Source organism: Pleurodeles waltl, chromosome 3_1 (genome assembly GCF_031143425.1).
Source record: "Pleurodeles waltl isolate 20211129_DDA chromosome 3_1, aPleWal1.hap1.20221129, whole genome shotgun sequence".
Taxonomy (NCBI): domain Eukaryota; kingdom Metazoa; phylum Chordata; class Amphibia; order Caudata; family Salamandridae; genus Pleurodeles; species Pleurodeles waltl.
The window spans coordinates 350,999,604-351,424,096 of NC_090440.1; the positions used below are offsets into that span (position 1 = coordinate 350,999,604).

At 45.5% G+C, this 424,493-nt stretch overlaps 1 protein-coding gene across 1 annotated transcript; it reads right to left on the reverse strand.

Moving 5' to 3' along the window:
• Window positions 1–4,556: 4,556 nt before the first annotated feature.
• On the reverse strand, window positions 4,557–275,768 carry SHC4 (SHC adaptor protein 4). The gene is made up of 12 exons (XM_069222504.1): window positions 274,423–275,768; window positions 222,499–222,569; window positions 178,623–178,686; window positions 175,912–176,031; window positions 171,561–171,614; window positions 160,056–160,107; window positions 119,220–119,346; window positions 96,522–96,702; window positions 38,640–38,700; window positions 12,508–12,687; window positions 7,885–8,138; window positions 4,557–5,640 (listed from the first exon to the last, which is right to left on the reverse strand). The coding sequence occupies exons 1-12, from the start codon at window positions 274,993–274,995 to the stop codon at window positions 5,494–5,496; spliced, it is 1,884 nt and encodes a 627-aa protein (XP_069078605.1). The 5' UTR covers window positions 274,996–275,768; the 3' UTR covers window positions 4,557–5,493.
• Window positions 275,769–424,493: the final 148,725 nt, after the last annotated feature.

Sequence of the window (424,493 nt, forward strand, 5' to 3'; positions counted from 1 at the left end):
GCATTCTTTTTTTTTGTTTCAGTAATAAAAAGATGGCCACGATGCAGGAGATTCAAGTGTTGTCTCTGAAGGGCCCCTCTACCATGACCAGGAACCAGGGGGCCCACGTGCACTGCAGAGGCTGCGGGGCCCTTTAATATGCCCCTGCATACATGTAATGATAAACGTGTGCGGGCTTTCTTCGTCAGCTAATTTTTCTGAAAGCAGACATAGTTGAACTTAGCACGAAAAAAGGATAGAAAACAAAAATATTTGCGTTACTAAACTTCATCAAGTATGACTAAAAAGACACATGTTTAACTCTTAACAGCCTCTTTAAAAATAACACAAATCCCTGCAATGAACACTCAAGAGAAAGGAACAATGTGAAGAAGCAAAATGCATTTACTCAAAGTAAAGGGTGCTGACCCATTGGCCCATAGTGTATGCTGTTCTGAGTGGAAACAAAATATAAAATATGACAATTTAACAGACCAATGAATGCATAGAGCTAACCAATAACCCCTTTATATAGACATAGTATGCAGTATTTATTTTAGGACAAACAATAGCCTATCGAGTAAGCTAAAGCTGTCTCAAATGCCATACCTAAAAATGTGAAAGCTTGTGACAAATCACTTCCTTTGCCTGGATATTGCTTCTAAAGTGACTGAACACCCTCATGGTGTCTGTTTAACAAGGTAATTGGCCATGATCAAAATTATATTTTCTTGCTGGTAGAAGGTACTTGTTCTAGGTACTGCCCTTTGACAATTTTCTACAGAAGCTTAGCAGGGGCAGGAAATAAAGATATATTTAGAAAATAAGAGAAGATAGGATCCAGAGAAGCTATCTTTCGGAGCAGACGGTTACCACACATTTGAAAGGACATTGGACTACGCCAGTCCAAAGAGATACATGTTAATTTCCCAATATGGCTTATTAAGAGAGAGTTCTAAAATATAGAAAGGCAAGAGGGAATTTCCTGTTTGGCACCTATATTGTGAAGTGCAGCACCCGGTTGACACCTTTTTGTCTGATGGGAGGACACATGGCGAAAGGCCAGAGCTTTAGTCTTTGGAACTGGAGAACCAAGTTCGAGTCATGGCCTCAGCTCAGCATTCTGTTATTGTGGACAATTTCCCTATGCTTAAAATAAAAATAAAAATTAATCTGGCTCTGTGTAATGTAATCTGGTGTTCATGTAAAGTGCTGTATTCCCTCTGAGCCAAGTTAGTGCTATATAAAAACTCGCCAAAACATTTTCTTGTCAGAAAAGGGTTGATGATATGGCTGTTGTCCATGCTTTGAGTTCCTCGGTTTCACTCTGTTCTCTCGGTCTCAGTGGTTTAATGTGCCAGGAAGCCTACAATGTGGACAAGTACTTGGAAAATTATGTTCACAAAGAAAATAAATATACCCCAAATCTTAAACAGTAAATCCAGAACAGTCTACAAAGCTCCCATTGTTAGGCTCCTGAAATTTGCCTGATCATCTCTGCCTTCTTTTAGGTGATGAGGCTTAAAACATGCTCACACTGTCAGATGCAAAGTTTTGCAGTTATTTGTCAAGACCAAGAACAAATTGTACTTAAATAGTGGAAGAACTTGCACACAGGAGAGTTTGGCTACCTTTTAATGGAAAGCCATGGGCTCCACATCTCACAAGAGACCAAAAGGTTATACTCACAAGATGAGAAGTCCTACTGTTCCAAAGAAATAATTGACGACAATTAGTCAATTGGACAACAATTACAGTGATACGATTTAGTTCTGCGTTATACTCACATAGAGGCCACTGGTGACCTTTGAAGAAGGTGGACCATAAATGGCTCCACAGTGCAAGTGAGTGTAGCGTGTGGGTCTGCCTCATCCCAATCAGTTTTGGTTGAGGATAAATGCATGAAGTTCTCTTCGAAGAGATGTTAGGTTTTTTTTAAAGTCCCAAATTATGCATTCTAGAGCACATATTTAGAAATATAAATATAAAAAGCCATTGGTTTAACAGGCATATCCGAATGGACTTTCTTGAAATACTAGAACACTTCACTGTCTGCCACAATTTGCATACTCATTATTTATCAACAGTAACTCATGCAAGTGCTCAACAGAATATTGTGTTGCTAATAGAAATATTGGATGCTCAACATTTGTGCCAAGTCACTGAAACAGTGCCTTATACAGTGTGCCATTATTCCTCCGGAAAAAACGAATCATACATTGCATGGCAGTGGAAGTAGAAGTAACACCAGCTTAAATACTATGCCAGGAGTCAAAATGCAAAATTGTTTTTCTACCATTAAAGGTCAGGGGATTTGTGGCACAAAATAAAATACCATTGTACGAGGCTGGCTCTCTACATAGTGTACAAAAACGATGTGCACTGCGTACAGAGTCCGAGCAACTCCACCTTGGTTTACAGAGGTAACAACTAGACCACCTAGAGCTCTAATGTTTGTGGTAGCTTGGTCTAGTTTTTACCTCTGTAACTCTAATATGGCTGCTCTGTACACTTACTATGTTCCAGGTTTGGCAAGGGCACAGTAGGGCATGTTACTCATGTACTTATGCCCACACATGCATTATAGAGCACCCTGCCTTAGGGCTGGAAGGCCTGCCAGAGGGGTGGCTTTCCTATATTGCGTGCAGTGTGTAGTGGACAAGTCACACAGGCTGTGTGCCACGCCATCTTTGCATTTTAGGATTGCACCAGTACACTCAGCCTGCAATGGCAGTGCAGAGTGCACTTGGATGCAGGGTCCCTTAGGGTGGCACAATCTGTGCTGCTGCCCTCAGGTGCCTACCCTTAGTACCCCATGCCCTGTGTACCTACGTACCTTTTACTAGGGACCTATAGTGCCAGCTAAAGGTATTGCCAGTTCTGTCAACGCATCACAACAGTTTTAGGAAAGAGATCTGGTCCAGCGATCCTGTATAGCAAGGGCCCTGGGCACTACAACTTTGAAACCACATCAAGTACCACACACAAAGTGGGGGGCTAACCATGTGAAAAGAGGCCCTTTCTTATAACCATTAGTATTGCTATTATATTTCAGGGTTCTGCAAATCATAAAATATATATATATGAGTTGTGCTCAAACATTCCAGGGTGTTGGCTTTAACACCTGGGTATTGTTCAAATATTCCAGTGTGCTGTTAATAATATGATGCTCAGAAACCCCAGAATTCTGATCAATGCCCCCAGCCTGCCACTTTTTTACACTACGATGCCAGTTTATATACTTCCAGGCCAGGTTCCCATTGCCTGAATTATACACCATTAGCATTCCTATGTTGCTCCACAAAACAGCAGCCCAACTTTGCACATTAGTAAAGCAAGCAGCACATTGCCCTGCCCAATTCACCTTGCCCAAGGCAAATACATAGTATCCTGCCAGTTTATGGAATTGCCCTAAATAGGTGCTAAGCCAGTTTCTGCATTGCCATACTAGATTCCACTTTTCTCTGATAATGACCACAACAAGTTTTCTGATTCATGAGTACATGGTGCAATGATAGTTTTTACAATGGCCCCAGAAATTTGCCGTGCCAGTGTCCATGTTCCATGCCATTTTCAAACTGGCCCCACAAAACCATCATGCTAGTTGGCATATTGCTCCTAAAAACTCCCACTGCCATGCCAGATTCCACATTACCAAAATATTTTTGCCAGTTGTGACATTTCCATGCCATTTTCACATTGCATAAATTTATAAGGCTGCACAATTTCAATGCGGAAATTACCATGACAGTTTGCACATTTCCATGCTAGTGTTAACAGTGTTTTGCTGGTTTACACGTTACCACAGAAAATTGAAATGCTAGATACCACCATGCCTTGTCAGTTTCACGGTGCAACCTTTGAGCATACATTGTTATGACAGTGGGAATACCTTGGCATATTGTGATAATACCTGACATTCGTTGTTAACTCCTTCCCCAAGTTTAGTATTGCCATCAGATGCTCATATGCTATTAACATTAATGCAGAGTCCCTGTAATTATTCACTTTGCTGGTCTTCCAAGAACGTTAACAGATCATTGATTGCTTGTCGGTTAGTTTGCTGATGGCAGTAGCTGATTTCTAATAAATGACTTTCACTATTCAGTGACTCATCTGTTGGCATTGAATTTAGATACAAGAAATGGCTGTGATTTATTTCGGAATTAGTTTAGGAAAATGGCACTCCTTGGCACGCTGGTGTTTCACATAAGAGATAATGTGTTATCTCACACATCTCAATAACAATTTCAGTGTGTTACTAAAGTGCCACTATAAGACAATCCACACACAGTACTTGTATATGTGCATTATGTGCATTGAAATATGGTTTGGGCTATGTCACACTTCATACTCACAGGTATCCACTGGTAACCTAAATACTCAATATGATTATGAGTAGCTAATCATTAACGCCTGTACTCACCAACTGCCTTCACAAGCTGTTGCTGCCGCAGTCCTAGGTCTCTTCACAATTTCAAACAAGGTAAGACAGGCCACTAAATCTTTACATACATTTAGGATCATACAGTCTCAAACAAGTAATTTGTTTGAAGAAAATGACTTTATTCAGACTGCAAAGTTCAAACAGTTTTATTATTGTTTAAAATATATAGTTAAATCATTCTCCGTTCCTACCATTGTTTTGTAACAATTAATATTGAATTGAAGAAAATATATGACCTACTTAAAAAAATACACATTCTTACTGCATCGTAATAGCACTACTATAATGTAATGCATATAAATATACTTTTAACATGCGTCAGCATTTGTAACTCATACTGGAATTTTTACACACACACACACACACACTTATATATATTTAAGTATATATACACAAATACATATATATTTACATATATATATATATATATGTATATATATATATATATGTGTGTGTGTGTGTGTGTGTGATTGTCATTTAAAGTGGAAAATTACATTCTGCAAAAATGGCTATGCTATCTTTTAACAAAACTACTTTTGCCAATATAATAGCAAAGAACTACAAAAATCTATTTCTATGTCCTGACTAGTATTTTATACATTTCATATTATTCATATTTAAAGTGCTGTTAATAGCAAAATGAAATAACATTGTTGCATATCAAGCAAACTACATTAAACTGTATTCAACTGATACTTTATTTTGGCAAATATGTAGATTTCGGCTTACATATGTTTTTTTTAAAACTCAATAAGAAATTTAATATAAATAATAATTTTCCCAGTACAGTAGTTTCATGAGCCAAGTCACTGTCAGCAGTGCATTAAGCTGCATTTGCGTTTTTGGGTCCAGTTGTGCTTTAAAAATGTCCATGTTCACAATGACTTTCAAAGTAACTTCTCAAAATGTCTTTTCACAAATGTAAATAGTTCTTATAATGTTTTCATGTCATCACCTTTGCAATAATTGGTCTCATTCAGCCTCTACCTGTCCGTTCTGAAATCCAGCAGAGAGTGTAGTAGAAATCACATTTTTAGTAACGTTTGCATTTCACTGTCGGTTATGGTTCATTCTTTGTGCCCCGTGCTGCTGTTTTTCCGTACTGGCTGTTTGAGAGATAACTCGCTTCCCGAAGAAACTATTGGCAAATTGTTGTCGACGTGATACCGTATTAGATGTCCTATGTTATCAAACACGTGATCCTTTGTCCTTACCTTGAAAAGAAGGTAAAGATGGTTTAGTTTCATCCTTAGTAACCATTAAAAATCATATTCAATGTTTGAAGTTCACATTTATTGGTCCCTGTTTCTACCATGTATAGGTACTGACTCTGGCCCTCATTCTGACCCTGGCGGATACAATCCGCCAGGGCCAACGGGCGCGGGAGCACCGCCGACAGGCCGGCGGTGCCCCTAAGGGCATTCTGACCGCGGCGCTAACGCCGCGGTCAGACAGGGAAAACTGGCGGTCTCCCGCCAGTTTCCCGCTGCCCTGGGGAATCCTCCATGGCGGCGCAGCATGCTGCGCCGCCATGGGGATTCCGACCCCCTTCCCGCCGGCCTGGCTCTGGCGGTTCTTACCGCCAGAACCTGGCCGGCGGGAACGGGCGTCTTGGGGCCCCTGGGGGCCCCTGCAGTGCCCATGCCCATGGCATGGGCACTGCAGGGGCCCCCTAACAGGGCCCAACTAGGCTTTTCAGTGTCTGCGATGCAGACACTGAAAAGCGCGACGGGTGCTGCTGCACCCGTCGCACGCCTTCCACTCCGCCGGCTCGATTCCGAGCCGGCTTCCTTGTGGAAGGCGCTTTCCCGCTGGGCCGGCGGGCGATCTGAATCAGATCGCCCGCCGGCCCAGCGGGAAAGTCAGAATACCCCTCGCGGTCTATTGACCGCGGGGCGGTATTCAGGCGGCTTCCGACGGGCGGGCGGCAACCGCCGCCCGCCTAGGTCGGAATGACCACCTCTGTTTCTACGACTGGAGGTCTTTGAATGCCTGGCATAGTCGTCTGTCTGCTACTGTGCCTTGGGTGCAGTGTCAAGTTACAGATTTTGGGGGGCCTGGCAAGACATATTTTGGGGGCCCCTGTTTGGAACAACTTTGAATTGTATGACCTTTTTTTTTGCTAATTCAAGCCCTATGGTGCCTAGCAATACTGAATTATATGTTAACTTTTAAGATACAAACATACACAAAAGCAACCTAGAGAGAAAAGTCCACTTTCACAGGGTTGCAGGCCCTGGGGTTGCACACCCTGGAGTGCAATTAATATATTTTCTAAAAAATCAGGTGCTGGGGTGGTTGCCATTCAATAACTCTGGCCTGGAGCTATAAGTGTCTGAATTCTTGGTCTCCTATTTCTTCGATCTAGGACTATGGGCATAAAAACGTTTGAAGTATTTCAATGACTTAGATTTGTGGGCATGGAATACTTGTCCTGTTTTCATTATACAATCTGGAATGCTTAACCTTCTGTGTTTTTTTTAACCCTGTGATTGCAGTTGTCATAGGCGGGTCTTTCTGATCCTTTGCGTGTCATGAATTGCAATGCTATTTGTTAAATTTCGCATTCTGACGTTAAATACTACTTCGAAATACAGCAACAACAACATTCTCTGTTCGGAGAGAAACACAGGAATGGACTGAAACTGAATCTTTGTCTCTTAATGGGATTCCTATGTCATTTGCACTTTTCAAAGACAAATCTAATAACAATGCAGCATTGTTTGACAGTGTGAAGTGTATAAGGTAGACATTCAGGCAAGTTATGAAAACAAATTGAACAGCAGATTTTCTTGTGAGCTGCAGTTTAGAATAATCTACACACAGTGCATCTGGGTAAAATAATTTGAGTGCAAAGGTAGATTGATAGAGTAATAGAGTGATTTTAATACTAAATCAGAGAATTTACAAAGGAAGATCAGTCACATGAAAAAAACATGCAATTCTTATTTTTTGCCAAACTCAAATTGATCTTATCTTGAGACAATGCATGTCAAGAACACTTCCACATATGATTGATCAAGAAACACACCTTCCAGTATTACTACCTGCATTAGCTTCAACCTAGAAAGAAACTCAACTGTGATTACACATGATTTATCAACAAGCTGATGATTGCAGATCACTTGAAGAATCTAAGCGAAATAAGGGCCTTATTGTGGATCGCATGAAAGTGTTGCTTTATCTGTTCCTGCTCAGAGAGCTAGAAATGGGAAAGGAAAGCATTTTTAAATGTTTTGTACACCTCAGGAGGTATCGAGTCACTCCAAAAGTGAAAATAATGGAAAGTAGTGCCTGGCCTTTGAGGCATTTCTGATATTGTCTATCAAACACACAATATAAAAAGATAGATAATGTTTTCCAGCACAGTGTTTAACAAATGTCCTCTTGAATAATGGCTGGTTGAGTATTTAGTGCTTCTGCACTGTTTGGGAAAGATGTCAGACATGACGCCGTACCTTGCCGTCAGGATCCACCAGTAGGAGGTGCTTCGCCTGGCCTCCATGAAGCCCACTGAGCACATACTGGGATAGTGAGGTCGCACTTTCTCTGACCAGGAAATCGCCATCCTTCAGCAGGCAACGCTCTGCTGCCTTTCTGGATAACTTCCCGTGGAACCAGTCCTCGTGGGTCATGTGCTGCTTTATATGCGGAAAGCCACAAGGAGTCACAGCTCTGCTCATCAAACCGGGACAAGCTGGTTCTTTTAATTCTACATTTAAAGCAGAAACATGCATTATTTCAACTTTACTGCACAAATTTTAGCAAGTGACATATTTTCAAGCTCACGTTATAAAGCTTCCCAAAACATTTCAAATACGTTGTGTAAAAATGACCATCACTACATACATATTGACAGGAATACATGTTTGCTGGTGATTTTCCAGTTAAATTAAATTACAGTTATTTGCAGGCAAATGTGTATCTTGTAAAGAAAGCCTGGATTTTATAGGCAAGTTTGACCCTAGATTCACTGTATTAATATGTCACAGAATAGCCCAAAAGGGAACACAACAGATACATCTTAAAAGGCAGTAACTGGGCCTCTATAGTACTCAACATTAAATAACCTCTTACAGTGCACATTATAAACTTGTTGGCATCGTCGCGCACATTAATTGGCTTCAAGTGATCTTTTTGGCTAAGAATTTGCCACCTCATTGATACATCCATCTACATATAGCCACACCAGAATACACATAGAATGTCTCCAAAGCCACAAAATGGGGAAATTTGCCTCGATACATTACATTCACACAGTGCCGAACAATGAACAACTACACAGCCTAGCGGACCAAAACCAATATATCCTTCGAAACATGCATCCATGCACATAATGCTCCACACAGATCCCTAATCAAAGGTAGCAGTCTTTATCCAATATGTTTGTTTAATAAACAATGTATAGTACTGCACTATAGCTTTGCCACCAACTATCCAATGTAAATGCGACTTACATCTAAATGATAGGAAACATACCCAAATACACTATTTTGACTGTGGGCAACAAGAATCTCAGAACCATAAAAGGTACTGAGATTCTGAAAGCAGTTGCAGACCTTGAACATGTTGGGTATCCCCTATACAAATGCACTTAACATACCATAACCAGTGACACTGGAATTATGTGGCATCGGAGGCCCAAATTATATGACACTGGTGCACTGATGCTTCTCAGCAGTGCAGTAGATTGAAAGAGTGCTGGCATTTTGCAACAAGACTGCAGTACCTTTACGTTGAAATTGTGGACCGTTCAAAAAAAGGATGCGGACTTGGAATGGCAGGGATACATTTTGACCTATTTTGTTCCATTTTCCATGTTACCCATTTAACAAATCTTTATAGCGTCAAAAACGATACTTACAGCTTAAGAAAACATTACGACTTAAACAATCTAAGACAAGTTACTTACTTTACTTACATACCTGGAAAAAACGCTATCCTAAAATGTTTAAAAATCTTCTGATGTGGCTCAGGCTAAGGAGTCTCTCAGTGAGTTGCTCCTTATTGGTTTGCCAGAGCTTCACAACAAAATATGGGCCCGTGGTTTTGAATAGAACCTCCAAAGTGTTGATAAACCAATGGACCATAATGTAGGCGAGAGTAATGGGTCCATACCAGATATGGGTAGTTATAGTCAGACTTTGTTAGACCTGACATCCTTGGTATGATAGTCCAACAGAACTTTTGCTCTCCACCCCTCCTGTTTTCTGAACTTATTTTCGTTGGCTTTAGTACCCTGCACACATTACCAATGCTAATCAGTGCTAAAGTGCTTGCACGCTCTCCTTTAAACATCGTACAGTTGGCTTACACCCAATTGGCACATTTAATTTAATTGTAAGTCCCTAGTAAACTGGTACTGCACGTACCCAAGGCCTGTAAATTAAATGCTACTATTGGTCCTACTGCACCAGTTGTGCCTCCCACTTAGGTAACATTTTAAACATGCCTCAGATACCATGCCATTGCAGCCTGTGTGCACATTCCTTTTTAATACATTTTAATCACCCTTAGGGTAGGCCCTAAACAGCCCCTACGACAGGACGTGTTGTATATAAAAAGTTGGATATGTGCTTTTAAGTTTTACGTGCTCTTGTAGTGAAAACCTCTCAAATTTGTTTTTCACTACTGAAAGGCATACCTCTACCATAGGATAACATTGAACTCCACTCCTGGACACTGCCTACTGTGAGTTCTAATACTCCCAAGTGGTGCATTCCCAATCCTGGACCCGTGGGAGTGGAGATAAAACGGTTCTGCCAGCCCAGCTGTGGTCCACATCAGAACCAATGCAGTGCAAAGCAATCTGACGCAGGTTCACAGCTCCTTATCGGAACCGACTCATCGCTATGCAACTCGATGTGGATCTCACCTCGCAAGTCCCCATCCAAACCCACGCAGCTAGATTTGGTACAAGACCCCACAATGCTCTGCGATCAGCAGTTGCACACCGCAAAGTACTACATCTAAAACACAAGGTACAATTCTCAGCGGGTCTAACCTGGTCGCTGTATCTTGTGATTTTGTCCCATTTTAGCACACCCAGATAAAGACAGTTGGTGTTTTGTGCTTCTAGGCACTATTTTTACCTAAATCTTTAATATTGCATGTCTCCAGTTCTACTGATTGGATTTTTGTTGTTTTTATGTCAAAGAATTTATTAAATCTCACTGTATTTTGTATACATTATTATGGGTTTTTGTGTTGTGTTTTCACTTTAGTACTGTTTAAGTGATGCACAAATAATTTACACATTGCCTCCAAGTTAAGCCTGACTGCTTTCTACCAAGCTACGAGACGGTTAAGCACCAGTTAAGTGAGTTTTTGTGTTTCACTCTGAAAAAGATTGTGGTTGTTGCTTGAGAAATGCCCACACCCTGCTCAACCAAAAATCCACTTTCTCACAGCCATGATTGGTGCTCATTGGCTCCCTCACACCACATGATGCCATTGCACCTGCACCATTCATAGCAGTGGCATTTCAATGGTGCAATGGGCATTAATGCCTAGCAAAATATTGGCCCCATAAGGAACAATCATTTGCAAAGCCAAAAGGTCTTGCCTGTGTGAGATCTATTGGCTTTGTCTATGTTTTTTAGCCATGCTGTACTATAGTGTTAGCTGCTGTGCAGCATGGTTGAAAGTGAAAAAAAGCGCGGTGCCATAGCACTTTTTTCCTTACTTTCAGTCATGTTGTTTGGCAGCCTTGCTTCTGTGCAACATGGCACAAAACATTGAGGCGAAACCTTCTGCCTTTGCCAATGCTTGTTTTTTCAATGTGAACGTCATACAAATATGAAAAAAGTCAGACAACATACTAGCATAATTTCGAGGAATTTTTACTGAAGTTCGTGATACAAGTGACACACTCTCTTTCTAGTGCCCTTTCTTGATAAGCAATTGACATTACAAGTCAAGAGCTGGCGTTGCCTCAGTGTGCAGAGTTCGGGCCCTCCTACTTTTCTACTCACTATGAAAATGCACTCAGTTTGAACGCCACTGATGAGCAGCTTTAATAATTAAATGCACCCTATACATGCAAAACAGAATGTCACTATCAATGATCAAATACTTTAAATAATTTTCGGTGTGTGTGGGGGGTGTGTGTGTGTTTTTAATGGTTAAAAGAACAATAGATCTAGAACTCGCAAGGACTCCAGATCTTATCTGAGTAGTACCAGACAGCCATAATTGGATTAGAGCACATTGTGCCCCTTACCCCCCAGGACCATGATGCTGCTGCACAGCCGTGGCTGTCAACGGAACAAAGTGGCGGGGCAAGGAGAGACAAAAAAAAACAAAAATAATTTAAAAAAAATCTTACCTTGACACCGCTGCATTTCTGATCTCCGCTGGACTGCAGGCAGGAACAAGCTCCCAACCTGCCATGCAGCCAATCCTGACACTGCTTGCTCTCACGCTTCTGGCAGCATGAAAACAGCGTCAGGCTTGGCCTGAGCCCACTGGCTTTGCGTGCCAGGCTGACTGGGAGACTGTGCCTGCTCTCTCCAACCAGGCAACACGGTGCCAGGTTGGAGAGAGCTCAGTGTGCATGTGTGTTTGGCCATCCTAAGACAGCTGGCAAAGCACACATGCGCACTGAGGGAAGTTGACACCACTCCCCTCTATGGCTGTCATCCCTCCTTGACCCGTCCTTTAAAAATAAAATGACAATAAACATCATTTATTATCGTTCAATTTTTTTTATAAAGTTTGCTGCTGCTGGTGGGGGGCGACGCTCCTCTGCCATAGCTAAGGAGCCGCCTTTGCAGCTGCACCAATGTCAACTACAGCTCTGTTGTGAGGCTTTTTCATATAGCAATAGATTTTCACAGGTGAAGACGAAAACCACTACAGTCGAATCAGTACTGCACATAAATGCACAGATATTCATAGAAACACACAAGAACTGCATTTTCAGAATGGTTTCCTCATCGCCCAATGAGAAGCAATAAGGTACCACTAATGGAATCAGAAAATGTATGGTTTGGCTATGTTTCTTTACAGTGCATACCAAGAAATGTACGGAATTCTGTCACGTTATGAAGATTACTTGTCGTATCCTGTATGTAGCATACCTGTGTTATTTTGAGGACTCCCACATAACTGTTTACACACTGCCAATTTGGGAGGACAGGATGTTTTCTGAAGGGCTTGCGTATTTATGTAACAAGGGTCATCGAAAAGATCAGATTTGCTTGTAGAGATCACTAGGGATTCATCCTGTTCTCTCTTATGTGAACTAGCAGCACCGTCACCTGTGAGGATAGACAAAATAAAATATGAGAGTTACTCAAATTAATTGAACATTCGAGTACGCTGCAGTTGGTGTTGTTTTGTGTAGACAGTAAATATATTGCTTTAGAAACAGTTTTGGGTATATCGAGCTAAAGGGATACAAATATACTATATTTGTTGCGAGGGCTCACCTGCGTTTCCTGCAGCGGGCACTGTGTTGTAACTGGTTGTGATTTGAGCAATGTCTGGAGAATAGTACAGTGCTGTTGCAAGAAGAATATCTCACTTCTTTTCCAGAGGCATATTTATTTATTTCAAGCAGATTGGCCACCTTACATATGTTCCTATTGTAGTGACATTGAATGAACCTCTCCTTTCATTGAACTGGCTGTAAAGAAGTCCCACCTCACAATCAGACCTGGTATTTGGTCGTTTTATATACTAAACGCCATGACAAATGGCTTGCAAAAAACTATTATTTCATTTTGTAAACATTGTTCAGCTGTTATCCTTTCACTTAATACATTGTAACCATTGAAAAGTAACCAACTCTCACGTTGGGGTGCTAACACATTTGCAAAATGGAAGGGTTCCCTTTGGGCATCTTCCCCAATGGAAATGATAGAAAAGGTTTCTAGGGGAGTAGGCAGCGGCTGAGGGGACCACTAGTTATATATTAATTAGGTAGGTTGGATTGCAACCCAATACGATTCAGAATTTTCTAAACCAACCTATTGGTACAAAGGCCAGTTTGTAAAACGTTATACTGGTTACAAAAATATTAGTCACAAACTGTGACCAGTTTTTGCAACCAGTATAATTCTACATCATGCCTTAAATCAATAAAACAATCAATTGAACAGTGTTTCTATTCTGTTTATTACCATTGAGGGCGCACATATGCAACTATCATATACCCCTTGCTTCACTTCAGTCACTAACCCTGGAAAATTGATCAAAGTTGGAAAACTGACCAAACCCTAAATTTTCTGCTAGGTAGACTTCACGTTTAGCAGTGTTTCCCTGTAAATTCTATTCAGGGACAAACGTATTACTCTAGCGGTATTCGATGTCTAAAAGTGGAATCTGTGCAACCTCTGAGCACAACAATTGTCTTCCCTCAGCAGAACCACCCATATTTCCCCTAAACCAATGGTTCTTGTGGAGCTCATCAAATAGCTCATAAACCTGGGCTACACAGGGGTCCTGATTCACAAAACTATCTACAGCTGTAAACCTACATTTACAAATGAAAATAGCTCAATTTACACCTGAAATGACTCATAAGCAGAAGTCCTTTCTGCACAAACATGATGACCCTCAGCTCTTTGTTCATAGCATTGGCCATGGTCATTTTCTGAATACGGAATGGGGCGGTACTACTGCACCAGTGAACAACACCCAGCAATATCAGTTTAATGGCTATTCCATAATAACAGGGCAGGCAGAATGAGGCCCTCTTCTCTGTGTTTCCAACTCTCCACCAACCAGCAACCTGGCAATTCCCTTTGTTGTTCACTATGCAGACCGTAATTGTTAATTATTGCTCAGAAATGTATTTTTCTCATGTATTGAGCACAATGACCCTGAACTTTCTTTTGGCATTATAATAGTAGGTATTGCTCTCCATCAGCTTAACGCCATTTATTTTTATTACGTTGAGAAAGATGACACTCTAGGGATATAGCAGAATGCCACATGTACATGGATGTAGCGCCATACTTTAATCAATCTTCCCTTCCTGTTATGTTCTCTGTTTTTATGTTGTACCATGAACAAAATTGTGAGAAAGCTTGATACCAAATTTCAACTGTTGGTGGAGCACATTTGATCTGACTGTTGTCAATCAGGAATCTTCCGCCTGAATACCTCATTTCTAGCCAAGATTAGGAAAATACTTACAGCCGTTGGGAATGTTGCTTTCTCCTGAATTATATCTATTTTTGGAGATAAGTACTCAGAAATGATTGAGGGGGTCATTTTGACCGTGGCGGTCTTTTTCCAAGACCGCTGAGGGACCGCCGTGCGGAAGACCGCCAGTGGTGGCGGTTTGCCGCTTGGCCTATTATGACCGTTGGCAGCTCTCCGTCCTTTTACGGATGGAGAACCGCCAACAGCCCTACTGGTGGGCGGCGGGGAAGTGGAGGTTGCTCCACCTCCACGCCACGCCAACAGAACACCGCCCAGCGAATCACGTTCTGTGATTAGGCGTGGCGGTGTTCCTGTTGACGGTGTGGTGTCGGCGGAGCAGCCCCCATGGCTCCCGTCCCCTCCCGGAGGATCGTCGGACCAGGTAAGTCGATCATCCGTGAGGGGAGGGGGGTGGGGGGGTGATGTGTGTTGTGTGCGTGCATGGGGGTGTGCGTGTGTGTATGTAGAGGGGGTGTGTGAGTGCGTGTATGCTTGCGGGGGTGTTGTGTGTTTGGGAATGAGTGCGTGTATGTCTGTAGGTATGTCTGTATGGATGTGTGCGTGTATGTTTGAATGTGGGTGTGCGTGTCTGACTGTGTGTGTGGATGTTGGCATGTGTGTCAGCGTGTGTGCGTGTATGTGTGTTGGTGGTGCCTGCGTGCGTGTCGTGTGTGTTTCAGTGATGTTATGTTGGGGGTCGGGGTGGGAAGGGGGTCCTGCCACCTTTGGGTGGTGGCAGGGATGGTGGGGGTTTAGGGGAGCGAGTCGGGTTAGTGGGGGTGGGGGAGACCCCTATCAGTGCCAGGGAAGGAATTCCCTGGCACTGATGGTGCTCACTGCCATGGATTTCATGGCGGTTTCAAACCGCATGAAATCCATGGCGGTCAGCCTGGTCCAAATACCGCCGGCAGTATAGTGACGGCCGCCGGGCTGGAGACCCAGGTCTCCAGTCCAGCGGTCATCTCCGCCCTGGCGGGCGGAACGGAGAAGCGGCGGATGACCATGGCGGTAACCGCCATGGTCATAATACAAAAAAAAGACCGCCAGCCTGTTGGCGGTCTTACCGCCGCTTCTCCGCCTTCCGCCAGGGTCATAATGAACCCCTAAATGTCTGACATGCTGAAAATGTGTGCAAATTGCCGGTAACAGTTTCTTGACATCTAGAACACTGCAAATATATTGTTAGACTTGACCCATGTATTCACTTTGGTGGGAAATATATCCTAAATATTTACTCTAGAATTGCAGTTTGTCATTGTCCAAAAATTATTTTGTTTTTAAATCGCAATAATAAATACTCAATTCGATTCAATTCAATACCCTTTATTCAGTAGCTTATTAGCATCCATAAAAGTTAAGCACAATTAAAACACATACAAGTATAACAATTATTACAAATACAATCTTGATAAAATAAAAGAATTCATTAATATTAGTACCCATTAGCACAACACTAAAAACAGTGGTAATTCATCACAAGAATCACAATATATTGTTTCAAGCACAAAAACAATAAAACAGAGATAAAAAATAAATAAAAAGGTCATAACATTGTTCTCCGCGAGCGTACAGCAGCTTTAAAAAATGATCCAACTTTACAGGTCACCTCTTGAAGAAGACTCCCCACAACCCTATTAGCCTTTGAGAATTTATTTGTACTATACACGATATGGGGTGACTAGGAGCCTTGAGCTGAAAAAAGCACACCTAAATATAGAAAAGACGCTTTTACTGGTCAAAAAATCAGACCCGATCGACAGTGTAGACATGATTTTGCCCTTTGGACCCCAAGACATGATATGCAATTTAGTAAAATTGGTCCTAAGATCAAGAAAGGTCATAAAATTAAGAAAAGCAAAAACAAGAGAGTGCAATGCATCTGCGTACAAAAGTGCAGACAGGGGCTTACACCCAATTATTGGGATCTCGGGTAGCACTAGTAAGTGCTAAATGCAAATCATTAATGTAGAGTATGAATGAAAGAGGGGCCAATTCACAACCCTTTCGAACTCCCTGGTGAATATCAATATCTCCAGAAACCTCCCCGACTGATTAATACAGACCCTTGCCTTCATTCCCTCAGGCAAAAAAGCTAAAAAATGCCCCATGACAGCATCAAGTCCCAGCTTCAACAACATGCCCCACAATTGTCATCTATTTACGCAATCAGATGCTGAGGATAAATCCATAAATGCAAGGAAAATACATGGGTGTGCGTTTCACCACGGTGTAGTTACCTAGCACCAGACTGAGGTTGAGGCATTGCTCTGTGGTGCCAAGTTTGCCTCTAAACCCACACTGCAATCCACTTAAAGTGGACCTTGCATCCACCCACTCCATAATCCTGTATAAATGATCCTTCCTAGTATTTGGCCATACTGTCAATCAGACAGATCGGTCTATAACACGTGGGGAGTGACCGATCGCCTTTTTAAAATATCGGAACTATGACTGACATTCTCCAAGAACTGGGTACAGTGGTATGTGACAAACCGTTAAAAATATTGGTGAGTAGCCCAAAAAGGGATATTACATTTAATCAAATCAATAAGTACCCCATCCTGGCCAGGTACCCTATTACTTTTACTCAGGGTAATCACTAGTTCCACCTCAGATGAGATGAGAAACTAATGAAAAATCAACTGAAAAAGTGGTAGCCAAGTGAGGTGCCCTAAAGATTTCGCCAAAATATTCCTCCGCGGAGCAATCCGGCATTGGTTAACATTGGACCCTATGGGTCCCAGGAGCCAATGATGATGTACGCCGGTGGTGATGGTACGCACCGCCACGGACGTGACCGCCATTTTCTGTCTGTTCACTCACTTGATACCTGACCTTCGACAGGAGAGGACCTACACTGCAAGTGCTGCTGTGACCTCAGCTGTGACCTCAATCTGGAAGCGACGATGGCTCATGTGTCTGGGGAAAGGGCCCCTGCCTTCACTTCGGAGGAGTTGGAGAAGTTAGTGGATGGGGTCCTCCCCCAGTACACGCTACTCTACGGTCCTCCAGACAAACAGGTGAGTACACTGTGAGCCTGCTGTATGGGCAATGCCTGTTTGGAGTGGTGTGGATGGATGATACGGGGGGACTGAGGCCTGCATGAGCGGACGGTTAGTGTATGTGCGTCAGGGCAAGGGTGGGAACGTGGGTCAATGACTGTGACAGTCCGGACGGTTAAAGATTATCCTTTTCCCCTGTACTATTCCTCTAGGTCAGCGCCCACCAGAAGAAGGATATTTGGCGTGCCATTGCCAAGGATGTCCGGACCCTGGGGGTCTACCACAGACGGAGCACCCACTGCCAGAAAAGATGGGAGGACTTTCGCCGCTGGAGCAAAAAGATGGCAGAGGCCCAGCTGGGGATGGCCTCCCAACGTGGGAGGGGTGCCGTCGCACCATGACCCCCCCTGATGTTCCGGATCCTGGCGGTGGCATATCCAGAGTTGGATGGGTGCTTGAGGGCATCACAGCAGCCACAAGGGGGTGAGTACAGTCACATCCATCTGACTCTGCGCGCATTACGAGGTGTCTGGGTGGGGGAGGTGGGCTGTGTGTTCCCCTAGGCCAGGGCGAGTTTTGTAGGCAAGGTCCCTTGGTGAGGCAGGCTATGTGGCACCCCAACCCCACCACTAAGAGCCAACTACACCTAGTCAGGCTCCTGTGACTTCCATGTGTGCAGCAATCGGGCATAGGCCTTGTACCCCATGTCCCTGGGATTAATTAAGGAACTCTAAGTGCATGGCGTAGTGCAGAGGGCTGCTGTGTCTGTAGTGTCCGTCAACGGTAGCGGTATTGCATGCACTGAACATGTCTTTCTTCTGTCTTTCCCCCCCTTTTTGTGGTCTCCCTGTTCTTGTGTGCATTACCATCATCAGGCGGAGGAGCAGTGCCAACGGAGCAGGAGGGAGCTGCATCCCACATGGGCCTGTAGGGTGAGACAACGGAGTCTGAAGCCACCAGTGGGACGGAGGGCGAGGGGAGCTCCGCGGCGGGGACAGGAGGTGACTTCAGAGACAGCGACTCCTCCTCTGATGGGAGCTCCCTTGCGGTGGCAGGCCCTTCTGTGCCCCCCGCATCAACAGGTACAGCCGCCACCCTTCTACCAGCACCGCCCTCCCAGCAGCCCCTCAGCTTGTGTCCCGTGGCCGCTCACCCAGGAGGGTGGGCATCTCCTTCGCCCCAGGCACCTTAGGCCCTGCCCCAGTCAGCCCTGCTGCCCTCAGTGAGGAGGCTATTGACCTCCTGAGATCCCTCACTGTTGGGCAGTCTACCATTCTGAATGCCATCCAGGGTGTCGAGAGGCATTTGCAACAAACAAATGCATACCTGGAGGGCATTCATTCTGGCCAGGCAGCCCAACAAAGAGCATTTCAGGCTCTGGTCTCTGCACTGATGGCAGCCATTGTCCCTGTGTCCAGCCTCCCCCCTCCAACTTCCTCCACCCAGACCCAATCCCCTGTACCTCAGCCTATCCCAGGCACACCATCAGACCAGCATGCACACACCTCAACACACAAGAGTGGCTCTGGCAAACATAAGCACCACACATCCCACAGGCACTCACACAAGCATCATACCCATGCACACATACCAACATCCACTGCCTCCACTGTGTCCCCCTCCTCCACGTCTCCCTCCTCCTCCCGTCTCCACTCACACCTGCATGCACTACATCTTCAGCCACTACCTCTATCACCAGCACGCCCATCACCACACACCGCTCATGTGCACTCACCACCCCCACTACCATTCACACATCCCCAGTGTCCTCTACCACTGTATATGTGAGCCCTCCTCCCAAAGTACACAAACGCAGCCACACACCCACCCAACAGCCATCTACTTCACAATAGCCTCCATCCCATGCACCTTCACCCAAAGTCAGCAAACGTATACCTCCTACATCCACTACCTCTTCCTCCACTCCCAAACCCCCTCCATCTACCCATCCCAGTGTGTCTAAAAAGCTTTTCCTATCTAATGTTGACCTCTTCCCTACACCTCCCCCCCAGTCCGTCCCCTAGGGCCTGCCTTTCCAGGTCCCAACCCAGCACCTCAGCCACCACATCACCGGGCACAGTGGTGCCAGCAATTGCTGGCTTTTGGAGTGCGCCAAGCAACAGGGCTGCCAGTGTTCGGCGGGGCGAGGGCAAGGACATTCCGCCACCTCCAAAAGTCTAAAAGTTGCCCACATCACGGAGGGAGAAGGTGAAAACACCTGCCACCAAGGGCTCAGGGAAAACAAAAATGGATAGTGGCAAGACAGCTGCGCCACCATCCAACATGACCGCCACACGCACCACCACATGTACCGCTACCAGCACCGCAGTCACTGAGCCCGCTGCCTGCACCGCAGTTACTGAGCCCGCCGCCTGCACCGCAGTCACTGAGCCCGCTGCCTGCACCGCAGTCACTGAGCCCGCCACCAGCACCGCAGTCACTGAGCCTGCCACCAGCACCGCAGTCACTGAGCCCGCCACCAGAACCGCCGCCACAAAGACCGCCGCCAGCACCCATTCCACAGAGGCCGCTGCCTGCACCAATGCCACAGAGGCCGCTGCCAGCACCGATGCTTCGGAGTGGCCGCCAGCACCGATGCCACAGAGTCCGCCGCAAGCACCGCCGCTACTGACACTGCCGCCAGCACCGACAGCGGCCCCGCAACATCCAGTGGCACCACCGCAGGCATGGCTGCCATCCCCAGTGGTCAGTCGGCCGAGGCTGATGGTCAGTTCCAGGAGCCTGGGCAGCTTGCATGTTGCACCACCGTCAGTGGAGTGTCACATCCTCTACCTCAGTCCTTGGAAGGATGAAGCACTCTGGGCACGTAGCCCCCTCCAGAACCAGTGGAGAAAGACATCCACTACCTCAGTCCTTTGCAGGATGAAGCACTCTGGGCACAAAGCCCCCTCCAGAACCAGTGGAGAAAGACATCCACTACCTCAGTCCTTGGCAGGATGAAGCACTCTGGGCACAAAGCCCCCTCCAGAACCAGTGGATAAAGACATCCACTACCTCAGTCCTTGGCAGGGTGAAGCACTCTGGGCACAAAGCCCCCTCCAGAACCAGTGGAGACTGTTATCCACTTGAGAGACTGTGGCTTTGCACTCCCCAGGATAAAGCAGTGGGCAACCCACCCACTGGAGAGACTTGAGAGACTGTGGCTTTGCACTCCCCAGGATAAAGCAGTGGGCAAACCACCCACTGGAGAGACTTGAGAGACTGTGGCTTGGCACTCCCCAGGATAAAGCAGTGGGCAAACCACCCACTGGAGAGACTTGAGAGACTGTGGCTTTGCACTCCCGAGGATAAAGCAGTGGGCAACCCACCCACTGGAGAGACTTGAGACACTGTGGCTTTGCATTTCCCAGGATAAAGCAGTGGGCAAAGCACCCACTGTAGAGACTTGAGAGACTGTGGCTTTGCACTCCCCAGGATACATCAATGGGCATGGAGCCCCCTCGTGGAGCTGGCGTCGTGCACTCATCCGGCTGAGGTGCCACCCCTTCCTTTCCCCCTGAGGTGCATGTTGCATTTCGATCTGATGCCCCAGCAGTGTTCTCTCCGTTTGGAGTCTGGTATTGAGTGTGGGCCTCGCCCATGCATTTTGGGCCCAGTGGTCCACGGACTATGAATGGTGCACTATCCGGACTTGTATAGTTGGTGTACATAATTGTTTATACTGTATTTAAAGTTTTGACTAATGGATTTTTATTGATTACAATCGTTCAACTAATTTCCTTTTGTCCTTGCGTTCTTCCGGGGGGGGGGGTGGAGGGGTGTAAATGTAATGTTGCAGCATGTATTTGTGTGTATGTTGTTGTGGGTGAGGGTGGGGGTTTTGCGTGTTGCATGTGTGCGTCACTCTCTTTTCCCTCCCCCCTCCCCTGTGTTGTAGGTGCAGTACTCACCGTGGTCGTCGCTGCAGTCATTCGTGCTCCTGGTAGAGGAGCAGGAATACTATCACAGGGAGTATTTGGAGTTCTGGCTCCATGGCGTCCTGGTTCCTCGTGGAATGTGTAGAGGGGAGTGTTTTCCCTTCCAAGTCCTCTTTCCGCCGTGTTTTTGTTCGCGTTGGTTCTGCCCCGGAAAAGGTGGCGGATTGGTCTCTCATAATAGTGTGGGCGGTACATTGTCTTCTGCCTGTCTGTTGGCGGTGACCGCCATGCTATTTGTTTGTACCGCCGTGGCGGTCGGAGTGTTAAAGTGGCTGTCTATGTTGGCATTTTTTTTACCGCCGGCCGTTGGCGGTCTTACCGCCGCTCTAACACCGACCGCCAGGGTTGTAATGAGGGCCTATGTGTTTTATCATTTACCTATGCCCTTAATTGTTGAAAGTTTACAAACTTTTTCTTTCCAGAGTAAGATGGTGTGGTGGGATGATGACAGAATGCATCAAAGGACTGAAACTCTTCTGAAACCATTGTTAATTCCCATGGGCTTCTTATTGAAGACTTTGACATGGCATAATGTAAGCATGGTTATCTTCTTGTTTTGGAAGAGATCTGGTCTATTTATGGTGTGATCACACCACAGGACACCATTTAGTCTTTGGGTCATGGCTTCTCAATAATTTATCTGCAGATCCTGGAGAATCCTTCCACAATGTTTCATAGGTAGACACAAATAAGTGATGTCCAGAAAGCAAACTTTTTTAGAACTAATTACATTTTTAATAACCGTTTGCATGGTTTGAAAATATATGAAATTATTCAATCTGCTACTGTTGTGTGCTCTTTCACTTTATGCCTTTTTTGAACTCTGTATGTATATATGTTTCGCTATTTACGTAGCACAATCCAAGCTTTGGCATACAACGAGGGAAGGTTCAGTGACCTTCAAGATTCAAGAGCGTGTCCAACAATTGGGGAGGGTAGACGGTCTGTAGACTATTTTCTAAATTGAATTAAATTGTAGATGGAGGTCCCATTGACGACAGAGTAAGTGTGCCTTTTGAAGTTTTAAAATACAAATTAATTTCTCCCTCAACAGTAATGAATGACTATAACTTTAAGAGCTACATGTAACTTACGGTGGAACTAAATAATTTAATATGTATTTATCAAGTAATCGTTTCTAAATCTTTATTTCATAAAAGTAAACAAAATGCTACCTAAAAATCCAATCAACCTCAAGCCAATTACAACATTGAAAGCTGCAGACCAAAGGCCACTAAAAAATAAAGAACATCGCTGAGAGGGACATTTCTCACTTCCACCTTGCCCAAGAAGAGCTATTAAACAAAGTCACCTAAGTGGCGAATCCTTTGTATTTATTGGGACTAGAAGACTCCAAGTAAAAAAAGGGGCCCTCTCTTTTTCTTCTGTGTCTCACAGGGGTTTTCTTTGAGATAGAGGAGCGCTGACAACACGTGACTGAGGAGTGTTTCTGACCAACTTGAACTCTCTACCAGCATTGAATTCAAAGGAAGCAGTCCATGAGATTTTAGGGATCTTAGACTCTGTCACAGTTTGTTGAGGTCATTATTTAGTGATGGTGGATGCATATTGGTCTTGGGGCACGTGGCACTTTAGGTTGCAAAAATAAAGCATAACATTTCCCTGTATAGTGCGCAGTTGGCTGCTACTGGTGTTGTAGTAGTTTTATATCTTGAAGACTTTACTGCTTCCTGGAGTAAGACAACGTTTTTATTGTTCGCGTATGTAATGTTATCAGTTAGACTAAACTTGACTGCTGGGGCTGGAAAGTACTTCCCAACTGACCCCTCAGAACAGTGTCTGTATTTTGTCTGTTGCTTTACCCCACTTATCTGTTGTGACAGTCCCAAGAACCTCGATGTCTGTTTGGCTTGCTAATTTTGAGAATCTAAAAAGAATATAGATAAAAAGAATATGCAGATAAAATCTGCAGTGGACCTGTCTGTAAGCCAGAGAACCTGTGAAGTCAGCGAATTGTTTCTCAATTTTACTGTTTGCTATGCATGCAATAAAGTCTGCAAAAGAATAGCTGTGGATTTCTTCAAGTAGTATACAGAGTAATGGAACAATACTGTTGAAGTTCTTTGAACTAGTCGGAATTCAACTGCAAGACTGGGATGAAACATGAAAATCGATTTTATAGAAACACAAGCTCATCAACTTGCCTAGTACAAGCTTCCTTGGGTAATCCTCAATTCCTCGTGTGGCAAGGTTACCTGATAATGTATTCGGGCTTTGCTGATAATATATGCCACGGGGTTACATGATTCTTTGTAAAGTATTTTTGTATGGAACGAATCTCGTCAGTAGAGTTGACCATTCTCTCAGTATCCTGCATATTGGTTTATGCTATTTTTCTTTTTATTTAAAGTGATAGTACTAACCATATGGGATGACTGTGCTATTAATATGTAACTATGGCCTCTAGAAGTAATAGATTTGAAGCACCACAATATTTTAATATGTTTGCGATGCTTTGAGTGATTTGTCACAACAGCTGCATTTATCAAGTAATGAACAGTGAACAACAGAGGAGACAGATAACAGACAAATACCCTGAGTCTAATGTAAGCTGTTAATGTAAACTCTGTATGGGTAGGATGTAGCATATATATATATATATATATATATATATATATATATATATATATATATATATATATGATTATATGTAAGGAGATGTAAGGTGGGTGCCCCACCCCTATCACAACATTGGCTACCAACTACTTTTAGAAATACTGTACAGCAAGGCATACAACAACATTTAAAACCAAATTGAGCTTGCCTTTGGGGCTTCCTGACGAGAGTGCTGCAGATATGATTTACAACAAAAGAAAGCTATACTGTATTAAAATATTGTGATGATCATCCACATCATTGGACCATGATTATGTGTATGCCAAAGAATTCCATGAAGGCATAGGTGCTCAAATGAAAGCTGCACATGATGTACAAGTTACTTACCTTCGGTAATGAAATATCTTGTAGAGACACATTTGAGTTGCAGATTCCTTAACTTTGAATTTCCCCAGGTGTCAGACTGGATACAGAGATTTTTGTTTGAGCAGTACCTCTGCTCGCCGTGATGACGTTGCGGTTGTATATAGGCGCCACCCTGGCGCGCTGACGTCAGTTTCTTTTCACGACTTTCCACACCAGTAGCACGGAGCCATGAAGAACACTGAGAGTGGTGTGCCAAAACTAGGGCCCTCAAGGGAAAGTTCCTGTCCCTAGAAATCAGTTTGCAGTACGGGGAGGGTGGGCGGATCGGTAAGGAATCTGAAACTAGAATGTGTCTCTACCAGATATTTTGTTACCGAAGGTAAGTAACTTGTACATCTGATAGAGACTTCTACTTGCAGATTCCTTACCTTTGAATAGATACCCGAGCAATACCATCCCCACCGGTGGGCCTGCGATCTAAGATCACACCAAAAAGTCCTGAAGGCCCTAACGGCCAAAGTAGCCGTCCCTTTGGACCTGATTGTCCAGGCAGTAGTGCTTGGTAGAAGTGTGCAGAGATGCCCACATTGCTGCCTGATAAATATCCAGGACTGGAACGCCCCGTGCTAGCGCTGTGGTAGCAGCAGTAGCTCTGGTGGAGTGAACCCGCAAACCTTCAGGGGGTTGCTTTTTAGCCAGAGCGTAGCACATTTTGATGCATAAGAGTACCCATCTTGAAATGGTCCTCTTCTGCACTGCCTTCCTCTTCTTTGCACCCACATATCCCACAAAGAGTTGATTGCCCACCCGGAAGTCTTTGGTACGATCAAGATAGAAGGCCAGTGCTATTTTTGGGTCCAGAAGGTGGAATCTCTCCTCTTTATGAGAGGGATGTGGGGGTGCATAAAAGGTAGGCAAGGTGATGGACTGTCCAACATGAAAGGGTGTCACTACCTTAGGAAGAAAAGAAGCCCTCATGCGAAGCACCACTTTGTCAGGATGTATAGCAAGAAAGGGTGGCTTAGATGACAGAGCCTGGAGTTCACTAACTCTGCGGGCAGAAGTAATGGCTACTAGAAAGACAGTCTTTATAGTTAAGAGCCTTAGAGGACAATTATAAAGTTGTTCAAACGGGGTACACATGAGGTAAGTTAAGACCAGGTTGAGATCCCATTGGGGCATGATGAATGGGATAGGAGGAAAGAGATGTGTGAGGCCTTCAAGAAACCTCCCAACTATGGGAGATTTAAATGAGAAAGGCTGATCAGGTAATCTGAAGAAAGCGAGATAGTAGAGAGATATCCCTTAAGAGTGCTCAAGGTGGAACCCTGCCGGGCAAGGGAAAGAATAAAGAGAAGAACCTGAGACAGAGGAGCAGATAGAGGATGGACAGAATTGTCGATGCACCATGCCACAAATTTCTTCCAACGACAGGCGTATATAGTTTTGGTTGTGGGACGTCTGGCTGCCAAGATAACGTCACACACTTCGGATGGCAAGTCGAAAGATGTCAACAGGTTGGGTGGAGGACCTTCCCCTGCTGCTGTGACAGAAGATCCTCCCGAAGAGGAAATCTGATCGGAGGAACTACGGCCATGTTCAAAAGTTAGGGATACCAGACTCTTTGTGCCCAGTCTGGAGCCACCAGTATTACTTAGGCCCAGTCTTGCCTGATCTTCTTCAGAGCTCTGGGCAGAAGTGATATTGGCGGAAAGGCATACAGGAGGCCTGAGTTCCACTTGTGATGAAAAGCGTCGCTGAGTGAGTGCCGCCTTGGAAACTCCACCCCACAAAACAGCTGACATTGCGCGTTATCTATGGAGGTGAACAAGTCTAGCCAAGGTTCTCCCCACTGCAGGAAGAGACCTTGCGCCACCTCCGGATGTAGACGCCATTCGTGATCAACCACGCATCGTCGGCTGAGTTTGTCTGCTCTGGCATTCAAGGATACTGCCAGGTGTTGAACCACCAGGGAAATGCCCGGATGTTCCAGCCAAGTTCAGAGATGAAGTGCCTCTTGACAAAGAGTCCACGACCCCACTCCGTCTTGTTGGTTGCAATACCACATGGCGGTTGTGTTGTCTGTGAACACCTGCACTGCTCTCCCCTTGAGGGAGGGAAGAAATGCTTTCAATGCTAGTCGAATCACTCGGAGCTCCAGATGATTGATATGGAGTCCTGTTTCCGCTGGAGACCAGATGCCTCTGATCTCTGCCTCTCCCATGTGGCCAGCCTAGAAGTGACGCATCTGTCACAACTGTAAGATCTGGTTGGTGAAAGGAGAGGGATCTGCCCTTGACCCAATCCTGATTCGTTAACCACCACTGCAGGTCTCTCACAGTCCCTTCCGAGATCTGGACCTTGTCGGAGAGATTTCACTGATGCTGCACCCACTGGAACTTCAAGTCCCACTGCAGAGCCCGCAGGATGCAGGAGGCCATGACGCCCAGCAGCCTCAGAGTCATTCTCACCGAAATCCAGGACTAAACCATTGGTATCATAGCCCGAATATCCTGGACTCGCTTTTTGGGAGGATATGCCCGAATCTGCACTGTATCCTGAACGGCTCCGATGGATGGGAGCGTCTGAGAAGAAGTCAGGTGTGACTTCGGCACGTTGATAGTGAACCCCAGTGAATGCAAAACATTTGCCATAGTCTGGAGGTGGGAGTTGACTGTCTGGGGTGAGTTCGCCTTCAACAGCCAATCGTCGAGGTAGGGGAAAACTGGGACCCCTAACCTGCGCAGATGACCTGCATCCACTACCATCACTTTCGTGAACACCTGAGGGTCACTGGTAAGGCCAAAGGGGAGCACAGTAAACTGAAAGTGCTCGTGACCTACCACGAATCGTAGGTAATGCCGGTGGGCCGGCAAGACAGGAATGTGGAAGTATGCGTCTTGCAAGTCCAATGCTACCATCCAGTCCTTGGGATCCAGGGTAGAAAGGACCTGAGCCAATGTCAGCATTTTGAACTTCTCCTTTTTTAAGAAGAGATTGAGGGACCGAAGATCTAATATAGGTCCAAGACCTTTGTCCTTTTTCGGAACCAGAAAGTAGCGGGAATAGCAACCATGGCCTACTTCTGGCAACGGAACCCTTTCTATAGCTCCTTTAGCCAAAAGGGCTTGGACTTCCTCGGGGAGAAGCGCCATATGATCCTCCGATATCTGGCTGTATGAAGGTGGCATGGCTGGAGGAGATGTCTTGAAGGGGAGGGAGTAGCCCCTTCTGGACAATTTGGAGTACCCACCTGTCCGAGGTAATAGCTTGCCATTGGGGCATGTGATGGCGTATCCTGCCACCAAATGGCTGCTGATGTTCCTGTGGACTAGGAAGGCTTGAAGGCTGAGGAGGGGGTGGGGGTAGATTGGGCGACTCGCTGGCTCCCTGATTCCCGGGAACGTGGGATCCCACGGCCGTGCAGGAGGTGTACAGCATGCGCAGGTCTGTGGCCAGGTGGGAAAGGACGCGGTTGGGTGCCCCTTCCGTAGCCACAAAAGGGGCAAAAGGCAGACTGCTGGGGTCTAGGTGCGGGCACGAGGCCAAGGAACCTGGCCGTGGCTCGGGAATCCTTAAAGCGCTCGAGCGCCGAGTCCGCCTTGTCTCCAAAGAGACGTGTGCCATCAAAGGGGCATGTCCATCAAGGATTGCTGGACATCCCCTGAATAGCCAGACATTCTCAGCCAGGCGTGTCATCTAAATGTCACCGTCGATGCAACTGATCTGCCTAGAGAGTCGGTCGTATCCAGTCCACGACGAATCATGAACTTAGCTGCATTCCTCCCATCTGTTAAGGCTTGTGAGAGGACAGTCTGGGCCTCCTCCGGAACTGCAGGCAGCACTTGCGTGACCGTATCCCAGAGAGTATGGGAATAGTGGCCCAAAAGTCATGCAGTGTTCACAGACCACAGCGCTAGACTGTTGGAAGAAAACAACTTCTTCCCCAAATTATCTAGCCTTTTTTAATCCCTATCCGGGGGTGCGGCAGGGAATGCGCTAGATGGAGAAGAAGCCTGGATGACAAGGCTCTCAGGCGTGGGGTGTTGGATCAGGAATTTCGGGTCTGACGGTGCAGGCCGATGGCAGCGGGCAATCATCCTATTCACAGGAGCCCCCGTGCTGGGTCTGGTCCAGGTACCCAAAAGGAGGTCTGTCAGTGCATCATTAAAGGCTAAAAGGTGCTCGGAAGAGGAAGCCCCGGCTGAAGCATGTCGGTTAGGATGTTAGGCCTAATCTCCACAGAAGGAAGCTTGAGGTCTGGGACCTCAGCCGCCCTTCTCACCACCAGAGAGTAAGAACCACCCTCCTCCGTAACCACGCTAGGAGGAGAGAGCATACCAGTGTCAAGGGAGGTTTCTAGACCACTGGCATCACCCAAATCCTGCACCCAGTCCATTTGGGGGTCAAGCTGGTATTCTAAAGGGTCCAGCGACCCCTCCATCCTCTCCACGTATCCATACCCAGAAGAATAAGGGTCTGGATCAACCCTGGACCCAGGAGAGCCCATAGAGAATGGAATTGTCATCGATCAACGTTGCACCGGGTCATCGGGTATGAGGATGGGGTTGAAGTCGATTGTGGGCCCAACCAACGTCGGATCGTCCACGTCTGACCCGACGCCCGGGGAAGGTGATTGTGGCACGATCGGCGTTGCGGAAGGTCGTCGTGGCACGACCAGCGTTGGGACAGATCCACAATTGGATCAGGAGAGGCCCTCCGGAGCTGAGGCTGAAGCCGACGGCTTTGAAACCAAAGGGACTCCAACCGACTCCCCTGTGCCCGAAGGCTCCGAAGGTGGGTTGGACCACCCAAAAATGAGGTGCATGGCCTCATAAATTTCTTTGAGTTGGGCAGGGGTGGCTCTTGCTCCCGGGAAGTCGGGGAATCACGGAGCCGACCCAGAAGAAGGCTCCGTTCATGGAGGCCTGGAGCGTTGACGCTTTTCCCGCGTCGTATCATCCGATCGACGGGGTGAAGTCAAAGAACGCTTGTCTTTCTTCGACTTCTTCTTCTTGTGACCTGAATGTCCTGATGACTTGGAGGATGAAGAGTGGTGATGACTCTGCGGCCGGTCTCGAGACCTTCCACTCGAACGGGACCGTGAGCCCCACGGAGATGAGTGTCACCCGCCATGAGCTTTAGGGACCTATCCCTCAAAGCCTTTGGGTTCATGGCCCAACACTCAGAGCACGACTTTGGGTCGTGATCGCGCTACAGACACCATAAGCACACGAGGTGCGGATCCGTCACCAACATAGTTCGGTGACAGGAGTCGCAGGGCTTGAATTCAGTCTTGCTGGGTGGCATCTATATACCACCATGATGTCATCATGGCAAGCACAACGCCAATGACGCCCACAGAGTCAACCGACGCCACCTGATGGCGCGCAGAGGTACTGCTCGAAGAAAAATCTTCGGATCCAGTCTGACGCCTGGGGAAATTCAAAGGTAAGGAATCTGTAACTAGAAGTCTCTATCAGATATGCTAATCAAGGAGGCACATGATTTACAGAGAGTAATTCAATGTTTCCCTTCATGAGGGTGATTTTACTGATTACGTGATTAATGCACCACCTGCATGTTGCATCTCTTGACATGGTCCTGCCTGCACAAAACGAACAAGGATGAAACATGAAGGGAAATGTGTCCAGCATGCTTCTCTGTCATCGCACACACACATATCTTGCATGCAATCCACTGATAACATTTGTGGTGGCATAGACTACAGTGTTGGCACGGGTTAGAAGATGTGTCATTGTGCACTTTGCATGTTTTCTTACTGCTAATGCATTATGTATATATTGCCCACACATCATGTATTTGTGAGCTATTACCAGCTCTGTTTCTTGTTCCCTCCTGCAAATATATAAATCTATGCTCTTTGAAAATCTGGCTGCTGGAACCAACTGAAGCTTCCACTCTCTCTGGAGTATATAACTACAGTGCTTCGGCAAGAGTGCAACCATGTCAAACCATACTGTATCCTGACCACTCCAAAACCCGTGTGCTAGTATCCTGGCCAGATTATTGCTGTGTTGCATGAGCCTGAGGACAGTGATACCCTTTGACATGTCATCCTTAGACACAGACAGATACTTCTTCTCCCATTTTAGTTTTACTTTCTCCCTCCTGGACTCCTTGTGCATGCACCATGCAATGTGCCAGGAGCCTCTTCTGTTTCATTCAGGCACTGATTTATAATCAGAGGGTCTTGTTGATCAACTATTAATGCTGTAATTTGATTTCAAATTACATATCTTGGTTTTTTACCCTCCTGAGAGAACGGTGATGCTCCTTATGGGCTTGTTGAGTATTAACAAGAGTCATCCCTCAATTCTTCATACTGATTCTCACCATCTATGTCTCTGTTTTTCTCTTCAGTGGCTACTTTGCCCACACTTCCCTTTTTAACTGGGTTTGTTAAAACAATAGTAGCTTGTGAGTTAAATGTGCGTTGTGACTTATATTTTCTGACTTCCTAACTATGTGTTACATGTGAGGAATGCTGTGTTTTGTGCTTAGAAAGCTGTTGTATTGAAAAAGAGGACTTCCACTTGAAATCAATGCAGACTATTATTTAATCAGAAACAATGCTTTAGTCAATGTGTATAATTATGTAGATTTATATTATGTCATAACTGCTATAAACATAGCACAGCACAGAAAATAATACGTAAATAAATCAACTTACATCTCTCATTAACTAAAACACATCTGTAGAATATGAACAACAATTTGAAGTGTCCAACACATATGAGCATCATTCCAATGTTTAGTATTTTGTATAAGTGAGGTTTCAATAGCAGTCCATGCTGTCTCAGGAGCTGGTTAAACCCTTTTATTGGCAATATCCCCAGTATCCATAATATTGTTTCTCCGTGTTCAGGATACCACCTAGTGTGATTTCACTCCTCTCTACTCTGAGGTAGTAATAAGAGGTGTGCATCCTTGTTTCTAGTAATGTTGGCCAGCCACGCTCTTTATTTGTGATGGGTAATGTGCTCGGTGTGCGCGACTAATGTATGTTGTCTTCAAGTATATGAACAAGTAAATGTGTGTCTTCAAACCAGCGCCTATTCAATATTATTTCATTAGTTCTAATATCCTTTCTTGTATTTTTCTTTGCACGTTATGTGGATATGAGATGTATGATATTTCCTAGATATTCATGTCTGTATTCCCTGTGCAAGAGGTGTGTTGCACCAAGTATAGACAAGTATAGACATAGACTTGATTGAGTCACTGCCGCCTGCTCTGCATATCTGCAACCACACAACCTTGTCCATGTTGAACACCTTGTCTCCATGGAGTAAGATGTGATTCTGGTCTCTGAAGAGGTACTTAACTGATGTTGTGGCTTCAGAGAAGGTGCTGATTCTGTTCTGCATGTTACTGACATTTTTTAAAAGTTGTGCTTGGTCCTGGACACACTGGACATAGGTTTCTCTCTCTGTGCAACTGTGTCCCACATATCCTTTTCTAAGGCACAGAGGTGAAGTTGACTTGTACTCCTCAACTCCAAAAAGCTATGCTTCTGCTTGTCAGATTTCATCCACTGTGAACTACAGTTCCGAGTTCAAGAACTTCACTGCCGAGGGGACGTGGCTTGGCTCATGCTAGGATGCCCACTTTCTAAGTGTGCTCCATTTCTCCAAAACATACTCCCTCATATCCAACCTTAATCCGACTCCATCCTGCCGCCAAAAAGCTTCCCGTGGCTTGTGTGAGCACTCCACCCAGGTATCCGCTGAGGCCATGGGGGAAGCGGGCCACTGGGTCAGATGAGGAGTGGTGCACCTGGGGGCCTGAGCAGGAGGTAATCCAGTGCGCTCTCAGTGGACTGGCTGTCCGCCGCAGAGGCAGAGTGGACTGTGCTCCGCAGGAAAGGCTGAGAGGACCACCTGCGTGACAAGGGGCGATCGAGCGACTGGAGCCGCAGCTGATTGGGCCAGACCCCCTGGGCCAAGGACTTGTGAAGGGGCAGAGTGCGAGGCTGCAGCCCACCTGAGCAGGTGGCAGCATGACGTCTTGCGGTCCCCTGACCGTGTCTGTCGCCTGTGGCCTGGGAAGAGCAGCATTAGTGGAGCGAGGCCTAAGGGCCTGAAGCCGGGGGTAGTGAGGCCGAGAGGTACATCATAGCCCGACCTGGCTCTCCACAAAGACAAGTCATTACCTGAGTGGCTGGGGGGACTGGAGGCGGCCCAGGACCAGTGGGAGACAGAGAGAAGTGGCAGCTTTCTCGGTGGCAGCAGCCACCTGGCCTAGGAAGTAAGGGGAGACGACTGTGAACTGCTGAAGGGGGGCTGCCTAATTTCCCTCCCAGACTGGATCCCCCCAATCGTCATAGTGAAACTGAAAAGCCAAGGCCCCATGCAATCCAACAAAATGGACAAGTGCGCCTTAATTAAACAGGCCCCGCCGCCAGAGGGGCCCGAATCAACCAGCCCTGAAGCAGTGGTGCCCTCTCTGGGAGTTATAATGGCAGCAATCTCAGATTGCAAGTCCACTTTAGAACCTAAACTGGATGCCGTGATGGCAGATGTCTCCTTTCTACATGCAGATCTCCAGAAAATGGCCGATAAGGTGTCCACCACCGAGACCAACATTTTGACGCTCCAAGTGATCTCCAAGAATTTGGAACAATACCATACGAAGCAATAAATGTTTATCGCTGCGAAGCTAGAAGAACAGGAGGGCCACGCAAGAAGGAACAACATTAGAGTGGTGGGAGTACCGGAAAAGGCGGAGGGGCCTAGTGTAGACTGCTTTTTGGAAGATCTTATTTTCAAGATCCTCTGCCCAAAGCACCTGTCAAAGTTTTTCTCAGTGGAGAGGGCCCATCTGGAGCCGATCCCACCCCCAAAGCCTGGGGCCCCACCAAGGACCATTATCGCCAGAATTGTGAATCATCGTGATGCCATCCTAGAGGTGGCTCACACACATGTGGACCTGCACTACGAAAATACCATCATTAGGTTCTTCCTGGACTTTACCATTCAGGTCCACAAGCAACGCCGTAGCTTTGCTGAAGTCAAGAAAGCTCTGTGTGCAAAGGAACTCAAGTACATGATGCTTTTCCCTACAAAACTTTGGGTACTAGTGGAGGGAAAATATTGGTACGTCACCACCCCAGCAGAACCATGGAACTGGCTGGAGGGCTGGTGCTCAGCAGGACAACAAGCTTGAGAGAAAGGAGCGAAAAGATGCGCTGGTAACCAACGGAAAGGCGACCTCCTCGAGTGTGCGTCAGAGAGCACCAACACTGAGGAGAAGGACAGGGTGAGTCTTGGAGATAAACTGTCTCCTGGTCAGTAGACTGGGAATGCCTGGAGTGCAGCTGGCAAAGACTTTGTGGTGGGCCTGGGGGGGTAGGGGGTGGAAGAGTGAGAAATACACTGCGATTCACTATGGTCTGGATGATCCATGCTAGCGAGACCGATTTTGTCGCCCCAAAGAGTCAGGGGTGAGGGTTATACAATGATGATGATGCTGGAAAGGATGCTGTAGGTCAGGCATGTTTTTGTGAACTAGAGGGATTAGTGAATCCTTGTATCATTTGGCACATCTAGGTGGAGCCAGTCAACCCTTGACACACAATGTTACAGTTCGGGCGACAGGCACTCTGCAAATTGGGAGTGGCAGTTGTAAGCCTACTAAGCAGGGTAGCAGGGTGGGGAGGAACTAGTTGGGGGACACAGAAGTTTAGTTATTTGAGAAGTTTTGATGTTTCCCTAAAGTTTGTTCAGGATGATTACACTAAGAGCAGGGAGAGAGGACTTGGTGGGGGCGGGCACGTGAGAGGATGGGTCATGGACTGTGCATTCCAGGGATATTACAGGACTGGCCTCAATATGGTGAACATTAAGCGGTTACCATTAAAGGTCATGATGTGGAATGTCAATGGCATGGGCGATAAAATCAATATCCCCGCTATTCAGTGTTGGCAAATGCCGGCTTCACCTCTAACACCAGAGAGGTGGGAATTCTACTAAGAAAGGCCACACCATTCATTCTAGGCCGTACGTGGAGCGACCCGCTGGGCCGGTTTGTGGTATAGCTGGCACTTGGCATGGCAAAACTGTCAATCTTTGATCAATATATGTGCCCGAAGCTACACTCTGATACCCTTCCAACCCTGGGGACTCTGCTGTTACAATTCCCCCCCAAGATTCTTTTAATGAGAAGGGATATGAATGATACCAGGGAACCGAAGTACGATAGACTGACTTCTACGGAAGAGGGCACAGGCGCCAGCACACTTAAGTCCTTTATGGACTCGATGGGGCTGGTAGATTTGTGGAGGGCACATAATCCGCACGAGAAACAGTATACATTCCTGTCTACATCTTGCCAAAAGCTTTTCATGTCTCGATCATCTGTTTATCCATCACTCAGATGTAGGTCACTTCCGGGGGGTGGCACATTTAGCTTGGGGCATCTCAATCCCGCCAAAGCTTTTCACATGTCGATTATCTGTTTACCCATCACTCAGAGGTAGGTCACTTCCAGGGGCAGCACATTTAGCACGGGACATCTCCGATCATTCCCCTGTGAAAGTTATATTGACAGGTGCCATTAAAGACACAAGACTGCCACCTAGAATCAATTCATGGTATCTAAAGGAAAAAGGCTTTCCAGAAAAGATACGGGAGGGTGCAGAATGGTACTTCTCTGAAAACTTGGGGACAGTGACCTCAGCCAGTACTCTCTGGGTGGCCTTCAAGTCGGTAGTTGGGGGGACGGGCAGACTCAGACATTAATAAGGGGCTTGAAAAAGGAGTGCAATTTGATGCACTAGAGAAAGAAATTTCCAAACCAAAATCAGACACCCAGCAGGGGGATGTGGTCGAGCTGCGCCACTGTCACAGGCTCCTACTTAAGCAACAAGAGCTAAGAGACTTAGCAGACAGTAAGTCACAAGCCCACGCACTAGCTACACAAAGGTGTATATATATGAAGTTGGGGACAAAGCAAACAAATTACCGGCCTGGCTAGAAAAAAGAAATAGGGACAGAAACTGGGTTGCAGATGAGTCTGTTGAGGCAGGCACATGACATACGATGCAACGAGTCATGCAATAGCTGAAACCTTTGCCACCTATTATGAACATATATATTCCTCATTGATGTCCACATGTACACGGACTGCATTGAACCCCTGAGCGACCTCCCTCTTGTAGACGTATCTGGCGATGATAGGGGGCAGCTGGACCAAGAACTGACGGCTGAGGAAGTACAAAAGGCCATTAGTCAAATCCCCTCTGGGAAGGCAATGGGCCCCAATGGCTTGCCGGTGGAGCTCTTCATGTACATGGCTGATGCCACGGCACCTCACATGCTAGCAAAGTTCCAAGCTGCTGAGGCAGAGGGGATCCTGCGGGCAGACCAGCTATTGGCCACCATAGTGGCACTACGTAAAGAGGACAGAACCCCCCCCCCACTTCCTGCAGCTCATACCGTCCCATATCGTTGTTGAACCTGGAGGATAAGGCATTGGCAAAACTGCTAGTGAGTAGCTTGCGGCCTTTTATGGCCAAGTTGATTCATCAGGACCAAACCGGATTTATGCCTCATAGGAATACTAGGCTAAATTTGAGATGCCTGCATGGGATTTTGCATGCGACTGGGGCCCCAGGCGCAGAAGAAGCAACAGTACTCTTGCTGGATGTGAGGATGGCCTTCAATAGCATTGAATGGCCGTATCTGCAAGCAGTGCTAACTAGATTGGGTTTTGGCCCCCCAGTTTTGTGCTTGGGTCTAGCTACTATATCATGGCCCACAGCAATCGATAGAGTCAGTGGGGTGACGCCCCGTTCTTTTGAGCTCCACAGAGGCAGAAGAAAGGGTTGGGTTTCCTATTATCACCCTGGTTGTTTGCCCTTGCACTGGAGCCACTGGCCACGTGGGTGCGTCAAGACCCCCTCGTGTGGGGGTATACACAAGGGGGGGCTGGTGGGAGGCTGGGATATCCCTTTATGCAGGCAAAGTACTCCTATATGTCACCAAACCTTGTTGCTCTATAGATGGACTGTTGCATATCCTCCATCTTTTTGGGATCTACTTTGATTATCAGATATGTTGGGAGACATCTCGAGTCTTTCCCTTAGCCAAAAATGGAGTGACTCTGCCATCAAGGTGTGTGGCCCCGGTAACTAGAGAAGGATTTTCCAATTTGGGAATCTGTTTGACAAGAAACCCGGCAGAGTTCCTTAGAAGGAATCTCTGTACACAGTTAGAGCATCTTTGTGCTGATGCTACCCTTTGGAGGAGGCTCCCGCTCTCTTTGATGGGCCAAGCCCCCCTTTTTAAAATGACGTCTCTGCCAAGCCTACTATACCTGCTCTAAAATACCCCATTCAAGGTGCCTCCTGACGTGTTTTCAAAGATAATGGGGAGATATGTAAGCTCTTGTGGGACGGAGGTAACACTCTTATATCCCTCAGCTAGCTGCAAAGAGGAGTATTTGACGGAGGTATAGCAGTTCCTAACATACAGATGTATTATTGGGTGACCCAGCTGCTTTCGGTTAATGATTGGGTATTTGCCAAGGTGGAGGAACGGGTGTATAGGATTGACAGGATGGCAATGGGAGACGGAGGGTACCCCCTCAGTATTGTACTCCCAAAAAGAGGAGGGACTGCTCCTGCCTCATATGCAGGCAACTGTGACAATGTGGAGGGACCCCATCAAAAGCTTGGGATGGGGAGGCAGACTGATGAATACTGCTGGAAGACGACGACTGGCAGGAAGACCTCCAAAGCCCTAGGGAAGTAGCAATCCTGGCTAGATTCTGCCTTATCCAACTTAGAATCCTTCACAGATCACACTTCTCCAGATCCCTCTTACATCACATGGGTCACAGTGATTCAGACCTGTGTAAAAGGAGGTGTGGCAGGGTGGGAAAATGTTTTCACACATTGTGGGACTGCCTCGTAATCCACAGCTCTGGGAAAAGGTGGTCCATATTGTGGTCCAAGTCCGTGCCTCACGATCCCACGGGGGCCAGATGGTTAGTTTTACACATCTCAGGGGAGGAAGCCTGGCCCCAGCATCAGAAGACCTGGCTCGTGTTGGTGGCCGGTGTGGACAGGAGAGATATAGCAAGAGCCTGGGGGCAGTTCACGCCTGGGAAGAAAACATGGATTGGTGTCTCCACGTGGAGCGGATTATCTATTAGAGCTGAGGGTGCCCTCGAAAATTTGACAAGCTATGGTCTCAATGGAGCGCGTTTAGGAGCTTGTGAGGTGGCACTAGATGATACACGAAAGGGGCACAATGGGTTGGATATAATAATACATGTAGGGCATCGTTGAGGACTATCAGTGAATGATGGGCTTAGATTCAAATGGGGTTTCATTCCTAAAATTTGATTTGTATAATGACAAGATGTTGTCCATGTAGACTCTCTCTTCTGCTTAAGGTCCATAATATGTGACTGAAATTGTTTTCAATGTATTATGCTGAACAACGGTTTGATAAATATTAAATAAAAAAATAATAAAAATAACAAATAAAGAACTTCACTGCCATTCTTGTCGTTTTGGCTGCCCAGCTTTACTCTCTCAGAAAGAGAGCATTTATAGTGCTTAGGGCAACAATGCTTTCAATTTTCCTTAGCAGTGGATACACCCTATATTGCAGCACCATTGCCTATTCCTGCTACTGTGAGTTTTTCAGCACGTGAGCTTTCTGTAATCCCTCTACAAAGCAACCAGAAGGTCTGTGTTTGGAATTTTACCCCCTTACAATCACCCATGGTTGACAGTAATTGTATTAGTCGCAGCACTATTTGTACCACTGAAGGTTTTGCTGGCTTGAGACAGAAACTGTATGCTCCATGACAGTCTTCACCCAGTCAGTGCAAATTTATGAAACAGGGAAAAATAGTAATATGGCATGTAAGTTATGCAATGTTGATTTGATATCTCTTTCACCAATGCGTTATCTGCTAGGCCAACATGGTAGAATACTTTTATCATGGTGCATGCATAAAGACACAACCAAAGGAATATTTACAATACAAGCCCTATTTGATTTTTCTTAGCTGTACTATAAACCAGGCTTGGATGTCAGATCCACACTGTGTTGACATTAGGACAGGTAGTTCCATCCTTATCCTCACACATTTCCTTCCAAACTTTACTATATTTCAACAGAAATAAGAAACAACACATACCTAATGGTGTATGGTGCTCCAAGCAGTTTTCATATATATTTGTACATTTTGAGTAACCAGTCTGTAAGAATAAAACATTTACATATGTCACAGATGACGTCAGTGAATCATATTCAAGAGTATGAAACTATACCCTTATAACATAGTTTGTGGGTGGTATGTGAATATTCATAGCATAATGCCATATACATATCTTTAGATATGTAATATTTCATACGACGTTTCAGTGTAATAAGTACTAATCGTTATCTGGTTATGACTAAGTGCTTCAGTAGAACAAGGACAATAAATAGTATCATAGGAATACTGACTTCTCTACCGTGAGCAATGGCCAGGCCATATGCTCAACCACCGATGTATCCTACCTGGACCTGCACCCGAGCACAGTCCTCATGAATTAATCCACCTGTTTTTTTAATTCACGGAAACTCAAAAATTCGGGAAAATGTCACTGATAAGCAAAATCAAAAAGGTGGCCACGTGCTATTGATTTTTTTGTTTTTGCATTTGCGAGTTTACTGTCCCCCAAATTATTTTACTCATGTTTCGTTAAGCATTTTTTCCGACTTGCTACCAGTCTCCCTCCCCCTTTTGTACAGTATGCTTGAACGGTCAACATAACTCCCATTTTCTCAGTGATTTTTTTTCTCCATTCTGTGAAACCTGTAAATTGAGGGAAATTTGCGAATTTCAAGGCGACGGGAGCAAAAATTATTCAAGCTCTCCATTAGCCCACCACATCATTAAAAAAATCAAATGTCTGACAGACCTTGCAAGTTTTCAGCTTGTGAAAGTCATGCCCAAGAAATCTCTAACTTGGTTGATGCTCACCAAACACCTTTTCAAACACTATTATCTCAAAAACTACGGATTTACACCAAATCACAAATAGAATATTTTTTGATTGAAGTTCTGCCTTCACACCAAGTTTCGCGTAAATCCTCTCAGTGGCTCTTTCTGTAGCCGAGAATACCATTACCGATGGGAGCTGCAACACCTTTCTTCTTGCATTCCCTAATCCTTTCCCCCTATATGGAAATGCACAAATCTTGCTTCTCTTAAACTTAGCCAGTTTTGCTGTGTATATGCCACATTTAGTGCAGATATGTCCTATGGCATTAAAGTTATTGCCAAACCAAAAACATACATTTCCAATGGAAAGTGCAGCTGAATCATATTTACAGATTCACTATTACCAAATCTGTATATATACATATATTAGACACTGCTGATAGCCAGTGTGTAGTTATGCTTAGGTCAGTACTTCCATTGTGGGCTTGAAAGTGTTACACAATTAGAGCTATTTTCACAATTGAAAAGGTGTTTGATTTGTCTATAGCATTTTCAAAGCTTGACGAATCTGCACCAAATCTGGGAGATATTTAGCATAGTTAACTCACTCGACGTTTTTTTGAATTTATGAAGATCAATCAAGAGGGCATAGTTAAAATGTTGGGCAAAAACATTTTCTCGTGCTAATGACGTTAGTGCAGTTCAATACACCTGCATGAAATTTGGCAGGCTGCCAGCAAGTTAGGCCCACTGAAGTAATCTCATGTTGCATGCAGATCTGACAAGAGGAGTCAAAATTAAAGAGGGAATAAAAAACTAATATATAATGTGTATTTCACATTTTATGGATTTGCACACCATTTGGCAGTCACTTACCATGTTTAGCTTACTCATGATATTTTACATTCATTTCATACAAATATGGTGGAACGTCTGAATGGGGGGGGGGGGGGGGTTGTCAGAAAAGCAACATTTCTGATGTTAACTCCCAGAGAAATCAATGCCTTCTGTTATCAAAAACACTCCGAATGAAATTACACCAAACATGTCATGAAGTTAGAAATTTCTTCAGAGAAGTGCTGTACTTAGAACTTCACTCAGGGATGTACTTTCCTTGGTATTGTGTAAATTTGTTCAGTACTTTTCAAGAAAGTAGAATTACGAAAATGTGTCAGTGGATTGGAACGGGTTAAAAGTTAGAGATATCCAGACCACTAGTCCACAGACAGTCCTCAATCAAGGTCCTAAATTAAAAAAAGAAAAGACTCCTATTGAACAAGGGAGCTTTTTTTGCTCCTCTTATAGACTTCGTGTCTGCAGTACAGAAGTTAAATCCATGGAGCTGAAGGCTCTAAGTGGCTGGTAGCAATATAAAATGTCCTGTTACACCTGCCATTACAGGACATGGGTCTTGGTCCCCATGTCCTGTACAAAAAATAGAGAGTATCAAAAAGGGGCCAGAGGGAGCATGCAGCTGGCTCATTTGTGCCATCCCATTTGTTTAAAAAAAAATAAGGTAAAACCCCAAAAGAACAGGGTTCTATGGGAACTAAACCCAAACAGAACAGGTTCCTGTGGATTTAAAGACAAGGTTTCTCTTAGCAAATCAGTAAAATACAAACAGGAAGAAGTTTTGTTTATGAGTAACGATTGATGGAGAATTTCCAATTATGGGTTTAAATGTAGAAAGGACTCTTTCTCCAATTGAATCTAAATTCAGAAAGGATCGTTTTTAGGTACCCCTAATTATAAAAAGGGCCTAATTTCTGTTTAAGGAGCTTAGACAAAAATAATGTAGTTGTCCTCAGTAAGCCTAAATTCAGTCTGTGTGCCGGCCCTAATGTAGGAAAACGGACTAAACAAAGGAAAGACATTTTTCTGGGGCTGAAAGGGCTCAGTTTCTGTTTAACAGTCTCAGAAAAAAGAAAGGAAAAGAAAGAAAGAGCATGAAAGGGAGAAAGAAAGAAAGAAAGATGTACGTTTTACTGATTCTTCGCATAAAGACCCTAGGGCAAAGAAGTGATGGGGCAGGCCTAAATACAAAAAGAACATTTTCTCTGCTTCATTCCAAAACAAGATAAGCTTCAGGTGCTAAAATACTGAAAGGATACTGTTATATATGTGATATACAATACCTATAGTTGCACCTCTTCTTTTTATCTGTTGTAGAACAACCTGCACACAGGTTTTGTGAGTGTGTGCTAATCCAGACTAATAAAGAGAAATAAACATTGCTGTCCTTTTCTTTGAGCATCACTTAGAAGAACTTAAAATCAGACAGATGTGATCAGCATGAGTGCACTTGTTATGCGGTTCCTACTCTGGTAGTAGGACTCCATGTTTAGGACAGCAGGAGTGTAGAGTGTGGGAGACTGTCTGCAATCCACACCTTTATTAACTGTCGGCTTAACTCCTGGATAGCTCACAGTGCCTCACCCAACCTCTAATTCCAACAGGGTGAAAGGTGATTATGGCAACCTGAACATGACACTCCGACTTCCCCGGGAAGTTGTGGAAACAAATCATACCCCTTTCACTCAGTTACTTGTGCCTGCCAAGGAGAGACACAAAGATTCAAGATAAGTTCTCAAAACATTTATTGAAACAATCACAATCTAGAATATAGAGAGTGAGCTGCAATAATTAGGCAGATGAAACAAAGCAAGGTAATCAGGGTAAAGAAGATAAACAATCAACCCATGATGTCTTTGGTTCTAGATCTTCTAAAAGTTCCTACCTAACCCTACTTCTATGTCTGAGAGTGTAGTGGTTGTAACCCTCTGACTGGCCCGGTCTGAAGGATTTACCCCAACACCATACCTGGATAGAGTGTCAGGATTCAGCCTGTCATGTAGATGGCAATCCTCTTGGGGAGCTGGCAGATCAGTGGCAGCCGAGCTGTGCATCACATAGCATTTGTCTCAGGATCGTTATGGCCGGAATGCCTTCTATCCTCCTGGGGTCAGTACACGGATTATGTTATAAACCATACCACATTGGGAATACAATTCGGATGTACTGCTGTGTTTTGGTGATAAAAGCTGTCTTCTGGTCTAGCAAAACTAGTTAGCATATTGTGTGCCTCACTCCATAGCCTTGGACAAGAAGTACTGATTATATACAGTGCAAAAGCTGATTAAATGAGCAGAGTACTCTTTGCTTTACTAGAATAAAAGCGAACTGATAAAATGTATAAATTAATCGCTACAAAACAGCCTTGCTAACATGAAACAAATGTGAATGAAAACATGAACTGTAAAACTAAGTTAAAACAGGGGTGACCAACCTAGGTCCTAAAACGGTCCACACAATACCCTCTCAAATGTCAGGAATGAAGTACAGAATCTATCACCCATCTAAAATAGGAAGAATTGAAAAACCTAAAAAGCCTTTAGAATGTCCACGCATACAAGCAGGGCATGCCGATCAAAAGGCAGCCAATTAAAATATCAGAGTTTAAAAACAGGATTAAATTAAAAGTCATGGGAGTTCAACATGAGGTCATCAAAAATATCAGTCAAGATGAAATCCAAGAGAGATTCTGTTTCCACAAACGATATTACCACCAAAGCATCACCCAGAATGTCAAAGAAACAAATATGATTTGAGGCCTCAGCTGCAATTGAGGAGGCAGCCATCCGTACCATGCCTATAGAAATGACTCCTGTAGCTGTAGCATCCATGCTCTTATAGGGTAGCTCATAGAAGGCATCACAAAGCAACCGTATCCTCATAGGACAGCTACAGGAATTAACCCTCATTGGGAACATCAGCAGATTCATGTCCGTAGGAAGTATCTGTTGCTTAGCAAGACACACTTCCAGTGTGCTCTCAAAAGGGTACCACAGGCAGTGCAACACAGGCTGCACACAATAGAATACCAGCCATAATGACAGTGACCAGTCCTTGTATAGTTCCTCCAACATTGGTACTCCAAAGTACTGCATCATGCGAACACGTCACAGCTGGGTCGATGGCACCTCCATCACCCTTCGGCTTTTTGATGGGACATCCATTGTGGAGCAATAGCAAAATACCGCCAATTTACACCAATACAAGTGGTATGCCTCCAAAAACAGTCAAAAATAGTGAGTGGATGACTGATGGTATTACTTTAAAGACAGCTTGGAATGTACTTATAAAACCTGATCCTATTGCCTTAAAAAAAAGTGTATAATACCCGCGGTGTTTGATACATTAAAGATGCGACTCACAAGTTCACCAAAATGCCCTGTAGAAGTTTTATCTCCGCTGATGACCTCGCTACTGGTAGGTCACAGGTTACACAGACAGATGTGAGTGGCAAGAATTTTTGAAATGATAATGATTTCAGCTTCATCAGCTTGTCAAAGTTAACACTGAAAATAGCAATAGAAAGTCACATGTTTGCTACTCTAATCTCATGTGTGGAGGGAAATTACACATTTTTATAGCAGGTCACTATTTGAGAAACAGAAATCACATATAGGACATCCCACAACAGCCTTGACCACTCAGCATTAAGTAACTTCCATTTGAAAGTAATTGAAACACTGGACGAATCAAAGTGATGAGAATCCCTTTAAAGTAGGAGGCTAAATAAGCCGCAGATGCATTACATATGCCACGCAATGCCCCTGTTTACAAATCATTGAATGGTTTTTAGAAGTTTCAAAACTGCTACAGCTAACAAAAACTTCCTTTTCTCCACTCATATAGTTGTAATTGAAAGGCAGTTCCTGCATCTCATGAATAAAACTCCCCCAAACTTTCAAACCTGCCTACTGGAAAATGTTTCAAACCCAAAATGAGTTGAAAAGTCCATATTGGCAGGTATATTACTCCATGTACTACCCACACCTACGACAGTGTTTCAGCCACTAGTAAAAGGCAACTTTCTCTTACTTTTCTATGTAAGCATGATATATGTTGCATCTTTTTTGCCATTATCTGTTGTTTACGTGTTAAGGTAAATAGTGCAAATAACTCTTTCGAGTTCACATACTTCCAAGGCATGCGGTTCGATTTCAGAACCTGTAAAGTCTAACTCAACTGCATGATGGACCTAAGCTGACTCAGTCCAAGTTGTAAGAGTGACATGTCATTTTGTATAATGTCTATTACAGATGACATAATGCTGTTTAATGTGTAAATGCGAGTGGACAATGTATTCATACCATTTTCTTCCACGGCTAATGCTTTGTCTAAGTTTGCCTGAACTACTTGCCTTAAACGGGCAGCAGCTGCCATTTCTGAATGCTTCCATATTTTGTTGTCTATTGCACACAACAACCTTTTTGAGCGAGGTGTCCTAGCATCTAGCAAGAAACTCTACAAGTCCATATCCTCAGAGAGGAGAGAGAGGTATTCTTTTACAGCTGTCAAAGTGGAATGTTGCAACCATTGCTGACATAACTTGTCTACGCTGTATGTAGTCACTATACCTCTGCATGTTGCATATTGAAATATTAAAGGTCTGTTCTACTTGCTAAAAACCCAATGTAAGGTTTATAAAACGTGCATGACAAACATTTGTGTTAGCTGCCCACAATAAAAACCCATTGGGACATGAAAGTATTGAGTCAAATGCACATTTTTTCTTATAAGATCTTTTTATTGAAGCAAGGCAAGTACACCAAAGACACAGTCGGAAGGTAGTATAAATGATAACCGCAGTGTTGTGGAGAAAGTCAAAAAATTACATGGCCACCATGAACCATTGCACCCCGCCCTGCCCTCTTGTGAAAACGTCAGTGACCAAGTGATCTGGGTTTTTCACCGTGTCTGAGTCCAATGTGATGGAGGTACACAAGTGTCCTCTATATGCATTCCATTGTCCCCAAATTTTGCACCATTTCATAGGACACCCCCGGCTCTCTGAAATGACTTTCACTGTCATCATGCACCAGTCCATATCGTTTTTCCAATTGTTCAGCTGTGGCCAAGTTGGTGCCCCCCAGAGCCAAACAATGTTGCGATCTGCCAGCCCCAAGGTCATCTAAATTCTGTCCATTCTGCCCAGATCGATTTACCCCATATAATCAAAAGACACTACTGCATTGTGGCTTCTCTCCTGTCCCCACACACCTTGTTCATACACTTAACCACTGCCATCCAGTATCTCTGTATGTCTAGGCAGTCCCATATGATATGTAGCAAACAACCTTCTTGGCCACAATACCTTATGCAGCTGGCATCCGTGGCCCTGCCCATTTTCACTTTAACCATACATGTGAGATAAGATCTGTGTATTAATTTCAGTTGAACCAGTCGGAACCCTGATTGGATCGCCACTTCTGAAAGAGAAGCCAGCGCTTCAAGCCAATCAGCATCGGCAATGTCTCCCAGGTCTTGTTCCTAGTGTGCCAGAGTGGATGTAAGCGGGTCTGGTGAATTTTTAATCAGCTTTTAATGGTTGTGGGACATTGCTTTTTGGTGCATATGTAACCTGTCCTCTAATCGGGAGGATTCAGGGAGGTCTGTTTCCCGTCGGGTTGCCGACTGGAACGCATGATGCACTTGGAGATAGCAGTAACTTTCAGTCACTGCTAGACTGCTAGACTGTATTCCTGCTGCAACTTTGCAACTCAGTGAATGTATTGATCTGCCCCAGGACCAAAGATCTCCAACCTCAGAAATTCCGAGTTGGTCCCTCAGCATCCCCAACTTGTCAGAATGCCAGTGCGTTGTCACCTAGGTTATCTTCACCTCCCATCCCAATGCTCTGTGCGCCATATGCAATAGCGTGACCGCGACCAGCTTTAGGCCACTCAGGTTTGTGAGCCTAGGGTTAGTATAAAGAGCCACTCCTCCCCATGAGGTATCAGTCCATCTGATAGGCCAGCTCATCAGGAGGTGCATGCACCCAGGCATTAAAAATGGTGAGCTGGGAAGCCCAGTAGTATTTTTGGATGTCGAGCAATGCTGTTCCTCCATCTTACCATCCTCTAGTCAGATTGGCTATTGCTATTCTTGAAGATCCCCCATTCCATAGGATCGTTCTAAGTTCTGAATTGATCCTTTTGAAATAGGCCATTGGCATCGGGAAGGGGGTATTGTGCAAAGTATGGAGAAAACTTGGAAGTGCCATCATTTTAAAAAGAGCTGCTCTGCTCAGTAGCGTCAGTGGCAATGCCCTCCAGTGATTGACATCGCACTTCAGCCACACCAGGTGGGGAAGCAGGCTATAAGAATAGAAATAATCGGAATCTGTGGTAACATGGATCCCCTGATATCAGAAACAGTCTCAGCAGATCTTGGCCTTGCAGTCAAGGGGTTAGCTGGGCATGAGGTCCCTCAGGACATATATCATGGATTTCGTCCAGGTAACAGTGTAACTGGAGTTTTGTCTGAACTGATCTAGAATATGCATGATTTTGGCAAGGGTTTGAGGTGGGTCTGTTAAGTACAATAGAATGTCATCAGCGTAGAGTGATACCCGGTTTTCCCTATTCTCCACTCATGGTAGGCCCCTGATTAGGGGGCCCATTCTGATCCAAGCTGCAAGGGGCTCCAGTAAAAGGTTGAAAAGCAGTGTCGAGAGTGGGCATCCCTGTCGGGTACCATGCTTAAGGTCAAATACCTGTGAGGTAGCCCCGTTAAACAACACCTAGGCCCAGGGAGAGGAGTATAGAAGTTGTACTCAAAGCCTAACCCCTCCAAGACCTCGAACATGTATTGGACTGTGTCAAATGCCATGCAGGCGTCAAAAGAGAGGACTAATTCGTCCTCCTGTATATGTTCTGTCTGTCGCAGGATCACATGTAGTCGTCACAGATTAAGCCTCGTACTGTGGCCTGGCCTAAAGGCGGATTGATCTGGGTGGATCAGTGTGGTAACTACTGGGATGAGTCCCATTGCTAACACTTTGGGCAAGATCTTTATTTCTACGTTCAATGTTGAGATGGGCCTGTATGACGCATCATCAATAGCAGGTTTGCTTTCTTTAGGGATGGAAACTGTGGAGGCCAATCTCTGCTTTTCTGGGAGCAGTCCAACCTCGAAACTTTCATCCTACATATTCTTCTAGTATGGGGTGAGTTTAGAGGCAGGGTTTTGTACAATTCAATGGGGATGCCATTGGGGCCAAGCACCTTACCAGATCTTCGTTCTCATCTGCCCCTGCTATTTCCGCCTTGGTAATATCGCTTTCTAAACATTCCCTCTCATGGTGTGTGAGAGTTGGAAGATGAATATCTGCTAGGAGTTCTCAGGAGTCCGAGGTTGTAGTTGTTGCCGTAGGGGAGTGGAGGTCTGAGTAATATGCAGCAAAACCCTCTGCTATTCCAGGGCTGTCATGCACTACTTCCCCTGGGTCTGTCTGGATATCATTGACCCATCGGTTCACCCTCTCTTTCTGTTTGAGCCAGGCCAGTAGTTTCCCTGTCTTGTCGCCCAGTTCATACAGGCTATGTTGTACCACCTTGCGTCTGACTCTAGCTACGTCTGTCGCAATATCATAATATTCGCATTGCTTAAGAGTCAGAGTTTTTGTATTTATGTCCCCACCATTGATTATTGCTATTCACCTCTAGGTCTGTAATCTCCTTTTCTAGCATTTCCAGTGAGGTCCTTTTGTCTTTTTTGTGACCCACTATTAGGGAGAGACCCTGGCCTCTAGTTACTGCTCTGTATGCCTCAGATAGGCCCTCATTATGAACACGGCGGTAAACACTGTCGACCGCCGTGGCAACGGCGAAAAGAAGACCGCCACTGGCGGTGAAGAGAATCCCGCCATATAATGATGGAAAAATCAGAAACCGACAAAAATCTCCCTGCCACCAGTCACCGCCAAGACCATGTCGGCAGAAATGCTGGACCTCCTACCCCACCACCGCCGAGCACACAAACACCCCACCCTCCAAATAATGAAGCACAAATCACTGTAGCGGTCAGTGGAAGCCGAACTACCATTGGCGGTACAGACCGCCACGGGCGGCAAGTGGACCCAACAGTAAGAAATGCATACATTGGCAAGTTTGAAACCACACACCCTACACACATCCACAACACTATAAAACACTCACAGACACACCCTACAATCCTTTGCATCGCCAATAGGAGAAGCCAGACGGACAGCACTATAGGCAGACACTGAACGCCACATCAAACGAATCACCGACCCAACCGCACAAGAGCACCCTCACCTAGGTCCACACAAGACACCGTTCACAACACACACCATGTGTAGGAAAATGACTCCCTGTTGCAGTTACTCCCCACTTTTTGCCTGATATAGATACTGACTTGACTGAGAAGTGTGCTGGGACCCTGCTAACCAGGCCCAAGCATCAGTGTTCTTTCACTTAAAAATGTACCATTGTTCCACAATTGGCACATCCCTAGCACACAGAAAAGTCCCTTATAAAAGGTACCAGTAGTATCAAGGGCCCTGTGACCAGGGAAGATCCCTAAGGGCTGCAGCATGTGTTGTGCCAACCTAAGGAACCCTTCACCTAACACATGCACACTGCCATTGCAGATTGTGTGTGTTGGTGGGGAGAAAAAGGAAAAGTCGACATGGCATCCCACTCAGGATGCCATGCTCACAAAATACTGCCTGTGGCATAGGTAATTCACCCCTCTAACAGGCCCAAGGCAGGGTGCACTATACCACAGGTGAGGGCATAGCTTCATGAGTAATATGCCCCTACAGTGTCTAAGTGTATTCTTAGACATTGTAAGTACAGTGTGGCCATAGCAAATATGTGGTCTGGGAGTTTGTCAAAAACAAACTCCACAGCTCCATAATGGCTACACTGAATACTGGAAATTTGGTATTAAACTTCTCAGAATAATAAACCCACACTGATGCTAGTGTTGGATTTATTACAAAATGCACACAGAGGGATGCCCCCTGTATTTTACCCAATCCTTCAGTGCAGGACTGACTGGTCTGTGCCAGCCTGCCACTGAGACGAGTTTCTGCCCCCTGGGATGAGAGCCTTTGTGCTCTCTGAGGACAGAAAGTAAGCCTGCACTGGGTGGAGGTGCTTCTCACCCCGGCAAGAACTGTAACACCTGGCAGTGAGCCTCAAAGGCTCCTGCCTTTTGTTACAGCACCCCAGGGCATCCCAGCTAGTGGAGATGCCCGCCCCTCCGGCCACTGCCCCCACTTTTGGCGGCAAGGATGGAGGAGATAATTAGAAAAAAAAGGAGGAGTCACCCACCAGTCAGGACTGCCCCTAAGGTGCCCTGAGGTGAGGTGATCCCTGCCTTTAGAAATCCTCCATCTTGAGATAGGAGGATTCCCCCAATAGGATTATGGATGTGCCCCCCTCCCCTCAGGGAGGAGGCACAAAGAGGGTGTAGCCACCCTCCAGGAGAGTAGCCATTGGCTACTGCCCTCCTGACCTAAACACACCCCTAAATTTAGTATTTAGGGGTGACCCATAACCCAGGAAATCAGATTCCTGAAACCTACACAAAGAAGAAGGACTGCTGACCTGAAAGCCCTGCAGAGACGCCGGAGACGACAACTGCTTTGGCCCCAGCCCTACCGGCCTGTCTCCAGACTCAAAGAAAATTGCACAGCGGCACATCCGACAGGGACCAGCGACCTCTGAAGCCTCAGAGGACTGCCCTGAAACCTGAAGGACCAAGAAACTCCAGAGAACAGTGGCACTGTTCACCCACAGCAACATTTTTTGCAACAAAGAAGCAACTTTTAAAGAACTCACTCTTCCCGCTAGAAGCGTGAGAATTCACCCTCTGCACCCGATGCCCCCGGCTCGAGCTCCAGAGAACCAACACTACAGGGAGGACTCCCACGCTACTGCGACCCCGTGAGTAACCCGAGACGACCCCCCCGAACCCCCACAATGACGCATGTAGAGAGAATCCAGAGGCTCCGCCTGACCATGACTGCCTGTAACAAGGGACCCGACGCCTGGACAAAACACTGCACCCGCAGCCCCCAGGACCAGGACCAGAAGGAACCGAACCTCAGTGCAGGAGTGACCATCAGGCGACCCTCTGCCTAGCCCAGTTGGTGGCTGGCCCGGGAAGCCCCCCTGTGCTCTGCCTGTACCGCTAGAGTGACCCCCGGGTCCCTCCATTGTTTCTAATACAAAACCTGACACCTGCTTTGCACACTGCACCCGGCCGCCCCTGTGCAGCTGAGGGTGTATTTTGTGTGCCTACTTGTGCCCCCCCAGTGCTCTACAAAACCCCCCTGGTCTGCCCTCCGAGAACGCGGGTACTTACCTGCTGGCAGACTGGAACCGGAGCACCCCTGTTCTTCATAGGTACCTATGTGTTTTGGGCACCTCTTTGACCTCTGCACCTGTCCAGCCCTGTGCTGCTGGTGTGGTAACTTTCGGGTTGCCTTGAACCCCCAACGGTGGGCTACCTATGCCCAGGAACTTAGACTTGTAAGTGTCTTACTTACCTGACAAACTAACCATTACTTACCTACCCCCGGAACTGTTGATTTTTGCACTGTGTCCACTTTTAAAATAGCTTATTGCCATTTTTACTAAAACTGTGTATGCTATTGCTCTAATTCAAAGTTCCTAACTTACCTTGCATTTTGTGTATTTACTTCAAATCTTAAACTTGTGGTTCTAAAAATAAATTAAGAAAATATATTTTTCTATATAAAATCTATTGGCCTGGAGTTAAGTCTTTGAGTGTGTGTTCCTCATTTATTGCCTTTGTGTGTACAACAAATGCTTAACACTACCCTCTGATAAGCCTACTGCTCGACCACACTACCACAAAATAGAGCATTAGAATTATCTAATTTTGCCACTATCTTACCTCTAAGGGGAGCCCTTGGACTCTGCACACTATCTATTACTTTGAGATAGTATATACAGAGCTAGCTTCCTACACCATGGCACCCCCAAACACCCACGCTTCACAGAAAGGGAGCTAAGGACCATTGTGGACGAGATACTGAAGGTCGAGCCACAATTATTCGGGGAACAGGTCGAGCACACACCCATCGCCAGGAAGATGGAGCTATGGCAGACAATAGTCAACAAGGTCAATGCAGTGGGACACCATCCACGCACCAGGGACAACATCCGCAAGAGATGGAATGACCTGCGTGGGAAGGTCAGGTCCATGGCATCCAGGCACCACATTGCAGTCCAGAAGATAGGTGGGGGACCTCCACCAACACCACGGACTACACTGACTGGGAGGAAAAGGTACTGGCCATCCTGCACCCTGAGGAACTCACTGGAGGAATGGACTTGGATAAGTCGTCTACATTTACCCCATATCCATCACACCTGTAATGCATGCACCACCCCCATCCCTCCAACACCCACCAGGACCACTACCCCACCTAAGCCACAATCACTATATCCAGTCCCCCTGCATGCCCACAAACCCACTAACAGGCCCACATCGCTCCCCCTGTGCACAGTCACCTACCCCTGCAAGGAATCACAATGGCACTACACCAGCCACAATGCACCTCCACATCCAAAGCAAAATGCAATGCAAACCTCCCAAAAGCACTCTGCATGGCCCCAAAGTGTGAAAACCTGCACAAAACAGCCCAGTCCTGTGCACCCCATCCGATCATGCAATTGTAACAGACATGTCCATTCCCCCCAACAGGCCCTACCTCCCATGCCACCCTGACAGACAGGACAAGGAGTGGCAGTACCCCACAGGGAGGCAGGGGCACCTCCCAGGACTCTGGGGATGGAACCCTGGGCATTGACGATCACCCTGGCCCGTCACACAGTCCTGCACTGTCATTATACAGCAGCCCCACCCAGGACACCACTGACATCCCTACCACCCAGCCAACAACATCAGACCAGGGCAACCGTCCCCACACCTGTGTATCCAGGCCACAGACTGGTGGAACACATGAACAGAGGTCACAGTCACCCCCTACCAACAGGCAGGAAGACGATGGCCCCAGTACAATTGGTACCGCCAGACCTGTGCAGGGGACACAGGCACAGGGGGCTCGACCCAGTAGGAGGGCATCAGTGGCCCAGGGAGAAGGCCACAGGATTGATGCTGCAGCCCAGGACATGATCTCAGAGGTCCTGGGAGCATATCCCCATACCGAGGACAGACTGGCCCAGATAGTATCCATCCTGGAGCAGAGTCAAAGGATGCAGGTAGCACATCACCAAGAGGCAGTGGAAACTGCACAATGCCACAATGGCCACCATAGCAGGTGCACTGCTGCACCTTGTCCCAACACAGCCTGAGGCCAACACAGACCAGGAAGCCCCTACTACATGCCAAGCTACAGACCGGACAACAACAGCATCAGCAGCAACTGGACATGTTCCACCCTCTCAGGACACACAGGAGACATGCATCTCAACCCGTACAGGCCAATACCAGGCACCCAAATGGTCCCTCAGGCCCAGATATGGCACTGGAACACCTGCCAAGACCAAGGCCCCCTCAAAGAAGTGACTCTGGCAAGAACTGTCCTCCAAGTGTCCCACTGAACCAACGACCAAACAGTGTGAAAACAACAAAAACTTAAAAACATAGATGGACATACCACTACAGCCAACAAATGCTGCGACCATGTTGCCATATTGTACAACTACCAGTAGCCCACTCCCATCACTGTAATCAGCACAATGTAATCCCTGCACCAAATAAAACACCAGTTCGCCTATTACAATGTCCCCTGCCATTATGTGTAAACAAAGTGAAGTATGGATGCAACTGTATTATAAATCATTTATCATTATCTGAGTAGCAGTAAATGCACCACACGGATAACATGTTGTTGTGCCCACAGATATGTCGAACTATTATACTATAATGTTACCTGTCCTATGCAGTCCTGGTCACAGTGGCAATGACTATTGACCCAACACCCCCTAGATGAAAAGGAACACTGACAGTATGCTGCACAGACAGCAATCTCATTGATTAGTCCCACATAGTTACTGGAAGTAGAGTTGTATCAGTTGGGTCCTGGAATGTACATCTTCCCCCTCCTCATCATCACCATCACTCTCATCCCCTCTCTGAGGAAGCAGGTCTGGATATACAGCACCCTCCTACTCCAAGAGGGGGATAGAATTCCTCAATGCCACGTTGTGAATCATGCAGCAGGCCATCACTATTCTACACACCTTTTCAGGGCCATAGGCCAGGGAACCACCAGAGATATGTAGGCAATGAAATCTAGCCTTCTGGAGACCTATTGTGCGCTCTATCACCCTCCTAGTCCGTCCATGTACCTCATTGTAATTCCTCTCTGTATCTGTTCCAGGATTCCTCACTGGTGTCAGGAGCCAACGCATGTTGGGGTTGCCAGAATCACCTAGAAAAGGGGGCAAAACAGGACTGTCAATGACAACCCTCAGTGGCAGACAGCCTGGCTGGCTGCTGTATGGCAATAAGTGTCAGAAACACCTACCTATGATCCATTCTCTGTCCCCTTGTAGTTGTTCCATCTTGTGTGGCACACTACTGTTCCTTAGCACAAAGGAATCATGGACTGATCTAGGGAACATGGCATTCACATGTGAGATGTACTGGTCTGCAGTACACACCAATTGAATGTTCATGGAATGAAAGTCCTTCCTGTTTCTGTACACCTGTTCACTGACTCTCGGGGGGATGAAAGCAATGTTGGTGCCATCAATGGCACCTATCACATGGGGTATGTTGGCAAAGGCATAGAAATCTGACCTGATGGCAGGGCGTTCAGCACTTTGGGGAAACCTCACATAGGACTGCAGGTGTTGTACAAATGCATTCAGGAATCTGGACAGTAAAATGCTAAACATTGGCTGTGAAAAACCTGCACCCATGCCCACTGTCACCTGAAATGAGCCCGTGGCCCGGAAATGGAGTGCAGAGAGCACCTGTACTTCAGTAGGGATGGCATGCTGATTCCGATTAGCCGGTCTCAGTGCTGGATCCAATAATGCAGAAAGTTCATGAATAGTAGCACAATTGAGTCTGTAATTGATAATGATGTGACGCTCCACCATGGCCCTCAAATCAACAAGTGGTCTGTACACCAATGGGGCCCTCCCTCGCCACAAGGGTCTATACCTAGGAGGAGTTGAATACACAGGTGAGAAACACACATACATCTGCACACACTGTTTCTCATTCAGCACTGCTGGCATGATTGTCGATGACACAAATGCTTAGAATGTGTGACATTACAGCAACATGACCACAATGATATATCAGGACTGTTCAGGTGAGGTAATGTATATTGTTTCATGCCTATGGGTGTTTAGGGGACAATAGGGCCTGCATTGTGCTGATGAGGGTTTTACAACTGCGTAGTTAAGGAAAAAATGTCTGTCACCTATAATCCAGAAGTGCCGTGGTGGAAGTGACCTCATCCCGCTAGCGGTTGACGTAATAGCGTAAGACGGTGTTTACCGCCTTGCGCAAATTCATTGGTTAACATGGTTGTCAATGGGCATTCTTAGCATATCATGATCGCCGCCGGTGGTGACGGTGCACACCGCTGCGGTGCGTATGAGAACTCATCACCCCAACTTCACTTGACTCTCTGATCTCGTGCATGCAGGTACTTCCACTGAGTGTACTGCTGTGTCCTGCCTTTAGTCATGGAAATGTAACGTGTTGCAGGAAAAAGGGCCCTGGCCTCCACCAACGAGGAATTGGAGAAGCTTGTGGGGGGGTCCTGCCCTTGTAAGGCAATCTCTACGGTCGGCCAGAGGTACAGGTGAGTAGGAGAATTGGGGGGCATGGATGTGTGTAATGGTGGTAGATGGCTGCATACATGTGTGCACGTGTGACAGTGTATAGTCCAGGGTTCCTGACATGCTGCGTGTGCTTTTATGCTGTTTGAAATGTCCGTCCCATAGTGGACGTATAGCCAGCTGTATATTATTGCCCATTGTCTGACCTCAGTGTTACTTTTTCTGTGTGTGCCTTATAGGTAAGCGCCCACCAGAAGAGTGGACTTTGGCATGCCATCGCCAGGGAGATGCGGACCCTGGTGGTCTACGACCGGAGGAGCACCTACTGCAGGAACAGGTGGGAGGACCTGCGGCGCTGGCCGAGGATGATCTGTGAGGCCCAGCTGGGGAAGTCCTCCCAACGAGGAAGGGTTGCCCATCGGGCACTGACCCCCCTTATGCGACACATTCTGGCGGTGGTGTACCCAGACCTGGATGGGCGCTTGAAGGCTGCACAGCGGTCACAAGGGGGTGAGTACAAATACCACCTTGATGGATGTGTGTGTGCGTTCGTATTTATGCTGTCTAGTGAAAGGACTCTGACTGATGTCCATCTCCATATTGGCCCCTGTGGGCAGTAGGGGTGTAAGGGTCAAGTCTTCAGTACGTCAGGTCCTTCAGTGCAGTGGGGAATGGCTGTAGAGCAGGGTTCTGGCCACTAGTCAGGGGCATAGCCAGGTGTATAGCGGTAGGTGCTGCCTGGCGGAATATTTTCGGGGTGGGTGTATGTGTGAACCAGTTCTGTACCTCCATTCAGATATTTACAAGTGTCTCTCCTGTTTTGTCTCCCTATCCCTGTTCTCTTGTGTTGTCTGTGTACATCAGCATCATCTGGCAAGGGAGCTGAGGCACCGGCGAGTGGGGATGCAGCGGCCCACGGAGCCTCGGAGGCAGAATCGTCCGACACAAAGGGGACCAGTGTGTTGGAGGGCGAGGGGAGTACCACTGTGGAGGCAACTACCACTGGAGGTAGTGACTCCGATACCTCCTCCGATGGGAGCTCCCTGGCGGTGGTGGACCCTAGTGGGCCCACCCCTACTGTGCCATCTTCCACCACCCCCCATACCATCACCGTCCCCCCTTTTGCTCCCCACTGATTTGCCTGTGCCCACTCACCCAGAAGGGTGGGGCTCTCCTTTGCCCCAGGCACCTCATCCCCTGCCCCAGTCAGCCCTGCCGCCCTCACAGAGGAGGCTATTAACCTCCTGAGAACCATCTCTGTAGGGCAGACAACCATTGTCAATGCATCCAGGGGCTAGCATCAGAGGTGCAGCAGACCATTGCCTATTTGGATGGCATGCACAGTGCTGTGTCTGGCCTACAGAGATCTTTTCAGGCTCTGGCCTCCTCTTTGACGGCAGCCAATGTCCCTGATCATTCCATCCCCCCTCCAACCACCTCTACCCCTTCCAGCACCCCACTCCCTTCACCCGTCCAAAGCACACATTCTGACACGCCGGCACACACCTCAACACACAAGAAGCACACTTCAAAACACAAGCACCACACCTCCTACCACAGGCATACACACAGCCAACATACACATGCACACACACCAACATCCACTTCCCCCAGTGTGTCCACCTCTTCCGCCTCCCTGTCTGTCCCCTGTACATGTACACCCACAGGCACTGCACCCTCATTCAATGTTGCTGACCCTATTCTTGCAGTCACCACAATAGCAAACTTCCATTCATGCACCCCAGACACCGCACCTGCACTCACCACAACAACTTTAGTTGACACATGCAGCACACTCACCAGACTTGCAGACACCCAGATAACATACATTTACACTGGCAGCCTGTCTTGTCCCACTGTATCCACCCCCTCCTCCCAAGACACTCAAACGCACCAAAACACCCACCCATCAGACATCCACCACACCTCAGCATACTGTCCAGTCACCTGCACCCATGTCATGCACACCTACACCTCTTACAGCCACTCCCTCTACCTCCACTCCCACGCCTTCCTCCAGGTCCACCCCAATTGCACCTATGAAACTTTTCCTATCTCATGTAGACCTATTTGAACCCACTGGCCCACCCCGTCTCGTCCCAAAACGTGCCCACCTCCTGGCCCTGTTGATTCCTCCCACGTCACAGCCTGCCCCTGTCCGCCCTTCCCATTTCCGTGCTACCTCCCCTGTGAGGAAGAAACCCCGTGCTGGCCCAGGAACATCTGCCGCACCCCAGGCCAAGTCCGCTCCAGCAGCTGCTGTCACAAAATCCAAGCCTCCTCCACCTTCCATATGAAAATCTAGGCCTCCACCTCCCATTTGTAAGTCCCCAACCCCACCACCCCCTGCCCCTGTTCCCTGAGGTGCCTGTATGCCCCATTGTTGCCCCTATGAGGTGGAGTATCATTGCACTTGTGGGAGTCAAGTTAGGGCCATTGCGGCCCATCGGACTTCTTATACTGTGGACTGGCCATTGGCCTTATATGCACTTATATTGCTCATTGAGCAGAATAAAGGTTAATGTGTGGCCTGTGTTGTTTAAGGCACACTCTGGATCCGTGGTTTCTCGTTTCATTGTTTGGGGGTGTTGGGCACATGTATGTACTTTGGACAGGTTGGGTTTGCCTTGTGTCGGGTAAGTACCTCTTGCTGTGGGATGTCTGGCTTGTGCACGGGTGATGGGTTGTGGGAGCGTTGCATGGTGGTTGGAGTGGGTGGGTATGTAACTGTGCCCTTTCTTCCCATTTTTAGTAGGTTGCAGTACTTACCATCGTCGTCTTCGTCGGCGGTCTCGGTCGTGGAGGTATTTGGCAAGGAGCAGGGCTGGCATGATCTGCAACTCTCTCTCCATGCCTGCTTCGGAGTGTTGTGTGAGCCTCCAGTGAGTGTTTCCTTATATTTAGTTCATTTCACCTGACATTGCGTGGTGGTGGTTCCCGTCCTGGAACTGACGGCGGTCTAGTGCTCATTATTTGATGGGCGGGTAGGGCCTTTCCGTCGGTCTGTTGGCGGGCTTTGCTGTCGTTGTTGCCACTCCTCTGCTGGCTGAGTGGTTTTCAGGATGCCTGTGTTTAATTTGGTTCATTATTTGGCGGTTCGGACTGCACATCTGTTGGCAGTTGTTACCGCCACCACCAGCGGTGCGGTGTTTACCGCTGTGTTGATATTGAGGGCCATAGTGTTGACGCCAAGTCTACTGAGGATTCATTCTCTAGAAAGTAGAGATCTGTCTCTTCTGTCAGTCCTGTCTTTACTTTCTGGATATTTAGATACCAGAGGTTTAGTGTTATCTGTGTGTGCCTTTTCCCATTCCCTGAACCATATACCATCCATAGGGGTGAGTGGCTGGAGGTTCCTCTAGCCAGGTGGCAGACCTCCTGTAGTTTGGGGAGCCGGTGTGCAGGAGCAAGAATGTAGTCAATCCAGGACAGGCTGTTGTGGGCCCTGGAGTGAGAGGTGAAGTGACACATGGGGATTCAATAGCACTACGTGTCAACAAGGCCTATGTTGTCTAGTCAGCAAAGAGTCTGCACGTGGGGTGCATCTGTCGAGAGGGAAATCGGTCCAGGTAGTCTCTAAGAGTTGCGTTGAAGTCTCCCCCCAGGAAGAGATCTCCATCTGGGACCATAAGGACATTTCCGTTATGTCAGGGAACATGGTATCATGGAGTCTTGGCGGGGCATAAACCAAAAGTATGCTCATTATCAGTCTCTCCCAAGTGCCCATTAGGGCAGCGTATCGTCCACCTTTATTGGACCATGTTTGTTGAATCTGAAGAGGACAGGATTTCATCAGAAGAATCTCTACCTCTTAGGATGTGGAGGTGTAGCCCTCACCACTGCCATTTTAGACCCCGATTGATCTAGCGCATGGCAAGTGTTGCCCATAAGGTGTGTCTCTTGTAGTAGGACCACTATTGTCGCCTAATATATTGCATAACTGTACCTCTTTTCCCCAAGCCCATTAACGTTCCAAGAGAGGAAGCGCATTGTTGTATTAGCTATGGGCCGGGGCATATTCAGGGGGGGTTCACTATAGGAATAAACGTGTCACTTTATCTCGTCTCCCGCCGTGTTAGGAGCATTACTTGCCTTAATGAAAAAAACAACATACAATACAATTTGTTACACAACTACCAACTCTCCCTACCCTGCCTCCCTGCATTGTGAACCTCGAACTGGCCACGTGCAGAACACCTGTTGCCCCAATAGAACATGTTAACTTGAGGTGACAGCAGCAACCTCTTAGAAGCCCATCACCCAACCCCAAAAAAGGACATAATTGCCAGAGTCAATTGTAATGGGACAGAGACCATCTGCCCCAGAGCTTCTGGTACCTAGGTGTGTCACCCAAGAGAGAGGGACACAATCAAAGTCTTTATTTAGTTTGATGATTGAACTTCATCGTAGCTGCTTTTTTTTCTGTGTTTCCAAACTAGTCAGTCTGTGAGTCCGATTGTGAATCTTGATGTGTAGGTATGGTTTCCTGTGCTGTTGATGGGGTCCGTTCCGCAAGTTATTCCATCAGTGCCTTCTGAGGGGTACCCCGCACGTTTGCGTTATCGGATTGATCATGCAGCTTTGTCCCCATTTGTCGCCAACCATCTAGCCAGTCCCAGGCAGACTCCGGACTGGTGAAGAAGTGTGTTTTCCAATTAGCTAACACTATCAACTGTGCAGGATATAACATTGAATATTTGATTTGGCGGTCTCTGAGGGCCTTTTTATCTTAAGGGAAGGTGCAGCACATTTTCTTCACCCACAGCCTGAAATATGGGAAGAAGGTGATGGTGGAGTTTTTTAGCTTGACTGGTGAGGTACTGCCTGCGGTTTGTAGAATCACATCCCTGTTGTGATAGTTAAAGATGCAGGCAATGATGAGGCAGGGAGGAACGCCTGGCTTCGGTTAGGTACCCGGCACTCGGTGTGCTCGTTCCACTGAGAAGTAGTTGGAAAGCCCACTGGGCTCGAGCAGTTTTAGAACCAAGTACTCCACAAACAGGTCGACTGCTGGTCGTTCAGACCCCTCAGGCACCGCTATGATGCCTATATTGTTTCTGTGGCATTCAAAGTCTTCAAGTTTGGATCCTAGTTGTTCTGTTGTTACCTGCATTTCGCAGAATTGCTCCTTCAAGGTTGTGGTGTCTTCTGTGATGGTCATGAGGGATTTTTCCACCTCTGTCACCCATGCCCCAAGAGCTCAAAGGTCTGCTCTCATTAATGCAAACTCTGTTGAGACCTAGTCAATCTTGGCTTCCATGGTTCCCCTCACATTGTGCAGCACCTCCATAATGTCTTTGAGGGTCAAAGTTTCACTTTCCTGCGGTGTCAGGATTTTCGGTCTCTGCGTCTCTTCTGGCGCGGTCACCCCCGCCAGTTCCTTGGACTGTGTAAATTTGTCTAACTTAATTTGGTGTCCACCACGCAGCCCCTTAGTCCCGGTCATGGTGTAGGATATCTTATCGGTGTTGATCTTTCCTAGTGTAGACTGTGACGTCCGGACTGGGTGGGTGGGTGCTAAAGGGGGGATTTGCCGACGTGATAGTCACTGCAGCCTACTAGATGGGGGAGGTTGGGGAGAGTCACCTCAGTGGCATCTCAGTTCAGACCTGGGCTGTAGGCGTTGGTGCTGTGTGTGGGCCATGGGCTTGGCGCATCTTACTCTGCCCCATCCTACTCACATATCTTTTCTAGCCGGGGGGTCGTGTATGGGCCCCCGCAGCTCTCAGAGCTCCAACAGTCAGGCAGTCACGCTGATGCCAAGGGGCTATGCAGTCTCGTGCCTCCCAAGGAATCAGGATGTCCTTTTTCCTTGGAAGGCATGGTGAGCTCAGGCTGGGAGTGCCTCCAGGTCTCTCCTTACTTGATGCGGGGTCCATAGGGGAGGAGGAAGTCCATAGGCTTCCTCCTCTGGTTATGCAGGGAGGTAGAGATTGCACCATTTCTCCTTGGGAGCCAGGCATGTTTCACAGGCTTCCATCGCTCCCTGCCGAGTTCGGGCCGGGCATGCCGCCGACAGCTTGGGTCTTGGCTCGCATCACTGCTACCAGCCGCACAATTTTGCCGCCTTTGCTGAGAGACAGCCCTCCTTTTAACTCCCGGGCACAGCTTGTCTTACGTCAACTGTAGTTGCTTCTTTTGTATGGCAATTAGGCGGATAAGTGTACAGATATTAGGGGATCTTGTTGTTGGCAGCCGGCCACACCCCCTAAATGTACCATTTTTGACCATACCATTGAGCTGATCTTCTTTATAATTTAGAGAACTTTGCCAATTGTCAAACCTGGAAATTGAGGGAGTAATGGGCACATTCATAATTTTGACATTTTCTTAACCTATACAAGTTGTTTGTTGGAAAATGTAGAGAAAAATAATCTGTAATGGAATGAGACATGCTTTAAATAAAGCACCCATGCCCTGTACTTGCCAATCTTTTGTTCCCAAAACTGAGTTTAAATCAACAGTTTTTTCCAATAATCATAGCCCTTTATAGCTAGCTTGGAAACAAATACATTAATTTAGTGTAGGTCAGCAAAGGTTTCCTTGCTTTTGTTGCTGGTAATATGAAATTAATATGACACAGGATCAGCAGCATCATGCCCACACAAATAGGTAAATGTGTCTACATATGTTTTAGAACTCCCCACTAGTGGAGTTGGACAATGTTCCCATTGTGTGTAATTAAAAATTGTACTTTGGGTACTAGCTCTGTGTAGGTAATAGTGTCCAGAAATAATGATAACAGAACATTTCACCATAGTTTGTGGCGTGCATATACATACTGTTACTTTCATATACAGTATAATATTTGAGCTCAGCCAGCACAGAATAAACCGTTCATGTGTCCCAGTTATCAGACACAATACCAGGTGTGGTGATATAATTCATGGACATTTTGAAAACATGCAGAATTTGAATAGTTTCAGTAGGGCCAAATATATCATATGGTACTTTATCCCAAACATTCCCATCAGGAACTGGAACAACAGAAATGTTCACCAGAGACAAGGCCTTTCGCACTTTGTGGGAAGACATGTGAGGCTTCAGTACCTCATCTACTAGTTCAACAGTGGAGCGTTCAGGAAGAATATGCCCATGTATAAGCAGAAAGAAAACAATAACAAATCCAATCCACAGAAATAAAGCAAGCAAAGTACTATGATCTAAAAACAATACCATGGAATGATCAGATAAGTGAGTTTAAGCCAGTTGAAAAGTTAAGTATACCATAAAGTGAGGATGTTGATGAGTTGGAAGAAAAGTCGTCAGTGTCGATAAAATTTACTGAGGTAGTCTGTGTGAAGACAGGAGCCGCTGCAGGTGAAATAGAACTGGTAATCGCCTGCAATGGCGGTTCATAGTCAACAACTCTGTTACTTGATGCAGTAGAGAACTGTCGACTTACTTCAGGTACATTTCTGTCACTTGCAGAGGTAATTGGAATCAACCAATGTTCATTCCGTGCCCTCCCCAGCCTAGGGGAAACAATTTCAGCATTGTTTGATGCTTGAAAAAGTATTTCCAGTACGGTAGTAAGAGGGGCCAGAGGACTACCTAGGCATCCTCTGTGTCTACTGTGTAGGATCAGCCACATGATGCAATTTAACTTGATCAATAGAGAAAAAAGGTTTCTCTTTACAGCCAGCAAGTGGTGGTAGAATCATAATTAAGGTACCTTTGATTCTAAGAACTGGCACGGATGCACTGTATTATGGACCATACTCCTTTTTCACAGCAATCTTTTCACAAACCTGATCCACAATGTTTGGAATCTAGCTGGTAGATTTTGGTGAATCCCTCATTGCCAAAGTGGCTGCATGTGTAGTAGAACATTCATCTCAGAAATGCTGCATGTAATTCCTGCAAGACAGTGAGGCACTCATTTAGGTCAAAGGGAGTTTCTGCCACCACTGCACCAGGACCATCAAGATCTAAGACAAACATCGGAATGACAAACAGGATTTAAAATGGGGTAGAGCCACCCAAAGATCTTCTAGGCAGATTATTTCATGCTCTTTGGACCCCATATAGGTGATGGATCCAACTACGGCCTGAACTTAATACTCTAGCTGTTAAGAAGGATTGCTTTAAGTCTCAGTTTTTCTTCGAATAGTGTCTTACATGATTTAGGACTGAACCTTTCTGCCTCGCTGAGGATTCTGTATCAGTGTGATGTAATCAGTAAAATACAGTGTATGAGAGCTTGGTTTCGAATGTTGGAGTTCACAAGTATAGACTGAGGAATAAAGACGTGTGATTTACAGCTCCATGTATGGCTTAGTTATTCAGCTGGTACTAGTCTGGGAAAGACGTTACATTATCCACTATTGAATTTCCCTTGGGATGATAGGGGGAAGAAAAATGCACTGATACACCCAATGATCACATGGCATCCCTGTAAGTCTTTGAGGCAAAAGCAGGGCCCGGGTCCAAGTGGAATGCAGCAACTGCATATGTCTCGATAAAGACTTGCAAATCTTTAATAACAGTGCGAACATCAGCTGATCATTGTGACCACAACCTAAGGAATCTGAAGCAAGAGCCTACAGTAAATAGAATGTCTTTGTATGCACCATCAAAATTTAAAGGACCACAATGGTTCAGGTACACAAAATACATAGGCTTGTTGGATACTAAGAGGGATGCCTGCACTGGGTGTTTAAAGGTGGATGCTTTGAGTTGCTGACAGATGTCACAGCTAAAGACATACTGCAGACCATGCAATCAGTAATGTTTTTGTAGTAATGAAATAGTAGCTACCACACCAGCGTGGGCAGAAGTAACACCCTCATGAGCTACTTGAATTACTTCTAGCCTACATTTTTGGTTGGGGATTACCCATCACTCACCCCTTGAATGTTTTGGGAGTGGTAGGAATATTTTGCTGGATATGCTTTGGGTAATTGGGAGCCGTCAGCAGAAACTTTCATAGCTGCCAATATTTGTTTATCCACCCTCATATGAGAACAAGTTATCGCAGCCACAGTTGCAGTAATGACTGCATATTTGGCTGCTTCATCAGCCAGTGTATTCACTACAATGTGTATTCCAACACGTTGATGACCCAATGTATGTATTACGTGAGCACGTGGCAGTTTGTCTTCAAACTCTGCCACTTTCCCCCAGGGCATTTTAATGCTTGATGATATTTCATATGGTTCTGGAGAGACGCGTGTAGCAGAGAGTCAGCTGCTCTCCGACGATACAGGATTTAGGACACCGAATTGCCCAAACGCGGCATACCAATACGACGGCACCGGTTCAGCTATTAGGAGGATTCTCCCCAGGCTCTGATAGTGAACATTCCTACTTGCTTGAAATAACAAAATGCCCTCCAAGGACTGAATTTAAATATTGGGGAAGCGCGTCAAGAGGTGTGTCCAGGGGCAGGAGCCCTTTAAATTTCAACAGCGCTCCCGCCGTCGCGGGAAGCGCGTCAAGAGGTGTGTCCAGGGGCAGGAGCCCTTTAAATTTCAACAGCGCTCCCGCCGTCGTGGGACGCGCGCGGGCGGCGCCCGGGCGAAGCCCGGGCCAAGGGCGGGCCCGTCCTTGCCCGTCATTGCCAGGAAGAGGCAGGGCAGGGCAGGGCCACCCCCCTAACTTTCACATCAAGACACTCGGCCTAGGCAGCTCATAAGTAGCTGGCCATCTGAAGGTACTGTGCCAAAAAAGTCCTTTTATAGAGGGCCTTAGGTTGGAAGCCACCCTCTCCCAGCAAAGTGCTTTTCTTATTATTACCTGCTAGATTTGAAGTGGGTCCGGGCCGGGTCGCTGTCTCTCTACTGTATTACAAGAAATGTACTTGTAATTTTTGAGTGTTAAACCTTTACTTAAATACCTGTCATATTCATTGTTAGTATTTATCATTTAGGCTTACCCCCACTAGACTTATTTCTACTCTTGTCCATAAATACATATTTGTCCTCGGGTTTCATTAGAGCTGAAGTATCATATAGGTGGCTCAAAGCATGGGAAAACGTAAGGCATCAGAACCCCCAAGGGGAAAAGAGAAATCTACAAAAAAACTCAGGAATGCGGGCGAGAATTGCACTATAGACGAAATTGATGATCTTATTGAGGAGGTAGAGTCATTATTATGTAGTAGGGCCACTGTCCGGGAGGGACCTGATAAAAAGATTACCTCTTACTACACAAAGAAAGTTGAACTAAAGGAAGATATAGTGATAGACACTATTAGTCACCTAGAGGGGGAGGTATCACCCGATATTAGGTCTGGTAGCCCTAAGGATGCTACAACTCGATCCAGACATCCATGCTCCATAGATAGTACTAGGAAGAAGGGCCACATACAGGAGTGTGAAGTTGTATGTTCCAATAAATATGCAGTCTTGGCAGAACTTGATAGTAATAGAGAACAGAATACACAAGAGGGAGAATTGCTGAACGAGTTATACCCAACTATTCCAATTGTACAGGTACTTAGAGAGAGGATCTCTCCATGCAACTTAGAACCAGTGAATCCCCCAAAACATAAAACAAGAATTATAGCAGACCTCTATGACCTACTCTCTGGATTAATACAGGAAGTTAAGGACCTGAAACTTGAAGTAAAAACCCTATCAGATATTGTGGAAAAGGAGGGGGGTAGGGGTACCCACAAAGCTCAGTGCGAAAAGGAGACCCCCCCTATATCACTTCAGCCACAAGGTAGACCCACACGTTCTCAAAATTTGACTACTAACCCCAACCCTTCCCCAGCTATAGCCAAGATTTTTCAGCAACCGCAGGGATATACGAGAGGGGTAAACGGGGAAAATACTGGCCCACGCAATTACCCTAGAAGTAATGCTAGTGATCTATGCCAAAAAATAGGGAATCCACGAAGAGAATCCCGTTTGGTAAAAGGGCCCCAAAAGGGGAATGTGGAGCTTACCCAGATCACCCATCCCCAAGCATCTCATGACCGTAACTATTATACTACATGGAATCGGCATTCTGTGGGGGATAGGTTTCCCATTAGGAACAATGTTGTATATCTATTAAATGTCCCAAAATTGGCCATAGATAGTAGTGAAGACGAAGATTCCTTAAAGAATAAGCTTACACATTGGATTAGGACCAAAAGACACTGTCTATCCATAATTCATTCAGATATTAAGAGGGCAGAAAGAATCTCAGGGGGGATGGGGCAACATGATGTTATTGCATTAACACTTAAGGATGGAAGCTTATCCAGAGGCCTGATCGACATGGAACAGAGAACCGCCGCCCCCACGATCAATGCCATGAGGTTCAGTTCGGAACCTTACACTACCAAACCCCTAGTCCTGAGGCCTAAGTATAATGACATGGAGGGACTGCAAAATAGAAACTCCGATTCCAATCTTGAAAGAGTAGATTGACTACTCCAGATTGATCAGGCACAAGTGGGACTAATTGGGGACCCAATAGTAGGTGAGCCCCTCATAGGGTTTGATCCTCATGTAACAGGGGCAGGGAATATAGTGGAGTCTCTGTCCCGTAGGATATATTCGACAGCATATTTGAGCCCTACTTCTAATGCTATCACCCCAATCGGGAGGGGTCCTATCACTATGATCTCCTGGAATGTAGCAGGCTTAAAAAATAAGCTTACAGACCCGGAATGGCAGGACTATATTGATCAATATCATGTCTGTCTCTTTCAAGAAACTTGGCTTAAAGACCCACCGTATAAGCTAGGATATAAAACCTACTTTATTAGTGCAATTTCAGCTGCCAGAGGGAGACCGTCGGGGGGACTGGTTGCCTGGGTGAAAATCTCACTAAATGTTGAGATACGTATGCAAGACACAGAGTCAGATGACATTTTATGGTTGGTAATGGGGGGAAAAAATAAGATAATATCCCACTTATTCAATGTATATATAAGACCTAGAAGGACAAACTTGGAGTCGCCTGAAATAACTTTATTAGACGATCTGCTTAAAATGATCCCAGGAGGAGAGACAATTATGATAGGGGGCGACCTTAACTGTAATTATGAACCCATAACTGGATTTGAACATCTAGCAGAAGAAGAGGATAGAGCCAGAGCAATTCCTTATTTAACAATAGAAAAAACCGTCCCAGGCACAGTGGCTGCATTGCAACTTATGGGCCTTACATTAAAACATGGACTGAGGGCATGTAATGGTAGAGTGGGTGAAGGAGGCCTTAATTTGGATACCTTCCAGAGAGGCAACTCTACCTCGAAAATAGATTATATTTTACATAGTATAAGTACATGGGGAAGATTAGTGACTTTTAAAATAGATAAAAGAAGGGAAAGTGACCACTTTCCGTTAATAATTGAACTTAGCGCCCACCTCCTAGATTTGGATTTGGAATATGCAGAACATAATAAGGTGGAGTTACAACCTTCCCTCAGTAACAACAGACGGGATATAAAATGGCCTGCAATAATAGGCAATCTGGAGACTATGACAAATATTTACCATACATATTCTAATCTCCTAGAGCCTTATGTTGAAAATGAACTTACTGATATCCCCATCACGGCCATCCACCAAGCAATGAGTATTGCACTAAGACCCTTCCTGACCAAACAGCCACGGTACAAGCCCAAAAAGGAGAAGGTGCAGATCACCCCAAGCAGCCCATGGTACACTATTAAATGTAGGGAGAGGAAAAAAGAGCTGATAGAGGCTCTAAAGCAAAAGAACCAATTGGCCATACAACAGGCAAGGGCCAGCTACAAGAAAACACTGGCAACTGCCCAAAGCAACTGGGAGGATCAAAAATAGCAAGATCTCCTGGAAGCAGCAAAAACCAGTGACGCTAGGAACTTCTGGAAAATAGTTACCCATGGTAGTAAAGAGGGGATAATTTCTACTGATCATCATATAGATCCCAATACATGGGTTAACCATTTCACTCACCTTTATTCTGACCCCCCCAGCCTTGATTTCTATCCCTCAAGACATATAACACTAGCTACTCAGGGCATCTTACCCGAGTTACAATTTAGCCTGGAGGAGACGGTGAACGCCATTGAAGCAATCAAGCTGGGGAAAGCCCCCGGTTTGGACAAAATCCCGGGGGACCTGTTCAAACATAGTTTAGAAATTTGGGCACCCTATTTAAATCTTTTAAGTAACGCTATAGCAAGGGGAGGTCTTGTCCCCGAGACATGGAAAGGGGCAGAAATAATCCCAGTCTTCAAAAAAGGTTCCAGGGATGAACCAGGGAATTATAGACCAATTAGCCTCTTAGATGTCACGCAAAAAGTATATGCTAGACAGCTGCTGAATAGGATTAACAGCTGGATAGATGGAAACAGCATACTGAACATATACCAAGCTGGCTTTAGACACCAGACGAGCACAGTCGATCAGGCCTTTAGGCTATTGACGATAATGTGGAAATATACTAGACTAACGAAAGGCCATCTCTATATCGCATTTGTGGATCTGCGCGCAGCCTTTGATCTAGTGCCAAGGGACTCCCTATGGGCTGCGTTAGGGAAACAGGGTATGCCAGGGAACCTTTTGAGCCAGCTAGAGAGACTACATGAGAATACATTTGCAAAGGTTCGGTGGGGGCCAAAGGGAGAGTTGACAGACCCAATACCTATTAAGAGGGGGGTGAGACAGGGTTGTGTGCTTGCCCCAACCCTCTTCTCACTATACATTAATGATCTGGTTCATTTTCTGAAACAAAGCAACCATGACTCACCAAGATTGAACGGTGATCCTGTCCCCGCCCTCCTCTTTGCAGATGATACTATCCTATTATCTCAAACTCCCAGGGGCTTGCAAACTCTATTAGATAAATTTAGCGAGTACTGCAGCCTGAAGGGATTAGAAATTAACACAAACAAGACCAAATACCTGACTGTTAACCCTCATAAAGCACTCAAGAGAAACATTCGGATTAGAGGGCAGGCATTGGAACGAGTAACAAATTTCAATTATCTAGGGATACTCCTTGATGCCAAATTGTCATGGACACCGCATGTTAATAAAGCTGCTATTTCCTTGGCGCATAGCTCCATGGCAATTAGCAAAAATTACAAATGCTCAAGGTCTAGTATTGTTTCACCAGTATTTGAGATTTATAGGTGCAAAGCACAGGTTGCTGCTCTATATGGTGCTGAACTCTGGGGATTCATAAATCTAACCCCATTGGTTACCCAGGAAAATAATTTTATGAGGGGGGTACTCGGTCTCCCTCCATCTACTCCACTGATTCCTTTAACCTATGATATCAACATGAAACAAATAGGTAAATTGGCAGCCTTGAGGCCCTTGCTTTACTGGTGTAGACTTTGGTCTACCCCTGAATTAATCCATTATAGGCAAGCGCTAATTGAGATTATAGACTTGGACAAGGCAATTTCCCTCCCGTGGCTCCATTATATAAGACAATGCTTTTACACTCTTGGCCTAAAATTTTACTGGGAAGAACCATACACACTAACAAAACAATCTAAGATTCAACTAAAACAAGTATTTTGGGACTTTACCCTAAACAGCCCTCTCTACAGCAAGGATCTAGGTAGACTCACTTTAAGTTTCCTGGATATGAAACCATTACCGTATGCTGAGGAATGGATAGATACTATCCAACCTAGACGAGCAAAAGTCTTATTTATGAAGCTTCGATATGGGACTCTCCAGGTTAAGGCTTTTACTTCTAAATGGGGCCCCTTCAATGGGAGAACACAAGAGGTGATTTGTGGGCTGTGCAATATGGAGACTCCTGAAACGACGGACCATGTCCTTTTAAACTGCAATGCCAATGATAAACCAAGGAGGAAATGGCTTCGACCTATCTGCAGGAACGTTGGAATCAGGAACTATAATGAAGCAGCAAGATTCTTGAGATCTAGTACGATACCATATGTTGTCTTTGGTTTAAGCCGGTTTTTACTAGCAATTTCATTTATTAGAGACAAGGCGGGCCTAAGGCTCTAGGATTCAGTTATTTATTCACTTTATTTAAATAGTCCTCCCCTACCTAAGCAAAATAAGTGCCTGATGGCACTGGAGGCAAATTCTAAGGGTTTTATAAAAATGTAATACTGTAATTGATTCTTATTTATAGCTTTTAAGATTAATATTCCCTTTTATCCAGACAGTCGGCTTTTAGTAGCCAAATGAGTGTTAATTGCTGATGGAATAATGTGTCTTTTGTAATACTTGATTGTTTGCCTTTTATGGCTTTCAGCCGAACATAGGCATGTATGGGAAAAGAAATCGTTGGGCATTAGGGATTCCCTTTCAGCTCTTAAAAACTAGTAAAACAAGACCACATGCGATGGTGGAAGGCACATTGCCAAGATTCTTAGAGGCACTTTGGTATGCTAAGGACAAATGTCCTACAAAAGAAGCACGAAATTCTATTCTTACAATGGTCATTATTTGTGCTTACTTATAGTCCTAGAGACCAAGTGAACTTTCTTGCCAGTACACAGCCATAGCTATTAACAGTCAGATATCAATCCCATTTGCTTTGTGCACACAGATTGTATTTATGACCACTCTATAATATTCTTGGTGATTTGTAAAGTGATGTGTACTGTGTATTTTTATAATGTTTTAATCGATCAATTACTTATTCCTTTTCTTTTATCTAACTGTACTGTATGACCTAGGGGGAGTCCTGGATTTTATTTTTTTCTTCTTATAATCTTTTGATGGGTCTGGTTTTACTGTTTTTACCAAATTGCTTTTGTTTTCTTTTAGAAATGTATGAATTGTGTTGGCATGCTTTTATGGTATTGTTTTACCGAAATAAAGCTGAATTGAAATTGATATTTCATTTGGAGTCTCTCAATCCCTTAAGGCACCAGTAATGCAAATTTTCATTGAAAGAGTGGACACAATAGTATGAATCACACCCAATAAGTGTCAGAAATTCAGGATTTGTGTGTTCCAGTGCTAGAATCAATGCTTTTAGTTCAGCCAGTTATTACAGGATGGAATTCTCCATCCTTAATAACTCCATCAACAGCTGTGCAAGTCGTGGAATATTGATGTTTAGTATCAACAGAAGGTTGTGCTGAATCATCAGTGTAAATAATATAGTTATACCGATCTAGAAGCATGATGTTAGTGGGCACTGGGTACTCAAATTCATGTTGGAGAAATTCTTGAATCTGTAATTTTGGGACAAGCACGTGATCTACATCAGTGGCAGTCAAGTATGTGGCCTATTGTGTCCATTGGGGAGGTAATGCTTTTGGGTTATGAACGCTAGCCTTTTTGACTGCCTCTAAGGCAGGTACTGGGGTTATGACTATAATGCGCTTCCCCTGAGCTAGTGGTCTCTATCTTAATGACATCCATCTGTACTGCAGTCAGTATCAATCTGCACTATGGCCCTCATTACAACTCTGACGGTCGGTAACTACCGCCAAATTATGACCATGGCGGTGAGAACTCAGATAGACAGCCACTCTACCACACCGACCGTCAGGGCGAAAACAACAGCCACCACGGCGGAAGCCGCCAACAGCCAGGTGGAAGTCAATGTACCGGCCAACGTATTATGAGACAGGAAACCGCCACCTTTTCCGGGGCGGTACCAACAACATCAAAAGCCTGGCGGAAACACTGCACAGAAGGGAAAGGACTCACTTTGGAGACACAGGGACCAACCACGCCACCATGGAGCCCGAACTTCAAATATTTCCAATGATTTTCTACTTCCTGCTCCACCACGAACACCAACGACGGCAAAGCACACAGGGGAGGGGGGAGGAAAAAGAGAGTGACATACACATGCAACACACACACACACACCCACCCCCAACACCATACACACATACAGCTACAGTACTAAAACATATTTACCCCGTACCCCTGAGGAATAATGCCAGGACAACAAGAATGTGTAAAATTGAGTGTAATAATCACAACACTGTAGAAATACGAAAATGCAATGTAATGGTATATACATATGTACAGTTCAAGGGACACTGCCCAGTCCTTTATGTGCGTGGACCACAGGGCGACAGGCCAAAGTCCAAGGCTCCACTTATCACCTGCACCAACACAGAGAGAACACTGCAGGGGCATCAGTTGGAAAATAGGCAGGCACCTCAGCGGGACGGAGAACGGGGGCACCTCACCCGGCAGATGGAAAAAGACCATTGGTTCTGGAGGGGGCAACATGCCCCGTGCTTGGTCCTGGGGGGTGCAAGGCCACAGTCTCTCGAGTGGGTGAATACCCCACTGGTACTGGAGGGGGCATCATGCCCTCTGCTCTTGATCCTGGGGAGGCTGGGGTTGGTGGGTGTCTTGCCCACTGGTTCTGGAGGGGGCATTGTGCGCTGTGCTCTTGTTCCTGGGGAAGGTGGGGTTGGTGGGTGTCTTGCCCACTAGTTCTGGAGGAGGAATTGTGCCCTGTGCTCTTGATCCTGGGGAGGCTGGAGTTGGTGGGTGTCTTAGCCACTGGTTCTGGAGGGGGCATTGTGCCCTGTGCTCTTGATCCTGAGGAGGCTGGGGTTGGTGGGTGTCTTACCCACTGGTTCTGGAGGGGGAAGGCCACACAGCAGCCCATGGAGGCAGGACTACATACCGTCTGCGGGCAGTGATGGCTGCTCAGTGGTGGTTGTGGTGCAGCTGCAGCCACTGGTGGGGGGAGGCTCCAGCCCATCTCCTGCAGCCTCGGACGGCTGCCCACTGGTGGTGGTGGTGCTGCTGCTGCTGTTGGGGGGAGGGTCCATCCCATCCCCTGCAGCCTGGGACAGCTGCCCACTGGTGGTGGTGGTGCTGCTGATGCTGCTGGTGGTGGGAGGGAGCTCCTGCCCATCCCCTGCAGCCTCAGTTGGCTGTCCAGTGGTGGTGGTGGTGCTGCTGCTGCTGGTGATGGTGGGGGGAAGCTCCTGCCCATCACCTGCAGCCTCAGATGGCTGCCCACTGATGGTGGTAGTGCTGGTGATGGTGGGGGGAAGCTCCTGGCCATCCCCTGCAGCCTCTGATGGCTGCCCAGTGGTGGTGGTGGTGGTGGTGCTGGTGCTGCTAGTGCTGCTGCTGCTGGTGGTGGGGGAAGCTCCTGCCCATCCCTTGCAGCCTCGGATGGCTGCAAAACCATGGTTGGTGGTGGGGGCTCCATCTGAGTCCCTGCACCAGGCCCCTTATCTTTCCTGCCTGCTGGTACTGGCTCCTTGCCCTTCCTGGCAGCAGCTGGGGCAGGCTCCTTGCCCTTCTTGGCAGCAGCTGGGGCTGGCTCATTGCCCTTCCTGGCAGCAACTGGGGCTGGCTCCTGGGTATTCCAGGTCGCAGCTGGGGCAGGCACCCTTTCCTTGAGGCTGTCTGGTGGCCTGGATCCTTTCCCACCACGAGTGGGTGTGGAGACTACTAGGCCCATGGACTGGGTGGCTGAGGTGCTTGCCTGAGTTTTTGCCACCCTGGCCAGATGTGAAGGATGGGGGGGAGGGGTAGGGAAGAGGTCAATGGTGGAGAGGAAAAACTTCTTAGGGACATTGGGGCGGGAAGAGGGAGAAGGTTTGGGAGTGGAGGAAGAGGGAGTGGTTGTAGGAGGTGTCTGTCTGCTGTGTTTGGGTGCAGGTGCATGGGCTGGATTCTTTTGTGAGGTGGATGGCTGTTGGGTGTCTGAGTGCTTGCGGTGGTGTACCTTGGGAGGGGAGTGACAGACACAGTGGGAGAGGGCATAGGGGGCATGGCTGCTGTGGAGGTGTCTGCCAGTGAGGTGTGTGTTCTGCTAGGTGTGGTGGTGATGCTGGTAGTGGATGGGGATGTAGTGCATGCAGGTGTGAGTATAGATGCAACTGGGAGGGAGGTGAAGGAGGAGGAGGAGGGGCAGACAGTGGAAATTGTGGATGCTGGTATGTCTGCATCTGGATGGTATTTGTGTGAGTGCCTGTGGGATGATGTGTAGTGCTTGTGTTTGCCTGTGCCACTCTTGTGTGCATGCTCATCAGCCTGTGCGCTTGGGATAGGTTGGGGTTGAGGGAAATGGGATTGGGAAGAGGAAGTTGGAGTGAGGAAACAGGGACAATGGCTGCCATCAGAGAGGAGGCCAGAGCCTGGATTGATCTCTGTTGGGCCGCCAATCCAGTGTGAATGCCCTCCAGCAATGCATTAGTCTGTTGCATCTGGGCTGCCAGCCCCTGAATGGCATTCACCACGGCTGACTGCCCTACAGAGATGGATCTCAGGAGGTCAATACTCACTCAGGGCAGCAGGGCTAACTGGGGCAGGGCCGGAGTTTCCTGGGGTGAAGGAGATGCCCACCCTCCTGGGTGTGCGGGCATGGGCAACTCACTGAGGAGCTGCTGGGAGGGCGGTGCTGGTACGGGGGGTGGCAGCTGTACCTGTAGCTGGGGTGGGCACAGAGTAGTCCACCACCACCAGGGAGCTTCCATTGGGGGAGGTATCCGTGTCCGAATTCTCCCCTCCTGTCTCTGCCGTGGTGCTCCCCTCGCCTCTGTCCCACTGGTGCCCTCAGCAGCGGTGGAATCTGCCTCCTGGGTCCTGTGGGATGCAGCTCCCTCCGTCACCGGTGCCTCTGCTTCTCCGCCAGATGATGCTAATGCACATAAGGACTGGGTGACAAAACAAAAATGGGGGGAAGAGACAAAGGATACACTGGGTCAATGGCAGCACCAACCCCACCGTTGGTGTACACACCACCATCATACACAGGGAACAGCCCTACGCACTATGCATTGCACTACCAGTTATAATGCTAGCCACCAAGGCATGGGGAGGGCCACATACAGCCAAATTTAGCACACCTGGGATCCACACAGCCCTGACCACTTGTGGATGCCTACGAACTAGGTAGCAGGATTATCACTTCAGAACCCTGGCCAACATTGTACCTACTCTGCAATGTCAGGCCTGGCCTAGGGGCACCCACTGACACACATCCCTCACCTGGGTCACCCCCTACCATGATTAAGTTGTAATGATGGGCACTGTACTCACCCCCTTGTGGCTGCTGTGATGCCCTCAAGTGACCATCCAGCTCTGGATAGGCCACTGCCAGTATGAGGGCCATCAGGGGGGTCAGGGTTCGACGGGCCCCCCTCCTTCGTTGGGAGGCCATCCCCAGCTGGGCCTGCGCCATCTTCCATGTCCAGCGTCTCAGGTCCTCCCACCGTTTCTGACAGTGGGTACTCCGCCTGCCATAGACCCCCAGGGTCCGCACGTCCTTGCTGGTGGCACACCATCTAAGCTTCTTTTGATGGGCACTGACCTGCAGAGAAATACACACAGGAAATGGTACCAGTCAGACCGTCCTGCCTGTTACACTTATGGCCCACCTTACCCCTTCACATCACCATTACCACACACATGGCCCAGCTCACAAGCTGTATGCTGCCCAGGGGACATCCATCCACACCCCCTAAATGAGGCCTTCCCACACACTACTCCATGCATTCATGCCACATGCGTCGTGCTCACAGTGTACTCACCTGTTGGTATGGAGGCCCATACAGCAGTCTGCACTGGGGTAGGTCCCCATCCACCAGTCACTCCAACTCCGCCGAGGTGAAGGCAGGGGCCCTTTCCCCAATCACACGAGCCATGGTAGGTTCCAGTCACAGGTCACAGCAACACATGCAGTGTAGGTCCTCTGTCCTCTCCTGCTGAAGATCAGGTAGCAAGTGAGTGATCAGATAGAAAATGGCGGTCACATCCACGGCGGTGGATACCTTCACTGCTGGTGTACATCACAATTGGCCACTGTACCACATAGGGGCCAATGTTAACGAATGAGGAGTTGCACACGGTTTCTTTCCAAGTGCCAGCCAATGTTCTCAATAGTGCTGACAAGAGTGTTGTCTGCCCTGATTAAACACATGTGCAGCTACATTGTTTTCCCCCAGGTGGAGGATTTGGCCACAGTGAAGGCTGACTTCTATGCAATGGGACATATCCCTAACATAATTGGGGCAATTGATGGAACTCATATTACATTTGTTCCCCCCCCCAGCAAAACCAACAGGTGTTCAGAAATCGTAAGAATTTCCACTCCATTAATGTACAGTTGGTGTGCTTGGCGGACCAGTACATCTCCCATGTCAATGCTAAGTATCCTAAGTCGGTGCATGATGCCTTTATCCTGAGGAATAGCAGCATCCCAAATGTGGTGGCCCAACTACAGAGACACTGGGTGTGGCTAATAGGTGAGCCCTGGTCCCACCCAGTAGATGTTGGTGTATGAGTATGGTGTGGGCCATATAGGATTGTGTGTGGCTAAATGTTGTCCCTAGATATTTGTAGGTGACTCTGGTTACCCCAACTTATCATCGCTACTGACCCCTGTGAGGAATGCCAGGACAAGGGCAGAAGAACGTTACAATGAGGCACATGGGCAAACAAGAAGGATAATCGACTGGACCTTTGGCCTCCTGAAGGCCAGGTTCAGATGCCTCCATCTAACTGGGGGATCCCTGGGCTACTCACCCAAGAAGGTCTGCCAGATAATAGTGGCATGCTGCATGTTGCACAACCTTCCCTTGAGACACCATGTGCCTTTTCTGCAGGAGGAGGAGGCTGGAGACGGCCTTGTGGCAACAGTGGACACTGTGGACAGTGAGGATGAGGAGGCAGAGGATGAGGATGAGGACAACAGAACAGCAGTGATTCGACAATACTTCCAATGACACACATGACAGTGTTACTTCACATTTCATTATCATTATTTAGATTATGTTTGGCACTGGCATGCTGGTATTTCCCACTTCTATGCCTACTCACTGTACCCTTTGCCAACTCATTTTGCAGATGTTGGTGCCCCACTATCACTCCTGGTGTGATCACTGCAGCCAACTACAGGTCTTTCCTATGTGAACGTTACTGTACAGTTGAATTGCAATGTTTGAACCTGGTTAAACAAATACATACTTAAATAAGTTTGATATACTCCATACTTGTTTTTTCTCAAAGGGTGTTTATTGAAGTGCTAAGAAGAAGAGGGACAAGTGCATTGGGATCGGGTGATGATGGAGGAAAGTCCAGGGTATTGTTCCAGTCTATTTGGTGCACAGGTGCATTGTCCAAGGGGACATAGGAAGGGAAGCAGTGTCAGTTCAAAGGGGACAGGGTGACAGAGTGGGACACAAGGGTGACAATCAGGAGAGTCTGATTTCCTGCCAATAGTCTCTGGCTTCTGCCTGGATCGTGGGGTTGTTCACCTTCTGCAGGGGGAGGGGTGCTGGTGGCCTGTTGGTCCTGTGGCAGGGCCTCCTGTCCACTAGCAGCAGCGGAGGTGGAAGGCAGTTAAGATGTCTGGCTAGTGACAGGGGTCCGCTGTTGTGAGACTACCTCCGTCATAATGTTGGCCGTGTCTGCCAGCACCCCTGCTAGGGAGACCAGGGTGGTGTTGATGGCCTGCAAGTCCTCCCTGATCTCCTGGTACTGTCCCTCCTGCAGCCGCCTGTTCTCCTGCACATTGTCCAGGATCTGGCCCAGCATATCCTAGGAATGTTGGTAGGCTCCCAGGATCTCGGTGAGTGCCTCCTGGAGAGTCAGTTCACTGGGCCTGTCCTCCCCCTGGCACACAGCATTCCTCCCAGTTTCCCTGTTGTCCGGTGCCTCTGTCCCCTGAACCGTGTGCCCACTGCCCCTGGCCCCAGGTCCCTTATTGTCTTGGGGGCGAGGTGTGCCCTGGGGTCCCTGTAGTGGTGGACACACTGCTGACTGATGTGTCCTGAGGACAGAGGTATAGGTACACTGGGTGGGTGCTGTGGTGGTGTTTCCAGATGAGGGAGGCTCTGTGGTGGTGTGTGACTGTGGCTGGGTAACCGACTGTCCAGAGGTCCCTGATGGGCCAGGTTGGTCATCCAGATCCAGGCGACCAAAGTTGCTGTCATCACTGTGGACCTCGTCAGTTGGGGGACTGGATAGTGCTCGTACCTCTTCTCCGCTGACATTAGCTGGGATACCTGTGGGGATGTAAATGCTGTGTTATTGTTTCTGCGTGTGACATATTGTGCGTCGGTGGGTTGCCCTATTTGTTTGTATTTGCCCTGGCAGCTTTCACTTGTGTACGATGGTGTATGGTGGGATGATTAGTTCTCTCTAGTGTGCATGCTTTAGTGATAGGTGTCCATGCAGATCTGTGAGTGGTGTCCATGCATTGGTATGCATGCAGGGCTTGGCACTGGGATGAGTGAGATGTGATGGTGGGGGTGTGGGAGGTGGTGGAGTGATGGGAGAGAGGGTGAGCGTGGGGGTATATGATGGCATGCAGGTGGGGGGGGGGTGACAGTAGTATAAAGTTGACTTACCAGAGTCCAGTCCTCCTGCTACTCCGGTCAGGCCCTCAGGATGCATGAGTGCCAAGACTTGCTCCTCCCATGTTGTTAGTTGTGGGGGAGGAGGTGGGGTCAACCGCCAGTCCTCTGTACAACTAGTTGGTGTCTTGCTGCAATGGAACACACCTTCCCCCGTAGGTCGTTCCACCTCTTCCTGATGTCGTGCCTTGTTCTGGGGTGCTGTCCTACGGCATTGACCCTGTCCACGATGCTCCGCCATAGCTCAATCTTCCTAGCAATGGATATCTGCTGCACCTCTGCTCCAAATAGCTGTGGCTCCACCCTGATGATTTCCTCCACCATGACCCTAAGCTCCTCCTCTGAGAATCTGGGGTGTCTTTGTGGTGCCATGGGTGTTGTGTGAGTTGTGTAGGTAAGGGTGTGTAGGGTGATGTGTTGGGGTGTGTGATGTGAAGTGCGTGGGTGGTGTATAGGTGTAGGTGGTGTGTGGCTCTGGTTTTGTCTGTAGTCGTGGTGCCTGTCTCTTGCCAATGGTTTGTAATCGTAAGGGGTTGTAGGTGATGGGGGTGTGTATTTTATAGTGGTGTGGGTGTGGTGTGTGTATGGGTGTCAGGTGTGTGTAGTTTGAATTGTATTTTGAGCGCAGCGGTATGTACCGCCAATGGTTTACCGCCTTTGAATGTCCGCCGTGGTGATTCGTGGGTCATAATGTGGTGGGCGTTGTTCTGTTGGCGTAACGTTGTGGGCTTGGACACCGCCAGTTTATCACTGACCTTTGGTGTGGCGGACTTGTCTCTGTGGCTGAATAGTGACGGATTGGTGTGTGTGTCATAATATGGTGAACGGATATCCGCCACGGGGCGGTATGTTGGCGGCAGTCAGCATGGCGGTAAGTGGGATTTTACTGCCAATGTCATAATGAGGGCCTATGTCACCTTTGTTGAATGTGACATAGGTAAAGCCAATAGCACCTGGAATTATCCAGATGACCAGATGTGTTTTTTTTTCACATGTGTGTAAGTGTTTTGCTTCAGGCATGTCAGTCTGTAATGACCTCAGCATTTGTGTATATTGTGTTGTCCAATGTTTGTTTGAAAAATCTGGACATATTAAATCATTAAGTGGTGTATGCTCTGCCAAAATTAAAGAATCCTAACAAGGATTGCAGTTTTTTTTATGGCATTTGGTGGTTGTAGTTTTGCATACTTCTCTGTGAAATGTGATGCCAGACTCTTCCCCTAATTTGAAAGCTCATATCCCAAAAATATGACACTGAGAAAAGTAATTTTTGCTTTCTTAAAATTGAATTTGTACCCATGTTCAGTAAATCCCAATAAAATGCAGTCTACTCTGGCCAAATGTTTGTTTGTCATCATGCGTCAGATATATGTCAACTACATAGGACAATTCCTCTGTATCAATATCATGCAATACTGATCTTACGCGGGCATCCATGAGGAGTAAACAAAATCACAGCTGAGCGTGGTAAAAACAGTTCGATCCCTGCTTTCAGGTGCTGTGTTTTGGCAGACGAAACCATTGGATATATCCAAGGTTGTTTTGTGTTTTTGGGGGATAATGTTGTTCATTAGTACTGTAATGTGTGTAAATTCTGTATTGCAAATGTGCATGTATGACTGATTAAATGTCTGTAATCTAATACTATTCTATATAAATGATCCGGCTTAGCTACCGGTAACAAAAGATTTTTAAAAGAAGATCACAGGGTTCAGTTACTCCCTGGTACTCGAGTTGTGAGAGAATCTTCCTCACAGGAACTTTTGCTTCATGTTTTATAGGGTACTGTGGTTGTACTTGTAGGCTGGAACGTATGGGTATTACATGATAAGGAGAATCCCTATCCCAGCCCACATGGTTGTGGTACAGAGTTGGTGTTTGTGCAGGTGCATAATAGGCTTGCTTTACTTGCTCTGGAACAAGGACTGAGAAAAATGGTAAAATTACATCTTCCCTTTATAGGAGGTTTCTAACAATTTTTTTCTGCCAAGAGAATGTCATAGCTAACTGTTAATCTTTCCCAGAAAATTAGTTTATTTGTGCACTCAATTTGTATGTTTAATTTATTAATGCAATCTGGAGGAGGGACTCTCCTGTTTGGGGTTTCGACTTCTATGTAGTCATTAGTTGCGGTCACATCTAAAAACTCTTGAAGATTCTGATTAACTATTGTGACCTCTGCTGCGCTGTCTAGGAGAGTCACTGCCCACATCCTGGTTCTCAGTAATGTTCTCAATATGTGCGTCATATTTTGTCAAAATTCCCGCAACCTTATGCTTTTTAAATTGGGGTTTTGTTGAGGACATTTCTCTTCCTTTTTTATTATTACATCAGACAAGAGTTGTGAGTCCTTTCTCGTTTTACATACTCTTCTTGTCTGCACTCTGACCGCCCACATCTCTTGCTCCATTTGTCGGAAGAGTCCTGAAAGGACTGAGAGGCTGTGTATCAGTATATTGATACCTGTCAGGTTTTTCAAATTATCACAGTTACATAATTTGTAATGTTTCTGAGTTCAAGGAATGTGGATATTCACCCTGTGATTTAACTTTATCTTTATTTGGTCTTTGTTTGTCCCAGCATTTTTTAGAAGATGCCTGTGCTTGCTTGGTATTATCCTTTTCAGGATTACCTTTAAGCTGTGGTTTATTTAGTTTGGCCCTCAAATTATCGTGGCCTATACATATATAGGTTAAGCAATTATTTGTGGTAGCTTGTTCCTGATCTACTAAGGGAACTTGTACAAGATGTTGGTGTACCGCCCATTCTGCTTCTTCCGCTTTTATATTACTTAAAATAACCGAGGATACTGTGGTGAAATTGCCCATTAATTTCATTCCCAAGTCGAGGTCAGGGGCAGCCCCATATTCATTTTGAATTTGTTTTAACACTTCTAGTAAGACCATAAGTGATTGTGTACCATGCGTTATGGTATATATTGTAGCAAAAACTGTGCCCCAAGTAGAACATCTATTGAGGGTACCATCTCAAGTGGCAAGCATAGTGTGTCAATTCAATGTTTATCGCGGGGGTCCCGTTTGGGGAAAAACTGCTTCCAGCTGGTTTGCTTTTTGAGAGATCCAAAGCAAAATCTCTTCCCGTTTGGTGGGAATCTTACCCATAATAGCATTAAATGTAACTGGGTTAATCCCCCGGTATAGCCAATTGTTGTTGGGCAGCTGGCCATCACTGTGATGGCTGCAATTCCTAATGTGTTGCAAATTGCGACCTACCTCATTAGTATTCATGAGTTAGGTCTATTTGCGACCCACTAGAAATTGCAACTCAAAAGTGTTTCATACATTTGAAATAGCGATTTCTTAATTGCGATTTGCAAATTGCAATTTATTTAAAATCTTCCTACATGTGGCCTTTAATTATTTGTGTGTCTCTTTGGTGTTTTCCCTGTGGAGAAACTCTTCCTCTTCCAAAGCTACTGTTATTATGGGTTTATTTCTTGAATATTGGGAATTTCTCTTTCCAAATTGATATGTGGCTACAGCTTTAAGCGCTTTTATTAGTATATCTACAAAGTATATTTTAAAGAAGAGTCCATTCTTATGAAGATCTCTGCAACTAAGCAATGCGATTCACACAAATGCAAAACACCTTGTTCCAACCTTTGTAAATCTTGTTCTATGAAAGAAAGACAAAAATGACCTCTTATCAACAACCATCCGGATTTGAACAAAAATCACACGATCAGCCTTGGTGGTAATTTTTATCAAAAACATAGTACCAAGCAATACTATGACTCTTTGGAGTTTGCATACACAGCATATGATAGGGTGCCTATTACATGCTAGAATTGTTTCCCCCTCTCAAACTCATATTCTCAATATAAGAAGAACCTTCCTTCATCCCTCAAATCTTCAAACTCTTTAATTCATTTGGTGGCTCACTGTTGAATTTCTGCAGTTTAATATTATCTTTTTTTATATATGTTGCAAATACAGTTCAGCTCAATATTTCACAGATGGTCTGGCTAGGTACTTGCACACCTCTAAAATGACTATCCTAGTCTGACTACTTATGTCTCTTTCAATTGAGCACTGTACACATTTAGCAAGCAGAAGAATTAATCTATGCATTTAGATTCAGATTGTAGGCGAGCACTCGCAGATCACGTTCTGTAGCTGGCTCCCTAATATTACTCAATTCATATTCAGTCTGTCCTTGATCTGTAGATATTTGCGGTGAAAGTACATCAGTACACCCCTATAACATTAGATGCATCTTGCACTCATCTGCTAATGTCCAAGAACAACAAGATCTGGGTGTAAAAAATATTATTCATTGATCTATTTTTGCTTTCCTGCTCAGCTATCTTAATAGAATTATCATGATTATAAGACTTGACTGACTACTGTAATGATGCAGTTGAATTACAGTAGCAATTGAATCAGAGTGGTTACTTTAGAACAGTTGGGTTAGTTTGTTAGTGTTAGTTGGGAGTAGTTAGGATTTGAGTATGCCTTAAACATATTTTCTAGCATAGTCAAGGACAATTGAACGGGTAACATGTAGGTTCCAGGGTTGACACGGCACCCTTGATGGCTTTATGACTACAGAGGCATGCACCCCCCTTCCATGTCACACATTATGTTCCCGAAGAAGTGGGTGAGGACATAAAGGCCCTCATTACAACCCTGGCGGTCGGTGTTAAAGCGGCGGTAATACCGTCAACAGGCCGGTGGTAAAAAAAATGGAATTACAACCATGGCGGAAACCGCCAACACATATAGCCACTTTAACACTCCGAACGCCATGGCGGTAGAAACAAACACCTCGGCGGTAACCGCCAACAGACAGGACACCAATCCGCCACCTTTTCCGGGGCGGTACCAATGCCATCAAAAGCACGGCGGAAACAGTCTTTGGAAGGGAAACCACTCACCTCTCGACACCCAACGAGGAACCAGGACACCATGGAGCCCGAGTTATAGGTGCTACGAATATTGGTTTACCTCCTCTTCTACCAGAAGCAGCAAAGACGGCGGCGACGACCACGGTGAGTACTGCACCTAGTACACAGGGGAGGGGGGAGGGGGGAGGGGGGAGGAAAAAGAGAGTGACACACACACGCAACATGCAACACCCCCACCCCCCAGCCTCACCCACAACACCATACACACAAATACATGCAGCAACATTACAGTTACACCTCGTAACCCTCTGGAAGAACGCAAGGACAAAATTAAATGATTGTAACAAGTGTAATCATCAAAAGTTCAGATATGGAAACAGGTCCGTAACAGATCAGTATAAATAAGTATGTACAGCAACTACACAAGTCCGGATAGTGTTCCATTCATTGTCCATGGACCAGTGGTCCCAAAATGCATGGGCGAAGCCCACACATGATACCTGCCTCGAAACAGAGAGAACACTGCTGGGGCATCAGCTCGACAAAAAACAGGCACCTCAGGGGGAAGGGGAGGGGGGGCACTTCAGCCTGATGAAGGGATGACGCCACTGCTCCACGAGGGGCTCCATGCCCACTGATTGGTCCTGGCAAGTGCAAAGCCACATTCTCACAAGTCTCTCAAGTGGGTGGTTTGCCCACTGATTGGTCCTGGGGAGTGCAAAGCCACAGTCTCACTAGTCTCTCAAGTGGGTGGTTTGCCCACTGATTGGTCCTGGGGAGTACAAAGCCACAGTCCCACAAGTCTCTCAAGTGGGTAGTTTGCCCACTGATTGGTCCTGGGGAGTGCAAAGCCACAGTCTCACAAGTCTCACAAGTGGGTGGTTTGCTCACTGATTGGTCCTAGGGAGTGCAAAGCCACAGTCTCACAAGTTGGTGGTTTACCCACTGATTGGTCCTGGGGAGTGCAAAGCCACAGTCTCTCAAGTGGATTCTTTTCTACATTGGCTCTGTGCCCAGAGCGCTTCATCCTGCCAAGGACTGGGGTAGTGGATGTATCTCTCCACTGGTTCTGGAGGGGGCTTTGTGCACAGAGTGCTTCATCCTGCCAAGGACTGGGTTAGTGGATGTATCTCTCCACTGGTTCTGGAGGGGGCTTTGTGCCCAGAGTGCTTCATCCTGCCAAGGACTGGGGATGTGGATGTATCTCTCCACTGGTTCTGGAGGGGGCTTTGTGCCCAGAGTGCTTCATCCTGCCAAGGACTGGGGTAGTGGATGTATCTCTCCACTGGTTCTGGAATGGGCTTTGTGCCCAGAGTGCTTTACATGGTGTGTGGCAGTTCCCATTCCCGCACATGGGTGTCAGAGCCACGAGATTTCCTGGGAACAGATAGCATGATACTCCATGGAGGCAGAGACATACTCCACCCTGCCGCGACTCAGCCTGCCATCTGCTGGTACTGCCAGTGGTGGTTGTGGTGCCTTCTGTACGCTGTGCAGGGTCCTTGACGTCTCCTGCAGCCTCTGGCGACTGCCCACTGGGGATGATGTCCATGTCGGCTGTGGTGGCACAGTCTGAGTACGTGGCGGGGCAGGTGGCGGTGGCTGCGGCAGTGTCAGCGGCGGACATGCTGATGGTGGTGCATGCGTCAGCACCTGTGGAGGGAGACACCAGGACGTCTCCTGCAGCCTCGGACGGCTGCCCACTGGGGATGATGCTGGGGACTGGAGCAGAGGCAGGTGGCGGTGCAGGTGGCAGTGCAGGTGGCGGTGGTTGCGGCGGTGTCCACCGTAGTACAGGTTGCTGTTCTGACCTGCAGAAGGGGTGTCAACAGTTCCTCACCCTGAGGCTCCGTGCCCTGAGCTGCCTTCCCTTTAGCTTTGTGTCCCTTCCCCACCTTGGAAGTCGCTGCTGGGACCTTGGCACTGTCCAATTTTATCTTGGAGGAGGCCTTGCTGCTTGGTTGGTGCGGCTTGTCCTTACGGCATGTTGTCCCCTTCTTCACCTTGGTAGGTGGTGGAATAGGGTGATCCTTGGCCTCATTAGGTGGCGCACTGGCAGCTCTGATGAGTGCGGCCCGTGATGTTACAGGACTTGCAGGGACCACAGTGCTGGAGGATTTCGTGGCTGAGGTGCTGGGCTGGGATCTGGACATCCTGGCCCTAGGGGAAGGACGGGGGGGAGGTGTAGAGAAAAGGTCAATGTTAGCCAGGAAACATTTTTTTAGACACACTGGGACAGGAAGATGGAGGGGGTTTGGGAGTGGAGGAAGAGGTAGTGGTTGTAGGAGGTGTACGTCTGCTGAATTTGAGTAAAGGTGCATGGGTTGGAGGCTGTTGTGAGGTGGATGGCTGTTAAGTGGGTGTGTGCTGACGTTTGTGTACTTTGGGAGGAGGGCTCACAGACACAGTGGGAGAGGACACAGGGGAAGTGTGAATGGTAGTGGGGTGGTGATTGCACGTGAGCGGTGTGTAGTGATGGGCGTGCTGGTGATGGAGGTAGTGGCTGAGGATGTAGTGCATGCAGGTGTGAGTGGAATGAGACAGGGAGGGAGGTGGAGGACATGGAGGAGGGGGACACAGTAGAGGCAGTGGATGTTGTCTGCATGGGTATGGTGCTTGTGTGAGTGCCTGTGGGATATGTGGTGCTTATGTTTGCCACGTCCACTCTTGTGTGTTGAAAAGTGTGGATGCTTGTCTGATGGTGTGCTTAGGATAGGCTGAGGTACAGGGGATTGGGTCTGGGTATTGGAAGTTGGAGTGGGGAGGCTGGACACAGGGACAATGGCTGCCAAAAGTGCTGAAGCCAGAGCCTGAAATGCTCTCTGTTGGGCCGCCACGCCAGAATAAATGCCCTCCAGGTATGCATTTGTTTGGTGCAAATGCCTCTCGACGCCCTGGATGGCATTCAAAATGGTTGATTGCCCAACAGTGAGGGATCTCAGGAGGTCAATAGCCTCCTCACTGAAGGCAGCAGGGCTGACTGGGGCAGGGCCTGAGGTGCTTGGGGGGAAGGAGATGCCCACCCTCCTGGGTGAGCAGGCACTGGAAACTCGATGAGGGGCTGCTGGGAGGGCGGTGCTGGTGGGGAGGTAGTGGCTGTACCTGTTGTTGTGGTAGGCACAGAGGTGCCCGCCACAACAAAGGAGCTCCCATCAGAGGAGGAGTCGCTGTCGCTGGTGTCTCCTCCTGTCCCCATCGTGGAGCTCTCCTCGCCTTCCGTCCCACTGGTGCCTTCAGACTCCGTACATTCACCCTCCAGGGCCATGTGGGTTGCAGCTCCCTCCTGCTCCGGTGCCACTGCTCCTCCGCCAGATGATGCTAATGCACACAAGGACAGGGTGACAAAACAAAAAAGGGAGGGAAGACAGAGGAGAGACATGGTCAATGGCTGCAACAACACCACAGTTGGCGGACACAACACACAGGGAGCAGCCCTATGCACTAGGCCATGCACTAACAGTTCAGGGGAAAATCACATGCCCATGGTGGACTGTGCCTATACCCATTTAATGCACACCTGGAACCCACAGGAGACTGACCAGGTGTAGAGGGCCACAACCACTTTTGGGGTTGGACTGGCACTGAGCCTGCCTAACAATGGATCTACCCTGGCATGCTTGGCCTGCCCTAGGGAAGCCCACAGCCCTCTTCCCACACCCAGAAACCTCATAAAGCGCGCAGAGTCAGCTGCATGAGACAATACTCAACCCCTTGTGGCTGCTATGATGCCCTCAAGCACCCATCCAACTCTGGATATGCCACCGCCAGGATCCGGTACATCAGGGGGGTCATGGTGTGACGGGCACCCCTTCCACGTTGGGAGGCCATCCCCAGCTGGGCCTCCACCGCCTTCTTGGTCCAGCAGCGCAAGTCCTCCCATCTTTTGCAGCAGTGGGTGCTCCGTCTATGGTAGACCCCCAGGATCCGCACTTCATTGGTGATGGTACGCCAAATACCCTTCTTCTGATGGGCGCTGACCTAGAGGAAATGTAAAGTAGGAATGGCTTTTAATCCCCTGTCTGGTTATTCTCACTCATTGGCCACAACCACCCACCCTGGGCCACAAACACATACACTGACCATACTCACATGCTGGCCTCTGCCTACCCCCCACCTGTATCTTCCATCGACGCCACTCCATACATTCATGTCCCATCCATCATGCTCACAGTGTACTCACCTGTTTGCCTGGTGGACTGTAGAGTTGCGTGTACTGGGGGAGGACCCCATCCACCAGTTTGTCCAACTCCTCCACAGTGAAGGCAGGGGCCCTTTCCCCAGACACTGTAGCCATTGTCACTTCCAGACCGAGATCACAGCAGCACTTGCAATGTAGTTCCTCTCCTGTTGAAGGTCAGGTATCATGTGAGTTAACAGATAGAAAATGGCAGTTACTTCCGCGGCGGTGCGTACCGTCACCACCGGCGTACATCATCATTGGCTCCTGGAACCTATAGGGCCCAATGATAACCAATGCTGAATTGCACCGCGTTCTTCGTCTGCCTACTGCGACGCTGCACAACGCCAGCGCAGTTACCTCATTTCCCCTTGTCCCTCCTTATAGGTCAGGCAGCCGCCATTTCAGGTGGCCACATGGCAGGCCAAATAACTGCGTCACAGCACTTTTGTGCTGGAATACGGACATACAGCGCTAAACACAGATTACATCACATTTGTTCTAAACACCCATGTGAAACCTATGTGGTGTATGACCCTCTGCTCACCCTTCTCCTCCATAGGGCACGTCCGCTGGGGCAGATGATGAGATGGCGTCATGCTCTGGTATACAGACCCCTAGTGGACCTGTCGACAATGGAAGACAGACACATCATCATCACATACAGACTTGATCCTGCCACAATCCAAGAACTGTGTGCCCAGTTGGAGCCAGACCTGATGTCAGCTATCCGCCATCCCACAAGAACACCCCTCTAGTGCAGGTCCTCTCAGTACTCCATTTCCTGGCCAGTGGGTCCTTTCAAACAACAGTGCCCATGGCATCAGGGATGTCACAGCCAATGTTCTCTAACGTGTTGACAAGAGTGTTGTCTGCCCTGCTGAAACACATGCGCAGCTGCATCGTATTACCCCAGGTGGAGGATTTGCCCACAGTGAAAGGTGACTTCTATGCCCTGGGACATATCCCCAACATCATTGGTGCCATTGATGGTACACATGTGGCATTTGTCCCCCTTCCCGCCCCCCTGCAGGAATATACAGGTGTACAGAAATCGCAAAAGCTACCATTCTATGAATGTGCAGATGGTGTGTTTGCCAGACCAGTACATCTCCCATGTGAATGCCAAGTATCCTGGCTCAGTGCATGACGCTTACATTTTGAGGAATAGCAGCATCCTCTATGTGATGGGGCAACTCCAGAGGCACAGTAGGCTAATAGGTGAGCCCAAGGTCCCAACACAGATTACATAGGTGTCTGGCTATGGTAGAGTCCCTAATGGTTGGTGTATGTTTCACAGTTGTCCCTCTATATTTGCAGGTGACTCTGGTTACCCCAACCTGTCATGGCTACTCACCCCAGTGAGAAATCCCAGGACAAGGGCAGAGGAACGCTACAATGAGGCACATGGGTGGACTAGGAGGATAATTGAGCGTACTTTCGGCCTCCTGAAGGCCAGGTTCTGGTGCCTCCATCTGACAGGTGGCTCCCTATACTACTCACAGAAGAAGGTGTGCCAGATCATTGTGGCATGCTGTATGTTGCACAACCTGGCTTTGCGATGCCATGTGCCTTTTCTGCAGAAGGATGGGCCTTGTGGCAGCTGTGGAGCCTGTGGACAGTGAAGAAGAGGAGGCAGAAGAAGAAGATGAACAACATCATCATGCAATACTTCCAGTGAGACACAGGTAAGAGACTGGCACTTCTCATCTCATATCAGACTACTGTAGGACATTACTTGATTATGCCTTTTTACATCTGTGTATGGACCCTGACAGTTCACTTTGGCTTTCCATTTTACAGATCTGTGTACCACTTTGTGCCTTCTGCTATGTTTACTGCTGCCCAACAACTGTCTAACATTGGTATGTGAAAATGAACATTGCCATTGCTATTTTTCTGAAAGTTTGCAATAACACTTTTGTGAAAGTACAGACTGACTCCAGATTGATTTGTGATTCAAGGGTGTTTATTTCTGTGCTAATAAGTGTAGGGGGCTGTGCAATAGGCTCAGGTGATGGTGGAGGAAAGTCCAGGATAGAGTCCAGTCTATTGGCATCATAGGTGCATTGTCCAAGGGGGAATAGAAAGTGGAGTAATGGCAGTTGAAAGTGGACAGGGTAGCAGAGTGGGACAGAAGGGTGACTATCAGGAGAGTCCTATTTCCTGGCGGGGGTCTTGGCAATGTTCTCTGTCTTGTGTCTGGATCTCAGAGACCGTTTGCGGGGTAGTCCTCCATCTGCAGGGGGTGGGGTGCTGGTGGCCTGTTGGTCCTGTAGCGGGACCTCCTGTCCACTAGCGCCGGCGGAGGTGGAGGGCTGTTCATCGTTCAGGCTAGTGTCAGGGGCCCGTTGGTGTGCCACTGTGTCCCTCTTGGTGTTGGCGATGTCTGCCAGCACACCTGCAATGGTGTATAGGGTGTTGTTAATGGACTTTAAGTCCTCCCTGGTCCCCAGGTAGTGTTCTTCCTGCAGCCGCTGGGTCTCCTGAAACTTGGCCAGTACCGTGCCCATGGTCTCCTGGGAATGATGGTATGCTCCCATGATGTTGGAGAGTGCCTCATGGAGAGTGGGTCCCTGGGCCTGTCCTCCCCCTGTCACACAGCAGTCCTCCCAGCTTCCCTGTTATCCTGTGCCTCCGTCCCCTGAACCGTGTGCCCACTGCCACTGACCCCAGGTCCCTGATTGTCTTGGGTTAGTGGGGTTGCCTCGGGTCCCTGTAGTGGTGAACACACTGCTGCTTGACGTGTCCTGGGGACAGTGGCATGGGCCCGCTGGGTGGATGCTGTGGTGGTGTTTCCTGAGGGAGGAGGTTCAGTGGTGGTTTGTGACTGTGGCAGGGGAACCGTCTGTCCCGAGGTCCCTGATGGGCCAGGCTGGTCATCTTGATCCTGGCGTGCAGAGCTGCTGTCGTCACTGTGGGCCTCTTCTGTGGGGGGACTGGACATGTCTGGCACCTCCTGTCCAGTGACGTTGGGTAGGGGTCCTGTTGGGGGGTAAATGCATAGTTATTGTATCTGTGTGTGCCCTCTTGTTCAATGTGTGAGTTACCCTCTACTCCTGTGCTTGGCTTATCGTCTTTGGCCTTGTGTGATTGCTAATTTTGGGGCCTGGGTGTGTATCTGTACTGGACATGCTTTGGTGATGGATGTCCATGCATTGGTGTGACATGCAGGGCTTGGGATTGGGATGTGTGTGTTGTGATAGTGGGGTATCTGTGGGGTGTTGGGGTGATGGGTGTGAGGGTAGGGGTAAGAGTTTGTGATGGCATGCAGGTAGGGGGGGTGAAAGTATTAAAGATTTGACTTATCAGAGTCCAGTCCTCCTGCTACTCCTGCGAGGCCCTCATGATGCATGATTGCCAAGCCTTCCTCCTCCCATGTTGTTAGTTGTGGGGGAGGAGGCGGGGGTCCACCGCCAGTCCTCTGTACAGCTACCTGGTGTCTGGATACCACGGAACGCACCTTCCCCTGTAGGTCGTTCCACTTCTTCCTGATGTCATCCCGTGTTCTTGGATGCTGTCCCACTGCGTTAACCTTGTCGACAAATCTCCGCCATAGCTCCATCTTCCTTACAATGGAGGTCTGCTGCACCTGTGATCCGAATAGCTGTGGCTCTACCCGGATGATTTCCTCCACCATGACTCTGAGCTCATCCTCAGAGAACCTGGCATGTCTTTGCGGTGCCATGATGTGGTATGGGTGATGTGTGAGGTGCTGTCTGTTGTGATGTGTGTGGGGATGTGTTGGGGTGTGTTGTTCGAGGTGTGTATGAGTGATGGTGTTGTGTGCCTGTGGAGGCTGGCGTTGTGTTTGATTATCTCTCTCTCTGGGCTTCTTCAAAACAGGTTGTTGTAAGGGTTTGTGGGTAATGTGGACGTGTGTTTTATAGTGTTGTGGGTGTGTGGGTGTGGTGTGTGTGTACGTGTATCTGGTGTGTGTATTTTGAATTGTCCAAAGTGGTGTAGTTTTGTTAGTGTGTGTGTATTTTGAGCGCGGCGGTGTGTACCGCCAATGGATTACCGCGGTTGAATGACCACCACGTTGATTCGTGGGTCGTGATAGTGTGGGCGTAGTTCTGTTGGCGTGACGGTGTAGGTTTTGGTATTGCCAGTTTATCAGCAACCTTTGGTGTGGCGGACTTGTGTGGGTGTCTGTATTGTGGTGGATTTCTAGATGTGGGTCGTAATACCTATAGCAGCATTCCGCCACGGTATCTTGACGGCCGTCAGCACGGCGGTAAGCGGGATTTACCGCCAGGGTTGTAATGAGGGCCAAAATGTCACAGTATATGGGCAAGTAGACCCTACAGATACATGTTTTATGTTATATTTTGTTTGTCCCATTGAGTTCAGATAGATTGCGAAGCCACCTTTGACAACACACAACAGTGATCCCAGGGCACTCTTTGTAGTCCTGTTGGAAGTCCTAGACCTAACGTTAATAAATTGGGATGAAAGATGTTGACTACATAAGAGTTTTTAGGGCAACTATATCTCTCAACTAATCTCTCACATCCATTTTTATCTATATCTTAGCACCCATTATTAAAGAGATCCTTGAGTTGTTTAAGATATTTTTAACACTCATAAGACCCCAGCAGGCTGTGAAAATATTCAAAGTCCTTTCTGTAATATGGTTGAGCCTAGCCTGGTTATTAGGGACCCGGATGAGACCTGATGATGAAGCATGCCACTAAAAGAGTGGGTGAGGGTCTAACAAAAAAATCTTGAGCTTTCCCGATACAGGGTTCACATTATTTTTTCATTTCTGGGTATGGGATACCCTTCTGTGTTAGAGTATTAATTAGGGAGATTGTAGCCCCCTATTTCTATAAACGTCTCTCTCTCTTCTTCACAAGAAGTGGTTTGTGAGCCACTTTTTAGTCAATTGTATTGTGCTTTGCGACTTTTAGAAAGTGGTAATTTGCCTACCTAAAACAAATGCTTTCCTGTCTGTGTCCAGCTGTCACCTGGCCCCTGATGGTTCACTTGGGGTGAGATATTTATTTCTCCCTCACATTGGAGAGAGGGCTCAGAGAGTAGTGAGAGGAAGTCCTCCATTGACAGGATGGCCTTGGGGAGTGGAGGGTGCTGTGCGTAGCCCCTTCCTGAGATTCAAAGGATGGCTACATTGTCACGCGTAGGCCTGCCTCCACTTTCTCTCTCTAGTCAGGCTGGCACCAAGCCCAGTGGGAGAGGAACTGAAAATAACTAGTTTAGGGGTGGACAAGGTCTTGCTCAGCATCCAAAGGCTGGCACTGGGCATAAACATGGACCCACAGATGTCTCCTCAGAGCACTTTTGGCCAGGTGGAGAATCAGAAGAAGGACTTCGTGGCTATGTGAAGAACCTGAAGGAAGAATGGACCTGCTTGCCTTGAACCCAGAACCCCAGAAGTGACTCAAAGGGTCAGTTGGCTTCCAAAAGTCTCTGTCCCTGCAAATGCCCAGCTGATCAGTACCACCTGAATCTGACATGGACCCCGCTACTGACCTCTGCCTCTGCCTCTGTTATAGTGAGTCCTAACACCCAAGTGGTTCCCCCCACATCCAAGCCCTTGCTGGTGATAGAGTGTACTCCTCGTATCTACACTACAAAAGCTGGAACTTTTTGCCAACTTTCTGCCTAGAGATCTGACAAAGGCTGAGATCGCCAATAAAGCCTCAGCCATTGACGTTAAATTGTCAGTCAGCCTCAGCTTTCTGGTTTGCCCCGCTAAGGTAGAGATGACTTCCAGAAAAGTTTCTAAATCCGAAGATAGAGGGCTTCTTTGGGACTGACATCGAGCAGCAACCCATCAACATCAAAGTCTTCCTGGGCACAGACTTTGGTCTTATCCTATTTAGAGCTTTCCTGCCTTCTTTGACAACTGCATCGGAACTGGCTCTTCAACAATCCACCATTGTCATGTCCTGCTTTGGTCCCAGTTTACAGCATACCACCCTGATGACTCGTCACTGACCACTTTTTCTTCATAAAGGTTTTAAGTTCGTAGGTAAACTTTCCACTGGGACAAACCTGATCCCTTTATCTGGCAATCCATTGTGTTAGCCTCAACTAGTGTGACCTCTGCGGCTGCCACTTTGTTGTTCTTCAAACTATAGAAATTCATATCTCTGGTTCTATTTATTAGGTTTCTGTTGCTTTGGTGCCATTTTATTTATTAGAACATCTTCTATTTTTTGGAATTGGTTTGGGATTTTTCTTGTCTTGTGTTTTGCTTTATTACTTTTTGAGTACAGCATAAATAGTTTACACCTTGCCTCTAAATTAAGCCTGACTGCTTAGTGCCAAGCTACCAGAGAGTTAGATACAGGTTTATTTAGTCGCCTACGTGGTTTACCATGAGTAAGATTGGGAATATTATTAAACGCTTGTTAAACAAACAATTAACCAAAGGCCTTTTAGATACAGAGTCATGTTGATGATGTTTCAAATGTTATCCAGATTGCTCATTCAGAGTCAGTTGCAAATTGAGAATTAAATTCTGTGGTAAGAGTTGAAAACTCATACTACAATAGGAAAGACTTGACAATACGATTGCCTAGGTTAGAGATGTGTTATGAGAAGTTGCGAGTGGGGGGTTATTACGGATGTTAAGTGCATTGCACACTTCACCACTGAATTTTGGTTCAAATTATGTATTACTGGCAAAAAAGTCAGAGATTCATCTCGCCATCACTCTGCAGCAAGAGTGTTGTGAATGGAAATCATATTATAGGCTTAATGTATGCTATAGACAGCACAAAAATAAAGAATGAAATGGTTGCATTTATCTGGTAATTACTGAGCAGAATTCCAGTTCATAGTTTTTTAGATAATCTTGGGTTGCTTGTGATCTCATCTAAAAGGAACTTGGCCTGCTAGTTTAGTCTGGACATTTCTTAGTAGAGCAGGACCGAGTATGATTTGCAGATGACTGGTTCCTATCTAGAGTAGTGTGGTAGGCACAAAGGTGTACTGGAATATGCCAGTGGCAAGCATATCAACCATCACCTATGTGTTTCACTGTGATGCCTTATGAACAAAGGGTGGTTCCAAATTTGGGTCTCTGCCAGGATCCATGGAAGAACAAAGAGATGCAGGAAAATCAGGAAGTTCAGGTTGTAAAACACAATCACTCAGGCCTAGAAAGAGAGAGATCAGGTAGGACGTATGGAAGACCAGTCTCTGGAGAGTGGAACATGGTAAACTTTGGTAGGCCTTCCGGGGGACATAGTAATAGTGGTATCCATGATTGATTAAACATAGCTAATAAGGAAAAGCTACAAACACTTCTGGGGCAGTTTAAATAGAGACAGCGGAAGAAACAGATGCCACACAACTTTTCATGGTTGTATAGGTCTTGCTGCCAATAGAATTTAGCTCACTGCGGGGCATCCTGTGTACTTTGCTGTTTTATCTATTTTCATGGTTCCAATTTACTTTGCAGCCCTAATGAAAACTACCCTGTTGCTTCACGCTGTGCTGCTCACAAGCCTTGTTCAAAGAGACCCACTTTGGTTCATTGATACTAACAGCCCCGAAGAGGGTTTCTGGTACAGCCTTGATGGAACATGACATCTGTGTCTTCTGTGGAATATTGGGTGAGCATGCTGATACCAGCAAAGTCCTCGGCTTGTGTCTGCTTATCATGCTTTACATTCTGGACGCATAAAATATTTGGTTATCTATAGGAATCCCTATGGATCAGAATTAACTGTCATTGTTCTCCAGTCCCTGTGTCCATAACCACCTTGCTATGACACCTGCATTCTGAGGGCAGGTCATGAAAGCCTCTGTAAATCTTAGATGAGGTCCAAAGAGAGGTATATCCACTAAGACCTTGTAAGCAGTAGCCAGTGTATGTTTCCCTTCCTTTACCTACACTTCCTCCTGGGGTAATTACAACCTACCAATAATGCATTCCCTGGATTGTCTAAAATCCACAGACAGGAGTATTGATGGACCTACACTGGAATTCCTGCCTCACACCCTAATTACCTTGAGAATCGTAACAGTCCCAAGCTCTCTGTGCCACAGGACTTAAGCTGCACTTCAGTGATGAGGTCCAACAGTGCTAGAAGTTGTCTGGGGTTATTTGTATTCCTACTTAGAGGGGACTGAGCAGGTGTTTGGGCTGGACTGTTCTCATCAGTGAAGGGCCAAGCTTAATTTGCATGTGGCTGGTTCCGGCAGTAGTGGCATTATAAGCAAAACAATGGAATGGTTTGCAACTTGAGCAATTGCCAGTGGCTGAAATTTGTCAAAGTATACTATCCATTCCATTTATGTTTCAGTGTAAGACTTAAATCAGTAACCATCTGAGAAAGGGCGGCCTACCAGATGACCTCCAACTCATTAATCTTCTTTCTGACCTCACTGAGACAGTTCCCCACTTTCAGTTATCCCAAGAAGCACACCTGGGTCCACAAGGATATGGCTATCATCAGCATTCAAGTGATATTATTGACTACCCCGGTCAATGCACTCACCTGCTGGTACACATAAAGGAGAAGGCCAGTTCTTATGCTGCACCATTGGTGCATTTGGTAAGTCCTGTGATGCATAAAATATTCCATTCACCTTAGTAATACAAATATTAAGGCTATTTGAATTATTATGGGTGGTATATACATGACATTGGTGGACATAAGCGTAATCATAATAAAACTCTAATACAATCATTACAACAGACATTAGACAATTAAGTTACTCAAGTAGAATTGTGAATCCCACACACAAAACAATTAGTGCACATGGTTGATTATGGTTTCTCAGGGAAAGGAACTGTTACCTAATCTAAATCAACGTGATTTTTAAAACTCTAAGGAGCCAAAACCCTGATTGAAGTTTGTTCGGCAGGTGTATATTGCAAATATTAGTCTAGGAGAATCAGATGGTCCCTTGTAGATTTCTTTCACAGCAGTTCTACCACTGTTTTCCTAAGGGTCTTGAGTCATGGTATAATCATAAGGATTCATCTGTTACCAAAATTGAAACTGCCGTACAAGAAGGTAATGTCTGACAGATTTGTATGTTTATTGTGTTTGCTAAATAGTGATTTACTCTTGTCCGATCTTAAAAAGGAGTGAACTTATGTTATAGAACAGCTTAACTGTGACTAAAACCATCTGTAGGCGGGCTGCTTGAATACCTAGACTGACACAATTTGGCCCTATTGGTATGAGGGTTCTGGGAAGTTTCTTTATAGGAGAAATAATCATTTTCTTACCAAACCATATTGCTTCTCCCGGGGATTAAGACAATTGAGTCTTTCTGGAGTACATTCTAGACTTCTGCGCATGTCCAGAACACCGCCTGTAGGAGGCCACTTGCCTGGAATTTCATTGTAGTACTCATGATCTTCTTTATCCGCTACATTCCAAGCTGAGCTTCCAAGCAGAATGGTCTCACTGAAGAAGAAGAGTTATGAGAACAGTATGAGTTTGAAATCAATGTTTAACCACAATGTTTTTCTGTGAGACAACACAGCATTCTATGGCACCAGAATGCCTAAGAAACTACACATTTACATCTAGTTCAGAGAAGACTGATTAGTTTTGTACTACTTCAAGGGAAAGCCATGAATGGGCTCCTAAAACATTACCCATCTATTTCTGCATAACAATTTGTCTTAGTTGTCTGGTTCTTGTACACTTTTTCTATCAAATTACCCCCATAAATTCGGTCACTCTGCATTTAATTGTGATCATATATTATAGGGTATCCAAATTTGAACCAGACTGGTAGGTACTGGATTTAGGGCTTGATATAAAATTTTGCTGTTGGACAATCCACACCCTCCCTCACCACACTGACACAAGGAGGTCTGCAACGTTCAACATTTTCTAACACAGAGGCATGGCCAATGTGACCCTGCTGTCATGGTAGGAGTCATCTTGACAAAACAACTGTGTTGGGGTAGTGCCATCGTGCTTGAGCAGGCTGGTGGAACTGCTGTCACCTTCTGTATATACAGGCAGTGTTTCCCAAATTGGAGGTACATTTCCATAACCGCATTATAAGTGTCTTCTTGGATGTGTTGTCCGATGCATGACTGACATGTTTTTCATAGTGAAAAGATATGGATAGTGCACCACTGCGCAAAGTCAGTAAAGTCCAGTAACACAACGTTGTCTTTTAAAATCTTCATTTTTTATTATTGCTTTTTCTTAAACAAACGAGCAATCAGCCAACGCGTTTCGTCCTACACAAAAAGACTTCTTCAGGGCTGAAATGTAACACAAAAATACTGTATATATCACACCAGGACAGAAAAAGACACAATAAATACAAAAATAATTTAACAACAAAAAGAAAATGTACAAAAACATACAAAAAATATATACAAAAGATCACCTCTAATATACATACTTATGGTCATAAAGAACTCATAATCATAAGAGACAAGGGACACATGCTACCAGGAATGTTATTCACACATATAGTTGATGAAGACACATATATTAATATATCACATGACACATATTGCTAATATTTACAAAGACAAAATACCAAAAACAAAATATAAACACCAGTTTTTTAAAAAAAAGATATCATCTACATAGTTCTCAATATTTTTATAATATCTCCATCATTCTGTAATTTGTAACAATATATTTATTGAAAAGAAAATTAATAATAATAAATTTTTTATGTATAGAGAAATAAATATGATATCAAACACATCATACCTTATATTTGCATGGTCTTTAAATTGATTGTCTTTCCATATTATTGGAATTAAATGTCCAACCTATTATTACTAAAAAGAATGACAACACTATGTAATATCCCACGGATTGAGAAACGAGTAACAACCAAAATTATCAACTACCCACAAATAAATTTAATATTTTCAACATTTTCAAAAGATGGAGAATTTAAAAAGAGGTCAACAAACTCCATAAACAAATAGCCCTACCTAAATGGCCAAAAATGCCACAAAGAAAGACCACCAAAAGAGCCCATAATATATATTTTTTTAAAACACGAGAAATTGCACTCTGAAGATAATAACCAAAGCTTTTAAGAATAAATATATAAATATAGCTATTTCTATTTTACAAAAAATCACAGCTCATAAACCATAACCCCACAAACCTACAAGTGCTTAGACAAAAACATATATTTATAAATTCTAACACCACACATGTACTAATATGCTATTAATTTGTGTTATTACTACAAAACAATCCCAATGGGAGAGGAAATTAATAGGCATACTACAAAACAGCGTTCCACAGGATGACATTTACAAAGAAAAGGCATTTGCGTTATATTTCAATTTAAATGCCTAGTCATTAATAATACTGCCTGAAAGGTCCGTGAAGCACGTGAAATTGCAATCAATTAGTAACCGCTTGTAATAACACGAATTAATAGCATATTAGTACATATTAGTATGTAAATATATGTTTTTGTCTAAGCACTTGTAGGTTTGTGGGGTTATGGTTTATGAGCTGTGTTTTTTTGTAAAATAGAAATAGCTATATTTATATATTTATTCTTAAAACCTTTGGTTATTATCTTTAGAGTGCAATTTCTCGTGTTTTTTTTTTTTTTAATTAATTATATTATGGGCTCTTTTGGTGGTCTTTCTTTGTGGCATTTTTGGCCATTTAGGTAGGGCTATTTGTTTATGGAGTTTGTTGACCTCTTTTTAAATTCTCCATCTTTTGAAAATTTAGAAAATATTAAATTTATGTGTGGGTAGTCGATAATTTTGGTTGTTACTCGTTTCTCAATCCGTGGGATATTACATAGTGTTGTCATTCTTTTTAGTAATAATAGGTTGGACATTTAATTCCAATAATATGGAAAGACCATCTATTTAAAGACCATGCAAATATAAGGTATGATGTGTTTGATATCATATTTATTTCTCTATTTATAAAATATGGATTATTATTATTTTTTCTTTTCAATAAATATATTGTTAAAAATTACAGAATGATGGCGATATTATAAAAATCTTTAGAACTATGTAGATTATACCCTTTTTTAAAAAAAACTGGTGTTTATATTTTGTTTTTTGTATTTTGTCTCCGTAAATATTAGCAATATGTGTCATGTGATATATTAATATATGTGTCTTCATCAACTATATGTGTGAATAACATTCCTGGTAGCATGTGTCCCTTGTCTCTTATGATTATGAGTTCTTTATGACCATAAGTATGTGTATTAGAGGTGATTTTTTTGTATATATTTTTTGTATGTTTTTTTATACATTTTCTTTTTGTTGTTAAATTATTTTTGTATTTATTGTGTCTTTTTCTGTCTTGGTGTGATATATACAGTCTTTTTGTGTTACATTTCAGCCCTGAAGAAGTCCTTTTGTGTAGGACGAAACGCGTTGGCTGATTGCTCATTTGTTCAAGAAAAAGCAATAATAAAAAATTAAAATTTTTAAAAGACAACGTTGTGTTACTGGACTTTACTGACTTTGCGCAGTGGTGCACTATCCATATCTTTTTGCATGTAATCCTTTCAGGATTGCCCCTGTGGTGGCAGGTGCCGTGATTTGTGCACAGGTATAGCCATAGATATTGGGCAACAATATAGTTCACAGAGTTTTAATATTTATGGTAGTCCAAGACAGGTGCATTTGTAAGGTTTAACCAGCCACCAATTCAGTAGCAGTTTATGTTTTTCATAGTGGTCTGACACGGAGCTGGCATCACTGAAAATGGTGGCAGAGCAACATGTCTAAATTGGATGGCTGGTCCAAAGCTGCTTGTAGAGATGTCTCCACAGCATGACAGTTTTATCATTCATTTCTGGTGCTGCTCTGCTATCACGAATTCTATGAGAAATTGAGTTGTTGGTAGACTGGGTTGTGAGCCCTGGTCAAGCAACATCCACAATCCCTTGCAGAGTGAACCACAAAAAGTATCTAATTTAACCTGTGCTTAACCCTGGGTAGCTTGCACAAACAAAGTGTCAGGCTATACTTAGAGGTAATGTGTTAAGTATTTATGCAGTACACAAACAGCAATACAGTGAAAATACAACACATTTAGGGGTGGGTGGAACTCACAGGGTTTTACGCCTGGGAATTCCTCAGAGTTACTTAAAAACTCTCCAATATTCCGAAGAGTTCTACTCGCCCCTAATTAACGAATAAGCAACATGTTCTTCCCGATCTCTCCTCTTCTAACATCTTCTGTGCAATTTCCTTGTCAAAACTTCCTGAAGACAGCGAGTTTCAGTGCTTTTCCTGCTCCTCCCTACACCCTGCTAGATCATATCACACACAAACACTGAGCACAAGCCAGTTCGTTTTGCCAGTACTCTTGCCCCACCCTCAGTGAGATGAAGCGGTGCTCTCTCCCTGCTGCTCAGATGAAGATGGCCATATGTTTCTAGAAAGCTAAAACTACAATGTGTTTCATAGAGGCCTATAGGAACTATGGCAGCTAAGCAGAACTTGAGAGAACAGTCACAACCACCTAGCCTTTTATTGCAGTAACTCCTTGCTCTTTAATTTATCCCCGGTTGGTAACTATTAGTGCGATATTATCCATCAGAAGAACTACAGTATATGTAGAAAAACGACTTGGCATGTTGCTGTGATAGTATGCACACCTTAGTAGCCCCTTATACGTCGCAGAGGTGTATTTGTTTAAACGGAAGCATTGTGTGAGTAAAATATGCATTTTCCAAGAAGGTATCAATCAAGGAGCAATCTAGGTGCCACTGCGCCTCCTGCTCCATCTTTAAGATTGTCTGCTGTGCTTTCATTTAACCCATCACATTAGTTGTGAATATTTCTCCTATTCAGGAGTCATGAGGTTGCTACACATATTATTTATTATAGGCAATGTTCAACCACACCTTGACTATTGGTGTTTAATTCAGTTACATTTCTAATTGATATTTGTCTTAAAAACAAAATATATACAATGACTATGTGCCTGCATTAGACTATTCACACGTGGAGACTTCTCCGGTGATATGTTTCTAGTGTCATCTAGTGGATTTATTCTGGGAAGTTTGATGCAAGCGAGAGTCTAGCAAATGAAAGAAATTATATGATTTAAAGCTCTGCTTAGTAATTATTGCCACAAACAAACCCCAGGGATCAAGGCGGGGTGGGGGTGAGGGGCGGATGGTAATCAAAAGCACCACAGTGCAGCAACAAACACCTGCCATCAAGGACTGCAGAAACATACAATACTAATCTCAAAACACAGGCAAGATCTTCTTATCCAAGTCCCAGGCAAACACAGTCAAAGACATCCACAGCAAGCAGCACTCTCCCACAAGGCTCCCACTCAGGTTCACTGTGGTTTCATACTCTGACTCCGTTTCAGTGTGTCCACTGCCGAGTTGGAATTAAACTCTCTCTAGCCCCCTCCCCCACCAGTCGACAGGGATATCACTCACCAGGAGCAGCAGGAAACGCTGGGCCTGGGCAGTTGTGTTTTTCATGGTGCCAATCACTGTCCTACAGGAGGAATGGGAGACCTGCATAGTCCAGCTGCCCAGCCTCCAGAAAGGGGTGATAGAGGCATAGACATAGAACAGAGACTGGTTACGATCATCTTGTCTGGCAACCATTTGAGGATGGAAACATTTCTCTTCCACTAGAATTGACACTCTACGAAGTCCCTTACTCCATTTGAAAGAGAGTGTCTCTTCTTAATTCCATCATTGGGAGAAGAGTGGCAGAATTAATTAATTAAGCGCTACAAGAGTAAGGCAGATTTACTAAATCCCTCCATTTCTCCTGACGGAATTTCAAAAACCGCCCACCCCTAAACACAATAAAAATCCCAAACTAATTTTGAAAACTAGCGAAAATCTTAATAAATTATTTGGCAGGAATATCATCAAAATCCAATCAGTAAAACCAGAGTTATGAATTTTTAAGGTTTTAAGTGTTGTATAGTGGTTAAAAATTAAAGGCACCACCGCAAACATCGAGCCGCGCTAGACTGGGGCAAACTCAAAAGTTAAGTCCAACTGCGATGGAGTGTGGTTCATATACACAAAGTGGATTGGGCCCGGTCTGCACTTACCTTTGGACTCTGAAATGTTTTGAAGAAACAGTCTCTGAGAAGGTAGGTCAATGGGGCAAGGCTATTGGAGTGTCCAAGCAGGCAGCAGCATCATCTGTGGAGTGAAGCTGCTGTGAAGATTTTGATCTTCGGGTAATCGAGATGGAAGTTGAAAGTCTTGAGTGGGACGAAGCAGAAGGCTGTAGCTGTAGACAGTTCCACAAGGTTGGATTCCCCTTTCGCAAAGGACCGCTGAAATGGATTTGCTGCAGGTTGCTCCTGGTCCCTTCCAGAACACTTTTTGGCCAAATTTTGTCTGTCCTCAGTTTTGGAAATTGGTAATCTGGGCGCCTGTAGCACCACAACCAAGGGCCCATGAGTGGATGGAGATATCTTGGGGGGTGGGTTCTGGAATCACTCAGGCTGGGTTTAGATGTCGGTTCAAGATGGTGAGAGTCTGTTATGTCTCTGTGACTCTGAACAGGAGGCCAGCAAAATTAGTCCTTAGAGTCACTTCTGGAAGTCCTGGGTGCAAGTGAAGCTGCAGGGCTGAACTCTGAAAGTTCAAGATCGGCTCCAGGCAGCAAACCTGTCCTTCCAAGTACAGCAGTAGTCTGGCAGGGTGCACAGCAGGTCACAACAGCAGGCAGTCCTCTCAAAGTCCTTACACAGGCCCAGTAGTCAACTGAAGAGAGGTTCTGAGAGTCCTATTTCTATAGCCTGGAGCCCTGCTCCTAGAAGCTGGTTGGAGTTTCCAGAAGGGTTCTTTGAAGTTCCAGGCGTTTCTTGCCTCCCCTGGCTCCTAGCTGGCTGCACTGACAATACAGGGTCATTGCACCTATTGTGTTTTGGCAGAGCCCAGCCTATTTAGGTATAAGTGGGGCTGGGCTCAGCTTCACCCACCCCCCATCCTGCCAGTGGAAAGGCCATTCAGGTCCTGCTAAGCTCACTATTGTGTGACTGTCTGAGATGAATTCACAGAGTCTCAACTGTCAGTTACACCCAGTCATGCGACCGAAGGCAGCCTGCAGGCGCAGAGGGCTAAGGGCAGGAAGATACCAAGTTTCTAAAAGTGGCATTTTCGAATTGGTAGTGATAAATCTGACCTTACCATTGAAGAGGGTTTATCATTTAAAACTCTAGGTACCAAACATGATATATCTCCCACCTCTGGTTTAGAAATTATAGTTTATTAAACATAATAAGGAATTCTCCATATTTCTCTATGGGAGGAATATGCCTGTCAATAGCGAAAAAACTAATTTGGCAGTTGTTTACTATTAGGACATGTAAAACTTATTAAAAATACAGGTCCTAAATTTTCATTACACAGCACCCTGCCCTATGGGCTACCTAGGGCCTGCCTTGGGGCTGACTTGTATGTAATAAAAAGATAGTTTAAGACTTGGCAATGGGTTTTAAATGCCAAGTCAACATGACAGTGGGACACTGCCTTCAGGCCTGGGATATGTTTTAAGGTGCTACTTAGGCAGGAGGCACAATAAGTGCTGCAGGCCCATAGTAGGATTTAATTCACAGGCCCTGAGTATATACCATGCCACCTTAAAAGGGACTTGCGTGTAAATTAAATATGCCAATTAGGTGTATGCCAATAAAAGCATGTTTAGTGGAGTGAACACAAGCACTTTAGCACTGGTTAGCAGTGGTAAAGTGCACAGAGTGCTAAGAGAGCAAAAATCCAGACAAGATGGAGACAAGTAAGAAAAAGGTTTGGGGGAACACCACTCGAAGGAAGACAGGTCTAACAAATGCCATTCTCCATCATGATAAGATAGGGAATACAGAAAGGTGCTGTTAACCACCGCTTAAAGAGGAATAACCTTACACATCCTTCTTAACGCCCAAGTCCAGAGTGTCTGTTATTTACTTTGATCACAAGGCCTCACATGAGACTATTTAAATATGCCAAATTGCATGTCTGAATCATGAGATTTCATATCACTGTAAAGATTTAACCCATCACGCACTGCTCATGCTAATTTCTTTCCTGCAGTACAATAGGCTACATCTACTGCTCGTGTAATAGGTAATTGAGGAAACTCACTTTTGCTACAGTCCGTTTTTCAGGAAGAATGTAGGACTGTGGCACAAAGTGAGGAAATTAAATTTAGAGCTACTTCTAAATATATATGGCTCATTTATTGCTTGAAAATCACTGTATGTGTGGAACAGAAGTTAACACGTGAAGAACAATCCAGGACAATAAAAGAGTAAGCAAACTAATGCTTTAATATGTTTGCTACTTACTAAAAAAAAGGAAACACACTTCTGCTTAGTCCCATCCTTCATACATGAAGGACAAAAACATGTAGTTTCTTCATTTCTTATAATTTAACCAGCGCAATAACAGTATTAACTCAGATTTCTGCTTTGGGTTAAACTTAAGTTTGAAACAAATATTGTTTACTCTACTCTTTAATACACAGGCAGAGAAAATGGTGAATATAGGTCTCCCCTCTTTTGTTCCACCAGTGCAAACTTTCAGTAACATAACTTCTGATTTTTAAGGTCTCACCTGCCATGCATCATGATGTGGCAGACAGACCGCCACGAGCCCGGTCATAGGACCACCAGACTCGTAATGAGGGCCATGATGTTTAAAAGGATCAATGATTTGTCTTTTTGTCTTTGTTGATTTAAATTAATTGCTTGCTGTTTAAATTAACATTTTGATTAGATATGAATAAAAATAAATGTGTTTGGAACAGATATCTGAGTCGCCTGGCCAAGGCATTAATTGCACGTGGAACTATTATCGCAATGCGCCAGTAAAGTGAGATACCCTGATTACAAGTCCCCTAGAAAAGCTGCATGCCAGGTATTCGCCTGGTGAAAGCAGTGACAATTCTGGATATTTTACCAAGCAAAAAACATGCTGGGAATTAGTGCGAAAACACTAGGTTTAGCACGTTATTCCCCAAAAATGTATAATCCAGTGATTACATACACAAACATTACAATCACTGGGTTTACCAATGTTTGTTATATCGGTAATTCTAAGGGATTTCTCGGCGATTTTTTCTGGCCCACTCATAGTGGGTCGATTGAAGTATGTAGTAAAGAAACAACAGCTGCAAAGAAATAATTCATTCATTAAGAATTGTGGTAATAGATTATAAAGCACTTTGAAAAATATGCCATGCGTGTCAGATTGTTAAACTGATGTACCTTTATGTTGTTACATTTGTATGTATTCTTTTCTCAAAAAAGGAAAAACAAATTCAATGACACAAGTCAGTTTTTTAAATCGGTCAAAATAGGGGCTGGACAATTAAAGATAAAACATTTCATCCAGATATTTCTTATATTCCTGTGGAGAAAATCACGATTTTGTTTTCAACAACATGTACTGCATTACGCAATTCTACATCATCACTCGTGTGGTAAAACAGCACCACACACAAATGACTTACAACTAAACTTTAAAATGTAGTGAAACTGATTTGATGCATATTTGTACAATTCCCATAACTATGTTAAAACAGCACATATGCATCATGAGTTCAAATTAGGTTTAGAATAAGCGGATGTGAAAGTTTTCTAGTGTTAAAATATGCCTACTTACTCTCCCTCTCAGGGAAAATACGGTTTGCTCAAGGTGTGTGGTAAGCAAACGGAAAGAAACACATTAAAGCATTGCTTTTTTATTCGACCATTGTCGGCTCGTTTAAACTCCACTTTATACATGCATTGCATGTAGGGAAGCGTTATTGTTGTCTTTTAAAAATTCATTATATTTATCTTGGCTCGGGGTGCAAGGCCTTTCCGAGGTGTATATTGACTGTTGATTGGACGGGGTCAGGAGTGTGGAGTGACACTACCTGTCAAACACGGTGGACTGTATTCTTTGTTTTGTTTTATTGAAAGTTTTTGTAAAGTTGTACCAACCACCTCTGAGGTAGCCTCAGAGGACATTGGTTAAAGGAGCAGGTCACAAGGGATTATAGCACACATATAAACACCAGAGACTTGGAATCGTTGGATCGTCATCATTGAGGCTGCCTAAAGATGACCTATCATTTAATGCAGACATTCTGGCTTGTTGGCACAGCAAGGCTTTATGCAGACCATCTGGCTTGTTGAACTTGTAGTTCTCATGCAAAAGACTAGATTAGTGGTGTGGGATTCATAAAGAAAATCGAATCTGTCTGCATAGTAAGTGCTCTGGATTCAGATGAGCTTGTAATTGCTTTAGGAAATTCAGTGGTAGACAGTTCGAACTGCACCCACAGTAGGAACTGTAGCCCGTCCAAGTTACAAAACTAAAACAGAAATATGGAATCTGATTATACTTGGAATCTAAATTAGATAATGCTGGATGTAGCTGTGGAGAAGATGACAAAATTGAGGGACTGTTCGCCTACAGTTATACGCTGAGATATGCTCTCTCTAAAAAGTTTCCCCTTTTACGTTTTCAATCTCATTGCAATGGTTAATTAGTAATCTGTTTTTCCAAATAAACATATTACGGATAACGCATCCTACAGTTGTTTTTTTAGCATTATTGTGGGAAAATACATCTGCTGTGTTTGTTTCTCCTTTGTTGTCGGGATACAGGCCAAATAACCCTTTTCTCTTGTGCACTGTGAAAACCTTTTACTTTTACTCTTTCAGTGCACCGCCATTACTGGGGATCTAACCTACTGCTTCAAGCATCAGGCTGTCACTGAGATCTATCAACTTGTTACATTTTCACTTCTGGCAATTCAGGAGTATTATGTGGAAACCCACCATGCAGCAGTTGAGTCAGTTATAAAAACAGGAGTTCAGGATACATCACCCTTATCCCTTTTCCGCCTAGTCACTGACAACCTTAGAGCCATAGTTATGTTTGTCTCTTATAAAAGAAACTGCTGATTAAAACTGCAATAAGCATCAAACATTATAATTTACATATACTTAGGCCTGGCAAATCCAAATGTGTATTTAGAGCAGAACCACCCATGTCATTTGTGTGACCCTTGAGACATAGAAAGTGAATAGCCGCTCCAGCTACTGTAGCTTTTTCAGATGCATACTTTAGCTGATGTCATCTAACATCTGTTTCAAACTTCTACCTGGGAGAGCCACCTTCTCATATCTATTCATATATTTCCTGGAATAGGTTTGGTACTCAGCTCCAGAAGGACCATACACACAATAACTGTAAAGCCGGGAAGTTTGGACAATTGAAATTAGGAAGGCTGGGGTAGGTCACACGTGGATATTTTCAAGAGGTGGCCTGCCAGAGAAAAAGCAACATTTATGTTCAGGAAGGCTTCCTGGAACAACATTGGCAGATTGTGTTGAAATACCTCGAATTTATCTAAGATGGCTGGCAGTCGGTGATGATTGGGGTGAAAGAAAAGCTGCATAGCTTCAGAGCTCTGCTGTGCCATCTATGATGTTAGGACACAAAACATGGTGAAAGAATATTGATGCCATTGGGTGCAGAAAGCGCATCACTCTGAAGCAAAAGTGGGAGGGGAATTTATAGAATCGTTTAGCGCACTAATCTGGCATAATTCACCCTTGTATGCTGGTTCACCTTTTAAAAGTTCTTGCTTGCCCCATTGGCATTCCAGAACATTCTTGATATGGGAGAAGAGAGTGAGTCTTCATGCCTGCTGCATGGAGACCTTTAAATGTCTGTCGGGTGAACAAAAGTGGAGTTTATCCTCCCACCCCTGCAACGATTCCCACCCAACTTGTGAGGTGTAATGAAAGACAGCAGAGGGGGGATGGAGATACACCACACCCAAAGAAGGCAGCCCCTTAGACGTTCCAGAGCCCTGCACTCCTTGCAGCAACTTTCCTCAGTCTAGAGGGTTTTATTTCTCTCCTCCTGCATGCCTCATAGACATAGGAGACTTCGCAACCCCGAGGACCTGTTTGGATGACGCTTTCGGATGTTGACCTGCACCTCTGGAGACTTGTGGCCCTGTATCGACCTATGCAGCCCGTGATTGTGGCGACCCTCCACCTAATGGTGGCCTGCACTCACCAGCACGGGTGGTGCTAATGCTGCCAGTAACATCTGCCCAGCAAGCTACAATCGGGGATTAGCCTGCAGCGCCTCTCACCTTTCCTGTTGCAGTGAAGGGGCATCTGATGACCTACCCCCTGCAAGCCACCGCATGGGGCCTTCCACACAGCATCAGCCTACACCCAGTGTGCTCACTGTCCTGACCTACAGAGAAGTGGTGTAGATCATGGGGCACTGACTTTGCTACCCTCATGCATTCATCACCATCTGAGCGAGGACAGAGGAAGAGTGCCACTGTTGCCATTGTTTGTTGGACTTCCTTCTGAGGTGCTGGTACTACTGGAATCAGCTTACAGGTAAGCCGCCTTGCACGTGTCCCCTCTTCCCCAAACAGTACTGATCTCACATCTCTGCAGACCCACCGAAGTCCGGCCTTTGTGGTAGTTGACTTTTCACAGCTCTCATCCACTACTGGCTACTCTCAGACAATTGTCCCCAGCCTTCCCTCCCGCTGACGAACCACAACCTACTGGATCAGAAGGATATGCCTGTTTGTTGTTCAAGCCATATTTGACTCAGTGCTTACCGTACTGTCTCTGCAGGGCCGCGCAGTTCCTGACTATTATCCTCCAGAGGGCGCTCCCTGCTACTACAAGCAACAACCATCTTCTCACCTGGATTGAAGGGGTCTGGAACCTCCTTCCTCCTCTCACATTTGTGCAAACTACAACCAGCATGGCTTTGGGTAAGGTCACCTGTCAACTCACTTTTGTTGAGGCTACTCAGGTCACCAAACTGCCACCTAGGCCTTGCCGGCAACAGGGGTAACATTGGATTCCATCATCGGTGCCCTAATGACCATACACGCCTCCATTACTTCAGCTGAGCTCACAGATCATTCCATGTCATCTACGTCACCAGCAGGTGAGAACAGTCCTTTCAGAGGTTCAAAAACATGGTCCATACTCATGCAACAGCAATAAGATTATCTTCTTGGTGGACAATTCATATGAAATGCTTATCCTGCAGAAAAAGTTTCTGGCACTGCTCTCAACGCTTTGGAAATTAGACCTCTGATTTGGGCTAATGGAACTAGCCATCATGCTTGTGACTGTTAATGGCACGGTTGAGGAATTCCAGTGCATCACAGAATTAAAGGGTTGGCTGGAGAGACCCAATACCACATCAGAATATGGACACCACACCGCTGTCAGGAATAAGGCCAGGCGCGGTCCAGGTCTCGCCCGAAATACCTCTGCGCAACTCTGCGGCGCTTTATGCGCACCATTGGTCATCCCCACTTGTTCCAGGAATGGCCATCAGCATCGTCTGCCCTGTGGTAAAGCTCATGTAGCTGCAGGTTCAGGGCATTGGTGGACAAGATGCACTTATCAGTGCTATCCAATGAAGGGACTACATTTCCCATGTTTTTAGAGGCGGCGGCCATCTTGGGGTGTGGCAGGCCTATAAAGCCCAGCCACACCCAAGCACGTTGCTTACTATTTTGAAGACTTCGATGCAGCCAGACCTCGTGGAGGTTTCTCTGGAGAAGTACAGAGTTTCTGAATGGCAGTGTATCGTCTAACCAAAGTCCATGGTGCATTCTAAAAACGAGTAGGTTGTACTCGTAGCGGTAAGGCCTTGCTGAATCCAAGTTTGGAGGAAGTTATTACTTCCAAAAGGTAACGCGCTTTTATGCACAGTAATTCGAGGTGTTTCCGTTCACAGACGTAAAGCACTCTTTTGGCTCAGTAATTCAAAGCGTTTCAGTTCACAGAGATAACACGCTTTGTGCACATGTAATTCAAGGTGTTTCCGTTCACAGATGTAAAGTGCTCTTTTGACTCAGTAATTCAAAGCGTTTCAGTTCACAGAGGTAGCGCGCTTTTGTGCACAGTAATTTAAGGTGTTTTCGTTCACAGAGATAAAGTGCTCTTTTGACACAGTAATTCAAAGCGTTTCAGTTCATGGATGTAACGCGGTTTTGTGCACAGTAATTCAAGGTGTTTTCCGTTCACAGATGTAAAGCGCTCTTTTGGCACAGTGATTCAAAGCCCTTCAGTTCTCAGATGTAAAGCGCTCGTGGCATGATAATTCAGGCGCTCCAGTTCTTAGATGTAAAGCGCTCTTGGCATTATAATTCAGGCGCTTCTGTTCCCAGATATAAAGTGCTTCAATTCACAGGAGGAAAAGGTCCTTGGCACAATAATTTAAGTGATTTAGACTACTTGAGGAAAAGCGCTTCCCGGTGTTATTAAGTGAGGCACTTTAGGTTTCATGAGTAAAACCTTTTTGGCATTTATTATTATGAATGTGAAAGTATTGTTGGAGATAAACAAATCAAAGTTTTCATTGTTCTTTGAATAACTTAAGATATGAAAAGCATATTTAAGTCTTTGAGTGACTCTCTGGTGCTCAATGAACTGACAGCGGCTTCCAGATAAATCTTATGGGCGGCAGGGAAGCTATACCTGTGAGGCATGCTAATGAGAGAATCCGGTATTGCAAGGTCCAAGGCTGCTGTGCAAAAGATGGCATTAGAAACAGAAGTGCAATCCCTCCTGAAGAAGTACAGAGGCCATCCCACCCTGGAATGGCTGTGAACTGTTATGGCATAGAAACTTGAACTTAATAGTATTTACAGCTTGGAAGCAGAAAACGCCCTTTCCTCCATCAGTCCGAATGCATATGAGCATGATGGAAAAGCGTGGCTTCATTTGGCGATTCAGTTGAACCAAAGGGAAGCACGATTAGCGATCCTGTATATTTAGAAGGCCTCCGGAACCATCCTGACTCATCCGCTGGACATTGTGCAAGAATTCTTATCCTGTCACAGACCTTTACACTGCAGATTACCCAGTTGATATCACGTGTCAGCAATTGTTCATGTCCATCTTTAGACTCCCCACTCTCTCTGTCAGTGTCCAAGAGAAACTGGAGCCAGCCTTCTTGGAGGAAGAGGTTGCTGAAGCAATCAAAACCTTGAATACAGGCAAGACACCGGCGGAAGATGATTTCTATTTAGAATTCTTTAGGGCTAGCAGTGCCCAAACTGTTCCACGCTTCATGGCTTTGCTGCAAGAAGCTGTGAACACTGGCTCCCTCTGGCCTAAATTTAACGGATTCTACATCTCTTGGTGACATCCTTATGACCCTAGGCAATCCTGCTGAATCAATTCCATCTCTCATGACTCACTTTGACTCATTCATTCACTTCTTGGGCTACACAATTAACTGGTCCAAGACAGATGCACTGTCATTGACCTCCCAGACCTCAGTACATTCATAGCTCAACTACCAGTGACATACCTCCTGCAAGGCCAGAAGTATTTAAGGATCTTGTTGCACAGAAACTTTGGCGCCATGGTAAAGGATAACATCCTACTACCTCTCTTAGATTATAATAAACATTACTTCACCAAATGGTCAGCACTCAAACTGTCTCGGGGGGAAAGTCCAAATGGCCAAGATGGTGATAGCCCTGAGGTTTAACTACCTGGGGCCGTATTACAAAAAGTGCCCCGGGGGCACAACAGGCATTTGCGCCCGCTTTGCATGCCTACAGCGCACTTTGGTATTGCAGATGTTTGTGTGGCCCCTTCTGTAATACAGATAGGGCTGGGCACGGATAGCACCAGCACTATTATCAGGAGGCGTTCCCTCATTTGCACAGTGGCGTGGCCCCATGCCAATGAGGAAACCTATTTGCCTCTTCACAGGTGTCATATTATAGACATGAGAGCAAAGGCAAAGAAGACACTGTCAGTGCGCCCCCTGATGACAGCCATCTAGAGTGGCTGAAAGGGGGTCCTATGGATCCCTCAGACATCCCCTTGCTTGCAAAAGGATCTCTAAACCCACTCGTAGAGTGAATCACAGATTGGCTGCTTCAAAGTGGTTTTGTATTCCACTTGAATGCAGCGCAAGTTCCACTTGAATGCAGGGCAAGTTGGCGGATGCCCTGGAGGCAGCGCATTCATTCTAATACGGTGTGCATTTTCCTTGTTTGCACCCGGCACATCTTTCAAAAGGTGCGCCCACCGCAAACAAGGAAAATGCGCCACATTTGTAATATCGCCCCTGTTTGGCATGTTTGCTTATAATATCCCGGCTAGCCTCCTCTCACAAATTTACTCTTTTTAGGGGCAGGGGCAGCGGTGGGGGGGTCGGGTAGTTTTAGAGGCTGAGGTGGGGTGGTCATGGTAGTTTTAGGGGAAGGGTTGAGGTTGAGGTAGTTTAGGTTTTAGGGGCGGGTGGGGGCTGAGGTGGTTTTAGGGGCGGGGTGGGGGTTGGGGTAGTTTAGGTTTTAGGGGTGGGGGTGGGGAGCTGGGGGAGTTTTAGCACCAAGGGTGGGGGGTTTGGGGTACTTTTAGGTTTTAGGGGTGGAGGGTCGCAGTAGTTTTAGGGGCTGGGGAGGTTTTAGGCTTTAGGGGCGGGGTGGGGGTTGCGGTAATTTTAGGGGCGGGTGGGGGGTTGTTGTGGTTTTAGGGGCGGGTGGGAGGTCACTGTAATTTTAGGGGCAGGGGTTGGGAGGTTTTGGGGGGTCCCAGTAATTTTAGGGGCGGGGTTGGGGTGGTGTTAGGGGCAGGGGTGGTGTGTCGCAATAATTTTAGGGGCGGGGTTGAGGTGGTTTTAGGTTTTGGGGGGGTGAGGTCACGGTAATTTTAGGGACGGGGTTGGGGGGTTTTAGGGGTGGGGTGGGGGATTGCAGTAATTTTAGGGGCGGGCTGGGCAAATGGGGTGGGTTTAGGTTTTAGGGGCAGGGGTGGGCGGTTGTGATAATTTTAGGGGCAGGTGGGAGGTTGGGGTGGTTTTAGGGGCGGGGAGGGGGGTCAGGTGGGTTGCATGCTCGAACCATGCATGCCATTTAACGCAAAGAAAAATCATTGTTAAGGCATTCGTGGTAAAGGCATTAGTGGTAACAACGCAGTCGTTGTTCTGACCACGTTGTTCAGGCATGCGTGGTTCCAGCATGGGTTGTTTTGACATACATTTGTCATTGATGGTGTACTTCCTATGCCAGCACAATGAATTGCCTCTCTGAGGCAAGATCGAATGACACCTAAACAACAACCCTCGGTCCTGTATGCAGGTCTGAGGGTGTCAAAAGACCCACGTAACCTCATTTTACTGGAGATTAATGTGGTCAGGAAAATGACTCATGCCCTCCTACAGGAGCACAGCTTTCTTCATCTGAGTCTGCTCTTGTGGCACAATGAATCCGTTTCCATCGGCCACTCATCAATGTCTTGGCTGGATTGGATCTATCCATGGATTATGGAGCAATGCCAGCTACTGACTGAGGCTACTTTAAAATCCTTTTAGACCCTCACTGCAGAATTCTACCTTCCACACTTCCACTTCTGGAGGTATCTCCAACTCCTACATTGCCTCTGCTCACAACCATGCATGAGGGATTGGTCTCTGTTGAAGGGAGGGGTATATCACACATTACCTGACTGCAATCCCTTAAAGTAATGTAACATCAGCGTGGGAACTCACTGGCGTAATTTTGGGCAAATGTGCTGATGGCGAATGTGTGCTCGCATTGCTATTTCACACATTGTTGCTAATAGTAAAGGGAAAAATAAGCAAATACAAGGCTTGGTGCAATGGGGCATATTTAAAAGGCTGATCTTTATACTTTATGTCTCCTGGTGCACATCTTCACCAAACTTGATAGCAGACTCAACTACAATTTGACTACTCTCCGGTACATTGATCATGGCTCCTTGCCTTTCATTGACTCAGAATGACTGACTAGAGAGTGTGGCAATCACTGCTGCACATGAACAATTGATGTACAGGCTGCATCACCAGAAACACATATTTACTTGTATGTGGCTCTCCGTAATTTGTGAAAGAGTGTGACAGATTTAGGCCCTCATTATGAACACGGTGTTCCGTACCACGCCGCCGGTGGTAGAAACCCCCAACAGAGGAGCGGTCCGGACCGCCAAATAATGAACCAAATGAAACACAGGCATCCAGAAAACCACCCACTGCCAAAAGAGGAGTGCCGACGATGACGGCAGAGTCCGCCCACAGGCTGACGGAAAGGCCCAACCCGCCCATCAAATAAGGAACCACCAGTCCGCCGTCAGTTCTGGGGTGGGAACCACCGCCACGCAAAGCCAGGCAGAAATGAACAAAATCCAATGAAACACTCACCGGAGGCCCTCACAACATGCCGAAGCAGACATGGATAGAGAGCTGCAGATCATGCCAGCCCTGCTCCTTGCCATATACCTCCATGACCGAGACCGCCAACGAAGACTAGGACGGTAAGTACCGCAACCTACGAAACCAGGGAGGGAACAGCACAGTTACATACCCACCCACTCCACCCACCCAGCAATGCCGCCCAACCCTTCACAGCAGCACAAGTAATACACCCCACAGCAAGAGGTACTTACCCGACACAAGGCAAATCCAACTTTACCATAGTACATACAAATGCCCCAACACCCATAAACAATGAAACGAAAGACCAGGGCTCAACAGTGTGCCGCCAAAACACAGGCCACACAAAAATATTTTATTAAAGCTCACAGAGCCAAATCCTCAAACAGGGCCAATGGCCAGTCCGTACGGCTACAAGTGCCATGGGCCACAACGGCCCCAACCTGACTCCCAAAAGTACACAGTACTCCACCTAATGGAGCAACAAAGGGGCATCCAGGCACCTCATGGAACGGGGGCAGGGAGTGGTGAGGGTGGGGATTTGCGATGGGGGTGGGCCTTGGACTTTCGTTTGGAAGGTGGAGGGTGTGAGGGCTTGTCCTTTGAAGGTGGGGGGGTGTTTTGAGCGGGTGGAGCCAGATGGACTAGGCTCTGCCCGGGCCTTTCTTTTCTCTGGGGAAGAGGCACGGGAATGTGAAGGGTGGACAGAGGTGGGATGTGAAGTGGAAGGAGTGGAAAGGGCAGGAAGGTGTGCACCCTTAGTGACAAGACGGGGTGAGCCATTGGGTTGGAAGAGGTCAGCACAGGAGAGGAAAAGTTTTTTCGGAGCAATTGGGGTGGTTCTGGATGAGGGCGTGGAGGCAGAGGCAGTGGATGTATGTGGTGTAGGTGTACGTGTAGTGGGTGCAGGTGACTGGACAGTATGCTGTGGTGTGGTGGATGTGTGATGGATGGGTGTCTTGGTGCGTTTGTGTGTTTTTGGGGGAGGGGGGTGGACACGGTGGGAGAAGACAGGCTCCTAGTGTGGATGTATGTTGTCTGGGTGTCTGCAAGTCTGGTGAGTGGGCTGCATGTGTCAACTACAGTAGTTGTGGTGAGTGCAGGTGTGGTGTATGGGGTGCATGTATGGCTGTCTGCTATTGTGGTGAGTGCAGTAAGAGGAGCAGCAACTGTGACTGAAGGTGCAGTGCATAAGGGTGTGGATGTAGAGGGGACAGACAGGGAGGCAGAAGAGGTGGGCACACTGAGGGAAGTGGATGTTGTTGTGTGTGCATGTGTCTGTGTGAATGCTTGTGGTGGGAGGTGTGGTGTTTGTGTTTAGAGGTGTGCTTCTTGTGTGTTGATGTGCTTGACTGCGTGTCTGAATGTGTGCTTTGGACAGGTGAAGGGAGTGGGGTGCTGGAAGTGGTAGAGGAGGTTGGAGGGGGTCGGTATGGCCAGGGAAACTGGCTGGCGTCCAAGAGGAGGCCAGACCCTGAAAAGATCTCTGTAGGGCAGACACGGCACCGTGAATGCCATCCAGATAGGCTTTTGTCTGCTGCACCTCTGATACTAGCCCCTGGATGGCATTGACAATGGTTGTCTGCCCTACAGAGACCTCTGGCCGTCTGTACAGATTTGCGTACAGGGGCAGGACCCCGTCCACTAGCCTCTCCAGTTCCTCCTGGGTGAAGGCCGGGGCCCTTTCCCCTGCAACACGCGCCACATCCATTGCCAGAGGCAGGCCACAGCAGTACACACAATGGAGTACCTGTCCACACGAGTTCAGGGAGTCAAGTGAATAATAGATGACAAAATCGCGTACGTTCCATGGCGATGTGCACTGTCACCGCCGGCAGCGATCATGATACGCCAGGATTCCCTATTGGCATCCATGTTAACGAATGACGGTGCGAACGGTGGTTAACACCGCCTTACGCTGTGACGTCAACCGCTAGCGGTATGAGGTCACTTCCACAATGAAAGGCCTGGATTACAGTGGGCAGGCATTTTGGCAGTACTACTGCTAGCCACTACTAGCCACATGAAGCACCTAGGCATGTGGCCATTCCGTAATATACCACACATGAAAAACGCTGTTCCCTCATTGAGGTGTAGATGTAGATTTGTCAAGAAGCAGTTCATGTTGAGTCACTACAATGAAATATGCAGTGCACAATTGATGACAATGTATGCCTATGTATGTGTGTTCATCACACCTTTTTGATACCCCTCATAGGTACCGACCCTTGTGGCGAGGAAGGGCACCATCGGTGTACAGACCACTTGTGGATATGAGGACCATAGTGGAGCGTCAGATCATAATCAATTACAGACTCACATGTGCAACAATTCGGGAACTTTGTGCTTTACTGGATCCTGCACTAATTCCGGGAAATCGTAATCAGCATGCCATCCCTACTGAAGTGCAGGTGCTCTCCGCAGTCCATTTCCTGGCCACGGGCTCATTTAAAGTGACAGTGGGCATGGGTGCTGGATTTTCACAGCTAATGTTCAGCATGGTACTGACAAGATTTCTAAATGCATTTGTACGACACCTGCAGTCCTATGTGAGGTTTACCCAAAGTATTGACCTCCCTGCCATCAAGTCTGAATTCTATGCCTTTGTCAACATACCCCATGTGATAGGTGCCATCGAGGCCACCCACATACCGATCATCCCCCAAGAGTGAATGAACAGGTGTACAGAAACAGAAAGAACTTTCACTCCATGAACATCCAATTAGTATGTACTGCAGACCAGTACATTTCACATGTGAATGCTGTGTTCCCAGGTTCAGTCCATGATTCCTTTGTGTTGAGGAACAGTAGTGTGCCACAGAGGATGGAACAACTCCAAGAGGACAAAGGGTGGATCATAGGTAAGTGTGTCTGTCACTACCTGACACATAGCAGACAGCCCGGCTGTCTGACTAAGGGGCTTAACAATGACTACTCTGTATTGCACCTTTTTCTAGGTGATTCTGGCTATCCAAACTTGCGTTGGCTCCTGACACCAGTAAGGAATCCTAGAATGGATGCAGAGAAGAATTGCAATTAGGCCAATGGACGTACTAGGAGGGTGATAGAGCACACAATAGGTCTCCTGAAGGCTAGATTTTGTTGTCTACATATCTCTGAGGGTTCCCTGGCCTATGGGCCTGAAACGGTGTCCACTGTCCGCCAAGGTGATTTGTGCATCATTATTTGGAGGGCGGGATGTGGGTGTGCTCGGCGGTGGTCCAGGATTCCCGCTGACAGGGTCATGGCGGGAGTGGTGGTCTGGTGATTTTTGGCGGGGTTGGGATTTTCGTTCATTATATGGTGGGTTTCCATTCACTGCCAACGGCGGACTTCTGTTCACCGCCGCCACTGCAGTCGGCGGTGTTTCACGCCGTGTTCATAATGACCACCTTAGTCTCAGACTTCTGGCATTTTCCGTGCCTGCAGGATGACATTCCTTCCGATCCTGCTACACCACCCAATTTCCTAGACATTTTAATGTTATATCTGTTGGTGATCTGACAAAGTTTAACTAAACGTGGTGTGGACATTTGAGTTCTTTTACTGTCAAGTGTGTTGTTTGGTTGTGTTATTACTCAGACAATACCTTACACACTTACTCTGAGGTTTGTCTTATTGTTCATACAAAGATACCAGAGGTGAGCAAACGTTATCTAAATTGAATACAGACTGCTGTTCAGTCCACAGTGGGTCAATTTATCACACATGTATTTCCAGTTTCTATAAGCATGAATTTCATTGCACACCGGTACCAGCAGAACACAGGAGACAAGAGAAGGTAAAACAATGCACCCAGGAGACAGGAGAAGGTAAAATAACGCATTCAACAGATATGAGTATATCTGGGTTACTCATGCCTGCCTGTAACAATATATTGCAAAACATATTTGGCCCAAAGGAGGACGCGTAGACCTTGACGTCCAATGCAATAATTCTAACAAATTTAGAAACCTTTTGACTGAATAAGATTACTCTATTGTATATACCTTTTATTCAATTAACAGTTTCATATTAATTACTAAAAACAAGAATCAGTATATTTAGTGGAAGTCAAGGGCTATACTTCCCGCTTGGGGACAAATATTTTTTGTTATATGTTTATGTACCCAGGGGTTACTGTGTTTGCCTCATTTCCTTCTAATCGGCCTGTAAGAATATGCTATCTTCATCAGTAATCAATGTGAAACCTATGGTTTAAGAACGTATTGAAATCAAGCATTTACAATAGATCTATTGTAATGAAAGTAAGGAATAAAATAGGCTTCTTTTTTCACAAAGAAGATTATGTTTGTTTCTATGCAGTTTATTGAAAATGACAACTGTTTCAGGTATATGTGTATTGCTTAAGTTCAGTTCGCTTGTGATTCATTCAGGATTCAATCAATCAGGATTTGTAAAGCTAATCAGGGAAAGAGCAAGGAGAAAACTGTGAAAATGAGGAAATATCAAGGAGAAGGCACACACAAAACGGAAGAAAAAGCAAGGAGAAAGCAGTAAAAACAAGGGAAAAAGCAAGGAGGAGGCAAAGAGCATTAAGAACGAAGGAAAAGCAGGGAGAGGCACATAAAAAATGGGGAAAAAATCAAGGATCAAGCAGTGAAAATGAGGGAAAAGCAAGGAGATGGCCTTCAAAAAACGGGGGCAGAACTGAGAAAGCACTGAAAACCAGGGAAAAGCAAGGAGCGGTCACACAAAAGCGTGGTGAAAAGCAAGAAGAAACAAATACAAAGCTCCAGAAGACTGCCACTCTTACCTGTCTTTGGAATCGATCAAACCAATAGGATTCTTTAAATACTGTTTGAAGCGGAGCTCAAAGGCCTGTCCTATAGTGTTTATCACATCTTGAGCCAGACCATTAGAACAGTCCAATATGTGACATGCTGTCATAAGTATAAACAGGAGAGTGTTACTGAGTGCAAGACAGTTATTACAATCAGCTGACTAAAGACATAAACGAATGAATTTCATATTACGTGAACACATCCACCCAAAATACACGTGGTAATGATTTGCTTGATGAAAGTTTCAAATTGAACATGTTAAATAGAATGTAAATTACTAAGAAAGTTCCCAAGAGCTACTTCATACATTTAAATAATTGTATGCATCAAATATGTTTGCCCTACTATACTGCTATAACTGATAGCATTACGTTGTCTGCCTTTATCACAGTAAATATATTACATTTAAATGAAAAAAAAAGTGCTTGCTTCTTCAAACAGCATATGTTCTCTCTTTATTATCTAAGCCATCAATGCACTTGTTTATTTCATGTGTTTCCTACTGCACTAAGCTTGCTGCCTTCCCTTAACATTTTCAAACTAGTTAGTAATTCCCTAAGGGTGAGATGGCGCATGTTGTGGATTGACATCATGTCATGCAGAGCACTGTGGTTGGTAGTAGATCCGAGTAGGAAAGAATCTCCATGTGTGCTTTGCTTCTCCCTCAACAATCTTGTTTGCATTCAAGTATCACTACGGTCGCTCTCACATCTCCTCCCAATGTGAGATGAATTTGCAAAGAATTGTGGGTATGCAAATGTCGGGTGAAGGACATCTCTATATCCTTAGTATATACTTACCTTGGCGATCCACATAAACTTTTAGACCACATATAGACTTCAATGCGGTCAAATGGTGGCACTAATATGCTTCATAGCTGGTGTGTGCGTTGGAGGCAAACCGCCAATCTCAATCCAATGATAACCAAAAAGAATTGCTAAGCACTCCGTGAACCAACATGAATTTTGCTGTTTTTATTCAAACAAGACCACAACTGCACCAACGCATTTTGACCCTTGTGGTCCTTTTCATGGTAGGTGAGTCCCTTTACTATGTTGCCTTACATACAAACGTTCATGTAGCCGATAATGAGGCATGCTGAATCTTATAGTGCATATCAAAGAAGATACATGAATATAATTGCAAACGTAAAAATACACCCTTAAAAATAAAATAAAACAACATATGGTCTCAGATTGTCCACGTTATCAAAATGAAATGTTATCAACAAACTATTCTTATTTGGTAATTTTGAAACACAGTTTAAACAAATACGTTCACGATTGCCTGTCAAATTCACACTGTCAAAGTTATTTACCTATCAGTCCACAAAATTAATTTGAATCACCTTCACCACAATAATCATTCAACACACTTAAACAATTCTTCATTGTTGCTTAAGGTAATAGTTTCAGTCTATCACTCTTCTTAACTGCCCATACATCCCTTATTTATGAATATAACAGCCTAGTACCTAATGACTTCTGTAATAATGATGACAAACAAATATCAGTTAGTTAAACACGGCAACATGATCAATATAGTATCAAAACTATGGCACCTGTTCCATATTGTGTTATTATGTTAGGTCAATCATCTCTTATCAACAACACCAGAAGAATCAATAATACAATTCATAAATGAACATGCAACTCCTCGTCACAATTCAGCCCAAATGAAGGTTTTGTTTGTAGCTTTATAATGTACTTGGATACAAGTTGACATAATTTGTTGACTCAATCCCCTCCTCTTTCATGTTCTGGAACATGGTCAATTGTCAGGAACCCGCAGGTTGTGCAATGATTTATTTGTGATCACCCTAGGGAGCTCAGATTAACCATGTCCTTGTTGTGCTACGGGGTCTTAAGCCAGGCTTTCCTATTGCCCATTCCAATACTTGTTAGGTTCATGTATCAATGTTTACTATGTACTGCTGATGTTGTTGGAACTAATGCTTGTTTGTTACATCACTTGTTCACTTGTTGATGGTACCAATAATTGTATGTTGGCATTTGTAACCATTGCTCTTGTCTTCTGTTTTCCTCATGCACCCAACTAAGTCATGTTGCTAGGCAACCCACATGAAACCAATCACAAGGCCATGTGCTCTACTGCTGGTGGGCTGCTCCTATAAATAGCCATGCCAAGCACTCTTCCGCACTTGGCTTTGTCTCCGGTTCTGGACGGCTGCTCTTCTCCGCTGAGCTGGTTTTTGATGCAGCAGCTTCTTTCCAGCATGACAAGTCAGATTTCAGGTGACTTCAAGACTTGGCTGACTCGCAGAAGATCACGCTCCAGTTCAACGACTGAAGACAGATTTCACTGGGGAGCAGCTAAGTCTGTTGCTCTTGCTGAGAAACTCTAGGAAGCTCCAACAGGAGCACACTTAGCGCTAGTCCGTATTTTTTTGGATTCGGGGCGCGCAGCTATAAGACATTACACTTGTTTAAACCTTAGGAGGAGGAGTAGATACTCAGGATTCCGAACAGAGTGTCAAGTTGATTTAACTCCTAGGTTACCCACTTGTTTCCAGGACGTGAAATATTAATCTTGTGTCTCTCTCCTCTTTACCAAGGCAACCTGTCTGATGAAACATTGACCACGCTCCTACACTCACAAGAAAAGAGTGATTGACTGGACCAGGAGGTGGAGATGTATCAGTGTTGTTTTTCTTCTCTCTTCCCAATTCCCTTACAGGACACCTGCCAAGACTCTTGTGACTTTCCGGTAGTGTCAAGAGGTGTTTGGGAGGTCATCCTGCCTTTCAGGTGAGTGGTGCTGACATCAATTCCATAATATCGCAAGGATTTCCTGTGAATGTCTCCATTCATTAGTATGTGTTTGGCTACAGGATGTGTTTGGTCGTGTTTTTTCACTGCCTTCATCTGTTCCAAAATTCTCTTTTTGATCATACATGCTGTGCTTCCAATATATTTCAAACCACAATGTCACTCAATGATGTATACTATGTATCTAGAGTTGCAGTTAACCTTATGCCTGATGGGAGCTGGTTGATTGTCAATGTTCATAAAAGGTTTAGTAGTTCTGCCAAATTTGCACACTTTACAACTGGGACATTTGATGAAACCCCTTTGCTGTTTACTTATCCAGTTTTTCATCCTTCTTTTCTGAGAAATTACTTCTCACTAATTTGTCTTTTAATGATGGAGCTTTTCAAAAAAGAGAAATTAGGTTTCTCGCCGACCAGAAGGCCAATGCCAGGATCCTTAAATATCAAGTCCCAAAGTTTGTGTAACACTCTACAGATGGTTTCACTTTCTTTGTATCCAGTAATTGTTGCGCATCATTCTGTGTTACTTTTGATCTGTGATTAAAGTCTCATTACGTGATTTCAACTTCACCTTTTTCAAGTTATTCACCAGGACACTCTGTCTGTAGCCTCTTGCTTTGAATCTTTGTACAGTCTCATTATACTTGGAGTGAGCATCTAGTCTTGGGGAGGAAGGAATCTGTTGCAGTTATGGTTCTGTTTGAATAAATACAGCAACATTTATATTGATTCATGGAGTGCAACACAATTCTGTTTGGTATATATATATATATATATATATATATATAGAGAGAGAGATATAGAGATATGTATATGTATAGATATATATATATATTTTTCTCTCTAAAAAAAAACAACCATAGGTGAACATGTAAGTGGTAACATTAACGTTTTGACAAATGGATTACTAAAATACTCAAATATATATATATATACATATATGTATATATATATATATATACATATATGTATATATATATACATATATGTATATATATATATATATATATATATATATATATATATATATATATAAAACCTACTGGCCGTGGCCAGTAGGTAGCTATAGTTGGGACCATGGTTCCATAGAAAAGTGTTTTTTGATTTGCCCATATCTTTGGCACCATTTGACAAATCTTCCCGAAATTTTCCCAAAAAAGAGGCCCAGTAATAAGAGGCTCAAAAAACATTGCATTTCCCTGGGTAATTCTCATAGGACCTGTCAGCATGTCTACAGCCCAAACCACTGGACGGAATTACACCAAATTTGGCAGAAAGCTAGCTGCCGGTACGCAGATTGTGTTTTTTTTTATTTGGTGTAAATCTGTTCAGTAGTTCAGGAGATGTTTAAGGGCAAATACATTTATATATCTCTGGCCGCAAATAATTGCAAAATTCACGAATTTTCACGAATACGCGTGCGGAAAGAAGCGTTGCAGTTTGTTGACCACAACCTGACTAGGAAGTTGCGACTGACATTTTAATTTATGGGACACAGGATGAAAATTGAAATTGAAAGTGGCATAAGGGGTCAGGGTGAAGTTACCCTGACCCCGGGGGGGGGGGGGGGTGATACAGGTGTATTTTAGGGGCTAATTATAGTTTTAATATAATTTTAAATCACGGCGCACAATATTCGTGAAAATTTGCAGATTTCCATGATGTATTTGCAAAATATTTGTAACTATGGAAAAACTACAGACTCATTAATACACTTATTCATTCACTCATACATGCATACAGAGGCTCATGCGCCCACTCAGACACTCATGCACCCACTCAGACCCACTCATAGACTCACACACCCACTTTCAGACACTCACGCACCCACTCACACATCCACTTACAGAAACAGGCCCTGTGGCCAAAGGCCATACATGGCAGGCGGTTGGGTGGTTATAAGGGCCTGGCTGCAAGAGCTGGCTGCAAGGCTAGGCCTTGCGACCAACCCCTAACACGCATACAGTATAGTAATAAAAATTACTTTACGTTTTAAAAAAAACATAGAAATTCACTGAAAAAAAATGTGGCAGAGTTGTTATAGTTAGGTTTTGAATTTACTTGTACAAAACCATAGAAATTCAACAGGTATAGTTAGGATTCTTTCAAGTAACTCTAACTCACGCCCTAACTCGTGCCTTCGCCATGCACAGCTAATTACCCCGCATATTATGCCATTGATGAGATCTTTTATGGCATCTCTAATATCACTGCAACGTTTGTAATAACATTATTCCTAAGAAAACTGTGCATGACAAGGGCGCGAGTTATGGTTACCTTAGGGCACAAGTTATATGGGGCAAAATACAATTGAACAGGGGAGGAGGGTGTGTATCGTTAATAGGTCCCGGAGGCCACATCCTGGGGCCAAACCAATAAAAAAGTAGAAGGTGCCCTTGTGGACCCCTCCCTAAGCCTTTCAAAGGACAAGAGGACCCATACCCTGGAACCATTTTTTGTTTATAATCCACGGCCCACCTCCCCAAGCTTTATCAGAGTCTGGGACCCTAGCCCCTGAGCCAAAGTCAATTAAAAAGGGGAGGTGGTCATGTGGCCCCCCTCCTCAAGTATTTTGGGCCCCGGGGACCCCATCTCCTGGGGCCAAGTAATTAATAAAGGGAGAGGGGCACACGGTCCCTCTCCATGAGCCCAATTAGGCCTTCTGGATCCCCATCCCCTGGGTCGTCCCTTATTTAAAAGTGGAAGGGCCACATTGCCCCCTCCCTGAGCCTTATTAGGCCATAGCAACCCCATCCCTTGGGCCAAATATAATAAAAGGGAGGGGTTCATGTGGTCCCCCACCCCAAGACTTCTCAGGCCATAGGGACCCCATACCCCAGAGCCATCTATTTTTTTTTTAAAGGGGGAGGGAGACCACATGGCCCTCCTCCCGGAACCTCTTTAGGTCCTGGGAACCCTATCCCCCAGGCTGTTTTTTTATTTTTAAAGGGGAGGGGGCTGCACAGCCCTCATGCCTGAGCCTATTTTGGCCCCAAGGACCCATCCCTAAGTTCCTCTATTTTAAATAGGTGGGTGCCCCAGGGCCCCCGCAGCCTCCAGCTGGCTCCCTGCATGCTGTGAGAGCCGGCATTGCTGTCATCCATCAGGAGCAGCTATTTATGCTGCTACCTCTGGGTGGGAGCAATATGTGCTATGCAAGCAAGGAAACACAACTTCAGCCTTCTGCCAGCTGGAAGGAGCATTTTTTAATCCCCCGCTCGCTGGGAGCAGACATAATGTTTGCTTCCGTATGGCAGGAGATTTTAATATGCTCCCTCCAGATGAGAGCAAAAACGTGTCCCTGCCCTGCACCAATACGGGCAGTAAAACCACTGAGTCCCGGGGGTGGGCTCCCTGGGACACGCAAAGTAAACCGGGACCAAGGGGTGGGGTCTCCGGGGACCATTAAAGGCTCAGGGATAGGGGCTGCGTGACCCCCTCCCCGTTAAATAACATGACAGCTCTGGGGAATGGGGTTCCCAGAGCCTTTCTAAAGCTTAGGGTGGGGGTTAGTGAGACCCTAAGACTCGGGAAAGGGGGCTGTGTGGGCCCTCCCCATGTTAAATACTTTAGGTTCAAGGAGATAGAGTCCCTGGGGCCGAACATGACTTCACGATGGAGGTGCTGCTTGCCCTCCCCCAACATTTAAATTTGACCCCGGGGGGAAAACATCTTGGGAGGGGAATTGTGCATCTCCTCCCCTTAATAATTAGATTGGGCCCCAGGGATGCGGGTCCCTGTGGCTGGTTCTGGCTCGGGAGTGGAGCTGTGTGACCTCTCTACTTAAATATACAGGATCCCGGGGAATGGAGTCTTTGGGGGCCTAAGAGACCTGGGGAGGGGAACCCTACTGATGCATCTCTCCCCATATAATAATAATTATCTGGCGGCCCCTACTTTTTTTCTGCAATCTTCTAGGCGTTCCGCTAGATGGCAGGAAAAGTTGCTGATTGCTTTTTTCTTTGGCCTCAGGTGGCTGCTCTGGGTCTCAACCAATGGGGCCTGGGATGGCAGGGTGTCCCTACCTCCTTATATATTTTTTTTTATTTACATCAGGTCAGGAGACTGGGTCCCCAAGTCATATAATGGCTACCAACAACATTTTTCTCATGTTGCTAGCAGCCAATCAGAGGGCTTGCTCCTCTCTGACTCCCACAGGAGGGACATGGCCCAGGGAAAAAAGCTCCCTGTGCCAATCAGAATGCTCTATTTTTAAACTGGTGCTTCTGCGAGACTCTCACAGACCCAACTGTCTATATATACAATTATTTTTACGCCATAATTTTTCTAAAACAACTGAACAGATTTACACCAAATCACAAAAAGACCAATCTGCAGACCAAGATCTGGCTTTTTGCCAAATTTGATGTAATTCTGTTCAGCAGTGTTTGCGATAGCACTTCTTAAAGAAGTCTATAGAAAATGCACGGGAATTTTTTTCTCGGCCCCCACTAAGCAGATCATCCAGAAACTTTCCATGCACAAGCTAAGCAAAAAAGAGCACTTTTTGGAAAGTTTCATGGAGTTTTGTCAAACAGTGTCAAAGTTATTAACAACACAAACATTGGAGGAGCCAATGATGAGCCTGGGGACCGTCACCCCCCCAGGGTTGGCTCCTGCTATGTCCTGGGGTGCCCACCCCCAGGGCATAGTTGTTGGCTCTGATTTGGCAGGAGCTTTGACAGACTTTCTATCAGACTCTTTATCAGACTTTGGGGGTCATTCTGACCCTGGCGGTCATGGACCGCCAGGGCCAACGACCGCGGGAGCACCGCCAACAGGCTGGCGGTGCTTCAGGGGCATTCTGACCGCGGCGGTACAGCCGCGGTCAGAAACGGAAAACCGTTGGTGTCCCGCCGGTTTCCCACTGCCCTAGGGAATCCTCCATGGCGGCGCTGCAGGCAGCGCCGCCATGTGGATTCCGACCCCCTTACCGCCAGCCTGGTTCTGGCGGTTTTGACCGCCAGAACCTGGCTGGCGGTAACGGGTGTTGTGGGGCCCCTGGGGGCCCCTGCAGTGCCCATGCCAATGGCATGGGCACTGCAGGGGCCCCCTAACAGGGCCCCACCAAGATTTTCAGTGTCTGCCAAGCAGACACTGAAAATCCCGACGGGTGCAACTGCACCCGTCGCACCCCTTCCACTCCGCCGGCTCCATTCGGAGCCGGCATCCTCATGGAAGGAGGTTTCCCGCTGGGCTGGCGGGCGGCCTTCTGGCGGTCGCCCGCCAGCCCAGCGGGAAACTCAGAATTACTGCGGCGGTCTTTTGACCGGGCAGCGGTATTCTGACAGCAGGACTTTGGCGGGCGGCCTCCGCCGCCCGCCAAAGTCAGAATGACCCCCTTTGTGTACTATGTGTGCTCTATTTAAATGTCAGAACGAGTCACCCGGCCGGAGTGCATACTCAACAAGCTGTGACCTATGGTTGCGGACCTTGAAAGCCAAGTTTGCACATTGGTGACCAGGATGCAGGAGTTGGAAAATAGAGCAGAAGATTCTGAGGGACGCTCCAGCCACAACAACCTTTGGGTTGTTGGATTTCCCGAGGGGGCAGAGGGCCATTATCCCATCTCTTTCTTTGAACAATGACTTGCCCAGGTAATAGCCCTGGTGACCCTTTTTACCCACTACCAGGTGGAGCGAGCACACAGGGTACGAGCGTGGCGGTTGCCCTTGGGATCGCCTCCCAGACCAGTAGTGATCTGCCTCTTCAACTTTAAGGACAAGATAACCATAATGAGAGCTGCTCGTACCACTGATTCCCTTCAATATGACAATGCATGTATGTTCCTCTTTCCGGATTATACATTCATGGTACAGCATCGGAGGGCCTCCTTTTTGAGTGTCAAGAAATGCCTGAGACAGGCAGGTCTCGCCTTTCCCAGCTCTGTTGTTCCCAGTGAAGCTTAAAGTAATAGCCAATCAGACCAGTTATTTTTTCATGGAACCTACTGATGCCTGGGAATGGGTGGAAGAGCGCCACTACGAATCATCCACTTTGACCACTCTGGCACAGTGACCTAGCGCGTGGAGGAGATAGCAAGGGGCAAGGCAGTGAGGATGAGATGGTGCAGTGCCGCATGCAGAAGGGGTTCCCATCCTGACACAGTCACGGGACCAGCAACAATGCACACTGATGGTTGTGTCACATTTAGCATTGGAGCGTCACCGCCCCACCCCTCCGGTAAAGCTCACTGAGGATTTGTGGGCAGACACTAGCTCCACTGCCTCTTTGAGCAGTCGTTCTTCAATAGTCCTACCAAATGTCACCCCACAAACTGCAGACTTGCTGGCTTTACTCTCTTTAGATCAATGTTACATACATGCTTGTGGATATGGCCTTTCCACTTTCCCTCCACTACTGCCACCTCCCTGGGGGTCGCTCACATGCACATTGACATTACACACATTCCAACCTTCTTTCCATGTAGTTCAAATGGGTTGAGGAGGCCTAGAGGAGTACACCAGTATAGTGTGTTCTGACCCCTACTTTACCATATCAGGCGCCTGGGAATTGGTTCACGTCACCGGTCACCACCCGTTCAATAGCCAATTTTCTCCTTTGTTAGCTGCAGACCTTTATGAGGTCCCACTAATAGGATTCCCATGCTATGGGTTTGTTTGTTTGCTGTTTGGGTAATCGCCGTTTTTGCACTTAGCTTGGGAGGGGAGTTGGGGATTATGTTAAGCTTGTTTCCTTTTGCAGGTCATACACCACATACCTTATCAGCAGTGGGTTGTGCATATGCCCCACACCTCTAATGCATCATGACTAAAATACAAGTACTTACTTGGAATGCACAGGGCTTGGGGACAGCACGTAAGTGACACTTAGTCCAGCAATACTGTAGGAAGCTGGCCTGGTGTGTGGTGGATACTTAAGGTACTTACACCTTATACCAGGTCCAGGTATCCCCTATTAGTGTAGTGTAGGCAGTGTCTAGAAGCCAGGCTCTCTAGAGGTAGCTATGGATGAGCAGCCAAAGCTTATCTAGAAGACATGCAAAGCTCATGCAATACCACTGTAGTCACACAGCACTTATACGCATGAAAGAAAACACTCAGGGGGTTATTCTAACTTTGGAGGAGTGTTAATCCGTCCCAAAAGTGACGGTAAAGTGACGGATATACCACCAGCCGTATTACGAGTTCCATAGGATATAATGGACTCGTAATACGGCTGGTGGTAAATCCGTCACTTTTCCGTCACTTTTGGGACGGATTAACACCTCCTCCAAAGTTAGAATAACCCCCTCAGTGTTAAAAAATAAAGGTACTTTATTATGGTAACACAGCACCAAAAGTAGCATAGACGCAATACTCCCGCGGAAGGTAAGTAACACAAAAGATATATACACTATTAGTCAGAAATAGGCACAAGAACAGTTAGAAAACAGTGCAAAGCCGTTTAAACACAATAGAGAATAGTGACCTTAGGGGAACACAAACCATATACTAAAAAAATGGAATACGAGGTAAGTGGAGTGTGTAGAGGGGTGCTGGGGCTACCAGGAAGAACAAAGGTAAGTATCACAACACCCCCCACTGACCAAGAAAGCAGGAATAAATCACTAGAATTTCCCCTAAACACTCACTAAGAAGAAAAGAAGAGAACTGCAAAACCCAGAGACGACTGCAAGAAACCAATGGTGGGTTCCTGAAGAGGAGGACCTGTGGAAAAAGGGGACCAAGTCCAGAAGACATAGCAGAGTCCAGTGGGGGCAGGAGCCCCACCCACCAAGTTGAGGATGCAGAAGTTGATCAACAGTGGGGAAGGAAAGCCAACACTGCAGGCCCTCAAGTCGGAGTCAAGTTCCTGGAGGATGCAGGTGATGTCCCACGCCGGAAGAAAGATTGCAGTTGGGTTTGCGTGTTCGGATTCAACCAACAAGTCTTGGCACAGGCAAAACTTGAGGTTAGTGGAAAGTGGTGCTGCCGGGGACCTGCAAAGTCCAGGATGACTCAACTCAGGAGGGGGAACCAGAGGGGGCCCCCAGAGTCACAGAGAGCCCACAGAAGCACAGGCAGTACTCACATGAGTCCAACAGGACGGGGACACAGAAGTTGCAAATGGAGCCCACACAGCACTATGACAAGGAGTCCCTTGCCTCAGGAGACCCACTCAGGGAGCTGTGCTTCACAGGAAAGAGTGCTGGGGGCCGGAGCTACACGATGCCTGAAGACCCCTTGGAAGAAATGCCATCAAGCCTTGGCAGCTGCAAAAGACGCAGTGCATGGGGGTACTGTCCTGCGTGGGAAGGCAAGAGCATACCTCCACTCAAGTGGGACAACTGGTCGAGAGGACCAAAAGAACGAATTCTGACCACCACCCAGGATGCAGGATCCACGTAGCTCAGCAGGAGAGAGGATCCACGCAGAAAGTCATCATTGCTGTTGGTGCTTGCAGGTGCAGGGGAGTAACTCCTTCACTCCAAGGGAGATTCCTTATTCTTTCCTGTGCACACTGAAGACAGGCTGTCCAGTCTTTGTTGCAGATTGTCAGGTCCTGCAGAGTCCAGATGCAGTTAAAGTCTTCGTCTTTTTTGCAGATTGTTGGGTCTTGGAGAGTCTTTATGCAGTTTCTTTGGCCAGACATCGAAGTGGAGGTTGCAGAGGAATCCTGCTGGAATCTTACAAGCTGCATCTGAGGAACCACCCAAAAGAGAGACCCTAAAGAGCGCTGAAAGGGGGATTGGTCACTTAGCTGAGTGACCACCTATCAGGAGGGGGCTCCTACGTCACCTGCCTGACCTGGCCACTCAGATGCTCCCAGAGTTCCCTGCCAACCTTGGACTCAGGATGGCAAAACCCAAGGACCCTCTGAAGGAGCTCTGGGCACCATCCCTGGGGTGGTGATGGATAGGGGAGTGGCCACTCCCCTTTCCATTGTCCAGTTTCGCACCAGAGCAGGGACTGGAGGTCCCTGAACCGGTGTAGACTGGTTTATGCATAGAAGGCACCAAATGTGCCCTTCAAAGCATACCAGTGGCTTGGGGAGGCTACAGCTGCCAAGCCAAGTAACACCTATTTCCAAAGGGAGAGGGGGTAACACCCCTCTCCCAAAGGAAATCCTTGTTTCTGCCTTCCTGGGCTTGAGCTGCTCAAGCACAGGAGGGCAGAAACCTGTCTGTGAGGTGGCAGCAGCTTGGGCTGCCTGGAAAACCTCAGAAGGCTGAAGGAGCAATGCTGGGGGTCCTCTAAGGAGCCCCCAGAGTGCACGGGATCATACAACCAGTACCTTCAAAAGCATTGAGGTATGATTCCAACATGTTTGATACCAACCATGCCTATGTTCGGAGTTACAATTATGTAGCTGGACATAGGTTGTGATCTATGTCCAGTACACGCATAAAATGGCATCCACGCACTCACGAAATCCAGGAAAATGGAACAGGAGTTCATGGGGGCACCTCTGCTAATGCAGGGGTGCCCTCACACACAGGTACTTGCATCCTTATAGCGACCTGGATGAAGTGAACTGGCAGTGAAAGGGTGCATGCACCTTTTCATGCAGGCTGCAATGGCAGGCTTGCAGAACACTTTGCGTGGGCTCCGTTGGTGGCATAATATTTGCTGCAGCCTATAGGGATCCCCTGGTATCCCAATGCCCCGGGTACCTGGGGACCATATACTAGGGACTTATATGGGGGTACCAGTATGCCAAATGTGGAGTGAAAACGGTTCCAGTAACCAAGTTTAAAGGAGAGAGCATAATCACTGGGGTCCTGGCTAGCAGGATCCAAGTGAACACAGTCAAACACACTGACAAACACACCAAAAAGTGGGGGTAACCATTCTAGAAAGAGGCTACTTTCCTACAAAAAGGACGGCACAGCACTCTTATCCTATTTCTCCAGGACACACATGTGGCCGGGGTGAAGATGTCAAGTTACATGAGCGGTGGCGAGTGCAATGTTACTGCACTACATATTCTGGGTTTGCCCATGGGGTTTTAGCCTGAATATGTACCGCTGTTCCCTTTAAATGCATTTGTGGAGGGCCAGCTTGATGGCCGTCCGCTCCTGTTGGGCAGCATCTATGCACCAAATGTAGCCCAGCAAGTCTTCCTGGTCTGCCTTATAGTTATCTTTATGAAGTGGGGACATATCCATGGCTTATTGGTGGAAACTTTAACAGTGTACCTGACTAAGGACAAGGATCGATCACATCACCCACTATCGACCTCCCCTGTACTAGTGACCGCGGTGGGACTCACACAGTGGCTTGCCCATTGGTCGCTTCTAGACAGCTGGCACGCATTAAACCCGGATATAAAGGACTACTCTTACTTCTCCCTGCCCCACGACTTATATGTGAGACTAGACAATATTCTCTTCCACTCAGCTATTCATGCGAGGGTAGAGACCGGAGAATACCTTGGTCAGACCTTCTCCGACCATAGCTCGTTGCACTTAGACTGTGGGCCTCTTGTCCGCCCATTCCTACATGGCGGTTTCAACCAGCCCTGTTGGAGGATAGTGTATTTCGGGACTCAACCCGGGAAGTGGTTAATCAGTACCTGGCAGAGAATTGGGGCTCAGAAGCATCCAGGCCCATACAGTGAGAGGCACTAAAAGTAGTGCTTCGAGGGCACTGCATTAATGATGTGGGGGGATTGTGGGCTGACGTACACAAAGAAATAACAACCTTAGAGCAGCCCTTCAGCACACTGGAGGCGGAATCTTGGGAAACCCCTCCGGGTCGCCATGCACTCCCGGTTGCCAGGTAGCGAAATACACAACTAGTAGCCCAAATGCCATACTCTGATTTCCAGGCCTATCAGGCTAAGATACAAGCAGAGGAAGATAATTGTGGCCGACTATTGGCCTGAATGTTCCGTAGTGTGAGTCCAGTTATGCAATTCACTATAAATTGCCAGTCCCCTACCTGCACCGTAACTAGTCAGTTGAACATTCATGCCACTTTCTCTTCATATTATAAGGCACCATATGATATGCCTGCCACTAACCGTACTGCTAACATATGTGCCTTCTTGAAAGGACCTTGTGTTGCCCACTGTAGATCAATTGGCCCGAAAGGACCTGCAACTGCCCACTACAGAACAAGAGCTTACGGCATCCATCAGAGGGTTGGCTACAGGTAAAACTCCCAGCCTAGATGGCCTTCCGGTTCAGTTTTATAAGGCTTACAAAGACTTACTAGTACCTAAATTACTTGAGTAATAGCAGATGGTCTTGAAAGAAGGGAGGCTACCCCCAACACTTTGCAAATCCCTCATAGTTTTGTTACCAAAACCTGATAAGGACCCCCTAAAGGTGACATCCTACCTCCCCTTTTCCATTTTAAGCACGGACTCTAAGATCCTCAGTAAGGCCATTTCTGGCCGCCTCCTGGAGCATATGACGCAGCTAGTACACAGCGATCAAAACGGCTTCATCCCTGATCATTTTACTACCCTTAACATCTGCATGCTCCACAAAGTGTTGCAGCTGGCCTCACCCCATTGGCCGTATGCTGCTTGCTTGGTGATTGACCTGGAGCGCGAGTTTGATACCGTGTGCGGGCCTGCGTGTTTCCAGTGCTCTCACGGTTTGGTAACCTAGTGTATTTGATGCGCCTCATTTGCTTATTTTACACAGCCCCCAAGACCCGAGTTAAGTTAGGCCAACTTATTTTGGCCCCAATAGAGATAAGTTGGGGCACACAGCAAGCATGCCCACTATGGCCGCTCTTATTTGTGCTGGCAATGGAGCCATTGGCCCAGCGCCTGCGGTGCCATTGAGAGGACTGGAGTATTTTTTAGGGGATGAATTGCACAATGTCTCCCTTTATACTGATGATGTCCTCATTTACACCTGCGACATCAGCAAGAGTTGAGATGGCCCTGGATGAATTTCGAGAAGCTTCGGAATAGGGTGTGAACTGGGCAAAGACGTGCCTGTTCCCTGTGAGCCCAGATTGTCTCTCACACCATCTAACGGTAGGACCCCACCTAGTGAGATGGGAGCCTCGCACATTTCGTTATCTTGGTGTTTGGATATTTCATGAACTACAGGACCTAATAGATGGTAATCTAACCCGGGCCACTGCCTCCCTGAGACTGCAACTGACATTCTGGAGCACCCTCCCACTTACAGTGCAGGGCAGGGTCTTGCTGTCTAAAATGGTAATATTCCCCTGGTTACTTTATTGTTTTCACAATTTACTGGTTCACATACCGAACTCCACCTTCCGCTCATGACATGGTATGCAAAGGACCTTTATTTGGAATAAGGGGCATCTATATGTTGCCCTTTGGAAGCTCCAGCTACCGGTTGACAAGGGGGGTCTAGGGCAGTGGTTCCCAAACTGTGCGCCACGGCGCCCAGGTGCGCCATCAAAACAAGACAGGGGCGCCATGAGCTGCATCATTACCGATAGCAGTGACCTAATTCTGCAGCTGCATATTAGAATTCAGATAATCCCCTCCATTAAAAAAAGTCAGAAGCCGTTTTCCTTGTTTAGAGTGCACAGCTCGTGATTGTGGAACTTCGAGTGAGAAATTGAAATACAGCAAGGAAGGGCCTTGAAGTTTAATCCTCAAACACCATCTAGTGGTAGTAATTATAGTACACACTAGTTCTATTCACAAAAACCTGCAGGCTCAAGTTTACTAAGATTTCGCACAATGTGATGAAACATCAAATTTTGCTGTGCATTGTTGCATTAAAGAGAAAACAGAGTGCAGCACCATATATGCAAAACTTTGCATGCTGCTGGTGTCACTCCCAGATCTAGCACACAAATAGGCTGCTTTGTGCGACTCACAGTCAAACACCAGAGTGCAGAGGAGAGCATATGCTGTCTAGCATAGGATTAGTACTGGAGACATTCCCCTCAGTACAGATTTCTAAGCATAGTTTATATTGTTTCTGACTTAACCAATTATATATTTAATTAAACAACTGTTATATTTTTATGTTGTTACATCTATGATTATAATACCTTCATTGGCTTTATCCCAATTATTTTCAGCGTGAAAAATGTAAGTACTCCTGAGGCCCGGCTCACATCCCCCCACCCGCCCAAATAACAAAATAGCATAACGGGGAGCCGCGGACAATAGCCAATAGGTCAAGGGAGGCGCGGGTCAAAAAAGTTTGGGAACCACTGTGTTATGACCTGCCAGTTAGATATGTTTTAATTAATGTTTGTTGATTATGTAAAAACTGAACCAAAGTCTCCTGGTGCGACTAATGCCGCTGCTTAGAATGTTTGGACCCTCTGGGAACATATACATTTCTGTTGACTATATTTCTATATTGTCATGACCTTATTGTGGTTTGCACTATAAGAAAAAAAATAAAAACTGGTTAAAAAAATGTGTGCGTTACTCGAATAAAACGATTTTTAGTCACAGCTGAAAAATCTGATTTTACATCGCACAAACGGGCACGATTTGACTTCATCTGTGAAACCGACTTAAAGAAATATTTAACATGCATTGGGATATTCTGTCAATTGTGCATGACCTGCCCCTGCGATAATCTTTCAATATAGACCAGCATTTTGTACCAACACATTCTACCCGCCTGAGTGTTTTACAGAATAGACATCAGGTCTTGTGCGAGTTTTCAATGAAAGCACTTCGCGTCAGGCGTTGCATACGGCGCAAAACAAGCTGAATGAGCTGCTCGGCAAAGCCACTACGTAGTACATGGGTGATGAACAAACAGCCTACCGCAAAGCACGTCTCCAAAATTCCAGGGTACAAAACTCGCTTCAGGCATAAAAACATTTCAGTGAGCTATCAAATTTGTTTCAGTCTTATTTTACACACAAGAAATAATTTTTCATCCTATCGAAAGAGCATGAAACAAGGATGCCACGTGCACTTATTTCGGGGCAATTTCTGACACAAATCAAAACAGAATTGACAGAATCCGCAAGTCATGCATAGCCATGAGATCTCCATACCCGTGCGCAATGTTAACAGCAACGTCCGACAAGACAAATAATAATTGATCCAATTGAGGCATTTGCGTGGTAGTGTCGTAAAAAAAAAACTTTCCACTAATACCCGAGGTTTGCCTGCAGCATAACTGGGGGTTTATGGAAACTGCACAACGTTCGGTATTAAAGGCGGCGAAGCACAAAAGCAGTTCGCGAAAAAATCTGTTATTTGTGGAAATGTGTTCATTGTTTTGTGGGGACTTAGACCTATAAAGTGATTACCCACTCGTACCTCGATCACATCGGTAGCACTGGACAGCACTAATTAGGTCGAAATCAATTAGGGCTTCATCCCTGCGCCATACAGAGGAACGGAAATGATGCTTTGATGAATTACAAGGTTGTAAAGAAGAGTGCCAAGCAAACCAACAAATGGTGAGCGAATGGGGTGTAGGAAGCTGGCTCTATATATACTATAACAAAATGAGATAGGTGTGCACAGAGTCCAGGGGTTCCCCAGGGGCTTAACAGAGGCTAAAGTAGATAATACTAATGCTCTCTTTTGTGGGAGTGTGGTCGGGCAGGTAGGCTTATCACAGAGTAGGGCAAAGCATTTGTTATACACACAGGCAATAAATGAAGCACACACAATGTGTAAAGTCGAGGCCAATTGTTTTTATATAGCAAAAATATATTTTATTTTATTTTATTTCTAGAACCACAAAATTCAGTTTGCAGGTAAGTTCATTTGCAAGTAAATAGCAGGCATATGTATCAACACCACTTTGTTTCAATTTGGCAAGTTATAAGGTTTTAAAAATAAAAAGCAATAATCTGTTTTAAAAGTTTTCACAGTGCAATTTTCAAACAGTTCTAGTGGGGGGGAAAAGTTAGTACAGTTTCGAGGTAAATACAGGACTTACAGTTCCAGTCTCTGGGGGTTAGGATGTCCACAAGTTGGGGTTCACGTTAACCCCAAACACACACCACCAGCAACACGGTGCCGGCTGGGTGCAGAGGTCAAAGTTGATGCAAGATTTAGAATGGGCTCCTATGGAGACTGGGGGCACTCAAAATTGGATCTGCCAGTCGGTAAGTACCTGCGTCTTCGGAGAGCATACCTGGAAGGGGGGGGGGGTTTAGCCAAGCACCAGGGGGAGCACATGTCAACACCAAACACACACCCTCCGTGGCACAGGGGCGGGCGGGTGTGGGGTGCAAACACAGCATTGGACTCCCAATGCTTTTCAATAGGGGGACCCCAGGGGTCATAAAGATGCTGCAGGTTAGGTCCAGAGGGTCAGTTCCAGAAAACCACAGGCTGGACAAGGAAGAGGGCCATCTGCTGAACGTTGCTGGACTGGTGGTCGGATTCCCCTAGGCCAGGGCGGTGCGGGTGCAGGGTTACTTTTAGGCGTCGGAAATGGCCCATGGCCCGTGTCCAGGTGGCCCACCAGTCCAGAGCAGGTCCCCAGGTGATTCAGTTCTAGTGTCCACCCTGTGTTGACCCCTCCTGGCCAACACAACGGTGCATGCAAACTAAATCCAGAGGACTCCTTGATGGTGAGAGAACCTGACAAAGATTTCCGACGCCTAAAGGGACTCACGGATCCGGGGCAGTTTCGGAGTCCTTTGCTGGAGTTTCTTTCTGGACTTGGCAACTGTCCATGGGAGAGCTTGGTCCTCAGTGGTGCAGGCAGTCTTCTTGGGCTTTTAAGAGGTCGCTGGTGCTGCAGGATGCATCGCCTTTTTGTAGCAGGGGCTTCAGAAGCTGGAGGCAGGCCGGAAGAGCTGGGGCCAAATCAGTTGGCCTCATCAGTCTTCTCTGCTGGGGGTCAGCTTAGCAGTCCCTCTTCTTTCTTCTTGTTGCCTTCTTGAGGTCGCCAGGAACCTGGTGAGCTAGGTTCTGCGGTGCCCCTAAATACTATATTTAGGTGCATTACAGGGATTAGAGGGCAGTAGCCAATGGCTACTGTCCCTGAAGGTGGCTACACCCTTCCTGTGCCCACTCCCTTTGGGGAAGGGGGCACACTCCTATCCTCATTGGTACCTGTTCTCCAAACCAAGATGGAAGATTCTGCAGGGATTGGTCACCTCAGCTCTGGACACCTTAGGGATGGTCCCAGCTGAAGTAGTCACTCCTCCTTCTTTTTCCTAATTTTCCCAAAGGACTTGCCACCAAAAGTGTGCTTTCTCCCATGGGCGGACATCTCCACTAGCTGGAGTGCCCTGGGGCACCATAACAGGATGCCTGAGCCATTGAGGCTCACCACCAGGTGTTACAGTTCCTGCAGGGGGGAGGCGTGAGGCACTTCCACCCAGTGCAGGCTTTGTTTCTGACCTCAGAGAGCACAAAGGCTCTCACCCCATGAGGTCAGAAACTTGTCAGGAAGTGGCAGGCTGGCACAGACCGGTCAGTCCTGCAGTAGAAGTTTGGCTAAATTACAGCGCGCATCTCTAAGATGCCCTCTGTGTGCATTTTTCAATAACTCCAGTACTGGCATCAGTGTGGGTTTATTGTGCTGAGAAGTTTGATACCAAACTTCCCAGGCTTCAGCGAAGCCATCATGGAGTGTGTCTTTTTAAGCATGTATTAAAGCACTTCATAAGGTTACATACTTACCTATTGGCAGCCTCTTGCAGTAGGCGCCGAGCTTGTGAGTGTCCACTGGATTTACCAGAGCTCTCATAACAGCATGGGGTGAAAAAGGATCATAAAAATAAACGTGTATTTTGTAGTACTGCAGTATATTCCCTACACGTATATTTTTCAAAGTCAGGGCCTGTTCACTTAGTTGGCTGGAGCGTACACTCCATATGGCCAAGATCTTTGGTCCGAGCCATGTAAAGGCTGTTCCTTTTATTCTTCTAATGGTCAAAACACATTCATTTGCATTTAATATTATGACGCTTCAGGTTTTTTTTTTTGGTGGATGACAACAACTTGTATAGATCAATACTGAAAGTAGGCTGTTCTTAACAATGGCATACACAAATTGCATGGTGTTAGAAATGGGGTCTTTAGTTGGCAGTCAGGTCACCCCCTGTCCAAGCAAGGACCCTCACTCTAGTCAGGGTAAAAGAGAATCACCCTCAGCTAACCCCTGCTTACCCCCTTGGTAGCTTGGCACGAGCAGTAGGCTTAACTTCAGAGTACTAGGTGTAAAGTATTTATACCAACACACACAGTAACTTAATGAAAACACTACAAAATGACACCACACGGGGTTAGAATAATAGAAAATATTTATCTAAACAAAACAAGACCAAAATGACAAAAATCCACAATACACAAGTTATCACTAAAAATGCAAAAAAAGGCTTCATGTAATTTTAAACACACACTAACACTGTTAGCGTGAGAATGTACCTTGGGTGCGTCAAAAATAATCCAGCACGGGTGAATGTGTATCAAAAAGGGCTTGCGATGTGTCAATTTCACTCACGAGCGAGACCTTGCATCTTTTCTCCTTTCGTTGGGTCGGGGTGCGCTGTTTCCTCTCTCCGCAGGAGAGCGATGCGTCGATCCGGTCAGCACTCTTGGGTCAGGGCAGGCCTTGCATTGGTTTTACATGCTCAGCGGTACTTGCGTCGGAAATCCAGCCGCACGATGATCCGAAAACAAAGCAGAGCGGGTTGTGATCTCACCAGCCTCCGTCAGGGATGCTGTGCGTCCTTTCTCCAGCCCCAGGCATCGATCTTCGGGTCGAGTTGCAGTCGAGCATCGATTCTCAGCCACGAAACCAGCGGCGCGTTGATTTTTCAGCCGCAGATTGGAGTCGCATCAATCTTTTCCCTGCACGGCAGTCAGTGCGTGGATTTCTTCCTCTTAGGCTAACAGCTTCTCCTTTCAGGGTCCCAGGAACTGGATGGACACCACTTGGCAGAGTAGGAGTCTCTCTAGGGACTCCAGGTGCTGGCAGAGAGAAGTCTTTGCTGTTCCTGAGACTTCAAACAACAGGAGGCAAGATCTAAATCAAGCTCTTGATGATCTTCACAAGATGGAAGGCACACAAAGTCCAGCCTTTGCCCTCTTACTCTGGCCGTAGCAGCAACTGCAGGATAGCTCCACAAAGCGCAGTCACATGCCGGGCAGCTCTTCTTCATCAGCTCTTCTGCAGGCAAAGGTTCCTCTTGGTTTCCAGGAGTGTTCTAAAGTCGAGGTTTTCGGTGCCCTTCTTATACCCATGTTCTCCTCTGAAGTAGGCCTACTTTTAAAGCAAAGTCTCTCTTGATTGTGAAATTCTGCCTTGTCCAGGCCAGGCCCCAGACACTGAGCAGGGGGTTGGAGACTGCATTGTGTGAGGGCAGGCACAGCCCTTACAGGTGTGAGTGACTACTCCTTCCCTCCCTCCTAGCACAGATGGCTCATTAGGAAATGCAGACTACACCCCAGCTCTCTTTGTGTCACTTCTAGTGTGAGGTGCAACCAGCCCAACTGTCAAACTGACCCAGACAGGGAATCCACAAACAGGCAGAGTCACAGAAATCAGAAATGGGATAAGCAAGAAAATGCTCACTTTCTCAAAGTATTACGAACACTATGGTCCAAACAGGGTGAAATGTATGCCTTCACTTCCACGGCAAAAATAAATAGTAAAAAAATAAGGAACCACATATATACAGTCCAGTATCCTTAGGATTGTTCAATATCACATGTATTTATTGAATCATCCATTTTAATTTTAATTTCCAAATTTACTTCATGGATCCATTATCATTGTTAGTAAGTCATAGGTGCTTCTAATAAAAAAAGGGAGGGTGAGTATTGTGATACACAAGGAAAGTGCCGGTGTTATGTACAATATATACACAAATATATACAAAAAGTGTGGTTAAAAATTAAACGTGAACTTACAGTAGGCTCCTTCAATCCAGGAGTCCTGAAGTCACTGAATTATGAAACATCAAGCCACACATAATTTATGTCTACGTTTCGACCCTGGGAACAGATATCAATCAGCAATGGGTCACTTTTTGTATATCTTTGTGTATATATTGTACATAACACCGGCACTTTCCTTGTCGAACAATACTGTACTTACCCTCACTTTTTTTTATTAGAAGCACCTATGACTTACTAACAATGATAATGAATCCATGAAGTAAATTTAGAAATTAAAATTAAAATGGATGATTTAATAAATAGATGTGATATTGAACAATCCTAAGGATACCGGACTGAATGTATGTAGTTCCTTATTTTTTTACTACTTATTTTTGCCGTAGAAGTGAAGGCACACACTTCCCGGTGTTTGGACCATAGTGTTCGTAATAGTTAATTACCCAGGTCTAAGGGTTATTGGGTTGCCTCATTTTTTGAACTCACTTTCTCAAAGTGGCATTTTCAAACACACAATCTAAAAAATCAACTTTACTAGAAGAAGTATTTTTAAATTGTGAGCTCAGAGACCCCAAATTCCACATGTCCATCCGCTTCCAAAGAGAATCTACACTTTAATCAGATTTTAAGGTAGCACCCATGTTACCCTATTAGAGGGACAGGCCTTTCAACAGTGAAAAACAAATTTAGAAATATTTCACTGTTAGGACATATAAAACACATTACTATATGTCCTACCTTAACCATACACTGCACCCTGCCCTTCCGGCTACCTAGGGCCTACTTTAGGGGTGCCTTACATGTAAGAAAAAGGAAAGTGGGTATACTTCACAAGTTGAATGTACAGCTTAAAACTGCACATAGACACTGCAGTGACAGGTCTGAGACATGATAACAGAGCTATTAATGTGGGTGGCACAACCAGTGCTGCAGGCCCATTAGTAGCATTTGGTTTATAGGCCCTGGGCACCTCTAGTGCAGTTTACTAGAGACTTACTAGTAAATCAAATATGCCAATCATGGGTAAACCAATCAACAATACAATTTACCCAAAGAGCATATGCACTTTAGCACTGGTTAGCAGTGGTAAAGTGCTCAGAGTTCAAAAGCAAACAGCAACAGGTCAGACAAAATAGGAGGCAGGAGGCAAAAAGATCGGGGATGACCCTGCATAAGGAAAAAGTCCAACACAACCCCTACCAGCCTAAAGCCAGGGGAGAACAATCAGTACCTTGATGTACTTCCCTGATAAGGGCGATAGAACAGGGACCCAGGCCCACAACAGCAGGGGCATGTTCCAGTTATACATCTTCCTGACTCCAGTTGGATCCCGCTCTCCATACTCTCAGGGCCCACTAAGCAAACCCATGGGGAACCCTTCTCCTCACCTGCAGATACGATCTGTGCAGCACCTAACTTTACTTTGCTCACAGATGTATCCCAGGGGGCAGATAGAACCACCAGGGCCAACACAGTAGTGTTGCCCACTTCACCCCGAGGTGTGACTCTTGTCGTCCCCCCAGGGGCAACTTTGTCCACCAGGACAGCAAGCCACAGTGGCCCTTGACAGCTGTCAGGAATGAGAGCCAGACCTCGGGCCTCTCCAACCACTGTGACTGTGGAGAGTGGGGGGCGGTAGCCCCAGGTGCCTTGCACCCTTTGACCACTCTCCCTTCCACCAGGTCAGGGATGACAGCCTGACCATGGTCCTTCCCTCTGGGGCTCTGGACCCTCGCTCTAGGAGAGTCACCCCCAGAGTCCAAAATTGTCAGGGTGCTTGTAGAAGCAGTCCTGCACAATTCTTCCACCAGTGCAGGGATGTGAACCTGCAGCTGGTCTTCCAACCAGGGGTCTATGCCTTCAGGTAGGGCCAGGGGTGAGGCTTCCCTCCCTCTGCCCTCCCTTCTGGGGTCCTGCACCCCCCAACTAGGAATGCCCCCCCCCAAAAGACAACATGGTAGTGGCACTGTTAGCAGTAGCCCCTCCCTCCAAGTCAGGGGGGACACCCTGAACCTGGCCTTCCAATCCAGGATCTGTACCCTTAGATTGCACTGGGGTCAGGGGTGAATCTCTCCCTCCCCTACCCCTACTCCCAAGGTTCTGCACCCCCCCAGGGAGAGTACGCAGAGAAAGTACACCAGGGGAGGTGATTGGGCAAACCGCCCCCCTTCAGGTCAGGGTTTAACCCCTGCACCTGATCCTCCAGTCCAGGGTCTGTACCCTCAGACCAGACCACTGCCTGGCAACCCTGGACTTCCTGGTGCACACCTACCTCCTACCAAGTCAGCGTTTACCCTCTGAACCAGGTCAAACAACCCAGAGTCACCACTCTGCGGTTGAACCACTGCCTGGCGCACCAGGACGTCCTTGGGAGCACACCTACTCCCCATCAGGTCAGAGTTTACCCCTGAACCTGATCATTCAACCCAGAGTCACCACCCTGCGGTTGAGCTATTGCCTGGCACACCAGGACTTCTGGGGGGCACACCTACCCCCCACAAGGGACACACAAGAGTCTGGCTGGTGCAGGTCTCCTGATCCCAGCCCATCTAGTAGAGTCTGGATTCCCCCAACCCAGAAATGGTCTCACCAAGGTTATTCCTGGGGGGCTCTGCTCTCAGAGCTGACCCTCCAGGTTCCCCACTGGGGTCCGCAACCCCCTCTCAACCCCTGTGCCTGGACTTCGGTACCCCCTCATTAGGAGTGGTACTGCCAGACACCAGAACTGATGGGACGCTGGCTACAGCCGCCCCCCCAAGTTCTCCTGACACTGTGGGGTCTCCCTCAGCATATGGCCCTACGGTACAGGCTAGGCTCCCCTCCTGGTGTTCCCTCATGGAACCCTCCAGGACCTGGGACTGGATCTCGGGCACTTTGGGCCTCAGCCCATCCCCATTCCCTCTCCTCTGAGACTGGGCATGGGGTCCCTCACCCATCCACTACCCTGGGACATTGCAATCCTTCCCTACCTCACCTGGTTGGGAAATACCTAGACCACTCCCCTCAGGAGCACCCCCAAATGCCTCTTCAGACTCTCTGGCACTCACCCAGAGGTCTGCCTCCAGTGTAAGTTCCCTGGGGTCAGAGAACTCATACTCCACCTGGTGTTGGTATAGCTCTGGAAAATAAGGACTAGACATATGCTCTCCAGCAATTACATCACACAGCCCCTCACATGAATTAACCAAACTACCCTTCACCCAACCATCCAGTGACTCAGCCTTGAAAAAGCACCCGCATCACCCTCCTGAGACTGGTGAGACAGCACCTGACTGTCCCTAGCACTCAACCCACACTCTTCTGGGATGTCTTCACACTCCATAACCAGGACTTCTACCTGGGGTGAACCCCTTTCCCTGTCACTCTCACCTAGAGTCAGTAGAGTCTCCCTCCCACCAGTAGGAATATGACTCCCCATGCCAGTTCCCCAATCCACCTCAGGGACCCTGTGCATCACTGGAGCTACCTCATACCCCTGAACCTCCTGGTGTGTGTTAACTCCCTCCCTCGAGTAGGGCACCACATCCCTGAGCATGTGCACTTTTTCAACAGCACTGGATATAGAATTGTTGCTGCCACCATTCCAGCTGGACTCAGCCCTCATGACTTCCAGCTCTTTCAGTTTTAGCTCATAAGCCAAAATTATCTCTTTTATCTCTAAGTCCCTCTTCCACTCGTCGAACTCCCTTTGCATCCTCAGCTTTTCTGACTTCAACCAGCGAGCCCTTTCTACCTGTCTGTCCTGCAACTCTTCAGGAGTCAGACCCTTAGAGGACCTACTGCTACCTCTCCTGGAGACCCTCTCCCAGGTGTAACAGATACCTCCACTACACCACTGTGTAGACTCTGCAATTCCCCATCCATGTCCTCTGTGTGACCCCCAGCCTCCTTGACTGTCACTCAGGCCCTCAGTGCCTCTTGCAGCTTCCCCTTCCTGGTGGAGCTCTTAACGGGACAGGCAAGATCTTTACAGTACTGTTTCAATTGAGCAACTGAGTACCTTTCCAGTTTCCCTAATTCAAAAACAGCTCCAGCTGTTGCATCTCCAGATGAGACATGATGGCAACAAGTGCCAAGTTCCGAAGGCAGAAAACAAGTTCCCAATGAAGTAAAAAGAATCAGTCAAGGGATCAGCAAAATCATGGAAGTAGAACAAAAAGGAGTCCCAAAGAGAAAAAGCAAAATCACAAGACAAGTAGTATGTGGGAGACTGAAGCTGCAGCACAAATGGGAGTAGGGCAGTCATTAACCTACATGGATGTGTAGATCTGGCTTGAAAGTGCAACTGTCACCTTACCTTTAACCCTTCACCGATATTATTGTACAGTTACTTACTTCCAGAACAAATACATATCCATTTTCCATGCTACTTACTTGTAATACTTCACATTACCATACAACATTTCTTTAAACCCTTCGGAATGGTTCTGTCACGCACACCGGTGCTTGTGTGTGGAGGGTGGAACCATTCCATCCTCATCACATGAGCACCAAATCCCCCTACTGCTTACAGCAGAGGGATTCGGTTTTTCTAAAAACAGCCTTGGGAGCTGGGAAAGAGCTTTCCCTGCTCCAGAGTGTGTTTTTAGCTTTCACTGAAATGAAGAGCAGCAACCCCCCCCCCCCAAGAGGGCAGCAAGCACACTAAGCGCTAAGGATTATATATTTTTTTTTTAGAAAAGGGGTGGGAGCTGCACACTATGGGCATGTCAATGCCCCTACCCCCCCCCAAAAAATGGGTTGAGTCTTTTCTCCCCCTCCTAGGGGGGTGGAAAGCCTACTAGGTCCCAAGGACTATTTTATTTAGCCAGAATAGGGGAGGGTCTGCCCTAGCCCCTGATTTCGCCCCCCCCCTGGATGGACAGAAAGCCCACTAAGCACGAGAGAGTATTTCCTTTGACCAGAGCAGGGCTGCCCAGAATTATACCTCACTTGTATGAGTGCCCAAAGCAGAGTCAGCCTAAAAACGTATTTAAAAAAACTGTTTATGAACACAGTTTGGTGCCCTCTCAATCTCTACATGTTTTTGGCCTTTCCCTGTCACACAAGTGAGGTATCATTTTTATAGGGAGACCGAGGGGAATGCTGGGTGGTAGGAAATTTGTGCCGATGTGGTGATCCAACAAAAAATCAGGGTTTTTTTAAGCTACATTTGAGGTTTTCAGGGGATTCTGGGTAAGAAAATGTTGGAGGATCTAAGTAAGCCACACCTCCCTGGACTCCCATGGGTGTCTAGTTTTCAGAAATGTCTGGGTTTCCCTAAATGGCCACCAAGCCCAGGACCAAAACCGCAAGTTACCGACTTGCAAAACCAGGTTGTTTTGTGCTAGAAAATTTTGATGTTGTCACAATTTGTTTTGGGCTGTTTCCTGTTGTAGGCTCTAGGCGTACCCACACAAGTGATATATACCATTTTTTATCAGGAGACTTGGGGGAATGCTGGGACAAAGGAAGTTTGTGGCTTCCTGTAGACTGCAGAGCTTTCCATCACAGAAATGTGACGAAAATGTGTTTTTAGTCAAATTTTCAGGTTTGCAAGGGATTCTGGATAACAGAATCTGGTGAGAGCCACACAAGTCACCAATGAAATATGCCAGTTATAGTTTAGTGAACTAACTATAACATGCACTCCAAACATGCACTGCTTATGACCTCACATAATACATCACTCATGACATGTTAAATGACATCCTTGATGACATAACTGGTTGTATTTGAATAACATTGTTGCAATTGCTCATGAGATTATCCAATTATTCTAGCAGTGTGCTATATGCTTGATAAAGAAGGAGTAATACAACCTAAATCCATATGTGGACTTTTATTAACTTGCCTGTAATGTTTCAAAAGACAGAAACAAAACTGTATATTTCAAAAGTTAAGCATTTTGTATGGATGTCATTGTCATTGTCTTTTTACTTATATCCATCTCAAGGATGGGGTTCAGTGGAGGTAGGTCATTTGAGAACAGCTGGCTGCTGAACATCATTGAAAAATAGATCCTATGGTCATCTTTTGCTTTGAAGGGGGAAGGGTGTTAAATGGTTATGGAGGCATGGTGACAGGAGAGGCCCAAGGCCATGCAGAGAGGGGGAGTGGCCACATGCAGAAGGTTGGGTGCAGGGTCTGGACAAAGGTAAAGCCCACTGCCCAGCCATTATTGGATGTTGGTCACCAAGCCTTCCAGACAACCACCACTGTGTCTGTCCAAAGGTTGTGCATAGTGAGGGTGCCCACTTATGGAGGGGTGGGTGCAGACTCTGGCCGCAGGCTAAGACCTGTGCCAAACGTGTCCAATGTATCGCTAAACATTGTGTGCACTTGAGGTTTGATACTCGCAGAAGGTTAGGTGTAGGGACTTGCTAGAGCCTAGGCATAGAGTCCAAGTCCTCATGCAGATTTGATGCTGGGTCTGACCATAGGCTATGAATGAAATGTCATAATAAAATTCAATCACATTCCAAATAAATCAGCCTACTAGCAAAGTCAGTGGGAACGTTATTTAATCTTTAGTACTCTTCTGTTCTGTAAAATAGAGAAATGGCAAGCATATTCAAGTGCACCCTGTGAGTGCTCTTTAGGACCATGCCCTCTATGAGCTAAATTACCACAATGCCTTCCTCCTAAATAGTCATGCAACTAGTATAAAATAAAGCCTAATTTCTGCACCATCTTCACTGGCTGTAACTGTCAATCTCTTGCTCTTAAAATCTCTCTGCGATACCTAAGCTAGCATTCTAGCAGACAAAATAATCCCCTCATCGGAAACTGCCACTGTATGACAAGCAATGCATTGTTGCTAAAATCCACCCTGACATATGCTTAAAAGATCTGACGAATTAACTTTTAGGGTGGAATTTACTCACATTGTACATCAGGAGCTCAATCGTTTGTCCTTCTGGACACTATTAAAACACACCTTTTCAAGTAGTCCTTTGATTCCTTACATATCAAGGAAGCTCCTCCTTCCCCTCTTCCTCAAATCATTTTTCCCAGTATTTTGGATTATTGTTTTGATTCAGAAGCCCTAAACATACACCTATGATCTAATGAGGAATTTGCATTCTCTATGATCCATTATACACCGCAACAATACAACTCATAAAGTCTTTAGGGCTAAATAAATGTTATTTAATAAATTCTGCTAATGCTATAGGTCAGCTGAAATATTAGGGCCCATATTTACAAAGATGCTGCACTGTGTTGCTTGATGGGTAGGGAGCGGGAGAGCGCCACATTTACAGAGATATTAATCTCTCCTCCCCTCTCCTTAGGACCGGTGCAGATTTTAGCTGCTGTGCACCACGCACACACCTTTGCCCCATAGTCCAAGGGTGTGTACCTGAATCTAGCGTAGGCTTTGTACTGGAAGGGTACTTTGTATTTGTGCTATACAGTGTAGCACGCATGCAAAGTCGGAAAAGAATGGAGAAATGAAAACATTTCTACTTTTAACGCCTCCTTTTAAATGGCTTTAACTTTTGGTGCAAAACCTTGTCTACTATTGTTTGTAGATTTGGTTTCACATCAAAAGGCATAGGTGATTGCATAGGAACGCCCATGTACCGCCCCCCGACGCTTAGTAACGCAAAGCATTTTATTCATGCTGCTTTGTGTTACGTTTAGGGTACTTTCCAGCACAAAACTAGTTTTGCGCTGGGAAAGACTTTAGGAAAAAAAAGTTTGTGCTGGTTTGCTTCACTTTTGGGATGCTAATCCAAAGCAAAATGTTTGTAAATCTCCCCTTAAATTTGCACTGCACAGCTGGTTGGTACAACATCAGAGGTGGTTATCTCAGTCCATTGCCTTACAAACTCCAGCATTGGTGGCACAGTTCCAGTCAAGTTAGCTTAAAACGTCCCTTCACCTCGGCTGCTTTAGGATAAGGAAAGTTCAGCATTGGTGTTGCATATTATTTGCGGTGTGCCTCCACCAAGCCCCCACTTAGGCATGTCATCTTTGGAAACAGAGGATAACATCTCTATCTAACCGCTTCCACCATAGGGCAGTACAGTGATGGGCGTCAAACATCGACGCCAGGGGTAGCAGCGCCATGAAGGCAGTCTCAGGAAAAGAAAGTTAAGGCTGAAGAGGCCCTATTTACAGTTTGTAGTTTACACTCAGCGCCCATGCCCTAACTCCTGAGCCACAAAGAATAGGCTGTTGAGGCTCCTATGGTGGAACAAGGGGACATCCATGTGATGTCATCACCTTTCCAACCCCTGGTATTTTGTTAAAGAGACGTCCATAGCGTTCCCATCTTTTCGCACATGTAAACATGTCTCATGTAAGCAAGTGATTGGTTTCTTTGAAATGTTCGAGCAAATAGCAGGCTTGTCAGCCCAATTAAGGCACAACAAAAGCTGTATTTATGAAGCGCTTTCTTCACAGCCCAATGGATTAAGTGCCATTTAACATTCCAGTGGTGGCTCGATGCCCTGGAGCAAGCCGTGGGCCCTTGACACAGGCCGGACATCTGAAGGGTCTTGTAATTCAAAGTTAAACTTGATCTGCTGGCATCAGTCTGCTTCTCGCACTCGGAGACAATGGTCCCTTTGTGAAACATCCTGTCGCTCTGTGAATCAACAAGAATATGTCTATCTTTTATCCTTTGGGCATGCCCTGCAGTGATGAGAAAAGCAGCGAGTATACTGGCTTGCTAAGTAATTTTTGCTGATTATTGTTTCCTGCTTCACATTTTATAGTTAACTAAATTGCTGTAAATTGTAGAAATCTAAATTCAATGAAATACATAAAAAATTCGGAAGTGTGCAAAATTGACCCGCAATTATTAACAAAATCCCATTAAAAAACTGAGAAATGGGCAAAATTGTCCTGCCATTAATTTCAGAATATTTTTGTTAATTGTCTGTACTGTGCAGGAGAAAGGCAAGTGCTGCAGGTACATATTCCCCAGGGCAGCAGTTTGGAAGAGAACAACTGTTTTGTCTCTCAGTGAGCACTGACAAAGACTGAATTTGAGTATCCCATCTTTATTGTATAACAGCCGACAACAGCAACATCTCAGCATGAGAACCGACAAACAGAATGCGATCTCTCCCTTGGTGCAGCCGGATGTCCTTCTCTCAGGTCTTTCTTCCCAGTCCTTACCAGCAAGGCTGGTGCAGCTGAGTTCTGTCACTTCCAATGCGTTGAGGAGCTGCACAGCGCCATCTGCTGGTGCATGAGAGCACTGCTGCAGTGGTCTGTGGAACGAGTATGATGCCTGGCGTGTTCTGGAGTCAAGGAACCTGCAATGGAATGTTTTATAGTGTATCCACCAGAAAGATAAGTAACTTGTTCTTTTCACACCAGTTGGGGACATCTTGGATTATTATTGCATCCTTTTTACAGGATTCTCTGCGCCAGATTTATCATACAGTTGTGTCACCCTTGCGCCATGCAAGGGGGTGCAACAACACTAAAATCAAATTTATCAAGCCATGTAAGGCCACCTGGCGTGGCCCTGAGTGGTTTAATAAATCTGGAATAACACAAGGCCGCACAAATTGCTGCCTTGCGTTACTCTGCCCTGGTGTGGAGTTTTGTGGGTGGAGTGTGGGTTTTCTCACGCATCCACGCTTGGATTTTGGCGCATTCCCAGATTTACCATTAGTGGTAGACTTGGCAATGCATCAAAATGATGTGCCTCTACAGGGGAGTCATAACAAGGAGAAATATCTTTATCCCTCCTCGTTTTTTACTCTTTCTATGTGTGCTGCCTTCTGCAGCACACATAAAAACATAAAAAGAGGAAAATGCCTCTGAGGATTCCTTTTGTGCAGGCAGGTGGCCCTTCCTGCAGAAAAACAATTTTGCCTGCACCATGATGCAAGGGTGCGTGCGTTAGCGCAAGGTAGCCAAAAGTATGCCAGCAATAGGAAAGGATAGGAATTCACCATGTATTTGTTAAAGATGGTGCATTCCTTCCCTTTCACATAGCTTAGCAAGGTGGCTTGCTGTGTTGCACTGTGTGGAAGTTTAATAAATCTGGCTCTCATTCTCTGCCAGGCTCCTTTACAACGATCTTTATTTCTATGTTGTATACACATTGACTGGATTAGCAACACGCACCTACTTCAGAGGACAAGAAAGTGGCAACACAACACCATTTTACATGATGTCAAACATAGTACTTTACTGTTTTGCCATGTACACACTACTGTGAATGAGCAAGACAAAATCTGGAATAGCCACATGCATGATGTTCTTGAGCAATAGAGCATGTTCTTGGCAAAAACTGGGCATAAAAGAAATACGCTAAAGTGATAACACGCATTTGCAATGCAATGGGTCTTGCATTTGCTCGACTTAGAGTTATTAGCGTTGTAAATTTCTAACTGAACTTTTCTTGCCACTTAAGTTGAAAATGAAAAGTAAAACAGTTGACATAAGCAAGTCAATTCAAAGTGCCACGGCCGCCATGAACGTGGGAGTTATTGGCTTCCTGCATGAATGTCTAGAAAGGATTGAGGCTGGGATGAAAAGCAAACCGAAACCGGAGAAGGGGCCATCACAGGCTGTAACAGGAGGAAGCATGACATAGTGGGATGGCCAACACAAATTTTCACTTAGTGAAATCCTCTGGGAAGGAACTCAGCACACAAAGCATTAAAAAAAAAATGAATAGCAAGAGTGGGCATGGTTAAAAGCCCACAGAGAGATTACAACAGGGCAGAGCTCTTGTGCGCTCGACCCTAAAAACTGCTTTCGGCTGAGCTGCTCGCACCATATTACAAAAGTATTCCAGCAGGAGCAAGGAAGTGGCTCTGATCTGCCGAGAATGCATGCATTTTAAATGTTTACATCGTTATGCATCCTTTTACAAATATGTGCGTTCTTTCCGTTGATATGCATATATACCCTTCTATAGCTACCAAAATGCACAATAAAAAGTTTTTTTTTAAAGTTACACATCGTTTGAGCCCATAGTTGCATGTTGACCCACAATTCAAAACTCATTGTTAGTTTACAACTCTGGAAACTAAGATACACACTGCCATTTTCCATAATAGAATCGATAATCATGCATAAACCTCCCACACCATGTCGCATTAGAGCCCCATGATGGGACAATTAAAACTGTGGGTAGTTATTCCACAGAACAAATTGGCAAAGAAAAAAAACGGAATGTGGAATATCTTTTGGATAGAAGCTTCCTTATGAAACACAGCAGTAGATTTGTCTTCTAAACACTGTTTGTTATGTTGAATATAGCTAATAAGCAGCAGTATTTATTGAATACCTATACCTCCATATAACAGATATGATTAACAGCCTTGAACTATCCTTGCCACCAAACATGGAGTTGGATATGTGATGATTTCTAGAGCATGCCCTTACACATGCTGGCATCTTGGCATGGAGGAGGGAAGGCTGGGAAACTAAGGGGAGAAGAAGAACGGTTCACAGAAGGGGTAGGTTTTAATCTTTTATGGAACAATGAACGAGAAGAGATCAGCCAACGGTCAAGGGGAAGATTTTACATCAGTGTGGGACCCAAGACCCTGAAAGATAACCCTCTTGCCTGAAAATGTCAAAAAATTGGTGGACCTGCAGGAGTGGCACAGCATGTGATATATGCACTCTGATCGGTGTATATTGAGGAAGCCAGAAAGATAGTGACTTGGAAGTAGTACTTGGAAGTAATCTTATACTTGGCAAAATGGTCAATACAAAGTACCTTTCATTGATCCTTCCCAATGAGAAGCGTGGCATCCCTCCAAAACAAGATCAGACATCATCAGGCAAGAAGTCAATAACAGAGCAATGCTTTGAAGTCTCTGTAGTTTGCAGGTTTGATCATTTGGGATGCCTATGTAGATGGCATTCCCATAGTGTAGGTGAAAGAGAATAGTATTACTGATCAGGGAATTCCAGTTATTCTGTCACAAAAATGGAAGTATTTTCCTCACAGTTCTCAAAATGGCAAAACAAGCCACACGCGTTTTCTGATTCTGGACATTCAGGGATTGCTCTTAATCAAACCAGAAGCCCAGATTGTTTTACTTCCCTCGCCAAAGATGGAGAAGTACCCAGCAAAGCAGGCCAAAAGGTATTGTTCCAAATCAAACGATTATCACCAACAACAAAAAAATCCCACCTCCCCCCATCCTTCCCTAAACCTAATCCCCATTCTACTTGACAATATTAACCATCATCCAGTCCTCGACCATGAGATGAGACAGTTCTGAAGGGGTAACAATGAGTTGGGAAATTTGGAATTTGAGTTTCATCAAGAAATGACAATAGAATATGACAACATCTGAAAGTCAAAAATTCAGATTGTCTCTCCTAAGGGCTGCACATATACATTTAAAAAGAATGTGAAATAGAATGGACCTTTGAGGAACACCACAATTTAATATATTGAAGGAGAGTGGATGAGTCCGTCTTGAGAAAAGGGTGAGAACCCATCTAAGCCTGACCCAGTAAGGCCGATACCTTTAAGCCGGTTGATGAGAATCAAGTTGACCAAAGGCCATGGAAAGTGGAAGCAACAATAGTCTGGCCAGCACATCCTGATTCCAGGTGGACTGGAGGGAGTCAGGAACTATCACTAGGATGGTCTTATTGTTATGTCCTCTTCTAAAGCCAAACTGGAGCTGATGAAGAATTCCGAGATCTTCCAACCTAGCAGATAGCTATTCCTAATGCACCATGTTTTAAGAGCCTTGTGAACAAAAGAAAAACGGTGATATTTCTGAAATTCTTAATCTCATTATGACACAGAACAGCTTTTTTTTTAGTGGAGAGCTGATGCTCTTCCTACAGAACCGTGGACCAATTCCTGTCAACATCAATTTCTGTATGGAAAGAGGAGGGGATAGCCGACATACGTTCTAGCCCAGAGTTGGTGACAGAGATTTTAAAATGGTTAAGTGATATGGGTCATCCGGCATGCCTGACTTTGGTTGTTGTATACCATAAGAACTTCTATAGGGGACATAGTGTCACGACTCACGTGCTGCTTGCGCCTGGAATTTGCAGATCTGGTGGCGTGAATCTTCAATGTTCGGCTTTGGCCCAAAAAGGGGCGACTCTTTCTGGTAGCCACGGTGCTGTAGGCAATGGAGACACCAAGAACAGACCGTGCCCTTCAGAAAGTAGCGCCAGAGGGAAAAACCCCTTCCAAGGGGAAAAACCTCCAAACAGGAAAAGTCCTGGAGAAAAACAAGAACAACAAACAGGAATCCAAAAGGAGCAAAAATCAGAAAATACAGAATGCTGAGTCCAAAACCAAAAGGCAAGGAAATCAGGAGCGAAGACACCAACTGAGCAGAAAGTGTTGCAGCGCAAGGAAAGAGGAAAAACACAGCCCTTATATACCAACAAACAGGAAGTGCCCCACAGGAAGTAAAAGGACACCATCTTAGATAGGGAAACAATGTATAGAACAGAATAGTAGAGGAACCATAGAGAATAGGGAACAAGGAATGCTGGGAAAGCACAGGAATCTGGGAAGGAGGAAAAGACATAAAGAAAGGCACACAACAGACTGCAAACAGAAGAAAGGACAAAGAAACGAAGAAAAACAGGTAAGAGGGTTCAGAGACCCCTGGGACAGTGAAAGGCAGAAGGAAGAACGAGGCCCCAAGCAAATCTGGGGCCTCGAAACGCGCAGGAGAGGCTGGGGGCGCGCCGCGTCTTAATAACGCGGTGCGCGGCCCGAGCCGAACGCCCGGTCGAAGTCGAGCTCTCGGCTCGCGCCGCACCGCGCGGCGCGACAGTAGGTCCCCCTCCCGAAGGCCCAGGTTTAAGAGGGAATAAACAGTGAAAGCGTTGAGTCAGGAGAGGAGCGTGAACGGAAGAGGCATCTTCCCATGAACATTCACTGAGAGGATAACCCTTCCAATGAATCAGATACTGAAGTCGTTTATGAAAAAGACGAGAGTCACAGATTTCCTGCACTTCATATTCAGGAGCATCATTCACAAGGACAGGAGGTGGACAAGGAAACTGACGTGAGTAAGGATCAGGCACATAAGGTTTAAGCTGAGAAACATGAAAAACCGGATGGATCTTCCATGTATGGGGTAAGTGAAGACGGACAGTGACAGGATTGACCAACTGGAGAATACGGAAAGGCCCATAGTAACGAGGTGTGAACTTGTTTAGAGAGAGACGTGAGGGCAAGAATTTGGAGGAGAGCCAGACTTTATCTTGCAGATGATAATTTGGATTGGTTGTACGTCTCTTGTCTGCAGCCTTCTTCATATACCTCTTGGTATGTAACAAATTAGATCGAATTAGTTTATGGAGTTGGAGAAGGCGTTTGGAGAAATAGTTAATAGCAGGTAGAGGAGAGTTGGATTGTGGAGAAGTAGGGAAAGAGGTAGGATGAAAACCATAGGAACAGAAAAAGGGAGTGACCTTGGAGGCACTATGGACTGAGTTATTGTAGGAAAATTCAGCTAAAGAGAGGTAAGTGCTCCAGTTACTTTGGGTAGAATTGCAAAAGCATCGAAGATATTGCTCTAGTCCTTGGTTCAGACGCTCAGTCTGTCCGTTGGTCTGAGGATGGAACCCTGAAGACAGGGCTCTATTCATATTCAGTGTTTTACAAAAATGCTTCCAAAATCGGGAGATGTACTGAGGTCCTCTATCAGAGATTATGGTATGTGGAAGTCCATGGAGACGGAAGACATGATCTATGAATATTTGACCTAGTTCTTGGGAAGTAGGCAGCTTTTTTAGGCCAGTGAAATGAGCCATCTTTGTGAAAGAATCCACTGTGACCATGATAACCCGGTTTCCTGCTGATGGTGGGAGCGAACACATAAAATCAGTAGAGATAGTATGCCATGGGGCCGATGGAACAGGCAGAGGTTGTAGTAATCCTGCCGGTCTGGTGTGAGGTATTTTGACTTGGGCACATATGGGACAGGCCTGAACGTATCTTTCCACATCCAGTTTCCAGGTAGGCCACCAAAAAAATCGTGAAAGTAATTCTTGTGTGGCTTTGATGCCTCTGTGACCAGCTACAGGGGAATCATGGCACATTTGTAATGCTTTCTTTTGCACCTTGTTTGTAGGGAGGAATATCAGGTCTTGGTAATAAAAATATCCTTGTTTCTTGTACAATAATGGTCTTAGTTCTTCTATGTCATGGTCCGATTGGTTGGCGTATTCTTGTTGTACTTCTTCCAGGAAAGACTGAGCCACTCCAATGATCTTACTGGGTTCTAGAAGATACTGGGATGAGGAAGGAGAGCACTCTGGATATCGGCGAGACAGAGCATCAGCCAGAATGTTTTGGGATCCTGGAATATATGTAATATAAAAATCGTACTGACTGAAGAAAAAGGCCCAGCGGGCCTGACGACTATTCTGGCATACAAAATTTCTTAAACATTGTAAATTACGGTGGTCTGTCCTCACCTCAAATGGTTCCTTGGAACCCATCAGAAACTGCCTCCACTCAAGGCAGGCTGTTTTCAGAGCCAATAATTCCCTTTCAAGTACGGAATAATGTTGTTCAGCTGTGGAAAGGATATGAGACAAATAGAAAACAGGATGTTCAAGGCCATCATCCTCTTGTCGTTGGAGTAAGACAGCTCCGATGGCTCTCTCAGAAGCATCAGTTACTACTATAAATTGCTTGGTGGTATCTGGATGTCTTAAGATGGGGGCTTGGGTGAAGGCTCTCTTTAAGCTTTGAAAGGCTGCTTCAGCAGCCTCAGTCCAGACAAATCCCTTCTTTAAATTGTCCTTCTTTAAGGTGTGAGTTATGTGGCTAGTCTGACTGGCAAAGTCTAGAATGAATTGTCGATAGAAGTTTGCGAAACCTAGGAAACATTGTGTTTCTTTTATGGTAGAAGGAGAAGGCCACTCTAGGATAGCTTGTACCTTTTCTTGGTCCATAGCTATGCCGGTGGGACTTAAATGATAGCCCAGATATTTGACTTCCGTTATGTCGAATTCACATTTCTCTGGTTTGCAAAATAGTTGATGATCACGAAGTCTTTGAAGAACTTGTTTCACATGGGAAGTATGGAGTTCAGGATTTCTAGAATAAATAAGAATGTCATCTAGGTAGATCACGACTGTCTGATTAAGTAGGTCTGAAAACACTGAGTCCATAAATCTCTGGAAGATTGCCGGGGCGTTAGTAAGACCAAACGGCATAACCCTATATTCAAAATGGCCAAATGGGGTCCTGAATGCTGTCTTCCATTCGTCGCCTTCTCTTATGCGCAAAAGGTGGTAGGCTCCTCGTAAATCCAATTTAGTAAAACGTTGGGCCCCTCTGATTGCTTCCAGTATGTCCCTGATGAGAGGCAAAGGATAACGATCTTTAATGGTGATTTTATTCAGACCTCGAAAATCCAGGCACGGACGAAGATCCTTAGTCTTCTTGGGCACTGATAAGATAACCCACCTTGGTCCGGTCGTGGGAGAATTGAGTAGGTCGGAAGGCGAAATACACCGTTAAAGCATCCAAGAACTCGCGAAGCTTGGTTGGTTCACCAGAGAAACAAGGGGTAGAAGCGGAGATTGTCGGAACATCACTGGTGCGGAGGGCCAAAGCCTGTCGTAACGCAGCATTTTCATTACGTAGTTGTTGCAACTCCTGGGCTTGTTGCTGAATCGTGGTTAACAGAGATTGCTCCGGATCTGCAGCAGCCGCCACTGTATTATCCATGGTGTTTGAGGACGTCGGAATGGTTAGGCGCTGCAATCTGTCACGACTCACGTGCTGCTTGCGCCTGGAATTTGCAGATCTGGTGGCGTGAATCTTCAATGTTCGGCTTTGGCCCAAAAAGGGGCGACTCTTTCTGGTAGCCACGGTGCTGTAGGCAATGGAGACACCAAGAACAGACCGTGCCCTTCAGAAAGTAGCGCCAGAGGGAAAAACCCCTTCCAAGGGGAAAAACCTCCAAACAGGAAAAGTCCTGGAGAAAAACAAGAACAACAAACAGGAATCCAAAAGGAGCAAAAATCAGAAAATACAGAATGCTGAGTCCAAAACCAAAAGGCAAGGAAATCAGGAGCGAAGACACCAACTGAGCAGAAAGTGTTGCAGCGCAAGGAAAGAGGAAAAACACAGCCCTTATATACCAACAAACAGGAAGTGCCCCACAGGAAGTAAAAGGACACCATCTTAGATAGGGAAACAATGTATAGAACAGAATAGTAGAGGAACCATAGAGAATAGGGAACAAGGAATGCTGGGAAAGCACAGGAATCTGGGAAGGAGGAAAAGACATAAAGAAAGGCACACAACAGACTGCAAACAGAAGAAAGGACAAAGAAACGAAGAAAAACAGGTAAGAGGGTTCAGAGACCCCTGGGACAGTGAAAGGCAGAAGGAAGAACGAGGCCCCAAGCAAATCTGGGGCCTCGAAACGCGCAGGAGAGGCTGGGGGCGCGCCGCGTCTTAATAACGCGGTGCGCGGCCCGAGCCGAACGCCCGGTCGAAGTCGAGCTCTCGGCTCGCGCCGCACCGCGCGGCGCGACACATAGAGGGAAGCTGGCTCAGCAGAACTAGTTGAAGCTTCCGCGGTCCGGTACTTAAAGTTAAATTTTCTTGATTTTATCACAAATGAAGATAGATAGTTTCAAAGTGTTTGAGGAAGCACTCCAGGGGTGACCAGACAGTAGGATACCATGATGGAGCCAGGTATTCTAAATCGGTCCCAAGCTGTACTGGATGAGGAAGCCAAATGAGGGGAGATAAAATATGCCTTAGTGGCATGAAGCTGGCGTTGTAGTGGCACAATTGTTTTTTTAAATGAGACACGTAATGCAGGTGAGTAGCTCTGTGTCCACGGTCGTTCAGCATTCATTTCTGATTTATGAGGTGAACTATTATTCTTGTTTTGGTTTTAGAAGTATAGTAAATTCAAATACCTTTTCACAAATGAAATCAGTGTAAAATAAAAAAAATGAAATGTCTAAATAATACTTTTTGAAGAATTCTATACCAAATGAATTGATGACCAGCAGACCACCCCAGATGCTTATGCAAAACTCATTGTTCTTCTGCACATCTAATTATATTTGAATCTTATATTTTTATGGTTTTAATATATCCATAAAGAGTAAACAAGACTTAAAGGTATTAGACGACTTTACACAATAGCGTGTTGGGACCAGTTCGTACATAACAACTATTGTACAAGTACAAAGCCAAACGATGAAGGAGAAAACGAGGAAGGGCGGAGGCACAAGCATGGAGGTGGAAGAAATAGTGCATACAGGCATTTCTGTTAGTTTAACGCCCTGATTGCAACTTTCGCGGAGTAGGGTGGGTTATTTACCACACCCTGTGAAATACTATTAACCCACGGTTACTAGAAAATGAGGTCTAACCACAGAATGCTACATGATTTGCCTTATTTGCAGGCCTTTTTCTTGATAGATTTAGTAATGCTTGGCCTGCTTGAATATATGTGCCTTAATACAAGTGGTCTTGATGATTAGATAACATCTGACACATCAGGGTTCCGAATTCATTGGCCTGATAAAAAGCACCTATTTCTGAAGTTTTTCCCTTTAATTGGGAGCAGCATACAACTTCAAGTGCTTACCACAAAAAATGGCTTGTCTCGATAATCACCAGGGCCCGATTTTAGACTTTTGGCCAGGCCCCAGGCCTTTTTCAGTCATGGGGTTGGAGCAGGTTTGACCTGCCGAAATGTAACAGTGGATGTGACCTTTATCACGCACTGCAACTACTGGCTATGATAAACATTGTACAGCTCGTAATTAAGACCATGTGTCAGCAGTGGGTTTATGTAGCAGTTTGAATTTTCCTGTGAGACTTGTAATCATGCTGTATCAGAGGAAAATTGTGAGGGTGTGATAATTATCACACAACTTGCGATTTCGATCCTTGGGTACACCCTGGAATGCAGCCCTTGTAATCAGGACCAGGAGCTTTATTTTCCTAGCAATTGCATAAATAGATGATTTTACAACTGTTTCCTGAAGTTCAAAAATGAGCAATTGTGGATTTTTAATTACGAGCCGAATAGGTTCAGCTTTCAAAACCAATTAATGTACATCTGTAGATGTTCGCTTCAAAAATGAACAATGTCGTCAAAATGCTACGTTTACCGCTCACAGTGCAGTATGTTGTCGATCAAAGTGGGTTATGAGAACACATTTCAAGTCTTAGACCTGGGAAAGACGTGTAAGATACAACTGCACACAGTGCACAACTATCCAGATGGATGATGAGTTGAGAGCCTGTTGAGGGCTCATTCTGGTTCAGTGACATAAGCAGAGTCGATTTGCAATGCAACATATAATGAATATCCATTTTGGTTTGTCCTACCTCTTTGATTGACTGGATCCTTCGCTACGTATGCAACATAGTCTGTTGTATCCTGAAAGAGAGGTAATTTGAAGTGAACAAACAGTGCTTAGAAAGCGACTCTGTAATTATGGTATAGAATAAAATACATGCACGTTTACAAAACGAATAGTTGGTTTTTGTATACATCTCGCGTTAATAGTAAACACTAGCGCTTATAAAATGTACCAATACTTTAAAGTATACCACACTAAGCAACAAACACCTCACAGATCCAATCAGATTTTTTTTTTTTTGTCAGAGAATACATAGGATTTATCTGAAACGCTGCATCCCAGCTGAAAACGCCACCACCCTGAATCATATGCCAGGAGAAATAATACTAGTGTGCAAACTGTACAGGTGAAAAAATGCTCATCTCAGCTCCTTTGCTTGTCACTGGCCCATCACAGTTACCTTACCGGAAAATGAAATGTCGCCAGATTGCAGGTATTACTTGCTGGTGCCAAACTACTGACTTCATAGGTCACGGAGCTGCTCATATATGCCTGAATATATTCCAGGCGCTCTCAATAAAACGTGGATGCTGTGCAATATGCCACGTATCTACTAGTAACACCAATATGCAGATTAAACATAGAAGAAACTGACAATCACCATGCTGCTCACTCTGCTAGGGTGCGGCTAGAAACGCAAGCCCGCCGCTTAAGATGACATAATCAGGGTGTTGCTCAGTAAGCCAAATCCTTGCTAAGTATGGAAGGGTATTGTAAAATATGTTAGGGGGTTTGCGCTAAGCCAGGGTGCTGCTCAATGTGTTATGTTGCTGTCAGTAATGAGCTGCTACTAAATGTGCCAATGTGATGCTAGCAACATCTAGTTAGCTCTCAGTGTGCTTGATCACTACTAAGCAAGGGCGCATCTCATTGCTTCTTAATATGTCAAAGCTTTGCGCAGCTTGCCAGAGGTTTTCATGGCGTACAATGTAGTACGGCAGTGGGCGGCTCAGAGTGCGAGATGGAGGATTTACAAAGTGCTGCTCAAATACCATGGGACTACTAAACATACTGTGATACTGATCCACGTGACAGGGGAAGTGTTCCAGTGCTGCTTACTACCAGTTGGCCAGGGATGTAGTTCAGTCTGCCAAAGATACTTCTCGTTGTGTCAAAGCAGTGCTTAATGTGAAAGGTGTATAGCTTTATTCGCTGTGGCAGAGTGCTGCTCAATTTGTCAGGGGTGCAACCTAGTGTTCTTGGTGTGGTGCTCTATTCCTGAGTGCTGGTGTATTTCATGAAAGGGTGCTGCTGAACATGGCAGATTTGTTGTTCAATGTACATTGCGTTGCCAGTGAGATACTGCTGTTGTCTGCTTTTTCCCTAGGTTACCCCATTATACATAGCCTATTAGAGACAATAAGAGTCTTGGAAACGTTCTAGAGATTGTGGAGATATAGACAACTGAATAGTCATCTCAAACAACATTTCATTATGTCGGCTTTTGGGGGGCACCCCTGCGCCTCATATCCTGGCTTTTCCTGGTTTGCACACCAGTCGACCCCCCTTGCCAGGTCAACAGCAACAGGGGTGCAGGCTGCTTCCACTGATGAGCAATATCTCTTTTTGCCACCAAGCACGCCAACCTATGAAGATTCCTTCGGTGCGTGGCCCACCCAGTTCCCCCTAAAGGCACAAAAGTGCCACTAAGGGACCCACATTAACTGAATGGCCTAATACAGCCAAAATCTCATGTCTCACATCATCCAAAAAGGAGCGGAGAGCCGAATAATACCAGGTCACATGATAGAAATCAGTGTCATGGTGAGAACAGCTAGCACATGCAGCCTGGGTTATTCTGCCCATCTGTCGTATGGAGGGACAGATAAGTTTCATGAAGATAATTAATTTGGATCATTTTCAATCACAATGAAATCGTCAGCTCTCTCAGGGCCAAACGTGCCTCCCTCCAGACGTTGTCATCCAACTCAATCTCCCAACCCTCCCATTTCTGCCAGAGAGAGGGAAACTCATCCACCGTGTTAATAATCAATGAGCAATAAATCGCTGATGTGGCTCCTCTACCTAAGTGCCCCATAAAAAGTTTTGCCTTAAGCGGATTATTTTGGGGGATTTGGGCATCTGTTGGGAGATGAACTCACAAAGCATGATGCAACTGGAGGAATCAAATGGATTGTGTATGGGATAAGGTATATTGGTCTCTTAATTCCTTAAAGGACATGAGAGTCCCTTCTCTGTGAATGTCCCACGGGTATGTAATACCTATCTGGTCCCTTGGGCAAAACCCTCAAGACCCGATACCTGCTGAAGCCAGGTGCCCCGCCATAGAGAAGCCATATCTGTTAGATGGCGGTCTTATTGGATTCAGCACCAGGCCACCTTCCAGCAGAGCACCGCCTCTCGGGTACAGGAGGGCACCGTTAAGGGCATCCGGCCACCATAGAGCAGGTCGAGAAGCCCCTCGAACCCCCACAGGTGTAGCTCCAGATGGTATGCTGGGTCGTCCTACCCCCTGTAAACCATTCATTGATGGGAACTAAATGAGCAGCAATAGTCATAAATATTGGTCATGCCAAGGCCTCCATCGAAAGGAGACTTTCGCACTGAGGTGAAGGCCAGCCAGTGCTGTTTGCCCAAACAAAAGACGTCAGCTTCGAGGTCAGGGAACGTAACCACCCATGGGGAATCGGATATATGAAAATTAATTAGAATATATAGGTACCGGGGGAGGCACATCATTCTAAAGACAGCAATACACCCCACCAAGGGCAGGTAGCTCACTTGCTCAGGTCCCTGTCTAGGGCAGATGACAGGGGATAAAACTTGAGGTACCAGGCCAAGTCCGGAAGGCATAAGATATGAATCCCCAGGTACATAAAAGAGTTCAGAAGGACTGGTAACTCACGCACCAATGTTGCCCCGCGGCCTCACCGGCCACCACCACTAAGAGGGACCTACATGCATTGATCAGCAGACCAGAGGACTTCTCACAGAGACAGAGGATTTCAAGACACCTAGGGCCTGAGGTCTGTGGGTCGCTGAGGAAGAGGAGTACACCGTCTGCATACAGGGCCATTCGGTCATTGACACCTCCCTCTGGCCAGGGGCTCTATGGCCAAGGCGAACAGCAGCAGGGATAAAGGGCATCCATGTTGTGTACCCCTGTAGATGGGAAAGGGTGAAGACAGAACTTCATAGACCTGGACCTGGGCAGTGGGGGCGTTGTATAGGAGGCGCACCATATTATGGAAATATAGTCTGAAGCCAGCTTGCTGGCGCACAAACTTGAGAAATGACCAGAAGACCGAGGTGAATGCCTTTTGGAAATCTACAAGGAGAAGGGCTAGGTTGAGGTCCAGGCGGTGTGACTGAGATTGGGCCAGATGCACTCTTCGAATGCAGTGCCAGCTACTTCTGCTTGGCATAAAGCCACATTCATCTGGATGGATTAAATGGGACAACGTCTGACTTAGTCTAGCCACCAGAGCTTTAGCGAAGATCTTGATGTCTACATTAATAAGAGAGATCAGTTGGTAGGAGGAGTATCGGTCCACGGACAGTCCCCCTTTAGGTATAACGACAATAATGGCATTGTTTAAGTCTGTGTGGAATGAGCCTCAGTTTGATGCCTGCACAGTGTAGAAGCCAGAAGGTGATGCACCAATAAGGTACAGTAGCATTTAAAGTATTAGATGGTTAAGCCATCCGGGTCCGAAGTTTTACCTGACTGGAGGTCAGATATAACCTGGTCCATCTTTTCAGCCATCAGAGCTAGAGCCAGTTCTCAGTCCAGAAAGGGAGATATTAAAGGCAGAGGTATATGCCAGAGAAGGGGGTTCTCAGCCTTTATAGGGGGCAGGAGTGGCTTATAAAGGTCCTGGTAGAATGTTGCAAATCTTTGAACAGCCACAGGCAATTCCCCACAGAGGGTTCAGAGGAATCTCTAATGGCAGGTACAATCCTGTTAGAGATATCTTGGGTCGGCAGCCAGTATAACAGCTTACTGGATTTATCTCCCAGTTTAACAGGGAGACCTATCTCAGTTTAGATCATGCCATCGCCAAAAGGAGACCTGTCTCACCCGGGTCGGGCCCACAAACCTGCTGTTTCAAGGGAAAGATGTGGGTTTCCAATTCCGGTATTTGTTCCTGCTGTTCTAGTTCCTTCCATCGCACATAACCCTTGAGCAGGCCCCGTAGAGTAGGTTCACTCGCTTCCCACATCGTCATAGCCGAAGACACAAAGTTCACATTAGTGTGGAAGAAGGTTTACAATTCCTCCTCCACAAATGCGGCATACCTTGAGCCTAACAGATGGCATGCACTGAATCTCCAACTTGGACAAAGGGCACCCGGTCAGTCCAGGGTACCCCAGAGTTTAGCCCAGAAGACAAAATAAACACATGGAGAACTTATGTGGTAAATACCTGAAATCAAAACACATCAAAACAACAGTCCCACTCAAAACAACACAATCCCCCCAACAACCCTTCACACCACACTTCCTTCCCTGAAACATCTGTCGCCCATATTCAAAACATGAAATTATCTGGAGGAAACTCAGACGGCTTCTTCATTCACCCATGTGGAGGATCACGATGCCTGACAGCAGTTTTTGTTATTGAAATGTAAATAAATAAAGGCCTTTAAACATATAAACCATGTATAAAGGAAACAAAAAAATCTTCTTCTACCTAACACCTCCACAGAGTCAAAGTGTCTGGCAGTGAGGTATACATTCCCACTCCTGGTAATCATGGTCATGTATGGGCCTCTTATCTCTGCTCAGTCAGATCGTCCGGCAAAGATTCGGGCACACTGTTGGAGGACTCGAACAGCTGTGGGATGTCAGTGAGAGTCATGCTTGGCTCTACTTCATTTAGGGTTCCCCTCCACAGGCAGTGGGCTCACCAAGGTCTGTCTCACACACCGGCCCGATGCAGCCTTCCTGGATCTGGAGCTGTTCTTCTGGGGCGAAACCCTTGGCTTTGAATCTGCCTGATTCCCTGATCGCAGGAGCTGCAGGGGTTGCCGCTCTTTTGCCTATTCCCAGGCCTGATCTGGGTTGTCAAAAAAGTAGGTTGATGAATCACAAATGACCTTGAGGTGGGCCGAGAATAGACACATGCAGCAGATGTTCAGTGCACAGAACCTCTGTTTAACTTCTTCAAAAGGAGCACCGTCTCTACTGGGCCACCCAGATATAGGCCCTCATTCCGACATTGGCCGGCGGCGGTCGCCGCCGGCCTGTCGGGGGCCGCCAGAATACCGTTCCGCGGTCGAAAGACCGCGGCGGTGATTCTGACTTTCCCGCTGGGCTGGCGGGCGGCCGCCTTCAGGCCGCCCGCCAGCTCAGCGGGAAAGAGGCTTCCACGATGAAGCCGGCTCGGAATCGAGCCGGCGGAGTGGAAGCTGTGCGACGGGTGCAGTTGCACCCGTCGCGTATTTCACTGTCTGCAAAGCAGACAGTGAAATACATTTAGGGGCCCTCTTACGGGGGCCCCTGCAGTGCCCATGCCAGTGGCATGGGCACTGCAGGGGCCCCCAGGGGCCCCGCGACCCCCCCCTACCGCCATCCGGTTCCCGGCGGGAGAACCGCCGGGAACTGGATGGCGGTAGGGGGGGTCGGAATCCCCTCGGCGGCGCAGCTAGCTGCGCCGCCTTGGAGGATTCCTATGGGCGGCGGTACACTGGCGGGAGACCGCCAGTGTTGCCGGTCCGACCGCGGCTTTACCGCCGCGGTCAGAATGCCCATTGGAGCACCGCCGGCCTGTCGGCGGTGCTCCCGCGGTCCTCCACCCTGGCGGTTTGAAACCGCCAGGGTCGGAATGAGGGCCATAGTCTTGTAAAATCAGGATTTTAATGTTAAGCTGTCATAGGTCCTGTTGATTCCAAGCCTCAAGAAGGTTAGTATCACGGTCTCGGAAATTAAAGATGTGTGTTATTACTGGACGGGCTCTGGGCGGAGGCCTCGTAGTTAAGGCTCGATGTGCCCTTTTCACCACAAAGCAGCAAGACAATTTGTCTGTCTAGACCCAGGACCAGAACCAGTCCTCCAGAAGGACACTCAACCCAGATCCTTCCACTCCCTCTGGGAGCCCAACAGAGTGTAGATTGTTGCGCTTAGAATGTTTTTCAGGATCTTCCACCCTTTTGTCTAGAGTGGCCATCATGAACATCAGTTTAGATACCTGATGTTTGAGAGTTACCACATCGTCCTCATGTGCCGAGATCTGTGTTTCCCATACACTAAAAGGTCTCTTTGGATTTGGGCAACAGCCTCTCTGCTCTACTCAACCTGTCAGTCTTTCACATGGCTCTCAGTCTTTTAGCCTGTCCTTCTTAACTTACACAACATTTTAAGGCGCACTATCTAATTATACATGTCAGTACTAGCTCTTAGTGTAAAATTGTACTTTTCAAATTTCTCAGCCCAATTTCCAAATACATTAATGACTTTGCCATTATATGGCAGACCAGTGCCATCTTAATACGTACCTCTGTCTATTAGGTCCCTTTTAATCACACTGTCTAAGCCTACACCCCCTGAGCTATCTCAATATTCAGATCATTGCACCACTGCACCCCTCCTTGTTGGCACACACTCAGCTTGAATTGTCATTGGCTTTGCTGCTATTAGCATTCAAAGTGGGTATCAAAAAGTACAGCACTACCTACTTCGAGAAGATTCTCAATTATCCATTATATCTTCAAAGTGAACATTCAGTCTGTATCAATATTTAAATAGATCAATTGAAACATACCTGATGTTAAACTCTACCCTATCACCATGTTGTCATTGTATCTTTGATTTTGTGTACCACATGTCTTGTAAAATCATTCCTTCATGCATTACATAAATATATATACAAATAACTAAATGTCCAACATGTTTGGAATCTGGCACATCCCCATCCATTCAAGGATATTTGCCACCACTCATCCGTGGCACTGGCCCCACCATCTATATGTCAGGGGATCAATTAATCAGCATCCAAGGCATCTATCTTTACTTAGCCAGGGAAGAGGATGTACCCAGGCACGCCCTATCTATCCAAGGCATAGTCTCCTCCTAACCCACTGAACTGGTCCCTACTTATAAAGTGCACTGGTCCATGATAATTCAAAGTGAAGGTAACTACCAATCCATGTCAACAGTTACCAGCCATCCATGGCACAAATTACTACCTCCTGGCCACAACCCCTTGCCATATCATTTGCAGGTCTTCACCCATCAAAGTCACTGGCTCCTACTTATCTAGAGGAATCACTCAAGCCTGTGTTAGGAATAGGTGCTTGTCCTAGGAGGGCACATGCCCCTACCCTTACAATGCTTTGGCCTTTGCCTATTCAGATCAAAGTCCTATCCATAGATGGTGCTGGTCCACAACCATCCAATATATATGAATTTCTCCATTTTAGTCTCCATTCCAGCCTAGGTGCCAATGAGCAAAGAAATGCAGCAATCTTGCACCCTGCAGCTCACATTTCCTCATGTATCTGCTAGAAGCTGTCATGCTGTGTTTTAGCATCCAGAAAACATCTAGAATGCAACCACATTCTAAAGCAACCTTGTAATTGAGGAGGTACATGTACTTATCAATCACAGGTATCTTTACCATCCAAGACACAGAAGCCTACTCAGTTGGGACCTTGGGTTCCACCCACAAAAGCCATGCGTTCCTACCCATCTCTTCACTTCCTGCACCCAGCAGCCCCATCAATTCCAAACAAAGGTTCCAACCGATTCAGGAGCGCCAGCCCCTCGTCATAATGAATACTGTTTGGTACTCTTACCAAACACAGTTTCCAATAAATCACCTTCTACCATACAGTGCTTGCAGTCTGAATGCAGGCCCTATCCAATCCATGCTAGAACCCCCCTACCCATCTGTGGCACTGTTCTCCAGGTACTTATCTTTCAGAGGCAGAGGTCTCTGCAAATCTCTGACATTGGTCTCTACCCTTTCAGAGCACAGGTCTATACACATGTGATACCCATGCAAATCAATAAAACCTACAAAATTCAGAGCACTGATGTCTACAAATTTAGAGTACAGGTCCGTACACATTCTGAGCTAGATCCCCACCAGTTCACGGAATACAAGGAATATATATCTATGTATATGAGCCGCTAGTATTTACTTTTGCGAGGCTCAGTTCTCTACTTACCTAAAATAACATTTCCTACACAGCACCGTATCCTTCTGGGAAATATGGCACTACATATTTGGATTCAGGTCCCGAGACGATAACAACACATCAATTACTGCACTGCAATGTCCCTGTCACAGGGACTAAAACAATAAGGCCTTGTCTGGCACGCTTTACTTTGCCTGCTAAAGACAGGAGTTTATGTGTTGATAAAGGAAGCTGGGCAGGTCATGGTGCTTCACTCAGGCAGGGGCCTCTCTACATTGACAGAGGACACCCTATAGTCCACTGTGCTCCTCCTGCTTCAGAAGCCTTTCGGTATGCCACAATTCTATCTAGCGCCCAAACACCTCCTCTATAAAGAATATGGCACAGGTGATTTGGTACGGGCAGAGTGATATGGGATTAAGCCATGAGATTAGGCTGTTACTCAGCTGTGTGTGCTCTCCTTGAGGCTCTGTTACCTCCCATGCTCCTCATGCCCTCTCACATATGTAATGAGTTGATAACTGTCATGTTACATACATGATGTTTGTGTAGCAAAGTTATTTACCCATTATTGGGACTTTATAATGTACCTACCCTACTGAACCATGGTTCAAGCCGGGGCTGCGTTCTCTACCCACTGAAATCACAGATCCCCTTCTCACTGTAACCAGGAGTCCTACTCACGCACGATGCACACCACTTGTGATTCTGGCCAGTTTCTGAACCCATCCAACAAACAGGACATTATCTAACCTGGAAGCAGCATCTGCTTATTTGACATACAGGTACCCATCCATTCAAGTTACAGTTCCTTAGCTGTTACCAGACTGAAGACAACTTGCCAATTGGAATGACCATGAGCAGGAGGAATATACTGTACAGACAATGCTCCCATCTGGTCAAGTGACTGACGTTCGGTTAGCCAAATGCAAGTTGCAAATTCTATTATTTATTAAGTCTTCTGAAGTTGCCGGAGACCAACAGGTCAACGATGTACACAATTTATAAATACATAAGGTCAGAAACATGCATAGTTCCGAATTATAAACCCTGTAACTTTTATTCTGAATGTTCAGATACTGACAGAAGAGAGGAAGGAGTGACAGAACTGGAAAGTTATCAACTTTGGTTTTCAACTGGGAAAGTCTAACCATGCCCACTGGATGCCTGTAGGCTGTAGCTTGGGTGATGTAGTGAAAAATCTGAATTGGGAAGGATGGACTGTAGAGATATACTTTGCTGGAATATGCATCCTACGTTGATTAGCATGAAGAGCAGTGCTGGAGAGAAGTGGTCTTTGCTACACATGTTCACAAGGAGCTGGGTAGCCGTTAGGTTTATTGAAGGGAGCATATCCCGAAGCAAGAAGATATACATTTGTGGCTAGTCAACCTAGGCCTTAGGAAAAGTGATGATTTTTGTGTCACAAGCAGGGTAGGGGACGATTCTGCTCAGAGTCTTGTCAGCAGTAGCAGACTTTTATGACTACTCTCATTCTGATGAATATGGTGAGGACAAAGTTCATGAGGTTTCTATGATTTTGATTGATGCCTCAGTTGTAAGTTACAAACAAAGGGAGATGGGGACAGGTCTTACCTCTTCACAGCTAGGTGCTGCAGTGTGACACAACAGGAAAGGTTTTGCACGAAATGAGAGTTAAAAAGGTGTACCACAGTCATCTCCTAAAGGCCTGAAGGCAGCTTTAGAAGAGTAATGGTTCACTGTTAAAGTGTTTCCCCATCCATAAATATAGAAGGCATTTACAGAGTGGATAACTAAAGATTCGGTCAGTAGGTACATGATGAATAGCATTGAATGATAGTGTGGAGCACTCTGAGGCAACTGATTTGTTGCAAAAATGGGAGTGGGTTATGTTATTGACCTGCATTCTGTCTTTTAGCAAAGATAAAACATGCATTATAGCTCCAGGGGAAGATACAAATTCCGATGTGATGGAGCTGAATGGAGTAAAAGTTTTGGGTCCTGATGCCATTTAGACTCAAGGTCCAACATCAACTTTAGCTGCTACGCAGTGGAACTGAGATGTTGACGATAAACTGAAGAAGTGGACGAGTGACTGGGTCTGTGCTTTGAAGAGTGGTTAGTGCCTCTGGTGGGTGTGGAGATTGTTCTGAGGCAAATTAAGACGACAGATTGTTGCTAGGCAGGTTGGGGATGTAATTATAATTGAGGAGTTTCCAAACTTGTTCAGGATATAGAACGATTCTTTTTGTCATGCTGAATTTTGAAAGAAAGTTATCATGCCTGAGACATTTGGTTTTCGTTCTGAGAGATTCTCCATGTGCACTCTGGGATAGATATTAGCTTTACAATTGCAATGAAGACCTTTTGTATGGGTTTAGGTAGTCTGACGGGTTTTAGGTAGTCTGACGATGATGACCAGAATGATGAGTCCTCTTGCTTCATAAGGAAATACAGTATTCTCTTTTCCTTTCTCAGCGCCACAGATACAGAACTATCCATATATTTAGATGAACCTTTGAAAGACTCAAGCCTTGCTTCCATGAAGGCAAGGCAATCGTGCAACCCTCCTCTACACATGTTCAATGTGATCTCAAACCCATCGGTAAACCATTGTTCAAACACCTCCTAAGCGCATATCTGTGCTTTTTTGTCTAGATGAAATCACTCTTCTGAGGCTAAAATGAAATTCGTTCAACTAGTTTTATTTATGGTGCATCACAGATAAGTGTGGCCAACGTCAGTTGAGTTTACCCCTCTCAGTGGGTAATTACAGTGTCTGTGCTGGAGAAGATTGTGCAGATCCAGTATGTGTGTTTTTTTATGGTTTTGGCACAAGACGATGCACTGTAGAGTTACAGTTGTGTTTCTGTAGGGGTTGTGGGCCTTAAACCTAAGGCTGGACGATGCCGATGGACCGTTCTCGCCACAATATCTTCACTGTACTTCAGTGATCTATGCTGGATTACACAGCATGGATTGAAGACTCAACAGCTAGTAATAATATCACTGCATATTACTGCTTGGATCTTTTGGAGAAGTCACCACTTGCGAGCTCTTAAAGTGGACTGCAAATATGAAGGGTGAAAACATTTTGTTCACAAAGCAGAAAGGACAGCATTGTCCTTCTCGACGACCACGACCCTTGGACCTGCTCGCCAGCCCTAAACTCAGCTCTCTTTCATTGCACATACAATAGTATTATTGTTCTAATTTACACTGCAATAAAATGACTGACAACGCTTTGCAAGGGGTTGGAAATGCTAAGTGCCTAGCAGGTGCAAGTGAAACAGATAAAAGAAGGCTGGAGCACGAGGCGTTATAATTTCTTCTACATATATAAAATAATATCTGGTCTAGAGTAAACTTGTGGACAAGGTTCTTACCGGATCTCCTCCAGACGCGAAGGAAATCGACTGCATGTGATGGTTCGCAATGATCTGTAATATAATACATCATTTGGTCAATTCATAAACAGGGGAAATGAGAGCTGCACAATTTTTGTAAGAATATAAGTTGTTTACATTTTTCCAATAGTTAATATTGAGGTTATTCGTTTTAGATCCCTTGCAGGTACAAGGACTGGCAAGAAAGAAGTGAACGTTGATCTACAGTCTTTATACAATTCTATGGTTCATGTGAATAAAAAAAAGGAAAGCAGACTGCAAGAAAAGAAAGTTCAATATTTGTGCACAGTTGACAATATGTTTAACTCGGTTTGAGCTGAATGTGGGTAATCGTAGCAGCATGCGTGGTGAACCAATGTCCCAATGGGTTATGTGTAGCTCGAGGATCCTGTTAAAGCAGAATAAATCAATTTAAAAGGGGATTAGAGAAACCACTTGTGGAGTATGGGAGAAAACATGTAACTGGGGAGAGGTTCGGTGCAGGGAGAAATAACTGGGGGGGCAATAGCTTAGGCAAGTAGCTTAGGCAATAGCAATGTGTGTGACTAGGTAGTGGCACTAAGGCATGGGCAAATATATATGGGTAGGGCGAAGGTGAGGTAGGAGGGTGGTAGTTGCCGGGGTGTTTTGTCCTCCGAATAGCCTCTTGGGGGTGGGAAAGAGGTAAGTTAATGATGATGGGGCAACTTGTATGTGCATTAGTAAACGGGATCTTTGGGTGTATCTCAGTAAGCCACTAGTACCTCTGGATTCTCCGGGAGAGGAGGAATTGAGAGGCAGCTTGGGTGTTTACGAAGTCCTCGGGCCTCTTCCCAATGCAATGTGACACTTTCCACCTAGCCCCAGTGCAGCATTGTCCTTTGCTGCTGGGGCAGGGTTGGGGAACGTTGAGCTCTCCAGTGTAGGGTTAACAGGCGTTTTGCCAGTAGGGGACCAAGATTAGCGAAACACGCTCAAACCTTATGGTTTCCCCAGGAAAGAGACATAGAGCTGTCACCTTCCAGGTGTTTAATGTAGTTACATCAGCGATTGTTGCTAGTGTGTTGTGTACAGCTTGCCAGTAATTAGCTATGGTGGACAGGTCCAAAGCGTATGTTTAAGGTTAGTTGTCTGTGTTTGGCGTAAGATACACACTGTGAAGTACCATATATTGAATATTTTCGAAACAAGTGTTTCTGGAAACAGATTGGAGCGATTCAAAGGCTTTGAACCATTGCGTATCATGTAGTGGCCTATCTAAGTCTTCCTCCCAGGTCTGTCGAAGTCGTGTCAGTGTGGGCTCCGTATGCTCCCTTATGGTTCTGCAGAGCCATGTTATTTAGTGACGTCCCTCTTCATAATGTAAATTGTGCGTGTATTGGCGCATTGGTAGGTGGTTTGTCTTCTATCTGGCCCCATAGTGAACATAATGTTGGCAGAATCTTATCAATTACGGAAAGGTTGAGCACTCTGAGGATCTGTAAGTGCGATCTCTCCTCTGTGGCAGTCTCCAACTTTTATTTTCAGCATGAAGAATTAGACACAAATTGACCACACAACAGTAGTGAATGGAGACTCAGAGGTTGTTTCCATAGTGCACTGTTCCATACTGTTTTATCTCATTTCCAGTTTGCACAATTTTTCTACGAGTAACCTAATTTTTAATTAGTTGTAACTGCTGTCCTGGCTCTCACTGCACTTCAATTTGGATGATTTTATATGAAATGATAGGATTGTTTTTATTGTTTTTTTTATTGTGTTTTTATTCCTTTTAAATCTGTATGATGATGAAAATGATATTTTTTGAACTGTCAATAAACTTGAACTAATGTTGCCAGTTGTTGTCCATACAGTAGGAATTGTCCTGAGGAAACACCGTAGTCTTGTGGCAATTGGTCAAATGTGAGGAGGTGGGCATCTATACACCCACTGTGTATAGGAAGTGTCTGTGCCAGACCGACAGTTGATCAGCCGTGAAAGGTCCTAAGGGTACAGGTAGGCCATGAAGGGTAATCATGGAAGACTTAGAGGGGATGTGTTTCATCAGCTGAGCGATTTGGGCCAAGCATTTCCTAGCAAGCCATACTTGGAGGAACAAAGATCCGTGTTGTTTAATTTTTAGGTGGAGTTGTTGGTGTAGTATGTGGTGGGGAAGAAGACCATCCCCTGTGCTTGTCTCATAAAGATTCTTACCCGCCAGCCAGCAGGAGACCCCATGTATTTGCAGTGCCAGGTAGTAGGCCTCATAAAAAGGCGCTTCGGGCCCACCAGCAACTGGAGCTTACTAAGGGCAAGTCGTCTCCTCCGTCTGTCCCATAACAGGTCCCATAACATTTGGTCTAAATCCTGGAACTGGGAGAGGCTGGGACATTGGCAAAATAGTATAGTAGCCTTAGAAGGACTATCATTTTGGAAAGGGCCGCTCAGCCCATTAGGGTGAGTGGTAGTTGCTGCCAGAACCCCAATTGGGCTTTAAGGGTTGTAAATGTTCGCTGTAAAGTATAGTGGAACAGGTCTTGTTGTGAGGTAGAGCCTGATTCCCAGGCAGCAGACCCTGGGCTCCTTCCATGCAATCAGTGAATCGCCAAGCTGGATGTGTCAATGGGGTGTCCCAGCAAAGAGGGATGACACAGGATTTCACCCAGTTCACATGGGGCCAGTTACCATTTCGAAGTCACGAAAGGTCTCAGATGTGAAGGTTAACTCCATTGATGTGTCACATATATATGAAAGACCATTGTTGCATAGCGTGATACGACATGTGTGGTCCTGTCAAGGGGAATGCCCCATTGCCGCCCCTCCAGGCAGAGTAAGTGATGAAAGTTGTTTACATAATCACAAGCAGAAGAGGGAGGATTGAATGATTGCATGTGAGCCCCTCCCCCGTTAGGCTTTATTTGTAGGTATTGTCATGTCCGGAATCCATCATGGCCATAGTCATTTAAGTTGATGGCCCTTTACTGGTCCCAGAATCGTTAACTGATGCTCAGTCACATCAAGTTTCCATCTCTTTCCTGAAGAACAGGAGTTCACTTGGCAAACCACATGAATTTCAAAGAGCCAATTAGGGGCCTACTTAATACTTCTTCAAAAATGTATAGCACACACTGCTAGCTGACTTTTTCTAGGCACTGATAATGTATTGACCCGGACGACTGTCAGCTATCACCAGGTTCATGCACCCCGAAACTGAGGGTAAAGGGAGCGTTGGGGAGCTGACAGCTGCCCCACTGCTCTGTTCACATCTGTGAAGAGAGCAGCAGTGCAGCTTTCCCAGCTCTCCGTCACTCTCATGCTATGCCAAGGTGAATGAGGTGTCATATCAGTGCAAACAAGACACTAGGGAGCAATTAGCTGCTCTGGGTGCCAGAAGTTATTTTTTGACATAGGGAGAACGCTTCCCCCACCACTGGAAAAGGAAGAAAACAGAAACACTCTTCCCTGTCCTTAGCAAGTCAGGGGGTCTAACAATGACCACCCATGGCTTTTGACCATCAGGGCATTTTGTTGGCACAGCTTTGGGGTGGGACAACAATATCAACAGGTCCGTGGCAAAGGAAGGGCCCATAAAATAACACCGCCACCCTTTGGCAAGGTAGATGGGGCTTGCACTAACTCACCACCCTTGGCTATGTTGGGGTGGACAACGGAAAACACTTGAAACACTACAGTTAGGTGGGGGACACCAAAGAATCTGTGTCCATGTGCAAAGTGTGGGGGAGGCGTATAAACGTTTACTGCTTCAGAACATTTAAACAGTATAATTTGATGCGTTAGCTGAGATTCTTGACTTACAGTCAGGGGCCATTAATGTGCATTATGACCTGGGGCTCAAGGATGCATTAGAACATTAAAGCTTTTTCCTTACATTGATTCTTATGAATGCCTGGGAGCATTTACAGTACCGTATTCCTTTTTCATCCAAAAAGCAGTGACATATATGTAAAAAACTAAAGCAGTGCGGAAGTTAAGGGCTAGGAACAACATAGAACTCAAAAATCCAGACAATTATATATATTGTAAAATGAAAACACGCCACTGACTTTACAATACAGTTTTTTGCCGACTGTTCAGTTTCATATGTCAACATCTGTAGAATGTAATGTGTGCTCAATTTTCTTAATTACTATTACAACAAACATTTTAATTGTAATTATCACATTTATTGTTAGTATTAGCACGTTTTCTCAGGTACATTGTTATATAAACATTGTTGGCATTGTTCACCATGCCATGATCCGTGTGGGTGCACTTGTGTCCAGCCACATTTATCTAGAAACCATAGAATGTGAAACATTGACATGATAATTGATATTTATTATTTGTTGTTTTAGGTAATGAGAATGAGTACCTGGTGGGTTTCAAGCTTCATTAGAGTCAAGCAACTTGTTGAGACAGTCAGTTTTATGTCCACACCCGAAAACTGTAGATTACTCTTGCCAAGCACAGAACTTAGGCACCTGACAGGAGGCTGTGAAAACAGATGGTGGTATGTTTTCTAAGTAGAATAATCATGTACTTTGGTCGACATATAACAGAATGTGTTCTTGATCATTGTTTTTGAGGTCTGAATAGACACAGCATCTCAATCTGCCAGCACACGTCATCAACACAAAAAACATAAATTGAGAAGGATTTTAGATCAGCTGGGTCAGCTCTTTCAGTCACTGTTCGAAAAGTGTTATTCATATTGTAATCAGGCCAGAAGGTCTTTTTGTCTCAACCCTTCCAACAATGGTGGTTGTACTCCTAAACATTTTCTACAGTCCTACTGATGTTGCAATTCAATGTGCTTCCAACCAAATATAGGGGTGCACCAATGCACATCTTTTAAACCTAATGTGACATTTTACTACCACATTTTCTATCTGTACTGAGTGGTGCCCCATGGCTGCATATTGTGGCAGTCATATGTTTAATCTTCTTCTCAAGATCAGTAGCCCATGACATATTTTATGTGTTCTTATTATGGTCATCAAACCTAAAACAAACAGAGCTTCATATAAGATCAAACTGCAGAATGTATAAAACAGTGCCTCATAGACCCTATTCCCCCTGACTTATACAAAACTACACTAAAATGCCGCAAAATACAACACCTCAAGGCCAACCCAGAAACCTTATTCAATGACAAATGCAATAGTCTGAGACTTGGCACCATTAAAAAAGACCCATTTTAATTTTTTACTACGAACATACTCTCCTAGAAAGATACACTAACATTTTCCGAAACAATACAAAAATGGCTTATGTCAAAAGCTCACTATCTTAGGTTACCTGTCATGATACGTAGACTGAGCTCACTTGTATATGCTAAACAGTTGAGTGTGTGGGTCCTTGATAGCAGAAGAAATCCAAAGTATGGCTACAGTGTGGGTGACAGCTGATGTGTTGTTTTGTGTCTGTGAGACAAGTACTACACAAAGCACACAAGTGGAGTCAAGATAAACTACAAGTCCCGGGGCACCACGAAACTCTCATAAGGTGTTCAATGGCGGTAACTATTTCAAATTCACGAGTATATGATTCTCATGTTTCAGAGAGTTTGTTTCTAGTCAATCAAGATACTTAGTTGCTGCAACCAGCTGTTTGTTATCACAGTTTGTAACCCTAAGTGCTACATCTGGAATTACTAAATACTTGCTAGATGTGGAGAAGCATTCTAGATAGTATTTGATATCAATGACTTAGACATTTGGTATTGTACATTATTTACTTTCCAAGGATTATGAGCACCAATTGCACTTCCTATTCTATGACCGAAATCCTCAATTTGTGCAGACGTTGTTGTAATTTTCCTTGTGACTCATATATAATGGTATCTAATATAGAGGTTTCATTTACATTTCAGCTCTAGGAATACAAAAACACCTGTAGAAGTCAGATATACACTGAGCGTGACTGTCAAAAGGTATATTAGGAACAGTAAATTGGAATTGAAATGGTACTAAAAGAGCTATTCCTTATTTTATATATCAACCCTTCAGCAGTATAATCTGAGTCAAGCAGGAAGAAAAGGCAGAGTAAAGAAATACAGTGGCTAGTTCTCTCTCTTATCCTCTTCCTTTTGTCCAGGTCTACTGCTGTTCAGCATATCCTCCTTTGCATGGTTGTCAGTGGGTTCAGGGAGGTCGGAGAATAGCATTGCTCCTGTTGGTTCTGGATTGCCAGGTTAGTGCAAAGTTGGCATTACCATTACCAGAAGCTACAGATGGGCTTTTATTAAACTGGGAAAGTTGTGATCCAATCTTTCATTATCAACCTCCATACCTTCACTGCATTGTGTGTTACCCAATAGATGCCTAAAGCTTCTACTAGGGCTAGATATGTTAAACTAACACCATGTCTACCACCTCCATTGACTATGACACCACTAGATCATCCTCCTCCTCTTCTCAAATCTACTTATTATTTCCCACACACTCTTCCGGAAATTAAATCAGACAGTGCAAGGCCAACATAAATCAAGTTAATCTGGATCACTATTCCTAAATGACAAAAAAACAAACTACTTTCAAGGGCCAAACTCACAGCCATCTTTGTAGCCACCACTGCCCCTTGATAATTCCTGAGACTGTCAATCAACTTCCTAGTTCAAGCCAGCTACAGCAAAAGCTACACATGAACTGACTGTCCTCAGAATGAATTGACCACTCAGATGCATGATTCCCATGAGAAGTCTTATTATTTGCTTAATACTTCTTTGCAGTTTCTTACTGCTGACCAAGACACAAATCTCTTATGAACTCACCAAAAGGAGCTGCTTAACATCCAACTGAAACTGGATCATCTGTAAGAAGTAATATAAAGTCTGCCTCAACCTTTTGGTGCTGCATTGCACCAGCACCACAAGCTTAGGGAATCGAGTGTAGAAGCACTGCAAGCTTGAGCGGTAAAAAGAATCATGGCACAGACATAGAAGGTACAGAAAAAAACATAGAACAAACAGTTTGTGCATATTTGCACATGCTTCTGTTTGCGTGAGTTAGCATAAGAATGCCAGACCTATTGGCTTTGCCAATTGCTGTTACCTAGAGAAATCAGAACCACAACAATATTTACCCTCCTCTTTTTCAACGTTCCTTTTTCATCTGGGACTACTTCACACAAACGACTTATTGCTTCCCTATATGAGAAAAAAAAACATAAAGCTGTTACCATAAGATGTAGAAGAACTGCTATGTATGTAATTATTGTACGTGAAAGGAACAGAATGGAAATAATGCAAGTTGACTACAGGAACTATTTTAAATATCTGAGTTTGATTCCAACGGCATTTACAGCCCTGGATTTGAGACCTTTGTCATTCTTCACTTCTGACTTTATTTTCCAATACACGGGCACTGGAAATGTGTCATGTATTTTAGGTTGTTGCAATCATACTATATCTCGCCCACACAAGTTTCTAAATCTAAATGTAGTGTTTTTATTTTGTAGCATAATAGCTAGCGTAGACATTACACATTGCACATGATACAAACACACACACCAAAGCTAACGTCAATATCTGTCAAAGGAGTGCAGCAGTACCCATCATCTGGCGACACAGTGAAATGAGTCTGTATAAGTGGTATATGAAGCATCCATTAATTTATTATAAACTGGAGGTTCAAGCTGAAGATGTACAATTGAAAAACTAAGGGCCAGATGTATCAAAGGGTTTTACCCATTTTGTGTCTATGGGAAAATGTGTTCATACATATGGTCCTAAGAATTTCATATGTGCGCTAATAAGGTTGTGCATCCGCTGTGTATATTTTCTCATCCGCTGTCTGTATTTGCTGTTTTATGTTCTGAAATCCTATAATCCAGAAATTTCACATAGGTAAACTGATAATATATATAAAAGATGCACTCTCTATTTATTGTAGTCAGACAAGTACAAAAACAACAAGGTGATGGATGGAATGCTTGAATTAATCTCAGCCACTGGCAATCACCAGAGGCAGCATCGTTTTACGCACATTATGCCACCTCAGTTCGGACCCAGTCATATGCAAATTAGTCTTGGCCCTGCTCCTTAAGGGAACAGTCCATCCGGAACTGACAGGCCAGGTCCTCCCTAAACCAGAACACAAGCAACCTTGGACCGGTTTTGTCCTAGTTAGGGCTCTTCAGACAGGTATAGCTTGGCTCCAGTGGCACAGTGACCCCGGGACCCACATATGGGCATATCCAGCACACTTAGAACATCAAATATAAAAACAACAAGGTGATGGATGAAATGCTTGAATCAATCTCAGCCAATGGCAATCACGCAGGGCAGCATTCCAGTCAATCGTTTTTCACCCACCATGACATCTCATTGTGGACCAAGCCATATGCTAATCAGTCTTGACCATGCTCCTCACGGAAACAGTCCAGCCCAAGCTGCTAGACCAGATGCCTTTTGAACCAAAACACAAGCAACCTAGAATCGGTTTCAACCTAGTTAGGGCTCTTCAGCCAGGTATACCTTGGTTCCAGCGGCACAGTGAGCCAGGGACCCACGTCTGGGCGTACCCGGTGCACTGAGGGAATGAACTACAAAAACATCGAGGTAATGGATGGAATGCTTGAATCAATCTCAGCCACTGGCAATTGCTCTGGACCAAGCTGAACCCAGCTGATGAACCCATAACTAGAGTCAATCCAGTCCTGGTTGCTTGTGTTCCGGATCGGGGAGGACCTGGCAGCACAGTTCGGGCTAGACTGTTCCAATTGGAACAGGGTCAAGACTGATTTGCATATAGTTGGGTCCAAACTGAGGTGGTATAGTATGCAAATAAGGATGGATTGGGGTGTGGCCTGAGTGATTACCAGTGGCTAAGAATATTTCAAGCATTCCATCCATCACTGTTTTGTATACTTATTGCTGCCAGACAAGTAACATGGAAATGCGAGAGAACATCTTGGTTGATTTTATTTATTTGCTTTTTTGTAAAAAAAAAAAAGACACTTATTTTGCACTCAAAGAGTATAACTGAAAGAGAGTATAATCTGAAAAAACAATTCATTCACATGCCATTGAGCTTTTACAATTGTTTTAAAAAACCTGCTGAAAAAATGTAGTGCAATATACTTATTGCATGGTATTTGACCTGAAAAGGAGTCGCTTATTCCTAAAACCTGTAGCATCCTCCCCAGGCGGGAGCATGTAAAGGACCATGCTACACATGGAGCACTGTAACAGATGTCTTTATTCCTCAACATACAATCTCAACCTACACTTTGATCACATCATAACCATTAACAAGCACCCTGTAACTCTTCTGAACAGGCTATGAAATTCCTCTTTAAGCCTGCTGAAAGCTGCAAAGTTTCTAGCGCACAAAGTCTCATAACACTACATCTCCCCCTTGTTAAATAAAAAGTATAAACAACAGTTACATTATATTTGGTGGTATGAGGTAGTTGAGATGCACTCTGACTGGACACCGATGGCACTGGTTCTGATGCTTGATCTGGACTGTCAGGCAGGATCACCTCTTAGGATCTGATGACCGCAGAGCTAGGTGCTTAAAATGTGAGGAGCCCCATGTGGAGGTCTGTCTGGATCAATGCACCATCTTCAAGTGTCCTTTGCATGTCACCGCCCTCAGAGAATCAACAGCAAATGGTGTGTCTGTGTTCCGCTTTCACTTCTATTTGACAAGGACCCATTCACCTTCATGGAAGACTGTTTTCTGAGCTCGTTGAACCTGGGCAGCATATGTTTTCATTTTGCACTTTCCAAACGATTCTGTGACATGAACCTTATCAGCATTCAAAGGTCGGTCCACTGTCCACTGTCCACTGTCGCAGTTTGGTTCCACTGGCTCTCCCAAATATCAAGGTGGCAGGACTCTCACCAGTTGTGGAGAGAGGAGTTGAACGATAAGCACGGAGGGCTTGACACAGGGCCTGGTTTAACTGGATTCCCTCCATCGATGCTTGTTGAATCATCCAGTGATTCAGGGCACCCTTGAATCGTTCGACAACACACCATTGGCTCGTGGCCACAGAGGTGTACTCTTTTGATGCTTGACATTTAGTCTGATGAGAAACTCCTTGAATTCTTTGCTATTGAACAGTGGAATATTGTCAGATTTGAGAATGGGGGGGATACCCCATGCTGCAAAGATGCCATCCAGCAGCTCAATGACCTTGTAGTGGGTTGTTGATAATAGCTCCTCTACTAAAGGAAAGTGTGAATACTCACTACCATGAGATGATGACCATTTCCTATGGGCCCAAAGAAATTAACCGCAACTCTATCCTAGACCTGTGCAGGAAGGTCAAACATTGTCAAAGGATGCTGTGTCACTTTGTGGGAAAGGCAGTTGCAAAGATGGGTTCCTTAAGTTTCTTCTCAACTCGCTCGTCTAAGCAACAGAACCACAATATCTCTTAGAGCTCTTTTGGTGGCTATGATGTAACAATGTTAGCTGACCATCATTTTGAGCAAGGATTGTCCCCAGCCCTGGTGGGCTCGCATCTTCTGTGATCTGAGTATGTAATTTGGGGTCAAAATAGGCCTTCTCAGGGGCATTCTCAATCACATGTTTTATTCTTTTGAAGCTTTGATCACATTCAGGAGACCACTGGAAAGAGATGTTTTGTTTTGTCATGTCTTTTAATGGGGCACTCACTGTAGCAAACTCATAAATGTACCTTGGGCAATAACTGATCATGGCCAAGAAAGACTGCAGCATGGTGACATCTTGTGTAGGGGCAGGTAGCTGACAGTGCTTGCACTTTATCTGGGTCAGGAGTCATTCCCCTGTCAGAGAATATGTGACCAAAGAACGTAAGTCTGGTTTTGGAAACTTACACTTTGCCACATTCAGAGTGAGACCTGTATCATCAATTAACTGGCACACTTGTGTAAGAGCCTTGTTATGCTCATCTTGTGTTGCTCCAAATACATGTATGTCATTACTGTAATTAAAAGCATGTGTGACAGGTTGAACTATTCAACCTATAACATCCTGAAATATATCAGCAGCTGATGGCACTCCAAAACTCACCCTTTTGTTTCTGAACAAACCAACATGAGTCGAAAAAGTAGTTATGTACCTGCAGTTTTCTTCCAACTTGAGTTGATGGTATCCCTTGTTCAGGTCGAGACGGGAGAAGACCTTAGCACAGTTCAGTTGCATGATCATCTCCACTATGTGTGGACCAGGATGTCGTTCTTTCTTGATTGCTTTGTTGGCTTGGGGCATGTCAACACATATGTGCACCACACCTCCACTGTCCTTTCTTGGCACCACCACTATGGGCAAAACCCATGGTGTAGCACTGGTGGACCGCTCTATGATGTCATGCATCAACAGCGTTTCTAGTTCTTTCTCAACAGCTTCTTGCAAGTGAAAAGCGACTCAACTGGGCAAATGTCCTCATTAATGTGAATTTACACTTTCATTGTCTTAAGCCTTCCTAGGCCATGACACAACTACAGGAACTGACTTACAATTTCAGATTGGGTGTGACGGTTATATTTGAGAGATATCAGTCCCATATCAGCAGCAGTGCCAAAACTGAGTAGGGATGTATTAGACGTAGTTCCTTGAAAAATGTGAATTGTCGCTTGCACTGATAGTGCTTATGTCACACTGTCGCTATTAATGACCCTTGACTCTGCAACGGTTAGGAGGTAGCCCACATGTATACTTTTATGTTTTACGAGTTAAGATGTGGCACAGGAGGCAGGGTATTAAGCTTCTTGACTGGCATGATGTTGGTCGATGTACCACTGTCTGATAAAGATTATGGGGCAATTGTTGACATTTATTGTAATCTTGGGGCAATGTCCAAATGAATTCAGTTGTTTTGTTTGATTGTTTGCCTTTGTCTTTTGTTTTCCTTGTAATCGGCCAATCAACATATGCCTGTCGTTCCTAGGTTGACATCATCATGGCACATCTATCTTCTTCACTTTCGCTTGGTAATGAAGTTGAAGAACCTGTGTAGGATGAGCTTTACGATGATCAACTTTGTCAGGTTTCTACTTGTCGTAACTGGTGCTGGTTTTTGGTCTTGTGGTTGTGGCTAGAATGCTTCTGGAGCCTTCTGGCATCCACTGCTCACTGTGACATATTTGGTTTCTCTTTTCCTTTGCAAACTATTGTGAAGTGGTTTGCTTTCCTGCAACCTCTACACATCTGTCCTATGGCTGGACATCTACCTTCATGGGAAGATGAAATCCCACATCGGAAACACAACTTCTTTTTTCCGTTGAAGATGTCTACTGGCGTGCATCTATCGTGTCATTGTGCAGGGTTGTCATGACCAACGTTGATTCATTTTTCGCTTTCATATCAACAGCTTGTCGATCTGCTCTTTCATTTGCTCTTGCAGCGATTCTTATTTTCTCTGGACTGAGCATCTCTCTCAAAATGCGTCTTCTGAAAGAGTCTGAAAAACGATCATTGTGGACTCTGAGGCATATTGATTCTTCATCATTGAATTCACTAAACGTACAGTATTTCATAAGCACATTAATGCCCCTATGTATACTTTTTTAGCGCTGCAGTTGTGTCATGTTTTTAAACAAAAGTGGCGCAAACTTGCAAAATACAATTGTATTTTGTAAGTTTGCGCCGCTTTTTCGTCAAAAGCGTTGCAAATGTGGCACTAAAAAATTATAAATATGGGCCTAAGTCTTTAAACAAACCCATCCATTGTTTCACCAGCTTGCTGTCTGGCTTAGTTGAAAACATACCTTTCATAGCCAACGTTCGGCATTAGATTGAACTTGGAACCCAATGCCTCTTTGATCTGATGGTACGATATTGCATCAGTCTGTGAGATTTTCTTCAGCACTTCTTTTACTCCATCACTGGCAAGGTTCTTTAACTACTTAATGATTTTCTTGTCATGTACTTCTATGAAGTCATCAAACGCCTCAAACCATGCGGTCCATCTGGCGCCAATATTTTGCTTGTTGGCTGTGTCAAATGGCGGTGGTGGTTTCAGAAACACAGCTGTGGCATACTTTGATCTCCTTTCTACCACTGTTCAGAGCATATGCTGTTCAGATGACTGCCGCTGTTCACCTAGACTGTAACTTCTGCAAGCACTGGCCGTGTGCTCAAGCTTGGGTCAGCATGCCTGATCAGAGGTCATAGATCATCATTTTCTTGATGGTGAGCAACGATTTTTTTTCTCGCACTTAATCATTGTTGTGTTTAGCTTTGTGCATCGTACCTGGTGGTCACTGCCTTTAGCATTTTGTGCTGAATCAATGATGCTCTGTGTTATGGTGCACCACAGTATTTCTTCTTTAAGCCTTACTAATGGATTCTGCTGAGCTTCTTAAATACTCTCCTCCTTAGGGTCTTCCACTTCTTTGAGGGTCGTATGTAGGCTGGAGTGGGGCATCGACTCCACACACAGCAACTTTGAATTGCTTTGTATTGATTTGGGCGCAAGTGGCACATGCAAACAGTGTGCTATGTCATTACAAACTCTCAGTCAGAGCAGTCACTGTTCTTCTGGGCATGTATCCCACCTTCATCACCAGTTGTAATGTCCTCTTCAGCCCGGGAGCATGTAGAGGACCATGCCATACCTGGAGATCTGTAACAAACTCTTTTATTTCTCAGCATGCAGTCACACACTGTGCTCGGATCACATCAAAACCGTTAATAACAATACTTTAACATCTCCCAACAGTTATTCAATTCCTCTTTGAGTCTGCTTTGAACCTCAAAGATCCTAGCGCACAAAGTCTCACAACAGTACACCACCCAAAACAAAACGAATGGAGACGGAAAAGGGGATACATAATACAATGCAATACTATCACATGGAAAAGGAGATACATAATACAATACAAAACTAATAGAAAACTCTGTCAAAGTGTGTTTGTGTGTATGTTGTGTTAGGATTTCAGAAAAACAGTAGTAAGAAACGCTGCTATAAAGTGGAGCTAATTTGTTTTTTGTCTGATAATTTTGTTACTTCTGATAATCTTGGCACTGTTAAAAGAGGTCACGGGTGTTAATTCCTTTCATTTAGACAGAAGACGCTCATCAGACGTCAAGCACTTCAAGAAACTTCAGAACACCCTACTTTTCAGTAAATGTTATTGTTGCTGGACAATTGAACACCACTCTTAGTTCTTTGAAGAGATCTGTTTATGTTCTCCCTTTTCCCTCCTCCTATTAAGACCCACATCCTGTTCCTTTTGACCCCTTTTTTTCATTCAGCCTGCGTTTTTGCCTATTTGGATGAACTTGCAGTGGTTCTTCAGTGACATCATAAATATATAAATAATGAATTAAATTTACTACCACAATATTGAGTTTGCTTATTTGCTTGAATAAGTTGCCAAAATGTGGGCGAGGGTTTGGCAAAATGATTGCTACACCCGGCATGTTAAGCTTAGCCGTCAATTAAATTAGAACAGTAAATGTATTGACAGTAAGAAATTGATTTCACCCCACTCAGTTCTTAAAATAATAGAATATTTGTGTAGGTCATTATACAGCAAAGAACAATTTATAACTCCGATAACAAAGCAACGGTAGTGTCTCCTCATGCATTATATCTTCATCCTGCACAACGCTCACTCCTGCATAGCTACATTTCTTCTTCAGATGTCATTAGGAATCTTGGCTTCAAAGATAGACTCTCAAAGGATCAACAACTAATACAACAACAATAATTTCCCAGAAGTATTAGAATTTAATCCATTGAAATAGAGGTAAGCTGTTTCTCCATGTAGGTCAAGTGCTCTGCACCATGATACACGCAAGACCTGATTACACTAATCCCAGCAGACGTATCAATATTTTGTCTTTGATGTAAATTGTTAGATGAGTCATTTTGTTGTTTAGCCATTTTAGCTTTAGCTCCATGCACATTATTCTAGCATACTAGGCCCGCCGCTGTGCACCTAGTTATATTTTATTCTGCTTTGTTTATTATTTTAACAATAGCCACTTTTGCGGTCTTGTTTTATTTCTCTCTATCTAGCTGTTCTTTGCTAGGCTAGCACCTCGTTCTTAAACAAGACATTCTTGTTCACTCTGTGATTCTCTCAAGGCTGCAGTAAGATAGGTTGCCGGTAAAAACATGGTAACGCTTTGTCTCTGGCATTCATAGAAATAGACACATCTTTATGTAGGAACATTTTCTCAGAACATCAGCTGTTTGCTTATAAAAACACTCCTTTGTCTCATACATGTTGGAAGGAGATTCCAGCCAGATGACCACGACTCTATGATGATTGCTGAATCCTTTGCTACAGCTGCTTATGCAGACTTTAGGCCTTTGCTCAGGTATGGGGGATGATGTCTTTCCAGGGGAACCTGAAGGGCAGAATTAGAGCTTAACACGCTATGCTCTAACATAGCCTAGGTTGGAATTAGTCTATTGACTCTAGTGACAATATGGTAGCGTTATTTCTATGCTTTACTCTCCTTGTCACAATTTTAATCTTGCCATATTTTATCGTCCTGGTTATTGTAGTACATGCTTTATTATCTAAGATGCAGTTGCTTCATTAAAACCTTATTGAAACATATACTGCCTCTGTTTGTCATTGTATATGTGAGAATAATGACGATTTCCCTGAGGAATCAATTGTGTAATGCGCTTGGCTGCTCAATCATCCCTTGTAGGAAAGTAACATCTTGCCTGGCATGTTACCACCATTTTTCACTGTATATATGTTGTTTTAGTTGTATGTGTCACTGGGACCCTGCCAGCCAGGGCCCCAGTGCTCATAAGTGTGCCTGAATGTGTTACCTGTGTAGTGACTAACTGTCTCACTGAGGCTCTGCTAATCAGAACCTCAGTGGTTATGCTCTCTCATTTCTTTCAAACTGTCACTAACAGGCTAGTGACCGATTTTACCAATTTACATTGGCTTACTGGAACACCCTTATAATTCCCTAGTATATGGTACTGAGGTACCCAGGGTATTGGGGTTCCAGGAGATCCCTATGGGCTGCAGCATTTCTTTTGCCACCCATAGGGAGCTCTGACAATTCTTACACAGGCCTGCCACTGCAGCCTGGGTGAAATAACGTCCACGTTATTTCACAGCCATTTTACACTGCACTTAAGTAACTTATAAGTCACCTATATGTCTAACCTTAACCTGGTAAAGGTTAGGTGCAAAGTTACTTAGTGTGAGGGCACCCTGGCACTAGCCAAGGTGCCCCCACATTGTTCAGGGCCAATTCCCCGGACTTTGTGAGTGGGGGGACACCATTACACGCGTGCACTACATATAGGTCACTACCTATATGTAGCTTCACAATGGTAACTCCGAATATGGCCATGTAACATGTCTATGATCATGGAATTGCCCCCTCTATGCCATCCTGGCATAGTTGGCACAATCCCATGATCCCAGTGGCCTGTAGCACAGACCCTGGTACTGCCAAACTGCCTTTCCTGGGGTTTCACTGCTGCTGATGCTGCCAACCCCTCAGACAGGTTTCTGCCCTCCTGGGGTCAAGCCAGGCTTGTCCCAGGATGGCAGAACAAAGGACTTCCTCTGAGAGAGGGTGTTACACCCTCTCCCTTTGGAAAATGGTGTGAAGGCAGGGGAGGAGTAGCCTCCCCCAGCCTCTGGAAATGCTTTCATGGGCACATTTGGTGCCTATTTCTGCATAAGCCAGTCTACACCGGTTCAGGGACCCCTTAGCCCTGCTCTGGCGCGAAACTGGACAAAGGAAAGGGGAGTGACCACTCCCCTGACCTGCACCTCCCCTGGGAGGTGTCCAGAGCTCCTCCGGTGTGCTCCAGACCTCTGCCATCTTGGAAACAGAGGTGCTGCTGGCACACTGGACTGCTCTGAGTGGCCAGTGCCACCAGGTGACGTCAGAGACTCCTTCTGATAGGCTCCTTCAGGTGTTGCTAGCCTATCCTCTCTCCTAGGTAGCCAAACCCTCTTTTCTGGCTATTTAGGGTCTCTGTCTCTGGGGAAAATTTAGATAACGAATGCAAGAGCTCATCCAAGTTCCTCTGCATCTCTCTCTTCACCTTCTGCCAAGGAATCGACTGCTGACCGCGCTGGAAGCCTGCAAAACTGCAACATAGTAGCAAAGACGACTACTGCAACTCTGTAACGCTGATCCTGCCGCCTTCTCGACTGTTTTCCTGGTGGTGCATGCTGTGGGGGTAGTCTGCCTCCTCTCTGCACTAGAAGCTCCGAAGAAATCTCCCGTGGGTCGACGGAATCATCCCCCTGCAACCGCAGGCACCAAAGAACTGCATCACCTGTCCCCTGGGTCTCCTCTCAGCACGACGAGCGAGGTCCCTTAAATCCAGCAACTCTGTCCAAGTGACTCCCACAGTCCAGTGACTCTTCAGTCCAAGTTTGGTGGAGGTAAGTCCTTGCCTCCCCACGCCAGACTGCATTGCTGGGAACCGCAACTTTTGCAGCTACTCCGGCCTCCGTGCACTTCCGGCGGAAATCCTTTGTGCACAGTCCAGCCTGGGTCCACGGCACTCTAACCTGCATTGCACGACCTCCTAAGTTGTTCTCCGGCGACATGGGACTCCTTTGTGTGACTTCGGGTGAGCACCGTTTCACGCATCCTTGTAGTGCCTGTTTCTGGCACTTCTCCGGGTGCTACCTGCTGCGGAGAGGGCTCATTGTCTTGCTCGACGTCTCCTCTGTCTCCTGACGCAACTTGCGACATCCTGGTCCCTCCTGGGCCACAGCAGCATCCAAAAACGCTTACCGCATGATTTGCAGCTAGCAAGGCTTGTTGGCAGTCTTTCGGCGGGAAAACACTTCTGCACGACTCTCCATGGCGTGAGGGATCCGTCCTCCAAAGGGGAAGTCTCTAGCCCTTGTTGTTCCTGCAGAAACCTAAGCTTCTTCTGTCCAGTAGAAGCTTCTTTGCACCCACAGCTGGCATTTCCTGGGCATCTGCCCATCTCCGACTTGCTTGTGACTTTTGGACTTGGTCCCCTTGTTCCACAGGTACCCTCAACTGGAAATTCATCGTTGTTGCATTGCTGGTTTGTGTCTTTCCTGCAGAATTCCCCTATCACGACTTCTATGTCCTTTGGGGAACTTTAGTGCACTTTGCACTCACTTTTCAGGGTCTTGTGGTGGGCTATTTTTCTAACCCTTACTATTTTCTAATAGTCCCAGCGACCCTCTACAAGGTCACATAGGTTTGGGGTCCATTCGTGGTTCGCATTCCACTTTTGGGGTATATGGTTTGTGTTGCCCCTATCCCTATGTGTCCCCATTGCATCCTATTGTAACTATACATTGTTTGCACTGTTTTCTAAGACTATACTGCATATTTTTGGTATTGTGTACATATATCTTGTATATATTTCCTATCCTCTCACTGAGCGTACACTCTAAGATACTTTGGCATATTGTCATAAAAATAAAGTACCTTTATTTTTAGTATAACTGTGTATTGTGTTTTCTTATGATATTGTGCATATGACACTAAGTGGTACTGTAGGAGCTTCACTCGTCTCCTAGTTCAGCCTAAGCTCCTCTGCTAAGCTACCATTATCTATCAGCCTATGCTGCTAGACACCCTATACACTAATAAGGGATAACTGGGCCTGGTGCAAGGTGTAAGTACCCCTTGGTACTCACCACAAGCCAGTCCAGCCTCCTACATCCCTGCTCTCGGGTAGAGATGAGGCATTGCTAGTTAGCCGGAGCAAAGCCCAGATTGGGGTGACAGGTGTCACCTGTAGTGGGTTAAGACTCAGTCACCCACACCGCAGGTGATTCTGCCGCTCAAATCCAGTAGTCTCATTAGAATAATGAGAACCTAGACAACAGTTTTATTACTATTACTCCTACATAAATTATTGGTACGTCTACAGAAAGGACGGGATGCCTTATTTGTCAAACGTTTATGATTGTTGAAAATTTTCTGGTGTGCAATATACTTGACTAGCGTCATTACTATAGCTGTATAGCCTGCTGTAGCAGTCTATGCTGGCCATTGAAGGCCCACTCCACTGATAAAAGCCTAAGCAGAATGCGATGGCCTTTAACAAGGGAGAGGGACTTTAATGGTCGGTATAGCCCAGCTACATCAGGCTTTAACCTCTTAGCTGCTGGGCCTTCCCCCCCCCCAAGTGCTGAGCCCTTTTTTGGCTATTTGGGGTAGTTCGCGCTTAGGCCTTCATAACTTTTTGTCCACATAAGCCATCCACGCCAAATTTGTGTCCTTTTTTTCCAACATCCTAGGGATTCTAATGGTACCCAGAGTTTGTGGTTTCCCCTGGAGGAGACCAAGAAATTAGCCGAAATACAGTGAAAATATATATATTTTTTCTAAATGGGAAAAAAGGGCTGCCGAAGAAGGCTTGTGGTTTTTTCCCTGAAAATGGCATCAACAAAGGGTTTCTGGTGCTAAAATCACCATCTTCCCACCTTTCAGAAACGGGCAGACTTGAATCAGAAAACCACATTTTTCAACACAATTTTGGCATTTTACTGGGACATACCCCATTTTGACTATTTTTGGTGCTTTCAGCCTCCTTCCAGTTAGTGAAATGAATGGGTGTGAAACCAATGCTGGATCCCGGAAAGCTAAACATTTCTGAAAAGTAGATAAAATTCTGAATTCAGCAAGGGGTCATTTGTGTAGATCCTACAAGGTTTTCCTACAGAAAATAACAGCTGAAATAATAAAATATTGAAAGTGAGCTGAAAAAAACAGCCATTTTTCTCCACGTTTTACTCTGTAACTTTTTCCTGCAATGTCAGATTTTTTAAAGCAATATACCGTTACGTGTGCTGGACTCTTCCGGTTGCGAGGATATATAGGACTTGTAGGTTCATCAAGATCCCTAGGTGCCCAGAGCCAATAAATGAGGTGCACCTTGCAATGGGTTTTCATTCTATACCGGGTATACAGCAATTCATTTGCTGAAATATAAAGAGTGAAAAATAGGTATCAAGAAAACCTTTGTATTTCCAAAATGGGCATAAGATAAAGTGTTGAGAAGCAGTGGTTATTTGCACATCTCTGCATTCCGGGGTGCCCATACTAGCATGTGAATTACAGGCCATTTCTCAAATAGATGTCTTTTTTACACACTGCCTTACATTTGCAAGGAAAAAATGTAGAGAAAGACAAGGGGCAATAACCCTTGTTTTGCAATTCTGTGTTCCCCCAAGTCTCCCGATAAAAATGGTACCTCACTTGCGTGGGTAGGCCTAATGCTCGCAACAGGAAACGCAACATAGACACATCACATTTTTACATTGAAATCTGACGTGTTTTTTGCAAAGTGTCTAGCGCCCGCGACAGGAAATGCCCCAAAACACAATGTGGACACATCCCATTTTTTGACAGAAAACAGAGGTGTTTTTTGCAAAGTACCTACCTGTAGATTTTGGCCTCTAGCTCAGCCGGCACCTAGGGAAACCTACCAAACCTGTGCATTTTTGAAAACTAGAGACCTAGGGGAATCCAAGATGGGGTGACTTGTGGGGCTGTAACCAGGTTCTGTTACCCAGAATCCTTTGCAAACCTCAAAATTGGGCTAAAAAAACACATTTTCCTCACATTTCGGTGACAGAAAGTTCTGGAATCTGAGAGAAGCCACAAATTTCCTTCCATCCAGCATTCCCCCAAGTCTCCTGATAAAAATGGTACCTCATTTGTGTAGGCAGGCCTGGTGCCCGCGACAGGAATAGCTCACACAACGGTCAATGTTGGTCCTTACATGAGGCAGCTGTTGACCCTGGGGTGATCCATTCCTGACGCAGGCACTAGGTATAGGCACTCAAGTGGGGTAGTGTTTTTATCAGGACAGGTGAGGAATCACTGGGTGGTAGGAATTTTGTGGATCCCAGCATATTCCTGTAGTTTGTGTGACAGAAATGCGAGAAAAATAGAGTTTTTATTCAACATTTCAGCTTTGCAGGGTATTCTGGGTAAGAAAACTTTGGGGAATCCACACAAGTCACATCTCTGTGGACTCCCCTGAATGTCTAGTTTCCAGAAATGTTTGGGCCGCCGAACCCAGGACCAAAAACACAGGTGCCTGCCTTACAAAACCAGTTTGTTTTGTGATAGATAATTTTGATGTCTCCACAATACGATGTGGGCGGTGGAATTTGGTGCTGAACTAAATTGGGGAGCTTCCAACAGAGCACTCTCTCCATCTGCTTTCCGCCGCATTCACCTGCTCTCTGGGTTGGGCTAACCCACTATTACCCCGTTGCACAGATTGTGCTTGCGAAGGGACAGCAGGACTGTCCTCATCACCTCCCTCATAATTTACTGGAAAAGGAGTTATCGAATGGGACTCCTACGACTGAAAAATCACTCCCAGAGTCTGCGCCATTGTCCTCTCCCTCAGAAGCTGTCTCAGTATCTGATGTCTCAGTCTCTGATCCTATGTCAGAGCTGTCCTCTATAACCCGAGTGACGGCAGCAGTCATCCATCAAGATGCCATCTCTGCTATTGGCTAAACTGTTGCTCTAAAAAACTAGCCTACGTAGACAGTCACAAAATCGATGGTGTGTTTGAGATACGTGCAACAGTAGAGGCCACCTTACCTGCGCTTCTTCCCTCAATCAGCACGTTCTTTCAAGACACTCAAAAAATACCTTGTCACATACCATTCGTCACAGTCTTTAGCACCTCCTGCGCCCAGTCCAACAATCATTATTGGTGCTCCCACTCCCTCCTGCTCGGATTCCCTCATTACCACCCAGCAAAAGTGCCCTTCATCTCTCCATAGCCACCCCCCACCTCGCACATACACTTCATTTGTATTATAGCTCAGGTAATGGCTGACTTTACTAATGTACTCAGCTATTTACATAAAATACAGATTTGCTCTTTGCAGTAGGCATATAAACCTTCTGCGCTTATTTATGGCACTAAAACTGCCACTAGACAAAAGTCTGATCCTTTTGTAGCAGAAACATAATCACAATACTTACTTGACTTTTTTATTGCTGCCTAAAAGCTACAGTTGAAATGCGTCAGTTTAAGTATGTGGATTGCTTTGAAGACGCAAGCTGCAACTGCAAGACAACTGGTGGCAAATATATATATATATCTATATACATATATATATATATATATACATATATATAGATCACTTTTATATGTGGGTCTGGTTTTCCTGGGAGCCGATCGAAGCCCCCAGGGAAACCACACGTGTATTGACAAAAGTGATCTATATATATATGTATATATATATATATATATATACAAATATATATGTATAGATCTATCCCTCTATATCTATCTATCTACATGGACATATCTATAGATAGATCTATATATATATATATATAGATCTATCTATAGATATATCCATACATGGTTACAAAAAGGAGAAATGAAAATAAAAGTCAATAACGCTATTGACACCTTGACTAGTAATGGTGGGGATATTCCCTTCTAGGGAAGTATCACAGTCAGAGAGAGAGGTAGAAACCAGATTGTACTTAGCTAGTAAGAATTCATGAAGTCTCCCTCAGGAGAGAGTGCAGGGAATCTGAGGAATTACTGGCCAAATTACCTAACTGGTTGAAGCACCCATTCAGGTAAGGATGTAAGTTAAAATCTCCAGCAAGAAATACATAACTATTCTCTAGGCAAGCCTTAGGCAGAGAATCAAAGACAGTATTAAGGGATGCTGTGTGACTAGGAGCTCCAGGCAAGGTTGGAGCATTATAAAAACTAACTACAAGTAAACTGAAAGAGTTGGGAAACTTCAACAGAACAGCAGCCAAACAGGAAGCTTGTGCTCCCTCAAATGAGCAGGTGAGCCCCCGGCAACATAATTATACAGTCAATCATTATCACATAATGAACTTAAAGGAGCAAATTGATTAGAGGTGAAAACATTACCCTCAGGCTTGTTCACCGGGACAGAATTTAAAGGGCCATCAATTGTCTGAGGAACAATAGGGCCATTAGGCCCATTGGGATGTGGGAATGGTGGCTTATAAAAGAAACCTAGACGGAGTACTTAGATAGCTGTCAACGATGGCTTTAATAGAGTCAGGTATTGGGTTAACAGAAAAAAAAGGCTAAACGTGGTTTGTTATAACTAACCACTATACAGTCATCTGCCCGGGTCTTTGATTGAGGGCCAACCCAGGGAACGCTCCTGGCCATTATAATTTCATTAAACAGAAGTAGGTCATACCCTAAACTTTTATGAAACCAGTGTATTACTTTTGTCGTAGGACTCCTGTTGTGGTAACGAGACAACTGGATTTTGGCGGGCAGGACCACCGAGCGTGGGGATGGGAGTCGGATTTCACACAGTGTGACAGCTGTCGGCTTAACCCTTCCGACTAGCTAACACCACCTCACAAGTACCAGAGGAAAAAGTGACTTGTGGCGGCCTATCGCATGGCACTCAGACTTCTCCGGGAGATCATGGAAGAACAGATTGTAGCCCTTTTTCTTAGTTCTACAAGTCTCATACATGCAAAGACAAACAAAACCAGGAATTGGTTCAATAGGTTTTTAAAAGAAAATGCGTTCTATGTAAAAAGGCATGAACTGCGATTGAGAATAATGAAGCACAACACTATTACAGCAGTGGCCAGGAAAGTGAGACACAAGAAAAGTCTCACCATATTGTCACAATAATGTATCTAATATCTCTACCTACACTACCAAGATTCTACATGAGAGCAAATAGCAGTGGTAGCCCTAATCCGCCCATCTAGTCCCGGGAAGTAAGCCCAATCCCCATAACTCTGTTCAGAGGCAAAGGAATGGTCTGTTAGTCTGCTGGGAGTCCTGCCATGTAGACGAAAAGGAAGTGTGGAGTTTCAGCAGAAACTATGACGACGTGCAGCATGAGATGGCAGGCTAGCTGTAAGGTCCCCTCTAAGGAGGTTGGGGCAGCATGTTGTTTTATAATAAATCATCTTGTTGTTGTGAGAACTGCCCTGACTTGACAACAAGATAAGACAGTAGACATTGTACTCTTTGGACCGGCAATACCCGGTAAACTATTGTGTGCAGCCTTGGAGTGAGCACAAGATGAAAATGCTGTGCAAAGAAATGAATAACAAATTCTGCATGGCAGGGGAACTGATAAAAATAACTCATTGCCACTAAAATGAAGCCTTGCTAAAATAATAAGAGGAATAAAATGACACAGGCCTCACACCCAATCTAAAATAAATGTGCCTACATAAACGCTACAATTAGCTCAAACACTTTGGCCCTCATTACAAGTGTGGCAGTCTCAAGATGGTGGTCAGACTGCCGCAGACAGGACAGTCCGACCACCCTATTAGGACTGTGGGGGAGCCACCGTGGTCCGTCCGTTGGCACTGCCAGGCTGCCGCCCGCATGCGCATTCCACTCCCCGAATAACAAGCAGTGGAATCCGCGACGGGTGCTGCTGCTCCCGCCGCACCGCCACATTGGCGCCGGCGCCAGTGTCAATGTTAAGGCCTTGTTCACCGCAGGGCCGATGGGCGGAAATGCTTTTTCCACCCACCAGCCCTGTGGTGAATACTTAATGGGGCCAGTGGTATTCAGGCCACACAGGCAGCCTGAAGGCAGAACGAGTTTGTCGGGCAGCCTCCGCTGCCCACCAAACTCATAATGAGGCCCTTTGTTTTTAAGCTGGCCATAGTTTTTGGTTGTGTTAGGTGCCAGCATAGGGACATTAGCCAAGACAATAACATAAAGTGTAGCAGCCACGGGAAGGTCTAGATAGTGTATAACAACGTTCAGAGGAGAAGGAATAGTTGCTTGACAGGAAGTTAGCATTAAATGGATCGCCACGGCTGGTGGCCCTGCCAACTGGACCTCAAAATTTAAATCTTCTGACAAGCTCCCAGCAGCCCTGGGTCCCTGACCAGGGCGACAGGAAGATTGCGAAGGCACTGGTGGGCGAAGGTTGTAAATTCCGGGTGAGGGGAAAACCCTGGGTGAGAAAAAGTGCCTTGTCCTTCTCCAGGGACAAATGATTGTTAGAAATTCGGTCTTTGGTTGGTAGTCAGGTTACCTCCTCTCCAAGCATGGACCCTCACTCTGGTCAGGGTAAAGGAGAATCACCTTCAGCTACATCCGCCCACCCCCTTGGTAGCTTGGCATGAGCAGACAGGCTTAACTTCAGAGTTCTAGGTGTAAAGTATTTGTACCAACACACAGAGTAACTCAATGAAAACACTACAAAATGACACAACACAGGTTTAAAAAAATAGGAAATATTTATCTAAACAAAACAAGACCAAAATGACAAAAATCCACCATACGCAAGTCAAGTTATTAGTTTTAAAAGCAAAAGAGTCTTGAATCCTTTTGTAAACAGGTAAAATACTGTTATCGTTGAAAAGTACCTGGGTAGCATCAAAATAACACGCACAGGCGAATGTGGGTCGAAAAAGGTAAGCGGAGCGTCGCTTTTTCACCTGCAAGCGAGACAATGCATCGTTTCTCCTTCTCCAGTTGGGTCGGCATGCGTAGTTTTTCCTCTCCGCAGGAGAGCAATGCATCGATCCGGGTAGCACTCGGGTCTGGGACAGCATTGCGTCATTTTTCTGCACCCAGCAAGGTCTGCGTGGAAAATCCTGCCGCACGGCATTAGCAAAACCGCACTGTGTGGGTTGCAATGTTACCAGCCTCCATTAGCGATGCAGCCATTTGCGTCGTTCTTCCAGCCGCACTGCTGGCGGTGCGTCGATTTCAGCTGCAAAGCTGATGGTGCGGCATTTCCCCACACGCCAGTCTGTATGTGGATTTTCAATCTTGGTCTGCCAGCTTCACCTGTCAAGGCCCCAGGAACTGGATAGGGCACCACTTGGCAGGGCAGGAGTCTCAGAAGAGAGTCCGGATGCTGGCAGGGGAAGTCTTTGATGGCCCTGAGACTTCTACAACAGGAGGCAAGCTCAGGACAAGCCCTTGGAGATTTCTTCACAAGCAGGAATGCACAACAAAGTCCAGTCTTTGTCCCGTTTCACCAGGCAAAAGCAGCAACTGCAGGATAGCTCCACAAAGCACAGTCACAGGCAGGGCAGCACTTCTCCTCAGCTCTTCAGCTCTTCTCCAGGCAGAGGTTCCTCTTGATGTCCAGAAGTTATCTAAAGTCTGTGGTTTGGGGTGCCCTTCTTATACCCATTCTGGCCTTTGAAGTAGGCTTACTTCAAAGGAAAGTCTCTCTTGTTTGTGAAATCCTGCCTTGCCCAGGCCAGGCCGCAGACACACACCAGGGGGTTGGAGACTGCATTGTGTGAGGGCAGGCACAGCCCTTTCAGGTGTAAGTGACCACTTCTCCCCTCCCTTCTGGCACAGATGGCTCATCAGGATATGCAGGCTACACCCCAGCTCCATTTGTGTCACTGTCTAGAGAGAGGTGCAAACAGCCCAACTGTCAAACTGACCCAGACAGGGAATCCACAAACAGGCAGAGTCACAGAATGGTTTAAGCAAGAACATGCCCACCTTCTAAAAGTGGCATTTTCAAACACTCAATCTTAAAACCAACTTTACTTAAAGATGTATTTTTAAATTGTGAGCTCAGAGATCCCAAACTCCACATGTCTATCCGCTACCAAAGGGAATCTATGCTTTAATCATATTTAAAGGCAGTCCCCATGTTAACTCATGAGAGGGTCAGGCCTTGCAACAGTGAAAAACGAATTTGTCAGTATTTTACTGTTAGGACATATAAAACACATTAGTATATGTCCTACCTTAAACATACACTGCACCCTGCCCATGGGGCTACCCAGGGCCTACCTTAAGGGTGACTTACATGTAAGAAAAGAAAAGTTTTAGGCCTGGCAATGGGGTACACTTGACAAGTCGAATTTGCAGGTTAAAACTGCACACACCGACCCTGCAATGGCAGGTCTGAACCATGTTTACAGGGCTACTAATGTGGGTGGCACAACCAGTGCTGAATGTCCATTAGTAGCTTTTGATCTACATGCCCTGGGCACCTCTAGTGCACTGTACTAGGAACTTACCAGTAAATCAAATATGCCAATCATGGAAAACCAATCAACAATACAATTTACACAGAGAGCATTTGCACTTTAGCACTGGTTAGCAGTGGTAAAGTGCTCAGAGTTCAAAAGCCAACAACAGGTCAGACAAAATAGGAGGCAGGAGGCAAAAAGATTGGGTACGACCCTACATAAGGGAAAAAGTCCAACAATGATGAACTCAAATCAGACCCCAGTCTGCTTTGTCCATGGTCTTGGGTGTTGTGCCCGACACTAACGTTATTGGGCCTCACATTGAGGTTCCCATTCAGATTGATGATCGATTCCTCAATCTTGGTAAGTCTGTACTCACAGGCAGAAAAAGAAGAAGAAACCAAGGTTTCCAATTTCGGAGCCAATAGGGTCAACAACAGCTGAGGACAATTTACACTTGCCTATTGTCTATAGTGGAAAGAGGGGTAAATGAGTTAAAGAGAGAAACATGGAACCAAAGGGTGAGCCTCCTTCAATAGTGCCCAGCCTGCATGAAAAAAGACCCCTCCTCTATCCAGTGGGTCCTGGGATCACCCAGTCTTACAGGAAGCGTGCTCCCTGTCCCAATCGCATTAGCTGTTAAAAAGTGCATAGATGGAAAGGATCTTACCAGGTGGTCATAGGTCTGGGCCTTTTACAAGCGCCCGACCGATGCTGTAATGCCCCCCTGCTTCCTCACAGCAGGGCTTCTGGGGGATGTGTTAGTCCCCCTCTCAGTGTCTCTAGTGGCCTGAAGTGGCCAGAACAAAGGGTCACAGCAATTCATTTATTATTAAACTGTGACTACTTGGGTAACAACAAAAGAGCAGTAAAATATTTGCACCAGCTCCCATAAATACATTAGATGCCATATTGGATGAATTTACAGAGATGCTTATCTTTGTTCAAAATGAGAGTACAAAATAAACAGGTTTTATTCCAATGCTTATATTTGCTGACAGGTAGTTTGTTCTGCCTTCAATCAAACAAGATTAGGGCAATGTACATGACGTTTTTGTACCTTCTCAAGGATTGCAGGAGGTGCAAGATTCTTGCATTTAGAAGATCCGCCAGAGAGATATATGACACGAACCATTGTAACTATTCTAACTAAGGAACCTTTTAAACAATGAAACAGGTTAAGGACAAGTGAGACCCAGGATGAGGTGACATATGAGCTGTAGTCACACATACCTACATAACTCTAATATCAAGACGTGCAATGTATCTCTGTCCCTTCGTGATGTAAGGATCTTGATGTCCTGAGTGAGTCCTTTGTGACCCTTTTGGGCTGCGATTTTAAATGTCTTGAATTGTAATTTTGGAGCAATTGAAGGATTATATTTTATGAGCTCAGTGCCTAGAGACAGGCAGAAAAGAGAGAAATAAGGCAGACCAAAAATATAGGAAAGCAGTGACATGTGAGAGAATTAGATAATTTTTAAGAGTGAAATAAAGATAGGAAGATTAGGGTGGTGGAAGATTGAGGAAAAAGTGGGAATAAATCTGGCGTTTAGCAACTACAGCATACAGTAGCAGACATCTAGGAAAATAATTGGGCCCCGTGCACACACATATTCAGTTAAGCACTGTCAGTTGCTTTAATTTTTTTAACTCATTGTTTCCCTTTTCAAGTTATGCAGCGCTCATACCAGGACAGTGAAATCTTCTACTCCATCATGGTTCGATTGTCTAGACATCCCAAGTCCTTAGTAGTGCTCTTATGCAAATATTAGTAAGATAAAACCTGGAGTCAAACTGTAAAAAAATAATAACCCTGTCCTGAAGTATTAAGGTAATTTGTCCCGTCAGTCCCTACACATATTTTCTTAACAGAGCAAACAGAAATCTACATAAATAATAAACAGTATCATCCACTTTCAGAAGCAAACACTCTGCAACTTACTGTGAGTGCTGAACTGTTGGCTTTGTCATTGTTTGTTGTGTACAATCTGGTGCTCAAGTAAAACGATGTTTTTATATATTTCGCAAACCTCTGGTTGATTTTGCAAGAGCACATTTAACAGCCTCCTGAAGTGGTCATTATGCGGCCAGTGGCACTTTTCTAAATCATATCCACAAAGAAATATATTTTATTTGTATACTTTTAATTCCTTACGTCTATAGCCGATATTATTTTTCCAAACTGATGTGTTGTTGCGTTTAGTTGTAAATGAGATGGCCAAGGAAGAATACATTTGAACTTTGAACAGGAGAGTACTGAACCTTTTCTGAGTCTGCACCACGCACACGCCATTGTTTTGGTGGACTTTGAGACTCAGCACAAACCGCCTGTTTTCACCAGAGAAAAAAGTCACAGTAATAAGCAGAATATAAGGAAATTAGTCTCGCTAACTAAGGAAGACAACGAAAATATTGGACACATGAAAACATGGGAAATTGTTAGGCTCTCCAGCGTTAGCTGAGGTAGATGCATCGGGCTCTTTTAAACAGGCTGTAACACATGAACAGAAGGACGTCTGTGTGTGTTTACAAGTGGCGTATTATACAGGGGCAAGGCCCTTCTTGGAAACCTTGGTGGCATCATCTCCACATCCTCTCCTCCGGGACATGAGACCACATGATGCACTCTAATTACTTCAGTGAAGCGAGACCCGTTGCCAAACAGTCTGTGGAAGGCCCTGGGTATACCATTGGAGGGCTTGCATTGTGGGCGCCTGAGACGTCATGAGTTCAGCAGTTATAAGGCACTGCGACTGAATAGAGAATGCACTGAACACACTGAGGGCCCATTGTGCACATCTTGCTCGTTTATAGTGTGTTATAAACCGCAAATATGCTGGACCGAGACGAGCGTGAGGTCCTTGCGTAAGGCCTAATGTTTGGGGCCGGCGTAAACGTCAGCGGGATGACGCTTTATTTGCCCTCAAATGGGAATCAGCAGATACCTATGTGCCCGTTTGAACGTACTGGAGTTACGTAAAACCACATTTGACTTTTGTTAGCCTATAGCAACGACATGTTTATTGCCCGCCCTGCAGTGGTAGATTGATGACTTCAAACTACTTTAAAACTCAGCTTCATAGTTTTAGCCCCACCACCTGCCCACAGGTGAGCACAGACCCTTTCCTCGTACACAGTAAATGCATAGCAATTATAGCAACGATTATCAAAGGCGAATAAAAACAAACAAGAAATATATTCCTAACATTATAAAAAAATAAACCTCACAAACCCTATATTATATTGTGCCATATTGATGAATGCAGCCCAAACACTCCATTCCTTTCTTCTAGAATATCTGCTCAGACTCATAGTGAAGCCTGAACATTCTCAACGCCCCAATTCCCTGACACGGCTCACTGTCCTTCACATAGGGTCCTAGCATAATAATCTCCATGTTTATAGCTGACCAAAAAATAGACCTTTCTAGACATGCAAGTACCTCCAGGTGTTCTCCCAGCCATTAAACTTTCCTTTCTACCCCCTTTCGACTGCCACAAATCATCAGGGAAGTCGTTTGTGGAAGTTAACATGGCCGCACTTCAATACAGCTAACATACATGGTTCATAAAACATTGCATCTTATAGTCATACATATGTTCTATTATGCTACCGTCTTTTATCATGATTTCCCTGCCTGTTTGCTGCCATTATTCCTGTTCAGACTTTGACTGTTGGCATCTGCTGCAGGTGTCTAGCTCCTGACGGCAGCTAGGCTACTCTTGCTACCAACCTCTATGTGGACGGCCCTCAGTCCTTTCCCGGGCTGCAAGCACCATTCCCGTCCAACGCTGACCCCCTTTTTGGCCAAGCCTGCTCCCGCAGACCCCTGCTGTAAGGCATCCCAAGGAACTTGTAAGAGCAACTCTCCTTCTCAGGCTGTTTACTTTCCTTCTGGCTTTTTGCTTTGCTCCGCCACCCTGCCTGCAGTTTCTCAACCATGGGCAGCTCCCCCTTTTCTATGCCGTCAGGAGAATCCTAGTAGTTTCTAAAGCATCCACTAAGTTGAGCAAAAACATATTCATCCCTACTCCTGTCAGATGAACACCGTCTTCTGCATAGTACCCTGGTGACCTGACATTGATGAACCTGTGCCTTATCGATCCCCAGGCATTGGCCTTGCAAACCTTCGCCATGGATATGTTTAATTTTCGCCTACATCTCTTGAGCGCCCCATGGGGCCTTGCCCCTCATCAGACTATCCTATCATCTCAGACCACAAAACACCTTCTGAGCGCAACATCCTTGCCACCTCCATGAGCACAGATACCATAGCCCCTAACAGGTCCTTCCCCAAAAGCAAGCCAAGTCATTGCCTCCTAGATGTTTGAGCACTGCATCTGGTTTCTCTTCTCGAAGTAAGGCATTTTGAACAAAAGGCAGCAGCTGGTCCCATCTTATTCCTAGTTGATCCAGCCATGTTACTGCTGTGGTACTCAACCAGATCCCTTTGTAATCCTTCCTTGCTGCTGCCCAACACTGCACCCTTTTGATATGAGTGGCCCAGGAGCCATACTCTACACTCACCGTCTAATGGGGCCGATCATGAAAGAAAGAAGATTCAGAGGGCTGCCAGTGGTGTGTACTCCTTGAAACCTCCTAAAGCCCATCTGCCCAGTCTCTTTATCCCTTCTCCGATCAGCCCGCCAGCCACTGCTGAAAGAGTGTGACCCAATGGTTTGGGGGAAGCCCTGCCTGTCCCACAACCTGCCTCAGCACTGCGATAAACTGGAAGCAGCTTAGGTATGACCCGTCTGTGTGTCTGGAAAGTGGTTGGCCTTCTCATATTCCATGCTTAAAGTATTCATGTATGTTGCACACTGGACAGCATTTGTTGTCTTCTAGGCAATAGAGGGGAGAGTATTTCCCTTTTGCCTCCTGGTCTGTTTTTGATCTTCTCAGGTGAATAACCATGTATCTGTTCCTTAACTGCACGTCCTCTCCCCAAAGGCAAGCCACCCCTGGTGTTGTTTTAGAGGGGGCAACCAGTTCACTAATGCAGTACACCCAAGGTAACCTGCTCCCAAGGGGCGCTTTGCCACCTTTTGACCCCTTTGCCTTGTGCCGATGCAGCTTTTCATTGGCGGGTTTGAACCACACCAACCAATCGCCTTCACAGGCTTGGCACCTTCGTCCACCTGGCGGCCCGCCCTCTGCAGGCATTTTCTCGCAGGCCTCTATCTGGTGCACCTTGCGTCCCGGCCCGCACCATGAGGTTTTATATTGTTGCACAGTGGAAAGATGTGTGGAAAGGTAGCTCTTGTTTCTTAAGAAGTGCTCGGCATTGGTTGTTGGAATTACACATGCACAAAAACGTACATTAGAAAGTTGCAAATTATGAAAAAGTGCTGTGATGAGAAATCATTTTTTCAACAGCCCTATACATTGATAACACACAAACACGAATAAATGTACACAAAGAGCAAACATCAAGACGTTGCAAGGGTCTCATAATAAAAATATTAGCTAAGCTATACTGGTTTGCACTACTATGCTACTGTAGCAAGGGCAAACGCGCAGAGGACATATGACGAGCCCCCCCAGGTTGTGGGTTTTACATGGTGGTTAAAACCCAATCTGCTTGCACATAGGCTGCGCCAGAGGTGTTCTTGTAAAGTGAGTGAAACAATGACAAGAGTGAGCAATATTTGGAGTCTAATGGTAGGGGATAGTAAGGGCTATCTTACGCACAAGACCTGTCATACAAATCACATTGCAAGTGGCAACTCGCAGGCAAATGCAAGAATGATTTCTGACTAGTCCTGATGATGTAAACCATTGAATAAGGCAGGTGATACACACGTGCAAAGTGGAAGGTGACTGAAATGACGTCATCTTTGCCTGTGCAAGCTTATGACATAAGGAAACGCACACAGCAGTCTCATGGACAACTGCGAACCAGAGCTTAATTTGTAAAATGTAAGTGCCGGTGCGGAACGTTTTTCTCAGAAGCATGTGGCCGTTGCTGATAAATGTCGGAATTACAAAATACCAAGTGTGCATAGTGTTCATTCGTCCTTGTGCCTCTTTCTTTCACTGTACCACTCTTCCTTTCCCTTTATTTTACTCTTGCAGGTTTTTTTTCATCCTAGCTTTCCCCCTTAGTCACTGTTTTTCTGTCTTCCTCCCTTCCTTCATTTGCGTTTTCCTCTATCTTTCTCTGGGTCAAACTCTGATGAGGAAAAAGTAAGTGCCACTCTCCAAAAACAAGTGACTGTGGTCCCCACCTGTAAGCATTAACTAAGCATTTGTGGGATGATGATGGCCACAAAAGCTTAAATCTTTGAATGTGAATGTTGTACTGAACATAATATACAGCATGTTTGTTTTGTCCAGTATAATTTGGGTAGTGTGGGGCAGACTATGTCAGGAGTGAAAAGGCAATTTGATATTATATCTGGAGTTAATGGTTGAGACACAAGAGTAGGGGGTGAATACCTTCTTTTTTTATTTCTTTATTGGCATTTAAAGTATACAACACAATGCAGAAGGTACAGCTAGTAACAATGGGAAGAGGAGGGTGAAGGGGAATTCGGGTGGGAGAGGGGAGGAGGAAAGAGGCGCAGTTTCACAGCATGGCAGACACCAAAGCCGACATAGAGGGTCTCATCCAAATGTGTAGGTGCTACCAGGTGAGGAGTGGAGGTGGGCAGAGTACAGGTCGGCCACCCATGCAGGTCAATCGCAAGCTGAGGAGTGGGAGCAGTGTTTAGACAGTCATACTATTTCTATAGTCATTGAGTATCGGAGTCGCATAGCAGCCTATGGAGGGGAGAGGAACGTTAGGATAGATAAGAGGGCGGGGAGTTGTCTTCGCGATTGTGTCCCAGTTGTAGGGAGGCTAAGAAATCACTGCTGCGCAACAATGTAAGGAGGGGTTCACATATATCTTTCAGGCGTGATTGTACAGCCATCATTTCCCAGTAGTTGACAAGTTACTCCTGGAAATAGGCTGTGTCACATAGCCAGGCTGTCACTGTGGGGGTTGGGCAGCAGTCCAAGTGTATGGCTAATCTGCTTTTGGTGAGGAGAAGAAACATGGCAGTTAGGCGTCAATCGCCCGTCGGGACGTCTTTGACATAGCCTAAAAGGGCTACCAGTGGGGTATGTGGAGGGAGGTGACCAGTGATGGCATGTATGGTCGAATGGACCTCTACCTGAAATATCACTACTCGCGGGCAGTCCCAAGCTAGGTGTTTGAAGGTGGCATGTGGAGACGCGCAGCAGTAGCAGCGCACGTCATCGTGATCACCACAGCATAGAGTTGTGTGGGGATACAATATAGTCTGTGTAAGAATTTAAAATGTATCAGTCTCAGCCTGTAGTTGGGTGAAAGAGATGTCATCTGACTGAGACAATAGGCCCACTGGGCAAGAGCGAGGGGTGAGACCTGTCAGAGGCCTTAGACAGTGGCATAAATTGGTCACCTGGATGTAGGTCGGAGAAGGTTGCCTCATTTGTGGGCACGTGCTCTGGTGCCCTCATCAAGCAAGTTTGGCAGCTGAGGGTTGTGGCCAATGGGGATCGACAGAGCATAGAGATGGGGAAGTTTGGCTCGCCTCCGCTAGCCATCTCAAGCCCAGCTCAGGCATTCTCTTGTGTCGATCTCGGCCCTTGGTGGTTTGGAGGGTAGGTAAATCACAGTGGTGAGGGTCCACCGCACATCCTGATCTGCCTCAATGGCCACATGTGGTTGGTATGGAGTTGAATGCAGTCTGTAGTGTAAATACTGCACCTGGGCATGTAAGGCATATAACTGCATGTGTGGTACACTCAGCCCACCCTGGGAAAAAGGTAGAGTTGATCTTCCAGAGCATGTCTAGGTCGCAGTTTAACCAGATCCCTAGATATCGGACCAGCTCTGTTGCCCATTTGAACCAGAATTCCGCTGGGAAGGGCAGGGTATAATTGGTTAACAGGAATAAAACTGATTGATTTGAATGCCGGAGAAGCCACCTAATCAGATTATTTGGCCCATCAGAGGTGTGAGGTTCTCTTGCAGTTTATGGATGTACAGGGTGATATCATCAACATACATTGAAACCACCAGCCCCCTGGAGGTAAAGCAGATGCTGCAGTGGGCATGGCACTGCCTCAGCTGTGCTACGAGGGGCTCCATCACCACTGCAAAAAGAATGGGTGAAAGTGGGCAACCCTGACATATTCCATGGGTAAACGGGAATGGCTCTGACAGTCTGCCATTTAACTGCACCTGGGCAGTGGAAAGATTAAAAAGGAGCTGAATCTGGCAAATAAATTGGGAGAACATACTGATGCACGCAAGCAGTAAAAAAAAGAAAGGGCCAGTCTAAGAAGTCGAAGTCATTGATGTCATCCAATAGGGCAGCAATTGCTGGAGGTTGTACATTATTGCAAAAATGGTGTGTAAGTTGTGTGATGTGGATCAGCCCGGTATGAACTTGGATTGATCTAGCCGGTGGATTTTGGGGAGCAGGGTGAGGAAGCAATTAGCCAAGATCTTGGCAAAGATCTTATAGTCGATGTTTAACATGGAGAGCAGACTCCAAGAGTCACAATGTTGTGCTGGTATTCGAGGCTTGAGGATCGTCACTATGACTACGTCACAGAGAGATGGGGGCAGAGAGCCCTTTTCTAGTGATTCTTCAAACGTTGCCAGCATGTATGGAGCAAGTATTGTAGCAAATTCTTTGTAGAAGACAGATGTCAGATGTCCAGGCCCGGTGCCTTATCACCTGGAAGGACGCGGATGACCTGAGTTAATTATTCAATTGTTATAGGTGAGTCAAGCAATTCACAGTGAGCTTGATCCAACCAAATGAGAAGTATTCCTTCAGTTCACTCTCCAAACGAGTCAGAGTAGCTCTGTATAGTTTGGCATAAAAGGCAATCATGGCATCCACCAGGTTTTAGGTTGTGGTTCGGAGAATTTGCTGGTTGTCCAGCAGTTCGGTCACGTAAGTGGAGGCACGTGGTTTGCGTAGTAGGTTAGCCAGGGCTCTGCCCAGTCTATCTCCCTCCCGGTATCGTCGAGCTTATTCTTCATTATGTAAATAATGTTTCCCTTTCAGCTTTCTCTGAGAATTCTGTGATTTTTCTCTGGATTGCAGCCATCATGGCTCCGTCAAGGGAGCAGGAGTAGTCTCACTCCAAGTCGCAGATCTCATGTTCAAGTTGGGCAAGTCTACTCTGTATAGCCCTGAGGACCCCTGATTGTTTCGCTATACATGCACCACAGATGGCGGCCTTAAAGGTCTCCCATAGCCAGGATGCAGATTTCACATAGCCCACATTATGTTTAAAGAGCTCTAGTATCTCTATGTGTAGATCGTTGTGGAAGACCATGGCGGTCATTCTGACCGCGGCGGGCGGCGGTCGCCGCCCGCCATGCGGTTACTGCCGAATGACCATACCGCGGTCATTCCAACTTTCCTGCTGGGCCGGCGGGCGACCGCCAAAAGGCCGCCCGCCGGCCCAGCGGGAAAGCCCCTGCAACGAGGAAGCCGGCTCCGAATGGAGCCGGCGGAGTTGCAGGGGTGTGACGGGTGCAGTGGTACCCGTCGCGATTTTCACTGTCTGCAAAGCAGACAGTGAAAATCTTTGTGGGGCCCTGTTAGGGGGCTCCTGCACTGCCCATGCCAGTGGGCAGTGCCATGGGCAGTGCAGGGGCCCCCAGGGGCCCCACGGCACCCGCTCCCACCATCCTGATTCTGGTGGTGGACACTGCCAGAAACAGGCTGGCGGGAAGGGGGTCGGAATCCCCATGGCAGTGCTGCAAGCAGCGCCGCCATGAAGGATTCCCTGGTTCCCCTTTTCTGACCGTGGCTTTACCGCCGCGGTCAGAATAGCCCAGGAAGCACCGCCAGCCTGTTGGCGGTGCTTCCGCCGCCCTCCGCCATGGCGGTCATGGACCGCCAGGGTCAGAATGACCCCCCATGTCTTGTGTCATTCTATACCCAGTAACCTAGAGTGAATCACAAATAGAAAGAGGAGTTTCTGAAAGATATTTCCTTTCAACAACTAACACCAGATCAGATTAACTAAGCCTCAATAAAAGAACACGATATCAGGTGATTTCAGTTGTGATGTTTCCAAAATTGGTTGAAGGTAAAAATCAGGTACAGATGGCGTCCTGCTTCAGATATATATTATGTATTTCAATATTTTTACTGACTGCCTGATCCTTGTTTGGTTGATCCTTCTTTGGGAGTCAGCCAAATGATGCACTGAAATTTGTCTGGCTCCCAATATCTGTTTGTGGGTAGCTAGTATAGTTTTACAGGTTTACCCTGGTAAGGACCCTTTAGACCATGGTGCATAAAGAACACTCTCACTGAGGGAGTGGATTGCAACAGAATAGTAGTGGAGCATTTTTCAAAAGCAATGTCTGACGTAATGGCATAAGACCAGGAGACGGTTATTCTGGGCTGACAGAACATAATCATCCTGTTACTGGTACTGAACAAGGTTAGAAGTCAGAAAAACTATGAACTTATGAATGTAGATGCAGAGAACGTGTTTGTCTCTGTAGATTAGCTCTTAAGGGATAGAGAGCTGAATGGAGGTGCAATACACAGATTACACAGCATATTTTAAGTCCAACTTGCCTATCCAGCATGGTACTAAATAGTGAAGTCTTGATTCCCTGATGGTGTTTGTCCTGATAATACCATATCAGCTAGGTTGCTGAGAAAGGTTTGTATGGATAAACTGGTGCCGGTTGCAGGAATTTCCAATGCTATATTCTTGTTCCAAGACTATTGGAGTTTATGGACATTTCTATTAATATCAGTACTTCAAAACTAGATGAACATTGGAAACATGTAATACATGTATTGCAATGGCCACAGTTGACCCACAAGATAAAGGTAAAATGGAGATGAGAGATGACCTTGGAATGGTAGCCGGAAGATAGAGAGTGATCTAAGGTCTGTGCATATAATAACAAAGTGTCTTGCAATGCCTGCTTCAGAATGTTATAATTCAAATTGCTGCAGGGGACACACATAGCCTCCAAGAGAGGGGAAAGGATTTCAGATGACTAAGATGTGAAATAAGGGAAGCTGATTGCTTGTACATGGTAGGCCATGCCTGCAGCAGACCTCTTCTAGTGTTTTACCAACCACAGAGGGTACCCCAGAAAAACCCAAAGGGGTCTGGGTGCTGCTGACAATGAAAGGGCTACTAAATTGAATTAGAAGAGACGATATATGGAAGTTTTTTAAGTGATCTGAATTTAAGTGGAAACTGTGTGGATTAATCCTATGATAGTTACGATTGATGGACTAATTAAGTGTTACCGATGAAGATTGATATTTAATGTAATGTGGAGTTATGTGGGTGTCCCCTGTTAATCAGTCCTGAGGAAGACCCGTGTGGAGCTGGTAATTGGCCCAAGAGCAAGAGGGGGCCGAAACATCGACGGTGATGCTCTAGCCTGGATTTGGTTTACTTTTGAAGAGGACCTAATTGGGGATATAATTCTGTTTGTGAAATAATATTGTGATTCAATGTAGCTGAAGGAATAACCAACAGGCTGTTTTATAGTATATTTTTAAATGTATTGTTTTGAATTGTTTAATGGGAATTCTACTATTTTCTAATTCTTTCTGTATCACGAGCACTTGATCTTATTTTCACTTGGTTCTGTCCTGTTTCTTTTTTATTTTGGTGATACGATGGGGGACTGTACAAATTGTATTTATTTGAAGTAACAATATATGTTGTATTTGTAATAAATAATGTTCTTTGGAATGATTGAATAGTAATGCTGCATGTGTGTGTATGGGGGTGAAGTGACTGCGGCCACAATGAGTTCCCAGGGGTTTCATGTTGTTTTTGTGATAAAGACCTCTTCTAGTGGGCATGTTATATAGTTCTTCGAAAAGGTATCAGAATGTCAGAGAGCGTTGTTTTTCAAAGTTTGTTAAGAAAGGATATTCCCGGTTCACAAGGATAAAAGAAATACAAAATTAATTTCATTGGGTATGAGTTTGGATAAGAGACTTTTTTCATGAAGTGGGAGTCATACTGAACAAAACAGAAAAATGATGGGTGAATTGCTTAAATTAATCTCAGCACTATTAGTTATTCTGACCCACAGTTCAGTACATTGTTTTTGGCCCACTATGCCACCTTAGACAGGAACTAGCCATATGCAAATCACCCTTGCTCTTACTCCAATAGGGGCAGACCAGAACTAGATGCCTAGACAGGTGCCCTCTGAACATGAGTAGGTGCAATTCTATACTGGCTTCAGCATATTTGGGCCTCGTCAGTAGGGTACAGCTTGAATCCTGGCGATAGTTAGCACAAGATCCAAGCTGGGCATACTTGTTGCACTGCACTGCACTGAGGAAAAAGGTGATGAGTGGATTGCTTGAATTAATCTCTGCTACCTCAGACAGGAACCAGCTATACACAAAGCAGCATTGATCCTGCTTCAATCAGAACAGTCCTGCCCAAACTACCAGGTTAGATTCCCTCTGAATGGGAGCACAAGTAATCCTAGACTGATGGAAGTGCAGAACCGTGAATGCGTATTTAGCGTGCACCTGCCATTTAGTTGGGGGGGGGGGTTATGAGTGTGGATCAAAGAAAAGAGCTAACAGAAATGACCAAGATTGTACCTTTGTTGAAGTATGGGCTCGAACTTTCCTTTCAGTGCTGTATCCCTTGCCTGACATTCAACCTAGGCAACTTTGTGGCCCAGCCTAGAGTGTAATATGTAAGACAGGGTAAAGAATAAAATTGACGCTGATGTTATTTCCACATCTTAGAACGTTTCTAAAGTTCTGTCATATTGCTAACTCATCTGTCACTGATAGTATCATTGCTTTGATTTCTGCTGGATCAACCAAAATCTGAGCAACGGAAATGTCTATCTTAATTTGATTCACTCTCATGAGGGTCTAACGACTTTGAGTCAATATTCTTTGCCTCGGTTGTGAGGGACGCAGGTCGATCGGGACACTGTGGATCCTAACTTGTTTCGTTTGGTGTCTATTTGTGCCATTGTGTGTTAAAATAATGTTAATTAATGGATTGCAAATATAAATGGACACATAAAAATCCAAGGACATCTGAAGTGTAATGTCCTATAATACAGAAGTACAGTTTCACTGATAATTTTATTTCCTGTTCCTCCCGTGAGGAATGATGAATATATTTTTGCGTTATGTCTTGCTCAGCCATGACTCGTGGGCTGCATGACATGTTCTGAAGCCTTTTCAACAGCCAGCAAACATCCACATTATTTCGATTTAGTACTTTTATATGAAGGGATGCGCACAGAAGAGTCACACGGCCCTGACAGCAAGTGGCAGAATTACATAGTACAATCCATTAATACGTTTTTGTAAAGTGGACTCTGAAAGCAAAGCTGAACAGAATCCATTCAATCACGTTGCTGATTCCAACTGGAATAGTGGTTGACTGCCCTTTGGACACAATAGCTTTGCCCATTGAACTTTTTAAAGCAACATTAGTATATTCAAGTGGCATTCCACTATTTCTGTTATTCTTGGGCCACTTTTGCTTGGGCTCTCCATAGCATGTTGCCTTGTAAACCTCACCCATACTCACTGATTCTATTTTGAGAAGCCCTTCTTATTTAGAGGTGCTCCATTCTGATCTAATGTGTTCTCACCTAAGTGGATGTATTCTGTTTGTAGGTGCCATTTCCCAGCATTCAGTTGGCTAGCATTACGGTGTAGACACCAGGAAAACGACTATCATCTGAAATACCTCTTCCATTCTTGTCACTATACATCTGCTCCAATTTGAGTTGGCAACTTCTTTGATGTGATAATAGGCAGACATTCCAATGGAGGTATTGTGGTACAGACCTATTTCATAGTAGGTTAGTGAAGCACTGTGAGAGTTTTTGCTCCTTTAGTCATGGCTTTACAAACATCACTAATTATTATAGGCTCCATGGCACAGCTAGCCTCAAGTTTGGCAATTACCATTCTCTTCCCATTGAGGGCCAGTTGCACAATGAATTCGATTAATTGGCATATTCGGTTATGTTTGTTCTCATGGGGGCAACTGTACAAGTACTTTAGAAGGGTCACCTGCCTTGAACAAATGCCCCATTGTGGAAAGTACCTCTGGTATCTAAGTTTGTATTAAAGCATGGTTTTCAAACCCACTACCCTCAATGTGTGATATTTGTTCACTTCACCTTCAGCCAGTGGTGCTATTCTCAAGCTGTCTGAGAGGCCCTTTCATTCCAGATGTCAAATTCACTGTTGGCCGGACTCTTGATGTAGTTGGACTTTTATTCTGTAGCTTTGGTAGTGTTTTGATTGAGTGGTCGGGGAAGCAGAAGACAGCCCAGTGGTCTGAAAATGTGATGTTAACTGTAGTAAAAGTAGTTTCCATGATTTTATCACCACAGAGGAAAGAGGCACTTAGTGAGCTGTCATTGTAGTAAGAGCAGCTTCTATTACATGGAGAACAGCTTCCAGTGTGACCAGCAGTAAGGGCAACTTCCAGTGTGTGGGAAGTGCACCTCCAGTGGGCTTTTACTGCAGTATGAAAAGGTAGATCTGGGGCATGGCTTCGGGCGTCAAGATGGCGGTAGCACTCTGAGAGTGCTCTGGACCCCTCCGTCATCCGCCCGTGGTTAATGCGGTCTGGCTGAGTGAAGGACGCCGTGCCAAACATCCTTGTGGCCCTCTGATTCCTGGGGGGCCTGGCGCGGTGAGCGATCGAGGATTTTGGACCACGTGCCCTCGCTGCGGCCCGACCGACCTGAGCGGCAAGATGGCGGCCGTGGCTGGGCTTGCCCGGCTGGGCTGAGGCTGGACCGGCGGCTCCTCTTGGCGTGACCGCTCCGAGCCGGAGGAGCGGCGAAGGTCCTCAAAGAATCTGGGCCAGTGCTCCGGCCGCGGACCCCCATGGGCTGGGGGGCCGGCGCGGCCCCGACCAGGGAAGAAAGCTCCGAGTGAGTGGAGCCGCCCCTGCACGCCTGTCCGAGGGCGCCGGCCGAGAGGGGCCGCGGCGCCCGTCTGTCTTGTGGAGCGAGCCTGCGGGATTGAGCCGGGGCAACCGGGCGGAGGTGAGAGGAGCGCCGCCGCAGCTGTTTCCCCCCCCCCGGTGTCCCATTTGGCCCGGGGAGCGTGCCGGAGACGCACGGGGGGCCGGGGCTGAGCCGGAGACCGGGCTCAGCCCCGTGGAGGGTGCGGACGCAGCCTGAGGAAGGGGAGAGGGGAAGGAGAAGAGCCGGGGATGAGAAGGATCCCCCTTTTACCCCCCTAAACAACGGAAGGGAGCCCCGGTGGCCTGTCTCCGCCCCCCTTCAGACCCTTGACCTGATGGGGCTCGCCATAGCCCACAACAGCGGCTAGGAACAGACCGGGATCTGGACTGCAGGGGATGGCTTCCCAGAATCGCATTATAATCATGACTCCGAACCACAGAAAACCCGTCCTTGCCGAACTTGATAGTGGAAGTCAACGACCTGCCTGAGGTGAGGCTGGACCTGTTGCGGAACTGCTAGGCCCTGGGAGTGGGGGGCGTTGGACCCTAGGCTGGAGCGAGTTCCTTCCCCCCCTGCGCAGAGAAAGTGAGGAGGGGACTGTCGGGGGAGGACCAGCGACTTGGGCCCCCCACGGAGCCGGTAGAGGGGCTGTCCTCGTGAGGCCCGGAGGAACATGGATGGGACTGGAGGGTGCCCTTGAGTTTGTGACCTCCCGACTTTCTTGCACTGAGCACCAAGACCTCCTGGATCTGCTTGTCGCGGCGGGTCCACACCGTGATGTGCCCTCCCTAGACCCATGATAGCCGAAAGCGCACTGGGGACCTAGGTTTGAATCGAAGCACGGTGGGAGCAACATATCCGACCCCGTCCCATGTGCCACGATGGGGAAGGACAAGGCGAATAAACAACCCCCACCCTCCCAGCAAAAGATCGACCAGTTCACGGCGATGACGGGCCAGCGAGGAGGGGGAGATGCGGCTAGTGGAGGCCCAGCGCTGGACGGAGTAAGTGCCATCCTTCAGGCTATTCAATCATCGCAGACGTCCGTAGAGACCAAAATCGGAGAAGTGCGAGAGGATATGGGCCTTATTAGGCAAGACCTCAGAAATGTAGTGAACCAAATCACTGAGGTTGAATCCCGAGTCTCCCAGAATGAAAATGATCTATCTGACCTTAGAACCAAAGTGGCCCAGCTGCAGACCCGAACCAGCAAGCTTCACCGCCGTGCGGAGGACGCTGAAAATCGGTCAAGACGCAACAACCTACGTTTCACCGGTTTCCCGGAGGGCATAGAGGATGACAGGGCCTCCGAGTTCCTGGAGAGATGGATCAAAACCTGGATGCCGGACCAGTCCCTCTCGCCCTGGTTTGCGGTTGAACGGGCCCACTGGGCACTTGCCCCGCGCCCCCCTCCGGGTGGCCCAAAACGCCAGATGATTGCAGGCTTCCTCAACTTCAAAGACAGAGACAATATCCTTAAGGAAGCTAGGCGATCGGAAGATCTTCAATGGGAGAACCACAAAATCCAAATTTTCCCGGACTACACCCGGGAGGTCCAAACCCGCCGCCGGTCGTATGAACTCGTTAAACAAAAACTTAGAGCAATGCAACTTTCATATATGCTCCTCTTCCCCGCGCGGCTCAAAGTCCTTATGGCCGGGAAAGCTTACTTTTTTGAAACACCGGAGGAGGCATGGGACTGGCTGAGAAAGGAGGGTGTCGGAGCCCGGAAGGGTCCCCTGGGTTCTGCCGGGAAGACCCCACGTGTCGGACTCTCCCCCTCGGGAGGGCCCCGGAGGAGCCGGCAGCGTACAAGATCCCGGAGAGGTAGGCAGAAAGACCCTGACACTCCTGCGGACAGTGAGGAGGCCCGAGACTCTGGTTCACAGACAGAGAAAATCTCCGTTGCTCCCTTTGGGCCTCAGACCTCAACCCAAACGACGGAAGACAATCGCTTGAGCCAATCCCCGGTGCTCGGCGGATATGAAGTGTATTGCCCCCCTCGATGGACGCGGCCGGGACTCACACTGTCTGACTTGCTCGCACGGGCCCTGGAGGGGCTACCACTGATGGCATCGAGCCTCCCTACTACATGGTGCCTAGAGCTCGACTTGTGACCGTTAATTGCAATTGATCCGATTGAAAGGAGGGGTCCACCGCTCCACCCCAATGACAGTCCTATTGGCTGTCTGGTTCTGGTTGGGTACTTGGGCGACATATGCTTCCGGGGTGGGAGTACAGGGAGGGGGGTGTTTGGGGGGGGGGGAGTTTGAAATAGGTTTAGATGGTAACGAGTTAACTAGCCTTGTTTGTAGTTTTAATACTTCACTGATATGTTGGAAATGGTAATCCCTAGGTCCGCAGCCACACACTCAGCGTTGTATAGCACCTACGCAACCCACGCCTGGCCCTCATTGACTCAGGTCCTTTCCTGGAATGTAAATGGCCTGTTAGACAAGATCAAGAGATCAGGAGTATTTAGCACTCTCCGTAGATATTCCCCCTCAGTGGTCCTCCTACAGGAAACCCACCTCCTCGGATCTAAGTGCCCCATGCTTGCGCGAGGAGGATACGACAGAGTATACCACGCAGGATTTTCCAGAGGCTCTAGAGGAGTGGCCATCCTACTCCATCGGTCTCTACCCATTGTGATCACAACCACGCAGTCCGACCCACAGGGCAGATTTGTAGTAGTCACGGGGACTCTCCAAGGGTCACCGATAAACCTTGTGTGTGCCTACGCTCCTCCGTCGGGACTTGATGCCTTCTTGCTTTCGCTCCACCGGGTGACAACGGGACTTCCCCAGGGGGCCACCCTGCTGGGAGGAGACTTTAATGCTGTTCTTGACCCCAGCCTGGATGTGTCTGGTGGGATTACCGCGGAGAGCCTCGGCCTATGTGAGGTGTGGCGCACCTGGCACCCCAGGGAACGCCAATACACACACACATCGGCTGCCCACCAGACGCAATCCAGAATAGATCTTGTTTTCATGCCCGCCTTGGACTTCTCGAACGTCACGGGGGCGGAGATACTCCCTCGGGGAGTCTCAGATCACGCACCAATACGTGTCCGATTGGGCGGAACAGATCCCACCAGGCGTCCGATGTGGCGCCTGAACGCATGCCATTTACAGGACAAAGACTACACCCACAAGATCAGGAATCACCTCAATCAATATTTTGAATTGAACCTGGATTCTGTTCGATCCCCAGGAACAATATGGGCTGCCTGTAAGGCTACCCTCAGAGGGCATGCCAATCACCTCCTCCGGTCCCGCGAGCGAGACCGGAACTCTCAGGTCTCCGAGCTGGAGACCAAGGCCTTAAGACTGGAACGCCAACATGTGAACTCAGCGTCGGCCTCTATCATGAGACAGCTGACTAGGGTTAGAGATGATATTAAGCACATAATGCTGGATTCTGCCAAACACATGTGGAGAGCCTCAGCAGCCCGAATATATGGCTGGGGGGACAAAAATGGGAAGCCTCTGCATTGGTTAGCCACCCGCCCTCTGGCCAACAGGATTATACCTGAGATTTTAGAGGACTCGGGCTCCCTCGCCAAAACACCTGTCGAAATCGCACAAAGTTTTGCCTCCTACTACACCCGCCTATATGCAAAGCACCCCCGCCCGCTATCGAGATAGAGACTCCCCTCTTAAACGACATTACCTTTCCCAGGGTCTCCCTGGAGGCAAGAGGCAGGTTGGAGGAAGCCATTAGCCTCGCAGAAATCACCAATGCGATATCTAATCTGGCATCAGGCAAGACCCCAGGCCCTAATGGCTTCCCGGCAGAGTTATATAGCAAATGCAGCGATATTCTGGGTCCCCACCTGCTTAACATGTATGAGGAAGCTGAAAGTCTGGGTCGCTTCCCCACTGAAATCGACCTAGCGACAATTGTAGTGATCCCTAAAACTGACCCCCCGTCGCGACATTGCTCGGCGTACCGGCCCATCTCACTTCTAAATATTGAGATCAAAGTGCTCTCCTCGATCCTTGCCTCCAGATTGAAGGAGGTAATGCCCATGCTGGTGCACCCTGACCAATGTGGCTTCATGCCCACTCGTGGTACTAGGCACTGCATCAGGCGATTACATCTGGCCCTGGCACACCACAAAACTCTGTCGCACACATCTTTGGCACTACTCCTACTTGACTTTGAAAAAGCCTTTGACACGGAGGATTGGTCCTATCTCGAACCGGTCCTGCACAAAAACGGACTCGGGTCCAAATTTCGAGACCTAGTGAGACTCCTATATTCCAACCCGACTACCCGAGTCCAGGTGAATGGAGTGGTCTCTGACCCGTTCCCCATTGGCCGCGGAACTCGACAGGGATGCCCACTATCCCTCCTGCTCTTTGCGATAATAATAGAGCCCTTGGCGATACTGCTGAGAGGCGACCCACTGATCGAGGGTTGGCCCTGGCCCTCCGGCTTGGAGGACCGTGTGGCGTTATACGCAGATGATGTTCTCTTGTATATTTCTAACCCGACCAAAAGCGGCCCCGCGTTTTAGAGATCCTGGGCCTCTTCGCGGAAGCCTCGGGACTGACTCTGAACTACGCCAAGTCCCTGCTGGTCCCCCTACATCGCTCCAGAGACTGTATGGATTGGCAACGAAACATCCCAGTGCGAAGGAACAGTTTTAAATATCTAGGAATACATATCTCACTTCTTCCCGAGTTGACATGGGAACTTAACATTATGCCGCTAACTAGAAGAATCAAGACTGATCTCCTGCGCTGGAGGACCCTCCCCCTGAACTTGCTTGGCAGAATAGTGCTTTATAAGATGATGATCCTCCCCAGGCTCCTCTACCTCTTGCAAAACTTTCCACTTCCCATCCCCCAAAAATGGTTCGGGGAAGATGGACTCTTTAGCACGCCAATTTATATGGGGCGGCACCCGTCCACGACTGGCGCTCAAAACTTGCCAGAGGGATATATACGACGGTGGCTTGTGCATGTCCAATATCCAATACTACCACCTTGCGATGCACTTGCTCGTGATTAATGACTGGGTGGGTGGACAGATCCCGCATATCAACTGGAATTACAGACGATGGGCTACTCACGGATCTTTGGCGCCCTCTACGGGAACCCGATCTCCCGGGATGTCCCAGACGTGACCAAAGTGGTCTTACAAGGATGGCGAACAGCTCAGAGGTTGATGGGGTGGTGGGGGCGTCTTACCCAGCAGACCCCGCTATGGCACGGGAGGCAGCTGGTAGAGGTGGCGGGCCTGGAGGGTTTTCAGAACTGGGATAACATAGGCATTTCCACACTGGGCGACATCTGGGGAGGGTCACACATGCGGTCCTTCCAAGACCTTCAGAAACGCTTTTCATTAAACAAGACACAGTTCCACCGGTATCTTCAGCTTTGCCACGCCCTGCTAGTGCATGTCCAGACAGGAGACACCATACCCGAGTATAGCCCCATGGAGGCAAAGGCATTGATGGGAGACCTGGGCAGGGGAGGTGTTTCCCAGATATACCGCACCCTAATCACCATCACTGCTGGTTCCCTGGGGGGGCTCCGCCAAAGATGGGAGGAATGGGTAGGCCCCATGGAAGAGATGGACTGGGCAGAAGCACTGATGGCTCCGCGTGCCCTTACAATGGCCACTCTTCCGATTAATACAAACCTACTAACTTGATACAGCCTATCTCACGCCCACCAAATTGCACAGAGCGGGCCTCCGCCCCCACAGCGGAGTGCCCCCGTTGTAGGAGCCCCGTGGCTGACTTCTTCCACATGGTATGGGCTTGCCCAATCATGGTGACTTACTGGGAAGCTGTCTTGCAGGAAGTCTCTGGGGTCTTACAGGAAGATATACAGAGGGTGCCTTTGCCCCTCCTTCTGGGGGTCATGGGAGACACTGGGCTGCGAAGAACAGATCGAACGTTCCTAGGGGTGGCATGCCTGGTGGCCAAGAGGGATATAATTGCGGACTGGAAGGCCAGGGACGCCCCGGCACTGACTAAATGGAGACGAGGGGTGGACTGGTGTGCGCATCGTGAAAAACTTGTATATGAGGCCAGAGGATGCCCGAAGAAATTTAATAAGATATGGGGGAAGTGGGAGGCTGTGGCAGGCTTCTAGATTGCGTATAACTCTCATTTACAATGTGCTGCTGGGGACAATGGGTTCGATCAATGTTCGGTGCCCATTGGCATCGTGTTAAATGTATGTATCATTGTTTTTTTGCAAAATCAATAAATATTCTTTATCAAAAAAGAAAAGGTAGATCTGGATGTCAGGCCACTCGAGTAATAGGAGCCCCCAGCATCATGTATCTGCAGTAAAGACAGTGGTCAGCATATTACTGCACATCTCCAACTTCCCAGTGTGCTGTCTCTGTAGTAAAGGAATATATCAATATGGGAAGAGAAACTGAATGGACATTAATACTGATCTTCTTCAATGCATACAGGTGATGGTCCCAGAGACACCCAAGGGGCTACTAAATCATCTCTTACCTCTTTTAATGACCTCTTCCTAAAAGAATCCCTGCATATAATCCACATGGAGAGCAGACTATCTCGTCACTCACTGATGTTTTGTTCCTCCGCGACACCACGGCAGATAAGAGCACAATGGGCTATGATAAAAATGTCTCAGCTATCCAGGATACTAAACTCCGCTATTAACCATGTTGAGTTACACCTGCCCCCGAGACAGTACAAGCACAGAATGAGCATGGGTTAAGAAAACAACTCTCTCATCATCTCCTAGCGGGGTCCACCTCAAGAGAGTCCTCACTCATCGATCGTTACCGCAACAGAACAAAAAACAGGACACATATGGAGATCAAACTTCCTTCCAAGGTGTTTCTTTCACACAGTTTGAAATGTGCCACTCTGCAACTATGGACTTGACTAACACTGTATGTGGCTAGTGTATGTACTGTGAATGTGAACATTGGTAACATCATTAAGTGATTCCTGTTTTGTGTATAAGCAAATTTTCGATACAAGGAGGAAGAGGAAGGCCAAATGATAATGGGTCAGAACAAATGGCAATGGGGAAAAAGGTAAGTTTTAGGGGAGGGTTGAAGATTATTAATATCCAAATGTAAGGAGAGGAATGGAGAGGACTGGCTTGTGCTCTGCTGAAACAATGTCATGGGTAACAAGACCAAGCACCATAGAGTGAGCCCGCTAACCCTGAAGTACTGTCCCGCTTTCACCTTTTGCTGCTATGGCATTAATGCAATTAAGGCATTGATGCACTCTTTGGTGCAGACTGATAATGTTTAAAGGTACATTATACGCTTAGCCCATGTTATGCTACCGTGGTACCCAGGGTTTTCCTTGGCGTCCTTAAACCAAAGCTAAGAGAAGAAACGTAGCTGTCAATATAAGGACGTTTAAGTATGATTAAGAATTAAGGAAATGTTATATATTAAAAGAATAGGGAGATCATATGTGCAGTGCATCTGCCCTGGAGACCTCATTACCTAAATCCAGTAAATCTGAGGATAACGTGATACTGTCTGGGAATCGTTTAATTAGCCCTTGACACATGATAGTCTCTTAAGTACATTTGTTTCCTGTGTATTTCTGAAAGTCTGCCTCTAAATGTGAATTGACGACATGCAGTAGCATGCTTCTGCATAAACCAAACACTGTACACTCAATAATTGTACACTGGTCTCTCTGCTTCTAGTGCTTTTCAGAACTGGAGCTTGGACCAAAGGGAAGAGCCCTATTGTTTTGGGCTAGGGAGTAGTCTGGACAACGGCTTCTTGTGGGTTTTGTAGTTTCAATATAGAGCAAAGAAATCTCCTTTGGTGTTCTGATAAATAAACTGCTGAAAGATGTAAGCCTTGAAAACGTTGTCATATGTGTACCAAAAGTTGTACAGTTTTCAGAACAAGACTGATTAACAGGGGCGTAGATTCGGGGGGTGGCGGTGGTAAACCCCCCCCCCAAGTAAACGTATTTTCTGATAAATAGTTGGGTACAGGTGCTTTCAGTCAGGTCGGGTGTGGTAAGAGGTCTATTGGATTTCACCAGGAATTTTTACATACACAGACAAAAATGCACACACCCTCTCTCCCTCTGTTTTGAAAATCCTAAAAAATTGTAGTTATTTTACCAAATATTGTGATTTTTTTCTCTTAGTACTCCTACCAATCCGCATTCTTCTCCCTTCCCACTGCTACTTGGGCCCTTCTCATGCACCCTGCTTGTCCAATAATGTATTTTAACATTATATGCCAGGCTAATTCTTGGAAAATCTGACGATAACGCCCCACCCCTAGTCTTACTGACCAGGCTACACCCCTCCTTATTAAAACATTGTGCCCTGTTTTGCTTCCGATTCCATTTAAAATTTTGCTATAATTTTATTTTGCAAGTATTTATGTAGAGTCCTACTTTAGTGTCTAAGGCTAGTGCAAGGACCGGCTTCCCTGGACCACAGTATGCACAATGCAGAAAGTTTTTATCTTTCACACAGATTCACATGTTTATGGGAAGTTGTTTGATTTTTTTGCAAATATATTTTATTATTTGAAGCACTTATTAATATTGAACCCATTTCTTTCTATGGCGGAGTAGCATTCTTCTCACTGCCAGCCTATTTCAGACATGTCTAAAGATCGTGCCATGGCTGTTGGAAGGATGAGGCTTTGATGTGGACCCAGCTGCTGGACAGGCTTTAGGGTCATCCAATGATTGTGTTCTTCTCATTGAGCTCCATGTGTAACTCACGGGCATCTCTCAAAGAGGGATCCCTGGACTCCCATCAAATGCATCAAAAGTCACTAAGCTCTGTCACTGTGCCACTGCAAGCTGTTTGAGTGACACACGCCCGTCAATGAAGCACCTGTTCATCATATGTAACGCAGCAAATAAATATTTATCCACCTAAAGCATTAATGGCCATTGTGCTGCATCTGTAAAGAGCCAGCTTAAACCCCATAGTACTGTGCATTCGTTCCTAAAATATCACCTCTTTACAGGGCGTTTACCATTCCTTCTTTGCATGGCATTCATATTTAGAATATTTTCAATGTAATCTTGTACTACAGGTAAGTAATTTACTAATAGCTTTCTCGTTTACTCACATTCTGCACGCACTCCTTCTCCATCACAGTTTGTAAATGAATGCCTTACCTTGTAACATGTGTTCTTGTGCTGAAGTCCAGAGATCTCATAGACTGAAGAACTTCAATGCAGCCCATGTACTGAAGCGAGAAAGAATGTACCAGTTCATTAGGCACTGCAGAGTTAACCACCAGCCATGTTCTTGTAAAATGTTTTCATAATCCCATAACATTGGTAATTACATGATTTTTTTTTTAAACGGCTGCAATTCTGATTCCTAAAATGTTGAACTCTGGGCAGCAGATGGGGTCTGGTGTGTTCTGTTCAGGCCACAACTGTGAGTAATAAACCAGTAATTTCAGGAAAGTATTGTTAAATGCTTACACTTTTCAAAATCCTAGCCATAGCTTTTTATTTCATTCATGTAAGAATATTGCATTTGCATTTACATCGGTTGGATTTCAGGGTAGTTGTGTAAAATGAATTAGTTATTATCATTAGGCGTTAAAATAACGGCAAAAAAGTTAATATCGGATTCGTATTTTTCAGAAAATTGTTATGCAATAAAGCAGGGCATGGGCAAAGCATTTCTAAATGAATTAATGAATTACACAATCAGTGGCCTCATTTCAACCAAATGATAGGTAGTGGGTAGTGACATGACACACCTTGACCCCATTGACACCTTAGGAAGTGACATCATTTGCAACCACCTTTGATAGCGAGAATGTAAGTTATTTTCAACAGTTCTTATTAAAAACTCAGCGTTGCAGCATCTTAATAAAAAAGTGAATCGGTAAAACGTGCAAATTACCTTGCTAAAATAGCAAAATATTAATGCATACTTAATTATTATTAAGGTCCATATTATGTATCTAACCCCCGGTCACTTATACAAAGAATCTTACTGTTTTGTGGTTTTAATACATTTCTTAGTAACTCCTCAAGTGACAAAACATAAACGTAAAAGGTGTAATCGAATGCTCACCCCCTAAGATTTCCCACAATCACCATTCTCTGTCACGGTAGGTGAGCAAAACTCGGGGGGCAGGTACTTTTTGTGCCTGGCTTCTAAGGCATGGGCCTGGCAGCAACCATTACATCCATTCCCGACCAACTCTGCGCCTGCAAGTCACCCAAGACTTGGCTGCTCATTGAGCTGATCTGGATTGGCTTCTATGCCCGACTCACAGTACTGCTGGGATACGTCGGTGAGGTCACTGATAGTGACTTATATGTTTCATTCATCCAGGCCATTCTGAAACGATGAATTCTCTCATCATAAGTCAAGTCTTTCATGTTTCATGCTCTAACTCATCTGATTGCCCCTGTTGAACCCTTCCTAGCTCACTAATTGAAATGTACATGTATGGTGTCAATAGTGAAACACAGCATTTTAAATGGGGCCAGATAAGAATGTTGTAGAGTGATAAAAGTACCTCTCACCTTTTATGTTCCACTCCCCATAACCGCCATCTTTGAAAAACACAATATGACATTTGAGTGTTTATGCTCTGCCTGTTATTTGGAATAATCCTAGGATCCCTCTCCTGGGTTGTACTCTCAGATGTTACCCTACATAGACCCTCACTACGAGTTTAGGAAACCCTTCTTCAGCTAGTAATGAGGGTTACCAGTTGAATGAGGATTGCTGGTTATGCACGAAAATCGTTACTTTCGAGTTTATGGCAATAGTACCCTTTATCCTGGTGAAATCAATCTGAAGTCATTGTGGAAATGCCGAGTCCCAGTGTTATTCCTCATTCTGTGCACATGAAATACCATGTGAAATTCACCCCAGGGAAACATTGTACACTGTGTTATTGATATTTCTCCACAGAGAAATTCCTAGCAGGTTTATCGGAAAACTCGTAATTAGCACTATAGTTTGTATATGGCCTGCCTGCTACTGATTTTATTTGATTTCAATGGGTTTCAGGTGCCCTTGAATAAGAAAATCTGTAATCATGTTAGCATCAGTAAGTGCAGCTGTCGATGAATCATGAGGGAATAAATGAATGAAGAGCTTAACTAGCATAGCTATGTGAAACATATAGACTCAATGTATTTCCTGCCTGGAGCAAAGGGCCCAAATAGCATTAAAAATATGTATTTTATTTCTTTCTGATAGCAAAGTGAATTGCCTTTGCCCGAATAGCCACAAATAGCATATTTATGGCCAAGATCCTTGGAATGTAAATAGGTTCTTTCAACTTTCAAACTGCTGTGTCTTTAGGGGTTCGGGAATAGGTTCTGCTTTGATCACCACTGGCACTTTAGTTGTATTCTGTTTCTGATGTTCTTTGGAGTTTAATAGATGCGTCTGTGTGTGAGTGTCAGGGTCTGAATGGACCTGTGAATTGAAAGGAGATAGCTATGGGATTTTAAAGCCTATGGAATTCTTATCCAATCTGGGGTTAACATTCATAATATCTTGAATTTGGTTCGAGGATAGCGTCCGGAACGGGAGAATCTAGCTCGCTAGTAGCCCCGTGGCATTCCAGTCACCTTCCGATGAGGTGCTCTATCTAAATACATTTATGGTGGAGGTGCGGCAGCGGATGCTAGAAAACTGGCTTGCTCTAAACACAAACAAAGCCAAGCAGTCAAATGTTTCCACTTTGAGCTCAATGACAGATTGACACTGGAAGGCCATGCTAATGAGCTCACAGGCGCTTGTCACTACTATCTATGTACTAATATCAATACTGTCCTGGCTAAACTACTGCTATGTCTCGAAGAGAAAGATAGGCCACATGAAAGCAGTGGATAGTAGACTGCTGATCACAAAGTTTGCAAAATCAGATTTGGTGACCTCCAAGGGATTTGAAGTATTCTCACAGGTGGAGATGTCTAGTTCAGAATTAGCCCGAAGAAACTTCAAATCAGAGGGAGCCTTTTCGCTTTGAATGTTTGGGAAAAAATCTGTCAACCTGTCAAAAGCTGAGGCTTGTACCAAAGGAGGATGTGGATCACTTCACGTGAGTTAATATATTTAGATAGTTCTAACACATCCCTGAATTCTAGTTTCTATGTCACTATGAGTTGAGTCCAAGGCTTTTTTAAGGATAGGATGCACCTGTGCCACCATGAGTATGATGGCAGCAGGCAATACGCTGGTGAAGGGCCTGATCTCTGCCAGTAAAAGACTTCTGTTTGACCATCTTTGCACCTTTCCACACATTTACAAATACTTGTATAAGCAGGAATGAACCCTCACAAGATATATGATAACTTCATGAGGTGAGGAGAATCCACAAAGAGCAGTCAGGACTACAAAGGCTCTACTGACCCTGACAACAGCCTCTCTCACCTCCTGGATCCACATAGTCAATTGCAGTTATATTTTGTCCCCTCAGGTCCTGACTTACATATGCAATTACATTATTTGAAAGAGTTGAGATAATACCTGAGTGAATGCAAAATTTAGTTGTGTACATTTATCTTTGTTTGACACAACAGAAATCAAATGGATCAAGCTATTAACCTTAACTGCTGTTATCAGTTTTATCATAGCTGTAAATGTGCCCCCAAATGTAAATAAAAGATGCTCTTAGCATACACAGTAGGCCAGTGGACCTTCTCTGCTAGGCTTTACTACGAGGTTGCTCACAGCCCATGCGCTGGTATGAAGTAGAACAGTGATTAATATTCCCACTCCTTTTATGTTGTTTTTATGACCACCATTGTATCCAGTAGATATTGATTATTTTTTGGAGAATAATATCCAAACAAACTTCATCAATATATTATCTTAGTGTGTGCTATGGTAAAAAATTGTGCTATCTAAAAATGCTACTAGTAGTATATGTTCAAGCCACATTGCCTCACTGCCTTAGCTATGTGCCTGTAAAGTATGGTGGTAAGTGAGGACATCACCTTTTGCTCTTTCTCACCTTTTTCAGAACTAGAGGGTAGGTCCTTGCAGCAGGCACAGGCACAACCTGGAGTTGCATGAAGCACGAGGAGATGGGGTTGTACACGTTACAGAAACCTCATAACTATCTCCACTTTGTCTCCATGAGTCTGCCATGCTGCCTTCACTTATGTTTGTCATTCTACGCCATAGCTTTCATGAGAATTGATTCATTGTGGTGGAGGAGGAATAGTCTGTGTGAAGTGGCAGTATTTGAAAGGCTCAAGTTGTCACTCTGAACTGTTTTCTTCCTTTACTGGTACTACAAGAATTTTTATTTTGCTCAGCGTGGTTAGTGGACAATGATCTGGTGACAAGATTGACCATCACACCTTTGTCAGAAGATTCTCGCTTGGTATCCTATGTAATGTAATGGGCATTTCTAAAGTGCCCTGTTACTCTGAGGAGTGTCCTGGTGCTCTGCACCGCCAGTGAGAACTAACTGTGAGGAATAACACTAATCATGCTTACAAAGCCAAGTTTTCAGTTCCTTCCAACACTGGGAAGTGGGTGAAATGCTCCGTAGCTCCATAGGACGTTCGCTCCATAGTGAAGGTCCTAGAAATGAAAAGGACATCCCCCTGTTCTGGACCGCCAAATCCTAGGGATTTTAGCAAGAAAAAGGTTGGCTGATTGCAGATGCCTGAATGGCGCATAAAAGCAAATCATTCTATAGGGTAACTGGCACCAGACTGATGGATGAAGTTCCTTATGTATCAAGAGCAAGGTCTTGGAAAGGATCATCTTCCTAAAAGGGAGCCAATGCAGCTCCCTAAGGAACGGGGAAACATGCGCTCTCAGGGGCAGGCCTAGCAGGGTACGAGCTGCTGTATTTTGGACCACCTGCAATTTGTTAACCTGGCAGTCAGGCAGGCCCCAGTACAGTGCAGTGCCATAATCAAGTGTAGATATTATTAAGGCCTGTACAACTAATTTCCAGCAGGAAGAGTAAGAAAATACACTTAATAGACCAAAACAGGTCTCAACTACTGCGGTGATCTGAGACAAAAAAGAGAGCTCACCATCAAGCTTGATGCCTAGATTTTTTTACAACACTAGTATGACGTATTGGCAGAGGAGCCTCTATTGGCAATAAGGCCTGACAGGGCTCATCTGTTCTTCCACCAAATAAGAGTAGCTCCAACTTTTCTGCATTACATTTAAGGTGGTGGTGAGTCATTCATTGATGACTGACGAACAGGATTTGATGTTTTAGCCAGGGAACATTTTATCCCTACCCCAGGAAAAAAACAGCTGTGGTTCATCAGCACATGAGATTATTTTTGTTCCCAGGGCCTCTGCCAATAATGCAAGAGGAGTGAGGAAAATATTAAATAAAGTGGGGCTCAAGTTGAACCCTAAGGTATGTTCTGGTGTGGAGTGGGACACTAGCTGGCATTGGTTGCGTATGTCCACTGACTGTATTTTATAATGTGCTGCCATGTCCTCTATTTACAAGAAATTTGACTTCTTCAAGTAACTCATCTGTGGGGTCTTTTCTTAGTCATTTGTAATTCCTCTCCATGTTCAGTAGTTTAAAACACTTTGATTTGTATATGTCCACAGGCAGATTTACAATCGCTCCCCATTGTCTGATGGTTTAATAATAATGTCCTGTGCCTCACTCAACTCCGTGACAGCCTGTTGTTCAGCCCTTGTTATATTATGGAATTGGAGGTATTGTTTAGTTCTTAGTTCTTCATTTGCATTTCCAACTGCTTCTTCAAATGCTAATACCTCTGGTGACATGAGATGGGTGGAGGGGGTTGAAAGTGGACTTTGCTCTTAGGCCTGTGTTTTCATCTTCCATCTCATTTCTCTCTTGATCGTCAAGAAAACTTTCAGGTGGATAGTCCTCAAAAGAATGTCAATTTCTGCCCTTAATTTGAACAGGTCTCCTCTTGATCTGGGGACAAATCCTAAACCTTTGTTAAGTGTGTCAATCTAAGTGTCTGTCAACCTTCGCTCACTGAGGTTGAATACTATGTTCCTCTGAGTATCTAATCCTTGCTGGTGCTGGGTGCTTGATCTACAACCTCCAGTGTAACTCTCTGATATTTCTTTTTACCTCTTCCCCATCGGTGGCCCCTTCCTAAAATAGGGGGGTGGGTTATGGGTCTGCCATGGTGCCAATGGTTGATTCATTGGTTGAGAGAATACATAAAAGTTAGGCAATCTCCAGTATGGGCCCTGGAACCTGTGTCTTCTGAGCTCCTTTCTCCTTTTTTGGATTACGGTTGAGACCACCCTGGTGGGGCAAACTGGGCAATGATGAAGCATGCCACGAATATGTGGGTGAGGCCTTTCCGTCCATAAAACATATATTACTTAGCAAGACTAGCTGGCTCTGTTCATTTAAGGGTTTCCCATTGGAATACATGAGAGTTACATCAGGCCGACGTGCTTATTGTGAATTTAAAAATAGTACACCAGACAGCTAACAGCATGATGGAAGAGGGAAATACTCCTATGGATGGAGCGAAGGCCACTCTATTTATATTTTAAAGAATTAGTAGCAATAGATCTGTCAGACATCTGGGCTGGGAAGCCAGATCTAAGAAAAGAGAGTGAGGAGGCACTCCTCCTTCCCTCCCAGATGATATAATGATAGTGGAGGGGGTGGAACAGCAGACAGTCTAGTGGGTGGGATGTAGTGGCAGTGATGTCATGACAGGATGGTGTAATCTATTTTCCAGTATATTCTTAGATAAAATATAGGCAAAAAATTACCGTTTGCGACTCGCTATTCGCGTTTCCCAATGCAGAAATGCATATTGCGAGTCGGTACCGACTCGCAATATGCATTTCAGAATCGCAAATAGGAAGGGGTGTTCCCTTCCTATTTGCGATTCTGAGTGGTATGCAATACCAATTGCGACCGCATATGTGGTCGCAAATGGTGTCGCAGTTACCATCCACTTCAAGTGGATGGTAACCCACTCGCAAATTGGAAGGGGCACCCCTTCCACTTTGTGAATGGACTCACAAATATTTTTTCAGGGTAGGTAATGGTCCAAACTAAAGGTTTCGTTTTTTTTTTAAGTGCAGCTCGTTTTCCTTTACACTTTAAAAAAAAAAAGCTTTATTGAAAGCAGTCACGAACATGGAGGTCTGCTGACGACAGCAGGCCTCCATGTTTGCGAGTGCCTAGACTCGCTATGGGGCCGCAATTAGCGACCCACCTCATGAATATTAATGAGGTGGGTCATTGCGACCCCATAGCGAGTCGCAGTCGGTGTCTGAGACACCGTACTGCATACCAATTTGCGACTTGCAAATTGCAAGTCGCAGGGACTCGCAATTTGCAAGTCGCAAATTAGCATTTTGCTACATCTGGCCCTCGGTTATTTCCGGTGTGTGGACACTAGTCCACACTGAATCGTCTAGGGCGGTATCTCCGGTACTTCTTGAAGTCTCTATCATCCTTTTGCAGAAGTAGTTCTTGAATTCTTTTGATTCCCATACAAGTCAGAAATGTACTCCAGCATCCCTTCAGGAGTAGCTTAATGATGTTTACTTTACAGGTTTCTTGAATCAGGATTGATTATTTCAGTGGCTTGATTCATGCAATCCCGCACACATAAATGATAGCAAAAAAAAGTGAGGTCAGAAAGGAATGTAACACGGGTTCCCATTAATATTTCTATATGATGTCATCCATGCCATGGTGCCCCATGCTTCACTTGAAAGCAAGATCTCACCAAGGGATGATCGAATTTCTGACAGAGAAGTGAATGAAAGGGAAAAAAATAACACGAATAACATTTCGTTTATTATGTATTTAACACTTTTTATACAGCGCGAACTACGCGGCATCCAAGGTGTCATGGGGCCCTAAAACATGCATATCAAGAAGAACTGTATAAGACAATGTAAAACGGAGAAAACACACCAAATAGACAACAGGATACGTGATATCTGCAAGGAAGAAGAGATAAATAACATCAGGCATCAATGACCGCAGGAGGGTATTGTGCATTTAGCCTAATTAAATCTCTCTTCGTGTCAATTTTAAAAGCCATCTGTTCCGGTGGTCAGAGGAAGTCTCCGAGTCTCCCTGGCAGGGATGAAGTGAAGCATTGAGAGGGGTAGGTGAGTCACTCTGAGATCATGTGGTGAACAAGCCAGCCTTGCATGCAGGCCCTGTGCGTGGGAAGCTACTCCCAGCAACGCTGCAAAAATCAATAACAGCTTTTACAATGAATTAAGCTGGAGAGGAAGGGCTCTGATTGTATCTGATTTACAAGGCACCTCTTTACCTGAATCCCACGTGCTTCCTGTAAGCGCCCAATAGGGATGCATCTAAATTTCCTAGCAAGGTCCGGATTTATACGTTGATATCAGAAATTGCAGTTGATAAAAACCAAAGTGAAGGTTTGAGCTCTATCATTATTGATTTAAAAGGATGCCACGCGCTGGTCTAGATGTCAGCACCTACGGTTTTAATTAAAGTTTTCATTTACTAGGATGTTACAAGAATATTAGATTAATCAGTTTTCCCCAATAAGTCCAAACTAAAATTCTTGATATGTCTTCAAAAGAATTTAAATGCTTGAAGTAACACGGCCGTCACGAAGTGCAGCATGCGTGTAACATAGCTCATGAGCTAAGCGCTCACTTCTGAGGTGTTCTGCAGCCTGCAAATGACAGGTTCTAAGTCCTGCCAAAGCTCCCTCGTCCTTTCATCTTTCCGTTTATAAATTGAGAATTTACCACAGAAGTCTGATTAGGGGTGGGTGGAACTACGTCCCTGTGTGGGATACCTTTCCACCTGATCACAAATGACCTGATGGTCTCACACCTGAATTTACTGGGTCAATCAATCAATCAATCAGTAATTTCTAAAGCGCGGCTAATCACCTGTAGCCTCTCATGGTGGAGGAACACTGGGCCGATTTTGAAGGCCAGCAAATCTGGCTAGTAAAATCTCTTAGCACAGCCCCTCTGCTCTTTCCCAACATCCTTCTGTGGCATGTGGTGAATGAGGATTGCTCCTTCCTGCCAGACTGAGCCATTCCTGGACACCCTAGTCTTTCTACCCCCCCCCGCCCATCAAAGACCTCCCCCCTACCATGCTCCAATATGCCGCCTAATGAGAGCAGGTGGTATGTGGGAGCACTAAACTCCTCTGAATTGTGAATTCTGCTCAGACATCAAGACAGTAAAACCAGCTCTTCATAGTTATTCCCCATTCCATGGGATTTAACTCATAGTCAAGCGGTACTGGTGGGTAGATACCGTTTGGTACCAGTAATTATGGGTGCAGAGTATGGGCTCTGGAAGTACATGCAGCTTTTTCATTAGGACCTCAGTTGGTTGATAACTATACCTCTTATGTATAACACTGGTAAACTACCGTACAAAGTGCTGCATAAAAGAACATTTTTATTATTGAAACAATTTTTCTGCCTATGTATGTGTCTTGCAAGATGTGTAGTTGCCAGGCGGTCTTATGTGGTGGCAAACAGTACCTGAGTCATCGAGCCAGCCAACCCTTTAACTATAGTTTAAAAATGGATTCAAACTGCAGTTGAAAGTATGTAATGTGTTACTGTAAATAGCAGGGCTGTTTTATACAGAGGGAGCCAAAGTGCAATACAAAAAGACAGCGAAGATGAGAGGCAATAATTTCACTTTCAACTCAATGTTTTTGACAATTATTTATTTACAATTTCATTTTGCATACAGCCCCCTAATATCCAACCCGTGCAGAGCTGATCCATTGGATTATCACTAAAGGGGAAAAAGAGTCAAGGGAGAGCCATGAACAACATGCCCACACTTTCCTCAGCCCCCCTTCTGTGCCTTAAAACATATACATTACTTCTATCTTGCCACCCACATTCACCACCATCTTGCTTTCTCTCCCTCCATTAAAACAAACTAGAATAAAAATACCTGACACCCTGCCACTGTCTTCCATCACACTTGGTAGCATCCTCCACTCTCCCAAATATTAAACAAGAAATACCTGACATTCTGCCCGTCAACATCTTTACTTCTGGAATCACTCTCTCCTTGCCCAAATATTTAAAAAGAAGATTGGCACCTTCCACCACCCTCAGTTTAAAGTCTACCACCCCCACCAAACTGTTTTTGCAAAATATTACATCTTGTCGGTAAAAGCTCCAAGCAGGAAAGTTCAAATTATGCACCCAGAGAAGTCCTTTTAGCACCAGTCTATTTTTCAGAGCTCAGAATCCACCAGCAGGACAAGATTGTAGGCTGTACCTAACGGTGAGTTCCACAAAGCTGAATACCTTCTCACCCAGGGCTCATTGAAACTGAGTTGCTGCTGTAGAGAAGCCCAAGCAGGAGAAAACCTGTTTCTTTAGCCCAGTGAAGTTGTGCCTTGGGCTGATTGGCTTGGGTGAAAGTCCTGGTCTTCTAGAGGTTTGGAAGTCCAAAAATGTTCTAAGTCCCAACTTTTAAGAAGTGCAGTTAGATACAGTCAAGAGAATGAGGTCCGTAGTAATAGCACTTGTTGGTCAAGACTCACTCCAGCAGAGGTCACCAGCACAGTCTAGTCCAGGTGCATTTGCTACTGGTCAAGGAAAATGTCTGTTGCAGCTTATTGTGTCTATGTAGCCACACAGGAGGTCAGCTAATTGACCATTGGCATCCACTTCTTTGTCCTAGGTACAAGTGGAGCAGGGCCAGCACTTCAGGTCCATTCACGGGGGTCTCAAACAGCAGGTCCCGTCCTTCTTCTATTCTTTCACAGGTTCACAAAGTTTTCTGAGGAGGATGCCGTTTGGTGCCACATTTATACCTGTAGTGAGTTATTGGGTAGGGGTGACTCCTATCTTTTCCCTAAATAATGTGATAAAAGTTCCCAGGGGCAACCCTACCCACTTCTGCAGCACTTCATGTTTGCCCTACTACAAACAATTCCACAGTGTGCTTTATTCCCAAAATTCAAGATGGAGAAACACTTCTCCACTTGTGCAGAGAGTGTGTGGACACCCAGAGGTGTGGCCAGAGTAATGAGCAGTAACCTCCTCTGTGGTCACTCAAAACCAGTTCAAGTGCCACCTGACATTTCCTTGTGACAGGACACGTACCTTTTTAAGTTAATTAAGCCATGGGCCTATGCCAGGCACTTCCTCCCAGGGGAAGAAAAGCACCTATCTAGGGACTACTGGCAGGCTCAATCACCCCTGGAACACCATCTTGGATACTTCTACCTTTATGCTAGCCCTTACTTTATCTAACAACCTGTAAATATTATTTTTGACAGGTAAGCTGTCACCAGTTTCAATGTCATGGTTCACTAATGGGTCAGTCCAGCTGAAGTGAGAGCAATCCAGTGAAATGTCCCAACAACTGGTAACAGTCTATCGGCTGCTCCTTCCACTGAACCATCACTGTTGTTGTAGGACGGGAGATCTGGGAAAGGTTCACTTTCCTCTTCCTCTTCTCCATTAGACATCATCAACAGGGTCACATGCAAAGCGGAGCAGCATGTGGTTGGCATGGATAACTCTGTGGGGGTGTCTGGGGCGCGCAGGTCCACAAAATAGATACATTCCAGCCATATATACTTGTCCTGGGGGACCCTGGGAACCACTGGCTCCACAACCCACACCTTCTGCACATTCTGGCCAGGCTGGCATTCCACCAGCATTGCCTATGCGTAAAATCAGTGCTTGGTCAGCTCCTGGCTGGCCCCCATGTCTTTATTAGCCTTTTTCACATACGCTGCCATTTAGGATTTTAGGCCCTGCAAACAGTCTACTATGTCCTTTTTGGGTTCCATGAGAGGTTTCTCCCATTGTTCCCACTCTTCTCAGACCATAAGTAAATGCCTTTTGATAGAGTGCCCATACAGATTTTCAAAGGGGCTGAAGCCCACTTCCTTCTGCGGTACCTCACTTAAGGCAAATAAAAGGCATGGTAGCAGGATATCCCATTTCCACCAGAGTTTCTCTGTTAACCCCATGATAATGTCTTTCAGGGTCTTGTTGAATCTCTTCACAGGCCCACTGGTTTGGGGGTGATAAAACGTGCCAAACATGTAGGTCACTTCACTCTCATCTCACTTAGCCTTCAAGTACGTAGACATAATGTTTGTCCCATGTTTGAGATTATCTTTTTGGTAAACTCTACCCTGGTAAAGATACCAAGCAGAGCCCTGGCCATCACAGGTACAGCCACTGTCCTCAGAAATATGGCTAGAGGGTACCTAGTAGCATTGGTCACCATCACCACCAAGCTAAACATGATAAACTTATTCTCTAAAGCTGGTTTAAGGGCTGTGGCCCAGTAATGTCAGTTCTCAACCTCTCAAAAGGCATCCCCACCACTGGTAGTGGGATCAAAGGAGCAATGGATTGTCTTCCTGTTTTACCACTCGTTTGACAGGTTGTGCACGAACAACAGAATTCATTCACTTATTCAGACATATGGGGCCAGTAAAAGTGGTTGACCAACATGTCCCAAGTTTGTGGTCTGTCCCAAATTCACAGCCAAGGGGATATCATGGGTTAGGTTTAAGGGGAATGTCCTTTAATGCCATGGGTGTGTCAGTCGTCTTGTTTCCCCAGATTGTGAGACCTTAGTCTTGCTGTATAGGACACTCTGTTCATAGTACATCCTTTTCATGGACCTTAGCCTAGTGCCAAAGGCCTTCAAGACTTCTTGCAAGTCTCTCAGATTAGAATCATCTCCCTATTTAGGCTATAGATATTCCGTTTGTAAGGGGGGGGGGGGGGTCAGTTTCATTTTTGGGCCATGGGAAGTTTTGAGGTGGATTTTCCATGCTCCTTGCCCTTCCTCTTGATGGTGAGAACTCAGGCCATAGTTGCAGACTCCAGGCTCCCTTGACTTCCCTAACAGGCTATTTTGACCCATGTGGCCATGCACACCTACTCCGGCAGGACCAACATTTCATCATGGGTCCTCCTTTTAACCTCTGCCCAGGCTTAGATTTCTAAGTCATTTCTCCAGCAAACACTCCACTGGTATGACAGGGCAGACAGCTACTTTCATAAAGCCATTAACCTCACCTAACTCCAAGGTGATCACCTCCATGGGATGAAACATAAGCTCATTATCGGAGTTCACAAACCTAGGGCATCTGAGATTATCTGCTCTGGTGACACCAACCTCCCTAGTACAGTAATAGTGCTTGCTCTTGTGGCTCTCAGAGTCTCTACTTTGGTCCCGTTGATGGTTTTCCACTAACTACTTCACCATGCTGGGAGGCAAGAAAGCCATGGCTTCAACATCCACCCCACCCAGGGACACTAAAGTGGCTTTATTCCAACCCCTGGTTTCCCCTGGGCTGACGTCCACCCCGGTTCCTACACTAGCAACCTCATTGGCCTGCCCACTGGTTGGGGGCTAATTGGAACAGGGAGAGGCTCTTTTCCTCTGTCTAGGTGTGTGGCACACCAGGCCTGCTCCAGCTTTAGATGTATTTAGGTGTGTTTCGTCCCTTTGTACCCATCCCACTTAGGTTTGTGAAAGGTAAGTGACTCCTAATCAGTCAGATTTTTAGGGCAAAAGGAAAAAACTCCTTTTCAGCCTTTTCTCTCCCTTCCTTCTCTTGCGAGAGGGCTGAATCCGCTTTCTTGGGATCACCCTCTTGTTATTTGTTTAGATACCCTAGAGAATTCCTACACATCAGCTTCCTTATCAAGCAATCAGACAATTTGGAATCCACTAGATACTGATATAACTCTAAAAAACAATTACTCAAAATGTGTAGCTTCATGATCAAATTATATAGTCCATCAAAAATATTTGCTGTATTGCCCCTCACCATCCTTTCAGTACCCTTCATGAGATTGCTACAAAATCAGTCCAGTGTTATTGTGATTCTTTATGTGTGTTACAGAACTTCTTCTAGTACTCCTCAGGTGTAAGACCAAACTGTTGCAGTAGGGCACCCTTCATGTAGCCAGCTAACCATTTCTCTAGAGTCAGGAGTGTATCCCTTTCCAGTGTAGGTACCAACTTCCACAATAATGCTCCCCAGTGCTGTTTGTGCAACCTGGGCATTCGTATTGCTCTCCTGTAGAAAGTGAACCATTTGTCAATGTCAACCCCCCCACCACATATTAGGCAATATGTTCTTGGGGTGTATGTCCCCTGTGAAGACCCCTCGTCTTTGCTGCCTTTTCATTAAACTGCACAAGTCCCTGTCTGACCTTCTTTTCCTCTAAGGCCAGCTTTGTTTCCTGTAGTGCCAGCTTTTTTCCTCTAGGACTAGAGCTGCCAGTTTGTCTTGAAGCTCTCTTTGCTGGCTGCTTGCCACTGTATTTCATCTGGCAGATGGCCAGCTCAGGGGGTCTTAGGTTGTTCAAGCCAGTATCACTCCCAGCCCTGGGAGGTGCATAGAGAATCTATTTTGGGACAGGTTATCTCCTGCCCCTTTTCTTCTTGGGTTTCCTCAATTTCTTCATCCTCTGCAGAGTTGGTCTGTAGCTGGCGGACCTCTTTTCAGGCCCCAAGGGTGTTTTGAAAATCCTCCTTCTTAAATTTGCTGCTCAACTACAGTCCTCTCTGTTTGCACATGCTTCTCAGCTCTCCTTTATAGGCAGTCACCTCCTGTTCCCCACAAAGGACTGAAGGTGCAAAAATTGGACGAAAATAACTTTGAAAAATCAGACATGACCCAATAAGAGATCTTATGCTAATTAAAAATCAATTTATGATGTTAATTAAAGTTAGGGCTTTTTAAGCTGAGTGGTACTGGTAAACACAAGCCAAAACACAGCAGCATAAGTAAAAAAAAATGTGGGTGACCATGCAAAATGGGCACTTTCTCGCAAACTATCTGTTCAGAAACTCAATCACTGAATACCATGTGTTCCCATTTATCACGTGACCTGAAGCTTTAGTGTGTGAGTGCACCCCATATAACAGTAACATAACATACTAAACATTCAATTACATCTTAGGTGGCGACACCACAAACATATTCAGATTCAGTCCATTTGGCATAGTCATCCATCACAATCTAAATTCATATCTGCTGAGAGTGCATCAAATGGATCCACAAAACTCAATGTCAACCTTTTCCAGGCACTGGTCATCAGCACACCTTCCAGAAAGCAATATTATGCGTTTCCAGTGTTTATCCAACAACGTAAACTCTTTGTGCTCATTAATATATTCCTCAGTATTCCAGTGTATGCGTGATCACCAGTGCATTGCTCACTAATTCTTCTTCGTTGAAGTCATTCCTAGTGTGCCTCATGGTCCAAAGCCTACAACCTGTTTCTCACAACCTCAGGTGGCCATATTTCACCCTCCAGGGATAATTCAACAGCTGCTTTCTAAAATGTTTGTGCACTACACTTTAACTTACATTCCATAGGTCAGCCATCAATGCCATTTGGTGCCACTAGCTTCTGCCTCTTCTCGCTATATATCAGGTCAACCCATTCTTCCACATCAATGGAACCTCTCTCAACCTCACAAGTGCACATGGCCAGCCCAGGTAGAGTAAGTATGAATAAGGACAGACACCATAAATAGGGTGGGCCTCCTGATCCTTTATCTTCAATGTCCCTGTGTTGGATGGGCCAATACCATTGATTGACTGCTAGCAGAGGCTCCACCAAATGTCCATCTACAGTTTTTGTCCGTTCTCCCATCTTGTCAAAATCTAAATAGTCCTCAGAGTGTGGTGCTCAGTCCTGCAAAAAATAAACAGGGTAAATGTGGTATGTTACAGCTAAGGTTGCTCCAGATCATTGATTTCATTAAGCCTAGCCTGTTAGTTTTGGAATTCTTGCCAGAAGCACAGAATTTCAGTCCAAGTGGTGAATATTCCACATGCCTAAATGTAACCACAGGCTGGCAGTTCAAGCATTGCACAGATTTAGATTTTAAACTGGTTTGGTGGGGGGCAAGCTGATGCAGTGGTGGACACAAGGTCATATTACAGATGTTCTGTTTTCTCTGTTTCAGAAAGGCATCTCATATAGGATGTCAAATAATTTCTGGCCATCCATTTCGGCAGGCATGTTTGTGTCAGTGTTATTTTCTGGGTCAACAGCATTAGACTTAGTATGTGTTTTTCTGTCTCAACAGGCATAGATGTAGAATGTGCAAATAGGCTAGACCTCAAAACTGTAAGTCCTTGGTTCTGTAGCATGTGGGAAAGATGCTTCACAGTTACAAGAGTCTCTTTCCTTGAAGCTCTTTTCAGAGAAGCTGGCTATGGTAATGGCCCTTTTTGCTTCATATAAAACATTAGTGCTCTGGTGGCTGTCCTCAATTCCAGGGGGTTAAGAGGACTACACCCAACATTAAATGTATCTTTCCAGTTTAATTTCAGGCAACTTTAATTCTGTATTCTGGCAACTTTTAAGGCACGCCTCATGGAAACAGAGAGTTTACACCACTGAAGGGTGAATGGTCATCATAGATTGTGCTCAACCTCATAAAGACACTTCTCCTGACACACTTGGAACTGTGCGAGAAAGGATATTATATCGATATACATTCTGGATAACAAGGTTTATAGATGTCACTCTCTGATAGGAGCTGCCAGCAGCAGTGGAATGTAACCACAACTGAGGCTCTGCTTTCTTAGATGCACTCACTATTTGGTTGAACAAGCGATTACATACCTATCTTACATGATCATCAGAGCTTTGAACAAGCACATTATTCAAGCTTCATTAAAAATGCTTTAACATTCAAAATATCCAAACCGCATCAGATGGAAAGTCATACATTTGTAGACACTCTGCCCATATTTATACTTTTTTAGCGCCACACTTGCGCTGCTTTTTAACGCAAAAGTGGCGCAAACTTACAAAATACAATTGTATTTTATGTTTGCGCCGCTTTTGCGTCAAAAAATGACGCAAATGCGGTGCTGAAAAAGTATAAATATGGGCCTCAGTTCTCGAGAATAATTCCACCATTCTTATCTTGGCAACCGTTTGTACCTTCCCTCCCTGGAGCCTGCTGGTGATTTTACACTTCCTTCTTTTAAGCCACTGCAGCCTGATAAGTAACGACCATCTGATCATTAGTGGTTTCTTTGTTCGATTATGGTTGTTCCCTCGATGCAAGTTGGATGTTCATTTGTCATTCATGGAGACAGCAAACGAGAGGGCGAATCAAGAAATGACTGCCGTTTTGTGGAAAGCAGGTCATGGGCCCCTACTAGCCTTCTGGGAGCTGTGGATCTTTGAAGTGTTAGATTTAATTGTGTGGGTTTCCTGATGTTGACGCCCTCCATGAAAGATATTTTATATTATTTCGGTATCTGCTTCTCTTATAAAACGATGACATCTCATGAAGTGACTCTCTGAAATCTATTTGAACGAAAGTAATTATTGAGGGCGTATTGCACGTGATATACCTAAAACGCTATTGAAGTGGAGTGTGTACATTTGAAACACAGGAAAATTGTGTGATTTATTTAGAATCACTTGTTGTTAGATATGGAAATGTGTTAGCCTTCCCTTCAACATATTTTAAAATGCTCTGTTTTCTACATTTTTTAATTAGACACGGAGAGTCTAATGAATATAGCACTGAGTGCAATACCACTGAAAATCTTCATGTTATGTTACGTTACCTTATGTGACATTACATTCAAGTTTGATTAGGTCATCAGCATTTGTATACCAAACGTCTGACAGTTTAGTATTTTGTAACGCTTTTGAGGGCACAGTTGTGCCTACTCGCATAATTCTGGGCCTTCTGACAGGCCGGAGTCACAGGAGTCAGCTACCTTTTTGTTGTATTTGTGTAACAATCGGTGTGTTCAGTGTAGTACTTAGTCATAGTTCCTCTACATTTAATGGAGGTCCTTTGTGGCATTAATGAGCCTGAGTTTGAGCTGACCTTTAGACACATTTTTAGGTTGCACGTAGCAGCGTGCAAGTGCTGCTCTTCTCGACATGTTGTAATATATTCTGTGGGCTTTAACCACGCCCATCTCATACCCATCACTTTCATTCGTTCCTGGGCCTGCCTTTCAAGATTCCCTTAATGTTGCTGGGAAATGCTTCAGGTTTATCCTGCCTGGAGGCAGATTTGTTACCGCCTTGGAGACTGACCCTATTACATGGATTATTGCACGATCGGGCACGTACCTTAGTGTGGAGCACTATTTTTCTTTTTTGCCTCACCGCTGCTCTCATGGCGGTATGTTGTTTCTTTGTTTTAATTGATTTCAGGCATCTTGTTGTTACTTTGCAATGTCTGTGGGGGCTTTTTTATTTATTTATTTTTTTACAGTCGTATGTAGCGAGAACTTGACACAAAGGAATAGAAGCGCTTTATTTACAGTGCTTTACATGAGCACCGGTCACATTAGAAAATAACACATTTATTTTTTGTAGCAAGGGGAAAGTGATTTGTCCAGAATCATAGGATGTTGAGCTGCGCAGAGACTAGAGCTATGTTCCCCAGCTCAAAGGTCGACAGCTCTGGCCCTTATGCCACATCCTCTCCCTTAGGGTTCTTTGGTGCATGATAGGGACTGGCAATAACTCTTTTTTTTTAATATAGCTCTTGGTAATACAGGGTCTGCCATTTCATAGAGCTGCAAAGCAGGTGCCATTCTTAACAAAATTGCTTTAATTCATTTGCAGTTAAGCTGCCTCTTCTCTTACTCTCTGTGTATACAGTCAATGTTTTTAAAAGTTAGTCTGGTATTGCCAATGTAGAGGATTAATTCCTTTAAAAGTTTAACACTGGGGGCATGGCTAAGATGGCCGCTGCGTAGGAGCCTTTCTTTTGAGCTCCGCTGTGGACTGCATCGTGCGCCGGTCCGAGGACGTCTCCACCCATCCCTGGTGGGCTTGTGGCGTGCCCCTAAGACCTGGGGGGGCCTGGATCGGCCAGTGAGTCCGGATCGCACCGCAGCGGCTGCTGGCCTGTGACTCGGTGCCTGGGGTGGAGGGCACGTTGCCGCCGCGGCTTGCCTGGGCGTGGTTGGTGCCCTGAGACGTGGAGCGGGCCTACACTGGAGCAGGCCACGGAGGCCCCGGTGCTGCTCCAAGCCCGTGGAATAGAGGTGGCACCCCCCCAACAGAGGAGTGGAGTGTTGATAGCCCCCCCAACCGTTTGACGCCCGGAATCTGGGGGTCCGGGAGTGTCAGAGGGCTCATAACTCTTTCGACCCCTCATTCTCTGGGTTAAATGCCACAAAGGTGCCTCTCTGTGACTTGTTTGATGCTATAAAAGTTTAGGTAAACATGCTAAACAGGGTTGCATCTCTAGGGTATCAAGGCCAGTCTGTAGGAATGAGGCAAAAACACTCCCAAGATGGCAGCCTTGTTGTGTCCTGTAAGGAAATGCCTCCTTGGCATGGTTGCCCCCTGACTTTTTGCCTTTGCTGATGCTATGTTTACAATTGAAAGTGTGCTGAGGCCTGCTAACCAGGCCCCAGCACCAGTGTTCTTTCCCTAACCTGTACTTTTGTATCCACAATTGGCAGACCCTGGCATCCAGATAAGTCCCTTGTAACTGGTACTTCTAGTACCAAGGGCCCTGATGCCAAGGAAGGTCTCTAAGGGCTGCAGCATGTCTTATGCCACCCTGGAGACCTCTCACTCAGCACAGACACACTGCTTGCCAGCTTGTGTGTGCTAGTGAGGACAAAACGAGTAAGTTGACATGGCACTCCCCTCAGGGTGCCATGCCAGCCTCTCACTGCCTATGCAGTATAGGTAAGACACTCCTCTAGCAGGCCTTACAGCCCTAAGGCAGGGTGCACTATACCATGGGTGAGGGTACCAGTGCATGAGCATGGTACCCCTACAGTGTCTAAACAAAACCTTAGACATTGTAAGTGCAGGGTAGCCATAAGAGTATATGGTCTGGGAGTCTGTCAAACACGAACTCCACAGCACCATAATGGCTACACTGAAAACTGGGAAGTTTGGTATCAAACTTCTCAGCACAATAAATGCACACTGATGCCAGTGTACATTTTATTGCAAAATATACCCCAGAGGGCACCTTAGAGGTGCCCCCTGAAACTTAACCGACTGTCTGTGTAGGCTGACTAGTTCCAGCAGCCTGCCACACTAGAGACATGTTGCTGGCCCCATGGGGAGAGTGCCTTTGTCACTCTGAGGCCAGTAACAAAGCCTGCACTGGGTGGAGATGCTAACACCTCCCCCAGGCAGGAGCTGTAACACCTGGCGGTGAGCCTCAAAGGCTCACCCCTTTGTCACAGCCCAGCAGGGCACTCCAGCTTAGTGGAGTTGCCCGCCCCCTCCGGCCACGGCCCCCACTTTTGGCGGCAAGGCTGGAGGGAACAAAGAAAGCAACAAGGAGGAGTCACTGGCCAGTCAGGACAGCCCCTAAGGTGTCCTGAGCTGAGGTGACTCTGACTTTTAGAAATCCTCCATCTTGCAGATGGAGGATTCCCCCAATAGGGTTAGGATTGTGACCCCCTCCCCTTGGGAGGAGGCACAAAGAGGGTGTACCCACCCTCAGGGCTAGTAGCCATTGGCTACTAACCCCCCAGACCTAAACACGCCCTTAAATTTAGTATTTAAGGGCTACCCTGAACCCTAGAAAATTAGATTCCTGCAACTACAAGAAGAAGGACTGCCTAGCTGAAAACCCCTGCAGAGGAAGACCAGAAGACGACAACTGCCTTGGCTCCAGAAACTCACCGGCCTGTCTCCTGCCTTCCAAAGATCCTGCTCCAGCGACGCCTTCCAAAGGGACCAGCGACCTCGACATCCTCTGAGGACTGCCCCTGCTTCGAAAAGACAAGAAACTCCCGAGGACAGCGGACCTGCTCCAAGAAAGGCTGCAACTTTGTTTCCAGCAGCTTTGAAAGAACCCTGCAAGCTCCCCGCAAGAAGCGTGAGACTTGCAACACTGCACCCGGCGACCCCGACTCGGCTGGTGGAGATCCAACACCTCAGGAGGGACCCCAGGACTACTCTGATACTGTGAGTACCAAAACCTGTCCCCCCTGAGCCCCCACAGCGCCGCCTGCAGAGGGAATCCCGAGGCTTCCCCTGACCGCGACTCTTTGAATCCTAAGTCCCGACGCCTGGGAGAGACCCTGCACCCGCAGCCCCCAGGACCTGAAGGACCGGACTTTCACTGGAGAAGTGACCCCCAGGAGTCCCTCTCCCTTGCCCAAGTGGAGGTTTCCCCGAGGAACCCCCCCCTTGCCTGCCTGCAGCGCTGAAGAGATCCCGAGATCTCTCATAGACTAACATTGCGAACCCGACGCCTGTTCCTACACTGCACCCGGCCGCCCCCGCGCTGCTGAGGGTGAAATTTCTGTGTGGGCTTGTGTCCCCCCCGGGTGCCCTACAAAACCCCCCTGGTCTGCCCTCCGAAGACGCGGGTACTTACCTGCAAGCAGACCGGAACCGGGGCACCCCCTTCTCTCCATTCTAGCCTATGTGTTTTGGGCACCACTTTGAGCTCTGCACCTGACCGGCCCTGAGCTGCTGGTGTGGTGACTTTGGGGTTGCTCTGAACCCCCAACGGTGGGCTACCTTGGACCAAGAACTGAACCCTGTAAGTGTCTTACTTACCTGGTAAAACTAACAAAAACTTACCTCCCCCAGGAACTGTGAAAATTGCACTAAGTGCCCACTTTTAAAACAGCTATTTGTCAATAACTTGAAAAGTATACATGCAATTTTTATGATTTAAAGTTCCTAAAGTACTTACCTGCAATACCTTTCAAATGAGATATTACATGTAGAATTTGAACCTGTGGTTCTTAAAATAAACTAAGAAAAGATATTTTTCTATACAAAAACATATTGGCTGGATTTGTCTCTGAGTGTGTGTACCTCATTTATTGTCTATGTGTATGTACAACAAATGCTTAACACTACTCCTTGGATAAGCCTACTGCTCGACCACACTACCACAAAATAGAGCATTAGTATTATCTATTTTTACCACTATTTTACCTCTAAGGGGAACCCTTGGACTCTGTGCATGCTATTCCTTACTTTGAAATAGCACATACAGAGCCAACTTCCTACATTGGTGGATCAGCGGTGGGGTACAAGACTTTGCATTTGCTGGACTACTCGGCCAATACCTGATCACACGACAAATTCCAAAATTGTCATTAGAAATTGATTTTTGCAATTTGAAAAGTTTTCTAAATTCTTAAAAGACCTGCTAGGGCCTTGTGTTAGATCCTGTTTAGCATTTCTTTTAGAGTTTAAAAGTTTGTAAAAGTTTGAATTAGATTCTAGAACCAGTTGTAGATTCTTAAAAAGTATTCCAACTTTTAGAAGCAAAATGTCTAGCACAGATGTGACTGTGGTGGAACTCGACACCACACCTTACCTCCATCTTAAGATGAGGGAGCTAAGGTCACTCTGTAAAATAAAGAAAATAACAATGGGCCCCAAACCTACCAAAATACAGCTCCAGGAGCTTTTGGCAGAGTTTGAAAAGGCCAACCCCTCTGAGGGTGGCAACTCAGAGGAAGAGGATAGTGACTTGGAGGAAAATTCCCCCCTACCAATCCTATCTAGGGAGAACAGGGTCCCTCAAACCCTGACTCCAAAAATAATAGTCAGAGATGCTGGTTCCCTCACAGGAGAGACCAACACCTCTGAAATCACTGAGGATAGCCCCAGTGAAGAGGACATCCAGTTAGCCAGGATGGCCAAAAGATTGGCTTTGGAAAGACAGATCCTAGCCATAGAGAGGGAAAGACAAGAGATGGGCCTAGGACCCATCAATGGTGGCAGCAACATAAATAGGGTCAGAGATTCTCCTGACATGTTGAAAATCCCCAAAGGGATTGTAACTAAATATGAAGATGGTGATGACATCACCAAATGGTTCACAGCTTTTGAGAGGGCTTGTGTAACCAGAAAAGTGAACAGATCTCACTGGGGTGCTCTCCTTTGGGAAATGTTCACAGGAAAGTGTAGAGATAGACTCCTCACACTCTCTGGACAAGATGCAGAATCTTATGACCTCATGAAGGGCACCCTGATTGAGGGCTTTGGATTCTCCACTGAGGAGTATAGGATTAGATTCAGGGGGGCTCAAAAATCCTCGAGCCAGACCTGGGTTGACTTTGTAGACTACTCAGTGAAAACACTAGATGGTTGGATTCAAGGCAGTGGTGTAAGTAATTATGATGGGCTGTACAATTTATTTGTGAAAGAACACCTGTTAAGTAATTGTTTCAATGATAAACTGCATCAGCATCTGGTAGACCTAGGACCAATTTCTCCCCAAGAATTGGGAAAGAAGGCGGACCATTGGGTCAAGACAAGGGTGTCCAAGACTTCAACAGGGGGTGACCAAAAGAAAGGGGTCACAAAGACTCCCCAGGGGAAGGGTGATGAGACAACCAAAACTAAAAATAGTAAAGAGTCTTCTACAGGCCCCCAAAAACCTGCACAGGAGGGTGGGCCCAGAGCCTCTTCACAAAACAATGGGTACAAGGGTAAAAACTTTGATCCCAAAAAGGCCTGGTGTCATAGCTGTAAACAGCATGGACACCAAACTGGAGACAAGGCCTGTCCCAAGAAAGGTTCCACTCCAAACTCCCATCCAGGTAACACTGGTATGGCTAGTCTCCAAGTGGGATCAACAGTGTGCCCAGAGCAAATCAGGGTCCACACTGAAGCTACTCTAGTTTCTGAGGGTGGGGTGGATTTAGCCACACTAGCTGTCTGGCCGCCTAACATGCAAAAATACAGACAGCAACTCTTAATTAATGGGACTAGAATAGAGGGCCTGAGGGATACAGGTGCCAGTGTCACCATGGTGACAGAGAAACTGGTTTCCCCTGGCCAATACCTGACTGGAAAAACTTACACAGTCACCAACGCTGACAATCAGAGAAAAGTACATCCCATGGCAATGGTTACTTTAGAATGGGGAGGGGTCAATGGCCTGAAACAGGTGGTGGTCTCCTCAAATATCCCAGTGGACTGTCTGCTTGGAAATGACCTGGAGTCCTCAGCATGGGCTGAGGTAGAACTAAAAACCCATGCAGCAATGCTGGGTATCCCTGAACTGGTGTGTGTGAAAACAAGAGCACAATGCAAGGCACAGGGTGAAAAAGTAGAGCTGGAGTCTGGAAAAATGGCCCAGCCTACCAAGAGAAGAGGAAAGTCAGTTGGGAAACCAACTGCAACACAGCAAAAGAAAGGGAACCTCTCTTCTCAGGAAGAAGTTCTGCCCTCTGAGGGAACTGAGCCTTTGGAGCTTGAACCTTATCAGGTTGGGCTCTTAGGCCCAGGGGGACCCTCAAGGGAGGAGCTGTGTAAGGGACAAGAAACCTGTCCCTCTCTTGAAGGCCTTAGGCAGCAAGCTGCTGAAGATTCCAAGGGCAAGAAAAATGGAACACATAGGGTCTATTGGGAAGATGGACTCCTGTACACTGAGGCCAGAGACCCCAAACCTGGTGCCACTAGGAGAGTGGTAGTGCCTCAGCTGTTCAGAGAGTTCATCCTAACATTGGCCCATGACATTCCCCTTGCTGGACATTTGGGACAAACCAAGACGTGGGAGAGGTTAGTCAACCACTTCTACTGGCCCAATATGTCCAACATGGTTAAGGAGTTTTGCCTCTCCTGCCCCACCTGTCAAGCCAGTGGTAAGACAGGTGGGCATCCAAAGGCCCCCCTCATTCCACTTCCAGTGGTGGGGGTTCCCTTTGAAAGAGTGGGTGTGGACATAGTTGGTCCACTAGAACCTCCCACAGCCTCAGGAAATATGTATATCCTGGTAGTAGTGGATCATGCTACCAGGTATCCTGAAGCTATTCCCCTTAGGTCGACTACTGCCCCTGCAGTAGCCAAGGCCCTCATTGGTATCTTTACCAGAGTGGGTTTCCCTAAGGAGGTGGTGTCTGACAGAGGTACCAACTTCATGTCAGCATACCTAAAGCACATGTGGAATGAGTGTGGAGTGACTTATAAATTCACTACACCATACCATCCACAAACTAATGGCTTGGTTGAAAGATTCAACAAGACATTAAAAGGCATGATCATGGGGCTCCCAGAAAAACTCAAAAGGAGATGGGATGTCCTCTTGCCATGTCTGCTTTTCGCTTACAGAGAGGTGCCACAGAAGGGAGTAGGATTCTCACCCTTTGAACTTCTGTTTGGTCATCCTGTAAGAGGACCACTTGCCCTTGTTAAAGAAGGCTGGGAGAGACCTCTCCATGAGCCTAAACAGGACATAGTGGACTATGTACTTGGCCTTCGCTCTAGAATGGCAGAGTACATGGAAAAGGCAACCAAAAACCTTGAGGCCAGCCAACAGCTCCAGAAGTTTTGGTATGACCAAAAGGCTGCACTGGTTGAGTTCCAACCAGGGCAGAAAGTCTGGGTTCTGGAGCCTGTGGCTCCCAGGGCACTCCAGGACAAATGGAGTGGCCCTTACCCAGTACTAGAAAGGAAGAGTCAGGTCACCTACCTGGTGGACCTGGGCACAAGCAGGAGCCCCAAGAGGGTGATCCATGTGAACCGCCTTAAGCTCTTCCATGACAGGGCTGATGTGAATCTGTTGATGGTAACAGATGAGGATCAGGAGGCAGAGAGTGAACCTCTCCCTGATCTTCTGTCATCAGACCCAAAAGATGGCACAGTAGATGGAGTGATCTACTCAGACACCCTCTCTGGCCAACAGCAAGCTGATTGTAGGAGAGTCCTACAACAGTTTCCTGAACTCTTCTCCTTAACCCCTGGTCAGACACACCTGTGTGCCCATGATGTGGACACAGGAGACAGCATGCCTGTCAAAAACAAAATCTTTAGACAGTCTGACCATGTTAAGGAAAGCATCAAGGTGGAAGTCCACAAGATGCTGGAATTGGGAGTAATTGAGCGCTCTGACAGCCCCTGGGCTAGCCCAGTGGTCTTAGTCCCCAAACCTCACACCAAAGATGGAAAGAAAGAGATGAGGTTTTGTGTGGACTACAGAGGGCTCAATTCTGTCACCAAGACAGATGCTCATCCAATTCCAAGAGCTGATGAGCTCATAGATAAATTAGGTGCTGCCAAATTCTTAAGTACCTTTGACTTGACAGCAGGGTACTGGCAAATAAAAATGGCACCTGGAGCAAAAGAGAAAACAGCATTCTCCACACCTGATGGGCATTATCAGTTTACTGTTATGCCCTTTGGTTTAAAGAATGCCCCTGCCACCTTCCAAAGGTTGGTGAATCAAGTCCTTGCTGGCTTGGAGTCCTTTAGCACAGCTTATCTTGATGATATTGCTGTCTTTAGCTCCACCTGGCAGGATCACCTGGTCCACCTGAAGAAGGTTTTGAAGGCTCTGCAATCTGCAGGCCTCTCTATCAAGGCATCCAAATGCCAGATAGGGCAGGGAACTGTGGTTTACTTGGGCCACCTTGTAGGTGGAGGCCAAGTTCAGCCACTCCAACCCAAGATCCAGACTATTCTGGACTGGGTAGCTCCAAAAACCCAGACTCAAGTCAGGGCATTCCTTGGCTTGACTGGGTATTACAGGAGGTTTGTGAAGGGATATGGATCCATTGTGACAGCCCTCACTGAACTCACCTCCAAGAAAATGCCCAAGAAAGTGAACTGGACTGTGGAATGCCAACAGGCCTTTGACACCCTGAAACAAGCAATGTGCTCAGCACCAGTTCTAAAAGCTCCAGAGTATTCTAAGCAGTTCATTGTGCAGACTGATGCCTCTGAACATGGGATAGGGGCAGTTTTGTCCCAAACAAATGATGATGGCCTTGACCAGCCTGTTGCTTTCATTAGCAGGAGGTTACTCCCCAGGGAGCAGCGTTGGAGTGCCATTGAGAGGGAGGCCTTTGCTGTGGTTTGGTCCCTGAAGAAGCTGAGACCATACCTCTTTGGGACTCACTTCCTAGTTCAAACTGACCACAGACCTCTCAAATGGCTGATGCAAATGAAAGGTGAAAATCCTAAACTGTTGAGGTGGTCCATCTCCCTACAGGGAATGGACTTTATAGTGGAACACAGACCTGGGACTGCCCATGCCAATGCAGATGGCCTTTCCAGGTTCTTCCACTTAGAAAATGAAGACTCTCTTGGGAAAGGTTAGTCTCATCCTCTTTCGTTTGGGGGGGGGTTGTGTAAGGAAATGCCTCCTTGGCATGGTTGCCCCCTGACTTTTTGCCTTTGCTGATGCTATGTTTACAATTGAAAGTGTGCTGAGGCCTGCTAACCAGGCCCCAGCACCAGTGTTCTTTCCCTAACCTGTACTTTTGTATCCACAATTGGCAGACCCTGGCATCCAGATAAGTCCCTTGTAACTGGTACTTCTAGTACCAAGGGCCCTGATGCCAAGGAAGGTTTCTAAGGGCTGCAGCATGTCTTATGCCACCCTGGAGACCTCTCACTCAGCACAGACACACTGCTTGCCAGCTTGTGTGTGCTAGTGAGGACAAAACGAGTAAGTCGACATGGCACTCCCCTCAGGGTGCCATGCCAGCCTCTCACTGCCTATGCAGTATAGGTAAGACACCCCTCTAGCAGGCCTTACAGCCCTAAGGCAGGGTGCACTATACCATGGGTGAGGGTACCAGTGCATGAGCATGGTACCCCTACAGTGTCTAAACAAAACCTTAGACATTGTAAGTGCAGGGTAGCCATAAGAGTATATGGTCTGGGAGTCTGTCAAACACGAACTCCACAGCACCATAATGGCTACACTGAAAACTGGGAAGTTTGGTATCAAACTTCTCAGCACAATAAATGCACACTGATGCCAGTGTACATTTTATTGCAAAATACACCCCAGAGGGCACCTTAGAGGTGCCCCCTGAAACTTAACCGACTGTCTGTGTAGGCTGACTAGTTCCAGCAGCCTGCCACACTAGAGACATGTTGCTGGCCCCATGGGGAGAGTGCCTTTGTCACTCTGAGGCCAGTAACAAAGCCTGCACTGGGTGGAGATGCTAACACCTCCCCCAGGCAGGAGCTGTAACACCTGGCGGTGAGCCTCAAAGGCTCACCCCTTTGTCACAGCCCAGCAGGGCACTCCAGCTTAGTGGAGTTGCCCGCCCCCTCCGGCCACGGCCCCCACTTTTGGCGGCAAGGCTGGAGGGAACAAAGAAAGCAACAAGGAGGAGTCACTGGCCAGTCAGGACAGCCCCTAAGGTGTCCTGAGCTGAGGTGACTCTGACTTTTAGAAATCCTCCATCTTGCAGATGGAGGATTCCCCCAATAGGGTTAGGATTGTGACCCCCTCCCCTTGGGAGGAGGCACAAAGAGGGTGTACCCACCCTCAGGGCTAGTAGCCATTGGCTACTAACCCCCCAGACCTAAACACGCCCTTAAATTTAGTATTTAAGGGCTACCCTGAACCCTAGAAAATTAGATTCCTGCAACTACAAGAAGAAGGACTGCCTAGCTGAAAACCCCTGCAGAGGAAGACCAGAAGACGACAACTGCCTTGGCTCCAGAAACTCACCGGCCTGTCTCCTGCCTTCCAAAGATCCTGCTCCAGCGACGCCTTCCAAAGGGACCAGCGACCTCGACATCCTCTGAGGACTGCCCCTGCTTCGAAAAGACAAGAAACTCCAGAGGACAGCGGACCTGCTCCAAGAAAGGCTGCAACTTTGTTTCCAGCAGCTTTGAAAGAACCCTGCAAGCTCCCCGCAAGAAGCGTGAGACTTGCAACACTGCACCCGGCGACCCCGACTCGGCTAGTGGAGATCCAACACCTCAGGAGGGACCCCAGGACTACTCTGATACTGTGAGTACCAAAACCTGTCCCCCCTGAGCCCCCACAGCGCCGCCTGCAGAGGGAATCCCGAGGCTTCCCCTGACCGCGACTCTTTGAATCCTAAGTCCCGACGCCTGGGAGAGACCCTGCACCCGCAGCCCCCAGGACCTGAAGGACCGGACTTTCACTGGAGAAGTGACCCCCAGGAGTCCCTCTCCCTTGCCCAAGTGGAGGTTTCCCCGAGGAACCCCCCCTTGCCTGCCTGCAGCGCTGAAGAGATCCCGAGATCTCTCATAGACTAACATTGCGAACCCGACGCCTGTTCCTACACTGCACCCGGCCGCCCCCGCGCTGCTGAGGGTGAAATTTCTGTGTGGGCTTGTGTCCCCCCCGGTGCCCTACAAAACCCCCCTGGTCTGCCCTCCGAAGACACGGGTACTTACCTGCAAGCAGACCGGAACCGGGGCACCCCCTTCTCTCCATTCTAGCCTATGTGTTTTGGGCACCACTTTGAGCTCTGCACCTGACCGGCCCTGAGCTGCTGGTGTGGTGACTTTGGGGTTGCTCTGAACCCCCAACGGTGGGCTACCTTGGACCAAGAACTGAACCCTGTAAGTGTCTTACTTACCTGGTAAAACTAACAAAAACTTACCTCCCCCAGGAACTGTGAAAATTGCACTAAGTGCCCACTTTTAAAACAGCTATTTGTCAATAACTTGAAAAGTATACATGCAATTTTTATGATTTAAAGTTCCTAAAGTACTTACCTGCAATACCTTTCAAATGAGATATTACATGTAGAATTTGAACCTGTGCTTCTTAAAATAAACTAAGAAAAGATATTTTTCTATACAAAAACCTATTGGCTGGATTTGTCTCTGAGTGTGTGTACCTCATTTATTGTCTATGTGTATGTACAACAAATGCTTAACACTACTCCTTGGATAAGCCTACTGCTCGACCACACTACCACAAAATAGAGCATTAGTATTATCTATTTTTACCACTATTTTACCTCTAAGGGGAACCCTTGGACTCTGTGCATGCTATTCCTTACTTTGAAATAGCACATACAGAGCCAACTTCCTACATGTCCTCTCTCCTGCAGCAACAGACCTGGGAGGGTTGCTTTGGCACCTGACATACATCCAGTGCACTCCAAACCAAAACACATAGGTAGAAGACATTGGCCCTCATTCTGACCTTGGCGGGCGGCGGAGGCCGCCCGCCAAAGTCCCGCCGTCAGGTTACCGTTCCGCGGTCGAAAGACCGCGGCGGTAATTCTGACTTTCCCGCTGGGCTGGCGGGCGGTCGCCTTCAGACCGCCAGCCAGCCCAGCGGGAAAGAGGCTTCCACGATGAAGCCGGCTCGGAATCGAGCCGGCGGAGTGGAAGCTGTGCGACGGGTGCAGTTGCACCCGTCGCGTATTTCACTGTCTGCGCAGCAGACAGTGAAATACATGTAGGGGCCCTCTTACGGGGGCCCCTGCAATGCCCATGCCAGTGGCATGGGCACTGCAGGGGCCCCCAGGGGCCCCGCGACCCACCCTACCGCCATCCGGATCTCGGCGGTCCGACCGCCGGGATCTGGATGGCGGTAGTGGGGGTCGGAATCCCCGCGGCGGTGCAGCAAGCTGCGCCGCCGCGGAGGATTCAATGGGGCCGCGGTACACTGGCGAGACCCCGCCAGTGGTGCCGGTCCGACCGCGGCTTTACCGCCGCGGTCGGAATCCCCATTGGAGAACTGCCGGCCTGTCGGCGGTGCTCCCGCGGTCCTCCGCCCTGGCGGTCAAAGACCGCCAGGGTCAGAATGAGGGCCATTGTCATTTACAGCGCCAATAGCTCTAACTCTCACAAATGCAAGACCTAAAGCATTGCAAATGCTGGTTGTGTTTGAGTGACTTTAGCAGTCTCTCCTTCCATGGGAGTGAATGATTTTTCTAGCCAAGTCAAATTTGTTTAGTTGCGTTGTTAGGAGATGAATATATCTAAGTCTTTGTGATCACGGGTAAAAGCTTCAAAACTATAAATGTTAGCATTCTGTGATGAAATCTGGTATACTCACACTAATGACATTTACATGTCTGAATTATAAACTGGTAAAAAGCAGTGTTGATTTGTCGCATTATTTAACTGTTGTTTCTAACCTAGAAAGGCATACATTAGTATTAGATATCACCATAAACATATTTGTGAAAATCAAAATATCCCACGAATAAAGCTCAGCAAATTAGGGACCCAGCCCGGTGCTTGCTGGGGTAATCATTTGTTCTTCTTCATTCCTCCATCAGATCCGACGACAAGGCCTGCGCCCAGCTCTGTGTCCGTGGCAGCAGGGATGCTAAAAATAGCCCTCTGGCCATGCATCATTGACGAGACTGCGAAGCACTGACTCACTGGAGTTAATTCATGGGCTCAGATGCCTGGTGTGTGGGTTTCTCCCCTCGATAGTAGGCAGAATGCCAGGCCTTCTGCTCTGCCCAATCAATCTTTGGGTGACTCACCCTCCGTGCAGGCAGCAGCGCACCTCAGCCGAACTAATGCCTTTGATCAAGTGGGTGACATTGGGCTAATCGCAAGAGTCAGGAGCGGCGTGTGCAGATTGTAAGCGAAGCTGAGTCCGGTTTCTTTCTTCTTGCCTCCTCCAGCGCTTCTAAAGAAGGCCGAGGAATCGGAGAGCCGAAAGCCACTTTGAGCTAGATCAAATCAGCAACACAGGTAGTAACAATTAGTTGTCATTTGTTTACGTACGTTTTTTTAAGGTTATTATTATTGGGCAGGGATTGATGGCGCTTTAGGTTGACATAAAATAGCAATTCATTTGAGGGCCAGACAGCAGAGAGGTTCGGATCGACAAAGGTGAACAGACCAATCGCCAGATTCTGTATGAGAAGAAAACACCAGTCTTTTGGCAAGGAATGGGACAGGTTGAGCCACAGCGTTCCCTGGTAAAGGTTCTTCATCGGGGTTGTCTATTTCTTGGAAATTGACGTACTTCCTGGTGAATGCTAGACCATAGGGTCATGCACGGAAGGTCATGCTTAAGGACTGAGGGCGCTGGGACTCTGCCTGCTTTTTCCAAACCTATGGCCTTTCCTCACAGCTGGGCTGACCATAAGGGCTGGCAGTGGGGTGCCTGGTAGGCTGGTGGCTCAGGGATGCTTCCAGGGTTGGACACCGGGCTTAGCCCATCCAGCAGACACTGTAGTGCAAAGTGCGCTAACGCTACCAAAGAATGGGTAAATGTGAGGGCGAAGGTTGCCCCCACATACAAATGTTCTGGAGACGAGTAGAGAAATCACTAACCAAAGCAACAGGTATGCCCTTAACTCTGACACCACGACTAGCACTAGCATCTAGGAAAACTCGGACCAGACATGCTATCAAAAAATACTTATCAATCTGGGATATATGGTGGCAAAAAGAGACATTGCCCAGAGATGGGGATCAGGAACACTCCCTATGCACCGGGGTTGGGAGACTGGAATGGAGTATGGTAGAATTATTGAAAAAGAAGTGTATAAGTGCAGAGGATGTATGAAAAAATACAAAAAAATATGGGAAGGACTGGACATGGAAACAGGCAGAGATGATGGTGATTGAAAGGTTTACGGCCTCATTATGACCCTGGCGGTCTTAAGACCGCCAGGGCTGTGGTCAGACCGCCGCCAATGTGGCGGTCCGACAGCCACATTATGACAGTGGCGGTTGCGCCACTGTTCAACCACCAGCACCACCAGTTTTCCTCCACTGGAGGGGCTGGCGGGGCTGGCAGGGCTGGCAGTCCTAATCTTCCATGGCATTCCGAGTCCCTTCTCTGCCAGAGATTACATGGCGGTAACCCCACCATGTAAAGGCTGCTGGAGACATGGTGCAGGGTGCCCCATGGGGACCCTCCACTGCCCATGCACTTGGCATGCGCAGTGCAGGGGCCCCCCCTGGCCAGCCCCGTCACAATTTTCACTGGGTGCTTTCGTGCACCCTATGCACTGCAGCATTGCCGCCGGCTCTATTATGAGCCAATGTCAGTGTTGTAGGCCGTGTCCCGCTAGGCCAGTGTGCGGAAACTCTGTTTCTGCCCGTTGACCCAGTGGAAAACTCTTAATGAGGCCTCCGGGAAGGGGACCATAATGGCTGTAACCTGACCACTGGAGTTTGGCGGACGGCCGTTTCCATCCGCCAAACTCATAATGACCTCCTTAATCATTATATGAACATTATGTAAGACAGAAGATTGTACAAATTCACATAGGGGAAATACGTTCATCAACATAACTGTTATGTTCAATCTCAATGGGAGGGACCACAGCGATATTGCAGTTGTGACTGAATGTTGCATGTTAGAGTTTCAAAATTTTGGGAAATTATGGGATTTATAGATTATTATATGAGGTATCTCTGTAAGAGATGACAAAAATTCAATAACAATATATTACAAAAAAAATGTGAGGGCAAAGCTATCATGGGTGCTGTCAGTGCTGCTGCACTGTGGGTGATGAAGCCACTGCACTAGTTGCTTCAGCCAGAACTGCCCATAACTGCTAGCTGATCCCACAAACACCTTTCTTTTACAACCTATCCGGGGCAGTCAGACCCCTACTTTTCTTGTTTACGTTACGAACAATGCCAACCATATTACACCAGTGACAAAAAGGGTTGGGTATTCTTTTATACTATCTATACCTACACGTTTTTCCATCTCTCTCAGTTTCTATGTAAACATAAAATTACATTCTCATTGATCAGGCTTATAAGGCAACGAACAGAGCAGTGGGGGAGGATGCCTGTGAGCGGCGAAGGAAAATATGTAAATGTGGTAGAGGAAATGGTGGATTACTCAAATACTGATGTGAATTCAATTCAATTGTGGATTACTTGCATATCAACAAATCTCTACACTTGGACCTGCTGTGAATTATGGCCTTGAATGGTCATGGTATTCTTTGCATGCTGGGGCAGCGGAAGATACTAGAAATGTGCTGGTGCTTTATTTGCTGATGTCAACTTCCAGTTTCTGGAATGGTGATAGTTCTTTATGCACCGCCGGCACAGGGGACAAGGGGTGCAGAGATAGCACCACGTGTTGAGGATTACAGTGAATTACTGGGATGTTATTTTAAATAGGGGGGATAATCAAGAATATCAGAAATGCTGCTTTGCATGATAAGGATGTATATTACTGGCATGGTGATGTGTAATTCACATGAGCCATTGAGGAGCTTCTTATGGTTATTGTGTCTGCATGTTGAAAGTATGTTGATAGTGGTCTACCATCTTCCTACTGAGCTTTATACTAGGTCATTAGAAAAACAGGTGCATTGTGGGTGGGGGTGGAGATGAGCTCTGCCATCTGATAATCTTGGGGCCGCGTACTGACCAGTGGAGGGGAGTACACATAGGAAACCCAGTGTTACCTAAGTCAGTGATGAAGTGTGCCTGCACCTTCCTGTAGTTATTTCAACAGCGGGCCCACTGACACTGCCCTGCCAATTTATCTCAGCTTCGATCAAAACAGGCCATCAGTGACGCAACCCAGCAGCACCCAGACAGATCCAGTAACAGGGTCTGTGACTCTACCCATAGGGAACGGCCCAGTACCTGTAAAAAACACTCACTGCCCAAGGACTCAACCTACAGCCCCAAAGAATGCTTTGGAGGTTTTCCCAAAGGAGGTAAACAAAGCACACTTGTGTACCTGAGTGCCACCACCGTAAGTACTGGAGAGTGAGGCCATATCCTGTAATTGGATGACTGCTGGGATGAACACCAGTGAAAATGGGCTATTCCTGTCCTGTAGGGCTCCATTGGAACAACAGCCAGAGCCTAAACCCCCTGAAATATTGCCTGTCACCTAATATAATGAAAAGGCTTTCCAAAAGGTAAAGTCAGATTTTAAGTTACTATTCTGAAAGTACTACCAGATAACCACAATCAACACTTTGGGGGTCATTCTGACCCTGGCAGTCATGGACCGCCAGGGCCAACGACCGCGGAAGCACCGCCAACAGGCTGGCGGTGCTTCCGGGAGCATTCTGACCGCGGCGGTAAAGCCGCGGTCAGAAAAGGGAAGCCAGCGGTTTCCCGCCGGCTTCCCGCTGCCCCAGGGAATCCTCCACGGCGGCGCTGCAAGCAGCGCCGCCATGGGGATTCCGACCCCCTTCCCGCCAGCCTGGTTCTGGCGGTTTTCACCGCCAGAACCTGGCTGGCGGGAACGGGTGTCGTGGGGCCCCTGGGGGCCCCTGCAGTGCCCATGCCACTGGCATGGGCAGTGCAGGGGCCCCCTAACAGGGCCCCACATAGATTTTCAGTGTCTGCGTGGCAGACACTGAAAATCGTGACGGGTGCAACTGCACCCGTCGCACCCCTTCCACTCCGCCGGCTCCATTCGGAGCCGGCATCCTCGTGGAAGGGGGTTTCCCGCTGGGCGGGCGGGCGGCCTTCTGGCGGTCGCCCGCCAGCCCAGCGGGAAACTCAGAATGACCGCCGCGGTCTTTTGACCGCGGTACGGTCTTCTGGCGGTTCCCGCCAGGCCGGCGGCATCCGCCGCCGGCGGGGGTCAGAATGACCCCCTTTGTGCTTTATGGCACTATTTTCACTAGCAGACTTTAAAATTCATAACTCCAGTTCTGGGAAGGATTTTTTTCATTTTGATACCATTGTGTTTATGAAAAATTAGGTCTATTCTAAATTGGTTTGGGATTTTTCTTGTGTTGTGTTTTCACTTTATTAATGTTTGAGTGCTGCATAAATACTTAATGCATTGCCTCCAATTTAAGCCTGCTGCAAAAAGAGATGATGAACGGAATGCTGAACAGTGTCAAACATTCACCTCCAGTCACAGATCTAGGCCTAACTCCATTGTTATTTTGCTCATCACAACATTCCAATTTAGGCCCAGCCCGAAGAAAATCAGCTGTGACTCTGCTTCCCATGGGAACAGTCCAGCCCATTTAGCCAGGCCAGGTCTTCCCTAGACTGGAAACAAGCATTCTGGGATCAGTTTCGGGGATCACATCTCATGAGCTGGGCTAGCTTGAATCCAGAGGAATAGTGAGCACAGGACCCACATCTGGACATACCCTTCACACTTAATGCGACAAATGCAAAAGAGAACAGATGATGCACTGGAATGGCGTCGCAAGCAATGTTTGAATGAATGTTTGAAATTGTTCAGCATTCAGTCCAACATCTCTTCTTTTTGATGTAAGTTAAGCCTGACTGCTTTGTGCCAAGCTACCAGATAGTTGTGCATTAATTTAGTCTAGTTTATCGAATTTATAGAGCTCATGGCGACCCGAAGGCTTCAGAGCACTAAAGCGAGACCAATAAACTGAATGAGGGCCTATGCTGAAAATAGTAAAGTCTTCAATTTCCTACAAAAAGAAAGTTCTGAGTTATCTTGGCAGGCTCCAGAGGAAGTGAATTCCACAGATTGGCTGCTCTAGAAGCAAAGGATCTACCTCCCCATCTTGCTTTCTTAATACAAAGAGTGTTAATTAGAGAAGCTGTTGATGATCTAAGTGACCTCTGACCCATTCCCTCGAGGAGAACAACACTCTGGACCCATCCCAATCTGGATTCCGTAGCAACCACTGCACCGAAACCGCCCTAATTGCCGCCACTGATGATATCAGGACCATACTTGACAACGGCAAAACGAGGCCCCCATCCTCCTGGACCTCTCAGCTGCATTCGACACCGTCTGCCACCATACCCTACGCACAGGCCTCGACGACGCAGGGATCCACGCCAGATCCCTGGACTGAGTTCCTTCCTCACCGGCATAACTCAGAGAGTCTGCCTCCGTCCATTCTGCTCTGAAGCCACCAAAATCATCTGCGGCGTACCCCAGGGATCGGCCCTCAGCTTAACACCTCTTTAACGTCTACATGGCTCGGCTCGCAAACATCGCCCAATCTCACAACCTTAACATCGTCTCATATGCCTATGACACCCAGCTGATCCTCTCCCTCACCAAGGACCCCACCATCGCCAAAACCAACCTCCATGAAGGAATGAAGGCCATCGCTGAATTGATGAAGAACAGCTGCCTGAAACTGAATCCTGACAAAACTGAGGTCCTCATCCTCAGCTCCACCCCCTCTGCATGGGATGACTCCTGGTGGTCTGCCACACTGGGAACCCCACCGACACCCACCGACCACGCATGCAACCTGGGATTCATCCTGGACTCATCAATATCAATGACCCAGCAAGTCAACGCCATCTCTTCCTCCTACTTCAACACCTTCCGCATACTTCGGAAGATCTACAAATGGTCCCCCACTGAAACCAGAAGGACGGTCACCCAAGCCCTCGTAAGCAGCAAACTGAACTACGGCAATGCCATCTACGCAAGAAGCATGGCCAAGCTCCAGAAGAGACTGCAACGCCTACAGAATGCCTCCGCACACCTCATTCCGGACATCCCCCGCCACTGCCACATCATAGCCCACCTGAGAGACCTACACTGGCTCCCCGTTAACAAGAGGATCACGCTCAAACTCCTCACCCACGCTCACAAGGCACTGCACAACACTGGACCAGAATACCTCAACAGCTCAATGGCTCTCCTTCTACACCCGACCCGACAGCTTCGCTCTGCTGACATTGCCCTCGCCACCAACCCACGCATCCACAGAACGACTGCCGGAGCCAGATCGTTCTCCCACCTCGCCCCCAAAACATGGAACACTCTTCTACCCACCTGCGACAGACACAAGACCTACTTACCTTCAGGAGACACCTCAAGACATAACTATTCGAGCAGTAGCAGCCCCCCCTCCCGTCAGCGCCTTGAGACCCTCACGGGTGAGTAGTGCGCTTTACAAATGCTCTGATTGATTGATTGATTAAGGAGTATAGAATGTTACGATATGCCTCAGGAAGGACAGACCCTTATTGTGAAGGGCTCTGTTCACAGTACACATGGCTTTAAAGTTAATACGTTGTTCAATGGGGAGCTAGTGGAGAGAAACTAAGGCTGGTTTGGCAGAAAGATGTCTAGGTGTATTCATGAGTAAACAGGCAGCTGCATTTTGCACCACCTGCAATCTCTTTAGTACATAACGAGGGGAGCTCAAGAAGAGAACATTCCCATAGTCTAGGCGTGACAATAGAAGGGCCTGGATAATGAGTCTTTTGGCCGGAAATGGGAGGACCTTAAAGATTTTCCTAATGATTCTTAACAGACTGAAACAGGTAGCCGCATGTTTTTTAGAATGACATTCCATCGTGAGGCGAGATCCAACCAAAAACCTAGGCTTTTTATATTTTCTTTTGACGGGGGGAGGTCTTTTAACTCTTTCGGAGCTGGAGCAGGGGACTTAGGGAGAGAAACATTCCCTACCATCATTACCTCTGTTTTCTCGTTGTTAAGTTTGAGTTTGCAGTCTGTCATCCACCTGGCGACATCCCGAAGACAGGATGATAGACTAGCCTGTTCTGAGTTAGTCTTGGTAGAAAAAGAGAAGACCAACTGGGTGTCATTGGCATAGGATACTAAGGATCGATCGTAGGGTTTTACAATCTTAGCCAATAAGGATATACCAATACTAAAAAGGGTGGGGCTCAGGGAAAAGCCCTGCGGAACTCCACAACTGAGGGAGAGAGTGTTGGAGAAGAAGGAATAATCAAAGACTTGAAAGGTCCTATCTCTCAAAAAAAGGAGAGCCATTTAAAAGTGGTCCCCTTGATTCCTGCATGTGATATTCTTTGAAGCAATATGTTGTGATCCACAGTATTGAATGCAGCACTCAAGTCTAATAGAATGATTGCTGCATATCCACCTGCATCTAACGGTTGTCGTGTGTCTTCTGTAACGGCCAAGAGGGCAGTTTCAGTACTATGCGGCGGTCCTAAGCCCATTTGAGTGTGATGAAGGTTTAAGGTCTTCAAGAAAGCCTGTCACTTGTTTGTTGACATGTTTTTTGATTATTTTAGATGCGATAGGGAGGACAGCAATTGGTCTATAATTGCTTAGTAGAGTTGCGTCAAGCCTGGGTTTAAGTAAAGGTTTGTATTTCACTCTGACAAGGATTGTATTATTTTTAGAGTGGGAACCACCCCTCTCAACTAATAACCCAATTTCTTACACACACCATCGTACAACACTACTGCTTCCACAGCACAGGACTGCCCCTTTACAACAATGCACTACTACTCAACCACTGTACCCCCACAACACTACACTACCACCCTATTACCACATTTAGCAACATTTACCACTGTCATACTGCCAACAGCAAACCTCTTTTAACTCCTATCGTTGCAGAAAACACTAAGATAGTGATGGAATGGCCTCTACTGCCTTCAAAATACTCCCCCCCCAGATCCAAATATTGGGCATTTGTGTGATATTCAGACATTATATTTTAGAGCATTTGAGTGAACAAATGTAGGAAAGGGCCTCTTTTTTAATGTTAACCTGTCATGTATGTTTTTTGACTGATACTGCTGGTTATTTGACTCTGTAGAGCGCTGGGGCTGCAGTCCATGCCCCAGTGCATGGGCTGTAACCCTCGAAGTATGTGTGCAATTGGTTAATACATAATTGACATATTTAACTTACATATGTCCTTAGTATATGGTACCAGATGTACCCAGGGGTAGTAAGTTAAATGTCACTAATGGACTGCAGCACTTAATTGTGCCAACACTACAATGACAGGGTGAAAACATGACACAAGGCCTGCCACTGCAGCCTAGTTGTGCAGTCCTAAAACTGCCAACTCGACATGGCAAAATAAACCCTTTTGTCATGTCAAAAACTTCCTTTTGATTATTAATAAGCCATCCTAGAGGAGGCCTTGGTAGTCCAGAAGGCAGGGTGCTACAAATTAAAATGAAGGGCATGTTCCTTTTGTGTTTAACATGCCATAACAGTGAAAACTCAAAATTGCTGTTTTCACTGTTGCAAGGCTGGAAGCCCCATTGGATAACAAGCAGTTACACTAGCCACATGGCGTTGGCCACAGATGGCCCAGCTTCAAAAGGGCTACCACCTCAGAGAAGCAAATGTGACTCACATCTTAGCCTGCCCAATTCTTCGTGTAGGTAGGCAGGCTCCAGAGGGGGCAAGCCTGTTGCAGAACCGGTTTTCCAAAAGGAGTGGTTCAATATACTGGGCACACCTCAGAGGTGTACTGATAGTTCTGACCAAGAGAAGAGGGGCCCCAACATCATGGATTTGGTCAGAGAGATGCACTGTGGGATACTATAGTGCCAACCTTGCAGAAATTGATGTAAAAGTGGGTAGGGTTGCCCTGTGGGAACAATAGCCCCATTGGCTAGTGATACCTCTCCACCCACAAACTCAGAGGTGGCATAAAAAGTGTCTCTCCTGGCACCCAGACCTCAGTATACTGATGGAAAGTGGAAGGCCTAAGAAGGACTGCTCCTGCTGAGTCGCTGGACGGCACAACGAGAGGCTGCAACAAGAAGGACATCACCTGCAGCACCCAAACTTTCACAGAGAGGACTGAGCCTGCTGACGAGTGAGTTGACAGGGACCCCAAGGGCTGAACCCATTCACTTTGCCACAAGGACTTCAGAGTGTCTCCAAGGGCTAGTGGGCAACACCCTTGTTAAGCCACAGTACCACAAAAGACTGAAGAATACTGCTTTTCCATTGGCCAGCTGGTCTCCAACCAAAGATTTGCCATGTTGCTGCTGCCACATGCAAGGAGATTGAGTCATGACTCACCTAGAGGTGCCCACCAAGTCTTGTGCCCATGACTAATGTTGGGGTGGACACATTATTTTGCCCAGTAAAGAAAAAGCAGAGGAATCTACAGAAAACCTGCATTTGGAAACCTGACCAGTTGACCAGTCACAATTGGACTCTTCTGGTGCATGCTGGGAGACTGAATCCTCTACTGTGTCGTGGAGTTGTGGATAGTGCGAAGGAGGACTGCGCCCAAGACAACTGCATCAGGAGAGCCTAAACTCCAAAAAGAACCAAAAGCTCCCACTAGAATTTCTAGAAAAGCAAGCTGACTCCAGTGAAGCCTGTTTTTGAAAATATGCACCTGTTACCCTAAGTAAAAAAAGTTGCAGGTTTGTAGGTAGCCTAGAGCTATGACCACAAGCATCCTAGGCTCAGCTAGGCTCATATCGAACCACTGAGTGAACTGCAGTAATTTTTTTAAAAACGTTTCACAAATTATTTAGAAACTTTGAAAAATCATATCTCCTGTTCAATAGATTTTTGTCATTTTGGTGTCTATTTAAAGATAACAATATAACCTATTTTTTTATAAATTGGGTGTCGACTTTTATTGTGTAGTTTTTCTTACTTATTAACTGAGTGCTTTGTAACTAATGCAACCCAGGACTGAGCTAAGGTTTTGAGAAGTGTGGAAGAACATAACTGGAGTGGATACATAATTGTGACGTTATGACAAGATGAGGTCTCACAACCATACCACATAATAATCCACTTTACTACAATACATTTTTTAATATCTAAACTCCATTACTACAGTTGGGCACTCTAACATATTCTGAAGTGAAAAATATTTTGTTAATACGGTCATCCAAAGGGTCTGAGAAGAAAGAAGATATGTGGAGTACTGTCTACTCAGCTTGGAAATCTTTCCCTTATCATGGCCAGAAACCTCGGGCTAGGAGTCCAGTAGTGAAATAGGAGACGAAGGGATGGCAAAGAAAGAGAGACGGGTCATACCTCTCCCACTAACATATAATGTTTCCTTGCTGACATCTAATCCTTTCAGTAGCCTCCTCCCTCCCACTGTCATCTCCTTTTTCGCTCCTCTCCTTCCACCGTCCTTCAGCCTTTGTCCCACCCTCGGTGCCAGTTTTCTCTGTCCCCCTGACCTTGTCTCATCTCCTGTGCCCATGTCCCTCACTCCCTGCCCATGTCTTCTTGTCTCAGTCCCTTCCCTATCCCTGTCCATATTCCATTACATTGTCACACGACACTCTCCTTTTCCATGTCTCCACCTCTTTCATTGTTCCTCCAACCATCTGTATCCCTGACCCTCTCTTCCTATCACAGTCCCTCCTTGATTCCCCCTTTCTGTCAACCTGTCCTTCTTCCCATGTCTGTTTCCCTCTCCCTTGTCCATGTTCCTCTCTCTACCCCGCCCTCCCTCTCCTCACCATCCCTGTCTGTCCCTATCCATGGCCCTTCCCCAGTCCCTGGCTCCTTGTCCCCCCCTCTGCCCTCCCCTTTGTCCCTGTCCCTTCCTATCCTTGCCCCTTTATTCCTTTCTACATCATTCCCACTGTTCATGCCCCATTTTCCATCTGTCCCTCTGCAGCCCATCTCTTTGGGCCTGTGCCCTCTCCCTCACTTCACCCTGGCCTCGCTGTCCTTCTGTCCCGGTTACCATGCCAGGGCCACGCATTTCTGTCTTTCAGCCCTCTGCCCCTTTCCCTCTGGTCTCCCCATCGCTTTGCCTCCTGTTCTTTTGTGCCCCATCGCTTTTTACATTTCTCCTTGTGCCCCTCTCTCCCTGTCAATCCTTTGAAAATATAACATTTACTGTATTAACGCACGTGCACAGGAAACCAACATGTGTACTTACATCTGAAAAACAGCTGGGCAAAAACGCAGCAAAGTCACGGTATGTCGGAAAGCCTGTCGTATTCTTCTCACATTTTGGTGAACTTTTGTCCAGCGGTTTTATAACGTGGTAAACTTGTGTCCAATAGTTTACATCTTTGTAACTATGGAAGTTTCTTATACGTAAACTCATGTGAAATGTGCCATGTTTTGAGACCCCCTTATAACTTTTAAACTCTTTAACCAATTTACGCCACATTTGGCTTGAACGTCGTTTCCTCTGAATTTCTTGTAAATTGATCAAGTGTCGAGAATCTCATTAAGGGAGTGGGAGTAAAAATGATATTTTCTATGAAGTGTGGTAGCAAATGTATTTATTAACCCACGAACCAATGTAGATTACTGGGAAGTATACTTGTGAGGTGTACCGGTCACAGTTTTTTAGAATTTAAACTGAAAAAGGTATGTAGATTCAATGTTTTCTACTTTTGAATTTTCTCAGTTTGTCATTGTATGAACTGTACAATTAAGCGTCCTAAAAAGCCATCATCCTTATGCAGTAGGATTTTTTTTTTTTTAACATTTTTCCTCGGTGTAAACATGTTTCACCCATTAAGAAACTCATTCTCCTACCAGTAAGTTGAGGGCGTTTGATGCGTCTTTCCCACCCTACCAAAAGATGTATTCTTGTCCTTGACAGGAGTATACCTCCAAACCTTCCAAAGGTCGGATGGAAAGTGTTTGTGAATACAAACTTTCAATGCTAATCACGTGTTGGAACGTTCACTCCCCACCCCTTCCTGGGGGTTTTACTCCCATGTGAGATTACTCAGTTGTTCAGTATGATTACTCAGGAGTAAAATATTTTAGCACTGCAAGGTCACTTTTGTGAATTTCCTTGGAGTGGTTAGTCTGGTTATAGGCGTGTGTCTAGTTGAGGGCAGAAATGGCTTTGTGAATTGGGCCCTCGTATTCACCTTCATCAAAACCCATCATGCATTTCTGAATAGGATACCCAGACTTCTACTTTGCAATTCCAAATGATTACCTTTACTGTTAGTGAAGCTTTCCATGAATAATTACTTCGATGCTTTTGTTCATATACAGTAATATTTTGCACTTTTAACTTTCATCTAACATAAAACATGTGTTTTACTTATTTGTTTTTATCAAAACGTTATTTACAATGGTGGGAAGAAGCATGGCCCTTCACTGTCCCTCTGTAGTCTAGCAAATGAACTGTGATTCTCGGGAGATCAGGGCTTAAGTAGGACCTGTCCACACATCAGCCACTGGGAGACAAAATAGATGGAGGCCAATGTATGGATTTCCCTTACACAGGGTAGTAACTGCATATGCCTCCCCTTCCTTTTCTACCCCAGCAAGTGCACTGACAGACCAAAGCCTTTATTCTCTAACCTTTCCCACCCATTAGCGGCTCATTGGAGAAAATAAAGAGGACACTGGCTGAATGTTCCCTACTTGTCATACAAGCTTCACTGAACAAGACTATGTTGACCTTTCCCTCAGCACCTCTCACAGTGAGTGTCGAACCAAAGGTGCAACTCTGACTACTCCCACCCACACAATAACAATTGAACATCTGCTCCTTTGGCAAAAGTTCCAAAATCGGAGATCTAGCTGGATAATTAGCATGAGTGTATTTGTCAGAAAATCCTTCCACTATTCCAGTCTTGTGCATTGCACCTGAGTCTATAGTTGCACTCTGGTAGATAGTAAAGGTTCAGTTGTTGACTCATTAAAAGTACAGGTGTCGCGAGAGAGAGAGCATACTGATTGAAACTGCAAGCTCTGGTGACCCAAGAATGTGGACGGAATGCTAAACAATGTCAAACATTCACCTCCTGTACAGAGATCTGGGCCTAAATCCATCGTTTTTTGCCTGCCTCCCATGCCGTTCCAGTTTGGACCCAGCTATATACAAATCAGTCTTGACTCTGTTCCCAGTGGGAACAGTCCAGTCCGAACTGCCAAGCCAGGTCCTTCCTGGACTGGAAACAAGCATCCTAGGACCGGTTTCAGAGTATCACCCTTCATCAGCCAGGCTAGCTTGATTCCAGTGGCATGGGGAGCACGGGACACACATGTGGGCATACCCTTCCCACTTGGAGCGACAAATGCAAAAACAACAAGTGATGTATGGAATGCTGAACAATGTCAAACATTCACCCCCAGTACAGAGATCTGGGCCTAAATCCATCATTTTTTTGCCACCCATGCCGTTCCAGTTTGGACCAGCTATACGCAAATCAGTCTTGACCCTGTTCCCAATGGACTGACCTAAAAATGGCCTCCACGAACTGTAATCCTCTTGGTAATTGGAACAACCATGTGACCTCAGTGGCAAACAGAAGATCAGTTGAACTCCTAAAACCATCTAAAACTATGATGAAAAAATGCCCTATTTCCTCCCCAATTCTCTCTCGCCCAAGATCAATCTCTCCCTCCAGTCCTGCCTTCTGAGCCAGTTATATGCCCCTTAGGACCACCCTGTCCTGAGAGTGTACGCATCTTCTCCCGATTCTCTCTGTGCCTTTGCACTGCCTTTATAGTTTTCATTTGTCATCAGTCAGCGCTAGATCCATTTTGCCTGCTGAAATGTATATTACATTAAATAAAACAGTGTCTTGTGCTCAGACGTGCGAAACAAATATGTAAAGAGATTGACACTAAGGCCTGTAATCGCACACAGTGTTCAGCCGTTCACATACGTTTCAGATTTCCCTGATATCCTGAATACCACTCAGGAGACATGGCCTGTAGAACAGACCAGTTACGACTTGTCAGACACGAGTCCTTTGAATTTGTTTTTAGAGAACAACCTGTTTATAATAACCTTTTCTCAACAGCAATCAGCTGGATGAAAACAAGTTGTTAATGAGCTGATGGAAAGTGACCTGTTTTTAGCAACCATGACCAGCTCGGGAACAAAAGCAACGAGTTCATGGCATTCCGATGTTAATCCTGTGACCTCCGAGAAAACTAATAGTGTGGCAAGGTCAATATGAGCCACAACGTGCCTCTTCCCCGGGGTCACTGGTGACTGGCAGATGTACCCCCAACAGAAATCTATGAATTACAATCATTATCAGCCACGCCAGGGCTAATCGGATAGTTTACTGCAGGTTCGAAGAATTTCATGTTCAATACGGAGACCTGGGCTACACAGCAAGTCATTTTATGAGAAGGTAAGAAACAATTCAGAAGTTTAAGTAAAGTTAGTGTATTCATTTTAATGAATCGTAAAATGACACAAGGGCCTTTCAGATGCCGAATACATTTATTGTTTTATGTTATGGAGGAGCTGGTCTACGTCTGACATTCCTTATGTATAAAGATTTAGATCTTCTTTATTTGACAGAGTGCTTAGGGTTCAACTCTGAGCCAAAATGGGCAAATGGGGTGCCTCCCTCAAGCTACTCAAAGCTGTAGTCAACCTGAATTCTGATACTTGGGTCCAAATTAAAATTGGCAATGGCCATAGAATCACCCGCAAAATTCCTATGCATAGTGGCCTAAAGCAGGGGTGTGTGCTAGCCCCCTGCTTTTTCAATATTTACCCGTCCGATCTTAGACAGCTATCTTTCTGACAGGGAGTGTGACCCTCCTAAATTGACAGCTGAACCACTAAGATGTCAATATGTTGACAACATTGTTTTATTAAGCCAAACTCCGATCGGTCTCTAGCACTTGATCATTCAATTGGCCCAACACACCCAAGCGTTGGGTTTAAACTAAGTCACAATAAAACAAAAGTTGTATGCTTCTCTGCCAACATACGGAGCAGCTACCCTAGTTTCAAGTGGACAGGCTCCGGAAAACCTGTAGAAGTGGTAAAATCATACAAATACTTAGGAGTGGTATTGGATGCATGACCATCACTCTCCAAAAAAACTTCAGTTTGCATTCAAACTTCTTCAAAAGAAGACTGGCGGTACTTCACAGTACTATTTGTTACAGGTTATCAAGGAAAATTCCTATTATCAGTCACATACGGCTCCGAGCTACTAAAGGGGAACAATGCCACCACTTTGAACTTGTGGCAATCGTGCCTCTTTAAACACCCCTTCCGGTTACTGCTACACATACCTCAATCACAGGTCAGATCGAAATGTGGCCTGCTCCAACAAAGACCAGTCAGGATTGCTGTCCTCACAAAACTTTGCTGGAAGCTTAGGGCAGCCCTACAAGCCTCACTGGCCGCTATGTCCTGGTTGAAAATGAGGAAGCAGCCCAACCATGCAAACCTGTGGCCAACAGTCTTTCAGCATGCCATAAGGTATTTAAACCTTGATAATGCCTGCAACTCAAATCTGGATATCCTCATATTTAAAAAAGAAATTAATAAGGCTGCAAATATTCAGCTGCTGATCATTGCCAAGGCAGAGCTGGTGCAGAAACAATATGTTCTGCATTCTTACACCACCTTGACAGCGCAACTATATCTGACAACCCACATTGCAGCACCCACACAACATTCGTTGTTATTATTCCGACTGGGTACTTTCCCTTCAAAGGGCTTGGTTCCTGCTTGGAAGCAGTGCTGGTCAGACAGCCAATGCTGCTTGTGTGGCAGTTTCAAAGAAAGCTTTCTTCATCTTCTGTGCGTGTGTCCCGCCCTTTCCCTTAGATGGTAACTGCTGTATCCAGCTTTAAGGGACCTTCAGATTAAGTCATGACGCCCTGCAGCTATGGCTCTTTTGAATGGCTACAGCACATAGCTATCCTCTAAGTCTAAGACTACTACATTTGTTTTACTCACGGCTACTCACACAGCAAACGCCGGTTCCTTCACTCCAAAACCGAACAATGCTTTAGCCGGTTCCAGCCTTGGCCTAGTACGAGCTTCTGCAATTAGTATTTTGTACCTAATTTTAATGTAATTAATTAATGTTATTGTCTTGCTGCTACCCACTCCTTTGGGTTCTAACATATATATTGCACTTATTTTAATACCAACTTTATTAGACTTATTTACATTGCAATGATTTTTATTAATTAGCAATAAAGATTCAATTTCATTTCATTAAGTATAAAGTAATTCCCTTGTGCAAATCATGTCACAAAAAAGGATATTAGTGAAACTGTCTTTTACAAAATCCGAAAACATTGGAGTCTACCATGTTAGGGATTTTTAATATACAATGGTACTAATATGAAGAGCACTACTTTAGTGAGAATGGTTCATTTGTTTAACCAAAAACAAAGATTGTTTCTACTTAGCACATCTTCACAGTCAATCACAGCTAACTAGGAAGCCTATGCATAAACCACTGATGCTGGTTTCGAGCAACAGACTCAGGCCATCTTGTGACACATTAAATGAAGTACCAGAAGGGCAATGGAAGAAAGAAAATAAACCCTGAAATATCGTGCATAGAACACATGCTTTGTCCCCTCAAGGCTTTGAAATCCAGCACTATTCCGAACTTGTTGTCTCCCTGATAGAAGGATCTTCAGGTATAGCCAAGGCTCTCCACTCCTGCATGGTATAATTGCACAGACACACTATTCAACTATTGTTGCAACAGCACAAAAAAACTGAAAAGGCAAATTTTATCTGATTAGTCAGTCCACGGATTCTGACCCTCTTCTCAGTGTTTGAGGCCCTCATCCACCAGTAGGTTCCCTCCTGTGCCTCATCCCTGGTGGCCCAGTGGAAGAGCTTCCTTGGTCTGCTGCTGCCCTGCCCTCTACCTCTCTGCTCTACCTTTTTGCTCTTCTTTTCTCTTTTTCTCATATTTTTTTTTCCTCTTTCACTCTGCCCTATTTTCTGCCATCTTTGGATTTTTTTTCTCTCTCTATCCCTGCAATGCCCCGTGGCCCGCACTGCCTCCAGCACTGCTTTCTCGCCTCCAGCGCCGCTTTCCCCAGCTGTCCAGCCTGCCCCACACACTACTTAATGGCGGGCGTGCCAAAGGCAAATCCATCTGTGCCCAGGCTGTGCCCAGCACCATGGACTCTGGCCTTCCGACATCTCACTGCTATGACGCCAGCACTCTCCACGCCCTCAACTCCGGACGTCACACCGCCTGTCGACTTGCAACACTGAACGACATCCAGGGCGTCTTCTCTTGCTGAAACTTCCACTGCGCCTTCTCCTACCACTGCATTCAAGCACCTCCCATCGCTGGAGCAACAAACACCAGGGCCCGACTGCCTCAGCTTTAATCTGCTCAACAACCGTTCCCTCCACAAACATGCCATAGAAATCTGGGACCTACTCCACACCGCCTCCCCCTACATCGCCTTCCTCACAGAGACCTGGACGAACCCCAGCTCAGCCCCAGACATCGCCACCGCCATCCCCGATGGCTACAAGATCACTCACAACGACCGCACCAACCGTCCAGTGGGAGGCATGGCCATCGTACACAAAAGCACCCTCTGCCTCACCACCCACACGGACAACCAAAGAGCAACATGGAACACCTCCACTTCCATGTACAGAGCAGCTCGAACCCCACCCTCCCTGGCACCCTCAACTACAGACCTCCCAGCCCTGGCACACCTTCATCAACTCCATCATCAAATTCATCGCACCACTGACTACATCCTGCTCGCCGACCTCAGTTTCCACCTGGACACCCCCAGTGACCCAAACACTGCATCCCTACTAGAAAACCTCACAACCATCAGACTCAAACAACTGGTCACCTCTCCTACTTACTCAGCAGGACACACGCACGACTCAGTCATTTCTGCCAGCGACAACATTATCTTCAGCCACACCTCCGAGCTTCTCTGCACAGACCACCACTGCATCCATTTCTCCTTCACCAAACCCACCGTGCACCACCATGCCAACCCCCTCCCCACAGAAACTGGAACAAGGTCACCGAAGAAAAGTTCACCACCTCCCTCAGCAAGACCTCTCTACCGACATCCACAGATACCAAAGCCTCAGCACGCAACCTCCACCGATGGATCTCTGACTGCACCGACACACTGGCTCTCCCTCAAGAAAGCCCCTGGCAACCAACACCCCAAGAAAGCAAGCTGGCTTACTCCCACCCATCAAGAGTATTTGAGCACCTGCAGACGGCTTGAGAAGAGATGGAGGACAGCAAGATCCTGAGAGCCCAAACAGCCTTCAAAACCACCTCCTCATCAAAACAATAAAGAAAACTGCCCTTCCAGAAAGGATCAATGCCAACGCACACAACAGCAAAGAACTCTTCACCGTGGTCAAAGAATTCGTCAAACCCAACACAGAGACAACAGGCATCCCACCCTCCCAAGACCTCTACAACAGACTGAGCACCTTCTTCCACTGCAAGATGAAGCAGATCTACGACAGCTCCGAAAACCAAGACCCCTTCCACCTCACCCGCCACCACCATACCCAATGATGCTGGACCCCACCAGATCCTGCTCAATTGGACCCCCCCACCAGAGACAACACCCTCAAGATCATGAATAGCATCCACTCCAGATCCCCCTCTGAACCCTGCCTGCCCCGTATATTCCACAGAGCCGCCACCAACATCGTCACCGAGCTCTGCCACACCATCAACTGCTCCATCAAGAAGGCCGCCTTCCCTGAAGACTGAAGACATGCTCAAAGCCCTGCTGAAAAAGCCATCTGCCAACTCAATGGAGCTCAAGAACTTGAGACCCATCTCTCTGCTCCCCTACCCTCCATAGACATCGAGAAGGCCATCAACGCCTAGCTCTCCAAATGAATCAAAGCCAACCACACCCTGGACCTCTCCCAATCCGGTTTCCGAGGCAACCATAGCACCAAGACGGCCCTCCTCACTGCTACCGACTACATCTGCTCCCTCCTCGACCGAGGCAAAGCAGAAACCCTCATCCTCCTGGACCTCTTGATCACCTTCGACACTGTCTCCAAACGCAGCCTATGCTCAAGACTCCACGGCACCGGCATACATGCAAAAGTCCTGGAATGGATCTGCTCTTTCCTCACCGGCCAAATGCAGAGAGTCAGGCTTCCACCGTTCCTTTCAGAGCCCACAGAGATTAGCTGAGGAGTGCCCCAGGGCTCCTTTCTGAGCCCCAGCCTCTTCAACATCTACATGGTCCGCTCGCAGATATCATCCGGAACCACGGACTTAACATCCTCTCTTACGCTGACAACACCCAGCTGATCCTCTCCCTCACCAATGAACCCACAGTCGCCAAAAGCAACTTCCACAACAGGGTGAAGGCCGTGGCCACTTGAAGGAGGAACAGCTGCCTCAAGCTCAATTCATACAAGACCGAAGTCCTCATCCTGGGCTCCATCCCATCTGCTTGGGACTACTCCTGGTGGCAACCGCGCTGAGTACCCCCTCACATACCCCCCGACCAAGCACTAAACCTCAGTATCATACTGGACTCCTCGCTCACCATGAACCACCAGATCAATTCTCATCATCCTGTTTTCATACGCTGCGACTGCTCTGAAAAATCTTCAGTGGCTCCCCACAGAGTCCAGGAAGAAGGTCACCCACGCACTCATCAGAAGCAGACTCGACTACGCCAACACATTCTATGCCAGCATCACCCAGAAACTCTTCAAGAAACTTCAGAACATCCAAAATGCCGCTGCCAGACTTGTCCTAAACACTTCCCTGCCACAGCCACATCACCGAGCACCTGAGAGAACTCCACTTGCTCCCTGTTAACAAAAGAGTCACTTTCAAACGCCTCACATACGCCTACAAAGCCCTCCATGACGCAGGACTGGTGTACCTCAACCACTGCCTCTCATTCCACACATTCACCAGAAAATTCAGCTCCACCCAGCTATCCCTGGCAAACGTCCCACGGATCCGTAAGACCAGGACTGGAGAAAAATATTTTTTCTACGTCGACGCAAAGACCTGGAACACCCTGCCCCTCCACCTTAGGCTATCTCCGTCGCTGCCCCAATCCAGAAAGGAACTCAAGACCTGGCTCTTCGACTGAACCACAGCTCTTAGTCAGATCAGCAGCCCTCCCAGTGCCTTGAGACCCTTATAGGTGAGTAGTCGCATTTTACAAACCCCTGATTGATTGATTGATTGATCAGTCAGACTTACACTGATCAACAGGTAAAGCGGTCGCGCCGATGTTTCTTTGTATGATCTTTAATGCCAGTAATGGACATTTGATTGCATTGGTTCCGCCAGTGTAACAGTACATAACACACCTTAAATACTAGACTGCACATGTGGAAAGTGACATGCTTTTTAGGAGAAAGGGGGATTCAGGTGGGGTAGCTTAGTTGGTTCATGCAACTACAGAAGAGATTTTGTGGTCCCTATCAGTCAGAGTTTCAGATTCCAGGAGGTGAACTCAGTTTTCCAACCAATGAATCAATAACTCTGAGTTGAGTAATGCACTTCACATAACAGTGCTTAGAAGTCCATGGGTATTTCCTTTCTAAAATCATGTTCTTATAAACCAACTCACATCTTACATTTATCTTAGGAAAAACAAGACCTGAGGAATAGTGCGAGACTGCTCACAGCTTAAAACTTGGGTTTGGCCGGCCATAAAATAGCTAGTGCTTACGAAACGTTTCGTCTCACGTGCAGCATGGCATGTTTAATATATTATATGAGTAGGGCAATACACTACTTATTTACACCTTTAACTGCTTACACTTGCCATTTGAACTCATTTGCCACACTAATTTGTCATTGACATCAGTAAGTTTATGTTTTTGTTTGTCCACTAGCACTGGTACTATGCAAAGTTATGCCCAAAAAAAAGTTACGCAAAGTTGTGCAAAACTATTGCAAATGTATTGTCGACGTCTCTTACACTGAATTAATCTTTGAAATGAACTTTACCTAAAAGAAAAAGTATTTTTTAGCTTAAGGAAAGAATAAGAACAAACGTTGTTGAAAAGTTTGGCTTTAAAGCAGCGAGCATGGTGGGCATCGTATAAAAGACATGCCCGGAAGATAACTTACCCGCACAGAGTAGGTGGTACCAGTCTCCAGGAAGCTGTCGCTGTTGGAGAGAAGGGTCTTGCGTGGGGTCTTGGGAGACATCGGCTCCTGTAGGCCCATGAGCAGAATGTCGTCCAGAGGCTTTCCAAGGATGTCCTGCTCCTGCTGCGGAGAGGAAGACATATAGCTACTAAAGCTGACCTCTGTGGAAACAGGGCTGGCCGGCGTGCTCTCCGATAGTTTTATCCTTGGCACATCTTTTGACCCCAGTGAAAAATGTCGAAGCCCAAGCAGGCTGGCAGGGTTAGACAATTTTAGATTTGCCATCTTGGGAATGAGAGTGCAGAAGGTGGTCGAGCTGTCCTGGGCCACCAAGGTGACATCCTCTGTTGGCAAACTCCGTGACAAGGAGGAAGGAGCGGGGAGAGGCGCGCCTTTGACACGAAGAGGCGCGCTTTGGCGGCCATCCTCTACGGATGTGACAGAGTCATTCCGAAAGCGGCTGTATTTGGTCCTGTGGAGCATCCCTAGGTTTCTGGAGGGTCCAAAGTGCAGTCTGTGTCCTTTGGAAGTATGCCGGTCGCGTTCTCTCATAGCCTTCGGATTCTCTTAAAGAGCCTTCTGCCATAAAGCGTCTTTCTTCTCGCGCCCAAACCAGAGCATGGGTGAGCGCTTCGGCACAGCAATAACAAAGAGGGATTCCCCTGCTAAATGGTATTCAATTATTTATGAGGACTCGAGCAGCGCAAAGGGCTTATATCCATTAATCTAGGAAATAAACCAAATAAAACCTGTTAGGAAGACACTAGCAGTATAATTTGGAGAGTCCCAGGACACCATCTCGGTATTAACCAGCCAGGCGCTTCCGTCAGCATCCTGTCCTTCCGGGAACAGGACGCTGGACCACCGCTCGCAGAAGCATTTCGTCGAAACCGTTACCTCGCTGACGTGAAACAACGAACCAAACGTGCGAAAGGGGTTCGTCCAACAGAGGCCGCGGGCTTCCTTCAGGATAACGGTACAGGTGGTAAAACAGCGGAGCTCCTTCAGATCCTTTCAAGGCATGGCTTCATGGGAAATGGAAATTAATGGATAACAATCTTAAAACGGGTTCAGCGGTGTTGGTTACAAATTCGCCGTGCAGGATGCCGTCTGCAGCCTTGCAAGATGTTCAGGGATGGATATAGGTACAAGGCACGCTAGACTGTTATTGCAGATGGCCTCAGACTAAATCGCCCAAAATATATTATCGCCTGTCCTGTGGGTGTGTGTCTCTGGCTTTTTTCCTCAGCCTCTCATTCACGCACGACTACAGGCAATGGCGATTTCAAGGCTGCTGCCGTTTTTATGAATGAACTTCTCTGAATGAATTGCTCGCAGTGTGCAGCCTCATAAATCTGTGAATGAAGCAGAGAGCCGCTGTAATTGACTGGCAGCCCCAGGGGTGTTTCATTTGCAGCCTATCAGAAGGGACCAGGATGACTCATTCACTATAAATATACTGGACTAGTGGCACGGAGATATCGAGGTTTTGTGAATAAAGATTTTTATAATTCGTCGATGTCAAAGAGTTCGAATAAATGTGTTCCTTATCGTCTGAGCAAATTCAATAAATGCATTTTTGGGTATAAATGATAACCTTCATCCTTTTATAACATGTTTAGAAAGGAACCCGGACATGTATTGCATCCGCGAAACTAGGACGGATGATGCAATTCCTGAGGGAAGATGCGATGCATCCTTCTTAGTTTTGTTATTATTGACCGTTGATGCAATCTCCGGTCTACAAGAACTTCCTGAGCCGGCCTAATTTACTTACAGAGGACAGATCACAAGAGCAGTATGCATAACGCACAGGAAACTCGTACTAGAGCCAGCACAAAGGAGGGGTAGTCTTCTTAATTGTAATTCAAGTTCTTTGAAATGCTGAATTTACGAAGGTAGATGCCTCTCGAAAAGCAATATATGTAGTCTTAATGGATATCTTATAGTCAGGGCCACTGGAATTATGCAGCATGAGAGGGCTAAATTGCGTGGCAGGGTTGAGTAGATTATTCGGCAAGAAAAGGTAAATTATGTTGCAAAATGCAGCACGTTTTGTAATAGTATTTTTTCATCATTTTTAAACTTGATTACCCTGTCTGGGTATTGATTGCATCTTATTAATACCAGTTTAATACTCAAATATCGCACAATGCAACAAAATAGGTGACAAGTCCATTTCGCAAAGGGCCTTAAGTACCTTTAGAACTGTTTGACCTAGAAGCACAGTTTTTTGTCAAAATCTCCATATTATGTGGCAGATGCTGGATTATGTGGCAAATGCAGCAAACCTACAGTATTGCCAAAAACTTCGCGGCTGCACAATCACATAATTCCAGTGGTCTTGCTTATAACAAACTCGAAAGTGGGTGTAGTTTGCATAACCTGACAGCTAACACCCTCTTATAAGATGTACCAGAAGTCCAGTCCCTTAAATGACATCACCAATGCCCCCTGGCCTGGATGCCACATACGGCAATTGCGTTCATGTTTGGAAGGGGCATTACCTATGCCTCTCACCTAAAAGTGGCTCAAACATGCTCACAACTCAAAAGTGAATTTGCACAAGCTCTCTGATTTGAAAGTCTCCTCATCCCTGGAACCCTGACCAAGAAGTGACATTAACAGATGTCTACTCCAGAAGTGACCTCACCCAGAAACGCTTCCTAAGATATTAATAGGATATGAAGTTATGGGTTATCCAAACTTCCGGGTCTCAATGGTCAATCCGTGATCACCATTTCCCACCATGCAATGTGTAGAAATGGATAACATAGGTGACTCCAGCATCCGAGATCCCAATGGTGAAGCCAAGCTCACCCTTCAACCCTTTCTACTGTGCAATGCTCAGCAAGTGATGTATGTGGTTATAGCCGTATTTAGAGCCTGAGCTGGATAAATAAAGAGAGTTTGACAAAGTAGCCATCAACAAGCAACATTTACTACAGTAAAGTGAATCCCCCACCACTTTTGATAAGATACATCCAAACGGACTATGGGAATGGCGTGAACATTATGATAAAGGTAAGCAGTAATTCTGGTGTTGTTTCCTCCATACTTCTTCATTCAGTAGGTGGCATCTGTGGTTAAAACAAAAAACAAATAAATCCATGGAGTTACTGCAGATCCTGTAATCCCCTTTTAGCCAGTACCTTCAATTACTAGCCAAATCAGAAACACTGTGTTCCTTAGTGTGATCTGGACAGCAATGTCAGACTATCGAAATATAGTCTGATATAAATATCATGTGCTAAATTTTGATTACGAAAATGAAAACAAATAATTCCAAAATACCCTATGAATTAAAGAATATTTCAAAACAAGAACGTATTGCATTAAACAAATTGGATGCTTATGACATATTATTAGTGAGAGAAGCAGGCAAAGGTGGCACTACAACATTGATGGACAGAGAACACTATACATGTTGAGTGTATAAACAAGTGTTAGATGGTATTACATACAATTAGCTAGATTTTGATCCATTACAGGAATACAGATGATGTTCAAACAAATTGCTGAATCTGTTGAGTACCATGCTTGGATGAATAACCAGATTAAGGAGTGTTAATTTACAATACTTCCTAAAACTAAAATCCTGTATATGTTGCACAAGATACACAAACACAAGTCGAATTCACCTTTTTTAGTAATTAATTTTATCTGTAGCAAGCATTTGCAATGCAATGGGTCTCGGTTTTGCTCCAGTTAGAGCTATTAACATTGTAAATTCCTAGCTGGACTTTTCTTGCCACATAAATTGAACATGAAAAGTAAAACAGTTGACATAAGTAAGTCAATGAAAAGCGGCACGGACTCCATGAGCGAGAGCTATTGGCTTGCTGCGTGAATGCCTAGAAAGGATCGCAGCTGGGATGAAAGGCGAACTGGAGGTGGAGGAGGGGCCATCACACGCTGTAGCAGGAGATAGAGTGACATAGTGTGATGGTCAACAAATATGTTCACTCAGTGAAATCACCTGGGAGCACACAAAGGAGGAACATTTCACAAAATGCACCAATAAAAATGAATAATTTAAGACAAGCACAACAAAGAATGAATAGCAGTAGTGGGCATGGTTAAAAGCCCACAGAGAGATTACAAAAGGCCAGAGCGCTTGAACACTCAACCCTACAATTGGGGCACCCTTGGCATTATTTTCTTACAACCTATTGTGGAAAACAGCCCATTTCATGTACAACAAACTACTGATTGCAAAAATAAAAATCTAAATTGTCCAAAAGAACAGGTTTGGATGATTTGTGCTATGAATCTCTCACGATTCAATACTAATATTTAACAACATGAAGCCCAAGAATGTATCAAACCTGTTATTGAATATCGACACGCTGTGTAGGAGGAAAACACCCATCCTACACTTGCTACATATAGAAATAATATTCAAATATTTTGAATGGAAAACGGAATATTATCTATAATATATTTGTTGCAAATGGCCCTTTTTGCAGGGTTATATTTTTGCCTCTGACCTCCTGTTTTTGACTGTGTGGTGCTTTTCGTTTTTGCTGGCTTTAGAACTCTCAGCACTTTACCATTGCTGACCAGTGCTGAAGTGTAACTGCTCTCTGTCTAAACTGTATTAGTAATTTGTTTATCCATGATTAGAGATGGGGTGTAGCCTCCATATCCTGATGAGCTATCGGAGCTATAGTGGAGGGAGGAGTGGTCACTTGCACATGAATGGGCAGTTCCTGCCCTCACACAATGCAGTCTCCAACCCCCTGGTGTGTGTCTGTCTGGGGCTTGGCCTGGGCAAGGAGAGAGACTGTAAACAACTGAGACTTTCCTTTGAAGTTTGCCTACTTCAAAGGTAGAAAGGGGTATAAGTAGTAGACCCAAACGCCCAGACTTTAGATTTCTTCAAGAACACTTCTGGAACAAAGAGGAGCCTCTGCCAAGGTGAAGAGCTGAGGAGAAGTGCTACCCCTGCCTCTGGCTGTGCTTAGTTAGGTAATCCTGCAGTTGCTGGGTCTTCCTGTGAAAGGGGACCAAGACTGGACTTTGTTGTGCATTCCTCCTTGAAGAACAATCTACAAGGGCTTGAAATGAGCTTGCCTCCTGTTTTGAAGTCTCAGATCAATCAAAGACTTCCTCTGCCAGCACCTGGACTCCCTGCCAAGTGGTGTCAAATCCAATCTCCAGGCCCTTGAAAGGTGAAGTTGGCAGAACAAGAGCTGAAATCCACCCACAGAACACCGTGCAGGAAAATTATTGACGCACTAGCTACAATGCGGCTGATAAATGAAGCGCCACCCGCTTTGCGGCTAAAATCAACACTCCACCTGCATCGCGGCTGGGAGATCGGCACATCGTGCAACACCTGCTTGTGGCTGCTGATAACGACACAAACCCCACGCAGTGCAGTTTTCTAACACTGTGCAACCGGATATCACACACATCATCCCTCGAAGTCAAAGTCATTATGAATTGATGCGGATCCAAGGTGCCCTGTCCAGAAATCAACCCATCACTCTCTTGCAAGGGAAAAAATGGACATACCTCCTCTCCGACCGGAGAAGAAACAACGCATGGCCTCACTTGCGAGTAAGGAAGTGACACATCACTGACTTTTCAAATGCACATTCGCCCGTGGGGCTTCATTTTTTACGCAAACCAGGCTCTTTGTGTAAAATCAACGTTTCCATTGTTTTTTATGAAGTAAGACTATTATTCTTTAGAAAACTCCTATCTTGACTTGTGTAGGCTGGATTTTTGTCGTTTTGGTCTTGTTTGATTTAGATAAATATTACCTGTTTTTCTAAACTGCTGTGATGTCCATTTTATAGTGTTTTCACTGTATTACTGTGTGTGTTGGTACAAAATACTTTACAAATCACTTCTGAGATAAGCCTGACTGCTTGTGTCAAGGTACCAAGTGTGTAAGCAGGGATTATATAAGTGTGTTTCTACACTGCCATGACTAGACTGAGGGTCCCTGCTTTGACAGAGTGCAAACTGACTACCAGCCAGAGACCCCATTTCTAACACTGGTGATCGTCAGTGAGGATTGGACTTGTATTTGTACTTGACATATAGTGATTAAGTGTAAACTACTGTTTTCAGTGCAGACTATTACGTGACCACATACTACTGTTTTTGTTTTTTTCTCTTTTTGGACTATTTTTGCTGCTTTCATATTTTTTGTGATTTTTTTGTTGATTCATTAACTTCTCATTGGGAACTCTTTTTTTCTGCCTTGGAACTTTGCACTTTTGACTTCCTATCATGTCTCAATATGGAGACGCACCAGCAGGAGCTGTTTTTGAGTTAGGGAAACTGGAAAGTTACACAGTTGCTCAACTGAAACAGTTCTGTAAGGATCTTGCCTGTCCCATTAAGAGTTCCACCACGAAGGAGGAGCTGCAAAAGGCACTGTGGGCCTGGGTGACAGTCAAGGAGGCTGGGGGCACACAGAGGAGGAGGATGAGGAGGTGCAGTGTGTTCACAATGGTGCGGTGGATGTACCTGTTATGCCTGAGGGGAGGGTCTCCAGGGTAGGTAGCAGTGTGTCACCCAAGGGTCTGACTCCTGAAGAGTTGCAGGACAGGCAGGTAGAAATGGCTCACCAGTTGGAGTTAGAGAAGTTTAGAATGCAAAGGGAGATGGGGGAGAGGAGACTGGCCATTGAGGAGAAGAAGATACTGCTGGCTCATGAGCTTAGTTTTAAGGGAATTAGATTGAAGGAGCCAGTCTAGTAGAGATGTGGCAGCAGTACCTCAGTCCAGCCTGACAGTAGGGTACACATCCCAAAAGACTTAGTGAAGGATTACAAGTGAGAGGATAACATATATATGTGGTTCAAGGGGTATGAGTCTGCTCTCCACATGAACCTGGATCCTGAAGCACACTGGAGGGGGGGGGCAGGTCTGTGGAAGCACTTTGAGGTATAGGGAAGGGATACACAGACATCCTTAGGGAATCCTCAGGGGCACACTTAGTCTACCATGAAGGATGTCCTACTCACACGGTATGGTCTCACACCTGAGCAGTATAAGGACAAGTTTAAGTCCTACAAAAAAGAGGAAACCCAAACATGTATCGAATGTGTTAACTCTTTTTGCAGGTCACTGGATGGTAGGGCAGTAAGGTAACAACATTTGAAGGGCTGTATAATTTGATTGCTTGGGAGCATTTATATAGTCTTTGTTTTCCAGAGCTGCGCCAGCACATGATTGACAGCAAGCTGACGACCCCCCAGGAAGCTTGCACAGGAAGCGGACCATTGGGAGAGCACCAGGGTCCAGAAGAGGTATGGGGGAGATCTTGCCAAGGGTGGGCAGGGTCCCTCTCAGAAGAATAAGGGGGTAAGGGTAAACAGGGGGAGTTCGCTTAAGGGCCCCAACCTAGTTCCTAGGGTAAGGATTCCCAGCCCCCAGTGGAAAAGAAGCCTTGGTTTTCTAAAGGGAAACCTTCAGAGAGGGTTCCCACAAATGTTATGCATGTGACAAGGTGGGTTCATGTGAGGAGGGAACCCAAATGTCCCAAGTGGACACACTGGTGCTCAGTCACAGGGTTTGGCCAGTGAAGCACTTTGGGAGGAGTTGTTTCCAAGTGGGTGGGAGCCAGCTTAGATGACCCTTGTCTCACTAGGGGACAGTAAGATGGTCCAGAGAACCCTTGTGCTTGAGAACATTAAGAGGTACAGGCAGTGGGTGACCATCAATGGACAGAGGATGGAGACTCTGAGAGACACAGAAGCCAGTGTGACTACTGTGAGAAGTCTCCTGGTGTCTGAAGAACAGATAGATCCCCATGCACTTCACAAAGCAGTTGCACTAGACAACTCAGAGCACCTGTGCAGAGTGGCGCAGGTTCCCTTTGAATGGGGGAGGGGTCTCAGGTACCTTGAGAGTAGCTGTGAGTCCAACCATGCCTGTAGATTTTCTGCTTGGCAATGACATGGCGGATTCCCCTTTGAAGGAGCCGGAACACAAGTCTCACTTGGAGATGCTGAGTCTGCCTGGGTGGGTGTGTGTATGTGCACCTGGTCTATGGCAGCCCCTCAGGGTGATCAGGAGACCCTAAAGCCTGAAAGAGTGGCCCAGGTGTCTGCCAGAAGGTGGAAGGGCAAGGGGTACAGGAAACCCACTCCAGAAGTTCCCACAGTCTAAGAGGTGGCTGAACCTGAGGGTGATGCCTGGAGCCTACAGGGGAACCTATGAATGGCTTGTCACCCACTTCTACTGGCCCCAAACGTGCAGGTAAGACTGGGTGAAATTTAAGGCTACCCTCCAGCCTTCTCCTGTGGTCAGCACCCCCTTTGAAAGGGTGGGTATTGACATTGTGGGGCCTCTGGGTCCCAAGACAGCAATGGGCAACAGGTTCCTCCTGGTCTTGGTGGACCATGCCAACCGGTACCCAGAAGCCATTCCTTTGAAGTCAATCACCTCACCTGTGGTAGGACGTGCACTGATGGGGGGTTTTACCTGCATGGGCTTCCCCAAGGAGGTGATATCTGATAGGGGTACCAACTTCATTTCAACTTATATGAAGTCTCTGTAGAAGGACTGTGGGATGACATATAAATTCACCACTTCTTTCCACCCCCAAAGTAATGGTCTGGTTGAGAGATTCAACCGCACCTTGGAAGGCATGATCGTGGGCCTGTCAGAGCCCTTGAGGTATAAGTGGGACATCCTCTTGTCATGCTTTCTGGTCGCCTACAGGTAGTTGCCTCAAAAGGGTCTTGGATTTAGCCCTTTTGAGTTACCTTATGGCCACCTTGTCAGGAGACCTTTGAGTCTGGTTAGGGAAGGCTTGGAGAAGGCCTACAGTAAGCCCCCCCAGATGTACTCAGTTACATGCTGGTTTTTAGGAACCAGACAGCCCACTTCAGGAAGCTTGCCCAAGAGAACCTGAAAGTAAGCCTAGAAGATCTGAAGCCCTGGTACGACCAGAGTGCCATTCTGTTAGAATTGCAGCCTGTCCAAAAAGTTTGGGTAATGGCACCAGTGGAGCCTAGGGCTCTTTAAGATACATGAACTAGGTCATTTGAGATAGTGGAGCACTAAAGTGATGTCACCTACCCAGTGAATTTGTGGACTACCATGAACCCTTTGAGGGTCCTACAAGTCAATGGCATCAAGCCTTATTTTGAGAGGACAGAGGTGACAATGTTCCTCGCAACGGATGATGGGGTGGAGGAAGAGAGTGGGCCTCTTACTGACCTCCTGTCCTCTAAGGAGAAAGATGGGTCTGTGGAGGGTGTGAACCTCTCCCCCTCACTGACCCCAGAGCAACAGAGGGACTGTCACCAAGTGTTGGGATAGTTTGCCTCTCTATTTTCCTTGATCCCAGGGGGTCACTCATCTGTGTACACATGATGTGGACACTGGGAATAGTCCTTCTGTTAAACATAAGGTTTACAGAGTGACTGACAAGGTTAGGGCCAACATAAAGGATGAGGTATCCAGAATGTTAGCCCTTGGGGTGATTGAGTTCTCCAGTAGCCCTTGGGCCAGTCCTGTGGCCTTGGTCCCAAAAGCTGCTGCTCCAGGTGGAACTCCAGAACTCAGGCTCTGTGTGGATTACTGAGGACTCAATGCAGTCACTAAGACTGACGCACACACCATCCCCCAAGCTGATGAGCTCTGGATCGGTTAGGGGCTGCAAATGTACAAGTTACCTACTTTCGGTAACAAAATATCTGGTAGAGACATATTCCAGTTGCAGATTCCTGCCTTAGAATTTCCCCCAGGCATCAGACTGGATCCGGAGATTTTTCTTCGACCAATACCCTTGCGCATCAGTAGGTGGTGTCAATGGACTCCACAGGTGTCGTTGGCATTGTAGTTGACGTGATGACGTCAGTAGTACATAGATGACGCCTTCGCGCAGTGACGTCAGTTCTTTTCTTTAACGCCATGCTCTGATCCAGAGAGAGCTACCCTGGTCTCTTTTTGACCAACTTCGACTGTTCTGTTGAGTTTTTGTGAGATATCTGGTACATTGAGGATGTCCCCGAAGACTGGTTTCAAGCCGTGCTAGGACTGTCCCCGCTTGATGTCGGTGATGGATCCGCATCAGGTTTGTTTGTGGTGTCTCAAGCACGACCCCGACCCAAAGTCGTTCTCTGAGTACTGGGCCATGCACCTGAAAGCCTTGAGGGAGCGGTCCCTCAAGCTCATGGCGGCCCGGCATTCTACTCTGCGTAAGTCCCGGTCTCTATCGAGAGGAAGGTCTCCACACCATTCGCAGAGCCATTACCACTCGTCGTCTTCGAAGTCTTTGGGTGCAGGTAAGAAAAAGAAGAAGACGAAGAGGTCCCATCGCTCTCCAAACCGACGTCTCACCACGGACGCCATATGACCTCCCCTGTAATCATGAGGATCTGACATGTCACCTCCCTCACCTCGACTCTGTGCAACATCTTTGTTTACTCGTTTTCCAAAGTACTATACCAGTGGTCTGTGTGACTCTGTGACTGGCCCGCACTCCCTCGTGAGTAGTGTCAGACTGTTGGCAATGACTATCAAGGTGTCATGATAAACCCGGTTGGTGCTTTTGTGTTACTAAGGTTCATTCTTTGAAAATTCATTTCTTTGCTTGTGTATGTTGGATTTTAATCATTTTAGTCTTGTTTAACTCAGATAAATATTGGGTATTTTTCTAAACTGGTGAGAGGTACTTGTGTGGTGTTTTCACTGTTTTACTGTGTGTGTGTGTATGTGTACTAATACTTTACACATTGCCACTAAGATAAGCCTAACTGGTTGTGCCAAGCAACCAAGGGGATGAGCAGGGTTTATCTTAGCTGTGTGATTCCCTTACCCTGCCTAGTGCGAGGGTCCCTACTTGGACAGGCTGCAAGCCACTGCCAACTAGAAACCCCATTTCTAATAATATTGCTACAACGATGGGTTACAATGTGGTTCCATAGTTTGCATTTCTGTATATGGGCACGTTTGAATGGCATTATACTTTCCTACAGGTGACTGAAATAACCACCTACTATTTTATGTATAATATGTTGATGGTGTTTTTTTAACCATAGAATTGTAAGACTGCATTAACAAGTTAAATGAGATTCTGGAAAAAAGCAGGTGCATCAGAGAAATTTGCATCAATGGAATACATTTCTTGGAAGTGAAAATTAAAGAAAGATCGTAAGGATAGCAGACCAATATTTTCACGAAGGCTACTAACCCTAATATCTTTTTACATCTTTCCTTGTCCCACCTTCACCCACCAAGAAAATAAAAATTAATTCTGTCTTTCAGTCAACTGTTGGTAGTGCTGGTATGCTCATGTTCTATCTATCTATCTATCTATCTATCTATCTATCTATCTATCTATCTATCTATCTATCTATCTATCTCTTAAAAACTATGTGGTTGACTGATATGTTTCTAGTGGCATAACAAAAAGCAGTGTAAAAAATGTAAGACACTCCCAAGTTAAGTGCGGATCAACCTTAGCTTCAAATCATTTAATTAATTGATGCATTTTACAGACAATTTAGATTGATAGGAATTTGAAAGGCTGTATGATGGCGTGAATAATTTGTTGATGTGATAATGCACAGCATTCTTAAATGATGGCTATGTGGGTGTATGATGGTTATTGTATAGGCATATACTGATGGGTGTACTTTAGAACAGCATGATGGTAGATGAGTTCATCTACAATAGGGACTGTTAAGATGTTTGATGATAATTCAGTTGTTGTATAAGTGTTACTTTCTTTGAAGAGGATACCAATTTAAAGTTCAAAGTGATTCACACTCATTATTTTTACTTAAAGCATGGCTAGTGATATTCCATTTCTTTATTGTGAGAGGTTATTTTAAGGTTATTTATTTAGGTTATGTATGGTATTATTTTTTCATTGTTTGTGGAAAAATAGCCAATAAAATGCATTGGCTTTATATGATGTTTTTCATTTCCTCTTTGTGAACTGCACATGTATGCAACAATTTACCTTATACATATTTTTTACACATTAGAGAGGCCACACACAAGATCAGAGTAACAAATAATCAGATACAGAGATTGGTCAAGAAAATCCTTGAATTCTTTTAGTCTTCTTCACACACCAACAGAAGTGCAGCCAACACATTTTGCCCGCAATGAGGCTTCATCAGGGCAAGGATCACTATAAATGGTCTGTATCGCAGAGGAATTAAAACAGTCAATGTAGCAGGCACACACAGAACATCAGCCATCCATCCTGAGCATGTATACCTATTGGTATCCAAATGGTCACTAAATTCGATGAGGTAGTGCCTGCGGTGTCTTGAGACCACACACTAATGGAAAATAGTGTGTGAACTCAAGGCACTGTATACTGCAACTGACACAAACCACAAATTAACCACCTGGAACCACCAAACAACCACATCTTCAACCTTGGAAACCAAAGGATCAGCCAGGAACTCATCACCATGCTCAACACTTCTATCACCACCGCAACAATCCCGATGCCTGGAAACATGCCAAAGTCAGACCACTACTCTAAATGCCCTCCGCCGACCAAACTCAAAAACTACTGGCTAACCTGTCTGCTCCCATTCCCAGCCAAGATAGTGGAAAAGACTATCAACAGCCAACTCGCAGACACAGGTGGAGCAGAACAAGCTGTTACTCGACGCCTCCCTATCTGGCTTCTGCAGCAATCACAGCACAAGACCGCCCTGATCGCAGCCACTGATGACATCCAATCCATCCTCAACCAAGGAGAAAGAGCAGCTCTAATCCTCCTTGACCTCCCTGCAGCCTTCAACACCGTATCACACCACACACTGATCAAAAGACTCCACCACACCGATATCCAAGGGAATGCACTTAGATGAATTGCCTCCTTCCTCACCAAAAGAACTTAGAGGGTCCAACTACCATCCTTCACCTCTGAACCCAAAAATATCATGTGCGGTGCCCTGCAGGGCTTATCGCTCTGCCGCATGCTCTTCAATGCATATATGACCACACCGGTCAAAATAATCAGTTCTCCTGGCTTCAATATAATATCCTACGCAGAAAACACCCAACTCATTTTCTCACTCATCGACCACCACTGCCATCACCAGGACCAACTTCCGCAGATGTTTGACAGACATCACCAACTGGATGAAAAACAGTTGCCTGAAGTTGAACATGGACAAGACAGAAGTACTGCTCTTCGGCAACAACAGTAACCCATGGAGTAAAACCTGGTGGCTCCCAGATCTGGGACCCGCAGCCACACTCACCAGCCAGGCCAGAAACCTTGGATTCATCATAGATAACAAGCACACCATGAAATTACAGTTCAACGCCATCTCCTCCGCCTGCTTCCTCACTCTGCACATGCTACATAAGATTTTCAAGTGTCTGCCCTTGCACACCAGAGGCACCATAACACACGCCCTCATCACCAGCCAACTGGACTATGGCAACACTCTCTACATAGTAATTACTTCAGCTCTCCTGCATAGACTTCAAACTGTACAAAATGCCACAGCCAGACTCGTCTTTGACCTCTCCTGATGAACCCAAAATAACCCACCTCAGGCAACTCAACTGGCTCCCCATACGAAAGACATGTTATTTCAAGATGCTGACCCATGCACACAAAGCTGTACAAAAACAAGGACCCACATACATTAACCACCGCCTGAACTTCCACCAACCACCAATAAGACCACGCTCCGCCTCAATCTCACTTGCCCACACTCCTCTCATTCGTAAAAGTGGAGGACACTTCTTCTCTTACACCGCAGCAAAGACCTGGACCAGCCCCCCATGCCTCCAGACCATCCCCTCATTTCCAGATTTCTGAAGGGTACTCAAGACCTGGCTGTTCAAATGAGCTTTCAGGACCTAGTAGCACCTTGATACCTTACCGGGTGAAAAGCAGTGATATATATATATATATATATATATATATATATATATATATATATATATATATGGTGGTAGTGGTGTTTCGTTATTCATTAAGATTAAGATGTTTGTACATAAATATTAGTAAGGTGGCATCAATCAATCAATCACTCAATCTATATAGATTGAGTGATTGATATTTGTACATAAATATTAGTAAGGTGGCACCAGTCACTCAATCTATATATATAGATTGAGTGACTGATTGATGCCACCTTACTAATATTTATGTACAAATACCTTAATCTTAATGAATAACGAAACACCACTGCCCACTAACTTGTTCACCACAGTGCATGCCGCAGCAATCAAATTGTTGAGAATGAGGTTGGCAATAAGGTTTGTGCACACTTTCTTCATTTTCTTGTTGTCGAAGGGCCTAACTCTCAAGTTTTCACTTCAGGAGTGTATCTGAAAGAGATTCACCCAGATGCAAGTGTTCCGCACTCTGGCACTCATTCAGCACATGCTGTATTTGAACTGGCTGAACTGTTTCCATATTCTCAATGTGGTGGTCTCTAGGAGCTGCAGTTAGCTTCACACATACTTTGAAAGCAATGTTGGCAAAGTAGAAAGCTCAGAAATGTCAATTTACTGCCATACCCATGACCAATGGAGTACCAAGAAAATTCAAATCACCACCCCCCCTCCAACTTTGAACAAAAGCTCTTATGGCACCAGGCAAAGGAAGCAAGTCATCACGACCCTCTCCAGAAGAACCTTCTTGTGTCTTCCATCCAAACATCTATCGATGCATCTTTTCACCCACCTGCTGATATCAACAATTTTGCCTTTACATTCTGTCACCCATTCATTCTTTCATATATCATCCAGTCTTTCACCATTCCGTCTGTCCCCATCCATATCCAAACCTATGCATCCATCTCCAACCCGATCTATCTGCCATCTATCCATCCACCCTCTCATTCATCCATCCATCGACATTCACCTATCCATGCTTTAACTCCATCCATCCTCCCTTTCACTCATCAATCCTTTTACTCAGCCATCAAATCATCCATCCTTTCACTCATCTTTACACTCCACTACTCATCCATCCATCCATCTGCCCTTTCACTCATCCATCCATCCACTCACTGACCCATCCATGCTTTCACTCATCTGTCCATCCATCCACCCTCCTCTTAACTCATCCATCATTCTTTTACTCATCCTTCCTTTCATCCATCCACCTTCACATTCACTCATACATCCACCCTTTCATCCATCCAGCCTCCCTTTTGCTCATCCATCCACTTTTTATTCATCCATCCTTTCCCTCATCCATCCATCCTTTTGCTCATCCATCCAACTCTTGCTCATCCATCCACCCTTTCCCTCCATTCATCCACCCCATCCGTCCATTCCCCCTTTCACTCATCCCATCCATCAATGTATTCACCCTTGCTTTTGCTCATCTATCTATCCTTTCACTCACTCACTGCATTCATCTATCCATCCATCCTTTCTCTCACCATCCATTCACCCTTTCACTCATTCATCCGTCCTAACTTGCACTCATCAATCCATTCTTTCACTCATCCTTTCATCCATCCATCCACCCTTTCACTCATCCATCCTTCCATTCATCCTTCCATTCATCTTTTAAGTCATTCATCCATCAATCTACCGATCTGTTCATCCTTCCATTCATCCGGCTATCTTTTCCCTCACCCACCCATGCATCCATCCTTTACTCACTCACTCCCGACAGAAGAGACCCATCAAGAACTCCATCCCTCTGTAGCTCCTAAAGTTAGGGGTTTACAACCTCCCAGCATAAATCCTTTCACTCATCCCTTGAGCCATCCTTTTTAATCACCCATCTTTTCATTCCGTCCATCTTATTTATTGAGTGTCACCTTCTTCTTGTTGCCTGTCACGTATATCTTCACCAGTATTAGCCATTGATCCGATTTAAATCAAAAGTAAATTTGGCTTTCCGACTCTCCTAAAAAGTTGACTAAAAGCAAGCTGTGCAGCTCAAAAACAATAATAGTAACTGTCTACAAATATAAATAGTTTACTTTAAATAAATGTTTTATTAGGTTTTTGTAGAATAAGCAAGAATTTCAACATATTTCCCAATAAGTCTGCATACAATGAAATGGAACACATTATCTGTGCATCACATCCTGATCCTGATCAGCAGTACGGCACCCCAAATGTCTTTGAGCCTTGAGGACCTCAGCAACTCTTCCGCATACAGTTCCAGTTCCCCGCAGTAAGCTAGGTCCGAGAGCCCCTGTAGAGCAACTCTCCGTTTTGCCAACAGCAGGGCCACTCCCACAAATCTGAGATTAGCCGGTTGTAAATCCTTGACCAGCACCAGCAGACACATTCGAGGGTTGCAACCTTCCGGCTCCATCACCAGGTCTTTCAAATCATCTGTGATTTGAACCTAAAATTGCCTGATGGGAGTACACAGCCAAGCTAGATGCAGAAAATCCACATCCCGTGCCCCCAACAATTCGCACCCTCCTCTGGCCACATCTGCATAATTTGACAGGTGTATACTATATTTGGTGTAGATAGTCTAAGTGTTAGATGTGGGATGATCCAGATTTATGTAAAACAGAGTCAATAAATTGCATTAACAGACAGTATACTATTCAAGAACCTCAACATGGTATGTGAGGACAACTGTGTACTACTACCATTGTTGCTGCTTGTTGTATTTTTGAAAACGAAAAATAAAGGTTTAAAAAAAGTGTCAGTTACACGGGTTACAGTTAGGTGTAAGTACACTCATCGGTTTGCAGCAAAAGGCCCAATCCACTGGATCCAGCTGCAGGTCAAGCAGGTCAAGCATTGCATCCCATTCCTCTAGCGCCAGATCTCGGGCCGCTGGTCTACAGGACTGTGCTGTAACATATAGTGGAGTGATCAGATTGTAGTGCACAGAGTTGGGGGTTCCCCAGGAAATTGAGGATAGAACTCACATAGAGTGGTCCAGAGGCGATAGTATGTAAAATGTCAACACCGGGGTGTGCCATTGTATATGTGAGATGTCAGTGAGAACAACGACATTTCCACCAGGGTAAGTGTCAGCAGTTTTCACCACAGCCTTCCCAAGCAGTCTGAGCGCTTTATCTTCCTATGGGACCAACAGGGCTGGGTGGTACAGCAGCGGGAGAGCTGGAGCATATAAAAGTTCCTTGTGTGCCCTCTCCCCGAGGGCCCGCTAGGCTCTCACAGTGGAGTGAACGGTGCTAATTTTCATTTGTGACACTCCGCGTTTATGCGGCAGTATAGCTTTAAGTGGGATGAGGAAAGCATCATCATTTTCCACAACAAGATGTGGTACATATTTGTGGGGGAGATACCAATAGTGGTCCAAGTGGGCTTGAGCACACAAATATCATAATTTTAAATCTGGCACATTAAAGCCCATTTGGACATACAGAGGTGTGTGTGTCCCAACTGATCCAGTGATGTTTTCCCAACCATCCTAGTGTAATCATGTGCGCCAGAGTATTTAAAAAAAATGCTGCAGAAATACTATAGGATTATTAAGAAATAGATACAGGAATGTGGAAGAACACCACCATCTTCATGATGGCTATTCTGTCTGCTAAAGACAGCGCCAGCCTGGACCATTTGTGCACCTGGATCTCCAACTGCAAAATGGTTCTGTCATAGTTAAAGTGAATCACCAGATACTGATCGCCATGGATCCATATTCCAAGTACTTAACAGGGTCCATGCTCCACACCAACGGGGAATCTAGCAGGTACACTCGCAGTCAGGGGAAATATGGGCCCACAGCCAGAAGTGCAGTGCGGAAGCTGCATGTCATTGCCGGATCACACATGCAAATAGCAAAGAATATCAGTTACAAAGGGTACCCCTGTTACGTACCTCCAAGTATGTGGAACCCTTCTGATGTGCTGACATACAGTGTAGTAAGCAAATCCACTGCAGAAATGCCAGAGGGATCCCATACAGGCCGTTCCTGTGACTATATATTCTCATTCGATGGAATCAGAAGCTATGGCGGCGTCTAGTAGGACGTCAGCTGGTGTAATAATATGAAAAGGGAGCATAAATTATGTGTAGTGGAGTGACCTGGTATGAAGCCTAACTGATCTGGCGACACTAGAATTGAAAGTAGTGGCTGTAGCCGGGTTGCCAGCATCTTGGCCAGGATCTGTGCATGGCCAGTAAAACTCCTAACAATCTGTCCCTCTTATCGGGTTCCAAGAGTGCAAGAATTAGGGATTTCCGTAGAGAAGGGGTAAGGTCTGTTTAGTGTATGATCCATCATACAATGCAAATAGATGTGGTGCCAAGATTTCAACATTTTTTTTGTAAAATTCACCTATCAGACCATCCATGCGAAGAACTTTCCCATTGAAAAGCAAGGGTGTGGAATCTTTAATCTTGTCAGATGTAATAGGTTTGTACCAAATACTTTTGCTGACCAAGGGACAGCAATGCCAGGGCTAGGTCCCCTAGATATTAGCTCACCTTGTCCGCTACAGCAGAGTGTCGGGTATTGTATAGGTGAGCATACAAGTCTGTGACGTCAGTACGGAGGGCGTGGAAGCAAGGATGGCAGGCGGGGATTGATTTCATAATCGCGTTCTAGTGACCTCAATGTGGTGTCAGTGATTTGCTATTGTGTGTGTATTGCCTGTAAAACGCCTGCCTGCCTGCTAATTCAGATGCTCCTGATTGTGACTTTGAATGCTTTCCACACCGTGTCAGCCCCTCCCACAGAACCGAAATTCTTTTATTTTTTTATTTTTACATTTTATTTATTGGTTTTACCTAATGAACAGAACAATACATCCCTTCAACACAAATATTAGACACTTCTATCTGGCAGCTTATTGTCATCAATATACATAACTGTTGAATTTCCAGTAGCGTTTCCACATATGGTAGCGTTCCTGTCATATCATTCCCACTCACACTCAAGCCAAAAGGGAGCGTCTCTTGGGGGGCGGGAGGATAGGAGACAGTCTGAGAAAATAGAGGGGGGTATTCATACAACCCGGTCAAAGAGACCAGTCCGGTGCTGCTTTGCTATATCACACACCCTCTGCCTCAGCTGTCACATTGATACCATTACACAAACTCGTGGTGGGCGCGCCCTCCCCGGTGTAGGCTCCTCAGTGACCTGTATTTGTAACCAACTCACCAGGGGGGGGCAGCTATCACGGGGGCCACGCGCCCAAGGGCATCACATCCCAATAGAGTTGCAGCTGTTCCTGGCAATACGCAGCATCCTTTAACCAGTCAGTTTTGCGAGGGGAGGCCCTTCAACTCCATCTCATTGCTACCCTCCGTTTCACTGGGAGCAGCATGCCTGTCAGTTGTCTTATCCGCTCGGGGTGTTCTTTATGTATCCCAGGAGGGTGACCAATGGGGTGCACGGGACCGCGCTGCCCGTTACAGCGTCCATGACATCAAAAACCTCTTGCCAATAGGCGTGCACCCCGGAGACGGATGTAAATCTGCCTCCTCAGCTGAGCATCGCTGACAGCGTGAATCGGGGCGAAGCCCCATGCAATGCAAAGATTTTGAAATGGGTCAGACACAGACGGTGATTAAGGGAGAGTGCAGGAATACGCGCACAACAGTGATACCAGTTGGAATCCGAGAGGGGTGTGTTCAAGTTGCGCTCCCAAAGTGTGCGGGCACTGGGGGAAGCCACAGGGGCCGTCACCCGCATGGCAGTATATAAACTAGTAATCAATCGGCGCAGTGTCTGGGATGAAAGAAGCATAAGGGACTGGAATACTGGAGGTGAGGACAGGAAGTCTCCATTCTGAGCATCAATGGCAGCACAGAGTTGAAGATACTTGAAACGGTATAGCAGGGTGTTGAAGGGCCCCTTCAGTGCCATCTCTGGAGTGATAAAGTTCCCCTCTGGATACAGGGGTCCCATGGTATGCAGCTGCATCCTCTGAAGCCTCGTTCGTGTGTCTGTATCGTATATCATGGGTAGCATTGGCGGATCCAGAAGAGGAATTGAGGGTGCATAGAGAACACTCCAAATCGTCCTGTGATGGAGTTCATGCTACTGTGCACACCACCATGTCTACACTAGTGCATGGTTGGCGTGGTCAGCTATATATATCCCTCGACAACTAGCAAGGCCATATTTCATCATGCTCTGGGGCGGTGTTCGGCTAGTATTGTATGGATGCACCCTGAAATGTGCAAACTGCTCCTGGCGCAGCTGTAGTATAGGTCCATATCTGAAGCTGCAAGCCCACCCTACTCAAAAAGCTGTGTGAGTGGATCCCATGACACCTGCAGCCACCCCCCGGCCCAGGCCAGGGAGACCAGAAGTGAGTGCAATCTCTTCCTGAAGCAGTGGGTGAGCAGCAATGGGAGATTTATAAACAGATAAAAGAACTTGGAGAGAACCACCATCTTAGCTATGGCTATCTGGCCTACTAGTGACAACGACAGGGACCTCCAGCACTCCACTCTATCCTCCAGCCAGGAAATGGCATTGCCATAATTTGCCACCCACAGTTCGTCCACCTCCCTGCTCAGCCAGATCCCCAAATATCTGAAAGGCTCTACTGCCCAGGACAGGGGAAACTCAGAAGCATGTGGCCCTGTTACATCCATCAGTAGGAATACTATTGATTTAGCCCAATTACTTTTTGTACCCAATAGTTCTTCAAATTGTATGAACTCACGAATAGGGGGGTCTAAATTTGTCTGCAGGTCTCGAAGATAAAGCATGACGTCATCTGCATGCATCGAAACCAAGACAGGTCACTGTCAGAAGGCCAGTCCTTGATGATGGTGGTGTTGCCTAAGGTGCACCGCCAATGGCTTCTTTGCCACCACAAATAGAAGCAGTGATAAAGGGCATCCCTGCCGGGTGCCTCTAGCAATGGGAAAAGGTTTGGTGATGGAGCCATTAATGTGTAATCTAGTCAAGGGCTGTGTGTATAGTCATTTGATTAGCCTGAAAAAGTTGGGGCTAAGGCCCAGTCAGGCAAGAAGCGCAAATGGGAAAGACCACTCCAACAAATCAAACGCTTTAGTTGTGTCCAAAAACATTGCCGCCTCCCGGGTATCAGGGTCAGCCTATTGCACCACTGCAAAGTATGTTCGCAGATTATATGAAGTCGATCTGCACAGATCCGACATTCTGGTCAAAGTATTCAATAATAGCTGAGCATAGTCCATTTTAGATATGGGGTCCAGGACTACCATCACATGGAACCTCCACATTAATTGCATGGGGAGTATGGGTGGGAATGAAGATTACTAGTTTCACAGGGGCATGATCAGACAGAGTCTTGGGCAGATGTTTAACCTCTGTTACCCAGGCACATACCTGTAGAGTTTCTAACCAGTAATCTAGTTGAGACCACGACCCATGCACAGACAAGGTGAATGGCCCTCCTATTGGTGTTTGTATGAGGGGTTTTGTAATCTTCATATGTCCACAATCCCATATTCCTCCATTCCATCCCATATAACCTTAGCAGAATGTTTTCTGTGCCAGTTTGTTGTAGCCGACCAGTCAAGCATAGGATCCAAACATGTGTTTAGATCTCCATCCCATATGATGGCTGACTGTGGCACGGTGTGTATGTGGCACCACAGTGTCATATAAAAAATCAGGGTAATCTATATTAGAGCCATACGCATTTACCAGAGTTATAGGTGTGCAGCGGAGGCTACTTTGCGCTATCACATATCGGCCATGCTCATCTACTACAGAGTATGTAACTGTGAAAGGTACCCTTTTTTAAATCAAAATCATGACTCTTCAGGAATAGGAGGAGTAGGAAAAGGCCAGCCTGTAGACCACCCAGCGGGCACCAATAGCATGCTCTATTTTGCGTGTTTAGTGCATCTCTTCCAAGAACACAATCTGTATATTGTGCCTGTCTAGGTATGCTAGTACCTGATACGTTTTTTGAGGGTTATTAAGTCCTCATATATTCAAAGTCAAGAGGTCTCTGCGTCCTCAGGTCGGGCCATAGTAACAATATAGGGATAGTGACTGCACTGCAGATAAGGGTGGGTAGTGTACAATGCACAGGATCAGGATAGTAAAGTGCAACACATTGAAGGCAACAGAAACAGCAAACACTCAATCCCCCTCCAACCACTTCAGCATCCCAATCATGCCAAAGGCAGACCCACAACCTAAAAGAGACTAAATCATAAACAAAAACATTTCATTGTACATCGTATCTTAGATATTTTTACTATACATTGAGATCTTACGGTGTGCTCCCTCAAGGGGGCAGCCAGAGTCCCAGCACTCCTCCAGGTGTCAGTAGGTGGCCGGGAGGAACAGCAATATACTATCTAGCATGGTCAAGAGGAGAGTCAAGGGCAGGTTGCACCGCAGGGGGCAAGGCCCTTATCGTCCCCACTTAAGCCCCACTCATCAGGAACAGAGAGGGGCCAGTGGGTGAGATGACCCAACCGTTCATACAAAGTTAGTTGCCTTCATCCTCTATATCATCTGTAAGCTGGTCTCGTCATTTCAGGGTGACGGTCTTAAGAATTTCCATTGCTGCCCTGGGGTTCGCAAATATTTTCTGGGTTCCATGGTAGTCTATGTGTCGGCGTGCCGGTAGAAAATAGTATAGGTGAGTTCAGCCTTTTGCAGTTTTTTCTTGACAGGCAAAAATTATTTGCAGGCCACCTGCCCGCTGCTGTAAAATCTTGGAAGAAGGCTATGTGGTTGCCTCGGTATATGAGCTCTTTATTCTCATGTGCCAGACAGAGCACTGCATCATGGTCACAGTAGTTTGATAGTTTCGCTATTATTGGGCGCGGTGGCACCCCCAGGGGTGGCTGCATCATGATAGACCGGTGGTTTCTCCACTACCAGCAGGCACAACAAATTTTCAGGGCAAAAGAGTGTGGTTAGCAGCGTTTCCACATGGTGCTCCGTTTTGCCCCTATTAGTGGATTCTGTGACACCAGCGATGCACAGATTCTAAATCCTCTTTATTCGCCTACATAACTGCTAGTACTTTCTCCATATTCAAGCATTTCGTGCTCACCACTTGTAGGTCATCCTCTGTGGTGGCCGTGATTTGCGCCGTCTGTTTGTTGAGTTTCATTGACATGGAGTCCATACGCAGGTTTAGTGAGCCAGTCTTTTAATCGATGGACTGCAGACTCTCCTGCATGGCCAGTAGTGTGGCCAAAAGTGCAACCACACCCTGGGATCCCATCTCCTGCTCCTGCTCCTGCTCCTGGTCTGATAGCACAGTCTGTGGGGGCCTAGTAGCACACCAGGACTCAAAATTTAGGAGCGTTTAGCTATGATCTGTTTTCATCATGTCTGCAAGGAAACCTGGCACAACACCACATGAAGCAGTGGTAGCTGACCACCGCCTCCCTTTGCAAGGATATGCCACATCCAGTAGGTCACCAGCAAGTAGTGCAACAGTGCGGGCAGGGACAAATGGCCCAGCGGGGCCTCCAATTAGCACTTGAGTAATGTCTAGGGTGGGCTAGCCCCCACACCAGTAGCCCCGGAAGTCTAGGACTCAAAGTATCCTAAAACCAGGAGTAGGTACTGATCTTTGAAGAACTACTAAATTCTCACTTGCACAGCATTGCATTCTCAATTTCAGCTCTGAAAACACATACACAGCATTGCTACGTGTTTCTCCAACCTAGGATATAGTATTGTAGGAGGAAAGTTTTAAGACATAAACAGAAATGCCATCTTGTTTGGTGAGTACTGTACGGGCCCCAACTCAAATAATTGAGGAGAGTTGATACAAAATCTGATATTGAGACAGCATGTGCGGGAGAGGGTAATGGAGTAGAACCTGAAAATGTTGTTTTTTTTTAGTCCGTGGAGTCCCATTTAGTGATGACTTATCTCCCAAAGATTCCGAGGAACATCACCATGGGAGCTGTGATGTCCCTACAGAATCTCTGAGGCTGAGAAACATTGGCAGCTCGGCCCCAGTCAGGGATGCGGGCAGGTACCAAGCCAATCCCATGGAGGGTGCTCAATTGCCCCCCCCCCCCCCCCCAATTTAGTTCAGATACAAATTCCACAATTCACTGTATATGCTGTAAGTAAAGGTAATACTGCAAACCTTTTGTCTATTGAATGCTTCCATTTTTTTCTGGATGATGACTTTCTTGGTGCTCAAACCAACCGTTTAGTGCTAATGGTCTATTTATACTGTTTGAGCAACACCCGTCTTCGCACGGGTCATGAGCAGCATCAGGTTTTTAATTCTGTAGAATATGCTGCTTTTCAGTGATAATTGTGTAGCATTGTCCCAGGAATAGTCAGACCATGACAGATTGTTCAAATATCGGCTTGTTGTGAAACATTTGTCTACCAAGCTTCCAAAGATATATACCCCAGGAAAAAGTATATAGCAGTTGACGAGTCACTGGTCCTTTACAAAGGGAATCTGTTGTTCATGCAGTACATACCAAAAAGACAAACTCATTGAGACAAAGATGTACATGTTATGTAAGAGCACCATTGACTATCTATACAGCCTACAGCATATGCAGAGTAGGACTCAACAATAAATCTTGCAAGGTGCTGTTAGAAATTGGGTGTTTGGTTGACAGAGCTATGTACCCTGATCGAGCAGGAACCACAATCCTAGTCAGGGTAAGTCACAAACGCACCCTAAATTAATCTGTTCTCATCTCTGGTACCTTGGCACAGAGCAGTTAGGATTAACTTAACAGGCAATGTGTAAAGTATTTGTGCAAATCTTCAAACAGTAAAACATTGAAAATCCCACACAAAAAGATACCTCATCTGGTTAGAGAAATAGAACGTAATTGATAAAAACAAGCCTAAAACAACAAAAATTCAAATAGAACTTGAGTTATGAATTTTGAATGATTTAACTGTAGAAAAGCGCTTAGAAGTGGCAACCGGGGCTATCTGGTTGCAGTATACCAGAGCAAAGTCAAGACTTTAGGCTGACCATGATGGAGCATGGGCAGACTACAGGGCTCAGACTTGGCCCGCTGAAAAGTACCTGGGTTGCGTCATCGATGAAAATGTGATGCGGGGTGCAGAGGAGGTGATAACATGTCGACAGTCCACACAGCTAGGGTGATGTGTGGATTTGAGCCATGCACCTTGGCAGTGATGCATGCAGTATAAGCGATATGCAAATATTGATCCATCAAAGGGTCACAATTCGTCGGTGTTGATTCTCACAAAGGTGGCAATGCATCCGCAGTGGAGATGATACACTGATTCTGGGATCCGTGTTGACGGCGATGTGCTGGTTTTAGACTCTTCGTCAATGGCAATGCATAGAATCTGCTGGCAATGCACTTTTGGCTCATTTCCAAGAGTCCAGGACTGGATGGGCACCACCTTGCAGGGTAGATTCACAGCTGGCGGAGTCCAGGAGCAGATGAGTTGGAAGTTTTTTGTGCCCGAGACTTCAGAAAACAGGAGGTCAGCTGGCCTTTGGAGTCACTCTGGGTTCTGCAGTTAAGCGAAGTGGGTCCAGTCCTTCTCACCCAGGCAAGAAGGGCAACAGGTTAGCAAAGCAAGAAAGCAGTTCTTTCAGAGCAGCAGTCCAGCAGAGTGGCAATCTTTCAGCAGCATAGCAGTCATTCTTCCTAAGTGTACTGAAGTGGTAAGGTCTGAGGTCCAGTTCCTATACCCAGTGATGCCTTAGAAGTGGGAGAGACTTCAAAGAAGTCTTTAAAAGTGTGCAGATGTGCTACCTTCCTGCCCTAGTTCTAGACTCATTACAGGGGGTTATACAGCCCTGTGTGTGGGGCCAGGACACAGCCTATTTAGGTGTAAGTGTGAGGCTATGAGCAGCTACTCCCTCCCATCAAGTCCAACATAAGTTCCCATTGTGCTTGGCTGTCTAGAGGGAATACACAAATCCAAGCTTTCACCCACCCCAAACAAGTGATGAGAGACAGGCTGCAGGCACACAGGGTTAAGAGCAGGAAAGTGCCAACTTTCTCAAAGTCCGATTCAGGGAGGACCTGGCCTGGCAGTTCAGGCTGGACTGTTCCCATCAGGAGAAGGGTCAAGGCTCATTTGCATTTAGCTGGGTCCAAACTGAGGTGGCATGGTGGGCAAAAACATAATGGATTGGGATGCAGGTCGAGCGACTGCCAGTGGCTGAGGTTAATTCAAACATTCCATCCATCACCTTGTTGTTTTTGAACTTTCTGAAAGTGGTATTTTCAAAATTGTAACAATAAATCTGACTTTACAACTAAAGAAGATTCATCATTGCAATTCCATAGATACTAAACATGACAGATATACCTTGCTTCAATCAGGAATTACAGCTTATTAAATTTAGTAAAGAATCCCAATGTTATCTTATAAGAGGAGTAGGCCTTATAGTAGTGAAAAACGAATTTGGAAGTTCTTCCCTACTAGGACATGTAAAACTGAAGGGCACATGTCCTACATTTTAATTACATGGCACCTTGCCCTATGGACTACCTAGAGCCTGCCTTAGGTGTGACGTTTATGTAATAAAAGGGGAGTTTAAAAGCTTGGCAAGGGGTTCTAAAATGGCAAGACGACATGGCAATTTAAACTGCACAGACAGGCTCTGCAACAGCAGGACTTAGACATGTTTATGAAGACTACTTAAGTGGGTGGCACAATCAATGCTGTAAGCCCACTAGTAGCATTTAATTTACAGGCTGCTGCACATTTAGTGGTCTTTACTAGGGACGTATAAATAAATTAAATATGCCAATTAGGTATATACCAATCAAAGCATATTTTAGTGGGAGAGCTCACACACTTTAGCACTGGTTAGCAGTCCTAAAGCCAACAAAAATGAATTCAACAAAATGAGGTAGGTAAAAGGCAAAAGGTTTGGGGGTGACCCTGCAGAAAGGGCCACATCCAACAATTGCCCTTCCACGTTAAGAATTAGTGAGGCGACTGGGAGGTTGCACAATCATTGCTTCTTAAACATTATAACCTTAATGTGGATCATTTCTATTCAGGGGTCCAGCTGTTCAGAGAGCTATACAAAGCTGGCACTTTGGTTTGTGGTACAATCCATAGACACAACAAATAAACTCCCCAGTAAAGTAGCTCCAATAAGGCCAGAGCAGTGTGTTGCAACAAACTGCTTGCTGTCAGATTCTCAGATAGGCAGGAAGTAAATGTGCTTGCTACCCTACACAGAGCCCTTCTCTGATCACTGTCTGGGGTCAGTTGGTAGAAGCCCACCTGTATACTTGATTAGAACAAGTACATGGACGGAGTGCATAAAAAGGACCAAGTACTTCAACCTTATTACATAAGCCTTAAAATCACATACGATATTAGAAGTTGGCTACCCATCTGATCCAGTTGGCAGCATTTAATGCGTATGTCGTCTGTCATTAGGCCATCGTGGGAAGACTGATGTCCTTTGACTTTTAGTTAGCTGAAAACCTTACTCTTGTATAATCTGTTGACTCTACTTCATTGGTTGAAGCGGCTATTGCAAGGCTGTAGGATTGGCACTTTGCTGACCACATTCCTGCAACAGCGCAAGAGTCACCAATATCATAATGCAGACTTTACGCATTGCAAGAGAGGCAAGAAAAGAGGCAGGGGAGTAAACATTACTTTCTCCAGTGCCCATTTCAGCTTGCCCTGTGCTTTCCAACTTGCTTCAGTATTTACCACATGAAAGTACATTTTTGAACAAATGACTAAAATAGAGCAGACAATTAAGAGTTAGTATCTGCCTTTGAGAGGCTGTGTGTGAATATATACCTTCCATGGGCCATTACTAGAGCGGCTGTGAAGCCTTTCAAAGGGTTCCATCTACGCTTGAAATAAGTACCATAATCTAAAACTCATTTTTTCGTAATCATATATGAGCCACGGTGTCTTTAATGACTCATTGAACTTGTGGCCTACTTGACACCTTCATCATCAAAATGTGGTGGAAGTTCCGTCCTTCATATTACAAGTGCATTACATTCAATGCACTGCACATTTCAGTGGACAGGACATTGGAGAGTCTCCCCCAGCATCTTTACCTCATGCCCACATAGATATACTTACACTATCTGAATATAAGTGCATCCTCAGACACCCCCAATCTACTTTCACACACTGGAAGGAGTTGTATTTGGAGCAATGTGTGATTGCTGGCAGTTATGTGTGACTGTAGCTTTGCTGGAGGCGTGTTTGTATGTACCTTGGCTGATGAATGGATGAGTGATGATGTGATTGGTGTTTCAGTCCTATAGGGGTATGAATTTCATGTGCTTTCAATGTTAGGAGTTTGTTAACATGCTGTTTTGTGCCCAGAGATGGCAGAATGAATTGCTTTGTGTGGCACCTAAAAGACATGTGAATTGGCAGTAAAGTGGTTGGTGCCAGATGTGTCTTTACTGCATGTAGCCAGTAAGTCATGGGTTCAATATTCTAAAACTATTATTAGTAATTGCTCTTTGAACCTATCATTACTGGTTGTACCAAAACCAGCTTGTATGAGTCAGTATTTGAGAAGTGTAACAGTATCAAACTCAGACATTTTTGACAATTGAGTACCCAGAGAAGTGACTTGTTAGGACCCAAATTAGTTTTTTCTACCCACAATGCCCAGCCAAACAACAAACTTTGGCTAAAATCATGTTGTTTCCTCACATTTTTGAGGGACAGTTCTGGAATCTTTGAGGATCCACAATATTCCTACCACTCAGCGTTCTCACCCTTCTGAAAAAAAAGTATCCCACTCACGTGACTGGGCCTAGCGCCCACAACATGGAAAAATGAAAACTGTGATCATATGGAATCAATGTAGTCTTTGCAAGGTTTCTGGTTTTGGGGAGGGTCAGTGGGGGGAGCATGGTGCTAGTGGGCAGGGGAGCCTGCAGTGGTGGGTGTGGAGTATAGCTTGCATCCTTGTATCCTAGGAGGGGATGGGGCCTCGGCTGTGCTGCACTTGACGCTCAATGGGGCTTCAATATTTACCAGCCAGATAGTCCAGACAGTAAAATCTGGACTGGTGTTCCAGCTTCCAGGATTTAAGGGTGCCAGAATACTAGGCTATTTTTTATCAGCCTCCCATGTCTCAAGTCTTCTTTATTCTTTTAATTACTATAAAGCTGCTTGAAAACCATAAACGTAATGGCAACACAATCTTTAATTATGTAAAGAAATTCCAGCCATCACCAATTTGTTTTGCCTCTTTCGTTTATTTTTTTACTTGACAATACAATTGCTCAAATTATTTGTCATAGTACCCAAGTGTCATTAACTCAGTTTGAATAAGTCTCTACTAGTTTAGGCCCACTGCCCTGCTGCGAGGCAAAGTGTCCAAAAAAGTTCTGTGCTTCAGTGCTGTAATCACACTTAGCTAGTAAGTAAAGCTCAGCCCCGTCCTATGTCAGCCCAGTAAACAGCAGCGCAGTACTACTGACTGCAAGAGGATCACATGAAAAAGTCAGACAGGCCGTAGACTGGGTGCCAGTGGTTTAGGAGCTGTACAGAAGAGTGATTTACAATAGAGTATATTTGAAAAAGTATTTACTTAAACTTTAAGTAACGTAATTTGTATCGAATGGCACAGAGAGCAATGGTGAACTCTAATATAGTTGAATGTACAGTTTTATTTGGGATATTCAATGAATGAGCGAATGAATGAATAAATGAATTAAGGTACTTTAGAAAGCAAATAAATGAATGGTGTTTTATAAAGTGATGAGAGAGAAAGAGAGGAGAGCCGCCATGGCCTCATTTTCGTGAGAAAAAGCGCTTTGAGTCAAGTATGCGAAGTTTGAGAGGGAGCTGGTTTCTATGTACTGGCTGACACAAGAGAAAAAATTACCCTCTTTCCTCTATATCTTGACCCTTTGATTACTGCCAATGCAGCCCTGGTTCACCGAAGATCTCTTGATGGACAATAGAACTGAAACCTTTAGGAAACGGTACAGGGGACTCGAAGCGATAAGGACCCAAAGTACCTGGCCTAAGGACTTGAATAGGATCATCTTCCCAATTGGCAGCCAGTGATGAGATTTAAGATGAATAGAAACCGATGTGTACCATGTAAGTTTCAAAATTATGCGAGATGTGGCATTCTTAACCACTTGCAATTGTTTAATAATGACTTCAGGGAGCCTAAGGTAGAGAGCATTAGTGTGTTCAAGTTTAGAGCAGTGCTTTCCAAACTTTTCACAACCATGCCCACGACAAACGTTTGCGTCCCCACCTAACTTTAATGGACAAGAAGCAGGTAATTTCACAATGTAACTAAAAAAGCATTGTGTAGGATCACACACTGTCATTAACAGATATCATATTTTCCACTAAAATGGACACTAATTTTGCCAAGGCATACAGTTTTACTGATAAAGTTATGTTGCACACAACTGATAATGTGTGGAAAGCAGGGTTCAGTGAATACTTATCATTCGCATATCACTAAGCAAAAGTGTCTTGAATTGTTTTGATCTGCTGAATGTGTACAGTTAATTTACAAAACAAATGACAAAAATTTAGAAAAAAATGACATCCAACAGCCTTTCCTTTCACAAAGTATGTACCCCAGCAAGATTGCCACATAATTAAATGTACTTTTCTTTCTCTGACTACAAAGTGAGAGGAGTTTGTAAATCCCAATCTCCATGGCAAAAAACGTAATCAACAACTTGTCAACCAACATAGCCTGTCATTGAAGTGCAACAAACGTGACAAGATAAATGCAGAATATGAAGGCTTCTATATTTATCGACATGAGAGGTCATTTTAAACCCAAAATGACAACCCGTGGGGCCAACTTGAGCCATGTATATGTTAAATAGTGTAGAACTCAGGGATACGCCCCGTGATACACCTTGCTTAAGTTATTTAAAGCAAATGAAATAGCCACCCAGACCACCTGACCCTAGAGTCTAAGAGGACTCAATCCAGCCCAACAGCTGACCTCCAAGCCCCAGATCGGCAAGACTGCAAAAGGATGAAAAGAGAGATGGTGTCAACTGCTGCTGAAAGATCAAGCAGAATCAAAGCAACATTCTTCCCTTCGAGTGTCAGCTTGCTATAATCTGGCACTTCTAACAGGGCTGCCTCCATACTATGTCAGGGGTTGAACCCAGATTGACTGGGATGCAAAAGAATGTGTTGCTCCAGAAATTGCAAGAGCTAGCTATTAACCAGCTTTTCAAGCATTTTAGATAAATCAGGGAGGAGGGAAAATGGGCCTGAAGTTTAACAGCAGATTAGGATCAAGTGAAAGTTTTTTTTAAAGTAATGGAGCAACCTTAGCCTTCTTCCAGGAAGCTGGCACTGTGACCGATAGATTACGAGGCATTAAAAGTCTTATATATAACCAGGTTCATCAGCTTAGCTGCAAGCCAAAGTAGGAGGAGGACAAGGGCTCGTGACCCACATTTCCAGTTCAATATTGCTATTTCAGACTCCCTGAGAAACAGGGCTGAAATTTGAAAAATCACAATGTTTACAAATAGGCACATCAGCCAGCAGATTTTCCTGCAGGCAAAGAGAAGATTTGTGCAAACAGCCCTTAATTTTAATGATATTATCCTCAAAGACATCTGCAATCCTGTTGCACATTACAAGGGAAGGAGTGGTACGCCTATTACAAGCCTTGGGTGCCAGGAAAATGTTGGCGATTTGAAAACATTCTCAAAGGCCATTGACAGCTGAATTGATTTGAAGATCAACATAAGAAGCCTGAGTTGTTTAGAAAGTGACATGATAGGTCCTCCGGGCTGCTTTATAGATGGCCTTCCTAACAGGAGACTAGTTCTTAGCCACGCTTCATTTATTAAAATGTTCTATTCCAAAAGTGGTATCTATTTATTTTCATAAACTTTAACAAAGTGAAAGTCGATTTGGAATTTATATTCTCCTGGCTTGTAGCCGCTCTGAATAAAACAATTCAGAGGGAATTCTAGTAAGTACTCAGGGACGTGGCCCTGAGTACTTACTAGAGGCTGGGATTAATGCAAGCATTCCATCCAACACATTGTACTATTCCCCTCTGAAAAGTACCACTGTTCGATGCTCAGTGTTATTTTTCTACTTTATGCATTAGAATGTGCATATGCTCAAGATTTAAAGTGTTGTCACTTTAAGAACAACTTAGTATAAGGAAGGCCCAGCGCGTTAGCTGGATAAGTCATTGCTGGGTAGTGATTGCTCAGAGCAGGGTTATCAACACTGTTGATGCCTAGTATTAGGTTCTGTGAGTGCTGTTTACAATGATGGAGCATACAGGGCATGTGGATGGTGGAAACAGGAACTGCAAGGAAGATGGATCCAGTGTTCCTGGGACACGGGACATAGGTACAGGGCCGTTACCAGTTGTTGTTGGTGTGGCCCCGGTTAGAAGAAGAGCACCCCACCACTACTCCTGGGTGTGGTCTCATTTCAATGCACGTACAATTGTGGAACATCAACTGGTGAAATGTATCACTAGCAATGTATGAGCTGGTTTCTTAAGATTAGTAGAATAGCATTTATTTGCCTCCAGTAAAACATTGTATGTTTATGTGAGATATATATGTCAACTGCGTTCTGTATGTATTGTCTGAAGTGTGTCGAACTGTGACTAGCACTGGATGCAGTCTTGGCCCATTGAGTGACCTTTTAGAATGCTTGTAGGAAGGGTGACTGGTCCCAGTAGCCATGATGCAATCCAGCACAAAATAATAAATGTGAAAATGTTGACAGGTGTGGCCTATAGAGGGTATGAGATACCAGGAAAACCTCATAAAAAAAGAAAAGAAAACATCCCCTTTGGCAAATTGAGCAGATTGATCGTGTAGATTATGTTGGTGATCACCAGCAAGGCACCAAGCTTCCACTGGCTTCAGGAAGGAGAACCGTGCTCAGCGGGATATTAGGTCAAGAGTCAGATGGTCTGCAGATGATCCAACACTGCTCAGAGGCAATGGCAGCAAAAATAACAAAAGCTGAAGCATGACCCACAAAAATAAAAATTCACAAGGTCCACATATCCAAATCTATCTAGAAAACCACAGGCATTTAGTAAAAGGGTGATGAAAAATAAAGTAATGAAAGATATTGTGATGTCACCATCCTTTCTAAGTGTTGCCATCTATATGATAACTATAGGAACTGACCTCAGAGGAGGAAGTACTACAATATCTTGGATTGGGAAATTCATGTGATTCACAATGGAGATACCAGTGTCTTGGATTGGACACTTTACATGGCAAATTCTGTCTTCCATCATGGACTCATGACATCCATAATCCCATGAGGAATCGCAAGTTTGAAATTCTGCATGAAATGCAGTAATATGGAGGCCCCTGACCCACACTCTACACCATCCGCTACCTATGAGGAGTCCCTTTGGTTCATGTTGTGAGCCTCTGCATCTCCCCTGTGTCCTGATACAGCCCAGAGTTCAAGGATTGCAAAAATACCTAGGTAAGGAGCCCTGAGATTTTTCTAGGTAAATAGTATTTTCGTTCAAAAGTGTTTATTTCAGGTACCTGTGTCTGTTTTACTGCGGATTCTCTGTGTTTCAGGCAGCCTGGCCTCTTTTTTAATTCATTTTTGCCGTGACTGTGTGAAATTGCCTTGCTAGTTTGTGGCACATAACCCCCCCCCCTCCTTTTTCTTCTAAGTAAAAAGGCTACATACATCTTGTAGAGTGTGTTTTAGGAGACTGTTTTAATCTGTTTCTGTGATTAAAATTGTGTTTAAAAACTGTCTGCCCCCCTGTTTTTTTGCCTTTAAAAAAGCCCGATTTCAGATTGCATGCCCAGCAGTATTCCAGTGTTTGTTTTTTTTAAACAATCTCTCCCTTTCCTGGAAAGTAGACTCTGCTTGGAAGTGTGGATTCAGCCTGTCTGTGTCCAAGGAGATTCTGAATAGAGCAGCAGCTGCCTTTCCCCCTGCCCACAGGGAACTGGACTTAGCTGATTGGCTCTCTAAGTCCCTGTTGCACCCCACACCTGCTCTGGACCCTTAAGTTTGTGGAGGGAATCCCAAGACAGCCACCTCCATTTTGTGAGCCTCTGCATCTCCCCTGTGCCCTGATACAGCCCAGTGTTCAAGGATTGCAAAAAGACCTAGGTAAGGAGCCCTGAGATTTTTCTCGGTAAATAGTATTATTTGTTCAAAAGTGTTTATTTCAGCTACCTGTGTCTGTTTTACTGTGGACTTTCTGTGTTTCAGGCAGCCTGGCCTCTTTTAAAGTGGTGTTTTTTGAAAAACAGTCCACAGGGACTGGACTTCAGTTATCTTGCTCCTTATAAAAGTTCCAATTGGTTGTTGCATATGTTGTTGTGATAGGTTGTTGGGAGATGGTTTTTCCATTGGTTGCTGGCTCCAGGGCTGGGGTTATGATTGGTGGATAGGGCTGAGAATCTGATTGGCTGTTGGTTCTAGGGCTGTGATAGATGGGTAGGGCTGGGATTCTGATTCATTCTTTTTTTTAGGGATGGGGCTGTGATTGGTGGTGAGGAATAGGGCTATGATTGGTGATTAGGACTGGGTCTCCAATTAGTTGTTTGAATCAGAGCTTGAAATTGGATTGGCTAGGGTTAGGACCAGGTTCCTATTGGCCAGTAGGGCTACAAAAGGCTGGGACTCGGTGCCTCTCAGCCCGGGCGTCTTGTCAAAGGGCGGAGAAGACAAGGGCAGTTGCCTGTTTGGGCCTGTTCGGGACAGGTAGGGACTAGGGGACTAGGGCCAGAAATGCTGCCCAATTCTCATTTGACCTGGAATGCTTTCAGCCCCTACACATCCCTCAACATGCAAACACATATTCTACAAAGACATCTAACTCATGTATCACAAACTGACCACAGACAGATTGCATTGTCCCATCACCCAACACAATACCCTTTATACAACACATATACACATATCCTCCACAACTACAACAAACACCTGCATTCTCACAGCAAACACTATTCTGTCCACTCCTACTAACACAACCTGCCATCACCCACACAACACAAAACTGCAGTATACATTTCTCTTAGTCTCAGCCTTCCAGGTACACACTCTCTGCTCATACTAACCAACAACACTATCCGCTGTTTTCTCCACACAGACCACCTGTAATCATAACAATGCCCAAACCCTGCCTCCAAACACACCATCTACAAACACTCTTCCCCTCTCTTCACCATTTACACACAACCATATAATCCCCACATTTCACTCCACCACACATATTACCTCTTCCAGTCATCACAACTAACACTAACTCCCCTGACACACATCCATCAACTCTTACACACCTCGTACATTCATCTCCAAAACACATCAACACCCCATCTAACACTCAAATTCCACTCACCAGCACTAACTCACATACAAATCCCTTACCAAAATCAACTACACCAATATCCCCTCTCACTATTCCACAAAAACAATACAGACCACAAACATCAGCACATCAAATCAACACAAACTTACATTACACTTATCATCATACTCACTCCCACCCTCAGGACTACACAAAGAATACAAATTCCATCCTATCTCCACCCCTACTTTCTCACTCTTCACAAACACCTACCACAAGCACCCCAACCCAACAACTTTCATTCACTCGCTTCTCCTCCATTGCACAATTTAGAGCCTTACATCATGATCCACATGCTCCTCCACCACCCCTAACCCATACTCCATCCACACTAAACAAACGCAAACAAAATAAGAAGAACATACATCAGTGGTGTGCCAGGTGAGCACCACTATCACTTGGCCCTACAGCCACCCCTTCATCACTCCAGAGGTCCCTGCAAGAACTGGGCCTTCAGCTACACGCCCAGCACCAGACTATGCCATCCTTCATGCTTTGAAGGAGGTCAGGAGACTGCTGGGTTAGCTAGTGATTTTTCTGGACTGTAAAGCGATGGCTGGGGAATTGCAGGCAATCAGAGATACTTGTTGACCAGCATCTTGAACTATGTATCCTCCTGTCCCCTTAGATAACAGACATATTGTTGAAGCTTTCATTTTACTCCTCCCCACCTGCTATTGTTGTGTCTCCGGACATATATGTACAAGGTATTTCCACCACTAGGCAGGAATCTAGTACTTCAAAGGGTGTCCAGTCCTATTCTGTAAGGTCACCTGCCTGCATAAGAGGAGAGGTTTGTTGTGGTGGTGAAACTGTGTTCTCAACCTAGAACAGCAACTCTGACACACCAATTTGTTTAGGGGAATTACTTTAGTTTTCTGTTCAACTATTGACTTCTCATTCAACAAATAACTTTATTTTGGGACGTTTAGAGTATCATGTGTACTTTGTTTTAGGACAATGTTGATCTTTTGTTATACGTTCTCCTTTTCATCATATACATAGACTTGTCCCCTGATGTACTCAATGTGTTTGTTTCTGTTGCCCACCTTCTTCCAAGTTAAAATTCCACCTTCCCACCGCCCCCGCCCCCCCCAATGCACTACTTTCCTCTTTTGTTTGGGCAATTCCCATGGACTGTCCTATTCAAAAATATTTCCAGAAAGAGTAAATATGTCATTCAAAATACATATAGGACACCTTTTTGAGAACCTCTACATTAAATGTAATTGCACTATTTATTGAATGCCTGAGCATGAATGTGGATATCTATAAGTGTGTTGAAGTACTGTAAAATTGGCAGAATACAGTGTAAAGCACATTACCATAACATTTGCCACATACAATCTTTTTAAATGGTCAGGAATTAAAGTAAATACACCAACGGACACTAGATAAAAGTGAAGTTGATTTACAAAGCTACCGAAAAAATAAATTATACATCTAACGGTTTATACATAATAGTTTTGTGAGGATGAGTCAGGGAGGGCTGTAGTGAAATGTTCATGGGTATGGTGGTAGTTGTCCTCGCCCCTGACGGGAGTGGGCGGTAAGAGGTGCTCAGAGATTAACTGGAGGTTGTGATTAAGTTTGTGAAACTGGTGGTAGGTTTGAGCATTGTGCAGGTAGTTTGATTATTTAAATAATTTTATTGTCATTTCTAAAATACAGTATAAATGCTCTATGCAAGTCGTCACCTTACTTCCAGTGGCAGAAAAAGTTTGGCTTAAAACCCAATAGTTTATTAAGAGGAACTTTTTCCCTACGATAACTATAACTCCTGTGTCCGCTATGTGCAGTTTTCTCATCAATACTTACATAGCAAATGTTGCAGTGATTTTATCAATGATGTCTTAGAACATGGCATGAATGATGTAATATGTGGCGTAATTAGCAGTGCACTGCAAGGGTGCAGGTTATAGTTACTTTATGACACAAGATATAGTTACTTGAGATAAGTGTGACTTGTGAAGTTAATTGATTTTGCTCTTTTAAAATAGTATGTTTTGACTGACATTTTCACCCAACTATGTCTCTTTAACCTTTTTTTTTTTTTAATGAATTTCTAGTTTTTTTGTGTAAAATGCCCACCCATGCTGTGCACAGCTTTTGGCCGTACGTAGCATGCAGTTGGACGCAGACCTGCATCCAACTCATGGGCAGCCAGCCCCAAGCTGCGCACACCCTTCATTGATGCACACATTATATATATATATATATATATATATATATATATATATATACCCTTTCAGGCTTTGAGTTGCACATAAAGTATGCAAAGTAGGAAACTCTGGGAAGCTCCTTATCACCCTACAGCACCACGGATACTCTGCTAGAAAAACAGACATTTGAGATGAGTAAAATCAGAGTTCTGAAGCATAGGATTAACACAGTGCCATCCACGCTGAGATAAAGCATTTTACCATTTTTACTGCAAGGTCTTTAAGCAGAGATTAAGGTAGTGCCATCCAAGCTGAGCTGAAAAATGACAAAAGCTAGGCGATTTAGGAGGGGCCTTGTCCCAATATGTACTGCTTCCTAGGATGAGGAAATACTGTCCATGGAGATCCAGAGTTGTAGGATTATTATTTAAATCACAGTTTTTCTGTGAAAATAACACAAGCCTGCCCTTCTTCCTACTTGTTTCTTGGATGTAGATCAATGACAAAGTCTTCAATAGCAGCCATAACCTCTGCAGTCGCTTCTAAAGTGGGTGAGCTGGAAAAGGAACAGAAATGCACATGTTGCTCCAGAGTAATTACTTCAAGATGTCCAAGAAATTATTTGCCTCTTGCTGAAATTTCACTCTTCTGTCACTAACCGTTTGTGTATGAAAGGTTGATAGGGCTATTTATTGGTTAATTCCTAATGCTTCAGCTGTACTGTTAATAGAAAGAATACGAAAACATTTGCCTCTTTCTAATGCATTCCGTATTTGCTTACAAGTTAAGACTCTTGTCAAAGTGGAAAGTGAGCATAACAATATCAGCAGCCACAGCGTACATGAGAATGCTCTTCATACTTTCTGTAACACCATCAGCAGCATGAAGAAGTCTTTTTGTGTCAGATTCTACTTGGGTGCAGGGGTCCAATCCCTCTGTTGTGGTTGCAACACCAGAGTATGATCATCTTACTCTTTCTTCTTTTGTAACTAGATGTTTACCATAATATGCTGCAGCTGTTATGTATGTATCATGTTTGCTATTGTGTTTTTTTATCAACTCATAGAAATTGAGGGCATTTTTGGGACTTTTAATTTTACCAGATCAACTTGCTATCAAGTTCCTTTACCTCTTTTACCATGCATAAACGACTTCAAGATGCCTGTTTTGGAGACATAAAAATAACATCTATTTGTTGTAGTCTGGGTTTTCTAAATTGATTTTGTTTATAGGCAATGCATTTTGATGCAGTTCCAAAGATACTTTGTAACTCAGACAGACAAACTTTTACAAATCAATCAGTCACAATCTGTAAAATATGATGGATAAATATGGTTTTCATGACAATTCTGGCAAGCTATGTACAGTCTGAAGAACTTAGTTCTGTCTTTTTAGCAAATTTACTGCTATTGTAGAATGACCATAATTTGATGTTTGTGATTTATGGATGAAAAGAGATAATAGCCACTTCGATGGATGGGTGTTTCCTAATTTACAAGTCTTTGCTTGGCAGGTTTTTACTCGTATTTTCCCAGATGCTTTTATGGACTTTATGGCATCAACAACAGTATCATCCATAGTCTAAGTAGTACTTAGACTCTCTAGATATTTCCCGGTATCTGAAAATGGATTACTCATTTCCATTATAGCAGCTACCAGGTTAACAACTTTAGCCATAAAACTATGTTGTTTTCTAGGAGTGTTGTAGTAGTGAGATCATTGTTCATTTTGAGCTTGTGTGGTTAGTTTCGCAAACCCATCCACAATCCTGGCAGCCTCTGTTTCACAAATCATCCATCTCATGTGTCTTTTGTAGTTTCAAACAAAATACAGTCTGGAATTCGGATTTGTAGACCCTCTGGCAAAAGTGTAAGCTCAATGACAGTTTACTAACATAGCAGAATAGACTGCTCAACAAGAGGATGTAGAGACATGCTTGCAGATGTGCTTGCAGTTGAGAGTGGAGGACAGAGGGCTAAGACATACTGACGCGGGTCACAGGCTGTGGATGTGAGCCATGGGCAGCCGTGAGCCGAAATAACAGCGGGTCAGGAGCGGCCTGAAGCAGCCTGATTGCGAAAGCAGGCAGTGAGCAGTGCTTAGTGTTCGGAGGGCAACAGCCTCGTCGGGGCTGCCATAGAAATGTGTGGTGAGGTGAGGTCCTATAACTGCTGCTGCCCTTTATGCTCTGACGTGGCCCCTACACTGTGCTTGTCAGGCTTCGAAGTCTAGCCCAAGTCAAGCTAAGGCGTCCGAGTGGATCGAGCAGACTGTAAAACCACTTTTCCCACCACCTTACCCCTCCTCTCCCAACAGGGTCACAGTGCTGCAGGAGCCAGGAGGCATAGGAGGATTGGGCACTGGTAGGCCCATGGACATGGATACATAGGCAGTAGCAAACACAGCAATATGGAAGATGCCTCTGAAAACCTCCTAGGACCTTTGGCAAAAAATCCAAGTGCATGTGGGTTGTCTGTTGGCCTGCCTAGGCCTGGACAAGGATTATTGTTTAAGGGCAAAGGAGTTGCTAGGCACTAAGGTGTATCAAGGAGTACTAAAGAGTACCAAGGAGTATCATGTATAATGGACTAACAAGGAGCGACGAAGGAGAAAATCAGTGAGGTGAGGCAGGGCATGGTGGAGCAGGTGGTGCATGTTGACTGGCAGCGAAAGGGGTATATGTCAAAGTCACCTGAACTTTACAGGATGAATTAGTTGTGGGAAAGGTGGGACCCTCGCAGAAGTGGCCGGCCTAGGTGTCGCTGTGGATTGCAGATGTCTGGGCTGGCTCCCCACATGTATTGCTACCCCTGTTGTCACATTCCTTAGCAGTGTTTACCTACCTGCCCACCTATTACTGACTTCTGCCATCACAACCTAACATCGCCCATTATAGCTTATCTTCTTTGGTAACCTCCTGTTAATTACTCAGTATCTCTATATCACCCACCAATTAATACGGATTATTCATCTTTACATTTAATAACCGCCAGCATCTGAATACCATTGGGGGAACTGAACAGGTATCCATTATTCAACCATCATTTTTACATTATTTGTACAAGTGGATCATAAAGAATGGAAAACCTCCAACAGCTTAAAAGCTATGAGGCTCTCAATGAGACTGTACAATTGTCTTCTGACATCTCAACCAAAGGGCAGGAGGATCACAACAAGGGCCCAAGCTATATAGACTCTAATCATATAGCATTACAGGATGATGCTTTGGGAGAAATTGGTGAAAAGAACATCATCTCCTCTCCAGCTGCCTTCATCACACACTTCTTCTCTCAATCCTCTAAGGGCACCAAGGCAATGAGCATGAAAGCATGGGGAGGATCTAAATTACAAGGTATACCAGCTGTCCCCCGGTGAGAACTTAGTCTCCCCACCTCCCCCCACCACAAGACCCTGGAGCCACTGGGGTAATTTTTGGCTGTACAAGAGGAGCTCAAAGTGATGAAGAAGGTTGCTGGATGTAGTGCTATGCCTGCTGGGGAGGAGGTATAGGGGGAGTTTGGGGAGACCCACCCCATTCCAGCAGGAAAATAAAGTAGATCAGATAGGTAGAGGGGATTAATACCAGAAGCAACGAGGAAATGGGCACCATCAATGAGAAGGACAATAGTAAGATCCCATCATTACTGCCAATAGCGATCCTATCAGGAAAAAAGCACGAGCAGGATATTCCGGTACAACTAAGCAATTGGATGACCTTGACAACTGATTCAGTGTCCCCTATAAATCATGACCACACCCTACACAAAAGTTCTGACTGATTGAAAGTTGTGAAACAGTATGTGCAGGACTGAGAGAACATTGCACATGACTGACTAAAAGCAGTGGCATTCAAGTGACACAGACTCAACCCCCAGTTGAACTGCCAAGTAATGTGAACTACTAAGGTTCCATTTTTATGCATAGCTAACCGTTTGGAAGGAGTGCTAATCCAAATGGCTTCATAACTCTTCTATTCCGCTATACAGCCAACAACTAGTTGTGAGTGCTCTACTAAAAGTATGAATGAGCAAGTACAAGAGGAGTGAATGAGGAGAGTGAAACGGGTGTTGCACATTCACTTATACCATTTCCTCTCCTTCTATACAGATGCCAGTGGCATGCCAGATCAATCCGGAGTACACATAGCCTCTGGGGACACATCAGGTGACACACCACAAGAGATCCCGATTTCAAACCGCAAATGTAGGCTGTCTGTTATTTTAACAACAAACCCATTCCCTCAGGTGGAACTGAGCGAATACTACCATCTGTTTCCACCAAGGGGAGTAGATGGACTGCCTTGTCATCATTGTCTCGGATAACAGGTTAGTGCATGCTGAGTGTGGCATCGGACACTTGTACTCATTGCATAGTGTCTTAACTTCAATATTGATGCTCTTGGAGAAGACACACTAGCTATACTCTCTGCCAAACTAAAGATGCTTGTAAACTCAAGTAAAAATGAAAGGCATCAGATAACACATACAGAGGTACTCTGTCCAAGGGAGAATGATGGAATAGAAATCAGAGGTACTTCACCTATAAATTTGACACAAGTTCAGGGGGTTATTGATAGCAGTATTCGCGGGGATGCAGGAAAACATTATCAAAGCACTTCAACCTCGCCACCGCGTATAACTGAATATGATGACTTACAATCTGGGTAATTGTCTGCAGATGGCCTTCTTACACCCCCTTCATAATCACGACAATGGAAAAGAAAAAGGGGTAAGAAGGCTAAGAAGGAATGTACATAGTCACTGTGAGTCCTGTTCAAACAAGAACCAACCAATAAGGTAACGGATGTAGCTGCAGAAGGATTGGAGCTGGAGCAATTACTACTCAATATCATAAACATTGCGAAACGCATAGTGAATGGGTGACAAAAACTGACAACATTCCCTATCCCATCTTTGAGGGAAAGATCAAAGCAAAAATGACAAGTAAATTCATAACTATATTGCAAGAGAGGAAACAAAACCCAATCGACAATTTCTCAAAAAATCAAATTGTAAAAAAGAAAAATGGTACAAAAAGGTGTTAGACCTGACAGCCTTAGGGTGGTCACCCCTAACTTTTTGCCTGCCTCCCTCCACTTCTTAAACACTGTTTTTGCTGGGTTTTAGACTCTGTGCACTTTACCACTGCTAACCAGTGCTAAAGTGCATATGCTTGCTCCCTTTAAACATGGTAACTTTGGATCATACCCAATTGGACTATTTAATTTACTTATAAGTCCCTAGTAGAAGGCACTATATGTGCCCAGGGCTTATAGATTAAATGCTACTAGTGGGCCTGCAGCACTGATTGTGCCACCCACTTAAGTAGCCCCTTAACTTTGTCTCAGGCCTGCCATTGCAAGGCCTGTGTGTGCAGTTTCACTGCCAATTCGACTTGGCATTTAAAAGTACTTGCCAAGCCTAAAACTCCCCTTTTTCAACATATAAGTCACCCCTAAGGTGTGCCCTAGGTAACCCCTAAGGCAGGGTGCTGTGTGGGTAAAAGGCAGGATATGTACCTGTGTAGTTTACATGTCCTGGTGTAAAATTCGTTTCTACACTACTGTGAGTCCTGCTCCCTTCATAGGCTAAAATTGGGGCTGCCCTCATACATTGTTGAAGTGGTAGCTGCTGATCTGAAAGGAGTAAGATGGTCATATTTAGTATGGCCAGAATGTTAATACAAAATCCTGCTGACTGGTGAAGTTGGATTTAATATTACTATTTTAGAAATGCCACTTTTAGAAAGTAAGCATTTCTTTGCACTTAAATCTTTCTGTGCCTTACAATCCACGTCTGGCTGGGTTTAGTTGACAGCTCCTTGTGCATTCACTCAGACACACCCCCAAACACAGGATACTCAGCCTCACTTGCATACATCTGCATTTTGAATGGGACTTCCTAGGCTGGGAGGGTGGAGGGCCTGCTCTCACACAAAGGACTGCCACACCCCCTACTGGGACCCTGGCAGACAGGATTGAAATGAAAGGGGACCTGGGGCACTTCTAAGCCACTCTTTGAAGTCTCCCCCACTTCAAAGGCACATTTGGGTATAAAACCAGGGCCTCTGCCCTACCATCTCAGATACTTCCTGGAGAAGAAACTTGTAACCAGAACCTGCATCCTGCCAAGAACAACTGCCTGGCTGCCCAAAGGACTCACCTGACTGCTTTCTGTGAAGGATTGCTGCCTTGCTGTTTCCCTGCTGCCTTGCTGCTCCCTGGCTGTGGTGAAGAAGTGCTCTCCAAGGGCTTGGATAGAGCTTGCCTCCTGGTCCCTGAACTCTCAGGACCAAAAAAACTTCTCTCTTGCAACTGGACACCTTGTGCGGCGAAAATTCGACGCACAGCTTGCTAAATCCGACGCACAGCCTGTCCCACGGTGAGAAATTCACTGCACGCCGAACCGGAATGACGCAGCTCGACTTCGCAAGGAAAAGATCAATGCAGCACCTGCATTGCGACCGAAACTTCGGCGCACGGCCCACCGGATCGACGCACAGTCGACCTGGGACGACGCAGCCCAACTTCCAGAGGGGAAATCGACGCAGCGCCTGCCGTGCGGGAGAAATTCCCCCGCAACGCCCACTGGAATGACACAGAGCTTGTCACAAGTCCAGGATTCCACATACAGACACAGGGGCGTCTGAAAACCCCACAATCCCGAAGAGGATCCACGAACGAGCGTCGGAAATCGACGCATAGCCGTCCCTGCGTGGAAACTAAATGACGCATCGACTGTGCTGGCCCAAGAAATCGACGCACACCCCTTTGTTTCCACTCTTCTCCTCCTCTGCGGCCCTTTGCGGAGATTTTTCGCGTGAACCAGGTACTTTGTGCTTGTTTGCTTTTAAAAGACTTAAGACACTTTATATCACTTTTCAGTGATATCTCAACATTTACTTATTGCATCTTTGATCGTTTTGACCTGCAAATATCCAGATAAATATTATATATTTTTCTAAACACTGTGTGGTGTATTTTTGTGGTGCTATATAGTGTTATTGTATGATTTATTGCACAAATACAGTACTTGCCTTCTAACTTAAGCCTGACTTCTCAGTGCCAAGCGACCATAGGGTGGGCATAGGATAATTTTGATTGTGTGTGACTTACCCTGACTAGAGTGAGGGTCCTTGCTTGGACAGGGGGTAACCTGACTGCCAACCAAAGACCCCATTTCTAACAAAAGGGATATGCAATTTTTAAGTAAGAAAAACATCAGAAAAGAAGTATCGAATAAGATCACACCCACAACACATAATATCATCCCCCTGGATCAGCGACCTGAAATGGAACAAAATAAAGCAATAGTACCAACAGACACTATTCTGAAACAATTGCAAGTAATATATTTAAACGCACACCCTGCCCCTTTTGGAGATGATTGTAAAACAAAATTACTGAGAAATGCAGATTTGCACTCAAGCACAATGATACATGAAAATCCAGAAGTACACCCCCAATGACCAAGAACCTGAGTGTTTGGGAATCACTAGTATCAGGTCTTAAAATGATGGACCACACAGCACACCTCTGCCTGGTCCAGTAGACAAAAGGCACCAGAGGCTACGAAACATTATGAATTTATTGAGGTATTTCCTGGCCTGAAAAATTTCAATCCATCTAATAGAAGCCACCTACTAATTCACTTTTACATGGTGCCAGTGCTACAAGTTATCATGTCTAGAAATATCAAGAGTGCGACTAGAAAATTAGGGGGTGGGGTCAGGGTGAATATAGAAGCATCTTAACCTCCAAGGTTGAGTTTGCCTTTAGTAACGCTGGCAGATTAGTACTACAATATTTGGGTATGGACGTGCTGCTGCTAAAACATAACACAGACCTGAAGGAAGTAGTAAACTCATCTAATATTTCCATCCATTGATTAGAAGCGATACAGTGGCAAACTGGGAGAGGCAAACCAATAAACACTGGAAAAATGCCTACAAATAATAAGCTTATAGTTAATGGCTATGAAAACCTGAATATCATAATGAATCATAACAACTCAAGATTGAAATATCGCTCAAATCTCAGTCAAGTGACTGAGGAGTAAGCAATAAGTACCAACCACGACTGAGGATGGTTAACCCATGCGCTGGGAGGCAGAAGCTCAGGGAAAGTATTGAAGGAGAGATATTGAAATGCACAGTTTGAAATTACATACGGCAAGGATGAACTCCAATACGATACACCTGACCCAATAATTACTTCTAATAGCAGGGACATGATCTATTTGAATATTCTGTGATTGAACATTACTAGACTGGGGCCAAAAATGGAAGACTGGGTGAAGTTTATCAATAAGTTTAACATCTGTTGCTTTCAGGAAACATGGTTTTTATTCAAAAATAGGGGGTGATTCTAAGTCCGGCGGGCGGCGGAGGCCGCCCGCCAGACTTCCCCCACCAAAATACTGCTCCGCGGTCGAAAGACCGCTGAGGGTATTTTGGGATTTGCCCTGGGCTGGCGGGCGACCGCCAAAAGGCCGCCCGCCAGCCCAGGGCAAATCAACCTTCCCACGAGGACGGCGGCTCAGAATTGAGCCGGCCTAGTGGGAAGGTGCGACGGGTGCAGTGGCACCCGTCGCGTATTTCAGTGTCTGCAAAGCAGACACTGAAATACAAAGTGGGGCCCTCTTACGGGGGCCCCTGCAGTGCCCATGCCATTGGCGGCACCCCCTACCGCCATCCTGTTCCTGGCGGGTGACCCGCCAGGAACAGGATGGCGGTAGGGGGTGTCAGAATCCCCATGGCGGCGGAGCGCGCTCCGCCACCATGGAGGATTCTGTAGGGCAGCGGAAAACCGGCGGGAGACCGCCGGTTTTCCTAGTCTGACCGCAGCCGAACCGCTGCGGTCAGAATGCCCTGCGGGGCACCGCCGGTCTGTCGGCGGTGCTCCCGCCGACCCTGGCCCCCATAGTCTTGAAGGGTAGATCATGTGGGGGTTTGGCAATTTATGTTACATGTAATGTAATGCTACATGTAAACTGTGAGATGGGTCAATGTTCTATGATAGTAGTGGGCTCCAACTTACTAAATGTTAGGATGTTGAAAATAAATGAGTAAGTTTCCTGCAAGGATATAATAATGTAAGCATTCCACCAGGATGGGGGGGATGTACAGCTGATATGGTCCAATATGAAGATCTATTTAGAGACATTAGAAATTCAAAGCAGCTCTGAAGCTAAGGGGTTAAGAGGGGCAAACATCTCCTTCTGATGCGTGGGAATTTCAATGTCAGCCCAATAGACGGAATGATTTTTTAAAATTTAATTTCAGAACTTTGAGTATAAGAAGAAAAAAGAACAATAATACAAGTTTTGTATAGTGAGTATACAAAAAATTGTCCGATAATCACAGCAGGGAACAAAAAGATAGCACATTCAGAAGATTGACAAAATGTTATAGTATGTCTCATACAACCATTGATGGGAAAGGAAAAGAAAACTAAGAATAAGAAAAGAAAATGAGAGGCTGATATGTAAATGTCAATATAGGGTGATTGCCTGGGTAGTATGATAGTTGTATCAAAGCATTAAAATGGAAAGTACTGACGCCTAAAGTAGTATGAGTACTCATGTTAGTGTGGGGGAGAATGTTGGATCCATCATATTCGACTTGGAGAGATGTTTAGGGAAGATTAACAATTTCTAAGAAACTGTCATGTTTATTCCAGAGTTCCTTGTTTGCGGAAATCCAGGGGTACTGGGTGGATAGGATCGCAAGGGCACCTCTGGTATTACCTAAGCCATTCCCACCACTCATGATAGGAGACCTTGTCTAATGATTTCCATGAGGCAAGATTGGTTTTATATGCTAAGGTAAAGAGTATATGAACTAGTAAAAGATCACCTTGACTTAAGTTATTGGAGTATAAAGGATGATAAGCTCAGAGGATAGAAAAAGATAAGCATTTAGGGAAATTAATGTTCAAAATGTTGGAGATCCTCTCATGGATTTTGGTCCAGAAAGGGAGAGCATTTGTTAGAAATGGGGTCTCTGGTTTGCAGTCAGTTTGCACTCTGTCCAAGCAGGGACCCTCACTCTGGTCAGGGTAATGGCGATACACACTCAGATAACCCCTGCTCACCCCGTAGTAGCTTAGCACAAGCATTCAGTCTTATCTCAAAGGCAATGTGTAAAGTATTTGTACCAACACACACAGTAATATAGTGAAAATACTACAAAATGGACACCACACCAGTTTAGACAAGTAGGCAATATTTAACTAAATTAAACAAGACCAAAACGACAAAAGTCCAACATACACAAGTCAAGTTATGGATGTTTAAAGTAAAAAGAGTCTTACTCCATAGAAAACAATAAAAAAGTTGTTGTTACACAAAGTACCTGGTTTGCATAAAAAATAAACCTGCACGGGTGAGCGTGCGTTGGAAAAGTCAGTGAGGTGTCCATTCCTTACTCGCAATTGAGGCCGTGCATCATTTCTTCTCCGGTCGGGTAGGCAATGTGCAATTTTCCTTCCCTGCAAGAGAGCGATGCGTTGATTTCCAGACCAGGCACCTCAAATCTGCACAGATTCACAATGACTGACACCCAGCTATGATGCGTCAAAAATCCTGGTCGCGCGGAAATGGAAAACCACGCTGCGTGGGGTTGGTATTGTTTTCTTCAGCTGCAAGTGTGTCTTGCGTAGATTCTCCAGTCACCATGCAGGTGATGCATTTAAATCAGCCGCAAAGCTGGTGATGAGTCATTTTTAAACCACGTTGCAGGTGGTGCATCAAAGATTTCCCCGCAAGGCTCCTTGTGTGTGGATTTCAGTCCTTGTTCTACCAGCTTCACCTTTCAAGGGCCCAGAGACTGGATAGGTCATCACTTGGCAGGGCTCGAGATTCAGCAGAGAGTCCAGGTTTTGGCAGAGGAAGTCTTTGATGGCCCTGAGACTTCAAAACAGGAGGCAAGCTCAGTCCAGGCCCTTGGAGATTTTTCACAAGCAGGAATATACAACAAAGCCCATTTTTTTTCTTCATTCACAGGCAGAAGCAGCAACTGCAGGATAGCCCAACAAAGCACAGTCACTGACAGGGCAGCACTTCTTCTCAGCTCTTCAGCTCTTCTCCTTGGCAGAGGTTCCTCTTGGTTCCAGAAGTAAATCTAAAAATCTGGAGTTTTGGGTCCACTACTTATACCCCTTTCTGCCTTTGAAGTAGGCAAACTTCAAAGGAATGTCTCTGTTGTTCACAAGATCCTGCCTTGCCCAGGCTTGGCCCCAGACACACACCAGGGGGTTGGAAACTGCATTGTGTGAGGGCAGGCACATCCCATTCAAGTGTAAATGACCACTCCTCCCTCCACTCTAGCCCAGATGGCTCAACAGGATATGCAGGCTATACCCTAGCTCCCCTTGTGTCAGTGTCTAGAGGGGATGCACAAACAGCCCAACTGTCAGTCTGACCCAGACTGGGAATGCACAAGCAGGCAGACCCACAGAATAGTTTAATCAAGAACATGCCCACTTTCTAAAAATGGCATTTTCAAACAGACAATTTAAAAAACAACTTTACCAAAGGATATATTTTTACATTGTGAGTTCAGTGACCCAAAACTCCATACCCCTATCTGCTCTCTAAGGGAAACTGCACCTAAAAGTTATTTAAAGGCATCCCCCATGTTAACCTGTAAGAGAGATAGGCCTTTCATCAGTGAAGACCGAATTTGGCAGTATTTGTACTGTTAGGACATGTAAAACATATCAGTGCATGTCCCACCTTTAACATACACTGCACTTTGGGCTACCTAGGGCCTCCCCTAGAGGTATATACATGTATAAAAAGGAAAGTTTGGTCGAAATGGCAGTTTAAAATTGCACACACAGACACTGCAGTGGCCGTCTGAGCCATGTTTTCAGGGCTACTAATGTGGATGGCACAACCAGTGCTGCAGGCCCACTAGCAGCATTTGATTTACAAGCCGTGGGCACCTCTAGTGCACTTTACCAGGGACGTACTAGTAAATCAAATATGCCAATCATGGAAAAGCCAATTACACGTACAATTTACACAGGAGCACTTGCACTTTAGCACTGGTCAGCAGTGGTAAAGTGCCCAGAGTAATCAAAAACAGCAAAAACAGAGTCCAGCACACAGTCAAAACATTGGAAGCAGAGGCAAAAAAAAGACAGGGGAGACGACACGAAGAATGCCAGGTCTAACAGCAGTCATATAGCATATATCACAAATCAGCATGAGGGGATTTACAGCTTTTGCAGCTGCTATTGTCTGAGACGCACAGTTTGAGGAGTCACTGAGGTGTAAGATAAGCTTTGTGTAAAGTAAGAAGTGAGGGGTTTAACAGACCATCCCATGACCACCACTCCTGCCATTTCAAGGGGTTGTACATATGAGAGGAAGCTGGACTGAGTTTAGCACATATTTTGGAAGAAACATGATCAGACCTTTGAGGGTCTAAAATAAATTTGGGTAATGATGCTTATTGAAATGGAAAAGCTTTATGTCTAGATATAGCCACTTTGATTTTTAGGAAGCTATAAAAGAAGAGAGGAGGTAAGTTGAATTTCAGAGAGATGTTATTAAACGTTAAGGGGAAAAGTTTTAACCCCAGGTCTCCTACCATACATTTCTCATTTTTATGTCAGAGAATCGTGCATCCAGTATAAGGAGGGTCCATGTGGTATGGGTTATGATAGTATTAATAAGTACATGGTGGTCTTTGTTAATCGTTAGAAGACAAGGTAGTGGGAGATGATCAAGCGCTCTAATGAAAGCCAAGGGGTTGTATAATCTGGAGAGTTGTTGAGCCACTTAATTTCATGAGAGGCCAAAAGGGCCAGTTGATATCTCTTAAAGTCCGTTAATATGGTACCTCCAAGATTCCTACATCAACAAAGTTTTTTGAGGGAAATACAAGGTTTTTTAGTATCCCATAAAAAGTGGTTGAGTTGATAGTCTGTTTCTAAAAAAAAATCATCTAGGCATAGAATCGGAGACATTATTGGAAGGTAATTGACAATAGGAGTGATTACCATTTTTATGGACTTAAGTTTGCCCCACCAAGTTAAATATTTTTGTATTTTCTGAAGAACCTGGATTTCATTATGTCTAATGATTCTGTGAGACAATCATTGAATTCAAGACCCAGATATTTAAGACTCTTTGGTTGTCACACCAGTCCTGAGTTTCCCAAAACATCTTTGGAGCACAGGGAATTTAATCTGCGTACTTCAGATTTATCTCTGTTGAGGGTATATAAAGAGACAGCTGAATATTAATCTATTATGGTCATAATTTCAGGAATAGCAGTGTCTGCATGTTCAGTCAATATCAAAATATCATCTGCATATGCAGCCGTCTTGAAGCAGCGATCTCCAATGTGAATACCAATGGAAGCATTATGTTTGTTTAATGGAAGGAGCAATGGTCCAATAGCTAATAGAATCAGGAAAGGGGACAGCCTTGCTGCGGTCCTTGTTTTAGATTGAAGGAGTCAGAAATAATGTAATTTGATTTTATTGTACCTCATGAATTGGATTATAAGGCCATTACGATTTTAATAAAGTGATTCCCTAGATTGAAGCAGGATAAAGTGGATTTTAAAAAGGGCCATGCAACTTTATCAAATGCTTTTTCAGCATCAAAGGCGATTGCTGAAACCGGAGAGTATTTGTTTTTGGAAAACTGGAGAATGTACCCTAATAATCTAACATTATCATTAGAAAGGTGCCCTTTGAGGAAACTGGCCTGATATTGTCCAATAATTAATGGCATGACTGGTTCTAAGCGTTCAGCTAGAATTTTGACATACATTTTACAATCTAAATTTGTTAGTGATATGCGTCAGTAGGTTTTGGGTAGGGTGTGATCTTTGCCTTTTTTAAGTTATAAATGTTATAGTGGCTTCAACAGTGGTCCTGGTTATACACGCGCTATTAGCATAGTATAGGTTCATTAGAAGAGATTGTAGTTCGTCTATGAAGATTTTATAGAACTGGGCTATAAAAACATCTCGCTCAGGTGCTTTATTAGACTTAAGCGAGCTAATTGCCTATTTAATCTCCATAGCTGAAATAGGATAATTCAAGGAAGAATAGTGTTCATCACCAAGTTTAGGAATATCAAGTCTGTTGAGATATGTTCGGCTTTCTTCTTCTGAGATGTTGGTATTTGTGTCATATAAGGATCTCAGATCTTCTTTGAATCTAAAGTACGTTGACCGAATTTGTCTCTTACAGTGCTCATCTGGGGCTTATTTTGTTTAGCTTCCAAATATCGAGCTAAAGTTTTCCCAGCAGTGTTATATGTGCATAATTTAAGTAATTTACATTTTTTCACCCAATATTCTGCTCTTGTACTTAGGAATTTATTATATTTGTACTTTTTTTATTTAGGGTCTCCACTAGAGCCATACCCTTCTCTAAGTTCAGCCTGGTTTCAAGGGATTTTTATGTCAGTCCCCAGTTTATCAAGAAGGGGATTAGCTTCTTTGTTAATATTTTCACAAATCCCGATAATAACCCCTCTAATAGTGGTTTTAGGGTGTCCCAGTATATTTGAATTTGGGTAATCTTTTAGGAGTTTGTTTGAGAGGAAGTTTGTAATGGCCTGCCCGATCAATTATATATGTTAATAATGTTGCAGGATATCCACATTTAGGCCCTCATTATGACATTGGCAGTAAATGCCGCTTACCGCCACGCTGACAGCCGCCAACATTCTGCCACAGTGGCGGATATCTATTCACCATATTATGGCACACACACCAATCCGACAGAATACAGCCACATACACAAATCCGCCACACCAAAGTTCAGTGATAAAGTGACAGTCCAAAAACCCATACCGTTACGCCAACAAAACAACGCCCATCACATTATGACCTACGAATCACCATGGCAGACATTCAACGGTTGTAAACCATTGGCGGTAGATACTGCAGCGCACAGAACGGACACACACATACAAAACAACACTACATTGACCAATACCAAATACACACACCTGACAGCCATATACACACCACACCCACACCACTATAAAACACACACCCACATTAACCACAACCCCTTACTAACATCAATTGCCACCAGGAGATTGAGAAGAAGAGCACAGAGACAACTAGACACACAAACCACTTACACCCATACACCCCTCACACACTTCACATCACACACCCCACCACATTACCCAACACACCCTCACCAAAACACAACACCCATGGCACCCCCATTTCACTGAGGAGGAGTTAAGGGTCATGGTGGAGGAAATTGTCAGAGTAGAGCCACAGCTCTTTGGAGCACGGGTACAGCAGATATCCATTGCAAGGAAGATGGAGCTATGGCGGAGAATCGTGGACAGGGTGAACACCGTGGGACAGCACCAAAGAACAAGGGACGACATCAGGAAGAAGTGGAACGACCTACGGGGGAAGGTACATTCCATAGCAGCAAGACACCAGCTCGCCATATAGAGGACTGGCGGTGGACTTCCACCGCCTCCCCCACAGCTCACAGCATGGGAGGAACAGGTACTAGCAATACTGCATCCTGAGGGACTCGCTGGAGTAGCCAGAGGACTGGACACTGGTAAGTCAATATTTTACTACATATAGCTCCCTCCCAATACCTGCATGCCATCTCACCCCCACACCCTCATCCCCATCACTCCACTCCATCCTACACACTGCACCTACACATTACACTAACCCCAGTGCCAAGCCCTGCATGCCAAACCAATGCATGGACACCCCTCCCAGCCCTGCATGGACACCCATCACTAAAGCATGCACAGCATAGGGAAACTAACAATCCCACAGTACATCACCATACACAAGAAAAAGCTGGCAGGGCAACACCAATGATAGAGGGGAACCCAGGGAAGTACAAATGCTATACACTTGAAGCATACTACGTCACTTACATCCCCACAGGTACCCCAGCCAGTGTCAGTGGAGAGGAGGTGCCACCACTATCCAGTCCCCCAACAGAAGAGGTCCCCAGTGATGACAGTAACTCTGGACTTCTGGATCTGGAGGACCTACCTGGCCCATCAGGGACCACTGGACAGCCGGTCAACCAAGCCCACTCACAGAGCCTCTCCCCTCAGGATCCACCAGGGAAGAGTGTAAAGGGGCCTGCACCAGTGTGAAAAAGGGGAAGGAGCCTTCAACCCCAGGCAGAGAAGAGAAGAGTCCATCCACCCCTGCCAGAAAGGGTAAGGGATCCACGACCCATGGGCAGAAGGAGACGAGGCACTCTATGCCTGCAGAAGCTGTCAGGCTAACACCGCCACCACCACAAGCTGTCATGGGCCCCCACCACCACTTGTGGAAGTGCAGCCATCAGTAAGTGCAGGGTCTGCCCAGAAGGCTCCTCCAACCACCACCGCAATGTAGCCATCAGGGAGTGCAGGGTCTGCCCAGGAGGCTCCTCCAACCACCACCAGAATGCAGCCATCAGGGAGTGCAGGGTCTGCCAAGGAGGCTCCCCCAACCACCACCAGAATGCAGCCGTCAGGGAGTGCAGGGTCTGTCCAGGAGGCTCCTCCAACCACCACTACAATGCAGCTATCTGACAGTGCAGGGTCTGCCCAGGAGGCTCCACCAACCACCACCACAATGCAGCTATCGGACAGTGCAAGGGCTGCCCAGGAGGCTCCATCAACCACCACAGTGCAGCCATCACTGCCAGTGGACGTCATGAAGGCCTCCCTCCAGGGGCTGCTGTGCGGGCTGCTCCCTCCAAAACCAGTGGGCAAGTCACCCACTTGAGAGACTGTGGCCTTGCACTCCCCAGGACAAAGCAACAGGCATGTTGCCCCCTCCAGAACCAGTGGGGACGTTCCCGTATTCGGCTGATGTGCCCGCCTCTCCCCCTGAAGTGCTTTCCCACTTACAAAATGATGCCCCTGCAGTGCTCTCGCCGGCTGTGTCAAGAAACAGGTTGGGCCTTGGACTATGCCCTGTGGCCTTGTGTGCCCTCATGACTTTGGACTGGGAATTGGCCCTTAATTGACATTTATATATATTTGGTTTGTGTGGTGGATTTTGCTCTGCTAATTCATTGTTGTTACTCCGGCATTATGGTCCGTGTTTTATTATGCCGTGTGTTGTGTGCCATTGGTTTACGTGTGCAGCTGGTTGTGTGTATGGTGTGTATGTGTCGGGTGTGTGTTGTGCGTGTGAGTGTGTCACTCTCGTTTTCTTCCCTCCCTCCCTTGTGTGCTAGGCGGCTGTACTCGCCATCATCGTCATCTTCGTCGGCATTGGTGTTCCAGCTGGAGCATGACGTAGAAGATCATCAGGAAGACTTGCAGTTCGGGTTCCATGGCGGCGTGGTTCTTCCCTGTGTCTCCAATGGTGAGTCCTTTCACTTCTGAACTCTGTTTCCACCAGGCTTTTGATGGCGTTGGTACCGCCCCGGAAAAGGTAGCGGTTTCCTGTGTCATATTATGGTGGCAGTACTTTGCCACCCGCCCGGCTGTTGTTGACTACCATAGTGGTGACTGGTGTGGTATATTGGCTGTCTATGGGAGTTATCACCGCCATGGTCATATGTTGGCTGTACTTACTGCAAGCCTGTTGGACGTATTACCACCACTTTATCACTCACTGCGAGGGTCATAATGAGGGCCTTAGTCTCCAAGATTAGGTCTTGATAGTAGATGGCCCCCATAATAGAGAGGCAGTTATTGCAGAATGGTCTGAGATGAGCCTAGGTTCTATAGAGGAGGAAATGATTAAATCAGCAATTTTGCTGGAGATAAAGATATAATCAATTCTGGAGAAGGATTGGTGTGGTGGAGAAAAGAAAGTATAGGCCCTTTCAGCGTAATGTTGTATACGACAAGTGTCCATCAAGGAAAAATTGGAGCTTACCTTGTAAAATAATTTTTGAGCAGAGGATGGCTTGTATTTGACTCTAGAGCTGCGGTCATCAAAAGGATCATGTGCCAGGTTAAACTCCCCCCCAAGTTTTATGTGGGAATCGACAGGGAGGTTAGCAAGCAGGTCACTGATTTCTCTTCAAAATGTGGGGTCATGGTTGGTGGGGGCATAGAGGTTTGGCAGATAAAATTCCATGCCGGATTTGGATAACTTGTTGAGTATCCTTCTCAATTTTTTATCAGTATGAGTGTCTAGGACAGTGATACAAGCTTTTATTTTTTAGAAATAATGGTAAGAACTTTTCTTGTTAGAGGCTGGGGAGCCAATTACTTCTGAAAACCATGAGTCAATAAAGGAGGAAAGTTGTGAAGTGGATAGGTTAGATTATTGTAAAAGATTCAGATTGGATTCAAATTTTTATACAAATTCAATGATTTTCCTCCTTTTGACTGGATGGTTTAGACCCTTTGTATTAGGAGATAAAATGTTTAGAGTGTCACCTTTGAGATGAGGAGTAGAACCAATTAGTAAATGAGATGTCCTAGAAAGTATAAGGTTTATTCCCAACAGGCAAATGGGTGTTGGGTTGTCCACAAGAATGCAGTACCACCATGTGTTAGTTAAATCGTTAAGGTGATCATGGAAATGGGGATAGAAATACAGGAACAGTGAGATAGACAGAGCAACGCAAACAGCAAAATATAAAGAGGGAGCCCACCCATTCCAAAGCCCAAAACCCACCCACCCACTCCTCCCTCCTTCCAAGTCCAATGTTTACGATACGTGGGACACAAGGAAGAGACAATCCATGCCTCAGGAGTTGCATATATAAATATACATGCAAGTAGGCTGCTATAAGTTGTTGGAAGCCTAAAAAGTATGACATCGAAGAGTACACCAGAAATAGGGGTTAATAAGGTTGGAACATGGTAACCTCATAAAAAGGAAGCAGTAAGTAAATTAAGCTACAAGAGGCAGAAAAATATTGTTACCATTAGATCCGAGATAGATAGATAGATAGATAGATAGATAGATAGATAGATAGATAGATAGATAGATAGATAGATAGATAGATAGTTCAGCAGGGTCACTATACACCGTCTATCTGGAGAAAATGGATGGCGTGTCAAACCATATTACATAGCATTAGGAAACATAACAAAAATAAATGCCACATTAGCAACAATATGAGGGAATCTCACCATGTGCATGGTGTGGATTACAAACGTATTTGTTTAAATATCAATATGTTTGTGCAACAGTAGTGATAACGATATCAACGACAATAGAAATGGCATAAGACATAAAATAATCATAGAACCACCATAGCCAGTGCTCGATAGTATGGTCATAAAGATAATAGAAGAACATCAATCATAACTATAGATGTTAAAGGAGAAGAGCTTCATAAAGGATGTGAAACATGTTGATACGTTACAAAGCCGTGGATCTTGGGGGGGCCGTATCCAATTCAGTCTCCTGAACATTGTCAAGGAAAGCGTGCAAGTATGGTGGTCATGGAACAAGTGGGGTGATCCTTTTTAGAAGATGTGGAATCTTGCGGGGCCTGAGATAGAAGAGAGGGTGTAGGAAGTTGGCTCTGTATATACTATCTCAAAGTGAGAGACAGTGTGCACAGAGTCTAAGGGTTTCCCTTAGAGGTAAGATAGTGGCAAAATTAGATAATTCTAATGCTCTAGTTTGTGGTAGTGTGGTCGAGCAGTAGGCTTATCAGAGGGTAGTGTTAAGCATTTATTGTACACACACAGGCAATAAATGAGGAACAGACACTCAAAGACTTAAGTCTAGGCCAATAGTTTTTATATAGAAAAATATATTTTCTTAATTTATTTTTAGAACCACAAGTTCAAGATTTGAAGTAAATACATAAAATGCAAGGTACTCCACACAGTTAAGGAACTTTGAATTAGAGCAATAACAAACAGTTTTTGTTAAAATGGAAATAAGCTATTTTAAAAGTAGACAGTGCAAAAATCAACAGTTCCTGGGGGAGGTAAATATTGGTTAGATTGTGAGGTAAGTAAGACACTTACAATTCTCAGTTCCTGGGCATAGGCAGCCCACCGTTGGGGGTTCAAGGCAACCCCAAAGTTACCACACCAGCAGCTCAGGGTCGGTCAGGTGCAGAGGTCAAAGAGGTCCCCAAAACACATAGGCGCCTATGAAGAAAGGGGTGCTCTGATTCCAGTCTGCTTATAGGTAAGTACATGCTTCTTCGGAGGGCAGACCAGGGGGGTTTTGTATAGCACGGGGGGACACAAGTAGGCACACAAAACACACCCTCATTGGCAATAGGGGCGGTCGGGTGCAGTGTGCAAAGCAGGTGTTGGGTTTTGTATTGGTTTCAATGGAGGGACCCAGGGGTCACTCTAGAGGTGCAGGCAGGGCACAGGGGAGCTTCTCGGGCCAGCCACCACCTACGCTAGGCAGAGGGTCGCCTGGGGGTCACTCCTGCACTGAAGTTTGGTTCCTTCTAGTCCTGGGGCTACGGCTGCAGTGCTTGGTCCAGGCGTCGGGTCCCTTGTTACAGGCAGTCACGGTCAGGGGGAACATCTGGATTCTCTCTGCAGGCGTCGTTGTGGGGGTCTAGGGGAATCGTCTCGGGCTACTCACGGGGTCGCAATCGCCGGGGAGTCCTCCCTGTGGTGTTGGATCTCTGGATCTCGAGCCGGGAGCATCGGGTGCAGAGTGTGAAGTCTCACGCTTCCGGCGGGAAGAGTGCAGTCTTTGAAGTTGTAGAAAAGTTGCAAGTTTGTTGCTGGTTGTTGAGCAGACCCGCTGGTCACAGGAGTTTCTTGTTCCTGGCATTCAGGGCAGTCCTCTGAGGCTTCAGAGGTTGCTGGTCCCTGTTGGATGCGTCACTGGATGCAGGTTTTCGAGTCAGGCCGGCAGGGCTGGGGACAAAGCAGTTGTCTTCCATCGTCTCTGCAGGCTTGTAGGTCAGCAGTCCTCCTTTTCAGTTCAGATTGTAGGAATCTGATTTCCTGGGTTCTGGGGTGCCCCTAAATACTAAATTTAGGGGTGTGTTTAGGTCTGGGGGCAGTAGCCAATGGCTACTGTCCTGGAGGGTGGCTACACCCTCTTTGTGCTTCCTCCTTGAGGGGAGGGGGGCACATCCCTATTCCTATTGGGGGAATCCTCCCAAATCAAGATGGAGGATTTCTAAAGGCAGGGGTCACCCAGCTCCGGACACCTTAGGGGCTGTCCTGACTAGTGGGTGACTCCTCCTTGTTTTTCTCATTATCTCCCCTGGACTTGCTGCCAAAAGTGGGGGCTGTGTCCAGGAGGCGGGCATCTCCACTAGCTGGAGTGCCCTGGGGTGCTGTACCAAAAGGCATGAGCCTTTGAGGCTCACTGCCAGGTGTTACAGTTCCTGCAGGGGGAGGTGAGAAGCACCTCCATCCAGTGCAGGCTTTGTTTCTGTCCTCAGAGAGTACAAAGGCTCTCACCCCCATGGGGGCAGAAACTTGTCTCAGTGGCAGGCTGGCACTGACCAGTCAGTCCTGCACGGAAGGATTGGGTTAATTACAGGGGCCATCTTCTAAGCCCTCTGTGTGCATTTTGTAATAAATCCAACACTGGCATCAGTGTGGGGTTATAATTCTGAGAAATTTGATACCAAACTTCCCAGTATTCAGTGTAGCCATTATGGAACTGTGGAGTTCGTTTTTGACAAACTCCCAGACCATATAGTTAATATGGCCACTCTGTACTTGCAATGTCTAAGAATGGACTTAGACACTGTAGGGGCATATTGCTCATGCAGCTATGCCCTCAACTGCGGTATAGTGCACCCTGCCTTAGGGTTGTAAGGCCTGCTAGAGGGGGAGAATTACCTATGCCACAGGCAGTATTTTGCGTGCATGGCATCCTGAGGAGGATGCCATGTTGACTTTGCCTTTTTCTCTCACCAACACACACAATCGGTAGTGTGCATGTGTTAGGTGAGGCGTCCCTTAGGGTGGCACAACACATGCTGCAGCCCTTAGGGATCTTCCCTGGTCACAGGGCCCTGGGTACTACTGGCACCTTTTTCAAGGGACTTATCTGTGTGGCAGGGGTGTGCCAATTGTGGAAACAATGGTACATTTTTGGTGAAAGAACACTGGTGCGGAGGCCTGGTTAGCAAGGTCCCAGCGCACTTCTCAGTCAAGTTAGCATCAATATCAGGCAAAAAGTGGGGAGTAACTGCAAAAGGGAGCCATTTTCCTACAGGGGTGTTCATATTTCGTAGTTTCAGTGTCAGTGCAAGGAAGCTTTTCCTTGTTTGTTCTGTCTGCTTGGAGTAGTCTTGTGAGACAGTGATCCAATGACCTTCTGATGAATCTGTGTTGACAGATGTAGTCCAGAACTAACTCAACATTCTGGTATCGGAGAGGCTTGCATTTTATTGGTCTAGAAGAATTTGATGAGGAAGCTTGGCAGTTTTGATGTGAAGGGATACAGTGGACTCTTTCCAGCTCAAATTTGTCAAAGAAGGCAATTTTTGTGGTGCACGGATTCCAGTCCTCCAGGTAGGTGATGCATGATCCATGGCGATTTTCACAATTCTCCAGAAACCCAAAGAATCTCAAGTTGCCTCTCCTTTTTCTATCCTCAAGCTTGGCTATGGAGCGCTGCATGGCATAAAAGTTTTTTTGTATGATGGTGAAGTCTTTTTTCATGGTAGTAGTTTTATCCTCAAGATCGCTAATACGCTGTTCTGCCACTGACATTTTCTCAGTTATTTGTTTTATAACTGTTCTCATTGCAGAGATGTCCCGCTGCATTATGTTCATGCTTAGTTTGGTAGTCTGTGCAAGATTTAGGACAGCTGGGAGTTTTTAGAAGATGGAGTCCATAGTTTCCTTAAATTCATGCTTATTCTTGATAGGAGAAAATCTGGTGCTGGCCGTTACGATTTGGTTCTTTTGAAAGCAGATTTATGGGGGTTTTTCAGTCATCCCCACTGGATTTTGTTGCAAGTTGGAGATCACAAGGTAATAAAAGTCAGTTGTGTTCTTAGATCCAAGGATAGAGAGGGCTTTGAATGATGTCGGAAGTAGGCGTAACCTAGTTGTGGAGCTTAAAGTACAAATACAGCACTTGGAACCACTGAAGTATTTGTATTGCCTTGCCACTTAGACATATAGGTTGCAAAATAAATCTATTTGTGAGGCTTGAATCAGTTACAGGCCTTAGTACCACAGAAAATATTTGTATAGCCTTAGCATAGAGATGTATAGATTGAAATTGTTAAATTAAAAAGGTTGAGGAAATTGGAAAAGCAACAAAACATCTCTCACTAATATAGTTTCAGCGATCACATCCAGATTGAAGGTGGATAACAGCCTCTTTCAAATCATGCCTGAAAGTTTCAGTGAGATCAGAACACCACAGAACTGTTAATGCCGCCAAAATCTCCGCTAATGTATAGTTGCTCTCAAAGATATCAGGAACGGAGCCGCTAATGGATTGAACACGGCCCGTAATGAAAGGTAGAGCTGATGCTATTTATTTGAAGAACCGGCAATTAAATAGAGCCGGATAAACTCAGCTCTCGTAGTGAGACAGAAAAACAAAGAAATAAATCATAGAGTACTTACAGATTCCAGCGAGTGATTATGAAGAGGCTGCGGCACAATATAGTTTAGGCTACGTGGGCCATAAAGTTCTTCACTTGTTCATGGCGGAGTTAGTCAGTCGGAATACTAACGGCGAGGAGAGACTGGCGAGGCCATTTTGTAGCCTTGAGGTGCGAGGGAGACAGAGCCAGCTTCTCAGGATTCAGAAGGGCAGCGGAGGTTATTAAAGTAGAGTGTTAAAGCCTCTTGGGTAGCCTGCAAACGTTCCGGGCCATGGTTACGGAGTTACAAGGACAGCAGATAGTTTCACAGGCGCTTATTCATCGCCACCATGACTGGAAAAGTGAAATGTACTTCCAGACTCGCATGTAGGCATAGAGGCATCTGCTAAAAAACCAAGACACCTAATCAACAGTGCCTGCTATGGGAGGAATGTAAGCAGGCAACAGATGAGAAGAACTCACGTATGTTTGGAGACTAGTTAGTAATGTCCAGAAGGGAACAAGGACCACATAGGCTATCATATTGGCCCAAAGGACTGGGAAGGTCCCTTTAGCAACCTGATAGTAAGGAAAAGGAGGGGGGGAACAGGGCATCCATTAGATCATGGATATGAGTGAAGGAACGCCAGTCATAGCGAGGTTGCTCGATTACAGTTCTTAAGACCAGAATTTGAGCAAGCACTCAAGTCTTTGAAAAAAAGAAGGTGCCTGGTCCATATGTTGTACTACTAGATATATTCCAGATGGACCCAAGCTATTGGCCTTGTGTCTTAACAAGGGTCTTTAACACTGCCATAATTAGTGGCTGTATACCAGCTTCCTGGTATTCAGCAATTTTAAAAACAATTCATAAAAAGGTAGCCTAGAGCAGTGGTTCCCAACCTTTTGATTTCTGTGGACCCCCACTTTAACATTAATGGAACCCAGGGACCCCCACTGAATCTTCATGGGAATCCGGGGACCCCCGCCTGAGTCATTACTGGAAGCTGGGGACCTAATTTGTCAATATTTGTTAATATTTTTTAATATTTTTTAATTTTCTAGCCTCTCGCGGACCCCCTGAGAAGGCTTCGCGGACCCCCAGGGGTCCCCGGACCACAGGTTGGGACCCACTGGCCTAGAGAATTCATCAAATTATCACCCAATCTCCCTTCTGGATGGAGCAGAGAAAATACAGAGGAAGGTGTTACTCCATAGGCTACAAGGCATGGTAGATTTTGGGAACCTACTGACAGAGCTGCAGGCTGGATTCAGGTCAGAAGTTGAAACAGTTTGGCAGATATGTTGTTTATATCTAGTGTGTTGTAAATATAAGGTTATTCATAAAACCTCTCTGTTCCTAACTTTTATTGACCTGAACTTAGCCTTTGACCAGGTCAATCGCCCAACGCATGGTAAGCACTGGAGCAATTGTGGGTTGTAAATCCAGTATTAGAAATGATAAAACGTTTGCACCAGGATAAAAATGCACTTGTATGCTGCGGGACGACAGCGAGAGCACTGCACCATTTCCGATGGGAAAGGATAGGTAAGACAAGGGTGCCCCACTACCTTTTTACCTTATTTATAAATGATGTGGTAGAATATCTTCTGGCAGTACCTCTTGATGTCTCTAAAATTGCAGGTAGCAAGGTTCCTATCATCCTCTTTGCTGATGATGTGGTATTAATCACTAGCACAGAGAATGCCATGCACAAATTGTTGACCAGGTTTGTGGATTATTGTAATAGTAAGGGGCTGGCCATTAATATCACTAAAACAAAGGCAATGGCAATACACCCATCTCTAACATTTGAAAGAAAGATCATAGTAAATGAAGAGCGAATTGAGGTGGTCAGCCATTATGACTACCTTGGCATTCAATAACAGATTAAAATGCAATGATCATATAACCAAGGCAACCATCACCCTGCAACAAACAAGCAGAGCGATACTTATGTTTAGATATCAGACCTCCTCCCAGCGCTTAAGTATTATCCTTTAAATTTATAAAGAGAAACCAGTATCAACTGCCTCATATAGAACCGAGATATAGGGGTACAGAAAAATGGAGGAGTTACAGGTAGCTGAAAACAACCTTTTAAAATCATTGAGTCTGGGATGTGGGACCCCCATGATTCCCTATTTTGCGGAATTGGTCTCCACTACAGTTCAGGCCAGAATTAAGCCAGTGCTATATTGGATTAGATTAATTAGGAACATAAAGACCAAGAGTTATTTAAAAGCCAAAGAGGAGGTGAGTAGGAGCATCAATAAAGGGTCATCCCTATCCCTGTGATCTGCACTTAAGGAAATGGCTGATGAGGGCCTGAATCAAGGAGATCAATTACACTATATTAAGGGATGCTAAATCCGGGAGTGTACAACCTAGCAGCCTGAATCCTATTTTATGTCAAGGACTGAGGTAAGGTTTAAAGACTACCTGGATAAAATACGGGCTAACTAAAGAAGGTGGGTATGTATTTTGTTTAACCCCTTCGCTGCCAGGCCTTTTTTGGGCTATTTCTGGCAGCTCGCGCTTAGGCACTCATAACTTTTTGTCCACATAAGCTACCCACGCCAAAGTTGCGTCCTTTGTTTCCAACATCTTAGAGACTCCAGAGGTATCCAGAGTTTGTGGGTTCCCCTGCAGGAGACCAAGAAATTAGCAAAAATACAGCTAAAAGTTTTTGTTTTGTTTTTAAAAAAATGGAACAAAGGGCTGCAGAAGGAAGCATGCAGTGTTTTCCCTGAAAATGGCATCAACAAAGCATTTGCGGTGCTAAAATCACCATCTTCCCAGCTTTCAGGAACAGGCAGACTTGAATAGGAAAACTACATTTTTCAACACAATTTTGTCATTTACTGGGACATACCCCATTTTTACTACTTTTTGTGCCTTTAGCCTCCTTCCAGTTAGTGACAAAAATAGGTGTGAAACCAATGCTGGATCCCATAAAGCTAAACATTTCTGAAAAGTAGACAATATTCTGAATTCTCCAAGGGGTCATTTGTGTAGATCCTACAAGGTTTTCCTACAGAAAATAACAGCTGAAATAACAAAATATTGAAATTGAGGTGAAAAAAGCAATTTTTCTCCACGGTTTACTCTGTAACTTTTTCCTGCAATGTCAGATTTTCAAACGTAGTATACTATTACATCTGTTGGACTCTTCTCTGAACCCTAGGTTCCCAGAGCCAATAAAGGAGCTGCATCTTGCAATGGGTTTTCCTTGTATAACTGGTATACAGCAATTTATTTGGTGAAATTTAAAGAATGAAAAATAGGTATCAAGGAAACCTTTGTATTTCTGAAATGGGCACAAAATAAGGTGTTGAGAAGCAGTGGTTATTTGCACATCTCTGAATGCCAGGGTGCCCATACTAGCATGTGAATTACAGGGCATTTCTGAAATAGATGTCTTTTTTTACACGCTGTCTTACATTTGGAAGGAAAAAATGTGGAGAAAGACAAGGGGCAATAACGCTTGTTCTGCTATTCTGTGTTTCCGCAAATCTCCCAACAAAAATGGTACCTCACTTACACGGTTAGGCCTAATGCCCGTGACAGGAGAAGCAACATGGATACATCACATTTTTACACTGAAAACTGACTTGTTTTTTGGAAAGTGCCCAGCTGTGGATTTTGATCTCTAGCTCAGCCGGCACTTAGGAAAACCAACCAAACCTGTGCATTTTTGAAAACTAGACACCTAGGAGACTCCAAGATTGGGTCTCTTGTGGGGCTCTCTCCAGGTTCTGTTACCCAGAATCCTTTGCAAACCTCAAAAATTGGCCCCAAAAAAAACTTTTTCCCACATTTCGGTGGCAGAAAGTTCTGGAATCTGAGAGGAGCCACAAATTTCCTTCCACCCAGCATTCCCCCAAGTCTCCCGATAAAAATGATACCTCACTTGTGTGGGTGGCCCAGGTGCCTGCAACAGAAAAAGGCCAAAAACCTGTAGCGATTGAGAGGCTAGCACAACGAGTTGATAAGCACAGTTGTTTCTTTTATACAGCTTTAGGATGACTCTGCTTTAGGTACCCACACAAGTGAGGTATCATTTTACTTGGGAGACTACGGTGAACGCTGGGTGGAAGGAAATCTGTGATGAAGCGGTGATCCTACAAAGAAAAGTGAGGAAATATGCCTTTTTAAGCAAATTTTGAGGTTTGCAGAGGAGTCTGGGTAAGAAAATGTTGGGGGATCCACGCAAGCCACACCTCTCTGGACTCCTCCAGGTGTCTAGTTTTAAAAAATGTCTGGGATTAGTAGGTTTCCCTAGATGAAGGCCGCACCCAGGACCAAAAGGGTAGGCCCCCCAAACATAGGTAGTTTTGTAATAGATCATTTTGATGTGTCCACGTACTTCTGTGATGTTCCAAACACTAAAATTGTGAAAAGAAACACACTTAGGTTATTTTAAAAAGACCCCTCGCCCACCAACCAAGTCGGTGGCATGCTTCATCATCGGAGTCCCACCCAAGACACCTAGCGTGTCACAGGGTGTGCTGCGATGCCTGATTACTGCGGAGCAGGTTTTGTCATTTTTACCACACATACTGGTTGGATTTGGCACAAGGATGAGTGATTTTTCAGTACATCAAATTTTATTAACAAGAGATTTCACAAAAATGAAATGCACTGTTAATAACTGAAAGGCCAAAAAACGGAACCAATGACTCACAGCTCATGAGCTGTAAAGCCGCAACAAGGCACCCACCACTTTACAGTCCATTCACACACCTTTCATACATGACATGCACAAGGCCATTCCCGCTGTCAGCCATGGGCCCAGCACATTACAACACTCGCATCGACAGACAGTGCCACTCAAGGGCCCATCACTTTCATACGCCCAAATGCCTGATACAGCAATCACACCAGCTGATGGGAGTCTGTGGACTGCAGTTTGGCTCGCACCGCCAGCCAAGCGCCACTCCGCACATACCGCCAGCCAAGCGCCACTCCATGCACACCGCCAGCCAGGTGCCACCCCATGCACACCGCCAGCCAAGCGCCACTCCATGCACACCGCCAGCCAAGCCCCATCCCACGCACACCGCCAGCCAAGCCCCACCCCACCCCATGCACACCACCAGCCAAGCGCCACGCACAACTCCTGCCAAGCACCACCCCATGCACACCACCAGCCAAGCACCACCCCATGCACACCGCCAGCCAAGCGCCACGCCACACACACAGCCAGCCAAGCGTCACTCCATGCATACCGCCAGCCAAGCGCCACCCCACGCACACCGCCAGCCAAGCGCCACCCATGCACATGCCTGCTAAGCATCACTCCACACACACTGCCAGCCAAGCGCCACTCCATGCACACCACCATAACTTTTTTGTTTGTTTTTAAACAACAAAGAAACCACTAATTATAAATAAGTACAAAACTACAAACACAAAAGCTAACTGAATACATGACAGTAATGCTAACTGTGAAAGTGAACATATGAAAATATAAAACAACAGTTTACGCTCACGGTAGTTCCCAGAAATTATTCTCCTGAAACAGCCAGCCGCACACACAGCCCTTTAAAGGACAGTCCGGGCAGTACATCTGGCTCTCCCCCTTCGGGCACAGGCTCTACATTTCTTAGGGGCAAGTTTCTTTTGGGAGTGGGAGGAAAGTGACGATCTTTCAATCTAGCCACATCCTCGTCCATTGCTACTCTAGGAACTCTTGCCTGTTCCACCACAATTAGGCTGTTTATCACTGACTCTTGAATGTAAAAAATGTCATCCTTGACTCAGGGGAACAATCCCAGAACACAATAAAAGCATTGAAAGTAGCCAAATAAAACAAATGGATGGGCAACTTTTTATACCACAAATAAGACTTACGAAGAGCAGTGTAAGGTTCCATCTACTCTATTAACACTACCCATGTGCTTATTGTAGTCCAAAATGCAAGCAGCTTTGCGCACTTCCGCAACCTGACCCCAAACAGTCACAGGGGAAGTACTCTCATCATGGATGGTAGTTAGCATGTACACATCCCTCCTGTCTGCAAATTTCAGAGCTAGCAGCTCATTAGTACACAAGGCACTGCACTGTCCCCTCTCAAGTTTTTTTTTTTGTTTTTTTGTTTTTACAGACAAGCTCCCTTGGATAGCCTTTCCAGTTAGAACAGATTCTGCCACTAGCAACAGTGTCCACTCTGAACAATTCCTTGAACAGCTGCACTCCAGTGTAGAAGTTATCTACGTACAAATGATGACCTTCAATGTACAGTAGTCTACCAAGTTGCCACACAATTTTCTCACTAACTCCAAAAGTGGGTGGACAACCAGGGGTTCAATACTGAATCCCTACCAGTGTGGATCCGGAGATTATAAACATCATGTACTACTTTCAGACAGCAAAAACAATTTAATTCTATACCGTGCCCTCTTGCTAGGAATGTACTGCCTAAAAACCAAACGACCCTTGAACAGGACCAAAGACTTGTCCATACTTATTTCTTTGCCTGGAACATAGACCTCTGAAAACCGATCTACAATATGATCAAAGACAGGCATAATCTTAAAAAGATGGTCACAATCAGGGTGATCTTGTGGCAAGGCTACAGTATTGTCAATAAAATACAGCATCCGAAGAAGCAAACACCGATTATGAGTCATGGTTGCAGGAAATATAGCTGTTTCCATCAAGGGACTAGTAGACCAATAAGAAGCCAGCAACAGGTTCTTTATCAACCCCATCAAAAAGTTACGCCCAAGAACTTTTTCATCTCTTCCAGATTTGTGGTAATCCACTGGGTAGCTCTAGACTGAGGCCAGGTCTTCCAATGAGAAACCTTTCAGTCCCAGGCTGCTGCACTATTGGCACATCAGTGTCCTCCTCTAAAACAGGCCCTTCATCTGCACTCAGTGGCTTCCTCATCAGAGGATTCCTTTCCGACTGAAAACTCACTGCCAGAGTCTCTCACTTCCTCCTCTGCCTCAGATGCAGAGTCAGTCTCATTATCACGGTCAGATGACGACTCAAAAAGCATTCCAACAACCTGTTGAGCTGTCACTCTGCGGCTAGCCATGATCCTTTCTAAGAAGTGTAACTTGAGAAATGTGTCAACTATAACCAGCACTGTCTAAAATAAGTAATAAACAAAGTGTGGCTTTATCAAAAGAGTTATGTACTCAAAAACTATAATAGTCACTTGCCTGAAAAATTTACACTCACCAGCAACTACTCTGCACAGAAACAGCAATCACCAATGATATCCCACTAAAAAGAACACAAATATCATTGTGCACAAATCTAATGACAATTTCACACACAATCCTGCATTTAGTACACCACCTACTAACATGTCATTCATGCATGGCAACATTACTCCTTTGGAGTAAATTGTTTTTACTTACCGAAAAAACATGCTACTATGGAAACTGCAGGTCAACCACTGCGGAAACCGCAAGGAGCCACAGCAATGGAAGCAAAAGCTTTGAAATAGAACAAAAAGAAGAAATAAACTGTTATAATCACAAATGTGAAACCTTCACCAGCATTTTGAAAATTTCCCTGGTGCCTAAGTGGACTCTACATTGGACGGTATCTAGGCATAGGAAAGAACAAATTTCAGGATATCAGGTACACTATTGTTACTAAAGTACACCATAGAAATGGTAAACAGGACAAGTAATGTAATGTATTTGAAACCTGACAGAGGGGAAACAGTTATTCACAAACTACACAACTGCGACATCCTGGCTGTCAATTTCAATGCTATACTAGACATAGTAAACTCGTCCCTAAGTCAGATACAGTTACCAAACATCCACACATTGAAAAGATAATACATCATACATACTGGCAGGTGACACTCACTTCACTAGTGAGTTCACATGCGTACATCAAGCAACTTGTGATTAACATCAAGCTATGATGCACTAGGATGACATAGATATCTTAAAAATATGTAAAATGGCAGCCGCCTTTACTGCATACAGAGGACAGATGGAAGTGACCTCATTCCGCCGGCGTTAGTCGTCATGGCGGGAGGCGGTCGGAATCGACGTGCAACTCCTCATTGGTTAACATTGATGTCTATGGGAAACTGGGGCCAATGATGATCACCACTGGCAGTGACGTTCATGACCATGCAGGCCGTGATTGCCTATTTCTATAGCCCAGCTCACTTGACTCCTGAGACTCGAGCAAGCAAGACCTCCACTGCGTGAGTTGCTGTGTTCTGTATCTGGAAGCATCAATGGCACGTGCTGCAGGAGATGGGGCCCCAGACTTCATCCTGGAGGAACTTGAGAAACTGGAGAAAGGGGTCCTACACCCCTGTATGGGCAGTTGTATGGGGCTCCAGATAAACAGGTCAGTACAATGTGGAATACTTATCAGCTAGGGTGGTGTTTGACAGCAAATATGTGTGAATATAGACATGGCATGACTGATTGCTGGGGATGTGTTGTGTGAATGATAACGGCATATTGTGGACTCAGTATGAGCAGGTGCTGTGCATGCTGAGTGTAGGCCACTGCTGTAGATGTACGGTAACTCTACATGAATATCTCCTTTTGTCTGTGTCTCCCATGCAGGTCAGCACCCATCAGAAAAAGGGGTTATGGAAAGCCATCGCCAAGGAAGTACAGACCTTGGGGGTCCATAGCTAGCAGAGCACCCACTGCAGAAAGCAGTGGGAGGATCTGAGACGCTGGGCCCGGAAGATCACGGAGGCCCAGCTGGGGAAGTCCTCCAACGAGGTAGGGGTGTCCATCAGACCCTGACCCCCCCCCCTAATGGCCTGCAGATTGGTGGTGGCCTACCCAAAGATAGATGGGCGCTTGAGGTCAGCACAGCAGCCACAAGGGGGTGAATACAGGCTGTTTAATATCAGTTGTATGGGCTTCTATTGTGTCAGTTAGATTACCTAGGTACTGATGAGGAGTGTCTACATTAAATAAGATTATAGTCCTGGCTATTAATTCCACTGTTTAGAAGTGGTTTAAGTTAGCTTTTAAACACCATGCAAGCAGTAATATGTTGGTGTCATACCTCCTCGTCCAGTTACGTTTAGACACACTCCTATGTTGAGTGATTTCCAAACCTTAATTCCCTATCCCTGAGTCTGCTTTAGATAGCCAATCTCGAATAGCTATGGCTGATATTGGGTAATAAGTCCTGTGAGAAGGGTACTTCTACTGTGAAATCATTGCATTGTCAATGGACTTCTGTACATCACGAGTCCTTTACTAACCTGTCCTATATTTTGCATGCAATGTACTTATCCAGGACATTTGAAAAACAATGTGTCAAAAGTGTCAGATTGGTATGTATATGTGGGTAGTTGGTAGGTTTTGCCATTATAGAATGACTGGTGACAGACTGCAACATGTCCAAACTAGTCATTTTGTTGGAATTAGGAGGTAACAGCTTGAATATTAGGTTATGTCTTCATGACCAATATTTGGGTACAATGTATCATAGCCATGCCTTGTCACGCCATAGGAGGAGTAGATTACTTGATGGTATGTGTACTAGATGGGTAGGTATTGGCCCTTTCCTCCCTTTCTTTCACTACCACCCTCTCTTTCTGTCCTCTTCTGTTCTTGTGTGCATCAGCATCATCAGGCGAAGGAGAAGGGGCACCAGCTAGTGGGGAAGCTGCAGCCCACGGGACACAGGAGACAGAGGTCACCGACGGGACTAGTGGAATGGAGGGCCAGGGGAACACCACCGGCGAGACCGGTACAACTACATCACCTTCTGATTCTTCCTCCGATGGAAGCTCCCTGGTGGTGGCGGACCCATCTGGGTCCATCCCAGCACCATCCTCCACCACTCCCCTTACCAGCACTGCCATCCTTGTAGCTCCCCACCCAGTTGCCTGAGCCCATTCACCCAGGAGGGTGGGCGTCTCTTTCGCTGCAGGCACCTCTGCCCCTGCCCCAGTCAGCCCTGCTGCCCTCAATGAGGAGACTATTGACCTCCTGAGGTCCACCTCTGTGGGGCAGTCAACCATTGTGAATGCCATCCAGGGACTGGCATACCAGATGCAACAAACTAATGCCTACCTGGAAAGCAATCACGATACCTTGACTGGCCTGCAGAGATCATATAAGGCTCTGGCCTTCTCTTTGATGGCAGTCAGTGTCCCTTCATCTTCCGCCCCCCCCTCCAGCTACCCTTGCGCAATCTAACACCCCTAATCCATCCAGAGCACACATACAGACCAGCATTCACCCACTACAACAGACAAGGTGCACACAAACAAAAGAAGGCACCACAGGAAACACCACAAGCATGCACACATTCAACACACACCTGCAGACTCAACAACAGCCACGCCCTCCATTGTCTCTCCACCACCTCCTTAATCACAGTTACATGACCACTCACACCTGCTATCACTACTTCAACACTCCCTGATCCTGAAACCAGTCCTGTCATACCCACAGACATCACAAGAGCAGACCCACAGACATCCACCCCACACACCACATCAGTCACCACAACTACATGCAGCACATCCACCTTACTTTCAGCCACCACCCCAACATGCACTCACACATCTTGCATACCATCTCTCCGCATCTCTTCCCCCTCCTCCCAAAAAACAACCACCCTCACTCAGCCACCCAACATAAACCCACAACACACAAGCACACATTGCACACACCTGCATCCACTTCGAGCACACTAACACCTACTACAACCACTCCATCTACCTCTGATCCTAAACCTTTTACCCCAAAAGATTTAATTGCCAGTCTTGAAATGTTCCCTGCTCCTGCCCCCACCCCGTGATGCCCCTAAGGCCCATGTCTCCCTGCCTCAACCCAGGCCTTCCACCTCCCAGACCTCCCATGGCCCCCCTAGTAGTGCCTATGCCACTCCCCCTGCAAAGAAACCACCCCTCCAAAGCCTAAGGTCCCTACTCATACCCCAAAATCCAAACCTCCTCCCTCACAATCAAAATCTAAGCCTAAATCCCACTCCCAAACCTCAACCCAAGGACCTCCCTTACAAGCCCAAGCCACCACCCCCACCACTGAGGTGCCTGCCTGCCCCATTGAGGCCCCTGCCATGTGGAGGCCAATTTGCAGTTAGGAGTCAAGTTGAGGCACATGACTGTGCCTAATGTTCCTGGGACACATACGACATTTGGACTGGCCAGTAGGCCACACTTGTACACAGTTTTTACTATTAATTATTTATACAATACATCTGCCCACATAGATGTGCATGTCAGGGTTGAGAAATCTTCCTGGATTTTCTTCAACATGGTTGTGTTATATCTGTATACTTTGATGTTTGTGTTATATGTTTATTAGATGGATGTATCTGTGTTGTTCCATGCACTGGGTTGATGACTTGTGCCATGTTCTTGTTGTGATGTGTTGTTATGGTTGTGGGTGGCATTGTTTGGTAGAGGTGTGTGCGTCCGTGTGTATAGTGATGCATCTGTGATGTCCTTTGTATGTTGGTTGATGTGGTGTGTCACCTGAGGCCTTGTTTGGATGTCTGTACTATTTATATAATTGTTTGTTGTTGCTACGTATTGCTGCCAGTATGTGTTGTCGGGTAGAGTTGTTCGATGTGCCTTTCTGACAATGCATTTGTGTATCTGTGATGTCGTTGTGTGATTATAGGATATTGTGTATGGATGTGTTAGGCAGTGGTGTGTGATGTACTGTGTGAATGGCACGTGTCTGTTGGCCGTGGTGTCTGTATTTAGCTTATGTGTTAGTGTAATTAGTGTGTCCGTGTTTGTCTGTAGATGTGTGTGTTGATACGGGTGTTTGCGTGTGAGTGTATGTGTATGTGTATATGTATGTGTATGTGTGTTTGTGTGTGGCCATCAGTGTCCATGCCGTGTGTGTGCTGTGACTGGGTGTGTTATACTGCCCTTCCCTCCAGTGTGTGCTAGGTCGGGGTACTTACGGTTGTCATCTTCGTCGTCATCATTGGTCCTGGAGACCTAGGTCAAGATACAGCAGCAGGAAGACTTTTAGTTCAGGTTACATGGCAGTCGCAAATGCATCTGTGTACCCGGAGGTGAATGCCTCTTTTCATACGGGCAGGTTCCGCCAGGTTTTTCATGGCGGTCGGCCTGCCCCAGAAATCCTGGTGGTCTGCTTACTCATAATATGGAGGGCTGTGAATTGGTCCCCGCCGGCCTGGAGATTGTTAACGCCTTCTGGGGCGGTCTGACCGCACTGGCAGTACAGGCGGTGACTTGGCTGTTTTGCGGTAGGATCACCACTGTGTTTGTAATATGGTGGTCCGCACCGCCTGCCTAGTGGTCTGGTGACACCCAAACTCGTAATGAGGTCCTAAATAGATAGTTTATGATTTTATTAATAGAACATCCTATCCTAGGGCAAATAATGTATATAGTTGTTTTTATACAGAAAACCAAAACAGAGGCAATGAAAGTGATTTATAAAAAAAAAATATCAAATAGAACTGCAACACTGTAACCATGATTCAGAATTTCCTTGTATGAAAAGATGGAACCCGTCTCTGTTCTTCAACCCCTAGCTAAGCTGCCTTGGTGCCAATATGTATTAGTGTCTCCAGAAAGCTGGTAGGGCCAGGGGGTTCTGGCATCCTTGCCTATGTCCTTTAAGAAGCTGAAGATTTTCCTCTCTGCCTTAAACTTGTCTGTACCTAGCTTAAATATACTTTTATAATTATTTTGAATAGGAAAGGCCTCATATTGAATGGTGTCAAATGCAAGAATTCACAGAATAATCTTGTTGCACCTTCACTTAATTCTATACGGAATTATGAATCATGTGAATACAAACATGAATAATTAATGCACTATAAATCTATAATTAAGCATGTATTAAACATATGCAAAGAAAACTAAATGCAGCATGTGTTTATAAATGGAAATTGTGAAGTAAAATAACATGCTGTGTGAAATATATAAAATGCAATAAGGAGGTGCATAAGCAGCAAACACAAAGATTATGTAATTCCCGGAATGATAGACCAACAATTCTAATAAATATATGTGTAAATATTTCTCTGTGCATTGGTAAATGAAAACGTGAGGCAAACAACTTTGGTCCTAAATTATCAAGACAGCAAAACCTAATCCAAAAGGGACTAAAAGCAAAAAAGATGGTTTAAGACAACTATACAGAAAACAGGAGCTGCTTCGGATTGTATTTCTCTTGTTTTAGTGAGTTTGTATCATTATAAAAACAAACAGAAGCTTTCAAACTTGCAGCTTAAACGTGATGGTGTCTTTCAAGTCCCACTTTAAGATAGCAGAAGTCAGAAAGAAAGAAGGCAGAATAATATATGAGCGACCATGGTGGGATATCGGATTTAACTCATTGCAGTGATCAGGTCAATTGAGTCATCTCACACATTTGAGCTTGCCAATATTGCAACAAAGTCAAATCTAGCTACAAGAGACATAAAGTGGTGGAGGCGATAGTGGAGATTGTGTATATGCATTTAGAAATAGCCTGAAACGCATTGTCAGTAACTTTAAAATTGGTTTGCATAATTTCCCTCTCCGTTTTTCTAATTCTTTCGGCAGACTCTATCAGATTATGCATGTTCTTATTTTAAAGCAGCATGGATTGTGGTAGCTATAAACCTTCTATTCTTCACTGGATGCAGTTTCACTTAAATCCATGCCTTCACTCATTTTTTACCATATACTTCTTTACAGCATTCAAACTAGAGTGGATCAGCCACCTTTGGCACAACTTCCATACAGTATAAGTAGTTATATTCATCAGGGAATATGTCTTGACTTAGGATATGGCCTACCTGTAGCTTTAGGCTGAAACCTGCACATACATGTGTATGGACTATACCACCAGACCCAAACAATGGTAAATTGTATGTTCCATCTTGTTCCATTTAATTTAGATCATTATCGGTGATGTTTTCTTTCCATTTCCAATCTGTAAAGTGTGTCAATTCATTTCTACAATTGATAGTGTTCTTAAATCTTTAAAAGACACATAGTTCATGCAATTAGTTTGCAGCAGAGTCTTATATAAAATATATAATTTCTCTAGGAATCATCTATGCGCTGAACATTGTATCAGTTCCCTAAACCTGCCACACTTTAGTATCCTAAATGTGTTATTCATTAATCAATATATGTAACCTTGTTCTAAAGCTGAATCAATCAATGAGCTGAAGTGCACAAATAAATCTATAATGAGTAATCAATGTCTTTCAGCTTTTCTGGCTCTTGGAAATAATAAGATACAGATTAGTCAGATCTGACATAGCTATTAAAATAAGGAATCCTTCTCTAACAATGTTTGGGACTGTTAATCGAGGAGTCCTGCAATGCCACCTCCAAGTAAAGTTATATAATTCCCTTCGGCTACTAGATCAATTAATGTAGTGACATCCACGATAATGCAAACAAAACAGAAGCCTATGAGCTCCTGCGAGTCATCGATGTCCCATGAACATGCAATGGGACCTAGCGTGACAAATGTCTTCCAATGAAATTCTTATAGCATATGGTATCTGAATCATTTTTGTAGGGCAAAATATTTGATAATGCACTTTGGTATTGGCGGGGGTCCGCTGAACAGAATCGGCCCCATAATGCTTCTTGATATGATTGATCAACACCTTTCTCTTATCTTTGCAGCAGGACATGGTGGCAGGATTACAATGTGTGTGCCTTCTACCCCAAGAACTGGAACAGGTGGTCTGTATGATGGTCTGAAGACTTGCTTGTCAGAGACCAGGGCCCCAACTTGCGCTCTCTCATCTTGGGGAGCCACCTGTCAGCAGCTTTCTCTTCAGTAGCGATGAAGTCTTTATTGTTGACAATTTTCTTTCTAATGTTTTAATAGTCTGTAACAAATCCAATCATGAAACAGTGTTCAAGATACAGTTTTTGACTCACCTACCCTTCCTGGGTGATCAAGAACTCAGACATACATTGGGACATAGAAAAGCATTTGATACTGAGTTCAAGCACCTAGAACTCTTCTAGGCAAGATGTTAACATTGTTTGAGCCCTATTCAGGTTATTAAACCATGTCAACCCTGGATCCAATACTCTAGCAATAAAGATTTTCAAAAGTACACCATTGGATATCTCTGGCATGCTGTCTATTCCACATAGAAAGGGTGCAGACATAGCAGTCAAACCTCCAGAGCAGACATAGCATTAACAAATGCTTTAGTTGCAAATGAAGGACCGGACCATTGTCAGAATGAAATATATAAACTGCTCTCATTGCTTCTAGGCATTGTTAGTCTTGTATAACTGCTCGAGCAGTGGAAGTCTCTTGTGGCCACACCCAAAAGAACTTGGAGCAGAAATCAACTGCAACAAATATATACATTTATATTAATTGACTCTCAGTAGTAGGCCAATATGAACAGGAACACGACACTGAATGGTTGATCGCATATTGTAAGAGGAGTCACTGTTGGTCTTACTGGAGTTAAATACATAATTTGTTGACAAAATGCGACATCACATTCTTTGGAACAAAAAGAGCCAGGGTATTGCCGCAATAGTATTGATTCAGTAGCACTGATGCCAGCACACGCCGAAACTATGCCTTTATGAGCTGCCCTAATTAAATCTACTCTATCTCACTTAGGGCCACATGTACAAAGATCCGGTACTGTGACTCGCAAGCTGCTAGTCTTAGTGACTCGCAATTTGCGAGTCGCAATACCTGATGTACAACAGTGTACTTTACACTGTTTGCGATTCCCAATGGGGTCCCAAATGACCTACTTCATGAATGTTCATGAGGTAGGTCGCAATTTGTGACCCCATTGGGAATGGCCAGCCTCACAGGGATGGTGGACTGCTGGAGACAGCTGACCACCATATCTGTGACTGCTTTTAAATAAAGCAGTTTTTCAATGAAATGCAGCCCGTTTTCCTTAAAGGAAAACGAGATGCACTTCAAAAACAAAAAATGAGAAGTTTTTCTTTTCATTTTTTCAGAGCAGGCAATGGTCCGTGGGACCACTGCCTGCTCTGAATTTTTTTTTCCGCTGCCATTCACAAAGGGGAGGGGTTCCATGGGGACCCCTTCCCATTTGTGAATGGGTTAGCACCAGTAGCATAAGTTTGAAACTGGTGCTAACTGCAATTGTTTTGTGACCGCATTTACGGTCACAAAACAATCGTACATCGGACTGCGACTCGCAATTAGGAAGAGAACGCCGCTTCCTAATTGCGACTCGCAAACCCTTTTTGCAATTCTGTAAATAGATTACCGAATCGCAAAAATGGGTCTGTACATACCAAAAAGCATTTTTCTCGTTGCAAACGGGCAGATTCTGCTAATCGGGCAGTTTGCGACGAGAAAAAAGGTACGTACATTTGGCCCTTAGTCATCTAAGCGCCTATCCTTTTTCTCAGATATGAAAACCATGGGAACATGATCTTTGCTGAGGCTAGAAGAATATTTTTGCAGTTTTGCTTGTATTGCCACCATATTTTCGCCAGTTTTAGTTTGAGATCAAGTTACAGCACCTACCTTAAAATTTTGCATGGCCATCATTGCTGCTAAGTCAGCTGCACAGTTCCCTTTAGTAAGAATGCCTTCACTTCTATGAACCATGGTGTTGTACATGGACCAACAGAAGCTTGTCCTGTAGAAGAGCTAGCTTTTCCCAAAGCTCATTTGCTTTCATCAATTTGACTTTTGGATTTCTGTTTCCATTTAGGTACCAAAGAGGTAAGTCTATATTGTAACCTTGTACTCAGATTGCCCAGTCTGACACAATAAATATGGGAATTGAATGATCAGCCCCCTGAACAGCTAGTAATGGAGTATGTATTTCTATGATCTGTCTAGTGCTATCACCTAAAACTTTGGTATGTGTACACAATGCACTGAAGTTGCTGTCTTCAAACATTTGTTGAACTGCAGCACAAGGTGCAGAATAATTTCCTTTAGTACCAATTGTAGGCTGTGCAGAGCCATCCTTATAGAATATGCATTTGTGCTCATGTATGGGTAAATGTTTAAAGTTTGTGGGCTGTTGTGTGTATTGTAGAAATTCTTCAATCTGAAGAGTTGGATCATTCTCAAACCTTACTTCAGTCACAATTCCCATCATGGTCTACTACTGCAATCAATGGAAGTGTAGTGCTCTGAACTGCTGTGACAGTTTTCTCAGTAGGAATAAAACATTTCTTTGCAGTCGAGTATAGATGTGATCTTTATGCTATGGGGACTATCTGTCCCTATGCATGTGTAGCCAGAAGTGCTAGGAGCAGCATTAATTATTAGGTTAGTCTTGCTGTCTCGCATCTGAAAAATTTAATCTCTAATATGTCCACATAATTTAGCTGCACATGTTTTTGTCCAATCCTTTTCAGAAAAAGCGGGTGTAATTAATTCATATAAGGGCTTACCTTGCTCAGTATCATGTGGCAAGAAAGCTCTTCCAAGTTCAGAAACCCCCTCAGACATTTTTCAGTGTGTTTGGAGGTTGCAATGTAGCACACTTCTGTAGCAAGTCCACTGCTAGACACTTAACCTTACTGGATATTTCATATCCAAGGAATATTATGTTGAGATAAGCAATTTTAAATTTTATTTAACTGTATTTTATACCCGTCCTATTCTGTCTATCCTTTCTAAGGGTTCTGTTAAATCATCATATATGATGTAGATGTCATCAATGTATGGTTTCAAATTTAAATCTTCTTTTAAGAATGTCATTATTCTTACAGCAAAAAGTCTAGGCTATTGTTGAACCCCTGACACAATCTGCCAAATGAGAAAGCAGTTAGATACTGAGATTCTGGAGCTACATATTGACTATAGAACACATTTAAGATATCTAATATTCTTTTTCATTTTCTTCTAAGCTTACCATCAGTCCTGTACTGTACTGCACTGTGAGCATTCTGAATTGTATATGTGTGAGTGTCTGCATGTGAATTTTAATGGTCTAAAACTATTCTATGTGAATTGTCTGGCATCAGCACCAGAAAAGGGGAGTGTTCATGGTTGAATGACAAGGCATTATTAACCTTGATGCTGTAATTGAGCTAGGATCACCCTTATATAGTGCTTAGCTTCTGGTTTTAATAGCTGTTGAGCTTGAACTCATGGCTCATCTTTAAGACAATCACATATGTCCCACCCCATTTGATTTCTATAAAACGCCAGAGCTTGCTTTAAAGCACATTTACATGCAGATTTTTTCACCGAGTTCTTCAGATATTATGGAGGAAAATGCTTGCACTATTGTCTCCTGACCTCAAGTTATATCACTTATAAATGATGGATGCCAATCATCCTCTTGAAGAATAATTTTGTAGGTATCTGAAAAGTTCATCTGGAGCCACCATTAGATGCTCTTTGAGAGGCTGGTAAACTATAGTTACTTCCACTACATTTCCATAAGCACTACTTTCTAAGTCTGGCACCACAGTAGTATGTACAGTTTTAGCTTACATCTTTTTAATTCAGCTACTTTCTTTTTCTTCAAAAAAGAAAAGAAGCTTTAGATTTCGAACCCTTTTCTTCTTTCTTCACGCTAACCTCAACTTCATGTGCTAGCTCGCTTTCACTTTTGTGCCTGATGTATTCGCCTTTTCTGTGATACTAATTCACTCTTATCTGTCCTTTAACTGTCCCTAGATTTCTGCAAATAATGTGAAGGATGACCAACAGAATATTGATCCTGATCTGGGTTTTTAACATTTTTTCCATAGTCTCTCAAACTGTATCCACCCCTGACCTGCTGGAGTCCTCCTGTTGTGGAGAACCAGTTGTGGTTTTCTGTTTAACTTTTGACTTTTCTGTGCAGTTTTTTTTTCATCAAAACGCTCAGACTTATTCTTGGTTTTCAATTGAGGTTTTGTGGTTCGAGAAACAAAAGTATTGTGGTGCACTGGTGTATATTTATAAAATAATTTTGGTAGGTTTCCATTCCTGTTGCACAGGAACAGAATCCAGAGGCCAAATGCGGGTGCACTGCCAGAATCACCACTTCCTCTAGAAAGTTACTAAAAGGCATTCGAAAAAAAAGTTTCAAAATTACCTATCTATTTCATCTCAACAGTCGGACAGCTCCATGTTCGTTCTATATTTGTTTTAACACCTCTGGTAGCACCACTAATGAGGGTGTGCCATGTATGGCAGTGTAAATACTTGCAAAAGTGTTACCTACTGTAAAGCTATCTGTACTTAACCACCGATTCCATCTTAACCAATGTCTCCATTTTGTGCCCAGCTTAGCTTCAAATGTCGTCACATCGGTGGTGCTGTTATTGTTCCAAACACAGCTTAACGTGTTTTCGCTTTTCTCACCTGGTACGGGAACATAATATGGGGGTTGCAATGCTGATAAGAGTGTATAAGGATGAGAATGTTTATAGCAGAGAAGGGTACCAGTCTGTCTTTGAAACACACCTTGGGATCTGGCCAATTTTTTTGCATGTGTTTTCAACACTGACCAAGTACAGCCAGCGATTAAGTTTCACAACTTACTGGAAGGGAGGGAGGTTACCAGAACCTTCATCTTAAGTTTGTTTAAAGTATATAAGGTGGGTAAACTTGGTGCTGAGGCAAAAGGAACTCATTTCTGAGGGTGGATGCGTTGCTCAGAAAAATCAGAGTCCCTTTGGGGAATCTTTCTCCCTTCCCAGGGATCCAGGGTTCCACAGCTTGACATGGACAAAGACAAGGATGATGTTGGATTCGATTCCTATGGTGATGCATTTTTAATAGCTTTACTGCGTGTGTATATATATATATATATATATATATATATATATATATATATATTCACTGCACACATATTCATTGTTGATAAATTGCATTCTTTCTGATTATTATTATTCAGCTGCTGTGATTATTTTAGTAGCTGCACATGTTTTGCTTCATTCAAATTAAGTGCTCACGTTAACATTTTTGTATACTTTTGTTTGAACCCTGGGAAGTGCCTTAAAAAATTCAGTACTCAGACTAAGAATGGTGCAGTCTTTACATTCTTTAGCCTTGTTCCCTCTTAGTTTGAAGCAAAACAGAACACCTACGTAGTGCACTCCTGTAAGGGGGATACCATGCCAAGTGGCACACACAGTTAGCCTTCCATGTTTGTCTTGGGATGACGTGTGAGGATAGATTGCTTCCAAATGATCGGTTTTGCAAACAATCCAAAACAGAATCTCATCCGCTTTGAGGATGCTTTGCTCATAACTGTGGTAATAGTCTGTGGGCTCATTACCGACAATCCAGGATGAGGCATTTGTTGTGCAAGGCCAGGAACCAATACTCCATATCATGCAGTCTGTAAAACGTATGGTTGATTTATCTGTATAGACCCACTAGCTGATTTAATATCTTTTAATTCCAGAGCATTTAGATTTGCTGCATCTGGATGTAGAGTATAACCAGCCAAAATGGGCCAGATAGCCCCTGCACAACTTAAAGGACCCATTCTCACATTTTGTACTATGTATCGTAAACGTCCACCAAACGAAGCTTAGTGTTCCTGATATGATACCAAGAGTTCTAGGTGATGATCATGTTCATATTCTGCAGGTACAGGGGCACCTTTATATGTATGAAAGGGCCTAGTGTTTTGATCTACAGGATCATACTCCAGCCATGATTAAAATATTTCCATGTGGTAGGAAGTATGTGCATTTAAGACAAACGTTACTTTATCCCATGCTTCAGGGAAACCCCCTTCATGTATTGGTGTCCTGAAATGTACACTTATCCCAAAAGATTGTACTATTGCAGAAGATTCTAAATGAGATTCAAAACTGAAATCGAAAGGGGAATTTATTTTTACTAGTCAAACACCTGACACACTCACAAAGAGAGGGAGTGTCTTTCTGAACTGAGGAAAGACACCCATATTACAACAAACATCTGTGCTGTTGGTAATTATTGGTAAAAATATTGTGTGTGTCACTCAGGAGTACTCAAAGATTGACACTACCACAGGTCGCCAATTATACTTTTTTTTATAGTTTCACACAAAATCCGTTGTGGGACTAGGTGTTCTAGACTCTCCAGCAAAAATGCAGGTTCATTGCCAAATTACCAATTTGAGACAGGAAACATGGTGGACTGTATTCGATGAACCACCCGTGTATCACATGAGGATGGTGCCTTCTGGGCAAAGATCAGTCCTATGACACTCACAGGACTATTAGTAACATCAGTATGGGATCCAAATTTCTTTTCACCATGAAAGTAAACATTTTATATAAAAAATAAACATCCTAGTCGATTGCGTATAATGTGTATAGTTGTAATCATAAAGACAAAATAACTGTGATGAAACTTACCAATAAATAAAATACTAAAAGAATGTTTCAGAGTTTCCTTGCATGAAAATATGGAACCAGTCTTTGTTCCCCAACCTCTATCTCTCTTACCCCTTGCTAAGCTACCATAGCACCAACGGGGCATTTATGAATATCATTGTTTGCCTCTCACCTGCATCCCTTAAGCCAAACAACAGCCAAGTTGTTCTGTCTTGAGGAAGTCATTCTCTGTCTCTGCACTCAGTAAATTATTGCCCTGCTCGTATTCAGATAATGACTTCATACAATAGATATGTGGACTTCCCTCAGTAAATAAGAATGTTTGTATGTCACTATCTCACAATTCAATTATTATTCATTATAATCCTAACTGCTTCTTCCCTATATTGCCACTTTCACCCCAGTTTGGAGTGTTTGGACATGCAATATCCCCGGCCCTTTTCCCATATTTCCAATTCTTGCTGTTTTATGAAGAACACATTTAACTACATGCCATTCTTCATCCATGCGTTTGTCCACAGGAATGGGTGTACTGACATATGCAGAGGAAACTACCTGGGTTAAAAGAGCTCTGAAAATCCTTTTTCAATGTGGTTTTACAGAAGCAAATAAGGAAGAGTTGATATGTTTGCAAATCCCATTTTTATTTTCTGAACGTATGTAGTGCTGCTGATTGAACTCAGATTACACAGGAGATTACATGACAGACAAAAGGAAAGAAGGAAGTCTTGAGAAAGCCATTCTAATTTACCAGAGTTTTGTTTTACTTCTGGTGGATCAGCGGCTTCAGTTGTCCACTGCCATATGCAGGTCCAATGCAAGTAAGGGCACTTAGAGTCTAACTAAAATGCACACTGTCAGATGGCTGGGTTGTGCATATATTGTGATGATGCTGGACATTTGATTGAGGCTGCTGCTGACTGGCCCTAACAGAATGTAGGAAGAACACATGAGAAAGAAGAAAACAGCACTGTGTTGGATTCCTTATATTGGCTTTTATGTGACTATTATGTATAATCATTTGTTGCCTGTACCTACTGCTGTGTAAACAGAAGAAGGAAAAACTGTTACTACTGTTTGATGATGGCACCTGTGGAGTGTTGATTGATCTGGACTGGACCACTAAAACTTATTTCTAAAAAAGTTAGGAAGACTCCTAGGCTCAATATTAACCTCAGGTCTGATTCCAATTGCAAATCTCATTTGGAGATAATATTTAAGTGTTATCTTTTGATATTGGTGCTGCTCTCCTCTTTGTAGTAATTTTTGAAATTTCTTTGTTAAAGAAGCATAATATGTTTGCCAGTTGCTCTAAACAATATCTTTGTCATCACAGTTTTGTCATGTCCATGGTTATGCTTCAGAAAGTTATTGATCACTCAGTGATGGGTTAAAGGAAAGGTTTATTGTAAAAATTGAAGTTTTAGTATTAGCAGTTAGACAGATTTGTTACAAGAGTAAGAAGATAATAAGTAGGAAGGTCCTGCCTTAAGCTCAATTATTTTTCTTTTACTCTTATAGAAAAAGTTTGTCTATCTTACTATTTTCTTCCTGTTCATACACTACAAATGTATTTTTGTCTAACATTTTATGACCCATTTGTTATAACATATCAGGTCAAACATGTTGCCCCTGGGCTGAAGTTGCTTTGCACTTGGAATCTGCCTTTCATTTTTCCCAGCTGATGCCATATATTCTGCATCATTAGCTTTGGTTAGAACAGAATATGGAGTTCAAACAATTTTTGATTCTCTGCCACATTGAACACATTTTCAAATCCTGATCCACTGGAAAGAAGATCCTTCTAGTATGGGGTCTTGGAACAATACCTCTACAGTTCATGTTTTGCTGTTTCTGTAAATAGTGCCTGGATAAGCCCAAAGATTCAGGAAGGAGGGACACTATTCATGGAGGCGCACTGCTGCACCTGTTCTGACAGCTGATTGCAGGCATTCAGAGTAACATGGTGCAGTCCCTGTACAGTCAAGCATCATATTGCTCTGCAACACTCTCAGCACATGGTTAATCACAAACTAGACAACAATGGTGTTTTCACAGTCACCCAGAAAGATGCTCCATGAGCCATGTAGAGCATTAGCAGAGGAGAACAGTAGCAGAACTGCGTGCTTCAATGACAGGCAAAGGATGTAAAATGTGGGCGGCTTCTTTGTGTGCCACCAAACTGAGGCCATGAGTTTCAGGAAAGGGGAACGGACCTGTCTTATAACTGCCCATTCAAAGCTGAGAATTTTGAGATCCCCAATATAGGAGAAAGCAATGAGTCTTTGTTCTCTTATATTTCCACAGGTTATTCAACCCGTTCCTATGATTTTTGCCCCTAACCGTTGCTTTTGCAGTCGGAATATCGACTGGACATATATTTTTAGATCCTTACTTAGCAACTTCCTCTTCCCAGAGCTCAGGTAAAGTTTGGTACCTTGCTATTAACTTTTGTATTTATCTTCAATTAAGTGTTACAAAATTGACAACTAGGTTTTGTACTCTGTTTTTGTCTTCCTAACTGAAACTCTCCTAAGGATACACTTGCCATTTTTCATGTGCATGAGTAAGTGCTGTGTGGCACCGTTGCTACTGACAATAGTCACCCTTTCATCATGCAATCAAAAAATAGAAGGACCTAACATCCAACCCTTGATAGTCATACCCCTTTAAATCAATCACAAGCTGTGGTTCTGGTTAACTCTGTAAACTCCTGTTACTTCAAAAAATTAATCCAACAACTCCAGCCATCTCTTCCCTCTGGCTCCAAAGCTCCATTCATGTGCTGTGATTAGGACTGTCATTTTCAGGTAGCATCAGAATTTGAGACCATCTCTGTTCCAATACGATGATGTAATATGATGACACTGTGCTACATGACGTATTTTCTGCACTGGGCCAATAGTTCCTCGTGTTTGCTGAAATAGGCCAATAGTTCCTCCTTTTTGCCTCTTGTGATTTGACTCCAAATGTTACACCAAACAGGTGCCCTGCTATTTACTTAACCAGTCTCAAAGGACAGACAGCTGAGATGACCCTGCTGGTTTCTATTCCCTTCAAGGAACTGTGATGTGACCAGCTCTTGAATCCTTTTGCACCTTTAAATTCTTGAAGAAAAAAAGCACGCTGTTTGTTTCTGTGCTGCCTACGACCACTCATCTGCTGTTTCTAAGACTTTATTTCTTAGTTTCTGTGCATTTCTTTAAACGTTTATTGCCCATTCTTTGAAAACAGTATCAATTGAATTTGTCTCTTCTACAAGACCAATAATACTTTTGCATGGTGACAATTGAATGCTTCATGTGACTATTGATGTCTAGTTTATTGGCTTATTTGTGTCCTCAATAACTTTACCGTTGACTTGGGAGGTCCACCACTATCTTCACTAAGCAGTGGGCTTTGTGATTCTTGGTAAAAAAAAAAAGAGGGACATTTCTCTTTTTGACATGTCCTACTTTTGTTTACATGTTTGTGTTGCTATTCATATTGCTACACTTAAAAAATCTGTAATTTTTTAAATACCCCTTTTTACTTCTCTGTTTATTTACAAAATAGGCATTTGTACTCTCTTGAACATATTTGTATTTAGCCTATTTCTTGTTTCTCTATTCTCTGTTCTTTTTTATAATGCATATGTTTTGTTTGATATCAGCGTCCGTTTTGAAAGTAACATTTTTGCCTCCGCTGACTAGCATCGAGCTGTGTAGTTATGTATTGATTTTTACATCAGAACTTGTATTTGGGCAGGCTCATAGAAAGGCTACCAAGTTGATTGTGAAAAGGGGCGCCTGACTTCAAGGTGGGTGCCAGTGAATTTTGAAATGGTTTACTTACTTTGGAAGAAGAAGTGGCCTAAAGGCCAGAGCTGCTAACCTTGCAACAGGTGAACCAGGTTTGAGCCCCAGTTTCAGCGCAACATCAACGGCCGTTTGTATCATTAATTTTTGCGGTCGGAAATCGCACAATTGGGCCATTTGCAACCACAAAAATGCATTTTGGCATATATGAATTCCAATTTGCAATACTTACCGAATCGCAAATTGGAATTGCAACTACATACCTATTCGGTATTAGGAAGAGGTGTATCAAAGGCGTCCCTTTCTAATATCGAATCGCAGTGGTATGCAGGAACGTTTTGTGACTGAAATGCGGTTGCAAATCTTTTGTATTTTACTACCTACTTTAAGTAGGTGGTAACCCATTTGCAAACAGGAAGTTGTCCCCAAGGACCATGAATATTAATGAGGTAGGCCGCTTTGCGACCCAATAGGAAACGAAAAATGAAACTCCATGAGCTTCATACATTTGAATAGCGATTCCCTAATTGCGATTCGCAGGGAATCGCAATTTTATAAAATGAGACATCTGGCCCCTTGTGATTCTGGCCAAATCACTTGTTATGCCTGTTGCTAACAAAAAATAATAATTTGACCTTCTGTACTGTAATTTGGTGCTCATGTAGAGCAAACATATGACCTTAGGGCAAGTTCACGCTATATTAAGAACTGCAAACAAAATAGAAAATAATGGCTGCTCTGTGCACGGAACCTTTCACATGTCCTCAGACGCCTCTGTTTGTCTTTCCCTCTTGCAGCAGACTAGCAGCAGACTAGCCTCCTTTGACCCGCGTAATAGAAATTTATCATGCAGGGGAGCCACCTAGCAACTGTACCACCATAGATTCTCAGCCCCTTTTTGAATAATTAACATTGCACATATTTACTGCATTCCCTGTGTTACAGCATCTGCTTTAGCAATGAACTGTACTTAATAATGAGTGTGCCCACTCCAAGCTGCATGTTGTGTATTCATGCGTTGATAGTCATCTTCATCAGCAATAACAGCAGGATGATTTTATTACAAGTCTGGAGGCTCATAGTATGCAATCTCCTTTCTTAATGTTTATGTAAACGCACTACAACACTCAGAATTCTGCAAACCCAGCAGTAAGTGACATAAAACACAACCACTCAAACACAGTATAAATAACACCATTTCCCCACATGGCTTGCTCTCTTCTTGCTGCTGAGATTAGCTTCGAGTGTGTGCTGCTGTGAGGCTTTATTTTCGAAGAGGGCATCTTGCTGTGTTTACTTAGGTTGTGTCTTATTGGGTTTGCTAATTGCTGAGGGTTGTTTTACGAGAAGCACTGAGCAAAAGGTATTTCCTCAAGAAGGACATTCAGGAAGCTAGTTTGTTGCGAAGGTAGCATCGCGAGCAGTCATATGTTTTGTTTGTTTAAACCCTCTTGGGATAGTTTGTAGCCAGTAAATGCGTGGTACGTGCAGTCCTGCTGGCTTTAAGCTTTAAACTTGGTTGTGACAAAGTATTCATTAGTGTGTTTGGTAATTTGTTCAGAGGAAAGTCAGAAAAAAAAACACTGATGGTCGCTTTCAAGTTCTGGGCGGTAGTTCCCTGGCTTTGTATTTGAAGAAAAAAATTATGTAGGATATTTTGGGAAATGTTATCAATGAAAACATAAATGCTTGTATTTTTAATGTACTGTTACATTTGTGCATTTTGTATTTGAAGTTTCCTGTCTGTGATTGGAAAGGCTTTAAGCTGGCCACCTTAAATAAGGTGGTATTTTCTCCAAGAACACTTAAACGGAAATATATTTGCAGGACAGCTGCCAAAGTAGAAGCGCTCCTCGCCTTGTGATGCCGGTGCCCACGAGGTCTAAGGCTGTTTGTAAATTTCCAAAAAGATCCGATCCTCATATATTCCAAGGTCGAAAAAACAGCGGCAAACCAGATTCAGGAACTTTATTGAATCAAAACAGACAATGCGTTTCAGCTTGAAAAGCCTTTGTCAAGTCGATGGTACCTGCCCCATTCGCTACTGAAATAGCTGTTACGGTTCATAAGCATAAATAACATATTGCTGTGCGATGGCCCCCGCCAGCAGCAGAAGCTGCAAACCTTTCACAAGAAGGGACAATGAACTGGGAGTCTTGTCCTGCATGCAGGACGGAAGAGGAGCAGTGTGGCGCGGAGGTAAGTTTTTATTATTATTATTTTTTTTTTTAATTAAAATGTCTTTACCCCCCGCCCCCCCCTATTAAAACACCCCTCCCCAACCAGCACCCCGCTTACCCCCTTCCTCCTCGCACATGCCACGCTACCCCTCTTCCCACCCCTGCCCCGCCCCCTGTAACCTCAGCGAGCCGCTGCTGGTGACAGCACCAACTTCATGGTGTTGATCAAGAAACCCTAACTCTATAGAAGAGAAATGGTGTATTGTAGCTGCTCTCGCAACCTATGGGGGCACTGATCCATCAGCAAGAGGTCATCTAGATAGATGATCAAACATATTCCCCTTACCCTGATATGTCCCATTGCCAGCCTCAGAACCTTGGTGAAACACCAGGGTGCCGAGGACAGGCCGAACATCAGAGTTGTGAATTCAAAGACCTGCCCCTTCCACTGAAACTGCAGAAAATTATGATTGGGGTGAGGGGGGAATTGGTACTGCAAGGGACGTGCCCTGAAGATCCAGGTGCACCATCCAGGCGTAGAAGATCACACAATAGATGGATGCCTTCCATCTTGACGTGCCAGTAAAGCAGCCAGCCCTGAACTCTCTCAGGTTGATTACCAGACACTGGCCCCCATCCCGTTTGTCTACTAAAAAGATGTTGTTTAAGAAACCCCGATGATGAAGAGTAGTTGGAACTATAGCCGCTTTGCAGCACAACTCTTTCACCTCCTGGTCCACCAAAACATCATGGGAACAGGTTAACACTAGGTACAGGCGAGAGACCTGAACGGGAGACATGAACTCCAGTTGAAAACCTCTGATGGTCTGAAGAATCCAAGGGTCTGAGGTAAGAGACTCCCAGTGGTGTGCGAAAAGAGCCAGCCTCCACCAACCAGTATGAAAACCCCAGACATCACACTTACCGGATTGGGATCCTTGCGGTTGCCCCGTAGGGACCCTATGGCTCCTCTGCCACGTTTACCCCTGCTGGGGGGAGGAACTCTCCATACCGAGGTTGCTCAACTGCCCTGCATGGGGCTTGACCTCTGAGGGGGGTCCTTGGATGTAGAAACGGCCAGTCAAGCGCCCTCTCCTATGACTGGCCGAGATGAAAAGGCGCAGCTAAAATATATTAAAAAAAAAAAATCATGGACTGCACTTTGTCGAGGGACGTAAAGGTAGTGAGGAACTAGACAGTTCTTTGATGAAAGGGTCCCCGAAGAGGTTCCCCTGTGCCACAGGCCGAGCCTCCATGGAAGGAAGGTCCCCTAGCTTTGGATGAACCTTAATCAGGAGAGACCTGTGCCTGTCCGTTGAGAGGCCACAGTTGGCGTTCCCCAGAAATATTATAGCCCTCTGGGGCCAGCCGGAGACCACCTCACGGGACAAGGGTGTATCCGTTGCCTTGGCCTGCTCCGCCAGTTCCAATATCTTTGTAAGAGGCTTCGAAATATTGAGCAGCTTGTCCTGGCAAGCCCGCCATGACCTTTTTAAGATCCTTCATGAACCTTTGTAGAAAGGTGGTAGTGGAGCCTTTCCCCGGAAGAGATGGGTGAGGACATTCCACCCTCAGCCGTGCTCGAACCTCTTTTTTCAGGGGTTTGTACAGCCTGGCAGCAAGATATGCCATGACCTTGTCACAGGGGACACATTCGGAGGCTAGGTCCTCAGGGTATAACATGTCTGATGACTCTGTTGTCTGGTGGAGCTCTGCGGGAGTGTGGATTGGTCTCCAAGGCCTAGATGGGCCTGCCTCATCATTGGAGTCATGTGAGTCATCCTCTTCAGGGTCCGCTGACGGCAACAGTGAGAGAGGATCGCCATCCAGGGGGGTGTGCTCTGCAAAAGCCTGCTTCACTTTATCAAAGGCTGTCATGTCCAGCCCGCCCTCCATTTAAGAGGACGTTTCACTGACTGCCCCCAGTCTGATGATCCCTTCACAGGGAGAGACATGTCAAGGGGAGTAGCCGCCTCTCCAAAAGCTCAATTGCAGCTGCCACTGCCTGCTGGATGGATGTATCCACTGTATCGCAGAATTCATTATCAATAGGAAGGACCAAGATCGACTCTTCCTCTACATACTCCTCGCCCTGCATACTGGAGGCGTATGGTACGCGTAAAATGCAGCCCACTAGGGTCACTGAAAGAATGCTGGTGGAAAAACCAGAGAAAATGACAGACTCGCTCAGGGCGTCCCATTGGACCAAGTCCAGCAAATTTAGGCACAGCGTGCAATTGGATTGGGGCGACTTGCCTGCACCCAATACAGACCCGTGTGGATCGTTTGGGCTTCCTAGGTGCGGTGCTCCAGAAATTCATTTTGGCTGGCTCACGCTCCTGTCAGACAGAGCCGTGCCCTCACGATCACTGAGATGCGCGGAGCTCGTCCTAGCACCGCTCTGCCCTCTGCAGACACGCAGGGTCACCACAGTGCTTGCCGGGTGACCGAGTCACAAGTGGGGTCGAAGAATATCACCCCCGTGGCTCCCTGTGAAAAGAAACACTTAGCGCGTCGTTCAAAGCTAGCTGCATGTGCGCTTAAACAATACAATCAAAACAGGTTTGACAAGCAAAAGAAAATAACACTTTTCTTCTGCAGCAGGAAAGAAAGAGGAAGTGCCTGAGGAGGTGCAACAGAATATGGACTATGTGGAATGGCTGTTGAAATTTTGGAGTTCCATCACAGGGTGTTCTGGGAAATTTTGCTTTTGCTTCTAACTTCTGCTGTTTGATTAAAGGAAAGAAAGGTAAGCATAATCCTCTCCTCCGGTCCTGACATAGAATTTCTTAAGTTTTTCAACTTAGTGATATCTTGTAGCACAATACTAATAAAATAGCAAGGAATCCCAATAAATAAACTAAACTGTATATGTAAAGTTTCAGAATAACTACATGATCAACTAAAAGACACATTTATGTGACATGATTATGTAAACTAATAAGCAAATACATAACAAACATAATAGATAAAAAAAGAAAATGACATTGAATCTCATGGTCACTATGTACTTATAGCTGGTTTTCCCAAAGGTAGGAATTCCTCAGACATTTGCTCCCTAATAACTTTTCATCCGTTTGATGTATTGCATAAAACTACATTTTGAGAAAATGTGCATTTTCTATAGACTATTACATTTGATAGACACAGAAACAGCTGAATGGATTGACATAACATTTGGCAGAATTATACATTATGGTGCAGATATGATGCTTTCTGGGTACCGCTGTTGAGTAGGGTAAGTAGTTTTTAAGTTATAAGATATTTAAACTTAGTGATAGCTGTCACTACATGGTTGTAAACCTATTTCAAAATATGTTACAAAAATATAAATGAAATCCCCCTACCTATTACCACTTAAATAATATGGAAATAGGTGGGGCCTATTACTTACCTATATCTACAGCCCTAACACTGAACACAGCCAAAGCGTAGTAAAAACCATATGGCTGCCATTTCATTCTCTGAAACAGCCGTTGCCGAATTATATACTGGGTTGTCATCGTCATGTACCACAGTATACTGCAAAGCTATCATGGTATACTATGGCCCAAAATATAGCTAAGGTCTAGCTGGGTTAGAATACCTTTACGTCACTCATGGAGTCACATAGGCAATGCAATACTTAAGTCATATTTACAAAGGAATGCAAGGTCACCATGCATGACCCCGAGTTGATTGGTAAATCTGGAAAATGCAAGGCAGCACAATTTGCTGTTTTTGAATTACTCTTCACACCATAACCTACATTGCTGCAAAATTTCACATACATCCATTTGCCACAATACTTTAGCCTCTCCACTATACGCTATTCCGCTGTATGCCAATCGACGCCTCTCCACTGTACAAGACTCTACTGTACGTCAGCACACTCTATGCAATTACACTGCACACAATGCACACAATGCCACTATACGCCACTCCAATTTACGTCGCTCTACTATATGCCACTCCCCTGAACTCTACTCCACTGTACATTCCACTCTAGACCGCTCCACTGTTTACCACTCCAATGCACTCTTTTCCACTGTAGGCCACTCCACTCTACAGCACTCCACTGTATGCTATTCCACTCCACTCCAGTGTATGGCACTCAGCTCTATGCCACTTCTTTCTATGCTATGTATTTGGACCCCACTCCAATGTATCCCACTACACGGTATGCTATTACACTCTACCCCACGCCACTCCAGTCTACACCACTCCATTGTAGGCCACTCCTCCACTAAACACTATTTCACTCTAGCCACTCCACTGTACAACACACAGCATAGAGTGTAGCGGCCTAAAGCTATTACACTGTACACAACTACACTCTATGGTATCACACTGTATGCAACTCCACTCTACACCTCTACAGTTTACCCACTCCACTGTATGCCACTCTGCTATAAGCTACTCCAGTATATGCTATTCCACTGTATGCCATTCCACTGTACTTTATGCTATTCCACTGTATGCCACTCCACTGTACGCTACTCCACTCTACATCACTCCAGTGTATGGCACTCTACTCTATGCCACTTCATGCTTCACTATTTGATTGAAACCCAGTCCAATATAAGGAACTTCACTGCACGCTATTACACTCTACCCCATGCCACTGTACGCCACTCCAGTCTACACCAGTCCTTTGTACCCCACTCCACTGTACACTACTCCACTGTGCACTATTACACTATGCCCCACTGGACAACACTCTGCTCCACCCCACACCACTATACACTATCACACAGTACACAACTACACTCTACGCTATTACACTGTCTTGCACTCCACTCAATGCCTCTTCAGTGTATGCCATTCCACTGCATACCTCTCCAGTATATGCTATTCCTCTTTAGACAATTACACTGTATGCCACTCCACTGTATTACACTCCACTGTATGCTATTCCAGCCTATGCCACTCCATTTTATGCCACTCCTCTCTACCCAACTCCATTCTGTGCTATTCCTTTGAACAGCATTCTTCTGTATTCAACTCCAGTGTATGCTATTACACTCTACCCCATTCCATTGAATGCCACTCCAGTCTACACCACTTCACTGTACAACACTGCACTATACGCTACTACACTATATGCTATTCCAGTCTTTGCCACTCTACTGTACACCACTCCACTCTGCATTATTTCACTGCATGCCACTCCAATATACACTACTTCACAATACACCACTCCAGTGTATACTACTCCACTGAATGACACTCCGGTGTACCATCCTCCACTTTACATAACTCCAATCTACAAAACTCAACTGCACTGTGCCATTCTACTAGACTCTACTTCACTCTATCCCCGTGCACTCCACTGTTCAAATTTGCAATAAATTCTACGCCCATACACTATATTGTACAACACTCTGATCTACAACAGTTTCCAGCACTGTATGACAGTCCTCATTATTCCAGTCTACACTATTGTACACAATGTCACATCACACTTCTATACTCAACTTTACAGTATTCCACTGTATGCTATTCCGCTTTATGCTACTCCATTTTACAGTAATCCACTCTACAGCACAGCACTCTATAAAAGTCTATCACACTTCAAGGCAGTCTATGACATTCTACTCCACGCCATCCATTTAAACTACACTGTCCGAGTCTCTACTCCACTCTATACCCATACACTCCAATGTAAATCACTGTATTCCACTGTATAACACTTATCTAAATGACACAGCACTTTACTGTACGAGACCCCATTCCAGTTTATAACAGTTTAAAACCGATGCTACACCACTACACTCCACTCTATACCACTCTACTTTACGACACACCAATACACTCTATTGTACTTTATTCCACACCACATTACTCCACTGTACGAGACTTTACCTCACTCTAAGCTACTATACAACAATCCACTCTCCGCAGTTTCACGGTTTCACACACTACTGTACTTTATGCAACTCCACTCTACCACACTGTATGTCAGCCTATGAAGTTTTACTCCTGTCTATACCCCTTCGCTCCACTGTAGAGCATTGTACTATACTGTATGTCACTGTACAATACTCAACTCCACTCTCCTCTATGATACTCTAGTCCACTATGCATCACTGTTAGAAATGGGGTTTTTGGTTGGCAGTCAGGTTACCCTCTGTCCAAGCAAGAACCCTCCCTCTAGTCAGGGTAAGTCACACACAATCCAAAATTATCCTGTGCCCACCCTCTGGTAGCTTGGCACGAGCAGTCAGGCTTAACTTAGAAGGCAATGTGTAAAGCATTTGTGCAATAAATCGTACAATAACACAATATAGCACCACAAAAATACACCACACAGTGTTTAGAAAAATATATAATATTTATCTGGATAATTGCAGGTCAAAACGAATAAAGATGCAATGTGAAATTGTAGAGATATCACTGAAAAGTGATATAAAGTGTCTTAAGTCCTTAAAAAGCAAACAAAGTCTCTTTCAAGCACAAAGTACCTGGTTTAAAGTGGCAAATCTCCGCAAAGGGCCGCAGAAGAAGAGATACGTGGAAAAATGGTGTGTGCGTCGATTTCTCCCCAGAACACACGGACTTGAGTCGTTATTTTTCACGCGGGGAAGTCCGGCATCGTTTTCCGGCGCGCAGACAGTCTCTTTCTGTGGTTCGCTGGATTACCAGATTTCCCGGTGTCTGTGCGTGGAATCCAAGGCTTGTTCTCTGGCTGCGCGTTGTTCCGGTGGGCTGTGCGTGGAATCTTCTCCCTCACGGCAGGCGTTGCGTCGATTTCCTTTCTGGAGTCGGGCGGTGTTTGTGCGGGCGAGGCCGTGCGTCGAAGTTCCGGTCGCACCGCAGGCATCGCGTCGAGCGGCGTCTTTCCCGATCGGGGTGCGGTGAATTTTTCACCGCGGAGCAAGCTGTGCATCAAATTTTTCGGCGCACAAGGCGTCCAAATGAAAAAGAGAAGTCTTTTTGGTCCTGAGACTTCAGGGAACAGGAGGCAAGCTCTATCCAAGCCCTTGGAGGTCACTTCAGCAGCAAGGCAAGAGTTCAGCAAGGCAGCAGGGCAACAGCAAGGCAGCAGTCCTTTGTAGAAAGCAGTCAGGTGAGTCCTTTAGGCAGCCAGGCAGTTCTTCTTGGCAGGTAGAGAGCATATGCACTTTAGCACTGGTTAGCAGTGCAAAAGTGCGCAGAGTTTAAAAGCCAGCACAAACAGTGTCCCAAAAGTGGAGGGAGGCAGGCAAAAAGTTAGGGGTGACCGCCCTAAGGCTGTCAGGTCTAACATGTGTCCCCCCAGCTGAAAGTTGGGAGAGCTACCCGACCTCCTGGGAGCTCTCATCGCTAAGGCCGAAGTATCTGGAGAGACCATCAGCATTGGTGTGGTCAACCCCTGGGTGATGCTCCACCGTAAAGTCCAACCCCTGTAGGGAAATGGACCACATCAAGAGTTTAGGATTTTCACCCCTCATCTGCATGAGCCATTTGAGGGGCCTGTGGTCTGTCTGAACCCGGAAGTGAGTCCCAAACAGGTATGGCCTCAGCTTCTTCAGTTCCCAGACCACAGCAAAAGCTTCTCTCTCAATAGCACTCCACCTCTTTTCCTGTGGTAATAGCCTTCTGCTAATAAAGATTACTGGTTGGTCTAGGCCCTCCTCATTTAGCTGTGCTAGGACCACCCCTATGCCATGCTCTGAAGCGTCTGTCTGCACGATAAATTCCTTGGAGTAGTCAGGGGCCTTGAGCACGGGGGCCGTGCACATGGCTTCCTTCAGAGTCAAAGGCTTTCTCACAAGCCTCTGTCCAATTCACCAACCTAGGTTGTTTCTTGGAAGTGAGTTCTGTCAAGGGTGACACAATGGTACCATAGCCCTTGACAAATCTGCGGTAGTATCCTGTGAGGCCTAAAAAGGCTCTCACCTCAGTCTGTGTTCTAGGTGGTTGCCAGGCCTTGATAGTTTCAATCTTGGCCTGGAGTGGCTGCACCTTGTCACCACCCACTAGGTGTCCCAAGTACACCACGGAACCCTGCCCAATCTGGCACTTACTAGCCTTGATGGTCAGGCCTGCCTGAAGCACCTCCTTGAGGTGGAGCAGGTGTTCCTCCCAGCTGGAACTGTAGACAGCTATGTCGTCCAGGTAGGCTGCACAGAAGGCATCCTTGCCAGCTAGGACCCCGTTAACCAACCGTTGGAAGGTAGCGGGGGCATTTTTCAACCGAAATGGCATCACCCGGAACTGGTAATGGCCATCAGATGTCAAAAATGCAGATCTCTCTTTAGCCCCCTCAGTCAGGGCAATCTGCCAGTACCCTGCAGTAAGATCAAACGTACTCAGGAACTTGGCCGCGCCCAGTCTGTCAATGAGCTCATCAGCTCGGGGGATGGGGTGAGCATCAGTCCGTGTGACTGAGTTGAGACCCCGGTAGTCCACGCAGAACCTGAGTTCTGGCTTCGCACCTGGGGCAGTAGCCTTAGGGACCAACACCACAGGGCTGGCCCAGGGACTACTGGATTTCTCAATAACCCTTAAAGCTAAAATCTTGGAGACCTCCTCCTTGATGCTGGCCTTCCCCTTATCCGATAACCTGTAAATTTTGTTCTTCACAGGGAGGATGTCACCTGTGTCAATGTCATGAACACAGAGGTGGGTCAGTCCAGGAGTAAGGGCGAACAGAGGGGAGAAATGCTCCAACAGCTCATAGCAGTCTCCTCTCTGGCTTAGAGTCAGGGAGTCAGAGAGAATGACACCTTTCACTGACCTATCACCTTCTTGGGCAGAGAGGAGGTCGCAGAGAGGTTCACTCTCCTCTTCCATTCCTTCATCTGTGACCAGAAGCATGTTGACTTCAGACCTCTCAAAATGAGGCTTCAGTCGGTTGACATGGAGCACCCTTAGGGGGTTCCTAGGGGTTTGGAGGTCCACTAGGTAAGTGGCCTTTCCTTTCCGCTCCTTTACTTCAAATGGGCCAGACCAGCGGTCCTGGAGAGCTCTAGGCTCTACTGGCTCCATTACCCACACTTTGTCTCCAGGTTGAAACTCTACCAGGGTGGCCTTCTGGTCATACCAGCATTTCATTACCTCTTGACTGGCCTCAAGGTTAATTTTGGCCTATTTCCAGAAGTGGGTCATCTGGTTGCGGAGGGCCAACATGTAGCTGACCACATCCTGAGGGGGTGCCTTTGGAGCTTTCTCCAACCCCTCCTTAACAATGCATAAGGGTCCCCTGACAGGGTACCCATAGAGAAGCTCAAAGGGTCTGAACCCTACCCCTTTCTGGGGTACCTCTCTGTAACGAAAGAGAAGGCATGGTAAGAGGACGTCCCACTTACACCTCAGGGCCTCAGGCCTCAGGCAGGCCACCAAGGTCTTGTTGAATCTCTCCACAAGACCATTAGATTGGGGGTGATAGGGTGTGGTGAACTTGTAGGTTATACCACACGCATTCCACATAGACTTCATGTATGCAGACATGAAGTTAGTGCCTCTGTCAGACACTATCTCACACAGGTAAATATCCCCATCAGAGTTCTGGTCACCACCGGTGCAGTTACGGTCCTCAGAGGGGTTGCCTCTGGGTAACGGGTGGCATGGTCCACCAAAACCAGGATGAACCTGTTGCCTAGGGCAGTTTTGGGGTCCAATGGACCAACAATGTCGATGCCCACCCTTTCAAAGGGGGTGCCAATGACAGGAAGTGGAATCAGGGGGGCCTTAACCCTTTTTCCTGTTTTACCACTGGCCTGGCAGGTAGGACAAGATCTACAGAATGTATCTGAGTTTGTCCTTATTCTGGGCCAATAAAAGGGGGTGACAAGCCTGTCAAAGGTCTTGTCTTGTCCCAAATGTCCTGCCAGGGGAATGTCGTGAGCCAGACTCAGTAGGAAGGTTCGGTAACACTGGGGAACCACCAGCGCACGCGCTGCCCCAATGGCCGGAACCTTAGGCTCACTGTAGAGGAGATCGTTCTCCCAATATATGTGGTGATCGCCAGAGGCTTCACCTGCTGCCTGGGCATAGGCTTGCTTACTCATACCCTCTAGAGTGGGACATTCTTTCTGCGCCTTGCAGAATTCCTTCCTGGTGGGTCCACCCTCAACTTGCCAGCCAGCAAGCTCAGGTAGATCACCTAGGGTGGCAATGTCTTCCCCAGTTGGCTCGGGGGCCTCCTCCTCAGGAACCCTGTCAACCACTGGGGGAACTTCTGGGACCGGTTTCCCGCGCCCCTTGCCCCTCCTCTTGGCAGTTGTCTGGGCCATTGTTCCAGGCTCCAGACGCCCTTGACTTCCCTCTCGGTCACCCATGGATCGTGTGGTCATGCAGACCCACTCAGGCAATCTTAACATTTCCAAGTGTGACCTTATCTCTACCTCCTTCCAGGTAGTGTGCTCAAGGTCGTTGCCTAACAGACAATCTACAGGCATGGCAGGACTCACAGCTACTTTCAGAGTACCAGAGACCCCCCCCACTCAAAGGGAACCTGAGCTACCGGTAGGTGGCTCTCGTGATTGTCAGCGACTATGACCTGGTGAAATGTATTGGGGATGACCTGCTCTGCTGATACCAGCTGACCCTTGACAGTAGTCATGCTGGCTCCTGTGTCACACAGAGCCTCCACCCTTTGCCCATTGATGGTGACTCACTGTCTATACTTGGAAGTATTGGCAGGCATGATGGGCTTTTGGCACCATCTCTGCATCTCCCAGAGACACTAGGGTTACCTCTGTCGGTACCCCAAAACTTTCTGGGACCATCTCCTCCCCGAGTGCTACGCTAGCCAACCCAGGTGTCTGCCCTCCTTGGGGGGGCTGTGCCCTCTTGGGACACTTGGAGTCGCCCGCAGGGTGCCCATACTTATTGCACTCTGAACAGTGGTGTACATACCTCCCTGTCTTATGGTCAGTGAAACCTTTCTTTTGAGAATCAGACCGGGACTGGTTACCATTACTCCCTTGGGAACTATTTTGGGGGCCTTTTGAGAACTCCTTGTTTTAAAGTTTTTCTCCCCCTCTTTCTTCTGATGGGAACCCTGACCACCTTGTGGGTGTCCACCCCAGATACCTTCTTGGACACTCTGGTACTAGTCCAGAGGTCCACCTCCTCAGCAAGCTTCCTGGAATCAGTCAGCTTACTGTCTACTAGGTGCTGGCGCAACTCTGTAAAACAAATACCAAGCATATGCTCTCTCAGAATCAAATTATATAATCCTGTGTAATCATCTACTTTGCAGCCCCGCACCCATCCATTCAGTGCCTTACTGGAAAAGTCAAAGAAATCTACCCATGTTTGTGTGGATAGTTTGGTGCTGTCCCTGAACCTCTGACGGTATCTCTCAGGGGTCAGCCCAAACTTGGCAAGTAAAATGGCTTTCTGAAGTGGGTATGTATTTCTATCCTTAGGATCCAGTGTGAAAAGTGTGTCCCTCCCCAGTATTGGTACATAACAACATAGCTGAACCCCATTTCCCTTCAGGAACCTCATAAGCCTGTAGTGCAACTTCATAAGCAGCTAACCATTTATCTATGTCATCTCCCACCACAAAACTGGGCACCACATTTTTGGGTATACGAACCGTCTTTTCTCCAGCAAGTCCTGTCTGTATGCTGCCACCATTACTGCTGGATTCAGACTGCTTTGCCTTGAGATCCAGCTCCTTGAGACTCAGTTCACGAGCCAACAAAAGTTTCTTTTCAGCCAAGGCTCTCTCAGCTTGCTTGGCTTCTCTTTCTGCCCTTCTTTCCTCCTGTTGAGCCTCAATTTTCAGTTTTGCCATTTGCAATTGGAACTCCCTTTCTTCTCTCCTTTCCTCTGCGTTCAGGCTTTGCACAGAGACACTGCTCCCTGGTCTGGAAGGGGGCACAATTGCAGTGGTAACATCATTCACTGATAGCAACAAATCCTCTGAGGGGCCATTTTCTGGCTCCTCTTTCTCATCATCCTCCTCTAAATGGGCTTCTGCCCAGGCCCTCAGCGCCACTTGAAAGTCCTCCGTTTTTGAGGCCCCTTGGGTGGGTACTCTCATCACCCTGCAGAACCCTCTTAGCTGTTTGACAGTATATGTATCCAACAGGGCTAGGTCAAAGTCTCCTACTTGAGACCCAGCCAGAGACATGCTGAGTGAGGATTTAGAAAAAATGAATTTGCAAAAAAGAGATAAAAGTCAAGTTGACCTTCAACTGTGGGCAGGTAGTGAAATACTTAGCTACTGTATGTCACTGCACAAATACAAGTCCTATCCTCACCGCTGATCACCAATGTTAAAAATTGGGTTTTTGGTTGGCAGTCAGGTTACCCCCTGTCCAAGCAAGAACCCTCCCTCTAGTCAGGGTAAGTCACACACAATCCAAAATTAACCTGTGCCCACTCTCTGTTAGCTTGGCACGAGCAGTCAGGCTTAACTTAGAAGGCAATGTGTAAAGTATTTGTGCAATAAATCATCCAATAACACAATATAGCACCACAAAAATACACCACACAGTGTTTAGAAAAATATATAATATTTATCTGGATAATTACAGGTCAAAACCAATAAAGATGCAATGTGAAATTGTAGAGATATCACTGAAAAGTGATATAAAGTGTCTTAAGTCTTTAAAAAGCAAACAAAGTCTCTTTCAAGCACAAAGTACCTGGTTTAAAGTGGAAAATCTCCGCAAAGGGCCGCAGAAGAAGAGATACTTGGAAAAACGGTGTGTGCGTCGATTTCTCCCCAGCACACACAGACTTGCGTCGTTATTTTTCACGCGGGGAAGTCGGGCGTCGTTTTCCGGCGCGCGGACAGTCTCTTTCTATGGTTCGCAGGATTACCAGATGTCCCGGGGTCTGTGCGTGGAATCCTAGGCTTGTTTTCCGGCTGCGCATCGTTCCAGTGGGCTGTGCGTGGAATCTTCTCCGTCATGGCAGGCGTCGCGCCGATTTCCTTTCTGGAGTCGGCCGGTGTTTGTCCGGGCGAGGCCGTGCGTCGAAGTTCGGGTCGCACCGCAGGCGTCGCATCGAGCGGCGTCTTTCCGGATCGGGGTGCGGTGAATTTTTCACTGCAAAGCAAGCTGTACGTCTAATTTTTCGGCGCACAATGCGTCCAAATGAAAAAAAGACGTCTTTTAGGTCCTGAGACTTCAGGGAACAGGAGGCAAGCTCTATCCAAGCCCCTGGAGAGCACTTCAGCAGCAAGGCAAGAGTTCACCAAGGCAGCAGGGCAACAGCAAGGCAGCAGTCCTTTGTGGAAAGCAGTCAGGTGAGTCCTTTAGGCAGCCAGGCAGTTCTTCTTGGCAGGATGCAGGTTCAGGTTTCTTCTCCAGCAAGTGTCTGATGAGGTAGGGCAGAGGCCCTGTTTTATACCCAAATGTGCCTTTGAAGTGGGGGAGACTTCAAAGAGTGGCTAAGAAGTGCACCAGGTCCCCTTTCAGTTCAATCCTGTCTGCCAGGGTCCCAGTAGGGGGTGTGGCAGTCCTTTGTGTGAGAGCAGGCCCTCCACCCTCCCAGCCCAGGAAGACCCATTCAAAGTGCAGATGTATGCAAATGAGGCTGAGTACCCTGTGTTTGGGGTGTGTCTGAGTGAATGCACAAGGAGCTGTCAACCAAGCCCAGCCAGACGTGGATTGTAAGGCACAAAAAGATTTAGTGCAAAGAAAGGCTCACTTTCTAAAAGGGGCATTTCTAGAATAGTAATATTAAATCCAACTTCACCAGTCAGCAGGATTTGGTATTACCGTTCTGGCCATACTAAATAAGACCTTCCTACTCCTTTCAGATCAGCAGCTACCACTTCAATACTGTATGAGAGCAGCCCCAATGTTAGCCTATGAAGGGAGCAGGCCTCACAGTAGTGCAAAAACGAATTTAGGAGTTGTACACTACCAGGACATGTAAACTACACAGGTACATGTCCCGCCTTTCACCCACACAGCACCCTGCTCTAGGGGTTACCTAGGGCACACATTAGAGGTGACTTATATGTGGAGAAAGGGGAGGATTAGGCTTGGCAAGTACTTTTAAATGCCAAGTGAAGGTGACAGTGAAACTGCACACACAGGCCTTGCAATGTCAGGCTTGAGACAAGGTAAAGGGGATACTTAAGTGGGTGGCACGACCAGTGCTGCAGGCCCACTAGTAGCATTTAATCTAAAGGCCCTAGGCACATATGGTGCACATTACTAGGGACTTATAAGTAAATTAAATAGTCCAATCAGGTATGATCCAAGGTTACCATGTTTAAAGGGAGAGGGCATATGCACTTTAGCACTGGTTAGCAGTGATAAAGTGCGCAGAGTCTAAAAGCCAGCAAAAACAGTGTACAAAAAGTGGAGGGAGGCAGGCAAAAAGTTAGGGGTGACCACCCTAAGGCTGTCAGGTCTAACAATCACTGTATGAAACTCTTTGTATGTCACTGCACCCCACTTTACTCCACTCTGATACAGTACTCCACTCTATGCCACTCAATGTCATTGTGTTCTATAACACTGCATGCCAATCCACTATACCACACTCTACAACACTGTACTGCACTGTACACATGCCATTCACATCAACTCTGCGCTACTGTACTGTAATCTATAGCACTTTCCAATACTGTATGACACCCCCATTACACTCCACTGTACAACACAGTACTCCAATGTATGACATTCCACTCTAGGGCACTCTACTTCAACCTACTCCACTCTAAAACACTTCTCCACTCTGACAGTCTATCATACCCTACATTTACTGTCAACATGCCATTTCGCTGTACAACTTGCTGCTCCAGTCTATGAAACTTGACTGCACCTTGAGATACCGTACCACTACAGTATATAACACTTTACTACACTGTCTGATAAGCTACAGCACTCTACTCTGTTCCATTAGATTCCAATCTACAATACTCCAGTCTATGACACTAGACTTGACAATAGACTTTACAACACTCTCTTCCACTGTACTGTACGACACTCCACATAACTCCACTTGTGACACTGGACTCTACAATTTGAACCACATTCTGATTAAACATTTATTTGAAACATTGAAATTCGATGAGAAAAAACAAAGGTTAAAGCTTAGTTACAGTTAGGAAAACATGTTTTCCCCCATACAAATAAACTTTATACTACAGAAACTTTAAATTTTTTAAAGTTTAGTTATAACTTTCACTTATAATTTATCTACCACCTTCAAATATTTTAAGTAGAGGGGACCTCATTACTCACTCTTTTCAGCTTGCTAAACAGACAACACTAACAATAACTCACCACTTTATCATGCACTGTGCTCTCACAAATAATCATACTCCATTGTACAGCAATACACTGTATGAGACTCCCTGTTACTGTACAACACTACACTCGACAAAACTGAACTATACGACACTATAGTTCATTGAATTCCACTTAATGCCACTACAATTTACAACACCCTTCTACGCTCATTCACTTGAGTACACTGTACTCAAAGACACTCCACTCCACCACACTCCATTTCATGATATTCCAGTCAATCACACTCCACTGTACAATACTCAGCTCTACTGTTCGACACAGCACTACAGTGTAAAACACGTCGCTCCACTCTACGAGACTCCACAATGAACCCATTCCATTTCACTGTATAACACTTTTCTCCACTGTATGCTGTCACTTCTGTCTCCGACGCCACTCTATTCCACTCTACAATACCCCACTCTATAACACTAGACTCTACAACACTCTCCTTCACTGTACTGTACTACTCTCCACCAGTTGCGGTAAAGGAGCATGGCGGCGCTCAGCAGAGGATTGGAACAAAACCAATAAAAAAATTTTTAAAAAAACTTACCTGGCTCGCCGCCGCGCCACTCCTCTTTCCTGGTCACTGGAGGCATAGGCTCCCAGCCTGCCCTGTGGCCAACCATAACACTGCATGAAAGCAGCGTTAGGATTGTCTGGAGTGCCCTGAGTGGGCGCTCACAGCCACACTGGAAGCCCTGGCCTACTCTGCCCGGCAGCACAGTGCTGGTTTGGAGAGAGCACAGTGTGCATGTGTGTTGGGCAGACCAAGATGGCCGGCCAAACTTACATACACACTGAGGTGGAGTGCTGTGCGCTCCCCCCTTTGTCCCCGACATCCCCCACGGCCCTGCCCCTTTAACAATAAAACGACAATAAACAGTTTATTATAACTTCATTGTTAGAGGTTTGCAGCGGCTGCTACTTGTGGGGGAGAGGGGCCAACACTTCGCCATAGCGGAGGAGACACCACTGCCTTCCACTTTACAATACTCTTATCAATAACAATCCACACTGGAATTTGAAACACATTTCTATTAAAAAATAAAAACAATTAACATGCAATGAAAAAACTAAATTTAAGTATAATTCGTAGTTAGAAATACCTTATGTATTTTTTTTATACAAACCCAACTTAAAATACATAAAACATTAAAAATTGTAAAGTTATAATTATAACTTCAATTTGAAATTCATGGACCACCTTCAAATTACTATAAGTTGTGCACCTCCGAACAGTCTTGTCATCTCATTGTATAGGTTCAATTCCCCTGGGATTTCAACCAGCAGGCCATTATGGAGATTAAGAGCAGCAAAGACTAAGCAGAAAATATTGAAGAATGAGGAGGACATTTTTAAAAGACATCTCTGAGTTTTTAGACAACTCAGTTTCAAACTCCATTTTAAAGTAAAGGCAGTGTCTTCCTCTTTTAAAAATTAAGTCACAGATATAGGCAGTTCAGTCGCAACGGATGTAAGTAATACCCGACCATAGCTACTGGGGGCAAAAAATGCCAAAAAGAGCCTGGTAGTGCAAGATTGTCATGGGCATGAAACATTTGCTGGTGGTTTAATTCTGCAAGTTCAAGAAGACCCTAGGATCCAGGTGGTATGACCCTGTCATGAATTCATATGGTGGGCACAATAAAACGTGTGATGATGTAGACAATTTATGCATTGATGATTTATGTGATAATACATGCTATGATGATGATAATGATCGGCTTAATGTGAATAACAAGGCAAGCAGCACAACCATCACAAAAGATTATTTTGGACTCTGAGGGAATTAGCCCTCTCTATTACATCAAACTCTTCTGAGTCGTTCTCTCCATCATTTGTGGATGACCATATCAAACCAGAATTAAAAACATGGAGGATAGCGCTACTAGAACCAAGAAGATGGCAGAGTGCTCTAGACCTACAACGTCTGATCACAATGTTTGATGACAAAATTGATACTTTTCTTAGTTAAGAAGGTTAGGGACCATAGGAGAGGAGTGGTCAAGACCTAGGCTTCTTCCTTGAGTAAACTGTGGTGAACTTTCGGTATGTGGCAAAAATATTACGTACAACAGAAATTGGCAAAGACTACAGGGAAATCCCTAGACCAAGAGGCTATATCTAGGTGGGACCAGAGGGTTATTTGTTTTCTAGCAAATGTTAATGCTGGTCTCTCCTATGAAAGAAGGAAGGGTCTATTATGAACAATCAACACAAACTTGGGGAGTTGGCCAGTTCTGAGGTCTCTCTAAATGCACAAAGCTCCATTTTTATGGATGAATTTATAAAACAAATAGGTCACTATATTCAGACTTTCTGCTACTTAGATAAACCCCACTTGTCGGAAGTTGGCTCTGTATGTACTATTTCAAAGTAAGTAATAGCATGCACAGAGCCCAAGGGTTCCCCTTAGAGGTACGACAGTGGCAAAAAGAGATAATTCTAATGCTCTATTTTGTGGTAGTGTGGTCGAGCAGTAGGCTTATCAGAGGATAGTGTTAAGCATTTGTTGTACATACACACAGGCAATAAATGAGGAACACACACTCAAAGACAATTCCAGGTTTTTGTATAGAAACATATCTTTTCTTACCACAGGTTCAAGATTTACAAAAAATACTTTAAATGAAAGGTTTTTCACTCAGGTATCTCAGGAACTTTGAATCAACAAAATAGCATGTACAGTTTTGGCAAAAATGGCAATAAACAATTTTAAAATTGGACACAGTGCAAAATTCAACGGTTCTTGGGGGAGGTAAGTATTTGTAGTTTTGCAGGTAAGTAAAGCACTTACAGGGTTCAAAGTTGGGTCCAAGGTAGCCCACCGTTGGGGGTTCAGAGCAACCTCAAAGTTACCACACCAGCAGCTCAGGGCTGGTCAGGTGCAGAGGTCAAAGTGGTACCCAAAACACATAGGCTTCAAAGGAGAAGGGGGTGCCCCGGTTCTAGTCTGCCAACAGGTAAGTACCCACGACTTCGGAGGGCAGACCAGGGGGTTTTTGTAGGGCACCGGGGGGGACACAAGTCAGCACAGAAAGTACACCCTCAGCGGCACAGGGGCGGCCGGGTTCAGAGTGCAAACAGGCGCTGGGTTTGCAATTGGTTTCATCGGGAGACCCAGGGGTCTCTTCAGCGATGCAGGCAGGCAATCGGGGGGGCTCCTCGGGGTAGCCACCACCTGGGCGAGGGAGAGGGCCACCTAGGGGTCGCTCCTGCACTGGCGGTCGGATCCTTCAGGTCCTGGGGGCTGCGGGTGCAGTGTCTTTACCAGGCGTCGGGTTCTTTGAAGCAGGCAGTCGCGGTCAGGGGGAGCCTTTGGATTCCCTCTGCAGGCGTCGCTGTGGGGGCTCAGGGGGGTCAACTCTGGCTACTCACGGGCTTGCAGTCACCGGGGAGTCCTCCCTGTAGGGTTGTTTCTCCGCAGGTCGAGCCGGGGGCGTCGGGTGCAGAGTGGAAAGTCTCACGCTTCCGGCGGGAAACGTGCAGTCCTTTAAAAGTTGTTTCTTTGTTGCAAGTTTCAGTCTTTGTGGAACAGGGACGCTGTCCTCTGGAGTTCTTGGTCCTTTTAGATGCAGGGTAGTCCTCTGAGGCTTCAGAGGTCGCTGGACCCTGGGCGATGTGTCACTGTTGCAGTTTTTCTCGAAGTAGGGAGACAGGTCGGTAGGGCTGGGGCCAAAGCAGTTGGTGTCTCCGTCTTCTCTGCAGGACTTCAGGTCAGCAGTCCTTCTTCGTCTTCAGGTTGCAGGAATCTATCTTCCTAGGTTCTGGGGGCCCCTAAATACTCAATTTAGGGGTGTATTTAGGTCTGGGAGGTTAGTAGCCAATGGCTACTAGCCCTGAGGGTGGCTACACCCTCTTTGTGCCTCCTCCCTGAGGGGAAGGGGGCACATCCCTAATCCTATTGGGGGAATCCTCCATCTGCAAAATGGAGGATTTCTAAAAGTCAGAGTCACCTCAGCTCAGGACACATTAGGGGTTGTCCTGACTAGCCAGTGACGACTCCTTGTTTTTCTCATTATCTCCTCTGGTCTTGCCGCCAAAAGTGGGGCCGTGGCTGGAGGGGGCGGGCATCTCCACTAGCTGGGATGCCCTGTGGTGCTGTAACAAAGGGGGTGAGCCTTTGAGGCTCACCGCCAGGTGTTACAGTTCGTGCAGGGGGAGGTGAGAAGCACCTCCACCCAGTACAGGCTTTGTTACTAGCCACAGAGTGACAAAGGCACTCTCCCCATGTGGCCAGAAACATGTCTGGTGTGTGGCAGGCTGGCAAAACTAGTCAGCCCACACTGGAAGTCGGGCATGGTTTCAGGGGGCATCTCTAAGATGCCCTCTGGGTGTATTTTACAATAAAATGTACACTGGCATCAGTGTGCATTTATTGTGCTGAGAAGTTTGATACCAAACTTCCCAGTTTTCAGTGTAGCCATTATGGTGCTGTGGAGTTCATGTATGACAGACTCCCAGACCATACACTCTTATGGCTACCCTGCACTTACAATGTCTAAGGTTTTGCTTAGACACTGTAGGGGCATAGTGCTCATGCGCCTATGCCCTCACCTGTGGTATAGTGCACCCTGCCTTAGGGCTGTAAGGCCTGCTAGAGGGGTGACTTATCTATGCCATAGGCAGTGTGAGGTTGGCATGGCACCCTGAGGGGAGTGCCATGTCGACTTAGTCATTTTCTCCCCACCAGCACACACAAGCTGGCAAGCAGTGTGCATGTGCTGAGTGAGGGGTCCCCAGGGTGGCATAAGACATGCTGCAACCCTTAGAGACCTTCCCTGGCATCAGGGCCCTTGGTATCAGTTACAAGGGACTTACCAGGATGCCAGGGTGTGCCAATTGTGGAGACAAAGGTACAGGTTAGGGAAAGAACACTAGTGCTGGGGCCTGGTTAGCAGGCCTCAGCACACTTTCAAATCATAACTTGGCATCAGCAAAGGCAAAAAGTCAGGGGGTAACCATGCCAAGGATGCATTTCCTTAAACCACTCTTCAGTGATGAGTTTTTGGACTGGTTTCTCCAGGGCCGGCAGATACAGGAGTCACTTTGCTGACTGATCATTCCCCTCAGACCTTATCACAATTGCCAGTTCAAATACTTCATGCCACTATTCATCCTGCAGAGAAGAAGGGGTAGACGCTTTGGCTACTAAGGTGTTCAAACTAGGAGAAGGCAAATGCAAGTTAAAAGTCCACCATCTCCCCTTTGCAAAAGTTAGGGCAGGTTAGCTTTTTTTGTGCAGGTGTGGTAAAGTATTCACAAAGATTTGTGGGTAGCTCAGGGAGTGAAGCACTTTCAACCTTTATGCAGCTCCTTTTCAGGATAGGTTGTCAGCTCCAATGAGTTTCTCATTGGGAAAACAGACAAAGTTGATATCTGCAGAAGTCAAGGAGCAACTTGTGAAGGGGACAATAGAGCACTACTCCAACTGCCACACAGGTTTTATCAGCAATTTATTTTTTAGTCTAAAAGAAAAACAAAATGTTCAGATCACTGATAAACTTGAAATATTTTAATTATTTTGTACTTTGCCCCCATTTCAAGCAGGAGACAGTCATTTGTTTAAGACCTATCCTGCTTCCAGGGATCAGATGATGCACTTCGATATAAATGAAAAAACAACAGATGATGAGCGGAATGCATAACAAATCAAACATTCACCCCCAGTCAGAGATCTGGGTTCAATCCAACAGTTTTTTTGCTTGCCGTGCCATTCCAGTTTGGACCCAGCCATATGCAAATCAGTCTTGACCCTGTTCCCCATGGGAACAGTCCAGCCCAAACTGCCAGGCCAGGACCTCCCTGGACCAGAAACATGCAGGACCAGGTAAAGTGACAACAATATACATTTTCACACAGCTTTTATACTTGATCAGACAAAGAAGCTCTGGTTACACAGACCAGTTACAACCAGTTTAGGAGAGAATGTGCGGGTTGAAGGATTCTTCTAATAAACTCATTCCGAAGTAGGACTATGGGTGAAAGGTTATTTTCACCAGATGTTTCCCAGACCTAGTTCCAGGAAACTATGCAGACAAGACCTTGAAGCGGTCAAAGGCTCTCTCGGAAAACTATCAGCAAAGCACTTTTCAGCATGGGTTCTCAATCAAAATGGAAGCAGTTTATAAAATGGAGGCACTAATGTCAAACTTACTTACTTACTTGTGATGTAAGAAAGGACATTTTGGTTATATTTTCACAACAAAAAGCACGCTTTCGGGGCAAAGATCTATCTTTTGGCCATATTGATTGTGATTTTGTTCAGCAATTTATTACTGCAGCTGAGTCTAAAGTTCTTTCGAAAAATTGCACGGGTGAACACGTTTTTGGGCCACCACTTGATAGACCACCCCCAAAAACTTCCAAGAAGTACTTGAAATGGATACTTTTTTTGGGGGGGGGAACGCTGTGCAATAAAGTTATTAGCAAACCAGAAAATAAATGTCCTATGGAAAAGGGGTGTGTGTGTGTATATATCTATATCTCTATATATAGATAGATAGATAGATAGATAGATAGATAGATAGATAGATAGATAGATAGATAGATAGATAGATCTATCTATCTATATTTATATATATATATGGGCATGTAGCCCATGCTGTGAGGACCAGTTCAGTCCTCATAGTGTGGGTAAACACTGAGTTTCAGACAAACACTATCTTTGTGAGGACTGGCGCGTTAGGAGGACCGGTCCCCGTAGTGTGTTAAGGTAGTTTCGAGCAAGTGCATCAAAAAAGTAAAAGTGCAGTTATATTTGTCTTGGGAAGGTTATAACCTTTCCTACTTTCAAGGCGCGTGTAAAGTTAGAATAGTAAATACACACGTCATTACGTGTGTGTGTGTGTGTGTGTGTGTGTATATATGTAAATTTATATATATCCACATACACACACACATATATATACACATTCACTAAAAAACAAAGCTTAAAGAAACATAGTTTACACTCATTAGCTGAACCTAAGCTGTACAAATTACATAGAAAAATAATATGATACTAACACCACTATGTAAACTGTAAAACAAACTAGCACACACATTTGATGATGTCATCAGTCATGTTATAAATTATGTCACAGAACGTCATGAGTGATGTCAAGACGTTAATGTCACTGAGAATAACCTAACTAGAACGTTTTTTTATCTTTGTTTTTTTCAGTGAATTTCTACGTTTAAAAAAAAAAACACCATTTAATCACACCTAACTATAACATTACATTAACTTTCGATTTTTCAGTAAATCTCTAGAATTCTTTTTTTTAAATTTTTTTTTTTTAACAAAGTAATGTTTAATCACCATACGTAAATGCAACCCCCACAGGGTCTGGCCACACTCAAGACCCCCCAAATACAGCCAACCCCACATTGCACATGGCCAGTGGGGGGTTGGCCATGGGACCTAGTCCTGGGGGCTCCATCCCCAAGGCCATTTTTATTATTTAAAGGAGAGAGGGCTGAATGACCCCATTCCCCAGGGCCTGGCATGATTGTTTGGGAAGCGGGGCACATGGTCTCACTCCTGGACAGATTTTGACCTTTGCCACAATCTTTAGGTGGAGGTAGACATGTGGCCCTCCTCCCCAGAACAATTTCAGCCCCAGTGACCCCACCCCTTGGGGTTCACTGCACTTTTTATGGGAACAGGCACATGGCCCCCCTCTCTAGTCCGATTTCAGCACCGGGGACTCCATCCCTAGGGCCTAACACCATTTTCAAGAGGGAGAGGGGTTATGCACCCTCCCTCCCCTTGCAGGGCTGATTTTGGCCTCATAGACCCCATAGCCTGGGGCCCAGCGCAACAATGGTGGGTGACCCACTGCCCACCCAGGGCACCCAACATAGTAATGTTGGGGAATGAGGGGGAAGTCCCAAGGCCCCCGCAGCCCTAGCCAGCTCCCTGCATCCAGCGGGAGCTGGCACTGCTCCAGCCCACAGGAGCAGCTAATGATGCTGTTCCCAGTCAGCAGGAACAATAATTAGATCTGTCTAATCTAAAGTCTTCTCCAAGCGGGCAGGAGAATTTTTAAAGCATCCACAAGCTCTGAGCAGACTTGGTGTTTGCTCTTGCTTGGCGGGAAGTTTCACAATGCTGCCACCAAGCAAGAGTAAACATATGTTTCCCGCTATTGGGCAGGATCCCCAGGACATAGCTTGTAGGCTGGCTCCAGGGATGGGGTCCCAGAGAAATTAATGGCTGAGGGAGGGTACCATGAGGCCCCCATGCCTATATGGAATTGGCCATTGGGGTGGGCTCCCCAGCACCTCTTCAGGAGGGCCGCACAGGCCCTCTCTACATTTTATAAAATCTTGGCCCAGAGGATGATTATCTAGAGCCTTTTCAGGCTCGGGAAGTAGGGCCTTCATGCCCACCCTCCCTATTTTATAACATTTTGGCTCGGGGATGGGCTCCCTGGGGACTTAAGAAGTTCAGGATGGGGGGTCCATGCAGCTCCTCTCCAAATCATAATCATAGCCCTGGGGGTGGACCTCGCCGCAATTTTGTGTTTTTATTCCAATCTCATGACAGCCTTGCAGGAGTGCAGCATTTTTTGCTGTTTTTTTTTGTTATGTTTTTTTTTAGCCCCGGAGGGGCCTGGAGGGTCAGGGTATACCTACCCTGCCACCTTAAACTTTTTTTTGTTTAATAACTTCAGGGCAGAGGTGTAAGGGCCTCATTACGAGTGTGGCGGTTGAACCACCAGACCGCCATAGTGGTGGACACCAAAAGATCACCATGTTGGTGGTCAAACAGACCGGTGTATTATGAGTAACACAGGCTTGACTGCCAAAAGTCAGCCAAAAATGCAAGACCGACAGTCCCCTGGATGGCGTGAAATAGGAGGTCCGACCACCTGCACCGCCAGTCCGTCAACCAAACACCAACCGTATTACAAGTCAAAAGTCACAGCAGCGGTTCAGCCATGGTGGTCTACCAATGGCGGTCCGAACCACGGCAGTTTGCAGTCACCTCAGAAATACAGAACACCACATTTGATGGATTTGAAAATAACATGGCTGCCATACATTGCCACACTCCACACACCTGCAAAGCACACTATAAAACACACCGCAATCCTTAGCATCTATATCGCAACACACTGTAGCCAGAGGGCACAGTAGAAAAATAATATATAGTTAGAATAGGCACCCCTGCAATTTGTCTCACATCGCATCCCACACCGTCACACTTTTTTTTCCATTCACATCCAATTATACTTCCCAACCTCACAAACTCACCTTCACCTGTTAATTTCAATCCTTTCCCTTAGCGCCACTATGTCACCCCAGAAAAATCCCTGTTTCACTGGCGATGTGTTAAGATTCGTGGTGGATGAAATCATAGGAGTAGAGTTACATTCATTTGGAGCACAAGTCCAGCACACTACTATTACCAGGAAAATGGAAATGTGGCAAAGGATAGTCGACAGAGTGAATTCTGTGAGCACCACCCCGATGCACAAGAGACATCAGGAAGAGGTGGAACGACCTCAGGGTAAAGGTCTGTTGCAGGGCATCCAGGCACCAGCTATAGATCCAGAAGACTGGTGATGGCCCCCCAACCTCCTCCCTTGCAACTCACATCCTGGGAGAAGAAGGTCTTGGCATCCTGCATTCTGAGAGCTTAAATAGAGTACCTGGGGGAGTGGAGTCTGGTATCTCACAACACAACAATATCTCGCCAAAATGTATTGTCATGCATGCTCACTGCTCACCTTTTGCCACCTTCACTGTCACCCCACTCATCAGCCCACTGTCCACCTGTCCATAGACTCCAGTCTGGCATCTCATGTGATCTAGACTCACCTGGGGGAACAATAGCTGTGTACATTGTGTGTAGTACAGGGATTGAACAGCACTACAATTATCATCAGGCACGGTGATACAATTACAAAAACCAGAACAGTGTATCATATTCAAAATTATCTTGTTTGGCAAAACCCAAGTGAAGTGTACCCACCAGAGAGGATGACATTTGTATAGTGTGTGGGTAGTACAGGCAGTTATAGGACTGCTTAGACCAAGAGGCACTGCTACTGTCACTCCACTCAGCTACCAGTTTCCTCTGATCAAATGATCCTTGGCCCTGAACTGACCATTGAAGGGTACTCACCCGAGATGCTGATACCTGTATAGTGTGTGGGTAGTACATGCACTGACAGGACTATTAAGGCCAGGTGACACTGCTACTACCACTCCACTCAGCCACCACAGTGTCCCTGCTCAAATGACCCTTGTCTCTAAACTCACCATTGAAGGGTACTCACCTGAGAGGCTGATATCTGTATAGTGTGTGGGTAGTAAAAGCGCTGACCGGATTGATAAGGCCAGGAGGCACTGTTACTGTCACTACAAACTCCAGAATAGTGTCCCCTTCCCTGAAGGCAACAGCATCTCAAAGCTCATATGTTGTGTACTCAGTGGGGTAGTTGGCAGCTGTCAGGTATTGTGAAGCAGTGAGTTACAGGACTGCAACTCACAGCAGGCAGTGCTCTCTCAATCAAGACTCCAAAACTGTGTCCTCAACTAAAATACCCCTGTGTAACAACTCATCAATGAAATGTACTTACCTGGGAGGAAACCATCCATATAGTGTGTGTAATACAGCGAGCTACATAGCTGCAACTCACAGGAAGCTCATTTACTCCAAACACCAGTCCAGTGTACACTTGCCAGAATACCTTTCTTTGGAAATCCACACATGAAGTGCACTCATCTTGGGGGATGACATATAACAAATGCATGAAGTACTGGGAGTGCCGTGACTGCTAAGGCTAGGAGGCTCTGTCTTACAAAATTCAAACACAAGCCCAGTGTGCATCTGTCCGAATATCCTTGTTTGTGAACTCACAATGGTAGTTTACACAACTAGGAGGATAACTTATGTATACTGTGTAGTACTTGGAGTAAAATGACTGTAAATTCAGGATAGACCCTGTGACTCCAATCACCAGTAAACCTTACATGTCACAATGCATCTGTCTGTGAGCTCACAAATGAACTTAACTCACCTGGGAGGGACCAAGAGACATATCATGGTACACTCTGTGATGTGGCAAAACACCTAGATCCATGTTAAACACCTAAACCAATATTAAATTGTTGTAGACAGGAATGACAGCTCAATCTGTGTGCATACATTTTTTTACCAAAAGGCCTCAAGATGCCTCACCTGAATAGTATTGGCAACAGACAGATTCACAATGCACTGACTACAATCACATAAACAACAATGTCCATGGTCTGCCTGCATAACAGTCAACTAGGACTCAAAGTCACATCCTGCCCAGCCACTGTTTTGCCTGCACTGCTGGCAAGATGTAAGTCTATGACCATCCTCCCAATTGTTAGTGAACTCATACATTCTGCAGCTAGTTGACTGATGGTATGTCTCAGAAATGTCAGGTCTATACAATTGATAGCATGTGTACTGGTCACATAAGGGAAACCTGCCAATACAACATGTACACGGCCTTGGCTAAATGTCACTGTAAACTATTGGAGGCAGATGTCACAATACAACCTGTAACATTGTTTCTCTCACATCAACAGGTCGAGCTGCCACTAGGAACACTGACACCACTGAAGAGATTGCCACTCCCCCATGGATGAAGCCCTCATTGACAACAACACTACTCCTGGATGTCTGGACTTGAGAATGGTTTTGGCCCATCAGAGCAACCTGGTCAGTCGACACCAGTGAGCCTCACCATGACCACATCGACTCCTCCAAGCCCGCTAGCATCTACATCTCAGGCAGCCATTCGTCCCCCAACCTGTGTCCCGAGGACAGGGACTTCTATCTTGTGTCCCCAGTCCAGGATCCTGAGTCACAGCAATACACCTCTGACAATGATGGTCCTGGAACCAGTGGAAGGGGCAAGCTGTGCCAAGGCCACGGGCATGTGGGGGTAGGGTGTGTGGGAGGGATGTTGTGGGCCAGCGGCATGAGGCTTCTGGGAATGGTTGTGGCCAGGGCACCATCAGCCAAGTCTTGGGAGCCTATCAACAATCTCAAGGCATGATGGGCCAGGTACTTTCCGAACTCAAGGAACTCAAGCAGCTGCAGAGGGACTTCCCTTGAGAGTCAGTGGAAAAGTGGGAGGCCACAAACACCACCCTGGATTCCCTAACAGGGGTGTCCAGGGAGATTAGCAGTACCCTGATCAGGGACCATAAGCACCACCACACCCCATCCTTAGGCCCAGCAACACCAGACCCTTCTACATCAGTGGCAGCCACTGGAAGGGAGGCCCTATCAGAGGCACCACCTTCCTCAGATACCCCTGCCTCTGTAGCTGCAGAACCCGCTACTCCCCCCCCCCTTCACCTAGCAAGTGTGGATGTCCACCAAGAAAGCAGGCGGTCCGGATGGCAAGACACCAACCACTGCCAGCAAGTGACCTCTACCTGATTTCACTCATTTAAGTGCCAATTATTCACTCTGTTGACTGTTCTCCAACCATGTTCCATGTTAGTAGGACAGAGGACTTTGGACTCCAAATATTGTGGCATTTACTGTAGGATTTCATCCACCATGACTGATCCCTCCCTCACTTTCATTTTCCGTAGCATCAGTTTTTTTATTTCCTGCACCTATGTAAATATAGTCACCAATCAGGAAAACATTGCCTGCTTGCTTCTGTTCCACATGTTGAAATGTTGAGATGTAAGCCCTCATGATGCACATGAGAAAGACACAAGATGGTAATGGAAGGAGGAATATGTACCCGGTAGTGTCATGCTGAGGATTAATAGCAACACATTGATACAAGTGTCTGGTCACAGCAAACATTATATTGCACTGTGCAGCACATAGGCTGTCAAAATGTCTGGAATGGCATGGCCAAGAATGTCTGAACCATATTGAAGCAGGCTAGATATGCCAAGGTACCGTCCCACAGATCACAGAAGAAAGTGCTTTGTCTGACCTTGTCCCATAGAATAGGCTAGCTGATTAGTGGATGTTGTCAACAGCTAGAGCCTTAATGCATAACAAAAACAGTCTGCCAACATAACACATGGCACAGACAGAGGGCTGTATAACAGTGCCTGACCATGGGTCAATCCAGTTACAATGAAAAAGCATACAACCTATGACAGTATTTTGGCACAGGCACTCTGACCTGTAATGAGGAAACACAATTATAGCTACAAACAGGTCATATAGGATCATTGTCAACACAAGGTGAAGGGAGAATGCATGGATTGCACTTGATTAGTACTTATCTCAAAAGCCTTATGATGGCACACATGTGATAATTTGACCAACACGCCACATCAAACCAGTGTATTTAGCACTTCAGATTTTCATCCACACACTGTCCAAGCTGCCTTGGCACAGGACTCAAACACCCTAAATCTGTGACCAACATTACCTGGATCAATCCATGTCCTTTCCCTATGTTAGAACAGCATCAGGTACCAGCCAATGTCACAACTCTGAAATGCCCACGAGGATGGCATGGTGAATGTACCTGAATAATAAATAATACAAGGAGTTTAGGTTGGGAATGTGTACCCATGACCATAAGCTCATATCGAACACCAGTGGATAGATTTACATTACATTTACAAGAGACTGACACAAACCCTGCAGATAATCAAGGTAGTGAAATGTGCAGGTCTGAATTAGCAGGAAAAGCTTGGATGTATACTGCAAAGCATAACATCCACAATCTGTAGAAAAAACCCCTACTTCACACATCCTTAGAATAACAGTTCCTCATACAGTCACAGTGATAACATAACTATGCTTACTTACGCTCAGGTAAAATACTGGTTGATAAGATCTGCCTGCAAGTCTTCACTTTCCTCCTCATCACGGTCAGCCTTACTTGGCATTTATAGATTCTCACCGGGTGGCATTGCTGGCTCCCACTCATCTAGGATGTATTGGATATTCCTCCGCAGGGCAATGTTGTGAAGCATGCAGCAGGCCACAATGATCTTGCATACTTTTTCGGGTGAGTATAGGAGTGCTCCACCTGTTTTGTCCAGACACCTACATCTGGCCTTCAGGAGCCCAAAAGCCCGCTCCACGACACACTGTGTTCTTCCATGGGCATAGTTGTTGTGGACTTGTTTTGGTGTAGTTGGGTTCCTCACAGGCGTCAACAAGCATGGAGAGTTTGGGCATGCAGAGCCCCCTGTTATGGAATGGAACATATGTGCAACTATGAGTCCCTCTCATTGGATTTGCTGCAGCAGACATTTCACACACACACACAAACAGGACAAATTTAACTTACCAACCAGTCAGGCCCTCTCTGGGTACAGTTGTGACATCAGTTTAGGGATTGCGCTGTTCTGCATAATGAAGGTATCATGGACTGAACCCGGAAAACTGGCATATAATTGTGAAATGTAGAGGTCCCCAAACAAACCACTTGTACATTGATGGAATGAAAGCTCTTTCTGTTGCACTTGTTCATTGCCATGTGATGGGACCAAGGCAACATGTGTGCCATCAATGTATGATGTGTGCCAAACCATAGATATCCGCCTTTACATGGATCAAATCCTCAGGTTGAGGAAAGTGCATTTAACTGTCCAGGTGTTTCAACATCGATGACATCCTTCAAAACCAGACTGAACATAGGCTGGGACATCCCAGCAGATAGGGCCACTGTATTTTGGAAGGACCCTGTGGAAGTGCAAAACTGCCATAACTTGTGAAATGGGTGGTATGCTATTTGGATGAAAAATGGCAGGCATCAGATCTGGCTCCAAATGACGGCATAGGCCCACAATTGTTAGCCAATTCAGAGAGTATATCTGGATGAAGTGGCATTCTTCCATGGTTTGAAGGTCTGGCAGTGGAAGATAGACAAGAGGTTGTCCGATCCTTCCCCTCCCTGGGCTATGACAAGACATGAGTATTGCCATTATTCAATGTGCCCCTTGTAATATACAGGATGCAAATCAATGCTAAAAGTGTGTCAAGGCGTGTTTTGAGGTGTGGACTTGATACACAGTACACATCGCAACTGATAATCACATAGCAGTCACGTCACCGCCCTGATGATGAGCATCATGTAACTGCTCATCTCCAAATGTGCAATAAAACATGCCTCTCGGACTGTGACTTGATACCCCAAGCATTAAACTGACCTTTGTTGGGGGGGAGGGAATTGTGCCCAATGCAAATGGTCATATATACCTAGCAATGTATAACAATGGTGTTTCAGTAGTAGGAGCTACATGACAGGAAAAGACAGGCAGTTAATGAGGTAAAACCCAACTATTTCGGATGTGACACGCATTTGTCAGAGTCATATAACGCATTTCAGGCCCCTAAAATGGTGAAGGCCTGACCTACTCCACAGGACAATAGGAACCGCTCGCGACCCGCTGAAGTCGTCATGGCGGTTGCAAGCACGGCGGACACAGCCATAGGCTAACATTGATGCCAGTGGAGGTCATAAGCCAATGGCTGTGTCTGCCAGCGGTGATGGCCACGTACATGGCGGACCTGACTGCCATGTTCTGCAAAATCTCTCACTTGACTCCTGACAATACTGCAAGCAAGACCTCTACTATCTGAGCCGCTGTGTACCCCATCCGGGAGCAATCGTGCCACGACCAGCAGGTGATAGGGCCCCAGCCTTCTAACCAGAGAAGTTGGATAAGCTGCTGTCTGAGGTCCTACCCCTTTATAGACTGCTCCATGATGCACCAGAAGAGCAGGTAAGTGCCTCATGTGCACAGTTTTCTCTGTACTTCCACATATATTCCCTCCTCACAGGCTAGAGTGTGACTATGGGGGTTATTACAACTTTGGAGGAGGTGTTAATCCATCCCAAAAGTGACTGTAAAGTGACAGATGTACCACCAGCCGTATTACGAGTCCATTATATCCTATGGAACTCGTAATACGGCTGGTGGTATATCCGTCACTTTACAGTCACTTTTGGGACAGATTAACACCTCCTCCAAAGTTGTAATAACCCCCAATGTGTGGCAGAACAAGAACTCAAAGCCCTGTAGGTACAGTTAGTGTACATCAATGGCAGAGTCAATGTGCATGTATTTGTGTTCAATGCCAGGTGTTGAGTTCTCATACACTGTGGTGTGTGCGTGTATTGAGTGTTCCCCAGATCCACCTTGTGTTGGATGCACATAACTAGGTGAGGTGACTTAACAGCCATCCCCAGACATCTCCTCCATGGATCTTATCAATGTGAAAGCACATGTATTTGCATGAAGCATGAGCTGTGTATGCATTATGTATGTGTCAGTTGTGTATAATGTGAGGCATGTGTATGGTGCCACAGACATTTCAAACAAGATCTGCTCTTGCTATACTGTTGTTTGGATGTCATATCCTGACTTACTCTGCCCCTCATGTTGGCACAAAAGCACTACATGACAATTGGCTGTTGGCCACATGATGTACTGTCATGCATGGAAGTGTTGGGAATGGAGTTTCACGTAGGTATGTCAGCTCAGCCTGCAGAGAGCAGAGCATGTCAAAAGTATCTCACTGTATTTGTCCAAGTCTGGGCTGGTGTTGAATCACTTTTGCTATGCAACTGTGGCACCGTACCCACTCTCTATATCACAGCACATCATGTAATGATGTCAAACCTTGCCTCAGTGCTAATATGCAGCATACTGAGGCGCTATTGTCTGATAAGTATATAAATGGTATTAGAGGAGAGCTTATGATCTGTGACTGATTTGCACTTGGCATCTTCGGCAATTAGGCAGGGGCATACCCAGAGCTGGATGGACATTTGAGGGCAGCACAGCAGCCACAAGGGGGTGAGAACACTGCTAATTACTGCCTGTCCCACTGCCAGGTGACTGAGTGAAGTACTGAATGCTACCTCTGACAATGAGGGATGAGCCCTGTGTCACACAGTAGAGGGGAGATTATTTGTGTTGCCATGTCATGTGTATCAAACTGGTGTGCCTTGCCTTTTGGCCCTGGGACCTAGGACAAAACTCTGGGGAATCCTCAGACCACTTTGCTCAGTAGGAACCACAAATGGCTGTGTACCATGATCATTCAGTTACTGATTGTAGTTTTAGTGGGTCAATTTCTATCCAACAGATCCTAAATGAGTCAGGACAAAAGTAAGTAGATTGCAGATCACTGTGCTCTGCCATGAGTCTTGGTGTATGTGCATGATGGGTGAGGGTGCCTCACTGCAGTCTGTGGTGCGTAGGTGTCCATCATATAGTAAAGGGTGATCCAGAACCTACAATACCATTCACAACCACACCCCCACCTTCAGTTCACACATTACCTTCTTCCTCTTCACCTTATCAACACCCAAGATGTCATAATCAATACAAAACACATAGTTCACAATTCGTTTTTTCAGAATCCTCCAAACTAGAATTGCTATCTTCTCTTATGCATTTGACATTCATTTTGGTGTTACTATTTTTTTCCTGCAAACATTTTCTACGAACCGAACCCGCTTTCTTACTCTCCAAAAAATTCTTATGTTTGCCATCCTCGAGATTCTGCAAACCTTTCTTCGTCTCCTCCTTTTTCTAGTTTTAGAAGCAGATATTGTATTCACTACTTTGACTTCTTGAGATTCATCTATGTCCGCTTTAGCAGATCTCCCTATGAATTCTGCTTTTTGCACAAGTGCAATCACCTCCTTCAAAGGTTCCTCCCCATTAACCCACAATTTATCTCTTGACAGCTAATGTGTAACCCGGGTTACTCGCATGCATTATAATTTGGTCACAAATAAGTTCATTTTGAAGCACACCAAAGCAGCACGATAAAGGAAGAGAACACAGAGCGGAAACATAGTTATCCACACTTTCATTTTTCTCTGCTTCCTATGAAAAGACTTATACCTATCTACCGCAACACACACTATAGGTGAAAAGGGAAAGTTTAGGTCTTCCAATGCATGTGTAAACACATCTCCATCCTCTCTTGGCTTCTTTTCATTCTGATTGCAAGTTTTAAGACCTCCTGGACCTAGAAAACATAGTAATACCTTGTTTTCCTTTTCCTGTGAAAAATCTTTGTTGTCAAAAGTATCGATGTATTTGAAAAAGTACTCCTCCCACTTTCTCCATGGCATAGTGGGTTCACCCTATGCTGGCAGAAATGCTTGTGTGGCAGTTAAATCTAAAGAGTTGTGATGTAAAGTGTGGTGAAGTACAAATTAATGTTACTAACATATCTTCGAAACTGCTTTCCACCTGTAACCCACACTGAATCTCAATGTATTCGCCCATTGAGAAATGCGCTGCTAAAGGGTAATCCACAGTATCAGTACCAATGTGTAGAATGGTGCTGATTAGCTTTACTGCACATGTGCCAACCGCTCTTAATGAGCAAATGCCTAGAATATAGCAGTGCTGGCTTACTGTGCGTATAAGAAATGGAGTTCCACAAATGCAGATCGAATGTAGCCTGTGACCAATAACTGCTATGTGAAGCACTATGAACAATCTTTTATAAGCAATACGCATGTCTCTCAGACAGCCGTCCTCCTGAGCTCTGCCGCAATCACACGCCAAGTATACCCAAGATGGTGGCCATCAGGGGTCATGGGTGACATTGCATGATCACTTACACGTAGCGCACTTACACGTAGCGCATGATCACTTACTCTGGGTAAACAGCCGCCAGGAGCGTCTGTGTAGCCATAACCACTGGAACACACGACGACACTGGCCACTTCCCCCAATACCTGTAGGCCATCCGGCACAAACGAAAAGTGCCATCAGGTAATACTCTGCCTGCGCTGGTCGAGGCGTACACACAAGGGACTTGCTACACTTGTTGAAGCGCAGAGTAATAGATGACCTTCAAATGCTGTCCACTGCCGTGGCTCCGATGTACCTGAAGCTAATTTCTATGCCACAGGGTTAGCATCCACTGCGTCTGGCATTGTTCAGCATTCTGTCCATCACTTGTTCTTTTTGCATTTGTCGCCCTAAGTGGGAAGGGTACGCCCAGACGTGGGTCCCGTGCTTCCCATGCCACTGGATTCAAGCTCGTTTGGCTGATGAGAGGTGAAACCCCAAAACCGGTCCCAGGATGTTTGTTTCCAGTCCAGGGAAGACCTGGCCTAGCAGTTCGGGCTGGACTGTTCCCATGGGGAACAGGGTCAAGACTGATTTGCATATGGCTGGGTCCAAACTGGAATGGCATGGGCAGCAAAAAAACGATGGATTAAACCCAGATCTGTGACTGGGGGTGAATGTTTGACAATGTTCAGCATTCCGTCCATCACTTGTTGTTTTTGCTTTGTCGCCCTAAGTGGGAAGGGTATGCCCAGACGTGGGTCCCGTGCTTCCCATGCCACTGGATTCAAGCTAGCCTGGCTGATGAGGGGTGAAACCCCGAAACCGGTCCCAGGATGCTTGTTTCCAGTCCAGGGAAGACCTGGCCTAGCAGTTCGGGCTGGACTGTTCCCATGGGGAACAGGGTCAAGACTGATTTGCATATGGCTGGGTCCAAACTGGAATGGCATGGGCAGCAAAAAAACGATGGATTAAACCCAGATCTGTGACTGGGGGTGAATGTTTGACAATGTTCAGCATTCCGTCCATGTCCCGTGCTTCCCATGCCACTGGATTCAAGCTAGCCTGGCTGATGAGGGGTGAAACCCCGAAACCGGTCCCAGGATGCTTGTTTCCAGTCCAGGGAAGACCTGGCCTAGCAGTTCGGGCTGGACTGTTCCCATGGGGAACAGGGTCAAGACTGATTTGCATATGGCTGGGTCCCAACTGGAATGGCATGGGCACCAAAAAAACGATGGATTAAACCCAGATCTGTGACTGGGGGTGAATGTTTGACAATGTTCAGCATTCCGTCCATCACTTGTTGTTTTTGCTTTGTCGCCCTAAGTGGGAAGGGTATGCCCAGACGTGGGTCCCGTGCTTCCCATGCCACTGGATTCAAGCTAGCCTGGCTGATGAGGGGTGAAACCCCGAAACCGGTCCCAGGGTGCTTGTTTCCAGTCCAGGGAAGACCTGGCCTAGCAGTTCGGGCTGGACTGTTCCCATGGGGAACAGGGTCAAGACTGATTTGCATATGGCTGGGTCCAAACTGGAATGGCATGGGCAGCAAAAAAACGATGGATTAAACCCAGATCTGTGACTGGGGGTGAATGTTTGACAATGTTCAGCATTCCGTCCATCACTTGTTGTTTTTGCTTTGTCGCCCTAAGTGGGAAGGGTGTGCCCAGACGTGGGTCCCGTGCTTCCCATGCCACTGGATTCAAGCTAGCCTGGCTGATGAGGGGTGAAACCCCGAAACCGGTCCCAGGATGCTTGTTTCCAGTCCAGGGAAGACCTGGCCTAGCAGTTCGGGCTGGACTGTTCCCATGGGGAACAGGGTCAAGACTGATTTGCATATGGCTGGGTCCAAACTGGAATGGCATGGGCAGCAAAAAAACGATGGATTAAACCCAGATCTGTGACTGGGGGTGAATGTTTGACAATGTTCAGCATTCCGTCCATCACTTGTTGTTTTTGCTTTGTCGCCCTAAGTGGGAAGGGTATGCCCAGACGTGGGTCCCGTGCTTCCCATGCCACTGGATTCAAGCTAGCCTGGCTGATGAGGGTTGAAACCCCGAAACCGGTCCCAGGATGCTTGTTTCCAGTCCAGGGAAGACCTGGCCTAGCAGTTCGGGCTGGACTGTTCCCATGGGGAACAGGGTCAAGACTGATTTGCATATGGCTGGGTCCAAACTGGAATGGCATGGGCAGCAAAAAAACGATGGATTAAACCCAGATCTGTGACTGGGGGTGAATGTTTGACAATGTTCAGCATTCCGTCCATCACTTGTTGTTTTTGCTTTGTCGCCCTAAGTGGGAAGGGTATGCCCAGACGTGGGTCCCGTGCTTCCCATGCCACTGGATTCAAGCTAGCCTGGCTGATGAGGGGTGAAACCCCGAAACCGGTCCCAGGATGCTTGTTTCCAGTCCAGGGAAGACCTGGCCTAGCAGTTCGGGCTGGACTGTTCCCATGGGGAACAGGGTCAAGACTGATTTGCATATGGCTGGGTCCAAACTGGAATGGCATGGGCAGCAAAAAAACGATGGATTAAACCCAGATCTGTGACTGGGGGTGAATGTTTGACAATGTTCAGCATTCCGTCCATCACTTGTTGTTTTTGCTTTGTCGCCCTAAGTGGGAAGGGTATGCCCAGACGTGGGTCCCGTGCTTCCCATGCCACTGGATTCAAGCTAGCCTGGCTGATGAGGGTTGAAACCCCGAAACCGGTCCCAGGATGCTTGTTTCCAGTCCAGGGAAGACCTGGCCTAGCAGTTCGGGCTGGACTGTTCCCATGGGGAACAGGGTCAAGACTGATTTGCATATGGCTGGGTCCAAACTGGAATGGCATGGGCAGCAAAAAAACGATGGATTAAACCCAGATCTGTGACTGGGGGTGAATGTTTGACAATGTTCAGCATTCCGTCCATCACTTGTTGTTTTTGCTTTGTCGCCCTAAGTGGGAAGGGTATGCCCAGACGTGGGTCCCGTGCTTCCCATGCCACTGGATTCAAGCTAGCCTGGCTGATGAGGGGTGAAACCCCGAAACCGGTCCCAGGATGCTTGTTTCCAGTCCAGGGAAGACCTGGCCTAGCAGTTCGGGCTGGACTGTTCCCATGGGGAACAGGGTCAAGACTGATTTGCATATGGCTGGGTCCAAACTGGAATGGCATGGGCAGCAAAAAAACGATGGATTAAACCCAGATCTGTGACTGGGGGTGAATGTTTGACAATGTTCAGCATTCCGTCCATCACTTGTTGTTTTTGCTTTGTCGCCCTAAGTGGGAAGGGTATGCCCAGACGTGGGTCCCGTGCTTCCCATGCCACTGGATTCAAGCTAGCCTGGCTGATGAGGGGTGAAACCCCGAAACCGGTCCCAGGATGCTTGTTTCCAGTCCAGGGAAGACCTGGCCTAGCAGTTCGGGCTGGACTGTTCCCATGGAGAACAGGGTCAAGACTGATTTGCATATGGCTGGGTCCAAACTGGAATGGCATGGGCAGCAAAAAAACGATGGATTAAACCCAGATCTGTGACTGGGGGTGAATGTTTGACAATGTTCAGCATTCCGTCCATCACTTGTTGTTTTTGCTTGGTCCATCATATATATGACATGGCTTACATAGCTATTTGTTTAAAGTTGTATGAAATCACATTCCCTTGGTAAGGGGGAATGTCTCGTGACATGAATGATGTGTCATCACTGTTGCCAACATTCCTTGTGCCTATATGCCAGCATGTGTCCCTTTCTCTTTAGGAAACATTTATATGCTGCAGTTCCATGAGTGTTCTACCTATGTTGATGGGATGTCTGTATTCCCTCACATGTGTGCATGGGAAACTGTTAGAGGAACAGTACATCTACAATGGGTGTCCACTTCATGTGGTGCCACAGAAATGAGTGTGTCCCCATTGTTCATTGTTTGACATATACCTTCATGTGTCATAGTATGTCATTTGGCAGGTAGAACTGCAGCTTTGAGGGAGGTGACAGATAGGCCCAAAGTGGGGAAACACTTTGGCCCTCATTACAACCCTGGCGGTCGGTGTTAAAGCGGCAGTAACACCGCCAACAGGCGGCAGTAATAAAAATTGCATCATGACCACAGTGAAAACCGCCAAAACATACAGCCACTTTAACACTCCGACTGCTACGGGGGAGGCAAAAAACAACACGTCGGTAACCGCCAACAGACAGGCAGAAGTCAATGTACCGCCCACCACATCACAACCCGCCCCTCTGCCAGCTTTTCCGGGGCGGTACCAATCCCATCAAAAGCACGCCGGAAACAGTACTCTGAAGGGAAACCACTCACTTCGACACTCAACGAACTAGGATGCCATGGAGCTTGAACTACAGGTTTTACCGATGTTGGTGTATCTTCTCATCTACCAGGAGTACGAATGTCAGCGGCGACGACCACGGTGAGTACTGCACCTAGCTGGAAGGGGGGAGGAAGAACAGAGTGACACACACACGGAACACTCCCACCCTCACCCCCAACACCATACACACAAACACATGCAACAACATTACATATACACTGTGTAACCCTCTGGAAGAACGCAAGGACAAAAGGAATTGAGTCAAATGAGTGTCATATATTAGAAATAGTCAGATATACGTTTCAAATTCAAAAACAGTATTTACAATATATACAAGGGAAGGGGGGGCAACTCAGCTGGAAGATGGGATAATGCCACTGCTCCTGGAAGGGGCTCCATGCCAACAGCGTCCTGGGGAGTGCAATGCCACTGTCTCTCAAGTCTCTCGAGTGGGTGGTTTGTCCACTGCCTGGTCCTGGGGAGTGAAAAGCCTCAGTCTCTCTAGTGGATGCCTTTCTCCACTGGTTCTGGAGGTGGCTTTTTGTCCAGGGTGCTTCATCCTGCCAAGTGTAGGGTGAGTGGATGCCTTTCTCCACTGGTTCCGGAGGGGGCTTTGTGTCCAGTCTGCTTCATCTTGCCAAGGATGGGGTGAGTGGATGCCTTTCTCCACTGGTTCTGGAGGGGGCAATCTGCCCAGGCTGCTTCATCCTGCCAAGGATAGGGTGAGTGGATGCCTTTCTCCACTGGTTCTGGAGGGGGCTCTGTGCCCAGTGATGTAACACTTGGTGTGGCAGTTCACAGTCCCTCACCGGGGTGTCTGAGCCACGAGATTTGCAGTGACCAGGATGCATGATAGTCCATGGATGCAGGGCTAGTTCCATCCGGCGACAGCTACGGCTGCACACTGGTGGTAGTGACTATGGGGGTGCTCCCAGTGGTGGAGGGAGGCTCCAGTCCTTCTCCTGCAGCCTCGGACGGCAGCCCACTGGGGCTGCTGGCAGTGGTTCTACTGTCAGCAGTGCAGGTGGCGGTGGTGGCCGTGGTGCAGGTGCCGGTGCTGCCAGTGGTGGGGGGAGGTTCCAGCCCTTCTCCTGCAGCCTTGGACAGCTGTCCACTGGGGATGCTGCTGACAGTAGTGGTGCTTGCGGCGGTGCAGTTGGCAGTGCTTGTGGCGGTGCTAGTGGCAGGGCTGCTGGCAGGGCAGGTGACGGTGCTGGCAGTGGTGCTGGTAGCCACCAGGCCTTCACCTGCAGCCTCAGATGGCTGAAGTGCCTTGCCTGGTGCTTTGTGCCCCTTCCTCACTTTGGCAGATGGTGGTGTCACCTTGGGTCTGGCAGCTGGAGTCTTTGAGGTGGCGTTGCTGGGTGGTTGTGGCTCCTTCCCCTTGCTGGATGCTGTCCCCTTCTTCACCTTGCCAGGTGGCGGAATGGATTTTGCCTTGGCAGGGGTTGGTGGCACACTGGCTGGGTTGACTGGTGCCCCCTTTGATCCTCTGACAGCTTCAGGAACCACAGCAGACGTGTACTTTGTGGCTGAGGTGCTGGGCTGGGTTATGGCCACCCTGGCCTGAGGGGAATGACGGGAGGGTGAGGGGTAGGGAAGAGGTCAATGTTTGCCAGGAACATCTTCTTAGGGACACTGGGGCGGGAAGTGGGAGAAGGTCTGGGAGTGGAGGAAGAGGGAGTGGTTGTAGGAGGTGTCTGCTGAGTTTGGGTGCAGGTGCATGGGTTGGATGCTGTTGGGAGGTGGATGGTTGTTGGGTGGGTGAGTGCTTGTGTTTGTGTACTTTGGGAGGAGGGGTCACAGACACTGGGAGAGGACACAGGGGACATGTGCATGGATGTGGGGGTGGTGACTGCCAGTGAGGTGTGTGTAGTGATGGGCAAGCTGGTGATGGAGGTAGTGGATGAGGATGTAGTGCATGCAGGTGTGAGTGGAGATGCTACTGGGAGGGAGGTGGATGAGGAGGAGGAGGGGGGGACACAGCGGAGGCAGTGGATGTTGGTGTGTCTGCATGGGGATGGTGCTTGTGTGAGTGCCTGTGAGATGAAGTGTGGTGCTTGTGTTTGCCTGAGCCACTTTTGTGTGTTGATTTGGGTGAATGCTGGTCTTAAGGTGTGCTTGGGATAGGCTGGGGTTGAGGGGATTCGGACTGGGATAGAGGAAGTTGGAGGGGGGAGGCTAGAGACAGGGACAATGGCTGCCATCAGTGCGGTTGCCAGAGCCTGAAACGCTCTCTGTTGGGCCGCCATGCCAGAGTGAATGCCCTCCAGGTATGCATTTGTTTGTTGCAAATGCCTCTCAACACCCTGGATGGCATTCAGAATGGTTGACTGCCCAACATTGCGGGATCTCAGGAGGTCAATAGCCTCCTCACTGAGGGCAGCAGGGCTGACTGGGGCAGGGCCTGAGGTGCCGGGGGCGAAGGAGATGCCCACCCTCCTGGGTAAGCATGCACAGGAAACACGCTGAGGGGCTGCTGGGAGGGCGATGCTGGTAGAGGGGGTGACGGCTGTACCTGTTGGGGTGGGCACCGAAGTGTCCGCCACCACAAGGGAGCTTCCATTAGAGGAGAAGTCGCTGTCTGTGGTGTCCCTTCCTGTCCCCGTTGTGGTGCTCCCCTCACCCTCCGTCCCACTGGTGCCCTCACTGCCGGTGGATTCGGCCACCAGGGCCATGTGGGATGCAGCTCCCTCCGTTGCCGGTGCCTCTGCTCCTCCGCCAGATGGTGCTAATGTACACAGGGACAGGGTGACAAAACAAAAAGTGGGGGGAGAGACAGAGGATACACTTGGTCAATCCCATCAACAACACTACCGTTGGCGTACACAACTCACAGGGAACAGCCCTATGCACTAGGCCATGCACTAACAGTAACAATGCCAGTCACCAGCCCATGGGGTACAATGCCTAACGCCATCAGCTTCACACCTGAAACAAACAGGGACCTGACCAGTAGTACATGCCCAGTAACACTATTGGGTTTGGAGCGCTTCAGAGCCTGCCCAACAAGGGACCTACCCTGCCATGTTCGCACTGGCCTAGGGGCACCCACAGTCCACATCCCCACCCAGGTAAAAGCTTAACACGCGCTAAGTAATGAACCAGAATTTTTACTCACCCCCTTGTGGCTGCTGTGATGCCCTCAAGCGCCCATCTAACTCCGGATTGGCCACCAGCAGGATGCGGATCATCAGGGGGGTCAAGGTATGACGGTTACCCCTTCCTCGTTGGGAGGCCAGCCCCAGCTGGGCCTCCGCTGTCTTCCTCACCCAGCGGCGCAGGCCCTCCCAGCGTTTGCTGCAGTGGGTGCTCCGCCTGTCAAAGAACCCCAGGGTCCACATCGCCTTGGCGATGGCACACCAAATACCCTTTTTCTGATGGGCGCTGACCTGCAGGAAAATGACAGCAGAAAAGGGAATTAGTTAACCGTCCGGACCGTCACACTCATGGCCCATCATATCCCTCCCATCCCCTGACGGACATACGTTGACCACCGTACATGCAGCACTCTGGCCAGAGCGCCCCAGCCCCCCCACATGTGGGGGACATACACAGCACTCCATACATTCATGGCCCACGCATCATGCTCACAGTGTACTCACCTGTTTGTCTGGAGGACCGTAGAGTAACGTGTACTGGGGTAGGACCCCAGCCACCAGTCTCTCCAACTCCTCCGCAGTGAAGGCAGGGGCCCTTTCCCCAGACACATGAGCCATAGTCGCTTCCAGACACAGGTCACAGCAGCACTTGCAGTGTAGGTCCTCTCCTGTTGAAGGTCAGGTAGCAAGTGAGTGAAAAGATAGAAAATGGTGGTCACGTCCGCGGCGGTGCGTACCGTCACCCCTGGCATACATCGCCATTGGCTCCTGGAACCCATAGGGCCCAATGATAACCAATGCGAAGTTGAGTGGCGGTCATCGACTGCCTACCGCAACGGTGCACAACGCCAGCAGAATTACCTCATTTCCACTTGTCCCTCCTCACAGGTCAGACAGCCACCATTTCAGGGGGGCACAGGCTATGGCACCTAACTGCGTCACAGCAGACATTGGCACATCAACTGACTCTCGGATTCACATACTGGCTCTGTAAATGTAGAAAAGCAACATTATTGCACTAGATGTGTGATTATGACCCTCTCCTTACTGGTTTCCTCCCTAAGATTCAACCGCTGAGGATGAATATGAGATGGAGACATCCTCCTGAGTACAGATCCCTGGTGGACCTCGCGACAATGGAGGAAAGACACATTATACTAACATACAGACTTGATCGGGCCACAATCCAAGAACTGTATGCCCAATTGGAGCCAGACCTGATGTCAGCTATCCGCCAGCCCACAGGTATCCCCCCTCTAGTGCAGGTCCTGTCCGTGCTCCATTTACTGGTAAGTGGTTCCTTCCAAACAACGGTGGTCATGGCATCAGGGATGTCTCAGCCAATGTTCTCAAACGTGATGACCAGAGTGTTGACAGCCCTGCTTAAACACATGCACCGCTACATTGTATTCCCCCAGATGGGGGATCTTGCCACAGTGAAAGTTTACTTTTATGCCCTGGGATATCCCCAACATCATTGGTGCCATAGATGGTACACATGTAGCATTTTCCCTCCTCCCCCACCGGAGAAATGAACAAGTTTTCAGGAATAGAAAAAGCTATCAGTCTATGAATGTGCAGATGGTGTGTTTGGTGGACCAGTACATCTCCCATGTGAATGCCAAGTATCCTGGCTTTGGGCATGATGCCTTTATCCTGAGGAATAGCAGTATCCCATATGTGATGGGCCAACTCCAGAGGCACCGAATGTGGCTAATAGGTGAGCCCAAGGTCCCCACCCAGTATATGTTGGTGTGTGGGTATGGGGTTGTCCGTAAGGGTTAGTGTGTGTCTGACAGTTGTCCCTCAATATTTGCAGATAACTCTGGTTACTCCAACCTCTCATGGCTACTGACCCCAGTGAGGAATGCCAGGACAAGGGCAGAGGAACGTTACAATGAGGCACATGGGCGAACAAGGAGTATAATTGAGAGGACCTTCGGTGCCTCCATTTGACAGGTGGATCCCTGTACTACTCACCCAAGGTATGGCAGATCATCGTTGCATGTTGCACAACCTGGCCTTGAGACGCCAGGTGCCTTTTCTGCAGGACGATGAGCCTGGATATGGTCTTGTGGCAGCGGTGGAGCCTGTGGACAGTGAGGAAGAGGAGGCAGAGGAAGAAGACGTGGGCAACAGAAGTAATATCATACTGCAGCACTTCCAGTGACACACAGGTAAGACACTAACTTCACTTTACTTTTCAGTTTTGTGTTGGACATTGTACATGGCAGCCTGATTTCCCTATGTGTATGGCCACTTATTGTACCCTTTGGCATCTCTAATTTCAGATCTCTGTGGCCCACTCTGGCTCCTAGTATGTTTACTGCTGCCACTAAAGGTCATACCAATGTATATGTAACAGGACATATGACTTGCAATGTTTTCAGAATGTTATACTAGTACATATTTCAATCATTTGACAGACTCAAGATTTGTAATTGTTCCAAGGGTGTTTATTTAAGTGTCCATACGTAGAGGGGGATGTGCAATGGGCTGGGGTGATGGTGGAAGAATGTCCGGTTAGAGTCCAGTCTCTTGGTATCACAGGTGCATTGTCTAATGGGGAATAGGAAGGGGAGTAATGGCAGTTCAAGGTGGACAGGGTGACAGAGTGGGACAGAAGGGTGACAATCAGGAGAGTCCTATTTCCTGGCGGGGGTCTTGGCAATGTACTCTGGCTTCTGCCTGGATCGCAGGGACTGTTTGCAGGGTGGCTCTCCTTCTGCAGGGGGTGGGGTGCTGGTGGCCTGTTGGTCCTGTAGCGGGGCCTCCTGTCCACTAGCGCCGGCGGAGGTGGAGGGCTGTTCTTCGGTGTGGCTAGTGTCAGGGGCCCGTTGCTGTGCCACTGCCTCCCTCATGGTGTTGCCCATGTCAGCCAGCACCCCTGCAATGGTGAACAGGATGGTGTAGATGTTTTTTAGGTCCTCCCTGATCCCCAGGTACTGTCCCACCTCCAGCCGCGGGTCTCCTGCAACTTGTACAGTATCTGGCCCATGGTCTCCTGGGAATGGTGGTATGCTCCCAGGATGTTGGAGAGTGCCTCATGGAGAGTCGGTTCCCTGGGCCTGTCCTCCCTCTGTCACACAACAGTTCTCCCAGGTTCCCTGTTGTCCTGGGCCTCTGTCCCCTGAACCGTGTGCCCACTGCCACTGACCACGTGCAGAGCTGCTGTCATCACTGTGGGCCTCCTCAGGGGGAGGGGGGACTGGATGTTGCTGGCAACTCCTCATCAGTGACGTTGAATAGGGGTCTTGTGGGGATGAAAATGCAGTGTTATTGTATCTGCATGTGCTATCTTGTGAATGGGTGTGTTTCCCTGTATGGTTATGATTGCCCTCTCAGCTTTGCCTAGTGTGTGTGGTGATTTTGTGGGCTAGGTGATTCTCTCTAATGGTCATGCTGTGGTGATGGGTGTCCATGCAGGTCTGTGATGGGAGTCCATGGATTGGTGTTACATGCAGGGCTTGGTTTTTGGATGGGTGGGTTGTGATAGTGGAGTATATGTGAGGTGGTGGAGTGATGGGGGTGAGGGTATGGGTAGGAGTTTGTGATGGCATGCAGGTAGGGTGGGGGATATAGTAGTAAAGATATGACTTACCAGGGTCCAGTCCTCCTGCTACTCCTGCGAGGCCCTCAGGATGCATTATTGCCAAGATTTGCTCCTCCCATGTTAGTTGTGGGGGAGGAGGTGGGAGTCCACTGCCAGTACTCTGTACAGCTACCTGGTGTCTTGCAACCACGGAACGCACCTTCCGCCATAGATCGTTCCACCTCTTCCAGATGTCATCCCTTGTTCTGGGGTGCTGTCCCCGGCGTTGACCTTGTCCACGATTCTCCGCCATTGCTCCATCTTCCTAGCATTGGACGTCTGTTGCACCTGTGATCCGAATAGCTGTAGCTCAACCCGGAAGATTTCCTGCACCATGACCCTTAACTCCTCCTCTGAAAACCTGGGGCGTCTTTGGGGTGCCATGGATGTGGTGTGACTGATGTGTGGGGTGATGTGTTGTGGTGTGTGCTGTGAGGTGTGTGGATGGTGTATGGGTGCTGGTGTTCTGTGGCTCAGATTGAGTGGGTGCACCTGGACTGTCTCTCTCTCGGGTCGCAATCTTTTTTTTATTGAAAGGGTTGTGGGTAATGTGGGTATGTGTTTTATAGTGGTCATTGAAAGGGTTGTGGGTAATGTGGGTATGTGTTTTATAGTGGTCATTGAAAGGGTTGTGGGTAATGTGTGTGTTATATGTGGGTTGTATGTGTAGACAGCCCCTGGCCAGTGGAGTGACAATGTTGTGTAACCTTCACTGTCCCTGAGTTGTGTGGCCGAGTGTTGAAGTGAAGTGTGTGTGTGCTGACCAAAGGGGGCGTATAGTGACTGTGTGCATGTCCGTGCTGATGTATATTTGTGAGTGTGTGCAGGTTGAGATGTGTACCTGCTGCCAGTGGCGCACCCCCCCATGACATGTAAGAAGGCACAACACACTGTTTTTAAGGTTGATGATACATGTAGGTGTGTGTACTTACAGTTGTCGGCATCCAAGGTGGTGTATGTTTTGTTGCCTTTCGATGAGCAGAAGCAGCGCTATGACATTTGTGAAGGGCTCCTTTGGGGCACCGGATGTGTAAGTCTGCCTGCAGGTGAATGTCTCCCTTTCTACTGTCCGTTTCCACCCTTTAGATATATGGTGGTTGGACCACCACAGTCACATTGGTGGTATGCAACCTTGTAATGAGTCCGGCTGCAACACAGGCTCTGCTGGCCTGTTTCTGCTTCCTCGTGACCATGGCCGTCTATGCTAGCTGGCAGTCTTTTGTTAGTACAACAGCCATACTCGCAATACGGTGGTTTGACGGCCAGATTGACGTTGTCAGACTGCTGCTGTCATGGCGGTCCACGGACTGCCAAAATTGTAATCAGGCCTTAAGTCCTGTGATGGCTTTCGTCAACATTATTCTTGTGTTGCTGGCAGCCAATCAGGGTGCTTGCTTTCGCAGGATTCTGATTCCACAGGAGAGAGATGGCCCAAGGGAAATAAAAATCTCTGGACCAATTAGAATGATCTATTAGTAAACCGGCACTCCCACAACAGTCAGACTCTTCTGAGCCCAACTGGCAAAACATACAATTATTTTTGACCCCCAATTTCTCAAAAACTACTTAACGGATTTACACCAAATCACAAAATGCACAATCTGCCGACCAAACAGTGGTAAAGTTATTACAAACACAAGAACATTTTTGTTATTGATGAGGACACCTAAATATATCTAACTAGTGGCAATCGCCACTAGGTATCAAATTATTATTCTTACAATTGCTCCACCAACGTGTAGCATTGATTTTTAGATAACAGGTCTACAAAAACCCTAAATAAAAAGAAAACCAGCTTTGTCAAAGCCAATAGGTCTGGCCTTATCAAGTGTGATGCTTATATGTTGTTAATTTCCAGTGTGTGCCACAAAAATAAAAATAAAATAGGCCTTCACCTAAATATGGCCACCTTATGTTCGCAATAAAAAAAGAAAAAATGTAAAACATTCACCAATGCAACTGTTTTGTCAGTGATATTTTTAAACAATAAGCCTTTCAGTTGTACCACGGTTTTTATTATTCTAATTATTTGTGAAGGAGACAAAAATAAATCACCACCTTTAAAAAAAGCACTTAAATCACAGACAGCAACAATGTTACAATTTCATGTAAACACTTTGGGCCCTTATCCACAACTTGAATGTTGTGGTGCATTTAGTATTACTATAATACTATTACTAAACATACTACAAAATGCTGTTCGTATACCTATCAGAGGACGTATCTGCCTCTCTTATTTAGGTGCGGAAATCTTCACCCTAACTGCGGAGAACTCTGCACATGTAAGTATATATTTAGTAGTAAATGTGGGAGGGGCAGAGTGGAGTGGGTGGAAAATGAAGAATACTTCCTTAGGGTAGAGGTTAAAGGGTCGGAAAAGGAGAAGGAGTAAGGAAGAGTTATGGAAGGGCTTTAGAGAGGGACATGCACCTACCAAAAAAAGAATAACCCCTCTCCATTTCACAATTTGCCCAAAACCCAAAAGGGTTGTAACTGTACTGCAGCTCAGAGGTAGGTACTTAAAATAAACCCCAAAAGAACTTACATTAAAATAAACTAAGTTATTTTGAACTGTTTAAAAATATAATTACATTTTAATTTATTGTAAAAAAAAATCCTACAAATAAAACAATTTATTTAAAAATAGATTTTAAATATAAAAAAATGTACATAACTTGAAAAATAAAAATGACTGTTAATTCCAAAGCTCACTTTTAACAATTTTGAATACATTATAAATATATATTTTGCAGACAGTGCACATTCCGAGGGTGCTGTAGTGCTACGCTATTGGCCTCGGTTCCCTTAGGGAGCCAAAGCCAATACCATAGCACTGTTCCCACTGGGCTGACTGGCGGGAACGTCGTAATTCCATGTACCCGTCGTTCAGCCCAGTGGGGCCATTGTAATACAGTGAGGGTGAGGCAGCCTGGTTGATGTCTGCCTCATTGCCGCAAGTTTGGCGGTCAGCCCATCTGAACGCCAGACTCGTAATGAGGCCCCTTGATAATTTGCACAGTGCAGCTCAAGGACTTTGCCATCTCTTAGTGCTGATCTTACTGTGGCATGAAACAAGAGTCACAGGTGCCCATTTAAGCCAGATGACCAGGAGCTATCAATTGTGCAGCAGATACAGTACTAAAGGGGTCCAGTGTGCTAGAGGGCCACAGAACCCTGATTATTGTTGTAATTTAAATCCGAACAAGGTGTCAATGGCCCCATTTTTCTTGCCTGGATTAGGGCTGACGGAATCTTTTCTGTGCCACTGCAGATTACATTTGAGCAATGATCAGAAAGTTACCAAAGAACTAGCCTTTGTCAGAACTAAAGGGAGTTTATTATACTGAAGGCTTTTCTCAAAAGCTGTGACTTTCCATTGTAGACATATAGAAGTCCTATGTGGCTGAACTGGCTCAAGGAAATTGCGTGTGTCAAGCATCTTGTACATGGCCACTTTCATGCAACTCAGTGACCAACACAAGCCCTCAATTAACAGCTCAAGGAGCTGTTTCAGATGTTTCTTTTAAATTTCTTAAATGAATGTGTTTGTATAGTCCTGATCGAATGTTAACCAATGCACCTGAAACCAGGTCAAGATACACAGCTGAATCCTTTCTACCAATCAGTGCAGTGTGAGGCTGTGCCTTCTCCTAATGAGACCCTATAAGGTAATGAATTAAAGTGGAATCTTTTTTCTGTGATGGACAGGTGAATACCAATTCTGATACAATAACTCTGAGTTCAAATAATGTATTAAATATGCCCTTAAATACTTGGATTTGGGGGTCATGTCTATGGTGCGAACATGAGCAGTTGCATGCATAAGGGGCTTCTACTGGCCTGGTTATCAAAGCCCATAAACAAACCTGATATGTCCATGCGCAGAAGCGACACCTGCATGTCACACATCTTCCATTGTGAGGCAGTTTGGTGGGTGTGGGTTTCCACTCTTCTTTGCCTGAAGAGCGAATAAGATGTGCCCTCCCTGCCCCTTAGTCCAGCAGCTCCAGAATGAGCTGGGAGATGGTGGAGAGTGACACCAGCTGTGCTGCTGCCCTTGAGTCTCCAGTGGCTGAGGTGCTTTAGGGGCTTGCCTAGTAGGCCCACAGACCGAGCAATGAGGTGTTCTGACCTATGGCCAGCAGAAGAAAGTAGTGAAGCAGATGGTTCTGTTAGTGGGCAAGACAAGGCGTTTCCATTATCATGAACACTAAGAGAAGGTGGTGCTCAGGTAAGTCTTGTCTGACCACATTGTGTGCTCCCCCCCGCCACAGCCCAAACTCAGTAGAGATATAAACCTTCCAATATCGGACCCTACAGAGGTTGCTGGTTTCACCTGCATGATCCAAGGGGTTGTTTGGCCATGCTGGTTTTTATCTACAAACTGTGACTGCTCGGTGGGTCAGATGTATGTATGTTCATTTTGGCAACCTAGCATACCACAAGGCAACATCTGTCCAGATCACTGGGGTCTGGCTGGCAGACTTGCTGCAGGGGCTGCAAATTACTGCACATCTATGACACTTAAGAAAGGGATGCAGCATGGGATGACACACTATTTGTTCAAGCTGGTGACCCTGATATGTCCTATGGGAGCATTAACCATCAGCGGGGCTGGTGGTGCTGCATTCCCAGACAACTTGCAAAAGGATTGTCTACAGTATTGTACCTTGGAAATACAAAGTAATATTCAAAGAGCATCTAAGATCTCAACACTGAACTGGACTCCAGACTGTACACCCTTAGGTCACAACAATGTTTTAGACACTAGACTGCTACATGTGAAAAAAGTGGATGATATTTAAAATACTAGAGAATCATACAAATCTATTCTTGAGAGCTTCCAAGCCCAGGTTAACTTAGCTTTGATGAAATCCAAAGATTTAGAAAACTACAGGACAAGGTCAAAGGATCAAAGGCTTGCAAGAAGGGGTGGAAAGGAAGAGCCTTCCTGAAAGGACTCTTAACCACTTCTGGGAGACAAACAATCTAAGCTTCTACTGGAATGGTTGTATGACATTACCATGCATGCCTTTACAATGCATATTTTACCACACATGCCTTTACCACATATTTACATAGAACAACATTGAAACTAGTTTCCTCACATACCCTTATCATGTATGATTTTACAACACAAGTTTAAAAAAAAAAAAAGTCTACATTTAAAAAGTTCCAAAAAGGACTCATTTCAAAACACTTTTAAATACACTAAATAATTGAGATTTACATTTTCATATTTTATTAAAATATTGTGAAAAAAATACCCAAGAGCATTATTAACTCATTGTGTCACTCAAGGCCACACAAAGTTTAGCAAAGACTTCCTTCTGTATTGTTCTTGAGTCATGGAACACAATGCAAAGCAAATGTTTAAACATATTTGCAAACCTATGCAATGTTAAAAAAAGTAGCCCGATTTGTCCTTCAGTCCCTAAACAAAATACCCAATACACATGTAAAAGCATGTCACAAACCATGTCAAATTAATATTTTAACAAAAAATGTGAATTTAGTCACATCTCTCCGCACATGTAAAAGGTTTCCAACAAGCATTTTATTGTAAATTGAGGTAAATTCTTCATATTGCTATAAAAACCGGTCATCCACGATGATACCACTGAGGTGACCACATGCACTACTGACAGGAGGCGAGATAGACAGAGCAAGTGCTGAACACAGTGCTACCTATGTTTCAAAGTAAATATTAATGTAATGAAATTGATTCTTTAAGGTAGTACCTATTAGCAATTGAATAAAAATGTAGTGTATTCATTTGTTTATCTTACAAACACCATCAGTGAGGATTTCTTTTAATTCTCTGCTGGGACACATTTACTTTATAGCAAGTAAAAAATCCAAAATAAGCAAGCAAGTATTTAGTTTCCTCTTTTTTCGATAAAAATAAATGTATTCCTGTCATGGTGAACTTAGCAAAGGTGCTGGACACTGACAGTTGACAGATTTACTATCCTAAACACCAGTCAGAGCCTACTCAGGGAAGGTGCTGGATATTGACAAAGAGCAGATTAACTTTGAAGAAACAAACATTTGAGTTAAAAGGAAAAAAAACAATATTGTGCAAACAAAAACAGATCAAACATTTAAATAATAAACCAATACACTACTTTTGTTATTTATCCTGTAGGTCAAAATCTCATCAATCAAGTAAAAGTTCTAATAAGCAAACAAAGCAGTATGTTCCGCAAAAAACAATTTTCAAAACAATCACATAAACACCTTAACAATTGCTCCCTTAAAAACCATTAACCAAATTTCTAAGTCGAAACAGACAAATTACTACACTTTTTTCCAACATAATTCAAACCAATAACAATTTTGTATTTTTTTAAATGGTGTGTAAAATATACAGCATTCTTTCTTTTGACACAGTTAAGCAGAACATATGTCAATATACAAACATTCTAACATGTTGAACACATCTTTTTTCTGAAGATCAAGAGTTGTGTATAAAATAAAGTTACCATCTTGAAAATCCTGAAGAAATTGCAATCAACACTTCCAAACAAAATTAACACCAAAGACCAGTACTTAAGACACACAGGTAATCAGATTAGCATTTCAAGCAAACCAAAATGTAAATTAACAACCAATGTTCTAATCCCTAACACGAAAATGTCTTCAATGTTTTCTTTTTCCAGCAGTATTTAGCACCTTAACTTTGTTTTAAAGAAAGCTAACAGGTGTGTAAAATATTCAACATTGTCTTACTTTCGAGATGAAGCAGAAATATTAAAAACAATTTAAAATAGATTTTAACATAAAGATAACTTTTTTCCCTTAAGCAAAAGATCCAAACCAGGAAACCATCTCCTAAAGTGGGTACATGTATTGCAAGAAGAGACTTATTGAGCCCAGATTCATTGGAGGTGTATATACAATTTCTTAACCCGATGCATAGGCAGAGCGGTTGCTCTTAGGGATATAGTAGAAAGAACTACTGAACATTAGCGTTCTGCCTCAGCAACAGCATCAGAAGTTAGCAAACATGTTCAAAATATCAAGTCACTTGGTTCTACCCCCGACGCATTGATGGAGGTAGCCCAAAACATCCCCATGCATGACTAAGTAGTAGCTCACAATTCCAACTTTGTTAAGAATGGTACAACAACAATAGCAGAGGAATAATCCACATCGTATAATCACACAGACCTATTTGTAACATTCCCCTTACTTATCAGAATACTTTAACCATGAACCTTTCCTCCTTTATGACAACAAACACCCTAAGGGACGTATCCTAATCTTAGCTACCCTAAATAATACAGTTACTCTTGAAAACAGTGAAGTTTGGATGATAGAATACATTTAAGTCAACCCCCAATCATTCGCCCAAATTCACACTCTACATGCTAAAATAAATAATACTACTGTACCACTAATTTATGGTTTACTACTTGTCAAACAAGCCTCAACTTATACTGCATTTTTATCATTTATAAAGTTAAGGACAATGAGGAAAATTCCTAGGAATTCTTTTTTTTTTAATTACAAACAAATACTATTATTAAACTGTATCCAAGCACTCAACTTCAAGCAGTTTTTTTTCATTTTGCCCCTGACTTATTCTATTAAAAAAAAAAAAAAAAAAAAGAAAACATCCTTCACTGAATAATGTGTCAAGCAGTATACTTCAGTTTGAACCAAGAAAACTCACAGCCTTATATTTTGTTCCTCCTGAATGTGTAAATGAGTTCTATACAACGATTTCACAATCAGGTCATCAGGATATTGTTTTACAAAATGAAGAAAATTGACACTACTTCTAAACTATTTTGAAGAAACATGGATTGGCCATCTAAATAGGTTGCGCTGAGGAGAAAACCACAATTTCAAATTGAATGGTGGAGCTGCTACTCAAACTGCTAACAGAGAGGTGTAAAAACAAACAATGCACTCGAGGGTTGGCATAACTCTTAACAACTCCATAGGAAAAAAGTCACCCCAACCTGGATCCTTTCCTGCAAACTGTGGAAAAAGGAACAAAGTTCTCAGGAAATGAAACAGGTGCAATCATTGTCAGGTAGTCTGATTCCTCAAATTTTCAAAAGAAGCAAAGATATGTCTGAAAGAATGCTGGCCAAAATCCACCAGTTTTACAATGTTGGAAGCCTACCTGGACAATATTGCTTACATCTTACATTGCTAACAACAGTTTTCATTTTAAAACATTGAAGAATTTCCAAAATTAAACTGGCATGTTTTCATCTTTTTTTTTAATATATTTTTTTTCATACCTGATGATGTCTTCTTCCTTCTACTCTTGGTGATTACTCATGCATACACCCACCGAGAATCTCAGGTAACAAAATCCATTAGAGAGTACAACATTCCACAAGGCACAAAAATGTTTATTATATGTTCTTCCTTCTATTCAACTTCTTCTAGGTTCATACCATTCTTATAAAAAAAAAGGCAAACCAAAAACCAGGATGCCATCTTCTTTACTCCATTACATTGCTCTATCAAATTATTATTAATGTCCAAACATCCTGAAATTATTTGTTTTTTTTAAAAATAGGAGATCTGCAATCTCTTCTTTCTGTCTTCTTTCATCTTAGTGGTTTTTTTTGTCTTTAAAAATTGAATCCCTATAAAAACATAATGAGAAAAATCTAAGTTGCCATTTTTCTTTTTATTTTAAATTCATTTTTTAAACACTTTGTTAAAAACAAAATGACAACAAGACAGTCTCCATATGAATACAACCTGTGTGGGGATGTAAAACTGGTGAAAACTCACAATAAATACAATATTCTTTTATTTAACAACAAACTACTTCTCTCCTTACAATAAATGACTTTCTATGTTGTTTTGAGTAAATTAGATTGTTCTTACCTGACCGCAGCTCCTTCGCGTTTCCGATCTTGACCGCAACATTCCAGCGAATTTAGAAACAGACACACAACCATGGACGTCAACCAGAAACGTTAAAATAAAAAGGACCATTTCTTCTATAAAAATCGATGAGAAACGATGGGAACCTGTTACTAATGTTGTTTAAACTGAAAAATGTTTTCAAATACGTTTATACAGTTTCCAAAGTAAAGAGGTTATGAATAAAAATTAATAGTATTTTTTTTACTATTTAATTTTTTTAGAACACGTACTTAAATTTGATAAAATATTTATTCTGAGATTATAAGATTAAATGCCTTGTGTACTTTGTATTTATTTAAAATGTATATTAATTCTTTGTTTGAAAATTTTATTAATTACAATTAGTTATTAAGCAATTATGAAAATTTATCTTTTTCTGCCAATTTTACAGAACATTTGTAACTTAATTTCAATGTTTTAAATGTGACAAATTAATATCCAGGTTTTTAAATTAATGCCCAAGTATTAATACACTCCCTCACCTATTACTACAGATCCCTTACACTCTACCCTAAAAATAATTTTGCAACTTTCAACAAATATTTCTACAAATATATCTTTTAAAATTAATAGTTATCATTTAAATTGCCTAAGCACTCTCACAAAGGGTTTGACATTGGTCTATTGTGACCGCAGACAAGCTGGGACTAGGACAGGGAGGAAGGGTATGCCTGACACCTCAGGGGGCCTGAAACCTCTAGGAGCTTCATCCACTTCAAGTGGGTACTAGATATAAATATTGGCGCTCAGACACCAACTCTTCAGTACACTACTGGACCTGTTGAAGACTCTTTTAGGAAGGAAGACTGTGATCCCGCTGAAAGGACTTCTGCCTGCTGTGCTGACCTGCTGCATTCCTGCCTGGGTGAGGAGAACTGGACCCAGGACCATCAGAGTGACTCCAAGGGATTGTCTCTTGTAAGGAACACCTGGACTCTGCAGCTGTGAGTTCTGCCAAGTCTTGCATTCCCAGTCCTAGACCCTTGAAAATAAGCCTGAAGGTGCCCTGCCAACCTATCTGTGGATCCAGAAGAACCAACTCATCTCCTCTGCTGCACGGCCCAATCCAGAGCAAAACTGACACATCGCTTCGGCTGCATGGACTTTCCCAACACAAGCATTTCGCATCACAGCCTCACAACTGCATCGAAACTGCAAACCCAAACACAGGCCCTCCCATTGCAAACTTCTTTTTCACCTGGATTCTCCACAACAAAGGACTTTGTATTGCAGCTCCTCAGAAATGATACAGCCTTGCCAATGCAAGATGCATTCTCAATGTCTGACCTTGCATTGCAAGTCCTCATCAACAGAAATCTCAATGACAACACAAGACCTCGCACCGCAGCCTCCGAGCTCCTTGGAACTAAAGCATCACCTCACCTGCACAAGGCATCGTCATTCAGCAGGCCTAATTGGGTACCTGTAGCCAGCTCGCGCTATCGTGGTCTGGCTGAACTTGTGACTTTGTCCCAGTCTAGCGCAACCAGATTTTCACAGTTGGTGCTTTGTGCTTTTTGGGGATATGTTCCCTTAAATCTTCAAGAATCATATCTCAGGTTCAACTGATTGGGTTTTTCTTGCTTTGGTCTTGTCTTATTTATTAAAATGTACTCTTTCTTTTTAATTTGGTGTGGGGTCCTTTTGGGGGTGTTTTTACTTTATTACTGTTTGAAATGTTGTGCAGATACTTTACACTTTGCCTCGGAGTTAAGCTGGACTGCTCAACGCCAAGCTACTTGAGGGTTGAGCACGGGTTAATTTAAGGTTTGCTTGGGACTTCAACCAGAAAAGGATTGTGGTTTCTGCTTGATTAGAGTTTCACTCCCCTCAACAGGCAACCCAATAACTTACACCACTCCTCAGAACTACATCCTTGGGTGGTACATTGGTTCTGTATTGATTCGAAGGGTAAGGTAACTGCAGCTGGAAGAATCCATCAGAAGAATATGTTATTTACTTTAGGTGCTGATTTTTCTGGTGGCTATTATATTTATCTAACTGCAGAGTACTCCCGCCTACCCTACTCCTTATCCAGAGGATGGAGAACTGAAGGTGTCATACAGTCATTGGTTGCAATTCATAAGTCGCACCCAGTGTATGAGGGCGGCAAAAGACCAATGAATAAACGTATATCAATGCTTAGGTGTGGTACCCATATACAACTTTGTGTTGTTCTGACCAGAGGCAGTCTGCGGTCACCACGGAGGCCAATTGCACCATCTGCCAGCACACAGGACTAGTACTCAGTACTAGAGTTTTCAGACCTAATCTGGTGCCTGAGAAATTCACAAGGTGGTGACTCTGCCGTTAGTGTATCTACCAGAAAGAGCAGTAACACCCAAAACTGCTTCACCTGAAACATAGGGCAATATAACAAAATTCTCCAGATTTTTCCCTCAAAATATTCGCAAATGTTAGCACATAGTGTTGCTCATTGCATTGCTAGGCTCACTGATCTATGTAACTTTGTTTTCAAAATGGTTCTTCAAGAAAGCAGAAGTTCAAAACAACAGCTTATTGCCTTTGGCAGGAGGAAGGTTCAGCGATCACCACATGCATCTCATCATCATTCAGTTTTCTCTCCTACTTTCTCAGTAGACATGGGTGGAGGAGTAAGATGAAAAAGATGTGTGCGCGCAGATGTGGTTCACGCCTACTTAACTTAAACTGCAGGGTCTCAAGAACGAGTCGCGTTTCGTTGATTTAGGAGTTAATTTTATCTTTCGGTACAATTCTTACACAACTCCAATATTTGGCAAGACATTTAAAAACATGTATTGCAATGTACTGTAATTGCATTTATGTAGGGCTCACTACTCCCAATGACCCAAGTGACTTAGAGAAGTTTGTGCCCAGAGAGTAAAGGCATGCAGAGGATGGGAAAGGGAAAATGGAGTCATTTGAAAGGAAAAGGGAGAGGCGACAATCAGAAATTAGTAAAGATCAGTTTTCCATGCCAGTTTTTAGGACTATAGAGGACACTTTTTGACAGCATACAATTTGAGGATGCAAGACTAGTCAAAAGAAAGAAACATTATTTGTATGTGAAGATAATGCTATATTTGGTACTTCTGATTGACCGGGCTGGAAGCTTAAAATAATGGCTGGGCGCAAACTTTGGAAGGATATTATGCAAATGCTAAAGCAGGTATCTTCTAAATTTTTGCTCATTGTAGTAATTGTAAAACAAAGTGCGATCCATTCTGGAAGCCTAAAATTAGATATGACCAAGTGTGTTAATTATCAAAACAAAGGCCAATATGATCCTTAGCTTGCGCTCACTAGGAACTTATACAAGATAGTTATCTATTTCTATTGCCTTTTCATATGTAGTTCATTCTTTTCCTTTCATTCTCTTAGTAATTTGTAAACCAAAATTCATTAACTCCAGCTTTCTTTTTTTTTTTTTTAACTTCAAAAGAAATGTAACTGTTTTACCATGATTAGAGGAGTTTATATCAGAGTCCTGTTTTATTACCAGTCTCAATCATATAGTTGCATTTCTTTTCCCTCTATTATAGAGGGAGGTGTCCTTCGCTTTGTTCCTCATCACAAGGAACCTCCAAGTTCCCTCAAAATGTGTGATATGATATATTTATACACACACACACACACATTTTCCTTTATTTGCTAAATTACAGTAATTCAGGTATGTACATCTGGTTAACAAACAAATTATTGACCTTTGGTAATGCCTTATCTAGTAGAGCGTATATCGCTGCACATTCCTTACCTTAGAATATTCCCAGGGAGTCAAACTGGATCTGGAATATCTTAAGCAGTATCTCTGTGTGCCAGTAGGTGATGCCGAGCCGCTCTGCGTCAGCCACGCTGGATGTGACATGCGTGGTGCCTCTATAGGACAGTGGCATGGGTGGTGGTGGGGTTCTGTGAATGGAAGGGTATAAACCAACTGAACAGTCTGGAGCACCCACTTGTCCGAAGTTATGGACTGCCAGTGGGGCAAGCGGTGCCTGCTCCTGCCGCCAACAGATTGCCTGTGACGCGGCGAGGGCACGCTAAAAATGTTTGAAGGCTGTGGCCGCCAAGGGTACAAGGGGGGTTAAGATGTCGGACTGGACAGATCTCTGTCTTTAGATCCCACAAGGCTTGTGAGTGCCATGTCGGCAGCCACAAGAAGACTGAGGAGCCTGCTGGTCGCAGTGGCTGGGTGGAAATGGACATGGTTGGAAGCCCTTACTATATATCTAGGGCATAAAGAGGCTGGTGTGAGGCCGTGGTGAGTCCACGATCGGGCAATAGCCCTACTATCCTTGAATTGATCGATCTATAAATCTTCCTTATCGCCAATCAGGTAAGAGCACATCTCCCGAGAAGCCTGTTGACCTCAGCCAGGTGTGGCGGTGAAGTGCCATTGACAAACCCTCTTCTCTGCCCAGCGAGTCTGTCATGTTCTGTCCTCAGAATATTGCATACTTTCCTGCATCCCTGCTATTGTCAACTGCCTGGATCAGGATGGCTTGGAGCTCCGCTGAGTTTATTGGCACCACTTTTTGCAACCAAGTCCACCCTGTGTGGGTATACCAGCCCAAGAGGCATGCACTGTTTACTGACCACAGTGCAAGGCTGGTGGAAGAGAAAGTCCTCTTCCTAAAAGTGTCCAACTTCTTGAATTCCCAACTTAATGGTGTGGTAGGGAACGTCCCAGGATTAAACTTGGCAATGAGGCCTGAACGACCAGGCTGTCAGGGGTGTGGTGCAGGGTGAAGAAAGCTGGATCCCCAGGAGCAGGGTGGTGGCGATGGGCACTGGTCCAGTGCACAGGACTGTTTGAGCATGGCTTGGCCTAGACCACAAGCTGGATATCAGTGAGGGCTTCATTGAAGGGGAGGAGAGGTTCCATAGGGGCTACCCCAGGTTGAAGCACCTCCGTCAAAACATTGATCATTATCGCCAGCGACGGCAGCATAATACCCAGGACCTCAAGCGCTCACTTACCACCATGGTAAAAGAAGGCCCGTCCTCCATAGCCACACTGGGAAGAGACGCCAGGCCAGTATCTGCTGAAGTACCCAGACCACTGGCATCAATCAGGTCCACATACCAGTTATCCTCAGAGAAGGGTCCCTCAAAAGGTTCGGGGTAACCATAAGGATCCTCAGATCCACTCTTAGCATAATCCTCATTCCTCTCAGAAAATGGAGGCAATGTCACCGACATGAGGGTCTTGGCCCAGTCAGCACCGTAAGCGACACTGGACAACTGTTCTGCCTCCGCATTGGAGGCAGGAATGACAATCGAGTTGGTGCCACCAAAGGGCGTAAATGCTTCCAGGAATGGCGCTACTGATTCACGAGCAGAGCCAGTACGGATTCAGGAATGGAGCCAAAGGACCTGACTGGCACTGTTGGCAAACCTGTCAGTGGAAATCCAGTTGGGTCATCTTCGAAACCCTTGGGGTACAAAAGACATCCAGAGGGGTAACTTGCTCAAAGATATGGAGCACAGCCTGAAAGAATTCCGTAAATTGGATGCGGGTCACTCCGACTGTGAAATTCTGGGTCCTAAGTTCAGGCTCTGTGATGGAAGTGTGGGAGCAGGGCCTAAACTTATGGCATTGTTCCAGAGCCTCGTCCGCTGAATTGGACAGGGGTGGTGAAGTAAAAAAACACTTCAACTTCTTGGTCATCTTCTTCGTGGGGAACTTACCCGATGAAGATTTTGACCTCAACAACAATAGATGGGCATGACTCGGAGAGCAGGCCTGGGACCTTCCACACGACTGGGACCTGGAGCCATGCAAAGTTTGGGGTTCATCGCATGGCAGTCAGGGCAAGCCTTGCAAACAAGTTTTCTTACGGGACATCCCTAAGGTACATTGGGAGCAAATTCCTCAAAAAAGTTGCCAAAAGGTTGGAAAAAGCATGCAAAAAGTGACCTAGATTGCTTTTCCGGATTCGCACTGATGGCATGGAAAGCAAAGAACTGCCGCCATCGTGCTGGGGTGGCACTTATATAGGCACCATGCACGTCACATCTGGCACGGACAACACAGATTTGAAGACAAATGGTGCCAACTACTAGCATGCAGAGGTACTGTTGAAGATTTTCTATATCCACTGTGACGCCTGGGGAATATTCTAAGTAATGAATCTGTGGCTAGAAGTCTCTATCAAATCTAATTGCATTAGTGGTCATCAATCCAGTTCAAAGTGATTTTATACTAGACTCAAATTAGTTCTTTGAATTGGTCCTTCCTTAATCGAGAAAGATTATAATCACCCAGGCTTTCAATTGTATTTAAATTATTTTTTTTATAGATATACTGAACCCAAGAATTCAACAAAGTTATGTGTATTTTCTCTAGTCTCTTACCAGAAGTCACGGCCTATCCCTTGACCGCGACTTCAGCCAACATGTTTTTTTATCTAGTGTATATTCCAGTTCCCGATACATTAGAATGATGACTTTTGATTACAAGCTTCTCGTCTGACAGTTTTCAACTGAACTCCAAAGTCTTCCTTGTACTTTGGTCGGGATGAATAGCCGCATATTTAATGAGATATCTCTCTGCTCATTGACTATACCTCTAGTAGCCCTTTTTTCTAGCCGGGTAACTTGAGGTCGGGAAGCAATTTCCAGACTCTATTACTTCTGTTTATACTTGTGGCAGGACAGATAAGCAAAGGAACCTGGCTAAAAGTGGTGCTTGATGGGTTTTAGTGGACTACACTATGCTGCTGAACTTTCAAAGTATATTTCGAGAAATGTGCTATACTAGGGCTTGGGACAGAGTATGGCGGCCAGCTATGTAGTGAGGAAAGGCATAAGCAGCAGTACAATGTCTCAGGGTTGGTAAAGTGGGCAGGGATTTCAGGGCGCACACACTCTAATCGATGATCATTGAAGAATTCTTTCAAACAATAGGAAGGATAACATATTAGGTGGCGTAAAGGCTTTATTAAAATCTGTGTACACATGCACAGCAGAAGGAACTGCACACTCTTATGGATTCCTTACAAATCAATATGACAGAAATACAAGTAGCCTGTCAATGTAAGCTTGCACAAGTAGATTCTGGGGTAAGGGGCTCGCTCTCTAAGTTGAGCATTTCTGTCAGTAAGACTTTATAGTAATTAGAAAACCAGCCAAGACAAACTGCAAGGCTCCACATGTCTACCTTCTACTCCATGCCTGGCTCTTCAGCTCCAAAGGTGGATTAGAAACCATGGAAGGGGACTACAGCAGGAGAGAAGTGACACTTTGGGAATCACCCCATTTCATAAACCCACCTCAGCAATATATTCTCAGAGCACAAACTCCAATACAAAAACTGGGTCGCCAAAACATGAACTTTGCTCAGAAATGGCAAACTATATCAACACATTTTAGGATGTGAAAATCCACACTTTACTACATTTGTCACCTGAAGCGTCAGTTCAGATCAGTAATATTTCATTCTGAACAATCAATAGTGCAGCTTGCAAAGGGTACAAGCAAACATCCAGTCAGCTAGACAGAGATGCACCTACCACCACAATCTCAATTTTCCATCCTGTCTTAAGATTGTTTAACGCTGTGTCTTGATGCCCACAGGGAACTTAAAAAATAAAATAAAAAAATTCTCAAGTAGTCACTTACCATGACAGTTAAGCACAATGTATAGGGTAATTTCATGTTGGATGCTGACAAAAGAAATGGAGGGGTAATGAAGAAAAGAACAAGTTACCTTCAGTAACGCCTTATCCTGTAGAGACATTAGAGTTGCAGATTCCTTGCCTTGGAAATTCCCACAGGCGTAAGTCTAGATCCAGAGTTTCTTCTCTAGCAGTACCCCTGTGCACTGTCAGGTGGCAGACCTCATGTGTGGCAGATATGACATCGCGGGTCCTATATAGGCACAACTCCGGAGGTCTGATGCCAGTTTCTTTTCATGACTTTTCACACCAGAAGTGCGGAGTCATGAAGACCACTTGTGCGTCAAAACTGGGGCCCTGAAAAGGAAGCCCCAGTCCCTAGAAATCAGTTCACAGAGTGGGGAGGATGGGTTGGTCAGTAAGGAATTTGCAAATAGAATGTCTCTACCAGATAAGGCATCACTGAAGGTAACTTGTCCATCTGATAGAGACATCTAGTTGCAGCTGTCGTTCTGGTAGAGAACGTGAAAATGCTCCAGGGGTTGCTTTTTAGCCAATGTGTAGCACCTAATGCAGAGAAAGACCCATCTAGAGAAGGTTCTCTTCGGCACTACTCGACCTTTCTTTGCACCCACACACCCAAGTTGATCATCGATTCTTAACTCTTTGGTACATTCAAGATAGAATGACAATTCTTTTTTTGGATCCAGGCAGTGGAGTCTCTCCTCTTCCTCAGAAGGATGCAGGGGTGCATGAAAAGTAGGCAAGGTGATGGACTGGCCTACATGGAAGGATGTAACCACTCACATGAGAAAGGAGGCCTGCGTGCGCAGCACCAATTTGTCAGGATAGATGGAAAGGTAGGGTGGCTTAGATGACCATGCCTGCAGCTCACTCACCCTGCAGGAAG

Excerpts from the sequence above, each read along its gene's own strand:
- SHC4 (XM_069222504.1), bottom strand. The coding sequence starts at position 274,995 with ATGAGAGAACGCGACCGGCATACTTCCAAAGGACACAGACTGCACTTT. Across the intron at positions 119,347-160,055 it reads GGATCCAGTCAATCAAAGAG|CATGTCACATATTGGACTGT; the intron begins GTAGGACAAACC and ends TACTTATGACAG. Across the intron at positions 5,641-7,884 it reads TGGTGGATCCTGACGGCAAG|GTAAGGACAAAGGATCACGT; the intron begins GTACGGCGTCAT and ends CTTCTTTTCAAG.